Source organism: Symphalangus syndactylus, chromosome 19 (genome assembly GCF_028878055.3).
Source record: "Symphalangus syndactylus isolate Jambi chromosome 19, NHGRI_mSymSyn1-v2.1_pri, whole genome shotgun sequence".
Lineage (NCBI taxonomy): Eukaryota > Metazoa > Chordata > Mammalia > Primates > Hylobatidae > Symphalangus > Symphalangus syndactylus.
Genome location: NC_072434.2, coordinates 26,370,513 through 26,947,228, shown reverse-complemented (window position 1 = coordinate 26,947,228; position 576,716 = coordinate 26,370,513). Strand labels below are relative to the sequence as shown.

Below are 576,716 nucleotides of genomic sequence, written 5' to 3'. Positions count from 1 at the left end.
TTTAGTGTACTTTTCTTTTCTGCGGAGACTAGAAAGAAAAAGGCTACATTTCCAAGATCCCCTTATAGCTAGGGTTCTAAATCTGATTTAGGTTCTGCCAATCAGATACAACCCTGTGAGACTTGTATTTATAACTGAGATAAGCGGAGAAAAAAGAAACAGCACAAATACATCAATTTTGCTGAGATGGATCTACCACATAAAATTCTTCTGGAAGCAGTCAGGTTTTTGTTTTGTTTTGAGATATATATTTGATATATATATATATATCAGATATATCTGATATATATATTTTGTATATATATATCATATATATATATATATATATATATATATGATATATATATTTGGGTTGCAGCCAAGCGGAGTGGTCATGAAACCAGTATTTGGGACAGTGGCTTACTGACTTTCTACCTTCCTGAATAGTGTTCCCTTTGCAGGCCCTTTGAACACATTCATTCAGGAATTGTTTTTGGAGATCCAGCCTACACATTTCCAGTGACTCTATAAGCATGCAATTACCTTTACTAAAAGCCATTCAACTTAAAATAGATATAATGATTTCTGTTCAGCAACTAAGCTTTAACAGATAAATTATCTCTCAAGACCCTCAGTAGATATCAGAATTACATTCTTCTTTGTAACTTTATAGAATAAGTTTTAAAATTCTTATTTCCTTACTTTTAAATAGATTTTTCCCACTTTCCAACTTTACTTGATTGTGAAATATTTGAGTAAAGGAACTGCTATACTAATCTATTTTTTTAATAACTTGTTCTTATCAAAGTAATAAATTTATGTATTTTTAAATGACATGGTATATGAAGTCTCATTAAGTAGTATATACCCAGGAGTTGTTTCTGGGCCTAGTTCTGAAAGATAACTAACATTCTATGCTCTTAGCAATTTTCAGTTTTTACTCAATATTATCTAATGTATATCTATCTATTATATATAACCTACTATTTTTAAATCATTCTTAAATATTATTTCCCTATGTATTCAGTTAAAAACTCCTTTTTAATGCCACACACTGTTTTCATAAATAAAGCTCATGACCTATTGAAGCAGTGTCATTGTCTGGGGTAAATACCCAAGGTTCCTTGTCTCACACCAAGGAAATCGAGGACACAGACACACAAGAAGTGAGTTTAAGACCAGAGGTTTAATAGGCAAGAGAAAGAAGGAAAACGATAAGTCCTCTCTCCTACCGAGAGAGATGGGGGCTCCCGAGTGAGTCTTCTGGTTTTGTGGTGAAACGCACAGAATTTCATAGACAAGCTTGAGGAGGTAGTGAGTGATTTACATACGGCCCCAGAGATTGGTCAGACCAGGTGTGTCATTTGCATAGCATGCAAAGAAGCTGGCCATCACACCCTAATCTTTTATTATGCAGATAGGGTCTCTACCTGGCTGGTGCCATATTGCTTACTTTTTTACTGCACAAGTGGCAACAAAGAAAAGGGAAGAAGGAACCTTTATGTTGAATATACTTGGTTTCCAGGTATCCCTTTTCAACTGGCGCAGCTCCCAGCATTTACCTATGCAAGCTTTTAGTTTGCTTTTCTATGCTTGCAGCTTGATTTTTCAGGCTGCTTTTTGTTAGAAAAGAAATAATTTTATTTATTTGTTTGTTTATTTATTTATTTATTTATGTATGTGATGGAGTCTGCTCTGTCACCCAGGCTGGAGTGCAATGGCGCAATCTCAGCTCACTGCAATCTCCGCCTCTGGGGTTCGAGTGATTCTCCTGCCTTCCGCTCCCGAGTAGCTGGGATTACAGGTGCATGCCACCATGCCCGGCTAATTTTTTTGTGTTTTTAGTAGAGACGGGGTTTCACCATGTTGGCCAGGCTGATCTCAAACTCTTGACCTCAGGTGATCTGCTCAGCTCGGCCTCCCAAAGTGCTAGGATTACAGGCATGAGCCACCGCACCCAGCCAAGAAATGACTCTGGGGGCTGCTTTTTATTAAAAGGAACCTTATTGAGGCCTCTTTTACCCTCACTATCTGCCTAAATAATTTATTTCTATCTCCTGTATCACTATTACATATAAACTGATAAAATGTAGAATATTGTCAGGTAGTAACATATCAAGGTAAGGAGATAGCCAAATCCTTTTCAATTTTCTGTCATTCCTATCAATATTAACAAATGTATCAGATAACCCCTCAGTTCTTTAATTTGCTTTTTCTTGGAGCCCTTCTTTTTGAGTACTCTATCCTCCTTTCCATGTGGCCAGGTAGCTCCTGAGGCTTGCACCTAACTGTTGCCTGGGAACTTTCTATTATTATTATTCTGAATTGGATTCCTTGATTCCACTCACAAACCTGCATTTTCCTTTTGTCACTCTTCTTTGTTTTGGTGATGCAGTCATTGTACAACATCTTCTTAAGAAACAATGTCTGAGGGCAAATACTTGAGTCGTTGCTCCACCCTTTTGTGACATCACGTGTCAGATCACCATAAGTTGTTCTTTGATAAATATTGTAAAAGCAATTGAGTAGCTTTTTTTCTCACACATCCTCCAAGTGTCATTATAAGTTTTTACTAAACCTCAGGGCCACCCAATTTCTCCAAAGAGGAATCTACTCATTTTCTCTCGTAAGAAGTTTGTAGGCTTACATGCTTGACTGTAATATTTCAGAAGTAGGAAAATGGAAGGGAAGTTGAATTCAGTACGCCAATTTCTCCAACTCTACTCGTTTCTGCCCCCACTTCATTTTTTGCTTTTCATTGTACTTGATTGCCTTATTTCTTTTTTATGTTCTGTTTGAAGCTTAGCTAGATTGCAACCTTCTCTGTTCTGCTCAATTAGTTCAGTTTTACCACTCGTTTTTCATCTTCTGAAAATTTATTGAAGTCACTGTATGTATTATTACTTCCTTTCTTGTTTTTTCTTCCTTGTGTGTTTATGATTATTTTATTCCTACACTGAGATTTACTAAGAAGTTTACTGAGATTTATTTGGTGGAAGAGTATGAAACATACAGCTATGTTTAACTAGAAGCCCTAATCATATTTACTTTTGTGTTCTCAATGATCCAAGCTAACACATAATAATAATTAAATCTTGCGTTAATTTAAAAGTAAGTTTAGACACTTATTAGCAATAAATACTCAACATGTACGGCAACAGACATTAAATCATAAATATTTTAAAAGTCACAGTTTATATTATTGGTCAAAGCCCTCAGTTTCTTTGGATCCCAATCGCATATATTAACAACAATAAATTTGGAATAATTGGTTTCTAAGTTAATTTCTGACACCAAGAACAACTAATTTATTTTTTCAATTGTTTGACTTCTAAGCACATTTTAACATCATAGCCTCTTATTTTTTTCAAGCAATCTCTTCCTTGATTTCTCTGACACCTCTCCATTTTCATTCTACGTATCTGGCTATTTTCATCTATGTATTCTCCTTTGTACAATTTAGAGGGTTTTTTTCTCAGTATTCTTTACAGACGATTTAGCTTTTCTTTGCTGAGAATGTAATTTTTCCTCCTAGCTGGTTCTGGATTCCATATATTTTGCTTTGCGTTCTCTTTCCTGGCAATATGATCCATGTCTATTGCTTTAAATAACATCTCTAAAAAATAACCTCTGAATATATAGCTCCAGTGAGGCCCAGATATTACCACCAACTTCTTAATTCGTATCTGCATATGGATAAATGAAAGTCAACTCAAGTTGAACAGTCCTAAACAAAGCTCATCATCCATCTTTCACTATGTTTCTCCTTCACTATTCCCATTTTAATGAATGATTTATGGTGAATACAGTTATATGAGATGGTAACTTGTGAATTGTCCCTAATGCTTCTACTCTCTCCCCTAATATACAATTTAACATTGAGATTTTTTTTTAATTTGCTTCTAAACTATCTCTCAAATTTATTAATATTATCTACATTAATACCATTATAACTCTAAGCCAAGCATCACCATATCTTGCCTTGGATGAATGTATTGTCCTTCTAATTGTTCTCACTAACACTTTGTTTCTGCTTTCCAGTTAATTTTCCACACTGTAAAAAGAATAACCATTTTAGAAATCACATCTGTTCAGGTTGCCCTTTAAAACCCTTCCGTGGATTCCTATTTCTCTTAGGAGAAACAAAAAATATTCTTCATTTGGCATATGAGTCCTGCATGATCCTTCCCCAGCTGTTTGAGCATATTTAGCATAATCATTATAAACAGGAGTTGTCGAACCGGACTGCCTGGGATTAAATCTGAAATAGTTCAGTCATTAGCTATGCGAACTATACAAGATATTTTCTTCTCTGAGCCTCTGTTTTCAGATGGGTTATTAATATTGAGTACCTGCTTCATACAATTGTTTTAAAAATTGAATTAACCACAACATATAAACTACTTTGATTTATATGCCTTTCACACAATTTAAACATCAATTTATAATATTATTATTATTACCTTTTCATTCTCTTCTCATGATCATCTCCCTCTCCATCTCTGTATTTTAGCCATAATATTGTTTGTTTGTTTTCGTTGTTCAAGTACACATGCTCAGCCCCACCCCAGTATTTACACATACAGCAGTACTTCCTCTCCATGGAATGTGCTCCACTCTCCCACCCATACCTCCACCACAGCTGATTTAATTCCTTTTAACTCATCCTTTAGGTTTCAGCTTTCCTGAAAAGTGTCCTCTAACATTAAATCAGTTTCCACCATTTTAAGATTACCTAGCACCCCGTACTTTCATTCACGGCATATACCAGTTTATAATTAAATATTCGTAATTTAAAAAATATCTTTCTCATCAACTGTACCATATGTTCTGAAAATATAAAACATATATTTATCGTATCATGTTACACTTAGTATCCATTATTATTTTCTCATTTATTTATCAAAAGTGGTTGAAATGTTTCATAATTGTATCAGGAAAAAGTATATTGTCACTAGTTGGGGAAATTTATGCAAAACTTGAAAATGGGCAAAGGGATGTAACATATCCTTTCTATGTCAGTCAAGAGCACTGTTTAACAGGGTAACTCAAAGATTATTACATTCTCTAGGAAAATATAGCTGTGTTAGATTTTTATCCTTTTCTATATAATTATTGTCCAGAACCTGTAAAGTGACAGCTTGCAGATTTCTTAACAGTAAAAAAGAATAAAAGAAGAAACCTGAAGTTTACGATTGTAGTTGTCCTCTAAAATATTAGCCAGCATCACATTCAACTAAACATTTACAAATATTTCTTATTTTAACATTTTTAAATATCTACAGATAAAAGTTACTCAAATGCTCTTTTAATTAGCTTTACTATCCCTCTGCTCTCTTCAAAAATAAAATAATGTTTATTAATTTTATACATTCATTTTATCTTTTATGAATAATATTTTTTAAATTTATATTTGGCATAATCAATGGGTCTACTAGATTAAATCACTGTTGTACTATAATAATTGGTTCAGTGGTTTCCTGAAAACTATTGGTTCTCATGGATTATGTAATAGATTATAAATAAATAGCTTGGCTGGCACATTTTTTTCTGGCAGTTATATTATATTTATTACATATACTGTGATATAAAAATGGATGCATTTTCATCTCAATTTAGGCTAAAGCCCCAACATAATAGAAACCAACTGTTCCCATATTTCAAATTGAGTTATGATTACACTATTCTAAGTAGAGAGGAAAGAAAACTCTCTTTTTTTAAAAAAAAATTAGCGTCTCAAGCAACACAAAGACAATAAAAGTATTGTCATTTAAAGATGAAGAGAAAACTTTTGGTGACAGATCTTAATATAGTGAGTCCTATCCACATCCCAAAGAGAAGAGAGCAGGAGGCACTTCCCTCTTCATGTAATGTGAAACCATAGGGGCTTTTCAAAGCCCACTCAGATAACTTCATATGGTTCCCCTGCAGCTTGAGAAAGTACAATATATTGTTGTCTGACTCATATTTTCTTAAAAAAATAAGACTGGATTATTAGTTGTTATCAGGGCAAATCAAAGATAAAGGTGTTTGAGTTGAATCGGCTTTTTGATAAGAACTGACATGAGTCAGTATCTTCACTCTGTTGCTTGTGAGACAAAACGCCTCAAATGATTAGAGATACATGAATTGCAATAGGCATTCTTTCTTATAGTTTCACAGCTAGGTGATATGTTAGAATGAAAGTGAGGCTTAGACTGAATTCTACCACTCACAGAAAATTCATTTGTAAACAGGTCCCAAACAGTCATGGGACCTGTTGTGGTGGCAGTATTAAATTAACCTTTTCATCTAGTAAGATGACAGATCCCTCGAAAACACTGTGGCACAGGGGACTGAATAAAGCCCTGGACAAAGGCCCTCACTCGGGAAGATGTTAGTCTGAGAGCTCTCCAGAGTTTGTTCAAGGGCCAAATCTATGTAAGATTATTAGCTAATAAACACCTCTTGACCGTTACTCATTTCAGCAAATACATATATTTCTAAATTCCCTTATACTGGTCATCAAGTCTTCCATTGTTTATTGAGAAAATGATAGTTCAAGAGTTTTTAGTTGAAATCAGCCTATGACTTTAAAATTCTTTCATGGATTTCTTTTTATCTCGGTAAAAATGGGAAAAGTTACTAATTTCAAATGCTAATTCACCACCCCTGTAGTGATCATTCCTAAATATTTCAAGTGTTAACCAAGTATTTATAAAATAAAATATTAGTGCATATTCCAAAAGTTTTACTTATGATGCTGAATTTTTTTCAATAAACTACTGACAGTATGAGACCTAAAGTTTCATAGGTTGTTCTGGCAAAAGATTGGGTAATCTGTTCGCATAGGACAAGATACAGGCCATTGCCAAATGTAACTAGTCAGAATAGAGTTGTTCTTTGTCTCCCTTACAGAAATCATGAATGAGAGGTTCCCAGTGGTGGGGCAGCGGGCACGGAAGAACCCACACACTCTGAGAGACAGTGTCAGCTTTAAATGTCTGCCCCACAGGAGAGTCCGATGTTCCCTCACAACATCATTAATCAAGTAGGAAAGTTCATGTCACAACCCAACACCCACTGTGCATGGAAAGCTTCTCCTTTGATGGGGAAGATTATTGTGTTTCAACTTTGGATGAAGTTTATAATTTTTAAATTAATATAATGGGTTGAACAAAATAATTACTGAAATGAGACTGTGTATGAAAACTGGAAGTTACTTGAGAATTTTTTATCTTAAAATGACAATGACAGCCACGGGACCTGCCCTAGTTTTCATCCAAGGGAAGAAAAAGGCAAAATGAGTCCTACAGCATGGAGTGAATGGACAATGGAGGTTAAAAATAAGATTCTTTCATATTTGTCCTTATTGAGTGACATTGTTTCAGTATGATGATTTCTGTTCCAAATTTTCTCACAGATAAATAACATGAGTGGATCAGGAATCATAGCATTCAGGCTCCACATGCTAGTATTATAAAACAGTCTTTTCTCCTTTTCCTTTCAACATCTAAAAGCTTTTAGCTGAAATGTCTGGAATTTCCTAATGCCACAATTCAGAAAAGGTATGTGTCAAATACGTTGTAATTCCATCTTTACTACACTAATGGCTAAAGGAGTAGAGATCGCCTTAAATTACAAGCTGTCAGGCATAGAGTTTTTGGTGACAGTACACTGCCACTGAAGCATCAGCTATCTCACCCGGGGCAAAGGGCAGTGATGGTGTGATAAGTTTCCAGTGGGAAATGTAAGCTGTGGTGAGACAGTGTTACCTGAAGCTATGAGAGGTCTTAGAGGTCACATCTAGAGAACACTAGTTGTATTTATGTCCCCTGTTCCAGCTGCTACCGTAAGTTCTGAAGGTAGTTTTCTTTCAGGCATAGTTTCTGAGCAAAGCTACTGCTCAGTGTTTTACTCAGTTGAAAGGATGCTGTATTATATCAGACCAAGGTCATATGAATAACGTCTTTGATTTGCACCTCAGTTCATAAAGTGTCAATCTCACATAAGTGCCTGGGGCTCAGGTTTTTTCTTTAGCTGTCTTTACACTTCTCACTCCTGCCATGTCACCATCAGTGTTTTTACCCCCCATGCCTTCATGAAGCCCTGACTTCATTCCAGAGGCATTCCAACAAATGCTGATTTAATCTCTAGCTCCATTCTGGAAGGAAGATAGTAGAAAATATTTTATAAATCTCTAAGTAAATAACTGTTTCTTTCAGATTATTCAGAGTGAAGCACCTTTTAAACAAACTTTTTTTTAATCATTTGCATTCTTTCATAGCATAACTGAATTACTATGATAAGGGAGATTCTCTTCCACAAGAGTAAAAAGGGAAAGATAAAGGAAGTGAGAGAAGCTGAAGACACAACTCTACCTCCTTCTACCTCATATGTTTTAGGACACTTCATCTACAATTTTCCAAATTTCAGATTTTAAATAATGTATCAACTGATTGGCTAAATCATTCCACCCTTCAATATGCCTGCCACCAGCTACCTGTTACATACAGGTTTTCTATGGGCTACCATTCTTCTCTAATAATTTTTAAAATGACGATTCACAGTGCTTTTGAATTAGAAGGGTGTATTCCAGAAAAACTCTAATTGGAGAAAGGATTGTAAATTGGGCAGGAATTTGAATAATGTTATAATTTTATACATTATTAATTACCATCTCTACTTGCAGCAGCTTCAAAGTTATATTATTTATCATCATTATGCTCAATTATCATGTATATTTCTATAGGAAATAACCAAATGTGCCAATAGATTTACAGAAAAATATTTTCAAGAATAAATGATTGACAAATATTAACCTCGTGTGGTCCTTTATAAATTCATATTAGTTTGTATCATCTCCATGATACCTTTGTCTGTATATGTAGAACTACCTACAGTGACCAAATTTCACCATAGGAGTTGCCACTAGACTTTAAAATAGGAATGCACAGTGGTGAGGAGGAACAGTTGATTGGCTATGCTGCTTAAGTATACACACTGCTTCTCGAAAGGAAAATAATTGCATGCTAAGCTTCATGTCAGAACTAAACAATGTCATCACTGATCAAATTCCCTCTGTAAGTACACAACCCCTACTATATAAACTAATTAAATATCATTGTACTCTCTTATTTTGTTATGTGTTATGAATCCAAAACCTTATAATCAGTGAGAGAAGTGCATTTTTGGTTAGGTGAAACAACTTGTAATTAGAGCTAAATAGATGGCATACTGTTATACTCAGAATAAATGTCACTGATAAATGAACTATAAATGCACATGTTTCTTTCGAGATCAATTCAAGAAAGCAGTGGAAAATGTAATTAGACAAAATTCAGTATAGTACCCAAACGTTACATCCCAAATTAAAATTAATATAGAGCATTGCTTTACTTCAGACCAAAGTGTTGAACAACTTGTCCTGGAGGATACTGCATGTCAGTGAAATCAAAAACAAAGAACTGAATACAAATGGAATGAGCTTTTCTATGATTTGTGTATGCAAGTATATGTGTGGTGAGAAATTATTGAAAAGAAGGATCCGTTACCTCCCTACTTTTCTTTCTAAAAATAATATCTTCATGAAATTCTAAAGATTTTGCACTTAGGAAATACATTGACAAAATGCAACAATAAAATGCTCCATTATAGGAACTGTAATTTTTAGAAAATTATCTGGCAGGAAAATAATGAACAGGCAAATACTTGCAAAAAATATATAGAGACAATCTTGAGGATTAGTAATCATGTGATTTTTCCATGAAGACTCTGAGTTTCTGAAATGAAAAAGTCTGTATTTGTCATAGAATAAAACAAGTAAGTGCTTATATTGAAACTTGAGGGAAAATCACTTTTTCTTATAACAGAGTAAATTGCAATCAATACTCTGCTTGCCTAGTAGTAGAGATATTTTTATCAATTTATCTGCAATTACCAAAGAAATACCATGCTGAGGTAATTACATGCTGTTCCTGCTTTTTGAAAAGTAGCATTCTGTCAAATAGTGCCTGGATATAGCTATTGGTCTTACACAAATTCAAAGGGAACCTGGAGAAACTTACTGAGAGAAACGTATTATGCTTTACAATTTCATTTCAAAGTTATATAGAGTTAAGGACCTAACTGCTAGTTATAAAACAGTTATGTGCATCTATTGCTCTGACTTTTACTGTTTTTGCAATATCTCTGTGCAGAGGGCTATATTTAAAAGATACTTTTTTTTACTTTTATTGTCTAAGATCTTTACACTTTTCTTTGTTAATTATAAGCCTTGTCCTTTAGGTCCATATGTTTTCATAGTTTATCAGCATGCACAGAAGAAGATATTATTATGGGTAACATTTATTGGGCATTTACCATATGCCAGGCACTATTTGAAGGGTTTTACATGAATTAGACCATTTGATCTGCACAGCAAATCATGAAGATAGATAACTTTGTTATCACTACAGTTTTACAAATGAAAACGAATAAGATACAGAGATGTTTAAATTCATCCTGTTGGTTGCAGAACAGGTGAGAAGCAGAGCTAGGCTTTAAAGTCAGCAATTAGATCCAATGTTTGATTGTAACACCGTATTTCCTGTGTTATAAAATACCTAGCCAAATAAAAGAAGAATGTTTCTCTGAAACAGTCATCCCTTCAGGCAAATTCACTAGAAGCTTACAAATGTTAATAATATTTAACATATATAAGTAAAAATTATGACAAAGCAAGAAGGTTTTAAGCAGCTTAGGAGGGCAAATAAAAGGGCAGGTGTAAATAAGTAGTTTCTGTACATTTACAATGTACTAAGACAATGCCAAAACCTCATTAATTGAGTGCATATAAGGTATTGCTTTAAAACATAATACATCAAGAAATTAACATGTTAGGGATTATTACTCCTTTGATATGCTGACTAAAGGGTGACTAAATAAGGATGACTTTATCACAGGCAAACCATTGTTTGTGTAACGACAAAGTTTTCTGTTTTCATACTATGGCAGATAACCATTTTTAAGCAAAAATGTCCTATGTTTAATATTATGTTTGAAAAATATTTGCACAAGCTTTAATATGATAGTATTTGGAAATATTGTAGCTCCAGATGTGAGAGCACCTCTCAGTGGTGGGAAGTTGTTGCTATTTTAAAGACAGAAAACTGGCATGTTCTAGTAATAACTGAATTTTTAGTGAGCTAACAATATTTTTGTGGATTTTCTGAGCCATTTGTTTTCTACTGACTCCTCAGTTTTCCCTACTTTTTTCTTCTATTAGTTATTGCTAGCAAGAAAAGATTAGCAATATTCAGAGTTTTATGCTACTCTTGACTTTCAAAAAAGAAGGCATAATTTAATTCTGGGTCTTTAGGAAAATTAAAGTTAAATTAGTAACATCATATTTATTTCTTCTATATGTTTAAGAATTAATGTATTACTATTCCCTTCCAGGACACAATGGAAATATTTTATTATGAGTTCAACCAAAGAAGCAGAACCAGTGATAATTTATATATATCTATCCATCTTCCCTCTCCAGCTATCTGTCTTGTGTACTTCACAAGCCCATCACAGGACACAAAGCAGCAGTCTTACCTAAACAAGTGCATAAGGCCAGCTCCCTAGGGGTTTGTGTTTGATGCTGGAGCTTGGAGTTCACAAGATAGGCAGCTGGGGAGGGAAGATGGATATAAAGTAGAGCAAGAGCAATCAGGAACCCATAAAGGCAAGCTAGAGGCTCCAAGAGCAGACTGTTACCTATGTCAATTCTTGTTGCCTCTGACCTTGTTTGTATGGTTCCGTTGCAGACGTTAAGGCCCATTGTCATGGAGTTAAGCATCCACACAAATCCAAGAGTTAAGGAATCTGAAAGAGGATCCAGTGGAAGGTGGGACAAATGCAGACTGCCACTGCCTCACATCAGTGAGGTGAGCCAGCAGTGACAACATTTGTGAGCTGCAAAGTGGTGGCTGCTCACATCCTCCCTCCAGGTCTCCCATAAGGTACTCTGTCATGCTCCACCCTAAGCAGAAAAGCACAGAAAATAAAATTCTGAAAAACTTAAAAAGTAGTTAAGCCCAGCCAAGTTCACCCATTGTCAACTTGGCACCCATATACATCTTCTTAAACCATATTAATCTACAGATACCGAAAACAGCAAAGTCATACATCCATGTAACGTGTTACAGCTATTTCAGATACAGCTGAAAACACATTAATCTTTTAAAAGAAAGAATATAAAGTCCCTTTTTTGTCTTTGGGTGATATTCATTCTTCTATTCATGCTCCATTATTGATACGGTGTACCTTAAATACTGAGATATAAAGTTAAGCACTATTAACACATCTTATTTTACATGATTAGGGAATGAGGGAAGAAAGAAAATAAAATAAATATTGTGTATGTGATATCACACACACAAAAGAGTCACATTTATATACAGATAAGAAATGCTCATAATTAAATTAGTCCATATATCCACAACTGGTCTCATCGTTATAGCTGGTATGTTTAAATAGCTTCTTCCACTACCATTTTTATATCTTTTGCCCCCAGCAAGAACTTCAGTTTGTTGTAGTTTCTTGCCTGATGAAGTTACCTAAATCATTATTGCTGAAGGATCTGCGTGATTATCAGTCCATCCTGAATTGAGCTGTGCTAGTTTTCCACTGATTTCAATCACAAGAAATGAGAATACTAATAAGCACTCTGGAAGATCTCCTCCATTTCAGGTATATATATCTTTTTATTTTTTAGTAGAAACCCAATTTTACCTTGATAGCTGGAAGAATCGCTCCAACTAGCACAGAAACCCCATTTGTTGCCTGTTAATTGAAGACCCTAATTTGGCTGGGTCAAGTCTCAATGTCTAGTTCAATGCAATCATTATTGCATTATCACTTGATAGAAGCATTACTTCCTTTGAAATTACGATCTCTAAACTCACAGGGCCTAAAATAATGGCAATGAGCGGCAAAAGTTTGCTAGTTAGTATATCACCTGAAGAAATAGTGATAGTACATTCTGATATTTTTTTCCCTCCTTTCGATTCCTTGACCCATACATTTGGACTCTGAGCGATATGGAACCACACATATATGCTGACCATGTGGAATATCCCGGGGATATTACTTCAGCCCTGAAAAGTGTTGCCATATGGCTGACATCATAAATGAGTCTTCAAAAAGCCATTCCACCGTACTATTATCCATGCTATGAAGAAAATCATGGCAAGATTAGTTAATTTCATGAGCAAGGGCCCTTTGCCACATTTTATTTGCTGTAAAATAAATTCCTTGGTCAACAATGATGGTGTGAGGAATAATATGATCCTGAATAAGATATTCTGTAGCACACAGATGGTATTGTTGGCAGATTTGGAACTCAGCAGTTTCTGTGACCAGTAAATATTGATGAGTAGAAGTCCACACTGCAGATCTGATGTAAATCTTCATCCCTGTCATCATGGCCACATTCTTCAAAAGTCTATGGGTCAATGAAAGGAGTGGCTAGGGAAAGAGGCTAACATCTATAGTACAGGTAATCCTACACACCTGATTATTAAAACCCTCTTCTGGAGGTTACCCTTTGATAATCTTTCATGTGAGGTACTAACATTTCCACATCATGTATGGCGAGCTATCTCCACATGCTTCCTGTAATCACAAATTTAATCTTATTTCAAGTTCTTAACCATCTTACCAAACAACTGGCCACATCCTATGACTCAATATAAACCTATACCTCTAACTATTTCTTCTTCCAGGCAAAAAATGAATGGTCAGGTGCACTTTTCAAGTTATGCCCACTGGGAAGATTTACATTCACCGCCGTCTTTCAGGGATATTTCAAAGACAGGCTGTAGCGCAGCAGCTGTCCTCTTTTGAGAAGTACTTGAATATTTTGCAGCATCACTAATAAATCACAGACCCAAATTTTGTCTTCCTCATTCAATTAGTTATAGGTAATTTTCCACGAGATTATAATTGTGTGCTGGGAGAGATAAGTTAACAAAGCGGAAGTAAGGACCATGGGTACTTGGGCCATTCCTCGGTCAACTCAACTTTCTTGTGCCTTCAGGGTCTATTCAAGCCCTGTCTTATCTGTACTACTTCCATTGGATAATGGACTGCTGTTGTGCATGACTAGTTTTATGACTTGGTAGTTCAGAAAACACCCACTTCATGGTGGGTAGTTTAGATTACATAATAACTTGGTGGTCCATGGTCAAGCTTTCAATCTCAACTAAAGCCCCAAGGCAAGCCAAAAAAGCTGTTTCTCAAAAGGAAAATATGTATCCACATGGTTTTGCTCCAAAAGCCTAATGGTATGCATAATAATTCTCCTACAGTGGCCTGCTCAAGGCCCCAATCAGCACACCTATCTGCCACCAACACTTTAAGCACCATCAGATGTGGTGGGTTATAATGTCTCACAGTCACAGCAGATTGGCCTGGACCTGTTACAGAACCTTCTCTTGTTCTGAGCCCATCCATAACTATAGATTTTAGGAGGTAATTTGGTAAATAGGTTGAAGTAGCACACTAAAGTCTGAATTTCTATTGATGTCTATAGTCTTCTGTGGCTGTTGAAATAAGTTCCTGGAAACATAACTAATTGAATATTATATAGGTATAATCTGATTCTTAAATAATAAAAATTAATCATATTTGGAGATACTTGGTCAGGGAATTTCAAAATTGTCTATCTACCACTCTTTAAAGATTTGATTATTTTCAAATTAAAAACAAAATGTATTTCCATCAATGCTTCCATTTGTGGTCCACGTGTTGATGTGTACCTGTGAGTCTATTTATGTGGTAATTTCTTCAGTAAAAAATTCTGAAAAAATATTGATGCATTAAGTTTGTAAATTCCAGTAAATTCAGTTCATACTGATCTCTAGAGAAGGAATATTAAGATAGAACACCAAAAGGCTGTATATGAGAATCCACAAAATGTGTTATTTTATTGATAAATACAAATAATGGGGAAAACTGAATGAAATGTTCATTATTTAATTTATAGAAGGAAAGGCCAAAAGAAACTGACTAGTTTGTTGAAGAGGATGCAGAAATTTTGTCGTCTGTGAATCAAAAAGAGAGACAAAAAAAAACAAAAAAAGAAGAAAAAAAAGAAAGTGAGAGAGACAGAGATGTAGATTCTCAGCACTGAAAATATAATACATAGAATCAAAAAACCCAGAAGACAGGTATGTATTTAGATTTCCTTCAGTTTCATTTTTGTATTCATGTTTATAATCCAAAAATAATGAATATTTATAGTAATATTTAAGAGTAGGATGAAACCTGAGTTTGTAGTAAACAGATGATTTCTAATAGAGAAAAATAAAATATGCTCTGCTCTATTTCTTGCTTGTCTTTATCTGTTTCTAACTTGGATAATTCACTGGGCTTCCCTCTATGCTAAATGTACACAAATTAAACTGAAGGTTTATTCAACATGCTGATTACTCAAGTTAACACCTTGTTAAGATACAGTAAATTGACTAATTTATTTGCTATATTTAAGACTAATACCTTATTTTACAGCAGGTTTTATTCTGTGTTTTCCAAAGAGGTGCTGATACAAACCTCTGAGCTACTAATGAAACTGTTAAGAACTCCTCCTCCTTTTGTTAAAGTGCCAATTCCCATTTCTCCCTGCTGTGGCTTTTACTGCTCTTTACATGGAAACTACATAGTGTCTTATCCTTCAGGAAACTATCCACAGTAATTCACGTTGGTGAGCGGGGCTCCTGGTAGGAGTACAGATGATTAACTGCAAGCTCTCCTGCTGTTCTCAGTCAGCAACCAGCTCTATAACTGGCTCAACAGATGTTTCCCTTTTAGAGATTTAAGAACTATAATTGGGTGGAAAAATAGCATGTTTCACTTAACTCAATTTGCTGCTTGCATTCATTTGTTAGAAAACTCATAATTTAAAATCCGCATTAATATATTGGCTTGACTAAATGGACTATGAGGTATATAATTCTTCCCATGTGTCAACAAAATATATTGCACAATGGTTGGTACCCATGAAAGGCAGTTTATCTGAAATTCAAGAAATTCTATTTTTGAACTTATATCAAAATAACTTGATAACAAAGGTCTTTAGCCCAAAGTTCTCTCACATCAGGTGACTTGCATATCTAGATTACTGCTATATCGCTATCTTCTAGCCTAGAATATTAAACATACAATAAAGTTTTACATAAAATATTCCACTAAACTTTTAACATTTACTTGGCTATATGATGTGATATACAAGATAATAATTTAATAAAAAGTATAAAAAATCGAATTGCATAATTGTTTTATGTATATAATACCTTTATTACATGCTAATATAAATAAGTTCTTTTAATTTGCATTTTTCAGGAGGGTATAAATTGTATTGAAATGAAGCAAACCTAGAGAAAAGTTAATGTTATACATCATAAAAGGAAAAATAACAAATTTTAAGGTTACACACCTGTATAATTAGCACTCACATCAAAAAAGAGAATATTAGCAGCTTCCCAGATGCTCCTACTATTTTCTTCTAGTACTTACTAAATCAAGGGTAACCACTATCCCACCTTCTAACAGCGTTGGTTAGTTTTACCTGTTTTGAACATAAATATTTTCCATAAACAGAAATACAAATATGCACTTACTTGTGTTGGGGTTTATTCTTTGACCAATGTGTTTGAGATTCACCTATGTTGTTGCATGTGTCATGTAGTTCCTCATTCTCAATATTGTAAAGTAAATGTATTTTTCATTTCTGCTATTGCTGGGTATTTGGATTATTCCCAGGTTGAGGCTATTTTTGTTAGTGCTCTTATGTACATTTGTGTGTGTGTGTATTTGTGTTGGTATATACACAGAAGTGAAATGAATGGATCATAATGTATGTGATTAAGTTTTGGAAGTTGCTGATAGTTCCAAAATGGTTGCATCAATTTCCACTCCCAGGAAAGTATGAGTTAGTTATTCCATAGCCTCTCATATGCATGAAAAAGATACTTGTTTTTGATTTGTTTACTTCAGCTAGATTGGTAGGTATGTAGTGCTGTCACATTGTGAGTTTAAGTTCCACTTCCCCATTGATTAGTTGAGCTAAGCACCTTTTCTTTGGTTTAATAGTGGATATCCTCCTTTGTGAAATGTCTGTTAGCCTTTTATCCATTTTCCTTTTCAGTTCTTTTTTTGTTCCTTCTTTTATTTTTAGTTGACACACACTAATCATACATATTTATGAAATTTAAAGCAATATTTCTACACAGGTATACAATGTGTAATAATCAAATCAGAGTAATGGGCATATTCATCAACACATATATTACTTTGTTGTGTGTTGGAAGCATACAAATTCCTCTCTTCCAGCTTTTTGAAAATACACGATAAATTATTGTGAGCTATATTCACGCTATAGAGCTATAGAGGTCTAGAACTTATTCCTCCTATCTAGCTATAATTTTGTATCAATTAAACAATTTCTCTCTAGCCTCCCCTCTCTACTACCCTCTCATGCCCCCAATAACCACAGTTCTACTCTCTACTTCTATGAGTACAACTTTTTTAGTTTTCACATATGAATTAGCAGATAAAGTGTTTTTCTTTCTATGCCTGACTTATCTCATTTAACATCATGTCCTCTAGGCTGATTCATGTGCCACAAAGGACAAAATTTACTTCTTTCTTATGGCTGAATAGCATTCCATTGTGTATATACAACACATTTTCTTTATCCATTCATCTGTGGGTGGAAATGTAGGTTGATTCTATATCTTGGCTATTGTGAATAGTATTGCCATAAACATAAGAATGTACATATATCTTCCATGTACTTATTTCCTTACCTTTGAATAAATATCCAGTAGGGGGATTGCTGGATTGCTATTTCTACCTTTAGTTTTTGAGAAACCTACATACTGTTTTTCATAATGGCTGTACTAATTTACATTCCCACCAACGGTGTGTAAGAGTTTCTTTTTCTCTCTATCCTCACTAGCATTTGGGGGATTTCTTGTTGTTGGTTTTTTGTTTTGTTTTGTCTTTTTGGTGATAGCTAAGGTAAGGTGATATTTTACTTGCATTTCTCTGATGATTAGTGATGTTGAAATTTTAAAATTTACTTGGTCATTTGTATGACTTTTTTGAGAAATGTCTACTCACAGCGTTTGCCCATTTTTAAATCAGATTATTTGCTTCTGGCTGTTGAGTTGTTCCTTGTCTCTCTAGACTATTAGTATTTTGTCCAATGTATAGTTTGAAAATATTTTCTCCCATTCAACAGATTGTCTCTTCACTCTATTGATTGTTTTCTGTATTGTGAAAAGGTTTGTTTAACTTGGCATAGCCTCATATATCTGTTTTTGCTTTTGTTATCTATGCATTTGAAGTCTTACCCATAAAATCTTTGCCTAGACCAATGTCTTGAAGCATTTTTTTGATGTTTTCTTTTAGTAGTCTGACAGTTTTGTTTCTTTTTATTTTATTTTATTTTATTTTTTTTTGAGACGGAGTCTCGCTCTGTCGCCCAGGCTGGAGTGCAGTGGCGCGATCTCGGCTCACTGCAAGCTCCGCCTCGCGGGTTCACCCCATTCTCCTGCCTCAGCCTCTCCGAGTAGCTGGGACTACAGGAGCCCGCCACCACGCCCGGCTAATTTTTTGTATTTTTAGTAGAGATGGGGTTTCACCGTGGTCTCGATCTCCTGACCTCGTGATCCACCCGCCTCGGCCTCCCAAAGTGCTGGGATTAAAAGCGTGAGCCACCACGCCCGGCCGTCAGTTTTGTTTCTTACATTTAAGTTTTTAATCAATTTTAAGCTGTTTTTTTTTTTATATAGTGAGAGATGGGATTCTAGATTCATTCTTCTGCATATGGATATCCAGTTTTTCCAGCAACATTTATTGAAGTCAGTGTCTTTCTTCAATGCATGTTTTTGGTGCCTCTGCAAAAATCAGCTGGTTATAAATATGGGAATTTATTTCTGAGTTCTCTACTCTGTTCCATTGGTCGATGTGTCTGTTTCAATATAATGCCAAAATTTTTTGGTCACTTTAGATTTGTATTATAATTTGAAATCATGTAGTATGACGCCTCCGGTTGTTTGTTTGTTTGTTTGTTTGTTTCATTCAGTATTGCTTTAGATATTCAAAGTCTTTAAAAATTCCACACAAATTTTAGAATTCTTTTTCTATTTGTGAATAATGTTATTGGTATTTTGATAAGGATTCCATTGAAGATCACTTTGGGTTTTATGGTCATTTTAACATCATTACTTCTTCTAATTCATAAGCATGAGATGACTTTCCATTTTTTGTGTGTCCTCTTCAATTTTTTCATAAGTTTTGTAGAGCAGCAGTCCCCTTTTCGGCACCAGAGAACAGTTTTTTTGTTTTTGTTTTTGTTTTTTTGAGTTGGAGTCTTGCTCTCTTGCCCAGGCTGGAATGGAACCTCCGCCTCTCCCGTTCAAGCGATTCTCCTGCTTCTGCCTCCTGAGTAACTGGGATTATAGGCGCCCACCACCACGCTCAGCTAACTTTGTTTATTTTTTGTATTTTTAGTAGAGGCGGGGTTTCACAATGTTGGCTAGGCTGCTTTTGAGCTGCTGACCTCAAGTGATCTGCCTGCCTCAGCCTCCCAAGAGACTAGTTTTGTTAAAGGCAATTTTTCCGTGGATGGGTGGAGGATGATTTTGGGATGATTCAAGTGCATTACATTTATTGTGCACTTTATTTCTATTATTATTGTATTTTGATACATAATGAAATAATTATACAACAATATTGAAGAATCAATGGGAGCCTCAAGCTTGTTTTCCTGCAAGTAGATGGTCTCATCTGGGGGTGATGGAAGATGGTGACAGGTCATAAAGCATTAGATTCTCATAAGGAGCATGCAACCTAGATCCCTTGCATGCACAGTTCACAATTGGTTTTGCACTCCAATGAGTATCTTTTTTTTTTTTTTATTATACTTTAAGTTCTAGGGTACGTGTGCACAACATGGAGGTTTGTTACATATGTATACATGTGCCATGTTGGTGTGCTGCACCCATTAACTCATCATTTACATTAGGTATATCTCCTAATGCTATCCCTCCTCCCTCCCCCAACCCCACAACAGGCCCCAGTGTGTGATGTTTCCTTTCCTGTGTCCATGTGTTCTCATTGTGCAATTCCCACCTATGAGTGAGAACATGTGGTGTTTGGTTTTTTCATCCTTGCGACAGTTTGCTGAGAATGATAGTTTCCAGCTTCATCCATGTCCCTACAAAGGACATGAACTCATCATTTTTTATGGCTGCATAGTATTCCATGGTGTATATGTGCAGAATCTAATGCCACTTCTGATCTGATGGGAGGTGGAGCTTAGGCCTCTTTTCCAGTTTGAATGGTTTTGTTTCTTTCACTTGCCTGATTGCTCTGGCTAGGGCTTCCAGTACTGTGTTAAATAAAAGTGGGCATCATAGAATGAATTAGGAAGAAGGACCTTCTCTTCAATTGTTTGGAATAGTTTGAAAAATATTGATGCTCTTTAAAAGTTTGTAGAATTCAAGTAGTAAATCCTTTCTGTCCTGGGCTTTTCATTTTGAGAGACTTTTTATTACTGATCCAATCTTATTATTTGTTATTTCTCTGTTAGAGTTTTCTACTTCTTCCTAGTTCAATCTTGGTAGGTTATATGTGTTCAGAAATTTATTCATTTCTTACTGGTTTTTCAATTTGATGGTGCATCATTGTTTATAATAGTCTCTAATGACATTTTGTATGTCTGTGATATCAGTTGTCTTCTTTCTCATTTCTAGTTTTATGTTTTGGAGGGTCATCTCTCTTTTTCCTTAGTAAGTCTGGCTATGGTTTCTCAACTTTGTCTTTTCAAAAAACAACTTTTAATTTCATTTTTAAAATATTTTGTTGTCTCTATTTCATTTAGTTCTGCTGTGATAGTTATTATTTTCCCTGCAACTATGTTTGGGTTTGGTTTGTTCTTGCTTTTGTAGTGCCTTGAGGTGCACTCTTAGGCTGTTTATTTAAAATATTTCTACTTTTTTGATCTAGGCATTTATTCCTATAAATTTCCCTCTTAGTGCTGCTTTTGCTGTATCCCATAGGATTTGGTATAGTTTTAAAATTGATTTTTATTTGTTTCAAAATATTTTATAATTTTAAAAATTTCTCCATAGACACATTGGTAGTTCAAGGCCATGATGTTTTATTTCCACATATTTTTACAGTTTTCAAAGTTTTTCTTGCTATTGGTTTTCAGGTTTATTCCGTTGTAGTCTGAGAAAATATTTTATATAATTTCAGGTTTTAAAAATTTGTCAAGGCTTGTTTTGTAGCCCAACATATAGTCTATCCTGGAGAATGTTCCATGTTCTGATGAGAAAAATGTGTATTCTGAAGCTTTTGGATGAAATGTTCTCTAAAGGTCAGTTGGGTCCATTTGGTCTACAGTACAGCCTATGTCTAATTTTTAAAAATTTTCTGTCTGGATGATATATCCATTGCTGAAAGTGAGGTGTTGAAGTCCCCAGCTATTATTGTTTTGGGGTCTCTTTCCCTTTAGCTCTAATATTTGCTTTATATATTTGGGTGCTCCAGTATTGAGTGTGCATATATTTACAGTTGTTATATCCCCTTGCTGAATGTATTCCTTCATCATTATATAATGACTACCTTTGTTTATTTTTAAGCCTTTTGACTTAAAGCCTATTTTACCTGATATAAAGATAGTTACTTCTGCATGCTTTTTGTTTCCACATGCATGGAATATAACTTTCCATTCCTTCACTTTCAGTCTATGTGTGTCTCTACAGGTAAATGAGTCATTTGTAGCTAGCATATAGTTGAGTCAAGTTGTCTTATCCATTCACTACTCTGTATCTTTTAAGTGGGTGTTTGAACTATTTCCAGGTGTAGGACGTCCTTACACATATCTCACAGGGCTGGTCCAGTGGTGATGAATTCCCTGTTTTTGCTTGTCTGGGAGATATTTTACTTTGTCTTTATTTTGGAAGAATAGCTTTGCTCAAAATAGTATTCTTGACTGAAAGATTTTTTTCCCTCTTTCAACACTTCAACTATATTATCCATTTCCTGGACTATAAGATTTATGTTCAGAAATCTGCTGTTTTGCTTATTTGTAATTTGACACTTTTGCTATTTTTAGGCTGAAGTGTAGTGGCACAATCTCTCATCACTGCAACCTCCACCTCCGGGCTCAAGTGATTCTCCTGCCTCAGCCTTCTGAGTAGCTGAGATTACAGGCATGCTCCACCATGCCTGGCTAATTCTTGTATTTTTAGTAGAGACAGGGTTTCACCATGTTGGCCAGTCTGATCTTGAACTCCTGACCTCGAGTGATCCGCCCTCCTTGGCCTCTCAAAGTGCTGGGATTACAGGCTTGAGCCACCGTGCCCAGCCAGAAAACACTTTCTTACAATGGTTTCAAATGCATGAGAGCAAACAAATAATTTACTTCTTTTTCCCAGGTTATGAGTGCCATTCTTATACTATTTGTTAATTGAAAGTATTTCCAGTGATTCTGCAAGAAATGTGAAAAATAGGGACAGGAGTTTCTGAAAATAATAAACGGAGATTCTTTATATTGCCTCTGTCTTTGAATAAATGATGTATTTAAGGATTAGGAAAGTAGAAAAATTAGCATTCAGGTATCATAGTAAAAGCAGAGAAAAGCTTGACTAAATGAATAATAAACATATGGAACATGTCACCAAGGAGACCAATTAAAAATGTGATAAATCAGAAGTTCTGCCATCATTTCTGGTGCAACAGAAGTAAAACGAATAAGACAAGAGAACACAAGTAGATACTTTCTTTATTGACAAAGCTAAGCCATTATTTCTTTTCTTCACATAAAATATTCCAATTGATATCTCTATTGGTGTAAAATGCTTAACAGCAACCTCACCTTTACATATAATTTTTAAAATTAACAGTTTTCCCATCACAATTCTATTTTTAAATACTCATGTTTGTATCTTTATTCTCTCATTATCTTTGCCATTCATTTTGCTGACTACAAAAATTCTGAATTTTCTTAAGCTTTGAAGACATATATCTTCTTTTTTGGTATTATTATTATAGATGAATATGTAGCCAATTCTATTTACTGAGATAATCTTTCACACGTGGTAGATACAGGTATCTTTCGTCACTTCCTATATATCTTCACCATTTTCCCAGATACTATTTAAATAACCAAAAATGCAATGTTTGTAATTAAGGCATCCTTGACCTTCCTCTTAAAATGCAAATTTCTCCAAAGACATAATGTATACATAATCAGCTGTATCTTGCAATAAGATTTATTATATTACTTTCCAACAAAACTTAACAGAGAAACTAAAACCTGGGCCAAGTTAACTTTTGATTAGACCAAGGGTGCTGATTTTGCAGAGCGTGGAGTTTTGCTCATCTCTAAAGATGTACAGTCTTCTGGGCAGGCAGAGAACTAGAAGGAAAGGATATAGGCCTGTGGAAACAGAACTGCATGGAAGAAAGATTAGAGATATCAGAAGGGTTATGAAGAAAAATTTTTTAAAAACTGACTTCGAAATGCAAACTTTACATTTGGAGTAGTCAATGTGTTTTACTATTTTAGTTCTATATATCATTAAATGTTTATAAATTTCTGTGAAAATAAACATGTAAATTAGCTCATCAAAATTAAGACTGTATGATTTCATTATTGATATTTTTAAAACACTTGGTAACAAACCACAAAATGGAACTGATATCTGCTCATTCACTCTACTAATAACTACTGAACATTGACTTTGTTCAGTGAACTGTGCTTGCACATAATTTGCAATACAGTAGCTAGTATGAATAATACTTCTTTAGTACTCTACAATGGATTATTACAGATACTTTCATACTTTGACTAGTCTGATCTTATGGTGCTAAATGTTTTGATCTCAGGTTGCAGTACTAAAGGATAAATTTATTCATAAGATAACAATTTAAAAGAAAAGAGAAGAAATACTGCATCAGAATGTTTTAAAGGAAGTTGCATTTTAAAAACTATAAATGGATGAAACTGGAAACCATCATTCTCAGTAAACTATCGCAAGGACAAAGAACCAAACACCACATGTTCTCACTCATAGGTGGGAATTGAACAATGAGAACTCATGGACACAGGAAGGGGAACATCACGCTCCGGGGACTGTTGTGGGGTGGGGGGAGGGGGGAGGGACAGCATTAGGAGATACACCTAATGCTAAATGACGAGTTAATGGGTGCAGGAAATCAACATGGCACATGGATACACATGTAACAAACCTGCACATTGTGCACATATACCCTAAAACCCTAAAGTATAATAAAAAAAAAAAAAAGCAAGCAAACAAACAAACAAACAAACAAAAAAAACTATAAATGTACTTCATTTAGAGAGGATTCGTAACACATATACTTTGAAGAATTATGTGTTTATATGTTTTCTATTTTTCTTAATCTCTGAATAAAAAATTATGAAGTGATACATTTGAGTATTATGTTTCTTTGAAAAGGGATGATAGTCCATTGAAATGTTTTCTAAATAATTTCATAGTTTCATATAAAGTGTCAGCAGTGGATAAAATCTTTGAGTTCCTGCTTAGGTTAATTATTTTACATTATGTTTAGTTTTCTATTTAACTCCATATAAAATTGAAACTGGATTCTTCTAGAAAATAATTGTAATGCTTAGATGTTATCAAAATGCACAACAGATTGCATCACACTATAAATTATATTTTTAAAATTAGTATTTTCTGTTAATGTTAGGACTAAAATACATCACAAACACAATGAAAGATAACCAGTTTGCTAAATATTGGAATACAAGCTTCTTTTGGTATATTTATATATAAACAGTGCCTAAAATAGTCCCAATCACTTAATAAAGGTACTTAATAAATCTTTGTTAAGTTAGTTTAGGAACTTATGTAGGCAAAGTGACTGCTTACTTGAGCAGCCAGGTTGATGCAAATCAATAGATTTCTTAGAAACGCTATGTTCAGAGTTGAATGTTCAGCAAATATGTAAATCTAAGTGGTAGCAAAAGAGAGAGGAGAAAAATGAGGCAGGGAAGACAAAGGAGGAGGTTGGAGTAGAAGTCAGTAGCAGGAGAAAGAAGAGGGAGAGAGAAGTTAGAGCATTTACTATTTACATTTACCTGTAGTGCCTTCGCCGTTCCTCTCAGTACCCTTAATCTCCTGGTTGGTGCATCTTTCTCCAATTACTACTAAGGGGATCAGAGCTACTACAGAGTTTCAGGGATATGTTTGAACCTGCGTTGGCTTATGCTGGAAATCATTAATGCCATACTTAAAATACTCATAATACTTACAAAATGTTCTAGTTACATATTATTCTGCAATACCACCCTCAACTGTATGCTATATTGAAAATTATCTAATGAGAACATAGATAACCTTCTATTTGATAATTAAGAATGGTCATTTCACAAAATATTTCTTTATAACCACAAGACAAGCAAACAATAAAAAAAGTCTTTTTTCCTACACCTAATATGCCCGGCCTTCCCAAGGAAAAATAAACTCTGTATTTTTATTTATTTTAAGAACTTAATGTTTTAATTTCTCATCAGGGTATTTGGCCCTGCCTATTAGTCTCTTTTCTCAATTTTTCTTTTATACTTCATTATCCTCTTCAAATCCCCATTTCTGGTGAACATTCTGCTAATTATTGAATGATAATTCATAATTCATGAATTTTCTCAAATTTTTATTGTCATAGAGAAATATGTGTTCTCCTCTTTAGCTCCACTCTCAGAAACAATAAAAAGCATAATAACACTCTTTAGTGATCTGTTAATATAGTCAAAGAATTGTGCTAAAAAGAGTCATTATCAATAATTATGTTATTTAATATCAGATAGACGCTAACATTGGCATCTTTTTTAAAAATAATGAAACTGAAGTTTCAAAAGGTTAGGTAACATTGCAGCAGTTAGTTAATATGTAGTTAATATGTAGCTAATATGTAGCAGAACCAGAATTTGCACGATCCTGATTGGAGATCTCTCTGTTACCTAAATTGAAAGGGAATAAATATTATTTCTTTCCATCAGATTTAATTCTCAGCCTGTGCTATAGACACATCTTCCCTTCCTCCATAATTATCCATTGGGGAAATAAATGGAAGAGAGTTTGAAGAAGACAATGTGGTCAATTGTTTTATTTCTTAATTTCTCAGCTTCTTTTATTACCTCTACTAATGGCCCTTGGTCTATCACACTTTATTTTTTAGTTATATTTAACCTGTTTTGTCTTCCGCTATTTCATGCACACCCTTTACCTCCAGGTCACATACTTATATAGTTAACTTTATTTCCCTCTAGGCTTAAGCCTTTTTTGTGGGCAGATCCCCTACCATTTCTTTTTTAATTTTATCGCCCGTGTCTTGAGTATCTGCTACAATTGATATAGTTGATCGATTGTATCATAGTTGATACTCAATAAATAGGTGTTTAATGAATAAATCTCAATGTCTCTGTCATAATAGAAAAGAATCGTCTTCTTCAGATTTTTTCAAAACTACATGGTAACTCTTGTTTCTTCATTCAACTGGTAGTTAAAGGCTAGTGACACCCAGAGAGTTTTCCTTAGTCATCTATCCTCACTCTGTCATCTTCCTTTGGAAAATCTGTTCCATATTCAACATTCAATTTCTACTTGTAATATGCTAGTTATTTCTGATGAATCTCTCTCTCTTCTGCTCAGGCCTCTATTTTCTGCATTTGTCTTATATATTCAACTTCCATTTATACGTGAGTATCCCATATGCATCAGGTATAAAATTAAGCTTCTCTTCCCCCATAACATAACTTGTCCTATATTCGCTGCTCGTGAAAGACACCAGTGATTACCTACTTTCTTAAGCTAGAAGCCTGTGAGTTATATAAGATAGATGTACTTTCTTGTTCACATATAACTTCTCTACACCAAAATATAATTGACTTCTCCTTGCTTGCCATCACTGCTACCACTGTATTAACTTAGTACTTTATCTTTTCTTTCATGTATTAATAATTTTAACTAATATTTCTCTATTTTTCTCAATGCATTATACATGAATTTTCAAAAGTACAGTCCTGATTCTGCAATACTCTTATTTAAAATCCTTTGCTGGTTCATCTTATTTTCAAAACAAAAATCCAAACTACTCTATGTGTTATGTACGAAACATCCTTTATAAGATATACAAGTTTTCAACTTTATTCATAGTGAAATAAATAATATAAAAACTATGTTAACCAAATCGAACAGTTTTTTTATGCATGTGTGCAGTCGAATGCTATTATAGCAATGGCAAAATATGAGTTATTTCTTTTTCTCTCAATTGATATATTTATTCAACTCAGAAATTTTATGTAACTGTGAATTTCCTCATTTTTCTATTCTGTTAGTCAAAAACAGCACATCTAAAATTGCAAATGAACTCTTCAATTTCAGAAATATTGTGAACATCATTTGGACAGCAGTCTCTGTTCTGATTATTCTGTTAGAATTCCTTTTCTAGATACATGGTTTTTAACTATATTTTCTATGTACATAAAAAATAGCCGGGGTCCTGCAGATAGAAAGTGAAAAGTCAGTTTTTAACCTGATGTTAAATTGATTTACCATCATTATTAGAAGTACATAAAGATAAAGAAATTTAAAATCTTATTATTTTTTGCTATGATATTTTCTATTCCTTTTTCCCCCAAATGGCAATGTTGTTGAGTAATTCATTTAAGAATATCAAGATTGTTAAACCCTGTAAGTTTTAATTTTCTAACCTGGTTGTTTTAAGATTAGCTATATGTAACTTATTACTTAAATTTAGGGCACAAGTGTTCACTTTTCAGACTGTAGCAGCACAGTTTTTATTTCTGACTTGTAATTTTGATATTAAACTTCATACTTCTAAAAATAATAAATAAATATCACACTTTAATGAAAAACCTGTCTTCAATGAAAATCTAGTTTCTAGTCTCCTGATTAGTCAACCGGAAAAAAATAAAAGCAACTTTTGCAAATGTTCTTTGCTCTAAAATACTTGACATTTTCTACTCCTATTCTTCTCTATTTTTTGTGTGTTGTTCTTCCTACACTTTTTTGGATTTTTTTTCTGGCAATTATTTGCAATTCTGGATTATTTTGATTCAAGATTTAATTTAGCTGGCATTTGTTGGAATTCTGCCAAATAACATGTTAGTCATAAAGGGTAAGCACATGAAATAAGCACAGACTCTATCCTTCACTATTTACACACAAAAAAATTGAGAAAGTCAGCATTTATTGAGCTCCTACTGTTTGCCATACTGCCTCTGATATTTATGACAGGCGTAATCTCTCAGGCTGAAACGACTACCCTTAAGAGAATGTGTTATCACCTATTACTTATAAATAGGAAGAGCTCTAAACATTAGATGTAAGTCTTAAACAGTTGGGCCAAGATTTAAATGCATGAGGATGTAATAGCATGCACAGTATGTCTACTACACCATGGTGCTTCAAAAATTATTTTTTTAGTATCAATACATGCTCAATCTTATAAATTTCTTTAATGTAAATTTTAGCTTTAGTTTTAATTGAGTATCACAGGACTCTGGATATTTTCAAGTATGTCTTCCTAATATGACCCAAACATGGTCTCTGTTGTTTTTAAAATACCTTTGACATAAAGTAAATTGAAGAATTTGTCTTTGTTGACATCAATTCATTATACTCTGGATTGATGTAGCTTTACATTGTCTTTGAAAGATAGGATTAACACTCTTTGTCTCTTCTGAGAGTTTTGTGGGATTTTTTTTAAACAAAGTTGCTTTGATTATTTTGTATTTTCACATGAATGTTAAAATCAGTTAGTTAATCCCTACTAAAACTTTTGTGGAAATTTCCATTGGGATCGTATTGAACCTATGGACTAATTTAGGGAACACTGACATTTCAATGATTAATATGTCTTCTGACTCATGAATACAGTATATCTCTCTATGTCTATGTTTCTTTAATTATTTCAGCAATTTTTTATAGTTTCTAGCATACAGATATTTCACAACTTTTTTTCAGATTTACCTCTATGTATTTACCACTTGTTGATGCTATTGTAAATGGTATTTTAAATTTCAGTTTCTTATTTTCATTACTAATATATACATTGATGTATTATTTACATTGATGTATATTCTTTCATATATGCATTACTACTATTCTATTAGATTTTAAGCAGATTCCAGTAAACATTTTAAAAAGACAATTATGCCTTGTGTGGATAAAAATTTACTTCTTCCTTTCCAATTTGGACACTTTTTGTTTCATTTTTCTGCTTTGTTGCACTGTTTGAGCCTCCAGTAAAATGTTTAATAGAAATGATGAGAGCAGACATCCTCCTTGTTTTGTTCCTGATTTAAGGAGAAAGCATTCAGTCTTCCACCATTAAATATGATGAGATCTACAAATCTTCATAGATAGTATTTATCAGCTTGAGGAAGTTCCTTTCTATGCCTAGTTGGCTGAAAACTTTTATTAGGAATTCTAGATTTTGTCAAATGACTTTTTCCATAGCTATTGAGATGATGCTTTTCTAAATAATTTAATATGGTGAACTACATTGCATTTTTTGCATTCCTAAGTAAAACCCACTTTGTCACCACGTATTATTCATTTTGCATATTGATGTATTCTGTTTGTTTTTGTTTTAGATTTTTGTAACTTTCATCAGGTGGTATTTCGGTCTGTAGTTTTCTTGAAGTGTTTCTGTCTAGGTTTTGTTGTCAGGTTGATTCCGTACACATAATTCACTTGGAAAGTATTCCTTTCCACTTTTCTGGAAGTGTTTGTTTAGAATTTGTACTATTTTTCTCTCAAATATATTGTAGAAATAACTGGTGATGTAATCTGGACTTAGAATTTTATTTGTATTTAGGTTTGTTACTACAAATGTAATTCCTTTATATATAGGACTCTACAATTTACTTCTTCTTGGGTAAGCTTTGGTAGTTGGTGTCTTTCAAAAAACTGGTACATTTTGTATAAACTATTAAATACAGTGGTATAAAGTTCATAACATTCTCCTAATATTCTTTTAATATCTAGAGAAACTGTACTAATATTACTTCTTGCTTAGAAACTATACTAATATCACTTTTCCTAATTAATCTGGTTAAATGTTTAAAATCAATTTTATTAATTATTCTCAAAAACAAACTATTGATTTTGATTTTGACTTTTCTTCTTTTTTATTATAGGAATTCAGTGGTATAAAATTTTTCCTATGTACTGCTTTTGCAATATACAATGTATATTTTCAAATGTCATCTTTTCATTTTCATTTAGGTCAAAATACTTATAATTTTCTTTTGGTTTTCTCACTGGCTCATCAGTTATTTAGAAGTGATTGTTTATTTTGAAGCTACGTAGGAGTTTCTCAGAAATCTTTCTGTCTTTAATATCAAATTTTATTCCATTGTGGCCAGAAAATATACTTTGTAGACTTGAATCGTTTTGGATTTATTAAAAGTTGTTAGTTGTTATAGTTGATTTATTAAAAGTTGCTAGAATATGATCAATCTTTGTAAAAGTATTACATGCAGAAACTCTCCCAGAAAATTGACAAAGTATGAATGCTTCCCAAATAATCCCATGTGTTCAACATCAGAAGAACATGTATTCTGCTTTTATTGGGTAGACTATTCTATACATTAAATTAGATCAGGTAGGTTGACCTAATTTCAAATCATCTATATTTTTCAAGTCAACTGCTGTATACCTGGGGTGATTTTCTGTCTATTTATTCTATCAATTCTTTTATACAAAGTTGTATTAAAGTCTCCAGCTATCATTATTAATTTGCTATCTTTTCTTAAAATTCTATTAGACTTTATGTATTCTGAAGTTCTGTTATTTTGAAACCGTTTTTAAATACATAAACACCTAACCTTTTAATGCTCTCCAGATGAATATGTACCTTTATTATTATGAGATGGGCCACTTGACCCCTAGCCATATTCTTTGCTCTAAACTCTAATATTTAAAAAAGAATCTTTAGCTTTCTTTTGATAGTATGAGTCTTAGCCTGGCATACATTTTTAAAATATTTATATCTTTAGATTTAAAGTACTTTTCTTAAAGGTGGTGTTTATTTTTATTTATGTTTTTCAGTGCTACTCTCCTCTTTAATTTTTCTATTTGTACATTTTGGCTTTTCAGACCATTTACATAAAATGTGAGTATGGAAATTTTTAGGTTTAAAACTATCAGTTTGCTGTACACTTTGTATTCTCCCATCTATTCTTTATTCTATTTCTTTCAATTATTTTCTATTTATTTTCTATTTCTCTGCCTTTTGGATTTATTTAATTTTATGATTCTATTTTACCTTCTTTGTTGACATATTAGCTACGACTATTTTGATAGAATACATCTTTAACTTATTACTCTTTATCTTCAAATGATGTTATATTACTTCACTTATACTATAAGCACAGTAAATAATGGACTTCCCTTTTATCCCCAGCTGGGACTTGTATGTTATTGTTACAACATCTACTTACTTCATACACTTCACTTTCAATTTCGTTCATTGCTATTATCTATATTTATGTAGTTGACTATATTTTAAATGAATTTAAATAAAAATAGATATATATATTTTCTCCACATATTCACATTTACATTTCCAGTACTTTCATTTCTTTGTACAGCTGATGAATTTGAAGTTTTCTTTAAGTATATTAGGAGTTACAGGTCACATATGGTCTCTGTTTTAGATTCTCTTTTTTTTTCCTTTATCATCCTTTAAAAGTATAAAAACCAGACTATCTCATGGCTACACAAAAGAGGCTACTGGGCAGATTGTGATACATGGTTTGCCAATCCCTGGCATAGATCTGTGTTTATATCAATTATCACTTTTTCTTCTGCCTGAAAAATATAGCTTAACATTTAGGTGGTGAGAGTATGCAGGTGATTAATTATTTCAACTTTCCATTGCCTTAAACTGTATTTATTATTCCCTTTTTAAACTCACTTTTTTTTTTTTTTGAAGGATGTTTTCACTGGCTATACCATTCTAGGTTGACAGTTTCTTTTTCTGCAGCACTCCAGATCTTTAAATATTTGTATCTACTCTCTTCTTGTTTGCATTGTTTCAAATGAAATATCTGATGTAATCTTAATTTTTTCCTCTGTACATAACATGTTGCTTTCCTTTGGATTTTTAAAAAATATTTCTCTCATCACTAGTTTTGAAATATTTGATTATAATGTATTTTGGTAGTAGTCTTTCATTGGGATTTACTGAGCTTCTCAGATCAGCAGGTATATAATTTTCACCAAATTTGAAAGCTTTTAGCCATTACTATGTCAATTTTTTTTGCACTCCACTTTTTTAGGGACTCCAATTGTAGGTATATTAGGTAACTTGAAGTTGCACCACAGCTCACTGATGCTGTTTATTTTCTTCTCCTCCTTAATGTCTATGTAAAATTATAGATGATTCATGGTGCTATGCCTTCAAGTTTATTATTTTTTCAATTTCTTCGTAGTCATTAACCTACCCAGTTATTTTTCAAATTTGACATTGTAGTTTTCTTCTTTAATAGTTCCATTTGAATCTTTTTAAATATCTTTTCTTTCTCCACTAACTTTTTAAATGCATGGAAAATAGTTTGGTTAATTTTTTTCCTCTCCTCATTATAGTTCACATTTTTCTGTTTCTTTGCATGCCTGCTAATTTTTTCATTGGATTCAAACCTTTGAATTTTACTTTTATGGATACTGGAAATTTTTGTTTCTATAAATATTCTTCAGCTTTGTTTTGTGATGCAGTTAACTACTTTGAAAGCGTTTTATCCTTTTTCGTCTTGCATTTGAGGTTTGCTAGGTGGTTCTGGAGCAGTCCTCATTGTAGGGCTAATTATTCTCCACTGCTAAAGCATTACTTTTCTGTATACTCTACCCAGTGCCCTGTCAATTACGTCATTTTCCATCATGTTTAGTGGGAACAGACACTACTCCACATTCTGTATGAGTGCTGGGTATTCTTCTTCTAATCTTTCATGTTCTTCTCCTGGCCTTGGGTAGTTTCCTCCTACATATTGCTAATCAAGACTCATGGAATATTTAAGGGCAATCCTCTATAGATCCCCAGAATTCTATTTCTGGGCATCTCTTTACTCTATAGTACTCTGTCCTAAAAATTCTAGTTTCTTTGTCATTCCTCAACCCTTAGCTTCATCTCTTTAATTCAAGGATTCCATAGTCTCCATCTGGTTCTCTCTATATATACCAAGATCTGGAAAATCTCTCAAGGCAATACACTGGAGTAATTCTAGGACTTGCCTTATTATTTCTCATCTTTCAGGAATCATTGTTATCTATTGCCTAATAATAACTTTCTAAGATCACCATTTTATATATTTGGTTAGTTTTTATTTATTCCTATAGGAGGGTAAATCTGATCCTTGTTAATCCATCTTGGTGAAAAGCATAAGTGCCCTTCAGCTGTTTTCAATCTATTCAACAATACAGTCAGAACTGAATTAAATATGGCTATAGGGACCTGGAATTCAAGTAAATAGAAAAGCAACATTTTAATTCTCTCTTGTTACCTATTTTAGCTACAGATTTACACCAATTTGGACTTTATTTCTCAAGTTAAAGCATTCTAATTGTAATTTGCTTTGATTAAGAAGGATAATAATATTGGACGTGATAAGTTTCAATTAACCTGCTTATTTATTTGAATTCCTTCCAGAGGCTCAAGACCGTTTCCTAGTAGTCTTGAGCCTTTGGAAGGAATTCAAATAAATAATCTGGCTTTGAGTTGTCTAGATCTTACAGACTAAGTTCTCCCTTCCTGATTTTTGGGTCAAAATACTTCGCATATTTAACTGACCACTTTGTAATAAAAAAAAAAACACAATTAATTATTTGCAGGTCTCTTTTTCTATTTCCCTATGGCCCCAGTATAGTGAGTTTAAGGGACTTGGAGCCTGACCAGGGAAAAAGATATAATCGCTACGTGGCAGGAACACACAATGAGCTTTATTTGGGTAAGAATTTGACAGGTTTGCATGAATGGGAAGACCATAATAGCATACGACCACCAGGGGCTATGACACAGAAGGAGAAGAAGGCAAAGGAACTCACACAGGATAGGGTACCAGTTAGACGGATTGTGTGTCTAGGTGACATCAGTCAGCAACACAGCAGGGGGTCTCTGGGTCAGAGAGCACCAAAGGGCAGCAGCAGCTGGGGCTCCTCCTTAGCTACAGGGTTTATTTTATCAATGGCTAGTGGATGTTAAATGCAGTTTTGTATGGTATACATAGGTGATAGCCTAAGTTGCTTTTTATAATCTGCTTTTTGGAGCTATGTGTAAAACCACTGTGTACAATTTTGGGTTTGATGCTGGAGGCCTTCTGAGCTAATTGGCCCCAGCTTGCTATAAAGAAGTAAACAACAGTGGGTCAATAACACAGAGGGTATCCTTATCTCATGTATGTAACAATCCATTCCTTGGTCTCATATTGTTTTACAATCTAATGCTTGCATTTAGAGCCAGTGATGAAATATCTTTAAGACTCAGACCCTTAAAAGGATGTGAATTAGGATTTCAGAGGATGTTTGCAGCTTGTCTGACCATGTACTAAGGAAAAGCAAAGCAAACAGCTCAGAAAAGACTTTAATTTGTTCAATCTGTTTGGGCAGTACAGTGCTATTATGGCCCCTTTGCTCTATGTTCCTACCTATCCACATACCGCAAGGTGTTTAACTGGAGTACAGACCCCTCATTTGGTAGCCAATAAAAAATCTAGGACTATGGAATTATCTAACATAATGGCCAGTAATGTATGGTAGGATTCAACCAAGAGTTTTAGTCCTTGGGCCATTTGTTTAATTTGTGTGGCTAACACCTTAGACATGGATAACCGTGTTTCTTTAATTGTGTTTGGTATGTTGTACATACGCTATTCTTACTGTCCCAGAAATGTGTGATCCTAAAGTGGTTAGCACTTTGAATACTATTAGGAAAACTCATTTGCAGCATTGGAGAGTTGTGCTAGTGTGGTTTATAGAGGCAAGAACTTTGGAAGGAGGGGGCATGGTGAGCTTCCACTGCCGAGTAAAAATCTACTGGAATTTTGATCCAAATCAAAATGCAGGAAATATCGTCCAGGGTCTGATACGGAAAAGCCATTTGGTTCCCTTACAGGCCCAAAATACTTCCTCTCTTCTGTGTCTCTATGAAGGCAAGTTTTTATAGTTTGGTGCAATTGCAGACAGTGTTGATAAAGGTTAGGGTAAAATAAGCATGTATGATATGAGCACTTGGGTCTACTAAATTGGTTATGGGCTCAATTTATTATTGTCCAGATATCTGCATGATATCAGTCTTTGTATATTATTGTTGGATGTGGATAGTCATTGGAATAGGCTCATTATGATAAATGAGGTTTGCAGGGGAACCTGGACAGGGGAGAGTACTCTTCTATGTTACATAAAATCAGGCGGGCAGAAGCAACCCCAGCACGTGGTTAAATTTGCCATAGTAAATGTTTCTGAGTCAACGACTATGTTCAGGTTCGGTGTGGTGGGCAATTGCATGTCCCTCCTTGTTCAGACTGGTATATATTGGTGCTTGAGTTGCCTGCCAACTGCCATTGGTAAATGCCATAAGCCATAAGCACCTTGCAGGTGCTCTTGGTTATTTGAACAATCAACATTACACATTAATATTGCTTGGTATTTTCACTTACTCTATTATTTTACAGGAACATGTATCATAAAAAGAAATATGGGCCTTAAAACAGGGCCTATTGAGAGAACTTGGATGACAATGGCCCCATTGTTGGATGACAACGGCCCCATTAACTCCCCATAATCCTAGCAATATTAAGTTAACCGTTTTATGGCATAAGTACATCATATTTAAATTCACTGCCAATGAGGAGACCACCTGTAGAGACACTGAGACCTCTGCTGCTATATACACCCACAGTAAACACAACCACAATTGCTAGTTTGCACAGAAAAATGCAAGCCAATTTGCATGGGAGCCCTGGCATTACTGCCGACACCAAAGGAATATCACTGGGTAATTTCATCTTTTTCTTGTCTCTTGTAGAAAATTCAACATGTAGAAATTCAACATGATGTAGAAGTAATTGCCCCCCACCCCAGACCAGGTAATACCATTTGGTCGATACCAAGTGTAAAATCAGATCTCCTGCTTCTTGCTGAAGATGACTTCCAACTTTAACCTCTACTATGTTGTTCTTCCTCCTTATCTGGAAAGTTTCTACCTTTGCTAGTGGTAACTACACATCCACTGGAGAATCATGTTAGTCTTGCTAATTTACACCCTACCACTGACAAGATATTTCTGAAAACAGCATGCAATGTGTACACCAGGGGGAGGCAAATAACATGAGTCATTCTGGGGACAATGGAACCATACTGTTGACTATTTGGGTAGGTCAGTCCTAATAACATCACCATAAACATCAACACTTAGGCTAGCACTCCTCCTCCTATTCTACCACCACTAGCAACACTCATTCCAGCTAAACCAGACTCTTGGATATCACTTGTCACTCAGTGACACTGTCTAAGTCTTATCAGCCAATGTTTACTTCAAATCAACAAAATAAAACACACATTATTAACTAGTGCTATCAAACAAACACAACAATGAATTGCTATCTATCATGTCTCATTTATGGAATGTCCAGAAATTGTGTTCACCCAATATTACAATAAAAATGCTCACACTTGCCACAATCAATCAAAATGCTGTAATTCATAGCCAATACCAACAAATACTACAGGATTAAAGCAATAATGTTATAGCTCTTACCAATCCTTGGGATAATAATAAAAGTAACCCTTGCCAAAAATATACACCCCTTGCTATATACTAAATGTTTGTGACGGCTCTAAAATTTAAATGTTGAAATGTTAACCCCTACTGTGATGGTATTAGGAAATGGTACCTACAGTAGGTGATTACGTTAAAAGGCCAGAACCTTCACAGACAGGATAAGTGTCCTTATAAAGAGAGGTCAGAGAGCTCTCTTGCCCCTTTTGCCACATAAGGATACTGTGAGAAGTTGTCAATCTGCAACCTGGAAGAGGACCCTCACCAGAACCCGGCAATACCAGCATCTTGATCTCAGACTTCCTAACCTTCAGAACTGTGAGAGATAGATTTCTGTTGCTTATAAGCAGTGCATGAATTCTTTTTTATAGCAGCTGGAGCTGACTAAGACACCCTTACAACTCTTCGTCTCTTTTCCTGTGACAGTTATGTGCCACATAAGGACTTTTAATAAATGACAGACCATATATTCGATGGTGGTCCCATAAGATTAAAATAATACATTTTATTTTACCTTTTCTATGTTTACATATGCTTAGATAAACAAATACACATGGCTAATTACTGAAATTTACATTAGAGTTGAAGGTAATAAAGTAATTGCCCTGATCCTTCACTTCTGGATACACAGAGTTTAATTATGGACTTATCCTGCATTTCAAATACTTGGTACCAACAAGATGGAGAACTAAGAAATAGTTAAGATAAAATGATAAAATATTATTCTACTGAGGAAAATGTTAAGAACCACAATACATCTGAGTAAAAATAATAATAATCTGAAATTCAAATTAAAAGGTCAAAAGTTACATAGAAGTTTGCAGTGCCATACAAGGCATTGAGTGATGTTGCATAGCAAATCGTACATGAGATAATAATAGCCAAAATGACAATTGTTCCAATTGTTCCCTATGCTGCATATCAAAATGCATTATGCTGCCAAGTAGTAAAATCGTGATCTCAATATATTAAAAATAAAAGCAGCATATGAGATACACTTGCTCTTAGTAGACTGAAAGGTATGGAATATGTAAGACACTGGAGAGTAAAAACTAATTTATCACTTTTCTGGATATCAGTGATATGTGGTTGGAACTCTGGGGAAGGGGTCAGGTGATGAACGTTAAGCTATTTACCTTCAAAATTCTTCTATGAACTGATGACAATTGTGCTTCAAAACTCCTTTTCTGAGAAATTTTTCTTTGCTTCTTACATTTTTCTGCAAAGAGTCCCTACTGCCTAATCATTTCCACTTTGCTTCTTCGAAAACACCAGTCCATATTTTACTAAGGAATAGTTGAAGTTCCACTTTCTTTTGCCTGTAGGGATATTGATTAATCCTAAATTATGATTATAGCTTTACTCCCATTTATATCTCCATTCTGTGAAAGGGTCACATGCGCAAAGTGGCCCCCAAACACCACAAGAGCCTAGAAACCAAAGAATGAGACAGAAACACCCAGTTTGCCAGTAAAAAGTATTTTAGTGGTGGAATTTAGAGACAGAAGTGTGGCCTTCAGAGGCAACAAGGCAGGTAGATCTCTACACTGTCACCTCCCAGACTTACATTCCATAGGGAATATATTCCCTATGCTTATTCCATAGGCTTATATTCCACAAGGAAAATGTATAGTACTTCAGCAAGACAATTACAGACAACCCTCCAGAACTGGTAAGAATGCTATGTACATCATAGCCTGTAATTTGTGCAATAACATCAACACTGACATTTCTTACACTGAAGTTTTTAAAGTGTAAGAACCGTAAGGACAATAAATAATGTAAGAAAGCCTAGGCAATACCATTCAGGACATAGGCATGGGCAAGGACTTCATGTCTAAAACACCAAAAGCAATGGCAACAAAAGCCAAAATTGACAAATGGGATCTAATTAAACTAAAGAGCTTCTGCAGAGCAAAAGAAACTACTATCAGAATGAACAAGCAACCTACAGAATGGGAGAAAATTTTTGCAATCTACACATCTGACAAAGAGCTAATATCCAGAATCTACAATGAACTCAAACAAATGTACAAGAAAAAAACAACCCCATCAACAAGTGGGTGAAGGAGATGAACAGACACTTCTCATAAGAAGACATTTATGCAGCCAAAAGACACATGAAAAAATGCTCATCATCACTGGCCATCAGAGAAATGCAAATCAAAACCACAATGAGATACCATCTCACACCAGTTAGAACGGTGATCATTAAAAAGTCAGGGAACAACAGGTGCTGGAGAGGATCTGGAGAAATAGGAACACTTTTACACTGTTGATGGGACTGTAAACTAGTTCAACCATTGTGGAAGTCAGTGTGGCGATTCCTCAGGGATCTAGAACTAGAAATACCATTTGACCCAGCCATCCCATTACTGGGTATATACCCAAAGGATTATAAAACATGCTGCTATAAAGACACATGCACACGTATGTTTATCGTGGCACTAATCGCAATAGCGAAGACTTGGAACCAACCCAAATGTCCAACAATGATAGACTGGATTAAGAAAATGTGGCACCTATACACCATGGAATACTATGCAGCCATAAAAAATGATAAGTTCATGTCCTTTGTAGAGACATAGATGAAGCTGGAAACCATCATTCTCAGCAAACTATCGCAAGGACAAAAAACCAAACACCGCATGTTCTCACTCATGGGTGGGAATTGAACAATGAGAAGACGTGGACACAGGAAGGGGAACATCACACACTGGGGCCTGTTGTGGGGTGGGGGGAGGGGGGAGGGACAGCATTAGGAGATAGACCTAATGTAAATGACAAGTTAATGGGTGCAGCACACCAACATGGCACATGTATACATATGTAACAAACCTGCATGTTGTGCACATGTACCCTAGAACTTAAAGTATAAAAACAAAAAATCAGGAGGCATTCATGGGACTAGAGCTAATCAGAAATCAACATGGCAGGTCAAGGTGGAGCCACTTTTGTCTCCACAATTTCTTTAGCTTCAAGAATACATGATATTTATGGGAAAATCATACACACTATTTAGAATCTGGAAAAAATGCTTAGTCCTGCTAAATCACTTACTACCTTTTTGATGTGGCCAAATCCTTTAACCTATGACATTTAGATTTTTTGCCTATAAAAACAGAAATAATAAAGACTTGCTTGTAAGATTATTATGAGTGTTGAAAAAAGTATTTGTGAAAACTATCAGGAACACTTTTAGTGTTAATTTTTCTCCTCTTTCACTTCTTAAAAAATAGTAACTTATGCTTGTATTAAAATATCTCATAAACCCCATAAATATACATGCCTAATACATACCCATTTTTTTAATAACTTAGTGGAAATAAATTCTATGAATGAGAAACAATAAGAAACTTCATCTGGCATTTTCTTCTATGTAATCTTCATGCAGTTGAAATGAAAGTATTTTCACATTGTCTGAAATACAATTTGATTAATTAAAGCAATATTTTTACACTGCAGATCATGATCTCTAAAATTAGTGAGATTAATTTTTTTTTATTTCACAGCTAATATTTACCATTATGCTAGTGATAAGATTGGATTCACAATGTTTTATTACTTGGCTCAGAACCAAAATTAGAGACAAAATCATGCGCATGGCTTCTTATGTGAATCATCTGGGCACGATATTAACATCAATATGAGATGAAAGGCTGATGAAATTCCACAGACCACTGAATCAACAAGCTGTTTCTTATTGAACCATCCTCAATGACTCTACCATGAATATGAAAAGGATCATAAAATTATTCCTAACTTCAAGTTCCTTTTCTTTTTGAAATAACAACTATTTATCTTGTAAAAACTGACTCATTTTTGCCATTTATCAAAAACATTAAGAGTAGAAAAATAGTAACTGATTACTTTTTAAAGCAAAGATGAAATAAGTATTAAGTGAAACTTACAAAGTCTGTTTCTATTAAAGGATTTACACTACTATGTGATGGTCATTGAGAGTCAAATATGAATTCCCTTTTTATATTAGGAATCAGCATCATGTCAGACATAGAAATATGGTATCATTATTTTATTTTTATGATCAAGTATTATTCTGATTCAACACCGTACCTTTAATTTGGAAGTTGAATATTAACCTAAACGATGTTGTACAGAAACCTGTAAGTGATCTCTATTCTATTTCATTCTTATAAAAGGGAAAAAATTTATCTATAAAGAGCCATCAAGGAAAAAAAATGAAACACTGTGTTCATAAAACAAGCAGTTTGCCCTCACACATGACCTTTCAGGCATGCATCTTGGTCAGGTCTTTTCAAAATGGATCTAACACAGCTTGAGTTTATTGTAGTTGACTGTGGCTTCACTCTCCCTGCACTGATTCCTCACTCCTAGGCTGTCAGCAGACCTCCCGTTATCTTCTAGATTTTGATTCTTTTGCACAAGTCAGACACCAGACTTTTGCTTCCAAAATCTGAGGAATACTTATTAACACTATTAAATATCTCTCACTGTCCTGGGATTCTATAATGGCACCAATCCTCCCATGGTCCTGGGTTTGGCATGTGGGAATTGCCATCCTTTTCCCCTCTCCAATGGCTGGGGGTAGGAAAACACCATCATATTCTCTGTTACACAAATATCTGTTTTCAAAGAACTCCTGACTTTGATCAAGCCCTTTCATGGCCCTCCAGCTTTCTCCTATACATAGACTGGAAGTAGGGGATGGATTGGAGAGTCTAGAACATATTTTTGGCCACTTTTTAGAGTCTTACCAGGATGCACCAGCATCACTCTTTTGAATGTGTGGCTGTTTAACATCCATTATCATCTATACAGGGACATCAGTTAAAACTCTAAGACAACAGGAAAAGTAAATTTAACATTTTTTTTCTAAAATTCTATTACATTCTCATATTTTATCTATGTAGGTATTCTTTTGTTTTATAGGACAATACAATAGGGAAGTTAAATAATTGACCTAATAGCTCACATCTAGAAGGAAGATTTTAAGAAATTCTAATGCAAATCTCTAAACCCCACTACTTTCCAAAAGGTGGAATCTTAGTAGGCACATAGTTTATTGGCATAGTTAAGCTGAGGACCCTCCTCAAGTTTAGGGCAATAAACCTGATTTCCAGTTGTAGATACTGGAGAAAATGGGGCCATTACTATACTATTAGGCCCATTAATGATTGGTCCTGGAAGAGAATGAACCTGAGTCCACAAGGTGAAAGACTTCTGGCCTTGTATTAATTGGATAAAGTAAAGCAGTATAAGGCAAATAGCCAATAATGCAGTACCTTATTAGGGGTGGAGGAGAAGCAGTTTGTTATTCTCACAGCACCTTAAGCAAGTGAATTGTATTTGTTTTTCTTTTTCTCTTTGAGACGGAGTCTGTCGCCCAGGCTGGAGTGCACTGGCGCGATCTCGGCTCACTGCAAGCTCTGCCTCCCGGGTTCACGCTATTCTCCTGCCTCAGCCTCCCGAATAGCTGGGACTATAGGCACCCGCCACCACGCCCCGCTAATTTTTTTTGTATTTTTAGTAGAGGCGGGCTTTTACCATGTTAGTCAGGATGGTCTGGATCTCCTGACCTCGTGATCCGCCCGCCTCAGGCTCCCAAAGCGCTGAGATTACGGGTATGAGCCACCGTTCTCGGACAAGTCAATTATAGTTCATATGGTTTTTCAGAAATAGCAATATTTCACAGATTTTAACTTTCTCATTTCCTTGAGTATTATCATTGTCAAGGACAAAGATGGGCTGATATATGCATATTCCCCCTTAAAAGAAAAGAGTTTGGAAAAGCCCATTATCATTTGAAGTCTTTATCGAGGAAGCGGGACACTTCCACCAATTCCATGGGTGAGGACTTAACTATGGTTTGAAAGTTTGTGTCTCCCTTCCAAATTCATATGTTCAAATTCTAACCTTTAAATGAAATTGTTAGGAGATGGGACTTTTTCAAAGATAACTGAATTACGAAAAAGAGCCCCAATGACTGGGATTTGTGTCCTTATAAAAGAAACTGCAGAGCCAACTAGCCCCTTCCACCATGTAAGGAGATGGGCAGAAAATACAATAAAGTATGGAGAAAGGACACAACACACAAAGGCAGTGGTTGTCCATAATGTAAAATAGGGACAACCATGTCAGAACTAGGGAGGACCTCTTTTCAGCTGTATAAAAAAAGAATCTATATAGAAAAGGGTACGTTTTGTTTGGAATAACAAGCTAGGAGCATTATTTTAGGAAGTCTGGTTGTATAATAAAGCATTTCTCAAAGCAGAGAAAATAACAAAGTTGACACTGTAAAATTCTGTTTGCATTAAAGATAGACATAAAAAATTCTATACTAGGATGATGAGAGCAAGATTTGAAAGGAATAACAAACTTCTAGAGCTGTGCTTCTTAATATGGAAGTCATTAGCAACATGGCGATTTTATAAAAATTGAAGAGCTTTACTGAGGTATAATTGACATCTAATAAATTGTATATGTTTAAAGCATACAATTTTGATGAATTTTGACACCACAATCAAGATAATGAATGTATACATCACCAGCCCCCACCAAAATTTTCCTACTGTCGCTTCATAAACCCTTCCTTCTACCCCTCGTCATTGCCTTCCATTCCCAAGCAACTACTGAACTGTTTTCTGTCACTAAATGTAAATATGCATTATTTAGAATTTTATATAAGTGAATCACACAATTTTTCCTTTATAAAATGTAGCATTTTTTACTTGATACAACTATTTTGGAATTCATCTATGTTTTTGTTCATGTCAATAAACCATGCCTTTATATGGCTGAGCCGCGCTCCGTCATATGAATATACCACAGTTTGTTTTTCCATACACCTCTTGATGGACTTTTGTATTTTCTTTCTTTCATTTTTTGGCTATTATTATGGACACAGCTATAAACATCTATGTACAAGTCTTATTTTTTAATCGGTTTGTGTAAAAACTTAGTTGTATACTTGCTGGATCATATGATAAGCAAATGTTTAGCTTCTTTAGAAACTACTGGGCTTTTTTAAGTGGTGGTACCATTTTTCAGTCCCACTACCAAAATATAGGACTTCCAGTTAATCCATACCTTTGTCAACTCATGATATGTAAATCTGATTAATTTCAGCCATTCTGATAGGTTTGTAGTGGTATCTCATTGTGATTTTAATTTTTTTCCCTAATAAATACTGATATTGAGCATCTTTCCCCGTTCTTGCTAGACACCAGTTTATCTTAATTAAAGTGTCTACTCAAATATTTTGCACACTTTAAAGTGGATTGTGTGTTCCATTATTATGGGGTTTTGAGGTTTTGTGAAATATTCTACATTTAAGCCTTTGCAGATGTGTAATTTGCACATCGTTTTTCCTGGTTTGCAGCCTCTCTTTCCATCCTCTTAACACTGACTAAATAAGTCAAATTTGTAAATTTTTTACCTTATAGATCATGGTTGTATTATCACATCTAAGAAATAATTGGCTAATTCAAAATCACAGAAATTTTCTCCTATGTTTTTGTCTAGAGATTTTATAGCCTTAAGTTTTCCATTTAGGTCTACAATCCATTTTTATTTAATTTTTGCTCTTGGTGCTTTGTAATAGATCGAAAGTATACTTTTGCATATGAATATGCAATTGTTCCAGCTCCATTTATTGAAAAGACTATCCTTTTCTCCACTAAATTGCCTTTGTAATTTTGCAGTAAATCAGTTGATCATATATGTGTGGATTGGTTTCTCTACTCTTTGTTTTATTCCATTGACCTATTTGTCTGCCTTGATTGCTATAGTTTTATGATAAGTGTTGAATTCACTTAGCATAAGTCGTCCAATTTTACATCTCTATATAAATTTTAGAACCAGCTTCCCACATTTTTCAAAAACAAAAACACAACACTTACTATCAGGAGCTTTGGCATCTAAACAATATCGAATCTTATAATCTATGAACACAGTGTATCTCTCCATTTATTTAGATCTTTTTAATATTCTCAGCAATATTTTATACTTTTAATTATACAGGTCTTGCAAATATTTTGTAATACTTATCACTAAATGTTTTATATTTTTGATACTACTCTATGGAGACATTGTAAATGGGTGTTTTCTAAGCAGAATATATATAACAGTACTAAACGAGTAAAATGCACATAATACAATGTTTCATCAATTTAGTCTTCTCAAGGGTCTCTTCTGTTTGTTAAAAATGTATTTTTAAAAATATTAAAAGAGTTTCTTGTAAAAATTGCCAAAATAACTTGTCATTATTTTCAAGCCACCTGGAAGTTATGATTTACATAAGAATGGCTCTAAATACATCAATCCCTTGTTCAGTGTTAGTGAAACTCTTTCACATCATGGCCTAATAGAAAGTAATCATGTTTGTATGGCATGCAACCATACAGGAGCAGAGCTGGGAAGATTTATGGGATCACAGAAAATAGATTCATTACATTTCTATTAAATAATTAAAATAAAATACAGTGGAAAATATTAGAAAACATATTAAATATTGAATTCCCATGACATTTCCAAATAAGAGCTTCTGTTTTCAAGGCAGTTTACAATACAATTATTTTTCTTTTTTTCTTTTCTTTTTTTTTTTTTTTTTGAGACAGAGTCTCACTCTGTCACCACGCTGGAGTGCAGTGGTGTGATCTCGGCTACTAGAACCTCCACCTCCCAGTTCAAGTGATTCTCCAGTCTCAGTCTCCTGAGTAGCTGGGACTACAGGCACACACCACCACGCCCAGCTAATTTTTTGTATTTTTAGTAGAGACAGGGTTTCACCATGTTGGCCAGGAAGGTCTCAATCTCTTGACCTTGTGAGCCACCCACCTCAGCCTCCCAAAGTGCTGGGATTACAGGAGTGAGCCACCACGTCTGGCCTACAACACAATATTTTATATCTAATAGTACTCTAGATATTTGCATCACAATTGATAAATTATATATAATTATTTGCCTTTGTGTAAGTTTCATTTTTTATGTGTACCTACTTCTGTGTATTAACTATTAAACTATTATGTGTACCTACTTCTGTGTATTAATTATAACTCTGCTTTAGAGTACTAGAGCCATAAAGAGGGGAAGATTTCTGTAGCACTGAATCTATAAGTAGTTCTCTTTGTGTGGAAAGTCAGAGGTGTATAAAATATAGCCAACTACAGAAAGGAAACATGAGCAATGACAGAGACCTAGAGTAGGCATATTTCAGAAGACCTCATCAGGGTGCATTAACTGAGAAAGAACTATATCTTTAGCCATAGTAGTTTAGTTGCCTTAAACAAAAAAGAAAAATAGCATGAGCAATATAAAGACAGCATGCAAATGATAGAATGCTCAAACAAATGTACACTACTCAATGACCATTTTGTGAGGGCTTCTGTTTTTCCGATTTTCATTTGGGATATAAAATATTTATCTACTATTTTCAAGTAGATTTGTCCAATTTAGCTAACTCTCCTGAAAGTATTTGACTCAGTAATGAAACTAAGAGCTTATATTACAAAACTTAAAAACAGATGTATTAAAAATGACTAAATATATAGTGGAATAAACTGTATATTTAAATAATGAGTTTACAAATTATATTCAGGAAATGTGTGTACTTCTGTGTAAAATTTGTTGATTCACTGGCGTTTTCTTTATTATTTTATAATGAACTATATCTCAACCAGCGGTATACATTTCATTTCTTCCTTCTGTTCTTGTTTTTTTAATAGGCTTTATTTTTTGGAGAAGTTTTAGGTTTATAGAAAAATTGAAGGAAGGAACAGAGACTTCCTCGCATACCCTCTACCACTGTATGTGCATAGCTCCTTAACATCCTCTGCCAGAGGGTACATTTGGTAGAATAGATAAACCTACATTGATACATCATTATCGTTCAAAGTCAGTGGTTTACATTAGGTTTCATTTTGGGGTTGCACATTCTACGGATTTGGACAAACATATAATGAACCTGTGTGCACTGTTAAAGTACCATACGGAGTAGCTTCACTGCCCTAAAAATCATCTTTCTCTCCCCAAACTCCCGATATTTGTAATTCTTTCAGATTGGCTTCTTTCACTTAGTAATATTCAGTTAAGATTCCTACATGTCTTTTCATGGCTTGATATCTCCATTCTTTTTAATACTGAATGATATTCCACTGTCTGAAGGTACCAGTTTATCTGTCAAGTCTTGGCAATTATGAATAAAGCTACTATAAACATCCATTTGTAAAGGAATTTTCAGTTCCCTTTGGTAAATACCAAGGAGGATGATTATATGGTAAAGTTATATTTAGTTGTGTGAGAAACTGCCAAACTGTCTCCCAAAGTGGCTGTGCCATTTTGCTTTCCCACCAGCAAGGAATGAGAGTTTCTGTTGCTCTACATCCTCATTCATTCCAGCACTTCACCCTCATCTTAAAATGTGCCCATTTTCCTGAATCCAGAGACATTCTAGATCAATCTCTTCAAAGAAAACTGCCAGTCTACTGCTGGCATGGTTTAAAAAAATAGGAAGAGCAGCAAATTATAACATTGCTCAAAGAGCTTTTCATTTCATCATCTCTCTAATTTTCTGAACTGTGACTCTAAAAATCAGTGTTTGCTTTTTAAGTCTTGATAGAATTAAAATTTCTTAAACTTAAGAGCTCAGCTTTTTACTTCAACTTCTCATGTTTTGCTTTTTTGTTTATTGTTGTTATGGTGATCACACACCAGATCACACACTGCTATGTACTCCTTTTAGTAATCTATATCAAAATCCCTACATAAGGAGGACGACAATCAACATATTTATAAGCTCTAACAGCCTTCTTGCAATATGTTATAAATATAGGGACTGTGATGAACAGTGAGAATGTCTCCAGTAAAGATATCAACAATTTTAATGTGACAATATGTAAGTCGTTAGCTGCTATTAAATAAAAAGAAAACACATTCTATAAGCAAACACACCACATTTATTTTTGTAAGTTAAAAGTGCTAAAACATATTCTTAATAATTTTCATTAATAATGTGGTTAATTGGAACTTTAAGAAAAATTACATTGAAAAACTGTCTAGTTTCCTTAAAACGCTGATGTTAGAAACAAATAACTCACGAAGGGAATTGTGTGGTTATGTTTGCATTAGACATCTCATCCCAGGGGCATTATAAACATGTTCAACAAGTACCATTTCTGTCATACTAGTGTTACCTTTCACTGTAGTTGAGACATCTGACAAGCAAAGCCTCCATGCTAGACTACACAAACTCTCTAGACACCTTAGGCTTTCAACAATCTTAATCCTGCTTGTTGAATTTCAAAAGAGTTCCAATAAATCAGAAAACCCAGTGGGGTTTTCCTTCTCTCTATACATTACACAAACAAGAATCATTATTGCTTAGTTAAAAAGGATTAGTGATTATGCCACCTACCTTTATTTTTGTTATTTTTGTTTGAACAATATTTTTATTCTCAAATGAAATAAATTTGAAAATTCTTAGCTCTAAGTTGAACCATATCACAACACAAATAATTCAGTTTTTCATTTGTTCTGATTTAATGCACAAGACAATAGTCTGAAAAAATATGATTTGGTTACACTAGAGATTAAAACTGATGCCTCCTCTTTGATACAATTTAGAGTAATATGACTTTGAATATTATCTATATAACACTTCTCTGTCATCTTTCAGCTGATACACCACTACCAATACCCTCATCCAGCTTACTATCACCTTTTGCTTGGATTAAGAAAATGGCATCGTAATTAGTCTTCCCACAAATTTCCTCGAATCAATTTTCCATCTAAATATCTTTCTAAAATCCAAAACTAATATGTCATTCTTCTCCTTGAAACCTCCAATAGCTCCACATTGCTTTTATAACTGAATTCTTTAAATCTGCCCCTGTGATCTTTATAAAACAGCTACAGGTCCTCTTTTTATTGTTAGAGTTGCCTCATTTCTTTCCAGTATGAATTTACATACAGCACATATTATTCCCCATGCTTGGACAAAGCTCCCCTCCATTCAACATCATCTTTCTACTCATTCCTTAAAACCTCAGTTTAAATGGCCCATGATAAAGAAAATGTTTCCTAACCTTTGAGACTTTCAACTTCCCAGTCATATGATTAAACAATTCATTAATTGCTAATAATTTCAAATAATTGTTAATAACTGTAACACTTATTAATATATAACAAGTTGTATACTTGGCTGGTTGGTGTCCATCATCCATGCTAAATTTTCTTTGAGGCCAAGTCTACGTCCGTTTCATCATTGCACCATCACTACCCCGCAGAGTAGAAGCTCAATAAATATTTCTTGAATCTAAAAATGTATACTGTGCACAAATCCAACCTACAGCCATGGCAATATCAGTACAAAACTAACTTGTAATTACGATTTTTAATGTTCCCACAGAGCTCTGTCACAGAGTAGTTAGCTGGCCCATAATGCATACTTAGTAGTGTTCAAGATACATGCCTTCTACTTCCACCACTATTTGAAAAATAATGCTTCAATAAAATGAGCAAGAGTGACATCAATGAGAGAATAACTTTGAAATCTCTCTAATATTGCAAAGTTACACAAAGTACTAAGCACCTTATCATTAGTTAAAGGTAATTTGTAATACATGTCATAATATTATGATCGAGGACCAGCAATGTAGATTATAAATGCTATGAAGTGACTTGCAGAGTAAATCTTGTTTTCAAAATATTTAATAAAAACTATTATAAACTCTTTTTTAAACACTTATATTTTGCCCTGAATTCTTTATTGCTGCTAGGTAAGAAGAGTAAATAAAAATGACAATATTGCAATTAGCCTGCAAGTTTCATAAATTGAATTTTGTGTATAACTTTGGGAGGTAGCAAATAATATATGACTTTTCTAAGAACCACTGCCCTTAATCTGTTAATACATAAGAGTAAAGGTAAGAGGAAAGAAAGCTAGTAGGTTACAGAGTTCCTCATGAGACTCATAGCAGCAAAAATCAATCCAAGGCAGAACACAAACTACTCGAAGTATTCTAAGAAAAAAATAATAATATGGAGAACTGGGTGTTACCAAATTGTTGGAAATGCTGAAGTTACCTTAGAATGAATCCCATGATCATGCAAAACTGGCCTACCAGAGATACCTCCGAGGCCATTGAAGGCATCAGTTCATGGACACAAAATGATATCTTCAATCCAGGAAATAAAGAGCATACATGAATATGCCACCGACACTGCATAGCCAACAAACCAAGGCCAGAGGATGAACAGCGGAATACTGCCATATATAAAACTCAAATTTTCACAACTCTGCTTACTAGCAGAAAGAGCCAAAGAGATGGGAAGATGGATTCTGCCTCTCTTCTGCCCATTTAATTGCAAGCAAGGATATCAAAATAATAAATATTTTGCATTTTAAATCTTAAGCATCCACCATAGCTATGAATGGGTGCATATGTATTTAAGTCTACTAAATGGAGAAAACAGCTTTTCTGGAAAACTGACTTCAAATATTAACAATGTAACCCTTTACAGGACACCTTACTTAAGCAACCAGGTGAGGATGGCTATACTTGTATGCTGAAAGTACTATTATTCTTCAGTGGCTTTAGTTCTAAACGTGTGTGTGTGTGTGTGTGTGTGTGTGTGTGTTAGGTGAAGGAATAGTAGGTCTTACAAATTTTATTCTATTCACTACTGATCTGACATTCTCCTTTTAAAATGTCATTACTACATTACTATCAATGTTATTAATGCCTTATTTAAAGCTGTACTAGCACCTATTATTCTTACTATTTCTAAAGGTATATTATCCACCAGGATGCACACACATAAACAAAAATACATATATTTTAATTATTTCTAATTTTATCTATCCCCACATTAACTAGTGATCATTACTAATTTCATATAAAAGATGAGGAAACAGAGACAGCAAGCAATTTTCCTGATGACACTAAGGAAAAAGTAAAAAGTGGCCACACAGATTCAAAACTAAATCGATATATCCCTGTTAGGCTAAAATATCACATTCTTATTAAGATATAATGCTACTGATGCCATACCTAATACTATTAAACATAACATGAAAGAAAATTGAGTTAAAGGATATGGAGATATTTGAGACCTTTATGTATAATACCTAACTAATAAACTTTTCTAAAACTTTTCTGATAGTGAACACAGAAAGGGCTTGTTAGGTTGTGAAGGTTGCAAGTTAGCCTCATAAAGTGTCATCTGCAGACTAACAATATATGCTACAGAATTAAATATCTTTCTTGGAAAGGTAAAGCCAGAATAAAATGTAATGCAAAAATATTATCTAAAATGAGTATGAATAAAAAAAGAGTTCTGTATTATTGAATATATCACAATATTTACATGTGCAATTTAAGTTCAACATATTTAACTCCATGGAAAAAATGTTTATTATATAAAGTTTCAGAGAGAAGAGAAAAATGAACTGGGAATTAGCCCTAATTATTTCACTTAAAAATATTTATTAATATATTCCAGATACTATCTTCAGCACAAACAGATAAAAAAGTGGGCAAAAGTAGACATTGCTCCTACCTTCACAAATGTCATATTGGTAAGAAACTAAGATTTTAATTAAATTGTCAGAAATACATAGAAAATTATAATTATGGTAAATGTATAAACATAAGGTACACAATTGTGTGAGGCCATATAAAAGACACCTGATCTCATTTATCCATTTAAGAAGAGTTACTTCAAGAGAGATATTTACTTAAAAATTTACTCAGTGAAGGTTTGGGGAAGCAGAAAAGAAATACCTGGTAAAAGAAATAATAAGGAATTCACAATAAAAATTTTAAGGGCCACTTTAACAATATAAAAAATTATTCTTCTATCTTTCTCTATGTGATACAAATAGCTCCTCAGTTGAAGAATGGAGAGTGATTAAACACACATACACACAAACACCCTTAGATGATATGTATATAAATAGTAATACATATATCTGCACATATATATGTATTTAAAATGGAATAATAGTCAAAACGTGAGTGTGGGTAAATTGTCATTATTGTTCTATGCTTCCAGATTTCTGAGAAAATGCAATAAGTGGTAGATATTATTTCAAAGTTCAAGAAGCTTGGAGGGAAAAAATTGTGGCTCTGCAGTCTTAATAGTAAACAATAGCTCCAAAAAGTGGCCAAAGAGGATTTTAGTCATAGATATATATATAAATAAATATATATCACATATATAATTAATATGTGATATTAACTATATATGTGGCATATATTTTATTTTTTATTTATTTGTTTTTTAAAAAATTAATGTAATTAATTTAATAGCTCAAAATAGGCTGGAGTGCAGTGGCGCACTCTCAGCTCACTGCATCCTCTGCCTCCTGGGTTCACTATTCTCCTGCTTCACACCCCCAAGTAGCTGTGACTACAGGGTCACACCACGCCCGGCTACTTTTTGTATTTTTAGTGGAGACACAGTTTCACCATATGCCTGGGCTTGTCTTGAACTCCTGAACTCAAGTGACCCTCCTGCCCTGACCTCCCAAAGTGCTCAGATTAAAGGCATGAGCTACTGCACCTGGACAGAGCTTAATATTTTTTAAATATCCATTTTATTGAAAAAAATATTGAGCAATGCTTGGAAAGATAAATTTGGCTACCTATTAAATATTGATTACTTCATGCTTTAATAAATATTTTATGATGCACATGAAGTATAAACAAAGTTTCTACTTGTTAAAGTCAAATTACTAATTATTGCGTTAATATTTTATATATTCCTATAAATTTTTGCCACATTCCCGTGTGTGATTGCCTCTGTTCAGAGCCCAGGTTTAATTAAAGAATTCAAGACTTATTTATAGGGCTATACAATTTTCAGTTTTATAAACTTCCACTTTTCCAGTGAATGGTTGTGACAGAAAAAAAATGTATGATAGAGACTTTGCAACCTGAGACACGTGCACAATTTTGAACACCACTAACTTCTTGAGCAAATCATTTATTTTATCTCAGCTACAGTTTTGCATCTGAAGAATAGACATTCTAACACTAAACTTCAGGGTTGTTTGGGGGATAAAGAAGCTTTTAAATTACCTGCCATCGTTGAAGTGCTTACTAAATTTGCCACAACAGATGCAATATGGTGAAAAGAGAATTAGATGGGAGATAATATGATTTTGGCCTAAGTCCTAACAAAACAATCATTAGCTATTTGATTCTTATATATGGCACCTTCTGAGACTCTGTTTCTTATTTACTAAACGGAAAGAATAAAACTTGCCCTGCAGTTTTGTGAACATCAAATGAAATAATACATGAGAAAAAGCAGCAAAACTAAGCGGATGCAGTCAATGCTTTTCACACGTGGTCCTATGAGGGCTATTCTCATGCTGTTGTGTAAGTATGCATTGCTTAGCCAAGGAAATAACCAAAAAGCAATAGGTAAGCTAGGGCTACTTGATGAAACTCCAAGTATTTCGGCACAAAAATCACTTCCACTAATCTCTACTCCCTCACCTAACATAGCTTATGACTTTATCCTTGCTTAAAATCACCCCCTACAGGAAGGAAAGAAGTGGTATCCAGAGAAACTCATGTAGTATTTTGCACTGGGGTCAGTTTTTACTGGTTATTCACTGATGTGAGAGTGTTATGTTCATTTGCTATTCTTATGATTAGGTCCTATTACTTTATCTACTAAAAATGAGAATTTTCATTCTGTCGACAGGATGATGATAATTTCATTTCAATCTTTATTTTTATCAATTTTAAAGGCAAGTGGAATACATGTAAATGTGTTTTACTTTCGAAAACAAAAGACATGAGTACAGTTGATATACTGCATAAAACATTAAAGCTTTGTGTTTATATTATTTAGATATATCACTTTTTAAATGATATTTGAAATCTGTATGAAAATTACAAGAGAAAATGAAGAAAACAAGTGAAAATGACTGCACTGTTCTAAATTATTGTAATTTAAATAAACATAATTTTTCTGATTTTTAAATATTTTATATACCCATTTGATGTAGCATATGATTAAATGATAACAGAACTCTGCTCCATCTTATTTCAAATTACTACTTTGGTACATTCACAATTGTGCATTCATGCACACATCACACACAATGTCAAATAACTGTCATTGTCATTTTATGTAATATAATCTACTGGCAATGCTGGTCTATTTAAGACTACTTTTTTTAAAAAAAGCATACAGCCCTTGTTTCTTTTTCTCTGAAAATTATAATGTTGCTTGAAATATGGCAGCAATTTCAACTTTGTGTTAAAAATACTCAGGAAGAAAAGAAGAAAGCAGAAGAAAAAAGAAATTTGGAAGGCAAGAGATTTAACGAAAAAGAAACTATAAATTTCTGACTCCATTATATGTGCTAAAAATCCCTGTTGTGCATACTTTATACATTGAAATTTATTAATATTCAGGATGCCTAAATGGAAGTAGATATGCATAGTAAAATTTAAGAATAAGATGTTTATTAAAAAATAATCCTCCAGTGACTTGACACAGTTTCACATTTTATCCTTGACCAAAATGAATGAACATCAGTTTTCCTGGGCATTATAATTGATTAATGCTAGGTCAATTGCAGCAAGATACAGAATACATGAAGATGCCATTTCAAATGGCATCAGGATAATTATTAGCAAAGTGTCCTTTTTAATAAATGGTTTATGATATTTATTACCTCATGTTTTGCTAGTATGACTTTTTAAAATATTATTTTATTAAAGATTAGGGAGAAAGCAAATGACTGAAAAATTGAACTCAAGGGTTTGAAATAAATTTCCTGTCTGTCAGAGCTAATACATGAAGAATCAAGTAAAATATGTTTACACTGCAATATAATTCAAATAAATTATTTTAACTGTTTTGTATTACTCATACGTACCCGTGTGAATTTGATTTCTTTCCATAAAATTTTAAGCCTAATTTTTTTTAAAGCTACAGGTAAAATCTAATGCACAATTTTTACTGGATACTATATACATACATATGTATCTCTTTTTAATAATATTTTATTGGCCTCTGTGGAATAAATTTTAAATTTAATTAAGTAAAAAGATAAATACGGTCACATTGTAAAAATAATTCCCAAACCTTATAATTACTTATCTATTAAAACAAGAACCATAAAATCTGAAGACTCGACAAATATTTTCTGATAATTTTTCTGTTTTTCTCCTGATTCTTGTTACTGAATATAACAAAAACAAAAAAGCCTCAATAATTTCATAATTTATTAAATGAATTACACCCTCTTGCAAATATCAAATATCAAAGTGATCAGATTACGAAGTCAGCATTATGAACTATGACTCAGCATTATGAAGAACATTCTCAGTTAACAGAGAGGAAGGAGCAAGTAAGTACACTGGGTGTGGAAAGTGAGGTGAGAGAACTGAGGAAGAAAATGAAGAAAACATGGTTGAAACCTGAATGAATGAAATTGTGATCTTTGCAGCAACATAGATGCAGCTGGAAACCATTATCCTCAGCAAACTAACGTAGAAACAGAAAATCAAATACTGTATGTTCTCGCTTGTAAGGGCGATCTACACACTGGGTACACATGGTCATAAAAATGAGAACAACAGAGATTGGAGAATGTAATAGGGGAGAGCGAGAGAGGGGGTTAAGTGTTGAATAAAACTGCCTGTTGGGTACTATGCTCACTACCTGTGTGATAGATTCGTTTGTACTCCAAACCTCAGGATCATGCAATGTATCCTTGTAACACACCTGCATGTGTTCTTCCTGATTCTAAAATTAAAGTTGAAAAAAAAATATTTTTAAACCTGAACATTTCAAATCCTGGCAAGGAGATCGAGGAACTGGAACTTTCATATACTGCTAGGAGGAATGTAAAGTGGTACAACAGCTTTAGAAAACCATTTTTCAGTTTCATTAAAAGTTAAAAATATGCCTACTCTGATCCAGCCATCTCATTTGTATGCAAACATTTATACAGCTTTGTCATAGCCAAAACCTTGAAACAACTGAAATTTCCAGCACCAGGTGAATGAAAAAGCAAACTGTGTTATGTACATACAAAATATTCCTCAGCAATAAATAGTAATCTTCTCTTGATATGTATTACAGCATGAATGAGTCTCAACATAACTTTGTTGAGAGAAGCCAGATAATTAAGAACATACAGTATGATTTAACTTACAAAAAATATCTTGACAATGTGAAATAGTCCACAGTGACAGAAAGTAGATCAGTTATTGAAAGTAGATCAGTTATTACGGGTTGGGATAGGGAAGAATGGAGTACAAAGAGGCACCAGGAAAGTTTGCCTGTGACGTACACATTCATTATCTTGATCATGATGATGGTTTCCCAGGGATACACATGTGTCGAGTTTTATTAAGTTGTTTGTTTCAATTATGTGCAACCTGTTATATGCCAAGTATACCTCAATTTAACCTTTAAAAGATACTTTAAAAATCAATATCCAAAGCTGCCTTAAACACACACACACACACACACACACACACACACACACACACACACACACATTCACACGTCTGTTGCCCCTGAAATAACATTAGAGGGGAAATTGATAATTGAAACATAAATTTATTCCATGCCCTAGCTTGTAGACCAAATTGTTGCTCGTGCTGTGACCTTTGAAATCTTCAGTTACTTATTAGTAACTGAATTTTACCTCTGAGTTTCTTTACAGAATTTGCCCAAGAACTCTTATCTATTTCCAAGCAAAAGGTCAGAATGTTCTGCCATGTAATATGGTTTTTCATTATTTCCTCATAAACTATGACATTTTCAAAATGTCAGCATTGGAGAAAGCTTGAGTGCTCTTCCATTCTTTCTTCTTGATACATACTAGGAAACATGTAACATGAAAATCATACAAAATAAGTGTCTGTTGTGATGTGTAATAAGTGGTGATAAATAGCAGTAAGAGAGAAGATTTTAAAAAGACACTCATACAGAATTTAAAGTCAGATTGAAGTACCTTTCTAAGATACCTACGAATATAAAATGTAAGAATATTAATCAATCACATTTACAACATTAAAATATCTTCAAATCAATTTTTGTGGTGTCTGAATCCAAATAATAAACCAGTGAAATTAATATGTAGTCTTAAAATGAAGAAAATAGGAGTCAATAAGATATACAGTATAACTTTGGAATAATTAAATAAGAATAACTAATACTCCCAACATAGTAAAAATGGCTTTAAATGCTTCTTTTAACAAAATTGAAATTTCATTATCTTAGTAGCTAACTAAAAGTTTTTAACATACTCTATTGATTTTAAAGTACTCTATTCTGATTTTCACTCAGTACAAGGTTTAGAAGTCAAATTATTTTAATTAATTGCATATATACTCCAAAGACAACTAGTAGGATATACTACATACTTTTTCATTGGAAATGGCACTTACATTTTCTAAGACCTCTGGTTTCCAGTTGGCTATAACTCAGGATTTCCTACATTAAATCCTATTCAGTTTAATTTATTTATTATTAACACTGGATTCTTGGAAGCATATGATGAAAACAAAATCACATTTTACTATTGTCAACAGCATTCTCATGCTGGCAGAGTAGGAGAACCTGTGTGAATTTGAAAAAGCTCCCTTTCCCACTTGTCATTTATTTCCCATGGTATTATATCTATAGAAGTACTCATCAGAGGGACACAGTTAATTTTAGAAAAGAGAAAAAAAAGGCCTGGCTTGGTTTTCAGAAATTTATAGTCCTCATTTTATTGTTTGTCTTTTCTTCTACCAATAACTTTTCTAATTAAGGCAATTGCTGTGATTGCCTATTGAATAAGTGGCATCTGAAGATGAATTGATATTGCTGTTGATTTTTTTAATTTTAAAAATTAGGGTGATTAGTATTTATATATTAATTATAATCATTGTAATTAGCTGTAAAAATAAGCACTCAGGACTCTGCATTGTATTCATACAATACCTGAGCTACATGATGTAAAAAAAGACAAGACATGAAGAGAAAAACAGACTTCACCTTCTATTAATTATTTATTATGAGAGTTGATTCAACTGAGATTTCTAATTTTTACCACAATGGAAGAACTGGAAAAAGACATGCCTCCTTCTATAAACTGCTATGAAACTGGAAAAATTTGAGACAACAAAAATTAAAATGCAGGCATATGATTTTTGAAAAAGGAAAACATATCATTTTATACCTGTTTCTGGACTGGATTCCAGCCTGGGGGCACTTTTCACTGCACGGTGGAGAGAGAATGAATCCAAAAGAGACAACAGTCTCACTACACTGCTGGTGTAAGTTTCAAGCTCAGAGAAAAGCGAGGATTTCAGGGTCTAAAAGGGAAAAAGCTGTCTATACGAGCAATAGCAGACATTTGCATGGAGTCTTTAAATAAAGGCTGGGCTGTAATGTGCACAACTAGACTCCATGAACACTAACTGAGAATGGCTGCTGTGGGTTTGGAAGGCAAACATAGGTATGAGAACTTTCTCAGTACAGATACGTATAATTGGGAGGCTCTGATAAACCTTGAAAGACTACACTTAAAGAGTAAGGGCAATTCTTAGGACAAAACTAAAACAGATCTGTCCTAATAAAAAATAAAATCAAGCCTGATAGAATCAAGAGGATGCCTCATAATTAAACTGCCTGCCATAACAAATCACCGTACCTTTTACAGAAAAACAATATAATTCAGATATTGCAAGTGTCACCCATGATGTCCAATATACAATAAAAACTTACAATCTATGTAAAGAAGCAGAAAAAGATAACCCATGATCAAGAAAAAAAAATCAAAAGAGACACCAAGGTAAAAAGATGTTGGAATTAGCAGGGACAAGGGTTTTTTTTTGTTTTTTTTTTTAAAGTTGCTAAACATATATCAAAGGACTGCAAGGCAGAAAACGGATAAAGTGAATGAAAATGTGGGAAATCTTGAGAAATGGGAAGTTATGAAGAAATGGTTGGAAATTCTGTAACTTACAAGTACATGATCTGAAATGAAAAGTAGCCTGGATTGAAATAACAGCATTAAACACCTACAAAAGAAAAGATTTACGAACTTGAAGAAAAATTAATAAGCATTATTCAATCTAAAGAATAAATAAAAATATTAAAACTGTATCAAAGACCTCAGACAGCTGAGGGCAGTATGAAGTAATAGTAAAATAGATGACAAAAAAAGGGAAGGATAATAACTTTATTAAATTTCTTTAAGTTGGCTGGGCATGGTGGCTTACGCCTGTAATCCCAGCACTTTGGGAGGCTGGGGCAGAAAGACAGATTCAGGTCAGGAGTTTGAAACCAGCCCTGTCAACATGGCAAAACCCCATCTTTACTGAAAATACAAAAAATAGCCAGGCGTGATGGCATGCGTCTGTAATCCCAGTTATTTGGGAGGCTCAGATAGGAGAATCGTTTGAACTTGGGACGTGGGAGTTGCAGTGAGCTGAGATTGTGCCACCGCACTCCAGCCTGGGTGAAAGAGTGAGACTCCATCTCAAAAAAAAAAAAAAAAAAAATTTCTTTAAGTCACATTTTACACGAAACGGGGACACAATAACAACTTAAATAGATTCTAACAATTTGAGGATATCTATTGCAATCTCTTGAAAAGCAAATAAAAAATAATACAAGGGACATAGCTATAGGACAAATAAAAGAAATAAAGTGAAACAATACATTAATGTTAAAGTACTTTACTGATTCAAAAGAAAGCAGGAATAAAATAAAAAATAACACAAAAAAGAGTTGAAATACAAAACAAGTAACAAAAGAATAGGCATAAGTCCAAACACAAGAATAATTGCACTAAACACAAATGGACTAACTATTCAAATTAAAGGAAATTATTGCCGTACTGGATTAAAAAAAAACACCCAACTATTTCTGCCTTTAAAAATACACTTTAAAATAAAAGCACAGGCCAGCCATGGTGGCTCATGCCTGTAATCCCAGCACTTTAGGGGGCCAAGGCGGGCGTATCACTTGAGGTCGGGAGTTCGAGACCAGCCTGGCCAACGTTGTGAAACCCTCTCTCCACTAAAAATATAAAAGTTATCCAGGCCACCTAGTGCACACCTGTAATCCCAGCTACTCGGGAGGCTGAGGCAGGAGAATTACTTGAACCCGGAGGCAGAGGTTGCAGTGAGCTGAGATTGCACCACTGCACTCCAGCCTGGGTGACAGAGTGAGACTCTGTCTCAAAAAAATAAACAAAATAAAAAATGAAAGCCCAGATTCATTGAAATAAAAGAATGTAAAACAATATACCATCCTAATAGTAAGCATGAGAAAGCTTATATGGGTATATTAAGATCAGGCAACATAAACTTGAAAACAAAAGTTAATAGCAGGGACAGACAGAAACATTCCATAATTGTGAAAAAATCATTTATCAGGAAGTTGTAATAAACATTCACATATATGTATCTAATCACAGAGCTGCAAAATACACAAGGAAAACCTGCCCAAACTAAAGGAAGAAATAATTCACAATCATAGTTAGATATTTTAATACCTCTTAGTAGTTGAAATCAAAGTGACAAAATATCCGTAAGTATACAAATCTGAACAACCTAATTTGAGCTAATTGCTATTTACAAAATTTTATGTCCAACAAGATTGAGAATTGAATCGTTCTATATCTGTCTTTTTAAATTAAATTTGTAAATAAATTCCTTAAAAATAACTTGAACTCCAGTTGATTTACTGGTAAATTACATCAAATTATAGCCAACATTAAGGGTTTATATCAAACATTTGAAGAAGAAATAATAGTGATATTAAAGATATATTTACCTAATCTGTTCTACTTGGCACATCACAATTTTCTCCCATTCAATTTCATACATAATCCTTTCTGACTTCTTCTTGATGTAAAAGGAAATCACAAATCATAAATGTAATTATAAAGACATGTATCTTGTAGCATAAACTGGCTAGTTATTTCTCAACATTTGTTTCATCTCGACGAACTGTTATATCTTCTTGCCCAGGCCTCCTACCCATCAGACGTGATTGTTCTCAACAAGGGAATGAAAATGAAATTGATGTGTGTCACCACCAGGCAAAAGTAATTGAGAACATGTGTATTTTCACCACAGTCTGAATTTCACTTCTCTGCTAGACAGATTTAGAGAACTGAGCCCTGAAGACATGTGGAACCATAGGTACAAGGAGCCTGGATCCGTGATACCTGCATGAAGCAGCCCTAACCGGAAAACACCTGCTCCAATGAGGCATTAGTTTACTAATGACCAGTGACGTAAGAAATAAACCTTAATTATGGTAAGTTACTGAGATTTTAGGTTTGTTTTTACAGCAGTTAGTCCACCCTAACTAAAAACATCTTCAATTTTTAAATCATCAAGCCAAACATTATAGCTAAATAGACACTTAAGAAATATAATATTTCATAATTATTAAACTGCAGAAAGTTTACACACTTAGTATGACCTTCAGCTATTTAGATCAACATTTGGCTTCAGCTTCTCTTATTTCTACTGGTTTCACTTCAGCTAAAACAAACTACTTTACTTGGCATTGGTAAATTCACAGAAATTACCCTTTTATTATCCAGAGGCCACGCGATAGCTATTCACAGAATCACTGATATCTTCTCTTTCATTTAGACTCATGTTTTTCTATGCACACAATAAACCTCTAAGCAGACATGTCATCTTATAGTAACTATTGCTCTTAGAAGAGGAAGTTTATTTCTAAACACAGCTGATTTGATGACTAGTTGAAAGCACATAAACTTGAAGTGATAGGAGACATACCTTAATCAACAGATTTATGTTAATTAAGAGTTAAATAATCAATCAGAGACAGTATAATATGGTAGACAAATACCCTGATCTTGCATTGTGAGAATTAACTTACAATTCTAGCTTTCCTATTAAAACTATTTCCTCAGGCAAGTCTTCCTAATATAGGAGCCTTAAGCTTTTTCACCACATGATAGCAACTAGTAGATAATATTTATTGAGGTCCAGTGCTAGGTAACAAATTAGCCCAAAACTTCGGACTTAAAACAACAAACATTAATTATCCCAGCGTTTCCATGGAACAGTAACCCATGCCTCACGGCACAGACCTGACGTAGAGAACAGCAGCTGCTGTGTAAAGGAAGCCTCATCTAGTTCATTTTTTCCTGTCTCTTCTGCAAATTAAATCCTTCAATTTTTGGAGAAAGACAAAAAACATCTATGATTTCTCTCAGCAGTGTTTTGTAGTTCTCCTTGTAGAAATCTTTCATGAATCTAAAGTAAAAGGTCAAATTATATATATATTTAAAAAAAATGCAACAAAAACTGCCACCCATATTCCATCACTGAAAGCTCACTACATCTACAGAAAGTTAACAGGAAAATAAAATCTACTCCTGGAACCGTGGCAGGCATATATGTTGGCCCAGTAGACCAACTAAATGGGGCTGAAGCAGTGTTACTGAGAAGTCCCCGCCCCTAATACTGGAACTTAATCAGAATGAAAGAGAGTGCCATCTGCCTAGGTAACCAGCTAACAAATTGACTACGGCAGGGAATGTGGCAAGAACTTGGAGAGTATGCTCTCTGAGGTGAAGCAGAAAGGAAACCTCTAAAGACGAGGATGGAACAGATATTGAGGTACTCCCCTGACAAAGCTTTTCTCACACTAAAAATAAGGTAATATTTGAGATATCTGAAGCCTATGTACACTAAAGATAACAACAGCAACAGCAAATTTCAAATCCAGCTCACCGTGTCACTAGATTTACTCTTTCCCCTGGCCTTCACATTAAGGGTTCAGCTGAAGGAAAGGCAGGCCCATTTCCAGATATAAAGCTGCTTATCTTGGCCTCCAATATCCTACACAAAATAGATTTCAACTAAAAAAAAAAAAAAAAAGCAGTGTAAAGAAACAAGGCAGGCCGGGCGTGGTGGCTCACGCCTGTAATCCCAGCATTTTGGGAGGCCAAGGCGGGCGGATCAGGAGATCGAGACCATCCTGGCTAACACAGTGAAACCCCGTCTCCACTAAAAATACAAAAAATTAGCCAGGCGAGGTGGCGGGCGCCTGTAGTCCCAGCTACTCGGGAAGCTGAGGCAGGAGAATGGCGTGAACCCCGGGGGGCGGAGCCTGCAGTGAGCCGAGATCGCGCCACTGCACTCCAGCCTGGGCGACAGCAAGACTCTGTCTCAAAAAAAAAAAAAAAAAAAAGAAACAAGGCAATCAAGAGGACAATAGCCATATATGATTCAGATGCTACAATATCAAACAGTGGTTTTAGGTTAACTATGATTGCTATGTGAAGTGCTCTGGTGGAGAGTATGCATAATCTGGTGGGTTACTTTAGCAGAGACATGAAAGCTATAAGACATAATCAAATGAAAATGTGAGAAACAAAATATATGTAATAGGTAAGAAAAGTGCTTTTTTTTTTTTTTTGAGACAGAGTTTCATTATTGTCGCCCGGGCTGGAGTGCAATGGCATGATCTCGGCTCATTGCAACCTCTGCCTCCTTGGTTCAAGCTATTCTCCTGCCTCAGCCTCCCAAATAGCTGGGATTACTGGCATGCACCACCAAGCCCAGCTAATTTTTGTATTATTAGTAGAGATGGGGTTTCACCATGTTGGCCAGGCTGGTCTCGAACTCCTGACCTCAGGTGATCCACCCACCTCAGCCTCCCAAAGTGCTGGGATTACAGGCATGAGCCACCGTGTCCGGCTGACTTTGACAAGCTCATTATTGACTCAGCCAAGAAAAGAATCTGTAAACTTGAAGGAGTATTGGAGATATATAGAGATAGATCAACAGAAATTATGCAAACTGAAACACAAAGAGAAAAAGGAGTTCCAGAGAGGGAGAATCTTAAGAGCAAATATTCTAGGAGGCGGGAGGTGTAAGCTACCAAGAGGAACAGCCTCATTTCTGTCCTATTCTAATTACCCAAAATAGTCAAAATTTCTGCCCAGGTTCAAGAGAGTGAAGAAAGACACTCTACCTCTTGATGGGGAATAGCCAATGTTATATTACATAACATATGTGGAATGGGAGTTATTGTTGCAGCCATCTTTGGAAAGTATAATCTGTCACATAAATATTTATTGGATTTCTAGCTTGTGAAATTGCTGGATGCCTTAAGATATGTCATCCCTGAGTCTGCTAACCATCTGGAGTGGAGTTCAGCAACAAAAATTCAAATAGTATAATACAAGGTTGAATGTGCCAGATATCATAAGCAAAGAATATAGAACTACGGAGTTTCAAAAGGAAGTAATCAACATTTCAGTGGAAATAAATTGAAAAATAATGCATGCAGTAGTTGGAATGTGAGATGAACCTTGAAGGTCAGATAAAATTTTTATAGGTAAGAAAACAAGAAGACACATAACAGCCAGTGAATACTCTAAGTTGTGGAAAGAGAGAAGCAAAAACAACAAAAAATGGAGAAGAAGAAATATACACATACACACACACACACACACACACACACCCCTCTTTTGGCTTCCTTGTAGAAGACAAGGAAGAACACCGTATATACAGGAAGCTGAAAAGAGAAGTATGTGACTATTTTAGGGCAGTGGGAAGGATGCATTTGTTTGAGTGCAGGCAGTACATCAGGCAGGGATCTGGATGCATTATATAAATTAACTGATATAAATCTCATAAGTTTTAAAACAAATAAGAGAAGTGGGGCTTTCAGAGTTTCAAAAACTTGCTCAAGGAAAAATGAAGAGTCAATCCATATCCTATTCCAAAGCCCATATATTATACATTTCACCAAATGCTTCTTTTTAAACAAAATCTAGTATTTGATTTGGTATTTAGTGCATATTCCTAGAAGGATGTGGACAAGAAGGTACAATGATTTTAATTGCACTTTGGAAACATTTGAGTGGCTTGAAGAAAGAACCCAGAGAAGGTAGGGAGACCATCTGGTGGTCACTATCATACTCCATTACAAGGAGGGTGAGACCTGAAATTATGTCCAGGCAAAGAAAGTAGAGAACAGGGAGCAGATTTAAAGGGAACTTACACACTTAACATAAGGCCCAACAACCGACAGCACAAATGTTTATGACATATGTGGAGAGTGGAGGGGTCAACAATTAGACAAAAGATTAGTAAAGATTTAGTCAGGGAAGACACTTGAAGCTATATGTGCTCTCTGAGATATTGATGAAAAATTTTTTAAAAATCAACTGTAAAAATTACCAACAACAACAAACATTACCAAAAGAGAAAATATCAGCATCACAGGAAAGGCATTAGCAACAGTCTTGCATATTAAGAAACGACTGAAAATTCTCTGAAAGCTCTGTAAGTTTAACTAACAAAAATATATGAGAGGCAGGTGGGGTTTACGATTAATTTGGCATGCAGTTTTATTGTCTGCAAAAAGTTTTGGGTATTTATAAATGAGCCAGCTATAAACCTTCGTCAATGTTCTACTGTTTTCTCATCTAGGCAGTGACTTTTGATAACTGAAATATTAAAAAGTGAACTCATGTCAAAATCCCAGAATTTTACTGGTCTATTTCTCTCGAAAAATAATCTAATATTTTTATGGTAGGCAGACAGTCATTTTTTAATAAAACACCACATCCACTTACTGATGAACAAAATAAATGGCATAACATTTCTCTCAGTTACATTAGCACAGTTTCTTCCCTTGCGAACTATTGATTTATAAAATACTACTATGTTCCAATAGTAATTTTAATTAAAGTCTATATTATATATTAGCTTAATTTTAACCTTAAAACTCCCTGAGAGGAAAAAAAGGTATAATATTCTATTCTATTATCTTCACTAAATAATTGTGGAACATGTTACCTAGATGAATTCATTAACTTACCCAAAGTTTTACAGTCATTGTAAAGTCAGCACAGATATTAGAATCCAAGAATCCTGATACCCAGAATTGATACCAGTTCCCCTGAATTAAAATACACATGTTGTCACTAATAAAACATAAGATCACAATTACTTCAGTGATATTCTATTTCATGCCTATTCACAACATATTTACAGATTTTAAAATGTTTTACCCCTGTGAAATGCATGCACTCCAAAAAACTACATATATGTGTTTATATATATAATTACATGTTTGTATATATGTCCACATAGATTTATTATTTATTTTTCGGTATTTATATGCAGTGAATTAATTCAGTGTATATAAAACAAATCCTAATTGTTTATAAATTGTTCTTTAGAAAACCAAATGAAAGTTAAAAATTCAATGTCAAAATTAAGATTACAAATGGGATCTAATTAAACTAAAGAGCTTCTGCACAGCAAAACAAACTGTCATCAGAGTGAACAGGCAACCTACAGAATGGAAGAAAAATTTTGCAATCTAATCCATCTGACTGAGTTCTAATATCCAGAACCTATAAAGAACTTAAATTCACAAGAAACAAACAAACAAAAATCAAAAAGTGGGCGAAGGATATAAACAGACACTTCTCAGAAGAAGATATTTATGCGGCCAACAAACATAAAAAAAAAAAAAAAAAGCTCATCATTACTGGTCATTAGAGAAATGCAAATGAAAACCCCATTGAGATACCATCTCAAACCAGTTAGAACGGTGATCATTAAAAAGTCAGGAAACAACAGATGCTGGACAGGCTGTGGAGAAATAAGAGTGCTTTTACACTGTTGGTGGGAGTGTAAATTAGTTCAATCATTGTGAATGACAGTGTGGCAGTTCCTCAAGGATCTAGAACTAGAAATACCATTTGACCCAGCAATCCCATTACTGGGTGTATACCCAAAGGATTATAAATCATTCTACTATAAAGACACATGCACACATATGGTTATTGCAGCACTATTCACAATAGCAAAGACTTGGAACCACCCCAAATGCCCATCAATGATAGACTGGATAAAGAAAATGTGGCACACATACACTATGAAATATTATGCAGCCATACAAAAGAATGTGTTCATGTCCTTTACAGGGACATGGATGAAGCTGGAAACTATCATTCTCAGCAAACTACACAGGAACAGAAAACCAAAAACCGCATGTTCTCACCCATTAAGTGGGAGTTGAACAATGAGAACACATGGACTCAGGGAGGTGAACATCACACACCGGGGCCTGTCAGGGGGTGAGGGGAAAGGGTGGGGAGAGCATTAGGACAAATATCTAACGTATGCAGGGCTTAAAACCTAGATGATGGTTTGATAGGTGCAGCAAATCACCATGGCACATGTATACCTATGTAACAAACCTGCATGTTCTGCACATTGTATCCCAGAACTTAAAGTAAAAGAAAAATAAATAAATTTTAAAAATAAAAAATTAAGATTATGCCAATACTAGATATCCTGATTTGTACTATTCTAATCTAATTACATCCAATTTTCTGGGGTTTGGGGGAATGTTCATCTATCTGTAATACAAATAAGAGACTATGACTTTTGACTGACATCTTAAATTTCCTGATAGGATTCATTGAAAAAAAAAAAGAGGATCAGTTCTGTGATAGTCCTGCCAAAATTGCATCAACTTAATATAATCATGAGGAAACACCAGATAAATGCAAATAAAGGGACCTTTGATCAAATGGCCTCTAATCTTCTAAACAGTCAAGTAATGAATGTCAAAGAAAGGCTTCTATTCTTAAGTAAGGAGATTACAGAGTCCAAATGAAATGCAATCTTGGTTTGGATTGGATCTGGAACCAGAGAATCTTTCTTTCTCTTTCTATAAAGAAAAATAGTGAAACAATTACAAAATTGGAATGCCTATAAATTAGGTATTAATGGTGTATTAACATTATTTTTCTGATTTTGAAAATTTAACTGAAGTTATGGAATAGAATTTCTTGACTTTAGTAAAAATACACATTAAATTATTTAGCGGTATGTCATCACCTCGACAACTTAAACATTACAGAAAAAAGTACACGCACTCACACATACACACAAGCACTCACATGGAGAGAGAAGAGAAATAAAGAGAAAATAATAAAGCAAATACAGTAAAATGCTAACTTTGGGAGAATATCCGTGATTTGCATGGGGATTCTTTGTATTATTTTTCAACTTTTCAGTAATTCTGCGTTTTTTTCAAAATAAAATGTTAAAAAAGAATATGAATTCATGTTCATTTTTATTATACTCAAGGTTGAATTTTCTAAAGCCAAGAAAAATGAAATGACACACATTAAAAAGAGAAAAAGACTGTCCCAACCAAGGAAAAGTAGGTTCTACACAGGATAAAAAAATTACCATAATGTAGCCCCAAAAAGTGAATGCTGAGTGGTTAGAAAGGATAGAAATTGTTCACTCTAGAGGAGAAAGGGCATATGAAAGAGATTCGATTTGAAGTGGTTCATAAGTAATAGCCTTGATTAATTTGCATTTAGTTTCTAAATACCACTTTAAAAATTTCTATGAATATTAATGGATATATAAGAATGATGGTAAGTTGCAATCAGACTGTATTTCAAGTTAGATAAATTCTGCAAATTGCCAAGTATCTCTAGCCAAATGTAAAAGTATCACTGTTAGAATTTGTTGAGTTATATATCTTGGCTCTTCAGGCACAAAACCATATTGAAATACTCAGAATTTTTATATTAGTTACCTCTATAATTAGGAGGAAATAAGTCCTTATTTGAACATCTTCAAAATAATTACACTTATAAATGAATAATATTCCTGTTACTGGTATATGTAATAACAATGTGGCAGAGAAGGGTTCTCAGTAGCCCTTAATTTTTTGAAAACGCTAAGCCAGTCTCTAATTCTTAAAATAATCCCTTCCCCTTATCTTCAAATCTGATTTATCCCCTTCTTTACATTCCGTAACACTTTGTTTATACTTCTAATATAGGCTATCACATCTCAGTATAAATATGCAGTTTCTTTTCTGCATTGAACTGTCTTAAAAATGGGTACTGTTTCCTATTTTTCTATGTATTTCCAGAAGTTAGCAAATATTTTCTATGTTATATAGATTATACACTATCTTCTTATAATAAAGTAGGCTAGAGAAAAAATGTTAGTAAGAAAACCATAACAAAGGGAAGAGAAAACATAATTACTAGTCATTAAGTGTAACTGGATCATTATTCAAATCTTCATCCTCACCGGCTTCATGTTGACCAGACTGAGGAGGAGAAGGAGGAAGAAAAGTTGGTGTCTCTGTCTCAGAGGTGGCAGAGGCAGAAGAGGAAAAGAAGATGAAAGGGAAAACAGGAGAGGCAGGCACCCTCCATGTAACCCGAAAACATCGTAATTTCTGACATTTTGCTTTTACATTTCTCCAAAAATGTTTCTACACAGTACCCATCCTTATTGCATCATTTTGTTTTGTTTTGTTTTGTTTTTTCAGTGCCCATATCATAGAAGGATTCATCTTGTAAAAGACATCAAAAACAGTTGTGAATAATTGGAACCCTTCTGCCAGATTATGTCAATTTTTTTTTTCTGGCACCTCTTCTTTCTCATCATCTGGCACTGGCCTGAAAGCAGTCACCTCCATCGAGTCATCTTCTGTTAATTCCTCCATTGCAGTGTCTATTTCTTCTTAAATTTCTCCAAGATCCATATCTAGAAAGCCTTCAGCATTCCCCCCACCCCCACACACCTTTTTTTTTTCTGCTGTATCCACAATCTCTTTTATGATTTGCTGGATTGGTTCTGTCCTAAATCCTGGGAAGTCATATCCAACATTTGGACATAGTTTTTTCCTGCAAGAATTTATTATCTTAGGCTTGATGGCTTTCACTGCTCTTTCTCTAACAATGATGGCTTCTTCAATGATGTAACCCTTCTAGGCTTTCATAATGTTCTTTCTATCAAAGTTCTCTTCCATAGCATGGATAACTCTTTCCAAAAAGTACAGTGTGTAATGAGCCTTAATGGTACTGCTGAACTTCTGATCTAGAGGCTGAGTTAGAGGTGTTGTGTTTGGGGTCAAGTAGACCACTTTGACACAAACTCATGAGGTTCTGGGTGGCTAGGGGCATTGTCCAACATCAAAGGAACTTTAAAAGGCAACCCTTTACTGGCAAGGTACATCCTGACTTAAGGGATAAAGTATCATTGAAACCAATGCAGAAAAAAAAAAAGGATCCTTATTGTTCAGGCCTTCTTGGTATAGAGCCAAAACACTTTCAGCTGGTGTTTATCCTTCCCTTCAAGGTTCAAGGTTTAGCAGCTTTATATCCTGATCATAAGCCCGACTGCATTTTCACAAAATTGTAGGGTTAGCCTATATCCCTTCCTTCCTTAAATACTGATACTTACTTCTCTTCCTTACTAATAAATGTCCTTGTGGCTTAACAGTCAACTGTTGTCTGCATTTAAAAACTTTTCAGAAGGATGCCCTTTCTCCTCCATGATTTTCTTAATGGTTTCTGATAACTCTGCTGCCTCTTGGTCAGCAGAAGCTGCTTCTCCTGTTATCTTGACATATTTTAAGCCAAACCTCTTCTAAAGTTATCAAATCATCCTTTGCTGGTGGTAAGTTCTGCAGCTGTAGATCCTTCATCTTCCTTTTGCTTTAAGTTGTCATGTAATTACTTAACTTTTTCTCAAATTATATTAGAGTCTATAGGTATGCCTTTCTTACAGCAGTTCTGCACCCACATAAAAGCTGCATTTTCAGTACAAGACAAGAAGGTATTTCACAAAAAGGGCAAGATTTTTGTGCTTACTGGCATAGCTGCAATGACAGCTTCATGAATTTCCTTCCTCTTCTTTTACAATGGCCCTTATGCTGGATTTATTTATCTTGAAATGGCAGGCAGCTGCTGCTGTAGACCTCAGTCTACAGTACATATCAAACAATTCAACTTTCTTTTGTAATGTCATGACTTGCTTCTTTGAAGCACTTCTAGCCTCACTAGTGGCACTTTGTATGGGCCCCATAATGTTATTCAAGTTTTATATGCACTAAACATGATGAAAAATATGCAAGACACACAAGAGATCACTTTTTACTTGTGCTATGCAATTTACTGAGAGACAAACTTTTCACATGGAGATGATTGGTGTCACACGGTGTTTTATGGGATACTCACAACACTTTAGCTCACTGCAATAGCAACAGGGAGTAGCTACAAAATTGTTAGCCATACAGTAGATACTGCAGTCAATTTTAGACAGTTATAATTTAATATTGAATCTTTACATTTGTTTACATTTGTCTTGACTGGTGCTAAGTATTATCTTTAGGTGTTTGAGTGTACAAGTTTTGATCAACTTTAACTTTTGAAATATATTTGTGTATATTTTATGGTAGTAAATGATAGACTAGTATCCACATATATTTTATGCATTCATGGCATCTTTTTCTTAATATTTTTGACATTTCTGGGCTATGTAGTTCATCTGCTAGTTTTTTTCAGTTGTTAAAAAATTCTTTAAAACACTTTCCAATATTTTTGTTGAAAAAAAATATGTATTAGTGGACCCATGCAGTACAAGCTCATATTGTTCAAGGGTCAATTACATGTTACTTCTGGGGAAAAAGCAGAGCAAGATGGTGGAATAGAAGGCTCCACTGATCATCACCCCAGCCCCCCACAAGGACAACATGTTAACAAGTATTCACAAGAAAAAACACCTTCGTTGGAACCAAAAATCAGGTAAGCACCCATATTACCTGTTTTTAACTTCACACGATTAAAAGAGGAATTGAAGGGATAGAAAACAAAACAAAAGTCCTGAATCACTGACACCACCCCTTCTGTACCCTGGCAGCAGGGAGAGATGAGAGAGCATTGCTGAGCATTGCGGGAGAAGAATTTGGCAATTGAGAGGCATTGAACTCAGTGCTGTCCTGTTAGAGCACAAAGGAAGACAGAACTAAACTCAGCTGATGCCCACCCATGGAGGGAACCAGCCCTAGCCAGAGGGGAATCACGCATCCCAGTGGTCCAAAATTGAGTTCCTATAAACCTTGCTCCCAAGGGCTATAGCACTCTGTGTTTCCAAGTACATTTGAAAGGCAGTCTAGGACATAAGGACTGCAACATTTAGGGGAGTCCTATCACTGAACTTGGCTCAGAGACAGTGGACTGGGGCAGCATGTGACATTCTGAGACACCACCTGGGGAAGCCAAAGGAGTGCTGGAATCACCCATACCCTAACCCCAGGCTGCACAGCTCAACGCACCAATAGAGACTTCTTCCTTTTGCTGAGGGGAGGGAAGGGAAGAATGGGGAGGACTTGGTCTTGCATCTTGGAGAGCAGCTCAGCCACAGCAGGATAGCGTAACTGTGAGAATCACGAGGCCCCTGTTCCAGGCCCTAGCTCCCAGATGACATTTCTAGACACACACTGGGCAGAAGGAAACCCACTGCCTTGAAGGAAAGGACCCAGTCCTGCCAGCATTTGTCACCTGTTAACTGAAGAGCCTTTGGTTCTTGAATAACCAGCAGCAATACACAGGTACTACATCAAGAACCTTGGGTGAGCCTCGGAGAAGCTGGCTTCAAGTGAGACTCAGCACATTACTAGCTCTGGTGGTTAAGGGGAGGGTCTCCTTCTGCTTGAGAAAAGTAGAGGAAAAGTAAAGGGGACTGTATCTTTCACCTTAGGTACCAGCACGGCCACACGCACGTAGAGCACCAAGTGGGCTCGTGAGTTCTCTGATTCCAAGACTTGACACTTGGATGACATTTCTGGACTTAAACTGGGCCAGAGGGGACCCCACTGCCCTGAAGTCCCAGGCCTGGCAGCATTCACAAGAGACTTAAGAGACCTTGGGCCTTAGGGGAACATCAGCAGAAGCCTGGAAATACTCCTTGTGGCTTACGGGGTGAGACTTCTCTGTCTTTGGAAAGGGAAGAAACGAGTAAGAAGAACGGCATGTTGTGGTTTGAGTGGTGGCTCAGCCACAGAACAGGAAAGTACCAAGTAGACTTCTAAGGTTTTTAAATCTAGTCCATGACTCCCAGATGGCACTTCTGGACCCACCTAGGGCCTGGGGGACCTAAATTCCCTGAAAGGAAAGACGAAGCCTGGATTGGCTTTGCCACCTGCGTATTGTAGAGCCCCAGGACCTTAAGCAAACATAGGCAGTAGCCAGGGAGCAGTTACAGCAGGCCTTGGGTAAGACCCAGTGCTGTGTTGACTTTACATCTCACCCAGTGCAGTCATAGCGGTGGCCACAGGGATGCTCATGTCACTCCACCTCTTGCTTTAAGTGGCCCAGAACAGAGAATTAAACTGTTTTGGAGAAAGTAAGAGAAGAGGACAAGAGTCACTGCCTAGCAATCCAGAGAATTTTCCTGAATCTTGTTCAAGACTATCAAGGCAGTACCTCTAAAGTCTACAAGAACCACAGTGTTACTGGGCGTGGGGTTCCCCCTAAAGCAGATACAGCTTAGATGACAACTCCCAAGCCCTTTCAAATATCTGGAAAGCCTTCCCAAGAAGTATGGCTACAAAGAAGTCCAGACAGTGAAGACTGTAATACATACCTGACTCTTCAGTGCCCAGATACTGAAGAACATCTACTAGCATCAACACCATCCAGGAAGATAAGACCTCATCAAATGAACTAAATAAGGCACCAGTTACTAATTCTGGAGAAACAGATATATGTGACCTTTCAGATAGAGAATTCAAAATAGCTGTCTTGAGGAAATTCAAAGAAATTAAAGATAACATAAAGAAGGAATTTAGAAGGCCATCAAAGAAATTTAACAAAGAAATTGAAATGATTAAAAATAAGCAGAAATTCTAGAGCTGAAAATGCAATTAGCATACTGAAGAATGCATCATAGTGGCAGGGTCTGACCCACAGACCCAGGCTGTATGATGGATGAATAACGTACTCAGATACAGATATTCAGTGAAAGAGCAGGCCAGGGGGCTGGGCCACTCACAGAAAGAGTTATGGCAGCTGTGTGCTGACTAGCTGGCCTTGCCAGCATTTATACAGCACAGATTTAATGACAAAGGGTTTTAGTCAACATACCTGTGTGTAATTAACCTTGTCGTGTTTCCCTGGAGAGAACAGTCCTATGAATGATCAAAGCTTGGTCTTAGAATCACATGAGTAAACAAGCTCTTTACATAAACTCCCTTATATTCCTTTGTACCTACTTTAAGCTATTAACTCAAGGTAAGAGGATTAGGCTGCCTTAAGCCAAATCTTTTACTGAAGCTGTGTGAACCTCCAGACCTTTTCTGTTTTTTCGCATCAGGCTTTGTTGATTGAAGAGTATAGAAGTGTGCAGCAATACGTGGGTCAGGCATGGTGGTCACTGCTGGTATTCCAGCTTTGCATCCTAGAATTAGCAAATAGCATAAGACATATATGAGTACAATCAGCAACATTCTTTTCCAATCAAGGTGTGACCCCCTCAAGACTGGGGGCCTATCCAGGAGAGACGATCTCGCACACCCTTCCATATGGCTGTTTGTTGGGTGTGTAGATCTATGGTGTGAAGGGATTCTAAAATTTTAAAGTCGCTTGCTTCTGCTGTTAAACTGTCATGAAAGTTTCCCCAAAGGTGTTGTTTCACCTAATCCCAACTCTGTGTTGATTGGTTCCATGTTAGAGAAGTGACACAGATATGTTTATGACCCCAGTCGCAGTTTAATTGCTGTCAGAATACCAATGCATTTTGTCACTCCCCCACATATTCCTAGGTATCATTGAGGGCTTGGAGATGTGCAAGGATCTTTTCATCTATACTCTGCTGTAAGAGAGGTTCATCAGGGACATTTCTGGCCAAATTATCCACAAAAGTAGCTGTTTGTACTGATTCAGTCATAGATGCCACAGCAACACTAGCAGTTGCTAGGATGACTATAGTGGAGGCTATAAAGCCGTAAGTGTGCCTATGAATCTTTTGGGTGTGACCTGGGGCATGGCACATTCTAAGGTGGCAAGAGCAGAGGAACCTTGCCAATCGTGTGTCAAATTCACTGGTAGGAATGCCTCAGAATGTCTTCTTGATACCATGACACTAGTAATATTTAAATTAGATATATTGTAATTAGTGACGCATGAGGTGAACCAAGCCTGTCCCTGCACCCAGGTCACAAATGTGGAGCTTTGGGGTGTAATGGAAATATTAGTTCCCATAAGGAAACATATAGATGGGTAGTGCAAATTAGGCACTGGTCAGTGTGATTATGAATAAAGGTTATAGTATAATTGTGACTGAAATTATGAAAATTATGATATGTCCTATGCCAGGTGTTAACAGAGGTGCTAAGATGTCCCAGGCATCATAAAGTGTCTTGGGGTGGTGTGGACTTTACTTGGGGTCTGGGATATCCCATCCTCCCAACAGCCCAAATCATAGGGGAACAGGACATGGCTTTGAAACTGTGATTGATGCGATTATGGATGAAGACACCAATAAGGTCACCCTGCAAATGGCCGTGGGGACTCCAGTCTAAGATGTTATAATTGCCTAACTCAAGGCTACAGGCTTGTAGAAGAAACTGGGGATAGAAGGAACATACACCAATATAAGAAAAGCCATATACAACAGACCCACAGCTAGTATTATACTGAAGGGAAAAACATGAAAGCCTTTCCTCTAAGATCTGGAACACAACAAGAATGCCCACTGTTACCACTGTTTTTCAACACGGTACTGGAAGTCCTAGCTTGAACTATTAGACAGGAGAAAGATAGAAAAGGCATCCAAATTGGAAAGGAAGAAACCAAATTATCCCTGTGTGAAGGTAATATGAACTTATATTTGGAAAAACCTAAAGACTCCAACACGAAAACTATTGGAACTGATAAACCCAGTAAAGTTGCAGAACATAAAATCAACATATAAAAATCAGTAGCATTTCCATATGCCAAGAGTGAACAATGTGAAAAAAATTAAAAGTAATCCCATTTACAATAGCCATACATAAAATTAAATACCTATGGATTAACTTAATGAGAGAAGTAAAATACCTCTATAATGAAAACTATAAAACACTGATTAAAAAAATTGAAAAGGACACAAAACAATGGAAAATTACTCCATGTTCATGAATTGGAATAATCAGTATTATTAAAATGTTCATATTATCCAAAGCAATCTACAGATTCAATGCAATCCCTATCAAAATACCAATGACATTATAGAAATGGAAAAAACAATCCTAATACTTTTAGTGAACCCCACACACAAAAAAAATAACCAAAGCTATCCTAAGCCAAAAAACACAGAACTGGAGGAATTACATTACTTGAGTTCAAATTATACTACAGTGCTATGGTAACCAAAACAGCATGGTACTGCCATAAAAATATACACATGGACCAATGGAAGGGAATAGAGATCCCAGAAATAAATCCACAAACCTACAGTGAACTCATTTTTGACAAAGGTGCCAAGAACAAACACTAGGCAAAAGGTAATCTTTTCAATATATGATGCTAGGAAAACTAGATATCCATATAAAGAATAATGAAACTGGACCCCTATCTCTCACCATACATAACAATCCAATCAAAATGGATTAAAGACTTAAACCTAAGGCCTCAAACTATAAAACTACTACAAGAAAACATTGGGGGAATTCTCCAGGACATTGATTTGGGCAAAGACTTATTGAGCCATACCCCACAAGCACAGGCAACCAAAGCAAACTTGGACAAGTGGGATCACATCAAGTTAAAAAGCTTCTGCACAGTAAAGGATACAATCAACAAAATGAAGACACTACCAACAAAATGGAAGAAAATATTTGACAGGGAATAATAACCAGAATATATAAAGAACTCAAAAAAATGTAAAAAAATTCTAATAATTCAATCAAAATATGGGCAAAAGATTTGAATAGACATTTCTCAAAAGAAGACATACACATGACAAACAGGCATAGGAAAAGGTGCTCAACATTGTTGATCATCAGAGAAATGCACATCAAAAGTACAATAGGATATCATGTCAACACAGTTAAAATGTCTTATATCCAAAAGATAGGCAATGACAAATGCTGGCGAAGATGTGGAGGAAAGGGAACGCTCCTTGTACACTGTTGATGTGAATGTAAATTATTACAACCACTATGGATAACAGTTTGGAGGTTCCTCAAAAAACTAAAAATTGAGATACCACATGATCCAGTCAGCCCACTGTTGCATATATACCCAAAAGAAAGGGAATCATTACAACAAAGAGATATCTGCACTCCTATATCTGTTGAAGTACTGTTTACAATAGCAAATATTTGTAGCAATCTAAGTGTCTATCAACAGATTAATGGATAAAGAAAATGTGGTACATATGCACAAGGGAGTACTATACAGCCACAGAAAAGAATGAGATCTAGTAATTTGCAACAACATGGATGGACTGGAAATCCTTGTGTCGACTGAAATAAGCCAGGCACAGAAAGACACACATTACATGTTCTCACTTATTTGTGGTATTTAAAAATCAAAACAGTTGAATTCATGGACATACAGAGTAGAAGGATGGTTACCACAGGCTGGGAAGAGCAGTGGGTGGCTGAGGAGAAATGAGAATGGTTAATGGATACAAAAAAAAAATAGAATAAATAAGACCCACTACTTTATAGCACAACAGAGTGACCATAGTCAATAACTTAATTGTACATTTTAAAATAACTTAAAAAGTGTAATTGAATTGTTTGTAACTCGAAGGATTAATGCTTGAGGGGATGGATACCCCATTCTCCATGATGTGCTTATTTCACATTGCATGCCTGTATCAAAACATCTCATGTACTCCATAGATACACACACCTACTATATACCCCCCAAAAATTAAAAATAAAATCACTGTATGTTATGTCTTTGGAATTTCTATCTATAGTAACACAAAACCAAGATAAATCCTGGAAACAAGATAAGTTAAAAATGATTAACTTAGTTCAATATATTATCAGAATGTTTTGCTATATTCAACATGTTTTCAAAAAATACATTTCAAATGAATTTTTAAAAAGTTAAGATGCAATCATCAGTAATAATTATTCTTTACTCATTTTATTTTAAAACAAAAATCTATTTTAAAGAATAATTATCAAATTTAAACACATTACTCAAATTCAGTAAAATACTTCATATATATATTCAAATATGCAAATACCAAGAAAAAATATTGCATATCTTATCTCACACTGTTTTACTATTTCAATTCTAAACATTTACTGAAAAAATCTCTAAATGTTTATATGGAATGACAAAATTTAAATGCCTTATTTTTCAGCAAGTAGTGTTTTTTCAACCAGGGTTCCACCAGACCCTAGTTTCAGCAAGATGTCACTAGTGATTTCATTAGAGAACATGATCAAACAAAAACATATATTTACTTGCCCATTAATGCTAGTGCTCATAATGATGCACAATGACTGAATAGCCTATTTAGCAATTGTAGTAGAGGATATTAAGCTCCCAATTGGCTGCATATAGGACTGTGTTCTTCGGCTGAGTCCATTTCTCATTTTTGATGCACAATGGAAGAGACTTGATAACTTATGAGTACTTTATTGTACAGAGGAGCCAATGGCTTATGATGCTATTCCATCTTCAATTAGTTCCCTTGAATTTTCTTGCATACAGTTCACCTAATTACAGAAGAAAACATGCTCTACTCCTGATAGGGTTTGGCTCTGTGTCTCCACCCAAATCTCGTCTTGAATTGTACTCCCATAATTCCCACGTGTTCTGGGAGGGACCCAGTAGGAGATAATTGAATCGTGGGGGTGGTTTCCTCCATACTGTTCTCGTGATAGTGAATAAGTCTCATACAATCTGATGGTTCTATAAGGGGTTTCTGCTTTCGCTTCTTTCTCATTCTATCTTGCCACCACCATGTAAGAAGTACCAAATACCACATGTTCTCACACATGATGGGAATTGAACAATAAGAACACTTGGACACGGGGTGGGGAACATCACACACCGGGGCCAGTCGTGGGATGGGGGGAGAGGGGAGGGATAGCATTAGGAGATATACTTAGTGTAAATGACAAGTTAACAGGTGCAGCACACCAACATGGCACATGTATACATATGTGACAAACCTGCACATTGTGCACATGTACCCTAGAACTTAAAGTATAATAATAAAAAAAAAAAGAAGAAAAAAAGAAGTGACTTTTGCCTTCCGCCATGATGTGAGGTCTCCTCGGCCATGTGGAACTGTGAGTCCATTAAACCTATTATTCTTCCCAGTCTCAGCTATGCCTTTATCAGCAGCGTGAAAATGGACCAATACAGCTCTTATAATAAAAAATCAGAGGAAAATTTTAATCCTAAAGAAGGAATTTTTACATATTGTGATCCAGCTGCCATGCCATTTTGCTGTTTGTTCTGGGTGCTACAAAATATGATTATGTAGATTAGAAGTACATTGTATTGTGAAGTTCTGTATTTTTAATTTTCTCACTTGTTTGCCCTTCTGATTTATATTCATTAGGGTTTGCATTTTACAAACATGTCTGATGTTTCAATGTGCTTATTTTGAATATAATGTGTGAGATAGAAGATAATTCTAGATCTAAGGTGAAAAATAATTTTGGTAATGTTAGTAATTAATAATTACAAATTTCATGTTCTTTTACTGCACTAGTGTAAGAGAAGGACAAGAAACAAGCTTTCTGTTACAAGGAAAATCACTTATTACTGAGTCTTACATGGGCTGCTGATCCACGTTGTCCTATTCTATTGTGTGTTGTCTGTGACAAACAACTAAGATATGCAGCAATGACTCCAGCAAAGTTGTAAAGCAAGCTTACTAAAGATCACAGCATTTGAAGAGTAAAGGTGCTAAACATTTTAAGCAAACACTGGAATCTCAAAACAGAGTAAGGCTTTTTTAAACAATTAGACAATTAACAGGTTAAGAAAGCAAGTTATTTTGAAAATGTTATTGCCTGAAAAGCAAAAGCACATAGTTGGTGAGAATCTATTAATGCCAGCATTCTAGATGAAGATGTGCTAGAAAAAAAAAACAGAAAAGATTCAACTTTCATAATATTCAGTTAGTCACATGATAATATGTCACATGATGCTGAAAAGGCTTTGTGTAATAAACCGATAAACAATAGCTTCTGTTATCTGAGTTGACAACTTAACGGATTTTTGCCAATAATTGTCACACTGCAACATTTTTAAGATCTGTAAATTATGGAGAAATTTAAGAAACCTTTTCTGCTACAAAAGAAAATGCTACCTAAAAAAAGCAAAGGCCATTTCCTTTGCAATGCTCGTCTCTGATAAAACAGATTTTAAACCAACAAAGATCAAAAGAGACAAAGAAAAGCAAAGGACAAAACACTTAATGTTTTGTCTTTATGTCTGGAAACAAAGCTGTGTCTTAAACTGTGTGGATACCCTTGTGTCCCATAGTTAGACCACCTTGCATCCTATAGATGGTCAAAACTAATGGAAGAAAATGTATTTCTTCAGAAAGTGCTCTGACATAAGTGAATATCTTCTATAAGAAAGACTCTGGACTAAATACTTGAAAGAAAGAATCAATTTAGACAGAGTAGCAGGGCTCAATGAGCTAAATAATCTAGCTAGGAAGAAGTACACTTACATAAGTCCCTTTTATGCAACTGTATGATTAATTTAAAAATGATCTTCAGAATATATGGGATGGCAAATATGATGATGAATGTTCACTAAGAAAGCTGGGAAAGTGAGATATAAGTCGATTCCAGTCTCTATGGACAGATCTTAATTAGGGCGAGGAGACTGGATGGAAGCTTCCAGACACTGGTAAATAACGTGTGCAAATGTGGGAAATTTGTTTGCCTTTGGTATACTGGACAGCACATGAGTAGATGTTTTATAATTTCATTAAATAGTCAACAAATATGTGGAGTTATTATTATGCCTCACTTATTGTATGAGGGGTTGTGGATCCAAGAGAACAAAATGGATTTAGTAGGTTTGGGATGTGAGTATTTGATTCAAGAGAAGATTCAAAGTCTATATTCTTTATTACCAACACAAGTTTATTAGAATACTATCATGGTGGGGAAAGAAGTTAAATAATTTCCTTGCAACTTCAAAATGCTAGTTTTTCCCAGAGAACAGGAAGACTTAAATAGCCTTAGTAATCCAAATATTTATTTCATAGTTATACAAATTATGAAAAGTGTTGCTATAACTAGAGCTTTATGCTTATAATATTAGCAAAATTTCAGGGATGCCTGAAAGTACTGAGGCCACACTTTCCATTCCACTCCCTGAAAATGTGTTCTGGATATTAGCCAATATGTGTGTACATTAAAGGAAATACAACTGAATTCTGTGCTTCTGTTTTTTTTTTTTCTTCTCCTTCCATAAGTACATACGTTATCATTTGAGTCAGGCACACAGTTAAGAATACTAGTGAAAGATTCATTGACTGCTTTCTCCACTCAAGACTAATGGCCATGAGAGATGGCAAATGTTATAATTGGTTTATAATCTCCGAATGTTCATATTATTTCTTGAATTCAATTTTATATCGGGAAGTGAAACATTTTGTCTGTACTGTAAGTCCGTTTATACAAAATAAATTCAGGTATATTTAACTACAGTAGTCCCATCTTATCCTTAGGAAATATGTTCCAAGACTCCCAGTAGTTGCCTGAAACCACAGATAGTATTGAATCTTATACGCACTATGATTTTTTCTACATACACATACCTGTAATGAAGTTTAATTTATAAACTTGGCACAGTAAGAGATAAACAATAATAACTAATCATAAAATAGAACAATTATAACAATATACTATAATAAAAGTTATGTAAATGTGACCCCTCCTTCTATCTGTTCTCTGCCTCTCTCTAAAAATATCTTATTGTGCTGTACTCACCTATTTTTAGAATCAGTTTACCACCAGTGACTAAAACTCCAGAAAGCAAAACTTCTGAGAAGAAGGGCTACTGTATTCACAATTAGTTCCAGGGTCACTTATAGCAAATATTTTTCCACCATTTCCTTAACACTTAGTAAATTTACACAAAAGAATGTATTTTGTACTTGTTTAAAACTAAAAAACTAAGTGGCCCCTATACAATAAAAATGTGTGAAAAACAAACAATTAAAGATGCTAATTCTGTTTTCATCAACTATAAACATGATTCATGTTGTAGTAAGTGCCCAAACATTAGACTGATGACATTGTCTTGTGAAATTTCTTCTCCTGGCTCATCCAGGCTCAAAAGCTCCCCCACTGAGTACCTTGTGACCCCCACTCCTGCCCGCAAGAGAACAACCCCCCTTTTTCCTTTACCTACCCAAATCCTATAAAATGGCCCCACCCCTATCTCCCTTCGCTGACTCTCTTTTCGGACTCAGCCCACCTGCACCCAGGTGATTAAAAGCTTTATTGCTCACACAAAGCCTGTTTGATGGTCTCTTCACACGGATGCACATGAAATATATATTACACACACACACACACAAACATATATATACACATACATACACATAGATATAGATAGATATAGATTCCACAGCAAGTTAATAATCAGACTTTTCTAAAAAACAGGCTATTAAAAACAAGACGATGGTGGCCAAATTATAAGAGAAATGAATGATGGAAGAAATACTTAAGAATGAGTAAAGATACTTGTTTTCCTTTATTAAGTATATTCAACAATTTATGTCTCCTCTCATTTGAACTTATGGAAGTGTTTGCAATTTTACTGTTTCTAAAAGTAAAACACTTTTTTTTATTTTTAAAAGTTACTGATATTTTGGTATTTTTTACTCATTTTTTTGTTTTTATTTTTGTCTGTTTTTTAACACTTCTAATTTCCATGATATGATCCCAAGATCACAAAAATTAATTCACATAATTTTTAGATAATGAAAAATATAAAGGTCAGACCCAGGAACAGAAACCATGAAGGAAATTTTTAATCTATGCATGTTCCTCCATTTTATTCCCCTTCTCATTGGCACAGGGGCTCCTGCTGATAGCCAAATGGCCCAGTGCACACAAGAGAGTGCTCCAGATGATTATATTTCTAATGTCACTAAAATATTTTTCTTCTTACAAGATCCTCTAAGTGCTAATCCTCATAAAACAAAACAAAAGTGATACATTAACTCCATTTTACAGTCTCAGAGAGCATTTTAGTAACTTGACCTAAGTCACAAAATGAATAATTAGGTAGAACAACATTTTAACTCAGGTGTGTCTGACACCAGAGTCCCTGTTCATTATCTACTTTTTTTGTTGCTTTTTTTGGCCTTATTTTGGTAATTTAGCTACATAATTACAATTGATTTTTAAAACTATATGATACATGTTTATGTTGAAACATCAAAAGGCTGACAATGAAAAGTCTGCCTGCCATGCTGTTCCCACCAAGATCGTCTCCTTTCTGGACTCGGTCAATATTATCAGTTACCTGTGCATATTTCCAGAGATATCCTACACTTACAGGGGGAAAAATGCATATGTTCAGTATCAGTTAACTATTATGCATAGAAAAGCACGTCAAAACTCAGTGACTTCAAACAATACACATTTATTATGACAAGTTTACAGGACATTAGAATGTTTTTGCTCTGGGTCTCACTAGGCTGATCTCAAGTGGGTTCTCGCTCACATATTTGGGTCAGCTGATGGCTTGCCAAGGCCCAGCTGCCTAGAATAGCCTCATTTACATATCTGGTGTTTGGCAGGCTATCAGCCGGGCCCACGGGTGACTAAGCATAGGAATGTTCACATGGCAGTGGCAGGGTTCCAAGAAAGAGAGCAGAAACATGCAAGTCCCTCTGAGGCATGGGCTCAAAAGCAGTAGACTTTCATGTCTGTCATATTCTATTCACCAAGCAAGCCATCTGGAAGTAGGGATCTACTTCTTTATGGGAGAAGTTTCAAAGTCATATTGCAATAGACAAGAATACAGAAAAGCATGAATGATTGGTGCCACTACTACAATCAACCTATTTATTCACATACTGAATAAAGCATGACATACTTGACACATTCTTCTGCACCTCCCTCCCTTTTAAGGCATTCAATATCATGTAGATCATTTTATCATTTTCTATTAGTTCATAAACAGCTTAATTATGTTTTATAACTGCATAATCTCTATAGTGTACAATCATCCATCTCTCTCTATACTTTTTGTTTAATAAGCAATGTTGTATTTAAGACTATATCTACAAAATAGATTTCTAGTATTTGATTAGCATAGCAAAAGGGTATATGACTTTATAATTTTTAAGGATATCAAAACATTTTTATGATATTTTGTACCAATTTATACCTCTAGCAAAAAAGTGAGCATCTTGATTATCCATACCCTTGGTCTATAACATTTAATCTAATTTTTGAATTTTGCAAATATGACAGGTAAATAATAATGTTTCAATTCGGTTTGAAGAAATAAATGTGGCTGAACAACTTTTCATGTGTTTAATAACCAACTGTATTTTCATTTATAACCTTTAACTATTCCTTGGTTATTTGGTGCTTAATACCAGTGATTGAATTTGAATTCTTATAATAAAAATCTGTGTAGTTTTCTCAGATGTTTTAAAATATCTGTGAAGGTGTGTGCCTTGATTCATGCATGTGTATATGACTTAGCCTAATTTGTACACTTAATTTGCTCATTTCTCATTTTTACATTTTATTAGTATATATCAGTCTTTTATTGTCTCCTTACCACTAGAGATACAAATTTTAATATGAACCTATTCCCACAGAAGAATCACAGTGTTGTACAAAAACAATTAAAATAGAATAATGATTCATACGATAGTTGTACATAACAATATATAGGAGCATGTGGGAAGTTACCTAATCCAAAATTGAGGAAACACGAAAATGTTACTAAAGATGAATCTGGACAGTTAAATAAAACTTAACCAGTAAAATAATGGAGGGAGGGCATGCATTCAAATAAGGATAGCACTTGTTGAGGCTCAAAGTCAAGAAAATGTATCTTTAAGAAACTTAAATGAAAATATACTTTTAATTTAAGACGTTTAAGTAGTCTTGGAACTAGAGTTCTGCATCCAACATGAAAGTAGGTTTTGTGAGAAATGAGCTGGAGAGATAAATGAAAGTTTAGAATCCTGGAGTTTACATTAAGATCCCCTAAATGATTCTAAATATCTAAGTGACTGAAAGAGTTACACATTTTAGGAACAAAACGTTAATTCAGTAAAGACTGGAGAATGAATTGGAGCAGCACCAAATTGGTGGCTGTAAAAATGCAGGTACAAAATCATAAAGGACTAAATATGAGGAGTGAGACAAAGGTCAGTGATGACCATGCAAACCAGATAGCACTTTCCTGCAATGCAGGCGTTTAAATGTCTCAAATAGTCTAGAAGTGGCTTTCAAAACAAGAATATGAAACTGCCCCAGGCTAGATGGTATATGGGGTATGTAGTTATACAGACGGTATACAGGCACACACAAGAAGTTACCTAATCCAGAATTGAGAAACAGGTTAATACCTGGACTGAGGTATTGAGCATCATCTATCGTAGAAATCAGCTATCAAAGATGACATGAACCGAAGAAAAAACATTCCATGCTCATGGATCAGAATAAATAGAGATAAATTGTTCATACTGCCCAAAGCAATCTACAGAATCACTGCAATTCCTGTCGAATTACCATCTTTTTTCACATAACTAGGAAAAACTATTCTAAAATTCATATAGAACTAAAAAAGAGCCCAGATAGCCAAAGCAATCCTAAACAAAAAGAAGCCAGAGCTGTCACATCACCAGACTTCAAACTATACTACAAGGCTACAGTAACCAAGACAACATGGTACTAGCACAGAAACAGACACATAGACCAGCGAAACAGGGTGAAGAACACAAAAATAAAGCCACATACCTACAGCAATCTGAGGTTTGACAAAGTTGAAAAAATAGGAAAAAACACCCTATTCAATAAATTGTGCTGGGAAAACTGGTTAACTGTTTGCAGAAGAATGCATTAACTGAGGTAACTCAAGATGCATTAAACTCTTAAATGTAAGACCTCCAATTTTAAAAAATCCTAGAAGAAAACCTAGGAAATACTCCTCTGGACATTGGCCTAGACAAATAATTTATGACTAAGTCCTCAAAAGCAAACACACACATAATTGACAAGTGGGACCTAATTAAACTAAAGAGCTTTGCACAGCAAAAGAAAATATCAACAAACAGACAACCTATAGAACGAGAAAAAAAGATTCACAAACTCTGCATCCAACAAAGGACTAATATCCAGAATTTATAAGGGTCTTAAACAAATCAACAAGAAAAAACAAGTAACTGTTAAAAAGCAAGCAAAAACATGAACAGAAACGCCTCAAAAGAAGACATACAAGCAACTAACAAACATATGCAAAAATGCTCAACATCACGAATTATCAGAGAAATGCAAATCAAAATCACAATGCGATACCATCTCACACTAGTCAGAATAACTACTACTAAAAAGTGAAAAAATAATAGGTGTTGGCAAGGGTCAGGAGAAAAGAGAAGGTTTATATACTGTTCCTGGGACTGTAAATTAGTTCAGCCAGTGTGGAAACCAGTTGGGAGATTTCTCAAAGAACTAAAAATGAGCTACCATTTGACCCAAAAATCTCATTACTCGGTATATACACAAAAGAAAAGAAATCATTCCATCAAACAAACACCCATACTCGTATGTTTATCACAGCACTGTTCACAATAGCAAAGAAATGAAATCAACCTAGATGCCAATCAACAGTGGACTGAATAAAAAAAATGTGGTACATATACACCATGGAATACTATGCAGCTACAAAGTAGAAGGCAATCATGTCCTTTGCAGAAATATGGATGTAGCTGGAGGTCACTATCCTAAGTGAATTAACCAGAAAACAGAAAATAAAATATGATTTGTTTTCACTTATAAGTGGGAGCTAAACATTGGGTACACATGGACATAAAGATGGAAAAAATATGCACTGGGGACTCCAAAAGAGGGGAGAGAGGGAATGGAGCAAGGTTGAAAAACTGCCTATTGGGTACTATGTTCATTATTTGGGTGACAGGTTCAATAGAAGCCCAAACCTCAGCATCATGCAGTATTTTCATGTAACAAACTTGCACATGTACCCCCAAATCGAAAATTTTTAAAAAAAGGATCCAACTATGAAGTAGCATATTTAGGGATGGCCTTTTTTTTAACGAAGGTAAGAAGGTATGGAGAACATTATGTATCCAGCTTAAGGATCTATTTTGCTTATCACATAAAGAACTTCACAAAGGTCAAAGCCAAAAGATTTTGAAAATAGAGTACAATGGGAGGTAGGGTCCTGAGAAACTAATCACAGACCATTTCAGGGATGAGAATTAACGGAGAAAAACAGGTAATCTGAAGGAAATAACATAATAATGGGCCAACAGCAAAGAAGACAAAAAAGTAAATAATGTGAGATGAATCAGCCTCAAATGTTCAGATAAAATTTGACATCAGTTTGTCAATGGGGATGTGAAGTAAGGCCTCAGTTGGAAGACAGAGGCTTGGAAAAGCCAGCAGGAAATATGGAATTATTTTTTATGTTTTGTTTCGCAGGAGCACATGGGAATTAATGCAGAACACTCTCACCCAGAATCTTTTGTTTCATCAATAATTGCCTCACTTTAATTATTAAAGAAGTAGCTAGCTAGATCATCTCAGATAACAGTAGATGTTTAAGAAACATTTGATTTTCTATACATGCAAAATATAACTGCATTTTCCTTTTTTTTTTTTTTTGAGGCAGAGTCTCACTCTGTTGTCTAAACTGGAGTGCAGTTGTACGATCATGACTCACTACAGCCTTGAACTCCCAGTCTCAAGTGACCCTCCCACCTCAGCCTCCCAAGCAGGTGGGACTATACACACACCACCACCACTGGCTAGTTTTTTTTTTTGTTGTTGTTTGTTTGTTTGATTTTTTGTAGAGACAAGATCTCAGTATTCTGCCCAGGCTCAAACTTCTGACCTCAAGTAATCTTCCTGCCTTGGCCTCCCAAAGTGCTGGGATTTTAGGCCTGAGTCACCACGCCCAGCCCCACCCATCTATTATGCTATAAAATTTCTGATCGTTCTGTATAATATCAGTATCCATCAGCGTTCAGTTAGATTATACTAGTTATTTTAACAGAAGTAATTTAATGTTTTAAAAAAATGTTTAGTTGATACAAAGTTATTAACTTAGTAACTGAAAAGGCAGAAACAGAAGTTATCATAATGGGAGCAAATTCAAGAAGCAGCTACCATACTTAGATCTGAACAAGCAGAATGAAAGAGGCTAGAGCTATTAATCTCAGAAGCTTGGGGAAGTCCTAGGGAGCTGAAATGTAGACTTCTGAGAAAAGTAAGCTGCTCAGCTGGCACTGGTGTCTTTGGATTTGAGGAAGGGGCCCTACAGGCCTGGGAATCAAACCTGAGAGTTGAAGTGTCTGAGGAAGCTACCTTGAGAATGGTCTTGTGAGTACTGAATTCAAATGCTGCCATGAGAAGGCACTGTTGCTCTAAAAAAAAAAAAAAAACAAAAAAAGTTTTCCAGTAGGGTGATTCTCACAGGAACACAAAGCCGATATAAGTAAAATGAAAGAAAATGAGTCGCTAGCCTCCTAATCTCCCTCTACCAGCCTCTATTCGTGGAGTTTAATGGGGAGACTGCTGGCAAAGCATAGATTTGAACTTCAGAATCCTAGACCCAGTATCACAAAGCAGAGTATAGAAAGGTAGGTTAGAATTGAGAGACAATAGTTTAGTAACCAGCACAATATGCATTATTCACAGTATATAAAATATACCTGAATACCTGACCCAGAAAAACCTCTTTTAAGTAATTTTATATGTGTGATTGTGTGTGTGTATGCACACACACACACACACACACACACAATGAATTTATTATAAAGACTTCCTCTAGGGTGTAGTTAATTAAAAACCTTTGTCCTTTATCTTTGGACCTTTTATTAAATGTTGCACTGTTTGGGGATTTATTTTAATTTTGTTTTTCTGGCAATGTTACTTTACCTTTAGTAATCTAATTTAATATTTGAATAAATTGTCTGCTGTCTTACAGTAGCTAAAAACATTGCCCATTACAGAGACAAAACCGTATTGGCCTTAGTAAATGAAAAATGCATTAATATCTGGCTTGCAACTCTAGCTGAGCATCCTGCTTCATTATGAGAGAAAGGAATCAGCAAATCTGCCATCTGTCAGCATTTTCCCAAGCACAGACTCTTCTTTCTCTTGCTGCTTCACCTGTGAGCTGAATGCTCATAAACACAGTTTTCTGGGATGGTGGCATTATGTTTTGGCTCCTTTGGCACCAGCATTTGGAAATCCACTTTTCTGACTATCTTAAATCATGCAAATAGTTTTTAAAAAAATCTTTCCTTTTGCACTTTTCATCAAGATCAAATAAGCATCCTTTTTTTGTTTAAATCATATTTCCATTCACCAAATTGAAATAAAATACAAATATTTATGTGCATATAATAAAACCATTAGTGGAGCCACAAAGGAAAATGTATATACATTTAAGTCATTTGAGCAGTATCATTTCACAGAAGCTCAAGGCTTTACAGGCAAAAAGCAGTCTGAATTCTAATGAAATTTTCCTCAAGGAAAGAAAAAAAAACAAGTGGCTTAAAAGAAGTGAATCATTAGAAGGAATCATGGTATCTTAAAACAAATTTTTGTTTTTATAAACTTAATTACTCTTAAAGCATAAATTGCTCAGTAAGTCTTTTCATGGGAAAACTGACCAATAGAAAAGGTTGAATAAAATTAAAATACATAGATTTTACTGTAATATTTCATTTTCAGTGAGTATCTATCCTAACAACATTTTAGAACTCAAATATATGTTAGTTCACATCATTTCTATTTTTTAAAGTGTTGCAGGTGGCATAGATTGGAGGGTCATATTCATGGAACCTAGATAGTTTGTATTATTTTTGAGTTAGTCTTGTTAATGCCTGTGCAGCTGCATAAATTTCTTTTTCAAATCATATGAATTAAAATTAGTTCCATGACAGGATAATGTAGTAAAAGCATTTGTGATGGTTAATTTTATTAGTCAACTTGACTGGTCTAAGGGATACACAGATAGCTGGTAAAATTATATTTCTGGCTGTGTCTGTGAGGGTGTCTACAGAAGAGATACTAGCATTTGAATCAATAGACTGGGTAAAGAAGATCTGCCCTCACTAAAGTGGGTGGGCATCATCCAATTCTTTGAGGACCTAAATTAAACAAAAAGACAGAGGAAGGGCGAATTCACTCTCTCTCTTTTTGAGATGGATGATTCATTTCCTCCTGCCCTGGGACATAGGGCTCCTGGTTCTTAAGCCTTCAGCACCCAGAACTTACACCAGCAGTTTCTCTGTTTCTCACACCTTTGGCCTTAAACTGGGAGTTACACAGGCTCCTCTGCTTCTCAGGCCTTCAGACTCAGACTGAATTATACCACCGGTTTCCAAGCGTCATCAGTGGGTAGCTGATACATACTTATTTAATATTAACCTTGTATCCTGTGACTCCATGAGGGAAGAAACGTGTCACTGTAAGTCAGCCGTAACAGTTTTTTATGTCCTTAAAAACTAGGTTGGACGTTATTACAAAGCTGATCAAGAATTTCACATTGAAAAATGGGTCAGAACTTGGTAATCTCTTTCTTTGCAGCCAAAGCTTCTGTGTATACAGAGTATCAAAGGAGAAAGAGGTAATTTATGAAGTTATGATTCATAATGATTATGATAATGATTATGATAAACACAGGTAATCATTGAAGATATCAGAGGTAGCAGCAAGATCACTGCAAGTCTCATAAGCCAATGTGAATAAAACCTAAAGATTCAGTGATGTGCTTGACACAGATTTAAAAATGAGAATTCCCTTTGAGAGGTAAACTGGTAAAATATCACACACATTACATGTGATTAGCCATTTGAAGAGCTAAACCTGAAGACTACATCCATGAATAAAGAGTTTTAGGAAAACACAAAACTTCAGTTAAGGTGACCTGGGTATTATCTCAAATCAAAAGACAGCTATAATGTGATTATAATATATACAGAAACCTAAACTTATTTTGTCTCAGTTTGTAGATAAAAATAATAATTTCAATGTAATTCCAACAAAAAATTCCATATAACTTTTTTAGAGACCTAGAAACATTGATGCAAAATTTCATATGCAAAAATAAAAGACCCAAAATGTCTGAGAAAATTGTGAAGAATGAGTGTAAGGGGGTAACTCATTCTACCAGATATCTTTCTAAATTTGACAGGAATAGACAAAGTAGTAAGAAGTTGATAAAAAATATAATAAGTAATATGTGACAGAAGTAGTATTAAATATTAGTGAGGAAAAGATGGACTAATCAAATACATATATTTAAATATGTATATTAAATATATACATGTGTATATTTATAAATTACAACCAACTATATGAAAAAGCTACATTATATTACCACCTTAAATGACATACAAAAACAAAATGCAGATGGAAAAATATCGAATGTGAAAAAATCAAACTAAAAGAGTAAGTATGGATAAGTGACACGACTCAGAATTAGAAAGTCAGATACTGCATGTTCTCACTTATAAGTAGGAGCTGCATAAAGTGTATACACTTACATAGAGTGTGGCATACAACTCATTGGAGACTCTGAAAGGTAGGAGGGCAGGAGTGGGTGAGGGATGGGAAATTACTTAATGGGCACAATGTATACTAACTCAGGTAACGGTTACACTAAAAGCCCAAACTTCAGCACTCTGCAATATATCTGTGTAACAAAGCTGCACTTGTACCCCTTGAATTTACACCTCCCCCCAAAAAACGGTAAGCACGGAGACTGTTTTTAAGACAATAAGATCAAACAGGACTTCTGAAGTAGTCTCAAAAAGCATAAACTGTAAAGGAAAAGACTGAAAAGTTTGACCTCATATTAAGGAAAGAATTAATGGTCATATAAAAATTAACCATAGGGACTTTTAGTTTCCAGTTCCCACGTAAGGAGCTTGGAAGTCATCACTTTGCTCTAAGAAATAAAAAGATGAACAAACTGAACACATCAAAAACTCTCTTTAGATCTGTAAGAGAAGTAAGGTCACAGGGCAAACTGGTGTTCCTAAAACTGGAGAGACAGACATGTGGATACAGAAAACTACAAATTATTAGAGAAGAAACTTCAGGAACCAGTATGTGGTAGGAAAATCTGAACTTTAATTGACAGATTACTAGAAGCTAGGTGTGAAGGAGTCTGAGAGTTAAAAACTCCAGGGAGACCCAGTCATAGTGGGGTGCCCCATGCTTTTGTGAGCTTTACCTCCAAGAGCTCAACCAGGTTCTCACACTAAATGTCACAGAAAAATTCCCCCATGCTTCCAGCAAGGGTAGGGGAAAAGGAACTGTACTGAAATACTACAGAGTATTCTGTTCTTCTTAACAAGACCTGCCCTCAGGAAAAACTAGTTAACCAGAGCCTAACCTGCCGGGGTTTTAGAGTCTAACTGATCTAGAGAAAGGGACATATCCTACTCCATCCCACTTTAGCCATTCTATCTCACGTAAGTCAGGGATTAAAAAGGTGAGAAACACTTGTGAAGTCCACAGTCCAGAGGCACAGGCTCACTAAAAATTAACTCTATAGTAATAATAATAAAAAGTTTAAGTACAAAGACAACCCAATGACTAGCAGATTGGGAGAGAATATTTGCAACACTTATTGTCACCAAAGGATTTGTTCCAGAAATGTATAAATAACTCTGACATTAAGAAAAGATAATAATAATAACGCAATAGAAAATATTATCAAGGTATATAAGAATATACCTGATAATAAATATATGGAAAGATTTCCAGCCTCATTAGTAATCAGTAAAATGCAAATTGAAACAATGAAATACCATTTTTTCACCTAGACTGACAAAATTTAATACTATCCATTGTTGTCAAGGATATGGGCAAATAAGGACTTTTGCTGCTGCTACAACAGTATATTGGTTTAACCATTTTAGAGGGCAATTGGACAAAATCTATAAATTAGAATATGCATATACACTACCACATGATAATGCCATTTATACATGTGCACAAGGATGTTTGTTGTAACACTGTTCCTAACAATAAAATTGGTTAACTAAACTGTCTTCCATTATGAGAATAGACAAATTATTGCTAATTTATAAAAAATAATCATACATGTAATATGAGCGAGTGAAATCTCTATATGGTACCATAGATAAATTTCAAAACTAAAACCCTGAAGAAAAGAAACAAGTTGAAAAAGATATACAGAGTAAGATATATATGAACAAATTTGAAGCGAATACAGCTACATAATACACAAATGGAAATAAAAAAATATTCCGCCCGGGCATGGTGGCTCAAGCCTGTAATCCCAGCACTTTGGGAGGACAAGGCGGGTGGATCACAAGGTCAGGAGTTCGAGACCAGCCTGGCCAAGATGGTGAAACCCCATCTCTACTAAAACTAAAAAATAAATTGGCCAGGTGTGGTGGCGGGCGCCAGTAATCCCAGCTACTCGAGAGGGTGAGGCAGGAGAGTCGCTTGAACCCGGGAGGCAGAGGTTGCAGTAAGCCGAGATCGCACCACTGCAATCCAGCCTGGACAACAGAGTGAGACTCCATCTCAAAAAAAAAAAAAAAAGAAAGAAAAAGAAAAAGAAAAATTCCTCTGAGGAAGGAAGGAGTGAGTAGAGAAATGGGGCAGTTTGGGGGAAAGGCTTTTAATTGTATCTGCTTCATTTGTTTATCTGTCTATTTACTTAAAGGGCTGAGAAGCAAATTTGAAAAATATTAGCATATTTTTAATCATGGGGTAGGTAAAATTGTATTCTACGATAGATATCTAGAAGTTCAAAAACTAATGAACAAGCTGCTGGAATATTCTAAGCTAAAAATAAATAAGCATGGCATAGTTGACATAACACAGGATAAATGGACTTATAGTCAGAAGATCCAGGCTTTAGTGTTTTCTTTGCTATTAGCTTCTGCTGTGATCAGAAAAATTATGTATTTCTGCAGTGCTTCAAATGATCACTGAGTATCGGCTTTGACACTCTAAGAATGCCATCTCTTGTGTCTGTGAAACACAAATGAATATCCTCACAGCAGTGAGAAGTTTAGAGTGGTATTCTCATACCACTCTAAACTTTAAATTTAATTTCTTTTTATTTTATTCTGTACTTTTTCTTTCAAAGTGATGGTTAACATATTGCATTTTCAACGCTTTAGGAAACCTTTTCAAATACTTTTTTTTCCCAATTTTTAGGTTCGGGGGTACATGTTCGAGTTTGTTACATGAGTAAATTGCGTGTGGAGGGGGTTAGGTGTACAGATTATTTTGTCACCCAGGTAATAAGCATAGTACCCAATAGGTAATTTTTCAATCTTCACCCTCCTTCCACTCTTTACCCTCAAGTAGGCCAGTGTCTACTGTTCCTTTCTTTGTGTACATGTGTACTCAATGTTTAGTGACCTATAATGTGGGAAGAATCATCCATTTCATCTCCTTTTCTGGAAGGTTAGAAGATAGAGATTTCTCCTTCTTAGAAGTATTGGACAAATAGATTTGATCCTTCCTTCTCTTCTTGCACACTCGTCACATTGGCAACAGTAACGTGTCCAGTTGTTTGATTGGAGAGATCGGCAAAAGTTCTGAGTACGCATAGATCAACCAGTCTGAGACATTTCTTTTTAAGGGATAGCCCTTCCCCTGCATCAGTGTTTGACTTGTAGTGTTCCATTAATAGAGGAGGCTTCATCACTATAGGAGGCTACAAATTTACAAGCTATACTTCCTGGCACTATCATAGTCCATGTAAGCCTCATTCTCCAAGTAACTAAATCCTGAGGTCTGGACTGGAAAAAGGCAGAGAAACCCTAATTCTGACTCAAATCCAATCCCAAGGTATGTTCCTCATCTAGTTCTATAGGAAATAAGCCTGATCCTTTTATCCTTATCTGTTCCTGGTTCTATTTCTATGTCAAACTTGGTGGAAAATGTGGGATAATTTTATTCATTTGATTATGATCTTTAGAGATAATACATATGACTTTTCAAATGCTTACGATCATTTATATCCAGAAAGTTTGAACTGTCTTTGCCTTCTTTTTTTTTTTTTTACTTTTAAAACATAAATTATATAACTAGGCGTTATCTATTAATTCTTTAATAATTTATTTAAAATTTATCTACCGCTGATAAACTTTAAGCTTTATAAGGGCAGTAAGCTTATTTTGTTCACCCCTCCATGGCCAGAGCCTAGTGCTATACCTGGGACGTGGATGGTTCTCAGAAAATACCTTAGTAAGTGAAATAAACAATTGTTATCATTCTAGTTCCCTGGAATATTATGCCAAACACTATGGATATGATTCTTGATTTCAAAGAGCTTTGCATTTTCTATTCGTTAACAAAGCCTCTCTCTCAGTGTGACCTGAATGGTAGCAGTTCTCACAGATTAAATGTCCACTGAATAAAAGTGAGAATGTGTTCATCATGTTATCAGAACTGTCTATGAATTGAGGATGTGAAAGCTCTGAAAATTTAAATTTCAACATTTTTACCTTTATTTTCTTCATTATACAGCCAATATGCTCATGTTGTTTCTAGTTATTCTTGCTTTTTTATTTTCTATTTTTACTGTATTGAGAAAGAAATGGTAACATCCACTCTTCAGTATGGAGTTTGGGACTTAAAAGCAGAAATAGTCGTCTTTCACAAGAAAAACTTTCCTATTAAGATAATTTCCTGCCTTCTTTGCTTCATTCCTGACATAAATACTTCCTTCCACGCCCACACTGTTTTTCTTTCTAGGAAGAGTTCATTCATTTATGGCAGTGATGGGTCTTGTGAGAGAAAAAGAAAAAAAGAAGCAGAGAAAGAAGATGAAGTCACTAACAAGGTGGAGTGGAGATTTGGGTATATAAAATGTTTCTCTGATGGGGTGATATGTCAGCAGAAATATGGAACAAGAGAAGGAGTAAGTTATGCTAAAATCTGGATATATAATGTTCTGAGCACAAGAAACAGAGTACAAAGGCACTGAGGTGAAAATGTTGATCTCTTTCAGGAGCTTCAAGAAGGCCAGTGTGGAATGAGCCACATTAGCTGATGAAATGAAACGCTGCTCATTCTTCTCATCTTCACTCTCTCCTTTGACTTCCACTTCATCCTAGATTATGTTGAAAACCTCTTGAAATAATCTCCCTTCCTTTTTTTAACAAAAGCCTCAGCTGCTGTGAGTAGATCACAATGGATCCTAATGAAGATTTTCAAGCTATAATTGTGCATGACTTTGTGGAGAAATAAGAGACTTATGTTCAACACAAAAATAATCTTGCATCTTTAAAGGTAAATTGATTGTTTCAAACCACTCAGATATGTGTGCCTTAGCTCCCCTCACTCATTTCCAGGCTTATTAAATAATTTATATATTTAATAAATTTAATTTTTTTGAAAAAACATACCTGAGATCTTTATATTAAAACAAAAGAGGAATGTTGAACCCTTCCCCTCAATAGTTTACCCAACCAGAAAATCACATTTACTAGCCTATATATCTCTCTTCTTTGGCATCTGACAAACATCCAAACGCTATACTAGGTACAGGCAGAATTAAGACAAGAGGCTCACCTCATAACCTGTGCCAATGTTATTGCAATAACATTCCATTCCCCACTCACACCATTCTCTAAAGTTATTTTTGTTTTGAGAACACTGATTACATCACATCATGATCCGGCATAAAACCCTCTTCAGCCTTACATTATTTATAAGATAATATTCAAACTCTCCAGCACAGCCTAAAAGACCTTTACAAGCTAGCCTGCACTCGACCTCCAGACTTGATATCTAGCTAATTCTCCTCAACATTGTTTATGTTCTAGCCCAGTAGTTCTCAACTCAGGCTACACATTGGATTTACCTGGGGAGCTTTTTAAAACACCGATGCTCAGGCTGCATCCCAGAGAAACTAATCATAAGCCCTGAGGGCACAGGCTGGGCAGTGATATTTATTAAAATTTCTATAAAGGAAACTAATGTGGATGTGGCTAAAAAGTGAAATTACCACTACTGCATGTTGCTGTGTCTCTGGGTAATCTAGCCTAATTCTCAAGCATACTGATTCAACATCAAATAAAGAGACATTGAATTGGAGGTGAAAATAGCCACATTGCTTCTTACATGATTTCCCAAACATCCTGTGTTCACATTTGCTTTCAGTTTACTTGGAACATTCTTTTGCATTTTCTCAATCTAATATCCTCCTATTTATATCTGAAAATGTAGCCTAAGTACTACTCCTCTTGAAATACTTGAAATACTAACAGGAAAGTTAGTCACTTCTGGTTCTAAACACCACAGCATTTTGAATTTATCCCTTTTAAAACTTTGTAGAAAGATTACTTGCTCACCAGTGTACCTTCTGCATAACTGAACACCACATTCTTAAGCACAAGGAACCATATGTTTCTTATGTTCATCTACTCTGATCCTTTTGAAACCTATAAGAAATGAAGTGGAAGGAAAATCAGAGAAATGTGGGGTTCCAAAAGCCAATGAAAAATAATTTTTTTAAGTACAAAAATAATCAATTTGTTAACTGATACATTAAAAAAGATGAGGACTAAGAATTGAAAATGAGGTTTGGAAATGTAGAGGTTATTTGTGTGTTAGAGAGGCAATATAGTGTAATGGCCAAAAGTATGGATTTAGGCAATATCTACCTGGATTTTGTTCCCACCTACACTTCTTACTAGCTACCTTGCATGTTGTGGTAAGGATTAGATAGTCTCATAAAGTGCCTTTACAAAGTATCTGGAACATAGTAAGTATTATAAGAGTGTGAACTATTATTTGTAGCATTCTGGCATAAGCAGTTTCACTAAAGTATAGAGAATAAAACCTTATGTGAAATAAGCTTAAAAGATATTTAAAAGAGAGAAAGGAGTATGTGTACTATTTTGAGAAATGTTACTACAAAGGGAAGCAGAAAAATGAGCTAATCACTGGAGAGCAATATTAAATGGAGAGGAGTTTTATTTTTAAGATCACGTAACGACAACATGCTTGTATGCTAATGGAATGTTTCAGTAGAGGAAAAGAAAAATTTTCAGTGCAAGAGAAAGCGGAATTACTGAAATACTGTCTACAAGGAGTTGGAAAACACATGGGAACTGTTGTACGGGTGGGGAACTGTTGTACGGGTGGGAAACTGCACTAAAAGTGCAGTTCAGTGATAAAAGAAAGCAAAGAAGATATCATGATTTCTGTAAATTTGAGGCACTAGGATAGAGAGATAGATAGAGAGATGGATAGGTGGACAGACATGGTGGGGCAAGATTGTATAATTTCATTTCCAGTCATTTTATTTTCACAATGAGATAGAAGGCAGAATTATCAGCCAAGAAAAGGGAAATTGATGGCGATTTGAGGAGAGAGCCAGAGATGTGGAATAGCTGCCTAGGAACATGAGAGAATAACTGGCCTAGGGGACTGTATTAGGATTTCTAGGTAGCATTATGAGCTCATCTAATATTCAAGGTTATAAAGGTAAAGTGAAACAAGACAGTATATATGTGTGCTTTTCTCTTGCTTCACTCAGCTGCATGGATGCAGGTATAGAGATATCAAAGAGTTGGGATAAATTAGTGTGTTCTGGATTTGGCAAAAATGTAGAAGAAAAAAAGGAATTGTGAGTGGGCATGGAAGAATGATTATAAAGGTGATCCATTGGCTTTAAGGTGATTTAGAAGTTAGTGAAGAAAATGAGGGAGAGTGTAATGGAGTAGGACCAATGGATTGCAGGTACAGGTGGTACAGAAAGCCAACTAGACACTTGATGGGATTCATGTGATTCTCTTCCTTCTCCCTCACATCACATGCAGCTTAACTGGCTATCTACCATTCACTTTTCTGCTCTTCTTTGCACTGTTGCCTCCTCCAGAAAACCTGCCACGAGCCCCATAGTATAGTTTGACTGTTCATCTAACTTGCTCTTATAATGCTGTATGATTTTTAATTGTGGTCCAATAAAGTCACTGTATCAGAGTCATCATATCAGGCTTGACTGTAAGAGACTTGAGGGCAGAATCTCTGCTTTTTACCTGGCAAATTATCTGGTAGGATAATTTGCAATTATTTGGTAAGCATTTGCAATTTGGGCAGGTACGTGAGTGAATCAGTAATGAAGCTTCTTTGTCTGATAAACAAAATAATGACCTCCAGAGACACCTAAGTCCTAATTCGCAGAACCAGTGATTATGTTACCTTCTATGGCAAAAGGGACTTTACAGATTTAATTAAAATAGAGTTCTTGAGATAGTGAGATTATCTTGGATTATATGGGTGGGTTCAATGTAACCATAAGGCTTTACAGGAGGGATACAAAATGAGATGGGAGAATGGAAGCAGAAGTTGGAGTGATTTCCTCTGGAGGAGAAGACCATGAGCCAAGAGATGTGTGTGGCTTCGTGAAACTAGGAAAGTCAAAGAAAAAGATTCTCCTTTGGAGCCTTGAGAAGGGACATAGCTTTGTTGACATGTTGATTTTTAACGTCTTCAGACACATTTCAAATTTCTGAATTTCAGAACTGTAAGATAACAAATTGATGTTGTTTGAAGCCACAAAACTTGTGGCAATTTGTTGCAGCACCAGGAGGAAACTAATGCACACAGTAATTAAATGGATTATTTTCTTGGATTATAAATAATACATTCCTTGCCTCTATGTAGAAGCTGAAACTATCCCCAGCAGACATCATTGACATAAGGGTGGGATATCTGTCTCACTCACGCATAAACATTAAGGTAACTTTCCTCTGCCTTTTTTTACCCCATCATTTGATCGTCAAGAAAGAAAATTAAATGAATTTCATTATAATGACAGACAAGTGTGACATGGTGATATCTTCATGCCAGATGTGGTTATAAGGTGATGACAAAAGCCCCAGTACTATGGACATGTTTCATTTTAGCTGTAGATAACATTAGATGCACCTCCATTTTTATAAACATTATAGCAATTCTTTATGTGATTTAGTCTTGGAAACTGTTTAGCAAATGACATGCGGGTAGATTCAAATTTGAGAAAATATTGGCAACCATCTGATAACTTCTTGCACAGTCAGTTGTGAAAGTGACTTACAGTGACAAAATATATTACACATACTAAAATATTTAAGCTTTCTGGACATATCATGAATTGTAAGGCAATGGGTATTTTATTTTTGATGCAGCTAAATATCTCTGCAGCTTGATGGCTCTCATAAGTAATAATCTGAATTGCCTATCAGAGAAAAGTGCTGGAGTTATTTACAAAGGAAAAACTAACCCAATAACCCAAGGTGTCACCATTTTATGCAGAAAGAAAGTGAATCTGGCAGCAAGAGTAATGAAATGAGATAAGCTACACACTTGAAATTTTATATTCCACATTAAAAAAAACCTTATAAAAACTCTTTCTGTGGATATATAGGTTTACTGAAATAGAATTTATATAAATTGTGTAGATGATAAGCCAAAGAGCTGACTCTGAATTCCTTGTTACATCTCCAATCATGGCTCCCCAAAATGTCTGTATGACTCTCATGTCTTGTAGTATAGGTGCTTCAGGCTAACTACCTCTGAGTTTTTCCTTTCCCTCAATTCCTCCAAAATACAACTGATTTTTTCTCCATAGAATGCCTGTCAGGGGTGTTTAAGTGAACCACCCATCCCAAAGGATGCTCTCCATGTAAGCTTTAATTTTATTCAGTAGATGTCATAATTTTTGTTGTAATTACTGTTATGCTAATACAACAAAAATCTGTTTTCTTCATATTTGACCTACGGCTTCTGTTCATTTTCAAGTTCCCCACATAAGGCTTTATTTAAGTCCTTTCTTTGTACTATATTTACAAGTAATCTTCATTTTCCCATAAGTCCTAATTATTGCTGTATTGAGAAATTATTGCTTAAGGGGAAAGCATAGATGTTCTGGAAAGAACATAGCCTTGGGAGACGATCTCTGCTATTATTTGGTTGTGCGTGTCAAGACAAGTTACTTGCCATGCTGAACTTCATATTACTTCTGTGTCAAAGTGGGTTTCAACAATTTCTGTCAGGATAAAGGACAATTCGGTGTTTACAGGAAGTAAATTAGACAAAATACGGGAAAGCATCTAATAAATAAATGTCACATTTCTAATACCGGTATCATGAACACAGAGCAAGCCCTAGCCAAAATACTAAAGAAAATTATATTTATTTTTGGCAACGTCCTATCCAGCAACAGCAGCAACAGCACCTACAAGCATCCATCCCAACCACGTGATTCCTTTAGCCCCGTGGTTCCCAAAGTATGCTTTGGTACCCCTGGAAGCCCTTTGTAGCGGGTCTATGAGGTCAAAAACATTTCCAAAATAATAGTAAAACAATATTTGCTTTTTTCACTCTCATTGTTTACAAGTGTACAGCGGAATTTCCCAGAAGGTACATGATGCCTTTATTGCAACAGAGAAAAGGAAGAAGAAAACATGAAACTGTAGCTGTCTCCTATTAAGCCAGTCTTTAAGAAATTTACAAAATTGTAAAACAATGCCACTCATCTTATGTTTTTTGAAAAATATAGTTATTTGTCATATAAATATGTTATTCATGTTAAAATGTAATGAGTGTATTACAGTTACTTTTAAATGAGTTATTTAATAATATTTTATATTTTTCATTTTTAATTTCTAATACACTAATTGAGATCATTCAAAAACACATAACTTTGAAGGGCCTTCAATAATTTTACTAGTGTAAAGGGGGCCTGAGATAAAAAGGGTTTGGAACTGCTATTGTAGATTTTCTTCTCTTGGTGGCTCACTCACTACAACCTGATTCCATTTGTGTCACTTCTTTACTACTTTCTACTGTAACATGATTAATGTGATTCCCTATGGGTACAGATTCATCTCACCATCCTTTGGGCTAAAATATATTCAACTATGACAGATAGGTGCAAAGTCCTGCCTAACTAGATTTTAAATGCACTGACTTATATTTGCTAATCCCATGAAGGAAGACTGTTTCGAACAGGAAATACAGGGTCTCCTCAGTTGTACAGGACATGAAGGCACTCTTCCCTGGTACCAGTCTGAACCCTGTACCATTTGTCGTCCTCATGTCCTTGGATCCTGTGGACCTTGTCTCAAAGTTTGTCCCTCCCACCAAGTAGGGATTTTAAACACTGAAGCCAGATTTTCTGCTCAGCCACATTCCTTACCTTTTCCTTCGAATTGAAATCAAAATTAACTCTGTAATTTAGTTAATAATGTACTAATATTAGTTTCTTATTTTTGGCAAATCATGGTAATGAAAGCTTTTAACAATAAGAGAAACTGGGTTAGGATACAAAGAAAACTCTAGTTTTGCAACTTTTCCATAAACCTAAAATTATTCCAAAGTTTAAATTATAAATAAAATTAAATTAGACCGTATTATTCCTCTATTTGAGCCCTTCAATGGTTTCCTATTGTTCCTGTATGTTCCTATTGTTCATACAACGAAAACTAAGCTCCTGTCTTAGCTCACAATGTTCCTGGACACCTCTCTGTTCCGGAGGACCTAGGAACATCTCATATACTCCCCTGCCTTTATTGCTCTCTAGCTTCTCTGGCCTCCATTATCCTACTTGATTATGCCAAAATCATTTCCAGCTCAGGGTCTACAACCTTCAAGATATCTCCTGGATGACTACTTTCATCATTTGAATCCCAACTTATTCACCTCTTCGAAATTTTTTTTCATAATCTTTCTGCCTAAAGTTACCAATTTCCTCTTAAGGCACTCAACGTAACATGACCTTGGTTTGTCTCCACTTTTATGCATGTATGTATTCTATTATAAAATGCATCACTATGTAAAATCTTTTCTTCTTACTACTAAACATTTATTTTTTATGTCTCTCTTCACTCAAATATAAGCAGGATATAGCCTATTTTACTCATTTTTATATGTCTAACACCTGGAAGAGAATTGATATATAGTAAAAATGGTATCGCTATTTAATGCTGCATAAAATTCCAAAAGTTAGAGGCATAAAGCGATCTTATGGTTTTGTGGTTCAGCAATTCTAACAGGGCAATAGTAGGGACGATCTCTTCTTATTCCCCAAGGATTGAAGCCTCAGCTGGAATAGATCAAATGACTGGACTGGAATATTCAAAGTGTTTTCTTCACTAACATCGTAATTCAAGAACATCAGTTGGAGGCCTCATTTCTTTTCTATGTGTTCCCCTCTAAAGCTTCCTCATAGCGGAGAAGCTTGGTTCCCAGAGAAAGCAAAAGAGGGCTGCCAGTCAGCTACACCCAGAACTTTCTTCTACTTTATTCCGTTGGTCAAAGAAGTCATAGGCCAGAGTCAAGGGGATACACCTCCTGATGGAGCTGTGGCAAGATTATAGTGAAGAAGAACATGTGTGATGAGAGATGTTATTGCAGCATTTTCAGCAAATACAGTCAGTTCACAGTTGGCCTGCAGCCACAATTCAAATGACAAATACACTTATACTGTACCCAACATTCCTAAAGTCTCATCCAATTATGGCATCAGATCAAAATCTATTACTTGATGTCTGGGACCTCAGATGAGATAGTTCAAAAACTGAGGGTGAAATATGAAGGATGGCTTCCTCATCTTCACTAACGTAGTGGCAAGTTGATAGTGGCTATCAGATAGGATCTCAGTTGGGGTTGCCAGCCAGGAGCTGTGGGGCCACTCCCTTAGGACCACTTGAGAACTCTACACAATTGGCCTTTACAAGGCATAAAGTGGAAGCTTCCAGGCCAAATAAGGGCTATGCTTATATTTAATTGGTCAAAGTAGCCATAGAGCTAACCCAGATTTAAAGAGGTAAAGAATGTGGTGTATAACTGCGTGATGTTTCAGAATATGCCAGACCACCTAAATTTGCACTCCGGCTCCACTTAGTAGTATTCTGTAACCTTGTACAATTTACTTAACTCTCTAACACTTCATCTTCTTTTCTTGATAGAAGATATGCCAAACATTGGTGACATGATGCTTTTTGTATAAAGTAATTCCACTCCCTTAGGAATATCATGTTATCCAGGAGATCATCCATCACCTTATTTTAACAGTCTAAAACTAATATCATATGATAACACAAAGAAGTTCACTATTTAGACAACAACAAACCAAATCTATAGTATTTCTAAAAGTGGTGAGTTAGTTATAAATTATTGCTTAAAGATAACCGGTTTTACTATGAAAAGAAGTACATGTAACCTTTTTATAATTTCATAAGTTGGAATACCTGAAAGACCATTTTTCTATACCAGGGTTTAAAATATATTAGAATTTTGGAACTACATTTATTGCTAATCAGTGTAGATAAATGTGCATTTTGTAAGGGGTAGACACTGTTTTCGTGTTTTCGTGAGGAATATGGATTCAAAGCAACAAAAACTAAGTGTGACTCATTAAAGCAGAAAAGTCTTCAGTGGATATTGAATAATTAATACACACCAGTCACCCATAGAATTCCCAGGAATGTTGCACAGTGAGCATGTGGTATGATTCTACCACAAAACCATGTTGACTGAGTTCTGCTTTGCCAGGACTTGGACCACGGTTTCTGTAACTGCTCTTTGCAGGGCACCACCACTACTTTTGCTGCATTTAAAGACCTGGTGATGCTGGAGTTGCTCCCTCACCCACGAATTTACTTTCCCTTATTCCTTACTATCTTTTGTCCCTAGAGCCAGGTTCAATGTCTTGAGCAGGTACAATGGATTGGCTAAGCCTAAGCGACACACCCAAGCTCAAATGAAGCTGCAAAAGCAAGTATTTGGTGTTTTCAGCTTCAATGGGCTCTTCCTTCTACCCACATTTATAAGTTTTGAGAGTTCCTAAATACAGATATGGAGTTCAGATTCAAAGTAAACAAAAACAAATAAATGTCAATTACAGGATTACAGAAACATTTATGCTTATCACCATTCCAAAATTTATGGAAAAATAATAGTATAAGTTAACTGTAAGTTTATTTTATAGTTTTAAAGTGTACACTGATTGCATTGACACATTGCTGCATTTGTTTTCAAGGTAAAAATAAATGTTTTTCACTTTTTTTTTTTTTGAGACGGAGGCCCCCTCTGTCCCTGTCCCCCAGGCTGGAGTGCAGTGGCGCGATCTCGGCTCACTGCAAGCTCTGCCTCCAGGGTTCACGCTATTCTCCCGCCTCAGCCTCCTGAGTAGCTGGGACTACAGGCGCCTGCCACCAGTTTTAACGAGTGGAGAGTTTAATAGGCAAGAAGGGGCAAGAAGGAAGAGAGAAGGAAGAAGCTCCCCTGTACAAAGGTGTGTGTGTGGGGAGGGTGGGCGGGGGTGTGCTCCAAAGCCAAGAGAGAGAACTCCACCTGCCACAGATACCAGCTAGGTATATATACAGAGGCTGGAGGAGGCAGTGTCTGATTTGTATAGGGCTCAGAGGATTGGTTTGACAAGGCATGTTATTCACATAGACCGTGAAAAAGTTGGCCCTCTCACCCTAGCTCTGTAATATGCTAATGCAGGGCACCATGATATTCTAGAATGATGGTTTCCAGCTTCATCCATGTCCCTACAAAGGACATGAACTCATCCTTTTTTATGGCTGCATAGTATTCTATGGTATTCCATGGTGTATTGTGCTACATTTTCTTAATCCAGTCTATCACTGATGGACATTTGGGTTGGTTCCTACTGTGTATAACCCTACTGCAAATAATAGAGACAGTATAGCAATTTCCATAAGTGTGGTGTGGTAGATAATTTGCATTTAAAATTTTTCTTGACAAGATATAGAATTCTTCTTTTGGGGTCTATGAAGTGCCTTGGTTCTATTTTCCTAAATAAAGAAACCTCTGGGATATGAGCACCCTACTCACTTTTATTACCTGGCAGAATTTGCAGGATAATTGCCCAGAACTAGTATATTGATCCAGATTTTTACATTACCCATCCCTTACTTTTTCTTCCAGGCTGCGGGAGACCACTACTTGATTCACAGAAATAAGCAGGGTTAGTCTAAAATGTAGACAAAAAGCTTGAAAACAATTAATGAGACTAGGACTTAATGACAAATGTATGATAAGCTTTGAAGCACAGTTTTTCTCTCTAGTCCTCATTTTTGGTAAAAACAAATTATGAATAAACTATAATCTTATACTTGGCCTGATTATTTGCATAAAGTGCAGCAAGAATGGTTATTCCTACATAGGCCTTTTGGATTGGCTTTGATGAAACTGTTTCACAAGGAATTTCAGATAAGACAATTAAAGCCGAGCCCAGCCATGAGTTTATATGCTCAAATACCTGTGAGTTGGGTGATCCTCTCCTCTTGAGGCCCCAAGATAAACTCAGAACTCCTGGACCTGTTAGAAAGTGACATTCTTTACTGACCACGGGTTAGGAACCCTTTGCAGAGACTCTGTAGACAAGATATGAGGACAGTTCTTCCCAAAGGGCTTTTATTGGCTCTGCATGTCAAGCGTGATTCCCTAAAGGGAAATACACCATTTCAGTTAAAGCCTTGATAAAATAACCAGTTTTTCGAATTGTGTACTTTTGACAAAGAAAAATGAACTCTTATTGCACTGATGCAAACAACTATATTGCCAAAGTTAAGAGTATTCACAGATAGTTTCCAAATTCTAGAGGAAGCAGAAGGAGAAATAAACATGCTCCAAATTTTGTTCATAGACGTATACCTTACTCAATTATTAAAGGCCATGAATAGTTTAAAATAAGTTTCCTTCACTCTGAAAAACAAACCAAGGATCAGCAGTATTCCAAGCAAAGTTAAAAGGCTTGCTCTAACTTTCTGAGTGCAGTCCATTTAGTTAATTCTTGTTTTGCTTGATATTTGTGAATATGTCAGTTCTTCAGGAGTTTCGTACAGTCTTTCTCTCTTCCAATGTAATTATGAATAAAATATTTCTGTAGAACTGAGGTGAGGTCATAATTTAAAAATTCCTTTTTGTTTCGTGTGTAGGGTTTAAAATGCACACTTTTTGTTGTATTTTTGTAAATATATTATGGTTTATCTAAAGTGGCTATTAATGTAACAGAAATAAACAGAAAAAATTCTCAATGCTATCTTCAAAATCTGTGTATATTTATGCATCTGTTTCAGACTTTACTGTTTAAATCTGTGGTCTATAATGGGTTTGGTTATACATTCGTGTCAAACTGCAATTTCTAATAGCATGTTTAAATTACTCATTGCACATCTTGTTTTATCTTCAATACGAGGTACAAAACACATATAAAATTTTAAAAAATGAAAACAGAAACTAATGTCATGTATTCAAGATATGCAATAAATACTATGTTGAATAAGAATAAAATAATCTGTTCATAATATATATAATATACTTTAAAGGTTTTTAAAGTTATTTTATGAGGAAACCTGAAGGAAAAAATCTCGAAATAATCTTCATTTCTTTATAAAACAATGACTTTTGGCATTAGTGAAACAGACTTTAAATTCTGAGCAAAAATGTTACAAAGAAAGAGAAGGAAAATGAGCATGAATTTTAAGAGATGGTGATGAATGGTGCACAATTAACATTGAATTATGATGCTATTTGGCTGGGGAACAAATAAGAATGTTCTGCCCTGCAAGTTCCTTCAGAGTTTCCCTAAGGGAAATTTTTGCACAGAGCATGAAGCAACGAAAATAACACTTTATCATTAAGTGGTACTTTAGTATCACATCACCAAAGTAGAATTCTAATGAGTTAATCAACCCCAAAATATTTTGTAACCTTTGTTTTCTGAGCGTTGTAGTTAATGCTAGGAATAATGAAATCAGAAATCAGCATGACACCTGCCTTCTTGGCTTATAATCTAACGGGAAACACACAAATCAAAAAAATCACCGCAAACCATTAATTTCATAATTCAAGGTATGCCAAGTGATGTGGACAGAGTACATGAGAGTGTCTAATAATGGACCTCATTCACTGTGGAGAGCTGAGGGGTATTCCCCTGAGGAGTTGCAATTAAGCTAAGAATTGAAGGGTGAATAGAAATTAGCCCTAGGGTTAGAAAGGAATGAAAAGGCACTGCCTCTTCAAAGGTCTCGGGTGAGAAAAAAGCATGAGACACTAGGTCTTTCATATGTCTAGTGTAAAGACTGAGAGAGTGACGTAAGAGGTTTTCAGAGGAAGGCTAAGGCAAACTCATTCTGACCTGGCAAAGCGCTTTATGGTTTTAACTATTGTCTAAAGGTGTTTGAGATCTATTACTTGGTGTTTGAGATCAATGTAACCTGGATTTTACAAAAATCTCCCTAGATGTAATGAGGAGGATATATTGTTTGAAAAAAATCCATAGAAGAAGGAAGGGTTGGGGGACTATAGCTGTAGTCTAGTTAGATTTAGCTGAATCCTGCAAAACTCCTTACCTAAATTAAATTGTCCAAGAAGCAAAGAAGCCCAAATTGTCAGCCTTCCCTATGATCCTTTGAAGCCCAAGCACAAAACAAGTTCACATGGAAGTATTCAGCAGCAGGTTTTGAGAGTGTTTGCTTGTATTATTTAAATTGCCTGCTGTTTTTTGTTCTATAAAATGTGTTCTTGCGAGATTCAAGGATGAATTTGAGTTGGCATGACCTGAAATGCAAGCAGCCTGTCACTCCCTGAAAATCAGAAATCTACCATCAGGCTATATCAGGATATTTTGGCATAAAATTTACTCCCTGAAATTACACTACTTTGGGGTTTTTCACAAAAAATATTTAATATATTTTGTAAAGTTTTTACACGTTCAACAACTATTTTGAATCTTTTCACCAAAGAAGGATGTTGCCCAGCCATATTCAATATGTCCCAAACTCCATTTATTTGAATAAAAGTGGTGTGTGTGTGTGTGTGTGTGTTTGTGTGTGTGTGTGTGTGTGTGTGTTGGGAGTGAGAGGTGGACTTGGCCCTAGGAAGAAAATATAAATAAAGAAGTTTTTGACCTTACAGTCTATTAGCCAACTTAAAAAAAGTAACCCATGGATTATGAATGCATTGACTGAAAGGATGCTCTTCTTAATATAAATGGGTCCGAGTATGCTATGTCCTGTACCCTAGTAGTCACACTGAATATTAATTAACTCCAAGATCACTGAGATTCATCTGGCTCAGATCAATCTATGTGTGAAACTATTCAAGCTACTCAATAAAATACCAGGACTGAAGGAGTTCTGAAATGGCCCTCCATTCAGATGGTGTCCTCTGAAATCTTAAAATCTCTGGTAAGAACTTTGAGATCAAAAGCCTGAAATGCTGAGTGACCTGAACTGTCTTTCTAATTGTTCCGCCAGGAGTGGAATGGCACTGACTTCCCTGTGTATTCTTTAAATAAATATTCCTTGCTCGGTTTGCTGAAGTTGTTTCTGAGGCTACTCTTACCATCATTCCAAACAAATTGTTGACATGATAGTTGTACCGTACTTTGGCAGAGGTCTGATTATTTGGATTCTGAAAGAATGATACTCTGCTTGTAGATGCACATTTGGGAGTCTATATACCAGCAGACACATAAAAATTGTTTTTGAAAAAGAGTAGCAGCAGGTACTGACAGAGATTTAAAAAAACTAAAGGATAGACAGCTCCTCTGGGGCCATGTGAGAAACTTGCCTCTCTCTTATTGCAATTGTGGCTACAGAGACCCGTGCTGAGTGCAGCCTCAGGCAGATGTCAGAAGGAGTTACATAGCATCAATCATTGGCCTTTTGGACGAGATGACTATCTGATGCAATTGCTCACTACTCACAGTTTCACAGACATTTGGAAGCCGCCTAGGGGGCACTGTTTTTTGCTAGACGTGCTACTGAAGACAACCAAAAATTCTGAGCCCAGAGATTTTGCTGACTATGTATTTTGTTAGAAAACGATGTAAATATAGAAGGAACAGATTTTTTTAAAAAAATTCATTAATTTCATACTAACAGCATGTTTAGTGCTATTAGTGCTATTCAGTGCTATTAGGAATATGGAAAAGAGATTGTCATGGGAGGTGTACTCAGATTCTGTGAACAGTCACAGCCCTGGGAGATGCATCTCCAGCAACAGAAATTGGGAATCCCCTGTGTGAGTCTTTGATTTTATAAGAATATGAATGAGATTTTATCACTGTCATTATTATCGATGGCAGTAAGCAAATAACTAATAAGGGTAGCTGAAAGACTACAAATTTCAAACTAGCCAACAGAAAGCCTCTGGTAAATCAGCCTGATGGGCCAAAGAAAATATAAGGCAGATAACAATTGATTCCATTGACTCTGCAGCTAGAGCCAATTATTTAGATATTCGGCCACCAGGGATCAGACTATTCATTTCCCAGTTTAGTGACGGAGCTTATGGAAATACCATATGCTTTTAAACTTCAACTCAAGCTGTCATATTCATACCGTAAGATGTCCTGATGATGGAAATCCTTCTGACCAGAAAATCCACTGTGCTGCCTCTAGAGTTTAGATGAATAGACACACAGTGACTCAAGAAAAGCGGGAGTGGGTTCAAAACTATACTTTTACTCTTTTTGTAAAACATTTTAAAACAATTTTAGATTTACAGACCAGTTGCAAAGATAGATAGTATGGTGTATTCCCATACACCTTTCACCTAACTTCCCCTAAATGTTAACGTCTAACTTTACTATATATGGCATGTTTATAAATATTAAGAAATTAATGTTGGTAAATACTAATAACTATATTACATATTTTACTCAGATTTCACTAGTTTTTCCATTAATGCCTAAAATCAAACCAGAATACCACATTGCATTTCGTCAGTATGTCTCCTTAGTCTCCTTGAATTAGTGACTGTACTCATGCTTATTTGTTTTGTTTCCTTTTTATGACTGTATTTCCATGACTTTGTCACCTTTGAAGAAATATTGGCTTCAGTTTGAGTTTGTCTAATGTTTATCATAATTTGATTGGAGTTTTGGATTTGAGAGAAGAAAATCACAGTAGTGTCCTTATTTTATTTATTTATTTATTTATTTATTTTTTGAGACGGAGTCTCACTCTGTCACCCACATGGGAGTGCAGTGGTGCCATCTGGGCTCACTACAACTTGTGCCTCTCGGGTTCAAGTGATTTTCCTGCTTCAGCCTCCTGAGTAGCTGGGATTACAGGCATGCACTACCACACTCAGCTAATATTGTCTTTTTAGTAGAGATGGGGTTTCTCCATGTGGGTCAGGCTGGTCTCAAACTTCCGACCTCAGGTGATCCGCCAGCCTCAGTCTCCCAAAATGCTGGGATTATAGGTATGAGCCACCGCGCCTGGCCAGCAGTGTCCTTCTTACCACATGTCAGTGTGACATGCTATCAACCTGACTTATTACTCATGATGTTAATGTTGATCACTTAGAAGAGGTGGTGTCTGCCTTCTGGGTTTCTCCCCTCTAAAGTTGTTATTGTTCCCTTCCGTATTCTATTTGTTAGGAACATGTCACTAAGTCCATGCCACACTCAATGGGAGGCAAATTAAGTTCCACCTCCTGGATGGAATAATATCAAATAATTTTGGATATAAGTTAAAATGAATACAGGAATTATTAAAGATTTGAGGGAAATATGTTGAAATTATACAAATATCTTGTTTCTCCTTAAAATTTTGCTGATTGTTTTTAGCATGTCTTAGTGGATCTTCCCTGCAGCATCAGTTACTATAGTGTTCTAATGGTGATTTTCAATGCCTCATCCTTCCTACATTTATTATTTGACCCCTTCTATTTAAAAGATATGCCCCTTCTCCCCTGCTTATATATTCAGAAAATATATTTCTTCATTTATAAATGATAGCTATTTATTTATAAATATTCCATTCCTTGAGTTACAATCTATTACTATTATTATTTATTATGTTGTTGGAATAGATCCAGCTTTGCATAGTGGGAACTCATTCAACTTGTTTTCTGTGTCCTTTTGACATCACTCCTTTCTTCCTCTCCCCTTATTTCCTGGCTGTACAAGATGTTAAATGCTCATCTCATATTTTTCATTGTGCCAGCCCTAAAATAAGCCGTCTCACCTCATTGCTTTTATTAGAGAAAAATATTTATTTATTTATTTATTTTTGAGACAGAGTCTCACTCTGTCTCCCAGGCTGGAGTGCAGTGGCACCATCACAGCTCACTGCAACCTCCGCCTCCAAGGTTCAAGCAATTCTACTGCCTCAGGCTCCTGAGTACCTGGGACTACAGGCGCCCGCCACCATGCACGGCTAATTTTTGTATTTTTAGTAGAGGTGGGATTTCACCATGTTGCCCAGGCTTGTCTCAAACTCCTGACCTCAAGTGATCTGCTTGCCTCGGCCTCCCAAAGTGTTGAGATTACAGGCGTGAGCCACTGCGCCCAGCCAGATAATGCTATTTAGAAATGAAAGTAAAATGACATTGCCCCACTCTTACAGCTAAAAAATAATTATAAAAATAGTAATGTTTCTGGAACCTATTAGGTAAGTTAGGTCACAGGGCAAACAACTAACACCAACTATCTAGAGAGGGTCTGCAGGCAAAAACAGGACCCAAGTATTTGCTTACCTAGGATAGATGCCACTAAAAATTACACGTAAGTTGGTAAGCTGATTGAGCTAGAAATATTTAAACGATAGGTAAAAACTGAGTGTGGGCTATTGTGTGAGTAAATCTTCTGGTAGTTAGTTATAGGCATATGGAGATTCACATTCTTTTGTAGACTTTTCCTCCAGGAACATCACCAGGTATCCACAAGGAAATGTGGGGAAGTTCCTTAGAAAGGCTTACCTGTGTTGCACGCTGGTAGAGACCTAGAGCCTCTTGGGGATGAGAAGTGAAGGAAGGAAGAAAGCTCTACACCTAGGAAGGAGCAGTAGTGCATACTAGGCTCAACTTTATGTCTGTTTCATATATATAGGAGAGGCAAGAAAATCTGTGAAAGCCACATCTGCAAAGCTCAAGTTCCAAGTGCCTGCCTAAGATTGAGGCTTAATCAAAACATGAGCGAACGCTCCCATTCTCCCTTCCACCCGCCACACCAACAAGCATGAGGTGAAAATAAAAGCGAAGTAAACCGGGAAGACCTGAAATAGGGGAGGAGGAGGGAACAGAGTAAAGAGAAAGCTCAAAGACAAGAAGAGAAAAAAACATTCAGGAATAAAACACTGGGAAATTAGCCCATCATAAATACAAGGTATCACTAGAGTAATTTGAAGTCTCTTCTGTAGTGAGAGCAACTACAGCAGCAAGAAAACTCTTCAAAGTCAGCTCAACTCCTAAAGAGATTGAAACAAATTCCTATATTTAAGGGCCTATTAGAATGGAGAAAGACTCGGACTCACCTTCAAGCATAAGAGATATTTAACTTACTATCAACTATCTCATATAATATGTCTTTCAAAAATAAAAAATCATATGTAAAGATACCAAAAAAAGGTAATGAACATCCAAGATTAGATGGATATTTTCATTAGAGGTGGAAATTATAAGAAAGAATCTAATGTAAACTGGTGACCTGTGAGATAGGTTAATAAAAATTACATACACACAGATACATAACTGAAGCGGGAAGAGAGAGTGGTGGGTGGGAAAAATGAGCAAAGTTTCCAAGAACTGTGGGGCAATATCAAATGGCCTGATATATGTATAATTGAAATTCCAGAAAGAGGAGATAGAGAAAAGAACAGAAAAAATATTTGAAAAATAATAGCTGAGCGATAGATACAAAATTACAGATCCAAGGAGCTCAGTGAACACTAAGAACTATGAATCATAATTTTAAAAATCTTAATACATCATATAAAAACAAAAAAGGAAAGTCTTGAAGGCAGTCAAATAAAAAAGACGTTAGCTACAGAGAAAAACAAAAGAATTTAGCAGATTTTTTTTTGGTCACAATTCATGCAAACAAGGAATAGAGTGACATTTTTAAAATGCTAAAAAAAAAAAAAAGCTGAAAAAACAACTGTAAACTCAGAATTCTATATCCCAAAATATCTTACAAAACAGACAGAAAATTAATATTTTCTGATTAAAACAATAACTAAAGATATTTCTTGCTTGCAGACCTACCATAGAAGTGTTAAAGAAAGTTATTTGTAAGACAGACTGTGATATAGATCAGAAACTTGGATCTATAGAACAAAATTAAAATTCAGAAAATAAATAAAAGTAAAACACAATGTGTTTGTTTTCTCTTTATGCTGAAAGAGACCTGACTTTAAGTGAAAGCTAGTATGTTAATAAAATATGTAATAGTGAAATTATGACAAAATGACACAAAAGATTGGAGGGAGAAAATGAGTATATTCTGTGATGGTTCCTCACAGTACTTGGGAAGTGGTATAATATTTTTTGACTATAGACTCAGATTACTTAAAAATGAATATTGTAAAGACTCTGAAACTACTGAGTAAAGAAGAGAGATAAATAAATCAGTAAAGGAGATAAAATAGAATCATAAAAAGACTCAAACTCAGAGAATGCAATGATGGAAAATAAAAGGAAAGAACAAGTGGAGCAATAGAAAATCTCTAGAAGATCTTAGATTAAGTCAATCATATCAATAATCACTTTCCATGTGAATGATTTAAGCATATAAGTTAAATGATATAAATCATTAAATTAGATTTTAAAATCTAGACTCAATTTTATACTTTCTACAAGAAACTCACTTCAAATATAAACACTTAAAAGGTTAAAAATGAAAGAATGAAATACATACCATGAAAATACTAACAAAAGAAAGCTGGAATAACTGTATTAATTTCAGAAAAAGTAAATTTTAGAGCAAGGAATATTATCAGGAATAAAGAGGGACATTACATGTGGCAAAGGACATGATTCTACAAGAAGACATAAAACAATCTTAAATAGGTCTGCCACTAGTAAAAGAACTTCAAATATGTGAAACAAAAATAGAACTGAAAGGAGAAATCCACAAATCCACTATTGCAGTTGGAGACTTCAATTGTCTTCCTTTTTTAAATGGTAAGACAAGTCAACCAAAAAAACAGTAAGACTATAGATGACTTGAGCAACACTATCAACTAATGTGGCCCAACTGTTATGTCTAAAATGTTCAAAACCAAACTGCAGAATACACATTCTTTTCAAGTGCACATAAAACATAGACTTATTTCTGGGCCTTGAAACTAACCTTACCAAAATTAAAAAGTAGGAATTAATAGTTCGTATTATATATTGTGATATGTATTGTTAGATCCTAACAGAATTTAAATGGAAAACAATAACGGAAAAATAGCTAAGAAATTTCCAAGTATTGGGAATCTAAATAACATATTTCTAAATAACTCATGAGTAAAAGAAAAAGTCTAAAAAGAAACTAGAAGTTATTTTTAACTAAATCATATTTGTGTTATTATTGTCATTAGAAACATGTTATTCTATAAAAAACTAAATATTAAACATATAATCACAAGATGGGCCCTGTGTATATATTTTGAAAACCTTCATAAATCATAATTTGAGTTAAAAAAAAAACTTGTATCTCAAAGCCTAAAGTATTTTATTTTCCCCTTGGTTAATCAGCCTACACTGGTTTCATTTTAGAAAACGTGCTTCACTTTTGGGGTCTAAATTTCCTTCTTGGCAAACTGAACTTGAGTTACCAAAATTGCCTTCCAGATTGAAGAATCTAGGTTCTATTCATTTTCAGCACACTTTGCACCTACAGTCAGAGAGGCTGGATGTAATCCTCAAGGTGATAAACACACAATCTAAATTAAACGGCCACAGGAAATACATTCTGAAGAAGACTGAAATGAAGCCATATTCTTTGCAAACAAAGCCCATAATCAGTAATTAGGAATTTTGCATTCTGGAGGAGATTTAACATGGGATTGATAAAGTTGGGAAGAGGTGAGAATTAGCTACTATGAGAGGTTTCTGAAAAACAAACAAACAAACAAAAATCAGATATTGATTGAGAATAGTTCCTATCACAGCGTAAAGAGTAGACCACAAGCAGTCTAAATTCATAAACATTTGCTTCATGCTATTAACACAATGTAAATAACACAAATTTTGATGATCTTTTTATTATTACAGTGTTCATATTTATCATGCTTGTCTTGTATTGATTATTGCCTTGTATTGATTATTCTCTTGCACTGATTATTGCCTTTATTGTCTTGTACTGATTATTGCCTTTATCTTATCTAGCCCTTAGAGTCTAACATTTGTTAAAAGTTTAATGATATAATTTCTTTAACTTTTTAAGAATGTTTAAAAAGTAAGTTCAAAGATAAAAATACTTCTGTTTTTTTTTTTTTTTTTTTTGAGACAGAGTCTCGCTCTGTCGCCCACGCTGGAGTGCAGTGGCGTGATCTCGGCTCACTGCAAGCTCCGCCTCCAGAGTTCACGCCACTCTCCTGCCTCAGCCTCCCCAGCAGCTGAGACTACAGGTGCCCGCCACCACGCCCGGCTAATTTTTTTGTATTTTTAGTAGAGACGGGGTTTCACCGTGTTAGCCAGGAAGGTCTTGATTTCCTGACCTTGTGATGATCGGTTGGCCTCGGCCTCCCAAAGTGCTGGGACTAGAGGCGTGAGCCACCAGGCCTGGCCGGCAATATTTCTGATTTTTAAAAAGTTCTTATGTATAACTCATGATATATTTACCTTTCTCTTTGCTCAAATATAACTTTTGGTATTAAAAAGTATTATGTACTTTTTAAAGTATTAAATTAGCCCCGAGGAGTACAATAAGATCTTTCAAAATAATTTATAAAATGAAAGCATTTGAAATAAGATCTTTCAAAATAATTTATAAAAATGAAAACAATTTATAAAATGAATTTTAAATAATAAAAAGCACATTCTTAAAATTACAGTAAAATTCAATAGAAAAAGACAATGGATTATAACATATGTTAGACTAATCATAAGAAACTGTATTTAGCTTAAGCCTACCTTTGATTAGAGTGGAAAACTATTTTAAATTTAGCCACAAGATGGTGCTGTCACAAAGCAATTTCAAAGATAAACCAATAATAATAGAGTCTACATTATTTGTACTTGCATTTCTTTCGAAGTCAAGCCTTTACATTTTAAAATTCTCATTAGTCAGTGTCTTCTTCCAGTTTTTCTTGTATTTCGAGATGTGTTTCAGGTCTGAGTTTTTGAATTTTTTCCCTCCCACCTATTGTTGATTGACTACCCCTCAAAGGAGATCAATTAAATGTATTTTGTTGAAAACTGTATGAGATGTTGGCACAATTATCTTTCAAAAATAAGAAATAATATAATTCTCTTTGTATTTTTGATTGTCATTTATTATTATTTTTTAATTTAATAGAAGAGATATTTCCTTCTCCTCTACCCACAGGGTCAGTTAGTACAACAGTCGCAGAGCAAGCACTCAGGAGAATAACAAGCTCAGTAACAAGCTGAAAGAACATTTTCATTAATTTGGTCGTTCCTTCTCTTGCCTCACCATCTGGGTCTCCATTTGCTGAAAGAGATGTCTAGCTTGCAGAGGCAGCAAACAATTAAGGACCTTTCCAAAATACGCAGAAATTGAGATGAATTCTTAAGAAAGTGTTGTTCCCAGATGACTTGACATCCCTCACACTGCATTCTGTTGTCTGTGTCAAAAGAGCAAGGATACTTATTTAGTATTACTATATTATGAAGCTCAAACAATCCAGATTGTAATGCTGCAGCTTATCTGGAATCTAAGGATAATATTTGAAGGTCCTAGAGACCCCCAATGTGTCATTTAGAGGATAGCAATTTGAGGATTTGTTGAAGCAGATAATAAATTGTACTAGAAATTGCAGAGGATAATGGCCCAAAGATAAGAGATGAGACATTTCTATGCACTGTAAAGATTATTTATTGCAACTTTAGAGAGGATACTTAAATTTCTCAGAATGTTTATGAAAAATGACTCCTGCTGTATTTGTTAGTAGAGAGTTTAATCAGGAGACTTCTAGACAAGGGTTGGGCAAATTTTTTATTGCACCCAGTCTCCTATTGTAGCGAAAGCAGACACAGATGGTAGGTAAGTAAATGAGCATGACTGTTTCCACTAAAGTGTAGTTACAAAACTAGGCAGAATTACATACCTGGGAATAAATTAAACAAAAGAAGTGCAAGGCTTGTACACTGAAAACTACAAAACATTGTTGAAAGAAATTAAAGAAGACCTAAATAAAAATGGAAAGCTACCCCTGGTCCATGGATTAGAAAACGTAATATTGTTAAGATGGCAGTACTCTCCAAAATAATGTATAGATGCAGTGCAATCCCTATCAATAGCCCATCTGCTTTATCTTCAATAATAGACAAGCTAATTCTGAAATGTATGTGGAAATGCGAAGGACCAGAACAGCCAAAACATTTTTGAAAAGGAAGTTGGAGCACTCACAATTCCCAATTTAAAGCTTAATACAAAGCTACAGAATCAAGAGAGTGTGCTCTTGATGTAAATACAGACATATCCAGTCCCTGGGAAGATAAAACTGAGCAAAACGGTCACTATCTCTAGAACTTAGAGCATATTTACATCTTTAATTCCAGATTAACATTAGGAAAATTCATTCCTTTATATACATGATGATCACCAATGATGTACCAAGCACTTTGTGAAGCAGAGAGCTTAAAAAGACAAAGTTTCTACTCTTAAAGAGTTCACAGTCTCTTGGGAAACACAGACAAAATTCAAGCCAACAAATTCACGATTTCAATGTATGAATTCTCTTTGAAAAGTATTATAGTTCAATAACCCTGACAATCTCCCATGACAAACTACCTAGAAATGCTGTCTCAAATATCACACACACACACACACAGACACACAACGCAAATTATATTATCGTATTTCAAAAGAGAGTAGAATGGAAAACATTTTCCCATATTTGGATTCAAATATTCCTGACATTTAAAGTTCAGTGAAACTTTGTATTTCAATGAAAAAGTAGTTTAAAAAATTAAGTTCATTTAATTTACATAATCTTGGTTGAAACACTTATTCTTACACTTTGTTCAATTATAAAATTAGATTTAGATTAAATAATATTTAATCTAAAAAACGTTGCATTTAGCTTCATGGTCTCATTTTCTCATTTATCATTTATCTCTTTACCGATTTAACAAATACCAAGCAACAACTGTGGGCCAATCATTGCTGCAGGTTCTGAGGATAAAATGTTAAACAAACATAACAAACTTACAAACATAATATCTGCTATCAGGGAGTTTTAAACTAACAGCATAAACAGATATTAACCAAATTCAATTAATACACAATTACACCTGAGACACAGGCTCTAACTGAAAGATACTTGTTGCTATAGAAAGTTACCCTTGACAATAAATAATGTTTTTGGGAAATGCCTTACATATTTTTACACCTCATGCTTTGTATTTCCAACCTTTACTCAAACTGATACATCTTAAACATTGTAACTTGATGAATTTTATCATCAAACAGAAATTTGGTAAGGTCAATCTTCTGTTCATTTTTAACTTCCTCCTAACCCCAAAAGAGAAAGAGTTCCTGTTAATATATTATAAATCTCCATCAATTTGACCCCAACCCATCTCTACTCCCATGTCTCTTATCACCTCTCATGCATGTTTATTTTTTCTTCAACAAATGGGGATGCTTCATTCGCCATATAGGCTGTGGAGTTTAGTAGCCAATATATGTCTTTGTTCATAATATTTTACTGACTTGAACATTCTTACAATTCGTAGGTACAGATTTTAGTAAGTTTCTCAGACCATCTCAGGGTTAACAAATGTTTGCACATTAGGCATATTTGGTGACTACTGTTAATTAATGGATTGATTTTCTCTCACTCCTCTTGCATAGTACATGTTGAAACTGATCTCCTACATACAAAATCTAACAAACAACACTTTACTCAGCACATATATAAATTTCGAATATAAAAATTGACCGTTTTTCCAAAATAATAATATTTATTGAGTGCCTATTAAATGTATTAACATATATAAATCTCACAACAACCATATGAACTATAAAACTTTATGCCCATATCATGATGAAGAAATAGAAAAATCAAGTTAAATAACTTGCACATAAATAGTAGCTTTCAGAGCCCACACTCTTAATCACTTTACCATAATGCCAACTCAGTCCCATAAGTCAACATCAAAATTAAATATAACTGTGGCACCTGCAAAGAAATGCAGTTAATTCTTACTAAGAAGAAACCTGTTAGAACATACTTTTACTAATGGGAGAATTCAACTTTCTACACTGGAAATAGATTTCTCCTTTTTTGCTTCCTAGCTGTTTCTTTGGACACATTTCTTAATTTATGTAGGGCTCAGTTTCTGTGTGTGAAAGATAGATAACAAAACCTACCTCATATGAGCATTCAGAGCCTTAACTAATAGAATAGATGTGAAAGTGCCAATTTAAAATGTCAATAATTTTGTGGAACAAAATACCTCAGAATACAATGGCTTGAAACAAAATGCATGTATTTTTGCTCCATGCTGTTGGCCATCTGGGGGTCAGCTGATCTAGGTTGAGCATAGCTGGGCTTGACTCCAAGCTGCAGGTTAGAGCCCAGGATTGGCCTTGTTACTCTCATCCTTATTGACACAGTGGCCTAGTTCGGGCATATTCTTCTTATCACAATAATATAAGAGCAAAAGAGAAAGTCCAACCGGTAAGCACGTCTCATGCTTTTGCTTGCATTTTGTCTGCTTGCTTATATGACATTGGCCAAAGTAAGTCATATAATTAAACATAAAGTCAAAGGTCAGGAAAATACACACTTCCTCTAGTCTGTGTATTTTGGAAGGAATTGCAAATGCACAAGATAAAGGGTATGGATAGAGGAAGGATAAAAATTGGGCCAAAATTCAATATCTGAAAGTAATTATTAATAACTTTAGGGAAATCTTTATCAAAAAAGATACCCTGACCTTATTTACATAACTCATTCCATCCAAAGATTGAAATTCAGGAATGAGAAAACTGACTTTGTATTTGAAGAAGTCCATTGCAAAAGCAAAAAGTAATATAACATTGTTATTTTTATAATTATTATGACATTATTACACATTTTATAAAGCAAAGTTTTATGAAAAAAATTCCTATAACCTGTATTCTCCTTTCATAGAGAATATTTCCTCAAAATCTAACTCATGGAGTCTTTGCACCTTCAAGTCAAGCAATCTATCATCAATAGAAGCCAAAACGATAGCGACGTTACTACTTTTTTCCAGCTTTATTGAGGTAAAACTGACAATTAAAAATTAAATATACTTAAGGTATACAACATGATGTCTCAACATATGTATACTTTGTGAAATAATTGCCACAATCAAGCTAATTAACATATCCATCACCTCACGTAGTTATCTTTGTATGTCTGTGTGTGTGTGTGTGTGTATGTGGTCAGAAAACGTAAAATCTCCTCTCTTAGCATATTTCAAATATACATTATTATGAAATATAGTTGTTATCCATTGCATTAGTTTCCTAGAACCTATTCATCTTGTAACTGAGAGTTTGTACCATCTGACCAACATCTTCCCATTTCCCCCTCCCCTTGACCCCTGCTAACCACCCTTCTGGTCTTTGTTCCATGAGTGGGACTATTTTAGATTTCTCATGTAAGTGAAAAAGAGATCATACTGCATTTGTCTTTGTGTCTGGCTTATTTCATTGAGTATAATGTTCTCTAGTTTCATTCATGTTTTTACAAACGGTAGTATTTATCTCTTTTTTTAAGGCTGAATGATATTTCGTTGTACATATACCACTTAAGTCCACATATTGGCTAACGTGAATAATGTTGCAATAAGCATGGGAGTACAAATATCTCATTGGAATAAGGATTTTATTTCCCTTGGATATTTCCAGAAATGGGATTGTTAATAGTTCATATGATAATTCTATTTTTAATTTTTTGAGTAACTTCTATATGACTTTCCATGATGGCTGTACCAATTTACATTCCCACCAACAGTGTACAAGGGCTCCAATTTCTTCATATCCTCACCAATATTTGTTATCTTTTGCATTTTTGAAAATTGTCATACTAACAAGTATAGGTGATAACTCATTTTTGTTTTGATTTGCATTTCCCTGATGATTTGTGATATTGAGCGTCTTTTAAAATATCCATTTGCCATTGTATGTCTTTGGAAAAATATCCATTCAGGTTATTCAAGTCCTTTGCCTACTTCTAATTAGGTTTTGTTTTGTTTTGCTTTGCTTTGCTATTGTATTGTATAAATTCATAAAGTATACAGTAATCATACAGATGCACAACAATGAACAATTCTGTAGGAAAGCGCTCAGTGAGCCCACCATATTTTTCATTGTCTGTTTTTAAACTGTGTGGTGGTAGGAGGTGCTCTTTACAATTTTCACTTGGCAAACATTTATTTCTTGATTTAACCCACCATCGCTATAACATCACTCACTGACTCACCAAAAATTGAGTAAGTATTCTTACTTGTTTTATTAACATTTCTTTAATGAATGTATAGCTCACATTTGTTTCAATGTTTAAAATTACAAGTATTTTGGTCTTTATTTAGATTTCCACGATGAAAGATGAGAGTAAATGAGTAGGCAGTGTGCAGTGGCTCACGCCTGTAATCCCAGCACTTTGGGAGGCCGAGGCGGGGAAATCAAGACCATCCTGGCTAACACGGTGAAACCCCGTCTCTACTAAAAATATAAAAAATTAGCGGGACATGGTGGCTCATGCCTGTAGTCCCAGCTACTCAAGGCTGAGGCAGGTGAATGGCATGAACCTGGGAGGTGGAGCTTGCAGTGAGCCGAGATCGCGCCACTGCACTCCAGCCTGGGCGACAACGCAAGACTCCGTCTCAAAAGAAAAAAAAGAAAAAAAAAAGAGAGAGTAAAAGAATAATCAGACTAACTACTATGATACAGATAAGCCACAGGGGGTCAGGGAATGGGCTAACAATACATGTGACATCATACAGAAAGCTCTACACACCAAACTGATAGCTGCTAGGATTAGTAAATTTACAGGGGGCATCATACATTCATACAAATATTGTTTATGTAAACTTTCAGCTTTGATAAATGTTATTTAAAATTTTTTAATTGATTGTTATAATAAATAATGCATAACCACAACAACTTTTCTTTCCTTCTTTCTTTCTTGCTTTCTTTCTCTTTCTTTCTTTCTTTTTTTTTTTTTTTTTTTTTGACAGGATCTCTGTCTGTCCCTCAGGCTGGAGTGCAGTGGCAAGACCTCACGAGTTCAAGCGAATCTCATGCCTCAGCCTCCCAAGTAGCTGGGACTACTGGCACATGCCACCATGTCTGGCTAATTTTTACATTTTTATTAGAGATGGAATTTTACCATGTTGGGCAGGTTTTTCTTGAACTCTTGGCTTCAAGTGATCCACCGGCCTTAGCCTCACAAAGTGCTGGGATTACAGGCATGAGCCACTGCGTCTCACCATAAAAATCTTATAACCTTTATCACATTCACAGCACAAGACAAGGGATGTTTTGCTACTAAAGAGTAGCCAGATTTTAAATTTGGAGAAAATGGACTTTTGGTGCTTATTAATGAAGACATAATCTTATTATAAAGTCATGAAGTTTTGACTGTCATCTCTTTGAAGTCTCACATTTGACCACTGAAATCCCAATATTTTAAAAACCTGAACTTTGTGTTCTAGTGTCTTTGCATGTTAGACTTAATGACTGTGATGTGAGTTTACAGTATTTTGAAATTTCTGAAAAGACAGTATTTTTCCCCTGAGATTTCTCCCAGTGAAAACGACTAAACCCTAATCTATGCCTTGTTATATGACTGATAATTTCAGTCAATGAGTAACAAATTATATTGTACAGGTGTGTGAAACAAGATGAGTAGCCTTGCTCTACCCATTTATAAATGATGTGTTAATCACATGGGCAGCTCTGGGGGCCACATATGAAGAAAGATACAATAAATTTTGGAAAAGTCCAGAGACGGCAGTTGTTAAGTACTGAATATTTGTGTCTCCCCTAAGTTTATACATTGCAATCCTAATTTCCAATGAGACAGTATCTGAGGTAGAGGCTTTGGGATATAATTAGAGTTAGATGAGGCAATAACTGTAAGGACCTCATGATGAGATCAGCACCCTTTTAAGAGCAGAAGAGCTTGCTTTCTCTCTATCATATGAAGATACAGGGAGAAGGCAGCCAGAGTTGTATTCTCACGTAGTAGAGAGAAAGGGCAAGTTCTCACGAGAAATTGAATCACTTAGAATATTAATCTTGTACTTCCAAGCCTGCAGAACTGTAAGACACAAATTTCTGTTTAAGCTGTGCCATCTGTGGTATTTTGTTATGGCAACCAAAGCAAACTAATACAGAAGGATGTAATTGGATCTTGCTTTTTACAGGTTGAGCCACTCTATGTATTTTGCTTAGAGGCTTTAATCTATTCACATTCAGGGTAATTATTCATAGGGAAGAACTTACTTTTGCCATTTTATTAATTGATTCCTGGCTGTTTTGTGTTCTTCATCTCTTGCTGTCTTCCTTTGTGATTTGATGATTTTCTGTAGCCGCATATTTTGATTCCTGTCCCATTATCTTATGTGTATCTACTATAAGGTTTTCCTTTGTGATTACCATAAGGTAATAAAGCCTCCTGTAGTTAGTCTATTTTAAGCTAACAATATATAATTTTAATCATATAGAAAATTCTGTACTTTTATTCTCTTTCCCTCATATTTTATGTTTTTAATGTCACAATTTACATTTTGTATTATATATTCGCTAACAGTTATTTTTAATATTTTGTCTTTTAACTTTTAATTACAGTTAAAAGTGACTTACACACTGCCATTACAGTATCAGAGTGTTCAGCATTTGACTATATATTTGCTTTACCAGTGAGCTTTATTTTCTCATATGTTTTCATGTTAGTAATTAGCATCCTTTTGCTTCAGCTTGAAGCACCCCCTTTAGCATGTCTTGTAAGGAGGCGCAGTGGCGATGAACTTCCTCAACTTTTGTTTGCCTGGGAAATTTTTATCTTCAGTTCTGAAGGGCAGATTTGCCAGATAAAGTATTTTCGCTTGCTAGTCTTCTTCCCCTTCCCCTTCCCCTTACTCCTCTTGTCTTCCTCCTCTTCCTCCTCTTCTTCTTCTTCTCTTCTACTTCTTCTTCTTTGAATATACCATCCTATTCTTTACTGACCTACCACATTTTTTTTTTTCTATAAAATCAGTTGATAGCCTCTTGGAGGTCCCCTTTTCTGTGAGGAATCTCTTTTCTCATGCTGCTTTCAATATTTTTTTCTTTGTCTTTGATTTCTGGCAATTTGATGATGACAGCTGTTGATGTACTCATTTTTGGATTCAACATTATTGGAGACTTTTTAGGATCATGTACCTGGATGTCTATATGTATCCCCAGAATTGGGGAGATTTATCCATTATTTCTTTAAGTAAGTTTTCTGCTCCTTTTTCTCTTTTCCTTCTACAGATCTATTATGTGAAAATTAGTTGTCTTGACAGTGTCCCATATATCCCATAGACTTTCTTCATTTTTTTTCTTTCTCTCCTCTTACTAGATATTTTCTAATGACCTGTTTTCAAGTTCACATAGTCCTTCTCACATTTGCTGCAGATGTTATATATATATATATTGTATTTTTTTTATTTAGCTCATCGTCTTCTTCAGCTTCAGAGTTTGTTTTCTTTTTGTAATTTTTTATTTCTTCGTTGAACTTCTTATTTTGCTTATACAGTTGACTCTTGAACAACACAAGTTTGAACCGTACAGGTCCACTTATACGCAGATTAAAAATAAATACAGAGGACTCCTCCTATCCATGGATTCTGACTCCACAACAAATAGTGAATAAAATACAGCATTTGTGGGATGCAAAACCGATGTGTATGGAGTGCTGACTTTTCATATTCCTGAGTTTCACAGGGCAAATTGCAGAACATGAGTATGCACAGATTTTTGCATCCACAAGGAGTCCTGGAACCAGTTTCCCACTGATACCAAGGGACCTCTCTTCATATTGTTTTCTGATATTGTTGATCTCTTAAACCTATATTCTTTTGTAGTTCCACTGGGCTTTTCAACAACAATTATTTTGATTTTTTTTGTCAGAAAATTTCTATTTCTTTGGGGTCAGTTACTAGAAATTTATTTTCTTCCTTATTATTTGGTGGTGTCATTTTTTTCGTGTTGTTGGTGTACGTGTTGCTGGTGGAGTGTGTATGTGTGTGTGAATGTGTGTGTTTCTTGTTGCCTTAAATTAATGTCTGTGTATGTAATGGACCATCACCTCTTCTAGACTTTGCAATGGGTTCGAACATCCTCCTTTAGCTTGGAGTAGTTTGTTATTACCGATCATCTGAAGCCTTCTTCTCTCAACTCATCAAAGTCATTCTCCATCCAGCTTTGTTCCATTGCTGGCGAGGAGCTGCATTCCTTTGGAGAAGAGGTGCTCTGATTTTTAGAATTTTCAGCTTTTCTGCTCTGGTTTCTCCCCATCTTTGTGGTTGTATCTACCTTTGGTCTTTGATAATGGTGACATACAGATGGGGTTTTGGTGTGGATGTCCTTTCTGTTTGTTAGTTTTCCTTCTAACAGTCAGGACCCTCAGCTGCAGGTCTGTTGGAGTTTGATGGAGGTCCACTCCAGACCCTGTTTGCCTGGGTATCACCAGTGGAGGCTGCAGAACAGCAAATATTGCAGAATGGCAAATGTTCCTGCCTGATCCTTCCTGTGGAAGCTTCGTATCAAAGGGGCACCCATCTGTATGAGGTGTCAGTCGGCCCCTACTGGGAGGTGTTTCCCAGTTAGGCTACCCAGGGGTCAGGGACCCACTTGAGGAGGCAGTCTGTCCATTCTCAGATCTCAGACTCTATGCTGGGAGAACCACTACTCTCTTCAAAGCTGTCGGACAGGGACATTTAAGTCTGCAGAAGTTCCTGCTGCCTTTTGTTCAGCTATGCCCTGCCCCCAAAAATGGAGTCTACAGAGGCAGGCAGGCTTCCTTGACCTGCGGTGGGCTCCAACCAGTTCGAGCTTCCCAACTGCTTTGTTTACCTACTCAAGCCTCAGCAATGGCGGATGCCCCTCCCCTAGCCTCGCTGCCACCTTGCCGTTCAGTCTCAGACTGCTGTGCTAGCAGTAAGCGAGGCTCCATGGGCATGAGACCCTCTGAGCCAGGATATAATCTCCTGGTGTGCCATTTGCTAAGACCGCTGGAAAAGAGCAGTATTAGGTCGAGGCAGGCAGCTCACGAGGTCAGGAGTTTGAGATGAGCCTGGTCAACATAGTGAAACCCCGTCTCTACTAAAAATACAAAAAATTAGCCAGGTGTGGTGGTGGACACCTGTAATCCCAGCTACTTGGTAGGCTTTGGAGGAGAATCCCTTGAACCCAGGAGGCGGTGGTTGTAGTGAGCCAAGATCGCACCACTGCACTCCAGCCTGGGTGACAGTGTGAGACTCCGTCTCAAAAAAAAAAAACATTCTGTGGACTTTTGTGGGCATTTGTGTTGACTCTATGGAATTTAAAGTGTATGATAATTTATGTGACCCAAATTATTTTACTTTTTATATCAAAAGACAAATATACAATTGGAAATTTTTAAATGATTTATTATCTGAAGATATTGGCTGACTAATGTTTATTATATGGGTGCAGTTTTGGGGAATTAGTTGGATCAATGTAATGAAAGTGCATTAAGATACAAAAATGTTAATTGACCATAGGAAGAGTACTAGTTTCTCTATAGGAATGCAATAATGAATAAGAAACTATGCTTTTGACTTTATACATGTCCCAAGATTTTTTTAACTCCTCCCTTCAAGAGATGAAGCTTAATTCCCTTCTCCTTGCATGTGGGCTGGAATTGATGACTCATTTCTATCAAATAGAAAAATGCAGAAGTAATGCTACGTGACTTTAAAACTAAGACATAAAAGGCATATAACTTCTGTCTTGGCCTCTCTCTCTCTCTTTCTCTCTCTCTGTCTCTCTTTCTTTCTCTCTCTCTGTCTCTCTCTGTTGAATCACTTGCTCTGGGGGAAGCTGGATGCCATGTTGTGAGAGGACCATGTGCTGAAGAACTGAGGACTTCTGGTGACAGCCACCTAAATGACCTTAGAAGCAGATCTTCCAATCCCAGTCAAACCTTCAGATAATTGCAACCTCAACTAATCTCATGAGGACTATACCCTCATGAGAGGCTCAGATAAATTGCTTCTAGATTTCTGACCCTCAGAAACTCTGTATGACAATACATATGTTTGGTTTTAAGCCGGTAAGTTTGCAGGTGACTTGCTACATAGTATTAGGTAATACATTGCTCTTACCTGAAAGATACCTAAAGCCTTGTTGTGGAAGAGGACCAGGGTGAGATGTTTTGAAATACTGCTTCATGCACTGTGTCACAGAAAAATGGAGAAACTGTATAACAGAAATAAAGGATCCATAAAAATTCACGCAAGGTTTGCCACATTTCAGATAGGTTATAAATTCGCAGGAAAAGACCACACATGCATCCACACAAACACACACACACACAAATACACACTGTAAGACTACAGTAAATTCCCAGTAAACTGAACACTCAGAGCAGGAGCAGCTACATGATAGCCAGGTAATTAATTTTTGTGCTCTATCTAAGCTCAAGAAGAAAAAAAATCACCAAGGTCTTATGGCCATGAATATTTTATTTCTTTTACTTCCTTTTTGTGCATGTGCAAACATTATTATTTAGTATAAAGAGCTCTCCATTGACATGTATATGAGACTTGGAATTTTGTGTAATTTAAAACTGAAAGACAAAATTGCTTAGAACACGAGAAAAGCGAGTTTGTGTTGTATGCTAAGAGGCTAAGACTACAAATTTTTTTAAATAAAATTTGCCATTGGGAGGAGAATCACTTATGATATTTGTACTAAACTCAGTATTAGAAATCCCCACATATAAGAAGATTAAATAATCATCATGCAGCAAACTACAACAATGTTAGTCGGGGACATCTGGGCACTGATTCTGCTCCTGCAGAAAAGGATGTGCCTTGTCATTGCTGAATTTGAGTCAGAACCAGAAGAAATCATTATTAAAGAAAAAAGAAAAGAAAGAGAAACAGGGAAAGAAAGAAGGAAAGGAGGGAGGGAGGAAGGAAGGAAGGAAGAAAAGAAACAAAAAAGAAAAGAAAGAAAGAAAGAGAAGAAAGACGGAAAGAAGGAAGGAGAGAAGAAAGAAAAGAAGGAAGGAGAGAAGAAAGAAAAGAAGGAAGGAAAGAAAAAAGAAAGAAAGAAAGAGAAAGACGGAAAGAAGGAAGGAGAGAAGAAAGAAAAGGAAGGAAAGAAAGAAAGACAGAAAAAGAAAGAAAGAAAGAAGAAAAAGAAAGAAAAAGAAAGAAAGAAAGGAAGAAAGAAAGAAAGAAAAGAAAGAAAGCAAGCTTAAATGAGAGCTGACAGCCTATTTATTTAAAATGTTTAGAATTTTGATGAAGTACCCTCATAAACTGGAACTCCAGACCTGCTAAGATAATCATGTGAATGGACAGTGTTGCCAGCATCTGCCTACCCCTTTTCAAGGTTTCTGTGGTGCTGAGATAGATGCAACTGCTCCTGCTTATTGTAGCCAGTTTATCATTGCTAAAATTATATACCCTTGGTTAATTAAATTGGGAACATACTATAACTGTTCTGTGTATGTGTGTATTTGTGTATGTGAATGTGAATGTAGTCTTTTTCTGTAAATATGAAACAAAGATGTTCCTGACTCAGGGATATATTTTTCAACCACAGTAAAATTCATTTTGGATCCAATATTTCAATGGTTTTGATTATTAAATATGAAAATAATGGGTTTTTACCATATCCCTCATACCTAATAATGAAAAATAGCAAGTGCTTTATAAACATTTGCTATTGCTTCTCTAAAAACACTTAAATTGTAGAAAGATAAATATATGAAAATAATATATGAATATTCTTCTCTGGATTTTACTAGAAAATTTAGAGCATTTCATTTTTAATATTACATGGAACAGATAATCTATAAATATGGCATATGATTTATTGCTAGACAAGTATATTTACTTTCCTTTAGAAAATATTTTTAGTTCTCAAATTACCCCTAAGAATGCTCTCTAAGGTATAATGCTTCATACACTTCACTTTACAACCTCACACTATACTTACAAACATTAAAACATATGTAACTCCTTTAATAGGCTATGTATATTTTTTTTCATTTCAGAGCTACTGACATGTTTCTGCAAATTTATAGGAAAAAATGATAAAGATAAATCAATATGTCTAATCAATTTATGGATCAGTGATTCCTCCAGTGTGTACTCTAAAAAATATTTTTAATTGGGTCTATTCTAATATCTAATACTCTTACAATATATTTTTCTGTTCTTTAGTCAATCCTTCTGTATACTTTAGAATCTACAGAAAGGGCTTATTGTTATTAATGAAAATGATTAAATGCATACTAGCCTGTGTGCATTTGTATATTCTCTCAGAAATCAAGTTGCTTGTCACCAGGAAGAGCCCAATTAACTCTAGAAGCAAATCTAAGAATGCTCAGCAAAAGGTGGGAGGCTGATTTGAATTTTACTGTGCCAGGAGCACACAAGAGATTCAGTTAGGAGGATTCAATTCACATACTCATCTGTCAGCAAAGGAAGGTGTTTTTGTCAGTTAAAATGAACTCTAGACAAAATTAAATGCAATATTTTTGCACTCTGCATATCTATGAACTGAAGTTCAGTGATATCTGTTTTATTATAGGAAATGTCATTGAAAAATAACCCTGAAATATTTCAGGGTGGTTTCAGATAGCTTTCCTCTTAATTTTTTTGGATACTGATGGTAAAATAGAATTATAAGAGCCATGCTTATTTACACGAACTAAGTTTTCTCTTTCCTATATTTTTTACCTTTATTATTTTCACCATGCTAACATTAAAGATAGCTAAAAATAAGTAAAGTGATTAATAGCTACACCAGACCGGTGACGCATAGATATGACATAGCCAAAAGAATCACTAGGGTTCGCTCAATTCATTTGACAAAGTTTTATTGAGTATCTACACTGTGCCAGTCATGGTGCTACAAACATAAGACACTGCAGAATGCAAAACAGACAGAAAGCATTGCTCTTTCAGAGATGACATCTGGGGAAAGGCCAATGAGAATCACATAATAAATAAATGAATTATGTAATATGTTAGAAATTTATGGAGAAATTAAGCATTTTGGTTTAAGAGACTAGGAAGCAAGCTAAAGGTGAGACAGGAAATATTTGTACTTAATAATTTCCAGCTGAAAGTATGATTCATACTATCAGAAAACAAAATAAAATATCCTCTAGTAATGGTTATCTTTATAATTTTCTCCTCTGACTGGGGATTTGGTAAGAGTAGATGTAGGAGGAGAGAATAGAAGTGAGACTGAATTTATCTCAGACATGCATTAATTTAACAAATAATTATTGATTACCTACTATGAACAAGATACTGGGGATGCAAAGGCAAACAAAATAAACAAAATTCTAAATACATGGAACTTATATTAAGGGGTAGCCAACAAGTAAAAGAAGTAGATACGTGGTATATCAGATGGTAATACATTTGCTACTTGAAATATATCAAGGAAGTGAGATAAAGATGCAGCAGTAAGAGGTAGAGGTGAGAAAGAGTTTGAATTATTGTATATGGTATTCAAGGAGAGCCTAAAGGAGGTATTAAAAGAACAGAAAGTCATTCAGATATCTGAAGGAAGAATATTCCAAGGAAAGAAAACAGAAAATGCTATGCCCCTGAGGAAGGAACATATCTACTTGATTTTTAAGAAAATAACAATAAGACGAAATTTGGCTAGAGCAGAGTGATCAAGGAGGAAACAGTAGGAAGATTAAGACAGGGAGGTAACAGGAGTCCAGATATGTGGGGCATTACAAACTTAAATTTTATGTGCGTAAGTTGGAAAGCCATTAGAAGGTTTTAAGTGGTGAGATTCAACATATTTTAATAGAATGATTCAGGTATTTGTATTGAGAATATATTATTGGAAGTAGAAGATGAAATACAGAGTGATTAGTTAGGAGGCTAATACAATTATCTCACATAGGGAAGATGGTGGCTTTGACCAGGGTATGGAAGTGAAAGAATTGGTCAAATGTTGCATATACTTTGGAGGAAGAACAGGATTTGCTGACGATTTTAATACAAAGTATGAGAAAAAATCCAGGAAACAAGGATGACTATGAGGTTCCTAACATATACAATTGACAGTGTGACAGTATTCATTATTAAAAATAGAAGATTGTAGAAGAAGGAGTTTTAAACTTGAAATTTAGGTTCCTATTATATATTTAATTGGAATTATCAAGAAAGCAATTAAATATGAATCTAAAGTTTAAGGGGCACATATAAGTTAGCAACATAAATTTAGATTTCATCAACAGTCGATAACATTTAAAGCCAAAAGATAATATGAGACCACAAAATTGAATGTGTGTCCCCGGAGAAGAGAAGACATATAAAGACAAGTCCTATGGAGCCCAATTTTAAAAGATGAGAGAGACGAGGAAGAACCAGCAAAGAAAAAAAAAGTAAAAATTTAAAAAAAGATTGGCCACAGAAGTAAATCAAACTGAAAGATTTTTACGTCCATAAGTCAAGAGAATGGGTGTTTCAAAGAAGAAAGTGCACACACTAAAGTTTCTCCATCAGGATTAACAATGACCTCTGTGTAGCTAATTCCAATGGTCAATTATTGGTCCTCATCATATTTGACCTATCACTGGTAAATTATCATGTCATTGATAATTTGCTTTTTTATCCAAGAACCTCCTCAGTCTCATGGGAAGAAGATAAACTTGAGTTAGTAGAGTAAACCTGGACACATGTGAAGGCATAATAATTATGATTTTCTTTGTTAGTACAGGGGCTCAGTTAACTTCACTTTCATCTGATGTCCTCGGGCTGTAGAATTAGTAATAGTGCTTAATTATTATGTGTAAGCATAAATCAATCACAGAAAAGGTGAGAAAACAGTCAGAAAGAACTTACCCACTATCGGAACAAAGAGAAAGTCCCAACAAACTTTCCCACATTAAGTAAGAGAAAGAAGAAAATAAATGAAATGGCTACTATACAAAAGTGAATTGGAAGGAAAAAGAAATAGGAAGCCATGGACTGAAGATGAGGAAGATGAGGCAAAAGCAAAAGGAATATGTGCAGGAGGAAAAAGAGCTAAAGGGAAGTCTAGTATGTGGTCACTGATGAATAAGAATGAGGAAGAGATGGTGGGGAAGATGAAGAGAACACAGCCTGCAAAATGATCAAATAATCTAATCTAGAAAAAAAACAAGAGAGGAATCAAATAAGAATAATCTGAAAGGGCTCATTATAAGAAAGTACTTTAAAGAAAACATTATTCTGTGAGATAAACTTTTTGAAAAATAATGAGTTGTGAAAACAAAAGAATTATAAATTGAGACTGCAGTAGAAGGATGTCAACTAAGAACCAAAAGAAATTACAAATAATAATTAGTGGAATAGAAAAGAAAAGAAAAGAGAGGCTCAAAGTCTGAATTAGTGACTTAGAGGAAAGTCTAAGAAAATCATTTTGAATTCAGGGAAAAACTGTAAAGAAACTGATTTTATAAGAAAGAAAAAAGAATATCTAATAAAAAAGATGCTGTACATAATAATAATTTACTCCTTAAAGTAGAGAAGAGAAGAAATAAAATTATAAAAATAGAACAGAAATGCATTCATTAGACAATATAATGTTTTTCTAAAAGAAAAAATACAAATCTGCTGATTGAAATGGTATGCACTGTTTCACACACACAAAAAAAGATATAGAAATACCCAGACATATGCTAGTGAAGTTACTAAACTTCAAAGATAAAGGATTCTTGAGACATTTTAGCAGAAATATCATGCTTCTAACAAATAAAGATTAAAAATATCAGGCCAGCCTCAGACTTTCAAACTTTTTGCGTTGACACATCCAGTGCTAGAATGTGATAGAGCAGTTTACACAAAGTTCTGAGAAAAATAAAGAGCAATGCAAGAATGTTTATTATAGAAGCTGTCATTCAAATCTAAAGCCACTAGCAGACATTTTCATACATATCATAAAACCAGTGAGACTCAATGAAGGATCTAGGCACAGAGGTAAAAAAAAAGTCTACATTATACTTATTCTATGTTTGAAAAATCCAGCCAACCAAATGCTGATTAGAAAAAGCATAGTAGAGCGCTTTTACTCACTGGCAATCAGGATTTATTTCTAAAACCAAAATTAAACTACTGCAGGAAGACAAGTGTTATATACATTGACAAATTCCAAAATAAAAATGTAAAAGATTAGGAAAGTTGAATGGGAAAAATTTATGCATTTATTTCCATGTCTTTATTAATTAGATATTCTCTATATCTGTATTAGTGAGGATTCACACAGCATTGAATTTAGTAAATTAAGAAACAAAAATTTGTGTATGTTATTTAAAGTTATGCTGAAGGAACCAAGAGATTCTAACACATATTAGGAGATCCTACTACATATCAGGAGATTAAGAAGGGAAAATAAATTAAGTATATTCTGTCAACTTTTGACTTCCCCAAACATCTGCCAGAAAAGAAGATATTGATGTTTAGCAACCAATTTTATTTATCAAACTTACTACAGATACTGCTTTGACAGAACTCCAGTAGTGTCTCAGAAAAGAAAAGTCAGATTTAAGGCCTGGACTGGATGATATAGGGTAGTCTTGCAAGGTAGGGAATTATTTGGGGTAAAGTTTTTGATATGAAATTTTGTGTTGTTTGCTGGGTGCAGAAAGGTAAGAGTCTTGTGAGTTTGATGAGCAGGCTGCTAATTTTGATAAGAAAATTGTTTAGGTTGGTTCACAATCTTATCTTTGAAAAGTAAATATTTCCTGGAGCACGCATATAAGTAATTTTTGCCTAAGGCCTCTATTGGCTGGCACACAAAAAGAAAAGCATGCTATGTGCTAGAATTATTTAGTAGAGAAACAGTAAAGTATCTCTGGGTTAGAATTTCTGAGCAGAGGAATAGAAAAATATACTGGTTTTAGTTCTCCATCTCCTCTTTGGTTATCCTTTAGCCTAGAAAGGAGGGGAAATCATTATCACCTGGGGATATAATCAATCCAATCTGCACTGGTTTTAATGTGTTATGGTCACGTGTAGAGTTCCTGGTAGTAATTGTTCCAACATCTCTAAGTGTTATGTTAGATTTTCTTTTACTTTTCTTCTTTTGTTTTGAGTACATTTATTAGAACATGTTATGAAATAGCAGCTATGCACTGAATTAAAAAATTTGGAGATCAAACATTTGAGCAGGGAAACAGACTAATACTAAGATATGAACAGTTCTTGCAGTTTGTTTCTAATCCAGATACCACAATACCAAAATAAATTAAGCAAAAAGAATTTCGATATGAAAAATCTACTGACCCATGTACAGGGCTAAGCCTAATTATTAATTCCATAATTTTATTGTTTGTTTCACAGAACCTTTTTGCAATATTAAACATTCCAGACAAGCCTGTAAGGTTTTAAGTACAACACTGTTTTCCTAAAATTGTTAATATTCTACTGTGAATGGCTTGCATTTTATGTAAAATGACTCTATTTTGAACCACCTGTTCTATTACATTAAATTCTTTCAAGCATGAAGTTCTATGGCCTTAATTACATTGTACAATCCTCTTGCTATTTTTTTATATCACAGCATGTAAAACTCTTCCTATGTTTTGGTCTTCTGTAATTTGTGAAATGAAGACACTTAGAGAAGACAAGAGTCCTAATTTCCTCTCTGGTGTTTAAAACTTTGAATTTACACTCTAAGTTTTTATCTTCTTGAATCAAATTATACAAATACCTTAAGTTAAATTATTTGATATTTGGTGAGCCAAAATGAATCTCCATTACAGTAGATACTATCTCTAAAGCAGGCATCAGTTCAATAAAATTACACATTACTCCCCAATTTGTAGAAGTAGGTAAAATAAATTCTCCCCCACAAATCTAATACCAGTGTTTAGAGGCAATTCAATTATTTATTTTTGGTATAGTTATTCCTATGAGATTTTCTAATACTGTTTCAGTGTTTTGCTATCATATATGAAGAACAGTCCAGTGTCAATTGTTGAAATTTATACTAGAGGGATCATCATGTAAATCTAATAAAAACTGCTCTTGGTTGTACCTAATTAGTTTGACTTTATTTTAAAGTCTAAACATTAGCCTCTGATCATGCGTCTTATGTTCCCTAACTCTTTATCAAAATCCATTTCTCTGAAAGTTTGGTTACAAATCTAGTTCATATAAAATGTACCCAGTTGTTTCTGTGGAGAGAGGAAACTCTCTTTTGGGGTACAATTTGATTCAGTGTTCATATTTCTGAGCTATTTATTTTTTGTATCATCTGAAAAGTCACGTAGTGGTTGAGTTCATCCATTCAGGAAACCAAGTGAATTTTACAAAGAACTTGGATCAAAGGAAGATGGGCTACATTCTAAGGAAAGTGAGTACAAACCCAATGGTAGGTTTAATTGTATATTTTAGCCAAATTATGAGCAAATTATAGCCAGACTATTTGTCTCATACTAAAGAGTTACTAATGATGCAAAAAAGTAACATCAGGTTTATAACTCTATTAAACAATTATAGTACTTACGTAACAAGTAGTGACTGAGATAAACAAGAATAAAGGACAGAGTAGGATTTGCCCTGATGGTCTCAAGTCACATAATGGAGCCATGGCTCTTAGTTTGGGGAAGAGTGTTGGGAAGATGTCTGGGGCTCCATCTTAAATCCAATCAATTATGTCAAGGTGTGCTAGAGAGGAGTTGTCTTATAACTGGCATTTTCTGTGGTCTGGAAGTGAGCCAATAAAATCTTTTATTTGCCAAACACTTTACATGCATTATCTCTTTGGTTACTCACTACAACTGTGTCAGGGGTCCAAAAGATTATACTTAGACTCAGTGATTTGCTAGAAGGACTCACAAGATTCAGATGCTGTTATACTCATGGTTATGGTTTATTATTGTGAAAGGGTACAAATAGATTAAAATCAGCAAAGGGAAAAGTTACATGGACCAATGTGCAGAAGAAACAAAGTACAAGTTTCTAAAAGCCCTCTCCCAGTGAAGTCATACAGATGTTTCATTCTTCCATTAATGACGTGTGACTACATAATGTAATGTGTTGTCAAGTAGGGAATCCCACTTGAGCCTTGGTATGTAGAGTTTTCCTGGGGTCAGTCATGTAAGAACACACCACCTGCGTGACTGACCTCCACTACTAATACTCTAACACACCAAAGCAAAAATAGGAACTCACTGTAAATTATATTAGTTTGCAAAAACTATCTAATCCATCAGGTATAAAGTGGCCCAAGACCTCACTCACACATATAAAATATCTTACCAAGCATAATATTCCAAGGACTCAGTGCTCATCTACCAGAAGCTGTCCAAGGGCTACTCCTAAAGAATGTCCTTCCTTGAAAATGTGCAGAATCTGAGCAATACAGACATGCTGAATAATTCCTTTCCTGCATAACAGCCTTATGAGATAGTTATAGTTCTGGAGTTCAACTGTGGATTGAATTCAAGGATTCCTGGAAGTTGAATGGAAAAAATTAATCTCACTGTCTTTAATTACTCACCTCTGATTAAAATGGTGCACTTTTTCAAATTTGAATATGTTCAAAAATTTGATAAACTTGGCTAGGCATCACATCCTTTCAATGTCACATGGGGGCATGTTATATAGGCAAAGGTTCTTAGTTTATATTAGGCTCCCAGGCTTCAATTGTAAAGTTTTTTTTTTAATAATGTATTTTTGGTGAAATATAAATAATTTCTCTACAATGGAATAAATTGTCCTACAGATTAAGTAACTCGTTAGACAATAACTAGTATTATATCTAACACAGGCATTACTTTTTTCATATATTTTCTAGTTTTGCCTATGCTCTTTGAATTAGTTATTAAAATCCTACTGTTTCCCTCATTAATTAATTAGTCCAATAAAATCTTTGTTCATTTTATGTTTGTATGAGAGTCATGATTTTACTTTTGTGAAAATTATCCTCTAACAATTATAAACAAACCAGCTTTATTGCTAGTTCCTATAACTTTGCAAGAAGGAGAAATCAAGCAGATATTTTCTTCTTTCATTTTTCTTTCTTTTCTTTTTTTTTCTTTTTACTTTAAGTTGTGGGATACATGTGCAGAACATGCACATTTGTTACATAGGTATACATGTGCCATGGTGGTTTGCGGCACCTATCAACCCATCATCTAGGTTTTAAGCCCCACATTCGTTAGCTATTTGTACTGATGCTCTCCCTCCTCTCTCCTCCCGCCCCCACTGACAGGCCCCAGTGTGTGTTGTTCCCCTCCCTGTGTCCATGTGTTCTCATTGTTCAGCTCCCACCTATGAATGAGAACATGTGATGTTTGGTTTTCTGTTCCTGTGTTAGTTTGCTGAGGATGATGATCCCAGCTTCATCCATATCCTTGCAAAGGATGTAAACTCATTCTTTTTTTATGGCTGCATAGTGTTCCACGGCATATATGTGCCACATTTTCTTTATCCAGTCTATCATTGATGGGCATTTGGGTTGGCTCCAAGTCTTTGGTATTGCAAATAGTGCTGCAATAAACATACGTGTGCATGTGTCTTTAGAGTAGAATGATTTATAATCCTTTGGGTATGTAAGCAGTAATGAGATTGCTGGGTCAAATGGTATTTCTGGTTCTGGATCCTTGAGGAATTACCACACTGTCCACTGCAATGGTTGAACTAATTTACACTCCCACCAACAGTGTAAAAGTGGTCCTATTTCTCCACAGCCTCTCCAGCACCTGTTGTTTCCTGACTTTTTAATAATCGCCATTCTAACTGATATGAGATAGTATCTCATTGTGGTTTGGATTTGCATTTCTCTAATGACCAGGGATGATGAGCTTTTTTTCATTTGTTTCTTGGCTGCATAAATGTCTTTTAAGAAGTGTCTACCCAGGCCCGGCACGGTGGCTCAGCCCTGTAACCCCAGAAATTTGGGAGGCTGAAGTGGAGGCAGAGGTTGCAGTGAGCCAAGATTGCACAATTGCACTCCAGCCTGGGCAAAAAGAGTGAAACTCTGAAACTCCATCTCAAAAACAAACAAACAGTCTTTTTTTTTCTTTTCTTTTTCTTTTTTTTTTTTTTTTTTTTTTTTTTTTTTTTACCACCTTCTGGCTCTAAAAGCTTCTCTAGTCAAAGCTCCTCTACAGTTGACTAGGCTCCTCACCTGCCACCTGGGAAATGGTGCTTGGACCTCCCCTTCTCATGATATCTTCTCACTAGACTTAGTTCTCTTTCTACTCTTTAAATCTCTCCTATAATCTTATGTGTAGTTTAGCTGTCACTTGTCTTACCTTAGCCCCTTCGTGTTGTTTCCATATGAGCTTCTCTTTTAGCTAAACTTGCCCAATAGTGTATTTCTAAACAAAACATACATTCTCTCCCTGAGAGAGTCTTTCCAACCAGATTTAAAAATTTTGTTTCTTCTCTATTGATCATATACTACATTATAATACTGTTACTAATAACACAAGTACACATCGGAGCAAGAAGCTGTGAAGAGGTATAGGATACTATGAGGGTATATAAAGGAAATATTTAGTGGTATATTATCATTAGTGAAGATATTTGAGACTGTCCTTGAAAAGTACTTATTTATTTCAACAGTGGTTCTTGATAGGTATTTTTGCACAACTGAATGAATAGTTAGAATGACAAGAAGATCATAGCTATTTATTAGGCCTGATAATCACTTTGGTTCTTATTCTTTGAGTAATAAAAGGCCTGTGGATGATTTTAACTAGGATACATTTAAATCTTTCAAAAATCTTTCTGAGCATAATTTGGAGAAAAGAATGGAAGCAGGAAAAATGGAGTTTGGGAGGTTTATCAGAGAAGTGCAGAATAAGACTAACATCTGAGTTCACTGGTCCAGAAAGGCAATGGTGAGACTGGATCTGTGAGACATTTAGGAAGGAAAATCACAAGAAATGACAACGAATTGATGGATAGAAGGTGTGGTAAAGGAGAAGAGGAAAATTCAAGATGAATCTCAGGTTTGCCCTTTGGGGAATCTTTTTCTCTACTAGGATAAAATAATAACCTTATGTTTTTACCCTGTGAGCAGGTGGCAATCGATTGGTGTGATGAACAACAATAGGTATTGTCAGCAGAATAAAATTGTAAAAATTTTCAGCAGAGACCTATTTTTGAGCCGCTAAGGGCCTCATGACAATTTTTTTTTTTTTTTAGTTTATGAACACATAAAACCACATAAAGTTGCTACATAATAATTGTGGGTGTCCATATCTGGGATATCTGTATCTATAATAATTTTTCTTCTGCAGAAATCATTTCCAATTTCATCACCTAGTTACCATTGTCAGTTGTTTCATGCTCCTAAAAGTCAGTTGGAATCCTTGTTCCAAGAGCAAGCTTAATAACTTGTTTCCTTCAGCAAAGGTTCCTATGCATCATCTTGTTAAAAAATGGACACAGGCACAATTCATTTGTCTTGGCTCTCAGAGCACCATTCCTGCAATGTCACAAGACAGGGGAATTGCTGCTGAGTGACCAGCCACCTTTCCATATGGTCAACATGCCCCACCATTTAGCTCCTGAATGCTTGAGGGTCAAGTAGCCATCTCTGTAGAAGTGAGTGCAATGCGGCATAGCAGGATGCAAGGTGTGACAATTACAACACAGACACGTCTAGAGAAGTGGTCAATATTTTCACACACATCCGTGTGAAAAGACCACCAAACAGGCTTTGTGTGAGTGATAAAGCTTTCTAATCACCTGGGTGCAGATGGGCTGAGTCCGAAAAGAGAGTCAGCGAAGGGAGATAGTGGTGGGACCATTTTATAGGATTTGGGTAGGTACTGGAAAATTACAGTCAAAGGGGGTTGTTCCCTCGTGGGCAGGGGCGGGGGACACAAGGTGCTCAGTGGGGGAGCTTCTGAGCCAGGAGAAGGAATTTCACAAGGTAATGCCATCAGTTAAGGCAGGAACCGGCCATTTTCACTACTTTTGTCATTCTTCAGTTACTTCAGGCCATCTAGATGCATACGTGCAAGTTTGGGCCCAGAGGCCTGACAAATATTGTATACGCAAAATAAATTACTCACCCTTGGTCATCATCTGTATCCTGTAGTTTATTCTATGATGATATTGGAAGAGTTACAGAGAAACAATTGATTTTAGACTCTGATGAAAATTGGCTTCTATCTATGATACGAAAAGATGTTAAATTACTTCGCTAAGTTGTTTCAAGGCTATATGGATTTGGTAATTGCTTTGGTGGTTATTAGATATAAAGAAGTAAACAAATGGAGGGTGTTAGAGAATACTGAAAGATGTCAGTGAAGCATGATCCTTTTTATATTGAAAAATTGCTCTGAAAGTTTAAATTATTATGAGTTTAAATGATTATGAGGGCAGATCTTGTCAATATCTTTTAATATTGACTAAGAAAAACTTTAAAAATATTACAGAAACTACTTCAAAATACTAAACCATCATTCATTCATGCAGATTCCTAATAATACATTTTCAATGGTTTCTTACTTTCAGCCAAACTCAAGAAAAAAAAATGACAGTATAGCCCTCAAATCCCAAAATAATATTTTAACAAAATAAAATTATTTTATTAAGTGATTTTAAATTTTAATAATAAATGTCACAGCTGTATTGATAACTAGGTAACACATTTTCACCAGACAGATTTCTTATCTTAAAAAAATGTGACCTGAAAATTTTACATTTCAAAATGATCAAAGGACCATCTCCTCTTTGGCTAATTTAGGCTTTTGAGTTTGTAACAGTGACTAAGAAGTAACAGATTACTTTTTTTTTCTTAAATTAGGTTGCAACTTGATTCTAGTACAAGAATGAATCTTAACATCACTAAACTGAGAAATGAGGATTGCCCACATTAACTAACTTGGAGGATGCTGAATGCTTCAAAATAAGAACTTCTGTCCTTTAGTTACTGATAATAAATCAAGCACAGCTACTTAATTATTTTTAGCAACATGTTTACCAGTGGAAATGTCAGTTATTTTGTAGTTATTTCACAGTATGCTTTTTGCCAGAAACATTAAAAATCAATTATTTTTAATTAAAAAGCAATCATACTTTGTTTTCAAAATCAAATCATTTTTAACTTGGCCCAAGAACATTTAAAATTTCATAATAATTATTGTTTTCTCCATATTTTATTTTCAAGTTTGAATTTTTAGTAAAGGTAATAAATACTTTGGATATATTTCTATTGTTCTGATGATTTGTATTTTTATATTGTTTCAATGAACGTACATTTATAAAATCTTTTATCTTAAAATGTTAAATCATTTACTGCATTAGACATTATTCCATATAAAATGGAATATTTATTATATTAAACCACTTGAGATTATGTATGGCGTTTACTCTATTACTGCACTGTTGTAGCAGGACGAGCAGCAGACAAAACTTCTCAGACATCAAGTTGTAGAAGGAAGGGCTTTATTCAGCTGGGAGCATCGGCAAGCTACTGCCTTAAAATCCGAGCTCCTCAAATGCACAATTTCTGTCCTTTTTAAGGGCTCACAACACTAAAGATTTCACATGAAAGGGTCACGATTGATTTGAGCAAGCAAGGGGTACATGACAGGGGCTGCATGTACTGGCGGTCAGAGAGAAACAGAACAGGGCAGGGAGTTTCACAATGTTCTTCTATACAATGTCTGGAATCTATGAATAACATCGGTTTCTAAGTTATGAGTTGATTTTTAACTACTGGGTTTAGGCCAGGCAGGCCCAGGCCTGGTTTCGGGCCTGGTGCTGGGCTGCCTGTCTTTGGTTTTACTTCCTTATTCTTTTCTTAAAACAGGTACTGAGTATAAAACAATATGAGAGGGTCTCTCTTCCCTCATTTCCCTCCTTTGAGACTCTCACTTTTTATTAGTGGGAGTTTTCACTCTTATTTTTGCTGCTTATGTCTTTTTGTGCAATAGATTGATAGTGATTTATATAGTATGCTTGTGCTGAAGCATTTTGGTGAACTAAGGTAGTGACAAAGTTTTTTATCATTTGGAGAAATACAGGTATCAGACAAGGGAGCACTAAGCAGGTTCCTATTACTATTGCTACTATTATTATAAGAGTTTTAAATCTTCCTGTTGCTGGGAACTAATTTCTAAACATGGCTCCTGGATTGAGTCCGTGCCACACTTGCACGGGTACATGTGCCAGTTTTATTATATCTTTAACTATATCTTCAACCACTTGCTGTTGATCATCTATGTGTAGACAACAATTAGTAAGGTTAAATTTTTCACAAACTCCTCCTTCAGCTGCTAGCAAGTAGTCAAGAGCTAGTCTATTTTGATGGATAGCATTTCTCATCAGAGTCTCTTACCGGGCAAGAATAGTCAAGACTTGACTGGTTTTATTAGTAATAATATCTAAAACAGCTTTTAACCATATGATTCGGTTGAGCATGTAGATGGGGGTTCAATATCTTTATGAGCCATCTTGTGCCTAAATGGTGAGTATATAGTATTGTATGATTTTTTTAGGGGGCCGTTTATCATCTTTCTAATCACTTATGGCTATGCTTCGTTTTTCGCAGGAATTATAGACTGGGAAGCCTAGAAATTTACCTGTTTTTATGAGCAGTAAGAAGAAAGATGACTTAATGGTTCCAATTACAGAGCTACCTGTCCACTGATCAGGCAGCTTAGCCTAAGCTTTGTGTCCACATATCTAGTATAACCTGGTGGGGGCCGTCCAGTCCTGGTGGAATTCTGGGTGGGCCTAGACAGTCTGCAACTTTGGAAATTTACTGAATGGATTTCTTTCTTTGTAATTGGAACTCCACCATGTAACTGTTTTTGTGGTACCATTATACAGCTTTTGCCTAAGACAACTAAGCCGTCTTACAGGATGAATTAATCCTTTTCTTTCTTTATCTATGCAATACTGTCCAATAATTGAGACTTTTAGAACCTAAAAATTGTCAGGGTGGTTCTTTTGGGCTAGGAATTCATCAGGAACTGGGTCTGTAGGAACTAATTCTCAGGCTTCCTATGGCCATTGATCTCCTGTTACGGTTCCTCCACAAACATAACATGAGGTGACTTGCAGAGACTGAGCTACATGTTCACCTAATTGCAAAAATGAATTTTTAGTTTTTCCTGGAATCTCAGGTACTGGCACATTTAGTTCATCATAGAAAGTCTGAAGTACTGGTTCTGGAGAGCGTTTTTGAAACTCTCCTTTTATTAGGATGCTTACACTAGGATCTAGTCTTTTTCTATCAATGCCTAATGTTACATATTTTTCTTTATTGCACTTTGGGTCTGAGGGATTTGTGATTATCAATTCTAAAAGGTTGCAGCTCCAACTCATGCAAGAGGGGCTGACTTTTCCTTTTTGGAGACAAACAGAATCTTTTTTGTCTTTTTTTTCAAGTAGCCTAAATGACACAAGACCAGTATTGACACATCTCACATAAATATGATTCTTGATATACTTATTTTTTTTACTGTGTAACTTTGTTTTTTTTCAATTTAGAGAACCGCATCTTATTCTATGCTGCTTACTATTAATAGCGGCACAAGCGTCAAATTTTAAGGTTACATTTTTGGGGACCTCTCTTTTTTCTGTTCTAGCTATTACCTTACTTGTGTCACCTAGAAAAGGACCAGTCCTTAATTTTATTTTAAAAACTGTGATCATGGGAGGCTTAAAATGTGTCATAACATGTATCAGGTTCGTTATTTCCTGGGCTGCATAATTTGGATAGAATAGCATTATACAAGCAAGTTTCTTTTAGAGTCTTGATACACTTATAATAACTATAAAATAATAGGACTGCAGCAATCTTTTGTCTTACCTCAGTGACTTGATGTATATACTGGGAACAGTTCTCAGTTTGAGGAAGGTCAGTTGAAGTCCTTACTGTACAAGTCTAAATTTTAAAGAAAATGAGTCTTGCGATGAGTTTCCTCATGCTTCAGCCATGAGTGGGCCAGTCAGCTTCCGGATGTGACTGGAGCAGGGCTTGTCATCTTCTTCAGAATCATTTTACAGGGGTTGGCAAAGCTGCTCCTATCTACGTACAGCTCCTAGTCTACTGATGTTTAAGGGTGGTCGTGGTGGCTGGGGCTACTAGAATAAACTGAGTCTAATACTTCTACACAGTTATGTTTAACTGGGCTCTCTGATACCGGGAGCAAGGTGGCGGGGTTTAGGGTGTTGCAAACTTCAGTGGTTGGGTGGAGATTTTCACAGAGCAAGCTTTGGTATCTAGTTAGTCTAGCATTCATTAGCTAATGGTGTCCTTTGGTATTTATTAAAATCACCACAGCATGGAGGGACTTTATGTTTAGGTTTTGTCTAAGAGTTAGCTTATCTGCCTCTTGTGCTAACAGGGCCGTTGCTACCAGGGCCTTTGGACATGGGGCCAGCCTTAGGAAACCCTGTCTAGTTGTTTTGAGAGATAGGCCACTGGCCTTGGCCAGGGCCTTACAGTCTGGGTTAAAACTCCAACTGCCATTTTTTTTTTCTTTCTGAATCATAAGAGTGTAAAGAGTTTTGTCAGGTCAGGTAGCCTCAGGGCTGGGGCTGACATGAGTATTTCTTTTTAACTCATGAAAAGCTCATTGCTGTTGGTTGTAATAGATGTAGTTTATCTAATCTACATTTTTATTGACTGTCATCTACTAAAATATTGACTTAAATCTTGTAACTATTTGATTTCAAGCTTTAAATTGATCTGGTATTCTTTGTGGGGCTCCAATTGCATCTAAATAGATGTGAGAGTTGAAAGACCTATAAGGGGCTTCTCTCGTTTTATGATATCTTATTATTATTTTTTTTCCTTCCTCTGTTTGATGAAATGCCAGGGTGAAAGGGATAGCCAAATGGACTAAAGCACAAGTGCCACTATAGTTATTTGGCAGAGTGCCTAGTAAAGGTCCACCAAAATACTACCACACATCCACTCGGGGATGAACAAGGGCTGACTGATTGATAAGCTCTTGAAAATTCTTAAGCTCACTGCATCCCTTCAGGTCTCCAAGGAATGCTGTCTCCTCCCTGCCGTGAGAGACATGAAGTGAACTTAGTGTTGGGAGACAGAAGCAGGATGGCCCTCGGGGGCTGACCCGCAGGGACTTCGGGATATAGCAGAGAGAGCTTGGCATGACTTATTACTCCAGGCTGTAGAATCCTGGAAAAGAGCTACCATACAGCCCATGCCTGGTTGACTGGAGGACCACCTTAGTGGAAGGGGGACAATCAGGGCCTCTGTTATGCACAAGCATAACAGTTGCTTTTGTTTAACGTGCAGATGGAATATTTGATCTATTTCAACCAGGCATTTGCATCTTGGTATGTTGTCTTAACTGCCAAAGTTTGTTTTAAGTCTTTAACATTTATGATCCTCTAGTAAAATGAATGTTTCTTTTAGCACCAATTTTTATTAGTTTTTAGACTAAAGAAAACTAAACAGCTTTTTATATTTAATAATTCATAATTCTCCTTGTATGATTTTTATACCAGATAAGCTAAATTTTACCTTTATATTACTGTGTTATTAATGTTAAACTTAATTTTAATAAAACCTTGTAGACATATTTATCTAATTTTTCATGTTTGACTATAAGGTAAGATTTTATAGACTTTTTTCAACGTTTTATAATTTTTGTTAAAGAGCAGGTTGATGCTTTAAGAAAAACCTTTTGCATTTTTACTTTAATATCCAGTTTACAGAAAAACTGGATGATACCTTTTTAACTTTAGCTAATATGTTTACACACAGAATTTTATTTATAATTAACGTTTTAAAACTTGCTTAAACTTTTAAAACAATAATTTTTTTAACCTTTTAATGTAGGTAAAAATCCATATTTTTATGCCCTTTTATAATCTTTTTACTAAAGGTATATTTTACTTTTCTTATACACCTTGCACATAAACTGTTTCTTTAATAGTACTTAGGAGGCCTTATTACTTTTTAAAAATTATACAGTATTTTTTGCATAAAATTTTTTTGTAACATTTTTTCTTTCATGATTTTCACAATTTTTCAACATGTCTTAACTTTTTGACTTATTACAAACTTTTTTTCTTTAAACAACTAGTTAATTTATTTCAGGACAAGAATTTACTATAGAACACTTTTTATATATAAATTCTGCCTCCTTTTTCTTTTCTTTTTTTCTTTCTTTTTTTTTTTTTTTTTTGAAGATAACTATTCTTTGTGTCTTTGGACTAGACTGTCTAAGGCCACAAGATTAGAAGTTACTATAATACATGTTACACTGTTAACTTTTAGCAAACTTCACTTTTGTTGAAAACTTTTTAAGTTTGGGATTTTAATTATCTTTTGCTATTAATAAGACCTTGTTTAGTCTAAATTAACTTAGAATTGGTATAGATGGCCTCTTTTTCTCTCTGCTGGTCTTTCCTTGCCTCTGCCAGCCACTTATGCTGCTGTTCTCTTAACTACTGTCGGGGGGAAGGGGTTCTAAAATCAGCTGTAACTGTCTATGTATGGAAACTGGCCTGGGTGCCTTGGCTTACAGGTTATCTTGTGTCACACCTTTGAAATGAGGGACGTGTCCAGGCTTCCTTCTGATGGCCAACCTACCTTTAATGCTGGCCATCTATTTCACACAACGTTCTAAGTTTTCCTGGTGTCACAGTAACACCATAATCTCCTTTAAATTCTTTCTTGAAATTTTTTTTTAACATAGTTCCTAGTGGGGTGGGCTTATTTGTGCCTGACCTATGCTGCTTTTTTTTTTTTCCAAAACAAAATACTACACTTACACCACACACACTCACTACAAGACAAAGAATGGGTAACGAGGGCACACATACTTTAATTGTTTATACTAAACTAAAATCACGAAATTCAAAATCTGAGTAATAAAAAATTCAAGCCAAGTCAAAACTAAAACCAAAGTATCTAGCAATTCAAGTCAAGTCAAAATCAGAATAAAAGCGCCGATGCAGGCACACCGTGGGTGATCTGGTCACGCTTCTACTCAGATGGAGTGGGGCAAGTTCCAAAGACTAGTCTTACCAAGTCAAGCCAAGTCAAAACCAGAACAAAAGTGCCAATACAGGCACACCGTGGGTGATCAGGCCATGCTTCCACTCAGATGGAGTAGGGCAAGTTCCAAAAACTAGTCTTACCAAGTTTCAGATGTCTGGACTCCAAGTGCCAGTTCCTTCTCAGTGTTCAGCCACTGTGTTAATCCTCTGCAGGGGCCTGCTACACGCTGCTCTGGTGAGGCATTCCACCAGGACAATTTCCTACCTGGGAGAGCTCTTTGGATCACGTCACTCAGGCTGGCTGGAGTCCCCCGCAGGGATGCTCCACAGGGCAGGCCTAAGCCACCTAAGGGGCTGCCTGGGCCATCCATCAGTTACCTCATTTCCCGGTCAGGGAACCAAGAAATGTAGCAGGACAAGCCACAGACAAAACCTCTCAGACACCGAGTTGTAGAAGGAAGGGCTTTATTCAGCTGGGAGCGTCGGCAAGCTACTGCCTTAAAATCTGAGCTCCCTGAGTGCACAATTTCTGTCCCTTTTAAGGGCTCACAACACTAAAGATTTTACATAAAAGGGTTGTGGTTGATTGAGCAATCTAGGGGATATGCGACAGGGGTTTCATGCACTGGTAGTCAGAGAGAAACAGAGCAGATCAGGGAGTTGCACAACGTTCTTCTATACAATGTCTGGAATCTATGAATAACATCAGTTTCTAAGTTATGAGTTGATTTTTAACTACTGGCTTTAAGCCAGGCAGGCCCAGCGTGGTTTTGGGCCTGGCGCTGGGCTGCCTGTCTTTGGTTTTACTTCCCTGTTTTTTTCTTAAAACAGGTACTGAGTATAAAATAATATGAGACGGTCTCTCTCTTCCCTCACTGTAACTGAACCTGTCCTGCCTGATATATATCACAAAATGTCAGTTTCTTTGTGAAATCTTATGACAGATTAATAGATCTTTTGGTGGCTTTCATTCTGTGGTCTCAATTAAAATTTGGAATCTATTACCTTTTTTAAGGTATTTCTTGCATACAATAGTAATCAGTAATTAAAAGAACTTAAAGTTCTAAAATATTACTTTAGCAATGTATAACTTAATTGTGCCTATATGGCTATGCAGTGTATTTACAAACATCGACTTCAGTAGCAATCTGATGTCTATTAATAAAAGTGTCTCATAGCTCCTGTTTTTTGAAAGTCGAGAACTTTCAGAGGAAAAAAATATATTCTGATGAACTACTCATGCTTTCTTAGTCTATATGAATAACATACAGATCAGAGAGTGGAAGTCAATAAATTTAGAAATGTTTGTTTTTGGAATTGTATTTAATTTCCAAGTACAAAGATATCTAGCTTGGTGTCACAAGGATGAAATATATTTTGTGTATGGTACAAAGAGAAGAAAATACAAATCTTGGAGTGGAACTATATTATATTTCCTTGGAGTGTGACTAATTATACTGCAATTTGTGAAAGATTTCTATTATTTATTTTTAGAAAAATGGGTCTTTGTTTTGTTTCTACAAACACATGTTCATATTAATAATAAAATACAATTCTATTGGATAACAATATAAGCATATTGTTTAATTATAAGCAAAATTACTATTTTTAAGAACAATTTGCTATAATTTTAGATTGACCTACCTGATTAAAGTTGGCATATCTATTTCTCCATTCCCACAAATGAGTTCGTCCTATAAACTATAGGACTGAAGACAGTCCTATAAAAAAGACTAGAGAAGATTAAAATGAAATGAAAATGGTCTAATGCTCCACGGGATGAGTGCATCATCTGTCTGCAAAGTTTCCCAGCAGGTGCTATTTAATTTGTTGAATTTGCCCAAAGTCTGTCTCTCAGGTTTGCAAAATTTGATATCACCATTATTTCATTATACCAAGAACTGCTGATTTGTGCATCATGAATCAGTCGGGGTCCTCTTTGGAGAGAGAAACCACAGAGTGATTTGGACAGAGAACATTTTACGCAGAGATTTTTTAACTATAACAGAGCAATAGAGAAATATCAGATTGGTTAGTAATAGTAAAGAGAACTTGAAAATAATACAGCAATAGCAGATGTAAGGAGCATGCATTATTTTCAAGGCCAAGATAAAATGCTCCAGGAAGAGATTCCAGGACTGCACTGGAAATCAAGATAGCACAGCTGTGGCTCACAGAACAGCAGAGAAGTCACTATGGTGCTGCACTGGCAGAACTTGCTGGAATTCCACCCTCTAGGGTGCCAGAGGAAGCTTTTTATGGGAAAGCATCTCACTGGAAGTACGCCACTAGAAAATCATTTAACAGGGTGCTGAGGGAAGCTTCAGGCCACCAGGTGTGGAGCCCATCTCAGGAGAAGCCATCCATACTAAACTGTCAGCAGTCTGGTGCTGCAGAAGCCGCATCTGCCACAGGAGCCAGTCCTTTTGAAGGAGACAGCAGGCTTTTCTTGGAACTGTTTCATCTGTGCTCATTGATGTTTCTCAATATCAAGATCAGGATATATAGGAAGCCAAGAAAAATCCCACAGAATTCACCACCATGTCTTTCTTCAAGTCCCAATTCCCTAGTCTGTCTTCCTCCTTCTTTCCACTGTTCAGAACCTTCTTAGGTTTGTTTTACATATAATATCTAGGGGGTTTAGCTGTGTTTAGCAGGAGGAGTAGGGAGAAATGGGTGTATTCTGTTTGCCTGGAACTGGAATTCCATCTCTGTGTTAAAAACTATTTTTTCTTTTCTCTAACCAGTGCTTTTCCGACTCTTAAATTAGTGTATTGTGAATTATTCTGTGTCGTAAAATACATTTCTCTTCTGACATCTTCACTGAGGTTTATTTTTTTTCTTACCTTCTGTTTTCTTCTTGCTCCCTTTCTTCCTATTGTTCATTTCCTCCAATCTCAACTCTCCTTCCCTCCTCACTTCTCCTTTTCTGACATGGTGCAACTATTCAGAATCTATTACGTTAAGACATGATTCAACAGAAGTTTGTTTATCACTATATTTTCCAATGAGATAACCTCCATAGCTATTTTGGGTTTCAAATATAAAAATGAAAAATGATTTTTATAGTTCCAACACATAATTTATCTAAGCAACTGAAGTTTTGGCAAAAAAAAAATCAAGAGTTTTCATCATTAGAAATAATTTTATTATTTATTTTAAAGCAGTTCAATGTAACTGGTAGCAAAATGGTACAGACAATAAACAGAATCAATTCCCATTGGGCTACAAGGACTATTATTGACTTTATATTTTATTTTCATGTGCAAGTATAATTATTTTAAAAAGGCAATAGTTCATTAAAAGTCTTTTATAAGCATGTTTTTATTCTTCAAATAACAGAAAGACTAATAAATTATCATTATTGTAGCAAGCTGGTATGAACTGTGTCAAATATTAAATTTGGACTAATGTTCATAGTCAAAAATAATTATTTTAAAATTTATGAAACAAAATTTTTAGTTATATAGGAAATATAATCATATCCTAGCTTAAAATCCTAGTCTTGACAACTGTCATAATGCAAAAATACCAAACTTCAGGTCTTGTGGGGAAATAAAAGATTTGTAAAATCTTACATTTATTCCTAAAAATAATGAAGTAAAAAAAGTCAACTTAAAGAAACATCATACTTGACTCTTGATATGCAAATATAAAACAAGTTCATTAAATTTATTGTTTTCTCTGTTATGTATATTAGTTCCATTCTGCCTTCAGTTTTTAACAATTTATATGTGAATGTGTGTGTCAAATATATTTCACGTTTATAACATATACACATATATGCATACAATCTTTAAGTTTTAAGGCATGCTCCCAATTTTAGGTAACCTGTTATAAATTCTACTTCTCTGATCAAAGTAGATTAAATACAGGGTCTCTGTTTTAGGGGTAATTCTTGGTGTTCTTGTTATTGTAAAATGTGAATAATGTAAAATACCAAAAAGAAAAGAGGACATTTCATAGTCTCCAAGCCAAATTATACAATGACTATAATCTTTGATTTCACATTGCACTTTAGTTTTATTTCTGTAGAATCATTGAGAGTACATTAGAATATCTTTTCTTTAAAAATTTTATTATCCTTTAAGTTGATCTGCTTCATTATGAAAAGAAAGGAAAAAAATGTCCCTTTCTAGTTTTATGTTTTTTTGTTGCTGCTGAATTAAACTCAATGTCAAATTCAAAAATTAAAAAATACAAAATTAGAATAGTATATATTTAAATTTACCAATGTTTCTTTTATAGGAACATTTTAACACACTTCCACTACCTGGTAAACTATGTACGCATACTCTTGTGCTTTTTTGATCTATTTCTCTAGGGGGGAAATGCAATACAGGTAAAAAATGAAAAACTGGATATCATTAATGGTCAATTTATATTTAAATTTATAACTCAAATTCTGCATGATTTGCATTAATGTTAAAAGCCAAGAACTACCTATTTTTGTTTTATGCTTTTCTCTCATGTTATAGTTCATATATATGATTTCAAAATTAAGTCAAAGTTTTTAATACACCCTTCACTGAGTGTTATTGTTTCATTACCAAAGACATAAGGACTTTTAATGATGTGAAGTGTCTTCAGAGTCCATAAGAGGTATAAATTATGTTCTGTCAATTTTAAAAGAATTTTTCTAATGAAATTTACTATATAGATATACGAAAAATGGTAAAGCTCAAGAGTCTAAGGACAATTATTACTGTGTATTTCAAGATATCCAGTTAATTTTTCAATCCTTGAGTTAAATTTAAGTCAACAAATGTGTATTAAGTATTTTCTCTATGCTAGGCATTCGTTTAGGAGAATAATAGATATTTGCTTTATAGTATGCTTTTCTTGGCATAAAATATTTGCTAGACAAAAAGTTACCAAAAAGTGCAGGAACCTAGTGTTTCTTTTCATTTATGTTTTAGTTTCTTCAGTGTAATAAAACATGCTATGAACATCTCAAATTCTAAGATAAATATTTGTATATCGTAAGGCAGAGAAAAAAAGTTAAAATGACTTAAACATTTGTATTCTAAAGCAAACTATGATTTTTACACAAAAGTCAGCCACACAAGTTTGTTGGTTAATCTGTATGTAGAGAAGACTAGACATTTACGATGAGCTCAATTTTGTAAAACAGTAAGTTTAAAGAATATGACACATTTAATTTTTAAGAGGAGCAGCAGCATTCTGTGTCCATTGTGATGCACCAAATATAGTTAGATTTTGTCAACTTCATGAAACCTTAATAATTTTTAAAATTGCTTTCATAGAGTTTGGATTATTATAAAACAATTAAATGTCAGATTTAAATTTTTGTATTTTAATATAGCTTTTCAAATTTATTCCATTGATGTCCTTCAAATATTAACAGGGAGAGTACCAGTAAGTAGTACATTAAGTTTCAAAATGATCTATACTTCTAAGAGAAGAGATTACGTTTTTAAATATGAGAGAATTACATATATTTCCATCTAGCTTCTTTCGTGCCAGCAAAACTTTTGTGGTTTCAAGCAAGGTCCTTGTAGGAAAAAAGTTTCTCATTTTATTTTTATCAAAGTTGAGTTTCCTCCCGAGAATCTTGACCAGTGACATTGCAGATGCTGTTTCTTCGACTGGGCTCACTGTTTGGAAGGTAGGCCAGTGGATCTGGTCGAATTAAGTATCTAATAAAAGAAAACAAAATAAATAACTTTGCAATAGTAAATACAGGCAACATTAATTCACACTGACACTTCATATTTCTACTTTATTTGTTCAGTTTTCAGATTATCTAAACTGCCTGTATACAACATTGGTGGTAGAATGTTTAGTTGGCCTTTACAATTTGGCATGGTTAATATTATCATTTTCATACCTGAGAAGATTATGATGATGAATGCTGATGAATCAAGCACTATTATTTTTCTTCTTCTTACTCTCTTTCCCTGTGCATGTTGGCTGTCAGTCACCATTATTTTTCAATTATAATCAATTTCAGCACCTTCGTCTCATCAAAGTTTTGTGATTTAGTATGCTGTTGATTTATTATCCCTTACTTTGGCCATTTTTCTATGAAGGAGACCTACATTTTAGCCATCATTCTTCCATTACTTAACTGTTCTTTGTCTAATTTTTATCACTTAAAATATTAGGAGATTGATGTAAGCAATTTCTATTGTCTTTTCAATTTAAATATTTTATGAATTTATAAAATCAACAGTTTAGCAAATATTATAGTGAATATAATGCATAATATTTAAATTAGCTGGAAAATTATTTATCTAAAATTCAGGTTATGGTATAGTAAGTGATAATACTAAAGTATAGAGAATAATTCTTAATTAATTCTGCTAGTAAATAGAAAAATGTTTATCTGCCAAACTCAAACATTTCATTAACGTGAGAATTTGTTTGCAGAGAGTTGTCTTACTTCAGACTGTCAAATGACGTACAAGCATACCTTTTTTACTGCTTTTGACTTGATGGCACTTTGCTGATATTGAATTATTTATAAATGGAAGGTTTGTGGCAACCCTGAATCAAGCAAGTCCACTGGAGACATTTTTTCCAGCATGTGCTCACTTAGGGTCTCTGTGTCAGATTTGGTAACTTGAACTTTTTCCGTTGTAATTATATCTGTTATAGTGATCTGTGATCAGTAATCTTTGATGTTCTATTGTAATTGTTTTGGGATACCACTATCCGCACCCATATAAGAAGGCAATTTTAACCAATACAATATGTGTGTTCTGATCACTCCACCAGCTGGCTATTCCCTCGACTTTTCTCCCTCTTCTCCACCATCTGTATTCCCCAAGACACAAAAATATTAAAGTTAGATCCGTTAATAACCCAAAAATGACTTGTAATTGTTCAAGTGAAAAGAACAGTCTTATGTCTCGCACTTTAAATCAAAAGCTAGAAATGACTATGCTTAGTGAGGAAGGCACATCAAAAGCTTACATAAGTTGGGAGTTAGGTCTTTTGTGCCAGTTAGCCAAGTTGTGAATGCAAAGGAAAAGTTCCTAAGGGAATTAAAAGTGCTACTCCAGTGAATACACAACTGATAAGAAAGGGAAACAGCCTTATTGCTGAGATGGCAAAAGTATGAGTGGTCTGGAAAAAAGATCAAACCAGCTACAATATTCCCTTAATCCAAAGCCAAATCCAGAGCAATGCTCTACCTCTTTTCAATTCTCTGAAAGGTGAGGGAAGTGAAGAAGCTATGGAAGAGGAAGCTAGCAGAGGTTAGCTCATGAAGTTTAAGGAAATAAGTCTCCTCCATAACATAAACGTGCAAGGTGAAGCAGACAGTGCTAATGGAGAAGCTACAGCGAGTTATCCAAAAAATCAAACTATTAATAAGATGATTGATGAAGGTGGCTAAATTAAACAACAGATTTTCAATTTGGAAGACAGCCTTCTATTGGAAAAAGGTGCCATCTAGTACTTTAATAGCTAGAGAGGAGAAGACAAAACCTAGTTTCAAAGCTTCAGTGACAAGCTGACTCTCTTGGTAGGGGATAATGCATTTGGTGACTTTCAGTTGAAGCCAATGCTCATTTTACCATTCTGGAAATCCTAGGACACTTAAGAATTCTGCTAAATCTGCCCTGCCTGTGCTCTAGAAATGGAAAAACAAAGCCTGACTGGCAGCACATCTGTTTAAAGCATAGTTTACTGAAAATGTTAGGCCCATTGTTGAGACTTAATGCTTAAAAAAAGACTTCAAAATATCACTGCCCCTTGATAAGGCACCTGGTCACCCAAGAGCTCTGATGGAGATGTACAATGAGATTAGTATTGTATCATTCTTGCGAACACAACATCTATTCTGCAGCTCATGGATCAAAGAGTAATTTCAATGTTCATGATTCATGGGATGAGGTAGAAATATCAACATTAACAGAAGTTTGGATGAAGTTGACTCCGACCCCTATCAATGACTTTGAGGGGTTCAAAACTTCAATGGAGGAAGTAACCGCAGTTGTGGTAGAAATAGCAAGATAACTAGAATTAGAAGCGGAGCCCAAAGATGTGACTCAATTGCTGCAATCTCTGACCAAAACTTGAATGAATGAGGAGTTGCTTCTTATTTATGATCAAATAAATTGTTTTCTTGAGATGAAATCTACTCCTGGTGAAGATGCTATGAACATTGTTGAAATGACTGTAAAGAATTTATATTATTACATAAACTGAGTTGACAAAGTAGCAGCAGGGTTTGAAAGGATTGACTCCAGTTTCGAAAGAGGTTCCACTTTGGGTAAAATGCTATCAAAGGGTATTACATGCTACAGATAAATCTTGCATGAAAGAAGGAGTTAATCAATGCAGCATACTACTTCATTGTTGTCTGATTTTAAGAAATTGTCACACCACTCCAACCTTCAGCAACCACTACCCCAATCTGTCAGCAGCCATCAACATTGAGGCAAGACTCCCTACCAGCAAAAAAAGATTATGACTCCCTAAAGGCTCAGATGACTGCTAGCATTTTTTTTTTAGCAATAAACAGTTTTTTAATTAAGTAAATTTTTAGGCATAATGCTTTACTTTTGCACACTTAGTAGACTAAAGTATAATGCAAACATAAATTTTGTATGCACTGGGAAACCAAAAAATTCAAGTGACTGGCTTGATTGCAATATTCACTCTATTGTGGTAGTCTGGAGCCAATCCTGCAAAATCTCTGAGATTTGCCTGAATATCTTTAGTGACTGCTTCTTGAGCTCCTGTAGGAAACTGTGCTAACACCTTAGAATTAAAACAAAATCACAAAACATGACCCCTGTCCGGCAGAAGATTAAAGTATAATTTATGAAGCAGATACAATGGAAGAAAAAAAAAAGAAATTGCAACCATCATACAAAGTGAAAAAGAACAACAGAGAGAATTAGGAAGTGCTTTATTGAGGGGCTGGGTGGAACTTGCCTCACCACGCTTCAGAGAAGATTCAGGAGGAAGGAACAGGAGGTGATCCCAAATGTTGTCAATGGAGACCACAGAGGATGGAAGTTTCTGATGTGCTTAGAGATGATTTGACTTCAGAAAACTGGTAAATCATGGTAGGTAAAGTCAGAAACAAAGGTAGGAAACAGGTAACGAATGACCTTAAGTTTCAGAATAAGTAGTTTCAATTTGTGTTTTAAAGGCAGTAGGAAGCCACTCAGGGTTTGAAAAGGAGAGAAGGAAAATAAATATATGCAACACAGCATTCAAAGAAAGTCATGTTCCAAGTCCAAATGAAAGAAGTATTTCATACTTCTGTAATATTTTTAAGAGGCAGTATATAAAATGAACAGGAAAACTAATTAAAAAGTGAGAACGCTAATAAAGTTTGCACTTTTGTCTTAAAGACTGAAGGGAAAAATTAATAAAATATACTCCTTAATGAAAATGAGAAAAGGCAATCAAAAACACTGAGTCTATTTTCTTTGACCAAATGAAAGTTGAGACTAGTGTTCTTGGACCTATTAACTGGATTTTGGCATCTATGCACACTGCTTTATAGTTACTTTAAATATCAATAGCATTGTGGATTGATGAAGAAAACTAATAGTGCACATTACACTTTTTAATACCGTATCATCTAGTGATTTATTATTGTTTGCATCGAATTAACGTTGCTTCTTCATTTAAAATGAACTTCTGAAAGTGAATTTTTAGAAAAACATAAAAGATACCAGTATAATCCATTATCCTCTACATTCATTGTTGTAGTAGCAAAAGTTCCTTTTCCTATTATTATCACTACAAAACCTATGAGTCCAATAAAGCAAATTTCTTAAACTGTGTTTTTATATATTACATGTCATGGTAGGCATCTTTGAAATGATAATTTATCATTGCTCTGGTTCCACTGAAATTTAATTATCTCAATGCCACAAATACAGATCACTGCAACGGTGTAAGAAAAGCTTTTTTATTTTTTAAATAGCAGTCAAGTTGATATTTTAGCTTAAAACTAATAAAAAATAAGAGTATCTAAAAGGCAGAAAATTCTCTAAAAATATGTCTACTTTACCTGTGTACATTGTGACACACATATTTTATTCATAAGTAAAAAGATTAAACATTATTTGAAATTATGAACATAAATATTTGACAAAATGACATGTTCTTAGTCTCAAAAGGTTGACAACATTTTCTTTGAACATTCTGTCAAAAATAATTATGGGAAATGATTGTATTAAGCTTAAGAAATATAACTTATTATAAAATACAAATAAGGAAAGCATAATTTTTAAAATTCTATATATTAAGACAATTATATTTATTTGAAAAAAGGTATAAGAAGGCTGGAATTAATATGGGTAGATTAGATATTTAATAAAAATTATCTATACTTATGGACTTAAAAGAAAAAAGACATGTATAAATGTGGATGCCATGAAAAAAGAACAGCTTTATTTTATTATCATAATATACTATGTGAAGGGTCCAGAATGAGTAATTAAAATCCAAGTGCATCATAAATAAGATGTTTTCCTCTAATTGATGTCCTTTATAAATTCAGCATCACCATCAGATACAATTTTTGACAGTGACTTAAGAATTCTACTAGCTTAAATTGTTATTCATCTGTTTCCCCAATGCTCCTGTATTCTAACCAGTATTATCAGATGGCAAAATAAAGCAATATTATACTTGATAGTTCTATCTTAGGTGCATTTTAGGAATCTCTTCACACTTATTTGGGGTCAGATTTACTCCTGCTGTTTTATTTTCTTAATAGGTTTTTGAAATGCTTCCTGTTTCTGCCCTAAAACAAAACACTCATCAATAGTACAACAGTAATTCTTCTACTTTTTCTTCTGTATTTATATTTTTGGAAAAAACATTCCATATTTAGCCTTTTCCAGCTGGAAGATAAAAAATATTTTTTTCTATAGAAAACTAGCTTATCTTCAAAGTTCCAATACTATGTATCTAAATGCTTTCTAGACATTTCCTCTTTATACTTTAAATAACATATTTGAATGGATGGATGAAGAAAATTTGTGGTATATATGCAAAATATGTGGTATATGTGCAAAAATACCATTCATCCATAAAAAAGATGAAATTCTGTCATTTGCAGCAACATAGTCAGTGTTAAATGAAATAAGCCACAGAAAAACAAATATCATGTTTTCATTCAAATGTGTGAGCTAAAATAATTGATCTCATGGAGATAGTAGGTAGAATGTTACCAGAGGCTGGGAAGGGTGATGAGGAGGGGAAGATGGAGAGAGACTGGTTTATTAGTAACCAAAATACAGTTACACAGAAGAAATAAATTCCAGTGCTTCAAAGCACAGTAGGGCAACTATGCTTAACAAGACTTCATTGTATATTTCAAAATAGCTGGAAAAGAACATTGGATATTCCTAACACAAATAAATTATAAATGTTTGGGGTAATGGCTATCCCAGTTACCCTGATTGATCATTACATATTTTATGCATGTATCAAAATATCACATGTACCTCATAAAATGAACAACTATTATATATCAATAAACTTAATTAACTAGAAAGTCAACATTTATTAAAAATACATATATACATGGACCCACATATCATCTCTTTTATTTTTTTTTACTACCCAACAACCCCTCTTTCCTGCCTGGAAAATTGTCTCTCCATTCTGATTTGTTTTGATGAAACAACATTTTTATTTTTATTTTTGTAATCACACAGTTTGAAACCCTAAAGCTGTGTTAAACTTCTTTTTCAATTCCCAAATCAATAATCAAGTCTCATTTTCTGCCTTCATAAATGTATTTACACAGGGGCTTGCCTTTACAATGCTTTATCTTGATGCTATGACAGATGGTTGTTTCCCTAACACCTGCTTTTTAACTGTTTTCCCTACATTCATACTCACCCCAACCCTAACCCATCCTATCAATCAATTCTATTGTTTTCTGCAGAACTCTTTTAAAAAAATCATACCCTTTCCACTCCAGTCAAAATCTTCCACAAAACTGACAACATATCAGAGAGTCTTCTAAATTTTTGCATATTATTACATTTAGTTCTAAACCTCTTGCATGGATCCGTATTATGCTCGGCATCACAAAATGTTCTCAGTCCTGCTAGTCTCTGACCTTATCTCTTGCTTTCTGGATTACAGACACAAACACATCCTATGGATCTAATATCCAACAAAACATGTGGATCTTTGACATTTGCTTTATGTCAGTAATACAATCTATAGTTAGTTGCCCTGGGTAAACATCACTTGATCTACCCCAGGACAGGTGGTGTATCTCAAGGGAAGATTCTTGTAAGGAATTTCTTTCCTAGGCTTATGCCAACAACTGTCAAAGTGCCTTTTCTAAAGTCTTGTTACATGCTTGCTCATATATGTCTAAGTGCTGTCCATCATCTGTAAAGCCAACTTTAAATTCATTTTGTCACCTAAGACCTTTCCAGAGGCAAATATAATTTATTTTTCCAGTATTACATTTACCTTACAACAGAAATGCTAACTATACAAAATTTCTACTCCAGTCAAATTGCCAATGAAACACTTTATGCAATTCTTGTATAGTGCATGTTCCAAGCCATTCTTTCTGTTCTGGAATGTCCTCTCTTCTCCACCACCACAAATTCTATCTACCCTTCAGAGTCTAGTTTAAGTCTTACATTCTTTATAATTTCTCCAACTACTCAATAATGTCTCCCTCTATTAATTCAGAAAAGCACTGTCTATGTCACTCAACTGATGCTTAGTTTATTAGTGACAAAGTCCTATTATGTATTGCTATTAAATTTTTCACGTGTAAATTGTAGCTTTGTTAATTAGAGTGTAAGGACTTTGAAGTCAGAGAAAATGCCTTAGTCTTTCTATCTCACATCTTTAGGTGAGTGCTACAACTGTACATGTTCAATAATTATTTTTTGAGAAATAAAATTAGTCCCATAGACCTTTTTCTATTAAGTGTTTGACCAATCGTACTTTGGCTTTTGGGAACTTGAAGGTATTTAGAACTAGACAGTGTGGGATATTTCACGTTTTCTGTTGAGTTGTTCTTTTATTCTTCCATGTTTTCCCTAATTTTTTCCAAAATATTTTTTTTTGCTCACAGAATACAGAATTCATGCTGCTTTTTCTTTATTTTATACTCCTTTTAAACAATCTTTTTTTATATTACACACAACACATCAAACGCATTTGTTTATTTATAAAATTAGGTATAGGCTATTTAAGCACTTATAAGAAAAATAAGAGGCTTTTATGGCCTAAATAAAAGTACAAAAATAAATAGTAGTTTTCTAAAAATACATGTCTTATGTGAGATATGAGATCAACTTACACAACATCATTCAGCTCTATTCTGGTATCTGGAGATGGGTTAATCAGGATGTAGGAGAGGGTACTTTGATGATCATTCATTTCATCTAGAAGATAAATAAATGCCAAGTTTGTTATACTACTTATAGAAAATTACAGGAATTACTAGTGAACATCTTATATTCAAACCATATAACTGTCCACAAGAACTTGGTATAGTTTTGTCCACAGCATGATTGTACACATAAGTTTGGCTATTTTCAAATTACTATCACTGAAAATATCTGACAGGTACTTATTTTTTGTTCCATTAGATGATAAAAATAAAGTATCTAATTCTGTTCAGAATAATCACAGTTATAGTTTACCCTTTATTACACTGAAAAAGTATTTTTCTTTAATAAATGACTGGATAAGACGTTTACTTGATTATTATGCTTTATCAATTACAAAAAATAATTATGGTTATAGATAAAAATCCTAAAAAAGAATATCCACACAGGAAATTATAGGGAAAAAAATATAATTATATTATGTTTAGAAAACATGATAGAAATGTGTCTAAAAAGCTTGAAGACCCTAAATACGTGTTTGGCTTCGCTACATGACACATCTCATGTAACTCATCCAAATGCTTCTGCAGAATGCAAAGAATCCTCTAGAACAGAATTTAACCATGAATTTTAAGGGAAGTGTACTCCTGAATCATTTGTTCTTCCTAAAGCAATATATATATGTGTATATATTTAAAATGAAAAGCTGAACCCTTTTAATTTTATTAATTCACTCTGAAAACATCCTCAGGCTGCAAGTTGAAATGTTGACCCTGCATTACATAGGACATTGAAAAAATAAAAGGCAAACAGCTTCGTGGTCCCAATTTTTCAGATTTCAAGATTATCATAAGATGTAAATATAAAGTTATGTGGATGTATACTTCAATAAACATAATTCCTCCCATGGGTAAACTTTTCAATCTATGAGAATTCTCTCAAAAATCCTGTTCTTGAGTTATAGTATTCCAGCCACTGCAGCTGCAGACAAGAATGGCTCTTGAAGAAAGAACTAAATTTTTCAGTTTGACCCAAAGTCTAAGAATAAGTTTCATACCAATCTAAGAATCGGTTTCATACCAATACCTATAGTATTTAGTGCATACTCAATAACTGCGTTAAACTAAAATCAAGATATTTTAAGGCCAACGTAGCTGACCCTGATAAACAATTTCCTGCACTGGAATATAAACCACTTTCATAAAATAATGTTGACTACTGTGTTCCTCTAATGAGAAACCTGTCACTTTAATATGAAAGGCACTATTTTCAGCTATGGTATTTCAAGCTGATATGGAGATGTGCCCCATTTTTAAAGTGTAAAAACAAAAATCCTTATCTTACAAGGCAGATAAATCACAAAATAATTAAACCCATTATAAGTTTGCCAGTAAAATTATTACAATCAATAGCTCACCAAATTCATAATCAAATAAATTAGTATATTCAGTTCCACATCTATGGGATGATACAAACAATTGTATCATGCCATAGTGTTAGGGTTGCCAGGAAAAATAGAGAATGCCCATGAAATCTGAATTTTAGATAAACAACTACCATTTTTGTTGCTGTTGTTGGAATCTCACTCTGTCACTCAGGCTGGACTACAATGGCTTGATCATACAACTAATGATTTTTAGAATAAATGTATCCCAAACATTGCATGTGATATACTAATACTTAAATATTTTTGTTGTTTATCAGAAATTTAAGTTCCACTGGGAATCCTGTATTTTTATTTGCTAAATCTGGTGGTCATATCTAGTGTTAGATGGCTAAGTTAACTGTCTGGAGATTAAAATTCCAATGAATATATATTGATGCTTACTACAAATAAGGTATAATTCCAACTCAAAACATATTTTACTGGCAGGAGATTACTAGGATTATTTCTCCATATGAAAAGAAATTTTGATTCATATGTGCTTTTTGAGAAATGCCCCCTTGTTTGAATTTCTACAACTGTTGTGCAAAGGTACAGATTGATAGTGCATTGTGGGGACTAAACTGTAATAATCTAAAAAGTAAGAGGTGGACTAGAAAATCTACATCTTATTTGACCATATATAACTCCGTTTATTTTATAAACAATGACACTATTGAACTGTGATACAGGAAAAAATAATTTAACAGATAACTTCTCAGTCAATATCAACACCTAGACTTTATCCTTGATTATTAACAGGATATTATATTTTTGATTCTAGAATCAAGCCAAATTCTATCGGTGACCTGGTTTGCCTGTTAAAAATGTAAAAATTGTGTAGATAATTGAGAAATTTCCAGTGGGAGATATGATTTTTGTGCCAATATTTTTTTTCTGCTTGAGTAGCCTGTATTATTTATCCTACTGAAGATATTTATTTTCCCACAAACCACAGAACTGGAGCAAGCATTTTGTTAATGTTTTCAATTCAATTATTATTGAATTGAAATAATATGGCTTATCAAGACATAGAAAACATCACAGTCAGAAATAATCTCTCTTGGTTTCTTTCCTCACCCCTCACTGACTTTTCCTAAGGGAGGAGGAATGACTTATCTTTTAGAATTAGGTTAAAAGAATTTGCTGACTTCAAAGCTACTCTCTTTTTCTTTCATGTGTGCCTTCCTATAGGGTACATTTTGCCTGCTTGTTCTCTGCCATGCTGCTTTGTGGAGAAGGCCTACAGTTGCCCCTCTTTTTTGTGACTGTGTTTAAGAAGCATTTGGAGAAATACCTAATGTAAATGACGAGTCAATGGGTGCAGCAAACCAACACGGCACGTGCATACATATGTAACAAACCTGCACGTTGTGTACATGTACCCGAGAACTTAAAGTATAATAATAATAATAATAATAATAATAAAAAGAATTAAGAAGTGAGATTTTCTAAAAGCCTATTGCAGTCACACATCAAAACCACATTCAACAATAGTTTTTATTAGCCATAATCCTGGAATATTTTGTCTCCATCGGTCATTCTCTATGGTTATTTTCTAGATATTCTTTCATTCTGGAGGTGAAAATGTGGCAAATTTGTGGGATCTTCAAGATCCTATCAATTATCATTGACTATGGCAAAGATACAAATTAATTAAAATATGGCTCTGCACCAAGAATACCACATTTACTGAATGAAATAAATTTTATTTGGTAAATTAGCTTCATGATCAACAGAATCTATTTCTTACCAAATAAAAATATATTGAAGGGAATTTGCAGTGAATATATTTACTGTGTTCCTGATAACCAAAATATGACATTAGCAAAATAAAAAAAATTATATAGTTTAAATTATTTTCATTAAAAGTAGTTTCATCAGTGACATAATTATTTTAATAAAATTACTCATAAAAACTGAAAATAATATTTTTGAATATTATAAACTTTAAAATAAATTATATGGAGAAAAATTTTAAGATTTCTACTAGTATTTACAAAGAAACTTATTTTGTTATATTAACTAGCATATACAATTATTAAACAAAAATCTTCAAATGGCAAATATTTTGCTTAGTTTGTGTAAATAGATCACATTAGAAAAGAGACAGAATCATATTCCTATGGTTCTTACAAAATAATTGATTAATGAGTCCTATTCCATACACATTTATTTCATATTTTTGTTTTGTTTTAAATTTTCATGTTGAAGTATCTTAAGAGGATTTTTGAAAGAGGATAATAGAATTTTGTGAGAAAGAAATTTAAGTATCTTGTATATTTGTGTAGGTTACCATTAAATAATACTTCTGTTATAGACTGAATTGTGTGTTCCCCCACAAATTCCTATGTTGAAAAGCTAACCACCAAGATGACTGTATTTGGAGATAGAGCCTCAAAAACTAATTAAGTTTAAATGGGGTCAACAGGGTTGTCCTCTAATCCAATAGGACTGGTGTCCACATAAGAAGAAGAGATACCAGGAGTAAATACACACAGAGACAAGACTGTATGAGGACACAGAAAGAAGGCAGCCATCTGTTAGCCAACATGAGAGGCCTCGGGGGGGCACCTTGGTGTTGGACTTCCATCTTCCAGAATTGTGAGAAAATAAACTTCTAGTGTTTAAACCATGCACCCTGTGGTATTTTTTTATGGCAGCCCTAGTATACAAATATAGCTTCTGAAAACACATAGCCATTGTATCATGTGTAGTCAGAGGAACACTCTATATAATATAAAGATATCACTTAGAACAAAGGCTCTGAAACCAGACTGCTTGTTTTGAAATTATGGATCTGGCAATTGCTTACTCTGAGATCTTAGGCAAATTATTTAATTTCTCTTAATCTCTCTGTGATTAGCATCCTGGCATGAAAAATTAGGATAGCAACAGTGCAATCTCACAGGTTGTTGTTAGAATTAACATTTATTCTATTTATTCTAATAAATAAATAACAAATATGATTTCAAATTAATATGTTCAAATTGATTTATAGTTCTTGTACTTAGTATCTTATTGCTATCAAGTGCAACATAAAGGTTATGTATTATTATAGTAGCAGGCAAAATCAAGTAGCAAATTATAAAAAACAATTATATATGTATTGCTATATGAAGGTGTGGGCATGCATAAATAGAGAAAGAGTGTTTTGAACAGATAGAAGGGCAAATGGCATAGCAAGAGATGATTTGGTTTAATTTGCAGAAAGTAGGCACCAGGGAATGGACTAAAGTGAGAGAGGAGAAGATTAATTTGAGATGATGTTGAACAGGCAAGCTGGGACCAGATTCTTGAAGGGCTTTACCCTTGGTCAGCAGTTTGAATTTTATTCAAAGTGCAATGAGAAAACATTGAAAGCTTTTAAGGGTCGAGGGGAAGGCTGGTGGTATGAAACAATTTTACATTAAATATATAACTTTGATTGCTTTGTGGGAAATTAACTTTGTGTGGGGCAAGTTTAAACTCAGGACTATTAGGTGGTCATTGTGAAACAGAAACCCATGTGAGAGATATTGGTAGCATGAGAACAATAGAAATGGAATAAATTAGTAAAAAGGGTGAGGAAGAGAGATAGAAATGATGTGGGAGACAGAAAGAGGAGAGAGAGAGAGAAAGGAAGACAGAGAAAGAGACTTAGAGAAGGAGAGAGAGAATTTTAAGCTGGGAGATACCACAGTATGTTTGAATGCCAATGGGAGAAAATAAGTAAAAGAAATTGGTGCTATACGAGAAAGAGGGTTTTTGGTTTTTTTTTTTTTCAGTTAGTACAAGAAATACCTTATCAGGGAAGATAAACTCAGTCATATAGTACTTACTTCTTCTACGTAGTTGGTAATAGCATAATCTAGTGATGATTTCATTTTCCTTCACCTGAACTTATATACACATTATGTGTTATCCACTTATAAAACTGGCTAGTTTTACAGTGCTGACTCAATTTGCTCATGTATTCCAGTTTAGTGCCAAATTATGTTTATGAGTACAACTATTTCGTCTATTGTTACTGAACTGACCAGTATATGTGGAGGGTGTGAAAGGTGCTTAGAGATAAGAATTAAATAATAATAATTCCATTTAATGGACTGCTATTTAAAATTACTTTTATTATCATTCAAAGATTTTTAATCATTTTATAATATACAAGATAAAATTATTAAAAATATTTGAACTCTCTTAATTTATCTCCATATGAATATTCAGTGTATTCAAGATTATATGAAACTATGAGGAAAACGAGTAGAAAGATTTTCAGAACAAGCTACATTTTAACCTGCCATGAGCCACTCCATCACTTACTAGCTTCCTGCAAATAAAATTAGTTACTTGATACTCAATTTTCCTTCAAAATAGAGTATTCAATATTTCTTAAAAATCTATGTCACTATCCTACTCGTGTTTAAAAGAAAACACACATTTTCTTTTAAAAACCTATGTTACGTTTCATAAATATTGAAAAACCAAAACCACCTTGCAATATTTTTAACATGATAAAGATTCAAAAGAAAGCAAACATGAACAATTAGTCTAAATATATATGATTTCTTCAATGGTGCAAAGTCCTGTTTTGTTCTGTCAAGATGCTTTCTCCATTGTTCCACATCCCTTACCCCACCATAATCTTCAAGGCTACTGGGTGCCCTGGTGAATGGAAGCTCTCAATAAACGCTAGTTTCTTTCAAAATACTATGATTACAGCTATTTTATATTAAAGAATGTGGGACAAAACTATACAGATTGTCTTCATAGTAAGGAACATAGTGTACATTTATATTTAAATAGAATATTCATTGCATGTCAACTAAAAAGTTTTATATGTGTTCAGGTGAAGTACTTCAAAATTTAGTGATGAATCTAATTGGTAATCTGAAAGTGTAAAATCAAGACATTACAGAAAGCCTAAAAGATTTTGGAAACACAAACAACATATTTATTATATAATTTTATTTTAATAATTGGCCCCACTGATTTAAATTTAAAGTTACTACTACTGAAGTAATAGCTGAGGATTGAAGAAAACAATATTAAACATATACTTAAAAAATCTAAAAATAAGTACATATCAAGCTTTCCAATTTTGCAGCTATCCTGCAGTACTTTCATTTGACTTACAGAACATTTTTATGATTAGTTGATAATTGTAATTTATCACATGAAATTCATTATTTTTGTCTTCAGTTAAGTCATTCAGTAATGATAACAGCATGATTATTTGAATCACAGATAACTCTTTTTTTTTTTTTTTTGAGACGGAGTCTTGCTGTGTCGCCCAGGCTGGAGTGCAGTGGCGCAATCTCGGCTCACTGCAAGCTCCGTCTCCTGGGTTCACGCCATTCTCTTGCCTCAGCCTCTCCGAGTAGCTGGGACTACAGGTGCCCGCTACCGCGCCTGGCTAATTTTTTGTATTTTTAGTAGAGACGGGGTTTCACCATGGTCTCTATCTCCCGACCTCGTGATCCACCCACTTGATTCTGAGGACACAGCAATGAACAAGACAGGCAAAGTTTTTGCCTTCACAGACCCTTTTAGCAATTTTCTTAGAATAGCTTCATACTGTATAATACAGATCTTCAGAATAAGTGTCAAGAATCTTTACTTATAGGTTTACTATAAGATACTGTAAACTTCCTATATAACTTTAAACATATCATTGAAGTTATTTTAGGATCGCCATCATTGTTTTGATTACCACATAGATACATTGGGTAAAAACAAAATAAGAAATTAACTCATCCCAAGTGCACATTCAGTGAGTTTTGACAAATGCATAGTGTGGCAACTACTACCATAATTATGATGTCAAACATTTTCATAATGCCAAACAGATCTCTCATGCCCCTTTGTAGTCAATTTTCTCCTCTCAATCCCAACTTCTAGCAATCACTGATTTCAAAAAGCAGTTTTCTAGGAGTAATAAAATGTGTTTCTATTTTTCTCTTAGCTATGTTTTTGTGTTGAATCCATGTTATTGCATGGATCTACTTTGATACTAATACAGCCACTCTAGCTTTCTTTTTTTCATTGCATGAAAAACATTTTTAAGAAGTGTTTTTCCACAGAGGAGGTGAAGCAAGATGACCAAATGGAAGCTTCCATTGATCATACTTTTTGCAAGAACACCAAACTGAACAACTATCCACACGAAAATAACACCTTCATAAAAACCAAAGATGAGATGAGCAATTACAGCATCTGTTTTTAACTTTATGTCATTGAAAGGGGCACTAAGGAGAGTAGGAAAGACTGTCTTGAGTTTCCAACACCAACCCTCCCCTATCTTTTGGCAGTGGCCGCATGGTGCAGGGAGTCTGTGCACTGGGGGAAATGGAGAACACAGTGACTGTGAGACTGCATTGGAACTCAGTGCTGCCCTGGAACAGTGGTAAGCAACACTGGGCAGAACTCAGCCGGTGCCCACAGAGGGAACACTTAGACAAGCTCTAGCCGGAGAAGAACTGCCTATTCCAGCAGTCAGAACCTGAATTCTGGCAAGCCTTGTCACTGTGGGCTAAAGTGCTCTGGAGTTCTAAATAAACTTGAAAGGATGTCTAGGCCATAAGGACTGAAATTCCTGGGGAAGTCCTGGAGCTATGTTGGAATCAAAGACAATGGACTTGATGAGGCACATGACCCAGTGAGATACCAGCTGGGATGGCCAAGGGAGTGCTTGTGCCACCCCTCCCCAAACCCAGGCAATGCAGCTCACAGCTCCAAGAGAGGCTTCTCCCTTCTGCTTGAGGGGAGGAAAGAGTAAAGAGGACTTTGTGCTGCAACTTGGATACCAGCTCAGCCATAGTACGATAGGGCACCAGGCAAAGTCCCGTGGCCCCCATTCTAGGCTCTAGCTCCCAGATGACATTTCTAGACATACCCTCGGCCAGAAGGGAACCTGCTTCTTTAAACAGAAGGATTCAGTCCTGGCAGCATTCATTACCTGCCAACTAAAGAGCCCTTGGGCCCTGAATAATCAGCTGTGATACCCAGGCAGTACTTGCTGTGGGCCTTGAGTGAGACTCAGAGATGTGCTGGCATCAGGTATGACCCAGAACATTCCCAGCTGTGGTGGTGCTAGAGAAAAAGAGAGGGAAGAGTAAAGGGGACTTTGTCTTGCAGTCCCAGGTACCAGCTTGGTCACAGCGGTACAGAGCACCAAGTGGGCTTTTAGAGTCCCCAATCCTAGGCCTGGGCTCTTGGTCAGCATTTCTGGACCTTCCCTGGGCCAAAGGGGTGCCTACTGTCCTGAGGAGAGAGTTTCATGCCTGGCAACATTCACCAAAATCTGACTGAAGAGCATGTGGGCCTTGAATGAACATTGACAGTAGCCAGGTAGTACCCAACATTGGCCTGGAGTGGTGGTGGCCACAGGGAGAGATTTCTTTGCTTATAGGAAGGGGAGGGAGGACAGGGATGGACTTTGTCTGTGGTTTTGGTGCCGAGTCAGCTGCAGTAGGATAGGGAAACAGTTAGAGTCCTAAAGTTTCTGACTCTAGGCCCTGGCTCCTGAATGGCATCTCTGGACTTGCCCAGAATAAGCAGGGAACTTACCACCCTGAAGGGAGGAAAACAGATGGGCTGGCTTTGCCACCTTCTGATTGTAGAGCTCTAGGGCTTTCAGCTAGCATAGGTAGTAGCCAGGCAGTGGTTACCACAAGCCTTGGGCAAGGCCACATAGTGTGTTGGCTTCAGGTCTGACCCATTGCAGTCCCAGTTGTGGTGGCCAGAGGGGTGCTTGTGTTATCCCTCCCCCAGCTCCAGGCAGCTCAGCACAGAGAGAGACTCTGTTTGGGAGAAATTAAAGAAAAAGAACAAGAGTCTCTGCCTGGTAATCCAGAGAATTCTTCAAGATCTTATGCAATACCAACAACGTAATACTTTTACAAGTCTATAAGAGCCACAGCATTACAGGGCTTGGGGTGCCCCCTAAGTAGATATGGCTGCAGTGGCCAAAAACTTTAAACACAAAGTCCAAGTCTCAGGCAGGGTGTGGTGGCTCATGCCTGTAATCCCAGAACTTTGGGAAGCCGAGGTAGGAGGATTGCTTGAGCCCGGGGTTTTGAGACCAGCCTGGGCAACATAGCAAGACCCTTTCTCTAAAAAAGCCAAAGCAAAACCAAAAAATAACAAAGCCCAAGTCTGAACACCTGAAAAGCCTTCCAAGAAAGATGGGTACACACAAGCCCAGATTGCAAAGAATACAATAAATACCTAACTCTTCAATACCCAGACACTGACGAACATCCAAAAGCATCAAGACTATCTTGGAAAACATGTCCTCACCAAACAAAATAAGGAATCAGTGACCAATTATGGAGAGACAGATATGTGATTGTTTAGATGGATTATTCAACATAGCTGTTTTGAAGAAACTCAACGAAATTCAAGACAACACAGAGAAGGAATTCAGAATCCTAACAAAAAATCTGACAAAGAGGTTGAACTAATTAAAAAGAAGCAAGCAAAAATTCTAGAGTTGAAAAGTGCAACTGTCATAATGAAGAATGCATCAGTCTCTTAACAGAAGAAATTAGTGAGCTTGAAAGCTGGCTATTTGAAAGTACACAGTCAGAGGAGAAAAAAGAAAGTACAATTTTAAAAAAGGAAGCATGCCTACAGAATCTAGAAAATGGCACCAAAAGGGCAAATCTAAGAGCTACTGGCTTTAAAGAGGAGGTTGAAAGATAGGGTTAGAAAGTTGATGCAACATGGTAAACAGAGAAGTTCTCAAGCCTAGAGAAGTACATCAATATATAAATACAAGATGGTAATAGAACATCAAGCAGATTAATCAAAATAAGACTACTTTAAGACATTTAATAATCAGACTACCAAAGATCAAGAATAAAGAAAAGGATCTGAAAAGTAGCAAGAGAAAAGAAACAACACACAATGGTGCTCTAATATATCTGGGAGCGGACTTCTCAGTGAAAACCTTACAGGCCAGGAGACAGTGGCATGATGCATTTAAAGTGCTGAAGGAAAAATACTTGTATCCTAGAATAGGAATAATACTTGTATCCTTTTATCCTTGTATTTTCAACCCATTGAAAATATTCTTTAAACATAAAGGAGAAATAAAGACTTTCCCAGTCAGACAAATCTGAGAGATTTCATCAACACCAGACCTGCCTATAAGAAATGCTAAAGAGAGTTCTTCAGTCTCAAAGAAAAGGATGTTAAAACAATAACAAATCATCTGAAGGTACAAAACTCACTGGTAACAGTAAATACACACACAAAAAAATATTATTGTAATAGTGGTGTGTAAATTACTTGCATTTTTAGTAGAAAGACTGAAAGATAAACTGATCAAAAATAATAACTACAATTTTTCCAGTTTTCAGGACATAGTATAATAAGATATAAATACAAACAACAAAAAGTTAAAAAGTGGAGAATAAAGTTAAAGTGTAGAGTTTTGGTTAGTTTTCTCTTTACTTGCTTGTTTGTTTATACAATCAGTGTTATGTTGTCATCAGTTTAATAAAATGGATTGTAAGATATTTTGCCAGCCTCATGGTATCGCAAATCAAAAAACATACAACAGATACACAATAAATAAAAAGGAGGAAATTAAAGTATACCACCAGAGAAAATCACCTTCACTAACAGGAAGATGAGAAGGAAGGAAAGAAGGAAGAGAAGACCCCAAAACAACCAGCAAAAACAACAACAACAACAACAACAACAAAATGTCAGGAGTAAGTTGTTACTTATCAATGAAAACATTGAATGTAAATGGACTAAACCCTCCCAATCAAAATACAAGAGCACCTGAAAGAATTAGAAAAACAAGACGTAATGATCTCTTGCCTACAAGAAACACACTTCCCCTGTAAAGACACACATAGACTGAACAAAAGTATGGAAAAAGACATTTCATGCCAATAGAAACCAAAAAAGACTAGGAGTAACTGTTTTTACATCAGATAAAATGGATTTCAAGGCAAAAACTATAAAAAGAGACAAAGGTCAATATATAATGATAAAGGGGTAAATTTAGAAAAAGGATGTAACAATTGAAAATATACATACAACCAACACTGGATTACCCAGATATACAAAGCAAATATTGTAAGAACTAAAGAGAGAGATAGACTCCTATACAATAATAACTGGAGACTTCAACAGCCCTCTTTCAATGTGAAACAGATCATCCAGGCAGAAAATCAGCAAGGAAATGTCAGACTTAATCCTTGCTATAGACCAAATATCTATTGAGATATTGGCAAAACATTTTGTATTAGTCGGCTCTCACACTGCTATGAAGAACTGCCTGAGACTGGGTAATTTATAAAGAGAAATTGACTCACAGTTCCACATGGCTAGAGAGGCCTCAGGAAACTTACAATCATGGAAGAAGGGGAAGCAAACATATCCTTCTTCACATGATGGCATGAAGGAGAAGTGCTGAGCAAAAGGCAGAAAAGCCCCTTATAAAACCATCAGATCTTGTGAGAACTCACTATCATAAGAACAGCATAGAAGTAACCACCCCATGATTCAATTACCTCCCACCAGGTCCCTCCCACAACAGGTAGGGATTATGGAAACTACAATTCAAGATGAGATCTGGGTGGGGGCACAGCCAAAATCCATATTACATTTCATCCAATGGTTACACAATATGCATTCTTCTCCTTAGTATATGGATCATTCTCAAGGACAGGCCGGATGTTAGGCCACAAAACAAGACAATAATTTATTTAAAAAATGATATTATAGCAAGTGTATTCTCTGACCACAATGGAATAAAACTACAAATCAAGAAGAGAACTATGAAGACTATACAAACACATGGAAATTAAACAATATAATCTTGAATGACCGATGGGTCAATGAAGATATTAAGAAGGAAATTGAAAAATTTCTCAAAACAAAAAATAATGGAAACACAACATACCAAAATCTATGGGGTACAATGAAAGCAGTACTTACAGGAAAATTTATAGCTAAAAGTGCCTACATCAGAAAAATAGAAAAACTTCAAATAAAAAACCCTATGATGCATCTTAAAGCACTAGAAAGGCAAGAGCAAGCTAAACCAAAAATAGAAGAAAAAAAGAAACAATAAAGATATGAGCAGAAATAAATGACATTGAAATGAAGAAAAAAATACAAAAGATCAACAAAAGAAAAAGTTGTTTTTTGATAAGATAAACAAAATTGACAAACTTTTATCCGACTAAGAAAAAAAGAGGAAAGGCCCATAAAAATAAAATAAGAGATAAAAACAAAACATTACAACTGATACTGCAGAAATACAAAGGATCATTTAGAGGCTATGCCACTATGAACAACTATGTGACAATGAATAGGAGCCTGGAAGAAATTGATAAACTCCTAGACACACAAAACCTACCAAGATTGAAACATGAAGAAATCCAAAACCTAAACAGACCAATAACAAATAATGACATGAAAGCCATAATAAGAAATGTCCCAGCAAAGAAAAGCCTCAGACCCTATGGCTACACTCCTGATTTTTACCAAACATCAAAAGAAGGACTAATAAGAATCCTACTCAACCTATTCCAGAAAATAGAAGAGGAGGGAATACTTCCAAAGTCTTTCTAAGAGGCCAGTATTATCCTGATACAAAAACCAAATAAAGATATACCAACAAAGAAACAAACAAACAAAACTACAGGCCAATATCTCTGATGAACATTGATGCGAAAATCCTCAACACAATATTAGCAGACTGAATTCAACAGCACATTAGAAAGATTATTCATCATGACCAAGTTGGATTTATCCCAGGGATGCAGGGATGGTTCAACATGTGCAAATCAATCAATCCTATCAACAGAATGAAGGACAAAAACCAAATGATCATTTCAATTGGTGCTAAAAAAAAGGATTTGGAAAAATTCAAAATCCTTTCATGATAAAAAAAATCTAAAAAAATTGGGTATAGGAGGAACAAACCTCCACACAACAAAACCATAAACAACAGATGCACAGTTGGTATCATAATGAGTGGGGACAAACCGAAAGCCTATCCGCTAAGATCTGGAACATGTTAAGGATGCCCACTTTCAATGACATCATTCAACGTAATGCTGGAAGTTCTATACAGAATAGACAGGCAAGAGAGAGAGAAAGAAAGAAAGGGCATTCAAACTGGAAAAGAAGGAATCAAATTATGCTTGTTTGCAGACGATATGCTCTTCTATTTGGAAAAACCTAAGAATTCCACCAAGAGTATTAGAACTGATAAACAAATTCAGTAAAGTTGCAGGGTACAAAATCAACATACAAAAGTCAGTGGCCAGATATGGTGGCTCACACCTGTAGTCCCAGAGCTTTGGGAGGCCAAGGTGGGAGGATCACCTGAGGTCAGGAGTTTGAGACTAGCCTGGCCAACATAGTGAAACCCTGTCTCTACTAAAAGTACAAAAAGTAGCTGGGCCTGGTGGTGCATGCCTGTAATTCCAGTTACTCAGGAGGCTGAGGCAGGAGAATCACTTGAACCCAGGAGGTGAAGGTTACTGTGAGCTGACATCATGCCACTGCACTCCAGCCTAGATGACAAGAGTGAGACTCTGTCTCAAAAAAAAAAAAAAAAAAAGTAGTATTTTTATATGCAGCAGTGAACAATCTGATAAAATCAAGAAGGTAATCCCATTTACAATAGCCACAAATAAAATTAAATACCTAGGAACTAACTTAAAGAAGTGAAAAAGCTTTACAATGTAAACTAAAAACATTGATGAAAGAAATTGAAGAGGACAAAAAAAATTAGAATGATATTTCATATTCACAGATATTTCATGTTCACATATTGTTAAAATGCCCATACTATCCAAAGCAATCTACAGATTCAATGTAATCCCTATCAAAATACCAATGATATTCTTCACACAAATAAAAAAAAAAAGCATTCTAAAATGTATGTGGTACCACAAAGACCCAGTATAGCCACCTTGAGCAAAAAACAACAAAACTGGCAGAATCACATTACCTGACTTCATATTATACTACAGAGCTATAGTAACTAAAACAGCATGGTACTGGCATAAAAACACAACATGAACCATGGTACTGGCATGGTACAGCATGGTACAGACACATAGACCAATGGAACAGATTAGAGAACCCAGAAACAAAACCAGATATCAACAGTGAATTCATTTTCCACAAAGGTGCCAAGAACATACATTGGGGAAAGGAATTTCAATAAATGATACTAGGAACACTGGATATTTATATGTGGAAGAATGAAGCTAGACCATTACCTCTCACCATTTACAAAAATAAATCAAAATTCAAGAGTTAAATTTAAGACTACTAACTATGAAAGTACTAAGAGAAAACATTGGGAAAACTCTTCAGGACGTTGGACTGGGTAATGACTTTTTAATACCCCAGAAGCACAGACAACCAATGCAAAAATTGACAAATGGGATCACATCAAGTTAAAAAGCTTATTCACAGCAAAGGAAACAATCAACAAAGTGAAGTTATAACCCACAATATGGGAGAAACTATCTGCAAACTGTGTATCTGACAAGTGATTAATAACCAGAATATGTAAGGAGCTCAAACAACTTTATGTGAAATAATCTAGTATTCAATTTAAAAATGGGCAAAAGAGATGAATAGACATTGGTGAAAAGAAGACATATAAATGAAAAACAGGTATATGTAAAGTTCCTCAACATCACTGATCATCAGAGAAAGACAAATCAAAACTACAATGATATATCATCTCATGCCAATTAAATGCTTTCATCCAAAATACAGACAATGACAAATCCTGACGAGGATATGGAGTAAAGGGAACCCTTGTACACTGTTGGTGGGAACGTAAATTAGTACAACAACTATGAAGAGAACAGTTGAGAACTTCCTCAAAAAACTAAAAACATAACTACCGTATGATCCAGCATTCTCACTGCTAGGTATATACACAAAAGAAAGGATATCTGCACTCCCATATTTATTGCAGCTGTATTCACAATAGCCAAGATTTGGAAGCAACCTAGGTTCCATCAAGAGATGGATGGATAAAGAAAATATGATACATATCTACAATGCAGTAAAGACGCCTTTCTATTTTTGATTTGCAGTTTCTAGGAAGAAGTCTGTTGTCATTTTACATTTAATCCTCATTCATAAGGTGCTTTTTTCCTCTAGCCCTTCCAAAGTGTGTTCAGCAGTGTGTTTTTTGTTTGTTTATTTTTCTGAGCTGAAAAAAGAATGAAATAGTGTAATTTGAAACAATGTGATGGAACTGGAGGTCATTATGTTAGGTGAAATAAGCCAGGAACGGAAATAAAAACTTCACATGTCCTCATTTATTTGTGGGAGCTAAACATTAGAACAACTGAACTCATGGAGACAGAGAGTAAAATGATGGTTACCAGAGGCTGGGAATGGTAGTGGGGATGGGAGAAAGGGGATAGTTATTGGGTACAAAAATATAATTAGATAGAATAAATAAGACCTAGTATTTGATAGCAAAACATAGTGACTACAGTCAATAATAATTTATTGTGCATTTAAAAATAACTAAAAGAGTATAAGTGGATTGGTTATAACACAAAGAAATAATACATGCTTGAGGTGATAGAAACCTTATTAACCCTGATGTGATTATTATGCATTATTTGCCTTTATCAAAATACCTCATGTACCACGTAAATATATACACCAAGTATGTACTCACAAAAATTAAAAAATTTAAAAATATATTTTTCCTTTTAACCAGTTTTGTTTTTAATTTAAATGGGTTTCTTTTAGACAACACATAGGGCATTTTGCTTTGTTTAATGCCACCTGATGACCTCTGCGGTGTAGTCATCAGGTGGCATTAAAGAAAACTGAACTGTGTGGTCCCTTTATATTTAATATAATTGTTAATATATTAGGGTTTAGATGTTTCATTTTGCTAGCTGTGTTTTCTTATTGTTTTAATATCTCTTCCTTCTTTGAAGTGAGTTTTTAAAAAAATTCTTCTTTTAATCATTCCATTTTATTTGCACTATTGGCTATTAGTTATATCATTTTGGTTTAGTTATTTTGTAGTTCCTCTAGGTCATAGGTTGGTAAACTTTTGTTCTGTAAAGAGCCAGATAGTAAATATTTTAAGCTTTGCAGACCATATGATAACTGTTGCATCTACTAAATTCTTACATTGTAGATTGAAAGAGGCCATGTACAACACATAAACAAAAAAGGATGGTTGCTTTATTTAGCAAAACTAGTGTGCTATTATTTCTCATGCTATAGAGTTTATAATATACAGCTTTAAGTTATTACTCTCTACTCTGAAATAATATAATACCATTTCATATGTAGTAGAACAACCTTACTACATTATATGTCAGTTTTTCCTTTCCTGTTATTGGAATTATTATAGCCAGACATTTTTGCCTTTATATGTACTAAAAACCACATGTTATAAACTTGCTTTCAACAGTAAATTATCTTTTAACAAAATAAAAACATAGCTTTCATGTTTACCTATACATTTACTATTTATTTGATCTAGATCCATTATTCCACCTGGCATCATTTTTCTTCTGTTTTGGGAATGCCTTTTATCATTTTTTGTAGTATAAACAAATTCAGCATTTGTTTGTCTAAAAATATTATTTGCCTTCATTTTAGAAAGGTATCTATATTATATATAATGTTATAGGTGGACTATTGTTTTACTACTCTCAAGATGCCTTTCTAATTTTTTGTTTTGTAAAGTTTCTAACAAGAAGTCTGTTTACATTTTACCTATATTCCTCATTAATAAAGTGGTTTTTTCCTCTAGCCCTTTTGAAACATTTTCAGCCGTTTTGTATATTGTTTCTTGGCATTACTTATTAATATGTATTTATTAGTATTTATATTTTTAAATATTTATATTGCTTGGGTTTCAATGAATTTCTTAAATTTTAGGTAGAGTTCTCATCGAATCTGAAAAAATTTTGGACATTGTTACTTCAAATATCCATTCTCTTCTCTCCTTTTTGGAGTCCAGTTACATGCATGTTACATTAGTTGATATTGTCCCACTGGTAACTAACATTCTACGTGTTCTTCAAAGTTTTATTTTCCCTCCTTCTCTCTATACTGTATTTCAGATAGTCTATTGCTATGGCTTTATGCACATTGATATTTTTTTCTGTGGTAGCTATTCTGATGCTACCCCCATCCAGTATTTAACTTGGAATACTGCATTATGCATTTTTAGAATGTTCAATTTGGTCTCTTCTATCTTCAGTTTATTTCCTTATCATGTTCTTGTTTTCCTCTGCCACCTTGAACATATAGAATATATTATAACTATTTTAAGATCTGTGTTTTCCGAATCTGTTTCTGTTGATTTATTTTTCTACTGGTTATGGGTCATATTTTCTTATTTTGCATCCTAGTCCTTGATTTATAAAGGAATTAATTCATCTATTTCCCTTTCCCTGGGGAACAAAGTGATACGCTTCCTTTGTCCAAAGTCTGCACAATATTGTTTCACATTTTTTGTATTATTTCAGTTGAGAGCATAAATGATGGTCAAAATCAGAAGTTTCTCCCTGTTGTTTTAGAGCATTTAGAAAGCTCTTTCTTTGTTCTTTTGTTGACTATTTATACTCAACCACTCAACCCATAATAAACAACCCATAATTTCACTCAACCAACTAACTTATTTCAATAGCAAAAAAATTTTATTTGATTCAAATTGGCCTCATTTTTCCTACACATGTACCAAAACACAGCACTTGAATTTCCAGTTGTAAAGATTAAATATACGTATAAGTGCAATTAAGTATGGTGAGAAATTATGCAAAATATTGGTGTCATTGAAAAATTAATGCTCTAGGAAGGATATGATACAACTCTATAAAGTAAAACTTTATATTTTAATTTAAGGAGATAGGAACAATTTATTACTCAAATATTTTCATTTACTACCTATCATTAACTCATCAATTATCCTTTTTGAATGCTTTATTGATTAATCTATTAAGAAAAAATTAGTTTGTTTACTCCTAATAAAGTTCTATGAACAGAATGAGATTAACATAAATCAAACCCCATGTATTCATTCTTGTGTTTTTGAGGGCCAACCCTGAGAGTTCTGGAAATATAGAAGTATACAGAATATAATTAATTTTCTGGGGAAAATACACACACACTCATTTATATTAGGAAAAGCTAAATGATATATCTCAAAAAACAATAAAAATCCAGTGCCAATTCCTTCTGAAATAGTAAATTTTTAGTGAAGTCATTAGTGTGATCTCAAACACTTGTATAATTCCTTCCAATTATTAAATGTTGCAAAAAATTATAAAAGAAATAACTAGCCATAGTTCCTTTTCCCCAGTTGGCAATATGTTTTAGGATAAATCTGTGAAGAAATCTGTACTAGAGAAAAATATTTGATTTATTCGTTAAAAAATATGAAAACTTATGAGCTGAAAAGAGATGATGGTCTTATTATTACTACTACCACCATCACCACTACTATTACTACTGCTGTTAAATCTATCATAGTTTGAATAACAATAACAATTCTTTCTTGTTAAGTTTGCTTATGTCTTTTGCATAAGAAAGACAATGACTAAAAACTAAGTCACCATGTTAGCTATAAAAGAGTTCTTGGTTACTCTATTTATTATTTTAGGCAAATTATAATTTACTTGACAAAAAATAAGAATTTCTCTTGGATATAATAAAGGACAAGTCTAGACACTGTTAGTTGTCTTGGGTTATTTAACAGGATTTCTTTTTATTCTTCCCTTGGCTTTTCATCTTTTACTAACAGTATGAAATTTATAACAATACACGTCAAAATCAGCTAGTACCTATTATCAGCAGTCACATCAGGAAGATTTACTTGCCAATATATACTACTAAAAATACCATTTTACGGGCTAATCATAAAATCCGTCAATAGATAAAAAAGAGAAATTTTTGTGAGTGTGAGAGTCAGTCTAAACAAATTATTGAGGAATAATGCTAGTTATTAACAGAAAAAAATTATTCACATTTGCAATAGAGTTTATAGGTTAAAAAATCTTTTCACTTGCATTCTATTATTTGATAATTATAACTAACACATCATACCCCTGGGAAATACTTTATTATCTTCATTTGATGGTGGACAGTAAGTTCAGAGAGATGTGACTTGTCAAAGAACACACGGCTTGTTCAACTTGGAGGTGAATATATTTTAAAAATTATATTGACGAAAGTTACAAAAAATTAATAAAAAGCAAGTGGAATTTGTAGATTGTCACTTTAGCTGTTTCCCCAAAGCATATGGGTCCTCATATTTCACCTCCCAATCCCTTGGAGCTCGATGTGTTTCAGAACTAAATTTTTCAGATTTAGAAAATATTATTGAGCATGTAACGCATAATATGTAGCATCCACAGTAGGGTTTGAAGGAGCAGAGAAATTAACGGTTCTGCAGTAAAACATATATGTTCCCAATAAATAGGATAAGTAAAGGATACTAATCATTTCAGGTAGTTTGGATCAGTTTCAATATCCAAACACATTTTAGTGCCAAACTTACTTAAAACCTTGGTTTCAGAAATTATGAATTTTGGAATTACAAGTGAAATATTGTGTACCTGTATTCTAATGCAGAATCTTTTGGGAGTAGGTATATGTGTATCTCAGATAATAAATGCATGAGAATTTGTATGACTTTTGATTATTTCAGCCTAACCTGTATATCAGAAAATATTAATTTTAATAGTGCTATACATTTGCAGATAAGGTCAGAGTTCCAGTTCCTCCTGCATGTTAATCACTCTGGGCAAGGCATTCAATGTCTCATAACTTTGTTTTAATCTCTCAAAAGGCAAACAAAATGTGTCTCTACTATTTCATAGTTGAGTTTTCACATAGTATTATATAAGCATAAACACAAGTATAAAAATCTTGCCCTTCCTTTTGGAACTTATCTCCATATTTTTCCTCCACAATTACCAATTATTCCATGATCATAAAGCAATAATTTCTATAGTCAAACATCGGATTTTCAAAACTTACTGAAGTCGAGTTTATAAACCCGATACCACTGAGCCATTTTTTAAGCCTGGTATATCCTTTTACTCCCCCCAAAAAGCTAACAGTTCTGCCAAATTTTAAACCCTGAAATCAATCATGAAAAAATTAAGCCAAACAAAAATGACATCCACGTAAGCTGTGGTCCATGACAGCATTTTCCATAAATTATAATTTCACATTATTTAATTTTGGTTTAACAAAGATAATCTGAAAAAACTTAATCCAGAAATTACGACATTGTTGACTGCTCTACGCTATTAGTGACAACTTGTATTTTAAAGCGTTTGCTAATTCTTTGAAAAAAATATTAGCAATTTGGTGACTTCAATTTTTAAATATTTTTCAATGTTTCCTTATGAGTTTTTTTGTGTGTTATTTGAAATACAATTATTTTTCTTTAGACAATATAAAAATAAGTTTCCTAATACATCACTTGTAAAGCACCATTTTCCTCAAGTTTGACAGTTTCACAGGTGATTATCATGGAAATATATATATACATATATATATCCTTTGATCTGTTATATATATAAAAAACAATGTTAGTGTCAGAGGCGTTTGAATCAAAGCAATTCCATCTTGAATAGGGGCTGGGCAAAATAAGGCTGAGACCCGCTGGGCTGCATTCTCAGTTAGGCATTCTAAGTCACAGGATGAGACAGGAGGTCTGCACAAGATGAAGGTCACAAAGACCTTGTTGATTAAACAGGTTGTATTAAAGAAGCCGGCTAAAACACACCAAAACCAAGATGGCGATGAGAGTGATCTCTGGTAGCCCTCACTGCTACACTCTCACCAGCACCATCACAGTTTACAAATGCCATGGCAACGTCAGGAAGTTACCCCATATGGTCTAAAATGGGAGGAACCCTCAGTTCAGGGAACTGGCCACCCCTTTCCCAGAAAACTCATGAATAATACACCCTTTATTCAGCATATAATCAAGAAATAACCATAAAAATGGACCACCAGCAGCCCTCAGGGCTGCTTTGCCTGTGGGGTAGCCTTTCTTTATTTCTTTACTTTCTTAATAAACTTACTTTCACTTTGCACTGTGGACTTGCCCTGAATTCTTGCACATGATCCAATAACCCTGTTTTTGGGTTTGTATCGGGGCCCTTTCTGGTAATATTAGTATACCTAACATATAAGCAATTTCTCAAAGTATTACAGAACGTCTATAAAATTGGCTAGAGAAATAAGTTGTTCACTGAAAAGGGCTTATAACCATATGAAAAGATGCTTAACATCATCATAATAAGAAGGTACACTGAGATATAATTGTTTTTACCTATTATGTTGGTAAAAATATTTGAAGAATATTTAAGAATATTTGAAACATCCCGAAGTCTGACAACAAATTCTAATGACAAAGTTTTGGAAAAACAGACTCTCTCATACTTTGCTAATAGAAATATAAAGCGGTACACACCTAAGTCAGGAAATTTGGCCATTAGCAAAATTATGTATACACTTAATTGTTAATCTAGTAATCTCACTTTCAGAAATTCATCCCAAGGATACACTGGGAAAAATGTGAAAAAATGTATGCATAAGCCTATTCATTGCAGAGCTATTTGTAACCACAAAAGACTTAAGAGACTAGTACATCTCCACAGTGGGGTGTAGGCAGCTATTAAGAAAAACGACTATTCTATATTCTAATAAGCTAGTGATCTCTAGGATGTACTGTTAAGTGAAAGAAGCAACAGGGGAAAATATGAACCTATGCCACCTTTATGTTTTAAAATTTGCATTTAAAAAATAAAGTACAAAGTATATATTAATATATATTAAATATATACATAACTATTAATATAAAAAAGTAAAGATGCTCCAAAACATTGGAAACAAAACTGAAACTAAATTTATATTCAGTTGCTGATATAACCATACCAAGAACAACTATTACAAGACTTATAACGGAATATTTTTACTATACATTCCTATTGGGCTATACCCTAGATTGATGAACACATAAAAGTCATAAAACGAAAGAAATGCATGATTCCTTACCAATTACAATTTTGATATTAGCATATAATGCTATAATTTCTGTTGTTTACAACCACTAATATCAGTTTAAGAGAAAGAAAATATAGATATAGATAGAAAAAATCAAATAAAAATTCTGTAGCCCTGGATTTCAACTGTAAGTATGTAAATTCATGATATTCTCTCTCTCTTATCTGTCTGTCTGTCTGTCTAGAAACAAAGACAAACCAGTAAAAATGAGTATCTCTAAATCCTTTTTTTTTGGAGAGGGAGTCTTGATATTGGCTCACTGAGAGCTACGCCTCCCAGGTTCACGCCATTCTCCTGCCTCAGCCTCCCGAGTAGCTGGGACTACAGGCACCCACCACCATGTCCTGCTAATTTTTTGTACTTTTAGTAGAGACGTGGTTTCACCGTGTTACCCAGGATGGCCTCTAAAGCTTGATTATGTTTTGAAATGTTATTTTCCACTACAAAAAAAAAAAAAATAGGGATTCCTGAAGAGATGACATATTCCAAGGTTGAAATGTATAGTCCTACAGAGAGCAAGAAAAGTCTATCAAAGATGATTGATGTTATGAGAAAAGAACTCTGGAGACATTTGAAGAGGAACCCACTGGGCAAATTTAGGACAACCTAATGAATAATACAATAACTGTAATGCATTAAACATATCAAATATGTTTAAATATATGAGTTCATAATAATACAAAAAATCGTTAAAAAAACAAAAAGGAAGAATGTAACGGACAAGTTTAGATTAGAAATTTACAGTATGGGAAATGCCACAGGACAAAGACAATTTTGTTACAAAATAAGTTGCAATAAAAAATATGAGATGGGGGATACATATATTACAAACAACTAAATAAAGTTGTCACCCATCTCAATGCATGGATCTTAATTCTAATTTAGACACACTAAACATTATGACATTCTCTGAGATAATTGAATATTTGAACAGCAAGTTAATATTTGATGACATTAAATAATTATTTTTAATTGTGAAAATGGCCAGTGGTTGTGTTTTTAAAACTAGTTGTTGCCAGGTGTGGTGGCTAACACCTGTAATCTCAGCACTTTGGGAGGCTGAGGCACGTGGATCACCTGAGGTCAGGAGTTCAAGACTAGTCTGACCAACATGGAAAAACCTTGTCTCTACTAAAAGTACAAAAATTACCTAGGCATGGTGGCACACACCTGTAATCCCAGCTATTTGGGAAGCTGAGGCAGGAGAATCACTTGATCCCCGGAATCAGAGGTTGCAGTGATCTGAGATTGCACCATTGCATTCCAGCCTGGGTGACAGAGCTAGACTCAGTCTCAAAAAAAAAAAAAAAAAGAAAAAGAAAATGAAAGAAAACTAGTTCTTCAATTTAGAGGTAAAAACTAAACTATATAATGTCTGAAATTTACCTAAAAATAATGTAAGAGGTGAGAGAAATGGGTGAAATTTGTGCGAGCACACATGAAGCAAGACAGGCCATTGAGTTCTTTGTTTTGTTTTAAGACAGGGTCTCTGCCGCCCATGCTGGAGTGCAATGGCATGATCATGGCTCACTGCAGTCTCAAACTCCAGGATTCATGCAATCCTCTCACTCAGCCTCCTAAGTAGCTGGGACTACAGGCATGTGCTACCAACCTGGCTAATTTTTTGTTTGTTTGTTTTGGTAGAGACAAGATTTCACGTTTGTTGCCTAGCCTAGGCCATGAGTTGATAACTGTTGAAGCAGGATATTGGGTAAATATTGTTTCATTATACTACTCCTCCTACATTTATGTGTGTTTAAAATTTTCTATATCTCTTAAGTCAAAAGATTTAGGTAGAATTACACAAAAGGACAACTTTTTCTCCGAGAATGTAAACATTCTTTAACCTGCCATTCTTGTCATCAATCTCAGCACATGATTTTAACTCCTACTATCATATGAATATGATACAAGTAACTACAAGTAACTACAAGTTTACCACATTTAAAAGCATGTATTTTTTCCTCATTTCCAAATACCTAAGCAAAGAGTTCCAAATGTGTTCCATTTCTATATTTCTAACTTTCTCACTAATGGAGCAATCTTAATATTTAAGCATGCTCATCTCTCTCTGATCTCCAAAAACAAGTAGTTTCACTTTCTTCTCCACTTTTCATCCAGCTGTTTGCATAGTTTTCAGCTCTCTTTCACAATAAAACTTCTTAAAAAAAATATCTGCCGTGGCAGAGTTGTCACCTGGTATCCATTATTTTCTTCCTTAATACAGATCTGAGCCACCAAAAATAAAACATACATTCTTGACAATGGGGTATAGTGGAAATGGTGTGTGCAACTCCTTGGTAATATCTTCCCATTGAGACAGTAATTTCTTTGCTGGTCCCTCCTTCCTTCCTTCTGGGTGGAATGTGGAAAAAATGATTGGAGTTCCAATAGCTATCATGTACAATGATATGACTTTGGCAATGGAAATATCAGATGGTGGAACAACAAGATAGAAGACTGAATTTCCAGTAACCTGGCATCCCATCTTGGAATATCTCCAATATCATAATTTGGGAAAGAAATAAATCCTTCAATTTTGTTTAAAACATGCCTTCTTTTTTTTTCTCAACTTGTACTTATAGTCAGTCCTCCTAATCTATACTTACTTATAGTCAGTCCTCTTAATCCTAACTAATATGTGTAAATTTACCATATCCAAATTCTTACTTCAAGCTGTTGGATATGTAGCTTTCAATGACATGTAACTTTCACACATATCGTTCAACTGATATTGTCGTCTCCAAGGTCACAAATGACATATCACTATACCTTTAATACAATTTGGCACTATTAATCATTCTCTATGTTTCTAGTTTTTCTATTTCTCTAGTTCAACACTTTTTAATTTTTTTTTCCACCTCACAGAACCTACAGAAAATGACTTTTGTTCAGCATATTGAGGTAACAGGCAAAACTGCTTAAGGCTGGAGAAAACCAGCTTGAGGTGCCTAGGATCACCCCAGGCCCCACACCTTATGAAGGCAGAAGGGGTCAATGCTATGGTAAAAATTATAACCAATTGATAACATACTATTGTGCTCAGTTCTAGACACCTCAGCCTCTTATTTCTTGTTTTTTTGTTTTTAAGGCTTTTCCCTAAACATTCCAGAAATGTGAATTTTTTTTTTGTTTTTGGACAGAGTCACCTGGGCTGGAGTGCAGTGGCACAATCTCGGCTCACTGCAACCTGTACCTCCCAGGTTCAAGCAATTCTCCTGCCTCAGCCTCCCAAGTAGCTGGGATTACAGGCACCCGCCACTACGTCCAGCTAATTTTTTGTATTTTTAGTAGAGATGGGGTTTCACTATGTTGGCCAGGCTGGTCTCGAACTCCTGACATTGTGATTTGCCCACTAATCCTTCACCTGGGGGTTATTTCATCTACTCCAACAGCTTTAATTAAAATTTATTTACGCTGATGACTCAAGTCTATGTACACAACTCACTTTTCTTTCTTGAGCATTAGACAAAAGAAATTCAGCTGCGTACAGTGCGTCACCCATTAGAAGTCTTCCAGGCACTCAAAAGAAATAAATTATCTTCACCCATATGTGTTTTTCTAAGCTCAGTGAATGCCACCATCATAGATTCAGTTGCTCTTACTAGACCCCTCAAGAGTCATCTTCTGACTCTTCTTTTTCCCTCTCCTTTACATCCTTTGTCCAGTAAGTAAATATTGTACTCTGTTTAATTCTTTCAGAGCACCCAAATCTACTGAAAAAAAAAATCAGATTATGATTTGTTGTTAAATCAATCAACATGCAAAACAATAATTGTTTTAAATGATTCATCCTCGATGGAGAAAAAATATCCATTATCTATCCCTAAGGAGGCAAAATGTGTTTTTTTTTTCTTTTTGTAAATGTGCAAAAAAATCTTACTTTTTTATGTATAAAGTACACACATACGTACAATACTCAAACAGACATGCAGTATAACTATGGCACTAGTCAAATGATAGTTCTGGGCTAAGCATTTTATTATTCATTATCTAATTTGTCTCTCACAACAAACCTGTGATATATGTATTATTATTATTTTCATTTCATGGGTAAGAAAATAAGCTGAGAGGTTAAATAATTTAACAAATCTATTGGCTGACACTAGAATATGAGTTTATAAGTACAGAGGTCTTGTCTGAGGAGGTTGTTTTTCTATTCCCAGTGCCCTGGCACAGAGAGGGCAGTCCAATAGTAAGGGCTGAGTGGATGAATTAACATGAGTTAGAAATAAATGGAAAATACCAGAAGCCCATGATGTATTAGATTCCACATCCTGTTTTCATAATCACTATGCTATTAGAGATATCCAATACAAGGTTTTAGAATGGACTAATGGATCTATGGGCAGATAGATGGATAGAAAGAAGACAGAGAGGAAGAAATAAATAAGAAAAAATAAAAACAAGGTGAATGGAATCTGTTCTTTTTTTCTGTAAGTGTGCAAATTAAATTAAAAAATGGTAATAAAAATAAACCAGAGAGAATAACTAAATGCAAGATACATGATAGATGTTTCATTAGCAAAACCAATACGTTTTCTAATGTTTCTCTCATGCAGTCAGCTTATGCACTTTTGAGTTTTTGAGAGTCAAACTTACCTGCCACTCTGCTTCCAGGACCACCCTGGGGTTATAATGTTCAGGAAAAACAGCTGGAACTTGGATAAGTAACCATTCACTGGGACTTATTATTAAAAGCAAAAATAGCTGAATAATAACTAACAAAAGTACATATATATAGGACTATAATCCTTTAAGAATATAATCACCTTCCATGTCAATTAACTGGCAGATAGCTATTAGTGGATTTCTAAAATGAAGCTCTTACTTTTTCTTTTAATTTGCTTCTTAATGTAAGACATTAAATGTGATTATATTAAAATTATTTGTCACAGATGAATCTGGACTACATTTAAGTAAGTATCATATAATTATGAACTTCAACTATATATGGAGTCCTGACTGCAACACATTTTAACTGTATGTCTTTGAGCAAAGTCTTTAACTTCTAAAAGTCAAAATTCTGAAAGGTAAAGTGAGATACCTATCAAATGAGGGTTATAAAGAGTAATGAGAATATACACATAAAGCACCTAGCATAGTTCCTGGAGTAGCACACATAGCATGCTATGCATAGAGTAGTGCTAACTTAATATGTGGGTTTTTTCCTTATTCAAAGAAACAGAGGCAACTTCTCTTAAACTCTAATTCAAAGACTAAAATTTCTTCCTAAGAACATTGCCTCATGTTGAGATTTCAATAATAAACAAGAGAAAAGGGTAAAAATGGAATACCTTCTATTTGATTCTTAACTTGCATGATACTAACACTATCTGAGTTCTTGGTTTACCAGGTTACATATTTATATACATAAAATAAAACACCTTGTTTATCATTTGGTTTTCCTTTGACTGGACTAAATATCTTTTTAAAGTAAAATTCATACACTGATAAATGATATATTTTAAATTATCATTGCATTATTTAAGCTTTGCATTATTTATTTAAGCTGTGTCTATAGTGTCTATATGGCAATTATGGATCGTATATAGGAACTGAACAATTATTGAGACAGATCTGCACTATATGAGATAAAGCAGTATTTGAGCTTCAAAATTAAAGCTTTTGAAGATTTTGTTTCTAAATCACATAAACTAAACAAATTTTATAAGAACATTTTGGTTTACCTGTGGCCAATATAATCAGTTACTTGTCAATGCCTCAAATTCATTTTATCTCAGGCACTAGAGTAAGATGATAACTAGAAGGCTACCTGACTTAGGTTCTTTACTTCTGACATGAAAACACAGGGTCTGGCTCAGAATTTTTGTGAAAATTAAAATTAATTCATGTAATGGGTTTAGCACAGTACCTAGCAGACTCAGCAAACACTGAAAATTTTTAGCATTTTATCTTATCATCATCATTTAAATTTTCTGTAGGAGATTAGATGTATCACTAGTTTCTATTAATTGACCTGTGAAGCAAAAATTCAATTCTTTATTAAATTAGAATCAACTATATAACTACTAATGGCAAGAAATCACGAGTCCATATATACAGTAGTTTTTAAAGGGCATACCATATCCCACTGTAGAAAGACCCAAGTGTTTCATTCTATTTTTCACAAGTTCAGCAAGCTCTTGTCTTTCTGACCTCCTGTAGAGGTTCAGTCGCTGCTGGGTTATTTTTTCAGCTGTTTTACCAGAGTGTTTTGGGCCTTTTCTGCTCAGTCTTCGGGCCCACTGCATGCTTTTTCTCCGCAGCAAGGGATGGTCCGACTGATCACTGGATGTTGAGTTGCGGTGGTTGCTGCGGTGGTGCCCTTGTTCTTTGGAATCTTTGGTGTCTTCCCACTCTTCTACACTGATAGATATTTGAGACTTTAAAGGAAATAGATATTGATAATTAGATACTTTAGAAATAAATATGGCCTGAAGTTGAAATAATATTTTATTTGCTAATATACCGTCATAGTTATATTTCTACTCAGGAGAGTTTTCACAGAAAGAGCAAAATCAGTCTTTGATTCTAATTTTCCATTACTAAAAATATTAAAATGTATGTTTCTTTGAACTTACATATAAATCAGGCAAAATAAATACCTGTATCCTCTAGTACAAATTTTTATGAAAGTATTTAATTTTTATGCATAAACTTTACTTAGCATACATAGTTTTTTATGATATTACTAGCATACAGTTGTTTGAAACATACAAAAACAGACATTTTATAACTTTATTCAAATAAAATCCACATAATGGACTTTTCTAAACCTATTACAAGTATTTCACACTCAATTTAAATAATTAAGATATTACCTTAGATTTGGAATTAATAAAGTTGTTAAAGGTTTTTAAATTATTGCTCTTTCTAAAGACAGCACTGGCATGAACATTATAATATGTGTTTTAAAATTCTCTCATATGCCCCAGAAGAAAACAAAACTCACTTTTTAACTCATGCATTTATTATTAACCATATAAAATGCTTTTCTGACTAAAATATTGAAACATATTTCAGGAAGTGTTCTAAGTATTCTGAGTGAAAATATGTTGTAAATATTAATGTTTCACAAATGTACTGTAGAATCACAACTCAAAACAGGCTGTTCTCCATAGGAGGGAAAAACAATGAACAAACTCACAAAGTCTATTATGACTTACTCTTTTATGACTAAATCTGATTTTTAAAGTAAGATGCTCTCCTTTGATTTTAAGCCTTTAATAAGCAAATACTTACTGTTTCAAAATTGTTGCTTTTCATACTAGGAAGTCATATGAAATGCAACACTGATCAAAGAAGAAAGTCTTACTTTCTAAAAACATGCACATGCAAATGAACAATTTCCTGAATACTATTGTACTTAAGAGCAGCATTCATGAATCTGTTAACTGTGTTTCCCTTCTACGGATGGAAGCTTGAACTTCAGTTATAACATGCATGTGTTGCTGGCTTTTAAAGTAATATAATTTAAATTACCAATTTAAGTAACGTCGGGAAGTAGATCCAATAAAATCCTTTAAAAGTGAATATAAATTATACAGTCTCAGTCAATGCTTTATATACAATTCCCAGTGGCAAGCTATGAAATTCTCTCACACTTAATTTCATCCAAAAATTCAAATACTAATCCACATCTGTTTCAAAACAGTACTATATCAGAGGGATATCCAAAAAATCTTCATCTCTTCATTATAAAATAATTGAGATTAAATGATTTTAGAAACCATATTTTATCTACCAGAACTTAATTTCTAAGCATTAAAAGTTTTTAATACCATGGTTTAACAATAATGAACATTTTTATAAAATTTTAATTCTATTCTCACCTACTTGATAATGTACTGAAAATTCACTTCTGTGGAAGTAAAACACATAAACTCTTAAGTAATACGTACCACCAACAAGAATATCAATATGTATTTAGTAATATAGTTGTACTTTGTAGCAACAATAAAATATGCGATTTCAGTCATATTTAGAGACTTGCTTGCAGAGTTTAATCATAATCTTAAATTTATTTGAAGTGATCTTTTTGTTCCCCTTTCTAGTCATAAGTCCCTATGAGTGATAGTTTGATTTCCTACAAATATGTGGAAATAATAATCTTGCCAAACCAAACATTAAAGATACTATATTTATCTAATATCACTTATAATTCAAGTCACAAAACCATAAATTAATAAAAAATTTTAAAGGGGAGCATAGGGATTCACTTCTTTTCCAAGTAGGAGATGAAACACTGCCCTTTGTGAATGCTTTTCCTTAGCCATGTGTATCAGGCATCATGTAAAGTATACATCTACAAGATGAACTGAAACCTATGTATACATTAGTTAAGCAGTATTTAATAGCCTATTTAGCATTATTTTTAATTCCCCCAAGAGAAACTGTTATAGTTTGTACATAAAAATCCGTAAGAATCTCGTCTTTTTTTTTCAATAATTCCATACAATAAGTAACATTTCTTTAACCTCACTTTAACTACAGTAAAAAGAAATGAGAAGAATTTGAGGGTTAATTTTAGGAAATCCAAACCCAAAACACATAAATTGCTCTTTACATGTTTGGAATTTGCATTCCTTTCTCTCTTTCTTCCAACAGGACATAATAAAGAGTACGTTAAGTTTATATGTATAATATACACAAATTTGAGTTCTATTTTGAATGTTTCCTAACTCTGTCCCTACAATAAAACTGCATAGCCCCTATAAAAAAGTGAGGATAATAATAGCCATCTTCTATTTGACAGAAATGTGAAAATTCATATCACATTAATACATAAAGAAAACATCTGTCAACTGTAAACTTTCACATATAACAATAATATCATTAATACGTCCTTGTAAAATTATCCACAATATCAATAACATTAGCAATAAACATTTATTACTCTATTCCTTGGATATTGAATGTGTGTGTGTGTGTTTGGGTGTGTGTGTTTGTGTGTTTTAATAGGAGGTCCATTTATAAATATACTTTCCTGATGTCATTTCTTGTTCTAGTTGTAACTCTTGTGTTTTAAACATGGCATCATAATCTAGTGGAAATAGTATACTGCTGGATACACAACAGTGCCTTTATAGTAGGACCTTCTCCTGAACTCAGTCACGATGATAGAGTGGTTAAAAGCAAGGTTTTAGCATCAGATAGACCTGAGTTTAAATAACAGTTCTACCACTTACCAGTTTGCCTTCTTGGTTATGTAATCTAAGCTCTTTAAGAATATTTCCATTTCCCTCTCTAAAAAATTGTCATTCTATTATTACATTACTACTTTGCCTACTAAATTTTTCTGAAGACATAAAAGAGATAATGCATAAAAAGGCATAGTAAGATGTCTGTCTTAGAAAACACCCAATAAATATTCATATTTTATGGCTTATGACATTGTATAAAAGGAAGAAAAATTATATGAAGTAATTATGATGGGTATGTAAAAAGTGAAAAATGGGGATGAAAAAGAGAAGGAGTCATTCATATTTTTGGTGCACTTTTCTCTATCACTAAACTTCTGAATAAATCAAGATGCTAAAAACATATTTTTGGCTGTAAAGATTTTTTGGTTAAAGTTTAGTAAATTTAAACAAGAACAAATTTTAAAGTGAAAGTGAATATTTTTCATTCTGCACAGTTTCTATGAATTATTTTGTACTTTTCCATGGACTAACTACAGAGCTCTGACTTTTTTATTGTCAGGCACATAATATAATCATTAACTTGAAAAACCAAAATTTAATACTAATGTTTGTGAGAATGATGAAAATATATTTGCATATGTAAATGAAATGCTTCTGGTAATATAAACAGTTCAATAAAGAAGTGAAAAATTGATGACTACTCCAACAATTTCCATACAAATTTAAAATATTATCATTTTCTAAAAGTTATATTACTTCTTAAATATTTATCATACTTAATATGATTTTTAAGGCTAAAAGTATTTCTTCACATGAATAATAATTAAAAACATAATAAATAAGAAAACGTTTCTTGTGCCTAAAATAGCTGATTATATTATTGTTTTTAGGAAAGTAGAAAGTGTCAGATACACTAAATACATCACTCTTTTCCACACTCTTCACACACACATCAAAGTGACTCAATTCAACTTCTTCCTGATTTTTTACTGAACAATTCACATCATAGGTTATTGAGCCATCTATAGAACAATGTAGTATTTTAAATAAATCAATTCACTCAGTAGTTTGAAAATGAGTGTTTGTAATCTGGACTCATGACTCCCTTAAGGATAGTTTTACAGACTTCATAATACTCTAAACTGTGCTATTTAATTTATGATTGAAGTCAGAATTGTTGTTAAAGAAGAAAAGAAAATGAAATCACTAAAATGTGCTAGTTTAACATTTTCTCAAAGAATCCTTATCTGATATTTTCCATTAAATAAAGGTTAAATTATAAGAATTCTTGAGAGATCATCTAAATTTAAATATATAAGCACCAACGCTAGTGACTCTGAGTTCACTGAAAGCTTATTTTTATTTTAAAAAATAATCTAAAGATGTTTCACCAGTTTCCAAAGCTCAACTTAATATGTACATGTGGTCTGTGATCTATGCAGAGAAAGAAAATAGCTAGTTACACTGTATATTGATGCATTTCCAAATTAATTTCGGAATCTAAAAGACAATTAGAGAATAAACAATCTTATAGTCTAAAAAATGTTGAATTTGAAATCAAGTAAATAAGCTGTATTTTCAACCACCTCAGGAAAATATTTTATGACCTTAAGCAAATCACTGAGATTCTTAGAAAATAATCCAATTTTAGACAGGAAAATACCCTGTCTTCATGACAAGAAAACACAAAATTTATAAGAACCTAGTATTTAAACTCTAAAGTAAATTTAAAGCCAAATATTTACTAAAGAAATTCATGCTCAGCCGGGCACGGTGGCTCACGCCTGTAATCCCAGCTCTCAGGGAGGCAAGAGGCGGGAGGATAGCTTGAGCCCAGGAGTTCGAGACCTGCCTGGGCAATATAGCGAGACCCCGTTCTCCCAAAAAAGAAATTCATGTTCAAATAGTAACATTTTTAAAGCCAATAATTTGATGGAATGATGAAAATTATTTTAATCTTTGATTTCCTTTTTCATACATAAAAATAAGTTATTTCATCTGTGTGGTCTCTTAGGTATCTTTCAGTTCCACCTATATATAATCCTTTTTTTTTTTTTAAATTTTACTTTAAGCTCTAGGGTACGTGTGCAGAACGTGCAGGTTTGTTACACAGGTATACATGTGACATGGTGGTTTTGAAAATGTGGTAGATATATACCATGGAATACTATGCAGCCATAAAAAGGATGAGTTTATGTCCTTTGCAGGGACATGGATGAAGCTGGAAACCATCATTCTCAGCAAACTAACACAAGAACAGAAAACCAAACACTGAATGTTCTCACTCATAATCGGGAGTTAAATAATGAGAACACATGGACACAGGGAGGGGAACATCACACACTGGGGCCTGTCATGGGGTGGGGGGCTAGGGGAGGGATAGCATTAGGAGAAATACCTAATGTAGATGACGGGTTGATGGGTGCAGCAAACCACCGATATATAATTCTATGAATATAAAATATACTCAGAGTAGGTAGAACGTCTATTATCTCAGCATTCCAATTCTATAACTTCAAAAGGCAAAATTTATGTATATGTCCAAGTAAAAAAAAAATCAAATTATCTATTAAGAGATAATATTAAATAACCCACAAATTCATGCTAGTGGTTTTTCACTACTATCAAACGAAGCACCTCTTTCTCCACCCAACCTCATCTACATTTTGGTTATTATCTCTAAAAGAAAAATCAAATATAGTTACTGTTATATTTCTGGTTATTTCCATCTCTTTTTTATGATACATTTTTAAATTTACACATTAACTTACACATTTACACCTCTTTCACGACTTGGTTTTACTGCATTGTGTGTATATAAGTATGTGTGTGTGTTTTTAATTCAATCTCTACTTTCTACTTAAACTTTGGTTTCTGTGGAATTTGGAATCTAGCTGATTTATTATCTTGGCATTCTTTCTCATCCTGCTGGTGATTTTTTTCTTCTTGAACTTTCAAAGCTGTCATTTGGAAACAGCTAGTTAATAAGGCTTCAATTTCTTAATGCTTTTCCTATTGCTTTAAGCACAGAAAAATCTTATGTTTTTGTTACTGTTTTATAACACTGAATATTAATATCATGTAACTGCTAACCACTTGATGGCTGCCTGCTCTTAGAACTTACAAAATGTATCTGAGTTAAAAAGAACAAATTGAGAGGGGACTTTATCATTGTTTTTAATGGTTTGTCTTATTATACTAGAATTTGGTGATGTAATTCATAAATGTGAGGATGACAGGCAGAAGGTATATACATTACTTCCTGATTTTTCATTACTTATTTAGAAATTTAAGTCTTCTCCATCAGCTCAAGACATTCATTTACCATATTCTTCTCATCATAAATAGTCTGCCTCCATTTTTGATGTTAGACTGCTGACTGCTTTCAAGCGCCATCACTCTTCCTTTCCCTTCTGCCCCATAGATGGGGAAGCTGGTAAGTCCCAGTCTATATGTAGGACCTCACTCTAGCCCCAATATATATATTTTTTAAATTTTAAAATTATTTATTTATTTATTTATTTATTTATTTTAAGACAGGGTCTTGCTCTGTTGCCTAGGCTGGAGGGCAGTGGCAGGATCTCTGCTTACTGCAACCTCTACCTCCCAGCTCAAGCAATCCTCCTGCCTCAGACTCCCTAGTAGCTAGGACCACAGGCATGGAGCATCACGCCTGGCTATTTTTGTATTTTTGTAGAGCTTGCATGTTTCACCATGTTGCCCTGGCTGGTCTAGAACTCCTGAGCTCAAGCTATGCTCCCATGTTGACCTCTCAAAGTGCTGGGATTACAGGCATGAGCCACCACACCCAGCCCAGCCCCAATGCTTAATCGTGATGAAAGCCAAGCCAATTTCTTTTCCTTGCTCTTTCCATCTCAAGCCATTTTTTGACCTGGTTGGAAGCCTGCCTCACTCTCCATGGAAAGCCTCATTATATGAGTTGTAGCCCTTTTCAATACCCTCTTGATGCAGACGTGCAATCATCAGTCTCAACAGGACCGGATTTGGGATGGTGGTTGGGTGTTATCCCATCTATGAAAGGTAGTCTTAACAACTGGCACAGCAAGGGGTATCTAGGCAATGACCACCACCACTGGGGGTCTCTCTTCTTATGTTTTGCCTTGTTAATTTGTTGTATTGTCTGGAGACAATTATGCTGTTTGGGTTTTTTTCTGCTCACTGGCAAGCATACTTTAACCTGTGCAACTTTATGCTGCATTTGCTGAGTCTTTCTAAGTTTCTGTTTAGAATTAAATGATCTTAATGCCTGGAAGCATCAGTAATATTTACGAATGGGAGTTTGGCAATAGCTCCATGTCATGTGTCTTAGCCCAGACCTATCTTTGTGTCTTATACTGAATCATGTGGTTGGTATCTAGTAAGAAATGTGGCTGACACTAGGCACAGGGGAGTAATTCCTACTTGTGATCACTGGTTGTATGTCTCAACCATGCATCAGCCCCCATTCTACAGTGCGTCCTGGGAAAAAATACCTGTTACTTTGTGCATTATACAGGTCCATTGGGTGGTTGCTTGTATGGAAGAAGAGCAGTTACCATGTGGAATGCTGAGGTTCACACTCCTGAAAGGAGATAGCTCATGTGTCCACCCCAAAAAATGCTTCTGCTGCTGTTGCTGTCTATGCCTCCATAACAACACAGTTCCTGATCCCCACAGTTATAGAGAAAAGCAAACATGGGCCTCTGTGGCATACCCAAGAGGTTAATTCAAACCCAACTTCAATCTAGGGAACTTAAAATCTGATGAAGCAACCATTGCCATCAGGGAGGCCCATAACCCTGATGATACTTACTTGAGACTCTCTGAAGGAGAAGGCTTGTAAATATGAGCAGGATAGAAAACAAACACAAAACAAACAAGCAAAAAACAGCACCAGCCCCAACAACAAAAACAAAACTGGATATAAGAGGAAGAAACAGAAAACTGGATACACAGGAGAAAACAAAAATGTAAACATAAGTCTATAATTTGTCCCACTTGGAAATTCTTAAATTACTTGAAGAATTTATAAAGGCAGGTAAGTAAGTTTGCTGAATGGTGTTGTGCCTCTACAACATAAGCTCCAAATTAACTTTTACTTTTCCTGAGGTGCACCCATTGGCAAAACTTCAGAAACTTAATCAAAGTTGAGGATCGAACTATAGTTATCACTGGAGATGCCACTAAATTTAAACAAAGTACCCTAAATATGGGGATTGCACTAAAATAAAGGTACCTCCCTTTGCTCTTATGGAGGTGATTATCACGTATAAAATACAGGGCAAATAAATACACCTTATCTTAACCATCAGAGTTACTTTCTGGCCTAAATACTCCATGATCATAACAGATATTGTCTAAAAATATCCCATATAGACATGGATACTCTGAACCAATTAATAACAAATTAAAGTAAATCAAATCAAATCTTTGACATGTACAAGTAGTTTGACAATATGGAATCACATGCATTTTCTGTCTTCTCAATATAAGTAGTTAACGAGGACTACAATAATTGGAACAAGGAACCCCTTACCTAAGAACTATTTAGAGAAGGGGTAATTGTCACCACTGCCTCTCCATTTAATAGTCAAATTTGGCCTGTTTTAAACCTGAAAAAAAATAAATGGAGGCTGGTAGTAGATCACCCAAAGCTTAATGCTGTGGTTCCACATATTAAGGCCACATTACTTGGTGACACTACTGACTCCATTCAATCAGCAATTTGTAAATACTTTGTAGTCATAAATTCATAAGGATTTGACAAATATGTTCTATTAAGTGCCTCTTTTGATAGCCTCTTACACTCCTAAAAGGAGATAGCTCATTTGGCTCCCCACAAAAATGCTTCTGCTGCTGTTGCTGCCTATGGCTCTGTAACAACACAGATCCCGATCCCCACAGTTACAGGGAAAGGGTTATAGTTTTTCTTTACCTTCAAAAGAACTCAAACTTCTCCACCTGACCACACATAGGATACTTAAAACAGTCCTGCTGTCACAAACAATCCCTCTGCAGACAGATCTTTACTGCATCTAAGTTTCTGTGGGAAAATAGGTATGACATTACACTGATGCCATCCTCTTCCAAGGAGATTCCTTTGACACACTCATTCAGGATGAATAAATATTCAAAAGGGAGCTCACAAGAAAGAATAGACCATTGTCTTACACAAACTGCAAGGTTCCCCAGTATAGTCAAATTTCTGAGCATTATTTGATCAAAGGCTACTTCATCACTGACAGTCTCGAGAAACAATGACCTGTCAGTATCCACAACGTTAAGACAAAACTAACATTTTTAGGCCTTTTGGGGTTCCGGATGGAAGATATTCCTCAATAACAAGTATCACATTTTACTTAAGCCCATTTATGCTCCTACTCGCAAATTGGCCCACACTAAATGAGACCCCTTAAAACAAAAGGCTCTAGAATCTCTCCAAATTGCAATTACAAAAGGCAATCACATTGTTCGCCTCTTCTACTGCCTCCTGCATCAACCATAGTGGTGCTCGTGGGCTTCTGGTAGCAAATATTATCCTCCTTGGTTACATGCTATATACCATTAGAATGGCAGCTGCTGGTTGCATACTGAGCTCTACTGAAATCAGAAGCCCTGCACTCAGGACTCTGCACTCAGTGGTCCACTGTGCCTTTGGTTATGAAAGCATCACCCTGCAAGTCTGACATAGCCACCAAAGACTCTATAGGAAAGGGCCAAACTTGGCCATAAGTCACCTGCAGGAGGAAAAAGTTTCCCCTATCCTCAGCCCCTTGTCATATGCCATGGTACCTGAGCATGTCACTCCTATCCTAAATCCCATGGCTACCAAGGGAGCCCCTTGGGATTAATCAAGTGAACAGTGCATGGATGGTGGTATTGTGTTAAATGTGATGAAACTCACTGGAGAACTGCTGCTTTTGATCCCTTAAAATGACAGACCTAACAAAGGACAGGACCCAAAGGTTAGCAGGGAATCATTTGAACACTGGACACCCTGGATAATAACAGGTTCCACTTGCACATTTCTACAGACTCTTGGGTCACTGCCTGTGGTTTGGCCATCTGGTCCAGCCAACGGCAGAAACAATTCCTTATCCAAGGTTGCCCTCTGCAAAGTAAAGAACTCTGGGAATCTCTTGCCTCATACATACACAAAATAATAATCAAGGTCACACATGTCTTTACACATACACATACACCTACACATTTAAGACCATAATACGAGGCTCATCAAAACAATTCTTACCACTTTCTATGTTCCAGGTATCACTGAAAGTGACCAAAACATGAATTTCACTTTTCCAAAATACACAATGCTGTGCTTTTGAACAAGGCATTTAAGATAACTTTCACCTCCCTACTAACCACGGGCTACAAGCTTCATGTAGCATTTCATTAAATGAAACAAGGCACATTTCAGTCACCCGTCCAACATCACGAGTAAACTGTAACGGTGTCGGACTCCAGTTTTGATGTTTGACTGCTGACAGCTTTCAAGCTCCAATGCAACCTTCTGCCCCATATTTGAGCAAGTTAATAAGAAAGCCTGGGCACTTCCTTTTTCCCTAGCAGGAAGTTTATGCTCCTTATGCATGAGAAACCTAACCCAAAAACCAGCCCCTAACCATGATAAAGGCCAAAACAAAAGTGATCTGCTCCCTCAGACATACTTAGGAGCCCATCTTGCTCTCCCCACAAAAAAAAAATCATCAAACACTCTTGGGGCATATGTGGCATCCTCAGTTTTAACATCCAAACCAAATTTTGGGTGAATTCTCCATACTGCCTCTGTGGAGTGGTAAAAATTCTCCTCACAACTATATCCAGTTTATGTATACAATCATTAGATCTAGGTAAAAAAAAAAAATAATAATAATAAAGAAATAATGCTATACATGTCTCATCCACTTAGCACCTTATAATCTGTGAAGAAATCAGAGGCATACAATCATAAACAACTACATAATAATTAAGGGTAAAATAATAGGTACCAAAATTAATGACAGAGGTGGTACAAATAAAATTGTGTAAAGATGAAATTAATGTAACTGTGAGCAGATTTGAAAGAATGATTCTATGTTAAGAAAGATATCTGTGACTGACTTTAGTAAATATATGTTGAGCACTTGTGCAAAGCACATTGGATACAATAATAAAAACATAGGCATAGTTTCCATACTATTTATTTGGTATGGACTATAGTGGCCCAATGGTCTGGTTGCAACATGCGGGTGTGTGTGTGTGTGTGTGTGTGCATGTATGTGTAAAACCTACACACTACAAGGTAGGCCAGAGGGGCTATCATTCAATCACCTTCAGCATATTATAGTCCAGAAGTTTAGAGGTAAGATCCCAATTTCAAATTTTATATCTCAGTATTTTCAGTTGTGGAGTAGTAAGCAGAAGAGAAATGAGGAATTAAGAATATGGGAATATATACAAAAATTAGCTATCATGGAGGCCAAGGAAGAAGTATTTTTCTTGGAATGAAATGAGGTGTTGGGTATTACAAACTAGCTCTCACTACAGCTTTTTTTTCCCTCCAATCTACATGCCATAAAAAATATCTATTGTTATAAAGGCATCAAAGAAGAGGAGAATTAAGAAAATGTTATTAGTTTATTTAGCAATGCTTATGGCTGGAGTTTCAAATACAGGTCATGCATCTTGCATTCATACAAGTATGCTACAGAGGTTACCAGTGACCCTGAGAAATAAATTTTCCAAATAACAATATTCAATATTTAAGGTTTATAATCCTTCTCTAAAGTACTCATAACTTTTGAGTTGTGGTGTTCAGAAATTTATTTTAAATACTTAATAAAATTGTCTTAATTTTCTCATGTTTCTCCATCATATGACTCTATTTATGTCACTAATACTATTTTTTAGTTGTTTTTCTTATGAAATCAGACTATTTCTGTTTTCTTTCACTGTGCAGTAGTGGAATGTTTTTTATCTTTTCTGAAGGTATAGAATTGCTTTTGTTTTAAAAGTTAATGCAAATTTAGAAAATAATATTATTAGCACCAAAATTATTATTGATGTAAATTTGATAACTACTTTTTTGGATCTCAAGACATGTCTTTACCCATCTACTATTTATTTGGTATGGATTACAGTGGCCCAAGGTCTAAATCAGCCTAGCCCAAATCAAGACTGATTTCATTATAATTAATTTTTCATTTATTAGAAAACTAAAGAATGGTTTCCGTAACCAAAGGGTTCATTTTATGTCTAAATGTCTAGAAATCACATCACCAATATAAAAACGTATGTACTTTCTACACACAAAAAATTAAGTATGTATGCTTAGATTTGTATATATTATGCATATTTATATATATTTGTAAAGATTATTGCTAGACAGCTGAATCACGTTAGACTCTATAATTGACTTACAAACAAAATCAACAAAGAGAAAAGCATTGTATAAACACACAAATTCAACATACGCATACAGGCAGTCAAATGGTATGCATCATTAGAATTATGGTTTCATTGCCAGCTCTGTTAACTTAGCAGTGCAATTTATAATTTTCCAGAATTACCAAAATATATAGTCTAAAGCAATGGTTTCAACATGCATGTGTGTATATGAGTGTGTGTGTGTATGTGTGTGTGCGTGTAAGTGTAGAACCTATACACTATAAGGTAGGCCAGTTACTGAAATATATAGACCAAAGCAATGGTTTCAACATGCAGGTGTGTGTATGTATGTGTGTGTATGTGTGTGTGTGCATGTATGTGTAAAACCTACTACAAGGTAGGCCAGAGGGGCTGTCACTCAATCACCTTCAGTATATTATAGTCCAGAAGAAAGGACCTAACTATGAAGCTTTCAAAAGCCAGTACAGTGATTCAAATGTGAGTACAGCACCTCCCCAACCATACACAAAAGATTTTAAACACACACACAACCACACACACACACACATGCATAATTCCCTTATCCTTTGCAGCATCTGAGAACCAATGGATAAATGAGCCTGTGGAAAGAAAATTTTTATGTTACATGCAATGCTTTAATTAAAGAAAAGAATACTATAAGACCTGGTAAATACAAGTATTTGTATTCTTATGTAAATAGTCTATCTAAAATAGTACTATGGATCTAAATATACCACTGCTTACAGATCATGACTTCCTTATGAAGACCTAGGGAACTTAAATCAACTTTATAATTTTCTCTTCAGTTTTCATTTTGTAGACTAGCAGCCATTTGACAGGGAGCTGTGATTAAAAGCTTAAGTTATTTTCTGTGGCAATGCTAAGTACAAGAATGATCTTTAGGCAGTTTAAGACATTAAGTGGACAGAAAGCCGTGACTATGTAGCTAAATTAAGTCAAATAAATTGGATGCATTAAATAGCCTCTTGTTAGTAAGTGTGCCAGTGAAACTCTTATTAAGTTAAAGTAAGTAAATAATATAAGTAAGAAATGCTTTCCTAGGTTTGAGAATGAATGAGATTAATAATCAGTAGAACTAGAAAATATTAGGAAAAATTATAAAATAAGGTAAGAGAAAGATTTAAGCGTAAGGTTTTTGTTAGAGAGAAAGTGAAACAAAATTACAGATGAGCTCAGACTCATTATGTCTGTGAGTGTGTGTTTGTGTGTGCCTATCTGTGAATTAGGATGCATCGAAGGTTAGTGAACACAGCTATGCTTGACTAATATGAAAGTACTTAATCATGAGAACACTTATTTTATATATTTTATTTATAACTTTAGGTGAATTGACATGAACATTTTCTGAGGTGGTATTGTCCACCCAAAAACAATGCACCAATGAAGAATGATGAAGTAAGATCTATGTCACTCTATGTGCTTTGCCACAGAATTACTTGCTTTTAACACTGAACAACTCACTCCACACATCTCTGCCTTTCTTCTACCTTGTGAAATGATAAGAATATGTTTTTTACTTAATCTTCACTCTGCTACATATAGCCAAAGTTCAGGCACAGCTAGTAAAAGGAGAGGGCAAGATTTAAACTCAGATCATTGTGTTCCAAGCCCAGTGCTAATTGTTCAGGCAACATAATTGGATAAGTGACTTGTCCAGGAATGGGACAGGAGGATAGAGTAGCTTAAAATCTAACAATAAAAATTTTTATTTGAAATAGTAGGCATCAGATATACACTATGGATTCTTTATCATGTGAGTAAAGAAAAATGGTCATCAATCTGGCTGCACTATGCAAGATATTGAAGGGAAGAAAGTTTTGGTATATTAAATCCACCAAAATTAATTAAATCGAAGAAAGGCCATGAAGTTTTTATGTCAACCCTCTGAAAAGCCTTTTTTTTACTTATGTATTTTAAGTACTTACCTGGATGCATTTGGTGCCTAGTGTTACTCAATAAATGTTTGTAATTCTGGTAGATAACAAGATGGAGAGGATCTTCCAGATAAAGTTTATGTATTTGTGTTTCATGTTAAGGAATTAGAACAGATAGAGCTACAAACCCAACTTTGCCATCTATCAACATAGATGACTTGTTGAAACCACAGGAAGCGATTAACGCCCCAAGGTGATGTGTAGAAAAGACCAAAAAAACTATAAACATCTTTTGTAAACGTGGTTTATTTCACTCAGCGTAATCTTGTCCAGGTTCATCCATGTTGTTCTCCTTCTCTCAAAAAGTCAATTCATGGAAAAAGAGTAGGAGAGTGGTTACCATTGGCCAGAGGATGGGGGAAATGGGAAGATGATGGTTAAAGATAACCTTCTATTATAAAGTGAATAAGTTCTGGAGACCTAAAGTACAGCACGGTAACTACAGTTAATGTATCATATGCTTCAAATTTGCTAAGACAGATCTTAAGACGTCTCACTATAATATTCTTAAGAATATTTACATACACCATTGTTAAGTAAAGCAGCTTCTGAAATATATCAGTCTGAAATCTATAACCTTTTATGTCTAATTAGAGAATGCACTAAGAATAACATAAGGGTTCTCCTGCACAGTAGATGAAGGAGGTCTACTCTAAAAAGTTGAAAAGCAAAAGAAAACTAGTTTTCTAATCACTTTAAAAACCATGATAATATATTGAAATATCTTTCATTGTTAACTTTAATTAGCACACAAATATTGAAACAAACACTCCTTAGAATTTAATCTTTACAATGGTAAATTCCAGGAAATTTACTGGGGAAATATAAGTACATTGATTTGAAAAGAAAGCATTTATATGCATTTAAACTTAATTGATTTATTTCATTTTAACGTCTGAGTATTGAATTCAATATATAATATTATTTTTCTTTAATAGCTCTGAATTAATATATTACACCATTTGAGGAAAGGGAAACAAACAGAAAATACTTACTTGTGATGCTATTTTTCGAGACTGACACAACGGGAGGGAAAAAGAAACACACAAAACACAGTTTAAACAATGACTAAACAATAGATGCATGCAACAATCAGTAACAAGGACAAAATGTAACATATACCCACATAACAAAATCCAATTTCATGCATATTTCTCGTAGGGCTTTTGAACAAAATTAGGTAAAGAATAAGCTATTATTTTTAAAGATTCGGTCTTGTTAGATTGTTTTTGTTTTGCTGAAATTGTCTTCCCATTGTAATAGTAAAGTGTTAATGATTGGCAGACAGGACAATGGTTATTCCACTATGCACATTTTTGGAAGTTACAAGATTTATTCACTATAAAAGTAGCCAAAATTCAGGGTAACACATTCCACAAATATACTGCATACACTATAAATGATGTTGGTACATTAATATGCTTTAAGTATAAAAGTTTGATAGAAAAAGTGGTGCTTGTAGAAGAAAATAAAATAATAGGTAGTAGCTTATAAAGCTACTATAGTCATAACAGAATACTTGATATAATTATTGACATTCAATAATCATTATTGGTGTTAATATTTGTACTATTTTTTAATTTCAGATCTTACAGTAAGATTGATTTTTTTTCTCCTACATATATATGTAATTAAGTTAGTTGACAGAAATATTCTGAACTTTCATATTGGCTATGGAATCTAAAATAATTGATTTCCTTAATCAATGTATCATAGCTAAGTACGGGTTATAAATAAAAATCATGCTGTCTTATTCTTCAAATTTAAAGAACAATAGTCTATTTCTTTTTGAATAGGTGGAAGTAACATTTTCAAGTATATTATTTGATGTAATATAACTTATAACTCACCTAGTATTAGTATTATAAGTATTATAATAGTATTATCTATAATTGAAAATATAAGAAATGCATAACAAACATTTGATTGTGGGTTTCTTGAAACTATTTCAGGATTCCTTACACATGACACAATGGAATAAATGTTGTTTGAGGGAATAACAGCAAAGAATGGACAGGTAAAATTTTAAAACCATTCAACCCTAAACCTTATTAAAACAATCTTAATGAGATTTTATAATAGGTAAATTTGTATCTTAATAATATATTTTAAATGCTACTTCCCATTGTAATAGTAAAGTGTTAATGATTGGCAGATGGGACAATGTTTATTCCACTATGGACATTTTTGGAAACTACAAGATTTATTCACTATAAAAGTGGCCAAAATTCAGGGTAACACATTCCACAAATGTACTGCATACAGTATAAATGATGTTGGTACATTAATATGCTTTAAAAGATGTTTTTCTGGTTTCTAATAAAATGTTCACTGGTTATAGTATACTTCAAACAAATGAGACTTGCTGCACACTGGAAAACTGGAGGCAAACATAGGTCTACCTTTTCTTAACCAAAGGACAAATATGCTTAATAATTCAGAATTGTTCCGATTTTGGAAAATTAATACTATGTTATATGCTGTATGGTAGATAATACCCCCGGTGGAACCTAGGTAGCCTTTATTTTCAAAAATCAATATTTCTGCAATGAAAAGTATAAATATTCACTCTAAATGGAATAAGTAAACATTATAAATAATCTCATGAAAAATTAAGGTGACGTTTTGCTACTAAATGACTTCAGGGAGCCTTTTGGCATTTTATACTTTTGTATTATGGATTGAGAAGGAAAATACACATCCTTTTTGTCCACTAAGAGTAATATGTGTCTCTGTCCTTCCTGTTTATGTTTTTTGAACCAGGAGTATCTGATGTTTGTCAAAATTCCCTGAACTAAAAACACATAGATAGTGGCAGAAGTTCTCCTGGCATGGAGGGTATATGACTAATTATGAATGGGCAGTTCCATCTCTACTCTGATTTCCATAGACTGATTTTCCAGCCACTGTGTGCACCCTCACTTTACTTTCTGCTTGTGTTTGTGTGACTTCTCCTTTCACTAATCTACATCACACGAGAAAAAAATGAGATAGTATTCCAGGCCTTCTATAAATGTTAATAGTTTTGATTATCAATGTTCTTTACCAACATTTGTCTTTTTAAAAATGTCAGCTAAATATTAGGCAGTGCTTAGTCATCCCCACAGCCAAAGCAGTTATATCAGACATAAAAAATCATAACTTTTGTTTTCTTTACTCAGAACATGGAAAGATGACAAGCTGGAAAATGATGTGGCATGAAAAGCTTCATCTGCCTTTAAAAGTTTTTCTTTTTTTAATTTCATGAATAAGCCAGAAAGCAAAGCCTAAAGTCTTTATATTAGTTTATCTTTATATAAAAGTTGATATTTAATAAATTTTCTTCATAGTACAGAGTAGAATTTAGCACTTAAATGTGTATATACTAAAGAAATAATTAATGAATGGGTCTGATATCACTACATTATGCCTATACATCTATTAGTGTTTTTTACTAGTTATACATGCATGGTTTGAACAGTCAGAAAATGTTATAGCTGGTTTAGAAAAATAGCAGCTTATAGCATAATATCTCTTAATTCCCTCTCATAAGACCCATCTACTTTTGCCTCTTTTAGTTGGATATGTTGTTCTTTCTCTCTGTTTCTACAGAATATGCCTGATTATTATTTCATGTTTTTTTCAGTTTCTGCTTTTATCTATTGAATTCTCACTCTGCAAGAAGAGTCATTAACAGTCTTTTCCATATATTCCACTACCTTTGCCCTCATCATCTCAAAATAGTTCAACATAATTTTTATTGGATCAAAATTCAGGACATACCATGACTAAGTATACGTTACAGATGAGATATATAGGTATGTGGTTAGTATTCATTTCCTGCACACATTCTTTCATTGTTGATAATGATGTTATATTCCTAAGGTCAGTAATTGCTTTATTGTATTAATTGCTTTGATATGTACTTAGATATAAGCAATAATTCACCCTGAACTCTTTGGCAACTTTCTAATATTAATTTAAAACATTGAGATGCATCAGGAAGTCTATAGATTTAATCTTCCTAAAGAATTCTCTCTGAAGCCTTCTGACCTGCTCTAGGTCTCTCTTTATGCTTGGGGGTCTTTACATCACCATCCTGTTGATCCTCTTTACTTCATTCTTGTCACTGGTTTCCATAAAACATCTGGCTTCCTGCAGATCATTATTTCTCCCTCATTTTACTCATTCGTTTTGGTGGGAGTAGTTTCCTTAGAAAGCAGACACGGGAAGGATATTTTTGGAGAATATATATACTTGATATCTGATTTATTCTACTCTTACACAAGTTTTCTTTGACTGGATAAAAAAATCTAATTTGAAAATAATACTCTTTCAAAATCTTGAGAGCATTGTTTCATTTTATTTTGGCTTGTGGTATTGCTGTTGAGAAAAACCCAACAGTACCTTGTATGTGACCTATCGGACGTCTCCTGCTCATCTCTGAAAGATTTTAGGATCCTCTCCTTTCCTTCAATGTTTTGAAAGTTAGTGATGTGATTCACTGTTTAATTCACTGTTGTGGACACATGGTAATCCTTACCATTTGGAAACTAACACACTACTGATTTTTCTAGAATTATTACAGTAATATTTCTTCAATTTGTATGCACTTCGTCTTTCTTGAAATCCTGTGATTCAAATCTTAGAACTCCTAGACTAATTCTCTAATTTTATCTTTTCTTTACTCTTTGTCCATGTTTTGAATTCTTGCTCTAGTTTATCAATGACTTCCTGAACTTCATATTATAAGCTTTTTCACTTCTGTTGGGAATTTTTAGTTGTCTTCTTCTTAGAGTCAATGACTAATAAGTTAACTGAAAGCTCTAGGTGAGATTCTTTTTATTGCTGCATTTCATGGTGATCTGGCTGGATTACTAAACTTAAAGAATCTCCCACATCTGTATTTTTAGGGCCTTCCACTTGGATTGGTCAGTTTCCCTAGGAAAGAGTCTTTCAGTCTGCTGAAGTGTAAAGCATACAGAATATATCTTTTAACTTAGCGCTCAGAATTCAGTGTGATACTCCTAGCCCTCAACTCTTTCTGGGGTCCACAGGCCACAGACCACTTCCATAGACTAAACCTTTAATATGTGTTCATATGGAGAGAGTGACAGCAGCAAAGCTTTCTGAATTGTTGAGGAAAATTGAGATCTGACAGCAACCTAAGCAAAAATATAGACTCTCCAATAGTAATTACTGAATGAAGTTTCTACTTCCTGAAATCTAGTGTCTTTCTTTAAATTCAGGTAAGAGAACAGGGCCATTTTGAACACTAATGGTTATTTAAATTTCAAAACTTTGTTTTTGAATTATTTGACATTTGAGAGACATGGTGAACTGTCAGAGCCAATTTTATTTTGTTAGATCCACTAAGCTCTTATTCTGCATTTTTACATAATCTGAAAAAAATAATGTTTTCTTCTTTGAATACAAAAAAAACTCAATGTCTTTCTTGGGTTAATATTTAATTGATGTCCCTTCCTACTTTTTTAGTTAAAGATTAATGTAAGAGATATGCACTTTAATGATATTTTTTTCATCTTGCAAAGCTATGAGCAAAGATAGATATTACTCATCATGGTATCTAAAATCTCCAAATTCAGAAAGCAAATAATATACTCATTCTTTTAACAAATGACCAAGAAAAACAAATCTTTTGCAAGATGAATTTTATCCTTTCATGTATCAGACCATAATTACTATATAGATCAACATATTGCTATTTTTTACCTTATTTACCAGGAAATTAAAAATAGAAGTCAGGCTCAACTGTAGCACTCAGGGTATGCTAGTACAGTAACATTAACTTCTCAAAATATTTACAACAAAATATTTTGTTGTAAAAAGTGCTTGATGTTTCTATTGTTTATCTTTGTTAGTTGCCTCAATTCTTTCTACAATAGGCAGAATTTAATTTAATAACAATATATGTGTCAGAAGATGGATTGAATTCAGTACAGAAAAACAAGAGGTATTATTTTTATTTAAAACAGTGTCCTTTTATCATCCCAATGATATATATTTTAATATAATCTAGATATTTGAGAATTTACAAGCATTTTAATAAGGTAATATTTATTTGCTATGGGCAGAGTTGACTAAACATAGTTAAATACTCCTTGATGACATTTCAAATACTCAGTATCCTTTTCCTATCTCAATGTCAACAGCACAAAAAATGTATTCTAATAATATATGAACATTATTATAATACATAATACTGACATGGACATGGAGTTGACCAAGGCCAGAATTTACTGCATTACAATTCCCAAAGCCTATATGTGAGATAAAAAAACATGGCAACACTCTACTGTATGAAAGTCTTCTTTGTACTTGCTATGGTCAAATGAGAAATGATTTGTATAGACTGAATATTTGTTCTCCATCACCCCACAATGCATATGTGAAAACCTAATCCTCAATGTTGATGATATTTGAAGGTGGGGCTTTGGGAAGGTGATTAGATCATGAGAGAGCCTTATAAAAGAGGACCCAGAGAGATCCCCTTCCCTTTCCACCAGGTGAGAATTCAGTGAGAAGATGGCTATCTGAGCTGAGAACCAGGAAGCAGGTCCTCACCAAACATGTAATCAACTGGTGCCCTGATCTTGGACTTCCCAGCTTTCAAAACTTTGAGAATTAAATTTCTGTTGTTTACAAGCCACCCAGTCCATGGTATTTTGTTATAGCTGCCTGAACAGATCATGATCGTGCTTAATTACTTGCGTATGAAAGCACTTGATCTTCTCTTAACCTTTAATTAAATAATATTGTTTTGAATCCAGTATTCTTAAAATTTTAGGCATATCTAGACAAACATCTTACATATTTAACTGTATGGTTTGTTTTTCCAGTCAGTCATTCCTGATTTTCTCTTGATTTGTCTCATTCTTTTCAGTGTGAACCACAACAACAACAGGAAAAGAAAAACTCAGACTCAGCAGGAGAGACGGCAGCAAAACTCCATTTAAAAAAAATTTTATTATTTGCGAAGGAGTCTCGCTCTGTCACCCAGGTTGGAGTGCAGTGGCGTGATCTTAGCTCACTGCAACCTCTGCCTCCCAGGTTCAAGCAATTCTTCTGCCTCAGCCTCCCAAGTAGCTGGGACTACAGGTGCGCACCACCACACCTGACTAATTTTTGTATTTTTTTTTTTTAGTAGAAATGGAGTTTCACCATATTGGCCAGTCTGATCTCGAACTCCTGACCTTGTGATCCACCTGCCTAGGCCTCCCAAAGTGCTAGGATTACAGGCGTGAGCCACTGTGCCAGGCCACAAAGCTCCATTTAACACTCCTGAAGCTACAGTGACACCACCAAGAAGCACCTCAGAAAAACTAACCTATTTTCTGCTGGTAACTTACATAAGTGTTAAACTATAAATTTGATCAGCAACAACAAAAATCTACCCCATTATCCTTATGCTTTCTATAAAGTACTTTTCTATATAGGGATTTATTAATTTTGTCACAAGGTGGTTTAATGATCATAGAAATTACTGAAATGTATGTGTCTGATCTGAGCCTCATAGTTGAGGTAATTTTGTATCAGACCAAAAAAATGGCTGACCAAAATTTCTTTTTAATTTGTAATAACTTTAAAGTGTCTGAAGAAAAAAAAATTTAAGAATATAAACCATAATTTACATTAAATAATTTTATAGATATTGATAGAATAATGCATTCATCCAAAATCTTTATTTCAAAAAAGATTCTAACCTAAAAGTTGATATTATACTGAGGCTATAAAAATTACTTAGAACAACATGAACCACATGAAGTGATCAAATCAAAATGCAAATATGTTTTCAGTTGCATGAACTTATCAGAGATTCTCCTTCCATACTAACAGGATCAAGTTTGCTGTTAAGTTTACTGAGGTTTACTTTGGGAAGATCTGACACTACTCTTATACTCAGTTTTCTTTCGGCTTTAGAGTGGTCATCAATCTAGAGATTGAGAAATGTGAATTTTAACACTTACTAAATTATCTTTGCTTTGCTTCCTTCAAAATGCTAATATATGCAGTAGGAGCATACATTAGAAATCTAGGTTTCTTGCCCTGAGAACTTTTCTTACGTGTCAGAACCTCAAGGTTATTTATAATTAATTTGCTTCCTGATAATCTTCCAGAAACAGCTAATCCTAGAGCTACAAAAGTCATCTAAAGCCCAACATCCACAAATTTAGAACAGCCCCTTAGCCAACAATATTTTTTGGAAGACTGACATAGTTTAGTAAAACAAATAGTTGAAAAAAAATTTGGTTCTGAGATTTAACCCTACGTATTGAGGTAGCATTCTTTTTCACTTTCTATTGCATTTTTTATAAATCAGTTTATAAGCTTATGAATGATGGCACTCATCAGATTAAATATCAAAACAAGAATATTTTGTTATTTCCAAACCTCAGATGTAGTAAGTTTCTGAGACTCAGTCCTGTAAATTCCAATGGGAACATCTCCAGTAGAAGAACACAACTTCTGATAAAGTCTGGCATAAGTTCTGATCCATAAGTCATCTGCAGTGATTTTCATCTATAATACACACAAATTATTTACATATTAAATGCATCAGAAATAAAAACCTAGTGGTAACTTTACATTTCTTTCTTTCTTTATTTTTGTTGGGGGCAGGGTCTTACTCTGTCACCCAGGCTACAGTGCAACGGTGCAACCACGGCTCACTGCAGCCTCAACCGACATCCCTGGCTCAAGCATTTTTCACTTCTTAAAGGGATAAATTATTAGTATTTGGAAATCTCCAAGTAATATTTCATGCTTATCCATGTATTAAATTTATTTATTATGCATCACCAAACTTAAGAAATCCAAGTACTCAATTTAGGGCAGTATGACATTGTATTAGTTCGATATCAGTAGGCAATAGAGCACCAGTAATTGACTAGGAAATGTAAAGCATATGGAAACTATTTTGCATGCTGCAATAACTGGAGGCTGCCACTGGTATTTAATGTACAGGGTCTGCTGATGTTACCAAATGTAAAGTGCAAAAGACACTCTAGCACCATAATGACTTGTTCCACCCAATGTTCTAATAATGCCCATATTGAGAAAGATGAATAGTAGAATAAGCATAGAGATAGCAGACAGGAAACAAAAATTGTAGTTCCCCTTTGCTTCTTGTAAATCTGAACTGTTACCAAATCATTTCATTCAGCATACTTGGACAAAGTATACTTATCTATAAAACAAAGGAGTTAAAGAGCATGATCACCGTTTCCGTGGACAGTATAGTATCCTATGGCAGTTTCAAATTGCCAGTTAACAAAAAAAAATTCATTCAGCATTTTTTTTTTTTTTGAAATGGAGTCTTGCTCTGTTGCCTAGGGTGGAGCGCAGTGGCGCGATCTCGGCTCACTGCAAGCTCTGTTCCCTGGGTTCACGCCATTCTCAGCCTCCCAAGTAGCTGGGACTACAGGGGCCCGCCACCACGCCCAGCTAATTTTTTGTATTTTTAGTAGAGACGGGGTTTCACTGTGTTAGCCAGGATGGTCTCTAACTCCTGACCTCGTGATCTGCTGGCCTCAGCCTCCCAAAATGCTGGGATTACAGGTGTGAGCCACCACACCCAGCCAAATTCATTCAACATTTTACACAAAATGGCTATTTATTATGATTATTAAGTAAAAATAATATGTTTTCTCTGAAATTTTTAAAGGAATTTTAAAAACTCAAATGCAACTCTGGATTCACAATACAAAAAATAACTTATGACATAGAAGAATTAGCAAAGTACATGGTAGATAGATTTCAGAACCTTCTATCACAACAATCTTTTATTCTAGAGATTATTAACTTACAGAACAAAGAAACCCAGATCCTGGTGTAGTGTCCAGTCCCAACAGAAGTCTCGTGATAGAAATCATATAATCCTTTACAAATGACTGCAATATAAACAAACGAACAATATATAAATGTATATTTATATATAATGTGTATGAGATGTGTAGAACAGTTAAGAAGTGTGAACATCTGACTTCTAAAAGATTATTTCTCATATCACATTTTTAACCCTCCATACAAAAGTAAATTTAATCTATCTTGTTAGTATCCTAGATAAACATGTATAGTTAAGCTGTTCATAAGGAAACATAGGAAATAATTTTTGTCTAGAAATATCTAACTATGCTTATATTTTATGTGTGTTATTAGGCATGATAAAAACATTTTTTAGAATTTTTAAAACAAAAACTCCAAATGAAATGGTGACTATCATAAAAACTTGAAACAAATAAAATAAATTTTCAATGAAAAATTTCAGTCTTTTTTTTAGTATTAAGTGTTAGGTAACATGGGCACAGTAAGACGGCGCCAGTTCCGGGTTCTTCACCCCCGGTTGCCGGTTCTCCACCCCGCCAGCCCGCCAAGAGAAGGCCAATCAGGGAAGAACACCTCCTGCCTTTTACTCAAACCCCACCCCTAAGCCAATCACCGATGCCCACGTAGCCCCACTGAGTATAAAAACCCAGCACCTAAGCAGCTCGCCCCTTCTTCCTTCCTTCTCCTCCTCCGTGTGGTGTGGCCTTGGTGCCTCCAATAAAATCTCTTGACCGCGACCAGCTTGTCTTTGGTTTGAGCCCAATGGGGTCCGACTCTTTGAGTCAGTCTGACTCTTTGATTAAGCTCTAAGCTAGTGAAGTAAATTTCTAAACTATATTTATCATTTATTATTGCATATTCTCTTTCCACAACACTTCATGATAAAATAGGGCCTTCTATTTATTTATTTATTTGAGACAGAGTCTTGCTGTGTCATCCAGGCTGGAGTGCAGTGGAATGATCACAGCTTACTGCAGCCTCCGCCTTCCAGGTTCAAGTGATTCTCCTTCCTCAGCCTCCCAAGTAGCTGAGACGACAGGCATGTGCTATGGCGCCTAGCTAATTTTTGTATTTTTAGTACAGACAGGGTTTCCCATGTTGGCCATGCTAGTCTAGAACTCCTGGCCTCAAGTCGTCACCTGCCTTGGCCACCCCAAAATGGTGGGATTACTGGTGTGAGCCAACAAACCAGGCCTAAAATGGAACCTTTAAAAAATTAAGGAGGTGGCTTACGCCTGTAATCCCAGCACTTTGGGCGGGCAGATCATGAGGCCAGAAGATCGAGACCATCGTGGCTAACACGGTGAAACCCCGTCTCCACTAAAAATACAAAAAATTAGCTGGGTGTGGTGGCGGGTGCCTGTAGTCCCAGCTACTTCGGAGGCTGAGAATGGCGTGAACCCGGCGGGGCAGAGCTTGCAGTGAGCCGAGGTCGGGCGACTGCACTCCAGCCTGGGCAACAGAGCGAGACTCCATCTCAAAAAAACAAACAAAAAATAAATAAATAAAATGAAATAAATAAATAGATAAATAGAATCATTGCATTTCCCTAGGGTGACAGTGCATCTCTTATATTATTGGAAAGTTTGAAAGCTAGAATAGTCTGTACAGACACAGACCATTTTGTTAGTAAGCAATTAAAGAAAATGTGACTGAAAATAATTCCCAATCGTTCGAGAACCATTGACAATAGATCAAAAGTCCCACTGAAGAGAAATTATGCTCTGGATTTTACTAATTCAGAAGTCCTCTACTTAAGTGTTTTTCAAAAAAGCCACAAAATAGTTATGAATTAATGCCAGCAATTTTTTAAAATGAAATAGAGTATATTCAGTAAGATAGAAAATAGTACAGCAAATTACGAGCAGAAAGGGTAAGTGTTGTTAATATTTTGTTTCAGTTATATATACATACACATCTACACATACACAAATGCAGGTATGTATTGAAATGCAAAATATGTTTACTGTGTCAAAATTTAAGACTTTAGGCTGAGCACAGTGGCTCACGCCTGTAATCTCAGCACTTTGGGAGGCCAAGGTTGGCAGATCACCTGAGGTCAGGGGTTCGAGACCAGCCTGACCAACATGGTGAAACCTTGTCTCTATTAAAAATACAAAAATTAGCCAGATGTGATGGTGCACACCTGTAATCTCAGCTATTTGGGTGCCTGAGGCAGGAGAATTGCATGAACCTGGGAGCTGGAGGTTGCAGTGAGCCGAGATAGCACCACTGCCCTCTAGACTGCCCTCTAGACTGGGCGACAGAGCAAGACTCTATCTTAAAAATATATATATATATATATAGTTCCAGTTCACTCTTCAGAAGTTTCAGAAAATCATGCAATTTCCTGTATCTCTATTTATAACATAAACGTGAGGCAAAAATAAAGAGAAAGAAAAAACTACTGCTTTCCATTTCTATAGAACAGTTTTTAGAACAGTTTTTCTTCTATTTAACTTATACATTCGATTTCCTTACAAGATTTTATTTAAACAGAGGATACTGTGGCTAAAAAAATCTTAAAACTACTGGTGCATAATGGTACCCAAGCACTTGGCTCCTATTGATATAAAATCTTCAGTTTCAACACTGCTCTTCAAATAAACCATCCCCTGCAATTCAATCTCTTTAAGAGATCAGAAGTATGTGTGTTTGGTAACAGTGTTTGGAGTGGGAGCCCTGCCTCCTGTAGTACCCAGATAATATGTCTGGAAACTTTAGGGATAATAGGGGTATTTATTCTACTTTGTTGTGTTTGCTCCAGCTCTCATCTGACATAAGCAGATGGTTCCTGACGTTGCTAGAGGCATAATCATGGGCAAAATTAGCCCAAAGTTCTGCAGAAAAGCTTTAACTTTCTTTGGATTAGTTTGTTCAGTCAAGCAATTATAGAAGCCAGTGCAAAAAAAAGCAAAAAGAATAGGTACAATAAAATGCTGAAATGCTTAATTTGAGGTTAATGTTATCAAATAATTGAAAACTATGAATATGTCTTTCTTCTTAATGGAAATATTTAGAGATTGTCTGATTACTTGAATCAGAGAAAATGAGATATTACTGCTATTCAGTTTCTGGCAGAGACAAAAAGATGATATTAGTATGAACAAACATCTCCACAAACCTCTTAGCTATGATAAAATGAAAAAGTTAACTTGGCATTCAGGAACAAACTCAATGGTTTTAGTTGTTGTAGTCTTTTCATATTTTTCTAAAATAGGCAATAATCAGCAGATTCTTAAAATGTCCTTAGTTTATCAGTTTATTGACATCAATATGGTATTTTATTTCAAACCTGGAAAAAATGTATACTATAAGGAATGCTGTTTTTATTAAGTTGGTAATTTTTTTTACCTTTTTTAATCCAGTAATATGCTTGGAGTAACATGCAAAATGTACTAAAATGTATTAAATATATTAAACATTGCAGGGCACTGGCACAAAAGAATGCCTGAAATAACTTCCATAGGTTATTTTTAAAAATAGTTTTTTTCTTACAAAATGTTTCATAGGAGCATTTATGTCATTAAGTACATGAAATAAAATACTGAATTACTTCTGGAGCCAATTTTAAGTTAATAGCTGCATGTGAAACACTAGATGTATTATTCATTTAAATAAAACCTAAAACAGAAAACAACCATTTTAGAGAGAATAAAAAGAAATATTGTATACCTGATATAGCAGAGTGTCCAACATACTGATGCTAAACACCCTCCCAGCAGCAAAAGGCAGTCGAAACATAAAGGCCAAGTTAGAGCCTCTCTCCCGTTCTTTCTGTTCAGAAATTTGAGATAGAAAAATTTGTGAGCATTCCATATTTTATGCATTTCTGCCTCAGTAAATTGTGTTGACATATGTAAAAAAATTATCATCATATGATTCTTGGCTATAAATGTGTCATTACTTCACTGATAATTATATTTTTAAATTGCTCTTTCATTTTGCTAACCACATTTTCTCAGTTAAAACACCCAACAGTGAAGAAAGATCAATATTTTTTGTACATTTAAGCATGTATTTACTCTTCATACAAGAAGAGACATTATAATGGAAACAAATAAAAATCATTGAAAAAAATGTGAAAAAAAAGCTAACGTCACACGACGTCAAAACACTGTAAAGAAGACCTGCTTTTAAATATTCTCATGGGTGAGAACAAAAAAATAAGGAGGTAGGCACCTGTTATGGTCTGAATGTTTGTGTCCCCTCAAAATTCATACATTGAAATCCTAATCCCCAAGGTAACAGTATTAGGAAGTGAAGCCTTTGGGAGGTGATTAGGTCATGGAGGTGGAACCCTCATGAATGCAATTGCCCTTTTAAAAAAGAGAAACTCTTTGCCCCTTCTACCATGTGCCATCTATGAACTAGGAAATGGGCCCTCACCAGACACCAAATCTCCCAGCACCTTGAATGTGGAATTCCCAGCCTTCAGACGGTGAGAAATTAACATCTGGTGTCTATAAGCCACCCAGTCTACAGTATTTTGTTCTAGTAGCCCTAACAGACTAAAACAGGCTTTGTACATCCAGTAGTCTCTAGCTGTCCATCATCTTAGTTTAATTTCTCCACCTAACTGATAAATTGCACCTGGTATATCAGTTTGCAACTAATCTTCTGTATATCACACACACACACACACACACACACACACACACACACACACACACACAAGTTGTTTATATATGTCTGAATGCTTACGAGTTGGGGGGGTGATATGGTGTATGAGGGTTTCTTTTTAAAAATTCTGTTGCAATTTTTTTTCCTTTAATAAATGAAGGTAAGAGAGCAAATGTCAAATTTGTTTAAGTTTAGAAGAGTTTCTTGAGAATGTAAGTTAAGCTTCTATTTAACAAATGGTAACCTCAAAAATTCTAGTTTCTTTTGTTGACAAATTCCCTTCACTAGGAAGACTGATACAGCCGAAAATAAGAAATCAGAATAAGATACAGAAAATAAGAAATCAACCATCTCTTCTTGAGGCAACAGAAGCAAGCTCCTGTTTCTAATGTAACAAATGTGTGGGTTCTCATGGAAGGGAAGCCTCCCATCTCATGTGTATCTATAGTGTCTATCTGGCTGAGATGACTATCACTATAAGGGCGTCTTCACTTGAGATACAGGGAGAAGGTAAGGCAAAGGATAGGAAAGTGGTTCCACATTTTTGTCTGTCTATGAAATCCTAATATATTCTCTAATTTATAAACCTAGGTGTTAAGAGTGCTTAACTTGAACAGCTCAAGTGAGTGTCTTGCAGATGACTGGAATTAGCTGTTCTTATTGTGATATAGGTAAGTTTTCCTGTGAATTTGAAGACAAACCTAGTTCTGGAGGTGTAACAAGTATCCTGGAGAAGACCAAGCCATGATATGTTAAACCCAAGTTAAAGGGAGTAGCCAGAATAAAGTGCTGGAACGCCTGAGAATTTGATGTTATATTTACTCTTCAAAACAAACAAACAAACATTCCTTGGTTTAATTACATTACCATTTCACACACTATATTTTCAAACACAGAACAGTTTTTTAACCTACAGTGCTTATCCTGTAGGAAATGAACTCTTCCCATCTCCACACATCTGAATCCTATTGATATCACCTTAAACAGCAACACTAATTAAAATTAATTCCATTCACTATTAAAGTCCCCAAACACCAATGTATTCATTTGTGCATTAAAGTAGTCACTTAATAAATATGCGTTGAGAACGTACTTTGTGTAGGGCATCAATCATCCTCAGTGCTAGGAATACAGAGCTCCTATATAGAACTAACAGTATCTTATCAGTTAATAGAAGTATTATGTGTTGAATATGGGCCAGGAGCTAGTTAAACAATCAGGGATATTTTCCTTGTCTGCAAGAACTTACACTGCTGTGAATGGTACCAATAGCAAAATAGGCAAGAACACTTGGGTGAATATATGTAATAATCAGGCAGTAATACATACTTAGGAAGGGCACCTAGCTTATTCTTTTAGTAGAAAAGCCAGAGAGCTGAATTAGAGGCGATGTCTAAGTTTAGATCTAAAATTGAGTAGAAATTTTGGAAGAGTTGAGTGTTAAGTAGAAAGCTATAAGCAGAATGCCCAGCATATTCTATAGGAAGTAAAAAAAAAAAAAAAAAAAAAAAACAACTCTTGAGAGACTTCAGGAACTACAAACAATCCAATACCATAGAATTTAAGTATATGGGTTGAATGGAGAGGTCAGAAATGAGACTGGAGCAATAACTTTGGACTAGGTCTTAAAGTACCAGGATATGTTTTAAGATAATGGGGATGCAGTTAAGAATTACACTGAAAAATAATGATATAAATTGAGATTGTCTAAGAAATAACAGGACATATGGTTACCCTACTTTGAAATCATGTTAAGTATTTTGAATTTCATCTTAAGGGCAATGGGGAAAAACTAAAGTGTTTTTAAGAGGAGGAGTGATACGATCATGTTTTTAGGATGCTCACTTTGATGACAATATGGAAAATGGCTTGTGAATGAGGAGGTGGCATGGGAAAATTGAGCAAGATAAACTATAGTGTTAATGCAGCAATCCTAGTGAAAGATGAATATATATTCTACTGTGGTATTTGCAGAAACAGATCTTATTCAGAATGCATTTAGACATTAAATTTTAAGAGGATATGATGATTGAATTTGGTACTAAAGTAGAGAGAAGATGAGGATGATACACAGATCTCTAGATAATGAGGCAGATGATTGCACCTTATGTTAAATAGAAAGTGTGGAGGAAGATCAGATCACAAGTTGATTTGGACTTGGGTTTTGATGCCACTGGACAGGTCCACCTGTCAAAAATACAGATCATACAGGCAATACAACATACAATGGTTTGGAGCTTGGATTCTGAAAACACATACAATGGTTTCAGTCAAGTGTTTCCGCTTACTAATTGTATGATCTTTTACAAGTTACTTAAGCTCTCTGTTCCTCAGTTTTATAACTGTGAATTGGGATTCATATTGACATCTATATCCCACTGTGATTACAAAAAATAAACATAATAAAACCTCTAAAATTACTGTATATAGTAAGCACTTAAAAAGCTATTTTTATTATCAGTTGTTTGAATATGCTAAATTATATATTACCTCAAGAACTTTGTATTTTTTTATCCTTCCTATAATGCTACCTCCCAGGCTTTTACTGGACTAGGCTGGTGTTATCATTGCAAGAAAATACCCAAAGAGGTATTTCCTTATCACCTTATTTAAAACCTGTCTTTCTGCAGTTACTCTTGAATATAACCTGTTAAAACTTTCTTAGCTTTTTTGAAACCTATTACACCTTGTTTATGTTTTTAATTTATTAATAATCTACCTCAGCTAGATCCTATGTTCCAAGAGGGCAGAGACCATGATTTTGCTTTCTGTTACTTACACAATGCTGAACACAATGCCTGGCACACAGTTAGTGACATTTGATTGGAAAAATAAATAAATTTTTTCTACTTATGTTAGCAACCTACATCAAAAGACAATTTATTGCATAGTTTAATGCTTAGAACATTCATATGCCAGAAGCAAGAAACAAACATTCGAGGTTCACTCAATACCTCTATTTTCTCACTTTGGTTCTTTAACAGAGGTTTAAGAATGTAAAGAATTGTAATGTCACAATATGCAAAGCTTTTTTACTTTACTATGCCTAGTTATTGGGTTTTACAATAAATGTTTCTGCTATTGTTGCTAGTATAAACATACACTATGATTCCTTTTCGTTAAACTTATCATATTTCTTTTCTAGTAGAATTCTGAATTCAATTGAAGTTTTACTGATGATATTTTTTTCCTAACAAATACTTACATAAGTATCTAAAAGAATGCCAATGACATTTAAATCATTAAAGATTTCAGACACTTTTAAATGTTTGGTCTTACCTACTTTTCCATTTGTTTTATTATCATGAACATGTGCCTTTCTTGGAAGAAGGAATGTGTTTCTGGCAGAAATTTTGTTTCCTGTAATCTGTGTCCATCAATACCATATGGAATGAGATGATAAAATTATTGGATTTAACAGAACAGTGTGGGAGGTAAAAAAAAATCAAGAATTTTATTGGCACAAATTACTGGTTTCTATCCCCTATTTTCTCAACTATAATTCTTTTACATTTCTTCATTCTTTCCTCTGGACCCAATCATAATGCATTTCCTAAATCTAGTGGTTTTTGTCAGCATTCATCCTACTTGAACTTTCTTACAGTGTTTGACAAACTACATTCTAATTCTGGAGCTCTGTCTTTTCACATCACTCTATCTCAGCTTCCAGAATACTCTTGGACCCCTCACTCATTTTCTCTGATTTGTCTTCTTTCTAGACTCTCCTTTACGAACCTCAGGATAAAGTCCTTAGTTAAACTCATCTTCCTTGTGGTTCTTTTTAACCTTCCTTATGGCTCTCTAAGCCTTATATTTCTTAAAGCTTTACAATTATACATTTATGTGCACCACCTTCGAGTATAACTATGCATATATATATGTGTGTGTGTATATGTATAGGTGTGTATATATATATATACACACACAAATATTTCATCTTGTTCCTGAGCTTCATTTATATATCACCACTTATTTTTTTACTTATGTAGTGTAATTTGAATATACTTAAATAAATGTATCATCTATCTCACTAAGGTCAGTTATTTCCCAGAATTCTCTCTTTGGTTTTAATCAATATATTCACCCTAACCGTCCTAGATCAGGTCTTTATTATCTCATGCCTGATTTATTGAAATAACTTACTCTTTCCCTTTTCCCCATAATGTCTCTTTTCAGATAAATACAGAAATTTCACGTCAATTTCATAAAAGTACAAGTCTGACGATGTCACCTCCCCCATGTCCTCATTTAAAAACTTGCCATGACTCCCCATTCACTTCATCAAAAACAACAAAGACTCAGCTTTCAGGGTATTCTAAAGTCTAGCTCCCAAACTGCTTTCCAGGATGACTTTTCAGTACTTCCCAGCACAGACTATTAGTAAGTCAGATGATTGACTATTTAGCTAAATACCGAAAATTTCTTCCTCATATTTGGGTTCCAACTCATGTGGGTAACAATTTCATATAAGAGATTTCAAAACAATCTCTGCAGGTCAAAACTCTGTTTCAAAACCGTCTCTGCAGGTCCTCCTCATCCTTCAAAATACGTATCATGCTACCCACCCTATGAAATCCTTTCGTACAAGCACAGTGATGCTGCCCTTCTGCTTGTGTGAATCACTCTGCATGTAAGATTTCCTGTCTTTTTGTTACTAACTTTCCTTACAGAGAGAAAAAAAAAAGATTTTTATGACACTATTTTCAAAACCTATTGACTTTAAAGTTATGTAAAAAGTAAGATTCCAAGCATCTGATTCCATCCTGATAAGAATACATTACACAATTACTTTGTCTTTTAATTCCGGACAATGAAGAATTTGGATTAATTTTATGAATTGCACTTTATCATGCTGACTTTACATATGAGGAATAAAAATTAGGGATGATTAATACTTAGTATTTCCTATCCAGTTAGATTTTTGTGACACTATCATTAACCTGCCTCTCAGTGTCTCAAAAAACAACATATGGCTAGAAGTTACAAACTGGCAGTAATTAGTCCAAATCTGAACTACAGAGGAGTACCATTTGGACTGCCTAAATTTATTGAAGTTTAATAAGTTCTATCATTTAACATTTAATATAAAAATCTGCATTTCTGACTTATTTTAAATTTGGAGAGTCAGATATCATAGGTCATGGCAGCAACTGGCCAGAATTTTTCACTTCACTAATTTACATTCCTTACTTCCATTAAAAGGCTCTTATTTTACACTTTGGAAGATAAAATATTTAGAAATTAGTCAAGGGATCTAGTAACTCAAATTCTGCTTAAAAGTAACTTGGGTGAATAGTAATTACATCAGAAAATAACATAGTAAGTAATCTAAATATACATTTTAAATGTGTCTTAAAAAATAGAGCATTTCTAATTGACTACAAAATATTCCATGGCTTAGGAGACAATTCTAAGCTATACAACTAAGAAATATTACTCAATTTACTTTTATGAATCAGGCACTGACCTAGGTTCTTAGCATACAAAAATAATTAACAAAACTTTCCAGTTCTACAGGAATATATACTTTTACTGAGGACACACTTAAAAATCAAATATTGCAAGGTCATGTATAAAAAGCATTTGACAAACTTCGACATCCTTTTATGATGGAAAACTCTCAACAAATAAGGCATAGAAGAATTGTACCTCAACATAATATACACCATGTATGAAAACTCCACAGCTAACATTACACTCAATGGCAGAAAGTTAAAAGCTTTTCTTCTAAGATCAGGGGCAAAGTCAACGTTGCCCATTCAAACAACTTCTGTTCAACACAGTATTCGAAGTTCTGGCCAGAGCAATTAGACAAGAAAAAGAAGTAAAAGGCATCTAAATAGAAAAAGGAGGAAGTGGCCAGGCGTGGTGGCTCACACCTGTAATCCCAGCACTTTGGGAGGCCGAGGCGGGCAGATCATGAGGTCAGGAGATCGAGACCATCCTGGCTAATGCGGTGAAACCCCGTCTCTACTAAAAATACAAAAAATTAGCCGGGCATCATGGCGGGTGACTGTGGTCCCAGTTACTCGGGAGGCTGAGGCAGGAGAATGGCATGAACCCGGGAGGCAGAGCTTGAAGTGAGCCGAGATTGCGCCACTGCACTCCAGCCTGGGCGAGAGAGTGAGACTCCGTCTCAAAAAAAAAAAAAAAAAAGAAAAAGGAAGAAGTTAAATTGTCTCTGTTCGCAGATGCCATGAACTTATAATATATGAAAACCTTAACTACTCCACCAAAAAGCTGTTAGAAGTGATAAACAAATTCAGCAAATTTGCAGGGTACAAAATCAACACATAAAAGTCAACAGTGTTTCTTTACCCTAAAAACAAACTACCTGAAAAAATAATTAATAAACCAGTCCCATTCACAGTAGTATAAAAAAAAACTTAAGAATAAATGTAATCAAGGAAGTAAAAGATCTTTATACTGTAATTTATAAAACACCAATAAAAGAAACTATAGATGACACAAATAAATCTAAAGTATTATTGTGGTCATAAACTGGAAGAAACAATATTATTAAAATATCCATACTACTCAAAGTGATATTCACATTTACTGGAATCCTGATTGAAATAGCAGTGTCATTTTTCACAGAATTTTGATAAAACAGTCCTAAAATTTGTATAGAATCACAAAAGACCTCAAACAGCCAAAGCAATCTTTAGAGAAAAAAACAAAACAAAACAAAACAAAAAACAAAGCTGGAGACATCACAGTATCTGACTTCAAAATCTATTACAAAGCTATAGTAATCTAGATAGAATGGCACTGGCATAAAAGCAGACAGGAAGATTGACCAATAGAACAGGATAAAGAGCCCAGAAATAAACCCATGAATTAATGGTCAATTGATTTTTTTTAACAAAGGTGCCAGGCCACACCATGGTGAAAAGATCATTTCTTCACTAAACTGTGCTGGGAAAACTGGATATCTGCAAGCAAAGGCATGAAATTGGACGCTTATCTCATGCTATATGCAAAAATCAACTCAAAGACTTAAATATAAGGCCAGAAATTGTCAAACTATTAGAAGAAAACATAGAGGAAGTATTCCACAACATTGCTCTGGGCAATAACTTATTATCTAGGACCCCAACAGCACAAGCAGCAAGAACATAAACAAACAAATGGGATTATAACAAACTAAAAGGCTGCTGCACAGTCAAAAAAGAAAAAAACAATTAATGGAATGAACAGACATCCTATAGATTAGGAGAAAATATTGGCAAATAATACATTTGATAAGGGGCTCATATCCAAAATATATAAGGACTCAAACAACTCAACAGCAATAAAACAAATAACTGAGTCACAAAAAAAACAAAGGTCCTACAGAAACACCTCTCAAAAGAACATGTATAGGAAAAGCTGATCAACATCACTGATCATCAAGGAAATTATTAAAGCTACAACAAGATATCACCTCATACCTGTTAGAATGGCTACTATCAAAAAGACAAAATATAACTGTTAGCCAGAGGAGTGGAGCAAAGGGAACCCTTTGCACTGTTGGTGGGAATGTAAATTAAGGCAGCCATTATGTTTCGTTTTTTGTTTTTTGAGACTGAATCTCGCTCTGTCGCCAGGCTAGAGTGCAGTGGTGCTATCTCAGTTCATTGCAAGCTCCGACTCCCTGGTTCAAGCGATTCTCCTGTCTCAGCCTCCCAAGTAGCTGGGATTACAGACACACGCCACCATATCCAGCTAATTTTCATATTTTTAGTAGAGACAGGGTTTCACCATGTTGGCCAGGATGATCTCGATCTCCTGACCTCGTGATCCACCTGCCTTGGCCTCTCGAAGTGCTGGGATTACAGGCATGAGCCACTGTGCCTGGCCAAGACAGCCATTATGAAAAACAGTATGGAGTTTCCTCAGAAAACTAAAAATAGGCATGCAATACAGTAATCTCACTTCTGGGTATATATTCAAATAAATTGAAAAAGTATGTTGAAGAGATATCTGCACTCCTATGTTCATGGCAGCCTTATTCATAATAGCTAAGATATGGAAGCAACCTAGGTGTCCATCATCAGATTAATGGATAAAGAAAATATGATATATATATACATAATGGAATACTATTTTGTCTAAAAAAAATTATGTCATTGAAGTTGAATTCATAGTAGAGAGTAGAATGATGGTTACCAGAGACTGGTGGAAGGGCATAAGGGGATGTTGATCAAAAGAGTGCAACATTTCAGTTAAGAGGAAAAAGCTGAGTGATCTATTGCAAAAAAAAATGCTAACTTCAAAAAATAATAATGTATTGTATATTTCAAAATTGCTTGAAGAGTTGATTTTAAATCTTTTCACTACAAAAGTAATAAGTATGTGAGGTCCTGGATTTGTTAATTAGTCTGATCTAATCATAACACATTGTAAATATATATATGTGTATATATATAAATGTCACACTGTACCCAATTAACAATTATTTGTCAATTAAAAATAAAAATATAGAATAAAAGAATAAAACATTTGTACTTTTTAAAATGATAATTTGGAAAAGTTAAAACCAGTGTTCTTTCTTGTGCTTTTATAAACTATAAAATAAGCTGTTTGTACCTATAATATTTAAAAACACAAATAAAGGTAAATTCTGTATGATTTATTATTGTTCAAAAATTGTAACTCTTAAGTTACAACTATAATTCTAAAAATAACAAAAACAGGCAAAGTCAACAGTAATATTCATGATAAGGTAAAGTCTGAAAATCAAAAAAAAATTGTAAAATGCAAGGAAAGAGATGGAGAATTCGAACCACTCAAAATGTCTACAGAAACATTTGGCAATCCCCACTGGGTGAAATTTTTGAACAGAAAAGGTTAGAAAATAGTCTTCATATAAGAATTAAGGAGGATATTCCACTCCTTTTAACGACAGTATAAGTGTAAAAACTAGGTTTTGAGTAAGGCAAAAAAATTTAAAAATAATATTTTTATTGAGCATACAAACTATCATTCAAGAGATTAGCTTTAAGTTAGGAAGTCTTATTTTTATTGAGCATAAAAATCATCATTCAAGAGATTAGTTTTAAGTTAGGAAGGCTATAAATTTAAAGATAATATTTAAATATCTGAGTCCTTAGAAGATAAACAAAGGATGCATAAATTTTTTGTGTACGTTTTATGACATGGAGGGTTGTCAATGTAAATTATATCATGATTTTGAAAGATTAACAGGAGTGCACATGAATGACTCATTGCTGAGTCTAGACTATTTTGTTGTTTTGATACACCAAAACTCTTCCACATGTTACACTTCTAAAATACTGCTTAAATCAGTTATAATCACATGAGCATATGACGAATTGCATACAATAATGGGTCCCACAGATCAAAATCATTTTCAAAATAAAGAATGAAATTATATATAAATATACTATTCTCTGTTTGATGTATTAAAGATAAACTGTCCTAAGTTTAGTTTTATGATTTGATGACAGTTTGAAGCCCCAATAATCGAGTTTAAAAACATTACATAAATAAATAAGAAAATATGATAGTTATAGAAATTACAAAAAATGAAATAGTCAAAGAAGCCAAAGAGCAAACTTTTTTTCAAAAAGAGTTAACAGTAATTTAAATACGTCCATATTCAATTAATCTGATACAGTTTGATTATGACAATGAATATATCACAAATATGAATAAGTATATGGAGACTATAATTTTAGATTCCTAATATATTACTGGAAGGAATTTGGAAGGACTTTAAATACAAATGATACAAATTCTACATCTTGTGGAGAAATTTATGCACTGAAAATGGTAAACTAATTATCTGAACATTTTCTGAGCCTGTATCCAATTAGTTCAAGCTAAATATAATGACAGCATTCAGCACAGAATCTCTCAAGTAATTCCTCTACAGGTTACAGCAACAAGAAAGATATTTAAAATAAACTCACAAATAAGTGTTCATTTTCCCTATATAATAAATCTGGTACTCTGTTGGCTTTAATGTTTTGAAATGTTTTTTATTTGACTTGGGCTGTGAAGTCAAGGGTTCCTATTTCAGTTCTCTCTGCCTTGAAATGGAAGGCTGACTAATTGTACTGTACTCTCTTTAACTCTGAATTCAAAAATGAGTAGTGCCTTGCAGACTAGCAAAACAGAATCAAATAGTGATGGACATATTTATTAATGTAGAGGAAGAAATAATAAGCAAGAAAAAAATCATTGGTTTCATGTCCTTGTCTAGTGATATTCATTTTAACGTTTCAGAAAGAAAGCACACCCAAAAGTAACCTTTGTCATCCTAGATGATACTTTCTTTTTTGTGACTTATAAGCATTTTTGTTTCTTTCATTTATCAAGAAGTGAAATAAATTCTGCAATCTCTCTCTTTCTCTCTCTTTCTGTAGATGTGTGTGTGTGTGTGTGTATACGTTTATGAAAAGACAATTGTTGGACTTCCTAAGAATAATAAATATTTAACTACTGTATTATAAATTATTTATTTTCATAAAATAATTAACTTTATAAAATTACCACATTCTAATAATTTAATTTTATTAACTTAGTTACATAAATTCATTACTTTTCTGCATTTAATATTTTGATTTTAATGGTTTTAACAATTTGCTGTACATTTTCCTCTTCACAATAGACACATATACAGCAGGTGTGTGGCACTCTTCCATGGGGAGCTAATTACATTGAATTTGAAGTGAATGTCCTCCCTGGCTATGCACTGCATTTCTTAGTGGCATAATGTGAAGACTTTGGGCTCATTATGTACAATCACAATCCTATAAATATTATTAATAGACAAATTTATACATTAAGATTGTTATCCATATAAATTGTATTCATAACTTTTCTAGAATAGATTAGACAACGTTTTTCCTCATTTAAAGAAATAGAAACTAATTAGTCTTCTTTTCAAATTATTTTTGGATGAATATAGAGACAAGGTAACTATTTTCTTAAAAACAGGATAAGAATCTTTCTTAATGAATCAAACTCAGTGTTGGCAGGTAGCACCAAATTCCCACTGAGCTGTTCCAGAACCTAGATTATGAATAAAATGTAGCCTAAGTTGTCTGGACAGAAAAAATTAGTAAGACAATGTGCTTTTGTTTGTTTTCATATATCTGTGTCACCCATCATATTATAAATTCTATGTGGTTTATTCAATGTTGTAATGCCTAGCATTCAGCAAGGCATTTGGCTCATAGTATGTGCTCAGTAAATATTTATTCACTTGAGTTTAAATTGAGAATGTGTAAATTTTGCCTTCTTACTATTCTATAGTGAAAATATATTGAAAAAATGACATTTTTACCATATTTCTCCCAGAAGATGTCTCCAATCACTGGTAGAAATTCTTATCGTTTTGTTCTACCACTGACTACAAAAGTAATATATAACTTATAGACATGACTGTTTGCATTCTGACACCAATTCTGTTGCATCAAGTGTGCATCCTACAATTAAGTTCAATTGTGACACTAAGCAGAGTTGGCAAAGACTCCACAAGTTAAGGGGCTCAGTCCAAGAAGACTGCACCAAATTTAAACACCAGCCATAAGTCCTAGGTACCCTCAAGCCAACTGTATTCCTGCCCAGGCAGCTACAAATTTGGGGCTTCCCATAAACCCTCAGATTCAATAATTAGCTAAAATAACTCACAGAACAACAAAAGCACTATGCATATGATTACAATGTTATTATGAAGAATATAAATGAACAGTAGATGAAAAAGCATGTGGAGGAAAGTCTTAAAGGGTCTCCCAATCACAAGAAATTCCGTGACTGTGATATTGGGTTGCCCCATTCTCTCAGGACGTCAACATGTTCACCAACCGGGAAGCAATCCAAGCCTCATTTTTCAGAGTTTTTACTGAGGCTTCATTATGCAGGTAAGATTAATTAAATCATTAGCCAGTGATGAAACCCAACCCCCAGCCCCTCTCCCCTCCTTGGAGTTGAGGGTAAAGGCTAAAAGTGTCAACCTTTTAATCAGAGCTTCCTTTTTCTGGTGCCCACCCCAGCTTACAGAGGTGCCCCTCCGTAAGTCCCTTTGTTACCATAGCATCTAGCATGGTTGGAAAGTATGAATAACAAAAGACACTCCTATCACACAGAAAATTACAAGGAGTTTTGAAGTTCTGAGCCAGAAACCAGGAACAAAGACCAAGTATTTATTTGTATTATACCACCTAGTTATCTCAGATTATCATTATTTTCCTTCTTACATCGTGTGTAATTATCACATGATTGTATATTGTGATTATGACTATCATTTGGGAATGGTGACCATTCAAAAGCAATTTTAAAGAAAGCAATCTTGAAGCAAATTGTGCACAGATACGCGCATTAATAAAAGGCTTTGTGAAATATATCAAAGCAAGAGAACAGAAATAAGCCTTCGGAAGAAAATGAGACAAAAATTTCCCTTTTTTTTTCTATTGTTGTTTTCTTTTCTATTTCTTTTCCTCCGTGCCTTCTCCATCTCTATTTAGCTCTTCTAATGTTGCCTGTTACACCTGTTACACCTACTTTGTTGGGAGAAGGTGTCAATGACATTCAAACATGAAAAGTATCACTGAGAAAACTGTAGTGGTGATGTAAATATCCAAGACAAGGATAACGTAAAAAAAATCAGCAAAAAAAGTGGACAAACAATAAAAGAAAGGTCAGATGAAAAGGAAAATGGGCACAAATGCTGTTACCGAGATGGCAGAATAGAAGGTAACCTGCTCATTTCTCCCCAAAACAACAAAATGCTCAACATTACTAATCATAACAGAAATGTAAATCAAGGCCACAGTGAGACATCATCTCACCCCAGTTAGAATGTCTATTATCAAAATGTCAAAAAGACAAAAAGTAACAAATGCTAGCAAGGATGCAGAGAAACGGGAACGCTTATAACTGTTGGTTATAAGAATGCAGAGTAGTACAGCAATTATGGACAACAATATGAAGACTCTTCAAAAAACTAATAGAACTGCCACATGATCCAGTAACCCCACTGCTGGGTATACACCCAAAAGAAAGAAAATTAGTATTTCAAAGAGGTATCTGCACTTCCATGTTTATAACAGCATCATTTAGAACAGCCAAGATATGGAATTAACCTAAGTGTTCATCAATAGATGACTGGCTAAAGAAAATGTGATATGTATACACAACAGAATAATATGGATCTGTAAAAATAATGAAATCATGTTATTTGCAGCAACATGGATGGTTTCTCTTAACATAATAGTCATTACGTTAAGAAAAATAAGCCAGGCACAGAAAGACAAATATAGTCTGAAAAACTTTTAGTCTTTGTAAGCTTTCATAAGCATTAAAATCTTCAAACTTTCTCAAACTTGCATAAGCATGTAGCAGGCTACAAAAATTACACAGGCTGCAAAGAGTGTATATTTCTGAAGTGACATAGGCAATGAAGCCTTGAGACGAAGCTTGAGTGGAAAGACAGGGGCCACAGAAGACAGTGGAAAAGGGAGCTCCTCAAGATAGCAAGGAATAATCAATGAACTTCACAATATTTTTCATATTGTTATGAACTAGTTATCCTTCCATGTTTTTAGCTCTTTTCATTTCTCACTGAAAGACAGTGTTGTGGTGATGGGATTCAGGACATGCTACTCCAAAATATGTCAGCTTGACACGTGAGAAAAACAGCAGCAGCAGGATGGACTCTCTAACCTTCTCTCACCCCTTCTTCCCTGAAGCAGGCTATAAAACTTAGCTGACCTTCCACTGAAATTAGGTCATAAGATCCTCATTCCAGAGGGCTCCCCCTCTACTCAGAGGAAGGCAATGTCCTCATGTCTGAAGACAAAGAGGTGCCAAGAAGATCTGAAAAATAGGCCTTGCTAAGTCACCTCCCTAATTTATTACCATGATACCCCCTTTGTCCAATCATAATTCTGTACCGCTGTCCATGCCTAGGCATACAAATACACAGATTCCCTGTTTCTTTGAGTCTTTATTTCTGAAAACATTTGTCACATAAGATTTATGTTCAATACATTTGTTATATTTTTCTCTTGTTAATCTGTCTTTTGTTACAGGGACCTCTGCCATGAACCTTGCAATGGGTGAGAAATTTTTTCTCCCTATTGGAGCTCAGAAACTAATACCCCAAAATGTAGTGCCTTGACATGCTGAACAGAATAAGAAGCCTCTCAAGATCTCTCTGATTCCCCACCATCCTACAACCTCCTCTCAGTCCTTTCTCTCCCAAAGCACAGGATGAAGTTGTTCTCTGAAGTTCCCTTATTGGCCTAAAGTCTGAACCTGCCAAAGAAGAAAACAATTACTCTGGTCTCTTCTTTGAGTTTTCATTAATTGAACTCACGTCACAGGAAGCAGGACTGAAGTCTGTCAACACACCTGAACAGACTTTTGTCACAAACCATTGTCTGTTCTGTGGGCCCAACAGATTTTGTCCCAGGCCACATTATATGTTCCTCAAGTCTATTGAATTTCCCTGAAGATCATTTACTATGCGTCCGCCCAAAATCATTCATACCTCTCATCTCTCTTTCCTCTAGAAAGAAAGTATATAACCATGTGTACCCCACTGCATGGTGGGGCAATCACTTGGTGATTCTCTAGCATGCATGCTAATAAATTTGCATGCCATTTCTGCTATTAATCTGCCTTTTGTGTGTTTCAGCAAACCTTTGGAGGGCAAAGGGAAAATTTTATCTTCACCCCTATATCCCCTAAAGTAGATATTCTTCACTAAGTAGCTACTTTCAGAAAATCTTTACAGAGTATTATTTCTGATACCAATGGAAACCATATATTAATATTTATTAGAATGCAAGGTCTACAAGGAAAACATCAAAGCCTAATCATCACAAAAGTAAAGTAATTGGGAATAATGCAGTTTAACATTCCACACTTATCCCTGTAAATCCTACCACTTCTTAAACATGAATGAAGCCACTTAGTAGCAAAAAAAAGTGTATAAGCCGCCACGATGGTGTTTATTTCTGATTTATTTATTTATTTAGAGGCAGAGTCTCTCTCTGTCGCCCAAGCTGGAGTGCAATGGCACAATCTTGGCTCACTACACCTTCTACCTCCTGGATTCAAGCGATTCTCATGCCTCAGCCTCCTGAATAGCTGGGACTACAGGTGCACACCGCCATGCCTGGCTAATTTTTGTATTATTAGTAGAGATGGGATTTCACCATGTTGGCCACGCTGGTCTCAAACTCCTAACCTCAAGTGATCCACCTGCCTCGACCTCCCAAAGTGCTGGGATTACAGGTATAAGCCACCATGCCCAGCCATGATTTCAAATCTTCATTGTGTTTCTAAAGGTGAAGGTCTCACTTGTGAAGGTGCAAGGGCATCTACTTATAGATAGATGGAAACAATATTCATAATTGTTTGGAAGAATAAAAATCCATGTATCCCTCAGCCAACAGTAACTATAGAAAATGCTACTGATTATTTAAATGTTAGAAATAGAGATCAGTTTTCTAATCCTAAAAATCTCCTTGCACCCAGAATACAAATATGGAAAGATAATTAAATACTGTGTTAGCTGTCATACCAGTAAATATTAGTGATTAAAAAAAAACCTTGATTGGAAGATTTACCATATAATTCACAGAACATTATTTGTTTGATAGGGCTGCCATAACAAAGTAATATCAACTGGGTGTTTTAAACAATATAGATTTATTGTCTTACAGTCGTGGAGGCAAGAAGTCTGAAATAAAGATGTTGTCAAGATTGGTTCGTTCTGAGGACCGTAAATGAAAGATCTGTTCCAGGCCTTTCTCCTTGGCTTATGGAAGACTGTCTTCTGTTTCCCTTCACATTGCCTTCCTTTAATGTGTGTCTGTCTCTGTATCTAAATTCACCCTTTTAATAAAAATGTCAGTGAGCCACAAATTAGAAACCACCCTATGGTCTCCTTTGAAGCTGACTGCCTTTCTCTAAAGACCACATCTGTAAGGGTTAGGACTCCAGCACAACTTTTTTTTTTTTTTTTTTTTTTGATGGGGCATGAGATTCAACCCACGGGAGTGTAAAAGACTAAAAAGTTTCTACGTTTTTAAATTTTTAAGTTTCTGAAATCCTAACGTTAGCATAATATGGTAACAAGTGGATCAAACAATTTTCCATGGCTTTATAACATTCAAACAATTATTTTAATCCCACTTCCTCCAGCCATCCTATCCCTGAATAATTTGGAAATATGTTGATATATTGAGTTTCTTTTTTCTTCGTGGGAAAATCTAAAAGATATAAGGACAAATACAAATCTTAAAAAAAAAAAAAAAAAAACCTGATGACAAAAGTCCCTTCCCTTTTCCTTGGAGCATTTTCTTTAGAAAACTTGTAACTGTAAATCCTTTCTCTGTCAAAAACTTGTAACTGGAAATCCCTTCTCTGTCCCTGAGATGGATGCAAATCTCTGAAAAGCTGAATAAACCTCTAGCCAGTTTTGCATTCCGGGAATGTTTTTCTTGTGGGCCTTGGGGGTATCTTTTTGAAATGTAAACATCAAGGAGGAAGGCAACTTGTGTCTCTCTCTTTGGGAGTTTAGCCTAGATACTTGGTACTAAATTGTACCTTCTTGCTTGCTGCAAAAGTATTAAGTTTTATTTTTCCTTTGGATAAGGAGATGTATGTAATTGACTGACATACATACCTCATATTTTTCTTTTTTCCCTAATGCACTAAGCACACAACCATGTCAACACAAATGCTCACAAATACTGAAAATACCTTCCACAATTATGACCTTGCTACATCAACTGACTCGTCAACAACTAGAATACACAGAATGAAATGTTTATTAGTGACAATATCAACAAATATAAAATGTATCATTATGCTTTTAGTACCATTTATTTGAGTACTAATTATATGTCAAATGCAGGGCTAAGTGTTTTGCATAGATTATGTGCTGTTATCTTTATAATGACCCTACTATTTAAAACAGCTCCTACCACTATTTTCCCACATAAGGATCCCAAGGCTATGAAATACTTTATCCAGTTTCCATTCCTCAAAAGCAGTAGTGAATTGGACCAATCTGATTCCAGAGCCTGGCTTCTTCATCACAAGGTGATTCTACCTCACTTGCCATGAAGGAGGCTGTACTACATCTTGCCAGCACGGATTCCTGCTGGATTCCTGATTATTTGGTTTGCTTTCGAAGAGTCTGAGTCAATTTAGCCCTGCTTGCCATCTTTTTTTATGTTGCTAAAGCGATGTGGCATAGTGGAAATTTTCTGTCCTGAATATTAATAGCCTTACATTTCCCTTACTGAATTGAACTGGTAGCTGTATAATCTTGGGAGAGGTATCTATCTAGTCTCAAACTCAGTTTCCACATCTGGAAACAGGGCACAACAACAATTCCCCTATGGCTATAAAAAAGCAGGGTAAGGCTCTATAAACATTAAGTGTGTGACCAGCTTTAGAGAAATCAATAGACGAAGGCACAGACACAACCTTACTCAACAATATGTTTCCCAGGAATTAGGACAGCATCTGGTCTGTCATAATTGGAAATTAAAAGAAATAACTAACCAAAAAATATAAGGCATCATTTTCTCTACCTCTTATATTGTTATAAGAAATGAAAACAGCCTAGATTTAACTATTTATTTATTTTTTAAAATGGGATCTCACTAGGCCACCCAGGCTGGAGTGTACTGCCATGATCATAGCTCACTGCAGCGTCGAACTTTGGGCTCAAGGGATCTTCCTGTCTCAGCTTCCCAGGTCACTCTGATTATAGGCACGAGCCACCACACCCAGGTTAACACATTTTACATGTGTAAGACTGGGTCTTTTTTTTCCTTTCACCTCTAATTCTCTCAGTACACTACTATTTAGCAGTAAGTAAAAGCTGAGTGCAAAAACCGTCTACACCCACACTCAGCCTGTACAGTGAAAATGGAAACCAAATCTTTCTGACCATATAACATTATTTTGCAATTCCATTGTCTATTAGCATTACCCGGATATCTACCCAATCTCAGTCAAGTCCCTGTTTTGAAATATCATTATTAAATTAAATTCCAGTTCTCAGTATATTTTGACCTTGTTTTCCTCCCTCTGAGACCTAGCCAAACTTCTACTGGGGAGGTAGTCTCCCCTACCTAGGTAAGCAATAAACTTAGCTTTACGTCAGGTTGTGTTGGTGACATCTGAGAAGCCAGCATTTTCATGACATAGCAAATAAGTGAGTATACACATTTCTGTTGCATTTAATTTTTTCACAAATCATGTGTTTAATACTTAATAATAATAGAACAAAATATCTCCATTATATTTACCTGTGATATAAATTGTTCAAATCTGTCAATTCACATTTTTTAAAAAATTATGAACTAGAATTTCATCTCCCAAATAAAAATTCAAAACAGCATTTTAGTTTTACTATCTCATGTCATTTTTATTTATATATTTACAGTTAATTTTTGAATAAAGATGGTTAAGTCTAATTTACTTGATAATGTGGGGTCTTACCTTTTCCAGTTTTGAAAGAGCAAGAGAGTAACAGTCTTTGGCTCTGAATTGCATGAATCTCATGTTGGCTGGGTGAGTTAGCTCTGTGATAATACTGAGACTGGAAAACAACCTACATTTCAAAAGAAGATTTGCATTACACTAACAATCCAATATGGTATTTTTTTATAACAACATATTTATGAGTGAGTGATTCCTAGCCTTGGGCATAAAACTATATCCAATTACAACAGCAGGCAGTGCCACATAAAATCTTCTATACAATGCGGGAAAAATGAAACACTATTTCCCAAAGAATATTTTAACAGACATTTTAGCACAATAAGAAAAATAAATTCAGTAATTTGGCTTTTTTAAGACATTTTCTGTCTACAATTATGGAACAACATAGAAGAAACTCATAAAGCTGATTTAAGAAGTTACAAGATTACTTTGTGGATGATATTGAAACAGAAATTTATAAAGATAAATAACCTGATTGGCAAAAGTTTCACATAATGAGCTTCTTGTCTATTATGTGAGCTCTTTCACGTCCTATGGCTCCTTATTCTCACAGTGGGCAATTTTTAAATGTCAAATCTTGCTACAATAAACTTCTGAAATTAGGAAATAATTTATATAAAATTTCATTGTAATGAATTGGGGCAAAGGCTAAAGCATTGATAGTGTTCCCCAAAAGTATCCTGAAAATTTTTTCACAGGTCCCGTGGCTTCACATTAGCCTTCTTCCCATTTGACACTCTCTCAAATACATACCAAAACGAGCACACATACATACACGCTCACACAAGATTTCTTTCCCCCAGAGAAAAGGGGCAGGATGATACCACAATAAACGCTTTTTATTTTTGCTGTTGTTCATGATCTGATCCTTACCTGGTATCTATGCATCCCTGGTAGCTTTCCCTGTTTAAATATTTTGATATTCTCTGTGGCAGCCACTTCTGTGATAATCACCTTTGTTTTTCATATGATATGTCTTTAAACTAAGTTATGACCACTTAAAATTCCCATCACTAGGTTGAAGTCATCCCATGAACTCAGGGACTAAAACTGACTGCAAATATGCAGAATATAAACAGCCTGTTTGTGTGGCTCAGGAGCAAATCAGCTCCTGCTGCTCTCAATGTATGAATTTATGCTCATTCGGTCATGAGGGTGCTGTTACTTCCATGTGCCCTAGTGCTTGATGTGACACACGCTTCTTTTAAGATGGGAGCCCTGTCCCCGAACTCCAGCATTACAGATGAGTTTTTACCTTTCCTCAGGTCCAACTCCGGGAGATTGATGGGTGATTTGCCAGGAATGCTCCCTCCTGCTGGGAAGAGTGCACCCACCCTACTGCTCTGCAGCAAGCAGGGCCTTTCCTAGCCTTCAGACTAGGCTTCTCTGATTATCTGCCTCCCAGGTGTGTTTACACGGGGCTTTAGTCACCATTCCGGTTAAGACACTAACAAATTCTTAAGAAGAGTTTTTTTTTTTTTTTTTTCAGAGTTATCTGTAAAACTTAACACGCCCTCTTGGCCATTAGACCAAATGGACTAACATTGGGCCTTACCTAATCAAGGCCTTTGAGACCTAAGATATCATTGGGTATTTTGTGAAATCTTTTAATAAAATTTGCAAATTATAAGGATATATATTTTTTTCTAGGGGTAATAAATTGTGGCTGACTAAACAATCCTAGTCCTTAATCTTCATTTTGATAATAAATACTATTGTAGTTATTGATTTAGGTAAATTGTAGTAATTGTTATTAAAATAATATCAGCAAAACAACAACCACGATATAATTTCTTTTGCTGACTTTTAATGTTAAAAATACAGTAATTTTATTTGTGCAACTGATAACTTTTTCAATAGTTCTGTGACCTTAAATTCATTACAGAAACTCAAAATATCAGATTCTGCAAAGAAAGGATGTAGCAAAGCATGAAGCTAGTGGCTACATACAAAAGGTACTGTTTCTTAGTTAAAACGGTTATTACTATTTTCTTAGTTTTTAAAATTTTTCTCATGTTGTTATTTCTGCCTGAAATGCCATTTCTTTTCTGTTTACTTTTCTCCTGAATCCCTATATTACGAAATCACGACCAATATTTAAAGTGGTTCTCAAATCCATTCAAGATGAAACTTAAAAGATTTTTAAAGTCAGAATCATCCTCTCCAGTTTGGCTCCCCAGTATTTGATTTATTGATTACACTACCTGTCGGCCTCTCTAGCTACCGGGTTGGTTTTATTCATGCCTTAGCTCTCCTAATAAATCATAACATCTAGAAAGCAAGGTTTCCCTCTCAGTGCCTATGACCTTATATTCCTTTAATTAACAAATGTTTGTTAAAGTAAACAATTTCTCAATTCATGTTTGTGCATTTGAGATTAAATCTTGATGAAGAGGGCACTGAATTTAATTAGAATAGTTTATGGAGAAACATTGTATTATCCGCATTTCACATGATTTTCTTTTAGCAGCTCTATTCTCACTCAAAAGTCACCCATGATAGTGCATTCGATAAATAAAAGTTATTTTCTCAAAAACTCTTTAAAAATTAGAAAAGTGGCCTGACGGAAAAAAAATGTCAATTGACTTTTGGCTGGCAAACTCCATCTGGTAGGCCTGGGAAATGCCACCAACTGCCAAATTTCATACCATCTGGGAGTTTCAAAGTATTTATTTAAGAAATATTTTAAAATAACAATGTCACTAAAGATATTCACCATATATGGTTGTCATAGACAAAATTCCATCATCTGGGGAAATAGAAACCAAAATGAAAAATAGGACAAAAATGAATCAATGAGCACAAAGCCCTATAAATTCATGTAGACAATAAATCCCACATTCATGCACTGAACTTTAAAAAGAAAAATTAACGGATCTAAGGTTCTCCTCTTTGTCTTTTCCTTTTTTTTTTCTCTACGATGGGTAACACACATCCATAAAACAATAATTATAAAGCACTGCTCTAAGAGTTGTCTATGTGTTAACTCATGTAATCTTCACACCAGGTAGGAACCCTCTTGTGTTTCCATCTCTCCTTCCCTAGGAAGAGCTGAGGGTGCGCGTCTCAACCCTGACTCTTATCTTTTCAGTGTCTTTAGATGTGTACTGGTCTGTGCCAAGCTGTGAAGAGAGAGTCCTCTAGGATAAGTCTTGTGGTTGTCCGGTATGTCTCCTGACCATGGTTCTCAAGGGTGGATTTTAAAAGCTCACTTTTGCCTACACCAAAGTCACCACCTCCAGCCTAATATTTTTATCTCTATCTGCCTGACTTCTTTGGATCTCAATAGTTTCTAACTTGTGTTAGAAATTGAAAGAGTCACATTACCTCTTCAAACTGCAAAAAACTACTCTATGATTTACCTCCAATTATTAGTTTACAGATGAGGAAACTGAGGCCCAAAGAGACAAAATAGTATATGTTCAAGGTAACAGCCTAGTAGGTGGCAGAGCCTGGGTCACACCACAGCATTGGGTTCTGAAGCTTCCCCTCACCATTATAATAAAGAGGAAGATAGACCAGTGTAAGGAGACACAGATGATCCAAATAAAATAAATTATTAACAATATCTAGCAATGGATTCGTGTTTCATATATTAAAAATCAACTCTTTTAAAAATAACATTTTATAAATTACTTCAATTTAGCCTTAATGAATAATTATCAACTTTTTACTATTAGAAAGTTCTGGTCTCCAGGAGATAGATAAACACATAAAGTAAGATTCCTGACTTTAAACACTATAATACAATAGATGAAACAATAAAAATTCCCAAATTATAAGGATATATGTATTTTTCTAAGGGTGATAAATTTTGGCTGACTAAACACTCCTAGATTAAGTAGCATTAAGACAATAGCGAATGGATAAATTTTGAAGAACATTTAGGACAGTGTTGAGATATCAGGCTAGAGATAGAATTTATGAGGAAAATGTCGCTACAAACTAATGAAAATCGAGTTTAACTTTTGGAACAATTTCCCTTAAAAATATGTATTTTATCTTTGATATAAATCAGTATTCTCACTTTGAATCAAGTTGTGGTTACCTGGATTCTTTGGTTTATTATCCTTTTATAGCACATTTTATCAAATAGAAATATACACATATATGTAGCTAGAAATATTTGGGGTCTTAATAAGAGTGAGTGAAAATATGGTTGAGTGACCCAGTCATTGTATTTGGGTGACTTCTGGAGTTGAACTTAAATAGGACAACATAATTTACATGATGTGCCTCCCATTTCTGTTCTACATAAATGAACCTATAACATTTATGTTATTTTGGACTGAGAAACTGAAAGTATTAGCTAAGCCTGCCACCTAGTGAAAAATCTAGAACTAATACTTGTATAATGAAACACTGTATGTTAACACCCTTTACATCCATAGACTATTACTTGTATTCAGTTATAATATTTTATATTTACAAATTTGGTTGTCTAATAGATTTATTTAGGCTCCTTTGAAACACTAATACCATCCATCTATTTCTGGGTCTTAATATGAGCTAAATACATTTTGCATGTAGAACATTTTAGAATTAAAATGAAATAATAAGTCTCCTTTCCCTGGGCACTAGGAACATAATAGAGCAATACTGTACTTAAAAAAAAAAAAGATATAGTTTGTTCCACTTAAAACTTTTTTACAGTTACTTCATGTTCTGACTCAGTGATGTAAATATAATTGTGGAGATGTGTAAAATATCTATGGAAGAGTTCTCTGCCTGCATTAATTTATTCAATAAATATTTTTACTAACCAATATAAAGATGAAAAGCACACCATATATTCTACTTCACAGGCACAGGCTACTGGGGGACTCTGAAACTAGCTGTATTTGTATCATAAAGCAAAACACACAAATATAAGAATATTGGAAAATTTTTACTACACTTTATTCAAAATATTACCTACTGAGCTATGTTACACTATAAATTCTGATTTGCCATGGTAGCGGAAATAATGTTTTTAATTAACAAGGGTATACATTAATAGGAGGTATACAGACACACTCAGATACACATAAAACACTAATTGGGATTTTTGGACTGCAACTGACTATCAACACTAAAACAAGTATAAATGTATGTAATCTTTCATAAATAATTTCAAAATACTTCAGTGAGTCTGAGTTAGTAATAAATGACAGTATGATAAATATCAGGAATCCTCTGTATTCAAAAATCTCATCTGTGTAAACCATTGCCAATCTAAACTTTAAAAGTGGTTTTCACTATATAAAGGTATCACTCTTGTATTTATACATGTTGAGTATTTTAAATTATTTACTTATATTTGTGGTTATATTATGTTGAAATCTGTCATTTTTCCATATGCATGTACATGTTGTTTCCTTAGTAAGATTATCACTACTTGTGGCAGTCTAAAGACAATATTCTTTTCTTTAAGAAAACAAAAACAAATAAACAAAACTTGCCCTTCTATGCTCTCATAGTTGTGGCAATGCAGAAGTCTTTTAACTGGTCTGCTCTCACCCACTCTTTCTTTTCCTGAAACAATTCTCTACATTGCACCCACAGTTATCTTTTAAAATTTCTCTATCCTTCAATGATTTCCTGTTATTCTTAAAATTCAGACCAACTTATGAACATACTTTACAAAGCCATGAAAATATGGCTTCTAAATTCCATTTCAGCCTCCTCGCACCAGTCTTCCCTTGCTCTGCTCCAAGTCCTTGAACAGTCACTATCAGGACTCAGAGCTTCGTATATGCTGCCCCCATATGGAATGTGCTGTACCCATCCTTTTGCCCATTTAGTCTCTCTTCACTTTTCAGGTAAAAGATTATCAATTCCTCAGGAAGACATTCCCTGACCCATGGGACTAGAGCAAATATTCTTGTTATCTGGGTCTATATACAATTCTACATATTTTCCCCAATAATTGCCACAGTTATAATTCTCTAATTAAAATTTTAAGTGACTGGCTTAATACCTTCCCTGTTAGACTATTAGTATTCTAAGGCCACCAGCTATGTCCACCTTGTTCATCACTGCAGCCACAGCATCCTGTATAGTCCTGACACTTACTAGATGCTCAATAAACCTAGGGGCCAAGCATGATACATTAACAAATCACAATTGCTGGCATGGCCACAGAAGTCATCCTGTCCTACTATAGATCTAATGCAGGAGTTGCTCCATTCCAAACAGATAACAATCCATGACCTGTTTCAATGTTTCCATTGACATTGCTCATTATCTTACAAGTGTGGTCAGCTGAAGTTTAGAAAACAAAAGCAAAAACAGCAACCAAAAATCTTTGTATTAAAACAAAATCAACCCAAGGGAACTTCTCAACCAGGTCACGCCTGGACTTTTACCATACAAATTCTGTACCCATTCTGCCCTAAACATTATTCTGTGTGCTCTCCAGAGAGACGTTTTTTTCCCAGCTCCTAGATAAAGTTCTCTTGTCTTTCTGGACACTCTGGTCACAGCTCTGAATCTGCCATTTTTTTTTTTTTTTCTAGATGGGCTAGGATGAGGCACTAAATTTCTCTGAATGTTTATTTCTTTCTCAGTAAAATGAAAATAATGACAGATGACAGTGACATGCCAAACAGCCACCAAGTAGGATATTTTGGTAGATCAATTTGACAGACTTTTTACTGTGGCTGTTTCTAATCCAAAGCGTATTTTGATTTGCTGGTTTAAACATTGTTTAGATATTAGTACTTGTTCATACAAATATGAAAACACGAAATGTTTTCCAATTGTAATGATTGTCTTGTTAGGTAAATCTTTAGAAGGATATATTTAAATTTGAAATTGAGGACTTGCTTTTCTTTCACTGTTTAGCAGCTCTTTGTACTGGGATGGCTTACTTGAGTGTGTTCTCTTAGATGTGTAAATAAAAACCTTTTAGGGAGAGAGGTACAACAGGATCTAACCCAAGGAAGATCTTATCTCCTTATTGTCTTCGGTATGGAGAAATGGTGTCTAGGGAGGTGAAGAGCCAATTGCTTAGGATTCAAGGAGTCTTTTCTGAGTAAAGGAGTGGAGATACACTATTCCTCCAGGGAATCTGGAACCTCTGGACTAGAGGTAGTCCCAGAGAAAGTTTGCTGCTCTAAAGGCCTATTAAGAGCGCCTCCTCCCCGAGAAAAATAAATAAATTAATTTAAAAAAATAATAAAACTCATCATGAGAGAAGGAATGAATCAGGGTAAGTGATAAATAAAAGGCCTGTCTAGGTCGTTCTAGGACTCTCATGATGTCTATAATTTACTTTTCTAAACACTTCAAAATAAACAATGTGATAGGGGCATGCGTTGGTTTAAGTTAAACACCAGGTGCAGCTGGCATTCTATTTCATCACCTAAGGTGGCCCACTTTGGTTTTTAATCTGAATGTTCACACAACATTACTTCTGTTATCTGTACTTCTATCAAAGTCATAGGCTTTACTAATCAATGAATCAGAAATTGGCTCTCAATTGAGAATATTGATGGTGTTTTTTAAGATATAAGGATTGGCTGAAATATTTTAAAGATACTATTCCCACATGCATAATTAATGTATAAGAATTTAGTTCTCTTAGAGATGGGGCCCAAAGCTTTAATCCTAAATAGTCTGATATCCAGCCATTGTGATTGGATTTCTAGTTGTCTGATGCTTACTAATGAGGGTAACTGGATCCTACCTCTGGAATGTTGTCATCTGCCTCTAAGGAATTTCATGCAAGGTGGTGGGTAGAGAACCTAAAAGGAGAGAAAACTGGGAGTAGGAGGAGAAGAGAAAAGCGAGAGGGTTGAGATCAGTGTCAGTGTGTAGTAATCAGTAATTATCCATTGAGGGTTTCAGTGCAGCAGTGATTATCATGATTGATCATAGACCTGAATCTGGGTAAGGAAGGGAAAAAGTCCTCAGGTGACTAGGGTAAGTAAAAAGGTATTAGGATCAGTGGATGACAGGTTCCAGTGTGGTCAAAGGACTATTAAGAGTTGGGAATATTAGAAGAAATTAGATAGAAAATAAGTAGCACTACTCAGAGTGTTGAATGCTAGAAACTGAGAATGTGGAGTGTAAAATTATTCATAGTTCAAGGTTTAGGCTATGACCATGAGAATGGGTGGTGAAGGTCATATATTCAAAGTATCATCTATGTAAGATTGTTGAAATCATCAATAATTATGATCATCAGGGTTGGCAAGAGTCATAGTAAATCAGGAACTAAAATCTCCAAGGAATGCAGAAGAGTGATCTGGAGGATGATAATTAACTATATCTATAAAATGCAACTCCCAAGTCTGTGTAATTTTGGTCATTTATCCTCATAAGTGATACTTCTTATATCATAGAAACCTATAAATGTCTGTCTTATTTTTTTATCATGTAAAACTAGCCTAGCTTAGCACACACAGATTAGCAGCTTAACATACAACACAAAAAATGTTTCATATAATTTTTTCCTAAAAATACTGTTATATACGTAGAGAAATAATAGTAATGTCATAATAGGGCATAAGAAAGGAAAGAACAGAGGTAATTTCTTTGCAATTTGGGTTTCTAATACTTCTTTTGAAAAATTCTGCTCAAAACTATTCAGTCTAGATCACTATATATACCATAAAAACTATATAATTTTTAAAATATACTGCTCAAGACAGGTAAGCCTAATAGTTAAGGTATCCAAAGTTATTAATTAATTCATTCATTCATCCATTCATTCATTCAACAAGTGGTAATCACATCTTCAGCTAGGCACTCAGAGTAACACAGCCTTTGCACAATTAGTTGCTATGTGTGTATCTGTCCATAATTACTATGGTGAGTTAATTTTTTTAAATTACTAACTACAGCCTTTGAACCTCTCAGTAAGATGGGGATTTATTATTACATTGGAATCAAAAAAATTCATCCAGAGAATATATAATAAAAGATCAATAGAAATGTCACAATAGAAATAAAATTCATGGTAAATTGAAAGTTTAAATAACATGTTTAATTAAAAAGACCTAGGATCCTCTTTTATATAATTAGCTTTTGCCAAGCATGGAATCAAAAAGTATGATTTTTACCCTACTCACTGGCTATAAATCTCATCCTTTACTTAATTTCCTACCCTATAATTTTCTTTTATACTCTCTAGAGAAAAAATATGTTTATATATCTGTAATATTTTAAACAAGCTCTATATAGTGTCTTTTAAAAATGTACTGTTTAATACAGCTCACTAGTTAACTACTTAGCTATATTCTAAACGAACTGCTGCATTATAATAACTTTAAAGTGTGTATTTCTTCTTCTGGAACAAGAGGTTCTTATGCAAATTCAGTGTAGATTTTCCAGGTGCTATGACAGATTCTTTAAATAACCGATCTCTAATCTTTACATTAACACTGCAAGGTGGGTTATTTTCTGCAGCATTTTATAGATGAGAAAAACTGAATCTTAATGAGGTTAGGAAGGTCACAAAGTTAGTGACTGTCAGCTGGAGCCTCCAGGATATACGTTGTGACAGATAAAGTTTGCTGCTGTATAGCCCAAGGTCAGTGGCTTTTCCACTGTGCCACATGGAAGTGATAATTATACTGCTAGTAATATTAATAGCTAATATTTATTAAGTAATTAAAAATGACCAGTCATGTGCTAAGTAAGGCACTGCATATTTCTAAATCTTTAATAATATTGTGATTAGTACATTGAGATGTAGAGAAGAAAAGTAATTTGCCTCAGATCGTACTAAAAATAGGCAACTTAACACAGACACACATCTAAGCTCTCTCCTTTGAATTTTGAACTCAAACTAGAAGGCAAAATAATTAACCTCAATATATGCTTTGCTACAATATGAAAGTATGAAAGTGGAGTGAACATGGATGATGAGAAAGTTGAGATTGCTTCGTTTACCTCTGTAATTTGGTAGCTCACGCATTTTCTTCAGGCTTCTGCAAAACTCATATAACTTAAAAAATGGTCTTTTTGATATATAAATTTTCATATGATTTTAGGGAGAATTGTCCCAAGTGAAACAGATGCCTTGAATGACAGACGAGTTTGACTTTATTTATAGCATGGATCTTTCTCTGGTCAGGATTGTTTACTCTTACCCAAAGACAACCATAATGGGGATTCATATCCCTATTAAATTAAATTCAATGAATTAAATTCAATGGGTACATTTAATTAATAAAAGACAGGAAAATAGTGAAAATGATGTAATGACTTTGCTCCTAACATGGGTAAATCACCTGTTCACAGTTGTGCAGTCTTTCAGTCCTAGTTATTCAGTATGTAAATGCAAATATTTGGTCACTGCTAGGCATAATACAAGAACATGGGCTGCTTGTCAAAACTCATGACTACCAGTACACATGATTTTCAAGAATTTGCTACTGTTAAACTATCTGAGAAAACAGATATATCATTCAATTTATTTTATGAGAAGCATTACTGATTGGTGTTAAAAATTTAACTTTATGCAGTGCCAGTCGTGCTCAATAATCATTTACTTTATGAAAAAATGAATCAATGAACATAAAGTTGGTGTGTCTCATGTTAATTCCTCACACAGAGTCAGTGTCAAATATTTTACCAATGTTTAGCACAAAGTAAGTGGCAAGGTTGGATGATTCAGCCACTTACCTGAAGAGTGTCTGCACGTTCACAATGGTTTTGGCATCTGCCATGTAGTCTTCCTCGGCACTCATGGTGCTCTCTTTATCCACAACCACCATATTAGCAGCAAAGGTCACTCCACACCTGAGTAAGTCATCTAGGCTTTGATAAAAATCAACAGAGAAAAACAAACATTAAATAAATCACAATGCTATATTCAGTGCTAAAGTCTAGCACTATCCCCTGTGCTTATATAAGTTGCCTTTAGAGGTGGCTTTTACAGAGTGTGCACAGGTAGCTATTAATGGGAATTATGATACAATATTATCTACTAATATGAAATAATTTTTATTTTGGGTACTTTACATGTCATTAGATCTCAACTGTTTCAAAATATGTGTGTTAAAATATTTTCTTTAATAATTTTTATTAATTATATACATGAAATATGGAATACATCCATTTTGCAATAAAATAGAGCACGTTAGAAATTTGTTTTTGCAGTTAACATACTACTTCAAAGACACATTTACATTTTTTTACTTCTAAAGTAATTTTGGTAAGAGAGGAATAAGTAAGTGCTATGTTAATTTAGATGGTCAAGCCTAATGAAAAAAGATAAAACTATGAAATGTTTATTTTTAAATGTTTATTATTCCTTTATGTAAGACCTGTGTGCTATAGATTGGTTGTACACAACCAAGAGCATATAAAATATACAAATTCTGTTGTATGCAAGCCTATTGTTTAGCCAGCCTAAGTTTTTGAGCAAGTGATTGAATAACCTGATTTCTTTGGCTGGATGAAGTAATTGCTAAACTGGGAAACACATACCTGTGAGCTAAAATAGAGTCAGTCTTCTTCCCTATCACTGACAAAAAAAAAAAAAAAAAAATCTTACCTATCATTCTCCCAATGAATTAAAAGAAAATGTTTACCGTTAAAGCTGAAACAGGGAACCGTTATTCTCATTGCCTCTGCTTCATGTAAACTAGAAAAGTAGAACTGAATTGGATAATGGAGACTAAACTTGAATGAGTACAAGAATGTTCTATGTACAGAGTTGATTGAAGACAGATAAGAAAAGATAGGTTAATTGATTTCCGTATCTTCTGATTTATAATAGGATGTTTAAAGCTTAAAGAGCAGTAGCTTCTCTTAGGTTTTTAAATTGAAGAGTGAAGTCCCTGAGGATCTTTTCCAAGTGCATGATTGGTTGAGTTAGCCATGTCACGTTAGAGGGAATTATTTTCCTTTTATGGGAAGGCGGGAGGCAGGATTTCTTACTCTGTTATTAGGCGAGAGGGTATTACCAAAGCCTTGAGTCCAAGATCCCCAGGAGTAGTCCAGAAAAAATATTTCGCTTGAATCAGGAACAATGGTCTGTGGCAGAGATTTTATGGCTAAAACTGTGGAAACAGAATGTTATTCCAAATAAATTTCCTATGATAAGAGGGGCCAGGACCATAACATCCAACCACTATGATGACCTTCAAGTTTAAATGCCTAGGGATACTTGGGTCTTTCTTTTATTCAGGAAATTTATCATAATTTTTCTTAATTTATTAAAGTACATTAAAAAAGAAAGAATTAGATGGAAAATGAATGTGTTACGGCCCTTATGGACCATCAAAATGACGCTTAAGTCATATGTCTTCACACCACCTTATAATTTTACATCACTTTCTCATATTTCAGCTTTCACAATCTTTTTTCTTCATTAATAAAATATCTCCATTATAATTACCTATATAGGAAAAGGAAAGGATAGGGCAGTCGAGGATAAGAGTAACTGGATAAGTATATATGCATAGAAGTGAATATAGGAAAGATGAATATTTAATCATCAATAATTCTATGACGTTGAAGTGAACACTTGACCAAAACTTCACTTTGAGAGTACCTGTGCTAAATAGCTAACTGTTACCTATACCCACATGTATCGGTTAATTCCAGTCTCAAAAATACTAGCTGTTATAGTTTACTTATAACCTTGGCAAATTATCATTATGTATGAATTTAAATCTATATAGAAAATAGATTTGGAATAATATTTCTCAACCATGTAGAAGCTTTTTAATTTTTTTATGTTTTAAGATTATATTATTCTTTTTCTATTTACTACTGTACTTAATTTTTTTTTAAAGTAGGCTGCCAAGTTATTCTTATAACTCCTGTCCATCATAATTTCTGCAAGGCCATTGTCTTATTTTTCCCTCAGCATGGCTGCTTTACACAGTATGGCCAGCAGATGGCAGCACAAGAAAGTCAATCTAGATGGAAAACAAGTTATAGGGATAATTGGCAAAGCCTCCCTTTCTATCCCTAAGACCCCTCTTTGCAAGGACTAGAATGTGAAATATATAAGTGTAAAGAAGTGTTCATGAATGTGTTTTAATTCATTCATAAAGGTATTTTTAAAGAAAGATTTCAAACACAAGCAAAAGAGAATTGTTAGATGAACATAACTGTCCCCAACCAACAATTATCAATTTGTAGCCAATTCTGTTTCATTTCTGTCCCTAGGAATTTGATCCTTTCAATTATTTATTCTCTCACCATAAATACTTTTACAGAGGAAGAATCCAATTCATAGTTTACATCAGAAAAGGTATACGGGACGTTTATTCTTTAGCTTTTAGATATACTGTTTTTCTAATAAATTTTAACAGAACACTATTACCTCAAAAGATTTCAGAAAAGACGACTGGTTATAAAATGTGTAGATTTAAATAGTAATTTTAGTACATCTAACTACAGTTTATTTACTTGGTTAGTATTATCATAACTGATGATGTAAATTATATTAATGTAGAATGGAGGCTAAACATATTTTAGACTGGTTGACCTTTAACGTATCCACAGCACTAAATACTTTCAAAGTTATAAAACTTTGTTTTCTTCAATATCTACAGGATAAAATGTAGGCGCTAAAGTTCTCAATTGGTAAATTTTAGCATTTTATTTTGAAGGCTCTGGCTGACATTTTTTAGAAGTGGAAAAGTAACATATATTTTTTCAAGTATATTAGCTTTTTGATCTTTTATTTTTGTATATATTTTTAATGTCACCATAAAACATGTATAAGAATTTGTATTTAATTACTAATGTATTAAACACATATGACCTTTTAATTAACAAATATTTTAGAAATTATAAACGCTGATATGTGACCAAAGTAAACTCTAAAGGAACTGCTCCAATTTATAAATCTAAGTTAAAATGAGCATTTCTAAATTATTTCAGTTTCCGGAAGTTATCGTAATGCTATCAATGCATCACAATATTGCAATTTTAGTTTTCTCTACCACTATGTCAATAGTAATAATGTTGTTATAGATGACACAAAACTAAAACAGCATTAGAAACTGAGCAAAACTGACAAAATTGACATGCAGCAAGATTTGTTTTAATTCAACAATAGATTACTACTTAGAAAGTTTAATACAAGATGTATGACACGAGAACATAAGCTCTACATGCAAAATATATCATATTTGCAATACTGACACGGCAAATTACACTCATCATGCAGTAACAAGGCACAGCACATGACAAACCACAGGACACTACACTAGTTAGTGTGCCAAAGATTTTGTCACCTACTTGTCAATAGAGCCCACCATGTAGTAAACCATTGGAAACCAACAGATTGCATCCAGAAAATGCATATCTGGCCTAAGTAGTAGATGGGTTACAAAATGAAACACAATGTCACAACAGTGGCAGCACTTCTAGGGAAAGGAAGTAAGTTGACTTAGTTTGCATTTCCAAAACTCAACACTGCTGACAAAATTAATTTTCAGTGATTTTTTTTTTTTCTTAACTAGAAAATGTCATTTGCACTTGTTATGAATCATAAAATGCCCTCAGAATTATAAAAACAAGTTGTATTTCGGCTTTCAAAATCAGAAACATTATGGCATAATTCTACAAAAATACAGAATTGATACTCTTAATTATGACTAAGAAATCTTATAAATAAATTTAAAAGTTATCCATGCAGAGGAGGCCTTGTAAAATAAAAAACTAATGCATTTTTTTAGATGATCTAAAGCAACGGATACTAATGCCTATTAGTGAGCAACTATTAAGAATGTCAATTAAGAACTACTTTCTCTAAGGGATATATGTATAATCACAACATGCCCTATATAATATATCAGTATGTCAAATAAATATAGTATATATGCTCATGCAAAATATGTATTATATAAAATTATAATGAAAATAATGCATTTTTTAATTTATTGGTATACTCAATATATATTATTGAGGAAACATTTATGACTGAAATCTTTACTTATATACATATTTGAGGAAAGAACCATAAACCGGAAAGCTTCCTTAGAAATTGCTTAATCTATTGTATTCATTTCACAAAGTTATTAATTCCCCCATGTATCTATTCACTCAGCATATATGTATCCAAACATTTTATTTAATAGACATTTCAATGCATTCAGGCATATGCAAAGAATATCCTGTTAACTTGTAAGAAATACAGAATTTTAAAAATTCATGTACAAAATCATAAAATTCTATTATATATTTTAATCTGTAAAAACAAACAATATGTTATATTTAGGAGGCAGAATTGAGGAACATTTCACAGAGCTGATATTTAATTTGAATGTTAAAGGATTAGTAGGAGTTTGTTCAGCATATGACGAGGAGAAGAAAATTCTAGGCCAAGAAAACTATAGTACCTACAAGCCTCCCTGGCTATATGAACTTTTTGTTCTCTCCCTGGCTTATTTCTCTCCTGATGGTCATCCTTCTAGCTCTTTACACTCTGAAGAAAAAGAATGCTCAATACAGCAAAACATTTAAAGAAAAAAAAAAACTTGTAAAGAATACCATTATTTTAATTTTGATTAAATTTCTCCTATCATTAATTTTCTTTGTAGTCATTAAAATGACCCAATATTATTACATCTTAGGAATGTACCACAATTCATTCTTAAAATCTTCAGTTACTTATTTTGTAAGTTATTTTCACTTTTTGCTGTGAAATACTGCAGTTATCAGTTCTTTGCAGTACCTTGCTATTGTATTTAACACTAGTATTCACATCTTCCGAGGACTTTCTTTTTTTTTTTAAGCATTGATTTTTTTTTATCATTATCCCAAAACATTTATAGAAGGGATATTAGTGGATCACGGCCTAAAAACAGTTTTAAAGATCCTGATATATGTTTTCAACAAATATTATAACCAAATATACACTCCAGTAGCAGTCTCTGATAGTGCCTTATGGTAGAGATTTCTAGTTATACTCTTTCTAGGCACTGTCCTGCTTCTTAAAATTAGCAGGGCTATTTTAATTGCTGTTTCAAAACCCTCCACATCTCTCTCACCCTGTCTTGTAATTGGAGAAGCACATAGGAGGATGCAGGTACCACAAGAGTGGGGCAATACTGAGCTGTTGTGGTGATCTGAAAAATCCCTTCGCCTGTGTCTTGAGGTCACTGTGGACAAAGTAAGTCTTGATTTTATGCCAACCCTTCTACTAGAGTTAAAAATGAAGACAAGGCCTTTCTATTTTGTTGCTTTGTCTAGCAGAGTATATAAAAGCTAACTGACCATCAAATTTAATCATTGTTATGCTTTAAGAAACTCATGAATTTCAGTCACATGCAATTCTACCACAAATATGTACTTACAATGGACAAGCAATGTGCCAAATCCTTGGAAATTGCTTTAACATCTGTATTGTGGTAGCATGGTTCATCCTTACATGAATTCAGCTATGTTACAAGGTAAATGAAGTCACCTGAACCCTGCTAAATATATAATCCTGATGAAAGATATCTAAGGTAAGTGGTCTACTATGCCGTATTCTTTGCAAAATTTAATTTTGTATAATAGATAGATTCATCTACTACAGCTATTGAAAAAAGGTGGCTTAAAAGGAAATCTGAAACATAAAGAATGAATAAATTCTGCATTTACATGTATTATGCCAGCTCACCTAAATACATTGTCAACAGTGTTCATGGCACCGACCTGCTTAGTAATTGAGTAACATAAATGATATTATAGGCTCATAATAAAACAATTTTTTAATCATTGGGAGGCAGCTAATTGGCAAGCACAACCTTTACATTGGGAAGCATTATTATTGAAAAACATTAAACAAAAACATAAAACATTCCTAAAACTAGATGTCCTTTTCCTACATTATGTCCCCAAAGTACCGATGAAGAGTTTTATATTTAAAAAATTATGCAGTAGAATAAAATGTATGCACTTTTAAAAATCTGACTGCTAAACAGAGAAGGCTTATTTACGTTAGGAATTACATTAAGGAAAAGTGGTGACAATGATTGACAGATTTAACTATATAGCTCATTACAAACAGATTAATAAGAAATAAATGTCGAAAAATTGTTACTTATACAAAATTTGTAGACCACAGTTGCTTAATATATAAAGAAGTATTTGATAATCAATTAAAAAGGTAAACATGACAAAAAATAGATCCAGGGAAGAATATACATGAATCGAAACAAAACAAAACAACACAGGCTGAAACTAACTGGTAATAAACAAAATAAAAATTCAACAAACACAAAAAGTAACTGATGTTAGTAAACAGAAGAAAAATGAGCACATTCATTAATGAGTCTTAACTGTAATTCTATTAGAAAAGATTATGACTTATGAGCCAAAAGCCTCATATTCTTATAGAAATTCTCATAGCAAAAGTTGCCATCCATATATTAGTCAGTGACTGTTAGGAAGTAAAAAAGGTTTGTAAATTTGTATGAATTTGTAAAATTCAAGACCATTACTTTGTTCCCATTTAACTAATAACAATAAAAAATTAATTTCTTTATTTCAAGTTCAAGAAATGAGTATAGCATGCTTTTATGAGCACAGTTTATTTTGTTAACATTTCCTAATTCCACTTTTAAGTAGTTTATTCCTTGCTAGACAATATGAAAGTAGTTTAATTTTAGCTACTTAAATAAGTGTCCTTTTTTATTAATTGGGTTTTCATATAAATCCGTCCATCAGTTTGAATAGTGACAATGTTATTTTCTTGACTGGCAGAAGAAAAAAATGATGTTTCTTATCTTCCTTTTATGAATCAGATATTGCCCTAGGATTTTATATATATTATCTACATCATCTCACAATAGCTTTTTAAGATAAATGTTTTAACCATTTTACAAATCAGAAAAATGTGGCTTAAAAAGACTCAGTAACATTTAACAGACCTATCAAGAGCATAAATTTAGAACTTATCTCAGATCTGAATAAATCTAAAGTTTGAATTTTAAAAATAAGAACACTGACATCAGTGATTTTATCATTACTTTTAAAATAAGCTGAAGTTTACTTGGCACCATATGTAGAAAGAAGATTGATTTAATAAATGGATAGTGTGAACAAGACCTTGATAAATATTAAGAGCAAAAGCCTGGATCTTTCACTTCATCCTTATGTAGCTTTGGATAATATATTCTAGCTTTTGACTTGCTTTTCTATCTTTCACATGAGATGATGTTAAAAACGACTAGATGACCTTTAAGGTTGGGGTGGTAATCAAAATATTTAAAATCAGTATGGCACAACAGACCAAACAAAACAGATGGCCAGCCAATCAGAACTGACACCAGCTCTAATGAACCAGTACCAACTGAAAGATGCTTTTCAATATGACTGAGTTTTATTTAATTACCATTTGAGATCTAGAAAGGTTTATATTCGAAAACATTGTGAACACTTATTTTGGCATATCATGTGTATGAATATTATAAATTTAATTTGCATTTTAAAATTCCAAGCTTATTACATCTGCTATTATTTATTTCTGTTATATTGAATTAATAGGCGTTTCAACTAATTTTTTAAAATAGCCACGTACTGAATACTATTTTCAGCCGCACTCATGTGAATTTAAAGTAAAGTCAAACCCTCAGAACTAACTAATAATTCTAGAAGTGTGTGCCATCATCATTGTAGGAATTCCTGTAACATGGAAATATTGTAAAGAAGAAAGCCTCATTTTTTTGTAATATTGTAGGATAGATTGCAAAATGCTCTCCATTTCAGAGCAACAGGCATCTCCTTGTTAAAAAAAAAAAAAAGAATTGCATAAAACTTCCTGGAACATTATTAATTGGTGTTTAGTTTTAGTTTCCTCATTCTTAACCAAAGGAACAGAGGACAACAAATAAGAATATTCGACACTACTTTCGGGAAGAACACAGAAAGCTAATAGATTTTACAGCATGAAATTTCAACCTAACCCTTTGAAATAAAGTCAAATCCTACAATAATTATTTAATAACAATATAATGTGGATTGTTGGATTCCCAAATGTAAGCCATTAGGAAGGCAAAGGGAACTTTTAATGCAAAAATAAACCAAAGTTAAGATATATTCTTGTCTTCAAAAAGTATGAGCAAGCAACATGTATTTTTTTCATATATCAAAACCCTGTAAGTTGAAAGAAAAATAAAACAGAAATTTCATAGAAAGGTCTAATTCAAGAACTGACCATGAAAAAGGTCATTTACCTTCTCTGTGTCTCTTTTACATCCTCTTAAAATAAGAGACAGTGTTGTAGCCACCTCACACAGCTTTAGGTTTATTTAAATGTTTACATCGTAATTTGAGATTTTAAACTGCTTGGCACATCTCTCTAAGACTAAATCATCACTGTAATGTAAATATGTGACTTGTGCAACTAAAATGTAAAATAAAGTGTGTAGTATGATGACTGACGTAGTAAATAGTCATTATAATTATGAACAGAGGATGGAGGTAAATAATATTAACTTTATTGAATAATCTTTATGGTCTTATTCAGATGAATAACTATCTGAAGGGTATACAGCCTTCATTCCTTGAACAATCACAGAATTGATTTTATAATCCTAATATACAAATCAATCAATCATTCAGTAATCAGACATTTTTGTAACCTGTTTATTCAAAACCAAACAGAAAGGGATTGATTTGGTTATAGCTACTCTAAAATCTACATAAAACATACAAGTAAAACACTTCTTAGCTCCTGTCACCTGTGTGATGGTGAAAATGGAGACTTAAGAGATTTGAAATAAGGTTACCTAGCAAGACTGAAGATTGAAAATGAGGAGTCAATCTCTGTTCATAGAGTGAACTCCAGTCCCACATATGAAGAGACTGATTTTTGGTAGGGAGGTTTACACATCAGGACAAGAAACTTTATCTTGAAATTATGTGAAGAGGAGGAACATACAGTTTTGTCCTTAGTCCTATCAGAAAGATGCTGTAAGCACAGTTCCACTTTTTTCTCAATCCACTTCCTATCTTCCTGTCTGTAACCTGGTACCTGAATTGATCCAGTTTGATCCAAGCCATACAACATATAGCTACTCTAAGGTAATGTTTGCAAATGCCGTTGTCTTAACTTCCACTTTCAGGACAATGGACTCATCATAAGCAAAAGAAGCCAAAAGCTGACACATTTGAACTCACACAGTTAGGCATCTCTCCTGTGGCAGCTCAGCCAATTCCTTGGAGCTTCCTACCAGAGATGCTTCAGAATTAAGATTATGTTTGAAAGAAGTGATTTACAACCACTGTATTGCCATAGCCATCCCACAACACAACTTTGATTGTTCTAAAATTTGTTTTAACAAACTTTTATTTCTTCTGAAATTTGGTCCAAGTTTCTGTTCCCCTTCATTTACCCTAAATATGCCTCAGCTTTCCTTAGATGCCAAAGAAGTATAGAAAAAGACATTGAGTAATCATATCTGAAAATTCTTCAAATGAAAACTCTACAAGTGTGATAAATTTTTGGAGTTGATTATTCTTATAATGATAATTCTAAGAAAGTTGCATCAATAAGTATTTTGATATTGGTATAGTGAGAATAAACAACACTATAAAGTTATAATGTACTGGGGAGATGTCTCTCTTATGAAAAACTTTGATAATTTTGAAATGCAGAGACAAGGCAACAGAATTTGGCCTCATTTATTAATAGTTCATCTTGACATTTGCATCACATTGGAATGGATGAGGAGAGTGAGAGAATCCTAAAATATGGTAGTAATCTAAAGACCACCTGCTACTAATTTCCAGTCACAGAGACAGATATTATAATTTTAGAATAAAATGGCTTTGACTGTCTCATTCAGTGACCTATATTTATATTTGCATAAGAATTTTGAATTGCTTAAGTAGTCCTATTTAACAAAAGTAAACCAATCCAATATTTTCAAAATAAATGCACATGGTAAAGCATTACTTCTATTATGTCATAGTATGTATGGTTTAACAGTGGTCCAATCATAATAACCTCTGATGATGCCTTGTGTTATAACATATAAAAATGGATCAGTAAATGCTTCTCTGATAATTAATGGTTCTTTAGAAAGACAAAAAAAAAATTGTCCAGTTTTGGCAGAGATTTGTCAGGCTAGTTGATTAATTTAAGGAAAATTGCAGTAATTATTTCAGTGGCCTGTTTCCTGTGGTATTATGAGTAGATGACCACTTGCAAAACAGTTTCAAATAAAATTCTCAGAATATCCCAGTTTTAAGTAGGATTTATGAAACATAATCATATTCAATGATATATTTTGTATCACAGCACAGAATATATCTCCCAATGAATCATGTACCATAATGTATCTGATTTAAAATACTACCAGCATATTACAGGCAATTATTTTTTATATACATTAATATACTATTAAAAACAGTTTATCTTGTTTGTGTATCTTAAAATATACTTACGGGTTATCCAATAGCAGTACTATGGGATTAAGTTCTTTCTTTGGTCTATAATATGCCCTGAGAGGAACAATAAAGTTATATAATCCATTTCCAGCTGTTTCAGCTGCAACTATAATTAGTTTATTTTTGAATCCATAGGCTTTTGCATCCTCATAGTAGTTATGCTGGCAACTCTAGAGAAGAAAAAGTATACATTGGAATGCCATTTTGATACTCCATTAAAATTTGGAGAGAATTTAAGCTATATGAAAATGTAAAATTAATCGAACCACGTAAATCCTTATTTTCTAATAAATTTGAAAATAGTTACACTTTTCTGTGCGCATTTCTGCAATCTGCAGTAAGAAATAAAAGTGTGCATGGACAAGGAAAATGAATTGCAGGTTTGTAGCCTGATGTTGAAAGAGCCAACATTTTGTGTGCGTGCTTGTTCTATCGTAAACTAAATCTTGCTGCTAGAAGATATCCAGGTATACACTTTTACAAATTAATTTTCTCTGACTTTCATTTCCAGAAATATAGTAATATCATAATTACATAGCTTCAGGAACATTCCTAGTACCGAATGCTTAAAGCGATGAAGAAAAGAAAACAGTGAAAAAACAAAAAACCCCTGTCTACATGCATAGTTGAGCTGGCAAGATAATGATTCAAATACTCTAAAGCAAAATACCCAATAACACCAACAAAAACAAGAACAAAGCATTACCAAAACTCATCGTTGGGCTAAGGGCATTTTGCTATTTCATGGAGTCTAGAATTTGACAGAATTAGCATTGTTAACCCAATATTATTTTCAGCTAAATTATCTGCATGGAGAACTGTTTTGATGTTCTGCTATTTTACCTTTATATGTCTTTATGTGCATTTCTTATTTATGTGGGTTGAGATTAGTTAATTCTCTGGAACATTTATCACCTCTGGAATATTCTGATCTTTTTTTTTTTTTTGAGACAGGGCCTCACTCCTGTCGCCCAGGCTGGAGTGCAGTGGCACAATCATTGCTCACTGAAACCTCAAATTTCCAGTCTCAGGTGATTCTCCCACCTCAGCCTCCCGAGTAGCTGGGACTACAGGTGGGCACCAGCACGTACGACTAATGTTTTTGTATTTTTGTAGATACGGGGTCCTGGGCTCAAGCAATCCACCCACCTCAGCCTCCCCAAATGCTGGGATTACAGGCATGAGCAACCATGATCAGACATCTCTGGAATATTCTTTGCCATTATTCTTGAATAAAAAAATTACAAAACACTGGTGAAAACAAGGCACCATGAGTAAACAGAAATAATCATAACAAGATAACTAGACCAACAAAGACTAAGAATTTTGTGATTAAATTCAGAATATAAAATGAGCACATTTAACATGTTTAAAGAACTAAAACAAAGTATTTAAAGCCTGAGAAAAGAACAAGAGGCTATTTAAAATAACATCTAGCAGGTAGATGTTAAAAATAATATCTAAATCTATTTCTCTGTATCTTCTCGAACTAAAGAGTGTAACTCAAAAGATTATTTAAATTACACATAAGATTCAGCCAAAGGGATCACGTGCAGGACAGAATGGAATATAGAAACCAAAATGAAAGGCAGAGAAGAAAAGAAACAGAACCTAGGGTGAAAAAATTAAGCCTGGGAAGCTATCGTGAGAATATCTAACATTTATTTAATCAGAATATCTGAAAAAGAGCTAAGAGAGAATCAGAAAGAAAACTTATTCAAGTAAATATTGATTGAGAGTTTTTGAGATGTGATGAAAAACCAAATGAGAAAATCTGAAAAGCAGGCATAGAGAAAAGAGCCACATCTACAGGAAAAAACAATTGGAATGGTAGCTGAGTTTTCAGCTATTATTTGGAGCACAGAAGGCAGTAAGTAAAGTCCTTAAAGTGGTAAAAGAAAAAAAAAAGAAAGTAAAACTAAACTAATAGCCTGGACTTGGACACAAAGTAAACCATCTTTGAAGAATGAGAGCAAAATAAGAACATTTAAAGGGAAACCATAATTAAAAGGATTCTCCACCAATAGAATCTCCTTAACAGAATTTCTTTTTTTATTTGTTTTTTTTATTTTTTATTATTATACTTTAGGTTTTAGGGTACATGTGTACAATGTGCAGGTTTGTTACATATGTATCCATGTGCCATGTTGTTTTGCTGCACCCATTAACTCGTCATTTAGCATTAGGTATATCTCCTAATGCTGTCCCTCCCCCCTCCCCCCACCCCACAATAGTCTGCGAAGTGTGATGTTCCCCTTCCTGTGTCCCTGAGTTCTCATTGTTCAATTCCCACCTATGAGTGAGAACATGCAGTGTTTGGTTTTTTTGTCCTTGCGATAGTTTACTGAGAATGATGTTTTCCAGTTTCATCCATGTTCCTACAAAGGACATGAACTCATCATTTTTTATGGCTGCATAGTATTCCATGGTGTATATGTGCCACATTTTCTTAATCCAGTCTATCGTTGTTGGACATTTGGGTTGGTTCCAAGTCTTTGCTATTGTGAATAGTGCTGCAATAAACATACGTGTGCATGTGTCTTTATAGCGGCATGATTTGTAGACCTTTGGGTATATACCCAGTAATGGGATGGCTGGGTCAAATGGTATTTCTAGTTCTAGATCCCTGAGGAATCGCCACACTGACTTCCACAATGATTGAACTAGTTTACAGTCCCACCAACAGTGTAAAAGTGTTCCTATTTCTCCACATCCTCTCCAGCACCTGTTGTTTCCTGACTTTTTAATGATGGCCATAAAAGAGCCCTCATCACCAAGTCAATCCTAAGCCAAAGGAACAAAGCTGGAGGCATCACGCTACCTGACTTCAAACTATACTACAAGGCTACAGTAACCAAAACAGCATGGTACTGGTACCACAACAGAGACATAGATCAATGGAACAGAACAGAGCCCTCGGAAATAATGCTCCATATCTAAACTATCTGATCTTTGACAAACCTGACTAAAACAAGAAATGGGGAAAGGATTCCCTATTTAATAAATGGTGCTGGGAAAACTGGCTAGCCATATGTAGAAAGCTGAAACTGGATCCCTTCCTTATACCTTATACAAAAATTAATTCAAGATGGATTAAAGATTTAAATGTTAGACCTAAAACCATTAAATCCCTATAAGAAAACCTAGGCAATACCATTCAGGACATAAGCATGGGCAAGGACTTCATGTCTAAAACACCAAAAGCAATGGCAACAAAAGCCAAAATTGACAAGTGGGATCTAATTAAACTAAAGAGCTTCTGCACAGCAAAAGAAACTACCATCAGAGTGAACAGGCAACCTACAGAATGGGAGAAAATTTTTGCAACCTACTCATCTGACAAAGGGCTAATATCCAGAATCTACAATGAACTCAAACAAATTTACAAGAAAAAAACAAACAACCCCATCAAAAAGTGGGCGAAGGACATGAACAGACACTTCTCAAAAGAAGACATTTATGCAGCCAAAAAACACATGAAAAAATGCTCATCATCACTGGCTATCAGAGAAATGCAAATCAAAACCACAATGAGATACCATCTCACACCAGTTAGAATGGCCATCCTTAACAGAATTTCTAAAGGTAGTAATCTAGGAAGCAGGAAAATGAATCCAGAAGGAAATTCTAAGGTATAAGAAAGAATAGAGAACAAAGGAAATGGTAATGAACAAGGGCAACAAGTCTTTATTGAAAGGGTGCTTGGAGAATTATACGCAGAATCTGAAGTAATATAAAGAAATAAAGTCACTCAGAAAGAGATCATGAATGCAACAAGAATAGTGTTGAGCTGATGTTTGGATCATCGAGAATGTCAATATTTATGAGATAAACAAAGGAAAAAATAACTTTCCCTAAGGAGATTTAGAAACAGCTCAATTAATAGGGAAACAAAGATCAGAGAACAGAGAATTTAGTGTTCATGGACACTGACCAGGACACCAGCCCCACCGATACTGACACAGAATAAATTGGATAATGCGATCCCAACTCACACACTTCACAGACACAGTACAGTCAGCTGCATAATCCCATACTGTTCCTATAATCCCAAAGTGGGTGCTCATTTACATAGCAGACTACCTTCTATCAGTCTAATGCTACCTAAATAACCAATAATTCCAGGTATCACTAGCCAATCAGCAACACCCAGAAATTTTGCTTCATTAATATGGTAAAGAGACAGTTCATAGTCCTTTGATATTAAAAGATCCTCTTATTGTGCCTCCATCAATCCTGTTCTCTGAAAGTTTAGTCTTTCAGTTAGATTGGGATCCCTGTTTGGAGATAAATTATTTCCACTTTTTTGTCTCCTAATATTTTTTTCTACTTTAACTGTGCATTTAAAGAAATAAAAACCAGAAGTGAATCCTGGTTTTGTGGTGACTGAGGCACATATTATTTTAAGATTTATCCATAAAGAAAATAACAAAAATATTATAAATAATATTAGTCTTAAAAGGAGTCGATGTGGGGGAAGGGCCTTGAAATTTAGGATTTATTAATGTTACTGAAAATACATAGCTGGCCAGAAATATCAAGTGCTTCATAATATTAAAATAATAAGGACTGCATATATATATATATATACATATATATACACACACATGCATATATATGTATATGTGTATATATATGTATATATGTATTTATGTACATATGTGTATATATACATATATGTATATATATATATGTGTGTGTATATATATATTCATCTGGGCCCATTGAGATGGATAATTCTGTTCTTCAAGACCAATACATATATATATGTTGTATACATATACACATATATATACACATATATACAACATATATGTGTATATATATACAAATACATATATGTGTATTCGTATATATAATATAAATTATATATAAATATAATGTAAATTATATATAAATATAATATAAATTATATATAATATAATATAAATTATATATAAATATAAATGTGTATATATATATATTTGAATGAGACCTATATATATATATTCGGTCTTGAGGGACAGAATCTCATTTGAATGAAAGCAATATATGTATATTTGGTCTTGAGGGACAGAATCGTGCATCTCAATGGGCCCAGATGAATATTTCAGAGTAATGGCAAAGATTCTCAAAGCAACTTCAGGGAAATAAAGGCAGGAATTTTCAAATGTTCTGTAAATCTTCTTCCTCAAGAGTGATAGTAATAGTCAAAATTTATAATATTTATCATATAAAAATAATAGTAAGAATATATTAAGCACCAACTCAGTTATTAAGTTTCTTGCACTTTATTAAACATGCACTAAATTATATAATCCCTGTAAGAGCCTTATGAGGTTCATATTAAAATAATATCCATCTTACGGATGAGGAAATTGAAACTTGGTGACGTTAGTTGCCCAAATTACATGACTTATAAGTGGAGAGCTGAGATTTTAACTGTAACTTCAAAACTTAATGTAAAAGAAAAAATCCCTAGCTAGAATCAGTGGCAGATCTGAATCTCTAGGGGCAGCGAATATATGGTTCTTCCTTTTATCAGTGTTGTTATTCTTCAAGAGAATAAACTCATACCAGTCAAGCCCAATGGTTGTAGTGTGAAAAAAGATAAAAACTCTAGCATTCTTAGAATTTTTATCTTTTGGACAGCTTCTCTTGGACATCCAAGAATGACAGTAAAACTTCGAGAAAGGAAATATTAGGCAAGACTCTAATACAAGCTTTCACTTTAGTCATAAATGAATCTTTGTGTCTAACACATGGACTTACTCTTCCCGTCATGTCAAGCGATTCCATAATGAGATAAAAAGTAATAATGGTAAAATAAATAATGCACATTTGGCCAAAGTGATTTTTGGAGACTTTGGTTGTTGAGGGTTCATAGGGATGAGATTTGGTACCATATTTTCCTCTTTAACAACATGACTAGCAGATCCAGTAGGTTAATTTAGTAGAAGACTAAAGCATTTGGGTAATCATTTGTGCAGTTAAAAAAGTAAAACTGACCACTTTATATAAATTTACATTGGAAAAGATAACACCAATACCCCTTAAACATATTGTAATCAAAATGCTGTACAAATTACTTAAATTATATAATTATAAAATGCCATAATTTTATTTTGTGAACAAAAAAGCAGCAACAAGTACTTACCTTGTCTAATCTTAAGCAGCAAAATGGTACTTTTTCATGAAGGAGATGACAAAAAGTGGGTGAACTTCCTATATATGGAGAATAAGGTGGGTAACCTTTAGCATACCTGTAAAACAATACAAAATATTACCCTTGGATAAGGCATGCAAATTTGAGAAATTAAGTTACGACCATGTTCCTCTGTTTTAATAACATTATAATCAATACCTCTGTGTTGCAATTATATTTTGATAAAGAGGTAGTTAAGAGGAGAGGTAGGCAAACTGTGGTCCCAGGATCAAATATGGCCCACCACATGGTTTTGCAAGCTGAGGGTTGTTTCTGTATTTTTAAATGGTTGGAAAAAATCAAATTAGTATTTCATGTCATGCAAAAATTATATGAAGTTCAAATTTCAGTATCTATAAATAAAGCTTTTTTTGTAATTCAGCCACACTCATTCATGTATGTATTGTGTATAGGTGTTTTTGTGCTTTGGTAACAGAGTTAGTAGTTGCAACAGGGGTCAAAAAGCCTGAAATATTTACTGGTTGTTCCTATCTAGAAAAAGTTTGTTAACTCACAGCTTTGAAGATTTTCATTTTTAAAAAATAAATAGTAATGTTAATTTTTACACAATACATTTAAAGCAAAATGCATTACTATGATTTGCTCTATCAATATTCATTAGTCATAACTACATAACCGAAACGGAACAAATAATTGAGCTAATTGGTTAAAAACATAGTTTTTGTTGGAATCATACTTAAAACATTATCACACACATTTAGCTTGCTGACTTTTAAAAAACAGCTAACTACATATTTCGGCTATACTGACTTTCAGAATGAAACTTCTAAAACGTAGCAGCATAAATGAAAATTAGGCAATAAAGTAAAATTTAGTGAAAATAATATTCCCTTATCCAATAAGAAAGTGTTTGATTTTAACAAATTTACCTGCTAAGCCATAAAATTTCCGACCTAGTTAAAATTATTTTATCTTAAAGAAGAGATGCAAATCAGTATTTTCAGGAAATAAACTTCATTGGCTAAGAGATAAAATTATAGGGTAAAATTTTATAAATTTAGAAGTTGATAATCTCTACAATTACTGAGCATCTCTTTCATTTTTCTAGAAATAAAAAAAATATTTTACCTCTCAATTTTTTAAGAAGTGTAAAGAAAGAATTTCAATTGCACTCCAAAACACTGTTTCCTGTGAAGACACTGGTTGCCAAACCTATCCCTGTTCCCATCCTAGATTCCAAGTATATTTGAGGACTTTGACCATTAATTTCTTTGAAGAGTAGATTTGGTTTTGTGGGTACATCAACCTTTCTTACAATATTTTTTTAAGTGTAAGAAATTAAAACAAAGAATATTTTCAAGCTTCAATGATATTGAAGTTCTTCTTAGTTCAACATTACTTGAATTTACATTTTATGAAAGACACTGGAAGAAATGTTAGAAATTATGTTACCAATGCCACTACTACCCATACTACGACTAATAGTAATTAATACTAATTGAATGCTTACTCTGCACAAAACATTGTTTTGGTATAAGCACTTTTTCTTCATTATCTCAATTAATCACCACATAGCTTTCTGAAGTAGTAATTACACTCGTTTACAGGTAAATAAATTATACGCTAGTTTTTTTTTTTTGTTTTTTTTTTAAGACAGCGTCTCACTCTGTCGCCCTGGCTGGACTGCAGTGGCAGGATCTTGGCTTACTGCAACCTCCACCTCCTGTGTTCAAGTGATTCTCCTGTCTCAGCCTTCCAAGTAGGTAGGATTGCAGGCGCACGCCACCACTTCTAGCTAATTTTTATATTTTTAGTAAAGTTTGAGACCAGCCACATCATGTTGGTCAGGCTTGTCTCAAACTTGTGACCTCAAATGATCCTGCCATCTCGGCCTTCCAAAGTGCTGGGATTACAGGTGTGAGCCACCTTGCCCAGCCGCAAGTTTTCTTTTTTTTTTTAATTAAAGTCACTTGTACACAACCGATATAAAGTGGAACTGGCATGGCAAACAATGTCCTTAGTACTCCACAGTCAAGGCTGTGGACTGCTGTGTTTTCTTGAAGAATGACAATTTAATATGTGGAATAAGACATGTAAACAAACTCTACTGCAAGCTACAATGTGATTAACACTATATAGATTGGTGCTCTATTATTATGGAAGCCTAGAAAAGGGAAACAGTACTCCTTTTATTCACACATTTAAAATAATTAATGCATAGTGTATGAAAATGCTGAACACTGAGATAAGGAAAGCTTAATGGAGGGGGCTGTATTTTCATTTCATTGAATAATTGATTGAACTTCAATATGGATGTGCAATAAGGTAAATTCGAAGTATAAAGTACAATATACTATAAAAACCATACAATTATGAAAATGAAGTTTATATCTTGGGAACACTGATTTTTTTTTCTTTGATGATAAAAGATAATTAACAGCAAAATGAGATTGGAAATATATGTTGAAGCCAGAAACTTGAGGGCTTATAATGCTCTGCAGTCAAAAGAGATACTGGCTACTAGCACTGTGTTTTGGTAGAAGCATATAGGAATGATTCTAGGATGTTTAGAACGAAAGATCATTAGCTCCTTACCTATTGGGAAGGTACCTAAAGAAAATACTTAAGGACATTAGCACAAAACCCAGTAATCTTACACCTTAGAGTATCTGAACGTACTCTAAGTTTGAAGAAATTTCTTCATCTGGTGTAGTTTCATCTTCTGATTGGTCACTTAGAAGATCACATGTTTGAATCGATGATGTATCTGCAACCTCTAAAACAGGAGCAATGCTAGGTCTTCTTATTTCTTTGCTTCCCTCTGTAGGAAGAGACAGGGTAGGGCCACTTGCTGATCTACAGCTTGTATCTTGCAAGTCTATAGCCACAGTACCTAAAACAATAAAACATGAAAATTTATCAAGGCGTTTGCCATATTGATCACTAGTGTTGAAGGTTAAATGAAATATGAAATATAATGAACATAATAAATATATATAGAGAGAGCATATATTTATGCCTGTGGTGTATGTTTAGTTCTGATAGCTAAATATTTCTTTTGCACGCAGGCATTTTCCTGAACAAGAAAATCTCTATTTGCACAAAAGTGTATTTGCAGAGTGTTGTTCTATAGCACAAAACATAAGATTTGTAAAATCCTGAAGTATATAGAAATCTAAAGTGAAAAAGCATACCCTGATGTTTCAATTTATATATTTATTTAAAATTTATTCTTTTGTTGTTGACCATGTCCATTTTGCATATTTTTCATTATGTCTTTCCCCCCTTTGCTTTTTCTTTTCTTTCTTTCTTTTTTTTTTTTTTTAAGACAGAGTCTCGCTCTGTCCTCCAGGCTGGAGTGCAGTGGCACAATCTCGGCTCACTGCAAACTCCTCCTCCCAGGTTCAAGCGCCCTTCTCTTTTCTATTGAGCTATATTTTTGTAATTGATTTGTGACCACTTTTTAAAATATCAGAACTACTAATATGTTAGACTTATTGTGTATCAAAATGAATATTTACTGAGTGCCACATATGGGGAGCACTGTTCCAGGTACTCGAGATCTGTAGAGAAGACAAAGTTTCTACAAGATGTATGTAGCAAGTAGACAAATAAATGGGTAATTGTAGATAATGATCAGTAACATGCTGAGAGAGGAACAGAATTTTTATTTGATAGGAAAGAAGGCCACTGTGAAGTTAAGACATTTGATTTTTGACCTGAAATACAATAAGGAACACACAAGTCATGGAAGTACCTGGAGGCAGTAAGAATGGCAAGCCCAGGCCCAAGTGGCTTAAGGTTATTGAATACTTGAGGCACTCAAGTAATAGAAGGCGGAAGAAGCAATTCCTTTTGTGAATCTTATTGAAATTTAAAAATTAATTTTAATATCCATTTATGAAAAATTGAGGTTCCTCTCCTTCTGGAGAAAATAACGATGAATGACATCATATTTCATAATTACTCATTTCATTTATGCACTCAGTGGCACCTGGTCATCCTTCTAAAAGATGTTAGTCTTTGCTTTGTCCCATTCTTTGAAACAATTACAGTCATGCATTGCTTAAAAAGGGGGATATGTTCTGAGAAATCTACCATTTGGTGATTTCTTAGATATTCAAACATCATACTTACATAAACCTAGATGAGGTAGCCTACTATCCTAGGCTATATGGTACATAGGCTATATGGTATAGCCTACTGCTATATGGTATAGGTATAGCCTACTGCCCCTAGACTACAAATCTGTACAGCATGTTACTGTACTGAATGGTGTAGTCAATTCTAACACAATGGTAATCTCAATATAGAAAAGGTACAGTAAAAACATGGTATTACGATCTTATGGGACCACCATTGTATATGCCGTGCATCATTGACTGAATTCTTTATGCAGCACATGACTATTTAAAATTCTACTTTCCTCAAACCTCTGACCTTCCAACCTTCTTCCTCATTATAATATCATGAACTGAAGAAATTTTTACCTTATCTCAGCCCTTCACTTCCATAGTGATTTTTTAGACCTTGTTATAACCAATAAAAACAATGTTGCACACATTTTTATGCATTCACCCTTTGATCACCACTATTTCTTGTTTGTTCAGGTCACTCTCCCTGATTTCCTAACATTAGCTAAGATTTTACCATGCTGGAACTTCAATTCTACTGATGATACAAGAGTTTGTCTCTCTCATTCCCTTGATGCTCTCTCTTCTCTTCTTACCTATCTTAAATTCCATGTTTAAGCGTTAGGATTATTTTCTTGCATATACCCCTTGATCCCTTGATACATTTTTGCTTCATTCCATCCTCTTGACAAAATAGAACTCTGCTTAAGTTAAACTCTCCATGTTCCCCATATCTATACCTATGCAACTGAATATACTCGGGCATCATTAATAGTCTCTCCACATTGTCTGTCCTGATTTTTGGAAGTTTCACCATACACATAGATGATCCTTCCAACATTCCAGACTCAACTCTTTGTCCTCTTCTCTAGTAATGGCTTTTTCTACTATCACTCTTCAGTCATTCACTCTCATGGCCACACCTTAGCTTTTGTAATTATTACTTGATGCATATCATCTCTCCTTCTGGCATCTCACTCTTTGACACCTGTACCTTGGCTTTCCAGCTCTTTCCCTCTTGATTTTCACTGGAATTAGAATCGATTAATCCATTCTCCTTTCAGTCTTTTTTAACCAAAATACATCTTTTCACTTCCTTGCTTAAATTAAGTTCCATGGCCTATAATTATATACCGTCTATTATACAAACCCTCAATCTCTCTGACTTACTTACTTGCTTGTACTTTCAACACAAGCTACAAATCCATTTCTTTTCTCCGTTTTGCAGTCAGACATTTTAAGAACTGTCCAGAGCTACTGCTTCTAATTTATCTTCTACCGTTCTTTCCCAAACGCAGTCCAATCTATCACTGTCCACCACCACTCCATTGAAACAGCTCTTATGAGGGTGAACAATGATCATTGCATTGCTAAAGTCAATTGACACTTCTCAGTCCTTATGTAATGACCTATCAGTAACATTTGACATGGCTTACCATGGTGTTGTCTTGATGCACTTAGCTCACTTTGATTCCAGGACACCACACTCACTGGGTTTTCCTACTAGCCTGCCAGTAGCTCCTCTTTGGTCTCCTTTGCTGGTTTCTTCTCATCCCCCTAATACGTAATCTTAGTATACTGCAGAGGTCTGTTCTTTGTCTTTTATTTTTTCCTGCCTGTATTCATTTCCTCAATGACTTCATTCAGCCTTATGGCTTTAAATACAGTACATAAGATCAGAAATAAAAAATTTACTTTTTCAGCCTATCTCTCTCTCTCCCCTGAAATCTAGACTCTTACATATAACTTCTGTTAGACATCTTCAAGGTGTTCCAAAATACTCTTTATCTTCCCTGTACCCCCCAAAAACCTGCATTTCCCCTAGCCTTTCTTCTCAATTTATGGCCATTCCCTTTCTCCAGTTGCTTAATCCAAAAACCTTATGTTTCTTCACACTTCTCTTTTTCTCACAGTTCAATTTCATTTTTTAAGGAATCCTGATTATCCTCAAAGTACAAACAGAATTTTCTCCTTCTTGCCACTTCCACTTGAAAATAGTCTGATCCTTGCTCCAAACCATCTATTCTCAACAGCAGCCTGAGTTGAGCACTCAGCATAGGTGAGATCAGGTCAATGGCTCTGCATAAAGCCTTGCAATAATTCCCATTTCACTGGGAGTAGAAGCTGCAATCCTCATATGAACTTAAATAAGCCCAACAGGATCTGGCCTCTTTCTATCTGTTCCTCCTCATCTCCTACTACTCTTCTAGCATTCACTGTGTTTGAGGCACAAGGGCCCTTTTACTGTTCCTGGAGAACCCCAGCCAGGCTCTCACTTTAGGGCCTTTGTGCCAGCTGTTATCTCTTTCTCCAGACCTCCACAGGACTAATTCCTCATTTCCTTCAGGTATCTGCTCAAACATCACCTTCTGGTCTACTAACCACTTCACTTAAAATCTGCTTCTCCCAAAATTAATTATCTCCTATACTAGCTCTGTTTTCTTTTAGTTTTTCCTTTATAACTTATAACCCACTAACATATTAAGTAATTTACTTATTTTTTATATGTACTTTGGTTATCGCCTGTCTTCTCCATAATAGAATGTAAACTCTATGAACTAAGGATGTTTGTTTGTTTATTCACTAATGTTATATCAGAAATACTTATGAGAGTTCTTGGTACATATTAGGTGCTCAATAAATACTTTTTTGGGTACATATTAGGCACACAATGCGTACTTTTTGAAGACATTAAAAATGAATATTGCTACTGTAGAATAAAAATATGTAAACGACAAATAGGATTACCTAAGAAAGTCTAGGTAGACCCATGGAATAATGTTTGGAGGGAGTGATATTTAGACTAAGATATAAAGAATTAGAAGTCGTTACTTAGGCAATGTTGGGGTGTGAGGAATAGTTCTGTCAGAGGAAACTTAATGTTTTAAGGCCCATTGGTGAAAAAAATATATATAATGAAGATTGAAAGAAAGTGAGTATGTTTGGAGCTTAGGAGAGCAGCAAAGGGGAGGTAAAATGTGGAGCTAGAAAAGTCAGAAAATATCATTAATAAAAAGCCTATAAAGAAAATGATGAAGTAATTTATTTTCTAAACTAGGATACTGCAGAGTAAAAGGGTGTTCTTTTAATAATTACATCAGGACAATTATATAAACTGGAACAATCCTAAGAAACTGGAACATTCCTAAGAAAACTAGGATTGCCTAATGCAAACAAGAACTTATGGTTATCCTATTTATAAGTTAAGTTGCACTTTAGAATTTAGACTTTTTTTCCAATGGGTAGTATAAAGCAGGTGATTTGTTTAGGAAAATGATACTATCAAAATAATATTTAAAAATTTTTACTCTGGTGGCAGGATGGCGAATTAAGTGTAGAGTGGCAAGGCTGGAGGCATGGAAAGAAGACAAGGTTGTTGATCCTGCAGTTCAGGGAGAGGAGGATGGAGGCACAGACCATGATGATGTTAGTGGTGGACATGGAAAAAAAACTGAATGATTCTAGGGGCTATTTACTGATCAGATTTAATAGAATTTGGTTAACTATGAGGTATGAGAAGAGCGGGTGGTGAAAAGTCGGAATGGTGACTTTACAAATCAAAGGATAATGTTGTCATCTGCTTTTTAGCAAAAAAAAAAAAAAAAAGGAGAAGGAGAAAAATGGTGTTGAATGAGAGTGTAGAGATCAGTTTAATTTGAATATGCTGTGCTAGTTTTTTCCGCAAAATTCTCAGATAGAAATAACCAGTAGACAGTTCCTGTTGCTGTGAAGAGATGTTGAGTTAATGCTTTAGATAAAGGAATAATCAGTTTATGGACAATTGAATCCATGAGAACAGATGTGACCACACAAGGAAAATGAATGTGCACAGTGTGCACAATGCAGAAAGAAAGGCATTAGAGTGTTTCAGGAAGAACATGGTCAATATTCTTGTCATATACTGCGAAGACAATCAATTAGATGTAGTGACAAAGAGGGGCATGGTGACCTTGCCTGAATAGTTTCAGTGATATGACTGCAGGTGTCAGATTGAACTGGGTAGAATCATGGACATAGGACAACAGTAAAATCTAAAGCCTGCCACTAAACACAACACTTTGGAGAAATTTGTCTCTGAAGTTGTTATCACAGAAGGTTCAAAGTTACATGTGTATCGTGCACACAGAGATATGAAGAGACACACACACACAGAGACACACAGACACACACACACAGAGGGAGAGAGAGAGAGAGATCAGCCAGTGATTCTGAATAGAAAATGAAGTTAGGTAATGAGGAGGGATTAAAGAGTAAAGTCTCTGAGAAGGAACAAGAGCGTGGTTCGTGGAATAAATGAATGTATCAGTATTAGTTAAAAAGGACACATTTTCCTTGTGACAGATACTAAATGTTTGTAAGTTTGTAGATGGTTTGGTAGCCAAACTGTAAGGAAATTCTTATTGCATGGAGGTATTTTTTCTTTTATCTTTTTTTCTTCTGTGTCATAGAAGCCAAGTTCAACGGTGAGAGTGGGTGAGAGATGGAAAGAGAATTTTGAGAAAATGAAGAATATTTGAAATAGCCTCTGTTGATGATAATTACAAAGAGAACTTACAAAAGAAATATAAAAGCCTATGGTGCTTAATACATAATGAGAAATATAAAATGATTGTTGGTTGTGTTTTTGTAATATCTTAGATTGAGGTTTTCTTGGACACAGAGTCTTTTTCTGTTGCCCAGGCTGTTCTCAAACTCCTGGCTCAAGCAATTCTTCCACCTCAGCCTCCGGAATAGGTAGTATTATAGACACATGCCACCAAAGTAGGCTAATATCTTACTTTTAAAAAAATTCACAACTTAGAGCTGTTGTCTTGTATACCTAATCATACCTAGTTTGTAAAATGCAGCATGTTTGAAATTTTCTTTAAACTTTTAATAAAAATTGAAACTCACTTGTATTTACCTTTTTTATTTTAGGAATAAATTAATTATATTTCAAATTTGTTTATACTTACCCATGCTGGCAATTATGCTATGTACAGGTAATCTGGAAGGTCCATGGTAAAATGACCTGGACACATTGCTTTTTCTCTGTTGGTCTTGGTTTTTAAATGCTGAATTCTCTTCTTTGGTAATATTAATATAAAAACATATGTCTGTAGAATTCATAATGTATCGAGGACCTGGATTCAGCAAAATGTTTTTATTATCCTCCCTCCTAACACCTATCAAGCAGACGCCAAACCTTAAGTGAAAAAAAAAAAAATAAGAGTTTGTTAGAAAATTAGTAAATTATTGTAAGGCTGAGGAAAATAAAAGCTTTAAATAATAGCATTTTAAAGCTTTAAATTATCCTAGAAGTTCAAGATCCTCATTTTTACAGGAAAATAAACTATGTGCTTAGTGTGTTGTAAAACCAATTTAGCTGATTATGACCACTATAAATTTACATTTTAATGAAAATGAATGGAAGAACATAAGAAACATGAGTGCATGTATACACTAAGGGTAATATTATTTTGCAAATTTTTACAACAATTTTACTTTGGTCAAAAAACATAAACAGCATTTCTTACTTTGGTCAAAAAAAAAAATAAAAAGCTTAAAACTATTGGCCAAAGGAAAGAAACTTACCCATGTCACCTGACAGAGAACCAGGGTCCCTGAATTTATCATATTTGGTTTACTTTAAATTTTAGAAAAAATATATATTTTTAAATAGTCTTAAATAGGTATGCACTTAGTCAGAAAAAAAAAGTAAAGTAGAATACAGAAGCTCCTTGACTTATGATAGAGTTATGTCCTGATAAACCCAGCATAAGTTGAAAATATTGTTAAATAAAAAATGCTTTTAATACAGCTAGCCTAACGAATATCATAGTTTCAACCTAGCCAACCTTAAACATCCTCATAACACTTACATTGCCTACAGTTGGGCAAAAATATCTAATACCAAGCCTGTTTTATAATAAAGTGTTAAATATCTTATGTAATTTATTGAATATTCTACTGAAAGTGAAAAATAGAATGATTGTATGGACACTGGAAGTATGGTTTCTACTGAATGGCTACTGTTTTGTACCATCATGGTCAAAAAATAGTAAGTCAAAGCATCATAAGTTGGGGGTTCCTGTACATTACATAATAGATTAGTTAGTAGACTATATAGGTGTATTGTAAATCCTCCAAAATGTGTCACATTAAAACATTTAATACAGATAATATGTTATTTTCATTATATGCATACATTTTTATTTCTTAAGTAAATCCTTTTTTTTTTTTCAGAAAGGAAAAGAAAAAAAAGTTCTATGTTTGAATTGGAAGGTAGTTTTATTTTTTTTTTAACTTATTTCTCAGGCCAAAACAAGGGCCACCATCAGAGATTTTTTTTTCAAACGTATAGTTTTTAGAAATATTAATGTTACTTTGTTTTAGTTCCTAATCAACATCTTAAAATTCAGATCTGCAAAGAAGATTTTCATGTGTCTGTAAATTCTTAATGGATTAAAATATTTTAAAAAGACTTTAAAAGTTGCTAAATGAAATATTTCTACTAAATTGTAATTTACTCCTGACTGTCTTATAGAGACCATACAGACACCAGGGTTCAAATGTTTCAACATTGGGGAATATTGTGACAAAAATTCTGGAATGCCTAAACACATGAACACAATACGCATTCTATTTTTGAAAACTATTTTCACATGATATACTTGACTGATTGATATTTCAATTTTTCTCTGAGGCAGAAACATACTTTTTGTGTGCGTGGAAAGAGGCATATGTAAAACTCTTTCCTTCATATTCAGCAAAAAATGTACTTTCTTCCAAAACAATGTGGTAGACTTCATTCCCGGAGCATCTACCGTACATCTTCTGCCATTGTTCTGGCGATTGCTGGCCTTCTCTGCAACACAGGCACACACACATACACACACACAAAAAGAAAACACAGTGAATGTGGTTAAAAAACAGTTGTTATAGAACAGTTTCTCAACTGTGTAAGAACTGGCAAGCACAATCCAAAGAAGCATCTGAGTAATGCTTTGAAGTCTGAAGATGACATTATACGCAAGAGTTTCTACAAAAATTTTGAAATTAATTATATATATATATATATATATATATGCTTGAGAAATGGTAGTTTTCTAGAAAGTGGGAGTTTTTCAAGATCCAGCTAATGAAAAGCTTTACTCTCATAATGAATCAATGAGATATAGGATTTTAGTCTTTCTATATATATATATATATATATATATATATATATATATATATCCTATCATACATATCTTCTAAAATTTGTTTTACAGTCTCCATAATATGGCCAATATTATCTTACCTATGATACCTGAGTGGCTGCTGTAGGTATTTTATTTTGCTTTATACTTAAAATTACAAATTTATCTCAATTTATCAATTTGATTTTATAGAAAATATACCTTTAGTTTTTGTTCACATCATAGCAATAACTTTCTTCCAGTTGTATAGCAGTCACGAAAAGACACTTTTCTGTGCTAAATGTAAGGGTCTCTCCAACTAACTGAATATTTTTGTAACCACAAAATTCATGTTGGAATCCTAATCCCGTTATGATGGTATTTGGGAGTGCAGCCTTTGAGAGGCAGTCAGGTTATGAGAGTGGAGCCCTCAGGAATGGAATTAGTGCCTTTTAAAAAGATGCTAAAGAGCTATCGTCCTGCCGTGTGAAAATACAAGTCAGCAGTTAAAAACTCAGAAGGGGGCCCTCACCAGCACTGGATCATGTTGGCACCTAGATCTTGGATTTCCAGCCTCCAGAACTGTAAGAAATGAATTTCTGTTGTTTATAAAATGCCCAAGCTGTGGTAATTTGTAATAACAGCCTGAACTGACTAAATTTCCAAAAGACATCCCACAAAAGTATTTTTACAAAGAAGATAAGTTTACCACAAAAAGTGCAATGTCTTTTGTTCTGGAATGTTCTGCACTGCCCGCCTAACTCAGTGGCTTTAGAAATATATTAAAAATTCAATTTATGAGAAATTCATAATGAATATATAAATAGGTTATTTCTCATTTTATATAATAAATTCATTTACCTTTGCTGAATAACGCTTATGAACTCTACAAAAAAAGCACATTTTAGAAGCAACATGATAAATATATAAAAAGCACAATAATTTATCATAATCTCTAATAGATTCTTAATAGATCAAAACAGATCACAAGACATTACAACCATGTTTAGGACTTTAAAAAGCCATTTTAAACTGAGTATTGTCTAAAGGGTTATTAGGAAGGTAACATCTATTGATATTTTCAAATTGTCAATAAGCTTTAAAAAATATCTATATTTTCTAAGTATGCCTCATTTCTGCCTCATTCCTTCTTAAGTATGCTTAAAGAGTTAAGAGCCTGGGCCCTGGAGTTTGATTGTCTAATCTGAGTCCCAACTCTATAATCGTTTTTTGTTTTGTTTTGTTTTTTATTTATTTGTTTTTTTAAGATGGAGTCTTGCTTTGTCGCCCAGGCTAGAGAGCAATGGCACGATCTCAGCTCACTGCAACCTCTGCCTCCTGGGTTCAAGCGATTCTCCTGCCTCAGCTTCCCGAGTAGCTGGGATTACAGGCACCTGCCACCATGCCCGGCTAATTTTTGTATTTTTAGTAGAGATGGGGTTTCACCATGCTGGCCAGACTGGTCTTGAACTCCCGACCTCAGGCGAGCTGCCTGCCTTGGCCTCCCAAAGTGCTGGGATTATAGGTGTGAGCCACCGTCCCTGGCCAAACACTACATCTTTTGTGAGTTATGTAACTTTTCAGTGATTCTTTATCTCTTCAGTGAAAAACAGTATCAGCTTCACTGGGTTAGATAAAATGAGGTAACACAAATAAATCACTTGGGAGATGTTGGGATCAGAGAAAACACACAGTAAATGTAAGCTGCCAATATTACTCTGATGTTACATCTTCCTCATTGCTAAATTCCAGAGCTATTTTAAATAAACCTAGTTGACTTACTAAACAATAATGCTTTTAAAACCTGTGCCCATTCTTCCATAATGTTAATCTATTTTTGAAATAGGAAAACAACAACAAAAAACAGTTTTGATTTTTGATTGCATATGACTACATCTAGCTACTACTTCCTAAGAATGATTGTCCCTGGTGGAAAAAACGTTCCCTTTGGCAGATAAAAATAAAGTTATTTTTGTTATGTACTACATTACTATTGAGCAAGATGGTACTTGGCAAAAACAGAATCTATCTGAAAGGCTGAAAATGTATGAGATGGTGCTTGTAATTCATCAGTATTTGTTTGAGATCCAAAAGCCGGCATGAGGTCAACTAATTGTCATGCAAGGGTACTAAAAGCTATTCAAGAGAATTAGAAATCTAATTCCAGAAGCTGACAGGGGAGCACAATGTGGTAACTTGGAAGGGAACAGAAATGGATGGAATTGGACAAGGACAGTTCAGATAAATTTTCTTAAGCAATTTGCTTATTGCCTTGCTATTTTATACTGGCACATTGCCCCTCAGGCAACATCATTTTTTAGGATGTCATTTCGTTGGAATTTTTTTTTTCTTTATGATTTCTTCAAAACCTCTAATAGTTAACCTGGAATCTCTAAATTAATCTAATTGTCAATACACAAATTTTGTTATTTTCATCGCATGTTATTTGCCTGAGAAATGCTAGACATCAATATTACATCTAATGCTGGTGTGTATATCCAATCCCCACTCATTAACTAATACACAAAATATTTATTGAGCACCCGTGAAATGTAAAGAAAGGCTTTAGATTCAAAGGTTATGGCAGTTAACAAAAAAGGTAAAAATGTCTTGTCTCATAGAGCCACTAGTGGGAGAAGGCCAACAATAAACAAGAAAAAGCAAATTGTGTTGTGTTTAGAGGTGATAATTGTGGGGAGAAAAATAAAGCAGAAAGGGAGCTAATATTTTAGCAGGTAGAATAAAATGTAAATAATGTGACTAGGGAAAAGATGATATTTGAGTAAAAGTCTTGAAGAAGGCAAGAGAGGTCTGGGAGAAGACCATTACAGGCAGAAGTAGCTACAAGCACTTCCCTGAGACAGAGTTAATGCTTGATGTGGCTAAGGAAGAGCAGGGAAGCGAGTTTAGCTGGAATTCAGGGAGAGGAAGAAAATGGGGCCACAGAGATAACTAGCTTGGAGGAGGGATCATGTAGGACTTTATAAATAATTGTACTATGGCTTTGACCTTTCATTGGGATGACTTGGCAATCATTGGAGATTTTTGAAGACTAGTACAAAAGGTCTGATTCATATTTTATAAAATCCCTCTGGTCATTTTGTTGAAAACAGATTGAAGAAGGGACAATGACCAGTGAGGGGGTTATTGCAATGATCCACCTAGATGATAATGGTTTGGATCATGTTAGATTCTGGGTATGTTCTGAAGGCAGACTTGAAAAATTTGCTAATGGAAGAGAAAAATATATAACAACCTTAAATATTCTTAGCCACAAGAAACATGGATAGGTAAACAAACAAATAAATATCCATATAGATAACAGTGAAAATGCAAGTCCCAGTGCTTACAAGACATCATGGGGAAATCTTAAATATAAAATGTTAGATAAAATAATAGTCTGCAGATTCAGCTTTATAGCAAACTAAGTCCTAGAAAAAGAGAGGAGATGTGAAACAGACATGGTGTATGTGAGGTTTCACAAACATTTGGAATGTTTATTTTTTTTAATCTGGAATACTAGGTACATGGGTGTTCACGATGATATTCTTACACCTTTTGAATATCTGAAATATTTTCTAATAAATAAAAAATAAAATGCATGGCAAAAAGGCAAAAAAACTCCACCATGATTGGTACTAATAATTTAAGCTTTTTGTTTGTATATTTTTCACTGCTTCCTTGCTGTGTTTCAGGGCAGCATTTGGTCTACATTATATGAGCTTCCCCTATCCCCTACTTACTAATATTTTATGACTAATATTTTCTCTAGGCAGAAAGTAATCATTTTTCCATTTCTATGATGAATGTATTGAATTTAACTTTTTTGAATATCCACCCAGTTACTCAATGTATTGAATAATCTATCATTTTACTCACTAATTTAAAATAACTCCTTTGTCAAACACCAAATTCCTAATTATCTGTGCCTGTATTAGAGGCACATATAATTTCTAGCCTGTTAATTGATTCTTCTCTATGTATTCAATAATAGCACACTATTTCAATGATTGTTACTGCACATGATTTTTAAGTATATAAGATAATCCCCTCATTATTATTGTCCTTGAAAATTTTCCTTGCTTGTCTCATTGCTTCATTTTATCATATAAACTTAAAATCAGCTTAACTATTTTAAAAAAGAATGTGTTATATGATTGTTGGGATGGAATTAAAATAATAAATTTGGATGAAATTGACATCTTTATGTTAGCAACATATTATATCTTCATTTGCATGCTAATTACTCTTTATTTCTGCCACAACATCTCACCCAACACCAATCACAGCAGAATGTAGCAGTGGAACCACTGAGCCCTGTTGTTTACCTTGTTTTCTGGAGGATTTCTGGTGACTAGAACATGTTCTAAGACATAGCAGATGTTCAAAAATATTTATTTAGTGAAAGAATTTTATTGTCCTGGTAATCTATGAGATATATGCTTTTACCCCCATTTCGCAGATAAAAGAAACTGAGGTTCAATGGCTTTGACGATGTTGCCAGCATGGGTAGATAAAATAATTCAACCCAGACACTCTGGCTAAAAAGTCAGCACTTTGTTCAGGGACGTCAGTTCTGAGGAGCTCCAATATTCAGTGTAAATGTTGCTGCTGTTTTGTTTCCATTCTTCAGGCTACTAGGATATTAAATGCCAAGTTTTTGTACCTTTATTAGTAACGCAGGACATTTTACGTCCTATAGATCTGTCCAAAAATCATTAATTTGTCCTCAGCTTACAGTTCTATCCCAATTTTCTATTTTTCTTATATCTTACTTTTTATATCTGGGTAGACTTAATTCAAGATTGATTTTGAATGAAGGAGAAATAATTACATAAATAAATAGTGCATTTCCAAACTTCTTATAGCAGCAAATCCTTTAATTCTATCACCCAGGTGTGACTTGTACTCACCTATTTGTTTATTCCTTCCTCCATCATCGATTCTTATACCTTTAAAAGTCCTATCTCACTTCCTTGTTTCCAGTGAATGCTTTCACAAATCCTTTTATAGTAATGTAATAAGAGTAAATTTCAAAATCTCAAATTATTTCATGTCACTCTGCCATTGAAAATGCTAAAGGGCTTCCTTCTTTCATTTGATAAAGTTAAACTTTGAAAAACTGTCATTACAAAGCCCTGCTCACCTGTTCTATGACTGTCTTTCAGGTTTCATCTGTTACTTCCGTCTGCTTTCTCTTATGCACATCAGCCATTAGAAGTCTTTAATTTGTCCTGAACAAGACACTGTCTCTTATGTCTAGGATTTAATACTTTTCTCTCTACCTCCTATGGCATATCCATTCTTGACCCTCAGCTTAATCATTACTTCCTCAGTTTTGCTGTAGTGTACTTCTCCTTTCATAACACTGTAACATTAAATTGTGTTAAGTAATTCTTAATATCTTGCTTTCCTGTGAAATAAGCTTTATGAGAAAAGGGATCATGTATTGTTTACCACTATATCCCCGAGACGTGACATCGGTTCTGACACAGAGGAAGAGCTTAATATATGTTTTGTTAAATGAACAAAGAATAACCTAACAATGTTCTTCATGCTCAATTACTAAATGTTCTGCTTTTCTAATTATATAATTCCTTTTGCCTTCACCAGAATAATTTTTAGGTCTAATGAATTACTTTCTCTATGATAAATGTGTCATTAGAATTAAAAAAAAAACCACTGAGTTTCATAATGACTAATGGACATGAAGTGAATTTAATATTATATCAATTTAGTGTTATAATTAGATAAAAATAGCAGCAGTAAAAACACAAGAAATATGGACAAAAAGCATAGAATGGGAAGCTCATTGAAAATTATGAAAAACCATTTAATAAAGATTTGAGATGTGTCTACAGCAATTAAATGAACATTTAGGGGAAATAAGAGGCTTGTGTATTTACTAACTGTTAACCTTGAGGTACACTCCAACCTCTAAAATAGTATAATGTGTTATCTACTTCATCCTCTTGTGAGACTGTTCTACTATATTGACTGGTAATTGAATAGTAAAGAATCCTTCCTAGCCAAGTTTATGTCCACATTTGTTTTCAAAATCATTGCTAGCTACAGCTGCTTTTAATGATCTTGGATTTTAAAAAAAGGAAAAAAATAGTAGAATATTGAGATGAAACATTATATTAAAAAAAAACAAATGGAGTACAGAAGAATAGTATATGTTTAATATTTGAAAGAATCCCAGCCAGGCACGATGGCTCATGCCTGTAATCCCAACACTTTGGGAGGCCAAGGAGGGTGGATCACCTGAGGTCAGGGGTTTGAGACCATCCTGATCAACATGGAGAAAACCTGTCTCTACGAAAAATACAAAAAAAAAAAAAAAAAAAAAACAAAAAAAGCTGGGCGTGGTGGTGCATGCCTGTAATCCCAGCTACTCCAGCCTGGGCAACAAAGGAAAGAAGAGAAAGAAAGAATCCCTTAGGTCTCTAGTCCCTCTGAATAAAGGGGCATGCTGTAGAGTTCAAGCACCCAATACCCAATACCAGTCATGAGAGCCTTAGAAAATTTTTGATGAGACATTTTGGAAGGAAAAGAAGCTTGTGTCTGTTATTCTTGACATTTTTATGCCCTCAACAAATGTCTTACTGGAAAAAAATTAAAAGGAAAGGATATTGGAAGACAAGTTGATTGCTTGGGAAAAAGGAAAAAAGCAGTCTAGTGAAGTAAATAAATTACAAACTCCATGACTTTGTAGCCTTCAGCCATGCAATTTCAGATCTCCCATTCCTATCATGTAATAATATTTTAGATCCCATTTCTTTAAAATCATTTTGGAGCTCCATTTAAATCCAACCCAGGCCTATCAAATTTGAAGCTCCAATCTTACCAGCTCAGGCTTGTTCTCTCTGGGCTATCGCTGCTCTCTAGGCTAATTCTAACTGTCATCATTGTTCTCTTTGAAGATGGTAACCACGTGATGCCTATCTTATAGAGACATGTAAATGTTTTTTGGGGAGTGAGAGGTGGGCCTCTGTATGACACCAATGGTAAGCAAGAAACTGCATTCCACTCTTCCTTATTTCCTAACGGTACACCCTACAGACTCTAGCTTCTTGAGCTGCCTCACTTTGTGGAGTAGATGGGGTACTAGAAAGATAGGTCAAACCTTTTTAAACTATCGGTTGTGCTTCAGGAAACTCACGCGCAAGAGTGTGGGCTGCTCCACAGCAGTCTCTACTCCCTCACTTGTCATCTCCCTGACTTGCCATCTCCTTCTCCTTTTTCCCTTGTGTTCAAATAATCTCAGGAAACTACATAAGCAGATGTCTAACTGGCAAATGAGATGTTAGTTCCTACTGCAGGCAGACATCCTATTTTCCATGAGTAATAAGTAATTTTTTTGGACCTCACCTCACTGGGCTGGGAGTGGATGCATAACCACTGTGCTCCTCTATCTGTCACCCTCTCTGATCATCTCTTTTTATAGAAGGGGAAGAAGATTAGCAAATAAAATACTTCACTCATTTTTGTCCTCAGTTTTGGGTTATAATCACCAAACCTGGGGCAACATGAAGGTTCCTCTCAGCATAGTAAGTATTGGTTAGAAAAAAACAAACCGCAAAAAAGGTATGTTTGTTCCCTTCTGTTTATTGTTTCCAAGGTAAAGATATTATTTGTTCCATTAACTTTTGGATTGTGTGTAAATCAATTTGGACAATTTTTTAAAACAAGAGTTGCATATTTCTCACTTACCCATGATTGCATTTTCAAGGCAAATGGGTATTTCTTGGCAGAAAGAATTAACTCACATATTAGTCTACTGCACTTTAAAATAATCAACCAAGTGGAATAAGGGCTGTTTGCTAATAAGTAGTTGGATCTGCTCTTTGCAGAAATGTATTTCAATACAGACCTCTGATGAAGTAAAAGAACCTTATATAGTTTTGTTTTTAAGAGTTTCCCCACATCAGTTTTTCCAAAGGGAGAAATAAAGGATTTAATTGGAATTTCCTGTCCTAGATAGAATATATTGAAGTCTTAATATGTTGCATACTCTGTTCTTATTTCAGGATATGCTATACTACCCTGCTCAGTAAAGTAGTCCCATTTTAATGAAATAGCACAAAATCTTATTATACTGATGACTTCTTATGTTTTTATGAACCTGTATATTTTTGTGAAATTCATTTAGAAAGTAGAATTTATTTTTTTTGATTTTCATATTTTCTTTATGTATATAAGAATGCCATCACACTAGAGGTAAACTAAAGAACAGCCTTGGTGTTATGAAGCACTGCCTTTAAAGTTGTAAAATATAATCATTAGTGGGAGTCTACCTCTTTCACAGCATTGTTTTAAGCACCTCTACATTGTAATCCTTTGATTTAGTTTGCTAGTACATTTTGTTCTCTTTGATCTTAAATAATGTAGCTAAACAGATGATAAATAATTTACTTCAGATTCACCAAAATTGACACAGATTGTCATATTAGTTACTTTTATATATTTATATTTATTATCAAACTAAGTTATCTTTGCATCAATGGGAATAAAGAGCACCTTGTCACAAGATAACTTTGATATATAATTCATTCTCCACTATGTAGTAAAAGTGTTTACATATATATAACTACAGAAATTTTTGCATATACGTAACTATAGAAATATTTTGACATTTTTGGGAAAGAATTTCATTCCTGTTTGTACTTGAATAAGATTAATGAGTTAAATATAAATTTCTTTATGATATTCTATTTTGAAGAACATAAGAAAATATATTAACTCACTATATTGATTGCAAGGAGATTTTAAAGGTCTAAAATAAGTCACCAAAAGGTTTAAATCTGACTAAAATTAATGCACTTTATTTAATTCTATAATCTATGGAAATAATGTCCATTTGGTTGCAATCAGTTTGTTGTTTGTATACTTCCCAGGGTGTTTTTTTTTGCACTCATGAATTACATTATTTCACAATTATTGCAAACTTTATTTAAAAATTAAAATATTTAAATGATGTTACAATTTTGCTTTTACTATCAATGTTAGGAATCTACAGTTTAGCCACTGTAGGTGAAATAAGTAATTCTGACAAATCATAGCCTGTTTCATTGGAAAGATAAATATAATTGATGGTACGGGGGTATGTGGGGGTACACAGAAGCTTCCAAAACAGGTGAGTTTACAAAATAAACAGCTAGCACATAACTTTGTATTATATGAACATTTATTCTTGTAAGTCTGAAGATAGAACTGACTGTACAGATGCAGAATATCTAGAAAGAAAAGTACTTGAGAACTCCAGATAGAAGTAATTAAAAAAAAAAAGACACCTCGGTCTACTAGGAAGATGCTTATGAATTCCAATTCTTGAATAGCGGAACTGCGCCAACATTGTAGGTCACTAAGCATCAAATTAGAAATCTGAGTTCTAAGATTAAAAGTTGCAGACACAATATAAAGCATGGTAATCAATTTTCTACCACCAGAGGGAACCGGAAAGCTGTTTGCCATTTTCAGGATAAGAAAAATGGCCGTCAAAAGTGGAGAGAATAGGAAAATGCTAAATGGTTTCCAAGCATTATTGACAGTGATCATAAACAATGAACACCATTTTGAAAGGTATCTACTTCAATGAGAAATTAAAAAAGGTGCAAAAGTTAGATTTTAAAGGTTGACTGTACATGAAAGCAGCTTAAATTCACTGCCCTTAACGTTGGTTTCTCCTTCAATAACTCCAACGGGTTTTTTGAAGTGTTCATTTAATCCCTGTTATCACCACACACAAAAAATACCCTAAAATTGTGTTAAGACTTTTCATCTACTTTTTAAACTGTCAGGTGAAAAAATAAATTCACTTGTAATACTGGAGCTGCATTCTCAGCTCTTTAACTCCATTATTCAATAAGTTATATCTCACTGATTTTAAACTGTTCTACTTCAGCATTAATAAAATTTTATAGCTACATTGTACTTTCCCCTCTCTCTCACAGATCACAGCCTGCTTGCTTAGTGAATACCATATGCTTAGCTTCTGTTCAAGTGCTTCGTGCCATTGTGCATTTACATTACATTGCTGTATCTGTACCTTTAGTTTAAAACATTGTAGTGAATTTTCTAGGCAAGGTATATTCCATAAATATTAATACTTAGACGTGTAGGAACTTAGGAAGCTCCCATTTCTGTTATTTACATTTTATCATTTGCCCTTTAAAATTATTATAACTAGGACATTTTTGTTGTCTCTCCTTGTTGTCATTTGATTTTTTCTCAAGTAGTTAATCTTACCATAACTGAAAAGAATCTTTATTAGTAAAATAAATCCATTAGGGGAAATTTGTAATATATTCCAAATACCTATAAAAGCAGTGTTAAATTGTATCCTGCCTGCACTTAGTCTGAGTAATTGTCTATCAATCAGACTATTGGTCTGATATGTGATCACAATGTATTCAAGCTTATATTTCCCGAAGTCCTAACACGGTACCTTACATGGTATGGATGCATATGATGATTATTTACAAAATGACTAAATAAATGACCAAACCATAATAATGTTTTAACTCTTCATTAAATGCTATTTTCTCATTCATAGCTTAAATTTTGACCAAAAAAAAAACTGAAAACACTGTTTCCAAATCCTGAGCTTACTTCAAAGAGTTTTAAGGTATGTCTTAATAATATGTTACCACATTTACTACCCTATTATTGTAGGTACTACCTATTGACCTCCTCCTGTAAGATATAAAAGAATTTTTTCACAGTGGATTTCCCCACAGTTGCTTATATAATCATATTGCTGTTTTTAATTTCTATTTTGCAATGTTCTGACTCTAGTGTCTACAGAGCAAATTTAGTAAAGTAAACACATGAATCAGGTCAGATATAGGACAATAAGGAGTGTTCAAACTTGTGGTGAATTGGTTGTTGGATGTCTACTGAACTGCAAATTCGAAGAAAACAATTCGAAAGAAAAAAAAATGTTGACATCATGTTGGCAGCCAAATAAAACCTATCTACTGGTAGAATTTGTTTCATAGGCAATCTCTGATTTACCAGGTACTTTTTAACTTACCACACTTAAAATTATGTTTCACTAACTATAGACAGAGTCTTGATTTCTATTTTGGAACTTGGGGATGGTATTAGCTACCCTCTTCATTTCCATATCTTCTCATTTTTATTTCAATATTTATTTGTTAAATCTTGAACATCGTTGAAGTTGTAAATATTTGTATTTTGCTTATTAGCTATAAGTCTATGACTTCAGGTTTAAAGTAGAGAGCCTGTGGGAAGTGATTACATTATTATGTTGATTGCAATAGAGTTCACTGAGAGTCAAATGGAGGGCTTCAATTATATGACCTTATCTGCAGTTCCCTGAGTTATCCAGAAAGAATGTTCAAATAATTTATCTTTACTTACTGACTACTTATTGCTCTATATTATGGCATGTTTTAATTTGCTTTATCATAAACTCTTTATTGGAGTTTATGATTTTGTTTTCCAGCTGGGAGAAAAAACAGATGCATTCCATTCTATATGTTGTTTTTAATTTATTCCAATTTCTTGTGAAGACTGAGTGCCTGACTTTTCTAATTTGGACCCTTTTCAGTGGTAAATTTTAGGAATCATTGGTTCTAGCTGTGGTGCAGACATATGGCCTGGGTTCCATCAGTCAGATACAAATGTAGGCGTTAGTTTTGGAATTGAGCTAAGGGAGGAAACAGGCAGGGTGGGAGGCATCCATTTTGTTGCAGTGGTTGGCTGGTAGAGGTAGCAGTGTTCTGGGGGCTTTTAGAGGCCAAAGCTTTATCTGGTTAGTTGCTTGGTGTGGTAGTGGGAATTTTTTATGCAAGTTTAACATAGAGAGTAACTTTATTGCTTTCCCAATGACTCTGTGACTCTCTATATTCCTTTATATTTCTCTTTATACTTAAAACTAGGCAATGGGTAGTCTTGTCTAAAGTTTAAAAACTCTAATCAATACTGAAATTTTTTTTCCTCTTTTCAGAAAATTTTCTTCATCATTAGTGTTTTATAATTTGGCAATGCTAAGTATCTAAGAGTGGTTCTTTTTTATTTGTTATGACTCACACTAAGGAGACCCTAACAATTTACAGACTTGAGTCTCTCCTCTTCTCTTATAATTTCTATCATTTTCTCTATCCTCTCTTGGTGGAACTGCTACCAAAGCAAATATCATCTCTTCTAGATTGATCTCCTGTGCTTCTAGTCTTTTTGTTTGTATATTCCAACTCTGCATTTTTATCTAAAATCCTCAATATTTCTATGACATTGTCTTCCAAAACAATTTTTTTTTTAATTTCAGCAATCACTCTTTTAATTTCAACAGGTCTTTCCTCTCCATTTCTCCACCACAACTCCTGTTCTGTTTGAATCTTGCTGGGAATAATAATTATCATTATCTTATTCTGGATTTGTGTATTTATTTGTTATGGCCCTTTTATCCCCTTAATACTGAAGAGAAAATCAGCACCTCCAGAATCATATTCAACAGAAATTTAAGTTAAATATTTAAGCCTGTACAAAAACAAAATCCATAAGATTTTATTCCTTCGAACAATCGTCACCACCCTTTATAATACTTCAATATAGTCTTCTAAATTATTGTTTATACTACTCTACTTTTCAAATACATACTTGAATCTCTTTTTAATGTACTTTGTTTTCACTTACTGAAACTCTCCTTGTTTCCAAAATATATATTTGACTCTCCTTTTAAATATTATAGTTTTGATTTTTTTAAAAATCTATGTTTACTAATGAGTGTAAGTAACACCCAACCTTTGCTATAGACCCAAAACAATTTCCGTACAACAGAACAGAAGTAGTTGCTCTCCTTTGGCTGGATATATTTCTCTCATCTCATCCTGCATGCTGATATTCAGCAAATAACAAAAGCCATATTTCAAATTTTGAGTACAAGATATAAGGATATTGAATGGATTTCTTTGTCTATGAATATGATTTGTTAAATGGTAGGTTTTTACCTCATAGAAAGCAAGAAGAAATTAGACTACTCAGTCTGGGGCCTCTCAAATACCAGATTATAGAGAACTGGAACCCAGCTCCAAATTATCTGCTAAGGTGGACTTCATTTTCTTTAAATTATTCTAAAAGTTTTATTTTTTCCGAATGATAAGTGTCTGGCTAGACTTAACTGCAGGGAAATAGTACTGTGATTAATGAAAGAGGTGTATGTCATCATTCAATACACATAACTTGAATTAATATTTGCCCTCTTTTTCTAGGCACCTTGTACCCCAAAGCTTCACCAGGGACAGGCCTTTTGTCTTACTATATCACCCTTTAAAGAAGTCTGGGCTGTGATTTCCAACAGAAAATATTGCTTTGTTTACTTTCCATCTCCCAGAAATTCATTCAATTCTCACTCTTTCTACTTATTTTTCATCGATAAAAGCTTATAATTTATTAAAAATTTCTTTTTCATTGTATCAATGGAGTCTCATGAGAGAGAGCAGATAAATGCATATGGTTCATAAACTACTTGGAACCCGGGCATAGACCCAAAGAATAAATCATCTCAATCTTTAGTGCATCTTTCATTTCATTTATTTAACTAATATTTATTGAAGATGCATGTTGTGAAAAACATTACGGAAGGTTTAAAGATAAGCAAGATGTGTTCTCTACATTGAATGAAATTACAACCTCATAAGTAAAGAAAAATGTATAATACCTGCTCTGGCAGAATGTAGTAAAATCTATGCAAGTTCATAGAAGGAAGAAATCACACTAAATTAAGGAGATTAAAAATATTCATGAAGAGATAGAATTTTTGATTTAACAAAACCTTCTAGGAAGGCAGAGGAAATAGCATTAAAAAAAAGATGTAGAAGGCGGAAACCACAAAGTATATTTAGGATCATGTAATTTGGAGTACATGCTATATATAAGAGAATCATGAGAGATAAGGATACAGAAATAAATTAGTACTAGAGCATAGACAGCCTTAAGGAAATAAAGCAGATATATTTAGATCTAATTTAATAATGAATGCTGAGCTATTAAATGCTTTCCAAGCATGGGACTGCCAGACAAGGGTCAACATCCAGATTCCTCAAAATATGTTTAACAGAATACTTGTACCTGTTGACCTTTTAATGAGTCTGCTTAGGGAAACATTTCTCAGTCAAATAGATTTTGGGATACATCTAACAAAATGCCTTTCCATATAGATTTTCAATACACATTGCTTTATATTTTATAAAAAGTAAGTTTAAGAACTTACTTTTTTATTATTTACTATGACTATTATTTTCCTTTCCTGGGATTACCTCCACTCAGATCTCCAGCCTTGTAGTAGGTTTTTTTTTGTTCTTGTTTGTTTGTTGCCACAGGAGAAATGGAGAAAGGACAACTGGGGATTACATATCACCTTTCTTAATTCCCATGATTAAAGAAGCAGGCTTCTGTGGAAATGGCAGAATTGTTTGCACAGTGGCAACAATAGCAGTTGGTAAATGTGTTTCAGTAGAACCCATGGTGTCCCCACCTCCAGGGTGTTCTTCAGCCAAGTGTGTCCCCCAACAATTCATATGTTGAAGCCCTATCTCCCACCCAGTATGTCAGAATATGACTGTATTTAGAAATGGGCCCTTTGAGACGTGATTAAATTGAGACTGTTGAGATGGGCCCTATTACAGTCTGACTGGTGTCTTCCTAAGAAGAGGAAATTTGGACACACAAAAGACATCAGGAACGTGGGCGCAACAGAGGAAACCCCATGTGAGGACACAGCGAGAATACAGCCATCTGCAAGCCAAGGAGAGAGGACTCGGGAGAAACCAAACATTGATCTAGGACTCCTAGCCTCCAGAACTGTGAAAAAATAAACCTCTGTTGTTTCAGCCACCCAGTCTGTGGTAGTTTTCTATGGCAGCACTAGAAAACTAATACTATGGCCATGAAGATCCATGTAAGTTAGAGCAGAATAGTGCAAGGTGGGAGAGTTTTAGAAGAGCAAGTATTAACCATTATGTAGTATTCTGATGAAGTGAAATTCATATCCTACAGAGGAAAGAAAGGGAATGATATGGAATAGAAATAAGAAAAAGGCCTTTCCATGTTTGGAAATCCACGCAGCAGGAAGTTCCACATTTCTTCCCAGGACATAGTTAGCTGAACAGCAGCCTATGGAGGGGATATGCAGTGGCATGAAGTAGGTTAAAAGAATTGGTTGAGTTAGCCAGATAAGAATCACCACAAGCATCCTGCCCCCTCCCCCAACACACACACACACACACACACACCACAAGCATCCCGCCCCCCCCCACACACACAGAGGAAGATGAGAGTTTGCCATAGATAGTGTCTGTATATATCTTTCTCATACATCCATTGATGAGATAATGGATATGCCCCAAAGGTTACCTGAGGGAGCCTAAGGAGACACCAGAATGATGCAACTAGACAGCCAATCAGAGATGACTGAGAAGTAGTTGGATCCCAGGAGCCCATTCATAAAAAAGCTCTGTGAAGTAGTAAGTAGGGCAGATGTGTGTCCTCAGAACAAGCAGTAGGCATTGGACTTATGGTTCACCAGGAAGCTTGCCAGAAGATGACATTAGCTGTTGTCAGCAGCTAGATAATGAGTAGCTACACTGTCTACCTGAGAAGTTTATGAGACCAGAATGAGTCATGGACCCATTACACACCCATTGATAAAGGGTGTTTCCCCACCTTGCTGCAGTCAGAAAGTCACCAGATAGCTGGTGGTATGGGGTTGTAGGAGTGGGAAGGAGACGTGGGGTTTGCAAAAGAAGTCTGTTAATACTTTCAAATCTGACTGCAACCACTCAAAAACATACTTTAATCTATTCATGAAAATAGAGGCTCAGATTTAAGAAAGTTATATTAAATAAAGTTCAAGTTTTATATGCCAACTAACAATTAGCAAATTTATAGCAATTAAATACATTAAGACTTTAAATTGTGTGTGTCTGTGTGTGTGTGTGAGTGTGTGTGTGTGTGTGTGTGTTTCACTCTAAAGGGAAATCAAAATGCCTCTCATCCTCACTGGTACCCTATTTTATCCACCTAAGGAGGAGGGTGAGGTGAACTAGATTTGCCAGGTTACAAAATATAGTTCTCTGTCACAGTTTTTGAGTGTGAAACTTCCAAGGCAACTAAAAATAGTTCATTTAAGCATGCTTCCCCACCTTTCTTTTTTTTTTTTTTGCTTTCTTGCAGTCAGTGTGGTAATTATAATCCCTATTATTTTTAAGAAACTTTCCCCTCCTCCCGCATAACAGCTGATTCCCTGGGGCTTCTGTGAGGAGCTTAGGATTAAAGGCAAACAAAGTCTTCCTGTCTTCCTGTCATTACCTCCTTCCTTGCTTTCCTCCTGCCTTGTGGTCTTTCTCAGTCCATCTTTTCTGGTGATGACAAATGACAATATATTTTTATTTTCCCTTATCACAGTGTTTCAAATTGGAGATTGTGGATGCCGGAGCATAACAGACAAGGAAGATCTCATGGCTAATTTGCATCTGAGTTCATTAGCCTAATGGTCAGAGAAACATTGAAGGCTTCTGTCTGGTGTAGTTCAGATCCTTAAAAGTTCTGCTTGGAATTTGGGTTCAAGGCAGTAAGAGAACAAAGCATTGCTTTACCTGACATTTGCTGGCCTTTCTTTTCTTCCAAATACATATTTTCATAAAGGTTTTGCTGGGGGAAGTCCTCCAGTCAAAATACTATCTTCAAATATTTAAAACCCCCTCAAGTTAAGCTAAAATGTTTTAAAATAAATTTTTAATTCCTCAGTCATTCTTTGTTAAAGCCTTGAAATTTTAAAGAGTTTCAGGCAGTCATTTTATAGGATGCTCTCAGTATTTCACATGATTAGACATGTTGGCAGGAATACCAAAGTAACTTCTTAGTGCATCATATGAAAGGCAACAGGAAAACATCTTTATTGATTATGGTTACCCTGATCCCTTGGTTAAGATGGTCCCTCCCAGATTTCTCCATGATAAAGTTACAAATTTTCCCTTCATAGTTATTAACTATTTTAGGGAGCCATGTCAAAAGCACACAATTATACTTGTTCTCCTCAAACTTTCACCCCTAATATTAGTACTCATTGAGGAATCACAATTATTACTGTAGTGTTTGCCTAATGGTGACTTCATATTTTTCTCTTTCCTTCTACATTTATTAATTAGAATTCTTCAGTAAGAAAGAGCTATGCCTTATCCCCTATTTACTTTTTTATATTAGTATGGACTACTGGATATTTATTTTATTTTATGGGTTAAAATCTAATATCATTATTTATTTTGTGGCCCAAAAGATTCCATATTAGCCCATTAGGATCTCCTTCATGTTGTTTCTTTTGACCAGCCCCCATATAATTCTGAGCAATTTCCTTACTTTCTGCCACCATAACACTTTTCAGGCTTATCTGATATTTTCCCTGCCCCATTCCTGGAATCAACCAACACTCCTAGGAGCCCTGGATATTTATATTGGAGGATGATGTTTACCAGTTAAGATCTGAGCCTTAAGTGTTGCTAGGATTTGAATATGTTCCCTAAAGTTCATGCGTTGGAAACGCAATGTCCAATGCAACAGTGTTGGGAGGTGGGGCCTAATAAGGCCTTATTAGTTCATAGGGCTCTGCCTCACAGAATGGATTAACATCCTATGGCTGGAGAATGGGTTTGTTATAAACATGAGTTCATCCTCCTCATTAGCTCCCTTTTACACATACTCTCTTGCCCTTCTGCCTTCTGCCATGGGATGACACAGCAATAAGGCCCTCAGAAGATTCTGGCCCTGAATTTTGGACTTCCTAAGAAAATAAATCTGTCTTTATAAATTACCCAGTCTCAGGTATTCTGTTGTAGCAACACAAATTTACTAAGACATGTTTGCTCATTGCTACTGAGATGTCATTGCCTCTATTCTGTCTCAGAGACATAGCCAGGAATTGTAAGTATATATACTAGCAGACATACATGAGATGCACATCTGTATTTCTGTATCTATCTTTTTTGTATACATCGAAACTCATGAGTTTATACTGATTCCGATCTCATCCACAAGAACTGTCACAAATTGGAGGAGGTTAAGGAGAAATAACAACTAAAGGCAATGCAGGATCTCAGAGTTGTGGAACAGAAAATAGACATTAATGAAAAAAATAAAATTCAAATAAGGCCTATAATTTTGTCAATAGTATTGTACCAATGTTAACCCCTTCTTTTCATAATTGCACTATGATTATAAAAGATAAATTTTAAGGGAAGTTTATGTATGGGAAGCATATGTGTGAACTCTGCTGGTTTTCCAACTTTTGTGTAAGTTTAAAATTGGTTCAAATTAAAAGGTTTTTAAAATGTCATTAAAATATGTTTAACCTAATATTTCCAAACTCCCTTGAATATGTAATTTTATTTTTCAGGAAAGGTATTAACACCCATCCAAAAACATTAATTTTGCCTTGGAACACAAATTTGGCAACCATATGAAATTACAGAATCACTTTTTATACACGGCATACACATAAATTAATTACATTGCATTTTGGCTTAATGTGTTTCTACTGTGGCTGCAGATTTTGCAAAATTATTAAGCAGTCTCTGGTGAAATACTTATCTGAGGAATCCTAAAATTCCCTTAAGCTTAAATGCTCGTGATAGAAAACTGAACAAAACCACCTTTCTATAATTTTACACTTAGCAACTGAATACAGGCATAATGTAATCTTGAAAGCTAAGCAAACAAATGTAAATCAGGTATTCTGTTTTTCTTTTCTGTTTTTAAAGATACCAATTACTTTGAACACAACAGATAAACTTAAGAGCTAATGTTTATAAGAATTTTCATTTCACAAAGAGCATTGCAGCAATATCTAGATCTGCTGTTTGAACTTGTTTGTGAAAATAACATACTTTCCCAATAAGTTAATGAAGAACTTGTGAAATAACCACCTCTGAGGAGTATATTTACAATATTGCAACTTTTTAAAATTAATTCTGCAGCGATGTAAAAGAAAATTTGCTTCCCCTTTTAGTATATTTATAAAATATAGCACTGGAATTCTTAAATCTTTTCATCCATTCAGAGTACTTCAAATATACATTCGTATCGTAGACCAACTGATTAGTATTTGAAACCTTCTCTTTCTTTGGTCTCATAAATCAAAACAACGTTATTTCAAAATATCCTTGTAATAATGTGTTATCAGTATTTGAATCTAATAGCAACTATTATTTGCTTATACTGATAGAAGTTAACAATTATTTTCTCTGATACCTATATTTTTAATCTTTATGTCTTCTGATTCATTTTCAAATAAATTTATCTTATTTAAGGCCTCTTCAATAATTCTTTCTTCAATTCTTTATATAGTTCATTTCCTCCACATATACTTTCAAATGGTCACTAAAAACATACACCTTTTAAGCAGACATAAGAATTTTATACTTCCTGTAACTCATGGTGGCTTTCTTCTATAAAAATCTTCTATGACTGAATAATATATCACTTGAAAATAAAAAGGTACAACATTATAGTTATTTAAGTCACCTTTTTCTCAAAATACATTTAATCCTAATTTCTGTAATATTTAAGGCACTGAATCAAAAGATTGGCCATAGTTAAAATCATGCCATCGCTGTTCTTGCATCCTGTTATCTATTCGTTAATGTCATTGTTCCAAAAAATATCTAAATAAAATTATGAACATTTATTCTCTTATAGTGATGAAATTATGATGTTTTGGTATAGGCCTAGGAATATTCTGACTTAGATATAAAATACAAACATGCAAAGCATGGGACTTTTTTTTCTACTCCATCACAAATACAACATGTGGTTCTGGGTATCCTGTTTTGTCTTCTCCTGTCTCTCTCAAACTGCCAATTTTGACACCAAATTAAAAGATTGATTTTTACTTGTACAGATTCTGACTGATATAGATTAACAAAGCCAATGAGACAACTAAAGACCAATTACTATGGTTGGGCGTGGCTATATAATTTTCAAAGTAATCCTGTGAGTTGACTTCATCCAGTTTCAAGGCTTTAAATGGTGTTTATATGGTCATGACCGCCAAATTTGTATGTTCATCAACATTCTTATAATGGCCTAGGAGAAGCTACATGACCTGGCCCATTGTTTCTTTTCAGATCTCAACTTTTACTACCTTTCTCTTCCTTCACTCTGCTCTATTTATGCATGTCTTCTTTATTTATTTATTTATTTATTTTGAGTCAGAGTTTCACTCTTGTTGCCCAGGCTGGAGTGCAATGGCGCGATCTCGGCTCACTGCAGCCTCTGCCTCCCGGGTTCAAGTGATTCTCCTGCCTCAGCCTCCTGAGTAGCTGGGATTACAGGCATGCACCACCATGCCAGGCTAATTTTGTATTTTTAGTAGAAATGGGGCTTCTCCATGTTGATCAGGCCAGGCTCAAATGCCCGAACCCACGTGATTTGCCTGCCTCGGCCTCCCAAAGTGCTGGGATTACAGGCATTAGCCACCACACTCGGCTTACGCTTGTCTTCTTGATGTTCCTCAAGTCATCAGATGTGCTTGCATCTCAGAGTCACTGCTTTTCCTTTTGCCTGGAAAACTCATATCTCAGATATGTGCATAATTATTACTTTAATTTGCTCAGGTCATTGATCAAATACCAACTCCTTGACGAAGTCATACAATGACTATATTATTTAAATTGAACCCACTGCTACATCCTTGTGCTCTTCATTGCCCTTCCCTACTTAATTTTTCTCCATAGCACTACTGCCGGCAGAAATATTTGTATTTTACTTGTTTATTATTGTTTATTTTGTCTATCCAATTAGAATAAAAGCTCCCCAAGAGCAGAGATTTTTCTGTTGGTTTTTTAAGAACACCTGAAATCATGCTGTCACACAGCAAATATTCAATAACTAATTGCTAAATAAGTGAATAAATAAATGGATTAGATAAAAATTATTATCTCAACTTTCCATAAAATATGATTGAAAATTAAGTGGAGCAGGTTGGTTCAATGTTAATTGGGTTTGGCAGTTACTGAGTCAACCATTTCTGTCTGCCAAAACCAGTGTTCTTTCCTCTATGCCACATTTCCTTCCTGAGTTTACAGCATGCCTACTACAAAACAGAAAGAATTTTGTTTGTGATTAGGATTTGTGATTCCTGAAGAGTATAATTTCAGCTGCTGCTTTACTGAGATAAATTTCTTTATCATAGATTTTATAATAATAATAATATGACTGGTTTTGGTTTGTGACAGGAAACATTAAAATTCAGGTAAAGAACTATAAAAAATAATCATGTAGTAACTACACCGTAGGTACACATAATATTTATTTTAGCAGAATGATTGCATCACCAGATTTGAGCTCTCTCTTTAATGACTGTCAATGACCTTCGTGGTACTTCACATGTAAAACTTAGGTGATCTCAGTTATTTGTATGATTCAATATATTCCCTTCTAAGATCCTTTGATTTACTATTTCGTTCCTATGATATTTAATCTAATGATTTTTAAAAAGTAAACATCCAATCCTAAATAAATGTATGCATATGTTTGTATGTAAATACATGTGTAGATGTATATATACTTTATAATTTACAAATATTTACATAACTAACAGATACAACTAGAATCAAGCCCACATTTGAATATGTGAAATACACTTACATCCTTTATGCAAAATATGAAAGCATAGTTTCTTTGCTATGTATAATTTTTAATGATAATCACAAATCTGTGACAAAATGACAGAAACCGTATTGACTACTCCAAAATGTTTTATAAACCACTCTTCCCTTGCCTTTCTCTATTAAAAAGCTACAAATCTAAAATACTTAATGTTTCAGGATGCTTGAGATATGTCTGGAAACACATTAAAAGGCAATGAGTAGGACTCATGGAAAGCCTTAAATATAGCCTCAGCTGGCAATAATCTGCCCCTTTGACATTCTTCCATCTTCCTACCTAGAAGACTAGCCTGAAGCAGAGAATGCATTTTATGATTACAATAAGAGAATCCTGAAGGGTAAAGACTATAGGGTAAAGATGTTGTAATAAGAAAATAGAACAACGTGCTCTGATGACGTCATTGAGTCAGATAGCCTGCTCTGGATGCTGAACCCATAGTTTTTAAGGTGTAAACTAAACATCACCGCTACTTTCAGTGAGATATTACATTACATGGGCAGAACACATTTTTAACTAATGCAATATTCCTTATTACACAGAAATAAAATTAGTGTAAATCACCACTTGCCTCACCCATTACTTCCTAAGGAATAAATGATTTTCTCTTTATCATGCAGAAACATTACAGTCTCTGGATCCCATCCTTTACTCCCTCATTGTGTTTTCAATCTCTTTTTTTTTAGTGGTACTTAAAATTTAAACATTAAAAGCAAACAAAAATAGATAAATACTTGTGTACAGAGAAAAAGCTTTCCTTAACATTTCTGTGCAATAGGACTTTCATTATTTTTCTTTCTTCGATTAATGAACAAACCTAATGAAGTAGCAATCTCCAACCACACTTCATTTCTTATCATTCCTTAATTTGTTCATATTTTCTCACAATAAAAAAACCCCTATTGTCGAAATTGTTTTTTCAGAAGTCCTCAGAGAACAGCCTCCAAAATGCTTGCTCAGTCTTAATCTAGAATCATCTGTATTGTTAACAATCTAGTTCCTTTTAGAAATCCTATCTCAGGTTTATTTTATTATGCTATACTATATTTGCTTTCCTTTTCTTCACTCTATTTCCTAGAATTAATAAATTCCTAGAAAATAGTCCGAAGTTGTCATTTCTCCCAAATCCCTACTACTTCCTCCTTCACATTTGTGAGCCTGACTGGCATGATCCACCACCTCAGGAACCAAGCGTGCAGCAATTCCTACCACATTATGTCTTCATTAGAAAGCAAATACATCCAATATCTAACCATTTTTCCTTCTGCCAACTATGTACTTCACTATTTTCTACTGTCCAGTGCCAATAAGTGAGGAGATTTTCTTTCTCCCCCCTCTCTTTTCTACACTTATGTCTAATCAGTGGCAAACTTCTGTGAATTCTAACTAAGCAGTATTTTTCTTATCAATTCTCTCTTTTTCTTACCCCTCGATTACTGAGGTGAAAAAGATTACCTCGCAGATGGGACTAATTAAGTATTATGAAAACAAATTGAAAGACAAAGAAAATGAGTTGCTAAATTTTTAAAATTCTGATAAAGCTGAAATGTAATCAGGATGGGCCAGTTGAATGTTAACAAACTGGACTGATAATCCAGCATTTCCCTGTGGAAATCATTATAGTCCATGCTCAAAGGCGATTTTTTCTAAAGAATAAATTTATGTTCATTGAGAATAAACTTATTTTTGATAAGATTGCCAAATAAATAAAAATGCTAATTTAATCAACAATAAGACATACCACTGCCAAGAGCACTGAACACTCAAATGTAAATAAAGTGAGCAGGTCTGAAAAATGAGGGAAAAAATTGAGAAGCATTAAAATACAGAATAAACTCTCTAAAAATATAAAGAACACAGTTCTTTGAAGTCATGTAAGTTATTTTATGACTGACAGATCAGCTAAAACTGGAATTAACATAATAACAAATAGAAAAAGAAAATGCTATATTGTAAGAGTTTTAATCAGCCTTGGGAATTGTATTAGTCAGAGTACTGGCTAAGTTGCTGGAGAAACCACTTCATACCCACTAGGATGGTTATGATAAAATAAAAAAGTGGATAATTACGAATATTGCTGATGATGTAAAGAAAGTAGCATCCTGATATATTGATGATGATAATCAAAGTGCTGCTGGAAAAATATTCTGACAGTTCCTAAAGAAGCTAAACAGAGTGACCATATGACCCAGCAATTCTACTCCTAGATATAGACGCAAGAAAATGAAAGTCTATGTCACACAAAAACCTTTTCACAAATGTTAACAGCAGCATTGTGAAAATATTAGAAGCAACCCAAATACCCATCAACTGATGAGTGGAAAAATAAAATGTGATATATCCATGCAATGGACTATTATTCAGTTGTAAAAAGGAATAAAGTGCTGGTGCATATTACAATATGAATGAACTTTGAAAAACATTATGTACAATGTTCAACATTTGGGTGACCAGTACACTAGAAGCCCAATCTCTACCATTATGCAGTGAACCCAGGTAGCCAACATGCACACATATCCCCTGAATCTAAAGCAAAACCAAATTATTTAAGATTCTTTATGTTCATTTATTTACTGTATTACCAAATATACTAAAATGATTTCAGCTGAGCATAATGGCTCAGGTCGGTAATCCCAGCACTTTGGAACGCCAAGGCAGATGGATCACTTGAGCCCAGGAGTTCGAGACTAGCCTGGGCAGCATGGCAAAATCCCATCACTACAAAAAAAAAAAAAAAAAGCCGGGCGTGGTGGTTCATGACTACAGTCCCAGCTACTGTGGAGGCTGCAGTAAATCTATAAAAACAGAAGTCGATTGTGGTTGCCTAGGGCTGCAAGAATTGGGGGGTGGAAATGTAAGGTGATGCTAAAGGGTAGATAATTTCTTTATGGGGTTCTGGAATCGTTTAGTGGTGATGGTTGGATAATTCTATTAATATACTTTTAACATACTGAATTGTACACTTTAAATGGTTGGATTGTACAGTATGTAAGTTTTATTTCAATAAATCTACTATAAGAAGTTATTATGGTGGATGATAGCATTTACTGTGACACAGTTGTAAAATAATTTTGCAAGTCACTCTTATTTAAATGAAATCCCTAATTATATAACAATGTTTTCAACAACATTGCTTTCTTTTTTAATAAGGCAAAATTCATTACAGTATATTGGGAAAAGTTTTATTCTAAGGATCACGAAAATCTTTTTTAACTTATGTGAAGTATAATTCTTTTTCACCAGGCAATACTGTTTGTCAATAAATAATATTTACTAGGAGATGCACAACGTAATTTAACTTCAGTCATGAGTAATGAGCTGTGTTATATAGTGTTTATGGGACTTATTTTATCATTCATGTATACAACAATGAAGTTGCCTAGATAGTCATCATTATAGTTGTATGAGTCTGTACAAAGATGTTACGGAAAAATAATGAAGACACTTGATGAGTTCTATGAATGTTCACTTAATTGGTGTTAAAATAATTTTTGGTACTTTATTTAATTGCATCAAAATGAAAAACACTTTCTGCAAAGAAAATAAATGTCATTCCTAATCCTGTTACATCCTTCCTATTGCACAGATTAAAGGCTTGTAAGTGTATAGAATAAAAATATTCCTATTCACAACTTTGAGAAAATTGCTCCTAAGAAACTCTTACCATCCCAATTAGGCAATCAGAAGTAAGACAGTAAAATCTAATTTATATGCCACTGAGTATTTACTACTTTTAAATTAACAGCTTATCCATCTATAAATAAATCTCAAAAAAGAATTTTCCTTTTTCTGGATTTATTCGATTTGACACTTTACTTAAACAATTGTCAATTAACTTACTTAATATGAGTAATCGTAACCCCTAGCATAAGTGGAATTTACTTAGAAAATCAACATTTTGTCTGAAATATAAGATTAGAAATATGACAAGGTATGAAATGAAGTACATTTGTCTCTTTAAATAAGAGCAATGACTATGTTCACTAGTTATATTTTCTCTGATCATCCTAGTCAAAAACAACTTCTGTATTTCATAAAACTCTATCAAAATAAACAAATAAGAATAAAAAAGGTTCCAATGGTACAACTTTCGCCAACCTTGAAATGCATATAAAAAGTGATTTATACTGCATTAGCTAATTTTATACAACTACTTTGTTATTATTCTATTATAAAATTGCCATTTTGACATCAATTGTGTACATTAAGCTTTCTGATAAAACTTACCTCAGGAACAGAAAAATTTGACTTTAAGTTCTTATACTAATAACTGTCAGAATCCTTTAATTAAATGTTTCATTTGCTGCAGAAGTATTCATCTTTAAAATAAAAATAATGTCCTAATCCTAGGCCTAACAAATGATGCAGGCACTTAGAATTTATTAATAAGTTGCAACAAACTATCTCAAGACTACTGAGAAAAGACAGCAAATCACTGTCACTTTTTGTATGTCTTGGATTCCTTAAAATGTCTTTATTTATCTATCAGATAAAGATAATTCAAACAAATTCAAATATAGGTACATATCTAGCTGTATACGTAGGCCTTCTATATTTTTAAATCACATAACTGCTCTTATTGTTTTTTATATAATTTAAAAGGTTATCTTAAAGAAAAAATATACTTACTGCCCTCTAGAGGTATGAACCAGTAGTGTAATAAGTGTAGATGTTGCTGGGCATATACAGTTTAAAGCTAACATGGCGTATTTAAACTCTTCTTCACAAACAACATGATCTGTTTGAAATAAAATAGGTAAATTAGAATAATTTACCTTTGTAGAGTAATAAAATATAAAAAATAAAACCAAATGAATAAAATGGTAAAAGTCTCAATATAAACATACTTGTTTTAGAGATGTTTTTACAAGTGCAATTTTATCCCCAAGAAATACATCTCCTAAGAGAGAGTACTGGAGTATGGGTTAAGTGATTAGCTTGGGGGTCACTCTGTCTCAACAAATTTAACAACCTTTGCTAAAATGCTTAACCCTTTCTTAACAAAACTGGCAACTTTTGGTAAAATGCTTAATCTTCCTATGCCTAGCAGGTGGGTTTGAGGTGTGGTCTAAAATATATCAAATACTTTATAAAGTCTCCTTTTATTCTGATAATTCTATAGTATAAAATACAACAGTACTGATTTAGGAGAGTATTGATATATAAAATTCATAATGACACAGCATAAATTTTAGAAAGTAATTATTAAAAGATTTAGCAGATAATATGTGCCTAGCATAGAAGAAATATATTTGATACTATGAAAATAACTGTAATATCAAGCAAGAGAATTTGCTAAAATAAATTGAAATTGAAATTGTCCTTTGACTCCAAATTCCTAAAAGTCATAAACCCGAAAGATGATAGGATCCAACCAGAAAACATAATAAATGGCTCCTGAAATTCAATGACATAAAAATAATAGTGCTAGAAATGAGAGCACATGGGAAGGTGCAGACCACATCTAAAGAGAATGATGCTATTCAGGCCAAGCATTATTATGCAGGAATCAGAGCCCAGATGCCAGATATTCTATTTTCCACAGAAGTCGTGTGTTTAAAAAGTGATTAAATAGTGTTTATTTTGGAAAAAACAAAAACCTGTTTTCCCTAATAAACAAGCATAGCTGGTATTAAAAATAAAAAGAAGGTTTAAAGTTCTAAGAAAATACGTATTCTTAGGCAGAAAAGTAGCACTTTTAGCAAAATTAAGAAATAGAAGATCAAATTTGTCAGTGAGCTAGATCTATATAATGAACACATAACACCATACAATTTATGAAGAAAGAAGAAAAGGTTACATGGGAAATGGTTTAGCAAATGCTCTGGACAAACATTGACTTTCATTCTGTCCTGTTTTTATAATATGATTTAGTACATGAGATAGCATACTACTTTTTATTTTGCTTTCATTTTTTATTGTTTCTCTTTCACATTTTATGGAAGAAAATATATACTATGGATATACGTCAGGATTTACTCAAAACTACAAAAATATCAAGTTTCTCCTAATAATCTCTCTCCCCACACACACTTGTCAATATATTATAATTGGCTTAAAATGTTTTTGAAATACATAACCAGATTATTTATTGCTTTGCAGGAAAGGCAAGCAGATTCTAGATACAATTTGGAATGCAGAGAAATGTACATAAGATTTACAAAAGAAGAGTGTCTTTAAACTATCATTTCAATATCATCTCAAAATAATTTTGAGTGTATATGCCCAATCTGTGAAAACAGAGGGACAAAACTGCTAAACCCGGAATGTTATTACTGTAGAATCATATGATATCAATACATAGGGGACCCATAAATTTCAAATAAAAAATTAGAACAGATGATCTGAGAGAAATATGCACATTTATTACAACACAGAATTTTTAAAATTTCAAACAGTAACAGAAAATTTGGAAGATATGATTACCATATATGCAATGTAGCATGCAATTATTAACTTTCCCTTACTATAGTGCACAAATCATATTTCTTTCAGTAGGGGAACATGAGAAAATGTGATGGATGTGTGATACTTTGAAAATATCTCATTGTATTTTCTTTCAATAGTTGAAAAAGTAAAAAAATAATTAGGTCTCCTCTCTTTTCTTCAATAAATGTGTGCATCTGAGTTTGGGGGGCAATGGCTGTGGGAAGATTTTGCTGCAGTGGCTAATGTTTCAAAAACTGTGCTAATCAGAGAAAATTAGAAGGAAGCAAAAGACTCCTAAATTTCAGGTAGTCATTTTTGTGTTCGCATGTGTCTTTTTTCTACATTTGGTAAAAGTTTTACAGTGTCTATCAGCTCTTTCAACAAAAAGCATATGTACTACCATCAATGGTGGCAATTTTACACATAAACACAAAGTATGTATGCACTGTTCCTTTGTACACTGAATTATCTAGGGATGCAACTGCGGTGTAAATTAAGAGAAAATTTACTTTATTATGTTTAGCATTGTATGTGAGTCATTAATAAAAATTAATATATGTTACGTATCCGTCAAAAGCTAGCACCTTGTCATTGGTAAAAGTGTCTTTTTTTTTCCACTGTCTTCTTGTTTATTCATGCTTGAGTGTTTACATATTAAAAAAACAAGCTTTTTATTATTATTTCCATTTTTTCTCTTTCATATTGGAATTAGATTATACTAATTTTTTATACTTTATGTGTATAGATAGTTATATTTACTCTGAATTTCATTTCAAAATAGTGTAGGAAGTGTTGCAAAATATTTATTATAAAAAGAGTACTGGATCAGAGAAAATAACCGTTTTTAGATAAATAAGTTAATATATAATTATCATGAAAGCCTTTGTTAGATAAAATGTAAATTCAGTACTCTTTTCATTAAAAAAGCTATTTAATTTCTATGAATGAAAAATACAAGGAAAAAGATATGCTATAATATTCAACTGGATAACAATCTTTATTTGCATGTATCACAGAGAGCTAAAACTCAATCTGAAAAATAGAACTGCTTTTATATCTAGACTTGTCCTCTTAGGTCCAAATCCATCCTTCCTCTTGGGACATTTTTTAGAACTAACCACTAATCCTCAGCCTGAATTAAAATACTAAAAATATTCCTCCATACTAATTGCCCCTCATTTCCCAATACATTATAATAGCCAAAGTTTATGGATTATACAATCAAATTCTCCTCTCTTTTTTTTCCCCATTGTCATTCTCACTACTTATTACAGGTTTCTAATACATCCATAATTCTTAAGGTTCAGATATCAAATTTCAGAATTAAAAAAAATTCGGATTTTAGAAAGGCAATATGTTTCATCTACCAGACACTATATAACATATCCAAGGAACAACCTGTTCCTAAAAATATCATTGTTTCTGCAGCTAAATGTGTGAATATTTATACTAAGTAGAAAAAATAAAGGGTTAAATAGCTTCATGGCAGTTTAGTGCAGGAACTACCACCAAATAATTTCAGATAATTTCGTGTTTTACCACCAAGACTACAAAAATATTTCCATGTTTCAGAGATTCCTGGTTTTGGAATGACAGCTAAGGGATTGTGAACTGTTATTCAAACTCTGATGTTCTTTCCGCTAAGCTAACAACTTCCTAATTGGTTTTCATGTTTTCCAGCTCTTCAGCATTCCACCTTGTAAGACTTGATTACATAAATTGGGTCACTCTTGACACATTAAACTAAAATAAAACCATCCCTATAAATTTTATTAAACCAATTAAAAAAGAAAGGGGGAGAAATGAAATAAAACAAGTTTGCAGCACCATTCAGCATTAATCATTAGGTCAGCTTACTTTCTGACCCACTTCCTCATAGTTGTTTCCCTATTGCCCACAAACCGTATAAACACTGTCACAAGACTATAGCTTCCCTTAAGTGCTCTATAGATTACAACTTAAGCATTGTAAGATGTAAACTTTTCCATTTGAGATATTCTTTAAGGTTCTGTATACTGGTGAAACTGCTGACATCAGCTGGTCTGAAGGACCCCGACTGATGCTAGCCACTCTTTATAACCCCAAGAAAAGCTGATTCACCAAAGAAGGCTGTTTCCACATTTTGATTATTTCATGCCCCTTACTCCATCCAGTCAATGATCCCAATATCCCCTTGGCCTCCACCATCTCCTTAAAAACTCTATCTCATAACTCCTCAGGGAGATGAATTTGAGGGACTCTTTCTGTCTCTTTGCGTGGCTCTCCTGTAATCATTAAACTTTTCTTTGCTGCAAACCCTCTTGTCTCAGTGTATTGGTATGTTACTGTGTAGTGGGCATATGAAACCTTTGGTCCTGTAACAAATTCAGAGTCGAGAGGCCAAGAGGAAAAAGCATTCAGGGCACATTAGAACCAGTTCCAAGAATTAAACTGCCACAAGCACAGCTGCTAAAACAGCCTGCTGTAACCCTAAGACAAATTTTAGCTAATAGCTGCCATGATTCTAAAACTAGTTTTACCTACCACCTTTACTCACCAAAGAATGACAGTTCCCAAAATCCTCTTCAGTGCCAATGACCATTCTTTCAAAATAATATAGAACATTTCTTTTAAAAATAAGGCCTCCAAACTTCTATTTATTCTTCAGACATACCAAAGACCACTCCAGCCTGTGTGTATGCCCTGAACTGCAATTACATTGATTCTCAAATAAAATTTTAAATTTGCAACTTTTTTTGACTTTGACAATTTATTACCCTTCTACCCTTCTAAACTATGCTATCCAATACACTAACCACCAGTCACATGTGGTTATTTAAATTTAAATAAATTAAAAGTAAATACAAATAAAATTTCAATTCCTCCATCATACTGGTCACATCCTAATAGCTCAATAAACACTTGTGGCTACTAGCTACAGTATGGGATAGTGCATACATAGACATTTCCATTATTACAAATAATTCTGTTGAACAGTGCTGTTTGATCTGCCAAATGGTTTAGAGGCTTTTTGTAAATTCTAAAACATACAGGATATATATATATATGTATATATATATAATGTATCTATACAGATATATATATCTATGTGTCATATATAGACATATCACATATCTATATCTCTCTATATATATTATTTATATATATATATATATATATATATCTCCTTAAAATGTGATTCATAGACAGTCAGAATTTGGGTAATCATACTAACACCTTTTCCATGCCCCTTCTCAGTCATATTGCTGCTAAATTTTTCTATCTGAAATAAGAGGATAGACGGCAGAACATATTGATACAAATGCAGTTGGGTGGGTAGATTTGTTGGTGGAAGTTTATAAAAGTTCTGTTTCTTTCTTCCTGTGATTTTTTTTTTTAGTGAAATAAGTGGAAATGATGATTAAGGAAGAGCCTGGAGTTTACAGGTTGCAGATTGTCTTTTGCTTATTTTGTTTCCTTTAGCTACACTTCAAATGCATGGAAGTTTACACCAAGAAGATAGAGAGTGAGAATTAAGGCTGGCTTCCGACAAACAAGTCCAACTAATGGAGAGGGTCAAGTCATTGACAGTGAATTGAAGACGCAGATTATTAATAATGTGCCATGACATTCAAGCAGGCTAAGACGGGAAGACAAGACCTATGGGTGTAAATGGCAGTGAAGATTTGGTAGGGACAATGAATTGTAGGTCTTGTATGGTCAAAAGATAGTTGAAGTTCTTCATTAGAGGGAGTGAACTACAAAGATAGGAAGTGGTGGTCAGACAAGGACACACTAGGATTGGAGATGACAGAGGAGTCACGTTTATTGGTAATGATATGATCTAAGTTACAACCCTAGAATGGTTGCTGAGCTAGGATGAGCTGTGCAAGAACACTGAAAGAATGGAAATTACAGAAACATTATTCTAGAACATCAAAAGAATTCTTTTCATGGGCATAAAGATCATCAGATAGTATGACCAAGCAGTGTTGGAGAGAGTGACAGTGAGCTGGGAGAGAGAGTACATTTTCAGGTTTATCAGATACATTTTTTTTGGTGGGAGGGAGAATTTCAAGTCAAAAACTGCCAATTTTTATCAAATAATTTTCTAATTAAAAATAGAAGAGAAAGTCATAAAATTTAGATAATATAGAAATAGATAATGTAGAAATACATCAATAACAGTAACCGCTATTTTCCCCTACTACCCATTTTCCCCTTTGTATGCAAAAACCACCTAACTATGGAGAGATGTTTAGAAGAGGTGGTTGAAAAGGGCAAGTATACTAATGTTTGTTCACAGCATCTTGCTGATTTTAGTCAGCAATACATAGAGAGCGGATCTGAGGTAAGAACTGATCACTTTGCAAGCAGAAAGAGAGGGGAATAGAACTCTCTTAAGTAGTACATTGTTTGCTTGTGATCAAAAATCTAATAAAAAGTATAAAAATGAACACTTGAGGAATTGAAAAAGTGAACTGTATCCTAAATAGCAGGAGATGACATTCCCTTTCAGAGCCTTTATCAGAGGCCTCCAATTTAGACTTCCCAGCCAGACCAATAAAGACAGACCTGTGACAAAATCAGATTAAAGTGCAGTGCTGCCTTCATGTTGAAACTTGTTTCAGATGATGCCAAGGTATCCACCATTACAAGAAAGATAGTGATATGGACAGGGCAACAAAATCCAGTAAGTCAGGTTTAACAAGGTTCTTAGAAAAGAACTTTGAACACAGTTACTGACACATAGAAAGGCTTAGAAGAAATCCACTCGAATTTCAACTTCAAGAGTGGCCACAGAGAACAGTGAGCCATGTATATGAATGGACAAAGGAATTACTCTCTAAAGAGCAGAATCAAGGTTTAATTAAGGAATTTTATATGTTGCTTTGGAGGTTTCTCAATTCATGTGCCACAGGACATACTATGGACCAATGACTACTGTGCATTTCCTTCTTCTGTTTTCCAAAATCCATTATTTTATTACAACTTTCTTCCTCTACTATTGTGTATCTATATGGGGTAGTGGTCCTCAGACCACTTAGCAAATTTATTAATGTGCATATTGCTAGATTATCTAGCCACATCTGGATCCGACTTTGCATTTTCCAGATATCCTGAACTTTGAGCTGGATGTGGCATTTGATGAAACTTGGAGTATTTGTCTTAGGGAATAGATGAGTGTTTTCTCATTTATTCCCTATGTCAAATACTCCAAGTTTTAGTGGCGCTATATGAATGCCATTTATAGTAGCCAGGAAATGGCTAATAGACATACTAAAAAGAAAGAAAGAGAAAATGGATACTAGGGGAGAGAGTAGTTTTAGCCATGGTTCAAGCCTTTAGGCACCCAAGTAACCATGTACAACATTATGTATTATATATATTTATATAGATAAACAACATTATATATGTAAGTAATATATATACAACAGCAATATAATATATATAATAATTTAATATATAATACAATATGTAATATAATATCTAATAAACTAATATATAATATATAAACAACATTGTATATATAATTATATATATTATATATGTTATATATATAATATATAATGTTATGCATGGTTACTTGGGTGCCTAAAGACTAGAACCATGGCTAAAACTACTACCTCCCCCAGTATTCATTTTCTCTTTCTTTCTTTTTATTAATAGACGCTCTTATTTCCCCTCACCCCACTTTCATATTTTACCTGGATTCATGGCTGTTCTGGTAGAAATTACATATCTCAGTTTCCCTTTTAGATAGATAGGGCCACATTACTAGGGTTTGTCTGATGGGACAATGTACAGAAATGTATAAACTCTGGATTACTTTTTGTATACAGAATCACTTTCCCTAAACTCTTTTCTTCTTTTTGGTGAGACAACATATATAGCAAAAGCACAGCTTTGATTATGCAAAGAAGGACAACTCTTTATCAAATATAAATCTGTCATTTTTTCCCTTATAGCTTCTAATTCCCCTCCTTTGTTGAAGAAAATGTTTCCTATTCAAAAATTATATGTGGCAGGGTGTGGTGGTTCATGCCTGTAATCCCAGAACTTTGGAAGCTCAAGGTGGGCACATCATCTGAGGTCAGGAGTTTGAGACCAACCTGGCCAACACGGCAAAACCCAGTCTCTACCAAAAATACAAAAAATTAGCCAGGCGTGGTGGTGCATGCCTGTAATCCCAGCTACTTGGGAGGCTGAGACAGGAGAACTGCTTGAACTCAGGAGGTAGTGGCTGCAGTGAGCCAAGACTGTGCTTTAAAAGATAGATTTCAATAAACTATCTTGAAACAAGTGCCAACAGTATACTTTTAAAATGTAAGTGGCAAAACAATATAACATAATTCCATTGTTATGCAATTAAAACACAGTCTCACTTTTGTAAAAATGCTGAATTCTGCAAGGATGCTCATGTGTATGCCTGTATGTGTGTCTGGATATGCACAGAAAATAGTGTGTAAAGATAAGCATCAAACTGTCAATAGAAACTGCCTCAACAGGTGGGAAAGAGTTTTAGAAGCATATGACTTTTAAAATAGTAGTATTATGTGAGATTCTTGATTTCTTCTTTGTCATTCTACTGTCTGTCATTTTCAGTTTAAAAGCTTCTAAAATAAAAATTACAATTGAGATGAGAATTTATTGATAGATATGAATTAAAATTGTCTTCAAGTCCCTTTTACTTTATGAAAAATAAAATTGATAGTTACTTTAAAACAAGTCAGAATATTTTCTTAAAAGTCTACATCACCTTATATTCTGAGCTCTTGTGTGATTTAAAGTACTAGAAACCTCTTCCATGCAGTTGCTAGGTAACAGCTCTTTGGAAAACAGTAAATAGTGGAAAGTGCAGTAAACCAATCTAGTGCTGGTTTTAATTTACAGAAATCAAATATCCTTTGGAAAATGGCTTTTAAACAGAAAAACGAACCAGGGTGAATTTTAAAATCTAAATGTTAGTCATTTTTATTTTATGGGGAAAAAATTTATTAAATAAAACAACTGATTAAATTGCATTATAAAATCTTTCCCATATCCTTTGCTTATTAGATTCTGTTTGCAAGCAAGAGTGGGTTTATTGCTACAAAAAATCATATCTTTTTCTTATACGAGAATAGATAGTCTTGCAATCGAGTGAGTTTTATTTTGATCCTGTTACTTTAATCAATAAAATAACCACTCGTGTGTGTGCGTGCGCGCGGGCACATATGAACACGTCAGAAACTGCCAATTCAAAGATTGTGAGGCATTCAACCACTAAATGGCTAAGAATAGATTTAGGCAAATCCTTAAAAGTCACTTAGTTTCACCAGATCTAACTATAAGAATGCTTATTAAATGCATAGAATCTAACCCAATTTGAGATTTGCAATTTTCTGTAAAACAGATTTATTTCATTTCAATAATACAAGTAAAAAGCATGCCTCTGTTTTTCCAATTGCTTCAATACTTATTTTAGTACAATAAATATAACCTTTTTGGATGTTTCAGGCTATTAAATACTCAAAAGGGGGGTCAAATTTCCTCCACCCTAGTGCAAAACAGTTTTAATTTCATTAATCTCCTTTTCTTTTATACCTCTCAGAAATACATAGCAGTCTTAATATTTTTGAAAAATTATTTTCCTCCAATTTCTTTAGGTTCTAACCAAGAGTATCCTTTATCAGCTTCTGATAGTATAGAAGCTACTTACTGAAGCTTTTTAGTAATAAAATAATAATACTAAATAATATTTCTGCTTTTCATACTGTGATATATATATATTATTAAACCTCACAAAAGTTCTATGATATATATTGTGTTAAGTAGTTTTCAGATAAGCAATCAGATATTCAGAACAGTGAAGTAACTTGGCTAAATTTATTGCTTATTAAATTCAAACTATCTACAAAGAACTCTACAAAAGCTATACAACTCTAAAATCGATTAACCACACTTAAAATAGGTATCATAATGCAGCAGTGTTTCCCTCTGTAGAAACCACTTAAAGATTACCACTTGCTACCAGATGAACAAATGGCTGGAGCAGCCATTACACTGAACTGATGACTGAGAAAATACAACCAGCAAGCTCCCAAAACACCTGTCATGTAACAGTGAAGTTTGAGTGAACGTCGGCAAATTTGCCTTTGAGATCAGTTTCATTCCTTTTCAACCACAAAACACAATATTGTAGCTGAACTAAAATAATTTGAGTGACTGACTCAAAAATATTTTGGAAGATTTCTAGATTTATTAGTAGCAAATAAATACTGCAATAAATGGTAAAAAGAAAGTAAATGCATATGTATTAAGAGGATATACGGATACCTTGCATGCTCTGAGGGAATGAAAAAAGCATCACTTAAGGAAATAACGTTTAACCAAATTTATTTATTTATTTACTTATTTTTGAGATGGAGTCTTCCTCTGTCGCCCAGGCTGGAATGCAGTGGTGCGATCGTGGCTCACTGCAAGCTCCACCTCCCAGGTTCACGCCATTCTCCTGCCTCAGCCTCCCGAGTAGCTGGGACTACAGGGGCCCGCCACCACGCCTGGCTATTCTTTTTTTTTTTTTTGTATTTTTAGTAGAGACGGGGTTTCACTGTGTTAACCAGGATGATCTCGATCTCCTGACCTTGTGATCCGCGCGCCTCGGCCTCCCAAAGTGCTGGGATTACAGACGTGAGCCACCGCGCCTGGCCTGTTTAACCAAATATTTTAAGGATAATTAAGAAAAGTTGTTTGAAAGGAGAATAAAGTATGCAGAATTTCTTAAAAATAAAATTGGAGAGGTAGGAAGAAACGGAAATGTTTACAGAACTATATTAACAAAGAAAGAAATCTAAAGATTAAGGGAGGAAAAATATTGCTGAGGTTGCTGATAGGGTATGAGGTAATTGGGCACTCAGCAAAGATATGGAAAGGAAATCCTTCAATTATAATAGGAAAAAGCAGGAAGCAATAAGTGAACATAGATTAACATTTGAAAAATAAGTTGCAAAATTTAAGGAAATTTTCATATATTGGCTTCCCATATCTCTGTGTATTAGAAAATGAGATAAATTTGAGACAGTAATTACAAGAGCAAGAGAATAATTTGATTAAAAGAAAAAAAAACAAAAAACCACAACGTTAAGGGCGCTTTGAGCTGCCTGAACATGAGTTTATAGTAACACAAATCTGACCCACTGGGTATTATTGTTTTTCCAGGAGTGCCAGTCAAGGAGTGAAAAAAAAGGATCAGCGTACATGGAATTTTGTTTGTTTGCATGTGTATTTATTTTTTATCAAAAGCTATGGGGAAAAAATGAAAAACAAAGGAAATCAGAACACTGACATGTGGCTGACTGAATGAAGTGGCAGACTACAGAGTTCAGGTTCCTTAAAGAGAGAAAAAGAGAAGAAACGGAACTGAGGCACAGGAAGACTCTAGACTGATGATGATATGGAATAATGGTTCTCAAGCTATTTGTGATGAAGGGCCAGTTTTCTTTTGCTTTTTAATTGTAAAATAAAAAGAAAGAACGAGTCGTAACCCATTGCAAGCACACAGGCAGCTCATGCCATATGTGATTCACCTATGATTTTGATACAGCCCAAACTAGTCTATATGCTTAGTAGTCTATATGCTTTCCAAAGAGACAGTCCACTAATTATGCATTTGGATGCCATGGCAATGTCAAATCGCTATCAAAATTTCTAAAATGCTGCTGTATTTATCATGTTGTAGCTTGATAAAAGTCTGTGGAATGAAACTGGTCTCTGGACTACGCTTTGAATAACACTGCATTAGATGAGTTGATGAGGTGGAAGGAGAGTGTTTAATAGCACTGGATGGTTGAATAAGCAAAATGGAAAGAAGATTGCATTTGGATACTTTATGGGCTGAATAGTATAAATAAGACTGGAATCATAGGGAGTGATGACAGGGTCCAAGTATATCTTCTATTATACATCATTTTTACTGTAACCCTCAGGAAATTCATGTCTTTAAATCAAAAAAAGAAACTTTTGAATCAGGCATTCTATGAAGACTAAAATGTAACCCCGGCACTTGCAGAAATGCTATATAAAGTAGGAAAATGTATTCAATGTTGCCCTGTGCTTGATTTAAAGAATCATTGGATTTGGAGTCACATGGCATGAGTCTGAATCCCTTGTCTGTAAGTATGTTAAGTCTTTGGCCAGCTATACCTTGTATCAAATTAGATAAAAAATGCATAGTTATTTTTATAAATCACAAAAAGCTGTAATTCTTATGTAGTTAACAATACTATATTTTATACTTGAAATTTGCTGAAAGTAGACCTTTAATATTCTAACCACACACATTAAAAAGGGAACTATGTGAGGTGATGGATGTGCTAACTAACTTGATTGTGTAAATAAGTTCATAATGCATATGTATATCAAATCATCACATTGTACACCTTAAATTATACAATTTTATTTATCAAATATACCACAGTAAAGCTGTAAGAAACTAAAGCTGTTAACTTCAATTGAAGTGACTCAGGAAAGCATACAGTAAGCTATAAAGCCCCATAACAAGTAAAGTTTTGTTTGATAAAAATAAATAATACATAGAAATGTGCATTTATGTGAGCCCCCCCATACTCTTTCCTTACCAATGAGGAAAGATGCTACAATTTGCCTGATCCTCCCAGACAAACAAAAACCCACAGCCAAATTTATGATTGTCACATATAATCTCACACCTGTAATCTTAGCACTTTCGGAGGCCAAGGTGGGCTGATCACTTGAGGTCAGGAGTTTGAAACCAGCTTGGCCATCATGGTGAAAGCCCATCTCTACTAAAAATAAAAATAAAAAATTAGCTGGGCATGGTGGTGCACGCCTGTAATACCAGCTACTTGGGAGGCTGAGGCAGGAGAGTCACTCGAACCCAGGAGGCGGAGGTTGTAGTGAGCTGAGATCGTGCCACACTCCAGCCTGCAGCCTGGGTGACAGAGTGAGATTCCATCTCCAAAAAAAAAAAAAAAAAAAAAATCTGTTAAAACCGTTTGGCAACCATTACTCTAGACAAAATTATAAAAAAATAAATAAATACAATAAAATACATAAAATCATCCCTTGAATTAGGCATTTAGAACCCACTTTTCGGCCACTGGTTATCTTTTAGAAGTCTCCCATAACAACCTAATCTTCATTCCCTCCTCCTCCAAAATGTCTATTCTTATAGAATAAGAGACTGAGAGACATTCAGACAGACAGACAAATAGGTGGATGCTACTATCAACTAGATATTCACCTAATAACCCAAATAAAGTAACATATAAAAAAGGTGGAAATTTCAGTTTCACCAAGAGGAATATGCACTTTAAAAGGAATTCTTAATGCAAAGTGAGCTTTATTTTATGAGACAATTGAGCCAAATGTTTTGCCTTGTTGGAGTCCTTACCTACTCTGAATTGCCCTTCTTCAACATCACCAACTTCAAACACCCCAAAACAGCCCACGCAACTCTTCAATATGATACTCACATCAGCAGATCCAAAAATAAAATCTGTTTGACATTCTAATCATGTACTATCTATACACTATTTTTGACCTGTACAGCATACTACTGTACCGAATACTGTAGGCAATTGTGACAAAGTGCTGAGCATTTGTGTAACTAAACATTTCTAAACAGAAAAAGGTACAGTGAAAAGATGGTATTAGACTCTATGGAACCACCACTGTATATGCAGTACATTGTTGACTGAGACGTCATTATGCAGCACATGACTGCATATAAAAAGCCAAATTGCTACTAATTTCAGAATATAAAAAATCCCTATAACTCATTTAAAAATCGCCAAACAGAAAATAAGGGCACAGGGATAAATTTTATACACAAATGCAAAAATTAAACAAAAAACACAAGAATGTACAACTCTGTGTAATAAATAAAGATTTAAAATTTAAATGAAGAATTAAAGGCAATACCACATATCTCTTAAAAGCACACATTCTGGAGACAGAGAATGTGGATTCAAGTCCTGTCTCAACCAGTTAGTATGGCACCATTTCTGCATTAAAAAATATATATATATTTGGATCTGTTTCCTCATCTGTAAAATTGAAATAATAATATAATCTGTCTGTGGTAGCCAGCCTCCAGGATTGCCCCAAATAACTCTTACATGCTGGTATTCATGCCTGTGCTGTTCCCTCCTACACAGCAGAATAGGGATGAACCGTATAATCATTAGGATATTGCAGAATAACAAAGTGTGACAGCTAAGGCTATGCCATAAAAGGCATTGTGGCTTTGCCTTGCTCTCTCTTGGATCATCTGCCCTGGGAAAAGCAAGCTGCCACATCATGAGGATGCTCGAGCAGCCCAGAGGAAAGGTCCACATGTAAGAAACCAAGATCTCCTACCAACAGCCAGCACCAACTTGGGAGCCATGTAAGTAAACCACTTTGAAAACAGATATTCTGTGCAAGTCAAGCCTTCAAATACCTGTAGTTATTTGATAACTGCAACTACCCTAAATAACCTACATCTTCATTGTAACATCATAAATATCGAGATTATTACTTCTCCCAAATTCCTGACCCACAGAAACTGAGATAATAAATTTACATTGTTGTTTATACCACAAAGTTTTGGGGTAGTTATGTAGCAATATATAACCAATATACTAGCTTATGAAATTGTAATGAGAACTGAGTTAACCTATAAGTAGTGCCTTAGAACAGTAGCCCTTGCACAGGAAGCACTACCTGTGTTGACTACCACTATTATTATAATAATTATTGTAGTTCTTATGTTATTTTGCTTTCTACCAAAGGGCAAAAGTTAATATTACCCATTTCTTCAAGGGTTATATATTTCTGGGGAGCAAATTGGCATTGTGTACTAAAAACCATAAAAGTACAAATACCATTTAACCTAGAAATCCCACTAATCATATTCATCTTGGTAATATTTACGAATAGCTACCACTTTTTAAATTGCTTTATTTCTCATTCCTTATTTGAAGCAGAGTTAGCATTCTCAAGAAGGATTTAGCTATTGGCAGATTTATCAATTTAGTCTTTATGATTGATTATACAGAATAGTTTGATGGCTTAAATGAGAATTTGTCATGAATGAAAGTGGCTTTATGAAAATATTAAGTGAGATTGATCATGGGTTATAAAATGTAGCAATAGACTAATACATATTCATAAATTTATATATATTTTGCTAATAGTAACAATGATATTTTACTTCATGTAGACACAGTATTGTAGTCTACATAAACATAACTTATAGTTATAATTAGGTGAATAACAATTTCACTGCTTAGATATAACCATGCACAATTTTTATCATGGAATTAATTATGCTTGATTATTTGGATCTTGTTAGAAAAATGAGAATATGCAAAAATCTAGAAGTAAATTAAAAATAATAATCATCCACAAACCCATCTTCTACCTACTACTATATATTTCTTTATAAAGTGAATTATATATATATACACACACTCTATATGTAGTATATATATATAGAGTATATATACTACATATAGAGTGTGTGTATATATAGAGAGATGTACTATATATTTCTTTATAAAGTGAATTATAAAGTTCTTCCTAATCTTATCTTTGCCTTGTTTTCCAACCCCATTTCCTACTATCCTCTATCTTGGTGCATATTAAGTGTTTTCAGTTCCTGTTAATTCACCACACCATTTTCTACCTTGGTTTCTTACTGTATGGCAACATTCAGGAATCACTCATATCTGCATTCATTTAAATATAACTAACCCATTCCTGTGTCAGGGTATAACTTCCATGTCCCTTTGCCAAAATTCATCTATCATATCTGTATGTCCACCCTATTTTAAGCCTTCCTTGATGCTTGCATTTTTTTCCCTTAATAGCCATCTAAGTACTTTCTTGCTCAAATCATCTTTCCCAGTAGAACGTAAGCTTCAAGAGGGCATGAGAGCTTCAGTCACATGATAATAAGAATCCTTTTAATGTTTGGCATTCTGTGTATGTAATGGTATTGCTTTCCAATCTTCATTTTGCTGATGATTAGTGATGCTGACAATCTTTTCATATGCTTAATGGTCATTGATATATCCTTGTGTGTGTATAAAATGTCCGTTCGATTCTTCTACCTATTTTTATTGGTTTGTTTGGACTCTTAAAATTGAATTGTAGGAGTTCTTTATATATGTTTGGACTCAAACTTTACTCAGATATGTTCATTGTGAATATTTTCATCCCAGTCTGGGGCTCGCCATTCTTTGAAATTGTCTTGTGAAGAGTGGAAGGTTTAATTTTGATGAAAGCCAATTTTTCTTTTTTTTTTTCTCTAATGGTTTGTGGGTTTTGTGTGTCTCAGCTAAGAAATATTTGCTACTCAAGTCTGTGAAAACATTCTTCCATGTTTTATTTTAGATATGTTGTAGTCTCACTTTTTATATTTAAGTGTATAATTTATTTCAAGTTAATATTCACTGTGTGGTGTGAGGTAAGGCTCAAGATATATATTTTTTCCAGAAGGATATAAAGTAGATCCTGAACTATCTATTGAAGATTATCGCCTCTCCAAGGTAATTAACTTGGCATCGTTGATGAAAATATACAAGTTGATCTACTTCTGGGTTATATTCTGTTCCATTGATCTATTTGTCTATCATTATGATAATTCCATGCTATCTTTAATACTTCAGTATTACAGTAAAGCTTCAAAACACAGGTACTATAGATAATTCTGACATGAATCTTTTTTTTCATAGTTGTTATGACTATTATCTTTATATTTTTATATTATTTAAAATAAGATTATTAATATTTCAAAGTGCCAGCTATAATTTCAGTTGAAATATGTATTGAATCTATAGGTTAATTTGGATATAATTAACACGTTAAAATATTGAATCTTTTAACCCTTAAAATAAGCTACATTCTCAGCTTATTTAGGTCTTTAAAAATTTCTCTCAGCAATGTTTATAGTTTCTTTATATGAGACGCACATATTTTATTAAATTCTCCCATATCTATTTCATACTTTTGATGAATTTTAAAGGTTATATTTAATTTAAATTCCTAAATTATCTTTACGAGCATAGAAAAATAAAATTGATTTCTGTATAAGGAAGATCATTTTGATGTTCCTCATTCATTAGTTCTACTAGCTTTATTAAAGATTCATTACCATTTTTAAAGAAATGTTCACTTAGTCTATGAATAAAGCTAGTTTTACTATTTCCTTTCTAACATGTACATTAACATTTATTTAATTTGCCTTATTGCACAGGTTAGGACCTTCAGTACAGTGTGAATAGAAGTAGAGCACAGAGCTTTGACGTCTCAATATTAGAGTTTAGTACTCAGCCTATAAGCATCAAGTATAATAAAAATATGATGTTGCTTTTCTTCTATTTCCAGTATGCACAAATTTTTGTTAAAAACATTACTGATTTTTAAAATGCTGTTATTGCATCTGTTGATACGATCATATAGCTTATTTTCCCCTTTAATGTATTAATATGGTGAACTGCTCTGATTTTAAACATTATATGACTATTGTAGCCTTGGGATAAACCCAACGAGGTAACAGTATGTTCTTTCTGTATGTTACTGAATTGGATTTGCTATTGATTTGTCGGAAGATTTTTGCATCTGTGTTCATAAAATGTATCAGTTTGCAATTTTCTTTTCTCATGATGTCTTTGGCTTTGGCCTAATCAAATAATGCCGGCCTTACAAAATCACTATACATTTTTTTTCTCCTCTCCTTTATTTTCTGGATATAAGCTTGGACAGAACAGATTTTATTTCTACCTTAATCACTGTCAGAATTTCCCATTCATTGATATGTCTAGTCATTTCAATTGGATACTGGCCAATGTGAATGTTACTTTATACAATGTTTAAAATGAGGTGCTTCATTTTGGTAGAATTAGTTTGATACCTTGAAGGCCTGCTGGATTTTTAAGCTTTCAAGGGCAGTTTTAGTAGACAAAATTCTAAGATGTCAAACCTCAAATGAGATTATAGATCAAGTGGATATCTTCATTGCATACTGGTGAGACCTTGACGAGGGGAGCTACATAACCCATTCCTGGAATCCTGACCCACAGAAACACAGATAATAGGTTTCTGTCACTGTAAATTGAAAAGTTAGTGGTAAGCTTTTTATTACTGAAAACTAATACTGATCTATTTAGAGTACCCTTTACTCTGGGGCTAAGTCAATCTTACTAGAAAACTATGCATCTCATAAGATTTCAAATGCCCTGCTGATCACCAAGGTCATTCTACTATGTCTGCTGAGAGTGTGAATATCTCCCCACCCTGTTTGAGCACTGAGAATTGTTCTGCTTATGATTCTTTAGTTGTTTTTAGCCTGGCTTTTAGAGTTTCATTTTGTACATGTGTGACCTAATACTCAGAAAAAAATTACAAAGCGCTGTTTTTAGATTTCTGGTGCTCTTTTTCTGTGTCACTCTCTCCTCTAGAATTTTTTTTTCCCACAACATGATGGAACATTACTTGTGTACTTGCAAACTATTTCATATATTTTGGCACTTTTTTTATTTTACTAGGTTATATTATCACTTTTCTAAGTGGATCTTTTAAATCGTATATTCTGTATAGTACAATAATTAGATGTTATGTGTCAAGCACTGTGCAATCACTGGACATATACGGCACTTAAACTCATATTCTGGTGTTAAATAGACATTGAAATAACTGAATAAATTAGTTCAGTACTATAACAGAATTTATATTAAGTGTGAAGATATATGAAAAAGTGACAGTAGCAAAGATAAAATGATTTTCTCAATCTCCCTTGGTTGCTGCAGTCAGCCAATTTTTAAGTCTACAGAAAATACATGAAATGTTTTACCTATATGTTCTCACTCCTCATTTCTATTATGATAGCTCTCTCCATATCTCTCACCTGGACAACTATAATAGCTTCCTAAATAATCACTCCTATGAGGTTTTTTTTGTCCTCCTCACTGCACTCAACATTTCTCCAGAGTTATTTTTTTATCTAGTTAAAATTTTATGTCTTTACCTAATACTTGCATTATTCTCACACTACTTCTCCAACAAAATCTTAGTAAAATTTAATTCACAATCACATGTACACACATGGATGCATACACATGTATTTGTGTATGTGTATGTGCACAATATGAAGTTCCAAGGCAAGGTGATTTGAGGCAATGATAGTTTTAACACCCTATTATAAGAATTGTCATCTCCACTTGCTGGCCATCCTACTGTTAAGATCTCATTCATTCTTTTGTTTTTTTTTTTTTGTTGTTGTTGTTTTTTTTTTTTTAAAAAAAAAACATATGTTAGGAGACTCTTTTCAAAGCAAAACCAATTACTTCTGGGATGGGGAAACTAAATCATGAAAGCCTTAACTATCTATTGTAGGTGTATGAGATTGACTAAATTCATCAAGCAATATACAGTGAGACTAGAGCATAACTGGAATCATTGGTTTGATATACATGGAGGTTGTGAAGGGCAGGAAAGGGGGGTTGTAAGGCTCCAACTAAAGCTCTATGTAGTAAGGATAAGCTCATTCGAGTGGTATTCTTGGGAAGTATATAAAAGTGCATTGACTTTTTTACAGGGTGACAGGTAAAGGCAATGAGAAAAGCTATACATCTTGTTCATCATTATGTCACTAGCGCATAGAACAATGAATTGATCATAGTACAAATCTAGAAAATGTTATGAAAAAGTATTTAAGAATGAAAGGGAGCATACCTGGTCTTTTTCATAAGACATTTATATCAAGGAACTACTTAGCAGACTAAATACCATAGGCATAGGATATGATAGAATATGTCTGGCACTTCCTAAAAAAAATAAGTATTATTTTCATCTGGTACTCAGAACCAAGAAATTTGGTGTTTTAAAATATACAACTATAAAAAACATTAATGGAGATAAATAAAAGATTATTTTAGTTAATTAAGTCATAAGTGGCCCACAAGAAAATGTTTTGAAATACCTAATATCCAGTGTCAATTTAATCAAATGTCAAGGAAAATAAATAGGAAAGATGGCTTAAACATCTTTTGCAATATTTAAATTTTAAAATTTTCATTTAAAAATAATCAACACCAATGTTAATTTCTTGTTTTGATTAAAGGGATAATGGTTATATATATACCACATTAACATTAGGAGAAGCTGTGGGATGTAGAGGGTATATAGAACTCTTTGTACTATCTATACTGCTTTTCCATAAATGTAAAACTATTGCATAAAACTTTTTACAAGGAATTAAAAAACATAAATGTAGTAAAAATAAAATTTTGATTTAATACTGAATTTTAAAATACAGATTTAAGGAAAATCTGAGAGACAATTTATAACATTTGCATATAAACTGGATCCATAAAATTATTACTGACCATTTTAGGGGTAAAAATTTTAGCATTGTTATGTAGCAGAATTTCCTTACGCTTAAGAGAGCTCTGCTGAAATAAAAATATGTGTGTATTTGGGTATGCGTACAAAGAGATTAGTCAAAAGTGGCAAAATGTTAACAGTTTTTGAATGTAGATGGAGAGAATACGGTTTTTTTTAATTGTATAACTGTTTTAAATAGTGTAAGTTTGATTTTTTGAAAGTAAAAAATGGTGAGGAATGGCATAAAAAATTAAAGATTATCCAGACAGTGCTGGGCTTGAACATGGCCTTATGTTAAGTAGTTTCTGATGATCTCCACAATAATATAAAAAAATCAAAGAGAAAAGATTTCCATCCAAAAAAAATGAGAATTTTCAAAGGCTTAATGTTTTATATTTTGAAAATATAACATCTCTAAGCATTATGTTCTTAAGTAGGTTGTAAAAATGAAGTTTAAAATGATGTCTATGTGGGTGTTATATGGGAAATGAAGAAATCATTCAGCATGAAAAACTCACACTTTACCATTTGGTGAAAGTCAAGCCTGCACATCCATATGTTATTTAGAAACAGCTAAGATGATTTCCAATATTTATATTGCTTGGAAATATTTTCCCACTCTCTTTCTTGGGTAGGAAAAAGTGATGCATTGGAATATCTAGTGATTTAGTACAAAATAGATGATGGCTAAGCTGAGCAAAACCTTCATTTTCTCGTCAAATCATTTCTCCAAGATATGTGCATGTATGTGTGCGCACTTTAAATATTATTATTTTTATAATGGGAATCACACTCTATGAAAGATACATGTTTAAACAATATTGTCTGTGACACTGTTAAAAATACATTTACTTTTGCTAGGACTTTTAACTTCTTATTGTAATTAAAAATTTTTTTTTAATTGTTAGAACTAACTCCTACTGTTCTGGTATAATGATGCATTCTTCTAGGCATGTTTGAATTGCGAAGTACAAAATATTTCATTCAGTCCACACTTTACTGTTGAGATATGGTTCTACTTTTCGTGAACAAATTACAATCAAATTCTGTTATATATGAAATACCATAACCAAAGCATAGAAAATATCTCAAGGGTAGCCTCTGGACTAAAAAAGAAGCATGGAAAGTAGATAATTCACACTTTAATTCACTCCTTTGTTTTTACATACTTTACTCCTACTTGTGGGTGAAAATTTGCCAATTTGATTTTTATTTCTTCTCATATCTGTTCAAATGAAGTGGGAGATTTTCATAGGACTCAACAGTTGAAAGAAAATTGGATGAGGAAGCTAAGAGAACTGAATATTCACAGACGACATAACACTTTATTGGGAAGACAGAGATATTGTGTTTATCTAAATTTAGCTATTAATTTACTCTTAAACCATGAATTCACCTCCCACTGATTTTCTGAGTAACTTCATCTGACTAGGAGACAAACAGCAAACTTCATTCAGCTGAAATTTATTAAGTGGAGAGTACAGTTTATTTTCAAAGTTCTTTCAAGGTTTTTCAATGAAGAAGTTATCCTCCTACTAAAGTACATGTTTTTTCTTGTTTGTTTTGGGGTGTGTGCATGTGTATGTGTGTGTGTGTGCATTTAATGATTTAGGAAATGCACAGTAGAGAATAAAATATGAAGTTGATTTCAGTCTGATTAAATGTTGAGCTACAGAAACATGTCTGATAACTAAACTGCCATAATATTGTGCCCTTTAATCGTGGTTTGCAACCGAGGAGGCGAATTTATGAAGGGCTCCACAACATGGAAGCATAAGGTTTCCCCAGGTGATTGTAGATCCCATATTTGACCCTAGAGAAACTTTACTAGAATTGCTACACCCACAAGAGCTTGACAAAGAATACAAGATGTTACAAAAACACATTTTTGTATTAGTCATGTCTATGGCACGCTGTCATTGCCTCTGTCATATGTTTCAGTACCAATTGCCACTTCTAAAAAAAATATTATATTGGTAAAAAAATGTCTCTCCCTGGGCGCGATGGCTCACGCCTGTAATCCCAGCACTTTGGGAGGCCGAGGCGGGCGGATCACGAGGTCAGGAGATCGAGACCACGGTGAAACCCCGTCTCTACTAAAAATACAAAAAATTAGCTGGACGTGGTGGCGCGTGCCTGTAGTCCCAGCTACTCGGGAGGCTGAGGCAGGAGAACGGTGTGAACCCGGGAGGCAGAGCTTGCAGTGAGCCGAGATTGTGCCACTGCACTCCAGCCTGGGTGACAGCGAGACTCCGTCTCAAAAAAAAAAAAATGTCTCTTACTGGAAAAAAAAAGATTTGACATAACCAAAGCCACACTAACATCTGAATTTTGAACCATAAAAGGTGACACAAATTATTCACAAGAAAGAATCTTTAAAAAATAATGATATTGTGAAAGGGTATTGGAATTTGTATCCTGGTAAAAGAAAACGAGTTTAGGCTGACAATGGAGGTATGAAGATGGAGATGCCTCCTCTGATACACAAACAGCAATCACTGTTGCAAATGTTCTGGGGTACATGAAGTGCAGAAGTAAGCTTATAGATACAACATGTGAATACCCAGAAAAAGATGAAAAGGGACTCTTTTGAAATAGCCTAAGTGAGAGATGATAACGGCGTAGACTAGGATTGTGATGCCACTGTGGGTTAGGTAGTATAACCGATAGGACAGGATGTGGGATTGGATGCAGAGAAGGAAAGCATGACTCACAGGTTTTTGATTGAGTTCTAAACAGATGGTGCTGGGAATAATGGGTGAGAAACAGGTTTTAGGTCCGAGAAAAATCAATAACTATTTTTAGACATCTTAATTTTAAGAGGGCTGTTAGAAATCTAATAAGAGATATTGACCATGCAGTTGAAGATTCAAAACTGAAGCTCATAGTGGATACTGAAGAAGAGTTTACATTTTGCAAATTATATAAATAGATGAGATCCTCTAAGAAAAAGGTGAATAGAAAGAAAAAACTCTTTTTAATTTTCCTTGTAGAGAATTTGATGATACATGGACAATGACAATTTTATTTCTTGTGTTCTGATGCTTATATCTTTTACTTTTTTCCAGCTTCACTGCCATTTTTATGATTTCCAGAAAAATACTGGATAAAAGTTGATTTAGTAGACACCTATGTTTGTACCTAAATGACAGCTTTTTAATATGTGATTATTGAATATAATTTTTTATTGGTTATTTTGAAGATAACTTGTCTTAGGTTAAGAAGTTCTTTGGTCCTAGCTTTCCAACAGTTTTTTTTTTTTTTTTTTTTTTAGGTTTTAATTGTGAACGAATGTTGAAGTCTGTCTCAAATACTTTACTACATTAATTAAAATTATGATATGGTTATTCTCTTTTAACATAATGATCTATTTCTGGAATAATTTCAACTTGGTAGTTATATATTCTTTTATAAATATATTACTCGATTTGTTTTGCTAAAATATTTTATATAATTTTTCAACTCTGTTAACCAATTAAGTTAGACTCTAAATGTCATTTCCAAAACTATCCTTAATGAGTTTTGTATCAAGGCTATGTTATTCCCATTAAATGAGTTGGGAAGATACCTTATATTTTCTATTCTCTGAGAAAATGTGTGTAAGCTCAGAATTATATCTTTTGAAATCTCTCTTATAAACTGTTTGTAAAATATTATGGGAGAGCCCAGTTAGTTTTCCTCTAAACAAGTACAATATAAATTTGTTATGAAGATTACGAATAGGCACTCAAGATATAAATTATACCAATTGCTTAAATAGTTATCATTTACTGGTGGCTTAAAAATTAAAAAGATACTTGCAAGTATCCTTTTTAGTATTATAATGACATGAGGGGGTTGTTTGTCATATCATCCCCATTTTACAACTTGAAAAACTCGAGCTTAAAGACTTGAAGAAGCCTGAGGTCATGCAGTCAGTACACAGGACAGCAACTACATCACCATGTAATGTCTCACTCTAGAATTCGCAGTTTCAATCACGTTATTTTGACAAATTTATTATAAAAAGGACAATTTGCTGAAAGTAAACTTTGCTTACTTTTTAAACATAAATTATAATCATGATTATATTTCCACAACTTAGGGTAAACCGAAGGAGCTATTTAAATACATGGAAATGCGAATGCCTCATTTCATATCTTGTGAATATTGGAATCTACATATTTAATACCTATGAGAGTACAAGGGCAAGAATATAATAAATATTGTCAAGTAAATATGATTTTAAATTAAAGTAATTATTATTTTATCACCAACAGTATTAGTTATCTACTGCCACATGACTAGTAACCTCCAAACTTCAGTGACTTAACCACCATTTTATTTCTGAAAACTCTGTGGGTCTGCATAATTCCTTGGGTTGGCTGGTAAGTTGGGAGCTGGACAGGTGAGGTGCTGGTATGGATGAGCCTCACTTTCCAAGTGATTTTTCATCCTTAGAGAGGCTAAACTGGGTTTCTTTATATGTAGTCTCTGAGCAGTGTTCCAAAACAGCAAAAGTAGAACAAGTATGGCCTTTTAAGTCTTAGCTTCTGTTGTTACACAGTGTAAGTTTCGTTATCTTATATTGGTCAAAGCAAATCACAAAGCAAACCTTATATACAAAGATGGGGAAATAGATTTCACCTCTTCATGGTAAAAAGCTGCAAAATCACATGGCAACAGGGCACAGATATATACAGCATGGTTTCTTGAGGGCCGTTATTTAAAGAGTCTCTTACACAAACTGACAGCTTGATACACTGCCTTTTGAAAGGAAAAGTCCATAATTTTTTAACCTCATGCTGAGATATAAAATATATGATATTGTTTTGAGAGCTTCATACATCACTCCAAACTCTTTTTGTGGTATTTTAATGAAACTAGGATGCCTTCATCTTTACACAGTATAAAAAGAGATCCTCTGAAATGTTGTAATCTCAGTCAAAAAAGAATGTAGGTGCTAATAAAAAGAATTTCATCAGGTGTCAAAATGAGAAATATTGAGATAAATGGTTGGGATAGAATTTTTAAATAATCTATTCATTTTGATGGTATTATTAAAATAATGACAAAATGAGAATTAGAAAATAGATTAATGCGAATAGTCTATTTTTTTTAGCAGTAGACTTTTTCAGCAAATTTCATCTCTCTGTGGAAACACACCAACGGCGTGCTAAAGGGAGAAAGAACTGAAGTTTGCTCTGAATTTTAGTTTAAACACACTCAAAATCACAAGTTGTCTTTCGAAAATACATATTGTTTTAAGGTCTTGATACAATATCCACTTATAGAACACTTAATATGTTTCAGACATTATTTATTAAATCCTTACTATTAACCCTGATAAAACAGAGACATAATCCCTATGGCCTTTTAGTAGACAGGAAATAAGGCTCAAAATATTAATCTGCCTACCTGTCTTAAGTGGTGGCACTCAAATTTAAAGTCATCATTTTAAGATTTTACTTAGTGTTAATGTCATTACTGCCATTCAAAAATTTTGTCATAGCAAGTCATCACCATGTATATTTAAAATTTTTCAAAAATATTTCTTTTCTTAAACAATAATAAAAATAAGATAGCCTAGTTACAAAGGTCTTTTTAATAAACAATTGGCATTTGATGAATGCTAATGATATATGTAACAGGTTGTAGATGGAGTACTTTACATATATTTTTCCATTTAATTTCACAAAGCCTTCTACAAAAGAGGCACTGTTATTCTCAAATTTCAGTTAAGAAATAGTCTTAGAGAGGCCCTAGCACCTATCATACTGTATAAATCAGAATCTCTATGATCAGTACTTTAGAAATTCTTCCAAAAACATAATAATGTGCAACCAGAGTTGGAAGCTATTACTTTAAATTGTTTGCTATACATTGTTAGGAAAAAAAATGATCACATAAATTTGGGGAAGGCTAGAGCAAACTGAATAGCAACCATTTCATAATTTTCTTATCATTACATCAAAATTCCCTAGTATTTACAATTTTTCATTTCAGAATCATACACTAATAGGTAAGAATTTTAAGATATGTAAACACATTTTCTGAAGGAAATACATTTTGCTGACACATTGCTAAAATGAATTACATTTTAATGACTTGGAGCTTTAGACTTTTAAGATAAAATACAATGTAAAACATGGGGTATTTGTGATTGGGGGGAAACATGCACATGAATTACTGCTTAAATCAACATTAGCTTTTTTTTTACAGAAGCATTTAAGAAAAAAAAGCAAGTACAATTTTGCTGTTCAATTTTCTAGCAATTCAAAGTATAATCTCATGTGATCTATCATTTTTAAAGCAGTATCTTCAAAAAAGTTCACATGCATCTTTTTCTTGAATTCTTTTCAAAGTCTACCCCCTAAATTAACTCTATTTAAATATACCTGAATACATTTCAATGTATTAGTCTATTGCATGGTAAGCCTATGTGTGTATTAAACAATTATCTATAGCCAAGTATTACCCATCTATGTGTAAACCTACGTATAAATGAGTAGATATGGCAGTTGAAATTTGTGTCTATATTATGCATAAATCTACTACTGCTAATATATTTAGGCTTATTAAGGTATCCAGTATGTTAAGGTACTAAAATCACCAAGTTATATAAAAAAATTAAGACTCAAGCAAAAGTATTATCTTGTCACATATTAAAGTGGATAAATCCTCTCATATCAAGTAAATTAGTTTTAATAATCATTTTCAGTTCTTTAGAATCTTGAATATTTTAAGTTGCCACTTAGTTCAGAGACTTAACTCTTAAGCCACTATAGGAGTTTCAGGAAATTCAACGGATCTCATGCAAGATAAAAACTTACCAGCAAATTTGATGTGAAATTTATTTTCAGGCTTTAATATCTGGACATACAAAGGACAATTTGGAGCAAAATCTTTCACAGCCCATGCTCTCAAAATTGTTTGGTGATCCTGAAGTGATCAAAATAAAAATATCATAGCATAAGTTAAAATTTTTATAACATATAAAGTAAAAATAAGCAATCAGTTTGCTTGGTCACATCTGTAGTTAAAACTTTAACATAAAAATTACTGTGAGGACTTGTTAAGGATACCTATTATTTCCACAGAAGAAGGTAGTGATAGCTAATTCAATCATAGATAATTACTAGCACTTAGAATATTAGAAAAGATTTAGAGAAAAAATAGCTAGACAGACTTAAAAATAATTTTCCTAGAAAATTCCTGCAGTCAGAAGCTTTCAGACATGTAGAAAAACTAATAGTTTGTAATAGGAATTTCCAAGGAGAAATAAAAAATGTACATATAATAATAACATGCTTAGAAAATTACTTTTTAATATAATAGTAAAGGTAAAATAATTTTGACCTGTGTGTGTGTGTGTGTGTGTGTGTACCTGTGTGGTATGTTTGAAGACATAAAAAACTCTTAGATATAATAAAATACATCAAAAAAAGTTTTTAAAAAGACACTTAAAGTAAGAAAGGGAATCAAAACCATGCTTAACACGAACTCCTTTACATAGTAGTCACCCCATAAATTCAATGAATTGAAAAAATCCAGGAAGATTATTAGATAAATGCACCACACAGTTAGATAATACATTTTTGGAAAGGAAGCACAAAGGTGCTCTAGGGTAGCACTGTTCATGTAACAGCCACCAGGCACATAATTCTATTTAAATTTGAAGTAACTAAACTTAAACAAAGTTAAGAATGTAATTAATCACACTAGCCACATTTCAAGTGCTCATAGCTGCACATGGCTAGTGGCTGCCGTATTAGAAAGTGGAGGTATAGAAATTTTTCGCCATCACAGAAAGTTCTATCTGACAGCACTATTAGTGAAAGGAAAGGAAGATCCAAAACACAGATAGACACGAGGGATTCTTTATCCAAATGCAGATAGAAGAAGTTGTTATTTATGGTTGGAAACTGCTATAGACAGAATGATCGTGTCCTCCCCAAATTTACATGTTGAAATCCTACCCCGCATTGTGAAGATACTAGGGGATGAGGCCTCTGGTAGGCCTCATCGTGAGGGCAGTCATCATGAATGGGATTAATACCCACATAAAAAACACCCAAGAGAGAGCTTCCTCACTTCTTCAGCCATGTAAGGATGTTGCAAGAAGATAACCATCTAGGAACCAGGAAGCCAGTCTTTATCAGACATTGAGTTGGCTGGCTCTTTGATCTTGGACTTTCCAGCCTCCAGAATTGTGAGCAATACATTTCTGTTGTCTATAATCGACCCAGTCTATGCTATTTTGTTATAGCAACCCAAAACAAGATAGTAACTTTAAGTTACATGAAAGTTGATGAATGGTAGTCCAGTATGGTTTACATGTACCATATGTAACTTACAGGCAAATATTCAAATATCAGAATGAGTCTAATAATTCTACTAAGATTCATCAATGAATACTTGTTAATCCATTTTACATGCTTTTAAATCTGAGGTTTGAGGGTTATAGATAACTTAATGGAGGATTACTGTTATTTCTCTTTCACTAGAAGTACACAATTTTAAAGGAAAGGGAAAAAATAGAAAGTAAACCACTATATAAGTAAAAGGATGCCAAGTTATAATTTTTATTTTATTTTATTTCATTATGTTTAGTGTTGTGTTGAAGATAATAGGCCATTTTAGGGGTTTTAATCCTGCCGTATCCCTCAGTATCTAATTAGACTTGGACAAGTTAAATTTCCTCATTAGTAAAATGCAGATATTCTGTATCTTACAGGATTTCTAAGGTGAAATAGACAACACACAAACACCTTTTAATAGAGGTTGGCAGTCAGTTATTGAAAAAACATAAGTTGTTTTTCTTATTATGTGTATCATCTTAGTAATAGTGAAGTAGTATCATTAAGGATAAAAGATAAAGAACAAAAATGAATTTCTCAGGAAAAATTTAAAGTGAGACTTATCTGCTGACACCAGCAAGAAATGTAACATTAATAATAAAAGAAGAAATAGAGGAGGCCAGGAGATCTATCAATATGAAAGAATAAGCTCCTAATAAATTGTCCTTGCATACGACAACTATTAAAAAATCTACAGAACAAGCATATAAAGGCCCTAGTAAATGAACTAAAGTAGGCCGATTTTAGAGGAAAATTAAAACTTGGAGAAAGTATCTTGCATGTTATAACTTCCCTGTTTTTGCTGCTGTGACCTGAGGGCACAAGTTGGCTAAGACTTACCACAAACAGCACAAGTTGGCTAAGACTCCATAGAAAACCTGCCAGAACAACAAGAGAATGGAGCCTGGAACAACCAGAGCCGCCAGAGACAGGAAAAGGGAGAGGCAGCAAAGAGAAACCACAAATTCCATGAATGAGCGTAAACATCCTTGGCTGACCTCTGAACCAATAATGCATGGGGAAGCATAAAAACAATCTGAGCTGACATTTGTGAAGCACTACCAACCTCATTGGTGATGGAGTTTGCTTTATTTTGAGTTTAAGCAACTTAGCCTCTGCTAAAATGAGAGCACTAACATTATTTGGAAGAATACAGGAGAATCCAGGCCTCTGCAACATAACACAATATCCAAAATACAATGCAGTATTATTCAATTTATGAATTTCCAGAAAAATGTGACCTATTTGCATGGGAAACAAAGAAAATGATAACCAATAGATGGTAGCTACTAGACAGTCTGAGATGTTAGAATTAGCAGAGAAGGATTTAAAGCTGCTACTAGAACTATGACCAGTAATGTAATGAAAAACATGCTTGTAATAAAAAAAAAGAAAATTTCAGCAGAGTAATAGAAAGTATTTTTAGATTAAAAAGCTGAAGTTTATGAAAAAACATATTCACTATATGGGCTTTGAAACAGATTGGGAATGACAGAAGAAAGGAGTCAGTGAACTTGAACATAGATCAATAGAATTTACCCAATTTGAAAAACAAAGAGAAAAGGTACGGAAAAGGGAACAGAGTACAGGAACTTGTGTAACATGGTAAAAAGGTCTTACATAATATAATTGAATTCCCAAAAAGAAAACAAAAGAGAAAAACTAGCAGAAAATGATTTTAAGAAATAATGACTAGAAACTTTTTAATTTTGTAGAAGACATACACTTATAAGTTCAAGAAAATTAGCAAAATCTAAACTATATAAACAAAAAGATAACCATGCCTAGCCACACTGTATTCAAACTGTTAAAAAACAAAAATAAAGACAAAATCTTGACAGCACCTAAAGAAAGAGTCATATGGCCAAGGACTCTCATCAAACATCCTGAAAGCCAGGCAACCCTGGAAAAAATTCTAAAGTTTAGAATGAAGGAAAAAACTATGAAACCAGAACTTTATATCTAGCAAAAACTCTCTCAAAGAGGAAGGTGAAATAAAGGACTTTTTAAAATAAAGAAATCTAAGGAAATGTACTGCCATTGGAATCATACTACAAGAAAAGTTTAAGAAAACTATACAAGCTCAAGAACAATGATACCAGGGAGAAAGAACTTCAGAAATAAAACAAGAGTAACAAATGTTTAATGTTTTAATGACTATAAAAAACCATTTCCTCTTAACTTCTATAAAATACATAATCTGAATAAAGCAAAATTTATAATATTGTTTAGTGTAGTTTCTAATCTATGGATAAATTAGTATATCTAACAACAATAACATAAGAGAGTAGAAAAGGAATAAATGCAAGTTTATAATTTTAACAAGTGGTATAACAATGATATAAAGCTGACTATGAAGCAGTAAGAATGTGTATTGTAATCCCTAGAGCACTCACGAAAAAAAATTCAAAAGGCACATCTAAAAAGCCAGTAGGCATATTACATTCAGTGCTTTACAAAATCAAATAATAAAAAATTTGGGAAAGGAAAAACAGAGCAACCAAAATCAGCGGAAACAAACAGAAAACAATTTAGATAGAGCTATGTCTAACCATATTAATAATGACATTAAATGCCAATAGACTAAACATGTTGAAACACAAAGATGTAGATAGCAAGAAAACAACTCAATTTAAAATTGGGCAAGAGATCAGAACAGACATCTGACCAAAGAACATATACAGATTAGAAGAATGAAAACACAGTCAACACATGTCATTAGAGAGTTGCAAATTAAAACAGTAAGACATCACTAAACACTTTTCATAATAGCTAAAATCTAAAATGCTGAAAACACCAAATACTACAGAGGACACAGATCAATAGGAAGTTGCATTCATTGCTGGGAGGGAATGCAAAATGATACATCAAATTTGGAATACAGTTTGACAATTTCTTACAAAATTAAGTATACCCTAACCAAATAATCCAGCAATTGGGCTCCTTAGTATTTACCTAAGAGAACAGAAAATGTAGGTCTCCACAAAAACATGCATGTTCGTGCTTAAAACAACTTAATTTATAATTACAAACACTTGGAGGTAACCAAGATATACTTCAATAGATGAATGGATAAACCGTGCTACATCCATACAATGGAATATTCAGCAATGCAAAGAAATGCACTATCAATCCAAGAAAAGACATGCAAAACCTCAAATGCATATTGCTAAGTGAAAAAAGACAATCTGAAAAGGCTACATACTGCATGACTACAACTATATGTCATTGTAGAAATGCAAAATTATGGAGATAGTACAGAGGTCAGTGGTTGCCAGGTTGGGGAAAAGAAAGGACAGAAGGATGTATAGGTAGAGCAGAGAATATTTTTAAGACCCTAAAACTATTTCTTACGATATTATAATGGTGAATGCATGTAATATTACATTTATCAAAATCCACAGAATATACAATACAAAGAGTGAACCCTAATGTCAACTATGGGTTTTAGTTAAATAATTTATCAATATTGGTTCATCAGTTTCAACAAATGTACCACAATAATGGAAGATGTTAAAAATAGGAAAATGGGGGGTGTAGGGGGGAAGGAGTGTAGGGGGTGAGATATGGACATTCTGTATATTTTTTGTTCCATTTTCTCTGTAAACCTAAAATGGCTTAATAATATCAACAAAAAGTCTAGTTTATTTTTTAAAAAGTAAGTGAGAAAAGCATGATCTGTAGAGTCACAAACCTTGGGCTCTAATCTTCACTTCAGAGCTTACAAAATGCATGAGTAAAGGGAAGTTACTACAGATCTGATTCTTCTTACAGAAGTTTTGATTATTGTATAATGGATGTGTGTGACTTACTTTTCTTATTTATCTTAACCCTTGGCAACAGTTGACTTGTAGACCACTGGCTCCCTAAAACATCCTTGTTTGGCTTATCTGACACCATGCACTTGGTTATCCTTTGACATTCTTATCCCAAACTGAACTCATCTTGCTACTGGTAGTCCTCCCTTTTCCCAAAGGAAAATACTACCAGATACTAAATCATCAGCTTCTCTGTCTCACTTACCTTACATTTAGTGAGTTGTCAAATCTTGTTGATCATGCCTCTAAAGATTGCTCTAATAGATTCCACTTTTCTCCAGCACCAGTGCCACAGCCTAATCTAAAAACTTGTCACTTCTGGCTTGGAGTAAGGGCAACAGCTCCCCAGTCAGCTATCTCAAGCTTTATAACATTTTTTCATTAATTCTATAATCTTACCAGATGCAGTTTTTTCCAACTAAAATTCTTTTTTTTTTTTTAACTTTTAACTAAAAAGTAAACTTTAATGTCGAAAGTGCAAACTTGGGGAAGACAGAAAAGATCACACACAAGGCTGTCACTTCACACTTGGAAGGTTGCACAGCAGCCGGGCAGAGGCGCTCCTCACTTCCCAGATAGGGCGGCGACCGGGCAGAGGCGCTCCTCGCTTCCCAGTCAGTTGGGCAGCCGGGCAGAGACGCTCCTCGCTTCCCAGTCAGTTGGGCGGCCGGGCAGAGGCGCTCCTCGCTTCCCAGTCAGTTGGGCGGCCGGGCAGAGACGCTCCTCACTTCCCAGACGGGTGGGTGGCCGGGCAGAGACGCTCCTCACTTCCCAGAGAGTTGGGCGGTGGCCGGGCAGAGGCGCTCCTCACTTCCCAGATAGGGCGGCGACCGGGCAGAGGCGCTCCTCGCTTCCCAGTCAGTTGGGCGGCCGGGCAGCGGCGCTCCTCACTTCCTAGACAGGGCGGTGGCCGGGCAGAGACGCTCCTCGCTTCCCAGAGAGTTGGGCGGCCGGGCAGAGACGCTCCTCACTTCCCCGACGGGTGGGTGGCCGGGCAGAGACGCTCCTCACTTCCCAGACGGGGTGGCCGGGCAGAGGCGCTCCTCATTTCCCAGACGGGGTGGCCGGGCAGAGGCGCTCCTCATTTCCCAGACGGGGTGGCCGGGCAGAGACGCTCCTCACTTCCCAGACGGGGTGGCCGGGCAGAGACGCTCCTCACTTCCCAGACGGGGTGGCCGGGCAGAGGCGCTCCTCATTTCCCAGACGGGGTGGCCGGGCAGAGGCGCTCCTCATTTCCCAGACCGGGTGGCCGGGCAGAGGCGCTCCTCACTTCCCAGACGGGGTGGCCGGGCAGAAATGCTCCTCACTTCCCAGAGAGTTGGCGGCCGGGCAGAGAGCTCCTCACTTCCCAAAGAGTTGGCGGCCGGGCAGAGAGCTCCTCACTTCCCAGACAGTTGGTGGCCGGGCAGAGGCGCTCCTCACTTCCCAGAGAGTTGGGCGGTGGCAGGGCAGAGACACTCCTCACTTTCCAGATTGGGCGGTGGCCGGGCAGAGGCGCTCCTCACTTCCTAGACGGCTGGGTTCACTTCCCAGACGGTTGGGTGGCCGGGCAGAGACGCTCCTCACTTCCCAGAGGGGGTGGCCGGGCAGAGGCTAAAATCCTTATTGTTGTACATGGCTACTTAAAATCCTACAGTGGTTTTGTTTCTTTTGGCATCAAATTCAAACTTCTTAACAAAGCTTACAACAACCTTTATTAAACTTTTCCAAACTATTTCCTCAGTCTTTGCATTCTTCTCTCTAGTGATAATGCACATTCTCCACTCATAACCAGCATTTCTCACCTAGGACCATTTGCCAAGAACATTCTTTACGGGCTCAGCCCCACTCATGCCTCTCATCCCTGCTAAAAAGTCACTTATCTAGGAAGCCTTTTCTTCTGACTACTGCTAACTTAGGATAGATGATACTACTTGATCCCACTGTATTCTGTAAACAATTAACCCCATTTAATTTTTAACATTTTTAAAAGCTGGTCCTCAGTAAACTACAAGCTTGATGAAGGCAAGGGCCATGTCTACATTTTGCTCACCCTAGCTTATCCCCAGAAACTAGCATTCATTTGCATATCACAGGTGAATAAGAAAAACAATATTTACTTCTTATTGATAGTGTGAACACTAAATGTGATAATATAAAGAGAATTAGGCATATAGAAAGCATTTAGCAAATATTTCAATTCAATGGATGAATACATGGGATAAAGCACCTATTCTGAAACCTTCCTTGTTTTATTCATATTTTATGCCCTCACAAAACAGAACAAACATCAATAATTTTGAGTGGATCATTAAGTGAGGAAAAAGGAAAAGAGCTGTATAAGATGGCATAAATATCATGAGAAATAGAAAAGAAAAATTTTCCTAATACAGATAATTAAACTAGCAAAGAAACAAGATTTCACTTCATTTTTTTTTCTAAAAGCAGAAGATAAGATTGATTTTTTAAAACTTTTCTTGGGGAAAAATTCATCCTTAAGTAAAGTGCTCCATATTTCGAATCATAGAGTAAAATGTTTATTGTGATAACCTTAGAATAAAAATGCTGTAATAATAAAGGTAGGTAACTTGGGACACTATCACATCATATGAGTGTCTGCTGCTACTGTGAAACAGAACATTTTACCCAAAGTCAGTTTGCCTAAAAATTAAATTGGTGAAGAATGTCTCCATAAAATTCAACTTAATAAATTGTACTACCTAAAAGGTATTTGTTGTTGTTCTGAGGACTTAAAATAAATCACTTTACCTATGGCAGGAATTATTTTACTGAAATCCAAATAACCCATTAAAGAACTCAGATATTTTAGATGAAATTTTATACATGAATTATTTACCTATCCATAAATTTATAATTTTTATTAGACTCTCAAACGGAGTCTGTCACCTACAAGTGATAAAACATTGGTTTGATCAAAGGTATCACTTTCAATTTTTAATTTATAAAATACATCTGCAGCACTTGAAAATTGATCTATTAACCCTGCATCTTTTGATTATATCTGGCTAACTTATTCATTGGACACTTTATTTTTTAAGATTACTAGTATACAGAGTGAAACTGAATTGTAAAACTTAAAATAATACATGTAGATAGATTTGCCCAAAATTTATGCGCAATTGAGCAAACTAATCACAAATGCTTATAAAATAAAGAGTAAAAAAAGTCTTATGGCAATCTGGAGAACAAACCTATCTTGAAAACATTTGAATGTATTGTTGTATAAACAATTCTTGCCAAATGTAATCCTTGCCCAGAGAACAATTTCTTCACAGATGGCCCTATGAAGGCCTCACAGTAGATTGGACTCAAAAGCACCTTGAGGTCAGGGTCTATTTTGTTCATAATTAGAACATCCAGGTCTAATATGTAGACTGTCAAAAAGTATAAGGTTAGATTACATACACATGTATCTGATAATATCAAAAACTGAAGGTAATTCTGATACAGAGGATTCATAGTATCTATCATCTATAACTAATTGACCTAACTTCATGACTGAATTAAGAAAATGATACATTTCATTGTGAGTAATTCTAATTGATGTCTTTAGAGAAGTATGCTTCAAATTTGATACATACTTATTTTAAACACAAAAATAATTCAGAAGTGCTCTTAAATAAAAATACTTTAAAAGAAAATAGCCAAAATCACTAAAAAATACTCCACCATTAAAATATGTGGCTGCATTTTACAACAGAATAGCTGGCTATTAGAAAGTAGAAAATCAGGCCAACTAGTTGTAGTCTAATTAAATTATATTACTCACCCAAACCTATAGGCTCAACAGTGGCCTAGCCTTCATGAACAATCTATACCAAAGTAAAAAAAAAAAAAAAAAAAAAAAAAAAAAAAATTAAAAGAAGACTTGGTCTAGCACTCTGGGCCTCAGCATTCAAACTTTTATGGCTGTAAATATAATTTTGTCCTCCTGCCAAGTTTCAGCAGAAGGGATTTAACAGTATATCTGAGACTGAAACATTACCTTGGGTTCTAGTTTTAGGAAAAAAAGTCCTTGCTTTTTCAATGATCTCTCAGGGACTGTAATTCTGCTTTTGATTCCCACTCTTGTGGCTGAAAATGTACCACTCCTTACAGATACTTAATGATAAAAACCTGCTTGCCTGTCGGTATCTCCATATATATTGTCAAAATCTTACCAGAAATTTTGGGACTGAGCAGCAAGTCAACATTATTGCCAGTTCAAAAGCTTACTTTTTGTCTTTCCTTATAGAGTAGCTAAATTCATTTTGTACTCTTTCTGAAAGCTGAAACACTGTATCGTTTACTAGTCCTTGGTCTGAGTTGGAGTAATTCGTCCAGAACCATACACTCCTTAAATTGTATGTTTTACTTACTTAAATCCTCTCCCAGGTTTTGAAGGAAACTTCCCTCAACACCAAATCCAATTCCAGATCTTAATCCTCTTGAATTTTCCCTGATCTAGTTACTCAGTTTAACATAGTCATGACCACACTATCCAAAAACCTCTTGAAACTCACTGGTATACAAATGTCAAATGAATAATAAAGTGATTCGTAAAGAGGTCAGGTTATCTTGATGGCATGTAACTGAAGTCCAGTGATGCACATCTGTCAAAAATTTACCAAAAATTATTTCTGAGTATACTAAAAACTCAGTTATATTAGGGATTTCAAGGTATCTTTTCAAGTTTAAAATTCTGTGATTTTTGAGAATGGTAAGGAAAATATTTTTGAAAACAAGTCACTAACCATTGGGTTGACTAAAGAGCTAAATAAAATTGCAAAATCTCCCAAAAGAATCTAAGGTACATTTCATTAGGGAATGACATAGAACAGATGATTATGTGCCTGTTTCAGTGCCTGAAGTGGATCTTCTTAAAACAAAACATACTTGAAAAAAAACAGTGAAAAAGCTTCCATAGCAAACATTTTATTTCAGCTCGTTTCTCATGCTCTCTGAAGGGTACATGAAGGGAAATCACTGAGTGCTTGGTGATTGTTTGCTTTCTTTTCTAAGATACCATATGTTCAAAAATGCATGTAATAATCAAGAATAAATATGTCTTTGACATTTAAGAAGAAAGTCAGCAGCATGAGCCAGGAATAAAAACAATTTTTTTTCTGAGAGTTACAACTTAAAGCCTTGGGAGTCAAATACCTAACATGCCTCAAAGTTTCTCCCCTCAGCGTGAATAAACATTAGACAGGTTTCTTCCTGACTGTAGGCCTCTGACCTCTCTTTACTTACAACATTTATTTTAGAAAATTTTCCATTATAAATTCTTTCTCTGCTCCTTTGGGATGTGAATCTTCCCTCTACCACTTGCCAGTGTTTCTCGAGGGCCTGGAGCCTCCCTCTGCCCGGATAATCTTAACTGTTGAGCTAAGCAAATGGAAACAAGAAAAATCAACTTCCACAAGCTCTTTTCACTACATGGGGCCACAAACATACCTTCATCTCTATCTATATATACCGTTTTCCCTTTTGTTAAAATGGATGAAAGTTTTACACCCCTATCCAAGAAAAACCTTCCACTCCTGCATAAGATCACATCCTATTATTTTCTTTCATGATCAATTTTGCCATCTTTGGTAGATATTTATCGTATTTACTGGCCAAAATCTTTCCCACTAAAAAAAATAAAAAAAGGAAAAGAAGGAAACAAAGCTTTCATTGATCAAACATTACCCATCAGTTACTGCCTGATTTCATTGCACTCATGTACAGAAAACACTTTCAAAGTCCATAATTATTGCCTCCAATTCCTCTTTGCTATTAAATTTTAAACCTTTCTAATACAAAAATTTAAAGATATAAATTTCTCTTCAGACGCTGGTAAAGCTGCATTCCATACAATTTAATGTGTTGCATTTTCATCATAATTCTTCTTATTTTCTCTTTTATCCATGGGTTACTTATGGATGTTTTGCCTTATTTCCAAATATTTGGGTATTTTTCAGCTGTGGTTTTATTATTGATGCCTCATTTAATTCAATTACAATCAGAGAACATATTCTGTAGGTTTTAAATTCTCTGCCACATCTTTTCTGGTCCAGAATATGATATATCTCTGTGAATGTTTCACATGTGCTTGAAAACTGGAATTCCATTTTTTAGTGTAATATTCCATATGTCAATTAGATCAAGCTGGTGATAGTGTGTTCAAGTTTGTTATAAATCTACTGATTCCTGCCTTTTTATATTGATTGCTAAGACAGAAGTGTTGAAAATTATAAGACTAACTGTAGCTTTTTACTACTCCTTTCAGTTATGCCATTTTATACTTCATGTATTTTGAGGGTTTTTTTTTTTTATAAAGCACACATACACATTTAGGAGTGCTATATTTTTTAAATGCATTGATCCTTTACTCAATACAAAATATTCCTCTTCATCTTTGGTATGAGTTCTTGTCCAGGGGTTTTCTTTGCCTAATATAGCCACTTCCACTTATATATGATCAGTATTTGTGCAGTGTATCGTTTTCATCTTCTTATTTTTCTATTTATCCCATCTATTCTTTGTTCCCTTTTACTGCCGCCTTTTGCATTAAATACATTTATTGTCCCATTTAATCATATAGGTTTTTAAAATCTTTATTAAGGGCCACCCTAAGGTTTACAACATACACCAGTATTTATTACACCCATCTTTCAAATAATAGATAAAGAATCTCACTACAGTGTATTTTGTTTTTTTTCAGTCATTATGCTAGAATGTCATTCATTTTACTTATGTTTGTTATAAATCCCACAATAATTGTCATTATTTTTGTTTTGAACAATAAGTAATATTTTTAAAATTTCAAGTTAAATATATTTACCAACATAGTTATCATTTCTGGCTTTCTTAATTTTTTCATGTGAATCCAGAGTGTCATAAGACATCATTTCTATTTGCTAAAGAACTTTCTTCAACTTTTTTATAATGTAGGTCTGTTGGCAGTATAAACCAAATTTCCTTATCTATTCATCTGTTAATGGACACTGTTTATTTTGATTTCTTGGCTATTGTGAATAATACTGCAATGAACATAGGAGTACAGACATCTCTTTGGCATGTTGATTTCAATCCCTTTGGATGTATAACAGGAAGTGGGATTTCTGAGTCATATGGCAATTCTATTTTAGGTTTTTGAAAAACCTCCATATTGTTTTTCATAGCTGCTTCACTATTTTATATATCCACAACCAGTGCACGTGGTTTTGAGTTTCTCCACATCACCATCAACTCTTTTATCTTTATTTTGATAATAACAATCCTAAGAGATATAAGATGATATCTTTTTGCTGTTTTGATTTGCATTTCCCTGATAATTAATGATGTTGATCATCTGTTCAAACATGATACTTGTTGGCCACTTGTTTGTCTTCTTTAGAGATATTTCCATTCAAGTCATTTGCCTATTTTTTAATCAGCTTATTTCCTTTTGTGTGTGTGTGTTTGGTTTTGTTTTTTGCTATTAAGCTATGGAAGTTCCTTATATAGTTTTGAAATTAATCCCTTATTAGACATATGGTTTGCAAATATTTTTTCCCATTCTTCAGGTTGTCTTTTCACTTTGATTTTGTCCTTTGCTATGCATACTTTTTTTTTTTTTTTGAGACGGAGTCTCGCTCTGTCACCCAGGCTGGAGTGCAGTGGCGTGATCTCAGCTCACTGCAAGCTCCGCCTCCCGGATTCACACCATTCTGCTGCCTCAGCCTCTCCGAGTAGCTGGGACTACAGGCGCCCACTACCACGCCCGGCTAATTTTTTTGTATTTTTAGTAGAGACGGGGCTTCACCGTGGTCCCGATCTCCTGGCCTCGTGATCCGCCCGCCTCGGCCTCCCAAAGTGCTGGGATTACAAGCGTGAGCCACCGCGCCCGGCCTGTTTTCTTTTTAATTTGATATAATACCATTTGTCTATTTTTTTATTTTGTTGCTTGTGCTTTGGTGTTATAACCAAGAAATCAATACCAAGACCAAAGTCAAGTTTTTCCTCTGTTTCAATTTTACCATTTCAGATCTAAGTTAAAGTCTTTAAGTTGATTTTTGTGCAGGATGTAAGATATCAATGTTTTTTCTTTCTTTCTTTTCCTTCCTTTCCTTCTTTCTTTCTTTCTTTTCTCCTTCTCTCCTTTCCTCCCTCTCTTCCTTCCTTTCCCTCCCTCCCTCCCTTCCTTCCTCCCTTCCTTCCTCATTGTTCCTTCCCTCCCTCCCTTCCCATCTTCCTCCCTCCCTCTATTCCTTCCTTCCTTCATTCCTTTTTTCCTTCTGTTGAAGAAACTATCCTTTCCACATTGTGTATTCTTGACAACCTTGTCAAAGATCAGTTGACTATATATGCATAGGTTTCTTTTTAGGCTCTTTATTAGTCTATATGCACGTTTTTATGCTGGTACCATAAGATTTCAATAACTATAGCTTTGAAATATATTTTAAAATCATGAAGTTTGATACCTCCTGCTTTCTTCTTTGTTCTTAGGACTGTTTTGGCTATTCTGGATCTTTTGTGGTGCTATATTAATTTCAGGATTGCTTTTAACTATTCCAGTTAAAAAAAAATGGCCAGTGAGATTCTGATGGAAATAGTGAACACAGGATGTCTTTCCATTTTCCGTTTATTTATGTCTTCTTCAATTTCTTGTAACAATGTTTTGTTGTTTTCAGTGTACCAGTCTTTCACCTCCTTGATTAAGCTTAATTCTAAGTATTTTATTCTTATTGAGGGCTATTGTAAAAGGAGTTTTTTCTGAATTTCCTTTTCAGATGGTTCATTGTTAGTATATAGGAATGCAAGTACTTTTACTAAATTGATTTATTAGTTCTAACAGTTTTTTTCTGGAATCTTTATAGTTTTCTACATAAAATAGTTCCCCCTTATCCACAGGGGTGTGGGATATATTCTAAGACCTTCAGTGGATGCCTGAAATTGTGGATATTATCAATCCCTGTATATACTATGTTTTTTACTATAGATACACTCCTATGGAAAATTTTGTCATGATTTTTCTGAGTATATTGAGATGGGAATATATTTTTAAGTTCTTTGTTCTATTAATGTGGTTTATCACAGTTATTAATTTTAGCATGTTGAACCATTTTTGCATTCCAAGGATAAATTATACTTGACTATGATGTACGAGCTCTCTAATATTATGTATGAGTTCTCTAATATGCTGTTGTGCTGATGTGTTCTATAAATAATAGGCTTTATGATTATCTTAGGTTAATCTTAAACAGTTTTTAATTAATGATTCAATTTACAATGCTTGCCTTTCCTAACATTTCATATGCTCTCTCCCCAGTGTGCTCTTTTTAATACTTTTCACTAACATTGTACACATTTATTTAATGTCAATTCTTACTAGTACATAAGATGTCACTTAGGACTTAATGTCACTTCTACTAGTAGATAAGCTCCATGAGAATGGAAATGTTTTACTGTTTTGTTAGTAACTGTATGTTCAGCTGGTATGTCCATGTTTGGGGTACAGAGTACTCAATAAATATTTGTTGAATGAATACAGGAAAAGAAGGAATAGTTTTTAAAAATGGAGATAATGTTATACTAGGGTACTTTTTCTTCCTTGTATAAAATACTATGCTCAATTCGGAGTGGGTTGCAACATATTACATCAATTAGCCTCCTAGAAATTTGAAGCTAGATAGACTAAGGCCTGTAAACATATGATAAGACAACAGGATAGTGAGTGGTAAATAGAAGCTCTACAAATAACAGTTAGCAGCCCCCTACCCCCCAGCACACACAAATGTACAGTACGGTAATCAACACATAAAATATATAGCTGATTTTGAAAATTTTGAGTAAAGCAACACAAAAAAGGAAAAAGAAAACGTAATCAAAACGATCACTGGGTCTTCAATAAACAATATGTTCATAGTCATGCAATTCTAAAAGTTTATTGGGTTCAACACTTAGATAATCAATAAATCATGGCAGACGTCCTCATTTTGTTTAGGGAACAAAAGGTAAATGGTATCAGTCTTCAAATGCACAAATGTAACTTCAAAAATGAAAATTGGGAAATGTAAAATTGAGATTGAAAGCCAAAGGAAAAAAGAGGTGAGAAAATGTCAGATTCTTAAAGGGCAAGGATATAAAATAGATTAATAATTTAATGGATACAAAGTTAATACATACTTTTAAGGAATAAACTAGGATGGAAAGGAGTAGAACAGAGAGCTGATACCAGAAACAATATATACATGTCATTATTATTATATTTAAACAGTAGTACCACTTTTATTTTCAAATGTGTATGCCATTTGAATAGTAAGCTAAGCTATTATCAACATGGGGACAAGTTTGTTGTAAAGGCAGAGGTTTGGGATTTGGACTAAACTGGGTAAAATTTAGACTCTGTCACTCTCGGAAATCTAGTGAACATCTGTGGGACTTGGTTTTCTCATCTATGAACAAATTGTGGTATTAAATACATAAAATGCGCAAAATGCTTGATCACATGAAAGTGACTTATTAAATGTCAAATGTTTGGATCCTTTTTTTCCATTTTTTATTAATTGGACTTGAAGAAAAATGAGCTAAAATATGTATACCAATAGTAGAAATGTTGACTAAAGCTACAATACTATAAAATTGCAGGATTTTTGCAAATAATGTTACAAATCTTTAAATGTTACCATCGTATAAAAAAAACTGGGCATCTTCTTTAAAAAGTGTATGTCGTGCTTTATTGTTTTAAAATAACATTAATCTAGAATAGTCAGAAAGCATTTTGATAACAGTGAAATTACACTTAATAATTTCTCTAAATAATTTTGGCCATTCAAAGAAAAACGAAAAATTTACTGAGTCAGCTGTTATGGCACTTTCAAATTCATGATTACCTACTGTTTTTCTAATAAAGAATACAAAATATTATATAGACACACATTTATTTTTTGTAAAATATTGCTAATTTCACAGGAGAGTATTTGTAATGCTTATTAATTTTGCCTCTTAATGTTATTCAGAAATGTCCCCCTCCAATCAGAAAAGTATACACAGACCAATTCTAGGATTGGCAGTGTTTGCCTAGTTATTACATTGTTGTCATTAAAACAACAAAATAACTTATTCAGTTAATTTTATATATTCAGCAATAATAATTCAATATGTACTTTTAAAAAATAGTGTGCAATCAATGTTTTTCAAAAGCCATACCATGCCAAGGAACAGCATATATATAAAAAAAAGTTTCATAATGCATCAGATTGATTTAGAACAACATTGAGGAAAATTGCTTCAAAGTTATATCTAATATTAACAATTCAATTATACAGATTTTAAAAATATATTTTTACATGTAACAGATTATTCTAATTCAAAATACTATAAAAAACTACATTATACTCTGTACATTACAATTCTAAGACTTGCAGTATTTTCTAATAGTCAGAAAATACTGCAAGATTAATCAATTAAAAGTAATTTTTGGAAATGCTCTATCCAGAAATAACCATTTTAATATTTATTCTAAATGTGTCTTCCTTAAGAAATCATAAGCATTTCACCAATTAATTTCACATTGTTATTCTTGGAATTGAGGCTATGGGAAGAAAAAGAATTTTGCTTAATCTTATCAACCTAACAAATATTTCTCCAAGATTCCATGCAATTGACCTGATATTTTGTATTACTTTTTCAAATGAAGTAGAAGTTTTTGTTGTTGTTGTTGTTTGTTGTTTTCTCCTTAACTGTGTTGGTAAAATGTAAAATGTGCCTGTTTATTCTCACTACTTACTAGTGGTTTAAGTACAATTTTCAATCATGTTGAAGAGTATGTAGCCTAGGAATAAGCTTTGATTGTTATACCTTGTAAGATGGCAAGAGAATTTCCCCCAAATAATTCTCCATGATTTTTCCATATGGTTCAACTATTGAGTGAGTTTAAGAAAAGGGAGATCTGACAGTCTTTAGACAAGTTGGAGTATTTTACATCAGGTAAGAACATACCATGATTCCAGGCCTTCTGGCCCTCCCAAGACACTGGCTGTGTACTGGAAGCACATAAAATGACAGTGACACTGGTTTGATCATATTAAGGGCAAACGTCAAAACAGTTAATTTTCTTCTAAATGAATATCCAAGAAAAGTTTACTGCATGTGAAATGATTAAATTGTAGCAGGACTGTTATTCACCAAGGAGGAATTGCTTATTCTCTTCAAGAACAACTTACTTGGGAAGAGGCAACTAAAAGAAATGATCTGGACCAAGCTCTCATGTATTCACAATACAGTCCCTACAAAATGATACAAACAAAACAAGCAGACCTCGACATTTTGAAAACTGGAGAAAACATGCATTTATTAACTTTTGGGGAATCAAAGAGCAAAGATTTCTACTATCCTGACTGAGTTTACATCAAATGCTGGAGGAGGAGGAGTGTCCTTTGAGAGAACTGTTTAATCAACCTCTGTGTAAGACATAATGTAGTGTTTGCATCAGCAACTACGCCAGATCCTTCCTAAGAAGCAATACATTACATGGGAGAATGTTAATTACCAAGCAACATGGTGTCCTGTATGCTAACATTGTTAGCTATTTAGCATAATGCATAATTTGTCTACATCTTTATTTGAATCATTGTGCTCACCTATATATAAATATATATATGTATAAATAAATGGTTAAAAAAAGAGGTGAATGATACAGCCTATTGTTATGTCCAGATATGAGCATATTAGGAATAGTTTGCTTTCTATTTTATAACCAAGTCCCTCAAAGTTTCTGTCTCTCTAAGGGCTGTAGACGCTTCCGTGAGTCCCTGTACATCCAAACATAAAACAATTAAAAGAGATTCCAGTCTTTGCCAAAGGAGCAGAGATACTGTGCCACTCATGAACATGAGTTTTTCTTCCTTACCCTTTCTATCAAGACCTAAAACTCCACTCAGTTACCAGGACTCAATGACACTCTCTTGTCCCTTTCTTCAAGATGTCCCAATTCTGATACTGACTTCCCTACTGGGTTTTTAAGAATTTACTTGCTTTCCTTATATAATAGTCCCCCCATCCACAGTTTTGCCTTCCCACAGTTTCAGTTACCCAAGATTAACTTTGACCCAATAATATTAAAAGGAAAATTCTAGAAATAAACAATTTATAAGTTACATGCCATTCTAAGTAGCATAAAATCTCACTCCATCCCACCCTGTCCCACCCAGGACATGAATCATCCTTTTGTCCAGTATATTCACACTATATATGCTTCCCATCCATTAGTCACTTAGTAGCTGTCTTGGTTATCACATTGGCTCTTGAAGTATTGCAGTGCTTGTGTTCAAGTGGCCCTTATTTTACTTAGTGGCCCAAAAAGTGCAAGAGTAGCAATGCTGCCAATTTGGATATGCCAAAAAGAAGGCATCAAGTGCCTCCTTGAAGTGAAAAGATGAAAGTTCTCAAGTTAATAAGGAAAGAAAAATATCTTATGCTGAGGTTGCTAAGATCTATAGTAAGACCGAATATTCTATCCATGAAATTGTGAAGAAGAAAAAAGAAATTAGTGCTTACTATATATAGGGTTTGGTACTATCGGCAATTATAGGCATCAGCTGGGGATGTTGGAAAGTATTCCCCGTGGATAAGGGGGATACTACTGTACCTACTGACCCCTTGCTACTCTGCTAAACTTTTCACAGCTATATATGCTACTTGTTTCACTAAACAGTTTTTCCAAAAGTATAACAGCTGTTGAGTTCTACCTGTTTTATGAAGCTTCACTTGGCATGCCTTATTTCTTCTCCTGATTCATAAGTAAAAGGAAGACAGAATAATTTAATCAGAAGTTTAGACGAAAGTTGAATTAAAAAATATATAAGTATCCATCCCCTCAATCATTTATCCTTTGTGTTACACATAATCCAATTATACTCTTAGTTATTTTTAAATGCACAATTGAGTTATTATTGACTATAGTCACTCTATTGTGCTATCAAATAGTAGGTCTTATTCATTCTATTTTATTTTGTACCCATTAACCATCCCAATCTCCCCGTCACCACTCCCCCACTACCCTTCCCAGCCTCTGGTTACCATCCTTCTACTCTCTATGTCCATTAGTTCAATTGCTTTGATTTTTAGATCCCATGCAATATTTGCCTTCCTGTGTCTGACTTATTTCACTTAACGTAAGTAAATGCATCTATTATATACCCACAGAAATTTTTTTTAAAACAATATTAATTATCTATAGCAGAGGTCAGCAAACTATGAGGGCCTAGAGACCAAATCCAGCCTGCCACTTTTTCTTGTAAATAAATTTTTATTGAAAGACAAAAAAGTACATATATAAAAAACACAGGCAGTTCAACTGCAAATTTGCCCATGTTTATACTGACATCTCAAGGGTTACGTGAAGCTGACATGACAAGAAACCTGCTTACCTCCTCACAACTAATGGCACATTTTTCAAATCAATGATTTTTTTCCTAGACCAAGACATATTCTAAATCACACTTAATTAAAAATGCTATCAAACCTATACATGTACATAGTCCAAAAAGACAAGTTCCATAACATATAAGTGCAGCCTTCTCTCTCCTTCCTACTCTCACACATATTTCCATTCCGCAGAGGCAGTCCCTTTACAGCCCTAAAACTGGATATTCTCTTAACCTCCTTCCATATTTCTAACTATGATTTTATTACTATTTCCTGCTTTTCAATTTAAATTATTATCTACTAGTTTTCTACTATGGAACAAAAGAGTATAACTTTCTTCTCATCCCTCATTCTGAATTTTCCTTTTCCCATCCTTTGAATATACAAGTCATGATTCACTTAGCGATGGGGATATATTCTGAGAAACCCATCATTAGACGATTTTGTCATTGGGCATAGATTGTATTTACACAAACCTAAATGGTACAGCCTAGTATGTACTAGGCTATAGGGCATAACATATTGATCTTAGTCAACATCATCACAAACACATAAGCTCTGCACTGCTAAGTTACAACAGCTATGATGTCACTAGGCAATAGGAATTTTTCAGCTCCATTATAATCCTATGGGACTACCATTGTATATTCAATGTGTCAGTGAAATGTTATGTGGTGCATGACTGTAGTTCGATAATTTTTGTTAAACCAATCTTCAGTGTTCACATTATTCTGGCTGCTTTTCATAGAACAGTATGTTGAGTGCTATAATTATATTTCCAATCTTGAATGATATATTTCCCTTTCTAATTGTCTCTTTTGACATTTGTTAGTTTTCTAACCACTCATTACTAATTCAGAATCTGTCTGTTTGGGCTACCATAAAAAAAAATAACCCAGATTTGGCCAGGCATGGTGGCTCACACCTGTAATCCCAGCACTTTGGGAGGCCAAGGCAGGCAGATCACCAGAGGTCTGGAGTTCGAGACCAGCCTGACCAACATAGAGAAACTCCATCTCTACTAAAAATACAAAAAATAAAAATAAATAGATACATAAATAAATAATTAGCCAGGCATGGTACCCGGAAGGCGGAGGTTGCAGTGAGCCGAGATCGAGTCATTCCACTCCAGCCAGGGCAAAAAAAGCATAACTTAAGTCTCAAAAACAACAACAACAACAACAACAACCCAGATTTGATGACTTAAACAAAAGACATTTATTTTCTCACAGTTCTGGCAACTGGAAGTTCTAGGACAAGGCCCCAGCAGAGTTGGTTTCCTCTGAGGCCTGCGACATTGGCCTCTTCACCTGGTTACCTTATATGCACACCCACCCCTGATATCTCTGTATAGCCTATCATCTTATTCTCCTCTTATAAGGACATCAGCCATATTAGATTAGAGCCCACTCTAATGGCTTCATTTTAACTTAATTACCTATTTAAAGCCCTATATCCAAATACAGTAAAATTGTGAAGAACTAGGAGTTAGGGCTCCAACAAATGAAAATAAAAGGGGAGACAAAATGCAATCCAAAACCCCTGTCCAGAAGTGGAAAGCTCTTCTCAATACACTCAACCACATCAGGTAACACCAGTTTAGTCTCCTCCCCAGAGGTGGCCTTCCTGAAGTTCTCCACTCCCCACAATGTTCTGACTGCTGGCACTGAGAGCCTGCTGTTTAGGGTCCACTTCCACCATGACTATGGAAATTTCCATTCTCTCCTCTGTGCTGGATCCCCTGAGGCTACTTCTCCTTCACTCACTCCTTGTTTTTGGTAAACACATCTTCCAGCAGCTTCCAGAGTTGTGGATTCTTTAAAATCTTTAGTTTATATAAATAACTTCTTTCTACCTTCTTACTAGTCCAGACTTTTGCCAGGATACAAAATTCTAAGTGAAAAAATACTTCCCTTCAGAATTTTGAAAGCACTGTCCCACTGTCTTCTGCCATTACTGATGAGACGTCTGAAGACATTCCAATTTTCCACCCTTAGTTTTGAATATTTTCTTCTTTTTCTCCTATTGTTCCTCTTCTTCATATGTCTTTTCCTTTTTCCTTTGGCTTCTTCTTTTGTTTTCCTTCTCCCTGACCAGCACAGATCTTTTCTAATCCTTATTGTATAATGAGTGGGCCCTCTCAATTTGACAATTTTTGTGTGGAAAATTTGAGTGTATTATGTCTTTCATAATATTCTACCCTAGTGTTTTATAAAATCCCTTTCTTAAATTCCTATTATATTGATATTGCTTCTCTCTAACTACCATAATTTTCTCAACTTTTTAATTCTTCTTTTACACTATTTGGTTTTATTGTTCATTTTATTATTCTTCATTCTTCAATGTTCTTAGGTTTATCTTCCAGGCTTTTTATTAAATTATTCATTTGTTATGCTAGATTTAACTTCCAGGAGCTCTTTCAGGTTCACTGAATGTCTTGTTTTGTTTTGTGATCTAGTCTACTATCCTTATTTTATGTATGTACCATATATTCTCGTATTATTAGGAATATTTATTAAATATATATTTTAAGATTGATTTCTATTTCCAGAACTATATGGTATTGTTTGTTTCCTCTGAGTTTCTCTTTTTGTGTATGGTTTTTGTTTGTTTGTTTGTTTATTCCTTCTTGTTCTTGTTAGAAATGTCCTCAAATCCCTATGTCTTGTGTCTGGTGTCTGAATACAAGTAGGAGTTAAGCACTCAAAAGAGGTTAGGATTTGAGTGGAGGCAGAAAGCTTTTTTCACATAGATTTTATTTTAGAGTGATCAATGTTTAATATTGCACTGGGGAACACCAGGTTTCATATCTCTGCACACACAGGCACACACACTTTTGATTGAATGATATAAGGCATTTTATCTTATGTTGAACTATTTCCCCTGAGGAAACTCCTCCAATCTTGTGTCAATGTCAATAGAGATATGGACCAGGCTGTAATGGTTCTCAGAGTCATTTGGGAAAATCATATCACATTCAGTGATATGATTACTCTTAATTCCGTTAATTTTAGCATGGCACCTAGACTCTTAACTGGAGCTGGTGTTTCTGAGTAGAGAGTATCCCTGGATCAAATTCTCCAAATAGCAAACTCTTTTACCAGGATTAGGAAAGTAACTAGCAATGGATATGTACAGGGGTTCAGAGAACCTACTTTTCTTATAGACTTCTAACCAGTATTCATGTATTTAGTCATATATATAACCCTACATTCAGAGACATCTGGTACCTCTATTTTCTGAGACTGTTGAGGTTCCGTTGCAAAAAGCAGCTTGCTTCTAATTTGTTTCCTGTCTCAACTTAAATTTTAACTTCCTTCACTGTTGCCACTCATCCATCTGCTTTGTAGCTTGCAAAATTATTATTAATATAAAATTAGTATTGTCGCATCTACCAAATCTGTTGTCCCTATAGTTGTAAATCTTCTTACTCATTTCTTCCAATTTAGTAGTGTCAGGAAAAAAAGAGAATGCATTTGATTAACTAAAAGCTTCCAAATTCACATTATAAAGGGTACTCTAGAAGATATTATGTATTTATTTCCTAATGCTTACACCTGTCTTGCTACACAAAGCTAGTACACATACTGAAAAACTAAAAGTAATTTAAAGCCAAATTACCACTCAAGGGGGCACAACACTCACAATTACATAAGTCAACCAATTATAGAAGCACTTGATTATCTTCAGTTCAAATTCATTTCTTCAATAAACATGTTTGGAGTACCTACTATGTTGAACCAATTAAGAAAGGATTAAAGTAATGCTTAAATGAACTGATGAATCAGTCTGATCTGAATTAAGGTAGTAATTGTGAAGAAAGTGGGGAGCAGATACTTTTTCTCATATATATATTTCAAAAAATATTTTAAAAGTTTTCCAATCATTTTTTGGTCTACACTCTTCTATTAGTTTCCTAGGGCTGCCAAACAAAGTACCACAACCTGAATGGCTTAAACAATAGAAGTTTATTGTCTCACAGTTCTACAGACTGGAATTTGGAAATCAAGTTGTTGGCAGGGTTGGATCTTCCTGAGAGCTGTGAGGGAAGGATCTGTTCCAGACCTCTCTCCTTGGCATGTATATTGCCGTCTTCGTGTTTACATGGTGTTTTCCCTGTATACGTGTCTGCCTCCAAATTTTCTCTTTCTATAAGGACACTGGTCACATTGGATTAGTGCCTACCCTAATGGTCTCATTATAAATTTATTACTTCTTTCAACACCTTATCACCACGTAAGTTCACATGCTGAGGTACTAAGAGTTGGGACTTCAACGCAGGAATTTTGTAGGCCCACAATTCAGTTAATAGCAGCCCACTCCAAATGAAAGACGAGAAAATCAGTTTAAACATTTTAGAAATGGATAAGTAGTTTAGGTAAATTACAGTGAGGACAACACAGAGCCTGCCCATTCAGGACTTACAGTCCTAGATTAATGTAAAAGAGTATGCCTATTAAGTGCTCTAGAAGATAATAAAATATATACCTGAAAGATCTATGCACATTTTGCCTTTTCCCATTCTCTACAGAAACCACCAATTGTTCTCATTTGTCCACACACCGCAGATAATGGCTAGAGATGGAGTCATTGGCTTAGAAACACAGGAGGTAGTAGAATTTACTGAACATAAAATAATGAAGCACTTAAAAAAAATAAAATAAAAAAATTTTAAATATAGTTTGTACCAGTATTTGCTTTATACAATTTAATTTAGTTATAAGTTTGATAGAACTGTGGACCTAACAAATGCATCATAAATATCATACAAGCCAAAGGTTACCAAAGTGAAATGTGTTTCAGAATTACCTGGGGAGCTTTTAAAAATATAGAGATTGTTGATTACCACCCCAAATATCTTGAATAGAAGGTTCGCAAATGCATAGTTTTAAGAAACTCTCCAATTGGTTCTAATGCCTGATCCATCTGCTTTGTCTTAAGGTTGAAGAAATTGAGGCCACTTTAACAAAACTACATCTCATAAGACATATTTAATAAAAAATGGTCTAGTTCTGTTTATATATGATTCATTTTGATCAACAGATTATGAGAGTATTCATAGAAACTATTTGAAAAACACTTTTCTTAATACAATCAATCAATGATACAACTGTTCTTATGGAAAAGATAGCTCAGTAATATTTGTTTCCTTTTAGTAAAACTTTAAGGTCACCAATACTTAATGTTGGCAGATTTTTTAAAACTCACATTAAAAAAAATCTTCTAAAATGGAAAGCACAACTTACTAAAAAAGATTTTAGAAACTTACAGATGATGTCCTATCCACTTCACAACGGCTACTGAGAATAAAACAGGCCTCAGCGTCATCCATCCTACATATAGATGGAAAAACAAAATAATCACACACAGGAATATCTACGTGTTTTCTGAAAAATAGAATTTCAGTCTTTAGTCCATATATTGCACAAAATGTACATGTAGATCATGTGTATCCCTAAGCTTAAATGAAAGTTGAATTTCAAGCAGATCATGACTATATCTGATTTTGAACAAAAAAAAATTTGCTATTGGGTTGTCTATTATAACTTAATGTTTTATGACAAAAGTTAATAAAAGCCAAACATTATTTCTTTGTATGATTAAATATATTTTATATGCATGCTTTGAGTAAATTAAGGGGCTATATTGGTCTTTATTTTATGATTAATAGTATTTTAACTGTAATGTCTGAATCAAACTAAGAGGGGTGGAACACAGCTTCTCTGTATTCATAAGTAAAACTCTACTCTGTATTTATACTTCCTAGAGATCATTCACCATCTTTTTCCAAGCCCCTTCCCCTCATGCTAGGGTTCAATATTTCTTAGGTTTAGTGATAAAGACAGTATATTTTAGTGTTTGATACATGATGTTCTAAGAGCACAAGAATGTTTATTTTCAAAATGAGGAATGATTTATCTCTGTGGTTCACTGTGGTAAAGTAAATATTTTCCAAAAAGAAAATGTTTTCTATGGAGAGGAAATATAAAAGTCTTTGAAATAAGACCAAACCAAACAGTTCTGGGAAAATGTTGCACCATGGTTATTAAGATCACATGAGTGTTGGATAACTTTCTTAAAAACACCATTTTCAATTAAGCCATTCAAAACTCATGCAACTAACCTAGGAAACTTGTTTGGAGAATCCTACTCCATGCTCTATGCATGAGGAATTGCACTGAAAAATGTATTAGTTTATATTAAATCTCAAATATTTTATAGGAAGCTAAGATTGGAAACGAACATAAAAATGGATACTGCGTCACTCTAACTTATTTTTTTAAGTAGCTTTTAGAGTATGACCAGACAGCTACCTCTCTCTCTCCTTCATTCCCCTCCCTTTTCTTTTATCACTTAGAGGAATTCTTCTTGTAAATGTGGTCGCTTTTACCAAGACATCATTTTAAGACTATTAGTAATAAGTCAGTTATATTAATCCTAAATATTATGTAGCTTAGGTACTAATAGCTAATACCAATAACTCAGATAAATTTGTTAGATGGAAAGAAGCCTCCATGTATTACACAAATTCATATTGAACATAATATGAATATTACTCATGTTTATTGTGTGAAGAACTTAACTGTCATATAATAAATTAAGAATATTGATTATCTACACCAATGAATACAATGATCTAGATTATAGTAGTATCTAAGCATCTATTTCTCTAGCACACCCAAATAATGAGTATAGATAGCAAACAGTAAACACCTAAAGCCAGGGTTTACCTGAGGTGCTAAGAAAATCTGATGACTTAAAGAACTGTCACATGTACAATGACCACAAATATAAAGTATTTAATCCAACAAAAAGATGAAAATACAAAGAAATGTAACTTTCCAATTAGATAACACTCATTATATCCTGCTAGCTTCTCGTGCTGTTTTTGTTTCAGAAGTTAAATCATTAAAAAAAAAACTCCATTAAATCGACTTTATTATATATAAATCAAAGGTAACATCAGAGTTCCTGACTAGGTATCTAGTCATCGTTTGAAGGATTATGCAGCACAAAGGAGTCCGGAAGTCTATTCCACAAAACAGTTGACTTTTCTTCTGTTCTTTTCCAACACCCACTAGACAGACACACACACATACACAAACACACACTTGCACACAGTGAAGACAGGCACAATCACATACCCACTCATGCACACTCAGGTTATCCAGGAAAAAAAAAAAGTATAAAGCACTTATGCTATTCAATTTAGTGGGGAGACTTTTAAATCTAGAAGAGCATGTAGGACAACTCAAGGGTAAACATGAAGATATGTTTAAAACTTTAAAAACAGCAGAAAATATTGAGCAAAACCACTTTTGTTGAAGATACCTTCTGGCATCTGAAACTAAGGAGATCGTTTTGCAGAAACTCTGTTTCTGTGGTGTCCACACTATGCTCATTAATACTCATACTCTGCTCATATGATATAACTCGCTAACTTTTGACAAATGTTTAAGACTATGTCACCTTTAAGACAAATTGGCTGGTACATGCACAAAAAGAAGAGGGTAGCTAAGTAAGTCCTGTCATCTTTCTGATTCCTCTAGTCCACAGCAACCATTTTGTCTCTGACCCCAGGCAACACAAGTGCTATGTGTCCAATACATAGTGCAAGCTCTTTAAAATGTAAACCCTAACTCACACTGCACTGGTATGTCACATCATATTTAGCTCACATTTTTTATATGTGAGATAAAAACAGTATTCGGGGATTTGGAGACTACTCTAACAGTGAGTCTAGATACCTCAGTGAAACTCTGACAGCTTAAGATAATTATTCTGGGCCACTTTTTTCATTGTGCTGTGTGGTCACAGTCTTCTGAACAGTTTTGCCTTGAGATGAGGCTGAAAAAGAGGAGTAAACACACTGATTTTATGATATATTTTTGACCTTTTAGTTCGGCCAGCAGAGGGACTAAGGCAAGAGTCTATACTCAAACATACTTAATCACATCTTGCAACACTGAAGGTTGCTAAAATTTGGAGGAAAGAGAAAATATTAAGTCACTCAAAACTGTAAGCTGCAAGATGAAAGGTAGGGATACCTACTTTGCTCTCAATAGGTCTTGATCTTTAAGGGCTGAACCTTGAAGGTAGATAACTCGTTGGGACCACATTGGAATCTGCAGTACCCTTCGAACCTGTACATCCATTTCAGTAGGACACAAAATCACCACATAATAATCCTATTCAAAACAAAAGGCAATGGAATAGAAGCAATAATGTTTTATGTTATACTACATAGAAAAATAAAATAGCTAAGAAAAATTTGAAATATGATAAAACTGAAATGAACTTTTGCTAATAAAATTTCACATTTAAAACCTGGGCATATATTAAATAGCATTACACTATAATAAATACAACTGGGACATACACAAAACTCATAAATCAATAAATTCATCTCAACTTATTTCAGTCTTACTAAGACTGTAAGGGAAGGTAATCAGTGGTTATACCTGGCACACACTTTCAGCTTGTGAAGGTTTTAGTTTTATCTACAGACTGATCCTAATATATACATTGAACACCAGGCAGAAGCATTTAAGTATCAATTCAAACTTCATTACTTTTAGGATCAAAATTGTGATAGTGATTTATATCATTTAGCTATATAATTATGAAACAATAATTTTGAACAGTTTCTGATGGATATTTGAATGAATAAGGATTCATAAAAACATTGAAAATACTGACAAAGTAAATCATAAGAACATGATATCAAAATATTACAAAATATATGGTCCTTTGGAGAAAATTACATCTGAGTGGTGAAACGGTTTAAACCAATGATCTATAGAAATTATAATTCTCTGGTAAACATTCACCATTTTACTGCTGTAAAATATATCTACTAGGAATTTCTGGAATTTAAATAATTCTCTACATTGATACTAGATAAAGTTAATGACTATATGATACGGTTTGGATTTGTGTCCCTGCCCAAACCTCATGTTAAATTGTAATTCCAAATGTTAAGAGAGGGGCCTGGTGGGAGGTGACTGAATCATGGTGGTAGATTTCCCCCTTGCTGTTCTCCTGATAGTGAGTGTGTATCACCCCCCTCTTCCTCCTGCTCTGGCCATGTGAAGACACATCTGCTTCCCTTTCGCATTACACATGACCATAAGCTTCCTTAGGCCTCCCCAGCCACGTTTTCAGTATAGCCTGTGGAACCGTAAGCCAATTAAATCTCTTTTCTTTATACATTACCGTCTCTCAGGTAATTCTTTATAGCAGTGTGACAGCAGGCTAATACACCATGGGATCAAAATTTTCCCACAAATGAATTTTCTTTATGGGTTATAATAAGTAAGGTTGAAATTAATTAAATATAAATAATTAAAAAAACAAATAAGTATGGAGTTGCTATTGAAAATGCAAGTTAACATATGAAAACAAAAGAATAAGAACAAAATGATTCTGCCATTTAAGACAGAACAAAACGATTCTATCATTTAAGAATCAATTATAAATTAGGTGTTTTAAAACACAAAAATCTAGTATTTATAAAGGTCTCCAAAATATTCACAAATCAATATTTCTATGTTTTGTAAGGAAAGGATAATTAGAAATACTAAGCATTGTCTTGAAGTCTAGAGTTATTCAACTTCTTGACAAAAATTTGTTGAGTAAATACAAGACCTTCAATAGACTAAGTGCAGTAAGCAGGAAAGGAGATTAATGCCTTGGCCCATAGGAGAAAGTGGAAATATTCAAGAATTTTATCTGCATAGACAGAAAAAAAAGTTTCTTCTTAATTCGTATTCTCAATTCATCTAGTTATTGTCCAATTTTTGGTCATGTATTGCTATACATATAGGACCTATTTATACTTCAGGTAACAAAAGAAAAAAGTCAAAGTCTCAGACTTTCACATTTCCATTAGCAATCCTTGGTAAAATTCTGCAGTATTTAACTGAGCAGATGATATTGAAATGGTTTCTTTCTTGTTTTATTATATTTTATCTTAAAATTCACTGTTTCATAAAAATATCATTTATGCTCTACCCAAGGGAGAAAAAGCAATCTTTTAATTCAAAGAAAAATTTTCTTTGTAGCATTAACATTATTCCATCTGTCTTTCAGTGTAGATACAGAAGGAAACTTAAAATACTGAGTATTCCTCCAGCATTTTTTTTCTATGTTCCTGGTTATATTTGTGGTTCTTCATTTACTCCTTCTATATTTGGTTGTATAAATAAAAATCCTCCACAAAGCAGGCTGCACCATCAGTTAATTGACTTTGACAATATGTTAGTAGGTATGATCCAGTATAGTACATAATATAAGCCAAATGTACCTGGAGCCTAGGATGAGCATAGAATTCATTTAAAAAATCCATAAGTAAATCAATCTTCAGTGAGCTGACACACAGGACGACATGCTTTTCAGTTTGAGCTCTGTGCCGACTATAGTTTCCACCTGACTTTTGTCTCTCCATCCACAAATAAGCCAGCTGTTCAAACTGTAATATATTTTCCACATGTGAATGAAAAACACAGTAAGGAAATAAATAAATCAATGCAATACATCTGTTGTTTATTAGGTACTTTCAATTTCCTAGATGGAACTCATTGAGATTGTAATTGTCAGCGTTCCCCTTCAACAACAGACTTTTCATATAATTTCCACAGAGGCTGCAAATGTCTCCCGGGGCTTCAGGTCTCTAAGGAAACATATTAACATGATTTTGCTATCACATAATAACAGGCCACTAAGAGGTTTGTACCTCTGCTTTATGTCCAGTAGAGCTGAGTGAAAGAGAAAAGCCTCATTGTTATTTTCTCACATTCTCTGTCAAGTTCTAACCACATCTCATGCAATAGGAGTTACTCTTACCACAACACACAAGGCCACATTCTAGCTGTACAGCAGCCATTAACGGAGGAAAGTGAGAGGTGCAAGGGAGGGATGTCAGGAAGAAAGACATGCATGAATTTATCGGAGAAGGAAGGCCATTTTTGTAGGTATTCTATTCAGATACATTTGCGGCCAAAGTTTTGTAATAGAATATGCAAGTTTGATTTGCATTTCCCTATAGCCTGCTTCTGATCTGCCCACACATGGGCAGCCAGGGCTTATTATAGGAAAGAGTTAGAGATTGCATCTACTTATTTTTAATTCCATTTATATATCCATCCCTTTGCAACCTCCCTACTCACTCCCCAAAGTGCCACATAATATTTACATACCATGTTCAGACTTTTTTTTTTTTTTTTGTAGAGATGGGGTTTTACCTTATAGCCCAAGCTCATCTTCAACTCCTTGGCTCAAGCCATCCACCTGCCTCAACCTCTCCCAAAATACTGGTATTATAGGCATGAGCCCTGCACCTGGCCCAGATTTTATTTGACAAACATAAGTAATAGATTTTTCTTCATTGCAGTGTATGACTTTGTGGTTTATTTTGAAGAATCAAGAGAAATCAACCCTTCACAAATTTATTTCTTTGATTTATCATCCTATAATTAAAAACTATATTACTCTATATTTACTATAATTAAGTACCCTATATTTAAAAACAAAAAACATCTTGAAGGATTGAAATAAGATGAGTGCTGTCAGTCATGACTGGAAGGAAAAAAAAGCAACTTGGTGTTTCTAATAAAATGTAAAATGACATTTCTGCAGTAATTTATGTAATTGATTAAATGTAATGATAGTGTGTGTTAGTAAATTATTGTTAGATAAATAAGCCACTTTCCATTTCTTATTAAATGTGGAGGATTCAATTTCACATCTCTGTACATTTCTATACAATGTAAGATGGTTTTGTTTACCTGTATGGGTAGAACCACAAGAGCAACACAAATCATAGCAACGACAAAAAGCTTGGAGGACCATGTTTCAGGAGTGACATCCCCGAAGCCCACAGTAGAAAACGTCACAATGCAGAAATAAAGGGAGTCAAAGAGATTCAGCTTCTTTCCTATTCGTTCCAGATGTTGGATCCCACAAATGCTAAAGAGACAAATATGCATTAAAATTAAATCTTTCAAACTGGACACATAATTTCTCATCATTATTCTTTTGAAAGCCAAAGCACATTTCATAAAGCCATTTAATAGTCAGCCTCTTATATTTCACAATATATTTTTCTAAGAAAGATATAATTAGGAAGTTCTTGTCCTACATTGACCAGACATGATCTTATTTTGATTAATAGCCAAAAATGGTAGTTAAAATATCACACAGTATATCTGAGTAACATGCAAAATGAACAGACGATTTCATGGGTGATACACATAGACATTGAATGAACATCAACACCAGAAATCGCTACCTCTAATCCCTACCAAAATACCAAGTCTTTTCTTTTTCTTTTGTTATAATTTTTTTGAGACTCTTTTTCTTTTTTTATAATTTAGGAAGAAGAGAAAGACAGTAAAAGGCTTGAGGAGTTAACAATTGCCAAATGCTATGGTTTGAATGTTGTCCCTTCCAAAACTCATGCTAAAATTTAATTGCCGTTGTACCATACTAAAAGGTGAGACCATTAAGCGGTGTTTAGGTCATAAGGGCTCCACCAACATAAATGAACTAATGTTGGTATCCTGGGAATGGGCTCCCTCACGTCTCTGTCTCTGTCTCTGTCTCTCTCTCTCTCTCGCTCTGTCTCATGTGTGCTTTCTCTCTCTTTGCCTTTCTACAATGTTATGAGATAACAAGAAGGCCCTCACCAGTTGCCAGCACCTTGATCTTGGATTCCCAGCCTCCAAACCCAATATAAGCCGATACATTTCCATTTATTATAAATTACCCAGTTTCAGGTATTATGGCAGCACAAAATGGACTAAGACACAAAACAATTCTTAAAACAAGTCCTTAAATGAATCAATCATTTGTACAAAGCTATTGATGAGGTGACAGTAAGAGAGCAGCGTAAGAGTTGTTAGATGTCTTCAAATTAGAAATGTGTTAAAATAACATTAGAAATAATGCTGCTATTAGCAAAAAAAACCAAAGTGAGACTATGAATAATAAAATATGTTGTGCAATGTTGGAGGAAGATGTAAGATTTGCAACACAGCAATCAGTGTATAATTGCTATGGTTTGAATGCTCGTGTCCCCTCCAAATTTCATGTTGAAACTTAAATTCAGAATGCAACATTATTAAGAGGTGGGCTTTAGGTGGTGATTAAATCTGGAGCTCTCAATAATGGAATTAGCAATCTTATAAAAGTGTTGGAGGGAACTAGATAGCCCTCTTTTTGCTCTTATGCCTTCTGCCATGTGAAGACACAGCCACAATGCGTCATCTTGGTGAGAGAGAAGGCTCTCACCAGATACCAAATCTGTGAGCCCTTGATCATGAACTCCCCTTCTAGAACTGTGAGAAATATGTTTCTGTTGTTCATAAATTACCCAGTCTCAAGTATTTTGTTACAGCAGCACAAATGAACTAACACAGAAATTGACACTGAGAAACAGGGTGTTGCTATAACAAATACCTAAAAATGTGGAAGCAGCTTTGGAATTGGGTAATGGGTAGAGGCAGGAAAAGTTTTAGGGTACATGCCAGAAAAAAGCCTAGATTTTCAGTGTTTAAGGGCAATTTTGATGAAGGCTCAGAAGAGGAGAGTAGAGAGAGCCTAACTCTTCTTATAGATTATTTAAACAGTCATGACCAGAATATTGGGGGAAATACCGACAGTAAAGGCCTTTCTGATGAGTTCTTAGACAGAAATGAAGACTATCTAATTGGAAACTGGAGGAAAAGGCATCCTTAGCACAAAGTGGGAAAACTTGGTAATTATGTCTGTGTTCTAATATTTTGTGGAAGGCACAACTTAAAGGTGGTGAACTAGAATATGTAGCAGAAGAAATCTCTAAACAAAGTGTTCAGGGCGATGTATTGTGTTTCTTGACTGCTTTTAGTAAAATGTCAGAAGAGAGAAATGGATTAAAAATGAAATTTATAACCAAAACGGAAGCAAAACCTAAAAATCTGGAAAATACTCAGCCTGGTCAGATTGTAAATAAAAATTGTGCTCCAGAGAACACACCAACAGTTTGTCCAAGCAACCATGTGATAAGGAGACTCTTGTAAGATAAAAGGAAGCCAGGTGGTCTTCATCAAGACTATGGAAGAATAATCCCGAAGGCATTTCGGAGCTCTTCCAAACTGTCACCCTCATCACAGGACCTGAGTGTGAAAGCTTTGAGGGCAGAACAGTTTCAACAGATGAAACCAGGGCATGTTTGGGGCCTCAAGAGTCAGCTTTCTTCATTCTGGTGCAGTGCTCTTTGGCCACCCCAAGTGCTGGTCAAGCAGGTGCAGGAGTGACTCAGGATGCTGCTATGAAGTCAGAGGTGGTAAACCTCGGTGGCATCCATGTGGTGCTAATTTTGCAGGTGCGCAAAGAGCACAAGCTGTGAAGGCATGGTGACTTTTCCTCTAGATTTCGAAGGATGCCTTGGAGAGCCTTGGGGCCAAGAAAGAGAACTACCACCGGGGTATGGCAGCACAGAAAGTCCCCACTAGAGCAATGCCTGGTGGAGCCATAGGGGTGGAGCCATCCCTGAAATCCCATAGCTGTAGTCACCAGCATGAAATGCCAGTGTGGGAGAGCTGGAGATGCTAGACCCCAACTCTATAAGTGCTGCTGTGTGGTCTTTGCCAAACAAAGCTTAGAAGATGGGGCTTCTCATGGCCTGGTCGGGGCCAACTCCTCCCCAGTGTGACCAGAAGTCAAGACACGGAGTCAAAAATTATTCTCAAACCTCAGGATTTAATGTTTTTTCCTTGTTGGATTTCAAACTTAATTGGGACCTATTACCCATTTCTTCTTGCCTATTTCTCCCCTTTGGAATAAGAATATCTATCCCATGCCTGTCTCACCATTGTATTTTGGAAGCAAAAAACTTGTTTAATTTCACAGGCTCACAGCTGAAGAGTAATTTGCCTCAGGATGAATCATGCCTTGAGTCTCACCCATATCTAATTTAAGTGATATTTAGATGAGACTTTGGACTTAGAGTTGGTGTTGGAACAACTTAAGACTTTAGGGGCTACTGGGATGAAATAAAATGTATTTTGTATGTGAGCAGGACATGCATTTTGATGGGCCAGGAGCAGAAGGCTATGGTGTGAATGTTTGTGTCCCCTCCAAAATTCACACTGACACTTAAACCCCACAAGGCAACATTATTAAGAAGTGGGGCCTTTAGGAGGTGATTAAAAGTCATGAGGGTAGAGCACTCATGAATGGAATTAGCAAACTTATAAAATTGTGGGTCAGAACCAGCTAGGCCGTTTTTGCCCTTCTGCCTTGGGAGGATGCAACAGTAAGGCCCCATCTTGAAAGCAGAGAGAAGGCACTCAACAGATGTTCAATTTCCAGCATCTTGATCTTGGCCTTCACATCCTTCAGGATTGTGAGAAGGGAATTTCTATTGTTTATATATTACCCAGCCTCAGGAATTTTGTTGTAGCAGCATAGACTAATATAATCATGTAATACTACTCAGTAAATAAATAAATAAATAAATAAAAATTAAAAGAAGCCAACTTCTGGATAAACTGCAAAAACGTGTTGAGTGAAAGAAGTCAGATATAAAAGACCACATGTTGTATGATTCTGTTTATATGAAATATCCAGAGAAGAGCCAGCAAATTAGTGGTTGCCTGGGACTGATTGTTGGGAATGTGGTGGTGAAAATGTTCTAAAACTGAATTGAGGTGATGGTATATATCTCTTTATGCATATAACTTTGAATATACATGAGAAAATTATTGAATTTACACTTAAAATGAGTAAATTTTATGACACATATATTATATCCCTATAAAGCTATTTTAAAAATCAGTGTATATTTCTGAACACTCACTATGGCTTCTGGGCACAACAAGCACATGGCTCAATTATGACAACCATGAAGAAATAAATATTCAATGTTTACTTTCCAGAAGTTCCTTTTCTGGCCTTTAAAGATAATCTCCTTATTTGTCTAAGTCATGTAGCATACATATTCTATTGTCTTTATGCATATATATTTTTTGGAACAGTCAAGAATAAGCTTATGAATGGTTAGGTAGCTGGGTAGGTACTTAGGTAGATGGATCAAGAGACAGAAGAGGGAAAGGATGATCATTTTAATTGTTTACAACAGTTGTGTGAGTTTGCTTTTTTCCTTTTTCTTTTTTCACTTTTTTCACTTCAGGTCTCCAAAATGGCCCAGCAAAATCGCCCTCGTTTTATGCTTACAAATTTTGTGTGAGCTGCCAGACTGTAAGCATACTTAAACCAATGAGTTGATTCATAACAGTTTATTGGCTCAGCTGCCCCTATGGAATATTGCCAAACTAATTACGCGAATATTCAGATGTAGTCTAGTATTACCAAAAATGGAACTGTATAATAGTTCTGTGAAGTCAAGTTTTAAAATTTTATTTAAAATAACATATGTTTGAGAGTGTAAACAATTTTTGCTTAACTTCTTTATACTTCACTAGAAAACAGAGAAGAAAGGAAGATAACATATATTTTTAATGATTCAAATATTGAGTGCTTAATGTTGCTTGAGTCTGCATTAAAAGCCAATCTCTGATTATAGTTAAAATTTATATTTCCTAATTCAAATATATATTTTCTAGACCTAAACTACCAGAAAAGTCTCCTACTGTGCTTCCAGGTCTTTTGATGGTCCTTTTAACATAATGTACTCATAAGGGCAGTACTCATATTCTTTAAACACAGCTCAACCTCTGGTTCAAAAAGCTGCGGGATTCTCACTGTTTAAAGAAACCTCTATAAACTGTAGTTTGATAGATTATTATAATAGCTGCCAACAAATCAAGTCTTCATATGTTCAACAAACCCTTCTTTTGCAATATAATATTCCTGTACCACCCATCAAGATATGAAGTCTATGTCTTCAGGTCCTTGAATCTGAACTGGACTAATGACTTGCTTTGACCAATAAATATGACAGAAGTGACATTATGTGGTTACAGATGCTAAGCCTTAAGAGACATTGCAGCTCCTTTTTCTCATTTTCTTGATACCCTGAGACCACCACACTGTGAAGATGGTGGTACGGTCTACTAGAGGATGAGAGGCCATGTGGAAGAGAACTAAGATGTCCTACTTGGTTCTCTTCCAATTGCCAGACATGATAGTAGGGCCATCTTACATCCTCCATTTCTCCTCAGGCCATCAGATTACTGAAGTTGAAAGAGTAATTACAGATGAGACTGGCAGAAAATCTGCCCTGGAAATCAACCACAGAATTTTGAGAAATAACCAAATGGCTATTTTAAGCCACTAAGTTTAGGGGTGCTTTGTTATTTAGCAATAGATACTATATATATATATATATATATATATATATATATATATATACACACACACACACACACACACATATCAATATGGACTACAGCATCTGGATCTAATTTGTTTCTTTCTTAAACTTTTGTCTCATTTATCTTACCTTCAGTATTTGGACTGTTTACTTAACATAATATCATTTGAAATAGTCAAGTACTAAAAGCAAGTAAAATAGGCTTTACTTTTCCTAGTAACTAGAATTTATAACTCCAGCCTTTGTTTCAGGTAGTAATATTTAAATATAATAAATGAAAAATTGGAGAATTTGAAATGCATTTGATTTACTTATTGAAATTCATTCTACATAAATAATGTACAAGTAAGTAATAAACTAAAAACTTGTCTTTCATAAAACAAATTGCATATTCCATATAAGATATATTTATTTTAATCACATTTCATTCTGAAATGTCTATGTCGATAACATATTTCAAAAGTTTTTATGATTAACTTTGCTACCATGTTGACTTACAAATCAAATGCTTGACTCATAATCCTATTATGTCACAGTGAATACTGCATACTCTAATATAAAGTTCAGTCAATCAGTTTAGTACATACTAAAGCATTCAGACAACTGTCTAGGCTATGTTTTATGGAAGAAACAAATTACTCAATATTAGAGACAGAATTGCCTGTAATAGGTATACAATCTGGACTCCATTGTCACTTTCACATTAAGTTTTGCAACTGCTTCCCTTTTTGCTATCTTGTTTTTATGTAAAAAGTCACCTCCTCAAAGAGTTGAAATTGTTTAGAGGGGAATTTTGTAGTAATTTGCACTAGCTTATCACATCCTAAAGGTAGAATGTTCACACTATTTAAGAAAAAGCTGTCTTCAAGCCTCATAAAATCCTAAAAATTTCATTTAAAAAGTATTTTTAAAATTACTTCTTCCGAGTTTTTTTTTTTGAAACGGAGTCTTGCTCTGTCACCAAGGCTGGAGTGCAGTGGCACGATCTCGGCTCACTGCAAGCTCCGCCTCCCAGGTTCACGCCATTCTCCTGCCTCAGCCTCTCCGAGTAGCTGGGACTACAGGCGCCCGCCACCACGCCCGCCTAATTTTTTTGTATTTTTAGTAGAGACGGGGTTTCACCGTGGTCTCGCGTGGTCTCGATCTCCTGACCTCGTGATCCGCCTGCCTCGGCCTCCCAAAGTGCTGGGATTACAAGCGTGAGCCACCGCACCTGGCTTTCTTCTGAGTTTTTATTTTACAAAATGATACCAAGACGTGGAGAAGTTTGATTTAAAAACAGAGAATAGACTGTTCTGATTCACATTATATAGTCATAGCATCATTTTCTGATACCCATTATAGAGTACCTATATACAACATGTGGAAAACACTGTTTAATTGCATATTATTTTGGTTACCGGCAACACAACTGGAGAAGTTTCAAAGATAATAAATATAAAGACTTATTTTACTGCTCTGTGGTAATCATTCAAGTAAAATATATCCTTATATATAAACTATCTCTTCAAAAAGTAATTCAGCTAATTGTAGGAAGGAAGAGAAGAAAGTGTGCCTTCAGGACAGGTAGATACACAGACAGTTGATTGTTACTTATATAGGAATTAAGGCAAAGACAGTTTTAGAGTTGAAAACTTACTGGATTTGCATTATGCACAAATGTTAATATTTCACTAATACATATTAGTTATTTTACCTAGATCTGCGACTCCTAAGACATGCTACATAAAGCTTTGAAGCAATACAGTGATAATCAGGCATTATAATATAGATTGTTATCTTGTTTCATTCACACATGTCTTTGGAGCTATTATTAAATGAAAACTGTCTCCTCTCTTTCATCATAATTAATGAATTTTGGTGAGTTCTTATTTTGTGTCTATACCCAGAAATAATTTTAATGATAGGCAGAGATTTTCTGATAAATTAAATACAAAATGTACTCAAATACAGCATATTCATAAGCATAATATTCCATTTTGCCTTATCATAAAATAAATGCATCTTTTCAGTCAGTTAAAACCAAGTTAAAAAATTTAAATTATATATTAAATTAAAAGTGGCAAAAGAATTTAATAATGTCTCATTAAAGCATAAATAACCATAGTTGGTGGATTTTAGTAAATATTTTGGTGTGTTTATATTTTCTAGTAATCAAATTTAATATTGTTTTGTGACTGGGAACTATATATATATATATATATAAGCTTTCTTAAAATACTTGGTTTTGGTAGTTATCTAATTGTAACACATTTTTTGTTTATTATCCTATATCCCCTGCCTAAACATTTTAAATTAAAAAATTTATTGCAATATAAAATATAAAAAATAAACCAATATCACACCATGTTCTATTTATAATTTTTGCTTAGTTAATATATATCAAAGTTACTCCAATTCATTTATAGTCATTTACTTTCAAATGAAAAATTGCAAATGAATATCTTTTTATTATAATTTCTCTATTGCAAAAATAGCTATAAATTTTAAATAATAATAAAATCATTTATATACACTAACAGGTGCTATAAAATTTTACTTAAGTATTTCATAATGGAAAAAAAGCTACCTAACATTATAAAAGTTAGTCACATTTATTCATACAAATAAATTTATTAATGGTTTACTAGCCAAGCATTGTACTGGATGTTACAGATGCAGGTATCAATAGGACAAAGGTCTTTCACCCAGTCTGGTAAGAAAAAGAGCCTCTAGAATCTAAAGTGAATGATTATGACCTCACTTTACTATTACTAATAATATCATAAATTAATAAATATTTTTTACTTGCTGAGTGGTAACCTAGGTAAGTTACTCAAACTTCATGCTCCTCAAATGAAAAGCAAATATATTAATAATAATATTAACTTCTCATTGGCTATAATGAGAAATAAATGAGCTAATGCTCTGTGAAATGTCTGGGATAGAATAATGTTCAGTGAATTCAGTAGTAATTTTGTTATTTATTTATAGTCCCAGAATGAGAGAAATAGAATAATAAAAATGAATCAAATATATACACAAAAGTCTTATAAAGCTTTTGTTTCTGTTTTACAAAAAAATAAAATATTACTGCTAACCATAGAGTCAGGGATTATAGAGAGAGAAAGTGGTGATAAGAAAATAGTGTTTATCCCTCTTTCCTCAGGATTCACTAACAAGTTTATTAGCAGCAGACATCACCCATGGATTAATGAGTAGCTATAATCTTGTCCTTTCTCAATGCTGCAAGTCCCAAGGGTTATGGAAGTGGAAATATGGGCGATCATAGAAGGCTCCAAAAAAGAAGAGTTAGGCAATTTGCAAAGTAAACCCATAATCTTTAACTATTTGCAAAGAATAGTCATGTTGAGATTAGTTGACCTTTGGAGGGTTGACTGCCATCATTTACAGAAACTGACAACGAATTCTTGGAAAAGCAGTAAGGGAAAAAAGATTAAGCACTATTTCAGTGCCAGTATGTCAACATCAGGCTAGTGACTTGTTTTAAAGGATTACTTATCACTAAGATTAATTGAATGAAAGGATTTCATTTGTGATTATATAAAAGACAGTGTATCTGTATATCCCATATGTATATATTTATACAATTCATTAAGTTATGTAACTAATATCATGATATGTTAACATTTAACACCTAAATTTTAAAATAGTAATATTTTGAAAAAAAATTCAATAGAATTTTCTCTTTTTATATTACTTAAAACATATATTCATACTCACTATTAAGATTTAAATGGATATTTAATTTTATGTGACTTAACGGATTTTATATTTTGTGAATGTTAAGTATATCTATTTTTTTAAAGTTTATGCACTTTAGGAAGCAGATAAATCCTGCCATTCAGGATTGTTATATTTATCTTTTTGCATAATTGTGGTCAATATTCACAATATTGAGCTTAAACTGGACTTGGGCTTTCAAAACTAATTCACATAGTAATTTCTGCCTTACTGTGATTTAGTTTTATATGAATGTCCACTAAGGTTAATATCTGTTTTAAAGAACACTGTCGCAGAATAAAAATCCTTTAAGAATTTTATAGGCTGGTATTCTAGTATTTTTTTCTAAAACTCAGGTAAATACATGTTTAAATTATGCATACTATAGAACAAAATGACAAATGGCTAAATTTGTCCTTAAACAGTTTTCAGAACTTGATTACAACCAATGTACAACAGAAAAATACAGAAATTTCCTGGGAAATTTCACAAACTTTAATAATTCCAGAATTATATGAATAGAAGATTGAATATATGACTAAAACAATGTGAAACAAATATGCCCCTTGACAAGTATATTGTTTTATGTGGTTTTCAACCAATAGTTATTGATTTTCCAAATATGACCTACAGATAGTAGGGGATAAAGGCAATGGTTAATAATGACATAAAGTAAGAAATACTACAGAAAATTTTGCAGGTAGAAGGTATGAAAATATTTCCCTTTTGGGCATGCTGAATTTAACATTCCTATTAGATATCCTCCATCCATTTGCATTTTGTATTTTATTAATATATACCTGTAGCAAGCCATTTCTTACACTCCTTGGTTTACATCCTACTTGAACCTGTTTACAGTTCTAATCTTTTCAGTTCCAAAACAATAGTAATATGGACTTGTTATTAAAAGACATATAATAAGACATGGACACTGGGAAGGGAATATCACACACCAAGGCCTGTCGGCAGGTGTGGGGCAAGCGGAGGGAGCGCATTACGACAAATACCTAATGCATGCGGGGCTTAAAACCTAGATGATGGGTTGATAGGTGCAGCAAACCACCATGGCACATGTATACCTATGTAACAAACCTGCACATTCTGCACATGTATCCCAGAATGTAAAGTAAAATAAACTAAAGACATTCAATAAGGATACAAAGAAAGTCTTATATTATCCTACCCCTGTCTACCCTTGAGGTAATGTTTAGTGTCTTTTTATTTGTTTAATATTTTGTTTGGTTTTAATTTTTAATTTAAACGCACTTACGATTTTATCCTGGCAATTTATTACCACAGGATTTTTAAACCCATCATTTTAAAGTGAACTTTGTCTTCAGTTCTGTATTTCATTGTATGTATATGTTCCTTGAAAATCCAATTTGGCAGTAAATATTAAGCAGATACAAGATTCTGCAGTCAAATACATTTGGCAATTCTGGGTTAAGCATAGTTTTTTATCAAACGACATTTCAGATTTTTTTATTGCACTAATATTTATTCTGTATCTCTGAGAATTGATTAACTTTATAGGATTTACCAAATAAATTTGCCAAATATTTTGGTTTATACAGAATATTTCAAAGAGTTAGGGTTTTATCGAATAAACCTTGAGAATGTGAGCCTATAGTTTGTGCTTTGTCTTAGTATTTTAGAATCACAGTTTACCTTAATCATAAAATGACTTGGGTAACTTTTATCTTTGTCTATGATGTGGTTTACACAGCCCTGGAGTAACTGTTCCATAAAGGAATTTAATAATGAAACTGTCAGTCCCTAATTTTTTTTTGTTTTTTCATGGATGCCAAAATATATAACTTAAAATACAACATTTTAAAAATTCTCCATCTTTACCCTTCATCTCAATTTGATTCTACTTAAAAACCCGTAAGTATGCATTTTGGCATGACCTACCATTCCTTCCACAGATCCAAAAAAATCAGTATGCCTCACTAAGCATCTCTTTTACTGAGTTCCTACAAATCTGAACCTTGAGAACTTCTGACAAAGTACAGTCTATACATACAGACCCACAGCAGCCAAACAAAGTACTAGATAAGCACAGAACCTCCCTCATCCTGCTCAGAAAGAAGCTGGGAGAAGACAGATTTTTTTCCTAAGTACTGCAATTATTTTGAAATGTGGCTCACCAAATTGAGCATGCCACATGGAAAGGAAGACTCAAAACTATAACTCATTAAAAAAATTAACATTCCACCTTTTTGTTAACTGAAATAGTGTTAAATCTTATTAAGAATAATTTTAGTTAAAGAAACTAAACACCTATGAAACATCTTAACCACATTAACTGAAAAGTATTAGGCCCCATTTTGCAGTATCTAGATTCATGGCATATATCATAACTGGCCTTTCATTTCAGATTACCCTTAGAAATAAAAAAATATATATATTTAAAAAGTATTCACTTCTTAAGTCTCATTTTAACAAAATATTCCTCCATTTTGAATAGCTATCTTAATTTATATATTTTTAAATCTACTTTTTTTTTTCCTTTTTTTCCTTTCACCTAATGAAAGAAGAATCACCAAGGTATAAGACAGAAATTATCTAAGGCTGTACCAAACAGAGTGCTAAGTGTTCTTTCTTATATTAAATATTTCAATATTGTCCACATTGTCCATTGCCAGTCCTATAGAATGTACTTCTTTAATCAAAATTATGTTAAATTACGATTTATTACATTTTATCTTCTTTCATCATTAATTATTTAAAAAAATAAAAGCATCTGCTAAACAGTCTTTGTAGATTTTTTATAGACTCAGCCTGTGGGTTATTACTATTATGTATACAAATTAAAGTGGGAGGGTTCTGTTATTAGTAGGAAAGTTGGAGCTTTTAATCATGTAGTGTGTTGAATCCTTAGGTCATATGCTGTACAAAGTATCTATTCATATCCATTCATAAACATTTATTAAGAAATATGTACTGTGCCTTAACGTAAAATGTATTTCCCACTGTGAATTGTGAAGGAAGTAGACAAAGAGACAAAACAATGGAATAAGAAGGATGATTAAAGTAGATCAAACCAGGTGATAATAAGGAGACAAAAGCATTATGGTCAAAGGCAATCACATAGTACGGTCAATAATCAAGAAAATTCATCACTTTTGTCTGGAAACTCCCATTCTATGAAACTCCAACATTAAGCAGTTAAATGCTTATTGGGAAAAGGAACAGTTCTGCTGTATCAACGACGGAAAAGCTATTATAAAATTATTTTCTTGTTTTTAGAACAAAATCATATAAGACAGTAAATAAAGGCAACCTGGTACTTAATCACTTTACCTTTCTACTAATAAATGAGAACACTTTCAATTTACTACTTCTTGCTTCTTGGAAAACTTATAGGACTTTCCTCTCCTGAAAGATGTGAGATATAAGTGCTTACACTTTTATATTTGCTCTGTTGCAGATTATATGCATTTGAAAAGGTTTTGTTCTCCATTCACCTGTTTATTGAGTACTACTAAGTGTCAGGCACAGTACTTAGTACTGGCAAAGACGCTGGTTTGTAAAAACCAGCATGACTGCTTCCTTGATGGAACTTAGAGTTTAGTGGAAGAGACAGAAAATAATGACTAATGTACATGTATACAACTACAGAAAGAAGAGGCCCCAGAGTTATGACTTCCGTTCATTGTGGAATTTGGCCTAAGCAGGTGGTTCGGACTTCAATGCAAGAGTCATGCTTAAAATAAAAATGATGTCAAGCTTTCAGCCTTTATTCGGTAGAGAAGGTTAAGCATTCTAGGTAGAAGGGAGGTTAGCATGATGGAGGAAGTAAAAACAAAACAACAACAACAGGACTCCGAAGCAGAGAAAAAATAAACAAAAATGTGAGATGAGAATAAAAACATAGGGAGAATACTGTTCATGTAAGAAATTTAGAACAAATTAACATGCTTTGCCTATACCCCAAGACACATGGAATATTTTACCAAGTATTAAGTATGTGGTAACACAATCATATTTGTATATCACAAAGGTCATTTTGTTGTCATGAGATGAATGGTTTGGAATAGAGCCAGAGGGAATACAGGTAAGCCACATATATATATAGCTGTTGCTATAAAGAGGTTATGATCATTTAGATAAATAAGGTGGTGACTAAGAAGTACAGAAGTGGATAGATTTGCAGGGTGTTTAGGAGGTAAAATCTATGGGATTTGTTGATTGTGTATTCTGTAACAAAGCAGGAAGTGTTAAGAATGCCTCCTACGTATCTGGATTGCTCAAAAGAATGAGCAGTAATTGCTATCTCAGAGATGGGGACATTTTGGGAAGAAATACAAATTTCTTTTGGACATATTTAGTTTGAGGAATCTAAGAGGAAATGTAACAAAAACAGTTGCATTTAAAAGTTGTAATGAAAGCCATAGAAACTGACCTAAGACTATTTATTTGGTCATCATTTTCAAGTTATTTTGGGGGCATATTTGTAACCACGAATGTAAGGAGGAAAAGTTGAGGCTTCAGCTTGATTCTCCTTGCCCTCCACAGCCTTGCAGCTAAACATTATAGATTGAGAGCAAATCTTAGATGAAACTCCGTCACATAAAATAGTTATTAATCCCTATTTTGTAAAATCAAAGAGGATTACATATCGAAAAATACATGGGAACAAACACATGGGAAAAAAAAAACAGTTCATACCACAAAAGTATGAAAATGCACTAAAGGCAGGTTCAATAACCAGCTTCTGGAATCAGGTGACCGAAGTTGCTGTTAAATGGAAACAGGTTTGAAAAGGTTCCCTAAAGGGTTAAGCTACTGTGCTCTCCATGTTCTTATAATCCAATTACACAAGGGCAGAGGCAGACAAACAATATTTTCTTGCCAACCTCATGTCTTGAAAAATATTTCTAATTCATCTTATGTTAATTTGAAAGGATTTGGACACAGAACTATTGACACTTGAAACTGGCAATAGTTGGTACTGGTTCCTGATTAGAGTCCTTCACAAGCTCATTAGCCATCCCTAGACATTAAGTTGTATGGACACATATCATAACACACTATCCATACTCCTATATTTATAGAATTACAGATAATGTAACTAAAATGTAAGATATATTCCTAAAAGAAAAATATAGGAAGAAATGATAAAATTAAAAAAGGGCCTAGAAATGATCCCTGAGGTACTACATCATTTAATGATGGCTTACAGAAGAAATGAGCTTGCAAAAAGCATGAGAGGAAGAGAGTATGTGTGTATGTGTGCGTGTGTGTGTGTGTGTGTACCTATGGAGTGTATGTGTGGGTCTATAGGTATGTATCACATGTCCACATGCATGTTCATAGCCTCCATGCACGTGTAAACATTTCTTCATATAAACTTTTCTGACTTTACTATTAGAAAGAACTTACACTGGTTTTCTGAAGCCCATTGTGATATCAGAAATCCCTTTCTAAATATACCTTTACTGCCTTCCCAGTAATACAATAATACAAAAGGTCAATCGTTCTGAGAATTATGTTTCCCTTTTTCCTTTTTTTAAGGCTTAACTTTCAAAAACAAACAAGCATAATGCCTGTTATGCTTTCCTTTGAATTTATATTTCATCTTCCTCTCATTAGTTTACTTTAAAAAAAGGGTATTCTTGATAGGAAAAGTTTCAACATCATGACCAGTTAAAAACAAATTCTACTGGTTATAAAGAAGATATAATAAAATTTTTCATTAAAAATTAAAGTGTAAAATGCATTACTCTGGTGTAATATGACCATAAACAAAAACATTTCGAGTAGGGCAAATATGAGTAGATGAGGCCAGTGAAGAAAGCAGGGACAAATTATAAATTATTTCATATTACAACACTAAGATATTTGCATTACCCTGAAGACTCTAACAGCACAAATGAAGAATTTTAAGCAAGAGAATGAAATCATTTGGGTAGTATTTGAGGTCATCAATAAATCAGTATCTACTGATATTGTGAGTGGTTCCTACTGCCCCAAACAGCAAATATATTTACACTAAACTATTAGTCTCAGGCTGAAAATCACTTTAAGACTGCCCATGAAAATCACCCAAGTGAGTTTATAGCTCTGACCAGAGCAAATAATAGATACAGAAATGCTACTAAATTCAGTCTAAAAGGGTTTTCTATGTTGTGAGCCCTTTATTCCCTACAACCTACTTTTCTTTTTGCTTAAATTTATTTTACGTATCTCATTCAGTGCTTAAAAGTAACGTATATATGCAAGAAATAACATAGAAATATTAGCTTACACACTATTAATTTCCATTATATGTTTAAAGATATGTTCACAGAGTTGATAAAAATAAAATAAGTATACATCCCATCTTCTTTACTATCAAGAAGTTAGTAAGATGAACACTCAATTTAAATGTCCTTGCACATGTGAAATATGAAATAGGAAAATATAAATATCAGCTAATTTAAACTGATGTGTACACATTTATTGCATTTCCACAAGAATATCTTGCTAGCTGCTGCCAGATAACAACACCAAGTGGTCTCTAGTCAACATTTTCTGGAAATTAAATGAGGCACAAAATAAGCTTTGTTTTATTCTATCAGAAATGGTCCAAATTACCATTAAAAATAAAAGAGAAAGTACAGCTTAACATGTCTCTTCACATTGTAAGCAATGAGAATTACTCTCACAGTAAAACTGACTCTTATTTTTATGTAACTACTTATTTGAATTCAATTCTTAACGTGTAATATTAAAATATCATGTTCATCAACAGAGAAACTTTGTCATAATGATAGCCCTTTCAGTTTCATAATAATCTCTGCTTAAAATCGACTGAAAAATTTCTCCCTTCTAAGAGATGGTTAATGAACTTATATCCATTTCATGGAGTATAATATTCACAGATAATTCTGTAATATACAAACATAACCATATGTGAGTAACAACACTGTTGAAAGGAAGCTGAGCAGTTCATTTGAGCATTCAGCTAACCTTTCTACCAATGGTATATTTAATTGCTTATAAGCTAGTATCAAATACATCAAATACATCAGTATCTATACAGAATGTCCTCTTAGACCAAAAAGAAAATTACTGCAAATTACAACTGTTTTCCTGATCAATGATATTTGTTCAAAGAGCAGTGTCAGAAGGTCAATGACACATTCTAAACTAAAGAAAGTTACTGGAAAACATAGTCTGTGTTAGCATTAACCTAATGGACATTGCTCCTATGACTTTAATTTTTAGAAAATTTGTAAGAAACTTAGCATATCAGATTCTTTAAACTCAAGGAGATTAAGGTAGGCAATAATATTGCAATTAAGATGCTACCATTCAATAAAAGCTTTTATTCTGTATTCTTTTCCAAAATACATGACAAAAAAATTAAGCAAAAGATAAATTTCTTTAAATCCAACATGTACAATAAATATACTATTCTCTATACTTTTTCACTCCATGAGACTCATTCAACTAAAAATACCATTTAACAGTCATTATTCTAATTGTCTTTATCCTCATTCTTAGCAATTATCAATGTCATAGAATAACAAAGCCATGATAACACTGATGAAAGGTATGGAGCAAGCTATGGAACCACAGCTTACTGGTTGGGAACGACTGTTTGATCTAGTTCCACTCGTTTCTCTAAAGAAGCAGCATCTTAGGGCCGTAAGGGTAAAAATCTTGACCAAGATTCACTCTACTCATAAGAGGACGCCCTAGAAATACAATAAAGCTTTTCATCAATTACTCCCAACTTTATGGAAGTTAAATAAGCCTTCTCTGTGAAATCTTTGAAATTAGACATATCTTCATTTTTGAGATAAATCAAATAGGAAGAGAGCCAGTTACCTACAAGTACTTTGTTTATTCAGGGGCTGTATTCTAAGTCCTTCTCGGTATTAAAAGGAAACCACATTTAAAACCTAGTGAACTAAACCACTAATAGTTATTAAGCTACTAATTAACTAAGACAAATGTTCCAAATAAGATTTAATTTAACCAAGCTATGTTGCCTTTCCTAAGTGAAAAATTTGTCTACAGTGTCTTTCTTCCACTTATGTAATGTAAAAGAACTCACTTAATATCACTCTTTTTACTACCACCTGTCTTTACCCATTAGAAATGTAGATCTCTAAAGTTTTGATCCCTGTTTTAAATATTTGTCACAAGGTTCAAAACATGGCTAGTATGAAAAGAATAATACCGTTCATTAATTGGCCTTCACGGTTAATCACTTTGGATGAAATTGAACTTAAAGTAAAATCACAGTTTCACTGTTTCATTTTTTCTTTCTCTTTCTTTCCATCTTCAATGAAATATTTTGCCTCACATGTACGATAAAAACTCAGTTTCATTTCCAGAACATATTTTATATTAGCAAAAGAAAAAATTGTGATACAAGCAAATGATTGAAGATAACAGAAAACATTTATTACAGAGCAGTTGGTGGTAGATGGTGTAGCAATATTTTTAAGACCCTGAACTGAGTTGTCAAGAAAGACTTTTTAAAGTATTTGACATATAAGCCAAGACCTAAAGGAGGAGAAAAGCTAAGTAAAGAACACACAAGGAATCGGAAACACTTAGTTCAAAACCCACACATCAGGAATCATCATAATATCATCAAGGAACAAAAAGAAAGCTGTGGTGAGGAAGCCTATTGAAGGAGAGAAAGTACAATATAAGTTGGGGTCAGAGAGGTAAGCATTATAAGGGAGCAATATGATGCAGACAGACCAGATCATCCAGGCAAGATAATGGGGCATAAAAGGAGTAGTGACAGTGCAGAGCTGGATGGAAAGATTTGGGAGGTAGAGCCAATAGGGCTTGTCAATGGATTGAATACTCAGTGTGAAGAAAGGGGAGGAGTCCAAATATGCCAAGTTTTTTCACTTCTTTTAAGGGATAGGGTGAATAATGGAGTAACTGACAGAGAAGTTAGATGAAAAAAGTTGTCTGGAAAGACAGAAGAATCAACAACGTTGTTTTGGACTGCTGCAGTTATCAGCTTCTAGATGATCTTAAAATCCATCTACCTCTATGAGCATCTAGGCAGATGGAGAAGTCAGGCCACTGAGAGCAGGAAGAGCCTTGAAAACTTTCTCTCTAACTCTTACCAAAGGTCTGGAAAGAGAATGACTTTAGGAAAAGTTAAATGAAAGTGTAAATTATTCTTCCACTGCTCTACGTTTTCTAACGGATCTCCTAGGATAAAGTTGAATCTTGGAAAACACCATAATTTTACCACAACATGTCATCCCTTGAAAAAAGAATTGCTTTCAAACTACTGATAAGGCTTCAATGCATGAAAAAGAAGGCAGAGCATGGTCAGAGAAACCCAGGCTCATTTCTGATGTCCAACTTACTTAAAAACTCACTTAACTCCCTCTGACCTTATTTGTCTCCTCTATAGACAAGAGATAATAAGTATCTCAGTGTCATAGAGCTATTACAGGAATTAAAAGAGATAATGCAAGCTAAACTCTAAGGCAATAGGCAGGGAGCCAACGCTATTTGCACATTATAAAAATTTTTATTAAAAATTGTATTATTATATATAACATTTCTGTATTATTTTGCCTACATAATGAAATTCCTGACTTCTGCAAGAGGGAAAATATTAATTTCATTGAGAAACATGTGTTTTTTCTCTAACTATGTATTTACTCTCTCTAATGAGAGCTAAGTAAAATTGCATACCTGCCCTCCACTGTGTGGCCTGGAAGCTTTTCATAATATTTATACAATGTTTATACTTAATCCCTACTCTGTTGACTTGTAGTTTTTCCTGCTTCTGTTATAATAATCCAATTTCATGTCTATTTTAAAAGCTGCCTCAAATCCTATTGTTGAAGTTTATATAATATTCTTCTCTCTCTGTCTGACAAATGAGTAGATTGAGGCTCAGGAAGCCTGTTATTCAACTAAAGTCACACAGCAAGAAAGAGGTACACCAAGATATCTTCAAATCTAATGACTTTTTTTTTTGTTTTCTACCTAATGACACTCTAGATAGCTGTATATAAATATGCCTCTGTGAAAAATAAAACCTAAGAACAATCATTTTTTTAAACTAAAAATATTTCCCCTAAATTGAGGCAATAAAAATACTACTTCATGTTTGAATAGAATAGCACTTTATAAATTACAAAATGCTTTTATATAAATGAGCTGGATCTTTGCGGTTATTCAGCACTGGGCCCTATTTGAATTTATAATCATAAAACAGGAAAAATTTAGAGAAAGGCAAACAAACAAACAAAAAAATCCTGGGGAGAACAGTTAAAGCATTTGGGGAATATTTGGCTTGTAGAAAAGAAGACCGAGTACTCTCAATTGTCAATATTAAAGACAATTATAAAGCAGAGAACTGAAAGTGGTTTTCCACCTTCACAGTAGGCACACTAGAGGGAACAAGCTCATATGAAATTCTAATGAGATATTTAGAACATCCTAAAATCAATTTGCTAGCAAACCAGGAACCTAAAAATAAATACCCAAAACTTATACATAAAGACCTAACAAAGACCTATAATAAATGTAATTCAATGGGCTAACAGACAGGCTCTATAAAAAGAGTATTAAGTTTCCCAATGAACCTGGATTATTAGGGAAAATAAGAAATATTCTATATAATATCTGCAAAGCAAGATGTTAGTGGAAGATAATGTAACCCTGGTATATTAACCTGGGTAGGAGATATTATCAGTTTAAGCAATGCATGTAGAAAAAGAAGACATTGCTAAAATAAGTATCTTGACACACTCTGAATCAAAATACTTTAAAATATCCTGGGAAAGATCATGGACAAGAAAAAGGCTATTTCATCATATATGATGAAATAATTTAGACAATGTACTAATATGAAATCATGAGAAGAAAAGCAATGCATCACAATCATTATAAGGACTCTATACTCAGCTGAAATGTAAAAATGTCTACACAATTTCAGGAGTTAGGTAATAGAAAAGGCACTAATAAAGAAAAAAGAATAAAAAATGAAGAATTTTAAGAGAAAAATCGAGTTTATGATGTTTTAAAAAGAAAGATGTATGAATTCAGCATAAGTTTGGTTGCTTGAGGGTAGGAAAATGCTTTTATAATAATAAAAATGTACTATAAAAGCTCTGACGTTGACTATGGTTTAAAATAGACAACCATCTGGGTAGGATGGTATAGAAAGGGCTGTGTTTGAAGAAGTGGAAAATAAAAAATATTCTCAAATCCATTTTAGTAATATGGTTCTTTATAAAAATCTTCTGCTACAATTAGATTTTTATCAAATTCTCATTGCATTTTCACTCATTTTTGCTTTGTATATTTAATGGCCAAGTGTTTTGGATACCATAGGTGAAGACCCTATCTACTAATACATTGTGTCATTCATCCCTATATAATGCCTCCCACTGCCCGGTTAAGGTTTTTGTTTTGTTTAACTTTTAATCAGAGATTCCACTTTGTCATTGCCTAGGTACTCTCTTCTAATCCTGTGATTTTAGTGATCATTTATATGTTGATGATTACCAAATTTACACACTAATCCTAATCCCTCTACTGAACTCCAGGATCCTATAGCTAAATGGCTATTTAACATCTCCCCTTGGATTTCTAAAAGTTATGTAGAATATAATGAACTCCTTATTTCCCTTCCTTTTCAGATTCCTTTCCAGATTTTCTCATCCTTGTATGTATGTGGCACCATCACTGACAGTTTTCCAGAATACAAACCTCAAAGTTATTCTTTTTTTTTGTCCTCACACCTTTTATCCAGTTTGTAATCAAAAGTGTGTCACTTCTGTCTTTAAAGCAGATTGCAAATCCAATCACTGCCTACTTCCTTGCTACCATTCTAGGTCAAGATTTCATAACCTCTTTCCTGGAGTCCCACAGTAACCTCCCAGCCGGTATTTCTGCTACGCTCTTGTCTCCCCACAGCCTGTTCTCCACATAGTATCCACAGCATTTTTATTAAAACGTCTATCTGAGTATGTTCTTCAAATAAGTAAATAAAGCTTCTGTCCCAGAGCTCTGCACTGACTCCTCCTCTGCCTAGCACACTTTAACTAGACATATGCATGGTTTATTTGAATACTTCATTTATTTCCCTATTCAAATTCCACTTCTGTAGAGAGCAGTTCCCTGAACACCCTACCTAAAAAAGAAGCCCATCTGCCTCCATCCTTGCCATAGATTTATTTTCTCATTTTTTTATTAGCTGACACAATATAATGTCAGCTAATGATTATTGTCATTATCCCTAAGTTAAAAAAGATTTTGATCATTTTAATTACTGCTCCAGCTCTAACAACCTAAAAGAAATTCAAAATTATGCTTACTGAATTAATAAACATTCGTATTGTTAGTGCTCTATCCCTCTTAATCCCTCTTTCTTTTTTTTTTCTTTTATTTTTATTTTTTTTTTGTCCTTTTTTTTATTATTATACTTTAGGTTTTAGGGTACATGTGCACAATGTGCAGGTTTGTTACATATGTATCCATGTGCCATGTTGATTTCCTGCACCCATTAACTCGTCAATTAGCATTAGGTATATCTCCTAATGCTGTCCCTCCCCCCTCCCCCCACCCCACAACAGTCCCTGGTGTGTGATGTTCCCCTTCCTGTGTCCATGAGTTCTCATTGTTCAATCCCCACCTATGAGTGAGAACATGCGGTGTTTGGTTTTTTGTCCTTGCGATAGTTTACTGAGAATGATGTTTTCCAATTTCATCCATGTCCCTACAAATTGTCCCTGTTTGCAGATGACATGATTGTATATCTTGAAAACCCCATTTTCTCAGCCCAAAATCTCCTTAAGCTGATTAGCAATTTCAGCAAAGTCTCAGGATACAAAATCAATGTACAAAAATCACAAGCATTCTTGTACATCAATCACAGACAAACAGAGAGCCAAATCATGAGTGAACTCCCATTCACAATTGCTTCAAAGAGAATAAAATACCTAGGAATCCAACTTACAAGGGATGTGAAGGACCTCTTCAAGGAGAACTACAAACCACTGCTCAGTGAAATAAAAGAGGATACAAACAAATGGAAGAACATTCCATGCTCATTGGTTGGAAGAATCAATATCGTGAAAATGGCCATACTGCCCAAGGTAATTTATAGATTCAATGCCATCCCCATCAAGCTACCAATGACTTTCTTCACAGAATTGGAAAAAACTACTTTAAAGTTCATATGGAACCAAAAAGAGCCCACATCGCCCAGTCAATCCTAAGCCAAAAGAACAAAGCAGGAGGCATCACGCTACCTGACTTTAAACTATACTACAAGGCTACAGTAACCAAAACAGCATGGTACTGGTACCACAACAGAGACATAGATCAATGGAACAGAACAGAGCCCTCAGAAATGATGCCGCATATCTACAACTATCTGATCTTTGACAAACCTGACAAAAACAAGAAATGGGGAAAGGATTCCCTATTCAATAAATAGTGCTGGGAAAACTGGCTAGCCATATGTAGAAAGCTGAAACTGGATCCCTTCCTTACACCTTATACAAAAATTAATTCAAGATGGACTAAAGACTTAAATGTTAGACCTAAAACCATTAAAATCCTACAAGAAAACCTAGGTAATACCATTCAGGACATAGGCGTGGGCAAGGACTTCATGTCTAAAACACCAAAAGCAATGGCAACAAAAGCCAAACTTGACAAATGGGATCTCATTAAACTAAAGAGCTTCTGCACAGCAAAAGAAACCACCATCAGAGTGAACAGGCAACCTACAGAATGGGAGAAAATTTTTGCAACCTACTCATCTGACAAAGGGCTAATATCCAGAATCTACAATGAACTCAAACAAATTTACAAGAAAAAAACAAACAACCCCATCAAAAAGTGGGCAAAGGACATGAACAGACACTTCTCAAAAGAAGACATTTATGCAGCCAAAAAACACACGAAAAAATGCTCATCATCACTGGCCATCAGAGAAATGCAAATCAAAACCACAGTGAGATACCATCTCACACCAGTTAGAATGGCCATCATTAAAAAATCAGGAAACAACAGGTGCTGGAGAGGATGTGGAGAAATAGGAACACTTTTACACTGTCGGTGGGACTGTAAACTAGTTCAACCATTGTGGAAGTCAGTGTGGCGATTCCTCAGGGATCTAGAACTAGAAATACCATTTGACCCAGCCATCCCATTACTGGGTATATACCCAAAGGAGTATAAATCATGCTGCTATAAAGACACATGCACACGTATGTTTATTGCGGCACTATTCACAATAGCAAAGACTTGGAACCAACCCAAATGTCCAACAACAATAGACTGGATTAAGAAAATGTGGCACATATACACCATGGAATACTATGCAGCCATAAAAAATGATGAGTTCGTGTCCTTTTTTTTTTTTTTTTTGAGACTCCATCTCACTCTGTTGCCCAGGCTGGAGTACAGACACAATCTTGGCTCACTGCAACCTCTGAATCCCAGGTTCAGGCAATTCTTATGCCCCAGCCTCCGGAGTAGCTGGAACTACAGACGTGCGCTACCACACCGAACAAATTGTTTTGTTTTGTTTTGTTTTGTAGAATGGAGTTTTACCATGTTGCCCAGGCTGGTCTCAAATTCCTGAGCTCCGCTTGCCTTGACCTCCCAAAGTGCTAGCTAGGATTACAGGCATGAGCCACCGTGCCAGGCCAGTCCTCTTTCTTTTCATTTGCACTTTTTTGTTATCCCTTTGCAAAGTTTCCTTACCACCTTAAATATACTAAAATATACTTCTTATAAGGAACATTAATATACTTCTTATAAGGAGCATTAATTTTTTTACTCAATAAGACACTCTCTTTTCTTCAATAGAAAAATTTAGTTCCTTCATGTTCAGGGGAATTAAGGAACTAATCTGTATTTGTTATTTAAATATCATTTGTGTTTACTGTTTTTTCTTTTACTTTGTTGTTACTCATTTCCCCCTCTTTTGGGGAGACTGACCAAGGAGATATGGTCCTTTCTGTGCCATACATTATAAATATTCCCAAATAAAATTTTGGAATGCTGTTACACTTTTCCTAGCTTTCCTTCTCCCCTCTCCTAGGTTTGCTCAGATAATTTAGTTCTTTTTTTCAAGACAATTATTAGAATTGGGTAACAGACAAGTATTCACATACGGTATTTGTATTATCCAATAAAATAATATCCTCTTAAGTTTAAATTCACACAGACTTAAGAGATCCCTCTATAACTTCCCTTGTTTTCTATAAAGACGCTTGTACATCCTTTAGTCATGATTTCTATCTGCAAGGTTTTTAAAAGGCACATAAAGCTCTTCATGTTTCCAATAATATCACTAATCCCAGCTACTATCACATTACCACTTCATTGCTATAAACTGCCTATGAAATGAATCCAAAGAAACTCTGAGAACTAATAACCCACCTTTATATGAAATATGTTGATGATTATTGCCATATACCTCTCATTCTCTTTAGTCACCATCAAAGTCTAAAATTACAGATTATAACCCAGATCATTATCCCTATTCTATAGCTCACTGAGCTCCCTATTTCACTAACTCTCCTATATGGTCTCAGGCTCCATTCATGTAGATGATTCCCTCAACAACCTGTGTACAGGCAATCTTGTATATGCACTCAGCTCCATATCAGCTTTTTACAGCTCAGCTATGTTTTGGAAACTATGTCTGCAAACTGAAATTTCCTGTCTCTCTTGTCATTTGACTTCAGGTTAGATTCTTTCAGCATAGAGGCACTATTGGCAGACTGGAATACAGAAGGAAGAGTGTTAGTCTGGATTCTCCATAGAAATAGAGCCAATATGTTATATAAAGAGATGTATTATAAGGAACTGACTCACTAAACGATGAAGGCTGATGGTGTGAGAGACCCAGGGAAAGCCAGTGTTGAAGTCTGAAGTCGGTTAGTGGAGGGTCTGGGGAGGGTGGGTTTTTAAAATTGTATTTATACCTTCAACTGATGAGGTCCACCCACATTATGGAGGGCAGTATGCCTTACTCTACTAATTAAAATGTTAGTCTCATCAAACCCACCCTAACAGAAACACTCAGAATGTTTCATCAACTATCTGGGAACCCTGTTGCCCAGTGAGGCTGACATAAAACTAATGATCACAGTAAACGAGAAGCTGTTTTTGCCTGTTATTTTTGTTTTGTTTTGTTTTTGGTTTATTTTTCTTTTTCAGTTTGTGTTACTGTTTTTGTTGTTTTATCTTCTTTTGGCCTTTTAAGTAACAGCACCAATAGCTGGTGTGTGTGGAAGCCTGGCTTTTGTGGAGTGTGTCAGCAGAAGGCACGCCAGAGACTGCACTAGAACGATATTCTTAGGATCTGACTCCAATCACAGTAGTGGATTTTCCATAGCCTCAACACTATGGCACTTGAGGACTTTGGCTCAGGTGGTCGCAGCAACATGGAGGGATGCTTTTCGACTCCTTGGATCTCCAAAGTCAGTGATTGTGTGGCTCCTAAATTCTTGTAAGGCAGCGCCATGATACTTACAACTTTATCATTTCACTGTAATTCCTCCAGTTCAGAAGTGGAACAATCTCACATTCTTATTTTTGTTCCTTGAGTACTTCCATAATGTTGCCACCAATTCCCCCTTCCAATAGACAGTAATTTTTGTTTTCTTGACTGGATACTGACTGAAACAGTCTGACTTCTCAGATTGTTGTTGTAATGTTTTCACGTTAATCTTTCCTTCCTCCACTTCTTGGTCACTCAACCTCTGTAGTCATATCTTAGATCATGCCACATCCAATGGGGGGATAATTCATGTGTCACCACAAATGTTACTCCTCAGAGCCTTCTTTCACCAAACTATCTGAAATTTACCTCCCTATCTTTCCCTATAGTTTTTATCAGTACTCAACATAGAAAAGATAAACATTAATTATTCGTCTCCCATCTGTGCCCACCCCCGAATGTAATATAAGCTATCTGAAAGCATTTTGTTTGTCTACTTGCTCATTTCTCTATCTTTAGCCCTCTAGAAGTTCTGAAATAGATTAGTTTCTCAATAAACGTTGATTAAATAAATGCATTGCATAATTAACAGCCAATTTCATATTTTGTCATCTTTCCATTTTTTTATTATTCTTCCCTGTGTATTTTTCTCAGATGGAATGTGTACTCTTTTAATCCTTATATTTCCTGAAATGATTTTCTTACACCTAGAGAAGTGGGTATGGGATTCTTGATTTCAGGCTTTTCTCTCTGATGTCTATACATATTTTTCAACCATCTTGGAATTTCCAGTATAGCAGATACAACGGTTGTTGCAAATGCATTAATTTTATTTTTTATATAATTTAAACTATTATTTTAGGTATTGAGGGTACATGTGCAGATTTGTTACATAGATATAGTGAATGATGCTAAGGTTTGGGGTACAAATGATCCCATCATCCAGATAGTGAGCATAGTACCTAACAGGTAGTTTTTCAGTCCTTGCCCTCCTTCCCCTCTTCCTCCTCTAGTAGTCCCCAGTGCTTACTGATGCCATCTTTATGTATCCAGTGTTTACCTCTCACTTATAAGTGAGAACATGCAGTATTTGGTTTTCTGTTCCTGCATTAATTCACTTAGGATGATGGTCTTCAGCTGCATCTGTGTTGCTGCAAAAGACATGACTGTGTAGTATTTCATGGTGTATCTGTACCATATTTTCTTTATCCAATCTACCACAGATGGGCACCCATCTGTGCCCATTTTGTAGAATGATTTATTTTCTCTTGAGTATATACCCAGTAATGGAATTGCTGAGTTGAATCATTTTTCATGAAAACTCTACTAGTTTTTGATTGCTGCAGGAAAAAAAATTACCACAAACAGCATTTAAAAAATTTACCACGAATAGCATTTAAAATAACACAAATTTATTTTCTCACAATTCTAGAGTCCAGAAGTCTAGGTAGTCTCAGCCGGTTTCTTCTCTATGAGTTTCCCAAGGCAGAAATCGAGGTGTTGACCAGCCCATGCTCACTACTAGAAGCTCTAGGGGAGAATCTGCTTCCAAATCCACTCATGTTGTGTGCAGTTCAGTTCTATGTGATTGTGGGACTGAAGTACTGTTTCCTCCCTGGCTCTTGACCAGGAGTCAATTTCACCATCTAGCAGACTCTTGCATTCCCTGGCATGTGGTCTTCTTCAGCTTCAAGCTGGAAATGGCTGGTTGGGTCTTTCCCATACTTCATCTCTCTTTCCCTTCTGTCTCATCTCTCCTTATAGTGCATTTATTTGATGCCAGCCCCACAGTTTTCTTCTTGTAAGAGCTCATATGATTTCAGGCAAGATCACCTGGATAACCCAGGATAATCCCCTTAGTTTAATGTCTGTAACCCTAATTACATCTTTGAAGTCCCTTTTACCTTCTAATGTAACATATTCACAAGTTACAGATATTAGAATATGGACATCTTTGAAGGCCAAGCTGCCTACCTTTTGTAAATAGGCAGTACATAATTTACAAGTCAATTGGTCATTAATCTTTTGTTTTCCTACTGGAAGCTTGAACAAGTTTCTCTTTGTCTTTGGAGTGAAATAATTTTAGCACTATTTGCTGAGATGGTTGTTTTTTTCTAATATTTTAATCTCTAGACTCACATCTTTCCTCAAAACAGCATACCTTCTTTTCCTGCTATTCGTTTATTATCTTTCTTCTATCTTTTGTTTTTTTCTCTTATGAACATCTACAGTATTGATTAGTTAGTCCAGATATATCCTCCAAGTCCATTCCCTAATGTGTTCTATTTCCATGAGCAAGTCTATTTAATTAGAGACCTATCTAGATTATTATTTGTTTTTCCCTTCTTTGATTATTGGCCCTCTTAGATGATTATTTTCTTTTATCTGCTTGTTGAGCAAGTGGTGGCAATTCTCAGGAAAGCAGAGATGTCTTTGCTCCTGGGGGCCAGCAGTACACTGGCTGTGAAACCCTGGCTGAGGCATCAGCAAGAAACCTTTCTGACCCTGTTCTCAAATTTCCCACTTTCAGTAGATGGAGAGGCCTTAGCCAAGCTCTTTAGTTCATCCTTAACTCTTTGGAGGCCGGGCAGATTGGTGAAATTCACTCCAGCAGATGTCCACCTACACTGGATTTCCAAGTTTAAACAATTATCTGGTTCCGATTCATTTGGTCCTCACTCTACTGCCTTTATTCTAGTCTCAGGCTCTCCAGTTTCCCCAACGGCAAAAAATATCCCAACCGCTTCCTTCTTGGCACTTTTCTTGCCTGCCTCAGGAGGCATGAACAGGTAGAAGCTGGTATTGGAAGTGGAGGAGGAAAAAGATGTGTTAAGCAGACTTCCTCTGGGAGTCTTTCTTGCACTTTGCCAAGTTTTCATGTTTTTTTTTCTACTACACTTTAAGTAGGGCACTCCTTTTCTTTTTGAATTAAGTATGTTTAAAGATCCATTTTGTCTCCATTATTGGTTTACTGACAAAATCCTTTTGTTTTATTTTATTTTATTGCATTCGTAATGATTGCTTCCAGAACTTAACATTTTATGTATAGTATAAAAATTAAAACAATACAATTTTATTTGCTCCATTCTGTCTTTTGTGCTACCATTATATTTTACTTCTATATATGTCTTCTTTCTCTGATTAACAAAATGTACCTTTCTTGACTACTTCCAGATTTTGTCTTCTTGTTTTTAGGTGTCAAAGTGCCCTTAACAATTCCTAAGTTTTAAGTTCTTATTTATGCCCCATTGTGTCTTGTAGTTATTTGTTAATAAGGGAATAAAGTAATAGACGCAATTAAATTGTGCGTTATCTGCAGTCCATTTTGACTTTGTTCATACCACTAGTGTTATACAGGATTTTCCCAAAACATCATAAGATTCTTAAGCTCATGTACTAAGAAAGTTCATCTCTGTAAGCATAATTATAATCTGATCTATACCAAGCATTTAATAGGCATCAATAAATGACACAGGCATATCAGAAATATATTCTAGAAAAGTTACCTAAAAGCCCTCGAGACAGTAGGCATGATATAGTTAAACCAAAGAATACACATTAATGTATGAACGTGGATGTCAATGCATAAAGGTACAACAATTGGTCTTAATACAAGTTTCCTGAGAGGAATTCTTTGTATTTTCCAGTCAAAACAATTTAATTCTCAGCTGAGATCCCAATCAAAAAGTGAGCTATTTTCCAAACAAAATAATTTTTTACACCCAAACTTTGTATTCCATATTTATTCAACACACATTATTATGTACTTTCTCAAGGCTGTCTGAAGATAAAACTGATTTAAAAGGAGTAGACAATTGTTAATGGGTGCAGCACACCAACATGGCACATGTATACATATGTAACAAACCTGCACGTTGTGCACATGTACCCTAAAACTTAAAGTATAATAATAATAATAAAATTTAAAAAAAGAAAAAAACAAAACAAAAACAAACAAAAAAGGAGTAGACAATTTAGAAAATAACAGTAGAGTCCATTTTCAGGCAAGCATAGCCCTCCTACCCACAAAAAAAACACTGTTCTGACACTAAAAATTAAATAATAATAATAATAATTTATTGGTTCATATAATGAATTGTGTTCTCTAGTACTTACTTTTTATATATTAACTCAGTCTTTTCACAACAATTCTATACAGTATTATTATCTATACATTACGGTTAGTAAACTGAACTTAGAGCAGTTAAATGACATGAAGTTATACTTACTAAATTAATGAAAAAGGCATAATATGAGCCCTGGACTGTGTGGCTCCAGAGTTTGCTTACCATTATTCCAAATGGCAAGCACATCTTAAAGCTTACTAAAAAAAAAAAAAAAAAAAGCAACTCCCTGAAGTCACTCTGGTGTGACAACAACTATCATTAAGAGGGTAATTAAGGAAGTTAATAAGAGGTGAAAGAAAATAAGGTAAATGTATTAAGAACGACCTAGATAGCATGCACTTGGTAAATGGAAAGGGTTCAGCACAAACTAAACCAGAATGGAGACCATTTATTATTGATCGTTAAGCTATCTATTTTTAGTCAAGGCTTCTTACCTATCTTCCATAAGAAGGAGTCAGCAGTTAACTTAGTGAACAGCCTGCCCTGACCTAGAAGAGATTGCACTCAATTGCTGCTTGAGAGTACAGGTGAGTGAGCCCCCACCAGGTAAGTCATGGCCTCAAAATGCACCATTCACAACAATGATAGATTTGAGCTCTTTGCAGTGATAAAAACCAGAATTAGAAGATAAGGCTCTGGGAATAGGAACATTTGAGTTTTTAAAGGCAAAGCTCCCAGTGCATATAACGCATGAGACTAAAAACATCCAGAATGAGACTTACAATTTTACATGTCATCTCAGCCCCAACCTGCAACTGGGTCAAACCTACTTACTACAATGTCATATATAATTTTGTTAATATATACAAAATAAATATATAGGTGATTAATATTCTCATTCCTGAATGGGTGACTGCTTAACTAAAAAGTAATATTAAAAAACAGAAAATAACATAAAATAAAAATTATATTAGGTAAGAATATATTTCAAATATAAAAATTTAAATAAATTATGATTTGTAAGACTTCAATAATAATTCTTGTAGAAAAATGCATTTATTTTAAAAAATATTTCAAGATAATCTCATGAAGAATGTTGCATTTGAGTTAAGAATCTACTGTGGAGTTTGCTTCTTTACAAAACATTCTTAAATGTTACCTTTGACACAAACCCATACAAAATAATTTTGTTGTTACATAATTCTAAAACAAAATTTGATTAGGAAGTTGAATAGAAACTCTTATGTTACCCTCTTAAAATACCTAAAAGTCATAATTAATCTACTTACTTAAAGAGGCCCTATATATAATTACAAAGGCACATTAATCGCAAATTATTTATTCTGTGCTTCTTAAAATGTGCTTCTTTTAAAATGTTAAGTATACATTTGGCAGTACAAATTTTTCAAGCTTTGGCATGTTTTATAAGGAAAACATTAATTTGAATGAAAAGAAATATTGAGACTGCAAACTTTTTTGCCACCTGGTAAATGTCAATTTGTACAACAAAATGTTATCAGAGAAAAAAATCACATGGCAGGAATAAATAATGCTTAATATCCCATATACTCCCTATGAATCTCATTGCTGTGTACAGTTACTGGAAAAATTTAATTAGCAATGGCATTCTGTCCTGAAAGCATCTAACACTTTCATCCATGCCTGTAATTCAAACATTAGCATTCAAATCAGCCCACAACTTGCACTTTGGTATTTATTGAGTGAATACCAATTAAGTTGTCCCAAATAATCATTTTCATTTCCCATAGATTGTATACCTAATATCTAAGAGTCCCATGGAACATATGATCATTTGAGATGTCGGGATTCTACATTTTCTAGGGGATTTTTTTTTTTTGAGGTAATGATAAAACCAGTTTTTCTATTGTCAAAAGAAATGTCTCACTCTCCTGAGCACGGTCTTTGTGTCTATGCAAAAAACATTAGTAAATCATGTCATTAGCCATAAATTTTGGGTCAATATACTTTGCCATTTAATAATTTATAAAAGCTGACCATGCCGTACCCTGTGCCCTAATGTATAAACATGGATTTTCTTTATTTCAAAATAATGGAAGATCAACAGATTTTCAGGAGAGGATCAGGATTCAGATCAGATGAAAGTAAAATAGAAATTTCAAGAAAAAAAATCAAAGAAAGAAATAGAAAAAAGAAGTTAAACATCCTAAACAATAATGGGAAGAGAAAAATATGATGACACTTATGATAATGCTCTGAGTATTTAACCAATTTGTTTGTATGCTCCATACAGTTGCTAGTTCTGTAACCATGGCACCAGCTCAAACTGGGCCTGTTCTGTCAATAACAAAATATCAAGTTATATTTTAGGTATAACAGAGCCAAAAACTGTAAATCATATAGTCAGGGCACGTACCCTAGAAAAAGCTGTGACCTCTAACAACATCTGGAACCAAAAGACTGGGACAAAATTAGAATCTGAATGCTGAAAACTTTCAGAAGTGAGGGATTCCTTACTTGGAAGATGCAGGGCTAAACTTTGCCTCAACGTAGCTTACTGTAAATGACCACATTTGAAGCCCTCTAATCAAACTCTGTCAAGTAAACATTCCTAAATGCTTTATCTTGCCCTCTAACCCCTTAAAACTTGCTTCAGGCTCCAAATCCTGGAAACTGATTTGAACCTGTCACTCTCTTTGATGGCCAATTTTGCAATAAAGCCTTCTTTTCTCAAAAGCCAGTGCCATAGTTATTGTCTTCTCTGTGCATCGGGCAGCAAGCCCATTTGCTTTCTAACAGTTTCAGTAATTGTATTACATTGTTCTGCTCCCACAAATTCTTAAAAAAAAGCAAAAAATGGAAATTTTTCAAGGCATAAATTTGGGGGTTATATGGAGACAAAATTGGCCAAAATTTGGCTTATCATTTTTATAAGGTATGTGTGTGTAATTTATAAAAATTATATCCAAGGGTATTTTTTAAATTAAAAAGTTGCAAAAGTTTTACTACTCAGTCATATCTTTTTGCCAGAAGCCATTTTCACAGACTTATACTCTGGTTTATAATTGTAAAAAGTCCTTCTTATGACCTCACACAAAACTTAACTGAAAATAAGAGTTTTAAAATAATGTTCTTAAAATATATGGTTTGAAATGCTTAACTTATAATATCTTTAAGTATCTCCACTTGATAAGGGTATTGTTATTCCAGAATGTTATTTTCTATCAATTGCAAATATTAGCTAAACATCTAGTATTTTCCAACTACCATAAGAGATGCTGGGCATAAAATGGTAAGAGAGGCAAATTGAGTCTTTGCTCTCGTGAATTATAAAAGTCTAGAAGAAACACTGAAAATTAAAGAACCATTATATATTTCACAGTTTTTAGAATGCTGAAGAAGCATAAACCTTGACCATATCCCATAATTTAGACAGACTACAAGAAAGTGTCATAGAGAAGCTATAATCTAAAAATTGAGACTTGAATGATGAGTAGGAGAAAGTGGGGAAGTAGAACTTAATATGAGACTCATTTGAATAAGGATTAAATTAATTATGCAGATTATATTGAATGTTACATATAATTATATTTTGCATTTTGTATTAAATTTTATTGCCTCCTTTTACATTTTTCACTTTTTGTGATTTTGTCTTGTTTGTTTTCAAAAATTATACATAGCCATTATAAAAGTTTAAACCATAGCAGGAAGAATAAGGAAGAAAGTTGTCAGCCAATTGCTACATCTTCAGACAAAAGCACTTTCAGTAATTCATTTATAATGTAAGAAAAACTAACGTGAAAAAAAACAAGAAACTAGGGATCAAATATCATGACAGTGGCAATTAACACCATTAGACCACGTTGTAATTCTTCATCCAAACTACAGTACTTATCTTCTCACTGTCCACTTCCCAAGTAGCTATTTGCCTTTAGACTTCAACCAGTAAATAGAGTTCAAGAACTTAAGCATCCAGTGTTTACACAGGTTTTAATCAATGCATATGAACATTCCAAGTACTTTTGAATTAAGCATGTTAATCATGTTTAACATGATCATATTTTTAAACAATAAATAAGTTTATTTTGTCTTGAAATAAGACTGAGGAGGTGAATTGATTCAATTATTATTATGACATTGAACTGAAACAGGAAATTATAACATTGAACTAAAACAGGAAATCAATTAACATAATATAGTTCCTTATGTTAGAACCCCATGAAATAATATGAAAATATATAAACACATGTAAATTTAAAAATATTAAAGTTTGAAGTAAAGTAGTTGCAAAATAAATCTATCAGTGCAAAATTAGAAACACCAAATTCATTATAAATGATAGTGCTTATTATTGGTTAGAATATGTTGATAATTAAGCTAAAGTCATGCATTTAATTCCCGGATGTTCCAGTTTACTCTGCTTTGTTTTAGAGACGCAGAATGAATCACAATTCCCAGCTGTCTTGGAAGTGTGTATTATTGATGATGACGGGTACACTGCCAATATGTGGACAGATTAGTCCAATTCCATTACAATGACAGAAAAAAACAATTCTGAGCACATTTCCCATAGAGAGTGGGTCAGCACAGCAGCTTAATTTTTATTTCAGTTTTTGGCACTAAACATGTGTCTCTTGTAGACAGATGCGTATTGATAGTTCTTTGTAATGGTGAAGGGAAGATTTTTTTTAAAACCACGTAACAGCTTTCTAAAACAGGTAATTTTAAGACTGTGAGATTCCTTAACAATATAGCCAATTTATCCAACTCTTTCAGTCTCAAATTACAATGTACGTATTAAAAGTTCTGATTTAGCAATGTTAATTTCTGACATGTCTTGTGGTTCAGTATTCAGAAAGTGGTAAAATAAATGATGGAATCTATTCATATGAGAAATATTTCTCAATAGTCCAAAAAAAAGTTCACTTTTATCTTTACAGAACAGTTACTTCCCTCTCTGTGACCTAAAATTATTCCCCTATTTACCATGCCCCTGGTTTTTACCTCTCATGTTACACTAAGATCAAATTTTAAAAGTACTTTAAATGAAGTAAAACTGGAGCCATGGGCATGTCGCAATGCTGTGTGTCATTGAAAGCATTAAATGTACCAAGAGAGCGATGGTACCATTATCTTTAACTTAGTGGAGATAATGAGATACTCAAGTGTTAGAAATAGGTAGGAAATACTGACAACTTGAATACAGTGGTGAAAGATGTTTTCTTATATTTCCTGTTAATATATTTTAGATATAGTGGTTCCCTCTTATAGTTTTATTAAAAGGATACTGTGTTTAGATATTTTTAAGTAATTTAGTTTTTGTGGACTCACATGATAATTTAATCATCTTTTATAAAAAAGGCATTTGAAATGGAAAAAAAAACTAAAACTTTTCAGATGTTCACATTATATGCCATGCCATTTGCTTAACACTTTATATCTAATTTAATCCTCACTTCAAAACAACCTTATAGAGTGATTAATATCCTCATTTAATGATGTGTAAAAAAGTTGTTCAAGGGCTCTAAACTAGGATAACTCTAAGTTTTAAACAACTAATGTACATGTGGACTTTTATCACTTAGTACCAAGAGACTTCTTTTTATTCCAGTCTCCAGTTGTTTTTTCTTTTTTGTGTGATAGTACGATATTCAGCTGGATATACTACTACCCAGCTAGACAACGTTTTTGCAGGCCCCCTTTCAGCCGTGTGTGGATACATAACCAAATTCTAGCATAAAGTACAAGTTGTGTCTGATTTTTCTAACTACAGGCTGGACTTAGGACGTACTTGCAAGAACAGGGCAGCCATCTTGAACCATAGATAGAAACCATGTTTTGAAAAATGGGAGAAACAAGATATAAGGAAAATTATTCCCCAGCAGTATCAAGCTGGGGAAACAGTCTTAGACAGACTGCCTAGACATTTCTATTTGTTTAAGTTGCTGTATTTTTGTGGATATTTCTATTTTACATTGTGTATGGTGTAACACTTTGTTAAAACAGCCTGCATGACATACTATGACTAACATATAACTAATATATAACATTGTTTATATGTTTCTTGGTAATTATACGTTTGATGTTGAACTTAAAACTTATTCGATCTTTTGATGGTGATCATAAGTTATGAAGTCAGTTTGCTTACAATGCAGAGAAGAATACACAAAGAAATCAAACCTGTTTATCCATTTGAGTTATTATAATTTAAGAACATATTACGATACATGTGATTAAAAACAATAAAATTGTATGTAGTTAAATGTAATGTTATGTAATTATTGCACATTAAGAGACATATCCACTACTGGTGACAGTTGTAATATTAGATAGCATCTCAAAACCACTACTCAGTTATTTAAAACACACACGCAAGACACACGCAAAACAACAAAACAACTATTATACCAAATAAAACAATGAAATAGAAATAATTTCAATAATGAATACATTATATAGTGGAAATTTCATATAAATAATGAATAACCCTTTCTCTAGCACTGCTGCATCCTTTGGCATAAGAAAATGGTGAAATTTGTCTAGGTGCCACCTAGACTACCCAAAAAATAGAAGTACTAGGCAGAAAGTAGGAGCGCATAGAAAGCCCACTACAGATGAAGATTTATTGTGATGAAGATGACTCCAGAACAAAAGTACTGCTAAATGTCATCATGTGAAAATAACTTGTCCTTTTTTTCACACTAACATCTCAATTATCCTTTGTCTAAATTTACTTTAAGAGACTCCCACATTATATTTAGTAATCATTAATTTTAGTATTTGTAATTTTCCAACAATTGAAAAATTAGCATATGCATACCATACATACATAATTTTTTAAAAAATTGTAAGTACTTTCCCTGAAGTTAGATGAGAAAACACTCCTAAGTTGCCCAAATAATGTTATTACATTGAAATTCAGAATTTTTAGTGACTTTAGAAGGGAAATAATTGCAATTAATGTTTCATATTAATGCAGTTAGGTAATTACTAGGTGAATCATAAAGACAGTTTGTGAAAGGTAAAAAGACACTAAGCGATAAGATGGCTATATCATTCTTAGAGGCTATTTTATATTTAAAAGCATTAAGTATGCTAAAATAGGTCTACTGTTTTTAAATGATAAAAGTATGCAATAAAACATATTTGAAAACCATTTCGTAGAGTTACTAACCACATACTATTGATACAAAAACTTGTCATACCTATCTATCTATATTTACATGCATACATGTATAGCTATATTTATACCTAGCTCAGTTGTACTACTGTATGGTGCATTTTTTCTTTTTTAGTACTTCCTAATTAGCTTTTTCTCTTTCTCAATAGGGTCAGACCCAGGTCACAGCACAATTACACATATCTAAGATTCCTGCAACACAAACATGTTATTCTACCTCATTTTTTGATGTTCACATTTTTTCTCTCATTAAGGCTCTGCATGAATCCATATGTCCAGTGTCACATTTCATACTGGATTACTCTATAATTGTCAAAGTGTGACTTCCCAGAAAGGGAAATTACTGTTTTTATAATAAAGCATATTTTATATGTTTTTATAATGAAGTGCCAGGTCTTGCCTCGCACTGTCCATAAATCTGCCCTGGCTTTCTGCCTGATTGCACACTAAGAATCATGCAGAGAAGGCAGAGGCAGAAGCAGTGATTGGTGGGGACAGTTTTCTCAATAGTGTTTCTGCTTTGAAGAATGTGGAAAGCTGAGGGCACTTCTGTATCAGTAGTTTGAAGGAAAAAATTCTTGTTTGACAACTATGGCATGCAATACAAATTCTCATAGTCTGGCTGTTTACAGCAGTTGGTAAAATGTCAGAGTTGCGGTACGTATCAATAGCAAATGATGTATGTGCTATCTTGTTTTGTAAGACTGAAGAAAGAGTGTTACTTTTTCTCCGGTAGGCGATCTGTTATATTTTTTGGTGACTATTTATTTATTGAAAGCTGTTAATGAAAGTCGTTTATAATATGGTTTCCTTTAGAAATTATAATTAAATGAAACATAACACAAATTCTGATATGTACAATCTTACCAGGTGAAGATAAGGCATAGTAATGTGGATATTAAAATCAAAACTTGATTAAACATTGCAGACTGTGTCCGCTGAATGGCTCTGTGTAGATCATTCTAAAATAATACAGAAAAAAATTTGTAAATTTTGATAAATACTAAATATGCATGAGTTTCATTACATTTATTAATATACATTTCATGTCAACTCTCCTGTACATATACATACAATACATGTATTTCAAATGGAAATATAAGCATATTTCCATTTTTGCCTAGATCTAAGTGCCACTTACTAAAGCTTGCATAGTATAAAGATATTGGTATAGGAAGATGACGAAAGCACTAAATTTCAGTTTACTTGCATTACAGACATCTGAACAGGTGTTGCACTTACTCCCCCAAACCCCTACATGTTAAGCGTGATCTCTTATGGAAAATCCTAATTTCAAAAGATCAGAAAATAGTATGTTTAATTAAGGAAGAGGGAATAGATGAGTGAAACTACAAACAAAGCTCATTAGCAGGAAAATTAACATCAATTAGCCCAGACAGTTTATCTTGAAAAGAAAAAAAAATAAAATAGCCAATAAACAATTTTTTTCTAAGTTTAATTTCTTTAGCATTATGATAAGTGTCAATTCAAGATATACTATACTTTTTTATCTTTCCAATAGCAAACAGTAAAAAATAATTTTTAGTGTTGTTTAAGGTGCAAAAGTGAACACTCACATACACTACCCCTCAGGTACAATGTTATAAATTTCTAGAAGGCAATTTGGTAATATAAGTCATAACTCAGAAATACATCCTATTTCAAGCATTAAATCATTACGTATTTACTCAAAAATATAATTTCAAAAACTTAACCACATGAAAGTCGTATGAAATGGGCACCAATATTTATGTTCATCTTTATTATAAAATTAAAATACTTAGTAAATGAAATAATGAATGTTCATAAATGTTAAAATAACTTAAATATGCAATACAAAAAATTGTTACATAAATTGATATCTACATAAATTTAGCCAACTCCATTCAAACTGATTTGAAAAATAATTTTTAATAACATAAGAACTAGTCCACTACATACCAGTATATGACAAAAAATTCCAATTATACATTCAAACATACAGTCTTATTCCATGTATGATATGTGTGCATATTTTTGCATACAAAATATTAGAAGGATATAAATTATTACTAGTGTTTAGTCTATGTGGTAGATTGACGGATTTTTGTAATTTGTATCATTTTTGTCTCAATTTTAAATAATAAACTTTTAGTCTTACATCAGTATAGCACGATATAACTAACTTCACCAATAAAAATATCTAAATGAGCCATTATTTGTTTACCACTCATTTTGTCTACCACTCATTTAACCGGAACTGTTATGAAGACAAATAACGAAGTTGATTGATTGGGATTTCATCTCTCACCCTTTAGCTTCTAATGGCAGAGTTATTAATGAACAGAAAAGCAAATACAAGTTTAGCATCTGGCGAAAAGAGATGTGGAAATAAAATGGAAAATGAATCTTAAATTAATATTGCAAAACAGGCTTTTTACTGTCAATATTTGTCTAATGTATCCTGTCTTGTTTGCGTTATTTTTTTCCAACAACTAATAACACAGAAATTAACGAATAAGTTTTTTTTCTGGTGTATTTTTATTCATTAGCAATTTAGGCAATCTATATTTAGTCAAACAGTATTTCATCGGGGCAATTAAGACAGCCCAATGTTTCTGCAAATCATTTCACAGGCCACACTCTCCCACCCTTTGGCCATATATTTTCATAGGACTCCAGTGGTTACTTGATATAAATGTTTAGAAACATTCATTTAGTTGTGAATACTAAAATGTTATCCAAATACTCCTTTTGGCCAAAACTTTAGTCATAATGTCAGTTTAAAACCCATTTAAATGGAAAATAAGTTTGCCTCCAAACAAGTATAATTTTCAACGCAGTAAAATTAATAATATTGAGCCCTTACTTTGTTGTGCCAGATAAAATACTATACACACATATTATGCATATGTATGTGTGTACATTTTGTATATATGTATGTATATATAATTTCATTTGATTATCACAGCAAACTTGTAGGTGCTTTTCTTTGCAGATGAAGATAATAGCAGAGAAGTTAGATCATTTGCCCATCACATTGTTCAGTATATAGTGAACATGTGTTAACATTTGTGGTATGAATGACTCAATGGCAATGCCTTACAGCTAGCTTTGAAGTACTAAAGCCTGTGGTAAAAATGTTTTGGTCATAGTTATAAACCATGCCACCAAGCAGGGTTAGCCTTGGGCAAAATGCAACAGTGGCACAGCTCTGAGTTCTCCATCTTTTATTCTACCTGTTGCTTCCTTGTCTCCTAATGTCCCACTCACAACCCCGCTCAAGTAAATCCAGAAGGATGACTCCAAATGAGGGGCTTCTGGCTCCCAAATAGAATCTTAGAAAACCCCACAGATGTTCACTGAATATGAGACTATCTATAATTAAGAGCAGTTTGACTAAAGCACTTACCTGAGCCCTCAAAAGCCAGGAGTCCCATTATACATCAACAAACTGCCTTGGGAGGGAAGGATATTTGTACTCTGAAGATTGGCTAAGTGGTTGAACCAGTCCAAACACCAATAAGGTTTTTAGTGACATTGAGAAATTCTGAACCATTTTTGTTTACCAGTCATAGGACCCTACAAAGGTAGCAACTTGGCAATATGGACATTTAACAAGTTTTCATTCTGATTAAGATAGAGCAGACTGGTCATTTAAGGTCTGTTAACTTTCAAATTTACACTATGTATCATTTTATTTAACAGTATTTTACCAAAATGACTCATTAAAAAAAACATTTAAATGAAACAATTTACTATGACCCTAAATTAATTTAAAAGAAGTTTAAAAATGAAACACTTGGAAATTTAATTACAGCTTAATTAATTCCAATAGTATGAGTTATACATTATGAGAGAATGCAAATGAGAAAGTTCAAGACTAGATCCCAAATTCTCTCTGTTTAATCTAAACATTGAAAATAAGAAATGGTTTAAAAATCTTTTCATATTTGCACTTCACTTCTATACTTACAATCATATTTTCCAAGGCATGTTTGGCAAGCCAACAGTTCAGAAAGACTGGGACAAATAGATTCCTTAAGGAAGGCCAGAATATCTGGAAGACAAACCAAAACTAGACTTTTATCTCAAAGCAATAAATCATACCCAGTATACTAAAAAGAAATAGAAAAAAGTTGTTAAAGACAGTGTAATAATTTAAATATGACAAATAATGTAAACTCACTGTTAATAAAATGCAAGGAATTGATACGTTCTTTCATTCATTGTCTAAATCTTTCTTAGGGAAATTATTGCAGAAGCAAAAAGAAAATGATAAGCTTTCACCAGATGGCAGGTATCTATGCTAATTCTATCACTAAATCTTTTAGTGTGATGGTTTGTAATAGACATTGGCTTTCTTTTCTCTGTAACTTGAGGTATTAAGTAGGAACAAAGAGGAAAGGCACTCTCTTTTTATAATACTGCCTCTTACCCTCCTTATAAAATTACTCTCTTGTAATGTTATAAAAATATGTTAAACCACTTTAAGTGACATTGGGGAGCTATGTTCAATCAGAATTATATTTAGTTAACCTGTCATTTAATCTAGTTCCAGTTGCTTCTCTAGATAAATCACTCAAATTAAAATAATTATCAGAAGAGAGCAACAGCTCCAGGTAATATCTACTTATTTTCAAAATCCTCCAAATAAAATTCAAATAAAGTGTTACAAAGGATAATCCCAACAGACATTATTATAACTTTATTAAATTGCGATTAAAATATAGTTTTGCAAAAGGAAAGTGTTGAGTGACATATTTATGGGACTGTAGTGGAATAGGATCATCATGGAACTGATAACACAGAGCAGTTTGAAAAGAAGCAAAATGTTAGGTGTCTGACCTTTTGGCAATCTCCTTACTAAAAACAGAACTAGACTTAATAAATCTTGTGGTTAAACCACAGATAAATATTTTCAACATATGAGAAAATTTTGTAAATATTTTTCCAATTGGCTTATTTTTTTAAAAAAATCCACAATATAAACAATAAGTGGATAAGTAATTTCTAGTAATTTTAAACAACAATGACATTTGTCAAATGGCATCCCCAGAGCATATATCTCTTTAAAATATTTTACTTTGCTATTGTACTAAATCATTAGTTTCCATTTAGTTACACAACACGATCCAACCAATTTTATCTTGTTCCTTAGTATCATGATTCTAACCAAAGTCTAAATCCATTTATCTTAGCTATCATATTTAACAGTATCTAGGTTTAAAGATTTTACTTAAGTCTAATTATAAAAGTGTTTTTTAAGGTTCTTTTAGGACTTACTGAGATAATGAAGGGAACCGCATTAATTATTTCCAAGATGAAGGGTATTCGTAAAATCTGTTCCCAGATGTTTCCCTTCCAAGAAAGAATGAATAAAAACGAAAGTCAATTATACTGCATCCTATTAAGGGGGCAAAAAGACAGCACTTAGAATTTCTCTAGCAATAAGGATGCTTCCATTAACAGAATACTGAATATTATATAGAGATGTAGCAATGACTTTTAGAGATTATTTTTCTTAGTGTAATTGTGCTCTCTCAATTTTGTAAGTTTAAGAAGTAAAACAAATGTTTGTAGAAACCACGAATATTGCACATAACATTTTTTATCAAGTAATATGTCATGGAAGAAAAGTTACTAGTAAAAATAAAACATTAACAAAACCTACAGTCAATTAAAAAGTGACAATTTGAAGTTTTACTTACTATAATAATGATATTCACTAACCATCAAGTATATTAGTTTGTGAAACATACCCTTGTTAACAATCATTGGTATTAAAATTGTTTTCACTTTAATACAATTTAAAGGAAGGACTTTTTCAATCATTTAGACTCTAATCTCCCTAACCTCATAATACAAACATATTAAACAGGACTGAGTATATAATTTGCAGGACCCAGTGCAAAATGAAAAATATGAGGCCTCCTAATAAGAAATTAACAATTTCAAGAAGGTAACATTAGAACATTCAACTAATCACCAGGACCTTCTGGTTGTGGAACCCTGTGCTGACCCTGCTATTATGCACAGAATATATTTCCATGAAGCTGACCCTAACATTAAGAGGTCACCACTGAAACTTTCTTGATTGGTGTCTGATGATAATGAGCACAGACTTTCCTAAAGCAGTTTATTCTTCTATGAAGAGATCTATGTATTAGAAAGGCAATTTGAAATCTGCTATCCCTGTAATCTCCAATTATCCATTATAACACTGACTATAAAACTGGGACTCTTTCTTAATTTTCCTTCAGGCTCCAAAGGCTTAAAAACTACATTGATGGAATATACTTGCACATCCCAAAGTAAAGTTGTAGAGCAGCTATTGTCTCTATATACTAAGAAATTAAGTAATAGGTTTTGTGAGCATAGTTTATCACCTTCATCCAGGCTATATAAAAACAGTAAAGGAGTGAGAAGTTAGAAGAAAGGGAAGCAATGAGAATGCCTCCTTAGAGAGACGTTACAGGTGCTGTGGTGCATCTCATCACCTCAAGTTAAGTGAAAAGGGCTCTAGGGAACCAAACCACTTAACTTGGCTCCAACATGGAGACTGTATTTGGCTACTGCCCAAAACTTTTTAAAATGAAGAGATCAAAGAAAAAGATGACTGGCTAAGAGCAGGACACAATCCCTCCAATTTTAAGGCAAAAGTGCCTATTTTCTGGGAACCAGATATAAACCCTAAAGAATGGAACCTATAGTCATTTAAAAATGGTTTACACTCAATAAGACTGTGTAGCTGAAGGTGAAATGGGACTTCAACAGATGGTGGGCCTGAGAAGCCCAAGGTCTGTGTCAGAGCCCTAGTGGCTAGCCTGACACACTGAGGCCTCCAGGAAATGCAAAGGCTCCAGATAGGCCACAAAAGCTTTACATGGGAGAAAGGGCCAGAGCTTGTGTCTGCCATGAGGAACAACCAAACACCAGACAATAACTGTGCCAGTCAGGCAACTTCAACCCAGAAACTGACTGCACTTCATTCCCTGTTTTTCCTCAGCCTTAAAGGGCATCAGATAAGAGAGGAAGCAGAAACAGCAGATAGGCCTCCCATGATAATTCCCTGTGCCATGTAGGTCTGAGTTGAGGACAGGGAGAAGCCATCTTAGAGGAGAATTTTAAATGTTTGCATATATTGAATTTCTTTCTTTCTTTCTTTCTTTCTTTCTTTCTTTCTTTTTTTTTTTTTTTTTTTTTTTGAGATGGAGTCTTGCTCTGTCGCCCAGGCTGGAGTGCAGTGGAGCGATCTCGGCTCACTGCAAGCTCCGCCTCCCGGGTTCACGCCATTCTCCTGCCTCAGCCTCCCAAGTAGCTGGGACTACAGGTACCCACCACCACGCCTGGCTAGTCTTTTTTTTTTTATTTTTTTTTTGTATTTTTATTAGAGACGGGGTTTCACTCTGTTAGCCAGAATGGTCTCGATCTCCTGACCTCATGATCCGCCCGTCTCGGCCTCCCAAAGTGCTGGGATTACAGGCGTGAGCCACCATGCCCTGCCCCTAATTTCTTTTTTCTTTAAGTTTAAAAAATTCTTTTATTATTATTATTATTATTATTATTATTATTATACTTTAAGTTTTAGGGTACATGTAAATACTAAACTGTGATTTGCCGTATGAATGAAAAGACCGGAAAAGCTATAGAACCTCTCTGAGATGTCATCTGATTAGCATGGATCAGACAGAGGATGCATGGTTTTGAAGAAGTGTAGAAAAACTGGTCTTTTCCTACTACCACTGAATCAGGACTATTTAACAAAAGAGTTACAACTAGTCATAGTTATGCCATGTTTTTTTTTTTAATTGTGCAGGTGAATAATATCATTTCTTTCATCAGTTTTTACACGGCATCATTTCCAGAATGTTATCCTTTGCCTTTCTCTTCCATTATTGTATTTTCACTTTTCATTTTATATTTTTCTTTGGTATCAATGATTGTCCATGAGAAGAGATTGATCTGAGTAGCAAGAAAGGAGGGTTATGGGACCAGTTGCTACTGGTGATATGGAAGGCTATTTCTGTTAATACCCAGCAAAATTTGTATGAACTGTGGCACATTGTATAATTCAGTTCACATAAACAAAAATCTTTTATCTCTCATGTCTCTCTTCTCTTCATTTCCATTTATAACACATTAGCCTTTTATGATTTTTATTTAATTATCTGTCTAGGTTGGATTTGTTTCCGATTTTTCTTCCACATTAAAGCCAGAAGAATCTTTCTAAAATGCCAAATCCCCATTGCCAACATAATAAAATCCAAACTCATCACTGTATTATATGAAATTTCACAATTTGAACTCTGGCTACTAGCTTGGCTTGTAATTTTGATATTTCTATTCCTATCCTGAACTCAACCAAAGATTCATCCACACTGAATTTTATATCCATTTCTGAACAAGCTAGGCTACTTTATGCTTGTAGACCTTTGCCACATCTGTCCCTCTGGCTGGAATATTACACCTCCACACTTTCAATACTAATCTCCTTGGCAAGCATTTGTAACATTTCAGTGAACTAATTTTTTAAAATGCTTATTGGGGCTCAATTAATATCATGAATGAGTAAATGATACTCCCAGCTATTTCATACATACTCTTCCCCTTCTTTGATATAGTTATTTTATTTTTGGAGCTTAAATATTTACATTTCTTTCCATTGGATCCAAATGATCTCATTTGAAAGAATGATATTGTTTAAAACCTTTATACTTAAAGTAATCATGTAGAAATGATTAAACTTGTAACTGCAGAGCCAATTGAAATTTTCTGGAGGAAAGTATTCAAGAGTTCTTGTATATATACCCATGTTAAGTAATTTCATCCATGTTTCAGCTTCAACTTATAATCACTAATAAGCTAATGACTTCCAATATTGTATCAATAGCTCGAATCAATATTTTATCTCTTGAGATTCTGACTCGGATCAACTGCTTAAACCACTGCTTCACATCAATGCCTCAAAAGCACTTTATATATGGTATGTCTAAAGCAAAACTTATGATTTGTTTCCTGACTTATCTCCCAGTAACACAAACCAAAAATCTTGGAGAAACTTTTTACATTTTTCTTTCACACTATACTATACTTATAATTATACTATAATTTATCAATAAGACCTACTAATTTGTAAATAGATCTTGAGATTTTCTAGTTTTTATTTCAGCTCATTTCTCACTTTTTGACTTGTTAAGCCTAATTAGCCACCATCCCATCATTCTTGCCCCATTCCAATTCACCTACTGCACTATTACCAATCCCCTGCACCTTTACGCCAGACCAGGCCTACTCTTCAGAGCTATTCAGATACTTACACAACAAAGACAAAAATGTGATTATATCATACAAGGCACTATTTCATTTGTCTCTTGTTGACTTCTCTAACCTTATTTTAAAGATCATTCCTTCCATCGACGGAATATATAAAGTATATTCACTGCTTAGAACATGCCTTAAGTATACTTTTGTATGTAACTCTTCAAGAGGCTTGGAAAAGCTTTACCTTTCTTTACAACTTCACTTTGCCAAGTTAACTCATATCTGCCTTTCAGCTCTCAACCGAAATCTGGGTTTTTAGAGACTTTCCTTGCCCCTTCATCACGTACCCTCTAGGCAGGATCTGACCCCCACATTAGGCTTCTTGATCCTCCATCAATTTCTTTCACATTATTTTTCTTCAGTTTGTATTTATATACTTAATACATTACAAAACTTTAAACTCTGTGAGGTCAAGATCAGGATCAGTGTATTTCAGGATTGCATGCTCTGCTCCTAGTGCAGTGCTTGACCATCTGAATCTCCTAAATAAAAACTGTTGGTACATTACGTCAACCATGAGTTGTTGATTCACACCACATGTATGCATATATATGTGTGTTTGTGTGAGTTTTGTGACACATGAATGAACTTCCCACAGAGGCCTAATTTTCATGGTCTAAAATTGTACAGTGGGGCAATGTATTTATCGCTAAAAATAAATGCATCTCTTTTCAGTTATATGCATTGAGTTTAATTCTAAGATTTCAGGTTGTCTTCTGCACTATGAGATACATCCATAAATTATCTTTCTTAAAAATAGCTAATGGAACATAAATATAGAAAGGATCCACAAGTTTCATTGGCCAAAAAGGTGCCCCAATAAGCCTAAATCACAAAAACCTAAGGATAAATGCTAGTATGGTGAAAAAAAGCATGCTTTCATACAATGTCACTATGTAAGAAAAGTAAGAAATAAAATTGAAAGGCAAGCACAATGCCTTTCAAAATTATATTAAATACATTTTTCATTTAATCTTATTTTCATGAAAGAGATTAAAAGCATTATTCTTCTTCCAAAAAGTAACTTCTTTAGTTTCTAAGTAGTAGCTGTATCTGTGGCCAGTCCTCTCTATGTTCCTCTTATTACTGACAGAATTCAATAAAATATAAGGAAATCTCAATCCTATTAGTCTACATTTAGCACAGACACATCATTTTTAACCAATAAGAATGCAAGAAAATATGCGATTTTCTAAAATGCATCGCACTTTTATTTTTATCATAAAAAAACATGGAACCTTGGAACTACTATCTGTGCAACCCTAAAGAGCACTTTAAAAATTATATTAGTTATAGCAGTTTATTTGTTGCAAGCCCAGATTCGGCCAAGGAACATTTTGTAAATACTTTTTATTCTTAAATGTTAAGAATACCTGTATTTTAAAATATTTAATAAAATGTTTGGTAATTTGTCTTCTTTGGATGAATTTAAAATAGTGTCGTAACGCAATGGCAGTCTTTGTATTTCTACATATAAACCCAACAATATTTAGATTTACCATTTTCAGGACAAGATAAGCAGAATCAACAGTATCTGGTATTCAGGAGTCCTGGACTAAATTCTTTGTTCTTTTCCAGAAATAAACCAGTGTGGTGTTAAACTTTCAAAATTGTTGCTTTTTGTAATGTGATTATGGAAAAAAGGAATTGCAGATTTAACAAAAGGGTTCTAGGTATGATGAATTTTTGTGTGTGGAGGTTTGGAAATTGTGCCAGAGTTTGTTTTTGTTTCCTTTTGATTTAATGAATGTGTGTGCATAAATAGAACTTTATTTTGAAAGGAGTTGATAAAGAATTAGAGGGCATTTATGACGACAAAAGAATAAGAACTTAAGTGTTGGGTGATTACCATGTTTGTTTTGCCAACTAGCTATAAACATGAATGGAATGATGATTTAAGCGTAGATCTGCACTTCTGTATGACAGAAGATGAAATAAGTTTGTGTCATGGATGCTAATTCATTATCTGCTAAACTCAACATGTACTTTAATAGTTCTAGCTAATTTCGCTTTAACTTAGTCTGGTTTTCAAAACCTACAGTGTCAATGAAAGTTTAAACTATTTTAGATGCTAATGATTTAGTTATGCTTATTTTAGAATGTCTAATTTCAAGAATTATAAAGTGCTTGCATAATGCTGTATTAAATGTATTTTCAAATATTTAAGGTATACACGTATAAGCATATATAATATCTCTCTATAAATATACATATATAAACAAATACAAGAAAGTTATATATGGATTTGCTATTAATATTACTATTTCAGAATTATAAGTATCAAGGAATAATATCAGCAGTGGAAACAATTGCTGGTGCAATACAATATCCATTTCTGTGTGTCTGTATATTACTTTTCTTTAAAAAATCTAACTTAGCCAGGCATGGTGGCTCATGCCTATAATCCCAGCACTTTGAGAGGCTGAGGAGGCAGGCAGATCACTTGAACCAAGGAGTTCCAAACCAGCCTAACCAACATAGCAAAACCCTATCTCTTAAAAAAAAAAAAATACAAATATTAGCCAGGTGTGGTGGTGCACACCTGCAGTCCCAAGCCACTCAGGAGGGTGAGGCGGGCGGATCTATACCTCCTAGGAGGTAAAGGCAATCACGCCACTGCACTCCAGCCTGAGCAACAGAGTGAGAACCCTGTCTCAAAAAAAAAAATCTAACTTGAAGGAAGGAGTATGTTTTAAATTCTGCTACCAAAACATGCCTTATTTAGAGACCATAAGTGACTACCAATTACTTGATTCACCCATTCTAAAAAAATTATCAAACACTCTGTTGAAGGGACCAAAGAGATTCACAGATTGGACTATACCGATGAGAGGAAAAAGAAGATAATTAACAGCAACCTATCCTTCTACTGTCACATAACTCCTATTTATCCTATCTGTTTTCTTTATAACATACTGGACTTAACTGCTGTCTACATTTCCTCCATCGAAGCCATTAATGTTTATGAGGGTTGAAATGGAAATATTATATATCATCTAGCTCTGCATGCTAGGTCTTACAATTTTCTGCTCTAATTTTATAAATTATAAGCAATAATTGATTATAAATATCGTCATATGATTGCATGGAAAAATTATCTTGAATCGATATGTGTTTTTAAATGGCTTTTAAAATTAGTGCTAAGAGTTCTATTAGCAAAACACCAATCTTAATTTCATATTACATTTTAGCAAGAAGTTGGAGCAAATACATCTTCAAATGCAGATTAATATTTTGGCCATGTTACAGTTTTGTATATACTCCTGTACTAGTGGAAGGGATAGGATTAATTTACCCCAAAACACACATGCCTAAATTTTAAGCATACCATTATTTACATATTACATTCAACATTTATCATATATATGTATGCATATATATTAATGAACATTAAAGATAAGATCTGGGATATTACTTTATTTGATTTTTTATTTTGTTTGTTTTTTCTAGTTACCCAATATCCAGATTTGTCAATCAGGTCATATTTATAGTGCACCTATTTTGACAAGGAGATATACTAATAAACCCTTAGAAGACCCTTCTGCATTATCTTCATCTATATTGCTTATTATTGATTTAGTACTTTCTAGGTAATTTAGGGATATGTGGCTCCTATATGAAAGCTCTTTCATTTCTCTTCCCTAGCTCTAATTTACTTATTGATCCACCACTTTCCACCTTCTGCACTCCCAAAAGACAATGGAGACTTTCCAAAAGTAATCATTAAACCTCAGGTTTCTATTCCAGCTTACTTACTTCTTACTTATTATAAACTTTCCTGTAATATTTCACTCCTGCCTTGTACTTTCTCTCTTTTTTAAACAATGAAGATTTTTTTTATCATGAAGCAGTCATCCTTGCTTCATCCTACTGCTTTGAGTAAGCACCTGCCCCAGTCAAACAACATTCTCCATTTAACAATTTTGACACTCAATTGTATTCCATTATAACTGACCTATTGTAGGCAAATAGCAAATGATCTCCTAATTTGTAAACTCAATAGCCTTCTTATACTTGACATAGCACATGTGCTTTTATATAATACTTTTTGTTCCTCAGATATTTCTAACATCCTATGTCTTCTCATAAATTTTAATCCACCTATATTTTTTAAAGCTGTCATTCTTTTGTTTCCATACTTTCTTATTCATCAATCTGACATTCTTAGAAATTAGTGTTTTTTTTAAGATGGCAATAATGAGAATTAAAAAGAAAAAAAAGTGAGCCTGAAAAAAGGGTGAGCTTGTAAAAACTTCTTGCTCTAAATTTAGAACTAAATAATAGTCTGAAGAATGTTATCTTCAAAACTCTTATGTTTTAAAAAGTGAGAGAGGGACTGATGCAGTGGCTCATGCCTGTAACCCCAGCCCATTGGGAGGCTGAGATTGGAGGATCACCTGACCCAAGGAGGTTGGGACTAGCCTGGACAACATGGCAAAATCCTGTCTCTACAAAGACATACAAAAAAATTAGCCAGGTGGCAGTGTGCACCTATAGTCTCAGCTAGTCAAGAGAGTAGGAGTAGGGAGAATTGCTTGAACCCAGGCGGAGTCGAAGCTGCAGTGAGCCATAATCGTGCTACTGCTGTCCAGCCTGGGTGACAGTGTGAGACCCTTCCCCCCGCCAAAAAAATAAGTGAAAAAGTAATTGATGTGCTAGATATGAGTTCCCCAAAAACATAACCTTGAGTACACTTGATAGAGTAGATGAAAAGGCTATTAACAAAAATTAGTAATGATTATGACAATCATTCCAATGACTTTCTAACTTTTCTAACTTCTCTGTCTTCCCTGATTGTTCTATTATTCCTCCAAAACCCTGAATTTAAGCATCTCCATATCAACATAAGCCTTAGTTTCCATCCTGGTGATTAACCAATGCATGATAGATTCTCATGGCTTCCTTTACTAACAAGTCTTAATAGTGAAAATGACTGTCAAGTCTTAATAAATCTCTCTCTCAAAAGTTCCAGATTCTCATTCTCAATTGCATAACTTATTTATCTGTGTGTTCACCAGTACCTGAAATTCATCACCTCCAAAACTAATTCCATTATTTAATCTATATGGATCCCAATCTGACATTTTTCTTGATACAATTGTTTCTTAGTTTTACTGCAGTATTTCCAGTCCTTCAAACTCAGAAGCTATTAGAATGCTATGAATTTCCTTCTCTTCTCCTGTCTCAACCCATCAGTTGATGCTTTCTTTAGCTTCTACCTTCGTAATTAATCTTTCATTAAAGCTGGCAAATCTTTTCATCCAGCCAAAATCTTACTGTCAGTTTCCTTTCATACTGCAACGTATCTTAACTGAGCACATGAACTTCACCATAATGTCTATTTGACCTGAACTGCATAGAGATTCTGAACTAATATTCCTAAAACTGAATTTCAATTACAGAATCTTGTGTTAGTCATCATCCATCAACTTAAAAATATATGCTGCTATACAATGCCCCCATGTTCTAAACAAATATATTTATTATTCCTCCAATTTTACATGCAAAGTCCTTCCTTTATGCCTTTGCTAATTTTATCAATCTCTATTGTGCTGTCTTTTCATCTTGCCTTATTGAAATCACTAAGGTTCAAGTACTAGTGTTTCCTTTTCATTCTATGATATGAGCTCTCTCTATAAAACCCCACAGTACTTTCTTTGACCTCACTGGAAGTATCCTTTATATGCTGCTTGTATTATCATTATCTGTATGATGTTCTGCTGTAACCTCCCCTTTCTTGATTGTAAACTCATTGAGAAAAGAATCATGTGAAGTATAGAGCTCTCCATTAAATAGGAGCTCAATAAATATTTGTTAAATCATGTTAGCCAAACAAAGCTTTATCAAAAAATAAGATAATTTATTAAAATAATTCCTAACAGACATGTTTTTGCTTTCTCAATATTATGTGTAGAAATCAGAAAAAAAAATGTTGAATACAACAAAGTTGAACCATTCCATTTGCTTGCCTCACTACATGTATGCATATAATCGGTAAGTAAACCCATAGGAACTAGCGAAGCATTTGTAAGTCATCAAGGAAAACATTACCGTATTTATACAGCTTTTTATCAGCCACTGGAGAGGCTCAAAACAAAGTGGCTCAAGAAGAGTCAGCCTTACCCTCCAGTGCAAACTATAAATAGAGGAATACTGAGTAAATACTACCGATGTGTTCTATCAGCGGGAAACTGCTAATTAAAATAACTTACCTTATAACTAAGATAACCAAGTAATATTGTTTCAAACAGACTTATCAATGCCACTGAAACCTGAAAGATAAATTGTAACTTAATGAGAAAATGCAATACAATTAAATTATATATATTCTTGGCTATACTACTAACTTTATTTAAATATATGTGCATGTATACATATATGGGTGTATAATAGGACTTACTAGGTGGCACTTTAACTTCTATACACAGATGACAGGCTGCTGGCCAGAGTTTGCTGTCTCCTGTACTACAGCTTAGTTTTCATACATTCTAATACTCCTTAGTAAACCATTTTTAGTTATTATTCAAAATGTAAATGTGCTATTAAAATAGTCAGACTGGCTGAAGTTTACATGATATATAAAGAACAGGTTCTTTAATGTGTGTGTTTCATTTAAAAAAAATTTTTTTTTAATAGAAATGGGGTCTTGCAATGTTGTGCAGGCTGGTCTCAAGTCCTGGGCTCAAGCAATCCACACAACTCAGCATTCCTAAGTGCTGAGATTACAGGTGCGAGCCACCGTGCCCAGCTATGTGTGTGTGTTTCTAATACATAAAATCACACATAACTGTCCACCACAGATAGCCACTCTATCCCGGAAGCATGCACCTGTACCAAAATCAGTATTTCTCTTCAGAAAATACAGAAAATGAAATAACACATGCTTCAAGTTTAATAGTATATTCAGTCTTATCACCCATGTCAAACAAAATAAAAAGGGTACATCTTTGAATACTAAATAAAATAGACCATACCACCACTTTAAAATACTTTCAGATTTTATTTGAATGAATTTCATAACCAATTCCCCTTGTGCAGATAGAAGTGTTAGTCCTATCTTCCTATGTATGCTTCTATCTTTTTCTATATTCTCTATTGTATACACCATCTCTACTGTTAACTACCAAAAATATATTACTGTGCCACAAAAAGTAACTAGAAAACAATAATACAATTATTCTGTGTTAAATGCTCTACAACCTTAGGATAGATAAATAGAATCAAATGAGCAAATATAAACAAAAACTGACTCAGGTAAATATATGTTTATAGATTTTTGACGTTTAAGACTCTTTGAGAATGGCAGATACCCTGGAGATTACATTTTTTCTTCTGTTGGGATAAAAATCTTTTAATTTAAAAGAATATTAAAACACGAGAACAATAAGAAAACAGATAAAATGCATAGCAGTGTAAGTAAAATATGTTCAGAAGTATGTACAGTAGCCAGGCATTATTATGATAGAAAACGCAAATCTCTTTCGTTTTCCCCATAAATCCTCTAAATCATGATTACTCATGCTTTTTTTGTAGAAGTACATAGCATTAGATGATCTCCAGAGCATTTTTAACATGTTACTCAAAGTGCTATTTAAAAATGAACAATGGCCAGGTGCCGTGGCTCACGTCTGTAATCCCAGCACTTTTAGAGGCCGAGGTGGGCGGATCACAAGGTCAGTTGATGGAGACCATCTTGGCTAACACAGTGAAACCCTGTCTCTACTAAAAATACAAAAAAATTAGCCGGGTGTGGTGGCGGGCGCCTGTAGTCCCAGCTACTCCAAAGGCTGAGGCAGGAGAATGGCGTGAACCCGGGAAGCAGAGCTTGCAGTGAGCCGAGATCGCGCCACTGCACTCCAGCCTGGGTGACACAGTGAGACTCCGTTTCAAAAAAAAAAAAAAAAACAGAGCATCGTTATTATTTTAAAATATCACTATTTTAAAAAGCAATTTGAATAGATCAAAATTTATTTGAAGATAATATATGGCTATTCATAAAACAATTTAAATGTGCATTTAATTGAAGGATAGCTCAGAGATTAAAATACTACATTTTAATGAACATTTCAACATTTTCAGAGTTATTTATAAATTAATATGATATTGCAACAAAAGTCAGAGTAAGGAAATGTAAAAAACAACTTGACTTTAACAAAACTTAAAACACCGAAGCATAGTAAAAACTTGATTTCATGGTTATGATCACAATGCACACATACTTAAAGTAATTCATTATCACATACAAATATACAGACTTCACAATCATCGTGACTTTGAAAGGCATGTAGAATGAGTGTAGAATGAAAGATATTGAAGACTTGGAAGAGTGAGAAGGTAGGAAGGGGGTGGATGATGAGAAATTGCCTGATAAGTGTAACATACATTATTTGAGTGATGGATATAGTGAAAGGCCGGACTTTACCACTACTCTAAATAGCTAAGTAATAACATTGCACTTGTACCCCATAAATGTATATAACTTTATGAATAAATAAATAAACTATTTTGAAGATTGCTCCTAAGCAGTGAGTCTTAAAGTCTTTCTCTTTCCTCCAGACTCCACTGTCTTCCAACCTCCAATTCTTTTTGATGTTGGTGATTCTATTCTTCCGATTAATTTGTAATTTTTAAAAGCAACAGAAAATAAAAAGGATCTGTAGGAAGTAAACAGAAGTAGAGGAGATAGAAACTTACAAAAAGTTTGCTTGGCATGAAATTCAGTAGAAAACAAAACAAAACAAAACAAAGAAGTAACGGAGACTCTAGGGAACACCTCAGCAATATAAATCAGACATGTTGTGCTCTTTCATATTTTCTTAGCCTTTCTTAAAGACTCCTTTTATGCTATGGCACACTTTTGGCTTTATTTACATGATTAATTGCTTAGGAACTAAGCTCTTACTATTGGTGATATGAGTCATTGTTTCCTTTGTTCATTCATTAAATAATTATTTATTGATATTCTACCATATTCCGGACACTAAGAATACAAGGTAAAAAGCAAACACAGTTATGGGCTTTGATTAACTTTAAAGGAATCATATAACAGGAATACTTAATGTAGTTGGGGAAAACTTGTGGAGGCTTAAAGCGGTAGTTTACTTTGGTTTTCTCCAAACTCTCACAAGCTCTTTAAAATCTAATTCTGATCATGACGAAATCCTCAAGAGGTAGAACGCAGAGCTCAGACAAACAAGAAAAAAATGAAAATGTTAGTTCAAGATGTGCATGAAGATTAATCAAGCAGAAAGACAAACTCATTTTGAACATCAAAAGCTCTCCAATAGTACTTCTGTGTGAAATGTGAATAAACCCAGAGATATAGGGATAAAACAAAATTGTACATAACCTGTAAGCCCCACAAAGGTAGACTTCTGTTCACCCAAAAGATATGAGACCTATAAAAAGAATAATAATAAGTTAGTTTTTTAAAATGTGAAAAATCTATTCACTTTTAAAGTTCAGTTAAAGTTGGAAATATTAAAATAATGCTAGCATAAAAAAGACAAAATATCAAAATTAACATTTGAAAAAATATTGTTGCCTTAGTTTTCTTTTTGCTAATATTCATTTCTATTCCAATAAAAACTTTCTGAATTTCATTTTTTGTTACTGTTAATAAAATACGTGACATTATTTAAAGAATGACATGGCTGGGCAGAATAACCTTAAACCCTTTACTGGATAATTCTACACTGAAAAGTCATTTAATAGTCGTCTATAAACTCTAAGATTTTCTTACTTGTAACAGGACATATATATGTCCTGTATAAAAACAACAGTATAAATAATCAGAAAAAAGTCAGTAACAGAGTATACAACACAATAATATTTCAGACTTGAAGTTTTATAAAATATTTAACATACCATGGAAAACAGTGTGACTGGGGTTAACATATTGGGCAAGACAAGGAGTAATCATCTTTAGTCGCTAAAAATAATATATTTTCTGATGATAAAAAGGCTTATGCTCTGGCAAGAACATCATAACACTTAATATCCCTCTAATTCTAATTTTCCACAATTTATAACCTAGCGGTGTCTACATCATTTGGTACACAGTTGATTCCAACGGGAGTTACTCACAGCAATATACCCTATTCAGGAAAAGATGAAAATAATTACATTTTCCTGAAGAGAGGCAGGTGAATGGTAGTTTTTCGCATCTCAGTAAATGGTGCCAAATCTCATTTTATCTGGCTACTCAAAACTTGAGCATCCTTTTAGATACTTTCTTCTCCTGCATCTGTAAATACTAAATTCACTAGCCACCAAACCTTTTCAGTCACTGCAACCAAATATCTGCAGAATTCATCTGCTTCTTTTTGTGTCTACTACCACAATCACCTTATTCTAAGCCACCATTTTTCACAATTGGATGCTTGCAAAAACCTACCAGTGGGAACACTGCACCTTCTTTTGCCCTCTACCATTTTTCTTCCAAGTCGCAAATACACAGATTCTTTCAAAATGCGTTTTAGATCACATTACCCTATTCCCTATTGTGTATTGCCTTTGCACTTTCGTTAGAATAAAGATCAAAACAGTTGACATGGCACTCTTAGACTTATTCAAGTGGACTCACTCCTTCCTTCTACAAGCCCTTTTTACATTCTCTCCTCTCATCCTAGAAGTCTCAGCTCAACCCTCTGTGTTTCAGGGAAACCCTCTCTGAGGATTCCACTTGATGAACTTTGTCAACTAATCCCTTGGGCCGTGTCACCCATCACACCTTTCCTGCCACTCATCTCAGTGGAAACTTTATATTTACTTGTATATATGTTTCTTTAATGGCTGTCTCCTCTCAATTACAAGTTCTGTAAGATAAAATAACTATCTAATTTACTCACCATTATAAACCCAATGCCTTGCTAAGTACATGCATATATTAAACTAGGCAACCAATGATCAATGATAAATGGTGCCAATTAAGGCAAAGTTATAACTTATGGATTCATTATCACTGTCTTTTCTAAAACACTTTTATATTCTGAGTAACATTTGAGAAATCAGACTACAACAAAGTGTGTCAGAGTGAAGAGGGATAGATGCCCAGTTTTGTTAAGTGGAAAAATTATGTGCCACAAAAGTTACTATATTGTCAAGTAGATAGCAATCTCTGGAAAAAAATATAAATTAAGTTGCTGAACAGAAGTGCGTATTTTCAAAGAAAATTGGTAATTAACATAGACTTATTAAAATCTGCTTGACTTTCATAATCGCCATTCTGACTGGCGTGAGATGGTATCTCATTGTGATTTTGATTTGCATTTTTCCATTGATCAGTGATGTTGAGCTTTTTTTCGTATGTTCATTGGCTGCATAAATGTCTTTTTTTTTGAGAATTGTATGTCCATAAACTTTGCCCAGTTTTTGATGGGGTTGTTTTTTTCATGTAAATTTGTTTTAGTTCCTTGTAAATTATGGATATTAGACCTTTGTCAGATGGGTAGATTGAAAAATTTTCCTCCTATTCTGCAGGTTGCCTGATATTTACTCTGATTATAGTTTCTTTTGATGTGCACAAGCTCTTTAGTTTACTAAGATCCTGTTTGTCAATTTTGGCTTTTGTTGCAATTGCTTTAGGCATTTTTGTCATGAAGTCTTTGCTCATGCCTATGTCCTGAATGGTATTGACTAGGTTTTCTTCTAGGGCTTTTCTGGTTTTGGGCTTTACATTTAAGTCTTTAACCCATCTTGAGTTAATTTTTGTATAAGGTGTAAGGAAGGGGTCCAGTTTCAGTTTTCTGCATACGGCTAGCCAGTTTTCCCAGCACCATTTATTGAATAGAAGATTCTTTTTAAAAAGTCAAGAAACAACAGATGTTGGAGAATTAGGAACGCTTTTATACTGTTGGTGAGAATGTAAATTAGTTCAACCATTGTCGAAAACAGTAGGGCGATTCCTCCTCAAGGAGCTAGAACCAGAAATACCATTTAACCCAGCAATCCCATTACTGAGTATATAACCAAAGGAGTATAAATCATTCTACTCTAAAGACACATGCACACTTATGTTTATTGCAGCACTATTTACAATGGCAAAGTCATGGAACCAACCAGAATGCCTATCAATGATAGACTGGATAAAAAAATGTGGTACATATACATCATGGAATATTATGCAGTCATAAAAAGGAATGAGATCAGGTCCTTTTCAGGGACATGGATGAAGGTGGAAGGCATCATCCTCAGCAAACTAACATGGGAGTAGAAAACCAAACACCACATGTTCTCACTCATAAGTAGACATTGAACAATGAGATCACATGGACACAGGGAGGGGAACAACATATACCAGGGCCTGTTGGGGACTGGGGGGCGAGGGGAAGGAACTTAGAAAAAATAATAATAAAGTTAGTTTAAGACTTTTACACTGCCAGTATAGCAGATTTGGTGAAATTAATACTTTTCTAAAGGGTCCAAATGAAATAATTTTCTAATGTGTATATCTGAAATTTGTAGTACAATCAACTTCATATTTTTAAAACTCCAAAAAAAAATCTGTTTACCTCAAACTAATGGCATTTTCTTTGGTCTGTGATATTGGTAGGCAATTGAGATGTCATAAAGAATTTAAATAAGAGTTTTAAATAAAGGCATACTTATTTTCCAGGCTCGACTATGTCTTGTGAAATAGGCTTCAGAATCGATTAAAAAAAAAAAAAAAATTCTACAAATCTCATATATAAATTTCAAAGAGATCTCCAATGGAAAGACACACTTTTATCAGTTTCTTTAACATTAAATTGGATAAATACATAGAAGGAAATGTACACATTTTGGTAAAAACCGGTGTTCAAACCCTCCTTTGTAAAATGAATTTATCATGAAAAAAAGAATGTGGGATCTAATCTGCCCATTCCGAGATAACCTCCAAAATGAGAAGTGAAACTAAAACTGACAGCTAAATTATAATTTCAAGTGAAAATTTAATCTCATTGATAAAAAACACTAGGAAGAAAGAAAACATGCACAATAATATTTATTTCAGTATTATTTATAGCAGGAGAATAACTGGAATCTACCTGAATACCTAACAAGAAGAGAATTTAAGTAGCAGATGCATCATCATCATCAAGTAAAACAACAAAAACATTACAAATGAGGAAAAAGTCATTAAAATATTACCTTAGGTCATACCAGTATGTATATGTTACCTATATGTCTGTGTGTAGAGATAATTTGTAAATGAAGTCTTTAAAAATGCTAAAAGTATTTATTCTAGGTGTTGTGATCTCAGATAATGTTTACTTCCTTGCCATATATATCTATATTGTAATAAGCATGAAACATTTTTAAATAATAAACAAATTTCCTTTTTCAAAAATATAAAAAATTAAATAAAAAAATGCAAACCAAAACCCAAATATATATCATTTAGTTATTCTGAATTAGACTATCCTGTTGATAAAATTCATGTATGAAGCATTATTATGAAAACTAAAGGAACCATACCAAACAATGGAAGGAAAAGCAAAAGTTAAATATAGGAACTTAATAATGCAGCCTCAGTCACTTTTCCCAGAACACTTATGAACCATCTTAAAAGTAGGAAAATAGAGGGTAGAAGTGTGAGAGCAGCTTTGGCAGAGGAGGTGGGAGTCAGGAGGTGAATATGTTTAGCAGAAGAACAAAGCATTTGAAAGTAATAGGGTTAACATGCAGGACATAATTCATATGAAAGAATATGTTGCTCACAAACCCAAGATGAACTCAAAGACTGATAGCTCAAAAACAAACTAATATAAGCTTGTAATGTATTAACAAATAATAAATAAAACAGGAGGGTAAATTATACAGCTCCTCTGACCATAATATACACTAAAATCTGAATACTAGATATGATACTAAGCCCACATTTCAAGACAAACATGAAATATTTAATACACATCCAAAAACTAGGTGACCAAAATATGAAAGCATATGAGTCTTGCCAATATGTTAGAAAGACTTTTCAGTATTTGAATCCTTTCAAAACATTGGAAACATTTAATCCCAGTTTCGACAACCAACTATCAAGGATGTTACAGAGAAGACTGATGACTAACTGAAAGAATGGACATTAAGGGCCCTTCCACCAGACATAACATTGGCTGTGACAGAGTTGGCTTTAATTAACATTCATTCTCCCCCTTCCATGGCATAGAGTCGAATGCAAAAAAGTCACTCTTCAGTCAACTACATTTCTCAGTCTTTGTGTCAAGGTATGATAATACAACTGGTTCTCATGTGGGACCTGAGTATGAAGTACAAGCAAAGGTGATGCTTGTCATTTGTTGGCCAATAATTTTTAAAAACATATATGCCTTCTCCAAGCTCTCTTTCTCGTTTTGAAATCAGGATGCAAAGATTCTGGTCTTAGGACAATACATAATCACAAAATGCAGGGGGCTTGTACATATATATAATACCTACCATGTTATGGAGTATGTGTGTGTGTGTGTGTATGTGTGTGTCTGTGTCTGTGTGTGTATGTTTGTGTATGTGAATCCTTATATGGCGAAAAGGTTCACAATGACCAAAAACACCAGTATTAGACTCCAGTAAACAAAAATATGCTTTTAAATTTTTGAGATTTGTTAGAGAACTTTGTCCTACTTCAGTCTAAAAAATAATCAATATACAAAAAAGAAGAAAAGGTCTACATTAAAATATTCGTTCCTATTGATCATCAAATATTTAAGAGCTATTGTCAAAATTCTATTTCTTCCTTTAATAGTCGTTACCCTGAGGAAGAAATAATATTTAAAATTTGAATTTCACTTAAACACACAGTTTGCTATATTAGGCGTTGATTTTAAATGGAATCCAAATACCATAAAATAGAAGCCTGTTCATGTGTTTCTTACCTGTGTCTCTATCACTTGATGTTAAAAACTAATAATCATTTCAACAATTCTTAAAGTAGATACAGAATGCATGAGTTTGGACACAGTGATGAACTGTAAGCATCAGCAGGCAATGAGTTAATTCTGACGGCTCATCTTTCAGTGTAATTTATAAACTACATGCTGCAGGTGTGCTTCCTTTCCTAACATCTTTAAATCATTTACTACACATTGTGTGTACATCACAGTTTGCCATTCACACATCATATATTGACAGTAAAATTCTTTTCATATTATTCAGTTTTCCCATATTATAATGTTTTCATATCAGTTTTGATTGCTGAAAGGGATTTAAAAATAAAGCAAAGCAGCACAAAATATCTGCAGACTTACCATGTCAGAAGCTCTAATTAAATAAATCTCTTTGCTTAATTAGCCTCATTATTTTAAAATAGAGCCTGCACCCATAAAGGCGACTTCTGTTTTTCATTAACCAATACTGCACTGACAATGGGAACTAAACAGAACATTGTATTCAAAATGGAACCATAGATATTTTTTAATTACTGTAATCTGATTTTTCAAATGTATATCCTCTACAATTGTGGCCAAATATTCTTAGTGATATTACATAGAAGTTAATTGTAGGAAACTTTGTTCCTCTTAATGTTTTCAAATAATATAATTTTACTCTGCTAACACCCACCAAATGCCCTTTTACCCTTAGAAGGATTCCATCATGCCTCATTTTATGATTTTCAGGTCTTGCTAGTGTACTTTTTATTTATAAATCACCACATTTTAAAAATAATTCTGATATGATTGTAGAATAATTTGTTACATGAACCATTTTAATAACACTGACATCTCCAGACAGTAGTCCTCAATCATTTTTATTGTGCAACACACTATCAATAAAATTGCTGAGCATCATTTCATTAATTCAGCAGCATTCACTGACCTACCAAGTCCTATGCTTAGCGTGAGAGCTACAGAGGAAAACACTGCATGGTTCTTGCCCTTGGTGAGCATGTAGAAAGGACTGATAAGTGAATGGTGAAATCAAGGGCGATGCTTTGGCTGTTGCGAGAGAAGTATGTGGGAGAGTACCCAGAAGATACTCCTAAGCCAGAGTGGAACTGGGCTACAGGGCACAATACCCATAAGGATTTTAGATTAACTGATATCCAAAAAGTTGTTTTCCTGAAGGCCCTGGAGTCCAGAAGCAAGTCAAAAAAGTGTGGGTTGTGAGGAGCAGGAAACCTAATTTCCCAGGAGAGGGAGAAGAATGTTCAAAGGCCCAGAGGAAGGGAGATCAAAGGTGCATAAGCTACTTCAAGTAGTTCAGCATAGCTGGAGTAGGGGGCTGATGAGGTGGAGTAGCCAAAGTTAGATTACTAAGGAACTTCTTTTACTCATGTATCCATTCATTCGTTTAACAAATAACTATTGTTTGCCACTTTATGCCAAGCTCTGGGGATTCAGGCAATGATCCCTGCTGTCATGGAATATCCTCTCTAGTATTCATGGAATACCACAGAAAACAAAATAAATGACTAAGATTAGGTAGAATATGTAAAAGAGAAACAGGCTCTACAGAAAAAAAAAAAAAGAAAAAGAAGAAAACTATTAAGGGAGTCTTATGAGGAGATTACAATGTTAAATAGGAAGCTTCATATTATCTGAGGAAGTGTGCCTTATGTTATCTGAAGGAAGAGAATCCTGGACACAAAGAAATGCCCCTATGAAGGACCTAAGCTAGGTGTGTCTGGTATGATCAAGAACAGAGAGGGGCCAGTGTGGCTGGACCAGATAGAATGGGTGTGGGATGAGTAGTGGGTTGTGAAGATATAAGGCCATGGTAAGTACTTCGGCAATCAGAGCAGAGTCGTATCAAGATGTGACTTATATTTTACAGAAATAGCTTCTACATTAAGAATCTATCAAAAGGGAACAAAGGTAGAATTAGCAGGATTAATTAATTAGGAGGCTATTGCAGCACTCCAGGTGTGAGAAGGTGGCTTGTACAAGCATGGTGGCATTGAGAAGTGATTGTGTGCCAGGTTTATCTTGAAAGTAGAAATGATAGAATTTTTTAGGGCATTTGTATATGCTGCAGAAAAGTAAAGCATTGACTCTAAAACTTTTGGTCCAAGCAACTTTTAGGATGTAATTGTTATCCGCTGGAATGCGGAAGGCTGTGAGTAGAGCAGGGTTTGGGGGAAGGATAGAGTTTTCATTCATTGAGATGTGGAAGAGCACTGAAAAAGCTAATTGGAACACGGTGAGTCTGAAATGTCTGGACATCAAAGTTCTAAAGTTAAATATGCAGTTGGAATTTGGGGGAATGGGAACACACTTGTTTCCTGTGGTCACTGCTTAAACAGAGATAAAAAGCATGATAAGATTTGTCCCGAGGGTCTCAAAGCAGAGTGGCAAATATGAGAAAACCTCTGTTTCTTCATATATAAAGTGAGAATAATAAGACGAAGTATATACTGAAAAAAATAACACATATAAGAAAACTAGTCTAGTGACAGAAATAGCAGGAACTCCAAAATAAACAACCTTTTCACAGATTAAAAGTTCCCTAAGGGTACTGAATGTTCCATGCATCTCTACATCTTTGCAAATAGCAAAGTGACTGGTACATGCTGAGTAATAAAAATACAGTGAAATATTCATAATTATATTTCATTAGTTTTATAAGGAATTATAGATTATTAAATAAAACTTCACTTATTAATCTTTAACATTAAATAAATACAGATACAAACCTTTAAACAAATACAGAATCATTTTTACTACCTAAACAATCTGAGGGGTAACTAATTCATTTAAATGCATATTATGAGCTCACTTTCCATTTTACTTTGATCATTTCATTTTTTAATTTTCTTAAGGCAGACTTGCATATGAAGAAATAATTGTATAGATGTTAGTCATCAAATTTAAGTTTTCGGCTTTGAAAATCATTGTAAATTTAGTAGGCTTGACAAGGGTCCAGGATGATGATTAGATAAATATTATGCATACAGTTACACACCAGTACCTTTCCCTACTGTTTCTAGCAAAAGGCAGAGCCTAAAAAGGAAAATCCACAAATGACTAGAAATATAATTTAATAAGAGCAACACGATTATGAGCACAAAATAAGTCAAGTTAATACATCAATGTCATTTAACTCAAATAACATAAAGAACTGCACAGGTTAAAACTGAGTCTTGAGATAGTTATCCTTCCCAATATATGATGGAATGTTTCCATTGAAGGTTTAACTACTTATTATTATGAAAATATAAAACTGTCATGCAGAAGAGTAAATCTTTTGGGAGTATCTGAAAATCAAGAACAAAAATGCATTCGGATCTTTAAAGAGACTTACCCACTTCAAAACAAAAACTACCTAATGCACTTTGGCTAGCAATACAATTTTATGCCTAACAGTCCAATATTAGCATCAGACAAACAGAAAAATAATAAAAGATACTTACAAAGAACCTACAAGAATTATGTAGTGCCTGTAAATCAGATCAATTTTATTTGTGACAAACACCTAAAATACCCTTAAAAATTAAGCTCTATACAACATGCTTTAAATTTAAAATGTGATACAACTCAAAATAATCAAAATAATATTGTTGAAGTTCAGAAAAAGGTACCTTACCATTCATTTCCTTGTGAAGGGTTTTCTAGTAGTACTCGGATTATGTATAATAAGCAGCTTAGTAATTTGAGAGAAAAATTAAACAGGCGTATCCTTAGACCTTTAAACAAATGATAAAAGTTTGATTTTCATTTGAACTTAGTTCACAAAAGACTAAAAAGAATTGTCAAAAATATCAACTTTAAATACAGCACTTAAATTGTATTTAGAAGCTACACTACTATAATTGTCTAAACTCTCTGAAGTTCTTGGTGGCTGAATTTTAATTACCTGAATATTGAAACAAAAAGTGAGTTTGATAGAATACTTGAACTGCAAATGAGAGTGCATATTTTATAAAAAGACTAAATCTAGATTTGAACATTCAGAAGCCACAAAATTTATGTCCAATCAAGGTTGATTAAAGTATGTTTATAAGTTTAAGCATTTTATATATCCAAAAATTTTGGGATAAAGTTAAACTGGCTAGAAAATCTAGCTGCTTACAAATTCACAAGCCAAGTTATAAAAGTTATACCTTAACAGAATCTTGTAGATTTGATTATAAAGAAATTAATTATATTTGTATAGTTCTATGTTGTATATTTAATATTAACTATATAATTATAATGCATACCAATTATATAATTATATATATTTATTCATTATATAATAATATATATTATATAAGTGTAGAGAAATCTTAATAGCATTCCCTGAGAAACACACACAAGATCAATCTCTCCATTTCTCTCAGATACACACACAATCAATAAATTAAATTCTATTTTTAACTATTTAAAATACCCATGAAATCTTAAACTTTTGTGGGAATTAAAGCTGCCATGTATGTATCTTCTAAACTGTGTAGGTCACAATTATGCAGCCTGTAATATTCAATGATGATGAAGAGTATTTAAGATTAAGCAAAATATGCATAAAGTCTGATTAATATGAGCATTATCTTTCCTGTAATTACCTTGTGATATCTGATTCATGCATTCTGAATAAAATTTTGATAAAGGCCTTCCTATAATTATTACTTAATAAAATCTAGAAATGAAATGTCACTTTTTTTGTCCTACTCTGCTATTGTGAGTGTACCTGTGGTAACAGTTCTTACCAGTAAAAAGGTTAATGCTTATCATTTGTGAAATTTTCCCTAGGTTTTCCAATTAAAATGCTGAATACATTTTATGGGTTCACTTCCTTAAAACATCTTTCAAATTATTAATGAAATTGTGCTGGTTTTATAGAAATAGGCCTCCTCAAATAACTGCTGAGTTGCAGCTGACTATGGGTGAAGTATTCAAACAATGCATCCACCTTTTTTGGCCTGGAAAGATAGGACTGTTAGTACTGAAATAAGGGAAACTATTCAGATGATGTGACCCCTTTAGGTAATATCTATTTATGGGGCTTCCTTAGATATTCTGAACAACCATGTTAGCAAAGCATAAGTTACTAACAGTCTTAACCTTGAGGCCAGCCTGTCATTAAGACTATCTGAGCAGTATGACTTAAATATTGAAATACTCCCTATCATCAGTATTTGGATAACTCCCCACAAGTCAAGCTTCTCTCTTTGAATCCTACCTACAGAGGCACAACTTAATTTCAACAAGAGGATTTGGAGGTCAAAATTCACAGGGCTTAATGTCTATACCAACTAATGCAGGCCTCTCCATTCCTTGTGACATTTTAAGCAATGACCATGAAAAAAAATTGCATATTGGCTTATTACATATGGCTTTTTAAACATATATGGCATTATGGGAAGCAACAAGCATCAGCGGCACTCCTAACCTTGAAGAGGCTCCAGGAGGACAGTGATTATGCCAATTTTGTATTCTTGAAGTTCTACTTTATTACTTTCTTACATTTGTCTGATGATAAGAATCACTGGGATGTTAAACTCTGAGATCTACCCTACACTTCCTGGCTCAAAATCTCTAGGCTACGAAAGATAGGAATCTGTATATTTCAGTGCAGCCTAGATGTTTCTTATTATTTGGAATGATTAGGAAATATTAAACATTCCCTTCCCTAAATCAGACAATTGTTTCCCATTGTGGTCTGTCAGAGCTTTTTGAAAATACAATATTTAGAGTTAAAATGGAAGGACCCTCATTTAAATTATTTTCCTCAATGTTTATACTAATCCAGATAGTCCACTCAGAAGTCTACTTATTAACATGGCATTTGGAGAATTGAAGATGTTCAAGAGGCATTAATATCACTATATGTAGTGCCTATACTTTTCTAAAATGTTACCACCTGCTGGAAAAAATAACCAATTTTATTACTCTACCACCTGCTGAAAAAAATAACCAATTTTATTCCTCTGTCTAAAAAGTATTTTGCAAAAGATCACACAGTTGAAATATTTTGAAGTAAATATATGTACGAACAGAGAGAGGAATGAAATGAATAACTTACTTGATCTCTGGTTTTTTATGAAAAATAATTTTAGTCTTTCTTTAAATGTATTTTCATTCATATAGAATTCAACTTGTACCCTGCAAACAGACAATAAAAACATGTAAATGTATGTAAGCAATCATATCTTTATTTTCGTGAAGATCAACAAATATAAATTGATCTGTAGTTTTCTAATTAACTTAAAGAATAATATATTTATTATTATATTATATAATAAATTATTTGATTTAATGCATTATATATTTTAGTAAATTCCCTGCCATGGAGAATGAGAACTGAGTAAAGTACTGATTTATAGAGAAGCAGTTATTTTCTACTTTTAAAGATGGAATCATTTTAAATATTATACATAGTCAATTCAATTATTTGTATTAATGAATGTAATGAGTAGCATGGATTATTCAAAACAGCAATAATGCAAAAGTCTTTAATATGTGTTTGAAATGGGTTTGAATCAGTGCTTTCCCCATTTTTTTCCCTGCTGTAAGAATTAACTGACCGCTTGAAAAATTCACTTTGGGCACCACCACGCCAGATCCACTTATTCAGAATTTTAAAGGGCAGGGCCTAATAATCAATTCTTCACTACACCTAGAGCCTATTTACGACACCATACTCTATAACACTTTACCTTCCTACTTACGGATCCACTGAGAAGTAGTAGAGGCAAATAGAACTGTTAAAGTTACCACAGATAGATTATAAAGCAAACAACTCAATTAATAGACTGCATATTATATATTTGATCCACTATACAATAATATCAACAGTCTAAAATAATAGCAGTACTTTAATAAATACTCTAAATTCTAGCAAACAGTCTCCCTTTGATAAGGCACAATTAATATTTTCAAAATACTAAGTGAAAAGAGAAATCTTGTTCAGTGCAAGGTAACTTGTAAATAATACTCAATTTCCTTAATCAGTCTCAAATATATTTATTATGAGTTAGAATTTCAAAAACAGCTAAGAATGGGTTTTAATGTTTACACAAAAACAAATATTTAATTTCATTTTTCCTAATATGGTAACATTTTGAAAATGTAATTCATGTAAGACAGATAAGGTTTGGGGGTCTTTTTTCGGAGGGGTGGAGATTTTTTATTTTGGTTTTTTTTTTGCAAGAGTAGATACCTTAGAGAAAATTGGGAGAAAAAAAAAACTGACATTACAAAGCTGCTCATGCATTTGAGAAATATTTCACTGCTATATTATCTCATAAACTCTCTACTACCCTGCTTATTCAAGGAAAACCACGAATAGTTTAAAAGCAATTTCTTGTGTCACAAAAGCAACAGGGCATTTTTTAAAAATTTTATTATACTTTAAGTTCTGAGATAGATGTGCAGAAAGTGCAGGTTTGTTACATAGGTATACACGTGCCATGTGTATGGTTTGCGGCATCCGTCAATCTGTCATCTACATTAGGTATTTCTCCTAATGCTATCCCTTCCCCAGGCCCCAGTGTGTGATATTCCCCTCAACAGGGCATTTTTAAAACTAATTACGAATCAAAATGTATGTGTTGCATCTTCTAAAATACTTGAATGTTCTTTTATATCTTCTCTCTAAAGAATATATTTCTATTTTTATTTCCTTGTTATCATATTCTCACTTTGTTTTTTCTTCACCTTATATATTAAATGAAATTGTTTTAAAATAAGCAAGATTCCCTTTAGTTGATAACTTCTCCGGTCTAGAAGCTGGAGAAGTTCTTTGGAAGTTCTAAAGAAGCCACTAAAATGGCAATGATATCTTTTAGCAGATTATTTCCATCTGCACGCCCATGTACATGCGCACACCCTACAAATCGACATACATATACATACTACAAAAGTCCATGCACACACATACAGAAACGAAACTTCATCGGTGTCTTGGAAATGCATTATTGGATCTGTTTTCCTTGTTTATCAAATGAGAAGTCAGTTCATTTTAAATATAGTACTGTAAATAGTGAGATAAAGCTAAATTAGTTGAAATTTGTTATGGCTACATAAGCAAATTTGAGAGGACATACGGCTGTTACAAAAATAATTCAGCAAAGGCCATGCAGATTTTCTTCCTAGAATTACCAAATTTATAAGAATGAGTCCATTTTTCAGATAATATTGGAGTTCAGTACTGGGTACGAAACAGAGGAGCCTTTTTTTGTTGGTTTTTTGAGACGGAGTCTCGTTCTGTCGCCCAGGCTGGAGCTCAGTGGCGCGATCTCGGCTCACTGCAAGCTCCGCCTCCCAGGTTCACGCCATTCTTCTCCTCAGCCTCTCCAGTAGCTGGGACTACAAGCGCCCGCCACCATATGCCGTGTTAGTCAGGGTGATCTCAATTTCCTGACCTCGTGATCCGCCCGCCTCAGCATCCCAAACTGCTGGGATTACAGGCGCAGAGAGGCATTTTTTAACTAAAATGAGATCATCTAAAGCCTTAACAAAAATAATGAGGAATCTGGAAAACATACCACATATGGAAAGGTAGAAGAAACTAGAAAGAATTCATAATTATGAAGAGTTAGGAGTCACGGTTGTCTTTAAATATTTCAGTTACCAACATTATTAAAATGGAATGACACATAATGTGATTCTCTATTAAACAGAACTAATATTCAATACACAAATTATGAATGAGAATTATCCAACTGTGAAATGGCCATCAATGTGGAGAGCTCTCCAATACCTATAAATGTGCCAAAGGCTGGACAACAGCATGCGAGCCACTGGCTTTTTTTCCTGAGAGCAAAGGCAATTTTGCATGGTGTGAAGTCTCTCATTAAATAATTTACTAATCCCAATGTAATTATCAAATTATGTGAAGTAAAACTCTTAATGAATCTGGCGATCTCGCTGAGTCAATATAATCATTGAGAAACATGGATTATGCTAAAACATGAAATTATACAACTTTAAAAAAAATAGTAGTAGACTATGTTAGTGTAATCTTTCGTGTACTCTTACACTAAGTTAGTGTACTCTTTCTGGACCGTCCCCAGAACCACAGAGTTTTGATTTATGGCAAATCTGCTCTCATCACTTTTTAAGAGGTCATTTTTGTCAAAGGCTTATACAAAAGCTAAAATTTAAGGTAATTTTGTTACATTTATTCAAATACAATAATAGAAATTTTATTTTATTTAAAAAGATACTGGAATTCCAATCATTATTAGGTGGTATCTTCTATTGAATTATGTTCTTGCTATTTAATAGTTATTTTTATGTTGATCAACAACATTTTATCTGGGTAGATGTTATATATTCTTTGTGACACTTATTTCTGGCTATTTTATAATTTTGGTTGCTTTTTAAAACTGTTTTGTTCCAATCTTTAAGTTTTTGGTTTTGATATTGGAAATGGCTACCATGTTGACCTCTCTTACATGTGATTTTTTTTCACATTTATTACTTGGGTTTGCTAGACAGACAGTTATGAACATGTTCTTTAATATTTCTACAGTAAGACCTCACTTAATGTCATCCTTAGCTTCTTTGTGACTTTAGGAGAAATGATAGGTAGGCCGGGCACAGTGGCTCACACCTGTAATCCCAGCACTTTGAGAGGCCGAGGCGGGCGGATCACAAGGTCAGGAGATCGAGACCATCCTGGCTAACATGGTGAAACCCTGGCTCTACTAAAATACAAAACATTAGGCGGGCATGGTGGTGGGCACCTGTAGTCCCAGCTACTCGGGAGGCTGCAGAAGGAGAATGGCGTGAACCTGAGAGGCGGAGGTTGCAGTGAGTGGAGATCATGCCACTGCACTGCAGCCTGGGCGACAGAGCAAGACTCAATCTCAAAAAAAAAAAAAAAAAAGAAAAGAAAAGAAATGATAGATAACAAATCCAAATTTACCATAGGCTAATTGCTGTAAACAAGAGTTAGGTTTCTACTGGCCACAAAAATGTCACCAAACTTCTAAATAAAGACCAAAATACTTTTGATATTAAAGGTTGAAATACATATGAGCTATACATACATTCAAGAAAGATTAGTGAAAACAAGCAAGGTTATTTACCCACTTGTTCCAGTTCAGGGTGGTAGGTGGCCAGAGCCCATCCTAGCAGCTCAAGGGACCAGGCAGGACCCCACCTGGACAGGACGCCATCACATTGCAAGACACACTCAAACATCAATACTCATGCTACGATCATTTAGACACACGAATTCTCCTAACTTGCACATGTTTGGCATAAGGGAGGAAACTGCAGTAACTGAAGAAAACCCACGCAGATACGGACAGAATGTGCAAACTCCACAGAGACAGTCACCCCAATCAGGAATAGATTTTTTTTCTCAACAATGTTATAACAAAACAATGTTGAATGAAATGGCATTATTTGAGGAACTACTGTGTTTACATTTCATTGTTTATGCCTTACTACATTGACTAGCACTTTTAGGGGGGAAAAAAGGTCAAATAATTGTGGTGTCCCTTTCTTATAAGAGGATGCCTCTAGTGTTTTAGCAGTAATTAATTACACTTGGCCCTTTGTATCCGTTAAGTTCCACATCTATGTATTCAACTAGTTGAGGATAGGAAATATTTGGGAAGAACAAAAAACAACATCTGTACTAAACATGTACAGACTTGTTTTTCTTGTCATTATTCCCTAGCCAATACAATATAACAACAATTTACATAACTTTCATGTTTTATTAGGTATTTAGTAGTACTTAGGTACTACTAAGTGCTATTTCCCTCCTAATTTTCCTAATGATACAGACCTGTTTTTCTTGCCATTATTCCTTAGGCAATGCAGTATAGCAACTATTTACATAACTTTTGTATTTTATTAGGTATTATAAGTAATCTAGAGATAATTTAAAGTATAATGGAGGCTGTACATAGATTATTATGCAAATCTTATGCCATTTTATATGAGGCACTTGAGCATTGTGGATTTTGGTATCCACAGAAGTCCTGGAACCAATCCCCATGATTACCGAGGAACAATTGTATTTTGTTGATCTTGGGATTGCTTAAATATTTACACTTTACTAAAAATTATATCAGTAATGGATGGGTATTGATGGTTATTAAAAAAACCTATATTGAATCTATCAAGTTAATAGTATATTGTTGCTTTTCTTTTCATGTACTGATTTGGTGAATTACTTCAACAGTTTTCCTATGATGCAATTGTTTTTGTCTATCCTGGAATAAGTTGTCTTTGTGATGGTAAACTATTTAGGTAATTTACTGTTGGATTCATTTTCCTATACTTTTTCAGGAGTTTTTCTTCTACAGTCATAATGATGTGATGTCTTTTTTAGATTATTCTGTTATCTTCAAATATGAATTGAAAAACTCCAGATTTTTCTATGGTCTGAAACAATTTAGATACTGCAGAGATGTTTTTTGCAACTATCATCAATTTTTCCTAATGATATCAACTACCTTAATGTTGAATTTAATTTGATACTTTTTTTTTTCATTTTCCTTTTATTCTTTTGTTCTGGTACTTGAGTTCAATGTAAAATTTACCTGGAGTCCTGTTAAAATGCAATTTCCCTGATTCACTCTTAAAATTCTTATTCAATAAATTTAAATTAGGCCTCATCATTTTAATAACACGAAAAATAATTCTGAGCCAGGCTGTCAATGCACCATTCTTTCAGAAACACTAGTTTGCTTTTTTCTAGTGCCAGTGCCTTGACACCTATTTAGGACGTCAAACTTTTGTGGACAGTCCCTTTTAAATCTTATAGTAGACATAGATCATTATAAGAGGAAGGTTCTTCCTCTGTGTCTACTTCTTACTACCAAGTGCTGTTTCCCTCCCTCTTTCTTCTGATTCTGCAATATTGGTCATGGAGTCCATATATAAGATGTTTATTACTGTACTCATCTCAAACAAGGGATTATCTGCCTGGACCTTCTGGTCTCAGCAGGCAGATTCAATGGATGCACAGAAGTCCTGTTCTCTATTTATTTGATGTTCATTGTCCTTTGGAAAATGTACATCTGAATGGCAAGTTAATATACATAGCTCCCAGTACAACTTGCATTTCTAAGAACTTTTCACCTGGAGTTATTTCTGTGCTTCTAGATTGTGGCATCCTGCTAATTCCATGTTTGGTGATCTGACTTTGATCAGTAAGGAGAAAGTATACTGCCAAGGTTCTCTCACTCTGTTTTCGCTACTAACAAAAATAAAAATTATACCTTTCCAAATGTATCACGTTATTTTCAGTTTACTCCTACTTTCTCTAAGGTCATTGTGATGGAATGAATTATGTTCCCCTAAAAGAAAATGTCCTGGCTCTCATGACCTCAGAATTCAAGCTTATTTGGGAATGAGGTTATTGCAGACATAATTAGTTAAATTAATATGAGGGTATACTATAATAGGATGAGCCCTTAATCGAATATGACAGATGTCTTTATAAGAAAAGAAAAACTTGCACACAGACACATATGCAGAAGGAAGATGGTCATATGAAGACAAAGGCAGAGATTGAGTTATACTTTCAAAACTCAAGGAACACCTGGGACTACTAGAACCTGGAAAAGGCAAGGAAAGATCCTCTCCTAGAGCCTTAGTAAAGCACATGGCCCTGCCTACACCCTATGTTCAAATTTTCAGCCTCCATTACTGTCAGCCAATAAACTTCTATTGTTTTCAAGCACCAAGATTGTGGCAGTCCTAAATACAGTCTTTTTCTATAATGGTGACAATACCAGTTCTCAGTCACACCACATTTATTCATTAGAATGTAAACTCCATGAGGGCAAGGGCCATATTGAGTTTTGTCCATGCTTATATCATTAGCATTCCACATATTAGTTAGGACCTACTGGACATTAAAGATTAAGAGATAAATTCCTGAATGAAGGCATAATGTAGTAGCCAATTTTTTCTTTGGTACAAACCATGAGGACTCTAAACTAATAGTATGGCAGGAGAAATAAAATCATCTTATTTTTCTTCCTAATGTTATAACATCTGAGGATGCAAAACTTGGGTTTATGGTGAGGTGAATCCTTGGGAACTCTTTCTTATTGCAACTTAATCTACCTTATGATTAATGTCATTTCCCCACAGATTTTGTAAATACGTTATGAATTTAGATTTTATTTATTTGTACCTTTAGCTATCTATGATTTTACTAAATGTTTATAAAGAAAGTATACTATTATTAATTTATTTGATTTTTGCTTGAGTAACATAGATATCAACTTTATAGAAAAAGAAACTTTGGGCCAGACATGGTGGCTCATGCCTGTAATCCCAGCACTTTGGGAGGCCGTGGCAGGTGGATCACCTGAGGTCAGGAGTTCTAGACCAGCCTGGCTAAAATGGTGAAACCCCATTTCTACTAAAAATACAAAAATTAGCTGAGTGTGGTGGCGCATGCCTGTAATCCTGGCTACTTGGGAGGCTGAGGCGGAAGAATCACTTGAACCTGGGAGGTGGAGGTTGCAGTGAGCTGAGATTGCACAACCGCACTCCAGCCTGGGTGATAGTGTGAGACTCCACCAAAAAAAAAGGGAGGAAAGAAGGAAGGGAGGGAGAGAGAGAGAGAGAGAGAGAGAGAGAGAGAAAGAAAGAAAGAAAGAAAGAAAGAAAGAGAAAGAAAGAAAGAAAGAAGAGAAAGAAAGAAGAGAAAGAAAGAAAGAAAGAAGAGAAAGAAAGAAGAGAAAGAAAGAAAGAAAGAAAGAAAGAAAGAAAGAAAGAAAGAAAGAAAAAAAAAAAAGGGAAAGAAAGAAAATGAAACACTGATTCAAATAATTTTAGTGACTGGACCAAATTCATACAGCTAGGATGGATAGTGGGACATGTTTGTTAAGGTCTGCCCTGTGATTGTTGACTCTAAACCAGATTCCTATCCATTTCCAAATATTCATACTTAATTTCTGATAACCAACAAATGAAGGCTTGTCAAACACACAAAAACAAACAGAGACAAATAGGAATTAATTAAATGAAAACTCTTCTGTACATCAAAGGAAACAGAGTAAACAGACAAAATACAGAATGCCAGAAAATATTTGCAAACTATGCATCCAACAAAGAGCTAATATCCAGAATCTATAAGGAACTCAAACAACTCAACAAGAAAAAAACATAAACTCTTTAAAAAGTGTGCAAAGGCCTCGGGAGCCAAGACGGCCAAATAGGAACAGCTCCGGTCTACAGCTCCCAGCCTGAGCGACACAGAAGACGGGTGATTTCTGCATTTCTGTTTGAGGTACCAGTTTCATCTCACTAGGGAGTGCCAAACAGTGGGTGCAGGACAGTTGGTGAAGTGCACTGTGCACGAGCCGAAGCAGGGCGAGGCATTGCCTCACTCGGGAAGCACAAGGGGTCAGGGAGTTCCCTTTCCTAGTCAAAGAAAGGGGTAACAGACAGCACCTGGAAAATCAGGTCAGTTCCACCCTAATACTGTGCTTTTCCAATGGGCGTGGAAAACGGCACACTAGGAGATTGTGTCCCTCACCTGGCTCGGAGGGTCCTATGCCCACGGAGTCTCGCTGATTGCTAGCACAGCAGTCTGAGATCAAACTGCAAGGTGGCAGCGAGGCTGGGGGAGGGGCGCCCGCCATTGCCCAGGCTTGCTTAGGTAAACAAAGCAGCCAGGAAGCTCGAACTGGGTGGAGCCCACCACAGCTCAAGGAGGCCTGCCTGCCTCTGTAGGCTCCACCTCTGGGGGCAGGGCACAGACAAACAAAAATTCAGCAGGAACCTCTGCAGACTTAAAAGTCCCTGTCTGACTGACAGCTTTGAAGAGAGTAGTGGTTCTCCCAGCATGCAGCTGGAGATCTGAGAACGGACAGACTGCCTCCTAAAGTGGGTCCCTCACCCCCGAGCAGCCTAGCTGGGAGGCAACCCCCTGTAGGGACAGACTGACACCTCACTCGGCCGAGTACTCCTCTGAGACAAAATTTCCAGAGGAACTATCAGACAGCTGAATTTGTGGTCTCACAAAAATCCGCTGTTCTGCAGCCACCACTGCTGACACCCAGCCAAACAGGGTCTGGAGTGGACCTCTAGTAAACTCCAACAGACCTGCAACTAAGAGTCCTGTCTGGTAGAAGGAAAACTAACAAAGAGAAAGGACATCCACACCAAAAACCCATCTGTACATCACCATCATCAAAGACCAAAAGTAGATAAAACCACAAAGATGGGGAAAAAACATAGCAGAAAAACTGGAAACTCTAAAAAGCAGAGCACCTCTCCTCCTCCAAAGGAATGCAGTTCCTCACCAGCAACGGAACAAAGCTGGACGGAAGATGACTTTGACGAGTTGAGAGAGGGCTTCAGATGATCAAAATACTCCGAGCTACGGGAGGAAATTCAAAACAATAGCAAAGAAGTTAAAAACTTTGAAAAAAAATTAGACGAATGGATAACTAGAATAACCAATGGAGAGAAGGGCTTCAAGGAGCTGATGGAGCTGAAAACCAAGTATCGAGAACTACGCAAAGATTGCAGAAGCCTCGGTAGCAGATACGATCAACTGGAACAAAGGGTATCGCTGATGGAAGATGAAATGAGTGAAATGAAGTGAGAAGAGAAGTTTAGAGAAAAAGGAATAAAAAGAAATGAATAAAGCCTCCAAGAAATTTGGGACCATGTGAAAAGACCAAACCTACGTCTGATTGGTGTACCTGAAAATGACAGGGAGAATGGAACCAAGTTGGAAAACACTCTGCAAGATATTATCCAGGAGAACTTCCCCAATCTAGCAAGGCAGGCCAACATTCAGATTCAAGAAATACTGAGAATGCCACAAAGATACTCCGCGAGAAGAGCAACTCCAAGACACATAATTGTCAGATTCACCAAAGTTGAAATGAAGGAAAAAATGTTAAGGGCAGCCAGACAGAAAGGTTGGGTTACCCACAAAGGGAAGCCCATCAGACTAACAGCTGATCTCTCAGCAGAAACTCTACAAGCCAGAAGAGAGTGGGGGCCGATATTCAACATTCTTAAAGAAAAGAATTTTCAACCCAGAATTTCATATCCAGCCAAACTAAGCTTCATAAGTGAAGGAGAAATAAAATACTTTACAGACAAGCAAACGCTGAGTGATTTTGTCACCACCAGGCCTGCCCTAAAAGAGCTCCTGAAGGAAGCACTAAACATGGAAAGGAACAACCGGTACCAGCCCCTGCAAAAACATGCCAAATTGTAAAGACCATCGAAACTAGGAAGAAACTGCATCAACTAACGAGCAAAATAACCAACTAACGTCATAATGACAGGATCAGATTCACACATAAGAATATTAACTTTAAATGTAAATGGGCTAAATGCTCCAATTAAAAGACACAGACTGGCAAACTGGATAAGGAGTCAGGACCCATCAGTGTGCTGTATTCAGGAAACCCATCTCACATGCAGAGACACACATAGACTCAAAATAAAGGGATGGAGGAAGAACTATCAAGCAAATGGAAAACAAAAAAAAGGCAGGGGTTGCAATCCTAGTCTCTGATAAAATCGACTTTAAACCAACAAAGATCAAAAGAGACAAAGAAGGCCATTACATAATGGTAAAGGGATCAATTCAACAAGAAGAGCTAACTATCCTAAATATATATGCACCCAACACAGGAGCACCCAGATTCATAAAGCAAGTCCTGAGTGACCTACAAAGGGACTTAAACTCCCACACAATAATAATGGGAGATTTTAACACCCCACTGTCAACATTAGACAGATCAACGAGACAGAAAGTTAACAAGGATATCCAGGAATTGAACTCAGCTCTGCACAAAGTGGACCTAATAGACATCTACAGAACTCTCCACCCCAAATCAACAGAATATACATTTTTTTCAGCACCACACCACACCTATTCCAAAATTGACCACATAGTTGGAAGTAAAGCTCTCCTCAGCAAATGTAAAAGAACAGAAATTATAACAAACTGTCTCTCAGACCACAGTGCAATCAAACTAGAACTCAGGATTAAGAAACTCACTCAAAACCACTCAACTACATGGAAACTGAACAACCTGCTCCTGAATGACTATTGGGTACATAATTAAATGAAGGCAGAAATAAAGATGTTCTTTGAAACCAACGAGAACAAAGACACAACATACCAGAATCTCTGGGACACGTTCAAAGCAGTGTGTACAGGGAAATTTATAGCACTAAATGCCCACAAGAGAAAGCAGGAAAGATCCAAAATTGACACCCTAACATCACAATTAAAAGAACTAGAAAAGCAAGAGTAAACACATTCGAAAGCTAGCAGAAGGCTAGAAATAACTAAAATCAGAGCAGAACTGAAGGAAATAGATACACAAAAAACCCTTCAAAAAATTAATGAATCCAGGAGCTGGTTTTTTGAAAAGATCAAAAAAATTGATAGACTGCTAGCAAGACTAATAAGGAGGAAAAGAGAGAAGAATCAAATAGATGCAATAAAAAATGAAAAAGGGGATATCACCACCGATCCCACAGAAATACAATCTACCATCAGAGAATACTATAAACACCTCTATGCAAATAAGCTAGAAAATCTAGAAGAAATGGATAAATTCCTCGACAAATACACCCTCCCAAGACTAAACCAGGAAGAAGTTGAATCTCTGAATAGACCAATAACAGGTTCTGAAATTGTGGCAATAATCAATAGCTTACCAACCAAAAAGAGTCCAGGACCTGATGGATTCACAGCCGAATTCTACCAGAGGTATAAGGAGGAACTGGTACCATTCCTTCTGAAACTATTCCAAGCGATAGAAAAAGAGGGAATCCTCCCTAACACATTTTATGAAGCCAGCATTGTCCTGATACCAAAGCCTGGCAGAGACATAACCAAAAAAGAGAATTTCAGACCAATATCCTTGATGAACATTGATGCAAAAATCCTCAATAAAATACTGGCAAACCGAATCCAGCAGCACATCAAAAAGCTTATCCACCATGACCAAGTGGGCTTCATCCCTGGGATGCAAGGCTGGTTCAACATACGCAAATCAATAAATGTAATCCAGCATATAAACAGAACCAAAGACAAAAACCACATGATTATCTCAATAGATGCAGAAAAGGCCTTTGACAAAATTCAACAACTCTTCATGCTAAAAACTCTCAATAAATTAGGTATTGATGGGACGTATCTCAAAATAATAAGAGCTCTGTATGACAAACCCACAGCCAATATCATACTGAATGGGCAAAAACTGGAAGCATTCCCTTTGAAAACTGGCACAAGACAGGGATGCCCTCTCTCACCACTCCTATTCAACATAGTGCTGGAAGTTCTGGCCAGAGCAATCAGGCAGGAGAAGGAAATAAAGGGTATTCAGTTAGGAAAAGAGGAAGTCAAATTGTCCCTGTTTGCAGATGACATGATTGTATATCTTGAAAACCCCATCGTCTCAGCCCAAAATCTCCTTAAGCTGATTAGCAACTTCAGCAAAGTCTCAGGATACAAAATCAATGTACAAAAATCACAAGCATTCTTGTACACCAATCACGGACAAACAGAGAGCCAAATCATGAGTGAACTCCCATTCACAATTGCTTCAAACAGAATAAAATACCTAGGAATCCAACTTACAAGGAATGTGAAGGACTTCTTTAAGGAGAACTACAAACCACTGCTCAATGAAATAAAAGAGGATACAAACAAATGGAAGAACATTCCATGCTCATGGGTTGGAAGAATCAATATTGTGAAAATGGCCATACTGCCCAAGGTAATTTATAGATTCAATGCCATCCCCATCAAGCTACCAATGACTTTCTTCACAGAATTGGAAAAAACTACTTTAAAGTTCATATGGAACCAAAAAAGAGCCCACATCGCCAAGTCAATCCTAAGCCAAAAGAACAAAGCTGGAGGCATCATGCTACCTGACTTCCAACTATACTACAAGGCTACAGTAACCAAAACAGCATGGTACTGGTACCACAACAGAGACATAGATCAATGGAACAGAACAGAGTCCTCAGAAATGATGCTACATATCTACAACTATCCGATCTTTGACAAACCTGACAAAAACAAGAAATGGGGAAAGGATTCCCTATGTAATAAATGGTGCTGGGAAAACTGGCTAGCCATATGTAGAAAGCTGAAACTGGATCCCTTCCTTACACCTTATACAAAAATTAATTCAAGATGGATTAAAGACTTAAATGTTAGACCTAAAACCATTAAAATCCTACAAGAAAACCTAGGCAATACCATTCAGGACATAGGCGTGGGCAAGGACTTCATGTCTAAAACACCAAAAGCAACGGCAACAAAAGCCAAAATTGACAAATGGGATCTAATTAAACTAAAGAGCTTCTGCACAGCAAAAGAAACCACCATCAGAGTGAACAGGCAACCTACAGAACGGGAGAAAATTTTTGCAACCTACTCATCTGACAAAGGGCTAATATCCAGAATCTACAATGAACTCAAACAAATTTACAAGAAAAAAACAAACAACCCCATCAAAAAGTGGGCAAAGGACGTGAACAGACACTTCTCAAAAGAAGACATTTATGCAGCCAAAAAACACACGAAAAAATGCTCATCATCACTGGCCATCAGAGAAATGCAAATCAAAACCACAGTGAGATACCATCTCACACCAGTTAGAATGGCCATCATTAAAAAGTCAGGAAACAACAGGTGCTGGAAAGGATGTGGAGAAATAGGAACACTTTTACACTGTTGGTGGGACTGTAAACTAGTTCAACCATTGTGGAAGTCAGTGTGGCGATTCCTCAGGGATCTAGAACTAGAAATACCATTTGACCCAGCCATCCCATTACTGGGTATATACCCAAAGGACTATAAATCATGCTGCTATAAAGACACATGCACACGTATGTTTATTGCGGCACTATTCACAATAGCAAAGAGTTGGAACCAACCCAAATGTCCAACAATGATAGACTGGATTAAGAAAATGTGGCACATATACACCATGGAATACTATGCAGCCATAAAAAAGGATGAGTTCATATCCTTTGTAGGGACATGGATGAAACTGAAAAACATCATTCTCAGTAAACTATTGCAAGGACAAAAAACCAAACACCGCATGTTCTCACTCATAGGTGGGAATTGAACAATGAGAACTTATGCACACAGGAAGGGGAACATCACACTCTGGGGACTGTTGTGGGGTGGGGGGAGGGGGGAGGGACAGCATTAGGAAATATACCTAATGCTAAATGACGAGTTAATGGGTGCAGCAAAACAACATGGCACAAGGATACGTATGTAACAAACCTGCACATTGTGCACATGTACCCTAAAACCTAAAGTATAATAATAAAAAATAAAAAATAAAAAATAAAAAAAGTGTGCAAAGGATATGAACAGACATTTTTCAAAAGAAGGCATACAAACGTATGCAGCCACAAACATACGCAGCCACAAACATACGCCACCGTGCTCAACAATGCTAATCATCAGAGAAATGCAAATTAAAATCACAATGAGATACCACCTTACACCAGTAAGAATGGCTACTATAAAAAGTCAAAAAACAACAGATGTTGGAAAGTTTGCAATGAAAAGGTTGCACTTATACACCACTGACAATCTCTATGGTAAACAGCATGGAGATTTTGTGAAGAACTGAAAATCAAACTACCATTCAGTTCAGCAATCCAACTTCTGGGTATGTACCCAAAGGGAAAGAAGTGATTCATTATATCAAAAATATACAAGTACTTGTATTTTCATTGCAGCACTACTACCAATAGCAAAGATATAGAATCAACCAAAGTGTCCACTTAATGGATGGTTGGATAAAGAAAATGTGGGGTAGATATAGATACACACACAAACACACATATACACACAGTGGAATACTATTTGGGTATAAAAAAAGAAAAATAATGAAATAATATCTTTTTCAGCAACATGAATGGAACTGTAGGCCATTATTCTAAGCAAAATAACCTAGAAACACAAACTCAAATATTGCATATCCTCACTTACAAGTGGGAGCTAAACAATGAGTATGCATGGACATACAGAATGAAAGCAAGAAATCGAAGACTTCAAAAGGTGGGAAGGTGGGATGGAGGTAAGGATTGAAAAATTATCTAATGGGTACAGTGTTCACTATTCAGATGATGGGTACACAAAAAGCCCAGATTTCACTACTACACAGTATACCCATACAAGAAAACTACACTTGTTCCCCTTAAATGTATAAAAATAAAAATAAATTAAAAATAAAAACGAAGGCTTGTAAAAAATAAATAAGCAAGTAAGCCTCCTATCCATTTTTCATTTTAAAAAGGTATTTTTGGGCCAGGCGCGACGGCTCATGCTTGTAATCCCAGCACTTTGGGAGACCGAGATGGGCACATTGCCTGAGCTCAGGAGTTTGAGACCAGCCTGGGCAGCACGGTGAAATCTCATCTCTACTAAAATACAAAAAACCAGCCGGGCATGGTGGTGGGTGCCTGTAGTCTCAGGCTCAGGAAGCAGAGGCAGGAGAAGTGCTTGAACCCTGGAGTCAGAGGTTGCAGTGAGTTGAGATTGTGCCACCGCACTACAGCCCAGGTGACGGAGCAAGACTGCATCTCAAAAAATAAATTTAAAAAAAAAGATAGTTCATGCTCAAGTGCTTCCAGTGAGTTTCCACCTGGTTTCCAACCTCTACTCTATGTACACAGAGAAACGCAATTTAAATGTTGTGCAGTTTTTCCTAAGATATTTCCCAACTTCTTTTTGTCTCTAATTCTTTTCATAATTACTCAAGCCTAACATACTCAATACCTTTAGTCAGTAACATCTTATAAGGAAGGAAAGATTAATTTTGATGACATTTAGTAGCACTGTCTGCATTTTAAAAATACAATTCAAAATAATGTCAGTTTTGGAAAGGGAACTGAGCTACACACACACATAGAGACACACATGTATATGCACATATATGCATGTGTTTATATATGTTACATATACAATGTCATGTGGTGTAATGGTAATGAGGAAATAAGATGCGATAAATAACAACTATCAATTTCTTTTATTAGAAATATTATCAATAGTCCCTCAATAACTGCATTGACTCTCCTTATCAGCCCTTAGTAATCACAACTTGCAGGTAACTGGAAATAGTCTTGTGGTTTCCATGGTAAAACACATTACGAAATCAGCCAAGAGTACTTTTCTATTAAAGTACTCTTTAATGCAAAGAAGTATTTCTTTTCAGTTAGAAAACTCACATCCTTATGTTCAATGTTCATTTGCTGGGCCAACTCTCTGTACTTCCCCATTTTATTTAAAATAATTAAATCCAAGCAACCCCAATTTGATTTAAATCTAAGCTTGAGAAGCAAAATAAAAAGAAATCTAGAATAATTATAAAGGTATATTTTGTCATTCGTAAATTGCAAAGAGATTCTGCCTCTTCATGCCCCCTGCCCAACTGTATGAGGTGGGCAGGCCTAAGCCAAGCCATTAAAAAGAAAAAGAATGCAAAGAATAAAAATGCAAAGAATAGAAATGCAAAGAAAAAAATGCAAAGAATAAAAATGCAAAGAATAAAACGTTTATTCATTTTTATTCTATTAAATTTGTAATAAAGAGCAGGAAAAATATACAGAATTTAGGCCTGTAATAAATTATGTTTGGTAAGGTTTAACATATCCTTACCACTACCACCTCAGAAAAGGAAAAAAAAAAAAAAAGAGCAGATGCTCCTAAATTATTTCCACGTTTTTCTTCTTACCCCACCTACACTCCTTCCCATTATTTATAAACACACAAAAGGCCTCAAAGGTAATATACATACATACATAAGTACATATACATATGTAAACAAACGTACACATATGTATGATTACATACATTATAGATATATAAAGCTGTTCATCACAAAACTACTTATAAGCTTATAATATGACTACAGGCACCCACAACCCCACCATAAACCTAATAGCTTGCCAATCAAAACTCTTCATAACTACAACACATAAACCCTCTTCTCCTTTTCTCTATACATAAAAGTATAGAAAATACCATGTAATCTCTAACTTAAATGGGAATATTTCACTAGTCATTGTAAAATCTCGAAGGGAAATATAAAGATGCTGCGACAGTCTAGGATTACCAGGAATGGCACAGTTAAATATTATAACAAAGTCCAATATGGGGAGAAATATATGTGTTTGTGGAGAGGGAACCAATAGGTCTCAAAGAGTATGGCTATGTTCAACAGATGAGACTTATTTGTATGAAACTGGAAATTACATGAACACACTAATATGCAGTGAAGGAAGCACTTTCTTTTTTTTTAACTTAACACTTCCCACCAAAAACATACGATTTTAAATCAACCCTCCAAATCGTCTCTGCCATTTTGCACTTAACTGGGAGAAGTCACAATTCAGTAATGGGCACAGCTCACTGGAACACATGTATGTCTTTAGGATTTCTCTTAGTATGTAATGCACTTGCTTAAGTTACGACTTTTAATAGGCAAATTGTATTGCCTATTAAAGTCAAGGTGACACAATTTGAAGGAAGAAGGGAAAATGGTCACAAATATAATTTCACTTAATAAAAACGACAATACAAATGGGTTTTCTAGGGAAATATGTTGTGGAAAATATGTTTCCACAACACTTGTATGTTACTTTGTTTATTCTGTAGTATAGTGTAAGAGCTAAAGAAGATGAGCATGAGCTTTGGATATGCATTTGATTACCAGGTCTCATAACTATTCTCTGCAAAATGCAGGTATTACTTCCATTTCACAGGATTGCTATAGAAATGTAAAAAACATAGCATATATGTGAAATATACAACAGAGCGATGACAACTTATAACTTTTATAGTGTGTTGATAATACAAAACGTTCCTAAAATAAACGTATAATTGGAATAACAAAAACTGTGGTTCATCTATTTCAATTTGATGTGGTTGGTTCCTACAATAATCATTTACTTGGGAAAAATAGTCATATAATACAATAAAGAACGTCATTATTTACTTCAGAAAATGCCTACAGATCAATTTATTGGAGACGATAAATAATCTGCTCACCTGGGCAAACAGATCACTTATCAAACAGTAGCTTACTCATTAAGACTTCCTTCAAAGCCCTCACTTTGTCAAGAACTTTTACCATTCTAAATCAGTTTTCCACCTTGAAAGGTCTGCCGAATACCACAAGAGCCTTGATCCTCAAGCCTCATAAATAATTCAGTTATAACACTCTCCTGAAATACTGTTAAAGCTTACTCACTAAGTGAAGATAGTTTGAGCAAACATAATTTAATTCATTAACAGGCTTTCTAGTGACATTTCAATTATTTGTTGTTTACAGTATAAAGGGAGCTTTCCCACACCTGCTGTTCCATAATGTAATTATTTTTAGTCAAAGTAGATGAGGCCTATGCCATCATTTTTAATGACTGCATATCATTTCTCTATAATAGTATTCACCATTTAATCACAAATCCCCTACTAATGGATCCTTAAGTTTTATTTGGTCTCATAAATAATGATTAAAACATCTATATTTTACAAAAAAGAGATGAGTAAATAATAAATTTATTTTCTATAATTTTATTAGATAATGTGAAATCTAAATGTTATTTTTAAATATATGCCTATGTCAAAGAATATATCAGTAATCTAAAAATCTGGTGATCATATTCTCCCAATTTTAAATAAGCCTCTTTGATGAAACCATCTCAATACAATTTCCCTAAACTATCTAAGAAATTGATAACGATATGGTTAAAATTTGAAAATGTTACACTTGAGAAAAATTCACTGTCAGTTCTATCAGAAATTATCCAGAACTTGAAAATAGATGAAGGCAATTACTAGATGGTCTTTCAGTGCAGTGCTGGATGTGGCTTTCTATTTTCTGTGGTATTTTACAAATGTGAAGGAAAAGACATTAATGTATAGCGTTTTGTCTAATAGGCATCCAAAGGATTTCTGCCTAATTTAAAAAGATAATTTCAAAGGTTATGGTTTATGGGCCTGTAGAAATAGGGGTTGGTGTGGGGTGGCTACTGTATTTGTGGAAGTGCAGGTGGAGGGGTAACAGCAATTTTATTCTATCATTGCCTAGAATTACTTAGCATAACAAAAGCTCCTGGACCAGTTTTAATGCATTACTGTTTCCCTCATTAATTAAAGAGGTGTATAAAATTTCTGACATGTTCTCATGTTATATTTATATAAAGGATATGTTTTTAACCTTTTGAAAATTATGCTATAACAGCCCTTCCTCAAATGAATAAGAATTTCTTACTAATGGTCAATATAATTTAAGTTGATGTAACTGCTTTGGAAAACAAATGTTATTTATAATATTATAAAATAATCTATAGATTCCATAAGCTTCCAGTCAAAACTACATAGACTATTTTGTGGAATTTGATAATCTGATTCTGTAATGAGTAAAAGATCAAACTATACAGGATGTTTGAGAAGAAGAATAAAGAGTAGAGGTTTTCTCTACTTGATATTAAGACTTATTAGGATGGTGCAGTAATTAAGGCATTATGGAAGCGGTACAGAGGATAAATTGATTCGCGAAATTTAAAAAGATTCAATAAATTGACTCATGCATATAATAAGTATTAATACATAACAGAGGTGGTATGGCTGAACAGTAGTAAAAAAGAAGCAGCATTAAATAAACGAATCTTTTTAAATGGTTCACTAAGTAGCAAAAAAAAAAAAAACAGTAAAGAAAGAAACAGAAAAGAAATTGGATCTTTATCTCACAGTATATAGATTAAATCACCTCCTGAAATATTAAAAAATTTTAACCTTTTATGAAAAAATAATGGTTAATATTTTTGAACTTTGAACAGTGAAAGTGTACTTTAGAAACAAAACAAAAACAAAAACATAAAGTATGTATAAAATTTCTGCCCTAGGAAGATAAGAGTATAAACCAAGAAATAACTTCACTAATGGGCTCAGAAAATTCTATAAGCTCAAATTTATAAAAGGCATTAATTATTTGAAATCTTAAAGAAAGTGAAATAAGTTCATAACTGGGAGAAGATATTTGAATAAAATATCTGGTAAAGATTTAAAATAAGAATACAAAAATAATTATTAATAAATTGTTAATTACAAACATGTAGCCAAAAGATGCCAACTAGCATTTCACAGAAGAGAAAAATTATTGGCTAATAAACTTAGTGAGAAATGTTAAACCTCATTAGCACTCAGGAAATATACATAAGACTATAGTGAAGTAACATTTTATATCCATTTAATTGGAAAAATCAAAAGGTTTAATAAAGCCAAAAGTTGCAGATATGTGAATCAAAGGTTTTCTTATCAGTGGAGTCAGCTGCTGCAATCATTTTTGTAAACAATTTGGCATTGTCTAGTCAAATTAGATATTTATGTATTTACAACCCAACAACTCCATGCCTAGATAAATGCATTAGAGAAACTTAAACACTTGCACTGGGATGCATGTACAAGAAAGTTCAAAGGACCAGGCACAGTTGCTAACACCTGTAATCCCAGCATTTTAAGAGGTTGAGGCGGACGGATCACCTGAGGTCAGCAGTTCAAGAACAGCCTGCCCAATATGGTGAAACCTCGTCTCTACTAAAAATACAGAAATTAACTGGGCGCTGTGGCGCGTGCCTGTAATCCTAGCTACTCAGGAGGCTGAGGCAGGAGAATCGCTTGAACTCAACAGGCAGAAGTTGCAGTGAGCCAAGATTGCACCACTGCCCTCCAGCCTGGGCAAAAAAAAAGCAAAACTCCAAAAAAAAAAAAAAAAAAAAAAAAAAAAAAGAAGGTTCAAGGAAGCACTGTTCATGAGAGCAAATTTAAATATGAAACAGACGAAGCTTAATATCCACTGACAGGGATAACTTGTGGCATATTAATACAATGGAAAATTGCAGTGAAAGTTCATAATCTATGGTTATATGCAATAATATGAATAAATCTTAGTTACCTAATGTTGAATAAAAGATGCAAGTCTAAGACTATATGTCAGTGTTCAGTTTTATAAAGTTCAAAAAAAATTTAAAAAATTAAACAATAACTTATTTACAGATGCATACATATCAGTTAAGCTATACTTTTTAAAGGAAAAGTATGAAAAGCCAAAAAAAGGATAGACATTATCCCTGTGAGGAAGGCCAGAGAAGACAGTATAGCAGTCCAGAGTTAGACTTCATTTATTTATAAGGTATTGGTTCTTCAAGTGTCATAGGTGTCTGTATTTTTTTAATAAGTTAATTAATTAAGTAATGAAGTAATAAATGAATGAAATAAATTAAAGTCTATCCATATGACAATGATGAGAGTGTGCCACAAACTAAGAATTGCAACTAAACTAAATCTGAACTTCTGGAGATTAAAAGCAATTGCAAATGTATTTATTAAAAATGGGCAGGAGGACTCCATAGGACTATCTGAGAAGAAATGTCCATGTTCTGCCAATAAGTAAATTAATCAAATATTTAGCACTAGTAGGAATTTGATAGGGAACCGTATAGAATATGATTGGCAAGGTTGGATGAGAAGACACATAGAAGATAATTTCTTACTTAAGCAGCAGCAAGAATAAAGAGAAAAATATGTAAATATATGTATATATAGTACACTCAGGGAAATAAAAGGAATTAAAATGGCTAGAACAAAGGGAGCAAATCAGATAAATGCAAGATATGAATGTAGGAAGTTAAAAAGAAGCCCATGTAAGTTAAAAGAACTTGAAAAGAAGCTAAGAAATACATTAATAAATAGTGACAATAACTTATCAAGAGGAACTATTTACTAATAAGCCCTGGGCACTATGCAGAGCACATAGCCATAATACCTTATTTAATCCCCACCTCCATTATATAGATTAGGGGACTGAGGCATTTGCCCAAACTCCTACAAATCATAAGCAATGGAACTGCTCCAGGCAGTCTAAGCCTGGAGCCCACACAATTTACCCTAACTTATATTATACACATCAAGTTTACTTTATATTTGTTATTACATATTTTTTCTGATTATCACAAACACTTAAACAGATTATAAAATGTATTACCATAGCTAAACAGACATTTTAGAAACTTTCTGGATACAATTCATTTGCACAAGAAACAATGGCTAACAATTTAAGTTTCAACTAATTTAGTAGTTAAATATGATTTCATAAGACTTTATCATGTGTTAACTATCATAGAAGTGGATGTGATCGACATGGAAATGTGGCATCCAGATTCTCCTTCATCAGTAACAGCTGGATATTCTCCAGCTTCCAGCTGCTTCAATGTCTGCCTTAGCTGCAAATAGCCACCTTGTGTGAGGTCACACCTCTCCCAGGACAGCCTACAACACAAAGTTTGTATCAGTGTCCACTTCTAGAGAATCCAACCAGAGGCATTAGCAATTACCTTTTATTAGATGCCTATTAATTTCATAGTAACTCTACCTGATCCAAAACCAAGCAACTAGTTATGGTTAAACTGGCAAATATAAGAGGAAATTGTTTTACAAAAAAGAAAGTTTTAAAAGTAATTCAGGATTCTGCATCTGGCAATATAGTAGACCAGATGTCCCATGAAACTCTTCCCCCCACCCCAAAGAAAGCATCTAAAAAAGTTGAATAAATTATTACACATACATAGACACACACACACTTTTTAAAACACGCATGGTTTAGCAAAAAAGTAAGGGAACTCCTTAGAAGCCAGAAAAGAAAATGAGAATCCAGAAAAGTAAGCTATCACTGAAGCTACTCTTCACCCTGGTGCTGTCAATTTTTGCTGATAAGGAATTTCTGTTTTGACAGGCCAGAAATCTTTCAAAGAAATCTCCTACAAAAAGCTCCACAGAAATTCCCCACAGAAATCTCCCACAAAAACCAGGGTCCCTAAAGGCAACATCATCAGCGCATGAACTAAGAAAACTCTTTCTTACAGCAGAAATAGATGTTATAGGCACTTAGCTGTCTTGTCATAGTTCGGAGCAGTATGGAAGGGGAGACAGAGAGACATAATGAGACATAATTAGTTTGCTAGGGCTGCTATAACAAAATGACATAGATTCTGGGAGCTTAAAGATAGATGTATTTTCTCATTGTTCTGGAGGCCAGAAGTCCAAGATCAAGGTTTAGTAGGGCTGATTTTTCTTGAGGCACCTCTCCTTGGTCTGCAGATGACTGCTTACTCACTGTGTCCTCATATCATCTTTCCTCTGTGCGTACGGGTCCCTGGCATCTCTACATGTGTTCAAAATTACTCTTCTTACAAGAACACAAGTCAGATTGGAATAAGGTCCACCCTAACAACCTCATATTAACATAATAACCTCTTTTACGACCCTCTCTCTAAATACAGTCACATTCGGAGGTACTAGGGGTTAGTGCTTCAACATATAAATGTCAGTGGGTGGAGAGAGACACCATTCAGGCTACAACACTTGTTAGCAATAGGTCTGAAATCACTGACTCTAATTTCTCATCTCTTATACTTTCCTTAACCTATTCTACCTCCACCAAATCAGCAATTTTTCAAAGTCACCAGTGACCTCTACACATAGCAAAATGCAGATATTGGTGATCAGTGCTCATCGTACTTATTCTATCAGCATTAGGCACAGTTCATCATGTTTGAATCACCTTCTTTACTTGACTTCCAGGACACTCCAGACACTCCATTTTCTTGATTTTCTTCCTACCTTCCAGGGTACTCCTTCTGAGTAACCTCAGCTGGTTCTTTCTTGTCTATTCTTAAAATAGTCCTCTTTTTCAGCTACACTCAAAATGTAATCCAAGTATATGTTCAAGATTGCCAAATTTATATTTCCAGCTCAATCCATTTCCCCAAACTCATATATCCATTAAACTGTCTACTCAATATTTCTACTTGGATCTCTATCAGACATCTGCAACCCTGCATATCTAAACTTAAATTCCTTGTTCTCTTCCCTGAAACCTCCTTTCCACTTTAGCTGATGACAAATCTATTCTTCTCATAGTTCAGCCAAAGTCATGTCATTATACCTGAATCCTCTTTTTACTTGAGTGCATATTAATATTATTGTCTAAAGTTCTTCAAGTAGTAAAAATGTTTTACCAGAATAAGACAGAAAAAAGAAAAAAATGCTTGCAATGAACATGTTCAGTTGACACTAGCAACAGTGACCTAAGAGATTTAAACTTGACTTCAGATTAAAATTTATTCTCAACCAAGACACAGTGAAACAAATCAAAACAAAACTTTAGGTAAAAAATGGAAATATTGAACCCAAACTGAACTCCATCCATTTATCAATCTACAAAAATAGCAACAAAATATTTCACATCATTGAAAGTACTGTGATGTGCAAAGTCTTCTATTCTAAGGCATGACCTTTAATTAGATATTACTGCAAAAACTGCCAGATTGGATCCCTAGGGTGAGTGATGTATAGTGACACAGAAGGAAGTATTGGAAAGGAAATAACCACCCACTCTCTTCTTCCCATCACCTTATTGTGTCAGAAAAAGGAGGTACTCTGATCTACCTGCTAATTTCCCCATGCCTATCCTTTCTTCTCCCAATTAATTCTAATTATGGCGTTCAGGATTCCATAAAAATTTAGAATTAGTTTTAAGTCACAATAAAGTTTGTCATCACAAAGCTTCTTAAAGTTTGATTAAACCTCAAGCTCCACTGATGAGATACTTAGCAGTTTTTGCTTATAACTGTATGCTCAGCACCTAATTCATAGTGAATGCTCACTAATATATACTGAATTAAAAGTTACTCTGCAGTGGTTACTTCTAACACCCTGTTAGCATCCAAAGTTGACAACTATCAGCATGCAGAGGCTGGCAATCTGTGGATTCTGCCATCTGGCATCTATGCTGAGAAACAGAAACTCCCAAATAACCTTGCTCCAAAAAGGAACACATTTGTTAATTTTAAAATGCATGCTTCTGATTTGCTGGGGATAATATGAATAATCTAGCATACTATGATATCTCTTGATATTTCCTCAACCAGACTTAATTATCGTACAATTTTTCAACAAGAGTATTCACTTGGACTTTTAAGAAAAAAAAGGAACAACTCTTACATTAACTAAGCTCTCTTTTGCCTGGCCTCCAGGCCTTGTCCTTCTTCCTTCAGCTCTCACTTTTGATGCTTCCTGAACCTTCTTCCTCCCTAGTCTTAGTGAAGTGACACACATGTGTTCTTGCTCAGTACCCTCTACTCCTTTCACAATAGTACTTATTATAATGTGTTGAAACTGTTTTTTAATTATCTATATCCTCCACATGGACCTTAGAGACCAAACAACTGGTTCTACATAGAACACAGAAGTATGAAAAGAGGAAATAAAAGTAAATTCTAAAAATATTTTTGTATGTTGATATTTTGTATATTTCCATGTTGAAGGTGTATACTCTCTTAGAGCAAAGTAGAAGCCTCTACGCTTAGTGCTTTGCAAGAATAATGAACAAAAATAGACTGAAATAGCCAGGAAGCTACCAGATGGAATGCATCATTAATAACATCTAAATATGAGCCTCATCAAGAGTTGATTTGAGGGCACGTTTCTTGCTATGTGTCCCTCCAAAGCTGCCAGTAATGGCTTTACTTAGATCTAAAATTGTGAGGGCAGGAATTATTTCTATTTTGATCATTTTTCTCGTGTTTTCAGAACCCAACACAGGGCCAGATACACATATTAAGTACTCAATACATTTGCTGAGTGTTGAATGAATTTTGCTATATAAAAGTTTGCTGTTTTCTCTTGTTCTTATTTACATTTTTATCTGTAAAAATCATGTTGACAATTATAAATATCTTCTGACCATTTTTTCTAATTTTCAGTCATACCTTCTTTTTATGTACTAATATTAGGGCTTGTTTGGAATCCCCACCCAACAATCTTCTTCAGCCTTCCCCTCAGTAGTCCACCAAATGAATCAGTAGTAGTAGCACTATGTTCTTCTATGTGGGGAAAACACCACTGAAAAACATATTTTTCTTACGGATACTTTCAGAATAGCTAATGTACTTCACAAAAATTATAGTTAAAATGTTGGAAAAATGTGTACTATGTGAACATTTACTTAAACATTTAAATAAATATGTCTTGTATTTACCTATAAACTTACATATTTAAATGTGTTGCATTTGTATTTACATATGTGCAGTATTTATATACCAATGTACATATTTAAATCACCTGTATATTGCTTTTCTATATCTATATAAAAATATAAGATAGTTGATTTATTTCTATTTTTGGATGCTTCTCATATACTTATTAATGAATCATTAAAACCGTAACTTTATTAATTCTGCTAAACATGTCTTTTAGAATCGCGAAACTATTTGTACCTTAACATGGAGGTACCTCTCAGACCAAGCAAGTCTGAATTTTAGATCATTAATTTTTAGAGAGAAACAGAAATAATTACAGCTCATTTCAAATAACAAATGAAACAAACCCACAACAGATGAGTTCTAGACATTCTAGACATTCAACCTCTTGACATAATCCATCTCTCTACTTTAGGAAAACTGTAAAATATGTTTTAAAACACCAAAAGGATATCTGGGAAACTTTTAGGTCTTGGCTCACTGTGATTTCCGATAATGATGGAAAAGGACTACGAGGATTCTGTCGTAAGCGATTTCCAGCATTTCTGTGATAAGGATAACTTTACCAGCAGCCATGGTTATGGGAACAACTACAACATGGTCCCATCCATGACCCTGAGGCTTGCAAATAGAACTGAGAAGACTGTCACCTCACATTGTTACCACTATCAATAAGTCTTTCAGCTCCAGATATAAGGCTGTCAGATTTCCATTAACAGTCATTCCTGCATTTAACTACATAAAATACATGTAGTCATTTAACTACATAGTTAAACTACATACATTTAACTACATAGTTAAGTAGTCATTTAACTACATAATTTTATGTAGCCATTTAACTACATAAAATAGAAGATAAACTCTGAAGACTATTAATAGCATGCAAACTTGCTTACAACCTTAGTACTTATGAAAATATGCATATTTCATTTGTACTTTCATAGAAATTGGCAAGCATTGACTTAACATTAACAAGGAAGATGTGTTCTTTAGAACTAGGAAAAAGTTGATATGAAATTAAAGCCTAACTGTAGAAGAACTTTGTGAAAATGACTGAGAATTATTGTAAAGCAATTTTACTTTAACAATAGATTACATTTACCTCATTAAAAAAACAACAACAATAAGAGTAAGATTCTGACTAGAAGCAGCTAGTGTGTGCCCCTCTTATGGAGAAAAGTGAAGGGGCAAATAAATACAGCACCTTCAACTAAACATCCAGGTACAGGCATTGGGATCCATCAAGAAAACAGCTCAACCCAAGGAGATTAGAGAAAAGCAAGACAGGATGACTGCCCACCCTGGAGCAACACAGAGCCAGGGTAGCCTCCCCAACCCAGGGAAGTGGTGAGTGAGTGAGTGACCCCAGGGACCCATACTTCTCCCACAGATTTTTGCAACCCTTAGATCAGGAGATCCCCTGGTGAACCCCTACACCAGGGCCTTTAGTATGGCATGCAGAGCATCCGGTCAGGCCCATGCAAAGCCCCAGGAGCATTAGATACCCAGACTTCCCAGCAAAGGCAGTTGCAACTCCAGCAAGGTGGGAGGTCAGACCTGCGTACATACCTTGGGAAAGGAGCTAAATCCAGGGGCTAAGCAGCATTGGTCTGCAGGCCCTGCTTTCATGGCACCTCCCAGGATAAGACCCATTGGCTTGGAACTCCAGCAAGTCATGAGTAGCATTGTCACACCACCTTGAGATGGAGCTCCCAGAGGGAGGGACAGGCCACCATCTTTGCTGTTTTATTACCTTAATCATTGTTGCCTTAGGGCTCTGGGGAATCAGGGGCAATTAGGGACTGCGGTGGTCCCCCAGCACAGCACAGCAGCTCTACAAAGTGGCAGCTAGACTGCTTTTTCACACGAGTCCCTGATCCCATTTTTCTTCCCTGGGCGGAATCTCTCCACCGGGATCTACAACACCCCTGCTGGTGTTTTCCAGCTGGCAGCAGTCCCAAACCTCCCAGAGACTGAGCTCCAGAGGGAGGGGTGTACTACTATCTTTGCTATTTTGCCACCTTAGCCATTCTTGCCTTTGGGCTTTGGAATGTCTGAGGGGACTGCGGGCTGGAGCAGACCACCAACACAGCAGAGCTGCTCTGTGAAAAAGCAGGCTGACTGCCTTTTAATGTAGGTCCCTGATCTTATCCTCCTTACTGGGTGGGACCTGTCAAGCAGGGTACCTACCCACCCCTGTCAGTGTGTTCGGGCTGGCAACAGGGACAGAGCTTTTCAGGGACAGAGCTCCCAGAGAGATCTGCAGGCCGCCCGCCATCTTTGCTGTTTTGCTGCCTTCACTGTTGATACCTTCAGGTACTGAAAAATCCAAGGTGACTAGAGACTGGAGCAGACCCCCAGCATACTACAGCACCCTTATGGAAAAGTAGCCAGACTGTTTGTTATGTTGGTCCCTGATCTCGTACCTCCTCATTGGGTGGGTCCTCCCAGCCTGGGTCTCCAACCATCCCCCAGCTGGGACTATCGAGCCAGTAGCAGCTCTGCAACTCCCTGGGACAGAGCTCCCAATGGGAGTGGGGATTGTCATATTTGCTTACAGGCTTCACGCTTGCTGTCTCCATACTCTGGGGAGTCCACGGCGACCAGAGGCTGGTCCAGACCCCCAGAACAGAGCACTCACCTCACAGAAAAGTGGTCAGATGGTACTCCATGCAGGTCCCAGTACTCTCTTCTCCCTACTGGGCAGGGCCACCTGACATATGACTCCAGTAATACCATGCTGCCTCTACTTTACCACTTTAATCAGAGGGAGCCCAGCAGTTAAAGCAATATCCACACACAGAGATGAGAATGAACCAATGCAAAAACTTGAGCAACTCAAGTGGCCAGAGTGTCTTTTCTCCTCCAAACAGCTGCACTAGTCTCTGACAAGGGTTCTTAACCAACCTGAATTGGTTGAAATGACAGAAATAGAATTCAGAATATGGATAAGAATGAAGATCATCAAGATTCAGGAGAACAGCAAAGTGCAATCCAAGGAAACTAAGAATCAATAAAATGATAAGTAGCTTACAGATGAAATAGCCAGTGTAAAAGAGAACCTAACTGATCTGAAAAGGCTGAAAAACACACTACAAGAAATTCACAATGCAATCGCAAGTATTAACAGCAGAGTAGAACAAGCTGAGAAAAGAATCTCAGAACTTGAAGACTGTCTCTCCGAAATAAGACACTCAGACAAAAATAAAGAAGAAAACAATACAAAGAAACAAAACCTCCAAGAAATACGGGATTATGTAAAGAGGCTAAAAAGATGAGTCACTGGCATCCCTGAAAGGGACAGGAGAAAGCAAACAACTTGGAAAACATATTTCAGGATACCGTCCATGAAAAGTTTCCTACCTTGCTACAGAGGCTAACAGTCATATTCAGGAAATACAGAGAACCCCTGCAAGATTAAACACAAGCAGATTATCCCTAAGACACACAATCATCAGATTTTCCAAGGTCAAAGTGAAAGAATGTTAAAGGCAGCTAGAGAGAAAGGGCAGGTCACATACACAGGAAACCCCATGAGGCTAACAATGGACCTCTCTGCAGAAACCCTACTAACCAGAAGACATTGGCAGCCTGCATGCAACATTCTTAAAGAAATAAAAAATCTTCAATCAAGATTTTTATATCCAGTGAAACTAAGCTTTCTCAGAAAAGAAGAAATATGATCCTTTCCAGATCAAATGCTAAGGGAGTTTGTTACCATCAAGCCCACCTTAGAACAGACATTGAAAAAAGCACTAAATATGGAAAGCCAAAACCATTACCAGCCAACAAAAACAAAGCTAAGTACATAGACCAGTGAAACTATAAAACAACCACACAAAAAAGCCAGCATAATAACTGGTTAAAAACACATGAGAGGATCAAATCCACATGCATCAATACTAACCCTGAATGGAAACAGGCTAAATCTCTTACCATTTTAAAAGTACAAAGTGGCAAGCTGGATTAAAAAAAAAAAAAAAGCAAGATCCAGTGGTATGCTGTGACCTATCTCATATGCAATGACACTGATAGGATCAAAACACAGGGATGGAGGAAAATATATCAAGCAAATAGAAATCAGAAAAAAGCAGAGGTTGCAATGCTGATTTCAGATAAAACAGATTTTAAACTAACAAAGAACAAAAATGATGGAAAAAAAAAGGGCATTACATAATGGTAAAGGTTTCGATTCAAGAAGAAGACCTAACTATCCTAAATACATATGCAACCAACACAGGAGCAACCAGGTTTATAAAGCAAGTTCTTAAACTTACAAAGAAACCTACAAAGAAACTTAGACTTCCACAAAATAATAGCGAGAGACATCAACACTCCAATGACAGTCTTAGAGAGATCAGTGAGGAAGAAAATTAACAAGGACATTCAGGACCTGAACGCAACATTGGACCATATGGATATGATAGACCTCTACAGAACTCTCTACCCAAAAACAACAGAGTATACATTCTTCTCATTGCCACAAGGCACATAGCTTAAAATTGACCATACAATCCAACACAAAATAAACCTCAGCAAATCTGAAAGAACCGAAATCATACCAAACACACTCTCAGACCACAGCACAATAAAAATTAAAATAATCAAGAATAAAGAAAAAAATCACTCAAAGCCATGCAATTACATGGAAATTAAATAACCTGCTCCTCAATGACTTTGGAGTAAATAATGAAATTAAGGCAGAAATCAAGAAGTTTTTTGAAACTCGTGAGAACAAAGATACAACATACCAGAATCTCTGGGACACAGCTAAGGCAGTGTTAAGAGGAAATTTATAGCATTAAACGTAACATCAAAAGTTAGAAAGATCTCAAATTAACAACTTAACATCACAACTAGAAAAACTAGAGCAGCAAAAGCAAACCAACCCCAAAGCTAGCAGAAGACAAGAAGTAATCAAAATCAGAGCTGAACTGAAAGAGATTGAGACAAGAAAAACAAATAAAAAAATCACTGAATATGGGGGTTAATTTTTTTTTAAAAAATTAATAAGTTAGATAGGCTAGTAGCTAGACTAATATAGAAAAGAGATAAGATCCAAATAAACACAATCAGAAACAACAAAGGAGATATTACCACTGTCCCCACAGAAATACAAATAACCATCAGAGACTACTATGAACACCTCTATGCACACAAACTAGAAAACTAGATGAGATGGATAAATTCCTGAACACATACACCCTCCCAAGACTGAACCAGGAAGAAATTGATTCCCTGAACAGATCAAAAATGAGCTCCGAAATTAAATCAGTAATAAACAGCCTACCAACACACAAAAAAAGCCCATGACCAGAAAGATTCACAGCTGAATTCTACCAGATGTACAAGGAAGATCTACTACCGTTCCTATTGAAACTATTCCAAAAAATTGAAGAGAAGTGATTCCTCCTTAGCTCATTCTATGAGGTCAGCATCATAGAAATGATACCAAAATCTGGCAGAGGCACAACAACAACAAAAAGAAAACTTCAGGCCAATATCCTCAATGAACAGGTATGCAAAAATTGTCAACAAAATACTGGCAAACCAAATCCAGCAGCACATCAATGAGCTAATCCACCACAATCAAGCAGGCTTTATCCCTGGGATTCAAGGTTGGTTTAACATATGTAAATCAATAAATGTCATACATCACATAAACAGAACTAAAGATAAAAACCACATGATCATCTCAATAGATGCAGAAAAGGCTTTTGCTAAAACTCAACATCCCTTGATTTTAAAAACTCTCAAAAACGAGGTATTGAAAAACCATATCACAAAATAATAAGAGCTGTACATGACAAGCTCACAGCCAATATCATACTGAATAGGCAAAAGCTGGAGGTATTATCCTTGAAAACCGGCACAAGAGAAAGACGTCCTCTATCACCACTCCTATTCAACATAATATTGAAAGTCCTGGCCAGAGCAATCAGGGCCAAGAAAGAAATAAAGGGCATCTAAATAGGAAGACAGGAAGTCAAACTATCCCTGTTTGTAGATGACATGATTCTCTATCTAAAAAATTCCATGGTCTCAACCCAAAGCATGGTACTGGCATGAAAACAGACACATAGACCAATGAAACATGGTAGAGAACCCAGAAATAATGGCGCACACCTACAACCATCTGATCTTTGACAAAGCTGACAAAAGCATGCAATGAGGAAAGGACTCCCTATTCAATAAATAGCACTGGGATAACTGGCTAGCCATATGCAGAAGATTGAAACTGGACACATTTCTTACACCATATGCAAAAATCAACTCAAGATGGATCAAAGAGTTAAATGTAAAACCCAAAACTATAAAAGCCCTAAAAGACAACCTAGGTAATACCATTTAGGACATAGGAATGGGCAAAGATTTCATGACAAAGACACCAAAAGCAATCACAACAAAAGCAAAAATTGACAAATTGGATCTAATTAAACTTAAGAGCTTCTGCTCAGCAAAATAAACTATCAACAGAGTAAACAGACGTTCTACAGAATGGGAGAAAATATTTGCAAACTATGCATCTGAAAAAGTCTAATATCTATAGGGAACATAATAAATTTACTAGAAAAAAGAAAACAACCCCATTAAAAAGTAGGCAAATGACATAAATATCAACTTTTCAAATGAAGATATACATGCAACCATCAATCATATAAAAAATAGCTCAACATCACTGATCATTAGAGAAAAGCAAATCAAAACCACAATGATATACCATCTCACACCAGTAAGAATGGCTATTATTTTTAAGAAGTCAAAAAATAACAGATGCTGGTGAGGTTGTGGAGAAAAGAGAATGCTTATACATTGATGGTGGGAGTGTAAGTTAGTTTAACTATTGTGGAAAGCAGTGTGTTGACTCCTCAAAGAGCTAAAAACAGTACTACCATTTGACCCAACAATCCCATTACTGGGTGTATACCCTAAAGGAATATAAATCATTCTACCATGGCAATACATGCACCCACATATTCTTTGCAGCAATATTCACAATAGCAAAGACATGGAATCAACATAAATGTCCATCAATGGTAGACTGAAAAAAGAAAATGGTGGTATATATACACCATGGAATACTACTCAGCCATAAAAAAAGAATGAGATGAGGTCCTTTGGAGGAACATGAATGGAGCTGGACGGCATCATCCTTAGCAAACCAACATAGAAACAGAATACCAAAAACTATATGTTCTCACAAGTGGGAGCTCAATGATGAGAACACATGGACACAAAGAGGGAAACAATAGACACTAGGGCCTACTTGAAGGTGAAGGTTGGGAGGAGGGAGAGGATCAGAAAAAAACAACTATTGGGTACTAGCCTTAGTACCTGGGTGACAAAATAATCTGTACAACAAACCCCTATGACACAAGTTTACCTATATAACAAAGTGAACATGTACCCCTGAACCTAAAATAAAAGTTTTTAAAAAGCACATTAAATTATAAAATAAAGATGAATGTCAGGAATTCATAAATAGATTCATAAATAAATAATTAATTAAATTCCAGTAATACTTGTAGTTTTGTCTAACAATACATCACAGAATATAATAATCTCTGTAACTTATATTTAAACAATGTGCTTATGCAGAGTCAGTATACTGGGCAACTCCATTCCAAACCTGCTTTCATTTTCTGCATGCATATTTACAAATTTTGTCCTTTTTGTATCCTAGATTGCTTGTAAACTTCTTTATGTTAACAAAAATTAAAAATTGAGATGAATTTAGTTTAGGTGTCCATAAATGAGCTATAGGCCAAATACAAACTAGATATAAATGATGGAAGATGATACATATGTGAAAAGTATTACTACTAGAGGTACCAGCAGTTTTTGATGAAGAACAGATGTACATTTACCAAAACGATGTTCTAATACAAATAAGTCAGTGAAATCTGTGGAAATCAAGTCATTAAACCTTACATTTTTATGCTTTAACTCTTAAAATAATTTTCAGATGCCTGAACTGTTTTATTCATTGGGTTTAATATGACTTCATACTCCTTAGTTTGCAATTGAGAAAAATAAGCTACTCATACTAGTGAGAGGTGAAGCCAGCTGGACTTCCTGGGTTGAGTGGGGACTTAGACAACTTTTCTGTCTAGCTAGAGGATTGTAAACGCACCAATCAGCATATTGTGTCTAGCTAAAGGATTGTAAATGCACCAATCAGCACTCTGTAAAATGGACCCATCAGCAGTCTGTAAAATGGACCAATAAGTGCTCTGTAAAATGGACCACTCAGCAGGATGTGGGCGGGGCCAAATAAAGGAATAAAAGCTGGCCACCCAAGCCAGCATGGCAACCCACTTGGGTCCCCTTCCATACTGTGAAAGTTTTGTTCTTTTGCTCTTCACAATAAATCTTGCCACTGTTCACTCTTTGGGTCCACACTACCTTTTTGAGCTGTAACACTCACTGGGAAGGCCTGCGGCTTCACTCCTGAAGTCAGTGAGACCAAGAAACCACCAGGAGGAACAAACAACTCTGGACGCACCACCTTTAAGAGCTATAACACACACTGCGAAGGTCTGCGGCTTCACTCCTGAAGTCAGCGAGACAACGAACCCACCAGAAGGAAGAAACTCTGGACACATCTGAACATCTGAAGGAACAAACTCTGGACACACCATCTTTAAGAAGAGTAACACTCACCATGAGGGTCCACGGCTTCATTCTTGAAGTCAGCGAGACCAAGAACCCACTGGAAGGAACCAATTACGGACACACTAGCTTAAATTAAGAAGGAATTTAAAGCCTCTCAAAAATGAAAAGTGTAGACTGGTGACGCCTACAGACATGGATTGAAACAGGAGCCCATCTATTCACCGATACTTTATTTTTCTCCATCTGCAGTTACAATTCCCTTTGTTCATTCAGAAGCAGATTTTCCTTCATGGTGGCAAGATGTCTGCAACTACTCCAGAAATTGTATTTATTCTTGTTGAGTCCAGAAAGAAAGAGAACCTAGACCAGAATTTCAAGAAAAACTTCTATTGGGTCTCAAAGCATCTGATAGAGCCATGCATCTACCTTTAAATTAAAAACTGAGGTCAGAGGATAAAGTTCCTTAACTGACTTAGCCTGGTAACATTTGTGAAAATAAGTAATTCAAATTAAAGCTGTTGGAACTTTCAATTATTTTGAGTCTTAAAGAAAATGTGATTGTTTCTCTAATTATAGATTAACTTTTTCCTTACCTACTTTGTTTTGTAAAATGTTGTAAAAGATTAAATGACACCAGAGATAAGCTCCCTTCCCTCTTATTTGTCGACCCTCATTATAGGTTAACTTCCTTCTTTTTTCTCTTGCACCTGACTCAGATCAGATAGCACAGACTCTATGATTATCAAGTTGCTCAAGATGAACTGTTAAGTATACCATTCCCAAAAAGGGACAAGCTGCAACTAATCAAATTGTAATTCATAAACCAGCTTTATATGAAAAATGTTGTAATCCTACTAAATTTCTTTGTTTCTACCTATAAAGGTAAAATCCTAGTTCTCCACTTCAGAACACTGACCCCATTCATTTGGAGTCTGTGTTTCCTGGGCAGCCATCCTTAAATTTCACACTTGAGTAAATTCTTTAGAACTGGATTCTGATCGTTTTGATTATTTCAGGTTCACACATTCTTACTGGGAGTTTGAATGAGAATGGGGTGGAGAAGGGTACTAAGGACCACGGACTGAGAATAAGGGGGGGGAAAAAGTGGTTTTCCAGAGAGGAATCAGGAATTGTTGCCAAAAATGAGAGAATGGATGTCCAGTGGTATAAAATAACATGTCCACTAAAGAGGATGGCAAGTAAATAATTACCACTAATGCCATATTACATAATAATTTTCCATATTTCATTAAATACAATGAGTGAGGTTATCAAAATCATGCCATATCATTTAATGTCCATGTTTCAAATGTAAATACAAGAAATATTACATAATACGATGTAAAACAGTGAAGTTCACACTAAAGTCATATATAATAAGATATATTTTGTGTTAAGCAAAATCTTCATTTTCCTATATCCCAGATATCATTATCAAAAAATAATATTGATAGTGGTGTTATTAAATTTAATATTTGGGTTATCTACCTATTGTAGTTCCAAGCTATCAAATTTTCATTTTACTTCTATTTCTAGCAACAAATAGGAAAGTCAATCAATTTAGATCTAATTTCATGTTCCATAAACTGTCTTCTAGCTTAAAAATATTAATTTAATAAATCACTAGGTTTCAACTTTTATGAATACAATGAGTATTTTATTATAGAATCTTCAATTACTCATCTATTTTATATTGCTATGGTTGAAGTAGAGAAACGGAAGAAATTTGGTGATTTGTTGTATTTTGGAGATCTTTGCAAAGAACAAGTCAAATTTGACTTTGGGATTCTAGCTCAAGCATCAGATTAGATGTCAATGTCATTTACATGGATAGCTAATACCACAAAAAAGGTAGCTATTCAGTGGTTTTTGATTGTCGAAGAAAGTGAGCGAACAGGTAGAAAATGACCACAATGGTAGTATTTTCACAGTTATTTGTAGATTTATGTAAAGCAAAAAAAAAAAAAAAAAAAATCAGTTGTCTGCACAGCAAATTCCCAGATAGAGTTGACCCAGGCCCCGCTCTGTCTTCTTGTTTCAGCTCTCATACTGTAAACAAGTGTCCTTTTCATGGTCTTAATAGTGCCACTTTTTTTTTATTTTGCATTTTTATGCTTTTTGTTCGTAATTTCCCTGTTTAATAGCTCTTATGTGTAATGTTGAGTTAGTGCAAGAAGACTGTGATATACCTTACAGAGAAATATGTGTGTTAGATGAGCTTTCTTCAGTCATGAGTTACAGGGCTGCTGTCTGTGAGTTCAATGTTCATCCAGATAATCACCAATCTGTATATGGGCCTGCTCTAGAAAGTGCTAAACTAACATTTATTGTGCATAATGAGGCTATAGAAAAGATGGGAAGGTAGATAAATTTGTGAATTCATGAGGTGGTAACTGATTTTAAAACAAAAAAAGCACAGTAGGCAGTACTGTTATGAGGCTGAAAGCCAAAAAAGTTTACATTACTGTTTACAGCCATATTGCCCAGAATCAAGAAATGTGAAAACTTTCTTGGCTAGTGTTTTATTATAATGAAATGAAATGCTGCATATATTTAATTATGTGATATAACTAAACATTTTAAAAGGTGTCTTTAAACAGACATATACATAAAACAAGGTTATGTATTGAACACTTGACAAAAAATGTGACCAAAGGTTTATAGGATCCTATTCCTATACTTACCTAGAAGTAGTAGTCTAGTATTCACTAATGCAGAGTTGATGGCAACTTTATAGAACATAAATAGCACAAATAATGAGAACTGACTCTCTGTGTGTGTGTGTGTGTGGGGGTGTGGGTGTGAATCAACACACTGAGGGGTACACAAAAAAGTGCTAGACACAGTCCCTGACTTTGTGTTAACATTCGAGGAACAGACAAGAACGCATTGGATCATCCAAATAAAACTACAAGGTAGGGTCTTAAGGCTCAGCGTGAGTGAAACTTTACACATATAATTATATAAAAATTGTTCATGTATAATTTATATATGCTATGATATATATAAACATACACACAATTTCAATGCTTATATTTTATAAATTATAATATATAAATCATATAAAATATAAATGCACACATACACAGTCCATTCAAATACTATGTTACATTATTGTATACATAAATTATACATATACAATTTACATACATAATTACCTGCTCTGAGTCTTAGAACCTTACCATGTAGGTTTTTTGTTTGTTTTTGTTTTTTTTTAAGATGGAGTCTTGCTTTGTTGCCAGGCTGGAGTGCAGTGGCATGATCTCGGCTCACTAAAACCTCCGCCTCCAGGGTTCAAGCGATTCTCCTGCCTCAGCCTTCCAAGTAGCTGGGATTACAGGCACGCACTGCCACACCCAGCTAATTTTTGTATTTTTAGTAGAGATAGGGTTTCACCATGTTGGCCAGGATGGTCTCGATCTCCTGACCTCGTGATCCGCCCACCTCGGCCTCCTAAAGTGCTGGGATTACAGGCGTGAGCCACCGCACCCAGCCACCATGTAGTTTTATTTGGATAAGCCAATGTGTTCTTGTCTGTTCCTTAAATGTTAACAACACAAAGTCAGGGACTGTGTCTAGCACTTTTTTGCATACTCCTCAGTGTGTTCATTCTGTAACAGTGGTCCCTAACCCCCGTGCCCCAGACTAGTACCAGTCTGTGACCTGTTAGGCCCACAGCAGGAGTCGAACAAGCATTACCACCTGAGCGCCACCTCCTGCAGCGACATTAGTTTCTCACAGGATCGCAAACTCTATTGTGAACTGTGCATGTAAGGGATCTATGTTGTGTGCTCCTTGTGAGAATCTAACTAATGTCTGATGATCTGAAGCAGAACAGTTTCATGCCAAAACCACGCCCCCACCGGTCTGTGGGCAAACTGTCTTCCAAGGAACAAGTCACTGGTGCCAAAAAGGTTGGGGACCACTGTTCTATAGGATATCTCAAACCTCCTTGTAGAAGAAGCAAAAGAGCGTTTGAAATGGCAAGTTATCTCTTTTATTCATTTTAATGTAAAAAGATGGACCTCATAGAACTTATGGGAGCTGTTAAAAAGCTTCAGTATTGCCTAGGTTTTCTTGTAGGATTTTAATGGTTTTAGGTCTAACATATAAGTCTTTAATCCATCTTGAATTAATTTTTGTATAAGGTGTAAGGAAGGGATCCAGTTGCAGCTTTCTACATATGGCTAGCCAGTTTTCCCAGCACCATTTATTAAATAGGGAATCCTTTCCCCATTTCTTGTTTTTGTCAGGTTTGTCAAAGATCAGATAGTTGTAGCTATGCGGCATCATTTCTGAGGGCTCTGTTCTGTTCCATTGATCTATGTCTCTGTTGTGGTACCAGTACCATGCTGTTTTGGTTACTGTAGCCTTGTAGTATAGTTTAAAGTCAGGTAGCGTGATGCCTCCAGCTTTGTTCTTTTGGCTTAGGATTGACTTGGCGATGCGGGCTCTTTTTTGGTTCCATATGAACTTTAAAGTAGTTTTTTCCAATTCTGTGAAGAAAGTCATTGGTAGCTTGATGGGGATGGCATTGAATCTATAAATTAGCTTGGGCAGTATGGCCATTTTCACGATATTGATTCTTCCAACCCATGAGCATGGAATGTTCTTCCATTTGTTTGTATCCTCTTTTATTTCATTGAGCAGTGGTTTGTAGTTCTCCTTGAAGAGGTCCTTCACGTCCCTTGTAAGTTGGATTCCTAGGTATTTTATTCTCTTTGAAGCAATTGTGAATGGGAGTTCACTCATGTCTAAAACACCAAAAGCAATGGCATCAAAAGCCAAAATCGACAAATGGGATCTCATTAAACTAAAGAGCTTCTGCACAGCAAAAGAAACTATCATCAGAGTGAACAGGCAACCTACACAATGGGAGAAAATTTTTGCAACCTACTCATCTGACAAAGGGCTAATATCCAGAATCTACAATGAACTCAAACAAATTTACAAGAAAAAAACAAACAACCCCATCAAAAAGTGGGCAGAGGACATGAACAGACACTTCTCAAAAGAAGACATTTATGCAGCCAAAAAACACATGAAGAAATGCTCCTCATCACTGGCCATCAGAGAAATGCAAATCAAAACCACAGTGAGATACCATCTCACACCAGTTAGAATGGCCATCATTAAAAAATCAGGAAACAACAGGTGCTGGAGAGGATGTGGAGAAATAGGAACACTTTTACACTGTTGGTGGGACTGTAAACTAGTTCAACCATTGTGGAAGTCAGTGTGGCGATTCCTCAGGGATCTCGATCTAGAAATACCATTTGACCCAGCCATCCCATTACTGGGTATATACCCAAAGGACTATAAATCATGCTGCTATAAAGACACATGCACACGTATGTTTATTGCGGCACTATTCACAATAGCAAAGAGTTGGAACCAACCCAAATGTCCAACAACGATAGACTGGATTAAGAAAATGTGGCACATATACACCATGGAATACTATGCAGCCATAAAAAATGATGAGTTCGTGTCCTTTGTAGGGACATGGATGAAACTGGAAAACATCATTCTCAGTTAACTATCGCAAGGACAAAAAACCAAACACCGCATGTTCTCACTCATAGGTGGGAATTGAACAATGAGAACTCATGGACACAGGAAGGGGAACATCACGCTCCGGGGACTGTTGTGGGGTGGGGGGAAGGGGGAGGGACAGCATTAGGAGATACACCTAATGCTAAATGACGAATTAATGGGTGCAGGAAATCAACATGGCACATGGATACATATGTAACAAACCTGCACATTGTGCACATGTACCCTAAAACCCTAAAGTATAATAAAAAAAAAAAAAAAAAAAAAAGCTTCAGTAATTTGTCTTCTGTTTGTCCAATATAAGGTATTAGTAACACAAAGGTTGAAGCACAGACATAAAAATGCATCATACGAGCATGAAGTTAGGTTAAATCACCTGAAATATGTTCAAAAGTATTCACGTGTGAGTAATGACACTTTATTAGCAAAACAAGGTAACGTAAAATGAATGATATTAATAATCTAACAAATTTTTTGAAAATGAGGCCATTATCTTTACAGTTTCAAGTACTTTAAAAGCTGCTTGAATTTCTTTCATGGGGAACAATGTTAATAGGAAACCATTATTCTGCTTGTGAATCAGCATGTGCTCTTGAAAGTTGCATATATTTCTAGCATATGAAGGATATATGCTTAATTACTCAGAAACTTTCATTTAAATAAAAATATGAAGTTACCATTTGAAAAGTTCCAATTTGTTTAAATAATTTAATGTGAAGCAAACTTGCTGGTGCACAAGAAGGAGCATAATTCCTATGAACAGAGATACACCCCTTTCACACACAGTGACAGAGCAAGAATTGAACATAGGTCTGGTCTTGTATCATGGCTCTTGCTAATGTACCAAATTTCTTCTGCCATTTTTCCTTAATCCTAAATTGTCAACTTTCTAGCCTCAAATTACTTTCAGTTAACTATCTCTAATAAGCATTTTTGATAAAACAGAATAATGGTCAGTAATGGAATGACAGCTATGTCACCAATCTAACAATCTCCACAATCAGTGCTATAGAACAATGACCCATGTCTATTACACATGCTTCCAGATCACAAATTAAAATCTTATGTTTTTTCTGTCAAAATATCCTGTTTCATTTTCCGTTTTCTAATTTGTTTAGTTCACTCATGCTGTGATCATTGGCAATCCACAGAAAGATGAAGCATTTTGATTTTATATGAGCATTCTCAAGAAAGTTAGAATCAGATGTAGAATTATTGTGAACAAATACTTTACTCTTGATATTACAAACCTGGGTAGCCCCAAGTATTTACACAGATTGAGAAATAGTCTTTTGATACACTAGTTTTATTATTCTATGTTTTCCTCTGAAAAACAGAAAATTCTATGCTGCCATTTCCACTGAAAAAATAAATTATGTGATTCCTTTCCTCGCTTCTCTTAGAATTGTTCAAGCTAGAATCAAGTAGAAATGGCATGCACTAACTTCTTATTTTCCGGTAATATCTAAGCCAAAGAAGGTGTTATTGACTAAAGGGCTATTAAGAAATGAAATAAATCTTTACTCATGGGTTCGTACCCATTTACTTTAGCATGGTCCATTTTAAAAAGAAGTCTTTTAGTTTTAAGTGTTGATTGTAAAAAAACAGAATCATTAATGGAGTAGAGAGATTTCCTTCTTGCTGGCTTATGACTGTGAGTAATAAAAATTGGTTAACACTTCCCTCACCCGTTAGGCAGAATTATTCCCTTGATTGGTGACATCAATGTATTTGTAACAACTCCATCTGCAATGCTGGCAACCTGGCCTAAAATGTACGGATAAAAGGAACAGAAGCAGGCATCTTGAGAGAAAGCTATTCTAATCATTCAAGGGCAAAGTCAGACATGATACGACTGTGCATTAGATTGCCCCATACCTTTCATGCTTATGATTATGCTATACATATTTAACTCCTGAATATGAATCTTAAAATAAATAATGTGATTGAATAACTTTTTAGAAAAAATGCTGATTGTAACATATTCAAAATATCTTCAATTTAAATAGCAATGATAGAGAAAAGATTTTATATCAAATGAGAGCAATGTAACGGCAAAAGTCAGTGTATAATGTATGTACTCAACTTTCCAAAGTAACTTAAAAATAAATGCAAAACTGAATATTACTAATGCTTAAGAGAGTTTTCTGAAATGTGTATCTCTTGTTGATCATTAAAAGAAATATATTTAAACCACGTAATGTAAGTTCATTGAAACTACAGATTATGAAAAGTACTCTATTTTGGATGAATAAATAAGAGCAAATAATTATAGCCTTATCCATGTCAGCAAAAACATCCAAACATTGTTTTCATCATTTTGACCCCTTGATGTTACAGCTTACCCTACAGTACCTTTTTCTTGAATCAGATATTGACGGTTGAAGTCGTGGAAAAGGCACAAATGTGGATCCGCAAGGAACTAGCTGTGGAGACATTATGATCTTCTGCTCAGATACTTGTTCAAGAGAAAGAAATTTATTTACAGCCACAAACTCCTTTCATCCAGTAGCATGATCAAAGAAATGGAGGCTTGTGTTTTTATCATTATTTTTTAAGGATTTTATAGGATGTAAACATTTCAGCTTCAGCAGCTGATTCTAATTTCTTTAATGGTATCTTTGATTCAGCATTGCTTGGCAGACTATTAAGGAAATGTTGATGATGCAGGAAGACCAGTGTACTGGTTAACATGATTATTTTACAGAACACTGTGCATTCATTAATAGCAAATAAATTGTCATAATATTCCTCTCGGATTCTTTCTAAAAATCTTTTACATTTATTTGGTCTCAAGATGTTCGGTGCTCAAAATATAGAACATACCACTTGTTTCAGAAAATATAACCTATTATCTTTTCTCTGGTAAACAAAATCAGATGTTAATTTTAACATCCATCTCCCATGAAATGGAGATCATGTCTACCAAACACACAGGCCTGATGACTCAGAAAAATATGCAGCAATCATATTTCATACTAGCAAGGAGTATGAAATGTCAAATTTCAAGAAGACACTATTTTGTGACACACATCCTACAAAATGACTGATACATTTAGAAACACAATAAATATGAAGTTTATTGTGGCCCTAAGAGGAATGGCAGAATGCACAAAGAAAATATATATATGTATAAATTCATTAAAATGTAGCAGTATAGAAAATGTATGAATCCCATTAAAAGGCAAACAAAATGTTAGGAGATTTAAAATTTAGATGATGATAATTTTGCAAAGTAGAATATAAATATTTTTTGAAGTCTTAATCATGAGACTTGTTTTGATTGAAAAATCAAAGCAATAAAAGATAATTAGTTAAATATTTTAACCAACTGTTCAGTAAAAGACAATTAGTTAAATATTTTTGGTATATCGACAGTATGAAATAGTATTGTAATCACAAATAATGATAGACGGCTATTCATAAAGTACTATTAAGTGGAAAACCGATATATAAACAAACAAAAAATAGGTTACCAAAAACCATTGTGATTTGATCTTGTTTAGGTAAAGCATATACATGTAAATATAGAGAAAATGGTAAATATTTACATTAAGTTATTAGCATTGCTGAAATAATGTTGTGTTTTTTTGAAGTTTCTAGTAATTGTCACTAATCAGTATTTTCCATTTTCTTATACTGATCACATACTGCTTATGTCATATAAATAAAGTGCTAACAAAATAAGAAACATCGTTTATACTTAATAACATCTCTATCACAAGATTTAACCATGATTTTACTTCCCAAAATGTTTATCCCTTCAAAACCACTTTTTGAATGCTATATATGAAGACTCAAATAGCTGCTCTCTGATGACATTAGCTCATTTAACAATAGGCCATAGTGGGAATCACATCATATCCTTTTCCTAACTACTATTTAATTATTACTTCGGCCCCTGACAATTTCCCAGGATTATTTGTTAGTTTCAGATAAAAACTTAAAAGGATGAATCAGAAGCCAAAGCTTTACTGTAAATAGTAATTTTACACAACATAAGTTCTTGAACTTATCACTGCCCAGAGATGAAGAACCATGTCCTCTAATATTCTCGTAACTTTTATTCTGCTGAGAAGTCTGTGGGGAGTTGCTTTTCCCATTTCTTCAAGTGTAGGCTTTGCCAACTACAGCTTTGGAGACATTTTCTAAAACTCAACTGAGCTAGACCCATCCATGTCTTCTGGCCTCATCAGTGAAAATATATTCTTGCCATTCTCATAGCAGAATCCCCTCACAGACTTCCAAAAGGACAAGTTACCACCTGAGTATTATAACATCAAGAAAAATGGCATGGAATAAAAGAAGACGAACTTTGTAGCCACACTGACTTGCATTTAGATCCAGCTATGGGCTGGCTTGCAAGAGGACTTGGAATGCACCACGTTAACTGTTCTGCGACTCTACTTCCTCGAGGTAAAATGGAGGTAATGACTCCTACTTTCTATTATTAATGAGAATAAAATAAGAATGTATATTAAATACTTAATATATAGAACTCACAGGTCAAAGCTTCTCCATATTTTTGTCTCACATCTTTATGGTATTCTTATGATAACCATTATTATCATACAAACACAAATAATTTTTAAAAAATCACCCCAAAACAGACTTTCAGTAAGGATACACAATATTATTGCTGAGAAATGTAGATTTGTGATAAGTTTGCTGAAATAAGAGCTCAGTGATTATTTCAGCAGAGTCTCTAGTCAGTCTGTACTAGAGTCTCTCCATGAAGTAATTACAGATGTCTTTATTTCAGCAATTTAATGTAATTACACTAAAATGTCTGCTGGTAGAAGTGAAGAACTGACGACTGAAGCAGCATTTCCTAGCATGTGGAAGTTACAGAAAGTGGTAATTTGGAGTACCTCAATATTCTAAATAAGTTTATCTGTGAGTCAGCTCTCTTACTCCCATTATCTATAGCTACCAAAACACACAAATTTGTAGTTTAGTTTCCTTTGCTCAATACTATAGTAAAGTGTTGGGGGTTTTTTTAGCAACAAAGTCTTTATTTTATCAGTCTTTTTCCATCTTAGGAAAGAGATGCCTTATCACATGTTCATATTTATTTATTTCACAATGAATAAAATGAGGATCAACAGAAATAATATTCTGATTTAAAACTTAAGTCTATGAGATATCTTTTCAAAGCATCAGTTTGGCATAACAGCACATGCTGCCAGGAACAATTCATTCTGATTCTGAATAGTTCATAAACACCAGCATTAGCCAAGCAAAAAACAGGGAAAAAGTAGGTGATATTTACAATTTCCATGTAATTTATTTGGACCTGATTTTGAGTTTCCAGAACTAACATCAATAGAAGCATTCAACAGCTAAGTTCATTTTTAACCTTAATATCCTGGAACTCTAACATTTCCAAGCTCCCACTTGGGACATGAGTCTTATTAACACGAAAGGGAAAAAAATATTGATATAAACAAGAGAAAAGTTACATATTATCCTTGAGATTATGTGTTTCTTACTCCAGCTTTGAATTTTCACACCTAGTTTAATTCTATGTGTATTATATTTATTAAATAAAATAAAATGAAAATAAAAGAGAGTAGAAAAATTGTGACTTTACTGCAATCTCCAATAATGTATCACCAGGAATGAACTCTAGCGTGTTTAATGATTCTCTGTTGCTGAGCCAAAATAAGTGACTTCTGCTCTCTATGTGATCTTTTCCACATGTGAAAGGATGCCTAATTGATAATGTTCTACTTTATTAATATACTTTGATTAATATTCAAGCTCATAACCTCTTCTTATAAACCAAGGCATAAATCATACAACCTATAATGTAAGGCACTGCAATGAAACAAAGGAGCTCAGGCTGCTAACTTCTCCATATCATCTTGGAAATATAATTTCCACTCATGTAAATTTGGGATATTCAAAATTTACCCCTTCTAAAGAAAAGCAGTAGCAATTCAAAAGCAAAGAAAATTCTCAAATAATCAGCACATGCAGAGATCTCTATCTGGCCAAATCTAATTTTACTCTTTTTGTGGGCAACCAAGGATAACATAAATGATGTATGAAATAAAATTTGCACTTTTACTTTAGTGATGCAAGGTGATTATTAAGAATATCATAATTCAACATAGGTATTACTTGCACCTACTAATATCTTTTAAAGCACAGGCTTCCTAGTGATTCTGACAGAATGACTAAGAGAAAGCTATTGATGTAGTGAAGCTCTCTTCCAATATGCAATAATTATTGGCCTTCTTAGGACTGCATATGTAAGAAGAAAATTATCCCTTACAAAAGGGGTAATTACAATTACAAAAGGAGATCCTTGTTCTTATTTCTCTGTTGAGAGGTCTATATGTCTCATAATGATGAGGATCATTTAAAAAGACAAATCTGATGATTCCAGAGAGGCAACTATAAATACGAACTAGTTGTACTGGCATTAATTGGCAGCACTCTTACAAACCAAAATGCATTTGGAAACTTCAAGTTCTTCAATCATCTGGAGTCCTTCGTCTCCCAAGAGATATGAACTAGCTTTCTCCCATGTTAGATTTGAGGAAATCTGACTAGCTTTCTCCTAGGTTAGAAATTGAGGAATTCTCTACATAATCCATGTGGAAAAATAATCCTCAGCTTGGGTGCAGAAGTATTTATTTATTCACTCAGTAATTCTTATGTCTTCTATTGTGGTTGGCATCATATATAAAGCTAGGAACAGAAAATAGGTTTTGTTTTCATAGAGATCTTACCATAGCCAGAAGAGGCAAAAAATAAATAAATAAATAAAATGTTTACTTACACATTGGAATAAGTGCTCTGAATGGAAAATCCATGACACTAAAGAATGGGTATGTTGAGTGGGTGATAGGTAACTAGAGCCTCTCCACTAGTACCATAAAGCCTGGGCTGAGGGGCTTCTCTTCTTGTAGATGGTCAGCTCCAAAGGTAATCTGATTAATTTAAAATTGGCTTTTATTCACAATTTGAAGATAATGCATGATACCTGCCATCAGGGTCCAGTATTCTTGCATTCAGTGCACAAAAACTTGGAAGGTAATAGATTGGTGGGGGAAAAAAAAGGAAGAATATTTTTTACCTAAGATATATTAATGCACTACCTCGGAAACCACATATTCGAAGTCTGTTCCCATAGCTGATGATTATCCATATTTTAATGTTGAGTGCATTTGAAAAATAACAATTTTCAGTATATTTATGCTTTGAGAGAAAATCTTAAATAGCAGTATTGCTCCATGGAGTAAACTGATTTCCTACTAGACTCTGTGGAAAATTGTTTTTGCATTGAAACTAGACAATGGGCCAGGTGCATTACCTTAAACTTGCTCATTTTGAAATCTTACTCCAGGCAATAAATACATACAAGCCACAAAATTATTATTAACATAGTATTTGCTAGAGTTGGGGAGACTAATTATTTTAGCTGAAACAGAAATGCTTATGTCTTGAAATTATTCTCAGATGAAGAATAAGAAGAAAACATGAAGTCCAAGAAAGCTGTCGTGAACTAATTTAGTATTAAGTGGAACAAACGTATTAAAAGAAGGCGTTCATCTTTAGCCTTTAAAATCATAAAAGAACAAAAAAAAGGAAGCCTGCTTCTTAAAAATTTGATTAAAAGGCAAAATCAAGAAATAAAATAAATTCAAAAACTGTGAAAAAGAATTTATATATTTTTGATATACATTAGATAGATCATAAAATCCACCCAAGAAAAAGCAGGTCACTTTGTGGAACTTTGTGGAAATGACCCAACTTCACTGATACCTTTCTGCTGAATCATCTCAGTGAAAGGAAACAAAAACAGAAGAATTCTCAGCATCCTCAATTCTAGAGGAGATTTCTAATATAATTTTCCTAGTAGAGACTAGCCACAGCCTGGACTGCATAATAACTATCCTTTAAAATCACCCACTTCTGTTTTCTTTACTTACTTGGCTCCATGTTATCAAGGTATAATTCTGATTATAATTTCCCTTTTCATGCATATTATTTAATGTGAACAAAGTCACTACCCTAACATTAAGGTTTGTTTCTCAGTCATACTTTAGTTTGCTAAGTATGGGTCAGTTGCTCTGAAATTACACAACTCTGGATGTTCTCACAAAATCAGAGGCCCAACATTCTAGGAGGAATGTAAGACTATACCATGGCCCTCATCAAGTAAGGCCATTATGATGTATTCACCATGTGGTCAACACCATCTCATTTTGTCTTTGATTTAGCTTTATCGTTAAAATGTCAAAGAATTAAATTTCTATTGTTCAGCTGTTACACATTGTAAAAGTGTTTGTCATAAGCAATATTCATTTAAAGATAGTATCAGTAACACATTGGAAATTCGAGAGCCAAGATGCCTGGATCTGCTAATGATAATTCCAATTAATAATGACAATTGAAAATCGCTCTAACAAATACTTGAGAAAACATAGTAAAATGTATTCTAGTTTAGGCTGTTTAAAAAGTTTCTCTAAAACATTTTTTAGAATCATGCTTATTTTCTTTGCACATTTTTATAACCTTGGTTTTACCAAGGTTATAAAATGACTATATGAAATGTCAGGTTGTTAGGTGCTAAATGAGGTCTGAGGAGAGTTGGTAGGGTGGTGGGTAGCTGGTAAAACACTTGAGGAATCGTAGACAGTTTCATCACAGCTTTTACTCTCTCTCTGGGCATGAGCTGGCCTGTACGCAATCTGTGGGTGCAAGCCACAAGCTGTATGTACAGTGTCAGCATGGTAATTATATCTTTTACAGACAATAGTGGCTCCGAGCCAAGCATGAGCTCACATGGGTGATCATCTAATGTGCCTCACATGGCGTTGGATACATACCATGCAGAGTTGTGTGCCTGCACTCCAAACCTGCTGAGTCACACTGTGTCAGAAAGCCGCCTCGGCCTGCTCCTGACTAAAGTGCAACCATCTCCCTTACACTGCACCCCCTAAGCCGAGGGCATCCTCTAGGCAGGGACACATGCCCACAGGGCAGAACCCTGGATCCAGAGGCCACAGCAGTAATATAGGGAGCAAAAACTCTAGGTTATGGCAGGCAACCACTCCATGTGACATTACCCCAAGGTTGCTTTATGCATTAAGCCAGGTTTCTATTTCTCTATCTTTACAGGCATTGGGCCAGACAATAACAGGCTACTGTTCAGCCCCATACCTGGTGGAGAAAGACATCTTTCCTACCATAGGTCTTGCCACATGGCCTGGCCCCACATGGGCTGGTGACCAAGTAGTCACTTTTGTAACTTATAGGTAGTTAACCACAAAGTTAAGCCTTGATAAACTGCCCAGCTAACAGTGCAGATTATCATAGGTGTCACTTTCTTGGTGATCACCATTCATATTGCTTTGAGTTCAGCCCATTGACCACACTGTCCACATCCAGTTTCAAACAATATGGTGTCATTGCTAGGTGAGACTGCAACAGTGGTCCAGGCAGCAGTAGCACCTCAGCTAGACCCATGTCTAGGGGTGCCTCAGGCCCCATGGCCTTATCTTGCACTAGGACTACAGGTTCCAAGATCTCTTGCAACTCTGCTGCTAAGGGGCTTATACTCAGCATACTCCACTGGTCTAAGTTGGTGCCCCACTTTGCTAAAATGGATGTCTATGCCATTCCAGTCTGGGGGGTTGTTACCCATGGAAGCACCCATCTCGCCAATGGGTAAGTCATCCATTCGACAACTGCAGCCTATCCTGTCACACTCTCACTAACCTGAAGGACAGCATATGCAGTTACTAGCTGCTTTCCCAGTCCAGGGTATTTTTATCCATGAATGCACCCATCCCGCTATTGAGTAATTCATTGCATGATGACTGTAGCCCATCCTGCCACACTCTCATGAGCCTGAAGGGCAGCATATGCAGTTACTAACTCCCTCTATATCAATGAATTCTAGAGCTCAGCTTCTTTTCATAGTTGGGACCAATAGCCTACTGGTGTTCCCAAGCGCTCCATGCGCTGCTGTAGGCCTCAGCCAAAACTACATGAGGATACATGCACATCCAGCTCAAATGGGCACCCCTGGTTAATTATCCATAGGGGCTGTGCCTGCTGAATAGTCCACTTGGCTGCTAGAAAGGTTGTCTCAGCCTCATCATCTTAATTCTAGGCAAGGGGAGCATTGCCACTTCAAAATCTACAAGAGAATCAGTGGCTAACATAATATCAACAACAAGACCACAGCATATGGTGAGGCTATGCATGTAGACCTGTGGCAACACTGTGAAAGTCCATTGTCTCTCTCCCATGAAGGCAGACTGTTACCTGGTTCTCTGGAAAAGAATGCATTAGTCATGTCCACTACATAGTGGTACAGTCCCAGTTCTCTTAAGCAGTGGATCAAGTCCATAATAGACAGCACAGCTGCCAAGCCATGTAAAATATCCACCCCCAGAATGTATCTGCACTATTGTCTAGCAGCGCCAGCACTCGTGGTATGTTGGTGGTGGACCAGTGGATTGTAAACCTCACATGTGACCTCCAGTTGTGGTGTCTCCCCACGCCAGGAACCTTGGCCAGTTCCTTCATCAAACAGAAAAGGCTTTACACCCCTACCTGGTTGCAGCACATAGCCTTTGAGCTGAAGTGGCCAGGCAGGACTGGGTCATGCAGCAATGTCCTTCCCCCACTTGGGCATTTTCTAGAATTGCTGCCCTGGAGACAACTGTCTCCATAAAGTTAAGAGTACTTCATTGGGCTGCTTATCGATTTTCTCTCAGTCCGAAATCAAATGTATCCATATCTGTGAGCGTTGTCACTCGTTGGGGCATTCTTATCTCTCGTGGGGGTGGGGGAGCCTGCAATTGCAGCACCTTCTGCTTCTTTACGGTGTGAACCCAGGTCTGCATTCACAGCAGCCTGTAGTTCCTTTTCCAAGTTCTGTAGCTGGGCCTCCAGGTTCCCTGCCTGCGCCTGAAGGTCCCCATTCACGGCAGCTTCTAACTCCTTTCCTGAGCTGTGTAGCCAGGTTTCCATGTGCCCCACCTACTCCTGAAGGGCCCTCGACTCTGCTGGATCTCTCAGGGACTGGGTGTGTACTTCTCGTAGTGCAGTTAAAAACGCCCATCCAACTGTGCTGGCAAAGACTCATTCCTTCTCGGTGTTCTGTGCTTCCAGCTGCATCAGTGCCTCCTCCACGCAAATGGGGGACCCATCTACTGCCACCCAGGTTCCCACTGAAGGCCATCGGAGCAATATAGCTGCCACCAGGCACCACAACCCATGTTGTGGCAACCTGGTAAACCTGAAATCAGCATGGACCAAAGGCTCACCCAGCTGGTGATCCTGTTCATGAAATTAATTGTTAGGTTCTAAATGAGGTCTAAGGGGAGTCAGTGAAGCGGTGGGTAGCTGGAAAAACACTCGAAGAATCATAGACAGTTTTGACATAGCTTTTACTCTCTCTGTGTGTGCAAGCTGGCCTGGACGCAAGTCGAGGGTGCGAGCCACAAGATGTATGTACAGCATTAGCAATGTAATTATACTTTTTACAGACAATAGTGGCTACGAATCAAGCATGAGCTCAGGTGGGTAATCACCTAATGTGCCTAACGTGGTGTGGTTATATAATGTGCCTCATGTAGCATGGTTACATAACGTGTGGAGTTGTGTGCCTTCGCTCCAAAACTGCTGAGTCAGGCTGCACTGGAAAGCCACTTCAGCCTACTCCTGACTAAAGCATAGCCATCTTCCTTACACAGGTCATACTGAAATTCTGTTTTCCTAAATTATAACTCAATTTTCCATAGATGATCTGACTCTCTTACACTAATTATTCTTAAAATGTTCTAACTTCTGCTTATTATCCTAGCACCACTCAATTGAAAATTAACTTTGAAATGTGCTAAGATTAGAGCTTAAGAAATGAAATATTCACTTCCATGAAATGTATCCTTTTTGAATTTTTTAAAAATAACGTTACCCTCCTCTTTTTGTTATGTTATGGTTTTATATTTTGTCTAAACAATGGCACTTCATGCAGTTTAATCAAGTGTTATTAAATACCTTCTTGAAGACAGAAATCAGAAATGAACATAAAAAATAAAAAATGAATACATTTTAATGAAATTATTCATGATAAACTAAGTTCTTTCTGTTTTAAAAATAAATGAGTACTATTTTACTGAAATTTACATAAGAATATAAGAAAATATTTTTCTTTTGGAAAACAAAGCATACGGATGGATGCCATACGTTAACTAATTCAATAAATATTTGAGTACTTCATGTGTGTTTGCATTGCATGGGCTGCTGGGAATACAGTACCCTCACAGGCTTTCTTAAATCATTATTATGTATACATTAAGTGAGATTATGGGTATATTTCAATCAGTTTATGATGTTTGAGTATAGATTGCCAACATTTCTATAAATTTCCAAATATTAGTATATTACACTTTATGCACAATTTTAAAAATAAGCCCAAATAATGTTTTTAACAATGATAATGTTTCCAAGTTAGGGCAGCATCATCCCACATGTTGCCAGCTGTTTTCAATTTAATGGTACACAGTATTTAGTTTTTATTTCAATTAAACTACTTATCTAAAAAAGTGGCATTTCCCTCACTTATCTTGAAAGTCATTAAATAATAATTGCAACTCTTATCAATCTCATAAAATGCAATGGCATAATCTCAATATTAGATTTTGCTTTAAATTTTGGAAACAGATATGAAATAATTTTCTCTGACGTCTAAAAGTAATTCAGCAAATCTTTTAGTTACTAGCCACTAAACAATAATTAAATATAATACATTTAAGTAAAAGTGTATTACATATATAAATTATATCTATTATATTAAAATGAGTTATGTTGAGTTATGATATTAGTTACAGTGGCATGCTGTTAGTTGTTATTACTTTAACAACTCTGTTCAAAAAATTGGATAAATTTCTTATATATTCTGAAATAATTTATTGAAATAAATTAGTGTATATCCAACAAAGGCATGATCAAATTTGAAGAATTATAAAGTGAATTAAAATGTGTTGCCTTAGTTGAATTCCACTTTTAAGAGTAGCTCAATTTTCCATACTACCTACATATGAATATAGTTCTATGCTGTTGTTGAGTAAAAGGATCACTCTTAGTAGTTTTTAAGTCCAGAAAAAAGAATATGCACTTTTACATATTTTATAATCTCCATATATGAACACTTCCTTCTTTCTCTAACCACTGTCAAAAATAATCTCTTAATACTGATGCGTCATCAAATGTTCCGGAAATCCAAGAATTCCAAAGGAAATTAACCAAAATTGCAAAGTTAAAACTTAAATTATAAATATAACTTCAAATCAGGGACCATGTTTGGGGAAAAAAGAAACTAATCTGTATATCAAACTTTATTTGCCAATGTTCCAATCCAATTCTCCTCAAAAGGAAGCTAGATGGAGCAAAATCACTCAGCTGACAATTATGCAATGCAAAATAAATATGAATTCAATTTTCCTGTTTGTGTCTTTGAGACTATAGCAGCATTGAATACCAACCAACCAAGAAACAACAACAAAACTTTAAATACATAAACATGAGCACAGTACTGTGCTAAAGTGAAAGCAGCATAATGTGGCTGAATAATAGTTGTTCAGTTCTACACAGAATCATACAAACCTATATATAAAAATTATATCTCAACTCTCAGCAAGTACGTAACCTTAAAAATATGTCTAATCCCCTCTCTTTCTCATTATTTCAGCTATGAAATAGAAATTAAAGGTATCTATTTAGGCCTGGTGCTGTGGCTCACGCTTGTAATCCCAGCACTTTGGGAGGCCGAGATGGGCAGATCACAAGGTCAGGAGATCGAGACCATCCTGGCTAACATGGTGAAACCCTGTCTCTACTAAAAATACAAAAAATTAGCCGGGCGTGGTGGTGGGTGCCTGTAGTCCCAGCTACTCTGGAGGCTGAGGCAGGAGAATGGCGTGAACCCAGGAGGCGGAGCTTGCAGTGAGCCGAGATCGCACCACTGCACTCCAGCCTGGGTGACAGAGCGAGACTCCGCCTCAAAATAAATAAATAAATAAAAATCTATTTATATTCGTTAAGTAGGTGACTGTACTGAGATTTAAAAAAAGCATCTAATATCTAATTATCATTCCAAAATTATTATATCTCTTAATTCATAAGTAATAAATAGAATATACAAAACCAAAGAAGTCTGTAAATATGTTTTAAATCAATATGTTGAATACATTTGAAAAAATAGACATAAAATGAATTACATTATATAACCTAACTTTATAACTTGCTACAGACTGAGGTCAGGAAATCCAGGGATCTAATCCTGCCCATTGCCTCTTTTTTTACATCCTATAAACTAAGATTTTTTTTCTATTTTTAAATGTCTCAAAACAAATCTAATGAAGAATAATATTTTATGGCATGTTAAAGTTACTTGAAAATCAAATGTCAGTGTCCATATACAAAGTCTTATTGGTGCACAAACATACTCATTGCATATTGTCAGAGAATGCTTTTAAGTTACAACAGCATAAATGAGTATATTTTAGTAAGAGACTTTATGGCCCCAGAGACTAAAACATTTACTATCTGGTGTTTACACAGAAAAACTTTGCTGATCTTTTTTCTAACAAGCAAGATATTTTATATTCTACTAATGTGTTACACTTGAGTGTCACTTTTAAAAGAGTCAGTTTTTTATTGCACAGGATTTATTATTAATTATCTGATAATAATTCTATACTCTTAACCACTAGGACATGAGATATGCCATAAAGATGAAAATTGATTAGAGTACAAAGTTGGGAGAGATAATGTCCAATGCACCATTAAATATTGATTATTAATATATTTAAATATACCACCTATTCAATTATTAAATAAATGTGTTTTTTGATATGAGGTAGTCAAACACTTTAAGAACAATTATTCCCTTTTCCAGATAAAATACAAGGTGTCTAGCACCCAAAAAAGTAAATGTACAACATAATTTACAAAATGAAATATACAAGAGCATTTCTAATTTTAAAAATCATTATTTAAGAGATTTAGATAAAAGTTATATATAAAACATAATTTACAAAAGCAAGAGTTATGTAAAAATATTTATAATTTAAAAAATCATGATGTGAAAGGATTAAATAACCAACTCATTTACACTAACCCCAAATCCGCCTAACGTCTAGTAAGAGAATATAGTTTCTAAAATGAGCTTTTGTCTCATTAGAATTTGTTAATTACTTTTTAAGAACTGACCCAAATATGCATTACCTTTCCACAAACATAGTCAGAAAATTATATCAAGTCTTTTCAGGACAAGAATATGGGGCAACCTGGTGACACTGCATCTATGGACACAAAACTTCAGAGCATATTAATTTGAAGTAAAAGCTTACATATTTTTATAGAGCACTAAATTTCCAAAAGATAGCTTACTGGATAAGGAGATGGAGCTATAAGTCTAGTATATCTGAAAGTGGCTGGAGGAAAAGAGATCACAGGACAACTTTTTACAGTACACCTTTCTTGTATAATTCTCCTTCTGAGTTCATCCACCTGCTCACCCTCAAAGAAGTAGGCATTAGAAGCCCATAACTCACTGGAGAAATAATAATTAACATATAAATGGATTGAGGAGCTTGGGAGGTGTTTTTAAGTCCATCATTTCATTTTCCAACCAATCAACAAAAATACATAGATTTATTGAATGCCTATTAGGGGTAAGGTGCCAAACTTGACCATGGGAAAATGGCAATAAATAAGATACCTGCTCCTCCTCAGGAAGACAAGAAACAAGTGGTTCTGTTAAAGGATGATCAGTATTGAAGAACTGTCAGTTTATGTGTTATGAAGTAAGAGTGAAGGAAATACAAAAAAGGAGGATTTAACTCTGTCAAATCTCTTACTGAGAAAATGACCAAGATACAGAATTCTGAAGGATACAAGTCAACTACAGAAAATGCTGGTGGAACATTAAGGAATAATGTTCAGAGTAGTGTTGGCAACATAAATAAATATGGTGAGACATTTTATATAAAGTTATAAATTATGAATTATTTAGCAAATGTATAAGCAAAATATTAATTTAAAATATAGTTGTGGTCTTGAAAGCTATTGAACTATAATTCTTAAACAGAATTTACTAGAGTTAAGCTTTATGCATGAGAAATTTTGCTAAATCATTATTTGTTTGTAGCTTTCAAACAATTATATTTGATATGAAGATAATTATCCCATCTATCTTTCGGCAATATCTTAGAGAATTAACATTTTAACACACTGCAGTTGTGAGGATTCTTAAATCAGAATACTAAAGTTTAATCTCAGTAAAATGTCTTGTGTACATCTCATGAAGTATTATTAATCTGAAGTCTCTTGCTATATAACAATAGAAACATAAATTTTGTCAGAGTGGGTAGCAATAAATCAAGCTTACTTCCATCTTATTACTCTCAAATCTGTGAAAGTAGATGTAGAGGAAAAGAAAATCCTGGGAAATAAAATAAGTCCAGACAAAACCAAACTTAATTAAAAAGTCATAAAGTATAATCTGTAACTCTTATTTTTATCTTTGAAGAATCATACCGTGTTGGGAAAATGGATGTCCACGATAATTATCTATAATTTTCTGGATGGTTCTTAATGAATAAGGTATGTAATATTTCATGTTTTAAAAATTAAACCATTACACATTTGTCAGATGGCCAAAATAAAAAATAATGACAATCCTATATGCTGTGAGGATATAGAAAACCTGGATCCTTTATACATTGTTGGTTAGAATGTAGGCGGTACAGCCACTCTGGAAAAAACAGTTTGGCTGCTTCTTCAGTTAAACATGGAACTGCCACATAATCCAGCAATCGTACTCAGGCATTTATGCCACAGAAATACAATTGTGTATTTACACAAAAAACCTGCACATAAATGTTTATAGCAGCTTTACTTGTAATAGCTCAAAACTGGAAACAGCCCAGGTGTGCTTCCATGGGTGAATAGTTAAACTGTAGTACATCTACACCATGGAATACCACTCAGCGATAAAAAGGAACAAATCACTCACACACAGCAACAACTCAAGTGACTCTCCAAAGCAACCTAAATATCTATGAAAAGTCACTATAGCAATAAGTTATGGCATTCACATGCAAAAGATCACATCACAAATTTTAAAATCACAAGAAAACTTGATGCACTGTTATAGACATATCTCTGACTTCCTGAAAAGTGAAAAAAGAAATATACAAAACAGATTATATAGCCACCATCATTTATACAAAGAAATATATATATGTGTGTGTGTATATATATATTTAATTATAGATGTATAGAATATGATTTGAGGCATATATTGGAAAAAGAAAACCTACCTAAATTGATGGTCTTTAGAAATGTAAACTGGAAGAAGCCAGAGATACAAATGAATGTTTATTCTTGTTTACATTAGTCTTAAAATTTTAAACCACATGACTGTATTACCTATTCAAAAATAAATATTTTTAAAATGATAATATGTACTTCAACTTCTAATAATGCTCTTTTTAAAACAGGAATTGTTTTACTTGTAAATGGGATTGCGTTTAGAAAGATGAAAGGGCAACATGGGAAAATTTAGACTTGGAAACTGGAAACAAATTGATTTGAAATTGAGTTGCTGGATGTTAGAAGTGCTTGGATGGTTTGGTCACTTTCTTTGGTATGATTCCATATTCTCACTGAGCAGGCTTTTCATCATAATTTGTTTTCAGACAAAAAGTTCACTGAAAAAAGAATGCCCTGAGCAGCACAAAGGCACATTGACGAGCTTGCACTTTCATGTCTTGTTATACATGATCACATTTGTTTTATAGTACAAATGATGTCTCCTGTGAGATTAAGCAATGTGATTTTACTCAGGATGTGAGCAGTTGAGAAAAAACTTTGAAACAATGACTGCTTTCACAAAAATAAAAAGTTTGGATTTAAAACTAATGTTTATGAAATGTTTTTCTGGACTGGAAAAAAAGGGGGAAAAACATTAATCCTCATTCTTAGCAAAATATTTTTTAAAAGTTCTAGCCCAGTGGACCTTTCAAAAGCTTAACATTCAGATAATATACAATTTGATTCAAATATATTTATATTTTCTTCATACATGCTAAAAGTTACTAGTGGAACCTCTCATAATTGCTATAAATTATGAGAGTTTTCCCACAGGTCTAATCCCGCCAACATTTTAAAATTGTCCAGGTTCAGATTTATATTTCCATAAGAGGTAAGCAGGATATAGTTATAACATAATTATAAAATTAAAAAGAGAACAAGAGAAGAATAAGACCACCTTTGCTTAGCTCCTTTCTTCATCACCACCATGAAGTAGATCACCAGAGTAGAGGAGAAGATAAAATGCATTCACAGAGACATACCAATAGTTTAGGGGAGACTGAGCAGAAGACATGACCTTGAGGAAACAGGCTCAGGCTGGAGAGGTTGCTAAGCAAATCCAAATAGGAACCTGCAAGCAAGTCCCCAAATTGTGCTCCACTTGGCCTTTTCCTTTAATAGCTTTTTTGCCATATAATTTATATAGCATACAATTTACCTATTGAAAGTGAATAATTCAATAGGTTTCAGTGCATTAACAGAGTCATGCAATCATCACCAAAGCAAATTTTAGGATATTTTCAGCACCCCAAAAGAAAGGGTGCACCCATTTGCCCAGTGAGCTCTCCATCCCACCCACCCCCCAGCTCCAGCAGCTATTAATATAATTTGTGTTTTCATAGATTAGCCTATTCTAAATATTTCATATAAATGAAATTATGCAATATATTATCTTTGTATGTCTGACTCTTCTCATTGAGCCTAATGTTTTCAAACTTCATCCATATTGTACCTTGTATCATACTTGATTTATTTTTGTTACTGAATAATATTCCTTTGTATGGATATACCACATTTCTACTTTTGGGCTATTATGGGTAACACTGCTGTAAATATAAGGTACAAGCCTTCTGTGAATGTATGTTTCCATTTCTCTTGAGTATATACCCAATAGTATTCTGGGCCATATAGTAAATCTATGTTTAACCTTTGAGAATTGCCAGATCACTTTCCAAAGCAGCTTCATCAGTTTATATTTGCACCAAACAATTTTATGAGAGTTGTAACTTCTTCGAATCCTCACCAACATTTGTCTATTCCATTCCATGCTAAATATTATTCTTCTATTCTGTGAATTATCTTTATAATTTCTTGATGATGTACTTTGAAGCACAAAAGTTTTTAATTTTAAAGAAGTCAAATGTGTCTATTTTTGTCTTTTGTCACGCATACATTTGGTGTTACATCATTTGTCTCTAGCACAGTGGAAACTATATATCTTCTGAAAGATGGAGTGCAATTAGCTACTCTTCTTATCTTTGCAGCATATGGGCCTCCTAGTGATAGCAGCCAGCAATTTGACATTTATATTATCAACAGATGGATACCTTCCCCTTCCCATAACACTGAGTGCTTTCTAAGTCACCTCTGCTTATACCCTGTAGCACCTGACATCACAGCTCAGAACATGCTTTAGTCTTGTAAACAGACGATTAGTGCTAATTCCTCAAAAGCAATAGTAGTATTAGGAAAAACCTAAGCATCAGATTCTAACGAGTGATTTGAAATCTCCCAGTTGTTACAAAACCTATTCTACTGTGGTGAAACACAAGTAAAGAAAAAATCTAAACACACAGATAAATAAACTTCCCTTAAAAAAAGAACAAGTAAAATCAGAAAGTCAAAAAACTCATTGAAGATATTATTGAAGGAAATTGGACTGAAATCAAGAAAACCTGAATCATCAGCAACTTAAGGCACAATGTACATCACAGAACATTGCAAAACTAACACATATTCTGGTAAAGATACTAAACTGCATAGAAAAAGAATGTAATAAATATTTGGTAAGGTACAAGGACAGCATATGTAAATTAGAGTAATCTGAGATGTTTCCATGGAAAAAAAAATCAATGCCTGAAAATACAGGAATTATCTACGGGATTATGCAACAAAGGGTAACAAAAGAACTATATACCCAAGGGATTTGGCCTTCAAGTAAAAAGACAACGTATTTTCTTAAGCATGCAAGAAGTTAAACAATACTCATCACACTTCCTTGTGGAGAGAATAAAAATATGTAATTAAATATTTGAATTTAAGAAGTGGGTCAAAATTAAAAACTCAGGATGCTAAGAATGGGAGATACTGTTGCTAAGTACTATTAGTGAGAGAATTATACCCCTAAATAGGAATAAACTTAAACAACTTTTGAAATTATGATTTTGGAATCAAATGTGAATATTAAAAACCTTGCCATTATTTAAAAAACAAAATTGGGAGGTGGCGGTGTGAGGCAGTGTGGATACTTACTTTCTCATCCTTCATTGGACAGACAATGGATGTCTAAAGTTGAAACATTCAATTTCACAATGTTCTCATTATAGATGACTTGTAAAATCTAATAGCTTTTCTTGTAAAGAAACATTTACTTCAAGTTCAACAATACTTTCAATTTCACTTGTTTCTTTGTTTCTATCAACTTAAATAATATATTTCATTTAAAAAATTTTTGTATAGAATGATTTCATATCTGTAGTTTCTTTCTTACCCTTTCACTATCCATTCATCTGTCCATTCATCATCCATCCATATTTCTCTTTATATCTACATATATATGTAGAAATGTCTGAAATTATCACATCAATAATATTTTTGAGTGATTGAGTTTCCTTATTTATATTTTTCTGTATTTTTTATTTTTTAAATGGACATTTATAATTTGAACAAAAACAATACATCTTCTTTCAGAAAATTGTTAGTAAGAATCAATCATTTCATAAAGTTATAGATCAGAAACAAACTCCAGTATGGTAACATCCAGAAAAAAGGTATTTCAGATACAAATTGGCTAGGGATACTCTGAAATGCAATTCTGATTTGGTACATCTATAGTGGGTCCACAGATTTAGCATTTCTAAGTGTCTAGAGCCATATATTGAGCAATAGAAATTTTAAGAAATTTTATGGAGCTACTCATTAAATAAGTAGAACATTATAAGCATAAAATGATGATGTGAGGGAGAATTTAAGAAAATAATAATAACTAAAAAATAAAAATAGTAAAAAAAAATTTCTTTGCATTGTACTTCTGTGCTGAGTAGGTAAAGGGAGATCTGTTTTTATAGTTCTTTAAAATATTCCTTTAGCTGCTATATTCTGATGAAACAAAATTTCTCTTTGAATTTAAGAAGTAAATCCAAAAATTTCTGTTGCTCAATAAAATGTATAATTTTGGCAGTTTATTGTCTTCTGTTTTTCTCTGTTGCGACCCTGTTTTGTTTGTTTGTTTACACATGGACTCTAAGTATTCCAAAGTGAATTATGATGTGGGAAACTTCATACAGGAAAAGTAACACAGAATTATTTTACAGATAATGGGTCCCCCCCGCACTACAGAGTGAGAAGAAGCTACAGAGTAAAAACACATATAATTTTATTGTGTTATGTATTGCATTATTATGTATTTTGTTTCTTCATGTATGTGACACTCATAGTTTCACAAACATCTCTGTGATACACAGTATCACATTTCATCTCTGGTAGGCTTGTGACTTAGGTTAAATTCTTCCAAAATTCTAGTAATATATAGAAATCCTAGAACAATGTTTCTCAACCAGCGTCAGAATCTGTTGGAGTGTTTATTAAACATGGACAAGAAATAACTCTGGGACCAGCCTTCAAAAGTGCATTTTCAACAAGTAACCAAGGTGATTCTTATAATGCACACTAAATTTTATGAGCCATGTGGGTCTTTTATTCAGATACATTTGAGTATTTCTTTTTTATTGCTAGCTGAAAGCAGTTTTCTTGAATAGAGTCTGAGTATAATGATGGAGGTTAAACTAAACAGCAAGCTATAAAACACACAACCTTTTGCAAGAAGGAAAGGGTTCAGTAGGAAATCTCATGGGCTCTAAGTTTCGGATGCCTTAAGCAGAAATAGGCTGAGAAAGAAACAGAGGCCCGAGTGGCAAGGAAATGGAGATGAGAAGGCCCCAAAGACAGACATCATGTGCTTGACAAATGATTTAAGATCTATTCCTTTCTCTGGCCCTATATCAGAATGATATACCAGTTTACCAAACTTCTGATATATTTTAGCCCATCACTGGATAGTTAAAAAAATTTTTTTGATACCTTACATTTGTTGAGTGTTCAATAGAAATCAACAGCTTGTCTCCAATTCAATCCCACTCCCATATGCTTATTATCAGTTTAAAGGATAAAAAAGCATTGCTCAAATAGACAAAATTTCAAAATGTAAGTGCACTTTCTCAGCACGAGTGAAAGGAAAAAAAATTTAAACCCAAAGATCCTGGCAAATTTATTTGAAAAATCAAACATTTGGATTGTCTAGATTCTTCTTAACTGTTTTGCTTCAAGCACCATGTGTAAGAAAATACACATAATGAAGATTTCTTATTTTAACCAAGGCACATTTTATGATCACTCTGTCAGAAAAATGTAAATTTTTAGATTGCATTTAAGTAATATCTGTTGTATATGCTATTATAATAAATGATTATCACAATCAAGAAAATAGATTTAGACTTGTAGTCTTCAATATGTCTCTTATGTTAACATACAGGAAACCATTTAGGATGTTAAACCTAAAGAATATTTTTATTTTATCCATGTACAAATGGCTTAAAAATAAGCACAGGACCACTTGCAGAGGTTCTAAAATAAATCAGCCAGCAGACACCAGAAAACTGCACATGCTCTGTTTCTTGCTTCTATTCCCTTTCTGCTCAATTATCATGGGAACCTCTGTCTCCATCAGGCAGATGCTTCTATTCTCTGAACCAAAGGCTGTGGGGGCAGTAGAAGGGTAAAAAATGATACCAGGAAGCTCTGAGAGAGATTGCTAAGCAAATTCAGATGGACCCCATGGAAAATTTAAAGGCAATATTGGGAGATTATGTTCCTGATATTTTTCTAAACACAGAAAAAAAAAAGTTCACATTCATATATTTATGATTCATTATTGGAGATATTTGCAGAATATGTGCCAGACCATGCTGTCTCAGTTCACAGTTCATAGTGCATGCTTTTACATCACTGCCTCTAGGGAAGTCAATGAAGGAAGGGAATAAATTCATCTTTACCTCCAGGAGATAAGTGAAGCTCAGAAGTTCCCTGGACTTGGCTCCTCTACGCCTACCACTTTGAGATTGATGATGATTAACTCATGCTTAAATATCCTCTGGGATCATTAAATATGTCTTAAATCTGTGACTTCTGTTGAATTCTTTTCATCGGATTGTAACACAAAGGCACTAAGTAGTATAGCTGTATTTGTTTTGGTTTGAAGGGTAAACATAAATTTTATATTTGGAATTGCTTGTGTAAAGAGTAGGGCTAGATGGAATAGAAGAACCAGTGGCAGGTAGATGTGGGGATTCTGAGGATGTTAAATATGAGAGAACTTTTGTAAAGGGGGATTCTTTGGTGGAGAAAGAGAAATACCAAAATAAACTTTGATTACTTTGCTATTTCATTGAGATCTTGGTGACTGCAGTTTTTGTATGCTAGGGACACATGAGTAGGGTGATATACAGTCAAAATGTGAATACCCTTAGATGCTACTTTCTTCTGTTCCTTAGAGAGACATCTTCTAAATCATCCATGAAAGATGTGCATCTGGCACTTGCAGTGGGGGTCAGTGATAGAGAATCCATCTCATTAGGATAAAGTCCACTCTGAAATATGGAACGACTCTTTTTTGATGTGTTTTTCTGCAGTTTCTTACAACTTAGTGTGACCTGAAAAAAATGTTTCCTTTCTCAATTGCATTCACTTATAGAATATCCACTGTGGGCTCATTTAGTTTTACCACACTCTCTATGCTTATGTTTCCTCTTTTATAATGAAAAGAAACATTCACTCTTTCACCTGCCCTGGTTGGTATCCTTGAATTGTTGTGCCTATAACTAAACACAAAATGTGAGATTTATTGTAAGGAGTATATAATGGAAAAGGAATCTGGTCACTATATTAAAAATAATGTGATTTTCTGATGTGTTAGAAATGTTTGTAAATATAGTGAACCTCAAACTCTTGTCAATTCTGTTCTCCTTCCTATTCTCTTCTTTCAAGTCATCACATAGTTACCTACAAAATTCCAACCCCTTTTCTTGAAACTAAATAAAATAAATAGAAAAAATGAGAAAAAAGGTAAATATTTTTATGCCAATGGGAAATAATAAAACACACTCTAATTCTAAAATAACACTCTCCAATTCTCTTGATATATGTGCCCATACCTACATTATTTTTGTTTTTAAAGAGAGGAATTACTGATTGTTTTATTTTTAAAATCAGGAGTTTCTTCCTTTTCTAGGAGTCTTTATAATACTGCATGAAAATTAAACATCCTTGTTTTACTTTTACCCTAGAATAATATATCTAGCAAAAATATCCTTCAAACATGCAGGAGAAATAAAGACCTTCCAGACAACCAAAAGCTGAGGGATTTCATTAACACCAGACCTCTCCTACAAGAAAAGCTAAAGGGAGTTCTTCAGTCTGAAAGGAAAGGATGTTAATGATCAAGAAAAGATCATTTGAAGGTAAAAAACTCACTGGAAATAGTAAGCACACAGAAAACAGAATAATGTTAACAATGTAATTGTGGTGTGTAACTATGCTTGACTTAGGCAGAAAGACTAATTGATGAACCAATCAAAAATAATAACTACAACAACTTTTGAAGACATAGTACAATAAGATATAAAGAGAACAATAAAAAGGTAAAAAGCAGGGAAATGTAGTTAAAGTGTAGAGTTTTTAATAGTTTTTTTCATGTGTCTTTGTTTATTCAATCAGTGTTAAGTCGTCAGCAGTTTAAAATATTGGGTTTCAGATAGCATTTGCAACGCTCTTGGTCACCTCAAATCAGAAAACATACAATGGATATGCAAAAAATAAAAGGCAAGAAATTAAAGCATACCATGAGAGAAAATCAACTTCACTAAAAGAAAGACAGGAAAAGAGGAGAGAAGAAAGAAAATAACACAAAACAACCACAAAACAAAGAACAAAATGGCAGGAAAAACTCCCTACTTATCAATAATAACAAAATGTAAATGGACTAAACTCTCCAGTCAAAAGACACAGAGTGCCTGAATAGATGAAAAAATAAGACCCAATGATCTACTGCTTAAAAAAAATCACTTCCTCTATAATGAAAATAATAAGAAGAAAAATATATCCCATGTCAAGAGAAACCAAAAAAAAGCAAAAGTAGCTATACTTATATGAGACAAAATAGATCTCAAGACAAAAACTATAAGAGAAAAAGAAGCTCATTATATAATGGGTCAATTTAGCAAGAAGATATAATGATTGTAAATATAATGCACCCAACACTGGAAGACCCCGATATGTAAGGCAAAATATTACTAGAGCTAAAGGGAGGGACAGACCTCAATACACTAATAGCTGATTAAACACACCACTTTCAGCATAGGACAGACCTCCCAGAAAGAAAATCAATAAAGAAACATGGGACTTAATGTGCACTATAGAACAAATGAACATAATAGATATTTACAGAACACTTCATCCAATGGCTTCACAATATGCATTCTCTTCCTCAGCACATGGGTCGTTCTCAAGGATAGACCATATGTCACAAAACAATTCTTAAAACATTCAAAAAAATGAAATAATATCACTCATTGAGTCTGACAAGGGAATAAAACTATAAATCAATAACAATAGCAATTATGAAAGGTGTAAAAACACTCAGATATTAAGCAGTATGTGCATGAATAACCATGGGTCAATGAAGAAATTAAGAGGAAATTGAAAAATTTCTTGAAACAAATGATAATGGAAGAACAACATACCAAAACCTATAAGATACAGCAAAAGCAGTAGTAAGAGGTAAATTTATAGTTATAAGTGCCTACTTCAAGAAACATTAGAAATATTTATAAATATAATGAATGTGAAACTCTTGCCAAACATCAAATAAATAGCAATAAATAACTTAATAACGCATCTTAAAGAGCTATAAAAGCAAGAGCCAACCAAACTCCAAATTAGTAGACCATAAGAAATAATAAAGATCAGAGCAGAAATAAATGAATTTGAAATGAAGAAAACAATACAAAAGATGAATGAATAAAACGTTGGTTTCTTGAAAAAATAAACAAAAGTGACAAGTGCCAAACCAACTAAGAAAAAAGAGAGAAAAACTAAATAAATCAAAGCGGAGATGAAAAAGGAGATAGTACAACTGATACCACAGAAATTCAAAGGATCATTAGTGAGTACTATGATCAACTATATGTCAACAAGTTGGAAAATCTGGAGGAAATGGATAATTTCCTAGACACACAGGGAGTACCAAGATTGAACTGAGAAGAAATCCAAAACCTGAACAAACCAATAACAAGAAATGATATTGAAGCCATAATAACAAGAAAATCGTTTAACCCCATGGCTTCACTGCTGAATTCTACCAAACATTTAAAGAACTAATACCAATCCTACTCAAACTGTTCTGAAAAGTAGAGAGAAAGGAATACTTCCAATATCATTCTACAAGACCAATATTGCCCTGTTATCAAAACTGGAGAAGAACCAACAAAAAAAGAAAACTACAAGCCAATATCTCTGATGAATATTGATAAAAAAAAGTCCTGCACAAAATACTAGCAAACCAAATTCAACATTATATTGGAAAGATCATTTATCATGACCAACTGGGATATATCCCAGGGATGCAAAGTTGGGTCAACATATGCAAATCAATCAATGCGATACATCATATCAACAGAAGGAAGAATAAAAAACATATGATTATTTAAATTGATACTGAAGTAGCACTGGATAAAGTTCAACATACCTTCATGATAAAAACTCTTAAACTTGGGACACAGGGAACAAACTTCAACATAATAAAAGCTATATATGGCAGACTCACAGATAATATCATACTGCATGGGAAAAAACTGGCAACCTTTCCTCTCAGGTTTGGAGCATAAAAAGAATGTCCACTTTCTCCACTGTTATTCATCATTGTAATGGGAGCACTAGCTACAGCAATCAGAAAGGAGAAAGAAATAAAGGGCATCCAAATTGGAAAGGAAGAAATCACATTATCCTTATTTGCAGATGATATTTATATTTAGAACAATATTACATTTGGAATAACCTAAAAGACTACACAGAAAACTATTAGAACTGTTGAGCAAATTCAGTAAAGTTGCAGGATACAAAATCAACATACAAAAATCAGTAGCATTTCTATAGGCCAACAGTTAAAAATCTAAAAAAGAAATCAAAAAGCAATTCCATTTACAATAGTCACAAATATAATTCAATACCTAGGAATTAATGTAACTAAAGAAGTGAAAGATGTCTATAATGAAAACTATAAAATACTAATGTAAGAAATTAAAGAGGACATGAAAATAATGAAAAAATATTCCATGTTCACGGGTTGGAAGAATCAATATTGTTAAAATGTCCATACGACCCAAAGCAATCTACTTATTCAATGCCATCCCAATCAAAATACCAATGACATTCTTCACAGAAATAAAAAAATATAAAATTTATATGGAATCACAAAAGACCCAGATAGCAAAGGCTATCCTGAGCAAAAATAACAAACCTGGAAGAATTACATGACCTGAGTTCAAATTATAGTGCAAAGCTGTAGTAACCAAAACAGCATGGTAGGTATTGGCATAAAAACAGACACACAGACCAATGGAAAACAATAAAGAACCCAAAAACAAATCCACATCCCTATGGTGATCTCATTTTTGACAAACGTGTCAAAACTATTCATTGGGAAAAGGACAGTCTCTTCTATAAATAGTGCTGGGAAAACTGGATATCCATATGCACAATAGTGAAATTTGACCCCTATCTCTCACCTTATACAAAAATCAAATCAAAATGAATTAAAGACTTAAATCTAAGACCTCAAGCTGTGAAACTACTACAAGAAGACACTGGGGAAACTCTCCAGAACACTGATCTGGGCAAAAATTTCTTGAGTAATAACCCACAAGCACAGGCAACCAAGCAAAAATGGACAAATGAGATCACATCAAGTTAAAAACCTTCTGCTCTGCAAAAGAAGCAGTCAACAAAGTGAAGATACAACACACAGAATGGGAGAAAGTATTTGCTAATTACCCATTTCACAAGAGATTAATAACCAAAATATAAAGAGGTCAGACAACTCTATAGGAAAACGATCTAATAATTCAATTAAAATTGGGTGAAAGATTTGAATACACGTTTTTCAAAAGAAGACATACGAATGTCAAACAGGTATATGAAAAGGTACTCAACATCGTTGATCATCCAAAAAATGCAAATCAAAACTGTAATGAGATAACCTCTCACCCGAGTTAAAATGGCTTTTTTCCAAAAGTCAGGCAATAGCAAATGCTAGTGAGGATGTGAAGAATTGTTGGTGGGAATATAAATTAGATCAACCAGTATAGAGAACAGTTTGGTAGTTCCTCAAAAAACTAAAACTAGAGCCACCATACAGTCCAACAATCCCACTGCTGGGTATACACCCAAAAGAAAGGGAATCAGTATATCGGAGGTATCTGCACTCTCTCGTTTGTTGCAGCACTGTTCACAATAGCCAAGATTTGGAAGCAACCTAAGTGTCCATCGACAGGTGAATGAGTAAAGAAAATGTGGTATTTACACACAACGGAGTACTATTTAACCATAAAAAGGAATATGATTTTGTCATTTGCAACAACATGGATGGAACTGGAGGTCATTATGTTAAGTGAAATAAGCCAGGCACCGAAAGACAAACATTACATGCTCTCATTTATTTGTGGGACCTGACAATCAAAGCAATTGAACTCATGGAGAAAAAGAATGGAAGCATGGTTACTGGATGCTGGGGTGAGGGGTATTGGGAGAGGAGGGTGGAAGTAGGGATGATTAATAAATACCGAAAATATAGAGTTAGGAAAAATGAATAAGACTTAGTATTTGACAGCACAAGAGGGGGACTATAGTCAATAATAATTGAATCATATATTTTATAATGACAGTATAATTGAATTGTTCAGAACAAAAAGAATAAATGCTTGAGGGTATAGATACCCTATTTTCCATGATGTGATTATTATGCATTATGTACCTGTACCAAAATATCTCATATACCCCAGAAATAAATACACCTACCATGTACCCACAAAAATTAGAAATTTGTTTTAATAAAACATTCCTTGTTTTAGAATGACACAAAGGGATGGTATAAAATTTAACTTTTCTAGAATTCTCATAGTTTTTGGATTTTTATCATAATTTTGACTGAGGATTTAAAAAACATAGCAAATGCCATCATATCATTTCTTGAGGAATCTAATGGTCTCAGTGAACACTGTAGCTTAGTCTTAATTAATAGTCAAGATGTCGTTTTTCATGGCCCCTGTGAATATTCTGCTCATACAAAGTTTATGACTCAACAAGATCTCGTGTAGAAAAAAAAAATGGTGGGCTGACAATAGAATAATAGTCTGGCCCATCATGCACACAAGATTTATTAATTAATAGAAATGTTACTCTATTTTACTTACCACTGAGCATCTAATCTCATCAAAGTGATAAGTATGTAAAAATAAAAGTATAGGATTATTAAAGAGGGTAAATTAAAAAAAAACTTCAATTTTTTGAAGTCTTGTTTGTGAATAAGCTAATGTAATTTCCATGATCAAGCAGGTCAATAAACCAACTTTTCAGTTATTTACATTCTTTTAAATTAAAAAGAAATTTACTATTTTAAGGTGCATCTTTTGTTCCAAATGAAATCAAACCTTCTTATCAAAGAATGCCTTTCAGAAATACTAAGAAAAGGCAATGAGATCTCATTGTCCTTATGTAGCAAAATGTGAGAAGTTGCACAACCTGACCGAGAATGTTCTGTAATATTTTATCTCACTGTTGTCATCAAAATGTTACAAATCAGCATCATGCGAAAGTGGATGAGGTACACTTTCCAGAAAGCACTTTTTAATTGTAAGCCGATATTAAGATAGAGTGAGTTGGCCGGGCGCGGTGGCTCACGCTTGTTATCCCAGCACTTTGGGAGGCCGAGGCGGGCGGATCATGAGGTCAGGAGATTGAGACCACGGTGAAACCCCGTCTCTACTAAAAAAATACAAAAAAAAAAAAATTAGCCGGGCGTGGTGGCGGGCGCCTGTAGTCCCAGCTACTCGGAGAGGCTGAGGCAAGAGAATGGCGTGAACCCGGGAGGCGGAGCTTGCAGTGAGCCGAGATCGCGCCACTGCACTCCAGCCTGGGTGACAGAGCGAGACTCCTTCTCAAAAAAAAAAAAAAAAAAAAAAGATAGAGTGAGTTATTGATTCTTATTTCTAATTAGCAAATGACACAATATAATGAAACAAAAAAAAATCTTCAGTAGAGGCAGCTTATACACTGTTGAAAAAATTGTGCATGTAACTCTCATATGTCACATGAAAATATGCACATTCAAATCATAAATGGAAAGTAGAATCAAATAATTAAATCTAGAAAAATCTACATCATTAATCAATAAGGTCATAAAGTAAGGATATATCTGACAATTTTATAATAATTTGAAAATCTAGAATAACGTGTGTGTGTGTGTGTGTGTGTGTAGTTTTTTGTTTCTTTTGTTGTTTTTGTTAATTTGGGGGGTGTTTTTTACTTGTTTTTGTTTTGGCTTGCAGCGTTTGAAGTAAAATGGGAGGAATAATATTTTCACAACCAGTGCAACAAGGCAATTATTATGTAATTTACAAGAATGTCTAATGTCTTCGGAAACCTGGCCAGTAATTTGCCGGGAAAACAAAACAAAAAGCAAATAGGCTGTAATGCCGGGAAAACAAAACAAAAAGCAAATAGGCTGTGAGCTTAGGGTAAGAAGACAAAATGCTGACTTAAATAAGTTTATGACTCATCACTTATCCTTGCCTTTTCTAAGTGTTTTCCTGAAGGGATTCTATTTATTACTCTTTTTATAAAGTTGATACATCTTTTCTCAGAGTTAAAACATTTCTTATTGTTTTGCAGAAATGTAGTAAACCTGAAAAATACACATTAAATCAAATGTGTGAGCTTTTGAATTTTTATTATGTATAAAAATTTGATTATAAATCTTTAATTACATCACACAAGTTTATATAAACTTTTATGAAAAGGTGTAATATCTTTGTAAACAAGTAATATCTTAATAAAACAAGTAATAGCATAAGAGGCACATTGATTTGAAATACAAGTGAGGTATGCATAAGAAAGTCACACCTAAATTTTTTTTAAAAGGTATGTAAACAGTAGCTGTTTTACTTGGAAACAAAAAAAAAAATCACTGAATATAGTCCTATATTGATCTCATCTAAAGCACAGCTTTTTAAGATCACTTGAAAACAACATATCTTTTCCACAAGTGTTTCATATGTAATCTATTTACTTCAATATAAGTCATAGTAAATAAATGGACTGCTCTTTCTCTTATTAATTTATATTTTTATTTTATTCCATATTTTACGCATAACCTGGCAGTAATTTAAAAAATAAAAAACAGCATATTTCCCATGTTACAATGGGATACATGGTATTTTACGCCTGCACAGAAACTCATCCCATGAATACATATATTTCATGAATTAATAGGCCATTCCTCCAATTTTGAATATGTAGATTGTTTCCAGTTTTATGCTGTTATAAATAAACTATGAATATCATTTCAGATGCATTCTTAGGGTAGATTCCCAGAAGTGGAGTTACTTGGTCAAAGAGTAGAACATTTCAATGCTCTTGATAAATATTGACAAATCATTTTGCAAAGGGTTGCACAAATTTACCTTCCCATTAGCAAAGTAAGAAAGTTTCTATTTCAGCAAAGTAAGGAAGTTTCTATTTTACTATATCCTCTTGCACACTAAACAGCTTAATTGTAAAAAGCACAACTAAATATGGCATTTCATTTTATTGTGCATTTCTCTGTTTTTTAGTGATGTAATCTTTCTGTGGTTAGAATATATTTCGATTGTATCTTTTCTCGATTTTCTATTTAGTTCTTTGCAAAATATTCTCTGCAACTTTTTTATAATACAGCAATCAATCCATTGTTGTATTTTCCCAGTGTATTATCCGTCTTTTAATTTTCTGTGTGTATGTATGTGTGTGCACACAGGACACGTTAAATAAGACATTTCATTCTTTTTCTTAGAAAGACTGCTTCTACAGTCTTATTTTTAACCTTAGGAAGGTTTTCTCCGTTCAGATGTTATTTGATAAATATTCTAAATATTCGATTAATTATTTTTCTTTTTAAATAATTTAATTTGCCATGTTACTCTTTTACATTCATTCATCTAAAAAGATGAGTAAAGTGCTTGCTTTGCATCCAGAGGAACTACACTAAACTTAGCATAAAGCAATAGTGAACAAAACCTGATGCAGGCCCTGTGCTTGTGTAGCTTAAAATTTGCTGCAGGAGGCAGCCCTTAATAAAAGGAATGTTATGCAAAAGATGATGAAACCTAAATTAGGTAAAGGGAATAGTGAGGCAGAAAAATAATCTTTCACTCAAACAATGTGGTATTAAAGAAATTAAAATGATTTTGGTGTTGTAAGGACAAATGCAAATTAAAAACAAGATGATTAATTTTCCATGTTGAAAATACAGAGACTTCTCTCTCCTCCTTTTTCTTAATTTACTTTTTAAAAATTAGAATTGTAAAGTACATTGTCTTCTCTTTGAAATGTATATAAGTCCTTTGGAAAGCTAGATAGCCTTTTTGTCAGCTTTATGACCCATTAATGTCTTTCTTAAGAACCTGAATGCTATCTCTTTGAAATGTAAAGAACAAAGGGGTAACATCCCTACCTATCTCACTCTCTGTGGGAAAATAGGAGCCTAACTTTAGTGGGCACCTTGTTCCAAGTGGCAAAATGACTTCTTGTAATAATGATACGATTTTTTTTTTCCCTCTGGATAAAAACAATTAGTCATCACACAGGGTCACCCCAACTACCAGGTAAAGCTACTTGTGACAAATGGTGCTGCCTTGTCCTCTTCCTTAAGGACCGGTTATTGTGTATCTTTAAAACATTTATATAAAGTCCCGTGCCTAGCTGGCTTCAAAATTTCCTTCCATCTTTGTAGTACCTTAATAGATTGCCTGTGATGTGTATCACATTCCAGTTTAATACTTATTCAGTAATGAAGGTTTCCTTTTTCTACTGCCTTTGTGGTGAGAATTTCTAGGTAAGAAGATTTTGTTTTTCCATGTGAAAAGAGGGGAAATATGCTTAGTTTTATATTATAAAATAATATTTTAAGTGACCTAATGATGAATTATATATTTCAAAATTACTAAAAGAGTAGTTTTGAAATGTTCTTATAATTAAAAATGTATAGGCCATAATAGATACGTTAATTAGCTTGATTTAATCATTCCACAACTTATACATATATCAGGACATCACATTATATCCCATAAATATATATTATTACTATCTGTCAGTTAAGTTTAAAGAGAATAAAAATGTCAAAGTTTTAGGAAAAAAAAAAGATCTCTCTAACTGTGAAGGCGAAAAGAGATTAGAGGAATGGACTAGTCTTTCCTAACTAATAAAGGGTTCAAGTGAGAAATAGTAGGAATTTAGAATAGGGTGGGAGTGATAAAGAAGAGAAGTATATGTATTTATGATATCTCATATATAAGATCAATAGGATCTGGTGGTGCATTGGATATCACAATGAGAGGCATAAAGATGACTCCTAAGTTGTTTGTATTGTAAACCAAAAAGTATCTGAGACAAGTTTCAATCAATTTAGAAGTTTATTTTGCCAAGGTTAAAGAAATGCTCATGTTGCAGTGCGCTGAGATCCGCCACTGCACTCCAGCCTGGCGACAGAATGAGACTTCATCTCAAAATAAAAAAAAAAGAAGAAAGAAAGAATAGAAGAATAGAAATGCTCATTATACAGCCTCAGGATAATATTTGACAACATGTGTCCAAAGTGGTTGGGATACAGCTTGGTTTTATACATTTTAGGCAGACAAGAGATAAGACATTAATCAGTACATGTAAGATGTACATTGGCTCCCTTCAGAAAGGCGGAACAACTCCAGGGAGTAAAGGAGGAGTCTCCAGGTCATAGAGGGATTAAAAGATTTGGCAACTGGTTGAAAGAGTTTATCTAAAGACCTGGAATCCATAGAAGGGAGTGTCTGGGTTAAGATCAGGGGATGAGCAGATCAAGGTTCTTAATATGCAGATGAGTCTTATCAAACTTCAGAGAAAATAGACTGCAAATGTTTCTTATTGACTTGAAAAAGGTGCCAGGCCCTTAGTTAATTCTCTCCTGGATCAGAGAAAAGACCTGGAAAGGGAATGGAATTCTCAACAAAATGTAGATTTTTCCCACAAGAGACAGCTTTTCAAGGCCATTTCAAAATATGACAAAGAAATATATTTTGGAATAAAATATTTTGATTTATTTCAGGACCTGCTATCTGTCATGACACTATACTAGTGTCAGTCTGGAATGTGGTACCTTATTGCTACAAAAAGTCTTAAGATCTCTGTTTTAATGTTAATGCTGGTCAGTTGTGCCTGCATTCAAAAGGAAGGAGGGTATGTTGAGGCATGTCTGTCCACCTCATTACCATCATGGCCTGAACTAGTTTTGCAGGCTAACTTTGAAATGCTCTTGGCCAAGAGGAGGGGTCCATTCAGATGATTGGAGGACTTAGAATTTTATTTTTTAGTTTACAATAACATGGTAGATAGTATTCCAAGAAATTTGGACATGAAGGAGAAGCAAATATGGAGGAGAGTCATGTGCTAGGTTTGAGAAATTTGAATACTGAATTTGAGGGAACTGGGGAAAAAAAACAAATAAAAATAATAAATAGGTCATTATATCGTTGATTTTGAATTGATTACTACAGTAAGGTTCTGATTTCTTTCTTCTCTTTTTTTTTTCCTGAATTGCTAATTACTCCCAAGGCAATTCTATTTTAGCTCAATATCTTTAACAATCAATGTCCCCTCTTGACAAAAGTAAACAAGGAAACCAAACGAAATACCTGAGTACCCAATAAAACACTATTTTCTTTCACACCAGGTATTTTCTTTTAAATTTAGCTAAACTCTACCATCTAAATATAGTGCAGAATCTTTGCTTTAAACTCATCCTAGTTGACCATTGACCTTCTGTGTAGAGAATTAACATAAAGGAGTAAATACTTTATTATTTAGAGACTGTCCCAAACTTTGAGGTTTCTAACATCCAGGACTTGAGCACTACATGTAAGAATAGTAATTACTCTATGCCTTCAACCTTCAGTCTTTCCCCAAAATTGCCAAAAATGTAGGAACCTTACTCTAGGTCCTAATCCCTAGCACTGCCAGTTGCCAGGAGAGGAAATCAGGCCTTAGAAGTATGAAGGAAAGACAGAGTATTTTGTTGTTGTTGTTTTGGTTATTCTCTTTTAGGGGTTAGAATTTTTGTTCCAAGACTTTTCTCCCATTCCTTTTCCAATCACTAGTAATGAAGAAATTCCATGACTGCTTTAGTGTAATTTTCACAATATGTTGGGGAGTGACTGTGTTATTAAAACCATCTGTTTGGGTTGCCACCTGGAAATGCAGTCTGTCATTTCAAAGAAGTGGTCTTCATTTTTATCATTTTATCCCCAATAACAAAAAAAAAAAGAAAAGAAAAAAAAAACTTTTCAAACTCTTCCAAAAAACAGAAGAGCAAATACTTCCAAACTCATCTTATGAAACCAACATTACCTTCATACCAAAAGTAGATAAGGACACTACAAGAAAAGAAAATTTTAGCATAATATGTATGGTTAATATAAATCCTCAACAAAATACTAGCAAGCCAAATTCAATAACACATTGATAAGACCACTTACCATAACCAAGCGGTATTTATCCATTTAATGCAACAATTATTCAACATATGCAAATCAAAAACTGTGATACATCATATCAACAAAAAGAAAGACAAAATCATGATTACCTCAATACATACAGAAAAAAATTTGAAAGAATTCAACATCCTTTCATAATAAAAGTATCAAGAAAGTACATGTAGAATAAACCTTAACACAATAAAGGCCATCTATTACAAGCCCACATCACACATTATACTCAATGAGGCAAAGTTGAAAGTTTTTTGTCTCAAATCAGGAACAAAATGGCAATGACCATTCTTGCCACTTATATTCAACTTAGTACTGTAAGTTCTAGCCAAAGCAATTAGGCAAGAAAAAGAATTAAAGTCATCCATATTAGAAAGAAAGAAGTTAAACTATGTTTGCAGAGAACATGATCTTATATATAGAAAATACAAAAGACCCCACCAAAAAACTTCTGAAAGAACTCAGAACTAATAAAGGAATTCAGTGGAGCTGCAGGGTACAAAATGACAAACTAAAATTAGTAGGATTTCTATACACTAACAAGAAATTATCTGAAAAAAAATTCTTAGTCCTGTTTATAATAGCTATAAAAATACTTAGGAAAAAAATTAACCAAGGAAGTAAAAGACCTGTATCTTGCAAATTATAAAACACTGATGAAAGAAATTGAAGAAACAAATAAACAGAAAAATATTGCATGTTCATGGATTATAATAATTAATACTGCTAAAATGTCCACACTACCCAGTGATCTACAGATTCAATGAGATCCATATTAAAATTCTAATGACATTATTCACAGAAATGGAAAAATCAGTTACAAAATTTGAATGAAGCCACAAAAGACCACAAATAGTCAACTCAATCTTCAGCAAAAAGAAAAAAAGTCAAAGGTACCACACTATCTGGCTTCAAATATACCACAAAGCTATAGTAATCAAAACAGCATAGTACTGGTATAAAAACAGATACAAAGATCAGTGGAACAGAATAGACAGCCCAGAAATAAATAGATATTTTAAAAGTCAATTGATTTTCAGCAAAGAAGACAAGAACACACAATGGAGAAAGGACAATCTCTTCAATAAATGGTGTTGGGACAACTTGCAGAAGAATGAATTGAATTCTTATACACAAAATTCAACACAAATTAACTAAGACCTAAATATAGACCTGAAACTGTAAAAGTAATAGATGAAAACATAGGAGAAAAGCTCCATGGCCTTTGTTTGGGCAATAATTTTTTGGATATCACCCCTTATGCATAGGCAACAAAACCAAAAAATAGACAAATAGGGTTACATAAAACGTCCCAAGAAAACAATCAACAGAGTGAAAGTAAAAGACAATCTACAGAATAGGAGAAAATACTTGCAAATCATATATCTGATAAAGGATTAACATACAAAATAAATAGAAAAAAAAACAAATCAATAGCAAAAAAAAAAAAAACCAATTTACAAATGGGTTTCTCAAAGAAAAACATACAAATGGCCAATAGATATATGAAAAAATCCTCAACATCACTAATCATTAGAGAAATGCAAATTAAAACCACAATGAGCTATCACCTCATGCAGATTAGAATGGTTATTAGCAAAAAGACAAAAGGTAAGTGTTGGCTAGAATGTGGAGAAAGGGGAACATTTGCATACTGTTGGTGGAAATGTGAATTAGTAGAGCCATTATGGAAAACTATCTAGAGATACTTCAAAAAAATAAAAAAATAGAACTGCCATGCCATCCCATTACTGGGTATATATCCAAAGGAAAATAAAATCAACATGTTGAAAAAATATCTGCACTTCTATGTTCATGCAGCATTATTCACAATAGCCAAGATATGGAATCCACCCAGGTGTCCACCAATGGATGAAAACTTTTTTAAATGTTGTATATATACAAATCATTATACATATACATATATATGCTGTATATATTATCATCATTTAAAAAATGAAATACTATAATTTGGGACAACATGCATGAACCTAGAGGACATGCTGTTAAGTGAAATAAGCCAAACACAGAAAGACAAATATTGCATGATCTCATTTATTATAAGTGGAATCTACAAAATTTAAACCCATGGAAGTAGAGAATAGAATAGTGGTTACTAGGGGATGTGGATGGGGAGGAGGCTGGAGAGATGTTGGTTAAATGATACAAAATTTATATTAGATATGAGGAATAAGTTCAAGAGATTTAATGTACAACATGATAATTGTAGTTAATAACAATGTATTATATTCTTGAAAATCACTGAGAGTAGATTTTAAGCTTTCTCACTATAAAAATAAGTATCTGAGATGAGATTATATATGCTAATTAACTGTATTTAGCAATTCTATAATGTATACATATTGTAAACTATAAATATATACAATTTTTATTTGTCAATTTTAAAAATAAATTTGTAAAAAAGAAATAAGCAGACAGTGAAGGAAAAGATTACTTGAGACATGAGATCACTAAAGATCCTTTATTGCCAAGGAGAGTGAGACTATTTCTGGGTCAAATTTTATCAGATTCAAACAATGAAAAAATGACCTTCCTGGCAGGAAATTTGCTTACAAAAAGTAACAAAGTAGCAAAGGGCACAGTGACCTGAATAGAGCAGTTTGAGTGATTACCTAGGCAATTTGGTGTCATAATTGGTGGTCTTTGAATGATAAGTTGCAAAGTTTAGATTGTGTCCTTTCGGTCATGAAGAAGGAATGGGGATACACAATAAAAATTGTTTTAATAAGAAATGACATATTCAAAGATATGTTTATGAGTAGGAACACGGCAGTTGTGTGCAAGATTAATCAAATGGGTTGGAAAAGGAAAGTAACATCTTGGGAGGCCCTCTCCATAGGTCAGGTGTGAAGTAATAAAAGGTAGATTAAGGTGGTGGGAGAGAAAATGGACAAAAAGGAAAATTTTATGAAAACTGAGTGAAAGTTTGCCCATAGTTTCACAATGAATAAACTGTTTTTATAGTTTTACCATGCTAGTACCAAGTAACAAGTTATTTAAAGGACATTTCTTCAGAAATAAGAAGGAAATTTTTGTATATCATTACCATAGCAAAATGTGGCAAATGAATGCCTTATAAAGATGTCAAGTTAATATGGGTACCTTCCAGGAGAAAAGTATAGAAGGCATATAAATAAATTATTAGATTTAGTACTTTATTCTATTACAAGATTGTTTTTTAAGCCACGATAAAAATCTTGCTAGGTTTTTATTATATACTTCAAATGTTTCATATACCACCTTGCAAAATCAATCAACAAATACAAACAAGATCCATAAACACAAATATGTACTAAAATGCATCAATAAATACAGAAATAAATGCAAGAATCATATGATGTCAGTTGAAAGTTATTAATCTATATAGTTCTTAATCAAAAACTTTACTTGATGCATATTAATTACAAAATTAAATATGAATTCCTTAATTACCATGGTCCATTATAGAACAGTTCACTCTATATTTCAGCCATATCTCTCACTCCTCCTCTACTTGAATGTTAATGTTTTAAATAATCTAGACTAGACTATGTAGCATTTCTTGAACACAACTCACTTTCCTATGCCCTCTTTCATCTACTAGACCACAATGCTTTCTTCTCAGCGTAACCTCATCAAAATCTCCTTATCTGTCAAGGGCAAAGATCAAATGTCCACTCCTCTCTGAAGTCTAACCTTCTGATCACATTGCATTTAAGTCCCTGCATGATAAGGTTGAATAGCAAGTGCTGTTGTCAGCATAAATCTAGTATCTTCTATTTTTTCTTTCATAATTTTTAGAAACAGGATGGATAACTGATGGTTGGGATTCATCAGGAAGTACAAAAGATGAGGTCCAGAGCAGGCATATTATTTATTATCTGGAAGAACAGCTCTTCACTTTTGTCATGAGCAATTCACATGGGACTATGTTCATTTAGATGTTATTACAAGAACTTAAGGGAGTTCTCCTGTGTGATGGCTTCTGTCACATCCCTGAAGTGAAAAGTTAGATCTTCTGTGGAGAAAGAGATAAAGGTGGTGAAGGACGGCTGAAGAGAGAGGAGAGCATTTCAAAGGGGCTTATGTAGGAAATAGGATATGGAAAACAGCAGCAGAATTGTTGGACAGCATTTACATCTCTAACTATCCCTCAGTACTGGACTCTTTCTTTATCCAATACTTTGATTGCATTCAGAATAACACTCTGCCTTTAGCATTAGGTTTCAATTAATGTGCTTGTGGTCTTTTTCACAATTCTTAGCAGCTCTAATATTGCAGCATAGAAGGCATCACCTCTAAGGAAGCAATGAAACAAAACCAAAAAATCCTGAGACTTGATCTCAACTGGGTTAAGTATCTTTTGTCTGCTCTCTCTTAATACCCAGTAAATCTCCATCTGCATTTACCACACATTAAAGTGTATTATTTATGTCAACGGTCCCCAACCTTTTAGGCACCAGAGAATAGTTTCATGAAAGACAAATGGTGGTAGAGATGGTTTTGGGATGAAACTGTTCCATCCCAGAACATCAGGCATCAGATTCTCATAAGGAGCTCCCAACCTAGATCCTTTGTATGTGCAGTTCACATAGGGTTCGCCCTCCTATAAAAATCTAATGCCACATGGCCGGGACGGTGGCTCACATCTGTAATCCCAGCACTTTGGGAGGCCGAGGCGGGCGGATCACGAGGTAAGGAGATCGAGACCATCCTGGCTAACACGGTGAAACCCCGTCTCTACTAAACAAAATACAAAAAATTAGCCGGGTGTGGTGGCGGGCGCCTGTAGTCCCAGCTACTCGGGAGCCTGAGGCAGGAGAATGGCGTGAACCCGGGAAGCGGAGCTTGCAGTGAACAGAGATCCCGCCACTGCAATCCAGCCTGGGCGACAGGGCGAGACTCCGTCTCAAAAAAAAAAACAAAACTCTAACGCCACCACAGATCTGACGGGAGGCGGAGCTCAGGTGGTAATGCTCGCTTTCTGGCAACTCACCTCCTGCTGTGTGGCCCTGTTCCTAACAGGCCACGGACCAGTATCGATCACTGGTCCTGAGACTGGGGACTCCTGGTTTATGTTATATAATGAGCTTTTTTTTTTTTTTTCTCTCTCCAGGTTCCAACATAATTGAAGCAAATAGTAAATACTGGTTGAATGCATGCCAGAAAGACACTATGCTTGGCACACAGACAAAAAAATTCATAGCTCTTGGTTCAAAGAACTCTGTACAGTAAAATCTATTGTTGTGCTCTCTTGTGATAACTTTTTGTTCCTTTAAAGAAGCAATAATCCAGGACAATGGATGAGGCAGGAGTCACTCATCATTGCTGTGAGTGTGAATCATTGCTATTACAAATTTATTCCTAAAGGATTTCCAACCTTTTCTTGATATCTTAAATATCAATTTCTACATTCTCCTACTTTTTCTAAGATTTTCTTTTAATTTAGCCTCTTAATCTGTTGAAAAATTTTAAGTTGATTTGATTTTTATGTTGTTATACTTTTTAATTTATTTCTTTCAAGTTAATTGATTACTTCTAATTGCAAGTTCTTGTGTTAACTTCCTATCATTTCAGGATCATATTGTTTTATTAATTTCTAAATTTATTTTGAATAAAATATTTTTTTAAAAAACACATTGTCTTTTTAAAATATGACTTAATATTTGGCAGTGTCTGTTCCTATTTTTAAAAATGACCTCATATTCTCAACATTTATGTTTCAGATTAATTTGATAGTGTTATGTTGATTTTCAATAAAAGAAATACTTTAACTTTTATTGGGATTGTAATAAAGCTGTGAATTTATCTGATATTTGGTCACAACATTAGGATAAAGCTATCATTTCATTTGTTTCAGTCTCTATTTGATATGTACCAATTAAATTTTATAGATGTCTTCAGGATCATTTGGAACAACTTACTGCTATAGCTATTTATGGCAAAACAGTGCTGAGGGAGTTCAGACTTCTGGAGAGAGCTAAAAAAACCCTCTGAATTCATTTTGTTAATGAAATTAATTCAAAAGGATAACAGGAAAGGCAGGGCTGAAGGAAGAGAATGGCAGCCGTCAGACTGCAAGTCCCTATTCATACTTAAGCAACTGGAGTTTATGTTCACCCAAATTGGCCAGATTGGGAAGAAAGCTAAAAGACTAAGATTACATAGGCTGCTAGAAATTTCTATTAAAAATAAAGGCATGCTTTTGTTTTGATTATGAGGTAGACAAAAAACTTCTAGGAGTGAAGAAAGTTGTAGAGATTGGGGCAAATCTTCAACCAAGTTAACCAAAGTCACTCAAGGGTTACAGGAAACTTCTGCTATGCTAAGAAGTTCTAACCAACAAAAAGCCTCCTGAGTCCAGGAAGCTTGAGCTAGAGTAAAAAAAAAAAAAAAAAATTTAAAGGCCTTTGAGTATGGAGGCTTTGTGTAATGATAGGCAAGGACATTTGAGACAACACTTCATTCCACTAAAAGCAACCAAAAACAGTAACAACAGCAAGAATAACCTGCTTTTTGGGTGAAATGCAGTAAGTATGAAATAATCCCAATTTGAGGAATTGTTGGAATCTGATATTCTTATTGTTTAAATTTTTTAAAATATGTGTTGGTAGATTTTCACAGTGCATTTGATTACATAATTTTAATTTTGCCTGAGTAAACCTGACTTTAAAACAATTGGAAAAAACTGTATCACAATATAAAGAAAAGAATCTGAAAATGTGCAAAGGGAGAGAGTTAGACATACTTGTGGGAACCTCATCCCAACACTTTCATATCACATATTGGTGTTATACTCTGACACAATACCAAGTAAACGGAAAAGCTTTAAACTATGAGTAGAGAATCCTACTCTAATCCTACTCAAAATAGGATTCTCTAAACAAGAAAATACTTTATGCAGGTTATAAACTGGCAAATGCAATGATACTCAAAGAGTCTACAGCAGATTAGGGTGCTATACAGAATATACAAGCCTTCATTAAAAGAACATAATGGGGATGCCTAGGATTCTCACGTCTTAGGTGAGTAACTACTGTCCTTTTTGGAAACAGCTAGATAGATTCTTACTTGCTACTGGATCTTGATGAAGATTAAAGGTCTGACCACAGAACACAGAGAGTCCATCTTAATAAACAATTAAAAAAGAGTTGCCGATAACTAACTAGCTGCATCTGACCTATTCCACTAAAAAATCAAGTCTTTATTTCCTCTAACATAAGTGCCATTAAGGCACAAGTAAGTTACATGAACAGACAGCTCACTCTCTTGGCCTACTCCTACCACACTGTTCTAATATGTCCCATATGGCAGACTACCTATATTAGTTCATCTTCCCCTCCCCACTAAGAAGTAAGCCCCATAAAGGCAGAAATTTTTACTTATTTTGTATGACTTCAACGCATTGAGTAGTATCTCATAGTATCTGAGACATGCTCAACACATATTTGTTGAAATAATAGATGTTTTAAGAATAGATATTTTTGCAAAGATATGGATGGCATATTAGTATTAAACAGAAAATAGAGGAATAAGTTCAATTAGAAAAAAATGCTTAGGGGTCCATTTACAGTATCTGTTGGAAGAATTTAGGCATCATGGGACAAGAACTGAAAAATTCCCCAAACTTCTTTTGCCCAAGATATTCTAAAGGAGAAAGAATGAGAGAGGTAAGGCTATCTTCAGAAAATATCCCAGAATATAATAGCATTGAAATCCAGTTGAAACAGAGAGCTGAAAGAAATGTGAGAATGAATAAAGTAAGTCCTTTCATGTGTAATTTTTGATCTCCAAGGGACTGATGTTAAGTTAGTTTGTCAATACAAGTCAAAATTGTTCTTAAAAGACATCTGGATTCCTGGTCATTAACCATATTGATTAGTTTACCTCTATTGTGGAACACTTGTCTATAAACAAGGTAATTGTGATCAACAGATCAATCATGCCCTAATGCATATCAAACTAGAGTCCAAATGGTACAAATTCAGGGGAAGGTATAAGGCTTCTGAGATCTACGTTTCCAGAGATCCAGCAGATTCATTATTCCCCTAGACATGCAGAAATCCTTCCACTTCTAGAAAGGGTCAGCTCAGCAGAGAATGAGGTGTATTCACGGAGAAGTGATGTGAGTTCTTGAGATTTCATGAAACAGAAATATCAATTATTTTATTTCAGCAGTAGAAATGGTATATATATTTGGTAATGTGCTTCCATTCTGAAAATATGACCTTGATTGTGCAGGTGTTAAAATCTGCTTAAAAAGGAACTTTTAAAAGAAGGAGGACCTGAAAGGCAATCTCTCAATACCATGAAAGAAATGGTTCTATGTACACCTTCGTCCTCTTGTCTCACATGAGGCTCAGATTCTACTGAGAAATGCTCATGAGCACATGCTGTTCACCATTTCATCTCTTCCAAATGATAGCAAACCTTGGCTATAAAATAAGAGAGTAAGGTAGTGACATATTCTGAGAATTCATCCAACCTTCTCACCAAAATTAAACCTTGCCAGTTCAAGTTTTGGATCCAATATGAAGATCCACTAGAGAATTGGAACTTCTCTCAGTGCAGGGAAAGCTCCACCTGGCATAGCATCCTCCAGCTCGAGAGTAGTAGCCTAAACTTGGGTGGTAGTAGATGTTGGTGTGATGACCTAGTCACTGTAAATAGTGAGCGAGGATCTCGCTCAGCATCTAGAAAAGAAGGCAGACTTTGATAACAACACACAAAAAGGAATCTTAGATGTCTTAATCTTGGCTTTCTAGGAGATAGAGAGAGTGCAATGAAGTGAATCAGAGAAGGCTAAGGAAAAAGTATTCAAAAGAGAGAACTGCGTACGTTTTGCCATTTTGTCAGCAATTCCTATTCACTATCACCACTTTGGGTGGGATTACTTGTAGGTCATCATTATTATGGAATGCAAAGGCTTTCTAAGGGTGATGGATACTATTATTGAAAAGCTGCTATATTTTATTGAGTACTATGATGCATTTAGATAGTAGGTTAATGTAGACTTTCAATAAAATCTGGTGAAGAGGAGAAGAATATTTACTGAGGAACTTTGTAGAATGAATTAACACATAGGAACCAACAACAGAAGAGTTGCTGCAAAGGCTTTTATGGAGTAAGAATGTCTAATATATAATTTCCAGTTGTTTCTTGATGCATGATGACACTTACCTGCTTCTCAGAAAACTTTAATGAGTTCTACTCCATATACATGGGGAAGAAAATAGAAAGGGACTCTAGTGTCTCAGGTTTAACTAGATGCTAGGATAAAATAAGCTATTGTTAACGATGGCAGGCCTTGTCTCTTCGGGATTTTAAAAAATTTGGATGGTTTTGAATTGGCACACAACACATACTTGGCCATGTCTTTCCTAATGAGAGAGACAGAAAACATCTGCTTATCCTTCACAGAAATTTAGTGTATTATATTTAACTTCAAAGAATGGTCTTAACAATCTACACAGAAAAATATGAGAGTTATGGCTATTTTTAAGATTTAAGGATAAAATAAAAACATACTAAAAAAGAGAGAATTGTGAGAGACATATTTAAAATTCTGTGAAAGCACAAATATAACTCATAAAGATATTTGTGTGTGTGTGTTTATTCACTTCATGGCTTTCTTGATCTAAAATCAAGTGCACCTTCTGTGATGGGAATTTGCAGACACTGTTCTTTTGATATGCTTATTTATCCAGCACTACATTTAATTGCTGAATCATGTTTTTTTTTTAAAGTTCATGATGCGAAGTCTTGATTTCTAATCACGCCAGGAGAAAATGATCTTAACAACTTTGATGAGCTACTCTGTAGAACTCAGTTAGATTGAAGATTTGTTACATGATCTTCATATTTTCTTTAAGCTGTTTTTCCAGTATCCTTCAAAGTGTTTCAAACACTAAATAACTAATAAATAAAATATGAAAGAAGAGAAAGGAGGAAGAAAGAAACGGAAGGAGGAAGAGGAGGGAGGGAGAAAGAGGAAGGAAGGAAGGGAGCTGAATGAGCTACCTCAGAAAACTGGCTGAAATGTTCATGAGTTCAATAATTTTATTTTTCACAATATGCTTAATGGAAGAGATATAAAATGTTTTTTCCAAATGGCAGTTATGTTTTTTTAACTTTATCTTGGTATGTTACTCTTGTTTATTTTCTCAGTCACTTAGAGGACTGCAAATAAGTTAATAGCATTAATTAACTTATAATAGTGTCAGATACTTAGTTTCTTGAAGGGGAAGAGAGAGAGAAAGAGAATGAGAGAGATTTCAAGGATATGGAAAAATCATCTAAGTATACAAAACCGGGTGATAAAGGAACAATACAGTATAGTGGACCAAGGTCTGAATCTCAGCTTCAACAGAGTTACATGGCCTTAATTAAATCATTTGCTTTTTCTGAGAATCAATTATTAATAATATTATTTATTCTGGAGAAAGGAGAAAATAATATCTAATTTTTGGGTAGGCTCTTATGAAACATAAATAAGAGTAAACATGAAAAGCTTCCTGGTAATAAAAACCAACGAATGAAATTTTTTGTCTTATTGTATGTTAATCAACTTAAGAGTCTATCTTCATACCAAATAATCTATACATTTGTAAAGTGTTTTACTAATCATTTTCAAATACATTATCAGTGTGACTATCACAGCAATCCTACAAGAGAGTGAAAGAGAGTGAAAGTTCTGTCTCATTTTAGAAAGGAATCACTTAGAGTCATAGCTGTTAAACAACTAACCAGGAAGTAGGTAGCAAGGGAAGACTAAAAAACTTGGAATCCAGGTTTGCTCTCATGCATTTCATTACTTTTTACACTTTACAACAAAATTCCTGTTTCATTACAAACCTCAAGCAGAATACGTTAAATATTCCAAATTTCGAATTGTTTTTCTAAGGGAAATAATTTCTTGATGAGGCCTTTTCAATAACAACACAACTTTTTTACAGAGATCAAAAATATTTTATGATTTAAAGAGACATATTTATGTTTAAAATTATAGAGAATCTAAAACTTTGGAGCTATTATAGATACATTATATATATGATTTATGTACAATTTTACTTGCATTATTCTATTATGATTGAATATTACAATCTTAAAGACATACATAAGAAGGGTTTTTTCTTTTTTCTTAAAAACTAATACCAGATAAAGCAGAGTTTTGAGTCTCTCTCTCTGTCTTTCCCAGGTATTTCTCCCTGTTTTCAACAAGTAACATGGTGCCTTCAGTTCAAAGATTCCAGAAAGACTCATAATTAATTGAGTATATTATTTAGTAATTTATATACTAAATTTCATGGTGTCTATAATTAAGCAATTTTTCAAAATTATAAAAGTATAAAGAAAGTATGAAAGGAGAGTGTTAGAAGTGAAAGCTTGCCATTTTCCCAAAGAAAGTAATGGGGTGAATGGTATGAATTAATTAATCATACAAGGTGAAATTTTCAAGATCTATGATCTGCATTGTTTTAACTCCCTAACAATGACTGACTGATCTCTATATACAATTCTTGAACACTCTCTTAACTACCCCCTTTTAAATTCGGAATTCTTTGTATTTAGCATCATTCACTTGAATAAATCAATGGTATCTACATTTTTTTTTCATTTCATTTAACATGTCTCTTTTGAGAAAATGGACATAATGACATACTACAGTTTTATGTTGAATGAGTCATAAGTACAATGTCCATAGCGCTAAACTATGTCCCTTGACTCTAGCAGAGCTGTGAACCCACCTAACGTCTAATGGGAAAACATTTCAACCATTGTTCCAATTATAAGAGGTTTGTCAGTTCAGCTGACTTCTGTAATGTAGACATTCATCGTGCAAACCAACAGATTACTTGGACATATGAGAGATGTAATACATATTTACAATAATATAAATATAGATATAATAAATATCATATATATTCTATATATTTATATATACATAAAATCTAAGAATCATTAGCTCCAACTGTCTTCTCAGTTTAAATTGAGGAAGAGGGCGGAGTGCGGTGGCTCACGCCTGTAATCCCAGCACTTTGGGAGGCTAAGGCTGGCGGATCACCTGAGATGGGGAATTCCAGACCAGCCTGGCCAACATGGTGAAACCTGGTCTCTACTAAAAATACAAAAATTAGCTGGGTGTGGAGGCACATGCCTGTAATCCCAGCTACTTGGGAGGCTGAGGCACAAGAATTGCTTTAACCTGGGAGGCAGAGGTTGCAGTGAGTCATGGTCATGCTACCGCACTCTAGCCCAGGCAACACAGTGAGACCCTGTCTAAAAAAAAAAAAAAAAAAAAAATTGAGGAAGAGATCATAACTAACATCTAATGACTAATCTAATGACTATAAAATACTAGGCAGTGTGTTAGGTTATATATACATATGTGTGTGTGTGTATATATATATATCCTTAAAGAATCCTAACATCAATGCTAAATAGGTATGATTATACTCATTTTACAATGGTAGGAATTAAAGCTCCCAAGATTAATTAACTCAAGGCTAGTAAGCATAAAAAGAGCAATATAAACACAGATATATCAGAATCAAAAGCCAGTTTTTTTTCCATTACTACCATTATATAAAGAGAAAACTGAGATCCAGAGAAATTAAACTAATTATCCAAAAAGACAAGCAGTATTGTCACTAGAATTTGAATAAATGTTTTTCTATTTGAATCTACTGTCTCCTGAAGGACCTAAAGTAGCTAGAAAAACATTCCATGCCAAACTTGTCAGGAATACCACAGCATACTTCAGAGTAAAGTAGATACTGTCCTACATAAATTATATAAAAATTTTGCACATTATTCTTAGTGTGTGATTCTAAAAACAGCTGTAAGTTCTCTTAACTAAAGTATGAATAAACATATGTATTTCATAATTATAAAGTAAATGGAAAATATGGAAAATACTGCCAATATGTTCCTCAGTATCTAGTATCATTTCTTCTTATTTGTACAAACTTATTCTTTTGAAATAATAGTATCTCTGGCTATATTTAAATATGTATGTTTATAGTATGCAGTTAATTAAAGCTTTCTATGTCACTAGGCAGTGTTGGCTTTGAAGTTCATTTATAAAGACCACTAAATGTGCATTCATAGAACAATCAATCCAATCAGTGATATTAATATTTCCTCTTCTTTCTTGCCTATACTTATTTAAGTGATGAATTCAATTAAGTTAGTTAAATTCCTCTTTCCCAGCAAAACATTTTCGTGGAAAAGTGATCGATTTTTCCGTATTTGCATAAACAATTCCCAAGTAAGAGCTTATGATGATACATTGAATAGAAAATAAAATTTCAAAGAAATTTTGTTTTCTTTTTAACTGTGCCAACAGATTACTATTACTTTATTAACTGTTTATAAAAATGTGGTATTCTGTAAGAATGTGCAATATAATCAGTTAAAAGCCAACATCTATCCTATAGCTTCTGCTGCTAGCCATGATAGAGTAATAGGTACCGGATTTACTACCCCATCCCACTCCACTCCCAAAACAACAACAACAACAAAAATGACAACATACGCACACACAAAAATATTTTAAGGTAATGAACATGAGACAACAAAGGATGGCAATTCCTGAGAGGCGAGAAACAAATGAGGTGAACCTACAACTGCCTCAGTTTATTCTTACTGTTTTGAGAAAATTTCCCACAGTCAGGAAAAACAGATGAAGCCTGGCAGACTGAATGGAGAAGGCACAGAGATGAGTGTCTGAAAAGACAAAAACAGCAAGCATTCACACAACACAGAATCAGGGAGAAGAAAGCGGCACAGATAATAAATTCCAGAGATCAGTAGATATTCTCCCTTAAGCACTCAGCTGACCCTTGATTAACATATGTATGTTAGGAAACTATTCAAGGCTGAGGAAAGAACCAATGGCAATTGTGCCCGGCCCTAACACAAATCCAGGAATTGTGCTTGAACTAACCTAGAAAACCTCGAGATTCCGAGAGCACTGGTTAGGGTCCTCACAATGGTCTTGCCTCAGTGGTGGGGAATAAGTCCTAGACTGAGCATTGCTCTGGTACTGCCTAACTTAAGAGCAAGACCCAAAAGGATCAAATTGTCTCCAAATATCCTAAAACAAAGCTCAAGAATATTTATGGAAATCCAAAATATCTGCCAAAAAAGTGGAATTCATAATACTCACAACCCAATAAAAATTATTAGAAATGCAAAGAAGCAAAAAAATATAATACACTAACATTTTAAACTCTTTCTCTGTTTCTCATGTAGGTTACTTTAAAATGTGTAATTTTTTTTATTAGGAAAACCAGACAATGAGAAAGGAAATCTGCACTGCTTTTAGCACATTATGGGATTTTACTTAATGCTATACTTTCTGCTGTAGTAGCTCATTGATACAGTACAGTGCTCAAAGAAAAGTGCTATTGATATTTTTTAAGTATTTTCATTTGGAATCAAAATTTGGAAACCCGCAGTCTTACCACACTGCATAGTTAGGAGAAAAACCAATCAGTTGTAACCGATCCAGAACGGACAGGATGTTTGACAGCACAGAAAGACAACAAGAAGCACCTCAGTACCTGGAAAGACAAGTCACTCAGGGAACTGGGAGCCTTGAGAGTGGAGAAAGGATTGGTGCAAAAAACAGAATGGCTGCAAAGTCTCTTAGAACCAACACCTCCTTCTTCACCACACAGAATTATGCAAATATCACTCCCTGACCTCACAGAGCACTGGAGGATGAAACAGACTAGCTGTAGACCAGAGTGGGCCAGGAAGGAAAGAAATTAGGAAGGGGAGTTGGCACTTCTGCTTATGTTAAAGTCTACCTACTGCAGGGGCTATTTAAAGTCCACACATTGCAACTTAACGTATGAAGAATTCTTATACAATTAAGCCTCTGGAAGATGGAACATTAGAGAATTCAAATCTAGAGGGACTGACCAGAGAGACTAAAAATATTGGCATTCGGGATTTGGATTGGAGGAGAGGGAGTGACAAGGAAATAATCAGCTACTCCCCATGTCACCCACAGTAAAATCCTCAGGCAACAAATCCTGTCGATTTATAAAGAGCTTCCAATTATTTTTTTGTATTAGAGTGAAATGAAATAGTATTCAATTAACATTTTTTAGAATTTATTATAAGGACTTTATTTTTTAGACCACTTTTATGTTCACAGCAAAATGGAGTGGAAAGTACAGAGATTTTTCATATAATCCCTAGCTCTACACAAGTGTAGTTTCCCCCATTATCGGTATCCCTCTCCATGAAGGTACAGTTGTTATGATGGATAAGCCTACCTTGACACATCACAATCACCCAAAGCCCACAGTTTACATTAGGGTTCACTTGTGGTACTGCACAACATATGGGCTTGGACAAAGGTACAATGACATGTTATCCATATCATATAGATTATTTTCTTTTTTCCCCCATTTTGTATACACTATGCTTAGCAAAATAACGTGGGGACAGAAAACCAAATACAGCATGTCCTCACATATAAGTGGGAGCTAAATGATGACAACAGATGGACACAAAGAGGGGAACAACAAACCCTGGGGCCTACTTGAGGTTGGAGGGTCGGATGAGAGAGAGGATCAGAAAAAAATAACCATTGAGTACTAGGCTTAGTACCTGGGTGATGAAATAATCTGTACGGCAAACCCCCATGACACAAGTTTACCTATGTAACAAACATGCACATGTACCCCAAACCTAAAATAAAAGTGAAAAAAAAAAGTAGAAATTCTTTTTTTTTGAGATGGAGTCTCGCTTTGTCATCCAGGTTGGAGTGCAATGATGCAATCTCGGCTCACTGCAACCTCCTCCTCCCGGGTTCAAGTGATTCTCCTGCCTCAGCCTCTCCAGTAGCTGAGATTACAGGCATGCGCCACCACACCTGGCTAATTTTTGTATTTTTAGTAGAGAAAGGGTTTCACCATGTTGGCCAGGCTGGTCTGGAACTCCTGACCTCATGTGATCCACCCACCTCTCCCTCCAAAAGTGCGGGGATTATGAGCATGAGCCACCACACTCAGCCCAGTTAAATTTTTAAAAAGACCTACACTAAGGTACAGCATTATGAAATATCAGAAAAGTGGTGATACAGCTTTCATTGGTGATACAGCTTTCATTGGCTGGAAGAAAGTCTCATTCGAATGTTCATGGTCCTCTCAACAGAAACATGGAAAGATAAAAGAATGGAAAAATGGCTTCCACATTCTGACAGAAAATAATTTTCCAACCTAGAAATGTTCCCATTCATGTGGAAAGGTAGAATAAAAAGATTTTCAGACATGCACTAGCTCAAAACTTTTCCTCCTGAAACCATTTCTAGGGAAGCTTATGGAAAATGTGCTTCACCAATACAAAAGAATAAGCAAATCCAGGAAATAGGACACTCAAGAAAAGAAAGTGAAGAGCACCCCTAAGATAATGGATTTATTATGAATGGAAGTCCTAGCTCCAGAAATACTAAATGGAAGAAATAATAGAATGGAAGCCCCAGCTCAACAGAGAAAAAAGTGATAAACAATCCCAGAGAGCTGTGGGTACACAATGAAGCTTGAAGATGGTTCAGTGGCAGGGGAGGGAGTTCCTGAGTAACTCCACAGAAGAGAACTACGGAGGATCTGAGGCGGTTTCTTTCCACAGCATAACCTGGACCTTCCCCACAGGTACACTGCCTGATGTGTTTGATTACCCTGAGAAAGGCTTTATAGTTCTACCACAATGCTTGGTGAGACACTATCAATAGGTAACTAGAAAATTTAGCAGACAACCAAAGGAAAATGCGTAAATACTTAGAAACAAAGACAGTTGAATAAGAAAATGATAATCATAATACTCATTACTCAGTTCTGAGCAAAATTTAAATAGTTATATAATACGCATACATGGTATTCCTCTAAACAAAAATAATTACTATATTGGAAGAATGGGGAGTGGAAGATGTGTGTTGTGACGGTATAGTTAGACTGCTAAATCCTTATATTTCATAGTAGGAAGTCAATGAATACGCCCTCAAATTGAGAAACTGTGAAACTGACTATAGAGAATAAAAGCAGGGAAAAAAACTCAAAACGCTTCAAAGTGTTTCTTTCTGAAAAGTACATCATGGAAAAGCTGACAAGGTGAAGGCAGGGGCCAGATGGTTTTTGTTATTGTTGTTTTACTTGTTCTTGTTTTCTTGTAAGCTTTCTAATAATAGCTGATTTTTGAGCTATGTACAAGCATTATTTTGGCAAGAACATTTTTTAAAGAACAGGTAATATCTTCTCAAGAAATCATCTTGACTATAGCGGCTACAGCTGTTTACAAAATGTACACTTTTTTCAGAAAATTAAACATTGAAATATTAGTATATATGTGATATAGTCATTCTTTTAGCATTTTTACCTTTCTGTATCACATAGGCTTAGAATAAGATCACATAAATGCTAATCTGTGAAAATCATACAAATGCTAATCTGAAGAAAATATAGATCAGATTGTAGTGTTTCACTTTTTTTATTGTCATAGAAAAATTATTCTTACATGATACTTGAGGAGTAGGAAATAGGAAATATTTATTCTTAGTAGTTCATTTTGTAACCTCCAAATTCCATATGCCTATAAATATCTAGATCTGGACCAGTTTAGTAAAAAAAGTTCTATTTTTATATATGTGAAATACACATGTATAGTCCAAACTAAGCAAAAACAAAACATTAAATCTAATAAAGGGTTTTACTTGCTCTTTACTGAAAATGAATGCCACCGGGTGAATATTGTCCCATTTTTTTCTGTCCCTTATTCCCTGAGGCTATTCCAAAATTTCAATGTAATGAAGTTAACACAATAAAAAGTCCTCTCAGTGGCCGACTCACTCTAGAGACATTCCACAAGTATCCTAAGGAGATGGGGGCAAAGATGGAGGAGAAACTGTTATTAGTAAGAACATATTTTCTTTCATTTATTTATAAAAGCTTTCCAAAAAGAGAAAGAAATCCCACTCAAGCATAAATTAACTTCAGTTCATTTTAAAAGTATTTGCTAAAAGCCGTCATAAAAATATATCAAATTCACTTTCTTCCATTACTTATGTTTTGAATACTAAGTCTTTCATTTTGTTGTTCTCCTATTCAAATCATAGTAGCCGGGCGCGGTGGCTCACGCCTGTAATCCCAGCACTTTGGGAGGCCGAGGCGGGCAGATCAGGAAGTCACAAGATCGAGACCATCCTGGCTAACATAGTGAAACCCCGTCTCTACTAAAAATAAAAAAAAATTAGCCGGGCATGGTAGCGGGCGCCTGTAGTCCCAGCTACTTGGGAGGCTGAGGCAGGAGAATGGCGTGAACCTGGGAGGCGGAGCTTGCAGTGAGTCGAGATCGCGCCACTGCACTCCAGCCTGGGCAAGAGCGAGACTCTGTCTCAAAAAAAAAAAAAAATTAATTAATTAATTAAATTATAGTAGATGTGTACAACATGAATAGACAGATGATAGCTGGATAATAGGCATTACAAATGCCTCAGTGTTCACATTTCAGGAAAATTATGTCTTTCAGAAGAAAATTCTGTGGGAGAACCAACAATATTGCCAGTTCTTCAGGTAGACTTTAAAAAGTCTTATCATATATTTCAAAACCAACATGTATGTATTTAATATTTACTTATCAACTTCTCTCCATATGCCAGTACAATACCAAATTTTTTAGGAAAATCAACAAAGACCCTCAGCCACTTTCTAGCTTTGTAATCACCAACAGGTTACTTAACTTCTCTATGCCTGTTTCTTCACCTGTACAATGGGGATAATATGCTTTCTTGTTGGGCATGTAAAGTACTTGGAAGAATGCTAGTAAAAAGTAATGTTATATGCATGTTCTCTTAAGGAGCTAAAGATCCATGAATAGATTTCAACTTGACATGTGCAAAAAAATGCAATGTCTAATTTGAGCACCTTTGGTATTTTTGATGAATACCAAAGGTGTTCAAATTAGGCACTGCAATTTTATGCAAGTGGGGAAAATAAACTTGCAAAGGTGGAGCTGAGATTTTTAGAAGTTTTGGAGGGTTGGTTAGAATGATAGCGGGCAAGTTGTGTGAGCTGACTTATAAGGTCAAGTTCCCAATTTCTTCAGTCCTGGCCACTACCTTAGTGCCTCCACAAACACCCAAGATATAGCAGCATTGACTAGGGTTGGTTCAAACACTGAGTCCTTTGAATTATTCTCTCACCACCAATTCATTTACATTTCAGTGATGCATCAGGCAAGGATACAGATGAACCATGTCACCTGCTTCAGCTTGTCCAAACTAAATAAAGTAGAACAAATAGAGTACAATAAAGGTTTGAAAAGCATAAAATACAGAAGATAATACGGATTACATAGGATTATAAAATATAATTATACAGGATTATAAAATACAGAGATTTGCATAGGGAAAAAGCCTTCCTAAAATGCTGAGATAAAGATTAAGCAAGTGATAACTGGTCAACAAATAGGTGAATATCATGTGACGTGTAGAGGTGGGGCGGGATGTCTTCAGAGGTTGTTATTCATTCCAGACAGAGGAATTGTCCAATGGCAGCCAGAAGGAAGACCTGAGGCAGAAAAATTAAAACACTTCTCAACAGTTCAGATGAGAAAGGCAGGCACATTCATTAGAAGAGTAATAATTAAAATGGAGTCATGAAGACAACAATTTGAGCCATCTATGAATTGAATCAATGAGATCTGTAGTGAACCAAGCTTTAAAAAGAATTTAATAATCCAGCCTTGGGTGCTGGTTGCATGTTGGTACCATATCTAAACACAGAAAGTACCAGAGGGTAAATAGTTTCAAAGAGATGACAAAATTAATTTTGGATACTGTGGATTGAAATGTCTGCTGAACATGAAAAGACACCCAGTGGAAAGTAGTCTGTATAGTTTTAGAACTCTGCACAGAGAAGCAAGACAAATATCATGATTTGGAAATCATCAACATATAATTACATTTATTGAAATTTAAGCGAAGTAAACTAGAAATGAAAAGAGCAAAGCATCAAGGAAGAATCCTTGATAAAACATAATTTTTAGTGCTAAATAAAAGAAGGGAAGCCTGTAAAGGAGAACTAAGATGAGTAGGACATAAAACAAAGAAGAATGATATCATAGAAATCAAGAGAAGGAAGTTTCAAGAAAGAGGAGGAGAATCAGAAAAAAAAGATTGTTCATTGGATCTGGCATGAAAAAGATCATCAGAAATTTTAAGAGAAACATAAGTAGAGCCATAGGGCAGAAGAAAGAATGCACAAGATAGAAGAGTAAATAAGAGCGAGGAAAGAAAAGTTCAGGTTAAAAATGGGAGGAAAGCTTGGAAATATGTAGGGTACTGAAGGTCTTGATGATATGTAAAAATGAATCAGTTTGGTGTTAGTAAGGAAGTGTGAAGACTGAAAGGACAAGTTAGAGTTACATGGTGGGATGTTGTCACGTAAGTTTCCAGAAGTAGAGCAATCTTGGTCATACTCAGGTCCAGCCTAACAAGAGGGTGCTGGGCAGAATTGGACATAAAAGTCACCAAACTAAAGGAACTATAAAGACAAGGTCTGGAACAAGGGTCTGGAACAGGATCTGGAAGTTACCTGGGCAAAGAATGCGAAAACAATGATACTAGCATCTGGGATTAAAAGAAATAAAATAAAATAAAATAAAATAAAATAAAATAAAATAAAATAAAATAAAATAAAAAAGAATAGAAGCTCCCGCCCAAACCCTCCATAATTGTGGAGGAATCACCAAAGGTTGACAAAACACAGTGACAAGAAAAAAGCAAAGGCTGTAATAAATAACATACGCCTCAAATAAGGGGAAATGTAATGGTGTATAATTTGTAAGAAGAGGGGTAACACATTTCCAAACCTGTGATATATGGGGAGCAGTAGGAAAATGAGCAGCTTTTATTAAAAAGATTCTAATGTTACAGTTTGGTTCCTATTCAAATTAACAAATGGATGAACTCTCCTTGAAAAAACTGAAGGTGCTGCAAAATTTATTTGTAAGGGTGCACGCATTCCAAGAGGCTTAGAAGAAAGGATTAGCAGAGAGGGGCATGCCTGGACCATTAAATCAACAGAGTATGACGATGAGAAAGAAAGAGTACAGATGAATGAACATATTCTCAGAAAATTATATTGTCAAACATTGTAGTAACTAGAAATAATGTTGTCAAGAGAAAATTCCTGTCAACTTTTACATCAGATTTTATTTTAATAGTAAATATATAAGCTTTGCTAGAAAAAGAACCTTGGGACTCAGGAGGAAGTTAATTAGCTTGAAGATTCCAAATAGAATTTGGGTTAAATTTTCCCCAATACAAATATGATTCATGATTTATCACCCAGTCTAATATTCAGGAGACTTTGCCCAGGGTTCCAAGCAAAACATTTTGTTTGTTTGTTTGTTTGGGGGTGGGGTTTGCAAAGATGAACTCCGAATGGAGAGGGTGCTTCCAGTAGGCGTGGGCCCCATGAAGAAGAGTCAGCACACATGTGTTCTACTCAGAACAAGGACCATTCACAGGCAGAAGAGGCTTATCATTCAGTATTTGCCAAGCATTTATTATTTTCAAGTATGAGTACAATACGATGTAGAAGAGACTTGGAGTCTAGTTGGATAAACTGGAAATATTTAAAAAATGACAACTCAAGGGAGTAGTTATAAAAATGAAATAAAATAATAAGCACAAAAACTTAGACTAGGAAGAAAGCTCAGTAGTGAGGAAGAGGCAAGAGGAAGATCAGAAAATTAGAAATTAGCTATAACCTTGAGATACTATGCAATCCTGTTCTGTGTCAAACACTTTACACAAATTATCTCTTCAAAGAGAGGATGGGACTTGACTTACACAGTAAATAAACTGTGAATAGAGGAAAAGAAACGTTTCCTCTAAAGGTTTTCTACACATATATTTAATTTATATTTTGATTATCGGACCACACGTATTTATCTAAACAATTAATACTAATGAATTATCTTTGTCATTCCACTCAGTAGATAATTCAATTGCCCAAATAAATGGAATGGATGGTCAATTTAGTGGAAATAACTGAACCATTTATTACAGCCAAGAGGAAGCTAACTAATTAAAAAAAAACTTATTATAGAGATCACAAAATGAATTTGATGACTCACAAATAACAGAGCAAGAAAGAGAATGGGATTATTTTAGAGTATTTTTTTCTTGTAATCGAAAAAGAAAAGGCCACTCACTCACTCATCCATTAGGTTTATCAGTATAATTCCTTGGACATAGTCTTAGCAATTCATAAACTGAAAATGGAATAGCTCATCTAGAAGTACAGGATTTAAAACTTTAGATACACTTATACTTTCAACTACTTTAGTTTTTATAGCCCATCAGTTACATTTTATAGGGGCAATAAACATAAATGAAACTTTTTTTATTAAATGCACATAAATCTCAACTCTATTGAACTCTTAATTATATAATTAGTAGGCCAAGCATGATGACCCATGCCTGTAATCCCAGAACTTTAGGAGGCCAAAGTGGCAGATCTCTTGAGCTCCTTTAACTCAGGAGTTTGAAACCAGCCCGCACAACATGGCAAAACCCCATCTCTATTTTAAAAAATACAAAAAATTATCCAGGCATAGTGGCGAGTGCCTGTGGTCCCAGCTACTCAGGAGGCTGAGACAGGAGGATCACTTCAGCCCCAGTGGCACAGATTGCATTGAGCTGAGATTCTGCTGCTACACTCCAACCTGGGTAATAGAGTGAGACTCTGTTTCAAAATAAGGAAATTAATTAATTAATTAATATACATAGAATTAGCAGATTAATCAAGTCCTTCACTTCTTTTCTTGCTACTAAATTCCCCATTTTGTTGTTTTATTTACAATCTCACGGGGTTTTTAAACTCTTGATTTAAAATTTTAAAACTATCAGTAATATTATTAAGAATTCAATCATTTTGGGGCAAATTTGTTTGATACTAGTCAATTGATAATCTAGACATCCCCTGCTGCTAGAAGAACAAGAATTCTTACATGCATTATTATTCGTTTCTGTTATCATTAATAAGAGTACCTGATTTATCATTGAGTCACTTTCTTACTCTGCTATTGGAAAAGCCAATATCAAACCACCTTTTCTACTATGAAACATGAGTTTTCAGGAAGACAAGTAGAAAGAAATAGTCAGAGGCAAATAATTTAGAGGCTACTAATATTAAAATCAAGAGGATTAAAAAAAAACAACAACAACTGTAAGTGGTACAATTTAAAATCTCTTCCACCATATCTTACTATTACAAACTATATATTCTTCATGTTCCTCCCCTGAGCTCTTATTTTATTGATAAAATGTGTCCACATTGAATAATAATCACAGTATCTAATAAGTGCTAATAGGAGAACAGAACTCTTGTTTTCCACAAGAATGAGAGAAAAAATATTTGACTTGAAGCTTGACTCTCTAAAATTCAATTAGTATAATATCATTCAAATGGACTGAGTTTATGAAACATGAACAGCAATAAACTTCTGCTGTGATGATTCTACTTTCCTCAAAGCAACTTAATGAAATATAGAAAATATTCAAATCATGGAAAAAATTCGAATAAAATTTTGACAAGAACTGGCAATTTATACACTTTATGTGTTTTCAAAAAAATTTTTTCTAAATCCGAAAATATCAAATAACAACATATTGATGACTTCTAAAGACTAAGAAGGTATCATTTAGCAGTAATTATTACCCAGCACTGAGCTAAGGAATTTTCATAAATTATGTATTACCTACCAACAGCAGTAAAATCATTATCCTCATTTTGCAGATGAGAGCACTGACAACTAGAGAGATTACATAATTGCCCAAGACCATACAGTTACTAAATGCTGGAAGAGGGACCAAACTCATCAGAAAGAGTTAGTTAAGATTTTATGCCCTCAACAGCTCTAATATACTGACATTAAAGAAGCATACAACCTTTACCTTATATTATTTAATTGCTACCATAATAATCATATCAGAATTCGCAAAATAATTATCATTTATTAACATTCCATATAATTTTTCAGATTGCTGTGTATCATGCCTTAATTTCAGTCTTGATTTAGATATAAAGCTATAAGATTTAGCTTTGTAGGCTTTGATTACAATAATTTATAGACATTTTTATGTAAGTACTCAACAGACAAAAAATTACTTTCCATTTAAACTTAAATCTTCTGTTTTAATGAAAACAAGTATCAAAAATAACCCATAGAGTATGTAACCCAAACTCTTTGATATTTGCTTTTAGAATTAAATTGACTACGCAATGGCATGGGTAGGGGTAACATGATGAAAAGTAAAATAAAAGTCCACTGCAAAATTAAGACAGTTCAAATTATCCTGCTTATATACTGACATGCTCCACTGCTCCCAAATATCTAATTAGTTTGAGAGAAAAATTCATTCATCTTTTCAAAAATGGTAGCACTCGCTGGGTCAATGCATGCCTGGTTCTTGCCTTGATAAGATAGTGTGGAAAAATTACAATAATCATAATCAATACTTTAAAACACCTTTTCTATCAGCTGAGGCAAAGAAAGGGGCAAATTCTCTTTTATTATTAACCTGAACTGCTATTTCAAGAGGGAGTGGCTTTTGAATATCTTAAATCTTGCAGTTCAACTTCTGCAGGTTATTTGAACATGGTATTAGTAGCATTGGCAGTACATCAACATTTGACTCGTAATATCTGACTGAAAAGTGATATTCTGTAGCACTGAATGTGGATTAAATAGATGGAAAAAAAAAAAAAAAAAACAGAAAAACAAACGTTTAAAGAAAGCAAAAGCTGTTGCCCCAATGCCTCAGGTGCAGTACACCACAAATGTGATGATTTACTTAAAATAATGAAAACATGATATTATCTATTTTTATCATTAGCTTCTCCAAGAAGGCAATGTCAAAGTGTGATTTATTAATCTGTTTCCTTTACTTTCCTTACTAACACATAGCAAAACAAAGATTTTGTTAGCAAAACAAAAACTGTCTTATTGCAAACATTCTGTTGAGATTTTTAAAAAGCAGTCACTTTTATTGTTATTCTTAATACATAAGCTGTGTAAATGTCTGTGTTTGCCTTTGTCTTGCCAATGACACAAATCTACAATGATACAATAGTATACCCAGAAAGTAAAAAGGATTAACATAGTGTTTTCTAATCAGTCATGTTAGAGATTTATATTTTACAATGATTTATAGAAGTTGTATAGTTATGGACAGCAACTAATTTTTACCAAGGAACAATAATATATAGACTACTAATTGTGTATAAGAACGAAATCATATTTCTAGGGTATGATATGGAAGTATGCATTAAACACCATAAAATATAAATACTCATACTCTTATTCCTCAACAGGGTAATTTCATATTTAAGAATTTATTTTAGTAAAATCATCAGTGAAGCCTCCAAAAAGCCTATAAATATTGAAAGACAAGAATGTAAAATATCAACATGAAAGCAACCTAAATATCTAACAACACCTAATTAAATAAACACGATATATTCATATTATAGAATATTATACTATCAAAAGTAATCTTGTTTAGGACTCTACTTAGAAATACATGTCACAAAACAATGGATTTAAGTAGGTTTATGTAACAATATGTTAAGTGAGAACATCAGTTGATACAACAATATCTTCTATGGTATAACTCCACTTGTATAAACATAATCCTTAAGGTCACTATATATAAAAAAAGTGTGTGTGTGTGTATGTGTGCACGCGTGAATAGTCAAAGTATTTTACATGTTCTTCTTTTAAAAATTCTATACATTAAAATGTACCAACTTTACATTTTTTAATGTTCTTGAAAGAATTTAACATAGTATTTGTAGTCTAGAGGTGTTGGCATTAAACGTCAAAAATGTATTTTTTAAATAAAATAATAAAATTATTTGAATAGTTTATTAGCAAATAAATTTTCTAAGTTTAAGCATAACATTTTTCCTCATATTTCCATTCTGAAACCGTCTCTCTTTGGGGAATTTACCAAACCAAAAACCAATCCCTCTGAGACCAGCCCCTTCATAATCAATCTAATAAATTGCTCCCTTTCTTATAAAAGTATACAACATGAGTATGTGTATTTGTGACATTTATTCACTAACTCTGATTATATGTGACTACTGTTCCACATTCTTGATATTCTTGGCTCTCTGTAGGTGTTTTAAATACACTGAATCGTCCCTTTCATTCATTCTGTCAGTTTTTGAACCTACAGTCTATCATACTCATCCCATTTCATTAAAAGGGTTTTTTAATTTATGCATATAGATTTCTAAATCAATTTTTACTCAGCATTACCTACAGTGTACTCCTAAACCTTCTAAATGCTACTTTTTAAACAAAGTGACTCTGACTTTCCTCTTGCTTTTTTCATTCCAACACCAGAGAATATATTTTTGTAGTCATTGTTGTTTTAAAAATAGTGTGTAGAGTACAATATACAATATACAGGTTTTAGCTACACTAAAAGCCAAGACTTTACCACTACATAGTGTATCCCCGTAACAAAACTGCACTTGTATCCATTAAATTTATACAAATAAAAAAAAATGCAAAGTAAACACACTGTGACCCTCTAGTCTTTGGGAAATCACCAAAATGTTAAAACAGACATTGAAAGGAATAAAGCCAAGTATGCTACTTGTCAATCTTTACTTTTCCCACACTTTTGACCGAGTATAGCTCTTCTTCACACAAGGCATTTAAAATATGCCAAATGAGCAAAAATACAAAAAGGTGAGTGTAAAAAGAACTGTATAAAAATCCCACATCTGCCACAAGTGATCAACAGATGCCAGCCACTGACAGATAATATTTGTTAACAAGCAGGACAGATTCTAATTATGAGATGGCTTGTTATAAAAAAGAGAAATAGTATAATGGTCACTGCAATGGAGGACGGGTTTCAGGTGACAGCCCCAAGCCCGCACTCTTCCTCCAGAGCCTTGCTTTCCTGCTTCCTCCCAGACCCTGGCACTAGCCTCATTCTCTTCTTCACTGCCCTTCCAGATAATGAAGGACATGCTCCTCCAGGTGAAAATGACTTTTTGGTGAGGAGGTTGGGGTGGGCAAGGGCTCCATCACTCACAAAATCCTGAAGGTTGATGTACTTTAAAATTTTAAGTAAAACAAAGATATTTTCACGTTACTTGGCAGTAAAATCGAGTTCATCTCAACCACATCTTATAGGTATATTCTCTTCCTTATTGATATGGTTGAGATGTTACACCACCTCAAATCTCATGTTGAAAAGAGATCTCAGGCCGAGTGCAGTGGCTCATGCCTGTAATCCCAGTACTTTGGGAGGAGGAGGTGGGTGGATCACTTGAGGCCAGGAATTCAAGACCAGCCTGGGCAACATGGTGAAACCCTGTCTCTACAAAAAGACACAAAAATTAGCCAGGTGTAGTGGCATGCACCTGTACTCCCAGCTACTCGAGAGGTTGAGGCATGAGAATCACACAAACACACAAAAAAAGAGAGAAAGAGAATGATCCCCAATGTTGAAGGTGGGGCTAAGGGGAGGTGTTTGGGTCATGAGGGCAGATCCTTCATGAATGATGTGATGCAGTCCTCACTGCAATGAGTGAGTTCTCACTCTGCGTTCACAAGAGTTGGTTGTTTGAAGAAGCCTGGCACCTCCTTTCTCTCTTGCTCCCTCTCTTGCTGTGTGACATGCGAGCTCCCCCCTTACAACTTCCACAATAAGTGGAAGCTTCCTGAGGCCCTCACCAGAAAAATGATGCTGGTGCCATGCTTGTACAGCCTGAAGAACTGTGAGCCAAAATTAATCTCTTTATAAATTACCCAACCTGAGGTATCCGTTTAGAGCAATGCAAACAGACTAACACACTTGTCATATAACACCAAAAATACCAAGACTTCCTCAGCACCTATATGATGAAATGATGGCTTTGTTAAAAGAAGCTTTGCATTCTGAAGACTCATTAATCAACATATTACAGGGCAATGTGGACTGACCTACAATATTCCAAGAATGCAAAGCTCCAATGCTCTCATAGTACAATCCTTTATACCAAATTCTAACTTATATAATAGTTATTTTGTATGTCTTATCTCTCCAGCACAATATAAGGGTCAAGGATACTGTAAGCGTGGGATCATATCCTTCAAGTACTTCTTATGCATTATCCCACCTCATAAGGTAGCAAGATTAAGTTAAATTTGAACATAATTTGGGATGCACAGAGGAGCTGACCCTGGCTTCATTATAAAAGTTTACTAGAATGAGATATTACATGAAATATGTTGTAGGAAAAATGGAATCAGTAAGTCAGAGCAACTTGATAATAAAAATTTTAATTAGTGTTTATAGGCACACATTTAATTATATGTTTCTGTAAGTATTAGAATTTCTTTCGTATCTTCCATGTGGTAGTAAAGCTTCAAGTGTAAAAAGATGTATTACAAAATTCTTTCTGGCACTACAAAGAAGAGGGAAGTAAATCAAAAGTGCTCTTCACACCTATGTTTGTTGCAGCACAAGATTTGGAAGCAACCTGTGTCCATCAACAGATGAATGGATAAAGAAAATGTGGTACATATACACAATGGTGTACTATTCAGCCATAAAAAAGAATGAGATTCTGTCATTTGCAATAACATGGATGAAAATGGAGGTCATTATGTTAAATAAAATAAGTCAGACATGACATGTTTTCACTTATTTGTGGGATCTAAAAATCAAAACAATTGAAGTCATGGAGACAGAAAGTAGAAGAATGTTTAATAAAGGCTGGGAGGATAGTGTGGGGGTGTTGGAAGAGGAGATGGGGATGGTTAATGGGTACCAAAGATAAAAAAGAAATATATATATATATATAATCTTATTCATTCTAACTATATATTTATATATTTATATTTATAGCACATATATTAATGTATAACTTTCTAACTATATATAAATATATTAATATATAACTATGTAAATATATAAATGTATTTATTTAGTTATAATTTTATAGTTAGAAAGTTATATATTAATATATGTGCTATCAAATGCTTTCTAACCATATATATAGTTAGAAATACATATATATGTGTATATACATATATGTATCTGATTATATATGTATGTATATGCACATATATAAATATATATACATATATGTATCTGATTATATATGTATGTATATGCACATATATAAATATATATACATATATATAATCAGAAAGAATGAATAAGACCTAGTATTTGATAACACAAGAGGGAGTCTATAGTCAATAATAATTTAAATGTACTTTTACTTTTATGTATTTTAATTTTTTATTTATTTTTTATTTCTATAAAATAAAAAATAATTTCTATTAAATTTAATAAAAAATTTTAAAGAAAATTTAATAAATTAATTTAATAAAATAATTTTTTATTTCCATAAAATGTGGGGGGAACAGGTAGTATTTGGTTACATGAGTAAGTTCTTTAGTGGTGATTTGTAAGATTTTGGTGCACCCATCACCCAAGTAGTATACACTGAACACATTGTAGTCTTTTATCCCTCACCCCCCTCCTGCCCTTTCCTGCCTAGTCCCCAAAGTCCGTTGTATCATTTTTATGCCTTTGCACCCTCATAGCTTAGCTTCCACTTATGAGTGAGATCATATGATATTTGGTTTTCCATTCCGGAGTTACTTCACTTAGAATAATATTCTCCAATTCCATCCAGGTTGCTGCAAATGCCATTAATTCATTCCTTTTTATGGCCGAGTAGTATTCCATCATATGTATATATGTGTGTATATATATGCATATGTATATATGTGCATATATATATATTTTTATTTTTTTCTTTATCCACTCATTGATTGAAGGGCATTTGGACTGATTCCAAATTTTTTCAATTGTGAATTGTGCTTCTATGAACATGCATGTGCAAGTATTGTTTTGTATAATGACTTCTCTTCCTCTGGGTAGATACCCAGCAGTGGGATTGGTTTCAAAAATAACTAAAAGAGTATAACTGGATTTTTTGTAACACAAAGGATAAATGCTTGGGGGGATGGATATCCCATTTTCCATGATGTGATTATCACACATTGCATGCCTGTATCCAAACATCTCATGTACACCCAAAATATATACACCTACCATGTACCCACAAAAATTAAAAATTTAAAAAACTAGTCACTCCATTTAACAAAAAAAAACCCACAAAAGATGTGACTTTGTACACATATAATAATAGGAATGTACATATTTTTGAATAGCGTACCTTCTATTTGAATTCTTAGAACATGTTGTTTAGATAATGGTCACAGATGTATTTCACATACTTTTTATTCTTCAAGAAAATCATTCTTTATTCATACTAACACTGCAAAACTAAACAGACCCTAAACTATTATAAGCACGGTTTCTCAATAAGGAAAAGAAAAAGATTTTTACAGAAGACCAACACACACACACACACACACACACACACACACACACAAGAATTCAATACTGTTCATCTCAATTCTGTATTACTACCACTACCTATGTGAGTATGAGATGGAGTTGATCATTTACAACACCTCCACATGTCCCTTGGACAATGGCACTGCTGGCTGTCAAGCAGATTGATGGTTTTCACTGAGCAGTTCCCTATGTAAATTTCAGAATTCACTTTAACAGTCATTTGAACTGTCGCAGTATGAATTATGGACTGAAGCACATTCTGCTTTGCTATTTCCACAGAAAAGCTCCTTGTGAATATTAAATTAGATGTGGAAAAGACATTTTCAAGTCAAATACCTTAAACTACAATACCTAGGCTTAGAATGAACATTAAAAACTATTTTGTTTCTAAGGGGGATCAGAATTTTAATTCAAATGACTCATTTTTATTATAATAATGTACATATGTATATATGTGGTGGCCTATATATTCATAGCTGTGACTTATTTCTTTTTCTTTTGGCAATATCTTCTTTATACTACAGAACTAAAATTCTTGGAGCCTTTGTATGGACTACTTGTGTTAAATAATGTAGGAGGATCCAAAACGAATTAAAGACATGGCTTTACCTCTAGAAAGTTATGTTATACCTTCAAAAATATAAGCATAATTATAAAACAAAATAATGGCATGTAGAATATATAGAGTTATCAGAGTGTTTTCAAAATGTCATTAATAACTCTGGCACTGCATCCAATTTAGAGTCTGGTAATGAAAAAGGGGGTGACATGATATCAGACAGCCTCAGATCATGGTATGACACAAGCAAAGGCACTAAAGGAGACATCAGCTTGTGAAAAGAGGGATGATTTCTGTGAATAAATACACAGATGAAATTTCAAAAAGGATTTTAGGAAGAAAAGTCAATTAATAAAGAGCTTTGAATGTTGGGTCAGCAGTTTAAATTTCAAATAATAGCATTAATGACATACCATAGGTTTTTAAATGTGAATATGATACGGTAAAATCATGTTTAAGAAGACTATGATGAAAATGCATAGGTTGACTGAGGCTCGAGTTAAGCATTGAAGATTATTGGAGATAGGGTGCATAAAACAGAAGCTATGCTGGCAAGTGCTGTAGTAATTTAAATAAGATAGGATGAAACTGTACCAAGAAACAATAGGCGGAGCTCAATACCTAATTGAGGAGGAATTTGAAAAAATAGTACAAATCTAGTGTAAGTTTTTGAAATGGAGAATTGAAATAATTATATTGATATTGATGAATTAATTGATATTAATGAATTAATATTAATTCACTATAATTGAAATAATTATAGTGATAATAATGGTGATAGACAAATTAAAAAGCTGCACTAGTTTGAGGTTATTCATATAATATGAATTACTTAGCAACCAGAAGTTGGTTATAATAGTCATGTGCTTTATATATATCTCTATCTATGTACATATAAATAGTCATCCCTTGTTATCTAGAGGGGATTGGTTCCAGGACCTCTGGGGATACTAAAATCCACAAATGCTCAAGTCTCTGATATAAATGACATAACGTTTGCACATAACCTAATCATACCCTCCCATCAAGTATAAATCTAGATTACTTATAATAACTAGTACAATGTAAATGCCACATAAATAATTGTAATACTGTACTGGCTTTTCATTTGTATTTTTTGTAGTAGGCTTTTAATTTTTATTTTATTTCAATAGTTTTGGGGGCACAGGTGGTTTTTGGTTATGTGGATAAGTGTTTTAGTGGTGATTTCTGAGATTTTAGTGCACCCATCACCTGAGCAGTGTATGCTGTACACAATATATAGTCTTTTATCCCTCACACTTCCTCCCAACCTTCCCCCCAAGTCTCCAAAGTCCATTATATCACTCTTAGGCCTTTGCATCCTCATAGATTAGCTTCCACTTACAAGTGAGAACACATGATGTTTGGTTTTCCATTCCTGAGTTACTTCACTTAGAATAATGGCCTCCAGCTCCATCCAAGTTGCTCCAAAAGACATTATTTTGTTCCTTGTTATGGCTGAGTTGTATTCCATGGTGAATATATATATATATATCACATTTTCTTTATCCAGTTGTTGGTTGATGGGCACTTAGATCAGTTCCATATATTTGCAATTACAAGTAATGCTGCTATAAATATGCATGTGCATGTGTCGTTTTCACACACATAGTGACTTCTTTTCCTTTGAGTAGGTACCCAGTCGTGGGATTGCTAGATCAAATGGTAGTACAACTTTTAGTTTTTCAAGGAATCTCCACACTGTTTTCCACAGTGGTTGTACTAATTTACATTTCCACCAGCAATGTAAAAGTGTTCCCTTTTCACCACATCCACGCCAACATTTATTGTTTTTTGACTTCATAATCATGGCCATTCTTGTGGGAGTGAGGTGATATCACATTGTGGTTTTAATTTGCATTTCCCTGATAATTAGTAATGTTGAGCATTTTTTCATGTTTGCTGGCTATTTGTGCATCTTGTTTTGAGACTTGTCTATTCATGTCCTTTGCCCACTTTTTGATGGGATTATTTGTTTTTTAAAAATAATTTCCCTCCATGATTGGTTAAATCCACAGAAGCAAAACCCATGGATATGAGAAGGCTGGCTGTATACGGCTATATTAATAACCAAATCCAGGATTCTTACAAAGCCTTTATTTTTTAATTATTTATTTTGTTTGTTTGAGACAGGATGTCATGCTGGCATGCAATCATGTGATCACGGTTCACTGCAGCCTCGACCTCCCAAGCTGAAGCGATCCTCCTACCTCAGCCTCCCGAGTAGCTGGGATTACAGCACACACCAACACACCTGGCTAATTTTTTGTACTTTTTGTAGTGATGGAGTTTTGCCATTTTTCCCAGGCTGATCTAGAACCTGGGCTCAAGAAATCAGCCTGCCTTGGCTTCCCAGAGTGCTGAGATTATAGGCATGAGCCACCCCACCAAGTCTTTACAAAGTCTTAATAGAACATTAAATTGTATATTTACTTTGGGCACTTGTGGAAAAAGACAATAAGTAATTAGTCCAATATAGGTAAAGAGGAGAGAGTAAACATAATTCAGGTTTGTGTTTTGGTTAGAATCCTAGTATGTTCTCCATCAAAGGACAGCCATTCTATGATAGTATCTATTGACTACATTTACATATCAGGTTCTCAACAAAGAATGTAACTTCAATCTCTTTGCATCCTTTATTATTAATCAAAGCCACCTACACCAAAAAAAAAGGTTTTTAAGGAAGATTACATGCAAGACTAAGCAGTGTACACTGTACACAATATATCAATAATACAATCAATCTGTAGCCTCACATAATTTTTTTTTCCTATAGGATGTACCCGAAATACAGTACTGGGTGTGTCCTGTAGATCTACTTTAAAAGAACAATTCTCTCTAGTTATATCAGCACCAGGGAGTGAGAATGTTATGAGTCTTACGAAACTTGCTATTTTATGATAGGAGAGTGGATAAGAATACTGTACACTAATCAAAGATCCACAGGATAAATTTCCTTTAAATTTGAGCCCCAAGGAAAGCTGTGTTTCTTCTGAACTACTCGTTCATTTCTCGTCTTATGCAACTGATCATGCCCTTATCTTTGCTCTGGCTAATTTTGCAACCCATCTCCAGTAAATACATACAAATTGATGGAAGTCATACTATGTACCTACATACTCCTAACTTGGTTTTTTCCTTATTATCTTTTCATTCTGTTGTACTTTCTATTTATTCTATGCTATTGCATGAATTTCTGTGAACCACTACAAATCTTTAGAACAGGCAAAACATACTAATAAGTAGGCCCAAGTGTTAAGCCCTAAATCAAGTAACTTCACCTTATGATATCTAAATTTCATAACATCCCTGCATAGTGTTTTCATTATCCCAGTACAGTGTTGAGAAAAAAATCAATTTCACACTGATACAAATACTTCAGGAGATAGAAGCATAAACAGGAAATCTTAAAGTCCTACTGAGAAAAATATTGAAAAATAAAAACACCTAGCTACAAAAAATAATAATTGTGGATTAACTAAAGTAGCAAATAAATGGATGACCCTGGCCAAAGCATTCAAAGTGGACATTTTAAAATGTCTTAGTAAGTTAACAATTTGATCTTACATGATGCCTTTTTGATTGATATATGCTCATGATTCATTTATTATTCACTTGCTTTTTCATATTATCCATTCTGCTGTTTTTATTTTGTTCCTGGGATACTGTTTTTATTTTGTTCCTGGGATACTAACTACCTTTACCCTATTTCAGTCAATCAATCAATAATAATCTATACCCCCATACACACACAAATAAAACCATTGCCTTACTTTGTTTTGCTAATTTTCCATTTCATTCTACTTTCTCCAGACTGTCAAAAGAACCATGCTCTACATCTAGAGGCAAAAGGGGTTTTTCTTTCAGAAAGTATGACCAACTTCAAAAATTCCCTAACACTTATTTTAATCAAGTCACTATAACACTGGCCTACAGGGATGCAACAACTGTATGATTTTTCTGACTTCAAAAGCCTTTAAATTTGTTTGAATGTTGTTCTTCCTATTATTTAAATAGCATTAAATCACATTTGTGTATGTTGTAAACATAGTGAATAGGCATAATAATTAGATTCTAGTTACCTCTTACAGGTTATGTGACTTCGAACAAGTGATATATTTCTGTACCTTGGTTGATTCATTTGTAAAATGGGAAAAATAACAGAATTTCTCAGAATTGGTATAAAGATTAAATAAGGTAATACATGTAACATGCTTAGAAAAATGTTTGACACATGCTAAGTAGTTGGTAAATGTTATCTGATGTTATGATAAATACTATATTAAATATTATCACACATTTTCACCTTATCTTCTGCATTTTTATTGGAAACGGATGAAATAGCACATAAACTCTTTTGAGCAGAGAAAGGTAAGAAATAGAAACAAAACATTGACAGCTTCCATCTATAATTTGCCAATGTAATCACCACATGGTGTGGCAGTGACAGAAGTCATTACCATCACTCCTTAATGGAACCTGTGCAGCTTGCTGATCACCCTATCTGATCCTTAGGGGACAGAGTAGTATTTCAGTTTTTGACAGACTTGAGACAGCAGGCTGTCCATTATTAAACTAGACATCTGGCCCCTGTTGTTAACAACTAGTTGTTTATAATATGTGGACAATCTACAAGTTTTCCCACAGGGAGTTAAATGAGGTCGAAATGTGTTAATCCACTTTTATCCCTATTCACACAGTGATTTACAAGATGGCTAAGTGTGCCCTTGTAATAACAATTCATCATTATGATTCTGTGTAAGTCCAGTGCAAGAAAGCCAAGAACAAACAGTTCACTGTTTCTTAGATTTACTGTTTTCTGGCTTTATATGCAAAGTCCATTTCTTACCCATATTTACATACTGTGAAAATTGGAAGTAATACAACTCTGAATTCAAGGAATGCATACACAGAGGGGTATGATTCTCACCCTTTAAAGCTGTGGCGTAAAATTGCAGTAGTGCTAAGACTACTAAAGCACTGATTGGAAGAGAGGTACACCTAAGACTCTAAAGAGGAAAGAGGTCAAAGGGTTGGAGATGTGCTGCCAGGCGATTGTCCGATTGTTCCCTACACATCAGCCATGCTTGACAATTGGGTTCTGTTTCTGTTTTCCTTCACTGCTTCTATTTTTCAGAAAAGACTAAGATAAATACGTTCAATCTAAGGCAAAATTGTGGAGAGAAGTCTCACTGTCCTTAGTCTCCCTCTTTTGCTGATTATCTTCTGCCTCACATCCAAGAGCATATTTTTCTCTATTTCTTTCAGGCAACTAGGGCTTTCCAGGTTCTCAACTCTTTACCTCCAAACTCCAAAGCCATCTCCACTTCCCAGTCAAGAGAGACAAATAAGTCTAATATCACTGAACTAATTTATTTCATTTACATTAATGATTTATTTTTTCAAGTATATGCAATGGTTCCTCCTTAATCTGAAATTATACTACATCTAAGACTTTATGTATGAGTCAGCTTGTTCTAGTTGTACCTAGTTATTTAGGAGTCAGGGTCAGAAATTTCTAATTCACTCCTCTGCTTTTATACGACCAGCTACAGAGAATCCAACGTCATTTCACAGTGTTTTCTGGCCTCCATGGAGTCTAATTTTCTATTCACCTGCTGCAAGCATGTACATGATCACTCTTCTCCATGAGAGGTACGCAATGAAATATCCCAGTGGCTTAGGGTCCTCCAATACCCAATTTGCTGGGACAAATTGTGAGGCCAAATACACTTAAACAAAGCTGTAAGCTGGAGAGATGGAGGTGGTTGGCTGCAAGGCATGCAAAGGAACCTCAGCTCCTAAGAGCACAAAGTTTTTGTTTTTATTACATGAGCGTTTAATTAAGAAAACTACAGTGACAAAACACATAATATCAGAAAAGTTGTCACTATCAGTGATTGCTTTAGGCAACAAAAAACTAATGATGCAGTTTGACGAAGTAAAACATGGTTATGATGTGTGGTGAATTTCTTGGTTTCTATGTTATGGAGCACAACAGTAGAAATACATGTATATTAGATATCCATACTTGATATGGATCACACTGCATGTTTGACAGATTAACAGTGTTCTATATTTTATTTAATTGCAAGAGTAAAACAGTCTCTATGCTCAATATTGACAATTTGTTTATTCATAAAGTTTGGTCATTTGCTGATACCTTCAAAATTTCACATACCACCAGCACTTCTACTTCTAAAGAAGTTTCTGGCCTTGCTTATCCATCTCTGCTCTACATAGGCAGAAATCTCAAGATGAGAAGGGACTTAAAGTCCCCCACCTTCACTTGTATCCTACCATCTACAACCTCACCCAACCAATTTTGACTTTGTACTGAGTATGAAATTGTGTCAGTGCTCCAGGCCCACCCTTCTCTTCTAAAAGTGATTTTCTCCGTAGCTATGGATAGCTTCAGTAACAAGCCACATGTAAAGCCTAGTTTGGTCTCTTGAACTCCAGACCCATACTTCCACATGCCTCTGACTCTCCTCAGTTCCTTGAAAATGCCTTGCTCTCTCCTGACAGTGGCCTTTTAGGCAAGCTGCTCCTTAGCCTGAAATATTCTTTTCCCATTTAATCTACCAACATCTTCTCATCCTTAGACCTCGATTTCAACACAGATTTCTTTGGAAACTTTCCCCCAGACCACTGTTTCATCTGCCAGACTAGGCTCATCTTCAATCATGCTCTCTCATAACATTGTGCAATTCTCCTTTATAGCCTAGCACAACTGTAATTAAGTTTGTGTATGTATTTTTAAATCTAATAGCGGTTTCCACTACTGTAAAATCATTTACGTCTGAACTAGGTCTATTTTGCTCACAATTTTATCCCTAGAGTTTAGTGTGCTTCTTGATAATTAGTAGGGTGTTTAATGTCTGTGAAAGAATGATGCCAATGCTATTAAATGTTTCTGCAGGCTATCATTTAAATTTTGAAATGATAAAGACCAATATATCCACAACTGTCAGAAGTTTCTGTAGGGAGATGTTATTTAGCAAAAACAGAATTGGCTCTACTGATACAGTGATTATTTTAATCCACTTGTTATGATGGTGTTTCACCAATTTTATAGCCATCTTACCAATTCTCTGACCCTTTATGTTAGCCTACTTCTTTTTTTTAGAATTGCCACATAAGATTACAAAACAATGTAAAAGACAAATTGCCCCATACTGCATTTTTGTTCCTAAATATTTTATCTAAAAGTCTTATTTCTTTGGTAATATGTCTGACATTCATATCCATCCTAATTTCAAAAAGAAGTTGAGCAGATGACTACAATATATTGTTACCAGTGTGGACACAGTTTATCCTATTTACTATCTCACAATGTTTAGATAGATGTCTGTTACTTAAATTACAACTCAATTGCTAATGATTAAGATCCTGTGAAAAGGATTTTTTTTCTATGACCCATTAAAAAAATCCCATATCCAAACAAGGATTGTGAAAGATTAAAAATAACTGTCTTTCTGGATAATTATTTATTGTTTTGATTGCTTTTGCAGAGAAAATTTTAATTCCAAATTTAAAACTCAGAAAAAGACATCTTGATGAAGGATACTGCTCAACATTAAATATTGCTCAGAGAAAGGCCAAGTGAACTTAATTTCAAATTATAAGTATATAAAGCAACTGGTTACCATTTCACTGTAAAAAATATTGCTTTTTGCTTTATTTTCTAAAGATAACAGACAAGCATGGTACATAATAAATAATATGACATAGGCAATACATAAATACTCTAATAAAAACAGATGAACCATCAATAACAAAAGGATCAATTGCTATGATCTTAATGTTGGTGTCCCCACGAAATTCAGATATCAGAACATAATACCGAATGTGACAGTATTCAGTGTAGCCCCGGGGAAATGATTAAGTCACTCACAGAAGTACTACTAATACATAACCAAATACAGAAAGTGGGTATATGATAGCTGTTAAATTAAATCAAACTTTAAAAATAAAGTATCAGTAATTCGAAAAGTCACATTTCAATTTTATTTATAAGAATTGGTTAAAAGAAAAGAACCTTGTGTGTTTTATATAAAATATTGATGTCTGAATTCTTAGTAGTGATTGAAAAACAATAATTATTAAATAATACATTTTTCTCTGCATTTTACGTATTACACTATATATATTCAAAGTCTATTTTTTTTTTTTTTTTTTTTGAGACAGAGTCTTGCTGTCACCCAGGCTGGAGTGCAGTGGCGCGATCTTGGCTCACTGCAGGCTCCGCCCCCTGGAGTTCACGCCATTCTCCTGCCTCAGCCTCCCCAGTAGCTGGGACTACAGGCGCCCGCCACCTCACCCGGCTAATTTTTTGTATTTTTTAGTAGAGACAGGGTTTCACTGTGTTAGCCAGGATGATCTCGATCTCCTGACCTTGTGATCTGCCAGCCTTGGCCTCCCAAAGTGCTGGGATTACAGGCGTGAGCCACCGCGCCCGGCCCAAAGTCTATTTTTTTATACCATTACCTGTTTAAGTTTCTAATTTTCTATTGCCTTATTTGTGGATATTTTTCTTAATAAAGTCGATATTGATAAGAAACAGGATTGTCTAAAGTCTCTTTCTAAAGTAAATGCTTAAATCCTTTTTGTAGATATTGTATATGCATAGCTGATGCCACTATCTGATTAAAGAATAAAAATAATGTCATTCATTTTAATGGCACTCAAAAATTTAAAATTGTCTTTACTAACCTGAACTTAAAATTTAGAATAAATATTTTATAATAAATGGCTGCTTTTCAAAACAATATATAATTTATTATGGGAGATAAAATTGGTAATTTATAAAATATTTAATATGTCAATACAAAACCCATTCTCACAATTGAATTTGATTATGTAAAGCAATATATTTTGCAGTGTATATCTAAAATTACACATATTCCAAATGCTGTTGAAATATTTCCCTATTTTTATAAATACCTCTTAAACTGTTAATGGATTGACTTGTACTGTGTTCAAATCCTTTAATGTTTTAACAACTACAATGCATTAGTTGACTTCCTTGAATTACTTCTAAAGGCCACCTATAAAATACAAAAGGTATACATGAAATTATTGGATTTGAAACAAATGACCTGATTTTCGAAAACTAGAATGGTCTTAATTAAATAAATGACCTTCTCTTCTATGGCTACAACTGAGGATTTTCCATTAACAGTAATTGGAATTATGACAATTTATTCACATTAAGTGTGTTGTGTTCCAAAGTTTAAAATTACTAAATCATGATGAAACAGGAGAAGGCTTGTATAACTGGTTGATGACTTTTAAAACTTGTAACTTATCAATCTTTAACTGCAGGAGATTATTCTAAATCTTTACTGCTTTGTGAATCATAGAAATATTAAAACAGAAAACAGGCTTGGAGCAGTGGCTCACACCTATAATCCCAGCACTTTGGGAGTCCGAGGCAGGAAGATGGCTTGGTGCCAGAAGTTGAATATTGAATGTTGAATGCCTTGAGCCATCTCTAATATGTCATTTCAACTACTTTATTTTCCAGCAAATGCTGAATATCCTTTCTACAAATGGTGCAGAATCTTCTTGACAGTCTTAAAATGGAAATTCTATAAGGACATCATCATAACATAAGCAATACTGTCAATATTCTGGGGTGAATTAACTTCTTATCATATCTGTGACCCCCTCCAGACCGAGCACTATTTCATATTCCTTTCCGTATTTGTCCCAAAACCTAACCTAATGGGGCCCTGAGACGTAGCAAACATTCAAATATTAGCTGAACGAATGAATGGCCATTAAAGACATATTATACAAACCACTTGAATTAGATTTTTGTTTTTTACTCAGGATGTCACACAAGTAAGTGTGCATCATATATACAAAAGACATCCCTACACATAAGCAATATTCTCATTTAGCAACTCAAATTTATTTCATGGCCTCACAGAAGTAGTGTTATCCATGTGCTAAATTCTCTGCACTGCTGTGTCTAACCCTATTCCCATATGTCCTACTCAGAAAAGGATATCAGAGTGCAAATGAGTGAGAAGCAATTATCTAAGGACGGCATTAAGATAATACAAACATACATATACTCATTACATATATTATAATGTATATTATTCATCACATATATTTGTAATATATGATGCATTACATAATATACAATTTTTAGCACACAATATACAATATTTTATAATACATATATTACAAAAGCAATGCATATTTGTTACATATACACTATATACATTACATGTACATTATGCCAGTGTATGTGTATGTGTTTTTACCTACACAAAAGGTGGCACAATATAAATTTAGATGACCTACTTATCCAAAGTTGATTCACAGAAAATCTATGGTATGGAATACACATTTCCTATATCCTAATAGGCCCATCAATATTACATCTTTAACAACACCCATTTGAGCATCTATCATATGCTTCATTTATTTTCATATGCCAGTTAACTATGACCTAAGATGGAGTTTGAAATTCTTACAGTAAGGAACAAGGTAGAAAGTGTTTATGTTCCTACATTTGGAACACGGTTCCCCCATCATTACAAGGATGTGGCTCTCTAGATCCAGAAAACAGCTATCTTGATTCAGATCCTCCCAGAAGGTAAGCTTGAGATAGGATTGCAGCAAAAGCAGTTTATTTGGGAATTGATCACAGATAAAACACCAGTAGGGGAGAAGAGAGACAGAAGCCAATAAAGCTTTCAGTATTAAGCCAGTTATCACTGCGGGCAAGTGGAGCTCAGCCCCTTTGGACACAGTGTAGAATATGCTTCAGAATTATCCAAGCTAAGGAGCAAGGAAGCAAAAGTATTGATTCAGAAACAGCCTGTTTACTCAGTGACACTCCAGCTTGTTCTCCAAGCAGGACTTGGATGCACCTGAGGTTGGTGGGGGGGAGAAAACCTCATGCAGGAGGTGTTCAAAGAAAGTTGCTTTGAGAATATGGGCAGAGCACTAAATGTATCTGTTGCTGGAAGTGATCTACCTACTCCTACATGAAAGAGGGCTTCCTCCTCAACTCTATAGGAATTGAGTCCAAGAAGATAACTGAGTAGAATAAGATTGCTATTCAGGCGTAATTGCAAAGAGGAATTTGTCACCATATTATAGACAAGGAAGATGACTTTACCTACTACCACATATTAGCTTAGGAGTCTGAAAAGGAAAAAAAAAGGATTGCAAATGGCAAATCAGAAGTGAAGAAGGGACTAATATTTAATGAGCACCTAAACTGTGCTAGGTGCTGTAAATTATTCTTTTAAGTTCAAATAAATTAAGTGAAAAGAACTTAAGAATTTCTTGAGGGATTTGAATAACAATAAACTGAACTGAAGAGTCATCTTTACACTGATAAGATATAATATCCAAGACAAGTGTTTAATTTACCAAAATTTCAGTTTCCTTGTGCCTAACATAATTGCCTGCTATTCAGAGTTCGTCTGAGGATTAACTAAGAAAGAACATACCGCACAGTTAAAAGAACTTGGGAGTACTTAGTTCCAACTAAATGTTAGTTCTGTGCCTCTCCATCCTTCCTCTTGTCACAGTTTTACAAGGTAGATAGTATAATTCCCATTATAAAAAATAAGATTGCTGAATCTCATAATGGCTGAATGACTTTCCCAAGGCCACTCAGCTAGTGAAGGAAACAGCCAAGGACTGAAGTCTGGGTTTCTCTGATTCCAAGTATCTTGCCTTCAAAGATTAACAACAAATGGAACCAAAACCAAAGAATAGTTTTCCATGAAGCCACAACAGTAGCCAAATCCTTAAAAATGGTTGAATGATTGTTTTAAATGTTTAATAACTTATTTTAGTAGTAAATGTGGCCTGCTTTTTAAGTTAAAGTTGGGCTAGCATAACCTTTTAATATAACATAAAATTTTAACCATTCTGCAAAACTTTTTTAATATGGCAGTGATCCATTTAGGCAGTGTTCAACTAATCAAAATTCTTAATTACTAAAATATTTCTGCAGCATCCTTTGAAAAATGAGGGCAACCACATGAAAATTAACATATTAGATATGATATTTAAAACAAACAAACAAACAACAATACCATCACTATAACCAAAGTATGTGCTTTATGTGTTTAATCTATCTCACACTTTCTACAGAGAGGATTTCTATTCTATATAATGATCCTGAGGTCCTGAACTAAATATACATTCAGTCACTAGGAACACCATGCTACACTTACTAAGCCATTTAACCAGGCTAATGCAGTTTATCTAAATGTCAATTTGTATTACAAATTCACTTAAAAATTATTTTCCTTATCTTCAGTTTACTCAAACACTCTACAAGAATACTGAGAAATTGGTATTACTTCTTTAAATTTTTAGCCAGTATGTGTGGTTTTGCCTAAAAAAGAGATTGAATCAAAATATCCTCTACAAAGCATCCATCTCCTTTCAAATTACTAATATGAGACCAAACAAGATGCCCATAACTGATACTCAAGATAAAATCCTCAGTGTGTAGAGACAGGAGTTGCTATTGGGAGCTGAAAAGGTGAAGAAAAGAAACAGAGTGTATTGGTCAGTGGTGAATGAGGAGGGGATTTTGGATTGGACCAATAATGGATCTTTTATATAATTAAAATAGCACATCAATACCAAGCTAAACTTCAATGAAACATTTCAATTGAGTTGAGAACCTAGTTAGTATACATGTATTATTTTAAAACAAAGAAATGTGGCATGTGATATATGGGATGACTATTCCAGAAAATACTAAATTCACTGAAATACAAAATGTGCTTGAGACAGAAATAGACAGAGGAATTTCAGAAGTTTGTGCAAAGCAGTAATGCTATAAATAAAACACATGAACAATATTTTGCTAACAATAAATATTCTAGTTTTGAAACTTAATTTTAATTTCGAGACATATATTCTGTTTCAGTTAAAAAATATACTAGTTATGAAAAGGTTGTATCATATTATACAAACATCATTATTCATAATGGTCAGAGTTACCTGTTCAGAGTGAGTATACTGTATTAAAAAGGTTGTTATTTTCACTAACTACCTGTTACATATTTAAATCAATTGTCTACTTAAAACTCAAAAATGTTTAAACAGCATAAAATTTCCAGTGCCAAGTGGATACCTACTCAAGACAACACAGACAAGGAGTAAGTAAATAGACTCAGGAGATTTTAAGTTTCTAATGTGCTTTTTCAAACAACTTGCATGCAATTTTGAGTTTGATTAACCACACCTAAGGAAAAAATGCAAATTTTTTGGAACTGATATTGCATACCATTTGAGTGTATTGTACCTCTGATACTAGCCTTATACACATCCTAGAAAAGCACAGATAGACAAAAGAATAAGCACCAAATGAATGCAATAAATACCTTGCAAGAATAAGAAAAGTGTAAAGAAAAAGAGTTCCTTATCTATAGCAACAGTTCTATAGAGTCAAAATGGAGAGACAAATCAGAGTCTCTTTTACTCCCTCCCCCAGCCTAGTCTCCCTCTCTGGCTCCGTTTTCCTTTTCTCCCTCCTTTCCCCACTTCGGCCCTCCCATTTCCGTCTCTTTTTCAGCAATATTTACAGAACAATCCTCCACCACACCACTTACCTGTCGTCGTTTTGCCATCCTTGGTCCCCTAGCAGCAAATCTCGAAACCTGTACCTGGGAGGCAGAGGGGGCACTTCGCTCTCCAAATCAACCATCCTTCCTCAAAGAGTGGGAAACATTAAACAACAAATGGAGGAGAGGAGGGAGAAAGAAAGAAAATATTGCGGAGTAAAGGGAGAGGACTAACAAGAAGCTGTGGCCGAGAGAAGGATGGGAGAAGGGGAAGGGGACAGGGAGGGGGAGGGGGTCGGCTTGGAGCCGGAAGCTAAGGCTTGAAAGGGGGCTGGCTCCTCTTTCCCGAGGGTGTAATGGGGATGATGCAAACCCAGCCCAGGAGCAAAAGTCTGGCTCTGACAAGAATCAACGCTGCCAAGGAACCGCCCCCAGGCTCGGCACCGCCTCTGGTCCCCAGGACTAGGGGGAGGCGGGTATAAAAAGTTACTTCGCCGAAAAAGACGCGCGGTGCCTAGAAAGAGGGGAGAGGGGTGGGAGTGAGCGCCGCTTGACGGTGAAGCACTTTCCTTAAAGGCAGTTGCCACATCCTCCCAGAGGGCAGCCGCCCGGCTACCGTTCCCTCGGGCGGGCTTGCATCCGGCACAGCCCTGAGCTGGCGGGAGTCGGGGGCGGTGGGTTTCGGCCCCAGACGTGGCCAACCCGGCTCTCCCCGCAATCTCCCTGCGGAGCTGGAGCTGGAGGCCCAGCCAATGAGACTCCCCCTCATTAGCATAGCACAGTGACGGCACGGGGGTGCCTTGGGGACAACCAATGGGGGCGAGCTAATTAGCGGATTGCGGGGCTCCAGACCCTTCTCTGGGAGGAGGGGGGCCAGGGTGCTTGGAGTGTTCCAATATGCCACCAGCTCCCTCGCTTTGATCGCCTTCAGTCCAGGTGGGCGGGATGAAAAAAATTGCACGTTTCTGGAAAGGGAATCCCCACTCTCAGCCCCAGGAAAATCCCATTTTTTTCTCACATTCTGAAAGAAGGGAGGTGTTTCCCTGAACTCGGGAGAAAATGAAGGGCCACCTTAGGCCGCTGAAGAGAAGCATTTAGATGACAGGGAAAGCACATGGAAACGCACTGAGGATTTTACAGTAGTGAGTTTCTATTATTGCTGTCGCTGCTACTAGCAGCGCTGTGGGCTTCCAGGTGGCCTGGCCTCAGCCTTCGGTCCCCTCCTATTAGTGATTCACACGGAGGAAGAAGTGAGCCCCAGAGACCAGGGTCTGTTTTTCAGTAAGAACCACTGCTTATATGAACCCTGCTACACAAGCTCTGGTTCTATTTGCGCTTACCGTTCTTTCCTTCAAAAACTGATTGCATCAGAGTATATACAGACCGAATACTAACCACTTGACAGCCTGGGCCGGAAGATACCCATATGGCTTCTCCTGCCCTTACTTCAGAACCTCTCTGTGTGGAGGAACAAGCTTGTTCCTTGATAAATGGATACAATGTGAGAGACAATAATCAAAGAAAATATAGAGGGATTTGGAAATACCTGTGAGATACACACACTTCTTCGAGGTGGGGGTCAAGGAAGACATTGAAAATGAACCAAGCCTTCTATGTTCATTCGCAGCCTACTTTAGGGAGAAGAACCAACGTGAAGCAAGCAGAGAGAATAGTATGAGTAGAGGCATAGGGATTTTTTAGAATATTTGGCTTATCCAGAAAATAGTGATTAATTTGGCATGATTAATGCTCAGTAGAGGTCATGTAGCAGAGGGTTTATTTAAGAAGCTAGATATGAAGGAAGAAATTACCAAAACTTGTAACATCAAATGAAGTATGATGACTACCGAAACCTGAAGAATAGCAGTTGAAATAGAAGTCATACTGTTTGTCTCTGTCTTCAAAATCCTACTCATTCTTCCAGACCCATCTCAAATTACATATCCTCCATTAGATTTCTTGGTTTTCCCAGCTGCGTATGATGCCTTCTTCCTTTGAACCCCTTTGTTTGAACACTTCATAACCCATGTGAGTATTTTGCCCGGAATGCTTACTATAACCTGACCTGCTATACGATTATCTGTGCATTTTTCTTACATCTCTTCCCCTCTCCCTGTGGCTTAGCTTCCTCTAGCACAGGACCTTCAGAATAGCCACATTTCAACAAATAGGTGTGGAGTTGCATTAAAAGCTATTAAACCTAGGAAATTAAGCATGTTTTTTCCCATCCATGCTTGCGCTCCTGTGGTATGTGTTTGTTTATGAAATCATAATTTAGCATGAACTTTTGTAATTACTTTGCTAAATAAGAAAGTAATATTGCTACATTATTAGTTTATACAGACAGAGAGGGATAGAGAGACAGATCTGGTTTATATTTTAGACCTTATCATCTCCTATTAAAATGGTTCTATTAATTTTATTTTTAATGTTCCAAGTTAATATTTATAGTTATAGTCTAACTGTATTATTTGGATGACAGAAAATCTGAAATATTTACATATCATTAACAGACTAAAAATCAAGACACTAAAAAAAGAAAAAAAATAGCAATCGATTGTTAGTCCTGGGTTGCTGGAGGTTAGAGGGTAAAGCAACGTTTTACTTAAAAGAAAGCTATGTGCCTCTATTTTACCTTTTGTGAAAATCTTAGTCATTTGGTTTCCAAATACTCATATAACAGTTTAGGAGAGAACAAATAGTACATTAAAAATAAATAAATAAATAAGAAGAAACCTACTCAGCTAATACTGTGTGCCATTAAGGATACAAACGATATAAAGTAATGTGTTCAGCCCAACCAATTGGAAACTACTGCATTGACGATATTTTGATTCTCTGGTGTGTCTTGAAATTGTCCAAGTGAATTTTTTTTACTATAAACTTAAGAAAATTAGAAGAATAATGTAATATAGGAAATGCTATTGATATGGTTTGGCTCTGTGTCCCCACCCAAATCTCATTTTGAATTGTACTCCTATAATTCCCATGTGTGGTGGGAGGGACCCGGTGGGAGACAATTTGAATCATGGCAGTAATATACCCCATACTGTTCTCGTGATAGTGAATAAGTCTCGTGAGATCTGATAGTTTTATCAAGGGTTTCCGCTTTTGCATGCTCCTCATTTTCTCTTGCCACCACCACGTAAGAAGGACCTGTAGCCTCTCGTCATGATTCTGAGGCCTCCTCAGCCATGTGGAACAACTGTAAGTCCAGTTAAACCTCTTTTTCTTCCCAGTCTTTATCAGCAGTGTGAAAATAGACTAATATAGTAAATTGGTACCAGTAGAATGGGCATTGCTGAAAAGATACCCAAAAATATGGAAGCAACTTTGGAACTGGGTATCAGTCAGAGATTGGAACGCTTTGGAGAGCTCAGAAAAAGACAGGAAAACGTGGAAAAGTTTGAAATCTCCTAGAGGCTTGTTAAATGGCTTTGACAGAATTGCTGATAATGATATGAACAATAAAGTCCAAGCTGAAGTGGTCTCAGATGGAGATGAGGAACTTGTTGGGAACTGGAGTAAAGGTGACTCTTGTTATGTTTTAGTAAAAAGACTGGCGGCATTATGCGCCCCCCTGGAGATTTGTGGAACATTGAACTTAAGAGAGATGATTTTAGGGTATCTGGCAGAAGAAATTTCTAAGTAGCAAAGCATTTGAAAGCCGACTTGGGTGCTGTTAAAGGCATTCAATTTTAAAAAAGGAAACAGAGTATAAAAGTTCAGAAAATTTGCAGCCTGACGATGCAGTAGAAAAGAAAAACCTGTTTTTTTGAGGAGAAGTTCAAGCTGGCTGCAGGAATTTGCATAAGTAACAAGGAGTCAAATGTTAATCCCCAAGACAAAGGGAAAAATGTCTCCAGGACATGTTATAGGTCTCCATGGCAGCCCCACCCATCACAGACCTGGAAGCCTAGGAGGGAAAAATGGTTTCATAGGCCGGGCCCAGGTTCCCCATGCTGTGTGCAGCCTAGGGACTTGGTGCCCTGCATCCCAGCTGCTCCAGCCGTTGCCAAAAGGGGCCAAGGTACAGCTCAGCTGATGGTTTCAGAGGGTACAAACCCCAGCCTTGGCAGCTTCCACATGGTATTGAGCCTGCAGGTACACAGAGATGAAGAATTGAGTTTTGGAAACCTCCACCTAGATTTCAGAAGATGTATGAACATGCCTGGATGCCTAGGCAAAAGTTTGTTGCATGGGTGGGGCCCTCATGGAGAATCTCTGCTAGAGCAGTATGAAAGGGAAATGTGGGGTCAGAGTCCCACACAGAGTCCCTGCTGGGGCACTACCTAGTGAAGCTGTGAGAAGAGGGCCACCGTCCTCCAGACCCTAGAGTGGTAGATCAACCAACAGCTCACATTGTGTACCTGGCAAAGCCACAGACACTCAACACCAGCCCATGAAAGTAGCCAAGAGGGGAGCTATACCTTGCAAAGCCACGGTGGCACAGCTGCCCAAAACTATGGGAACCTATGTCTTACATCAGTGTGACCTGCATATAAGACATGGAGTCAAAGGAGATCATTTTGAAGCTTTAGAGTTTGACCATCCTGCTGGATTTCAGACTTGCTGTAACCCCTTTGTTTTAGCCAATTTCTCCCATTTAGAAATGGGTGTATTTACCCAATACATGTACCCCATTGCATCTAGGAAGTAATTAGCTTGCTTTTGATTTTACAGGCTCATAAGTGGAAGGGACTTGCCTTGTCTCAGATGAGACCTTGGACTGTGGGCTTTTGGGCTAATGCTGAAATGAGTTAAGACTTTGGGGGACTGTTGGGAAAGCGTGATTGGTTTTGAAATGTGAGGACATAAGATTTGGAGGGGCCAGGGGTGGAATGATATGGTTTGGCTCTGGGTCCCCACCCAAATCTCATCTTGAATTGTACTCCTATAATTCCCACGTGTTGTGAGAGGGACTTAGTAAGAGATAATTTAAATCCTGGGGGCAGTTTACCCCATACTGTTCTCATGGTGGAAAATAAGTATCATGAGATCTGATGGTTTTATCAGGGATTTCCCCTTTTGCATCCTCCTCATTTTCTCTTGCCACTGTCATGTAAGTGCCATGTAAGTGCCATGTAAGTGCCTTTCACCTCCCTCCATGATTCTGAGGCCTCCCCAGCCATGTGGAATGTAAGTCCAATTAAACCTCTTTTTCTTCTCAGTCTCAGGTATGTCTTTATCAACAGCATGAAAACAGACTAATACAGCTATTCTGGCATTTTTTTAAATATAGCAATATTTGGGCATCTAAACACATTTATAATTGGAAGATCATTTTGTTCCTTTTTTTTTTTTAGTCTTCTGTAGGTGCACTTTTTCTTCTTTGTCGTTAATTTTGACTTCTGGTTCTCCCATCTGTCTTTCTACTCTTCATTCGTTTTTTTCTTGTCATGTCATGTCATTTACTGCTGTTAAAATGTATTTTCCTTTTTCACTCTTTTTACCTTTGTTTCCTTTTTTCACTGTGCTCTTTTAATTGCCTACCTCATACAGCCTTTTCCTTTCTCTATGTTTAAATGTTTTTATTCTACTATGACTTGAGATTTGATTTTTGGAAACAATTTTAAACTTAGTTCTGAACATTGCAATTTTGTATCTTACTCACCGATGTTCTTAAATCTTCTAATCAACATCTAGTATAAGTTAGAGCAATAGAGGAGATTGCCCCACACTAAGAAAAAAACTTTCTAAAATTTCCTGAATGATTATGCCAGTGGGGTAGAGTAAGTATTAAAAAAATGAAGATTAAGGAGAATGGCTTCCTGGTTTTAGAAATTTTATTCTCTTTATTTTCTAGAAAACATATGTGATACCTTCTCATTTCTCTTTCTTTTTTAATAAAAACATTCATGTTTTAAAAATCTCTGGTTTCCAATACACTGATTGATTATACTGATGTTTTAACACAAAAAGAAAAGATTCATTCCCAAGGGTGAAGAATGATTTAATTAACATTTTTAACACCTTATTGATAATTAAGTTGTGATGAACTCATAAATGAGTAATGAACACAGTTGCATTCATAGAATAGGATGGGGATTTTTACCCAAAACTCAAAATATGTGTCTATCACATATGTCATTTTTATGATAAAATTCCTAAAGTTGTCAATGATTACGTCTACATAGCCCTGTAACTACTATTTGAAAATAAAATTTAAAAAGATAAGAAACTTACTATATATTAGGCTACCCACTTATAGATACTTTGTCTTTGTAGGCAGAAGACGTGATAATCCACATCCCTTCAAATAGCATCATCAAGCTACATCATATCTCTATGAAGGCGGTTGTATGTTCTACTATGGGTTTCTTTTTGTTGGTTTATTTGTTGTGTTTTTGTTTTTGTTTTTGCCAAGTCTGTTTTATACCAATCTACTATTTTTTATCAATAAAAATGTATTAAGTGGTTACTATGAATTGAACTTTTTGTAGTCTAATGAGTGAGGGTAAGTAAGTGCTGAGAGACAGAGAATCCAGCAGTTAAACTAGAATGTAATAAGCCTCAATAGTGGTTAGTACAGGCTGCTGTGCTGCTAATGAGCACATAAAGACACATGATTCCAGTTTTGGAAAATCAGGGAAGGCTTTCTGTAGAGGCTGACATCTACACTGAGGAATAAAATATTGGGTGAGTAAGGTGGAGGCAAAAGTAGCAGCAAGTAAAGTATACAGGCAAAAATGACAGCAATGAGAAAGCATGGGTGGATCCAGCAAATGCAAAAGCTTCACAGACTTTGAGCAGGGGCATGAGTTTGGGTGAGGAGGAGTCAAAGAGGGAGGGTGACAAAAATGCAAGATTGGCACCTTCATTTATTAACAACCATATCAGAAGAGCCTTGTGTACTATACCAACAAAGTTGGGTTTTATTTTAAAGACAATGATGAATCTTTTAAGGATTTTAAGCAGGTAAGTGACAAAGCCCTATTCATGCTTTGGAAAGATCACTGTGGTAGCAGTGCAGATAAGTGATTGGTGGGGAGGACAAGAATGTAAGAAAGGAGACCATTGATGAGCTATACAGTATTTTAGTAGAGATATGTCAATTGTCTCAAATGAGGCAGTGGTGACAATGCACATGAAAGCAAACAACAGATTTATAAGAAATTAAAATGACAGAATTGATGGGATAGTAATGGAGAGATTGTAAAACTTAATGGAGAGTGAAGAATCAATGATAATTCCTAGGCTTCTGGGATTAGTAAGTAGGTGGAGGGTATTACTGTTGGATGAGAGGGGAATACAGAAGTAGGTTTGAGTGAGAAAATGATTTTGCTTTGGGTCAAATGGAGAATTCCAGAAGGTTTGAATATATGGGTCTGAATATCAAGAGCAAATACTTTTCAGATATACAAAACTGGGAAGGATCAACATGTAGGTGGCTGTTGAAATTGAGGAAGGATAAATGCACCTGGTTCTTACACTATGAAAGAAGAGGCAGGTAGAGACTGAGCCCAAAGACCACTAGGGAGAAGGATGAATGGAGAGGTGGGAGCAAAACCGACGGGAATTCAACTTCTCCCACCAGAGCAGAGAGACACGTGTTTCTCTATTTTCTTGATTAGTTTTATTCTGTGACCCTTGATTCAAGCTAAAATAGATTCTATCTACAGAAATAAAAATGTAACAAAACGTGTCCTATATTCTAAGCATGTCCAGCTACATGAGCAGAATCATTTTATTTCAGCAACACTGAAAAGAGGAAGGAGTAGGGATAAAATGAAAAAGGCACAATATCACATTTAATTCACAAATTTTACCCAGTTAGCACAGGTAAATAATACAAAGAAAAGCCATTTAGAGATTTATGTATAAAGATATTCCAATACATAATATAATTTATCCAATACTTCTAGTATTTTTTTTTGTCAACCATTCTAAAAATACAACTTGTGGCCAAGGTTAAATGTGTATGCAAACCTTATGATGAAAACCTGTAAGGAGACAGTTAATGTTTTATTGTGTTCATAGTAATATCCTCTGATATTCCTGGTATTTCTTTCCCTCTTCTCATATATCTCTCTAAAGATACATGCTGTTCAACACTACTCTTAATGATAACACATAACACCTTCATTTATCTGTTTTTAAATCTCCTTCCCATTGACTGAATTTTGGGGGCAGAGAGAACATAGAACCAAAGAAGGAATTATTTAGTGGCAAATGTGATTCAATAACATTGAAGTATGTTCTCTTACAACAATCAAGAAGATCACATCCTCATTACTCTTCTACTTACAGAACATTATCTTTGAGAGAAAAAAGTCTCCATCAGGTTTGGAAAACTCCAGGTTTTTTTTAATATTGAATATTCCCATATTTATGTTGCTAGTGTCCCAAATTCTGCCACGGATAGATTGAAGGGTGCACCGCTCTTCATGACCATCCTTCAGCTTGACTATTGGCATATCTATACCTGCTTAGAAATGGCTACTGCAGTACCTGGCAATTAGTGGATGATCAATAACTGTCTAATGAATGAATGAGAAATTAAATACAGCTGGTCTTTCATATCCATGAGTTGCACATCCATGGATTCCTCATCTGAGGATTCAATCTACCATGGATCAAAAATATTCCAAAAATAACAAAATGAAAATAAAAAGCAACATAAATAAAAACACAAGATATCAACTATTTCTGTAGCATTTACATTGTATTACTTATAATATAGATTGTAAGTAATCTAGAGATGATGTAAGTGCATGGAAGATTGTGCGTAGGTCACATGCAAATGCCATGCTATTTTATATAAGTTGCTTGAAAATTCACACATTTTGGATTTGAAATTGGAGGATCAGAGACTATCTCTAGGTAGACAATGTCAGAATTGAGTTAAATGTTGGTATCTGTATGGGCTCCCGAAACCAATTCCCCATAAATACTAAGGGAATGCGAATGAGCTAAGTCAGACCTTTGTTACTATTAAAGGATGAAAACATAACGTTGCTAATAATATTGATAAAACATTAGTAGCTACAGTGTGAATAACTATTATGTGCCAGGTAGTATTATAGGAGCTTTACAACAACTCTGAAAAATATATAACATTGTCCTAATTTGAAAGATGAGAGAATTTAGGCTCAGAAAATACCACCCAGCTAGAAGACGCTAAGCCAAGATTTAAATAATTTTCTGACTCCAAAGTGCGTGTTCTTCTCAATATACCTAGGAAAGAAGCTTTTTATTTAATAACTAGCAGATTTTGGTGCTTACCAATAGGTAATATAAATTATAAAATAAAATTATAAAATTGCTTTATCACTATCTTATTCATCTACTTTACTCCAGCCTCAATTATCTTCATTCATATTGTGATATATAAGAAATACATATGTGGTCTCAGTCCCTGGTTCCTGGCATACAGCTCCTAAAACTCTTGAAATGTCTGAAGTAAGAAAAGTGTCCTTTGTATGCTAATTACTGGTGGCTGGGACCCTTAGATAGTTTCAGGATGAGGGCTGGTCAAGCCAGGATTAGACAGTTGGAACTTTTATCCTAATCTCCAACCTCCAGAGAGAGGAGCAAGACTGAAGATTGAGTTGATCACCAATGGTCAGTAATGTAATCAATCATGCCTATGTAATGAAACCTTCATAAAAACCCCATAGGACAGGTTTTGTAGAGCTTCTGGATTGCTAAAAACATGGAAATGCCTGGAAGGTGGCATGCCAGGGAGGGCATGGAAGCTTCATGCCCCTTCTCATGTACCTTGCCCTATACATCTCTTCCATTTGGTTGTTCATCTGTATCTTTTGTAATTTCTTTTCAGTAGACCAGTAAACACAAGTAAACTGTTTCCCTGAGTACTGTGAGCTATCCTAGCAAATTAGCCAAACTTGAGGAGGTGGTCATGGTAACCCTATGTCCACAAAAAAAAAAAATTATCTGGGCATGTGAGTGCTCACCTGTAGTCCCAGCTACTTGGAGAGCTGAGGTGGGAGGATGGTTTGAGCCTGAAAGGCGGGGATTGCAGTGAGCCAAGGTAGCGCCCCTGCACCCCAGCCTGGGCTATGGAGCCAGACCTTGTCTCAAACAAAAAGATAATCACATAAATTTTAAAATTCCAATCTGGGAAAATTGTATTGCACATGTAGACACTGTTTTTAAATGTGTGTATATGCATGTGTGTGCATGTGACATACTTAACTAAGGTATGCAAATTTTTAAAACACTGTCAGAGCCTGATATTGAGGTCTGTTAGGTCCTCTCCCATACAGGGTTTGATTTGAGAAGTAGGATAATGCTTGTAAAAAAGAAGAAACATACTTGGTATATCTTATTATTGAAAGTTTTACTGACATGAAATATTATCTTTTATTTTTACTAATTCTATGTATTGAGAAGTTTAATTGACAAAGAGGAAAACTTTAAACGTCATTGCTGAATTATGTCTAAAACGTATCAACAACTTAAATATACAGTTACTATCTATTCATTCCAATATTAAACATGACTTCAGATTCATTGGTTTAAAATCTATCATAATTTGAAAATATTTTATACTTGTAGGGTAGATATTTTCTTCATTTAGAAGATGATTAAACAAAGACCAAAAAAGCCAAAGTAAATCACTTAGTGAATATTTTACTATAATTAATATGAAAATTAAATTTTCCTGATTATTATGCAATGCTCCTTAGCTACAAGCTAACAGTAGTTTTCATTGCAAATGCTGTGATAGTACAGACACAGCACGTGACAATAAGTCAAAGAAAAAAATGTTGCCTATTGGCGGGAAATTAGGAAACTCATACTTTTTAGTACAGAAGAGTATTACATACATCAAGAGTGTCAGTGTGCTATATATAAACACATAAGTGGTTTAATATTCATATATTTTCTTTTCCCACAAAGATATGTTGTAAATATTAATAATATTGTCATCATATACCAAATCTGTATTCTTATTTATTTTTAGGTAACTCACCGCTTCCAAGTGTTAAATGGTAGCTATGTTTCCATTAACACTTTGATTTGTGCAGTTTCAGTGTACAAATTAAATATATGAGTGTTTACTGTAAATTTTTTATTGTCTAAAAATAAGAATGAAACAGAAAAACCCAAATAGTGATACTATTGTCAAGACATCGAATACACATACTTACAGATTGAGAAAAGGGAGGAAGTCAGTAGGTAAGGCCATAAGCAGCAACTGTTTAGCTGCATCTGAACATTCTGTATTCAGTGCTCAAGAAAAGAACAAAATTATAGAACATGAGATGCTATAGGTATATAATTGAATAGGTTTATATGTAAAAGATTATATATTATTAGTGATTTTACATATTTTTAGCTATCTGAGATTGGACTAGTTTATTCAACATGCATGTTTATTATCTGAGAGTAGTGAGTCAGCATGCATCTCTTTCTCAATGTAAATGCTACCTTTGCACCCCCAGATCACTCCAGCCTGAAGAGTACAAAAATCGTATCCTATCTTTTACACATACAAACACACCCACACATAAAATCTTAGAAAAGCTTCTTCAGCAGTTCCATCATTTGGGCTGTGAATTCCAGAATCGGCGTAGCTTAGTCTAAAGCCTACCCCTTACCCTTTACCTTCCTCCACATCTGGGCTCATTGCCTCCCCAGTCCACTCTTCCCCACTGACTCACTTTAATCAACTACCTGAGAAGCAATATTGTTTGGCAATATACAACTTATGAATCTGGACTATTTGGATTTAAAGCCTGAAACTGGCATTTACCAGCTGCTTGACCTTGGACAATTTACTCACTGTGCTTCATTTTCCCCATCTGCAAAATGGAGTAGAGTGTTTGTCTGGGGGAATAAAATACATTAATACATATAAATAATTTATTATGGTGCTCACCACATAGTCTGCTATTGTTATTATATGTATTTTTCAAAATATAGGTATCAACATTTTTAGAATTATTTTTCTTAATATAAACTCATCTTCAATGTTTAGCAACTAATGAATTTAATTATGCTTTTCAAGTTTTACTCCTCAGGTTGAACCGTTTTGATTATATCCAAAAAGATAAGCTAAAGTATGTATCCTCAGAGCAACTGAAACAACATAAATATACTAAAGTTAAACAGAAAAAAAATCTGGCTGTTTAGTGATTCTTCTGGACTCCCCTGGAAATAATAAATATGGATAATCAGAAAACCTTAAATATTCTGTAGTTAGAAGCCAGAGCATGTAGGCATTTAAAATTAAAACAAGCATCTTGAATTACATTCACATGCATAGCAAAAAAATATATGCACCATATTGAGTTCAGATGCAACAAGCTGAACATGTGCTACAGAGCTAAATGAGTAATGCAATTTTTACACTGGGTCCACGCAAGCTTTACGGTTGCAAAAAATAAGGATATGGCAAAAAGCAATCTGGAAATGTCATAACCAAATCAATAATTAAGAGAAAAATTCACCACCTCCCACTCAAATATCAATGCAAAATATATTAAAATACCAATTAATATGCAGAAAGAGAAGATATGATATTTCAGAATATTAGGACTATTAACATTTTTGACAAGGCATTCACCCAGATTAAGAAGCAGAAATAAAAAACAACTCTAATCTGTGCTTTACACTTACTATTTCCTTTCTTTTTGCCTGCAAGCCTACAAGCTCACTTGTACTTAAGCCCTGGGAAAATCCCCAGGTTGTGCAGTGTGGTACAGAAATACTGAATGCCATTAGATGTTAATGACCTGACAGCCAAAATGAGTTTTCAACTAATTTCCTGAATCAGGAATGGGCTGTTTTCCTAGGAGTTGACTATCAAATTATCTAAGGCCATGATTTTTTGATGGCTTATCTGTTTTATTCAGGCAACTCTTCAAAAATGTTTTCTTTATAGTTTAATTAAACTAGAACATGAGTCAAATGAGGCTAAGATTGTGAATACAGGAAATCAAAGAGCTTTGTTTTTAAATGTCCCACCTATTTTTTGTTCTTAATTCCCTTCATTGCTAAAACTCTTGCTAAGGATAAGTTCCTAATAAAGCCAACCACAGGTGAAGGACAGATTCCAAGTGCATAGGTGAAGCTCAATCATGATTAGAAAGAGTAATCCAGAAGCCAGGTTATTCATGCTAAAGCCATGTGTGAACTAATAAGCAGCAATTCATCAAATAGGGGAGAAAATATAAATGCTCAAATCATAACCCAAAAGGAAAAAAAGATATCTTTTTTGTTTAGTAGAGATAGTGCAGAAACTAAACTGTGAAAGAAGAGCCAAGTTAAGAAGTCAAGTCAAACGTGAAGTGGGGATGCCCAATATAAGGAGAAGATTCTATTGGTTAGTTAGAGCAAGAGGAGTCATAAGAAGAAGAACATCAAAGAACATCCAAGTCAATATGACTTATCCAAATTAGCAGATTGTAAATTCTTAAACAAGGAGGTTTTGCCACTATTCATAAGGGCCAAGGACCAAAATGTCCCAGTATATCCCTTAGGATGTTCTGAATTATAAGTAGCAGATATATGATCTGCAATGTCATTTTAAAAATTAAATAAATTTATTATCTCACATATGGGGAAATTCAGGCATAGGTCAGCTTTAGCAAAAGCTTAATATAGTGACCTACAGGTGCCACAAAGGACTTAGTTCTTCTGTATGCCATTGCCATTCTTTCTACATCTCTCCCTGTGATTTCAAGGTAGCTGTCAGAAGCTCTGAAGACTAGTTTATTCCCTTCCAACAGAAATAAGAGAATAACTTTAAATCTAGGATTCCCAACAAAACCTAGAGCTACCAGAACAGATACCCCAAATCTTTGGTTTTCCAATCTGCAACTAAAGAATAAAGATTGCTAAAATAGTCTAGTCTGTCTTTGTCCAGTTTTTTTCAGAACAAAACAAAGTAGAATAGACTTCAGAGTCTCTGCATATACTGTACTCAAAATAGAAATGTAAAGCCTATTCTGAGATCATACTGCAATCAGGATATTATAATATTTGTCCCAATTAATTACACTGGACTTATTAATAAATTTTCACCTACCAATATCCTGTTCCTATATATAAAAGTCCTATGCTCTTAATTAGATCATGGTGGCATTCTACCACCCCTTTCTATATACTTGCATGGGCATATGATCCAATGTGGTTCAAAGAGTACGGGCAATGGTGACGAGGAATCTTTCATGTATGGGTATCAGGAGACAAAAATTCTTGTTCTGCTAGATTTCTAACTAGGGGCTATGTCTGTCCATATTGTGAATGGTCCGAAAATACCTAAACTTTGCAGCAGCACAAGATTTATTTTTAAGCTTCTGGATCTGGCTGTGACTAAAGCAAGCACCACTCCTAGAGTACCCAGTCATAGGAATCAATAAGTTATCTTTTTGCTTAAGAGAGCTGAATTTCTATCACTCACACCTGAAAAAATTCCTAGTAAAATACATCAATCTCTTCAATAGTGCTATGAATAATTATCAGTCATCATTGGCCCAATGCCAGAATCTTTTCCTAGTAAAACTAGGTAGTGAAATAACTTTCAATTTTTCTCAACAAATTTTATTGCTTTTTGGATGCTAATTTTCAAATAATTGGCAAGGACTAACATTCCATGTTCAGGTCCCAAATTTTGTTCTGCAGTGATTACACACCCACCACAAAGCATCAGTCCATCTAATCCCACAGAAAAATTAATTTCACAATAATAGCAGACTTTCAAAGATAAGCAATTAAAAATATTTTAAACAGGCTTGAACGGTGGCTCACGCCTGTAATTCCAGCACTTTGGGAAGCAGAAGTTGGTGGATCACTTGAGGTCAGGAGTTCGAGACCATCCTGGCCAACATGGCGAAAACTTGTCTCTGCTAGAAATACAAAAATTAGCCGATGTGGTGGTGCATGCCTGTAATCTCAGCTACTAGGGGGCTGAGGTAGGAGAATGGCTTGAATCCAGGAGGCAGAGGTTGCAGTGAACTGAGATCACACCACTGCACTCCAGCCTGAGCAACAGGGTGAGACTCTGTTTTGAACAAAGAAAAAAATTTTACCCAACGTTTTACGTAATTTTAATATATTACTTTTACATTATTTTTAACTGCATGAATTGAGCATTCTTCACTTTTGCAATTTTATTCATCTCCTTCTGTATTGCCAACTGAAACAACCACCAAGTATAAAAGAAATATGGACTGCTGTGTCATCATTGGGACCAGGAGACAACCACATTTTAAATCACAAACTCCAAATAAAAAAAAAAAATTTATCGGGACCAAAATGGGAAAAAGTGTCAAGAGTAAGTGCAAACCCTTAGCGATATTTTAAATAGTGCAGAGGTTCTTCAAAATAGATAGCACAGCTCTGAAAGGATCAAAGATATCTTACATGGAAGACGTGAATAGGATACAGTGTTAGTAAAGCAAGATTGAGGAGTGTAGAAAGGCTGAATAAGAAGCCACATATATATGCCATCTTTTCAGAAATCAGTCAAGATGGGAGTACATACACCCCAATCACCTTGGTAACAGCTAATCAAAGCCAGCAGAAAATAAATTAATAGATTCTAAAAATGTCACAGACACCTGGAACACAGGACTTTACTGTAGAAATGAAAACTCCAAAGATTTTCTGCTCAGCAGACATGAGAAAGGTAAATAAGAGTGGAGATTATAACCAAAGAGATGACAAAACAAAGATGATGAGGATATGCCCTAAGTGTTCACTGCTTTAGCTCACATCTCTCACCTTTAATTTTATTTCAGCAGATATTTAAACCAGATATGTGCATTCCATTCAAAATAAGTAAGAATCAGAAAGAAACAAGCATGGATGACATACTCGTAGATTAAAAATTAAATAAGTAAGAAAAAAGCAATATAAGAAATAAAGGAGAGTTAAAAATACCACTAGAACAAATTACCAAAAACCAAAATATAGTTTCTAATCAAATCTTCTTGAGTTCAAAAGACTTAAAGAAAACATAAACCAATTATAAGACCAGAAATGAAATAAGTTCACAGAGCTCAGAAAAAGATAAAAGAGAGAAACAAAACACATACAGAAATAAAAGCAACATTAGCAGCATTGTGTGCATATACACATACATTAACCCCCCACTGTGGACACACTCACACACACACACACACACACACATTTATCCCTGTTCTATATTTTAGGACATGAAAGAAAAACTTGAGAGAATCAACGTGGAATTCTTAAAAATGATAAATAAAACAGATTAGAAATCTAATTAAAGATATAAAAGACAAAGAAAATACAATATACGCATAATTGCTGTTACTGAATATGAGAAAAAAAATTATGTAATCAATATATAATAGAAAATATATTTTAAAAGTTCAAAAATTTACTGTTTTTTTCTGAAAAGAAGAGAATCCTTCATTTATAGGTTAAGACAGCATATTGTATTCTAAGAAAACAATCTAGAATAATAAAACTAAGAAAAACACTGGAGGAGCTGAATTCATAGGCAAACTATTAACGATAATAAAAGAGCGCATGAAGGCCGGGTGTAGTGGCTCACGCTGGTAATCCCAGCACTTTGGGAGGCCGAGGCGGGCAGATCACGACGTCAAGAGATAGTGACCATCCTGGCCAACATGGTGAAACCCGTCTCTACTAAAAATACAAAAATTAGCTGGGCATGGTGGCGCACGCCTGCAATCCCAGCTACTCAGGAGGCTGAGGCAGAAGAATCACTTGAACCCAGGAGGCAGAGGTTGCAGTGAGCAGAGATCTCGTTACTGCACTGCAGCCTGGTGATAGGGTGAAACTCGGTCACAGGAAAAAAAAAAAAAAAAGAGTGGATAAAGATTGCTGGATACAAAATAAACTTACAAAACAATGCCTTTTCTGAACAAAAGAACAACTGTTAAAGTTAACAAACCAAACCAATGACAGATTGGGAAAATCTGACTTTTACAATATATAAAATCAATTAGGGGTTAGTTGAGAATAAGAAATATATAAGAAATTTATGCATATCAATTATATCAATAATTTAAAAGTATGGTTTCTCATAGAAAAGGATATGAAGAGGAATTTTATAGAAAAGGAACAAAAGCTAATAACTATCTGAAGTTTAAGAAGAAATGTTTACATAAATTAGTAACTAGAGATATACAAATTTTAAAACAATAGTGAGATATAAGGATATAAGAACCTTTGTATACTATATTGTAATATAGACTGATGTAGACATTCCAGAGAGCAATTAGTTAGTATAAAATCGTATTTAGGATACATAAACTTTTTGGAAAAGGAATACAGCTCAAAAGCTATACCCCGAGATGTCTTCACAATCACCCACAAAGACACATGTACAAAGGGATGTATTGCATTATTGTTGGGATAGAAGTTGGAGCAGTTAAAGTGACTGTCACTGAGGGGATAAACAAGTCATCTGCGATTGGTGTACATTATGAAAACTATGCAGCAATATATACATAAACATCATAGGTATTTAAAATATAATACAGAATAAAAAATTTAAGACCTACTATAAGATGTGTAAGAAAAATAATTTCTATGAAAAAGTGAAACATATGTTTTGGAAGAACATGCACACAAATGTTTATGCATCAAATATTTTAATGTGTTTGGCAGTCAGTAGGAGGAAAGAAAAATCGGAGAGGGAGTGGTGATAAGAGAGGATATGAAAATAAAATGAAACAACTAAGGTGCTTTTGAACTGGAGAGTATGATTATCTCAACTCACTGCTTCTGGAGCCAAATTAATTAAAAATTAGTAATAAATTTAAAATGATGATTAAATAAAAGCAAAAAAGAGTGCTTTTGAAAATATTGAATTTCAAAGATAGATAAAGAATTCTGCAAAGATAACATTCCATTTCTTAAGCGGAGGCAGGTTTATTTTACAGTAAGTCCTTATACATATGTTATAAATAATTATTTGCATGACTAAATGTTAAATAACAAATGAAGATAAAATAGAAAAAAAATCATCTGTATATCTTTATATATGAACATAGAAGAAAAGCTGTAGAAGACTATAGAACTGTTAAATAAGTGCTATGGACTGCGTGATTGTGTCCCTCGAAATTCATGTTGAAAGCTTACCCTGCAATGGAATGACTTTAGTACACGGGGCCTTTGGGAAGTAATTAGGTCATGGGCATGGGTATGGAGCCCTTACGATGGGATTTTTTTCATTTTAGCTTTTTTTTTTTTTTCCTTTGTGGGTGAGTGGTAATAATGCATTGTAGTTTGAGGTAATGTATTTTCCTAGACAATTTGGGCTGCTAAAATAGAATACCAAAAATTGTGTGGCTTAAATAACAAACATTTAATTCTCACAGTTCTGAAGGTTTGAAGTCTAAGATCAAGATGTCAGAATGGTCTGGGTTTTGGTGAGTGCCTTCTTTTAGGTTCACAGATGGCTGCTCTCTTGCAATATCCTCACGTGGGGGGAAAGAGTAAGAGAGAGAGAAAGACAAAGGGGGAGAGAGAGAGAGAGAGATTGAGAGAAAGAAGGCTCTTTCAGATCTCTTCTTAGAAAGGCACCAATTCCATCATAAGAGCTATTGGAATTTTAACACATATCATGTCTGTCGGTGAACATGTCTATAAATTTTTTAAGTATATACCTACAAATGGAACTGACAGACTGCAACATGTGGATATTTTCAAATTTGGTAGATTCTGCTACAGAGTTCTTTAAAGTAATTGTATCAATGTTCGTTCTCATTAGCAATATATGAAATTTTTGTTTTCTCCAAATCTTTCTCAATGCCCAGGATTTCACATAAGTACAACCTGTGATACCTGCAGATATAAAAATTTAGCCTCCCTTCACATAGCTCACAAAATTTAATTCAAATATTATTAAGAATATACACATACCGTTTTGTGTGATGCTACTCTATCTGTATACAATGCTTTCATTAATACAAAATATAAACAATATTACATCCCATTTATATTTCTGCAAAAAACTTCGTGTTTTTTTATTCAAAAAAGATAAGCAAAACTATTTTAGCTGTTAGAAGTCAAGCTAACGGTTACTCAAGCTAATGGAAGGGGGCATGCAGGAACTTCTGGAATGCTACTACTGCTGTAGTGTTTCTTAATCTGAATGTTACTTACATGGTTGTATTTACATTTAAAATAGTAATTCATCCTAGACATATGACTTCCACATTTTCTCTAACTGTGTTGTAAGCAAAAAATATTTATATTTAAAAAGGGGAAAAACTAGCTTAAGGAGGGGGTATATAAATACTACTGATATTTTCTTTTCTATATCTCAGTGTTATCTGACTTGGCAAAACAGTATATCTTATTTTGTGATTTTAATAAGGTAAATGAAATTAAATTAAAATTGGTTACAAAGTAAAAAGTACCCTATAGGTATTCAGAGAAAGTCATGGAAAGGAGAAAAATCTGAATGACTCTTGCACGTAATCACAGACTAAAAATGAGTGCAATAATATTTATAAAGTCCTTAGAAAAAAGAAGTGTGACTCAATACATTTTATATTTAGTCAAGTTGACATTTTAGTATAAAAGAAATAAATTTATGAATGTGCAGGAAATCAAGGAATAGAGTCCAACAACAGCTTATCCTAAAAATTTGATGATGAAATACAGGGAGAAAAAAGATGAATCAAAATTAAGATCTCAATAACAGAAGAGTCACATTTGGAAAGATTCGTGGCAAAAAATACATCCACTTAGAAATAAAACTAATATTTGAAGAAAATTGAAAAATTAAGTATGAAATTGAATGTAAGGGTTGGAAACTTAGAATAAGTGTTAAACCTAACAAAAATAGGAAACAATGAAATGAGAGTATTTAAGACTAACAGTAGGACTGTACTTCATAGTTTTGATACTAAATACACCCATGGAACCCTCTTTGGACAATTAAATGAGCGTTGCATTGATTTATATGATCTCTAATCAGAAGCTTTAAGAAATAGTGTACAATTTACAAGAGTTCTTCCTTTCTCTTGGTGACTGATAGCATTCAGATAGTCTAGATCTCAGACTGAGATCTCATGTTGATCTCAGGGTGAGAAAAACGTGTACTGTTAGTCCATGGGTGGCCCTTAAAAAAAGCAGCTTGAGTGAGAAATAGAATAAACAAATATTAAAGAGTGTTTTATAAAAATATGTCTAAACCAAAATCTGTTTAAAATTATTTGTATTTTTGCATATTGTACATGCAAGCACAATATTTTGTATATTATACACACAAAATGCAATATTTTGTATATTATTATATTTTATACATGTGTGTTTTTACATATAAAAACAAATAAAAACTCATTTTAAGCCACTGAGATTCTGGGTGTATTTATTACTTCCACTTTAGTTAGTGGGATGCTTGGAGCTATCTAAAATGTTGCATGGCTCACTGCTGACTTCTGGAACCTGGCAGAACCAAATGAAAATTTCCCCTTTCTTATGAAAAATAATAGGCCCTCATACGTTCATATGTTCCCATATATGAAGAAAATGTGAATTGACAATCACAGATCATTAAACACACAGAGAACCCTGTCTTCAAGAGTGGGAGTCAGAAAAAATAAGACCTAAAAATTTACAATGACACACACATCAGATATTAAAATTATCAGGCACAGAATATAAAATAAATATATAAATCTGAAGACATAGCCCCAAATACAAAACAGACAAAATCACAGGAAAGAGAAACAGCGGCTATAAGTGAGGTATCATATACCTCTAATATGAGTCCCAGAAAAAGAATATATAAAAGAAAAGAGAAAACATTTGAGGAGATCATGTCTGAGGATTTTTCAGAACAAATAAAAAATAGATACGAAACAATGACTATAGAAGGGTTGTAAACAAGTGAACAGAAATGCATACCTAGGCATACATTAACAAAAATGAGGAACATTAAAGACAAGAAGAAGATCCTAAAGGAAGCAGAGAAAAAAGAAAGCTCCCCAACAAAACAAAGACTGCTACACTGTTAGAAGCCTTTTAAGCCAAGATGGAAGCTATGAGATAGTGAAATAGTCTCTTCACATTGCCAAGAGAAAATAAAAATCAGCTTCCAATGGAGTACTCAGGAAAACTCTTTGAAGAAAAATTTTTGTATAAAAAAGCTAACAATTGTGAAATACAGACTTTGTTAAAGAAGGTTTTAGCAGGGTGTGGTGGCTCATGCCTTTAATCTCAGCACTTTGGGAGGATGAAGAAGGAAGATCGCTTGAGGCCAGGAATTCAAGATCAGCCTGAGTAACATGATGAGAGGCCACATCTACAAAAAATAAGAAAAAATTAGCCAAGTGTGATGATGGATGCCTGAAGTTCCAGCTACTAGGGAGGCTGAGGCAAGCGGATCCCCTTGTATATCTGCAAAGAGCACCCTTTCTGCAGAAAGTAAAAATTACCTTGCTAAGAGAATTAAATTTATGTTCAAATGCTATTACTTTGCAGCACTGGAAACAAGCATTTCCAACACCCTGAACCCAAGAGTTTGAGATTGCAGTCAGCCATTATCACGCCACGCATGCCAGCCTGGGTGACAGAGCAAGAAACCCATATTAAAAAAAAAAAGGAAAGAAAGAAAAAAAGAAAGAAAGAAGCTTCTAGAAGTTGTGCTTTCATAAATGACAACAGAGGGATAGTCTAAGAGACAATTAATTTTGAGGTAAATTTAAGTAAATATTATTTCTTTAAAAATTAATAATCATAATTTTTAATTAGTGGCGTTAAAAGAAAGGGCAGGATTAAGATACTAAGAAATAAGATCATGTAAATTGGGAAAGTCAAGTAGTATAATTTCTTATTGTTTGAAGGGTGATTAAAATATGGATTTATTTTATACAATTAAATGCATATGACAAAATTTTAAGATAATGATTTAAACAATTAAAATAAAAATGAAAAATGGAATAAGAAAGATAAAAACAAAAAAGTCATTAAAGGAGAAAAGTAAAAAGTGTAAAAAAGGAAATAATTGTAAGATGACAGGAAAATGATTAAAACAATTGATAATCACAATTGCACTAATTGGGCTAAACTCTGCAGTGAAAAGATAAAATTGTCAAATTAAACTGAAAAAATCCATTAGATTACAAAATGTTATTAAATTAAAGAGGATCAGTGCATAATGGTAAAATATTCCCTTCTCAATCTGTAACAGTTTTACAATTTTATCTATCTAAGAACATAGGAGACAGGAGAGGGGAGGAAGCAGAAAAGAGGGGAGAGAGAGACAAAAAAAAAGAGGAGGGAGAAAAGAGACTGAAATAATTCACACATCTACAAAGAGATATTGACCAATCTATCAACATTCTGTGTTATTTTATCATACCTCTCTTAGTGGTTGGTAGAATAAACAAATTTTTAAAAAACAGAAACAATTTAGAGAATTTTATCAACACCATTACTAAACCTAAAGTAATAATATATATAAAATAGTGTACCACAACAATTCAAGAATATGCATTTTTATGCAACATATAGAATATTTATGAAAAGTGATAGTGTACCAAGTCATCAAGTTAGTTTTTAAAATTTTCAAATAGTTGCTAACACAGTAACTTCACGAGATGATGATACAATTAAGGAATAATAACAAAATATGACTAGAATAAAACTATACTTGTAAATACAAGAAAAAGCATACAACTCATGAATCACGGGAAAAAGCACTAAAGAAATTAGGCAAAATTTAGAAAATTAGAATAACTTAAATACTATGTATCATAATAGAGTGTTAAATTAAAAGAACATATAGAGATAAATGGATAGCCTAAAATTCTTACATTAGAAAAAAATAGTGTTAAAATCAATGAGCTAAACAACTATCTCATGGAATTAAAAATATAACAATGATATAAATCCAACAAGAGTGGAAAGAGGGAAATAATAAAGAAAAAAATAACAAAATTGAAAAACTGAGTTAACTAACGAATCCAAGAATTGATTTTTTTGAAATTACTAATAAAATAGGTAAACCTCAGATAAGATTAAGCAGGACTAAAAAGAGAACAGGCAGAATTAAATAATATTAAGATTAAAACAATGAGACAATTATGAACAAATTCATGCCAATATATTTGAAAATGCATATGAGATAGACAAATTTCTAGAAAAATTAGAAGTTGAGAAAACTGATTAAAAGAGAAATAGAAAATCTGAAGAGTCATACAACTATTAAAGACATTCGGTCTTCAGGTAAAACTTAAAACCTGATTCCAAGCAATCCCCTGAACACTCATTTCACAGTATAGGCAAAACGCTGAAGGTCTATGTGGACCATGACCAATATTCCACCAGGGAGAAGCCTGCCTGTACAGAATGGATGTAGAAATGAGAATCACAAAAAAGAGAATGTGTCCTGTCTTCTTGTTACAAATATGTAAGTTAGCTTAGGATGAATATAGAAATGCATAATTTAATTAATAAAAAATGTTTCAGGGAATCTCAGGAGCAATACCAGGGACTAGGCATACTTACAGCCAAGGTCTGTAAAGCAAGTGCACTTGGAAAGACTGAATGACAAGAATGCTGATGTCAGCCAAAGACCTTGTTTCTCCCCAGATTGGCTCAAGCTGGGCCAGATCCTTGCTATACTACCACACATACACATCCACCAAAAACAAAACAAAACAAAAAAAAAAAAAAAGAGAAGGAAATGAGCCTCCAAACCACTCATATTTTTCTCTCATCCCCTGGGGGCACTCATTAAATGTAAGTAATTTAGCTCTGATTGACACAAATTCATAGTGGGTTTCACAGTATGTCTGGGAGTAGAGAGGGTTGCATAGTATTTTCTGAGAGTGGAGCATCAGTGAGAAACCACAAGCTGGATCAAGTGGAATGTAACATATCCAAATTTGTAAGGGATTTATATTGCAGGACATTGCCCAGAAGATTTGTAAAAGAGTATTTCAGGTTATTTTTTCATATGTGTAATAGCAAAAGACAAAATTATTTATGAGTTCTTATCCTCCCATCCATCTCTCAGAGTTGGGTACTTTACACCCAACTAATTAAAGTTTGCGTTCCCTCTTGGGAATGAGACAGACTGAATGTCCTTTCTCCAGGATGGTGAGTTTCACAGGGAAACAAAAGTCACTATATTATTCTCATAAGCAGTCCATGGGGGCAGAAGCAGGGGTGTGTAAAACCACTTGAGGCAAAGTCAATGTCCAAGTTCATGTCTGCTCAATTATCCTTACGTTGAACAATATGATCTTTCCTTTCACATATTGAGGTTAAAAGAAGCACCTAAAAAAATTCTATATGTCTTCAGAGGTCATGGTAGGCACAAAATAAAAGAAGAGAAAAGAGAGATGGCACATATATTTAACAATACTGTTATTAAAAGAAGGGAGAGATACTGTTCCTTCTCAAAATATTATCATTCCCCACTCCAAGACTCAGGCATTCCTAGTGGGCCAGATCTTTCCTATGCTGTCATACAACCACAGTCCTGAGTAGGTATATTTTCAGGCTATTAGTGTTAGCCCAGAAGTCTGTGTAAAGGTAAATTTCAGTTAATATTGGGATGTCTAGGAACACCATTCGATGTGAAACTCATTTTGAAGAGCAATCAATGACATAAATTATTAGCAATCTATTATTATATTGGGAGGCTGCTTCATTGCACTGATTTTGTTTTCTCTGTATGCAGACTATTTTATAGACAGCCATGATATCTTTGTGTAAAGGTGGAGTTGGTAGCATGGCTAAGGTCTCAAGGACCAGTTCCAGCTTCTATTTGGGGGCTCCGCTAAGGAGTAATGACATTTTTTGAGGTGAGATAATCTAAATCTGTAAGAGAAATGGTAGGAGCGTTTCTCTGTAGCAGGAGAAAGTCCTTGAGTATGAATCTTAGAGGCTGAGGAGTACTCATGGTCTTTTGCCATAGGTTTCAATCATCCCTGTGGCTAGAAACAGATTATTTGTAATGTCATGGAGTCTGTAGGAGATATGAGCTTCAGGGCTTGAGTTACTAATGTTTGGATTGATTTCAAAGCCATGAGCTGTAGATATTAAGCTGGTAGTCTGTTTGATTAGTCTAGAGGCAGTAGTAAAATTTTTAATTGTGGTATGTGCTATCTGCAATATCCAAAACAATCAGTCAAGTGTTGAGGCTCCTTTTTTGTAGTTAGTGGCTGATGAATCAACAGCTCATCTTTACAATTTCTTTAATTATAGTCCAAATAGTTCCCAACAAGGTACCTTGGATGATGCTTTGGATTTTGGCTTTATTCAAAGTCAGCCTGTTTTTGTCAGTTGTGCTAGGATGGTATGCAATGTGATATATAAGCAGTTTCTCAGTGGAAGCCATTATCAAAAGTCATCATTGTAACAGTATCTGAACATGCATCAAGAGTTTATATTGCTCTAGAATATATTGATGGTTTGCCAATAAATTTGACAATATTGTTCTAGAATTAATTGATGATTTGTCAATAAACTCACTGATGATTTGTCATTAGCATATTAGCATGACTTGGTTTTCCTTTAGAGGGTTATTTTTAAAAAGTATTTGCAATGTTTAAGACAACATACCGAGGCCACATTTTGTCATTTGTATGTCAGTTTGAGAACATGGCACTTTCTTATCTAAGCCTCTGTAGTCTTCAGTGGCTTATACTGTCTTGTCAGGGCTGTTAAACTTAGAAGTAACCTGAGATAGTGCCCCTGCTTACCTTAACTCTTCTGTGAGAAGACCAAACACTATTTCTTCTCCCGGTCTGAAACATTGCTTCAATTGTGCAAGCTAGGCAAGCATATTAAGTTTCGACTATTCTGTCATTTCTTCCTCTAGCTTTTTTAGATGCCAAAGACAAAGATCATGATGACTATACCCAGTCGAGATACTCACACATTTGAACAACTGAGACATTCATGTCAGTAATATAAAGGACTTTCAGCTCTCATATGTCCAGATCTAAGAAGTAGGTACTCCTATTCTTACAACAAGGAAAAGATGGATAAATTGGAAATCAGTGACTTTTCCTGAGCCCAACAAAGAATTGATTTTGCAGGCAAACCACCATCCTGAAATCTGAAGTAGTAAATTCAGAGAGTCACAGCCCAGGTCTGCTTATCTCAAGCAAAAGTAGCTGAAGCCATAAACTAATAAGAATTAAATGACAATTTTGACAAATTTCTAGAGACTAAGCATGGACTAGAATGAGAATGAGAAACTCCAGGGACCACAGACTTAGCAGGACCCCACACCCCCTAGTATACACACACTTTTGTGTGCTTTACCTCCAGAAATAGCACCAGGTTCTCAAAATAAAGAACCAAGAAAGACCTTCTTCTGGCATGAGGAACTGGAAGAGTAATCCTTGTGAAATATGCCCAGAACCTTTTCCGTAACAAATCCCAACTCTCCAGGGAGAAAACTTAGCAGAGCATTGTCCCAGAGCCATGGAGAAGGGTATTCTTATCACTCCAGCCTCTTCTACTCTTTCTGTCTCACCTTCGGAAGAATAATTAAAAACAAAACAAAACAAAACAAAAAACTATATGAGAAAAAACACTTGTGAAGATCACAGGCCAAATATACAGCTCCCCACCCCACAATTAGATTTAATTGAATGATCACAAAACACCCCCTCCCCCAACACCTTACCATCAAATCAACAGAAATCTTGTTGATTACAGATGAAAGAACTGCAAGACACAGATTCTTGAGAAAAAAATTCTTAGGAATGCCCAAAGTCAAGGAGGGAAAGTCAAGGACACTAGAGGAATTTGAATTCTTTGACATCCATAGCTGCAGCAAGCATTAAATAAAATTCAGTTTCTAATTAGATCATAAATCTTCACAGTAGAACTCTATTTACCTCAGTTCCTATAACCTGATATAACATGTTTGGTGTTTGACAAAAAATTACAAGTTACACCAAAAGGAAACAAAAAACACAGTTTGAAGAGAGAAAACAAATATCAGAACCACACTTACCACACTTATATGACACAAGTCTTGGACTTATCAGATAGAATATTTAAAATAACTATAATTAATATGTTAAGGGTTCTAGTGGAAAAAATAGACAACATGCAAGAACAGATGGATAATGTAAGCAGAAATAGAAATTTTGAGAAAGAATATAAAAGAAGTGCTAGAAATCAAAAACACTGTAACAGAAATGGAGATTGCTTTAGATAAGCTCATCAGTAGACCGGAATAGGCTAAGGAAAGCATCACTGAGCTTGTAGAGAGGTCAATAGAAACTTTCCAAACTTAAATTTAAGGAGAAAAATATAAAGTAAAGAAGAGAAAAAAAAGCTCAGTCAGGAACCTTTAAGAACTCTGGAAAAAATTCAGCTGGAATGACTATGTATAATTTGAATATTAGAAGGAGAAAAAAACAGAGAAGGGAGCAGAAGAAAATTTGAATTAATAATGGCCAAGAACATTAAAAAATTAATGAAAGACCCAAACCACAGTTCCAGGAAGATTAGACAACACCAACCAGAATAAATACTGAAAAATTACCCCTAATATTTTATTCAAATTTAAGAAAACCAAAGACAAAACAAGAAGAAAATCTTAAAGAATCCAGAAGAAAAAAACACCTTACCCATTAGAGAACCAAGGATAAGAAGTACAGCAGACAACTCCTCAGAAACTACAAAAGCAAGAACAGAGTGGAGTAAAATACCACAAGTGTTGAAAGAATGATCTATCAACATAGAATTCTATATCCAGAAAAATTATCCCACAAAAATGAAGGAGAAATTTAAAAAATGAAGGAATTCATCACCAGTAGACCTGCAAGAAATGTTAAAAGATTTACTTCAGGCAGAAGGAAGATGATATAGGTCAGAAACTAGGACCTACATAAAGAAAATAATGTTGGAGAAGAAAAAAATGAAGGTAAAGGAAAATATTCTATTTCTCTTATTTGTAATTGATCAACTCTCTAGGCTGGCAGTACCATATGTTACTATAGTGGTGAATATGGGACACTACACTTTCAGAAAAAATTTATAAAACTTCATAGCACAAAGAGTAAATATTGATGTATCCAAATTTAAAAA

At 34.5% G+C, this 576,716-nt stretch overlaps 1 protein-coding gene and 4 long non-coding RNA genes across 11 annotated transcripts; 2 read left to right on the top strand and 3 right to left on the bottom strand.

Annotated features, from left to right (window-relative positions):
- Positions 1 to 22,769: 22,769 nt before the first annotated feature.
- LOC129458470 (uncharacterized) lies at positions 22,770 to 60,855 on the bottom strand. The gene is made up of 4 exons (XR_008649634.1): positions 60,643 to 60,855; positions 40,153 to 40,272; positions 37,989 to 38,171; positions 22,770 to 23,457 (listed from the first exon to the last, which is right to left on the bottom strand). It is a non-coding gene; the product is annotated as an uncharacterized lncRNA (long non-coding RNA).
- Positions 60,856 to 151,109: 90,254 nt separating this feature from the next.
- On the bottom strand, positions 151,110 to 549,438 carry KCNT2 (potassium sodium-activated channel subfamily T member 2). 5 transcript variants are annotated; one of them, XM_055233859.2, is made up of 29 exons: positions 548,778 to 549,438; positions 427,918 to 427,997; positions 425,500 to 425,599; positions 416,351 to 416,399; positions 413,214 to 413,273; positions 402,964 to 403,038; positions 401,654 to 401,737; positions 398,566 to 398,660; positions 360,766 to 360,946; positions 359,286 to 359,450; positions 357,032 to 357,168; positions 354,249 to 354,312; positions 329,259 to 329,367; positions 302,278 to 302,386; positions 275,505 to 275,654; positions 273,763 to 273,992; positions 267,354 to 267,567; positions 264,666 to 264,771; positions 258,527 to 258,699; positions 251,387 to 251,458; positions 247,808 to 247,942; positions 237,191 to 237,302; positions 217,763 to 217,864; positions 214,069 to 214,152; positions 212,654 to 212,782; positions 205,258 to 205,278; positions 189,854 to 190,154; positions 161,267 to 161,351; positions 151,110 to 153,644 (listed from the first exon to the last, which is right to left on the bottom strand). In XM_055233859.2, the coding sequence occupies exons 1-29, from the start codon at positions 548,870 to 548,872 to the stop codon at positions 153,533 to 153,535; spliced, it is 3,429 nt and encodes a 1,142-aa protein (XP_055089834.1). In that variant the 5' UTR covers positions 548,873 to 549,438; the 3' UTR covers positions 151,110 to 153,532. The 5 variants fall into 5 exon arrangements, with proteins under 5 accessions (XP_055089834.1, XP_055089837.1, XP_055089836.1 ...); XM_055233862.2 differs by lacking the exon at positions 251,387 to 251,458 and having other exon boundaries at positions 401,654 to 401,755; positions 548,778 to 549,432; XM_055233861.2 differs by lacking the exon at positions 205,258 to 205,278 and having other exon boundaries at positions 548,778 to 549,432.
- Positions 316,409 to 472,544, top strand: LOC134731969 (uncharacterized). The gene is made up of 3 exons (XR_010114727.1): positions 316,409 to 316,465; positions 361,354 to 361,472; positions 472,338 to 472,544. It is a non-coding gene; the product is annotated as an uncharacterized lncRNA (long non-coding RNA).
- LOC134731972 (uncharacterized) lies at positions 521,807 to 544,181 on the bottom strand. The gene is made up of 2 exons (XR_010114730.1): positions 544,117 to 544,181; positions 521,807 to 522,005 (listed from the first exon to the last, which is right to left on the bottom strand). It is a non-coding gene; the product is annotated as an uncharacterized lncRNA (long non-coding RNA).
- Positions 549,439 to 549,602: 164 nt separating the features above from the next.
- Positions 549,603 to 555,099, top strand: LOC129458180 (uncharacterized). Of its 3 annotated transcripts, XR_010114656.1 has the most exons (4): positions 549,603 to 549,665; positions 550,654 to 550,757; positions 551,880 to 551,936; positions 554,958 to 555,099. It is a non-coding gene; the product is annotated as an uncharacterized lncRNA (long non-coding RNA). The 3 variants fall into 3 exon arrangements; XR_008649553.2 differs by lacking the exon at positions 549,603 to 549,665 and having other exon boundaries at positions 550,123 to 550,757; positions 551,883 to 551,936; XR_008649554.2 differs by lacking the exon at positions 549,603 to 549,665 and having other exon boundaries at positions 550,123 to 550,757.
- The last annotated feature ends 21,617 nt before the right edge of the window (positions 555,100 to 576,716 follow it).

What these genes read in the sequence shown, in the direction of transcription:
- KCNT2 (XM_055233859.2), bottom strand. Translation starts at nt 548,872, where the DNA reads ATGGTTGATTTGGAGAGCGAAGTGCCCCCTCTGCCTCCCAGGTACAGG. An exon ending in ATTTCACATCAAATTTGCTG is followed by an intron (nt 302,387 to 329,258) that starts GTAAGTTTTTAT and finishes TATTTCAAACAG; the next exon opens with ATCATGTTGTTTGTGAAGAA. An exon ending in GAAATTTCTTCAAACTTAGA is followed by an intron (nt 264,772 to 267,353) that starts GTACGTTCAGAT and finishes ATTGTTTTACAG; the next exon opens with GTATGCTAAAGGTTACCCAC.